Source organism: Equus caballus, chromosome 23, assembly GCF_041296265.1.
Source record: "Equus caballus isolate H_3958 breed thoroughbred chromosome 23, TB-T2T, whole genome shotgun sequence".
Taxonomy (NCBI): Eukaryota; Metazoa; Chordata; class Mammalia; order Perissodactyla; family Equidae; genus Equus; species Equus caballus.
Window position 1 is genome coordinate 11,618,632 of NC_091706.1, and position 515,404 is coordinate 12,134,035.

The window sequence follows — 515,404 nt, forward strand, 5'->3', positions numbered from 1 at the left end:
AGCAGCAAGCCTTGTGAGTAGATAGAAAGAAAAGATATAGTATCTGCTTCTGGGGCCTCAGAATCCAGCTGGGTGAGATCCCATACACACACACACACACACACAGACACACACACACACGCACGCGCGCGCCCATATCTTAATTTTCAGCTTACTTATCAAGCAACATGGAGATGAGTGTATTATTTGGGATATCACTTAGGATGCTTCAGCCTGCAAGTAACAGAAGCCGGGCTCAAGTTGGCTCAAATGGTGAAGACGTTTATTATCTCACAAACTATCCGTTGAGAGGTAGAGCAGGCTCCAGGTCCACAGGGGTGTGGCATGGCATTGCCTTAGGGATCCAGGTTCCTTCCATGACTTCTCAGTTGTCCCGATGCTGGTTCCACTCATGGTTGCCAGAAGACTTCCAGTGGTAATCTGGGCTTCAGCTCCTAGGCTTGGAACACTAAAACCTTAATTCCTTGTAGTGTACACTGAGAGAGAGTTTAGGCTACCATAGCATTTTCCAGGTTGTAGCTGTTTTGTTTACTTTCCCCTGGTTTCCCCACTATGACCTCCTTAAGGGACGTGAAATGACTGGCACTTAACACAGAGTTGGGAGAAGTACTTAGGGAGTTAGTAATGATGTTTGCCAGATACTTCTGGGTCTCCCTTCTCTGGACCCAGAACTTTTGGTTGAGTGGAGTTATGTGACTAGATCTGGCCAGGGAGTTTGCTAAGTAAATAAATAGTTGTAAGTGATCTGTGTGAAGTATGAGGTGAGGTTATTTGCTGTTTAGGCTTCTGAGAAAGGAATTAGCGACATGAGGAAAGAGAGAGGTAAGAAATGACCACTATGGGAAACGTGATGGGCATGTATATGAATAAAAAATGGATGGATGAGTATGTTTAAATTTGTAGAGGAGCACTATATGTGCATTGATTGGCCTTTTGAGGGAGATAATTTTCCTCTGGATCCTTGACCTGGCTCCTGGGAACTTGGCCTGAACCCGTTCTCTACTCATCTGCCTCCTTTTTCATCCCTTTCAGGTTTGCAGTAAGCATTGGCTACTGGCATGACCCTTACATCCAGCATTTTGTGAGACTGTCTAAAGAGAGGAAGGCCCCTGAGATTAACAGAGGCAAGTGACCATCCCCCTCCCAGGATCTCCTCATCAGCCGAGAGAGAGGCCTGAGGTTTTAGGGACTCATTCTTAGAGAGTTCCGGTGTGCACTCTCTCCACTAGTATACGGAGTGCTAATTTCCCAACATCCTCACCAACACAGTGTATTATGGAACTGTTTAATCTGTTAATCTGATACTTGAAAAATGCTATAGTAATTTTATTTTATATTCCTCCTATTTACAGGTAAGATTGAAGATCATTTTCATATGTTTAAAAGCCATTCATATATCTTTTACTGTGAATGGTCTATTTTGCTGCCTTATTAAAGTGTTAGTAACAGTATTAGGCTCTGCAAATAATTTCCATCAAAGAAGTCACAGAATTTTAGACAGGAGTGTGGCGTAGCCTCAGCCAGACTGAGAAACTGACCAGGTAATTCCTGTGTGTGCTGGAAATCTTGGCCCTAAGGATGGATCCTGAGGTAGGTTCTTTCAGGAATACAAAGAAATTTTGAAGTGGAGGTTCCTGAGAATAAGGACATGGTATTTCCTTTGAGCTGAGGGTGAATCCAGGCATCCGTAAGATTGGGTGAGGCCTGGCAAAGAGGCCTTAAGCCTCCCTCCTGTGCTCTTGAGGCACATTTCCTTCGGAATGCTGCAGAGGGACGCACCATGGCACCTGGGTTTGCCTCTGTACTGGGGACCTGCAGCCCAATAGGAGAGTGCTTCCCAAACAGTGTGTGGTGAGGATCTCTTTTCCCCAATATCCAATCCATTGTGGATGACATTTCTGTAAAATACAATAAAAATGATTTACTAGCAAAATAAAATGAATAAGACATGCAAAATACAAGCCAAAATTATTTATTAGTAGATTCAACAGGCATAAGATTCCTGTGTCAAATTGCAGTAAAACTTTTTTTTTAAAGATTGGCACCTTGTGCTAACATGTGTTGCCAGTCTTCTTTTTTTTTTCTTCTCCCCAAAGCCCCCCGGTACATAGTTGTATATTCTAGTTGTGCCTCTGGTTGTGCTATGTGGGATGCCACCTGAGCATGGCCTGACGAGTGGTGCCATGTCCGCACCCAGGATCCAAACCAGTGAAACCCTGGGCCGCCAAAGCAGAGCATGCGAACTTAACCACTCAGCCACAGGGCCAGCCCCACAATAAAAGTTTCTAAATGCCACTCTCAAATTTTGTTCTTAAAATAGTCACACTTAGAGCAGCCAGCCTTACAACACAGACAGACTTTATCTTCCTTTGTTCTTCTTTATTTCTCATCTCCTTTGCCCAGCTCCCCACCCCAGAGCTTAACAAGTCAATTTGTTAGACAAGCATTCCTCCCCCAATCTGTGATGCCATGTTACAGACACCGAGGCTCTAACCTATACGGGGTGGAGATGACAGGAACACAATAAGAAGTGTGGCTTTCTTTGCTTCGACACTCATCCATCCAATATCCTGACCTAAAAATATTATTTTCCATGTGATCTTGCAATTTCGAGTTTTACCACAGAACTAAGTAGCCTTTACTATAGCTATGAAAAGGCACACTTCCTAGAGGAACATTTAGATCAGATGTTTTGATGTAAAATACTTGTCTTTCGTAAGTAAAATTATAGTGCATTTTATTTTTCTTAGGATAGTTAATTCTGCCATTAAATAGATTGTACTTACTTTGGTTCAAACGGCTGAAAAAAAAAGAAGAGAATTTAAAATTTGCTATTTCTCCTATAAAGTCACGGATAATCCGCTGACCCCGAGGAAGGGCAGAAGTGCTCTGTTTGGCTCTCCTGCTGCAGAGAGCTTTGCAGGGATTATTTCTCATTGCTGAGTGACAGCTTGTTTCTGTCTTTCTCTGTTAGGATATTTTGCTCGTGTCCATGGCATCAGGCAGCTTATAAAGGCATTTCTACAGAAGATAGAATGTCAGTGCCAAATTATAAACCTGGGGGCTGGGATGGATACCGCCTTCTGGACATTAAAGGTAAGTTAAAATCCCCCCTCTTTTTTCCCCAGTTGTTTAAATTTGATTTTGTGAAGATTTTCACCATATTCAAAACTTTTAAAACTATATTAAAAGGGATGCAGTGACAGCCTGTCTCCCACCATTGTCCCCACCTGCTTGCACACCCCCCACAACCCCCATCAGCCCCGTATCTCACCGGGGCCCTAGTGAAGGATATGTGGGTTGTTTCTCATCTTTTGCTGTTACAAACAGGGTTATAAAAAAAATCTTTGTATATATTTCCCCCTGCATGTGTGGAAATATATCAGGAGAGAAAATTCTGCCAGTGGAATTGCTGAGACAAAGAGCACATGCCTTTGTAATTTTGATAATAACTAAGATTTTATTGTCAGCATAGCAGCGTTTAGGTAAAATTTCTCTGGGCAATGATAATATGATACAAAGCCCTTTTGTAGCCAATCTGTGATTTGATCCCTTACCTGCTCTGTTAGGATTCAAGAGCAGGTGTAATTGCATTCACAGGACAGGAAACTTGGGTCTCATTACTGGCAGAAGCAGGACTAAAGCACTCGGCTTTGACTCCTGGGGTGGAATTTTGCCTTCAAACCTTTGCCCTACGAAGATTCCACTGATCGTATTTTCTTTTTTGTAGGTTTGTACAGATTTTTTTAGGGTCTTCTATCAGGTCAGTCATGTGGCAGTAATGGGTATGTGCATTTCCCCAGATTTCTCCAGATGTACACCAAGATAAATTAGAGTGTGTGGGCATAACCCGACCTGCATATCTGTTTTGTCCCTAATCAGCTCACCTGATAAGATGGTCTTTAGTCATCAGAGCTCCCAGCCTTTCTCTTACTCAAGCGAGAAGTCGGTGGCATCAACATGGTCTTAGTATTAAACGTTTGCCTCTGCATTCTTCATTTAGGATAAGATAACTAACATTTCTGAGGTGTTTTTACATACATGGCCTCACGAATTAACATGAGATCTCTGTGAGAGGGGAGAGTTTTACACAGATGGGGAAAGTGGGGCTGCGAGAGCTTGTGTCTTTCCCCAAATTGGATATCTGGTGGCACTGGAATGTGGAACAAACATTGGAGCCCAGCTCATCGAACTGCAGACTCCTTCCCCTTTCCTCTACACACAGCCCTGTGGGTGTTCCAGCGGTTCTTTTCTGTAGGTTGATTGTGCCTGTGTAACACGGGGACCATGGTGTACCAGAAGGAACTGGAAGAGAATGCAGCGTAAGCGAATGTGCAGTGTCAGTGTTCACAGGGGCCGCTGGAGAAATCCCTCCTTTGGGCCTGACACCTTTTTGACTGGTCCCATGGTTTGGTTTTTTCCCTGTCTTGCAAGTGAGTTAATAATTAATAAATGTGAGATTTTTATTTCTGAGCAAGGTACACAGAGGCTTACGTGCTCCTTCCAAGGAAAAGGCTGTCTGGCAGTAGTGAGGAAGGAGAGTAGCACAGGGTCTGAAAGTCTTTTGTGGAAGTTTTTTGTTTTGTTTGATAATCATATTGGTCTGAAGGGATTTTTTAAAATCTAAAGTTCCTCCTTTTTTGAAAAACAATTATTATGTTTGCTCTTTTGGAGCCGAGGTTGCATGGGCCAAATCCAGCCTGCCACCTATTTTTAGAAATCAAATTTTATGGGATGCAGCCACTCCCATTTATTTCCATATTCTCTGTGGCTGCTTTAGCACTGTGACCGCGGAGTTCAGCAGTTATGACAGACCGTCTGGCCTTCACAGGCTAAAATACTTATTTCTGACTCTTTACAGAAAGTTTGCTAATCCCTGTTTTAGAAATATATGTGCTCCTATAAAAGAGTGAGGAAAATGTTGTCTGTTGGTCTTGTTGTCTCATGCACCTCCCACCTTGGATGGTCCCCTGGCTGCCCCAGCACAGGATTAGCTGTGAGTCAAGGCTTTCTGCTGTCACTACTATATGAGTTTGGTCTGTATGATCTCAGGGGCCCAGGACTGGAGGGTTGAAGACTCCCATCTTCGGGCAGCGGGCAAGAATAGGGCAAGGGAGAGCTGGTATTGTCCCAAACAGAGAATAAGGAGTGAGTGAAACTCTTAAGGGGCCTCAGTTGTTTGGTGTCTCTTGAATTCTGTTTCTACAAACTGAAAGGTCAAGTACATAGGGGAAGGATTGTCAATTTTGCTGGCCTGTGAAATGGTCGGCCATGTTGGATCTGCTTTGAGACTAAGTGGTACCCTTCCTCCTGGCTGCTCCTGGCTGCCCTCTGGTACTTATAGTCAGTCTTGGGTGTCTTCCCTGCCTCCTTGAGACGTGTGAGCTACTTGGGAGTGGAGTGTCAGAAGGGCCTAGAGAATCACAGACTAAAAAGTGGAAGTATCACTTCCCACAGCCATTTTGCCCTTTTCTGAAAGCCGAGAAAGAGGATGTCTGTTTCTTAAAAGCTCCAGGTGTGCCTTTTGGAAGCTTCCCTTCCACAGTGCCCTCTTATTCAGAATCATTGGGAGGATCAAGTGAGCTACTGCAGGGAAAGCTCTTTACAAAGTCAGAAGACCCATTTGAGTTGTAGGACTCTATGCTATCTGTCATTCATTTGCTTTTAATTGCTCTCTTTGTCTTCTGGAATTTTAGACTATCTTTAACTTTCCATACCCTGTGAGTAAAAGTTCTTGAAAGGTCTCGTAGAATTTCCTAGAGAAAGTCAGGAAACCCCTTAATGGGTTTCACTCACTCCTTATTCTTTATGACAATACCGGCTGGCTCTCCCTTGCCCGCTGCCGGAACATGGGAGTCTTCAACGCTCCAGTCCTGGGCCCCTGAGGTCATACAGATCAAGTTCACGTAGCAGTGGCAGCAGAAGGCCTTGACTCGCAGCTAAGCCTCTGCTGGTGCAGCCAGGGGACCACGCCAGGTGGGAGGTGCGATTTCCACACATCCTCTAAACACGTCCTCCACGGATCTTCAAATAGATTACATAGCCCTACTCTGCTGATAGGCGGGAGCTCCTCTGATGTCAGGAAACTGTCTTGTTTATTCCTCCCCCCACCCTCCGCCACTGCCTCCCTCGTACCTTCCTTTCCTTCCTTTCTTCTCTCTCTCTTTCTCTTGCCCCATCCTTCCCTCTCTCCCTCCCTCTCTTCCTTCCTCCTCCCCCACCCCTCCAGATCCCCTAGGACTTTAACTGAGGACTAGTGTCTGCATAGGGTGGGGGAGCTGGATCTCACATTTCTGACACTTGCCCTTAGGGGTCACCTTCCTACTAGGAAATGCTTGCTCATGATTTCCATTCCCATCATGCTGTCCCATCAGGGGGTCTGCTGCCCCTCCATACTGCTCTCCATCTCTTACTACTGTCTACATAAATGGTTCTCTCTCCTGCCCAGTTGCTCAGGGCAGAAACAAGGGTGCCATCCTTACTCCTCCTTTTTCTTTATCCCACCCTCTATTGACACCACCACCAGGTTCTGGATATCAGCAACTTTCTTTTTAAATAAGTAGTTCTGTATTTCTGGAATATAAGCACAGATGGGAGCAGGGATGTTAAAAGAGTACTAGGCCAGAAGGTGGGCAGGTGGGCCAGGTTGTGGAGCACCCAGCATCTTAGCTCAATCTTAGAGGTGGGAAGAGCTGCTGCAGGCAACATGAAGTGTGTCGTTGAAAGAGATCAGAAAGGGATGTTGTTAGAGTCTGTGCAGTTGGGGACAGAGCGGAAGAGGAGAGGATGCCTTCTAGGATAGTCAGCAGGCAGGGCTGAGTGACTGATCAAACAGGGTGGAGACGGAGAGAATTCTAGGATGACCAGTGAGTGACTGTGGGGAGGAGGGGATAGTACCACCCAGCTAGGGAAGCAGAAGGGGGAAGCAGGGCCGTGTGTGTGTGTCTCTATGTGTGAGGTTTTCACAGTTTTTTTTTTTTTACTGCAGCTCACAGTAAAAAATAAATGTATATCCCAATCTAGCACCCACATCTATGTACTGATGTCTAAATAATAAGGGCACACACATGGTGCTTACTAGGTGCAGGCCCTGTTCTCTCACTCCTGTATTTCCTCATTAATCCTCACAACCCCACGAGGTGGTATCATTTTCTCTACTTTTCAAATGAGGAAGCCTTGGCTCAGGGAGTTTAGTGACTTTCCCAAGGCCTCAGAGTGAACAAGTGGTGGAGCTGGGATTTGAACCCTGTCCGCCCGGGCTGCAGAGTCCCTGTCCTTTACCACCCCAGTATACTCCACTGTCAGAGAAAAAAATAAATATATTACAAAATAGTACTTACCCTCACCTCATGTGATGCTTTCTGATATTTGCTATTTTATTTCATTTCATCCAAAAGATTCTTGTCCATACCCACTACACTGATTTCCTGACTCTCTCTAATTGGTCTCAAGCTGCTTCCTGTTACATCCTACGTCCAGAGTGCCTCCTGCTCCTCCCCACTCCATCCCAGTGGACGCTTCCCCAGTTCTGGCTGCCCATTACTTCTTGCCTAGGTGACCACAGTAACCTCCTAATTTTTTGCGCCATCTGTTCCTCATACTGAGACCAAAGTAATTTAGAAAATGCATTTCTGACCATATCATCCCCTGATTTAAAATCCTTAAATACCCCATTGCTCCTCGGGCCTTGGTACTTGGTCTGTGAGGATGATCAGTGAATATATGACTGAATAAATAATTATAAAGATAACTGTGTTTTTTCTCAGGATGAGGGTCTTCTCCCAAGGAAATATTTTGAAGTTGACTTTCCGGTGATAGTCACGAGAAAGCTACACAGCATCAAGTAAGTGTGGCTTTGGCCAGAAGAAAGAGCCTGGTAGAATTCAGAACCGGCCTTCAGTAGACAGCAGGTCTGAGTGCCAGAGACCTCATTTTAGGGCCCTGCTCTCCTCACTTGCTTTCTTGCCCCGAGACCCTCATTCCAGTGTGTCTTGCAGTCTTCAAAATGAAAAATACCCTCCCTTGTGACTCTTCTCTCCATTAATGTAACTTCTCTGAACACTTAAAAAATGACCTATCATAGTTTAGTAATCTGAATTAAAATTCACATAATGTGTATTTTGTTTACTTCTTTATCCCAGGGAACAGAAAGGTACCTGGTCCAGAAAAGATATGTAGTAAATATTTTTTGAATGAATGAATGAATGGGAAACTGAACTTAATCATTTATTATATATGAGATATGTGGGGGCCATTCTGAGTCGAGGTTTCAAGGAGTTTGCAAAGTTGTAGATGATGAGTTTGCTCATCTTTGCCGAGAGCTTTGCGTGTCAAATGCTTCTCTTGGATTGTCTCATTCAATCCTCAGAGCAGACTCATGAATTAGTGCTATTATTAGCCCCTTCTTACAGATGAGGAAACTGAGGCTCAAAGACGTTAATTTGCCTAAAGTCACCTGGCTAGGAAGGGGTGGAGCTGAGCTTTAAACCCTGACTTCAAGCCCAAGGTCAAGGTTTCTCAGTACAGTCGTGTGTCCCCTAACAGTAACAGGGATGCGTTCTGAGAAATGCATTGCTAGGTGATTTCAGTGTCATGTGAACGTCGTGGATTACACTTACACAGTCCCAGATGGTGTAGCCTACTATACATCTGGGCTGTATGGTGCTAATATTGAAGGACCACTAGCACGTATGTGGTCTGTGGTTGACTGAAACGTCATTATGTGGTGTGTGACTTAGTTTTAACCTGTACTCCCTCCTTTTAAAATTATTTAAATAAAATTTTAATTCTTATATTTAAACATTTTAATAAACGCAAAAGTTTCTACCTGTCCTTTAGAGATGTCTAATCCTCACAAACTGGAAATATTTTTCAAGTTTTTTCTTTTCTAGTTTATCCTAGGAAAATAAGTTTTTTACCCTTTCCAAATATAAAATTGCATTTTACATTAAATAGGCTTTTTGGATAATATATGGCAATTCTGATGCTCTGGGAACTGCAAAGTACTACTAAGCTTGTTAAAACTCTGAGTGAAGTAAGAGTAAGTAGGCTCTAAATCAAGGCCAGACACGGTTTCCTGGGGTGAAAAACGCAGTGGCGTTTGTGTATGGTTATTGGTATAATGAATTTGGCTCTCCGATTTCTGATTTTTTACATATTCTTCATTGAGGGAGTGATCACATAAATGTTACTGAACTTTAGGTCTGAGTGAAAGTCAATTTTTGTTATCTGTGAGAAACAATAGCTATCTTAAAAATTTTGTTTGAGAAGAGGCAAGAAACTTGGGATGACCTGAAAAACGCTGGAACATTTGGAAAATGCGTGCTAGCCTATCTGTAGCTATTTCTAAGTATTTTCATGATCAGTTTGCAATTTGACATCAAATTCTGAGTGTAATGCTTAGCTGACCTAACCCGAGAGCTGTATCCGCTGGATTTTTGCTGTACGTGGTCAAATGTAATTAAACAGAAGGCCTTCTGTAGTGGCCCTTGCTTTGAACAGTAGCAGTATACAAGTCCCATCTCTGTAGTGGGCCTCTGCATTTTTAGAGTAAATGAGCTACTTGACTTAGCCTTCTCTCTCCCATCTTCCCATAGATTCAAGTCTCTCCTATCAAAAACCAATTTAGACTTACATTCAGAGGAGACACTTCAAATGGGTAAGTATCCTTGACCTAAGTGATACAGTACGGACTATGTAACTGTTTTGGCTTTCCCCCCTTTCCTTCTTAAAGATGGTCTGTATCTGTGGGCATGTGTGTGCATACGCGATGTCATACAGCATGTGCTTCTGCTGATACATTTAGACTTTTATTGCAGTTACCATGGAGGAATTTAGAACCATTGCTCGTAGGACTCTTTAAATGTCCATAGGTCCCCAATCTTAAATCTTTTTAAAAAAATTTAAATTAGCTGCCAACATTTCAAAAACAGGAGATTTTTCATGGGAATCTTGATTTCCAGCTTTCCTTGGAAAAGTTACATCTGGCAACATTAGACCCGAACTCCTACGTGGCAATAATTGAGCAGCGGCCGCCTCGTTGGGAGGGGTCGTGCGTTCTCCACTTCTGTCCTCACCCCTCTCCGTTGTCTTATACCTTACCTACTTCCCTCACTTCTGTTACCTCCTCAGCCCCTGCAGTCAACTTTTCCCCTCAAGTTTTAATTATGAGTGTTTCCAACAACACTTCCTCATTTCTAAACCTTTCAACTTATGGTAAACCTCTTCCAGAACCTTCCATCATTTTCAGTCTTTGACAGAGAGAAGATCAATGGGGTTATTAATAATTCAGATCAGGGCTGGCCCGGTGGCACAGGGGTTAAGTGTGCATATTCTCGGCGGCCCGGGGTTCGCCGGTTCCGATCCCGGGTGCGGACATGGCACCTCTTGGCAAACCATGCTGTGGTAGGCGTCCCACGTATAAAGTAGAGGAAGATGGACATGGATGTTAGCTCAGGGCCAATCTTCCTCAGCAAAAAGAGGAGCATTGGCAGTAGTTAGCTCAGGGCTAATCTTCCTCAAAAAAAAAAAAAAAAAGAGGTCAGAAAACATGCTTAGAGAGGATGGTCTTCTCGGATGGTCAACACAATAACATCAGGAACATCACAGCTTGATAAGCTGCCTTTTACACACAGCCACAGTGCTTCAGTCCTTCTTTCCTTCTGGTAATCACATTCACAATTAAGTTTGTACAGAAAACATCTCCCCCATCCTTGGTTTCCCTCATACAGTTGGAAGTAGAACCTATTCAGGCTTTGCCGTTTGCTGGCTTCTTTGCTTTTCCACACTTTTGCTATCATTTTCTACATATTTGGTTAATATTTGTGTCAGAATGGTTATCTGTAACAAAAGATCTAATACTTTGAGTTCCTTTTGATGAAATAACATAGAAATATATGAAATAGAAAGTAAAGACCCTCCATAATCTCACCCACCCCCAGAAGATAAGCACTATTCAGTGTGTTCTCCTACAGATGAGCAGTATACCCAGAGACAGGTAAATAGATGCACACTTAAATGCAACCAGGGCCTGGCACATAAGAGGTTCAGTACTCTTGTTTTGAATGAATGTATATACACATCGAATAAACATATGTTGTAGTTCACTGTGTATTTGTTGAATGAATGACTCTAAACTTCTATATACAAATATAGATTACATGTAACTTTAATTAACAGTGAATAATTTATACATACTGTTTTGCAACTTGCTTTTTTTCATACCCAGTAAATCATGGCTGTCTTTTCATGTCGGCCTGTAGGAATCTACTTCATTATTTCTAATGGCTTTATAGTACTCCTTTGCGTGGAAATTCCATTTACTCTCTTTCCTACTAATAGTCATTTAGATTGCTGTCTTTTTTATGTTTTTGTATTAAACAGGATTATAGGAAACATATGTATATGTGCATATCTGCAGGAACTGTTTGCTCAAAGAATTGGCCATTATGAATTTTAGCTACTGCCCAACTGTTCTTCAAGACCTTTTTATGAATTCCTACTTTCACAAAGGTGGGTCAAGATTCTCTTTCCCTACACCCTCACTTACACTGGGTATTATTTTCTAAAATTTCTACCAATCTGATAGGCTGAAATGATGTCCTATTATTTTAAAGCTTTCTATCACTTTGAAGGCTAGTGAGGTGGATGGAGTATCTTTCCTTAGTTTTATTGGCCTGTCTGGCCGCATGCCCAGTTGGATGAGCGGTGTGGGATAGGCTGCAGACAGACCAAAGAAAAGACCTGGAGATGGCAAACAAGACATAGGGGTTTATTAGGAGTTACTTACAGGGAATGTCCAGTGGTGGCCGGCTAGATGGAAGTGTGCACCTGCTACCTCAGGTCGGGAGGGGGTTGCTTCTATAGGAAGGGGCACAAAGGCTATATGCTTGTCAAGAGGAGCTGTCCCTGTTACGGCCAGCATTCCCAGGAACAGTAGTTCATGTGGAGGGGCTCTGTGTTTCTTTAAGACACGATGGTCTTTGAGTGAGAGAAGGTAAGATCCAGGCTGGCCAGGCCCGGGATCCTTACAAATTTCAGCAGCTGGGCGTCCTGTCCAAATGGTTGGCATCCTGCCCAGGATGACACATGGCTCTTAAAGGGCACTCAGGGTAGTGCCCCTACATGGCTGTTGGGATGACTTTGTAAATTTCCTTTTTTATTTCCTTTGCCCTTTTTTTCCCAGTTGCATTGCTTCCTTTTATTTTCAATTTATAGGAACCCTTTATGACATAAAGATATGTTCTTTGATGAAGGTCCCTTGTCAACCTTTCTATTGCAGATGTTTTCGTTAATCTTTTATTGATTTTGTAACTCTGTGTGTGTCTTTTGTAGGCAAATCCGCCGGCCGTACAAACTATTGGGACTTCCTGGCTGATTGTGGTGTGGATGTTATAAGTACCAATTTGCTGTGTGCTTCCCCGCTCCTTCTCCTGTTCCTCTTTATCCCCGCTCCTTGTTCTCTTCCCCTTTATCAATAAACTCTGATTGCTTAAACAACCAAATAGCCTTGGTGGTACCTATCATTCCTCACCCTTTGTGGCTGCGGACAACAGCAACCCTAACTAGAGAGTGTTAAGGAAAAAAAAAAATCAAGCGCCTGCTTTTAATTCATGGCAAATGGGCTGAAAAGCTGATTTAGTGAATTATAATTTTAGATTGAAATTCCCAAGGCAGTTATAGAGGAGCTTGTCAAACCACAGAAACCAATGGAATCAAGAGATGACTTGAACAGGGCAGTGGTTCAATCCGTTTCAGAGATAACATCCATTATGCAAACCCAAAACCTTTAACTTTCTAACGTACAACCCTAGCAATCTCTCATTCACCTAAAGTCTCAAGGCCCCTCTCCTGACTCAATTTAAAATGAAAAATGCCTGGTATGACTTACAAATGTAAAAATAATTAAATCATGTTATGATGTCTGGGGAACACCAGTGAAATTGGCCAAATCTCATCATAGTTTGATTTCAAACATAGTTTGATCTCAAATGGGAGTTTGGCAGGGTCTTCTAGAACAGTCCTGCCTTCTCAAATGCCTTCAGCTCTGCAGAAAAATGGAAGGCAAAGCATGCCCTCAGCATTCTAAATGCCTCAGTCCCTCTCCAGGGCAGGCGGCCTCCATTCCTACTGTGGGCTCAAGAAAACATCAGCAGGAAAGCCCGCAGAGCCTGCCCCCTTCCATACCCCGTCCCCTTAGTGGAGAAGGCTGGCTGCAGGTACCCCAGGAAATCAGACTCTTCTCCTCCTTTGGCTCAAGTTACAGTAGACCAAATTCTGGAATCTGGTTTGCATTATTCTCTGGAGAGCTACTTAAGAGCTGCTTAAGGGCTTGAAATCCCTTATTCAGACATAACCTTGAAATAAAAGATGATATCCTAATGAAAAATGCATTACAGCTTTCTCTGTTGGGCCTTCCATACTGATAGGCAGGATAGAAGGAAGGAACTAAGAAAAATGAAGAAGAAAAGCAAAGGAAAATTAGGAGACAAAGAGGAGAGAAGAGGAGGAAGAAATTTATGTCACATACTCTGCGTGGGGGCACTTTAAATGCCATTTCAGTTCATCCTCACATAATCCCTTGCAAATCAGTCATATTGAGCCCATTCTGCAGATGAAGAAATTGAGGCTTGGTGATATTAAGTAACTTGTCCAGGGTCACACAAAGAGGATGCAGTGGATTCTGACTCAGAGATACAAAAACAGGCACCAAACAATGTTGCCTCTAACTGCTCTCTTCCTTCCTCTGAAGGGTCTAACAGAAGTTTTTTCTAGAACCATAGTATTATAGTGGGTGCATGGACCCTATGGAGACACTGTAACCTCATGAGATAAGAAACAGATTAAAAAAATGAAAGAAACAAACAGATTAATATAAGTAACCTGGCATCAAATAAAACTATCTGGCAAAGCAAAACCAGACCCAATTTTTCTAACTCTCAGGTCATACTCAGTCCACCTGACCAGAATCTGTTTTATAAGTAGTTTATATGGGTCAAATATGGGACTGCTGATTCATGAGTGAACAGCTGAGAATTTTCCTGCCTTCAAGAAAATGTTCATTGGGAAGAAATGAGATAGTTATTTGTGAATTGTCTTTTTCTGCCTCAATGCTTCTGTTTCTATCGGGCTCCTTTTGTTGGGGTTGCAATATATCTGGGAGTATTTCCCCCACGCTGTTGCAAAATCTGTAAGAGGGGGAAAAAACTAAATTAAAATAGCACATGGAAGCCATAATTCTGACAACTACAAAGGGTACGGGTGTGCCAATTACTTTCTGAAATGAGTTTAAGCCAGAGTCACAGACTGGTAGCCAGCTGGCTGTATCCAGCCCACAGGTGGGTTTTGTTTGTCCGCAGTCCTGGCCCACACCACGCTTTGAAGAAATTTCGATCTGTTGCCAACATTAAGAACCAATTTCACGTCTAAACCTGGCTTTGCAGTTTCTCTTACTAAGTGGAAGATTTGATAACCCTGACGCCACATTTGCACGTGGAAAAGAGTAGCTGGAACGGAGCAGTGGCTGCCGGTTTAGACAGAGCATGTGCATCCCAGTTTCTCCCCACCTGGTCTATTTCATTCATTTATATAATCGCTGTGGGCCCAGAAGGCATCTGAGTTGCTGACCCTTTGTTTAAGACATTAAGAAGATGTAGATTGCAAAGCCAATCATTATTAGACTTTTCCCAAAAATATTCCCAATAAGAGACTCTTCAGTCAGTATTATGATAGCAGTGATAGAAGGTAAAGCATATGAGACCAAAATGATTTGAGAAATGGAAAAACCCAGTAGTTGGGTCCATTTGGTTTTCTGCTCTAGTATACTCACTTTTTGTTTAGAAAATACGTTCACTTTTACTTCATTTACTCCTTCCAAAAATCCTGCAAGTAAGAAATTACTCTCAGATCAACAACCTGAAACCGAGTGACCTTAAATAGGTTATCCAGCCAGGATCATCCAACTATTAAGTTGCAAAACCAGGTTATGAACCCAGTTTTAGCCAGCTCCAAACACTGTGCTTTTGTAAACCCATGAGGCTTGTTTCCACCTCAGGGCCTTTGTACCTGCTGTTCCCTCTATTGGAAACCTCTCCACCTAGATCTTCACATGGCAGGATCTTACTCTTTCATTTCATTTACATCACCTCCACAGAGAGGTTTCCCCTAACCATTTGACTTAAAATAATATCTGTGCATGCACACACACACACCCCAATTACTCTCTAGACTCCTGCTTCTCAAAGTGAGGTTCAGGGATCAGCAGCATCAGCATCAACTGGGAAGTTAGAAATGCAAAGTCGGAGGCCCCTCCCCAGTCCTGCTGAATCAGAATCTGCATGTTAACAACACCGCAGGTGATCCATGTGCATTTCACGTTTAAAAAGCACTGCTCTACAGGAGCCCTGCCCAATGGAAATACAATGGGAGTCGCAAGTGTCATTTTAAGTTTTCTATAGCCACATTAAAATGGTTAAAAGAAAGACTCGTTCGTTTGCTGTCTCCTCTACCACCCTACTAAAAGATGCCATTTCCACAAGAACAGGTCCTCCCTCTGTCTTGTTCTCCACTTTATCCTCAGTACCTATCCAAACAGTACTGGGCACCTGGTAAATGTTATCGAATGTTTGAAGAATGAAAGAAGGAAAAGACATTCTAGTACTTTCTGTGTGGCAGCGTGGTACAGGGAAAGAAACCAGCACTCTGAAATTGGACAGATGTGGTCAACTCAACCACTGACCAGCTGAGCAACCTTGAGCAAGTGGTTCACCCTCCAGGAGCCACCTGTAAACCAGGAATGTTGCTGTTTAACTCACAGCCTCATCATGACACCCCAATGTGATAACACATCTATAAAGCAACCACCACCACAATCACAAGGGTTCAAGAAATGCCAGTGCCTCTCCTCTGTCTTCTTTCATTCTTTCCAGATACCATGTGTGAATAACTCTGGGGACCACTTTCCTCTGGGAGGCATGAGCATGACTATTGAAGCTGTTACCAGCGCACTGGGTTCTTGTTGTCCCCCAGGATAGAAATCAAGAGAGACAACAAATGGGAGTAGAAAAGTAAAAGTTTATTAGTTTGTGCATAAGGGAGGCACAAGGGAGCCAGCCACCTGCCCCTTTCCCTTCCACACCGGCCCCCTACTTCTGTAGGGATGTTTGTTATGTTATGTTATCTTGATAACCCTTGGGAAGAGGCCATGAGGGCGAGGCCTGGTCACCTGTTTCCCTTAGTTGTCTATCTCATTCATCCCCTCCTCTCTTGTCACCAAGTCAAGGTTAAATTCCAGCTGGACCTGAGCAGAACCTGAAACTTCTGAAAAATCGAAATCTTGAAAAACTTTCTACCAGGGACTTAACTCTCAACCCTGGCGTTGGGAGCCCCAGCTCCCAGCTTTCTCCAAGCCTTTGGCTCTTGCCTCCATGGCTTGCCTCGTGCTGGTTCAGGGACTAAGTGCCCAGGTTGAATGGGACTTGACTAAATCTTATAAGTATACTGACACCTGCAGTTGGGCTCTGCACCCTTCTCCAGGCCCACTGTCAGTTTGACACTGGCTTTACCATCATGGGGGACAACCCAAGCATCCCCGGAGACTCACCACTTGGGTGAAACACTTTCAATTGGATGAGTTATGCCTCAGAAACTCCATCTTGGAGAATACTTGAGTGGTTTCTGTGTGCCTTTGTGATGTAGTTGGACAGGTAGATCAACCTATGTCATTTGAGGTACAACCCAATTTCTCAGATATCAAGAGCAACTGTCCTTAAAAAAATCCTTGCAAGACTGGGAATGCAGCTCTAGAGACAGTTCAGGTTCCACCCATTTCAGTTACCTCAAAGAGCTTGCCAACCCTCCAGGGAATATCTAGTCCATCATTAATTCCTAGGACTGAGGAAAAAAAGTAAAAAAGGAAGGAAAGAAAAATGGCCATAAGAGCAGCTTAGCCAAAAATCTAGTATCTTGAGTGTCTTCTCCACAAAACATTAGTAAAAGGCCTAAAACAAAACTTGGATTCATAGCCAGGGAGCTTTGTATTACTGTACCTGATTCATAGCTGTAATTTTAAAACAATAGCTGTGGAGTTTTTCTTTGTCTCTATGTGTGCTATATGTGTAATATTTTATCTCCAGATGGTATAATTTCTAAAGAACTATATGCAGTTGGCTTAAAGTAAGCACTTACATAAATTATTTCTAAATGGAATAGAAACCACCCAAATGTCTTTCAAGTTAACATGATATGAAATAATCTTTGGTAAAGAGAAGCTTAGTTAAGTTTGTTGGTTTGATTAAAGTAAGCATGTCCTTAAAGTTATCAACATTGGATATGATGCAGACAGGCAGCCTAGGTTTACTAGTCAAATAAGCCCATGTTATCCTTGTTCCAAATTTGTTAGCAAAGTAATAACTTAAAATGATGGCTAATTTTGTCTAATGTCTCATGAAGTTTTGCAGGCAACCTAACTAATTATTGGGAACAAGTAAACTAAATAGACACGAAAAAGATAAGAGTGTTGGGTGAACTTTTTAACAATTATGTGTTATGGCATGTGTATTTAAAATCACTTCCAAAATATTTCTGTTAACTTGAAACTTTGAAGTTTTGCCAGGTGAAATTAAATGATAAAAAACTCTTTAGATATCTGGGTAATTTTCAAATACAGTAACCTATTGAAACATTGTCACTAAACATGTCTAAGTTTATCTACTTTTGGCTTCCTATTACAGAGAAACTAAAATATGCTTAGATGTTGTATTCTTTTAAAGATTGTACTATGAAATAACATGTTTTTAGAAATTATAAAAAGCGCTTAGAATGCTAATATAAAAGATAGTACCTAATTGCTTACTTTTTAGTTTTCACTAAGGTCTGTAAAGGTTCAAAATTCTACTAAAAATTAATAAGGAAAACATCTTCGTATTCAACAAAAGCCAGGTGTATGCTTCAGTAAAGAAGGTATAAACAATGGAAATATTTTTGTTTTGTTAAGAAAGATAAATTTGGGGCCGGCCTGGTGGCGCAGTGGTTAAGTTCGCACATTCCTCTTTGGCGGCCCAATGAAGACAACTTGAAACCATGGAGGGTGACTTCCCATTGCCCTGGAGCTGAGTGGTTTCCAAAGCAAAGTGGTCGTGGTTACTGTACAGTCTGTAAAGCACGAGGGAGACCACAGCTCGAGTCGTCTCTGTCACTTTGATGAGTTCTGCCATGGCAGCCAGTTGGCCTGCCACAAGGTCCCATCCCTTAGATCAGTTTAAGTTTTCTGCCCAGACACTGTGTATCAGCTCATACTGAAAGATGTGTTGTGGCTTTACCCTTTTAATTGGGGGAGGCGGGTGGAAGGAGGAAGGAGTGGAGGGTTCAGCCTACTCCCACTTATTAATCATTGGCCTGTGTCCATCCACCAAGTGAGGCTTGCTTCTCTGTAGCTTTAACACACACATCCTAATCCATCCGTCTATCTTGCCCTGAAAACCAAATGCACATGGTCTCATCTCAGATGTGTTTTTAAATCACATTAGATTGATGGCATGAGAGAAAGCAAAACCTAGATTTAAACATAACTGGAGTGACAACAGAAATAAATCTGCTAGGGCTGCCTAGTTGGATATGAGGAAACCCAAAGCCAGCTGCGCTGGGAGCAGCCCTAATTTCTTCTTGCTCTCCCTCTTGCTGAAAACACAGCAACCAGAAACACTTGCAGAATTAGTAGGCTATTGGGAAGCACACCAAAAACAAAAAGAAATACAAAAACAAATAAATGGGGGTAAAATTAAAGTCTTTAATTAACCTGTGGATCTCTAACTACTCAAACAGTAGAGTAAGATTTCAGGCAGAATACCTGGTATAACCATTTAAGTATAGATGTCACCATTTAAAAGATGGAGTTGTACCAGGGAACCAAGAGGTGTCTTTTACTGGTTTGAATCAATGCCACTGTTTCTTTTTCTACAACAGAGTGAGGTTGTCATCCCCTCTTCCTACATGGGAGAAAGAGAGGAGAGACAGAGCTAATGAAAATCCCACAAATGTCCTCAAAACACTGCTGTCCCTTGTAAGGCTGGAGAGCTATCCAAGGCCAGTCCCAGCACACTCAGCAACTGTGGGTCCAAGGGGATTCTGGGAGTCTTCTCAACAGACAGGTTTGGGTGGCTAATGATTCCCTCTATGTTGGAGAGATTCTCCTCCAGCACTTCCAATCAGCACCACTGAGCATCATAAGGGTCTCGCATGGGTGAATTTCTGGAGTAGCAGATCGAGGACACAGAGAAACCATGTGGTCCTCTGAAGTGAGGATCAAGGGAATCTAGCTCTATCCATGTCTCTTCAGCGTAACAGTTATACGGCGGCTACCAAATATTGACACCATGCCCCAAATATCACAAGTGATGGCTGAGAGAAACATAAAGCTGGAATGACATCTTCAGTAACCATGTCATGATAGCGAGGCCAGTTCATACCTTCTTTTCCCAACAGCACTATTTAAGAACATGAGAAAATCTGGCATCTTCTATCCTTTCATTCAGAAAATTCTCCAGACCCTACGATGGGACCTCCTGATATGCATTCCACCATGCACCCTACATCAACTTCAAGTCACCTGAATCAAACACCCCATCTCTATTTCCAGCTGCCACAAAGCAACACAACACACATTGGAAAGGTCTGATCTTCAGGCCTTCCTCTCCCCCAAGGGGCATCTGACACTTCTCACAAGATACACAGCTTTGAAATTAGAACTGGAAAAGACCACAGTGACCCTCAGAGGGCTGAAGCAACCCCATAGCAGAAATCAGAACATTCCTACAACCAACAATTAAACAACCAAAACCTTCCCAAACATCTCCTCCTTTCTCTGGTTGGCTGTTGTTGCATTAATCATCCTAACACCTTTTGTAATTCTAATCGCAAACTGGAAGCCATGACTTGCCATGTTATAAATACTGATTTCCCAGTTCAAGTAGGCATTGACTGGTTTCTGTTTTGATAGGAAGGGGCTGTTTGAGGCCTCCTAAAATGTTGCAATTAGTTAGTTCTCGCTGTTGAAATAGATAAGATATTGACAGACACATTTACTGTTTCCATTTAACCGGCTGGAATGTTTATGCCTAAATGTACTTCTCTCAAGCTTTGAAAGCATAAGGCGTATTTTTTAAAGTGGAAGAAATCAATCAATACATATTATATATTCATATATTATATTACATAATACACACATATAGTAATATATATTATTATATAATACACACTTACTATATATTTCTGAAGTTAGGTTATTTCTAAAACTCTTGCAGGCTGTAATTTAAACTTAGAAAACACATCTCTTCAACAGCAAGGCACCTTGTCAGGAAAAAATCCTTATTTTACCTATTGGCCTTGTGAAGATGATAATATCACTTTAGCTGATAAAACCTGTGTTTGGCTGACAACTCCAATTAATTACTGAGATGCAACAGAGATGGGACCAGCCATCCAGATGTTTTCCAGAAAGAGAGAAAAGGTGGGGGGGGGGGAGCAAAGGATGTTTGCCTTTGGGGCATCTGCTCCAGTGTTTTTTAAATGTTATGGCTGGCAAGAAAGCCGGATTACTAATTTATTTTACCTGCACTTAACTTTCTACTCTCCTCTCCTTTCCCTCACCGCTAGGAGACTGTGGAAGAGAAGGGAGATGAACATCTGTTGCGAAGGAGGCGCCGGTTAGAAAGGGCAGGGGTGCAGGATGTAAAGACTCTTAGGGCACCGACTGTCGTGCAGACCTTGATGCTCCTGATGCCAAATGAACCCAGGGTTCCTGCAGCCACCTGGGGATAGAAAGTCCTGGAGATGGGGAACATCCTCAGTCTTTTCTAGCAAGCCAAAACTCACCAGCGTCATCTTTTTAACTGTTCCCTGTTCATTTTGCTCTAACCTGAAAATACTAAAGTCGGATTTCAGACACGCAAATACGTTTGAGGGCGATTTTGAGAGATTCCAGGAGAACTCAAAGCCCTTCAGTCAATCTAGCTATCCTGCTTCATGCCTTAGCGTCCCCAACGCAGCAGAGCAAAGCCCCACAAGAGCCTGGGCTGGGAAACACCCCGCGGGCACCTGGGCTGGGGATTCCCAGGCGTGGAGCTAGGCAGCTTCAGAAAGCACCTCTCTGGGTGAGGAGACTGAGGCAGGCAGGGCAGTGTGACACCAGCTCCCCTAGCCCTGAAATACAGTGATCCCTGGCCAGCCTCCAGCCCTCTCCGCGCTCCCCCGAGCAGCCCCGGCAGGGTCCGCAGAGGCCTCGTGGGGCGAAGGACTCTCAGAGAGGTGCCTGGATGTCGAAGGGCGTGGGAAGCCGCAGCTTTCCCTCTGGGTCTTCCCCACGCATCTATCCCCTGCGCCGAGCCCAGAGTCCTACCTGTACCACTCTAGCCCCTTTTCGTAGTTCCTGTCGAAGAAGCGCGGCTCTATGCCCACCGCCCACACCTCCGGGTGGACTCGGATCGCCTCCAGCCGCGCGGGTGCCTCCTTTCTTGACCCCAATGATGAGCACCTGTGGCAGCTTCTTCTCCCCATAGTTAGGGGTGCTGAGGGCGCCGCCCCTCTCGCTGCTCCCATTGACCGCTCTCTGGCCTGCGAGCTCGTCGTGGGTGGTGCTGGACTCCTGCGCTTCCCTCTCCAGCAGCACGCTCTGCGCCGTGATCATCTCGCCAGGGGCCACCGGGGTCCGGAGCCAGGTGTCCCGAGCGCCCCCGCTGCCGCTCGCCAGCCCCCAGCCGTCGGCCCCGAGGGCAGGGGGCTGCTTGGAGGGCTCCGGGGGCTCCCCGCGGCTCGCGTTGTCCGGCGGTGGCGCGGACGGCTGCGAGGGGGTGCCGAGGCGCACGGGGGGCGGCAGTAGACAGGGTGGCGGCGGGCTCGGCGGCTCCTGCAGCACCACGGGGAACTGCAGGGTGCCCGAGCCGCCCAGGAGGCTGTAACACAGGTAGGTGACAGACAGGGACAAGGCGCAGAAAAAAAGCAGCTTGCGCGCCAGGCGGCGGCGGCGCGGCGAGAGGTGGAGGCGGAGGAGGTGCGGGCCACGGGGTCATCGCGGCTCCGGGCTCGCGGCGGCGGCAGCAGCCCCCGGCGCTGCCCCGACACGGTTTCAGCCGCCGCCAGCGCCCCCGCCCACCCCCCCATCCCCCCATCCCCCCCCCCATCCCCAGCAGCCCCGCCAGCCGCCCAGGCTGCGTGAAGCGACGCCACTGCACCCCCGGCCCTGGCCGCTGTCTCGCTGCGCCGGGGAAGAGCCCGGCTGCATGATCCCCCTCCCCACTCTTCCCGCGCAGTCCGGGTGGCCCCCCACCACCCCCCTTGGCCTCCGGCAAGGGGACCGAGGGGGGCGCGCGGACCCGCCGGCTCCACCTGCTCCGTCTGCAGCGCCCCCGCTTCCCCGGCTCCGACGCGACTCCTGCTGCAGCCTCTGCCGCCGCCGCTGCGCCCTGTTGCAGCCCCGAGTTCCTTCCCCGCTGCTAACTTTCTGCGGAGAGAGAGGCGCGGAGGGGAGGTGGAGGGGCCCGGGCGCGCGGTCCCCGCCGCCGAGGGAAGGGGGAGTGCGCCTCGCGCGCGCCTGCAGGGGGGACGCGGAACAGAGGCGTGCGCTACCCGGCAAAGCGGAGATCGTGCTCCCTCCCCCGCCCGCCCCCCCCCGCCCCACATTCATACTGGAGAGGTTCCCCGCCCAACCCCGCGTGCTTCCCCTCCCCTGGGAGACTGGGACGCCAGTTTCTCCTTCCCTCTCCCGATACTTTCAGAGACTTAGAGCCCGACGCCTGCCGCCAGTGCCGCCCAACAGGAAGCTGGGGGCCACAAGGTGGTGAGCTCTCGCTTCCCCTTTTCTCATGGGACTCCAGGCAAACTCGGTCCATCCGTGACCCGCCCTTCTCCCTCCCTGGACATCCTCCTGCCTTTGACCCAGGAGGAATTTCTTGTCCGTACCAGGTTTCCCATCCCAACTTCCATCTTTCCAGCCTCCCCATCTTAGCTTGAAGCTCCTGATTGGTGGAGCTTCGACACAAACCCCCAAATTTCCTTGCCCTAGAGCTTTTGCCTCTGTCCCGCCACCGGTTGACTGTGCTTTCTGCTCCAAAAGGAGAGGCTGTCTCCTCCTCGACACCCTGAACCACAGATGCACATGCGCCCCTTGGGGGCCATTGCCGCTAAAGGAGTTCAGATTTCCCTGGACCAAAATAGACTGAGACTATCATCGCTCTGAACACCTTAGAAGCAGAAAGAAGTTGTGTTGCTGTGTCTGTGCATCGCTTCATTGAATTAAAAAGTATCTTCTTTGCAGAGAGATTTCCGTCCCTCACCTCCCTCTCCTGGGGGGAATGGTAAACATCAGGCTTTGGAACATTCAAAACTAGACTTTGCTTCCTGTTTCCTTTTGCTCAGGGAGGTAGAGGAAACGCGAGGCTGGAATGGCAGGAAGAGGCAGAGCGGTCAACTGAGGCACTCCAGCGGACTCTGCTTCCTGGGGGCAGGGGCTGGCCCTGCAAGCACCTGGCGCCAGTCTTTCCCAGAGGCTGGCTCCAGTGAGTCCTGTTTACCCTGCTAGCCACCGCTGGGTGCCTGGAGGGTCTGCTTTCGCCTACAGGGCTGATGTGCTTGGCATCTCCGGTTTTGTTTGATCACATAACAGGAACAACGGTTGAAAGAAAATGTATATAATGTCTAAATATTAACTAGATACCTAGTGCCAAAGAGAGAAAAAAATGTTGCTCCAATAACATGAACACAGACTTTTCCCTGAGTGAACAGAAGCTCACGGCTGCTCTCAGCTGGACGTGAGCTTCCTTCACTGCAGCTTCAGCTCAGATAAAGATTATTCCTTTAGAATATATTTTTTATGGTACACCGGAGACCTCTGAAATGCAGAGTCTGGTGTCCTGTAAATCATTTCGTGGAACTAGGGATGCTTTTTCAAACTCCACGCGACTGCACTCCTGTAATGTTAATGGGAAGGGGCCAACTGGAGCTGGGAGCAGCACAGCTTGCCCATCCCTCCTTCGGCTCCAAGCCCAGCTCTGGGTGGTCGCCCAGGAGGGCCCGGTTGCAGCAAATATTGTCACTGCCGTGGTCCATCTCCCTTTCAAAGCTCAGGCACCAGGATGCCCAGCACGTGGTCCAGGGGCCTCCCTACAGTCCCTGCCTGGCTCCCAGACTTCTCTGTGCCCGCTCTCCGCAATCCAAATGAACCTGCTCTGTAGCTAGTTTTACTAAAGATGTGCTTTCAAATTTGGAAAGGTTTTGATGAAATGGTACTAACATTTAACCTAGAGGTGGCAAACTGGTAACAAATTAAGAGCTGAATGTGGCCAGCGCAGTGATATTAAGAAGTTTAAACTGGTTGCCATGTTGCAAAGTTGAGGACTTTCCCAAAAAATTTGGCTATGAGTTTTCTGCTGAAATACTGGATCCAGCAACTTTGGGCCCCTCAGCCAGAACCGAGAGGCCCCCCTGACATGGAGCATGTGCCCTGTTCTTCATGGTGCTCCCCCCAGAGTGCCCTCATACATTTCTGTTACTTGCCTGGATGCTGCTAATGAGGACACTTCCCAGTGTCCCTTCTCCCTCTTGTCCACAGATAGTCCTACTTAAATAAGAGACTCTTGAAAGAACGGAACCCCATTGGTGAAATGTTAGGCCCCACAACTGATGGGGAAGAGATGATTTTGGGGGAGAGGAGCTTTGTAGATTTCTCTCTTGGGCACTTACCTGTTTTGTTCTCCATCCAGGTTTTTTCTGGGAGCAAGTTCTTGAGAAACCTATAATGAAAAGTAGGAGCTATCTACATAGGGAGAACTCAGACTTCGTTCAGCAATTCCCTGGGGGTCTGGAGACTGGATAGAATACTTTTTTCTTTTTCCATTGCCAACACCCATGCCCATTCAGGCCTATGTGAGTTTTTACAATGCTCCTCCAACTGGTCTCCAGGCCTCCAGCGTGCCTCATTTCTCTTCATCGTAGAGGACAATAGCAGATCAATGTTTCTGAGGCATGGCTCCACCAGTGCCCTCTCTGATGCAGAAACCTTCCTCTCACTGCCTACCTGATAGACTCCAACTCTCTGCCTTAGCACTCAAGGGCCTCTCCGCCTTGCATGTATCCCACAGTCCTGCCAAACCGAACAGTACCCACTACCCAAAAACACACATTGCATTCTTCTCTTTCACCTCTGCCTGATCAGATGATGGAGTTGAAACAAAGCCATCATTTGCTAGTTAAGTGACTTTCAGACAGGTCATTTCACCTCTCTGACCCTCAGTTTCTGCATATGTAAGTGATGAATAGTAAGACTCACCTCATATTGTTTTTATAAAGAATTAAATTGACTTAGCATATGCAAAAACACCTGCCTCCCTGCCTGACATGCTGCAGCCACCAATAATTATTCGGACCTAAATATTGGCTCATGACATGCCCTGCTTCTTTTCCTATTAAAACCTTATCCTTGAAAAATAGGCGTGTACCCTTTCTTCAAAACCAGCCCAAGGTGTAAACTGAAGTTCACTTTCCTAAGCCGCTCAGTGACATTTATAACGCCAAGTCTAATGCCTTAGATCGTTTTTTTTATAAGCAAAAGAAGCTAACTCTGCCTAACTTCAGTTTTCTTATTAAAGAAATTGACTAGAAGGATTTATGGTAACTCAGATAACTGAAGGGAATTTTTGAGAAATCAACAAACAAAAAGCAAAAATAAGCTTTGGAAGGCACAATACAGCATAGTGTATAGTTATTATCACTGCCGTTCACCAGATATTGTCAGCTCTTCTCTGGCACACAGAAGGGATGTATCTTCTTGGCCCCTTAAAGTCAGATCTGACTCTGTGACCCTTTGGCGAATGAAACTTGAGCAAAAGTGAGGTTGTCTCTTCCAGACAGAACCTTTCGCAAACAGTGGGAGTGTGTTTTTCCTGCCTGGCAGTTGTGCAAGAAGTTGGATCGAGCCTCTTTTAGCTGCCATCTACTCAATCCTCCAGACTGAGGAACGATAATACAGAGCCAGCCCCTGATGACATGGAGCATGTTCGAGAAATAAACCTTGGTTATTTTTAGCTGAGACTTGGGAGTTTGTTGTGAATACAGCACAACATGGACTATCTGACTGATGAAAACATACATATTATCAATTTCCTCTGCTGTTGACCAAAATGACTTCAGTGAACCAATATTAGAATTCCTTTTCACAAAGGTGGATAAGTGACAGAATAGAAGTCTACACTGTCCCAGTAGTGTAGACAGATACCATATCTTATACATAGCAAAGATATTTCCTCATTTTGTCCTTTACCTGTCAATAAAAAAGTATATCTATAGAAATCTGGAGGTAAAGCTCCAGACAAAACCAACATGGTGACAATGAGGAACATTACATACTTGTAAAAGGAGCAACAGATAAGAAAATAATAATAATGGCTGGGAACTTATAGAACCTTGCATTGAAAGGGATCTCATATGGAACTTAGGAAATATTATAGCTGAAAGCACTACATGACAAAATCTGGTGGATGGAATTAAACAATACTTAGAAGAAAGATATCTTCAATATACTTATCTAAAAAGAAAAATTAGAAACCAATAAGCTAGTTGTTCAAGAAGCTAGACAAAGAGCAAGACAGTAAAGTGAGGAAGAAAGGAAATGATAAAGAGAAATGCCAAACCTTTGTTTCTATTTATTTGCTCTTTATTTCTTGCTTTGGACTGAATTCTGTCTCCCCACCATTCATATATGGAAGCCCTGACCCCCCTTGTGACCATGTCCAGACACAAGGTCTTTACGAAGTAATTATGGTGAAAAGGAAGTCATAATGGTGGAACCTAAATCAGATAGGACTGTGGCCTCATCAGAAGTGGAAGAGATGTCTCTTTCTGTTTCTTCACACGCATACACACACCCCACCATCTGAGGACTCAGTGAGAAGGGGACCTTATGCAAGCTGAGGAGAGAGCCCTCGCCAGAACGTGACCATGCTGGCATCCTGCTCTCAGGCTTCCAGCCCCCAGAATGGTGAGAAAATAAATTTCTGTTGTTTAAGTCACCCACGCTATGGCATTTTGTTATGGGAACCCAAGCTAAGACGCTTATCTTTCACAGTTTGTTCCTAGGTTCTGGTACCAATTCCAATGTGTGTGGGGTTGGGGGTTGGGGGAGTCCCCCACACCAACAAGCAATTCTTGGGACACCAGCTGGGTGTCCTACAACTCAACTCGATTCTGACACTATGTACCCAGAGACAGCATCACATCCCACAGGTTAAGGGTTCAGTCCCACAAGACTGCCCCCACTGCAGGTGCCAAGAGCAAGTCCAGGTTGTCGCCTATGCTTCTGAGCAACTGGCTGTCAGTAGGAGGTTCCCAAGACTCTCTACTCCGGTTCAACGAATTTGCTAGGGCGGCTCACAGAACTCAGAGAAACCTCTTACTTACTAGATTACCTGTTTATTAGAAAAGGATATGACTCAGGAATGGCTCGATGGAACAGACACATAGGGCAAGACATGGGGAAAGGGCACTGAGCTTCCACGCCCTCTCCAGGTAACCACTCTCCCAGAACCTGCACATGGTCACCAACCTGGATGCTCTTGGAAATCTGTCCTTTTGGGTTTTTATGCATAAGCCGTTTATTTATTCTCTTACCCTCAGCTGCTGTTTTTCCTTCCCCATTTATAGCCCAAAGCCAATCAAAGAAGGACATGTGCAGTGTGATGCTGTTCCTGTACATTTTTTAAGTGCATAACAATGTAAGAATTTGTTAACGGAGACATACACATGTATGTCTTTACTATGCATAAAAATGTAATGTTTTGTTAATGGAGCCATGCACATGGATATTCTTGGAATCATAAAGAATGTAATTAATTTTAGGATATTGATACCTATGATGAGGGAGGGAGGAGAACAGGATGGAAATGTGAATTTTAGGTGTGACGGCAACATTTTGCTTCTTAAAAACAGAGATATTGTTGTGGGCTGAATCATGTCCCTGAAAATTCATATGTTGAAGTCCTAACTCCAGGACCTCAAAATAGGGCTGTATTCGGAGAGAGGGCCTCTAAAGAGGTAATTAAGGTAAAGTGAGGTCACATGGGTAGGCTCCAATCCAATGTGACTGATAATCACGTAAGAAGAGAAGATTAGAACTCAGACACACACAGAGGGAAGACCGTGTGAGGACACAGGGAGAAGCGGCCGGGGAGAGAGGCCTCAGAAGAGACTAAACTGGCCAACGCCTTGATCTTGAACTTCGGCCTACAGAACCGTGAGAAAATAAATTTCTATTGTTTAAGCCACCCTACGTGTGGTATTTTGTCACGGCAGCCCCAGCAAATGAATGCAACATCGGAAGCAAATAGGGCAGAATTTAACGTCTGTTCTTTCTGGGTATTGGGGCCGGAGATAGAGGTCATACTATGTACTCTTCTGCATATTTGAAATACTTCCATAATAGTTAAGAAAATAACAAGCAGATCCCGAAAAAGAATAACCAGAGAGTAGAAATTTATGTGTGATTACCTTACAGGCCAAGGTGGGTTTCGTGTTGGGCAGGTGGTTCTCTTCCACGGGGTGTGTCAGTCACCCATGAATTCCCGTCTCTTGGCTCCACCATTACTGATGCCTGTATCATTGTCTGCAACCAATCTGCACAAGGGGAAAGAAGGAACACGGAGAAGACACACCTGCTTTCAAAAGTTCCAACCTGGAAATGGCACACACCACTTCCACTCCCATTGCATTGGCTGAAACATAGTCACACGCCACACCTCACTGCAAGTTGCTGGGTGACTGCCTTCCTGGGCACCCAGGACAAGGATGTGGACAAACAGCCAGTAGTCCCACCCACAATGTCATCAAGTTGACCCTGGTCTTCATGCTGCTGCTCAGTCTACAGCGTGTCTGCCAGGCCTATGGTTAGGGTTTAGATATTTTACAAGGTGCAGGGTTGGGGGTCATGGTTTGGGACTTCAAAGAGGAGGAAGCCAATTCACAAGGAGACAGAAAACCAAATGTTTGCTGGGCCATCTCTAAACAAATGAGAGAGAACTTGTGTAAAATGGGCCCAGCTAGGTACCTTCTTCTCTACCACATCTAGAGTTCCCTACGTTGACAGCTCCTTCCTGGAACAGGCCTTCTGTCTTAAATTCTTTTAGGCAGTTACGGGCAAGGCCAAAGTTTCTTTTATATATAAATTTTATGTGTATATATGTAATTTGTAGAACTAAATAAATGAATTTAAATATAGATACAATGGATTATATATTCTATTATATATCAATATTAATATATATTATATATATATAGATCACCTCCTTGGTTCTCCAGAGAACCCTGACGAATACAGGAGGAGTTAATATTCTTTTATCGATGGCATTTACATTTAATCATTTGAAATTCTTAGGTATGACATTGTTATGGCTTGCAAGGAAGTGTCCTTTTCAGTGTTTCATTTAGAGGCCTCAAGATACCAATTTTAAAAAGTTTCCCATTTTATTTGTTTGGTTTGATAGGCTTTTTCCAATTGAGTGCACAGATAAACCAATTTAGGAATTTCAAAGGAGCCCCATTTAGGCCAGTGAAGCCTTAAATCACCCTGAGTAATTTGAGCCCAGTGGGACAAAAATCTACATGTAGAAGGTCTGTATTCTTTAAAGACAAAACCAGCAGGAGTCCCAGAGTGGGGCTGTTCTTTGGTGGTCCTCTTAGAAAATGGATTTCTCATTTGTATGAACTTACCAAAGGATCAAAGGCCCAAAAAAGGAGTGAAAGAAACAGAAGTTTCTAACAAAGCTGACAATGGAAGGATGGCCAGAACCAGTATCAAAGGACGCCTACATAAAGAGTCTGGACCTCTACCAAAAATGGGAGGTCCAGGCCCAGGAGGACTTACCACCAGGAACCAGAGCCACCAGGAGGAGACGACAGAGCACAAAAGATTCTTTGCAGGCACCTTGCTTGTGTCTGTGAAGTGGCACCAGAATTGAAGGTCAGTAGCTAGGGATCCCGCTTCTGTCACCATGTAAAGTCAGCAAATAAGAGGCATAAACTGCAAAAGAACCGAAAAGTTTATTTGGGGTCTCAAGAATTGCAATTCAGGAGATGTAGATTCGAGTAGAAGCTCAAATGTGCTCCTAGGAAGACAAAGGAGGCAGGGGTAGATAAAAGGAAAGGACACAGGCTTACAAAGGTCTACAGTGAACAGTTAATGACTGGTTCTGGCATGGGGTGAGCTGACTTGCCAGAACATAGTTGGTCCTACGCAGACTTCCCCTTCTTGGAATGAGGAAACACTTCAAGATGTGACCTCTGCTGTCAGGTAAAGCTCAAAAGTTCAGTTAACATCTGGTGGTGGATGTGGTGTACAAGCATAAGCCCCACTTCCTTAATGGCCTCCCAGCTCCATTTTAGAAGCCTTGAAAATGGTACTCCGTTTTGTCATTGTCGTCCACCACAGTCACGCACCATGTAACAATGTTAACGATGTTTCGGTCACTAATGGACCACATAGATGACAGTGGTCCCATACGGGTAGCACCACATAGCCTAGGTGTGTAGTAGGCTCTACCACTTAGGTTTGTGTAAGTACACTGTGTGATGTTCACACAACAGTGAAAGTGCCTAATGATGCATTTCTCAAAACATATCCCTTTCATTAAGTGAGGTGTGCCTGTACTGATTTTAGTCTTGTGAATGTTGAATAATGAATCATTCATTTCAATTATTTCAGTCAGCCCCACTGGCTGAAGATGGTAAAGGCTGACTGAAGCAAAAAACTAAAATTTGTTATTCAACATTCACAAAACCAAATGAGTAAAGAGGAACTTTAAGTTCTATATCAGGGTTCATGTAAGGCAAAAACATTCTAAAGGAAAGATGGATTTGAGGACATACATGATTCTGAGTGTAAATGTCTGGGTACAAGCAAAAATTCCAGGGAGCATTTCAGACTTTCGAGGCAGTGGAATTGGTGAAACCAAAGTCAAGCTCTCCAAACAGTAAAGGGGGCCCAGGTAAAATCTGGAGTACAGGTGGAACAGGCAGAAAATTCCATTAATGTAATTGTATGATATGATGAATGGACAGAGTTGGAAAATAGGATGGCAGGGTAGGGCAGAGGGACCTGGAGGGCCCAGGATGGATGCAGAGATCAGCTGGGCTGGTGGAGGGAAGGGGCCATGGGCACACCCTCTGCATGTCCCCTCCCCCACCCTCTGAAACCCTTTGTGACTCTTCAGTGCTCTGTGATGCAGGCCTGGGATTATAGGCAAGTGCGGACACACTCAGAGCTCAGTTGCCTCAGGCAGCCTTGCGATTCAGAAAATGGAGTTCAGTCAATGGAATGTTCTCTCATTTCTGAATAGCCATATTGAGTTGTTTTTGAGCATCTGCTCAACATTCTTAGATAGTGACTATAACCTCACCATCGTGTGTGGGTTGTGGTTGCTTCTTCTGTTCCTGTGCTTCCTGGTGGGGATTCCATCTTTACCAACCTTCTGGAAAACCAAAATCTACCAAAAGGTAAGGATCCCTGGGCAAGCCACCAACAGGGATTTTTTATTGTTGTTTCCATTTCTAGTCCCACATTTTTAAATGAGCTGTTCCAGAGAGACTCCTAAGATGGCAAGTCTGAATAGAGGATAGAACATCATCCTTCTAGGGGAATAGACCAGGCAGGACTAGGGGTTCAGCTGGGACTGTTTCCTATTTAAAACTCACAGACCATCTGGGTGTGGTGGAGGATTCCTGGATAAAATCCCATCAGTGATTTCACGGCCCTGCATTAGGTTATTTAGAGAATCTGGGATCTGTGTAGGAGAATACTGTTCCCAACACTGGATCATGAGTCACATTCCCATGACAGGCGTCATTCGACCAAACCGTCCTTTGTATTGGGCAGATCAGGAGAGCAGGGCTGAGCCTCTGAGCAGACACTGGAGTGTGAGCTCTGTCCCAGGATACAGGGTCCTATCTGAGGAAGCACAGATGTGACTGTGGGCCTCAGAGTCTATGCCCTCCTTGAGCAGAGGACTTCTGACTGAGAATATCAAGTGTGGACTCTAGCCAAAAATCCTCCTTCGAGTTTTTCAAAGAAGGAAAAATTGAAAGTATCTTATCACCTTTAGAAATTCAGAAAGGGAAAGAACACAAAGTGCTAGTAATAAAAATAGAGAGTGACATTAATCTTAGATCAATATCTGAGTTTCCTAGAGAGAGGAGCAAGCCAACTAAGTCCTCGCTCCTCATTCTTTTCTTTTTGTTCTCAGCGTCACGGCAGAGCCAAGAGGAGAAGAAAAGGTGGAACATCAAGTGGTAAGGTTCCACCTATCCCACCTGAGCTCTCCAAGGGTGACCCATCCTGTCCTCTCCATGAGATCCCAGGTCCATGGTCTCTGAGGATGTCAGTCACCAGATAGAGTCCCTCTCAGAAAATAGAGGCCTCAGAGGAAAGGCTCATGGGAAGGTAGTCAGAACCTGAGAAATTTCTCAGATTCCTGCTCTGTCCAGCTCTGGGCATGAAGCAGTGATGGGCCTGGACAATGGGTGGTGCCCAGTGGGTTGCCGTGGGAGACGTCAAGAGTCAGAACTTCTGTCTCCCGACCTTGTGAAAGTACTTTGACTTCCTGGATGATCAGACTCCTCTTTGAGGTAACCATTGACCTATGTTCCTCACATGGTGGTTTTGAACATCCCATGGGATAATGTATGTGACAGTACTTTATAAATGAAGCAACAAACACATGTGAACCTTATTAATATTATCATTGACCGTTTGACCACATCTACTGATTCTTGGGGCTTTCAGAGTTAATATCCCGTTAATATGCCAAGGGTCTCCCATAAAGGGACTCCTGTGTAACACCTATGCTTCTACCTTTATTACATGTAATTCGCTCTTCTGGTTTCCCAGGTTGGAGAAATTACCAGATGGAAACAGAGGAGAAAAGGAGGCTAATTTCTATTCTGAAAAGGTGACTAGTCTTTTCTTTCCTGATCCCTCTTTGACATGTTCTCTGCAATTCCAGGGATTCAGTACAGCCTGCAGTAGTCATGGGAGGGGTTTGCCATAGGAACGGGTATGTGAATGAAGGCCTTGGGGGGAGGGCTGCTGAGTGTATGGTGAAGTCATAGATGTGGGGCATTGTGAAGGGGCAGCAGGCTTCAGGTGGCCCCTCCCCTGACAGGCCAGCAGGTCCTCCTTTCCTTGTTCTGGTCCTGGCTACAGTTTTCTACTTCCTGTCTTCCGCAGGCCCCTAGGCTGGCCTCGCGATACCACCCGCATTCGTCAACTATTATGCCCAGACCCCTCCTGTGAGGTGTGTAATAGCACAACTGCAAAGATCAATCGGCTGCTGTTCCTGGAGGACCTGGAAGATGATACTGCCTCTGTGTCCTCTATGGCTTCCACAGCTTCTGGGACTGAGTCATCATTCACTCTGTCCTCTGCCTTCTCAGAAGTCCCTCCAGGAGACCTAACACCATCCCCTCCACCTGACCCTTCCCCACCGCCCCCCTCCGTTCTCTCACCTAACCCAATGACACCCTTAGCTGACTTACTTTCACCCTCACCACCGGGTCACTCTATGCCACCAGAGCCTTTTCCTCCCTTGGAGTCCAACTTCCCAGCAGACCATTCCCCACCCCAACCCCTTGCCCTTCCCCCTCTCCCACCACATGACACCCAGGCAACGGGTCCTATTCTCCAACCACAGGCCACTCTGTCTCTGAATACGATCTTCTCTCTTGACCGCACCCTTTCCCAGGATATTAACGCCTTACCAAATTTTTCCCAGATAATGAATCCCAATGATTCACTAGCTTGTCATCACGCACCACCAAGCCTGTCTGTCTCACCACCGACAGACCACCCTCTAACTGTGACTCAATCTAAATCGGTTTCCATCTTATTGAAATCTGTTCCAGAGAACTCACCTCCAGATAGCCCTGGTGGGTTGTCCACTTATGTCCCAACAGTCAGAGGCACTGACCATTCAAGCCTGTCAATTTCAAAATTATCCTGGTGGCAAGCTTGTGCCAAAGACTTGTTCTTAGCAGCTTCCACCTTGGCACCACGTGATTTTAATCGAGAGTTTCTTGCCCTCCATTCTTCAGAGTCCTCTCTGGAGAGACACTCTACAGCTAACCTTATAGAGCCTGGTAACCTCTCATTTCTCAGCCCTCATGTCCTGGCACTCCTGGAGAGACAAGTCCGAAAGAGGAGTGATATCCTGATGTGGAAGGAAAAGGAGAAGGAGAAGGGTTCTTTTCCAAAAAAGCTTAGGCCAGGCTACCAACTAAATCCTTCGGGGAAAATGTTAGAGTCAAATGCTGATGAGTGTGACTCAGCATTCTCCCTTCCTTTTTGGAGCAGTGCAGGCAAACCAAAGGAGCTGCACATGCATGAGCAGCCCCCATATCCTAAAATCTTGGAGGACCATTTACAGGAAAAATGTATGCAGCTCTTCTGGGGTCTCCCATCTCTGCACAGCGAGTCCTTGCCCTCTGCTATCCGTGACTCAAGTGACTGCACCACAATCTTCCTTTTCAATACCATCTCAAATGCCTCCACGGGCCAAGAATCCCCAGTACCTCTCCATCGCCCACCTCCATCCTTGCCTGAGATCCAGCCCCAGCCCTTGCCTCAAACCCTGCCCCAATCCCAGCCCCTACCTCTCACTCAGGTCAAGTCCCAGGTCCACCTTAAATCCCCACTCCCAATCCTACCATCTGGTCCTCTACCCCAGATAAGGATCTGTGGAGTGTGTTACCATAGACCCCAGGATGAATCAGAGTCTCTCACCTCATCTGAAATTCAACAACTGGAATGGAAAGTGTTGCAGAAGCAACAGGAAAGTTTGTGGGGTTCCCCCTCTGTAGTCCAAAGATCTCAGGAAGAATTTTGTTCTTCAGCTCCCAACTTTCCTTACCATCAGGCCTCCCAGGCCCATGCCTCCATCTCCACCCTTCCCGTAGAGTTTCCTCTCAGTGATGAGCTGAGGAAGAAACTGGAACATCACCTTCGAAAGAGGCTCATCCAACACCGGTGGGGCCTGCCCCGCAGGATCTGCGAGTGTCTGTCACTGATGATGCCTCCAAGAGATTTCTCAGAGATAGCTAAGTCAGAGAGCAATCGTGGACTCTCATGGATCTCGGTGAACAAAGATCTAAATGTTGGATTGAGCCAATCCAAAAGCTTCCATGAGAGGGGTTCAGAACTGCTTGAGGTAGAGAAGGAGATGGGGAAGGATCAGGGGCATAGCCCAGAGAACGGCCCAAAAGCTCATCTGTTGAGTGACCCAGAGAGCTCTTCAGATAAGGATCCGGCATATGACTCTGAGAAAGACCTAAATAGTCACATGGCAAGTCTGTCAGGGAAAAATTCAAGGGCCTTGGAGGAAAGTCTAGATCAGAAACAACTTGAAAATGTCCTGAAAGCACATTTGAGCAAGAAGTTTGAGGAAATCAGTGAGGCTCGGCTCCCTGGGACTGTGCGCAGTTCATGGCATGCTAGCAAGCAGACATTGCTGCTTTCTGACAAATCCCGCACCCAAATAACACAGAGGAGTTTGCCACCTTCAGTGGGTGGGGACTCCTCCCTGAATACCTTCCAGGAGCTTTGCTTCATTGATTCCAGTGCACAACAGATGATGGAAACCCATATTAAAAGCTTTCGTATGACGATGGAGTGGGGCCTTCCCTGCAGGGTCCTTGAATCCATACAGGCGTTTAAATTGGAAGATGCTGCATCCCAGTCCTTGCCCTATTTCTACTGTCCCCCCTCAAATAACCCAACTTGGGAAGTGGACTCCAAATCCGAGGGCTTCAAGCCCCATAGAGGAAGCTCTAAATCTGTTCTTCAAGAAAAAGCGGAAACAACAAATTCAGCCCTGGTCCTGGATCGTCTTTGCCCTGCTACTTCACCTATGGGCAGGGAAGGACAAGGGGTGCCGAGACAATCACCCTCTGGTATCAACCAAGAGATTGCAGAGGTTGTTCAGAGGAGTAAGGGTGCCAGGCAGACTCATCTGCCTGTCACATGTGGCATCACAGGCAAAGCGAGTCAGAAATTTACTCAGCTAGGCGACAGATGCCCCCCAGAGCTGCCTGCAAGGCAAGCTGGTGCCAAACATGAGACAAAAGATGAGAGAGTGAGTTCCAGTGATAGAAGAGAAGGGCGACAGGACAAAAAGATGAAATCGGAACCCTTTTCCGTGCACAACACGGCCAGGGACATATTCAGGGTCAAGGAGCTCAACGCTCTGCAGTCAAAAACTCGTAATGTGTTGACAACCAGCAAGCCAGGAAGCTCCCAAATGATACGTGAGAATCACAGTAAAATAGAAATTACTGGGACCATTGAAAGCCCTGCACCAAAAAGACAAGTTCCCCAAGACCCAAAGTCATCGGATCTTAAGGAACATCTGTTTGGGGAATTAAAGTCAAAACTAGAGAAGAGGAATCAGAGCCAGGTCCAAGGCCAACACACTGACAGGTCCCCTGCCTCAGAGAGCTTGATTTACAAGGCCTCACCGACTCATGCCCACGGTGTCTCTAGTGGGGACATGGGAGCTTCCCAGGTGCTGCGTGTCCATCTGGAGGACAGTGGGATCAGCAGGCAGCAGCGGCAGGAGCCTTGGGTCCCTAAGAAAGACCTAAAGAGGTCCGACGATAAGAAATTCCCACCAGCTACAATGAGAGTGAGCCCTCCGGGCCCCAACAAAGAAGAGCTTGGTGGAGGGGATGCAGGGTTGGGGACATCCCAACCTACAAGAAAGAGTTTCCCTACTCAGATCACAGCATCAGAGGAGACGCTTGGGAGCAAGTCTTCCCAGACCTCATCACAGAAGGCACAGCCTCCTCCTGAAAGTCTGTTCAGAAAAAAGATGAACCACATTTTTCAATGGCTTCGTCCTGGGACAAAAGGCAAAAAGCAAGAACATCCCCAGGAAAAGGGCAGCCCCATATCATCTGCACAGAGCAGAGGCCTGGTTAAAGGGAGAGCTGCCGTTACTGGGACCACCACGGCTCAGAAGACCAGGACGGTCCCTGGGAAGTTCCCAGTGGAGAAACTGGGGCAGCGGTGTGCAGCAGAGGTCACCCGCCCTCAAGAGCCCCTTCCTTCCCTGAGGAAGTTTGTGAAAACTGAGCAGAAGGCAGAAGAGCAGGCCCAGGCAGAGCCCATCCAGGGGCATCCTTCCAACTACACGGCTCCCTCCTGTAAAGTGCCAAACACCAAGTCCTGCCACCAAGAAGTTGTCTTTCCTGGCCAGAATTATGCTACATGTTCTAGACGGATCAGAGACCAGAACAGACATCCTCAGAAAGTCGTGGCATTTAAAGATCAGCTATTGGATCAGAAGCGTCCCTTATCTGTGCCCCGCAGGGAGCATGTGCCCCATCCAAGTTCCACCTGCAGGCATCAAGCCGGCCCAGGGGCCTCCAGCTGTTCTCACCACTGCTAAAGGCACTATGTTTAGGGATCCGTCTCTATGTCAACAGAAAACGCTTTTCCAGCGTTTCGAGAGCGGAAAATTTCCCACAGCAAAGTAATTCCTTCTTGTGGAGAATACTAATTCTCCCCAATAAATGATTCTCTAATAATAGTGATGTCTTTTTTGTGTCCTGTGTTGGGGGCATGGGTTTCAGGTAACTCAGGGCTTGTGCTTAGGGAAAAGGAGGAGTGAGTTCAGCTCTTACTGATTGCTTCCTCTGGCTTCTGAAAGGTCACCAGTGCTCTGGAGCTCTTGTTGACAAAGCGATATCATGTGCCCCCAAAAGCCCATTTCCTCCCTGATGAAGTTTGAGGAGGTGGGCTCTGCCTCCTGCCTCTTCGCTTAGCCTTAACGAAAGTGTAGAGCAGCCCACACCTTCCGCTCACTGAATGTTTTACATCCTTCAGAGAGTAGGGAAGACAGGTGTTCTCTATCTGAAGAGGGTCAAAAATAGGTGTGCAATTCATAAAACAACAATGAAGAAAAAACAGTGGCTTCATCATGATTTAGAGGTCAGTGACCAGAGGACCCGACAGGTGGGTGAACCCTGAATGGGATTTGGGGGGTCGGGGAGGGTATTGCTGCAGTGGATCCTGGGCTGGTGGGGGAGGGGCTAGGAACAGCACAGACACGCCTTAAGAATCTGTCATGTGAGTCATATTAATGTGTTAGGGAAGAATACTTTAAACTTTACATTGAGGTTTCCCTACTGGAAAGGTACCTGGGGGAAGTGGTTCCCTTCTGTAGGTATTTCTTCAGACTGCCAAATGATATTTTGTTGCAGAGCAAAAGCATCACTCAGCTGCCAGTAGTAACAATGTTGACCGGGTAGCCACCTACCTCCCAGGATAAAATAAAGCTGAGAGTAAGGAAAAGATGACTTGGAGTAAGCGAGGAGGGAAGAAAAAATGAAGAGGGGAAAGAAGGACCTTGCTGGTAGAACAAAGCTTTATGCCTCATCATCCATATGGTGACCCTGTCCTGTTCCCCCTGCCCCCTCCTCAATCTGATCCAGGCATCACCACCTTGAGGCTGATCCAGGCACTGCACAGCACACTGATGCCTTTTTCCTAAAAGGCACTGGGCTGTTCTTTGAATACTAAACAATATCTGCAGGGAGGTCATCAGGCATGGCATCCCCCTCTTTGGGGAAGGTGATCTTGCTGCCTTCCTTCCATCTATGCTTAATAGGAATATACAAGATCTTGCCCTTAGTGTGTACAGTTCACCTATCAGGATGGAAGTGCCGCCTCTGATATTCACGGCCTTGGTGGAGCCATGGTTGGTCTCCCCCAGAACACCTGCAGCTCATGAACCAGAGGTGAGTCCCAGACTATGCACCAGGTTACAGATATATGGGGGTCTCACCATGGACTGCACACATACCCACCCTTACAATAGGGGTTTGGAGGAAAGGCAACTCCACTTAGACAGACTGGGACTCAAAAATTGGCTGAGTGTCAACTGGGGCAAAATTCAAAAAGCATTATGATGGTGAGCATTAAATACATTAAGTTGTAGATGTCTAACTAAAATAAAGATGGTTACAATGGTGGAAAAATAAAATACCAATTTTGTTTTGTAAAAACCACATGATTTTAAAAATGGAAGGGAGGAGAAAAAGGGAAAAATAGAATAAAATGATTGTTCTGTAAGTAATAAGAGGGGGTCAAGATATAGGTGACAAACGAAATAAGACTCCAAGTAAGGGAAAGGAATTTGAGGACTTTAGAAAAGATACAAGTATAATGGTAACTATTGTAACAAAACCGCACACGCACACATACACACACACACACACACTCTACACAAATGGGGTGAGTATCCCAGAGGGCACTGGAGGTGGTTTTCCCAGAAAGACTTGTGAATACTAGGTGTTAAAACAAAAACCAAAAACAAAACCGGCGTCCACTACAGCCTCTCTCACTCCACACTTGTATCTTCTTGTCCAGAGTTATGCCATTGACCCCACAATGTCTGAAACTTGAGGTCAAAGAAAGAATGCAGATTCTGTGGAGGTCCTGGGAGGGGGATGGGGCCCAGGGCAGGAGACTTGAAGAGGTGAGGAGGCCATGGAGGGCTCTACCATCGATGTGGATAGACCAGCCAAAGACCAGCCTCTCAGTTTCTGCATCATCTCATTTTAGGGTCCTTTCCTTCCATTCCAGTGTAGTTACTGCCACACTCCAGAGCTTATCACCAGGAACACTTCAGCCATGCAGATTATTACAGTCGGACATTCCACCCTTTGGCCTCGTCTCTCATTCTTCTGATTCATATGCCCCTTGTTAACTTTTCAACTCCAGGCCATTCATTCTTCCACTTACTCCTTGTCTGTCCGTCAAGCTCTTGTTTACATTTCCTCCCTCTCCGGGGTAGACTTGATGGTCTGTCAGGTAACCAACATTTAAAAAGCTCCGCTACTAATGGGCCCCATCCAATCCCTTTTAATCCTTCCTGTCTGGCAAAATCCCATCTCTCTGCCTTTCCCAGAAATGCCTTCCTATAACTAATTGATCACCCCAATGGATTAAATCTCACAATGGAGTCTACCGATGCCACAGTAAATTCAGCCCCAGCACTAGCTGGAAATCACTCACTCATTCCAAAAAGAACTATCCCATGCTTACTAACATGAGAACAAAACAAACGGAGCTTAGGTCGCTGTTTCCTTACTCCATTCTCTCTCCAGGGACACTCAAATTTATTTCAAATCTCCTCCACTTTCCTCAAATTTAGGCTGTCTCCATTTGCTCAGTAGATGTGCTGGACCACTGATCACAGAGGAACTAGAAGTCATGAGACAGGAACTTTCCGTCAATAAAGCTTCACAAAAACCTTTTCCCGTTCCTCCTTTCCTTCTTTCCTGTTATATGAAAAGAGGTTTCCTTCCTAACCTCAATGATTACACTTCCTGAAATGTCCCTATTGAGAGAGCTAAACCCTTGTCTTGATGGACTGAGCCCCCTTGCCAGGTCTCCTCTCGTCCCCTCCCTCTCTTTAGGAGGCACCCAGCTTCTTTCATTATTTTAAGCTTTCTATTACAGAAATGTTTAAACATGCACAAGAGCCGTGGAACTTCCCATGTGCCCCTTACCCACTTTCACAGTTATCATCTGGCACGTGTGATACGGCCCGTCTCCTACACTACGGTTAAGGGGCAAAAGCCCATGGGAACATCCTGCCATCCGTCTCTCAGATGTATGCTTTGTGCCCATGTCACAGCTCTCATGTTTCTTTGACATTTACTACCTGTGGAGCTCACTGACCCAAAACAGGTGGACAGAGCCATGGGGAGGAAACGCACTGAGCTTTAGGTGCTCTGGCCATCAGTTCTGCTCAGCCCTGTAGTCAAGCCTGAGAAGTCACTGAGTTAACTCCTCCCTCCACCCCACGCAGAAAGGAATCTTCCTAAGCAAATGCAGTGCACGGTGTTGCGGTCCCTCAGTCACACAGTGACTGCAGCAAGTAGAGAGCACAGAAGGAGAAAACTGTACTTGTGATAAGGACTTCACATCACCATGCAAGTGTTTTCAAGATTTAGAAGAAAGTTTTCTTCCTGTAATACATTTAAAACGAGCTACTGTATGATGAGTTAAACACAGGCGATCAAACACTTTTTTATCTCCTCTCCTTCCCCAAAAGTAAAATATTACATGAAAAGATGCTCCACATCATTAGTCACCAGGGAAATGCAAATCCAAAGCACTGTGAGATAGCACTGCACACACAGGATGGCTAGAATCAAAAAGTTAGATAATAGCAAGTGTTAGAAGGCCGAGAAACTGAAACCCTTCTATGCTGTTGGTGGGTAGGAAAATGGTGCAGCTGTTTTGGAAAACCGTCTGGCAGTTCCTCAAAAGTTAAACACAGAATTACCATATTACCTAGAAATTCCACTTCTAGCTAGACACTCAAGAGAAATGAAAACATATGTCCACACAAAAACTTGTACACAAATGTCCATAGCAGTACTATTCATAACGGTCAAAAGACGGAAACAACCTAAAGGTCCATCAACTGACGAATGGGTAAATAAATTACGGTATATCCACACAAGGTAATATTTTTTGGCAATAAAAAGTACTGATACATGCTACAATATGCACAAACCCTGACAACATTACGCAGAAGTGAAAGAGGCCAGTCACAAATAACCTCGTATGATTCCATTCATACGAAATGTCCAGAACAGGGAAATCTAGAGAGAGAGGAAGTAGACTAGTGGTTGCTTAGGGCTGGGGGGATGAGAGGACAGGGGCATGACAGCTAAAGGTTATGAAGTTTCTTTTTGAAGTCATGAAAATGCTTTAAAATTGACTGTGGTGATGGTTACCCATCTGTGAATATACTAAAAATCATGGAATTATACACTTTAAATGGGTAAGTTGTATAGTATGTGAACTATATTTCAATAAAGCTGCTAAAACAAGTAAAGGATTTAAAAAGAATAAGGCCATTGAGGATGACAAGAAGGGGAGAAGATATGACAAAAGATGTCAACACATTTTTTGAAGATGGAAATCCAGTGCAGGAGTGGTAACTGACTAGCAGAGCAGAGGAAGTGGCAGCAAACCAACTCACACCACAAAACCCCAGAAGACAGACGACCCAGTGGCACCAGATAAGGAAGAAATTAAGGGTTTCATGCTGTACACATGTTGAATATTTTGTTCTTTCCTTTGGTTTTTGTTTTATATTATGTATAATTTTTTTAAAAAAAATTTTGGGGGGATGCTCTTTTCCAGTATTTTGTGAAACCCTGTTAGAATGTTAGCACACTTTAAATGTGCAAAGAGGATCCAGGGTTTCTTGCCTGGGACAGAACCTGCGACAACTGTTTTAAAGTCACCATTGCACACTTCTGGGGTCTGGGTACGCTAGCGATGGCAGCTGCGGGAATCAAAGCCAGAAATCTCAAAGGTTAGGCAAAATTTGGGACAACAGCCAACGGTCCATTTTTAAAATGTATTTATTTAAAGATAAACTTGTGGAACAGTTGCATGAATGGTAAACAACCACATACCCTTTATCCAGGTGTACCCATTAGTATTTTGACCCATTTTCGATTATCTCTCCACTTTGTCTCTGCTCCCTCCCTCCCCTTTCTCTCTATATCAGCACACACACACACACACACACACACACGAATGTCCATGAATGTGCCATGTCCGCGCCCAGGATCCAAACCGGCGAAACGCTGGGCCACCAAAGCGGAGTGTGCAAACTTAACCACTCGACCATGGGGCCGGCCCCACCTGAAACTATTGTTGGTGGAGCTTATCTTGCTCAGACTTTAAAGGATGATTTTACAATCATGAGTCCTGGGGACCTTAGGGGCAGTCAGGACCAGACTTGCTATAAAAAAAACAACGCCAGAGAAGCAAAGATACATAGAGGGATTTGTCTGAACAGAGACCTCCTGCAGTCGAGGGAGGGTACATGAGAGGGGTGGGCTTGAAGTGTACCTTCCTTTTGGGTAGAGACGATGGTGAAGCTGTGGATGAGGGAGAAGACAGGGAAAGAAAGGAGCTGTCATTACTGGTAAACCCTCTCACATGGGAGGGAAAGGATTGGGTGTCTGCGGCCAACATAGATTCATCAGACTCAGCGAGGGAATGCGGGCAGGCAAAGGGAGGACATGACACAGGGCTTCATTCCAGCAGTTTAGCACTAAACAATGAAGCTGTAAAAGTTATAACTATTAAATGACTAGCTAGCGTGGGGGGGAGATGAAATAAATATATATACACCATCAACAAAAATGACATTATTGTGTAAAAAGGTACAGAGATGTCAATGGGAATTTTGGGGAAAAGATAGAAAGCAGATGGGGAAAAAAATCATAAAACCTTTCATGGAAGAAGTAACCATAGGTGTGATTCAAAAAAAATCTAAAGGTACTGTCAAATATGATTACAACTGTGCTCACTAGAAGTTATGCTAAAGAGAAGCCTAGTCCGTAAATCAAGATGAGTTTGACCCTGCAGGTCATGGTCCAGCACAATTGCTCTGTAAAATAATGGAAAAGTTTAAAATTTTGCTGGGAGGAGGGGATTTGGCAGAGAAAAAGAGGGAGCAGCAGGGCGAGACACCGTATGGGTGGAGGGGGCCAGATTTGAGGACCTTTAGAGGCTGACTAGCCTAAGAGGGATTCGGGGAAAAGAAGAACTACCAAACATTTTCAAGTTGTTTGCCCTGGGTCCACGGATGTGCCACGCCCTTGTGGCCCTCTTTCTCATGCTTTCTGTTGGTTGATACAGGCTACTCTGTTCTCTCATGCTTTTTGGTGATAGTGGATTCTTTTGAGGAGATAACGGGAGGTGGGGCTGCTGCTGAGTGTATTTCTGGTTTCATACAGGTAAAAACACATTATGTATGAGGGGAAGTTTTAGTTGAAGGCCGAGTAGATCTTGGGGATGTTAATCCCTGGGCACAGGGCCGACTTTCAAAGATGACGTGGGGGTCCAAAAGGAGATCACCAAGCAATAAAAGGCTCTTAGGTAATAGCTGGGTAACAGAATAAATAGAAAATTTCACCAAGGTGAAATATATGCTATGGTGAATATGTGGAATTGGAAGGTAAGTTGGAAGTTTCTAAAGGGCCTCAGAGGGGTGGACTGATTTGCTGGCCTGGATGGTGGGGGAAGGGTTGTGGGTTCATCACTTCTGTGTTTTCCCCTCCCCGACCATCAAGAACCTCTGGTGTCTATGCTAAAGCTCTGTGATGTGGGCCTGGAACTCTAGTCTAGAATGTGCACTCTTAACGCCCAGCTGCCTGAGGTGGCAGTGCACTTCTGGTGATGCAGATCACCCTCTTTGTCTGAGGAATGTTAATGCACCACGGCTGAGCTCCAGCTTGAGTTCCTAGGTATTCCCATCCCTGCCTTCCTGTGTGGGGTGGGGCTCCTTCTTCTGTCACTGTGCTACCTAAAGAGGAGTCCATGTTTCCCAATATTTCGGAAAGAGAGAGACATCAATCAGGTAAGTAAATCAGGTCCCTCAGAAATATCAAATCTTTCTTTTCAAATAGATGCATTCAATGCTATCAATTTCCCTCTAAGTACTGCTTTTGCTATACCTTATAAATTTTAATAAGTTCTATTTTAATTTTCATTTAGTTTAAAATACTTTGAGACTTCTTCCTTGACCAATGTGTTTAGTAGCGTGTTGTTTAATCTCCAAATATTTTAGGATTTCCAGCTATCCTTCTGTAATTAATTCCTAGTTCAATTCCATTATGGTCTGAAAACATACTTTGTACGATCTCTATTTATTTTTGTTAAAGTGTGTTTTGTGGCCAAGAACGTGGTCTATCTTGGTGAATGTTCCATGAGAGTTTGAGAAGAATGTGTATTATCGGATGAAGTACTCTACAAAATGTCAATTAGATCACGTTGACTGATGGTGCTGTTCAGGTCAACTGCATCTATACTGATTTTCTGCCTGCTGAATCTGTCCATTTCTGAGAGAGAGGGTGAAATCTCCAAACATAACAATGGATTCAACTATTTCTCTTTGCAGTTCTACCAGTTTTTGCCTCATATTTTGACACTATGTTGTTAGATGTATACATGTTAAGGACTGTGTGTCTTGTTGGAGCATGGACCCTTTATGGTTATGTAATACCTCTCTTTATCCCTGATAATTTTCCTTGTTCTGAAGTCTCCTTTGTCTGAAATTAATATAGTTACTCCTGTTTTCTTTTGGTTAGTGTTAGCATGGTACATTTTTCTCTGTCTTTATTTGTAATCTACCTGTATCTTTATTTTTAAAGTGGGCATTTTGTATACAATATTTAATTGGGTCTTGTTTTTTTATCCACTGGCAGTCTCTGTTTTTTAATTGGTGAATTTACATCATTTATATTTAGTGATTTTTTAAAAATACGGTAGGACTCATATCTACAATGTCTATAACTGCTTACTATTCATTATATCTATTCTTTTTTCTTTTCTTTTTCTGCGTTTTCTGGTTTTAGACAAGCATTTTATATGATTCCATTTTCTCTCATCTCTTACTATATCAATTGTTCTTTAAAAAAATTTCAGTGCTTGCTGTAGAGTTTGTAATATACATTTATAACCAATGTAAGTCCTCTGTAACATTGTTTTCATTCCTTTCACTTATCCATATACTATAATCACCCAATACATTGTCACTATTATTAACTCAGTTGAGAATAAGAAAAATAAAAGTTTCATTTTACCTTAATTTATTCCTTCTCTTCCTCTTTTTAATGAAGATCCAAGTTATCATTTTCCTTCTCCCTGAGGAACTTTTAAAAAATATTTATTGCAGAGCAGGTCTGCTGCTGATGAATTCCCTCAGTTTTTGTTTGTCTGAGAAAGGTTTTATTTCTCCTTCACTTTTGAATGATAATCTCACTAGATATAAAATTCTAGGTGGGTGGTGTTTTTTCTTCTTTCAACACTTTAAATATTTCACTCCACTCTCTTCTTGCTTGCATGGTTTATGATGAGAATCCCACAATTCTCATCCTTGTTCCTCTAGATGTAGGATGTTTATTTTCCTCTGGATTCTTTCAAGATTTACCTTTTGGTTTCCTACAGTTTGAAGATGATATGTCCAAGTATAGACTTTTTTAGTATTTATCTTGTTGGGGTCTTTTCTGAGCTTCTACAATCTAGGGTTAACATGTCATTAATTTTGGAAAATCCTTGGCCATTATTACTTCAAATATTTTTCTACTCTGTTCTTTCTCTTTTCTCCTTCTGGTATACAAATTACACATGCTACATATTTTGAAACTGTCTCACAGTTCTTGGATATTCTGGGCTTTAAAATTTCTTTTCTTTTTCTCTGTGCATTTCAGTTTGCAAAGTTTCTATTGACATACATTCAAACTCACATATTCCTTCCTTGGCCATATGCAGTCTACAGATGAGCCAATCACAGGCCTTCTCCATTTCTTGTAGTGTTTTTGGTTTCTAACATTCCCTTTTGCTTCTTTCTTAGAATTTCCCTCCGTCTGTTGACATTCCTCATCTGTTCTTGTGCGCCATCTATTTTTTTCCATCAGAGCCCTTAACATACTAATCATGGTTATTTTGGATTCTATGCGTGATAATTCCAAAACCAGTGTCAATGTGAATGTGGATCTGATGCTTGCTTTGTCTGTTTAGACTGTTTTTTCTTGCCTTTTAGCATGCCTTGTAATTTTTGGTTGAAAGCCAGACATGCTGTATTAGGAAATAGGAACTGAAATAAATAAACCTTCAGTGTGAAGTTTTATGCTCATCTGGCTAGGTGTTGGGCTGTGTTTAATATTTACCGTAGCTGTGCATGTCAGAGGATTCAATTTCCTCTAGTGTCCTTGTTTTTGTGTTTCTTGTGTCTTTAGGTTCCCCTAAATCTCCTCCTTAAACAGAGCCTATGCCTTGCAACTCTTTCAGCTATGATCCCATCACTATACTGCAGCCCTGGGGACACGGTGGGAAGGTGTTAAGGGAGGGGATATAATTAAATCTTTTAGTGGGCCTGTGTCCCTGGGTTGTGACGTTCACAAGTGTTTCTAAGCTTTTTTCTTCTTTTCTTTGAACTCTTTAGATGAGACAGGAAGGCTACAGGGGGCTGCAGTTGGGTAATTGCCCTTCACCCACGTGGGATAAGGCTTGGTAGTCTTTTCCCCTGCTGAGGAGGCTTCTATTACGGAGCACACTCAGGGGATATTTCAAAATCCTTTCAAAATGGTAACCTTTCTCCCCCACCCTCCCGTGCCAGAAACATCAGAGTTTCTTCATGGTTCTTCACTGTGAGAACTTAGTAGGGTTCCTGGAAGTAAAACTCACGAGTAGGTGGGGCCTCCCCTTAAATGGTCCTCCAGGAGTTTCTCACTTTCATGCTAGCCCACATGCATCCTCAGCAGTTTGTCAGTGTCTTTTACGTGTTTCTACCAGTTTATGGCTCTAGTGGCTTCTGCTCCAGGTAAGCTGATCTTAACTGTGATTCTCTGCATTCACCCTCTCTGAAGATTTTGGGTAGCAGTTTGCCCTGCAACCTCAATTCTCTGGTGACTTCAAGAAAAGCCATTGATTTTCAGTTTGCTCAGCTTTTGCTTCTCCTAAGGACCATAGTAAAGACTCCCAAGCTCTTTAAGTGTTGGAGCTGGAACCAAAAGTCACTCCTCAAAGAATAATTCTTTATTTTCCTGTTCCCTTTCTCACACTTTTAAATGAGTTTGGCTGGGCCAGAGAGACACCTAAAATGGGAAGTCTGAGGAGAGGACAGACCATTGCTCTCTTAGGGGAAGAGAACAGGCAGAACTAGGGCTTCAGGGAGGACTAAGGATTCCATTTAAAGCTCACAGACTATCTGGGTGTGCTGGTAGGTTCCCAAATAAAATCCCAAACAGTGATTCTGTAGTCCTTGATTCAGTTATTTAGCGTTTCAGATCTGTGTAGGAGAACACCGTTCCCAGCACTTGATCATGAGTCATCTTGCCATGTCAGGTGCCACTTGCCAAGCCTTCCTTCGTGTTGGGCAGATCAGGAGAACAGAGCTGAGTCTCCGAGCAGATGCTGGAGCAAGAGCTCTGTCCCAGGATACAGGGGCCTATCTGAGGAAGCACAGATGTGACTGTGGGCCTCAGAGTCTATGCCCTCCTTGAGCAGAGGACTTCTGACTGAGAAGATCAAGTGTGGACTCTAGCCAAAAATCCTCCTTCGAGGTTTTCAAAGAAGGAAAAACTGAAAGTATTTTATCACCTTTAAAAATTAATAAAAGGAAGGAACGCAAAATTATAGGAATTAAAATAGTCATATTATTCTTGGATAACAAATATCTGACTTTCCTAAACAGAGAAGTGAGACCAATGAGTCCCAGCCCCTCATTCTTTTCTTTTTGTTCTCAGTGTCAGGGCAGAGCCAAGAGGAGAAGAAAAGGTGGAACACCAAGTGGTAAGGTTCTACCTATCCCACCTGAGCTCCCCAAGGGTGACCCTTCCTGTCCTTTCCATGAGGTCCCAGGTCCATGGTCTCTGAGGATGTCAGTCACTAGATACAGTCCCTCTCAGAAAACAGAGCCCTCAGAGGAGAGGCTCATGGGAAAGCAGTCAGAACCTGAAACATTTCTCAGATTCCTGCTCTGCCCACATCTGGGCATGAAGCAGTGATGGACCTGGGCAATGGGCGTTGCCCAATAAGTGGCCATATGAGATGTCAAGAGTCAGAACTTCTGTCTCCTGACCTTGTGAAAGTACTTTGACTTCCTGGATGATCAGATTCTTCCTTGAAGTAACCACTGACCTATGTTCCTCACATGGTGTTTTTGAGCCTCACATGGGATGACATACATATATGAAGGAAAGCCCTTTGTGAATGCTAAAGCAACATACATACGTGAGCTTTATTATTATCATTAACCGTGCGATCTTGAATCCTAATTCTTGGAGCTCTCCAAGTCCAATCTACCAAGGGTACCATAAAGGACATTCTACTCTGCCTCCTAAAACATCTCTTTACTTCTGTCTTCATCACTTTCCTGGTTTCCCAGGTTGGAGAGCTTGCCAAAGCGAAGCAGAGGAGGCAAGGAAGGTGCTTTCTCTGCTGCAAAGGTGACTAAACACAATCCTTCTTTCCTGAATCCCACTTCTTAGCAGGGTCTAAGAATTTCTAGGGCCTCAGTGAAACGTGAGATTGATAAGGGAGGGAAAATCCTCAGATTTTGCAATCCAGATTGTGAAAGTCTTGGGGAGAAGGAAACAACAGAGATTGTGAGCTCAAGGAAGTGGGGGGATGTGAAAGGACAGTATGCAATGGGTGTCCCTACCTCTGTCAGACCTACCAGGGCCCCATATATTTGTTCTGGTCCTGGCTGCAGCTATGTATATCCTGTCTCCTTCAGTCCCCGGGGCCAGCATCGCGATACCATCTGCTTTCGTCAACTGCTAGGTCCAGACCCCTCCTGTGAGGTGTGTAATAGCACAACCGTGGAGGTCCATCTGCTGCTGTTCCTGGAGGACCTGGAAGATGATACTGCCTCTGTGTCCTCTATGGCTTCCACAGCTTCTGGGACTGAGTCATCATTCACTCTGTCCTCTGCCTTCTCAGAAGTCCCTCCAGGAGACCTAACACCATCCCCTCCACCTGACCCTTCCCCACCGCCCCCCTCCGTTCTCTCACCTAACCCAATGACACCCTTAGCTGACTTACTTTCACCCTCACCACCGGGTCACTCTATGCCACCAGAGCCTTTTCCTCCCTTGGAGTCCAACTTCCCAGCAGACCATTCCCCACCCCAACCCCTTGCCCTTCCCCCTCTCGCACCACATGACACCCAGGCAACGGGTCCTATTCTCCAACCACAGGCCACTCTGTCTCTGAATACGATCTTCTCTCTTGACCGCACCCTTTCCCAAGATATTAACGCCTTACCAAATTTGTCCCAGATAATGAATCCACTAGCTTGATTCACTAGCTTGTCATCACGCACCACCAAGCCTGTCTGTCTCACCACCGACAGACCACCCTCTAACTGTGACTCAATCTAAATCGGTTTCCATCTTATTGAAGTCTGTTCCAGAGAACTCATCTCCAGATAGCCCTGGTGGGTTGTCCACTTATGTCCCAACAGTCAGAGGCACTGAACATTCAAGTCTGTCAATTTCAGAATTCTCTTGTTGTCAGGCTCCTGCCAAGAACATGTTCCTCCCCACATTATCACACTCTGATTTTCAACGAGAGCAAGTTTCCCTCCGTCTACCAGAGACCTGTCTCTGGGGAGACTCTGCTACCAATCACATGGAGGCCAGCAGCCATTCTTTCCTTGGCCTTAACCGCCAGGCATTCTTGGCAAGACAAATAAAAAAGAGAATGGATTTCCAGATTTTAGAGAAGAAAGAAAAGGAGGAAGGACTATTTTCAAAACAAATGTGCTCAGAAAACCAACGGATGTCTTCAGGGAATTCATTGCAGCCACTTGACGTACAAGACACCACAGCCCCCAAAACTGGCTGGGACATCACAGGCAAACCAGAGCAGCTGAGCATTTGTCGACAGCTACTGTATGTCAAGACTTTGGGAGAAAACTTGCAGCAGAAATATACCCAGCTCTTTTGGGGTCTTCCCTCTCTGCACAGTGAGTCCCTGGTGGCCACTCTCCTGGTTTCTAGTAGTAGTGCCCCACTAGGGTCTCATTTTGTCTTATTCAATGGAATCTGTAATGCTTCTGCAGTCAAGATGTGGGATCAAGAATCTCCACCACTTCCCCATTCTCACCCTCCTCCCCTCCCGGATGTACATCCGCAACCCTTCTCTCAGACCAACCCCCAATCTCAGCCCCCACCTTTCACTCAGGTCCAGCCCCATGCCCACCTTCAATCCCCACTCTCAATCCTACCATCTTCTTCTCCATCCCAGATTAGGGACCATGGAGTGTCTTTCCATAGATCCCAGATTGAGTCAGACTCTCATATCTCAACTGAAAATCAACACCTGAAATGGCACATGTTGCAGAAGCAACAAGAAAGTCTGTGGGGTTTAGTCCCTGCATTCCAAAAATCTCAAGAAGCCACTTGTCCTCAAGCTCTCACCCCTCCTTTGGTCAGCCAGTCCTCCCATGCCTATGTACCAGTCTCTGTCCTTCCTGGCCATTTTCATATCACCAGTGAACCCCAGGATAAAATGGAGCTCCACATTCCAAGGAGGCTATTCTCACACTGCTGCCTCCATGCCAGTAGGAATCTAGAGTCTCTGTGTAAATGCACAGAAACATCTCAGCAAAAAGGCAGACATGCTCACTCACAGCTCCGTCAGCTTCAGGGCCAGAGTAGCAAGGATCTAGCAGAGACTGAATTGAGTTTCCCAGGAAGCTTCCATGAGACGATCTCAACAAAGTTTCAACTAAGGCAGGACATGAAGAGGAATCTTGGATATATCCTAGAGAAGAGCCCAGAAGATAGTCCTACAAGGGTCTCAGAATGCTAACTACTAAAGAGTCTGAGAGCTGCCTCAGAGACAAAAAGTAGCTGTGTGTGTCACTCAAGGAATTACTCAGGGAATGAACTCTTAAATGTCTCAAGGAAGAACACAGACCAGAATGAAATGAAAACCATTCTTAGATTACATCTAAGCCAGAAGTTTTGGCAGATCACTGCGGGGAGGATCCCCCTTGGGGTGTGGCATTCACGGCTGGCTGAGGACAACCCATCCCCTCCTTCTGGGAGTTCCCAGAACAATATGGAAAACAGAAATTTGAGAAACATAACAGTAGGTGGGGTCCACCCCCAGATGACCACTCCAGAGCTTTCTTTTCTGGATCCCAACACCCGACAGGTGCTAGAAGCCCATATTATAAGGTTTTGCGTGAGTCAGAGGTGGGGCCTACCCCTCAAAGTTCTTGAATCCATAAAATCCTATAAGTTGAGAGAAGCCAAAACATGGCCTCTTCCCCAATTTGACTTTCTCTCCTCAGCCACCTATGTTTCTGGGGTGGATTCCAAAAGCTGAGATTTCCAAGCCCCTTGAGGGAAGCTCTAAAAGTTTTCAGGGAAATAAGGCGAAAACAACGAATTCAGTCCCCATCCTGGATCTTCCACTCCCTGCTACCTCATCTGTGGGCAACGAAGGACAGGGGGCCCTAAAACCATCCCAATCTGATATCGACCAGGAGCTTGCCAAGGACATCCAGGCAATCGAGCATGGCAGACAGGCTTCAGAGATCCTCACACACAGCTTTATAGACAAAGTGAGTCAGAGTAACACTGCACTAGACAATAACAGATGCAGCCGAGAGGTGCCCACAAGGCAAGCTGGGGCTGGACATGTGCCAAGCGATGAGAATGTGAGTTCCAGTGATAGAGAGGACATGATTCAGGGCCAAAAGATGGTGGAGAAGAATTGAAAACATTTTTCCACGTCCACCATGAACTTCAGGGAGATATTCAAGGCTGAGGAGCCGTGCGTTCTTACATCACAATCTCGTGACATCTTGACAACCAACAAGTTGGGAAGCTCCCAAATGGTAAATATCAATGTGAGCAAAATAGAAACTACCCTGACCAGTGAACGTCCCTCACCAAAAATACCAGTTCCCCAAGCTTCCAAACCATCAGACATTAAAAAACAGCTCCTTACCGAGTTGAAGTTTCAATTGAAGAGCAAGGAACATAGCCAGCCTAAAGGCTCTCCCGCTGACATATCCCTTACTTCAGATAGCTTGCCTTCGACTCCTCACTGACTCAGTCCCAGAGCGTCTCCAGTGGGGACATGGGAGCTTCCCAGGTGCTGCAAGTCCACTTGGAGGACAATGGGGATTGGCGGGAACCCTGGGCCTCTAAGCATGTCTCATGGAAATGCCAGGATAGGAATTTCCCACCAGCTGCAAAGACAGTGAGACCTCTGGACTCCAGAGCAGGAGAATGAGGAAGCGAGGATTCAGGAGTTGGGACGTCTAAAGCCAGAAAGAAGAGCCACTCTATTGAGGACAGAGAATTAGAGGGCACTTCCCCGTATCTGTCACAGAATGAACAGTTTCCTCCTGAAAGTTACTTCAGAAAAAAAATGAGGCAGTTTTTTCAGTGGATTAATTCCAAGAAAAAAATCACAGGGCAGGAAAGTCCCCAGCAAAAAGCCAAGTTCACGTCAACCTTTGCACCGCTCCAAGACCCAGCTCAAAGTGCAGCTCTCGTGAGCTGTGGGCCTCCTGAAGCTCATGAGCTCATGGCAGCCATCGGGAAGATCCTAGAGGAGAAACTGGCATGTAGATACGAACCTGAGGCTGCAGAGTTAAGTCAGCAGAAGGGGGAACTGCAGGCCCAGGTAGAGCCTGACGAGGGGCATCCCTCCAACTACGGGGCTCTCTCTGACCCACAGCCAGGGGAATGGGCAAGGACCACATCCTGTAGCCAAGATGCTGTCCCTCCTGACAAGAGTTTTCGTACAAGGGTTAGACAGAAAAGAGACAGGACCAGACAGCCCTGAAAAGTTGTGGACTTCAAGGACCAGCATTTATGCCAGAATCAACCCCCTTCCCCACCCTACAGGGAGTCTGTGCCCCATCCAAGACCCACCTGCATGCATGATGTATGCCACGTCCCTCCGGCCACCCTCACCTCTAATGAAAGCACTGTGTTCAGAGATCTGACTCTTCTATTCAAACAGGAAATGCTTCTCCAACACTTCCAGGGAGGAACAATGTCCCCAAAGAAATCATTCAGTCCTTGTTGAGAAAGCATTGCAGTTTTCACGAGAACACATCCTCTGATGAGAACCATGGTTAGCACAACCAAGGATACTGATCGTCCTCAATAAATGTTTCTGCTAAGACAGAGTAGTGTTCTCTGTGTGGTGCTTTGGGGGAGTGGGTTTGGGGTTCCCAGCGCTTATGCTCAGGGAAAGGAAGGAGGGAAGTCAGCTCTGACTGATTTCCTCTTTTGGTTTCTGCCAGATGACCAGTCCCTTGTAGGGGGCCTGACAGTGGCTTTCTCAGTTTTATCTTGGGTCCTGTATTTGACCTTACTGAGATGTCCTGTACTTAAAACACTTTACTTTTTCATAAAAAGTACAAAAAGTTTACTCTAAAAACTTCCGGGCCTTTTCAAAATGAGAAAAACCCTTCAAGTCCAGAACTTGGCTCAACTTGTCTTTCCATCTGCTCCCTCACTATCCTGAACTATACACAGCTGCAGGGTGGGATGCGTTCCTCTAGAAGGATACAGCCAGAATTTCCCCTCGTTGCCTCAGAAAGTTTTGGAATTGGAAGTGTGGGGGCGTTTAGGCCCTGAGGTGAGTGGCAGGGGGAAATGTTGCTCTTGGATCTCTTGGTGAGGAATGAATGTCACCTGCTCCTAAGAGCCTTTCTCTCCCTCAGGAGGTCTGGGTGGTGGGCCGCGTCCCCACGCCTCAGCTGACCCTAACAAAAATGGGGAGCAGTTCACCCTTCCCCTTCCTCTACCCTTCCTGGAGCAGAAGGGAGGAGAGAACTCGCAGCTCTGAAAAGGACCAGAGATATGAATATTTTCCTGAAAATGGTAACTTACCTTCATTTAGAAAAAGTTGCTGATTCCTGAGTATCTCACAGGTGAGCAGTCAGTGCAGGTGTGTGTATGGATGGGTTTTGCGATTGTGGACACTGGGTGGCCAGGGCAGGGTCCAGGAACTGGGTGGGTCCCGCCGAAAAATCTTTTATATGTGGGGTGTTAATCTGTCTGGAAGGCACATTCTGAGCTCGACAATGAGGTCTCCCTGCATGTGAGGACACCTCAAGGAATGGGAAGAGCCGCTCCCGAGGGAAACTTCCTCAGGATGCCCAGCTTGGTAGAATTATTGCAAGACCAAGAGATCACCTGGCTATCATTTGTAGGAATGGTCGTCGGGCAGCCACCCAGAATTTGGGGCAAAAGGAGAAAACAAGTAGGGAAAAAGGAATGGTGGAGTGAGTGGAAAAGGAAGGAAAAAATGAGGAGGGGAAGAATGACCTTATCATCACTCCTCATGATCCCTGAGGGTCACTTCGAGCTCACAATGTCCCTTCCAGACAGATTAACACCCCACATCCTGGCCATCCACTCCACCCAGCACTACCTTACCTAGGCCTCACCTCCTGGAGACTAATCAGGGCTGGGGGGAGCACAATGATACCACTGCAGCTAAGAGAACTTGGGATAGTCTTCGAGATTGAAGACAGTATCTCCAGGAATGTTGTCAAGGAGGTTGTCCTCTCATTTGGTGCCTGCCTTCCCAGCCAGGCTACATCTTACACCAAGGTTACAGTAATTTAGGGGTGGGTTAGTTACTATATAACAAATACCCCAAAAGTTAGTGGCTTAAAAAACCGAGTATTTATTAATTCATAGTTTCTGTTGGTGAGGAATCTAGGCAAGGCCTACCTGGGTTCTCTGCTCCAAGGTCTCTCACAAGGCTGCAATTAAGGTGTCAGCTGGGGCTGGGGTCTCAGCTGAAGGCTTGACTGGGGAAATACACGCTTCTTTGCTCACTTCTATAGTTGCTGGCTGGATGCAGTTCCTCAAGGCCTGTTGGACTGAGAGCCTCAATTCCTGGATGGCTGTTGGCTGGAGTTGGCTGGAGGCAACCTTCAGTTCCTTGTCATGTAGGCCTCTCCAACATGGCAGCTTGCTTCATCAAAGCCAGGAGAGAGTCTGCTAGCAAGACAGAAGGCACAATCTTGTAAACTAATGAGGGAAATGATATCCCATCACCTTTCCCTTATTCTATTAGTCAGAAGCAAATCACGAGGTCCAGCTTACACTCAAGGGGAGCAGTTTATACAAGGGTGTGACTAGCAAAAGAAGGGATCTTTGGAACCTTCTTAGAACTCTTCCTAACACAAGGGTTTCTTCTCGGACATCCCACTGAGTTCACTGAAGCAAAAGTGACCAAAGGGACCAAGTGGATCCTTGTGCTCATCCATATCCACGTCATCAAAGTTAAAGCTGTTTAATGGCGAAGCGGAGTAACGTCTGGTAAGAAAAACATCAAAGAGATTGGACCATCCAAAGAAGCAGGGAAAGGTGGCATGGAGGTAAAGGCGGTGTGGGGTCATCATGAATGGTAAAGTGAAAGGAGCCCTTAGAACCACCTGCCTCACCACTGCCAGTATTCAGACTTAGAGGGGAGGAAAAACTAGGAGCAAGATGGCTCATCCTCGCTCCGCCACCGTATCTCCACTCTGCTCTAGCTCCCTGACTATAGGCCTAAAGAAGCAACCTTCAGTTCCCATAGAGATAGCCAGGCTTATAGAGGAAGCAAACCCTACAGCTTGCAAGGTTTAACTTCTGCTCTTATTGATATATTTAATATAGCACATCCATCATTTCAAATTTGCTTCTCACAGCTTGAACATCAGAGAGAATGAATCACACAATCAATGGCAAAGCCAGTACTAGGGAATTCAGCATGTAGCTCCCATTCTGGGATGTTTTCCATGAACCCATTGCCAAAGAGCTTCTAACCAAGGGAGAGGTGGTGGCTCAAAAGGGCTGACTTACTGGCTGGGGTCACAAAACAAGTCATACCTGGTGCCCAGATATTTGCTTCTATTCAGAGAAACACTGGATGAGGCAACGAGACAGGATTTGCACACTCAGCACATCTAGGCAGTGAACTGTCCAAATGAGGTGACAGTACCACCCAGGAGTGATCCCACACTCTTGTTCTGCTTCTAGCACTGTTTTCCTTTTTCCCAAATTCCAGTTCCTATGGGAAAGCAGGACTCTTACCAAAAGAAGGAAAACGTATTAGCTGAACAGTGACTGGAGAGATGAGGATGAATTTCTCTAGAAACAGATTTCATGGGCTTGCTGCTTATACCCAGAGATCAGTGCTGTGCAGCTTGGGGGGTGTGGGGGGGTCTCATTTACACGATATTCTGTGGCGCCTGAAGAATTTTCAGTGACATAGAATGTGATGGGAATGGGTTACCTGAATTTTTATACCCTCAAGCCCACACTCCAAACCTAATGTCAGGGCAAATAAAATGCATGAATTGACTGATACCTTGATGTGGCTTGGGTATGGGAACCCCAGATCCCAGCTTCAGGCACTGTGAATTTCTCTGGTACCAGGTGCTGCCTAAGGGAATCAGCTTTCTTGAGGCAGCCTTCACATGGATTAACACTCAGAACTGTGCCCTAATCTGCAGCCACAAGGAAGGGGCCCAGGCTATGAGAAGGGGCTCTTCTCTCTCTCTTTTTTTTTTTTAAAGATTGGCACCTGAGCTAACAACTGTTGCCAATCTTCTTCTTCTTTTTTTCTCTTTTTTCTCCCCAAATCCCCTCAGTACATAGTTGTATATTTCAGTTGTGGGTCCCTCTAGTTGTGGCATGTGGGACACCGCCTCAACGTGGCCTGATGAGCGTTGCCATGTCCACACCCAGGATCCGAACCAGTGAAACCCTGGGTCGCCAATGCGGAGCTTGCGAACTTAACCACTTGGCCACGGGGCTGGCCCTGGGGCTCCTCTTGAGGCCTTTCCTCTGGAACTTCCATTGGCCCTGGATCAGAGCCTAAATTAGGCTATTTTCCTGGGGTCACAAGGACACATTTGGTCTTCCTTAGGGAGGCCAAGTGGAAGCTCAGAGATTTGTGGAGGCTGCCTCCCTATCCCTCCCAGGAGACTCGGGGTCTGTTCCTTCCTTCTATGGGGGCCAGGAGGTAGAGAAGGAACTGAGTATTATGCAAGTTTAGCAATGCTTCACTGTGGGAGAGGGTTGGGCTGACAAGAGTAGGTAATTTTCCTTTGCAGGGATTCTTGCCCAGCTTGAGGCAACCTTCATTTGAAACAGGATAATGCTGTTTCTACCCTCCACCTGAGGGGACTCCAGAAGGAATAAAAGTTACCTTTCCTCATTTGTCTTACAGGAAGTTCTGGGCTTCTGGGTTCAAGAGTCATTAATGGCTTTCATGTTTCCTGAACCCAAGCAGAAGTTGTGAGATACCTGTTGTACAGTCCTGTCCAGACCCTCATGTGGGAGGAGACTTGAGCTGGCTGCTCCAAGGAGAGAGGACATAGGGGTTGACACAAGTGCTGGGGTGAGAGAAGGAGAGTTGCCTAAAGGTAGCAGTGGCTCCAAGACCCTGAGAATCAGGATGTAGAGACGAGTCCCTTAGGTGGCCGGGTTCTGTGTGGAAGTCCTCTAGGAGACAGCACAATGTTTTAAGGGATGAAGTGATGATGCTGAGATGACTAATCATCAAGCCCCATCATCTTGAGAGCTGTCGCAAGACACGGCATTGCTCACACTTAGCACAGAGGCTGTGCAGCCACTGGCCTTTCAATGGGCCTGAAGGGCTTGGGCAATGAAAATCCCAGGGGCAACCAAGACGGACGCAAGATCACAGGCTCTTACCTACATATTTGATGGTGAATACTTAACTAAATAGGCAAAAAGCTCCCATTAATGACTACTATTGTATATCTTCCTACCCTTTAACATGCGGTGTTTGAGCCAGATTTAATTTAATTTAGAAAAATTAAGTACTGCTTATTGTACTTCAATGTTATGAAACAAACTTATGCTTTTTATGTATATTACCCATTTAAACTTTACAATGCTTTGAAGTAGGTTTCTTTACCCTCTTTTATAGAAGGGCACGACCTGAAGGACAGAGAAGGTAATATATATTCAGAGTGCTAGCACAGAAGAGGGAGCCAGGGATGGAGAGCCCCCTTACGCTGTGAGGGATTCTTTGGATGTAAATGATGGCAAGTACAATTCAATTGACTTTAAAAACAGGATCTGTTGACTCAGGCACCTGAAAAAGGTCTGGGAGTAAGGCTGCCCTCAGGCAGGAGGATTCATATTGGGGCTCAGCTGATGTCATCAATTTTCAGTTTCTATCCATTTCTCTGCTCTAGATTCTGGACTGGCTACCTTGTAAGTCTGTCTGGCAAGTTCGTAGCTACATCTTCCAAACTAAAAGCGCAGCTAAAAATGGGTTGTTTCTCCCACTAGTCCCTTCAAAAGTCCCACTGTGCCTTATTGTCTCCAGTTGGGTCACATGCCCATCCCTGACCAATCACTGTTGCCAAAAGCATGGACCAATCCTTTTGGCCAAGCCTGACTTCAATACCCTCCTTTAAAGTAAGAGCGTTAGTGATAAACAACTCCACTTGACATGGACTGAAACTGACAACGGGGTTAGATCCCCAGAGGGCAAAAGAAGGACTACTTTTAGAAGGTGAGTGAATGCTGAGTGTCAAAATAAAAACAAAAACAAAACGGATGTCTGCTTCAGCCCTCTCTCTCACCACCCCATTTCTGCCTTCTTGTCCAGAGTCATGCCATGGACTGAAGGTTAGAGTTAGAGGAAATGCCAATTCTGTGGAGGACAGGAAAGGAACTCAAAGTGGAAGGAATCAATCAGAGGCCCCAACATCCATGTGGATAGACCATCCAATGATCTGATCTCTCACTGTCTGCTCCTTCTCATCTTAGAGTCCTTTACCTTCATTCCAGTTCAGTTATGGCCATATCCTAGAACTTATCACCAGCAACACTTGTGTGTTCTGAAAAAATACAGTCTGACATTCTGCCCTTTATCCACTCAGCTTATGCCCTCAGCATGCTAATTCCTCAACCTATTCAGGAACTACAAGCCACTCTATACTTTCCCCTGCTCACCTGACAACATTTGTCTTCATTTCCTCCTTCTCCAAGGAAAACTTCATGGGGCATCACTTAATCCTAAACCTAAATATACTGCTCTGCTCTAAACAGCCTACCCCCTTCTTTCATTCGTCCTGTCTAGCAAAATCCAACTCTGCCTCTTTTAGAACTGTCTTCAAATAAGGGCCTGCTTCCTCTTGGATAAAATCACACAAGTGTGTTTGTGCCCCATAAACTTCTGTTCTACATCTGTTGCTCAGCTCCACCACTGCCTCAGAATCCAGTCATTCCTCCTGTGTTACCATGTGCCAGATGCTCTTCCAAGCACTTGGGACACCCAGTGGGGGCAACAAACAGAGGCCCTGTCTTGGGGGAGCTTCTGCGATTGTTTTCTCAGTCAACTCGCTTGCCTAAGTTCTCAAAACAATTCCACTTTCCTACACCTTGTCCACACTCCTCGCTCATTGATCATATGTGCTGGACCACCAGAGGGAAACAGAGAAGTCATCAGATGGGAACTTTTCTTCATAAAAACTTCAAAACAAAACAAAACCAAAACCAAAATGAGATCCTCCATCTCTTCTTTCCTCCTTCCTTCCCACCATACTGAAAGGTTTCCCTCAATGCTTTCCTTAATCCTCCCAACCTGGGATCTGCCCGCCCTTTCCAAGTCACAACACTTTCACATGTGTGGACTATCTGCCTTAATTTTCTACTTTTCCAGAGGGCCAAGACTACATTTACCTCATCACAGCTGGAAACACCAAGCAGAGCTCAGAATCCTCTGGAGGAATACATTGGCAATGGGAGGGACCTATGGGGAGGTCCTGCCCAGCATGCTCTGGGGCGGGGCCAAGTCCGGGGGCAGGGCCTGAGAGACTCTGAGAGCCTGTTTAGCTTCTTGAGGGTGACGGCACCAGCAACATGGCCAGACATCTCACCTCAGGCTTATGGAAGATATGAGTTGAGATTTAATACAAAGACAGGTTCTGAGGAAGGTTTCTGGATGCCTGAGTGACCTTCCCCACTGCCCAGCCTGAAGGATCCTTTCCTCCATCTGCCATTTCCATTATGGTGGGCAGGCCCTCACAGCCCCTGGGCCCCCAAACTCTCACTCCAGGCCCAGCCTTAGAAGGCGCTCAGAGGCCTGGGGGCAGGGCTGTGCCTGCCCAACACCACCCCCTTTGACGATGGCACTCTTAGGAACTCCACCAAGGTGAGAATAGTAATAAATAGAGTAACAATATGGACAACTGTTAAGGCTTCACCTTACACTGGCTGCCTGGCCTTGCACAAGTAGCCTGAGTCTCAGATCTCATCTATTATGTGCAGATACTGACGTGTACTGATAGGGTTGGTCCTCGGAACTGGAATGAATGAGTAAAGAGTTTTGAACAGTGTTTACCTAACACTAGAAGTTTAATATGTGCTACCCATTATTATCACTCATTTAAAATGCTAGGCCTCCTCTTTATTATTTTAGACATATCAATTTACCACTCATGCATTCTTCCTTCCTTCAGAATGAATTTATTTAGTACCTAACATGTGCCAGACACTATGCCAGGCTCTGGAATACAATGGTAAGCAAAAAGGTAGAGTCTCTGCCTTCATGGATCTTACAGTCTAGAGGGGAGATCAGGCAGAAATTAATCATACCAGATTGTGTAAATGTCCCATGTTACATTCTATGATGGATTCATGAGCTGGTTGTCGGTGCCAAGGGAGTTTAAAACATGGGGATTAGGCCTAACCAAGGAGAAGAGGGTCTTCCTCACCCATCCCTCAGGAGCTGATAAGGCTTAAGAGGTAAAAGGTGAGTAGGAGACAACTTGGCAAAGCAGGGAGGGAGAAGTGTTCCAGGCAGAGGAATCTGGGTGATGAGAGCAGAGAGTGAGGAGGGAGGAATGTGATGCAAGAAGAAGAGGGAAAAGCGTGGGAGGCACAGATTAAGCAGAGTTCTCTGGGCCAAATCAACTAGTTAAGTCTTTGGAGCAATGGGGAGCCAGGGGAAATTTTTAAGTTAGGATTTATTTATATGTGTAGGGTATTCAGATTTTAGTTGTATTATTTGAGTTTCCAAAAGATTACTGTGAATTAATACTGTGAATTAATGAATTACAGTGATTTAATGTGAAGAATGCTTTGGATGGGGTAAACAGGATGTGAGAGACCAGTGAGAAGGCCACTGCAGTAATCTATGAGAGAAATGATGTCAGCATGGACCACAATGGTGGTGGCCAAAGTGGAGTAATGTGGACGGATGTGAGTGGCATGACTTCATTAATTCTAATAAGATGGAACATTTTTCCTTTTGTTTCGCTCCAGTGCCCAAGAGGTACAGGTTGGTGCAAGACGTGGGGTCTTTTATAGAGTTGGACAAGTCAGCAGACACGAAACATTTAAAAAGGCTGCTTGAACTGCTGACTAGCCAAAATCAAAGAGGAAGTTGACCTTCAACCCTTTGTTTTATTCCAGCTGCAGAAGTCATTTTCAGTTACTCTCTGACTCAAGTAAACACCACTCCCTGTCACCTTATCCCTTTGAGGGTTGGTTCACTTCTACATTTTCACTGGGACATGATTCTCACCGACAGTAGAAAGTTTGGCACCCAGACCTGCAGCTGTGAAGACACTTGCTCCTCTCTCGAACTATTAGTACTTCTGGGAAACACGTCCCAGTGCCAAACTGTCCTGGTCCTGAAATGACCCCGTTATTTGGGGAGGTAGTAAAGGAAATTACATGTTTTAAACCCCGAGCGGCACTCTCTTTGGACATCGAAAGGTGTAAATGATAAAATACTTACTAGACTTAAAGACCAGGGAGTAAACGGGGGGCTGGATGCTGCCCAGACTCTGTGTGTCAGCAAAACATATCTGAGCTCAGCGAAGTAACCCAGGACCAAGTGTTTTCCTCAGTGGAATAGTTAGACAACAGAGGTGGGCAATTTAGAAAAGATAACTTCTTCTGTCCCTGCTTTAGAATTTCTATTACAAACAAAACCCAATCCTTAGCAAGATTTAAGAGCATGGGACAAAGACTGCTAGATGTTGAACTGCTGGGAGTGGAGCCCACGTTTTATTTATCTTTGTATCCAAGCACATCCGCAGTGCTTGCCACGAGGCAGATACTCAGTGAATGCTGGGTGGATCAAGGATTCCTCTGTGTTTTCATGGGGTATTTATATGGTATGGGAATTCAGTCATCTTTTGCCCCACTAGGTAGAGATGGATGCTTTCTGTTCTCCATGTTTACTTTGAACACCATTTAGCTATAGGGATGTTCTAAAATGAAATAATAAGGAAACCAGCTTTAATACGATTTTATATATACAGACAGATACACTTTCTGACCACATGCAGATATGAATGCTCTCCCTGGAAGATGCTTTTGTAACCTAAATTGCACTAGAATGAGGTTAGAGATGGGGAAGAAAGGGAAAGTAAGGTAAAACTCACAGCTTAATTTCTAGACAGGATTGCTGCTTTAAAAATGAATTTCAGGTGCTTCTTGGCATATTTGGCCCAAGCACTGGAGATTTAACAGTGATTTGTGATTTGGTGTGACCCAGAACATGGCCCAATGGTCCTCTATCCTTTGAAGCAGTCAGTCTGTTCTCTTGATTGCTGTTCTGGACTTTCTCACCATCACTCCCCATCAGGGCCCCATTCCTTCTGCTCTGTCCTAGTGGAACAGTCCCTTGACCTTCATTCTCCCACTACTCTAGTCTCGACTTCTCCTCGTTGCTAGATTACTCTATTATTGCTTCTCAAATTGTGGTTCCCAGACCAGTAGCATTAGCATTGCCAGGGAACTTATTAGAAACGCAGATTCTCAGGCCTCACTCTGGACCTACTCAAGAAGAAACTTTGATGTGGGGCCCAGCAATTTTAACAAGCAAGGTAATCTCCAAGGTGAGAACCACTGCTGTACGTAAAGCTCAGTTCTGAGCATATCACCCCTTTGCCCAATACCCTTTATTGCTTTCCTGCCGACAACCACATGAGTGTGTGTGTGTGTGTGTGTGTGTGTGTGTGTGTGGCTGTGCGGGCCCTTCTATCCAAGGCCTTCTGCAATCAAGCACCAGCTCATGTGTCCCCACGCAGGGAGGTGTGTTCCATAGTCATCCTAATGGGTTACCTGCTCTTCCCTCTGCTCTCCTGCCGCCTCTCTCTGTGTTAATGTTGGGTCTTCTGCTAGAAATACCCACCTCCTCCCTCTCCTTGTAGAAACCTTACTCATTCTTTAAGGCTCACTGAAAAATTAATATTTATCTAAGGAATCCATACCTGTGCCTTTAAAACCAAATAGTACTGAAGGCTTTATAAAGAACCACGGCAGGCCCTCCCCCACCTCACAACCCCAATCCTTCCTATCCCCCCAGTTCCATTCCCCCATGGAAGCCACTTGAGCCGTTTCTATCATAGTTGTTCTGGTGTTTACCTCTATTTATATAACTAATACGCAAATACTTGTAATTAAAAGTAATTTTAAAATATTAGACACTAACTTCTTGCCGTGGTAGATAAAATTTGAGTAGGTAAAATTGCAGGTGGATGAAATTTGGTCGACACCCCATTCCCCTCTTCACTCTTCTCAATCTGTCCTCACTTAAATCTTTATTCATGCAAAGTTAATCTTGGCATGGAAGGTGACCCCTTTCCTGGAACGTGTTCAGAGACTGCTCCTCCCCTGCTCCCACAGAGCTGTGTATCTCTCTTAGTGCACTGTCCCCCTTGCCCTTCCACGTTTGTATGTATGTGTCTCCCATTCCCACCAGCTTGTAAGAGCCAGGAAAGTCTAATCCATCTTTTACTTTCTCTGAATCCTCCCAGGGCAAAGCACAGGGCCTGGGATATAGTACACACTGAGCAAATGTGGCCAATTTAACCGTAAAGTAAAATATCTGCCTGACCTTTGAAGCTTGCTGGTGTGACAGCAGTACTTGGAATGAGTCTTCCCGTTCCAATGTGGTTTTCCAACATTATTGTGGGGAATAGTAAACTGGAGTCAGGAGACTTGAGCCACACCACCTTCTTGGTGACTTCTTTTAAGACCTTGGGGAAGGCACTTAATGGTTTTGCTTCCGTTTTTTCACCTATAAAGTGGCAACAATAATATCTATGGACAGAGTCGTAGGAAGGACCAAATACAACAGCACAGGCTATCAGGTATAAGGCATTACATTGATTCCTTATGTTTAAAACAAAAAGGCAAACCATTTTCTGGTAGCACATAGGGCTATAATGAACATTAAAACCAACCTTTAAATAGAAAACTTTATTTTTAGATGATCCAGGGGGTCTTTCTTCCAAGATCAGCCTAAGATTTTTTCGGAGGAAACTGTATTCTCATTGTCCTGAAATTTGAAGCAAGAAAATTCAATCATTTAAGACCATTTGCCTATTCTGACTTGTTGATGAGAAATCACCACTACTGCCACCCTTTTAGCCTCTGAAGGGATTGTAAGCTTTGTCTTGATTTGATGGCTCAAAAATAAAATCTACCAAAGGTACGTTTTCTAAGCCTTGTCTGGCTCTACCCATTAGAAAAGTGTGAGCTACTGTTCTATCAAAACTAATTATATTTTAAATCTACAACCAAGTCTCAATTACCAAGGTTAATGGGACTACGTGCATACATAATTCTCTCTTACATTTATCCAGTGCTTTTAACTTCTTCAAAGCACTTTTCACTGTACTGCATATAAAACAGATGCATTTTTTTAAATCCACAAATAAGGTAAAAAATAAATCTTCAGATCAATAATTTCAACTTTGTACCTGTCAAAAGCTATTAGAACTTGCAAAATTGTCTAATAGGACTTTCATTGCCCTACTCTCCTCTCGACCCCTCTCAACTAAGGCCAGAAAAGACCGAAAGATCTGGAGGAATCTCCAGAGGAGAGGAAGCCAGAGAGGGAAGGAAGCCAAGGACCTGGGCCATCCACAGCCTGGATCATTAGCTCCAGTGTAATTGAGAATAACTGACTGTATGTGTGACTATGGCCAGAAAATCCAGAAAGAGATGAAAAGGCAAAGAAAATGACGTGTGAGTAACAGTATTTACAGGGTCTGTCTTTGTCATTCTCTCAACAAGCATTATTGAGTGCCTACTGTAATGACAGGTGCTTTCAACAAAGAGGATGGACACAGCATGAACAACCCAGGCAAGACTGCTATTTTCATAGTGATGACCTTCCTGAATGGTGCAGACAGACAACAAACACAAAGACACACAACTTCACATAAACGAGATAACTTCAGGTGGCACTAGGCTCTGTGGAGTCCATAAACACAGGAATGTGATAGAGCCTTGGGGAAGGGATGCTGTTGTAGATAGGGTTGCCAGGGAAGGCCTCAGGGTATCTGAGCTGCAATCTGTGAGAAGAGCCCACCCTGTGCAGGTCTGCAAACCAGATGATGGAATGAGTGAACTCGCCAAGTATGCTAGAGGGAGAGGGGTCCAGGCCAGTTTCAAGGGGTTCCAGGAAAGTCACTGTTCTGTGGTTATTCACTTTGTGTCCTTTTGGGGATATTACTACAACCTCTCCAGGACCCCGGATTTATTGCCTCTACAATGCGGGTTGCTAACACTGATCACCTGGACAGGGGAGCGCTGAGAAATAATGGGTAAACAATTGTGAGGAGCCACATAAATGCTAAATAATGCTCATGGTAATAAGCTTTTATTAAAGTCAGCACCTTGATAGGCAGCTCACAATCGGATACCTTGGCAAATGTGTAAATTGACGTGGCTGCTCCCTGTGCACACCAGCACCATCCTTTAAAACAGAAAAAAATAAATGAGCCTATGGTCATGATATTCGAAGTAGTTAGTGATCAAACAACTGTCTGGAGAGAAAGCTGGTGTGTGAAGTGTAAAATGGGAGCAGGAAGATAACGGCACATCACAGCCCAGCTCACGCAGAGGATAACTCATGAATTGACTGGATGCTTGCTGGTGCACACACCATCCGCTCCAGGGTGGTACTCTAACCCCCTTGGGACTAGGTGCTGCCACCAAAAGCCCCAGCAGACAGCAAGGGGAGTGAGAAGGAGCCAGAACAGAAGCATCTCTGGCAGCAGCCCTCTCCGGCCCTCTTGGCCTTGGAAAGCCACCCCTGGGGGAGGACTGAGCAGCCAGCACCAAGGGCCCTACCTTGGAAGGGCACCAAGGAAGTGGTGGGGGGGATGTGAGGGAGGCGGGATGAGCATTGCATTTCTCCCTACGAGAATGAAATATCCTAACACCAGGAGAGACTTCAGTTGTGGTTATAACTGAGCCTCCCCACACAGAGATATGAGTCCACCCCTTAGAAGCAAATCTTCCTCCCCGAAAACCTCCCCCCAAAATATAACATTAACATCACAAAAAATGAATTCTTTTTTGTGGGTCCTACCATCTCTTTGATATAAATACACAAGTGCCTAAACATTCCTTCCCATCTCCCATCCCACATCGGCAATCAGATTGTGACACACACACACACATACACACAAGCACATGCTCACACAAATACCACACACACCCAACTCCTTTGTTAAGCCCTGGCTCAGCTATTATAAGGTACCTGTGGAGTGTAGGTCACATAGTAGAAAAGTTTAAATTACTGTTGCTTCTACTCTGAAAAGCAGACAGGAAGAAAAGACAATAAAAAAGAAAACATTTATTTTAAGGCTGATACTAAACACTCTACTCCACGTTGACTGAGGTCAATTTCCCACTGTGGGATGGGGAGAATCGAGATGATCTCTGAGGTGCTATGAACCCACAGTGCAGACTTCACGTTTTGAGGCTTGACTAGAAACGACGGGGACGTGAAAAAGAACATGGCGAGATAATCCTAGTCTTCAGGAAATTATGGTTTAAACTGGGCTGGAGAAAGACCAAGATCCTCAAAAAAACCTAATTGATTTTAACCAAATGGAGTAATTTGAAAATGTTAAATACACTGGGATATCATATTAAAAGTATTCTGGGAGAGCATGCCGCATGGGACGTGGTAAGCGCTGAATTTCCTGCTGCTAAGGGAGGCATTCCTATCTGCCAATGTCTCATGCTGCTCAGACCTGAATCATTCATTTAGGTAGACCATTTGTCCAAGTGCGTCATTTCCCAAAATAGCCAATGGAGGAATCCAGGGAGAACTGTCCTGAGGAGATGTGGTCATCCTCAAGGCCAAATCAGTCTAGACTAACATGGTTTTAGCAAGACTGCCCAAAGGGCTTCTAGACTTTGTTTGGTAAGTGTTGTTAATGCCTTGGTAACAATGGACTGTTGATAAGGTGGGAGATAATGTCAGAAGGAAGGAAGGTACCCGCTCACATCTTTTGCTTTTAACTTAAGCTAACCCATAAAATCCATTATCAAACCCCAAGGAATGCCCCCAATTATTGTCTTGGACCCTTCATTTCGCTTTGCTTTGTTTTTTTTTTCCAACTCTCTATTTCTGTTTTTACCTGGCACTGACTTGCTTGACTCCTCTTCTCCTCTCAGCTTCTGGCTCTGTGCTCCCCCTTTAGACTTGATGAGTAATTTTGGTTTTCCTGCTTTTCACCTTTGGCACCCCTTCAAAAATGGGTTAGGTTTATCTTCTGGCTCTTTCTACTTCTGACTGCTTGGAAGTTTGGATCATACTTAGCCAAGTTTTGATCCCAGGACCTTTCCCTGGCTTTGACCTGTCTCAGTGGCATCTGTGCTGGGCTTGACTCCTCCAGGTGAGGGCGTCGGCAAGAGGGAGGATCAAGCAAAGATCAAGCAAGGAAACAGGAAGAATACCTGGCTCAGCTTAAACTGTGCAGGGCACTGAGGCCTTGCTGGCCGTCCAGTCTCTGCCTCCTTCTTCCTCTGCTGCTTTCATTCCCTCCTGTCTCTGACTTTCAATTTTTAAGTTTCTGCCTTCTGACTGGTCAATCCTCTTCTAGCATCCCTTTGTAAGATTGAAATGGGAGTGGGAGTGATATCCATTAGCCAAAATAAGTTCGATAGCTGGGAGAAACTGCTGAATCTCTGGTGTCTTTATAGCACTTATCAAATCCCAATTAACCATATTAGTTGGCAAACTGCCCTGGCTTCCCAGGGAGTCAGCTGGTAGGTGAGTCAATAAATATCTGTCAGATGAATGGATGCACACACACTAGTTGTGTAGCATGGCATCAGGTACTTTAAATAATACCAAGTATAAGACTTCATCCTTGGCTGAAGAAGGACATCTTCTCACGGCCATTCACAAAAGGACTGTTTGGAAATATCACCAAGCGCTAGACCAGCTTCGCTATTTCTTCTAGAAAACAAGAAGAAATCTCTTGTTTCAAGAGATGTTTGTGTCATCGCTTAATGCACAACTGGCTTCATGTGGGCAAAAGGGAACGTGAGCAAAGCCCTGGTTAAAGCATAACAGACACCCTTGGGCTAATGAACTGTCGAAGGTATTAGTTTCAGTGGATTTTCTACATAACTGCTTTGTAAACAGCAACACGCATAAACCATAAACAAGGAGAATGAAGTGAGCACCCACAGACCCACCACTCATGTCAAATCATACAATGTTGATATCACCCCAGAAGCCTCCACTCTCCTGTCTGATAATCTTTCACTTACTTTTCTTTATAATTTCATCACCTTTATAAACTCCCATAAAACATTTAGTTATATCCAGTTTGGGGATCAAAATAGATTAAAAAACAATTGCAGGTGCATTCAACATTGGACATGAAAAAGAAAACTGGTTTTTTAATAAGATACTTGAAGTGTACACTTTCCGTAGGTGATCAAGACATTTACTCTTTAGTCCATTTTTATGTTTGCTGACTGCCAATCACTCTACTCCTTAATACTTCAAAGGTATTTTTCCCAAAGCTGCCTTTTGTCTTACACTAATGATTTCCTGGACTCAAGTGAATTTTGAAGGAGACTGAGCTCACCATGATGAAATGGATGTTGACATTCCATAACCATCATTGTAATTATTCCTAATTTGTACTTTGCTTCAAAAACTCTCTTCCCTTGCCCCCTAAAGTCTGTACTTTCAGAATAGCATCTACAGCTTTAATTATACCTGACAATAAACTACTCTCACCACAAAATCTTGTTAATCACAGTGTATGTTACTATCTTCAAATATCCTGTTTTTTTTAAATTGCATTTATATCAGGTTCCCAAAGAGTTACAATATTAGCAATGAATGTTTTAACTGTTTCTGTAATTACCGTTTGTAATGACTACAAATCAAAGTTGTACAAACTTTGGATTGGAGGCTGGTTGAATTATCTACCAAACTGGGGTGAATGGTCCTTTAATCAACCGTATACTGAACAAATCTACAGAGTAAAAACTGAGATGGAATTTGAGTGACTTGGTGTCCATCGAGAATCAAATCGGATGCTGTAGTGTTAACAAGGGACTTCAGGTCCGAATAATTCTATTAATCACACTTCTTCCAAATTAGTCAGTTAATGTTGTGGGTCCTGATGAGACAGGATTTAGGAAGGCAGAGAGCGGCGGGTAATGCTCCTGGTGATAGGATCCTTAGAGCAAAGGACAGAAGACAAAAGGAGAAGGCTGTATTCGTGAGAAGTGATTTGGACCATAACCGCTATAATTATAAGCTTATAATGTCACCACACTGCTTTCTGTAATGTAATATTTTTGTTGTCTGTTATTTTCCTTGATTCAGGTTTTGTATTTTTCATGATGTAATAGTGAGATCTAGTCTCATTTTTCTGTGTATTTGGATACATTGAGTAGAGTGCTCTGGCTGAGTAAAGAGTTTCACATATGGGAGACTTGAGAAACAAGAGTGGCAAGGAAAGTTAGGTCAGATTATGAAAATTCTTAAAATGTTTATATTGGACTTAATCCTTCAGAAGTCATTTAGTGTTCTCTTTTCTTTTTTTTGTAATTGAGAGCACCATGAGGAAAGGAGTGTTTTTGATGATCTATTTTATTTTATTTCTTTCTCTTTTCTTGGAGGAAGATTGGCCCTGAGCTAACATCCGTGCCCATCTTCCTCCATTTCATCCGTGGTTCGCGTGCCACAGCATTGCCTGATAAGCAGTGTATAGGTCTGTGCCAGAATGGGAACCTACAAACCCCAGGCCGCCAAAGAGGAGCACACAATCTTAACCACTACACCACCTGGCTGGCCCCATTTTTGATGATTTCTAAGGGGTAAAAACTAGGCAGGGAGATTAGGTAAGATGATATAGCAAAAATTCAGGCATTAAGAAATAAGGTTAGACTAGGCTGGCGATGGCGGCCATGGATTGGAAAGGAAGGAAGGATGGATGCAGCATCATAAGGGAAAAATTTGCTTCTTTCCCTTTGTCTTTTCAGCCATTTGGGCTTAACAGTGTTCAGTGCTCCTGATTTATTTCCCTTTCCATTTATATTTTCCTTCTTCCCTTAATAATCTACTTTTGCTTTCCCATTTTTCCCTCTCTTCTCTCCTTTGCTTGCATTCTTATCACCTTCCCTGATAGGACGATGACTGAATCAGGGAGGTAGACATCAAATGGGAGATCTGAGTAGAAACTAACTATAAGATTTACTAATTAGAGTATGTTGCTGCTTAAAACAGTTTTTTTAACCTTTCATCTGCAGTTAAGAAGAAGAAAAGAAAGGTGAGGAGGCAAAAAAGGAGTAGAGAGGAAAAGGGAGAGACTCATTTATCCATTCATTCAAGAAGTGCTGTGTTTCCAGAGAAAGAGAGAGTGCCAAAGAGATAGAGAAAACACCACACAATAATTTGTGTTATTGTAGTTGTATCATCTATTTCCCCTTCTAACTCAGTTGGGTAAAGTAGAGATGCCAGATGGGAGGCTAAAGACTAAGGTGAGATGGGCAGTCTCCCTCCCTCCCTTATTGCCTGCTGCTTCTCATATCAAAAGATGGAGTCTACATCCCTCCCCCTAGGTCTCAGTGACTGGCTCAACCAATAGGATGCTGTGGAGGTGACTTTCTGGGACTTCTGAGGCTAGGCTGTAAGAAGCCTGGTCTTTTGGAATATTTCCTCTTGGGATGCTTTCTTTTGGAACCCAGCCACCACTTTGAGAGATGCCCAAGTCACATGAAGAGGCCACATGCAAGCCCTCCAGTTGGCAGCCCCAAATAAGATAACAGCCAGCATCCTCAGCAAACACAGAAATGAACCATCTTGACATCCAGCACAATAGAGGCAAAGAGGATTTCAGCCCAAGCTGACATCTGACTGTACTTCCTAGGAGACCCCAAGCAAGAACTGCCCAGCGAATCCCAGCCAATCCACAGAACAATAAGAGACAAGAATAACTTACTGTTTCAAGCTACTCCACTTTGTTGTGGTTTGTTATACAGCAATAGATACCTTTTTTCATCCTTACACGAGACACAAAGAATATCGAAAGTTTGAAGATTCATAATGCCACCCGGAATGCATGTATATTTTTTACGTATTTTTTTCCTTTTAAAGGTCACTTTCTTATTCATTAGCCTTGAAATTGGAATTTGAATTGACCTTGATCAGAAATCCTAAGAAATGCTTAAGCAAATATTTTAAGCACTATCATATTTTGAGTACTAGTTCAGGATAAAGTGGTATTGATGTGACAAGAATAATGGATGTGTAATTAGAAGATGGAGTTTAAGTCCTAGTTCTGTCATTTATTACTGTGTGGCCTACAACAAGTTATTTAACATTTCTGCTTCCTAGTTTCCAATGCTATAATGTAATCGAAGGTATTTAGTGATGCATGACAAAACACAGACATTCAGTGAATTTCCATTTCTTTCCTTCCTATGAAAGTCCTGTACTCATAAGTGCAACCATATCAGAGCCTATCATACTGCTTCCTAAAACTAAATATTTTTATTATGTATCAAATGTTTCCCTTGAAAACTATTTCATAAGCTTCCATAGTGTTGCCTTTACTAGTGTGATCTGCCTCACTTTTCCTGTGGGATAGTTTACTTAATAGATTTTGGGGACTCATCCTGTTGCTGGATTCTTACAAAGACTCTTTTGTGATAACCTTCTTTGGTTTTCAAGGACATAACCCTGTTTCTCGAGTGTGGTTCCCTACGGTAGCATAAATGTTGACAAGTTAAATGCATATCACATAAGAATTTTAATTGTTCATCATATGTTTATGTATTGAAATATAGAGTTGAATTGATATAATTGGTAACATTACCCATTTGCTTTGATTTGAGATGTCAAGTGATTGAAAAAATTTTTAATTCAGAATTGAATTACCTTGCTTATTTGAATTTATCATTTTTGCGTAATTAGGATGAACTAATTTAATTTGCAGTTATCCGTAAATGACTTAACTGATGTCTGCTGAGGTTCTCAAGGCCACAGGATTATGGAGTCATGCTGAACATCACTCTGTCTCTTAGGGTTGGAAGTACAAGTGCATCTTGTGAAGCCTGGAGACAGAAGTTACAAGCTTGATTTTTTTTCCATTAATGTTTTTTTTTCTGTTTTGTCCCCCTCATCTCACTCTAGGCTGCTTCATGTTTCCCAGAAGGACCACATATTTCATTTCAGACCTTCGCGGAGCGGGAAGGTGCACTGACAGGGACGCAGGGTCCCCGCCAGGCTCGCTCTCGGGGAACTGCAGCCTCCTCCCTCGGGTTTTACTTGAACGTCAGACCCGAAACCATGCAACGTATGGAAGAAAACATAGGCAGTCAGTCCTTTGACATCAGTCTTGGCAGCCTATGTTCAAGTACCACGTCTGACTGGGCAATGGAAACAAAATACAAAATGAACAAATGGGACTACATCAAAGTAAAAAAATCTTCTGCGTGGCAAAGGAAACCATCCACGAAACCAAAACGCAACCTAACCCCTGGGAGAAGATACTTGCAAACCGTAAATCGGATAAGGGGTTAATACCCAAAATACAGAAAGAACTCATACACCTCAACAACAAAAAAAGTCAACAACCCAATTAAAAAAACGGGCAAAAGATCTGAGCAGTGACTTCTCAAAAGAAGATATACGGATGGCCAACAGGCATATGGAGAGATGCTCAACATCATTAGCGATCAGAGAAATGCAAAGAAAAAGTACAATGAGATGTCACCTTACTCTGGTCAGAATGGCTCTAATCAACAAGACAAGAGACAAGTGTGGGAGAGAGGATGTCGAGAGAAGGGAACTCTCCTGCACTGCTGGTGGGAGTGCAGACTGGTGCAGCCACTATGGAAAGCAGTAGGGAGTATCCTCAGAAAACTAAGAATAGATCTACCGTTATGATCCAGCTATCCCACTGCTGGCTATTCATCCAAAGAACTCGAAGACAGAAATGCAGAAAGACACGTGCACCCCTAGGTTCACTGCAGCATTATTCACAACAGCCAAAACTTGGAAGCAACCCAGGTGCCCATCAAGGGAGGAATGGATAAAGAAGACATGGTATGTACACACAATGGAATACTACTCGGCCCTAAGAAATGACGAGACCCGGCCATTTGTGACAACCTGGATGGACCCTGAGGGTATTATGTGAAGTGAAATAAATCAGAGGGAGAAAGTCAAACACCGTGTGATCTCACTCATGAGCAGAAGATAAAAACAATCACAAACACACACAGAGCAACGGAGATTGGATTGGTGGTTACCATAGGGGGAGTGGGGAGGGCAGAGAGCAAAAGGGGTGATGAGACTCACATGTGAGGAGACGGACTATAATTAGTTTTTGGGTGGTGAACACGATGTGATCTACACAGAATTCGAAATATATTACAACGTACATCTGAAAGCTATATAATGTTAGAATCCACTGTTACTGCAATAAAATAAAATAAAATAAAGAAGTGTAGGAGCCGCAAGAGGCTGACAGGCTTTTGAAAAGTTATTCTAGGGGTTTTTATGGCTTAGCTCAGGGCGGCAGACACCAGCCTGAGACACAGCCGTGACACAGTCACTAACTTCAACTAAATTATATGCTGACCGGAGGAAAATCAAAACTGCTATAATAATAATAATTTACTGAAGGCCTCACTTTGTGCCAGATCCTGTGCTAACTGCTTTGCACCAACTATCTCATTTAATCCTCACATCCAAAAGCTAGGTTACCGCTACTCTCCCCATTTTAAAGGTGAGGAGATGGAAGCAGAATGATGGCAATCTGCCTGGAATTCCCATAAGGATTCTCTATTTAATGACGTCACTTTTTGACAAGATTTAAAGGTTTAACACATTACAGTGAAGATGCAGATCCCAGTATCACAGAACGTGAAAAACACTGAGTCCTGCAAAATGTATTAAAACGCTAATTATGGATCCTCACAGTCTCTTTGGGTGTTTCTTCAGATGAGGGAAAACCCAGTGTGAAAAACCGCTGATGAGATGTCTCCAGATGAGGAATACGTCTGGTCTTTAAAGCCGGGAACTATCCCAGTAGATTCTGAGTCAGTGGGTCCAGAGCAGGCCTTGAGCGTCTCCGTTCTTTTCAAAAGCCCCACAGGCTACACTTACGTGCCCTGGGAGTTGGGAAGTACAGTCATGCCCTACACCGGGACGTTTCAGTCAACAACGGGGGCCCCATAAGATTAGTCCCGTAGAGCCTAGGTGTGTAGGAGGCTCTGCCATCTAGGTTTATGAACTCCGTGGTGCTTGCACGATCACCAGATTGCCTGACCATGACACACTCCTCAGAACTTATCCCCACTGTTAAGCAAAGCATGACTGTACTGCCTTAGATTCTCCATGGTTCCAGACCCTGCACTGTTTGGATGACTGGACACACAGAGGGCACCGTGTCTGAGGCAGAGAGCAGCTGGAATCACACAAGCTCTCGACAGAGAGTCAAGGAAAGGCGTGCTCTGCTGACACGACTCTCAACTTTTCTCTGTGTCTGAACTATTTTACAGCTAATCTACTTTCTTTAACCGAGCAGCTTTGCCAAAAACATGTCACCAACAAATACTAAACAAACCAATATAAACAAGACATATTAAAAAAGCCTAACCCTAAAATGCTACTGAAAAGGGTTTTATTTCTCTGGGATAATTTGGACAGCCTTAGATTCTTTTACCAAGAGCACCCAAGTCAAGGGAGATTATTTCTAATTCCACAGTACTACAGATGCGGTCAGTAGCAACTGCAAGCTGGAAAGGAAACAGAGTTGGGTGTAAACCATTCCAGTTCACACGCTTCACCAGGGACAGCCTCCAAGCCTTTAATACTTATGTATGCATTTATCCATTTATTTAATCAACCACTACTAACGCCTACTAAAGGCCAGACACTGCTCTAAGTACTTTACGGATAGGAAATATCCTTTCACCTTTACACTCACCTATGGACTGCATAGTATAATCATTCCCGTTTTACAGATCAGGAAACTGACACACAGAATGGTACAGTAACTTGCCCAAGTTCACACAGCCCGTAGGTGGCAGAGCTAGGACCCATCTGACAGAGTCTGGCTCCAGAGTCCACGTTCCCAATCACCACGCTTAGTCTCCAAAAACCTAGAGACAGCGCCAGCCTTAATCGAAAAGTTTTGTTTTCCCCACCCTACAGTCCCTACGCGGCCCCAGTCTCCAGGGCACTCTTTCAGCTCCTCTGACAGGCCATAATCCTTCCTTGCCCTGTCCAAACACTCTCCCGCACAAGTCCTCCTTTTCTTTTAGGCATCTGCTCTCAGCTTAAACATCACTGCCTAAGTCACAAAGTCTATCAGTAAATGCTGTATTTCTCAGCACCCAACACGAAATAGTTTTTACGTATCTCCTAGGTAATGAGTTGCTGCCTATCTGTCCTTTCCAACTAGGCTGTGAGGCCCAGTACGTCAAACACCCTGTCAGTCTTGCTCACCCAGTGTCCAGACCACTGAACACGCACCGACCAGAGGAAAGGAAGGACTTGTCCCAAAGTCAACTCTCCAGACTTTCTGTGGAAGGGGGGAACGAACGGAGCACCCTTGAGCCTCACGCTTTCTTTGCCAGACTTTCAGGTGGGGGACACATACCTGTGCTCACAATGCTCCCCGGACAGCCCCCACTGCACCCCTAACAGGTAGACTTCTGCACAGTCACGGGCTTTGGAAAGCACTGGCTCTGCACACGAATATTATGTGGCCCTCGACAGGCCACTTCCCCTGAACCGGCCTGAGCTTCAGGGGCACAGCAGGCTTCATGAAAACCCCAACGGAACGTAGCCTCTAAAAGAGGGAGACCTGCACTCCTCAGAACGCGTCGAGTCCAGTGTCCTTACCGACTTCGCGTCTGGCCTTCCAAGAAGCCAAGACCACGGGTGCCGCTTCAGCGCCCGACTCCCGGGCACCGCATCCCCAGGCTGGCCCCTGGGCAGGTGCCCGGCACACACCGCCCGTTCCACGAACGCGTGAAGCGCCCGAAGAGACCCCCTCGCTCCCCGCGCCGCACAGCTATCCCGCCACCTGACGGGCACCTCTCGGCGCACAAGCCTATTCCTGAGGGACACGCTCGCCTCCCACCAGCCCCCAGGCCCACGCCCCCGGGTACCTCTCCCAGATGGAATCATCTTCGCAGGCGCCCCGGTCGTCCGTGTCCGGCGAGCAGGGAGAGCGGGAGCTGAAGGAGGGCCTCCTCAGGCTGGCGGCCGTGGCTGTGGAGGGCCCGGGCTGCTGTGCCCAGCGGGGACAAGGACGCCAGGGGAATGGAGGAGCCCGGCCCGGGAGAGAGCAGCAGAGCAGGGCCGGACTCCGCCCGGGCTTGGCTCTGGCCAGGCAGGCGCGGCTAGCCGACGCCTCCCCGGAAGGCGGCCCAGCAGCCGCGCGCGCTCCCCGTGTGCGCCGCCGCCCACACGCTCCCCGGCCGCTGCCCCGCCCCCCCTCCGGCACTGGACTGCGGACAGCAGCGACAGGGACACCCTCCTGGGAGAACTCCTGGGGCCCCGCCCACACGCTGCTTCGGACCTCCGCGAGAGGCAAGGTGCGCTGACAGGGACGCAGGGTCCCTGCGACGCTCGGCCTCGGGGAACTGCAGCCTCCTAGGGTTGGACTTGAATGTCACACCCGAAACCATGCAACGCCTACAAGAAAACACAGGCAGTATGCTCTTTGACAGCAGTCTTAGCAGCCTATTTTCAAGTACCACGTCTGACTGGGCAATGCAAACAAAACACCAAAGGAACAAATGGGACCACATCAAAGTAAAAAAAATCTTCCGCACGGCAAAGGAAACCCTCCACAAAACCAAAACGCAACCTAACAACTGGGAGAAGATACTTGCAAACCATATATCGGATAAGGGGTTTATAGCCAAAATACACAAAGAACTCATACAGCTCAACAACAACAAAAATCAACAACCCAATTAAAAAGACGGGCAAAAGATCTGAGCAGTGATTTCTCCAAAGAAGACTTACGGATGGCCAACAGGCCTATGGAAAGGTGCTCGACATCATTAGCCACCAGAGAAATGCAAACCAAAACTACAAGGAGAGGTCACCTTACTCTGCTCAGGATGGCTCTAATTAAGGAGACAAGAGACAAGTGTCGGAGAGGATGTGGAGAGAAGGGAACTCTCCCACACTGCTGGTGGGAGTGCAGACTGGTGCAGCCACTATGGAAAGCAGTAGGGAGTATCCTCGGAAAACTAAGACTACATCTACCATATATACGATCCAGCTAGCCCACTGCTGGGTATTTATCCAAAGAACTTGCAAACACCAATGCAGAAAGACACATGCACCCCTAGGTTCACTGCAGCATTATTCACAACAGCCAAAACTTGGAAGCAACCTAGGTGCCCATCAAGGGAAGAATGGGTAAAGAAGACGTGGTATGTATACACAATGGAATGCTACGCAGCCCTAAGAAACGATGAGATCGGCCATTTGTGACAACGTGGATGGACCTTGAGGGTATTATGTGAAGTGAAATAAACCAGAGGGAGAAAGTCAAACACCGTGTGATCTCACTCATAAGTACAAGATAAAAACAATGACAAACACACACAGAGCAACGTAGATTGGATTGGTGGTTACCATAGGGGGAGGGGGGAGGATAGAGAGCCAAAGGGGCGATGAGGCTCACATGTGAGGTGACGGACTATCATTAGTTTTTGGGTGGTGAACACGACGTAATCAACACAGAATTCGAAATATATTACAACGTAAATCTGAAAGCTACATAAGGTTAGAATCCACTGTTACTGCAATAAAATAAAATAAAATAAAATAAAATAAAGAAGTGTAGGAGCCTCAAGAGGCTAACAGGCTTTTGAAAAGTTATTCTAGGGATTTGCATGGCTTAGCTCAGGGCGGCAGACACCAGCCTGAGACACAGCTGTGACATAGCCACTAACTTCAACTAAACTCTGTTCCGACTGCAGGGAAATCAAAACTACTGTAATCATAATTTATTGAAGGCTTCACTTTGTGCCAGATCCTGTGCCAACTGCTTTGCACCAACTGTCTCCTTTAATCCTCACATCCAAAAGGCAGGTTACCGTTATTCTCCCCATTTTAAAGGTGAGGAGGCGGAAGCAGAAAGATGGCAATCTGCCTGGAATTCACAGAAGGATTCTCTAGGTAGTGACATGACTTTTGGACAAGATTTAAAGGTTTAACACATGACAGTGAAGACGCAGATCCCGGTATCACAGAACGTGAAAAACACTGAGTCCTGCCAAATGTATTAAAACACTAATTATGGATCCTCACCATCTCTTGGCCTGTTTTTTCAGATGAGGGAAAACCCAGTGTGAAAAACCATTGAGGAACCTTGTATAGGCTCTCAGTGAACTGTAATTTTAATTTTCAACCTGGCAATAAAGCAGTAGACATCAAATATCTCTTTCTTTCTGCTTTCTGAGGAAGTAATTGCTTCTGTATTTGAGCCACTGTGCATACCTTTCTTGATTTCCCCTCCTTTCCATATGCTCCTCCAAGTATTTAACAAATGTACCTAAATTCTGTGTTGTTTTGTATTAGTGTGATGGCAACAATCAGAAGATTCTTGAATATCATCTTACTTTGAAGTTTAGCCTGGAAGCCACCACTTCTCCCCTTGGTGTAATTATGGGAACATTTTCACAAATAATTCCATGATCCACATCAATAACTTTTCCTATAAGTTAAGGAACTACTTAAGTTACAAAAGCTATCACACTTTATTGTTAATTACGTAAATAACTTAAAGTATAATGCAACATAGATAAATTCGTTATAAAGATAATTCATAGTAACAAATCAGAAAACCAAGTGAAATATAGATATCTATATCTAAAGAAAAGTTTAACGTAAATTTGGACATTTTGACACGTCTACTTGGAAAATCTTTCTCAGAAACATTACTTACCAATAATCTAATGTCAACATCATAATGAGAGCAAAGCTAAACTCTATCTGATATAAGCCAGCCATACTCTTTACAACTACTTGCTTCTCTAAATTAACCTTTCTTACAGAAAAAACACGGTGCCCCAAAAAGGGAATTAAGACATTTATATATAATTTTTAAAAATATGATAACCAAATAAGTTTAAAAACATAGGATGAAGAACAATATGACATTAGTTCTAATTCTGTTATTTGATTTTTAAAAGCAAACAATTCATTCTGCCATATGTGCAGTTTCCAAAAATAATTCTAGAAAATTTGTTCTAAATAAAGGTAACAATTTTTTTTTAATGGTAATGTTAGTCACCACTCCTCAAACTGCAATACTAAGTTTAGGAATAACTATTTAAATAAATAAATGTTGGTTTCTTTTATCTGTTAAAGACTAGCTTCTAAAAAACTTTAGTTCTGTTGATAAACACTTAAATACAGGAAAAATATAAAAACATTTGAGTCTAATACCTTTGATTTCCAACGTATCACTGAGGGATAATTCTATGTTAGCTCCATTCTTGCTGTGGTTTTCAGACTCTTGCATGACAGCAGTTCTCTTATAAATGCCTCTTTTCACTTCATCAAAGACCCAAAACATATTGTACACTCGAGCAGTATAGCCTGCTAATTCAGTGATCTAAAACCAACACAGAGAAATAAAATAGAGTTAATATACTCAAGACAGACTTAAAAAAAATATGCAATCATATAAGCTGTTTGATTTAATGTTAAAGATCCTATGTTATTATACATGAAAAATAAATAACATATCTAATAACTAAAACAAGTAACGGTAAAAAGCTTATCAAGAGAGCAACATAGCAACATGTCAATGTAAGTTTGATTGGGATTATAAAACACATAAAAAATTATTCATTCAAGTCAGGGTTAAAAACGAAATGTAAAGATTTCAGAATATTAGTGAGACTTAAAAATCTTTGGTCAAGGGACTGGCCCCACGGCCAAGTGGTTAAGTTTTCACGCTCCACTTCAGCGGCCCAGGGTTTTGCCGGTTTGGATCCTGGGTGCAGACCTAGCACCGCTCAGCAAGCCATGCTGAGGTAGCATCGCACATAGCAGAACCAGAAGGACCTACAACTAGAATATACACTATGTACTGGGGGGCTTTGGAGAGAAGGGAAAAAAAAGATTGGCAGCAGATGTTGGCTCAGGTACCGATCTTAAAAAAAAAAAATCTTTTGGGGCCAGCCCCAGGGCCGAGTGGTTAAGTTTGTGTGCTCTGCTTCAGCGGCCTAGGGTTCACCAGTTGGAATCCTGGGCACAGACACGGCACTGCTCATGAAGCCATGCTGAGGCAGCGTTCCACATCGCACAACTAGAAGGACCCACAACTGAAAATACACAACTATGTACGGGGGGCTTTGGGCAGAAAAAGGAAAAAATAAAATATTCATAAATAAATAAATCTTTAGTCAAATTTCTGATTTGACTCGTTTAAATGACAGATTTCATTTCCAGAAAATTAGAAATTTTGTGAAAAGCTTAAGTTCATTCAATGAAATTATGATCCTTTATTTTGATATCATTTTTCAATTTAAAATAGGTTTTAAATAGAAAAAAAATACATTTTTTTTCTTATTAGAAATGAATGTTTCTGAGTCAAATTGATTGTCAAAATTCCTAAGCTTGGCGGAGAAAATATCCCTGCTAGAGGATACCAAAATTGGGAGTGAGCTCAGTGAAAAGCTTCAACTCCTTTTCAGTCCAAATTCCACAATTCAGCTTCTTTTCAAGCCAAACATGATTTATATGCCCAAAGAAAAACATTAAATATGACTTTTTTCTAGGTGAGATTAAAGATAAGATGAGATAAATCTCTGCTTTAGTCCATAAGGCTCAATAGAGTGGTACCTTGCTCCTATCCTGCCAGTGATCCAATTTAGGCTGAATCTCCTGCTGTTTTTCTATTAAAAGAACACCTTGTTGTCAGGGTACTGTGAAAGGTGACTCATCTCCTGTCAAGACCATCTTTCTCAGTGAAAAGGAAAGCACAAAAACCATTCCCTTACAGAAATGTTTACTAGGAAACTGGTACCAATAAGCGAGGCAGGTCACTAGTAAATGTCTCTTAAACAATAAATTGAGGAATAATACAACAATGCTGACATTTGTGTAAGATTTTTGTGTGTGCAAAACAAGCAGTAAAAGAGTGCATATTACTGTCAAAAGCTTTCTACCGTGTTTCTACTGTGTGAGAGGTCTGTAGCTGGATTAGTATCGCATTTCTATATGTTAATGTTATAGCTATTTAAAGGGTAATTTCTAAAATGTTATCCACAAAAATCTCCTGAGTTCTCAAGCAGAGGAAAACAGAGCTAAGGATTAACAAAATATGGATTCAAAAGAAACCTGGCTAAATATATTTGCATAAAAAAATAAAAAGTCCAAAACCAAATGTAGAGGTCAGTTAAAGAAAAGCAGGAGGCAAGGAGTTAGTAGACCAGGATGCAGGGTGGAGTGGGCAAAGAGTGTCTGAAAAAACCTGAGAATGTGACTGTGGACAAATTACTTTGGGATATAAGACAGGGGGTTTGCCCTTGAACTCTAACTCTAAAAAGGACCCTTGCTCCCTCTGGAGCTAGCAGAGAATGCATGATGCTTTCATGTGCTGTCATAGCAGCAATAAGATTCTTTAGAAGTGAACATTCTGTGATTCAAAGCACAGTCAGCCAAAATAAAGCAAAATGCAATCAGTTTTTGTGTCGGAGACAATCTAGAAAAACTAATTGATGTTCTTTCTGTGACTTAGATACCAAAGTATTTTAATGTGAGATGGCTAAAATTTTGATTTGTCATTTAATTTTAATAAGTAATTTATTAATCAAAAAACCTATCCTCAAAACTGTGTCTTCAGATTATCAAAATTACTATTTGAAAAATTTTTTAAAATTGAGTTGGTTTGGTACGTGGCCCTAAACAACTGGTTTTACTTTTATTTTTTTAACCCAATTCAAGAAATCAGTTGTTGAATGAGACTGAAAAGTTTTGTGGGTAAATCACAAACTTTGTAACTCTTTTATATGGCTTATTCAAGGCTGATTTAATAGGCAGCTAAATTTATAAAGATGCTCTGGCAATTTATATTGATACAAAAGCCACAAGAGTAATTAATAGTGAGAATGTCTGTCCATGGGAATATTATGTAACACCTGAACTGAATAAAATGATTTCCAGTCTTAACACTGTGATATCTGCAGGTCTTATTACCATTCTTTCAGCAAGTATTTATCGACCACGTACAACATTCCAAGCATTAAAATGGATATTAAGAATGTAAAGCTGAGTAAGACAGTTCCTGCTTTCCACTCAGGGCCTGGTGCAGGGGATAGTTAATTACAATGTGGTAAAGCACCAGGTGTACTGTGAACACAGAGAAGGTAGAGCCAGACTCTGCAACGAAGGCGGGAAGAAGGTGGAATCACAAGAGGGTTTTAGAGGTGGTTGGTGAGGCTTGACTTGTCATGAAGGATGAGTAAAAGTTTGCAAGGTATATAAGTAATATTATTGGCTAACATTTAGCGACTGCTTAATATGTATTGTTTTAAACATTCTACATGTATTAACTCACAACAACCCTACAAAGTCAATGCTATCATTATCCTTATTTCACAGATGATGAAACAGACACAGACAGGTTAAGGAATTTGAGTAAGTTCATATAATTTGTAAATACTGGAGCAAGAATTTAAATTTAGGCACTCTGGCTCCAGAATCCACACCTAGGGGTGTGGTTTTTTTTTTTAATTAAAAACAAATACGTCATACTATAGACAGAAAAAGAGGAGTTATAATTGAAAGTGTAAAAATTAAAGGGTATTAGCAGCAATATACTTGGGAGGGCTGCCTTTTATCTTGATTATACTCTTAGCAATGTTTGGTAGAGAAAAACGTTTCCAAAATACTAAGTATATCTTGTAATTTTCATTTTGCTTGATTTTCATATATCTTATTTTAATCAAATTGATGACGAGAAATGCAAGTACCTCTTTGTATGAAGACATAATCCTTTCAATAGCATCAGCTCCAGAGGCCAATAAATTTCGAGCAGTAGTAAAGGCTTCCGTCCGTTCACTAACCATAGCTTGTTTGGGGCCATCCTCTAGATCTAAAAGCAAATTACAAAACTATTGAGTTTTTTCAAGTAACTAAATGCTTTATTTTATACAGATGAAATTGTGGCCAAAACAACCACATGTAAATTTTTCATTAGTACCAGCAATTTCCTAGAAATTTAATGAATTATTGAAAATACAATATTTGTACGAGATTTTATTTAAAGCTTTCTTTTGTTTCATTATTTTTTTAGAAGGAGACTTGGAACAAAAGTAAGTCTATAGGAATTATGACTATTTTCATTTAGCATTCTTTTAACTTTTTCCAAATTCAACTCCCTGCCCTTATTACAGCTAGGCAATCAAATACTATGGATTTGGTCAATAAAATACTACTAATAGGAATACAAGCAAATATTTCTAGTGTAGTTCCTTTAATAGAAATGCAAGTTAGCTGACCCTCATAATCCAGCCTCTGTCTACCTGTTTCAACCAACCCTCAATCTACAGTCTAGCGGCAGCCCAAACATGCAATACTCTATTTATCCTCTGCTATTTGCATACATGATTTCTTCTGACTTCAATATACTTCTCTTCCTTCTTTGTCTAGCTCTTTCTTCAAGAGTTAACTCTTTAGTAAAGGTTTCCCTGGAAACTTTTGCTGGCCTTTCCAATGGACTTTAAGTTTCTTAAGGGTCAAGAATGTGTGTTTTATTCTTTATTCCTAGTACTCAGCAGAGTCTCCAGCACATAGTACTCCTTAATGTGTATTGAATGGATGCATGGATGCATGGATGGGATGGATAGATGAATGAACATCCTAAATTACTGTCAATGCAGAATTACGGTTATTATCGCATATCTATTTAATTTAGTCTCATTCTTCAAAATTATTCTCTCCAAGTCATTACTTTAATCTTTCCAACAATTTGAGTCTCTATCTGGCCCGTCTATAGATTATTTCCAAAGTTCTAAATTAAATGCTGAAAATTAATGAAGAAATTAGAGTGATATAGATATAGTCTAACTTTGATATTTATTGTTCTCTGATTTATCTCAGTGCAAAAGTTTTTTTTCTCCATATCAGTGCAAATATTTAACTTGTGCCCTATTATGACTACCAGATAATTTCATATTTACTTGCTCACAGACAGCTCAGCTGGGTTTGAAAGAGATCCACGCATAATATAAGGTAAAATGCACTCAGCAGATATTTACTGAACACCTAGATATGCAAGAAATTAGGCAAGGTGCTATAGGACATGCAAGGATAAATGTGATTTTCAGACTCTTTCCTTAGGGAGCCTACAGTTTGGTAGGAGAGAGAAGACAAGTTCCCAAATAACTGTGCAGGGCAGCCTATGAAGAGAGTTAATGGGAGGTGTTTAGAGGAGGCAAAGATCATTTCTTGCTGCAAGAGACAGGAAATGCTTCCTGGAGGAGTAGACTGTGAGTGAGGCCTTGAAGACCACACATAATTTCAATAGATCATAAGTATAGTATAAGCAACAGGACAGAGAAGGGAAATTTCAAGCAATGCCAAGTGAATGATAAACAGCCTGATCAAGTTACAGCATGGGTTGGTGTCAGGCACTGATTTCACCCGAGTATGAGAATCACCATGAGTTCATGGGGCCCTTTTACAATAGTCTAGGGGCCACCCAGTGGCCGAGTGGTTAAGTTCCTGAGCTCCACTTTGGCAGCCCAGGGTTTCGCTGGTTGGGATCCTGGGCACGGAAACGGCACTGCTCAGCAGGCCACGCTGAGGTGGTGTTCCACACAGCATAGCCAGAGTCACTCACAACTAGAATATACAACTATGTACTGGGGGGTTTTGTGGAGGAGAAGAAGAAGAAGGAAAAAAAGAAGATTGGCAACAGTTGCTAGCTCAGGTGCCAATCTTTAAAAAAAAAAGAAGAGGACAAATAGTCCAATGTGGTTCCTCCTAGCCCTACTGTTGTCACTGCTCTAGAGGACTCCTGTTAGCCCCCTTGAAGTGAGTGAGTTTCCCTGAGGAATGAAAAAAGAAAGGCTTTGAGTGCTGGTATAAGTGAGGAGTGAAAAATGTGATTGAATAAATAGACTGGAAACAGAATGTAGATATTCTTACATTTAAATGTGTGACAAAATTTAGATAGACACAAAAAAATTACCAAAAGATTCTCAGCAAGCTACCAAAATAGTGAATTGCTGAATCAGTGAAAGCACTAAGAATAGTTTTGGCTCATAGAGAATCTGGCTGGTGATCTAAAATAATCATGGGATTTTATGAATTTGGGTTAAAAGCGGTTTAAATAGTAGCTTTTACTGACAGTCTCTGTTAAGAAGTAAAAACTCTAGCACAGATGAACTGGTGTTTGACATGGCATGGCACTTTCCACGTCGCTTTAGCAGATTAATGCCTATTGGCAGATTAATGCCTATTGGGTTTTCTTCGTGCTTTTAGCAACAAAATTACAAATAGCTCTGGACAGATTTCATTTGACTTTTATTCTACGGATTGTTCTTTGGAAAGTACTGTGAGAGCAGTGCCAGTAGTATTTTGCCATGCACACAACAGCCAACTGCATAACCTCTGTGAGAAGGGTAGATTCCTCAGTGTCAGAGATATAAATTCATGACCTAAAGCACTCACCTATTTTGTATCCCAGATCAACACATTTTATCTTCCTCACCAAATATTGTGAATACGTTGTCAAAAGTGCCTCACTTAAGGATTTAATATTTAACATTATATCTTCTCATTTTACTGCTATTTTCAGCTCTGGTAATAAAAGGATATATTGAAACACGGTCACATCTGTTGCTATTTCACTGAAAAGGTGAGAAAGGATTTAAAACTAAGGTTATGTAATACATTTGTCAAAACCCATAGAACTGTATAATACAAAGAGTGAATCCTAATGTAAACTATGGACTTCAGTTACTAATGTATAAATATTGGTTCATCAGTTATAACAAAGATATCACATTAATACAAGATGTAAATCACAAGGGAAATTATGGGAGGAGGGGAAATTTGGGAACTGAACACTTTCTGCTCAATTTTTCTGTAAACCTAAAACTATTCTAAAGAAAATTGTCTGTTAATTTTTTAAAAATTAAAAAAGCAGGCTACCCTTCTGTACTTTTTTCTTTGGACTTACAATCTGAGTTTATTTCTTGTCATTTATGTTTTATCTTTGCCACCTTGACAAATCTCAATCTTACCCTACCTCATACCATATATAAACATCAATTCTAACTGATGATCTTAATGTGAAATGAAAAACCAATAAATTTCTAGAAGATAAAATAGGAGAGGGCCGGCCCAGCGGTGCAGCGGTTAAGTTGGCACGTTCTGCTTCTCGATGGCCTGGGGTTCACTGGTTCGGATCCCGGGTGCAGACATGGCACCGCTTGGCAAACGCCATGCTGTGGTAGGTGTCCCATGTATAAAGTAGAGGAAGATGGGCATGGACGTTAGCTCAGGGCTAGTCTTCCTCAGAAAAAAAAAAAGAGGAGGATTGGCAGTAGTTAGCTCAGGGCTAATCTTCCTCAAAAAAAAAAAAAAAAAATAGGAGAATAACTCTATGACCTTGAGTGACGCAAATATTTCTTAAACAGGACAAAAAAAGCACTAACAACAAAGAAAATGATTGATAAATTGAACTATATTAAAATTATGAACTTCTCTTAGACACTTAAGAGACTGAAAAGGCAAGAATAGAGAGGGAAAAGAGATTTGAGTGTGTGTGTGTGTGTGTGTGTGTGTGTGTGTGTGTATCTGACAAACTACTCATTACAGAATACACAAGAGCTTTACAAATGAACAAGCAAAAACCAGATAAGCCAGTTTAAAAATGAACAAAAAACTTATCGGTACTTCATAAAAAAGGCTATCCAAGTAGCCAATAAACAAATGAAAAGTGCTTAACCTCCTCAGTCATCAGAGAAATGCAAATTAAGACTACAATGAAGCACGCTTATACACTCATAAGAATGCCTAAAAGGAAAAAGACTCACATCAAACATTGACAAAGATGTGGAGCAACTAAAACTCTCATACGTACTGCATGATACTATTTATATGAGGCTCAAAACCCAGCAAATACTAATGAATGATCGGTAAAATGCCTGCCTTTGCTGTGGCATGGGGGCAGGGGCAGGAGGAAGTGGGGATGGGGGTAGGAGGCTGAAGATGAGGATAAGACTGGGAAGGGATTTCTGGGATGGGAGCTTCTAGGATGAAGGTAAGGTTCTGTTTCTTCTCAGTGGTGCTTACGTGTATGGGTTGACTTTGTGACAGTTCACTGAGTGGTACACTAATGATTGTGCCGTTGTGGGCATGTATGTTATACTTTAAAAATTATAGCTACTGACACGAATAGCTAATTACTGCTAAAAAGTATGTCTTTGATATGTACTGATAATTACTGTGACAATAATTGGTCAACAAGAGAGTAGTCATATGTAAACTGACCCAAATACAAAATTATATTTCAACAATTTGGCATTTGAATATGAGACATACTCCTGCAGCAGGAGCTATGGAGATCATCTTGTTGGAAGTACATTTTAGGAATAAAATATCACCCATGTTATGAGGGTTATGGTAGAGTTCAGTTCCATTCCTAAGAGTGCTTTCAGTTGCTACTTCGGATGTGCCACCTCACGTTAGCAGATCACCAACATGTGGACGCTACTGGCAGTGCTAGTGGCTTAGGTGCTCTCTTCACTGCCTGTCAGGTGTCTGCGATAAGGTCCGGCAGAAGGGACCTATAAGTAGCTTTCCCTGGCCTTGCCCAGAACTGCTTTTGATATGAAGAGAAGAAAAGTGGCCCATAACATTAAAAAATTGAGATACAGCTCCCAGGTAACTATTTTCTTTACATAATTTCAGTCTTTCTCTTAATACAAAGCAAAGAAAGGGGTAATGTCCTCTAAGAAAATATAATAGAAACTATATATAATTAACTATTTCAATGCCTCTATTTCAACCATTAGCTCCCACGATTGCTTGGTCTCAAACTAAGTTAAGTCCCTTATAGACTAAGTTCCAATATAGCTAAATGGAGGTAGCGTGATGAAGGTAAGAAAAGTAACACACTAGGAATCACATAATGTCTTCTATCCTTAGTGCTTCCACTAACCATCTGTGTGCCCTTAGGCAAAGCTGGGGCTCCAGACTGGATGACCTCTAAGCTCCTCATATGAGTGAAAGTGGCATGATTCCACATGCAATTTTGTAATGTGAACTTGAATATAAACATAATCCTGTCCTAACCATAAGATTTCACTTGAAGTTGTAGGTGGGTGGTATAACAAATCTACTACAAAACTATTTTTCTTTTCTCCTCCAAAAAAACTATGCAGGCTCTTCCTCCTATCTGCACTTTTACCTCTGACTTCCTAATCACTTTTAAATATCTTGCTCTCTTAACAACAATAATCGTGCCAGCAAATGTCTATTGAGCATTTTTGATGAAGCAGGCATTGTTTTAAGTTTTACACATGTACTCTTCTTTAATCCTCCTAACAACCCTGCTATAATTTCTCCCATTTCAGAAATGAGGAAATTGAAGCACAAGAAGGTTAAATGACTTGCCCATAGTCATAGCCTAGTAAGCAAAAGAGTAAGCATTTGAACCCAGGCAATCTGATGCCAGAGCCCACATGGTAAGAATAGAATAAATAGTAACAATGATCCACCTAAATTCTTACTACTTGCTGAGAACTGTTTCAAAGCACATTAAATACATTATATACAATTTCATAATTCTGTAAGATATATATTACTATACCTATGGTTAAGAGAGGAAAACTGAGGCATATAAAGTTTATGCAAATTTCTCAAGGATGGATAACTACTAAATAGCTGAGTCAAGATCTGAACAGTGGCCTCCTTCTTTACTGTATTGTCTTTTTTTCCTCTATCCTACTTTTTCTCCCTTTTCTCTTTGCCATTCTTCTCTCATTCACCCACTTTTTCCACCTATTTTTGCTTTAAAATATACAGTATCCTGTATTTAATTCATCTCTAACATAAGGGACAACTCAGGGCATAAGTGTAAATTAAGACTGAAGATTAGATTAGAATATATGATATGTAATTCCAACACCTAAAGCCTCAAAGATATATCATTATTTAGAAAAAATAATTTTGTATGAGTAAAACGCTAACAATATTTTCATGTGTTAAATCATTGTAGGTCAAATGTCTTTAGTAAATACGTACAAACATTATAAGCATATATATAGTAACATTAGAAATTACAGAAGATATTGAAGCACCTTCTCATAATAATGCTGTCATATGAATTTATGTTTTTCTTCTATGAAATTCTTATACTGCTTCTCTTTGTATAAAATCCTCTTTTGAAAAGAAGCTTTAAGAATTACTTTATTTTACTTGCATCACTGTGATTATCATAATTTCAATCTGAAATTTTAATGTTGTTTCTTTAATTTAATATGATATTTTCAGGATTTATTTTTAAATATCTTATTACATCACACATAGAAATAAGATTGTTAGATTCTTTGCATACACAGTTTACTTCTTACCGGTCTCTGTGGGGTTAATTTGTCACCATTAATAGCTGCATTTTCTCTGCTCTATGTTGAATACTCTTGGGTTTTGTAATAAGACCAGTGCTTCCAAGGACTAAGAGAACTACACTATAATCTTGTCATTGGTGTTGTCTCTATACATTATATATGAAACTTTTAAAACATCCATATACTTAGATTCACTACAAATATCTGATAATTTTGTTGTGTCTTACTAAAACTAATCTCAAGACCATAAATTTTTGTGTCATTTTTTTCTCCAATACTTTTTTGAAAAAGCAATTTATTTTATCTTATAATGAAAGGATTATGTCTAAAAATACTATTACTAACAACGCCTTATTCAATATAAACTTTTTAAATGATTTTTTTAAAAATAAAACTTTGAAAACATAAAAATAGATAAAATTCAGTTTCCCAGTGGTCTAAACACAGTATTAGACAGTTGAGTTGTGGAGTATATTTGGTATATCTATAGTCTTATCACATGGGATTGACAAATTCCAATTTACTAAAATGAACAATTTTAGGTTAAGAATGACTCAAATTTGACAAGTTTTTTTGTAATAATTGGTTAAAGCACTGAAGCCCTGTTTCAAAATATTAAAGTATAGGGTAATTTTTTCACTTGTTTTTATTAGATGACTTCAAACAAATAACTTAATTCTTGATTCCACACCAAAAATAGCCGTAAAATAGTGTGAATTCTGTTACCTTATTCTCAGTGTTGCCTTTTGTTTCCTAGGTAATAATTGTCACTCTGTATCAAGAACATCAAGAGCATGCTCTGTACTTTATAAACATTATTCTGTTAAATCCTCCCAAGAGTCCTCTGAAGTAGCCTTTCCAATTCTCCTTTTACAGATGAGGAAAAGAGGTTCAGAGTTTAATTAACATGACTAAGAGGATACAGGCAGGAAGAGGGAAAGCCAAGAGTTGAGCAAAGCTCTGTCTTACTACAAAGCCCATGCTTTTATTTAGTTACTTCAACACTAAGGCCAATTTTGACCAAGTGGTTTTTAAAGAGAAGGGGGAACGTTTTATTTTGGAGGAAGAGCAGAAAATGCTGCTACTTTAATTAACTCCCCTTTGTCTCTGCCCATTAAGACCCAAACTCCCATCTCAAGTATTACAGAATGTTTTAATATTGTTCTTGTTGTCCTTATCTTTCTTAGTTATCCCAAAGATGAAAAATGTTGGTAAAAACCACTGGGGTGGTGATAGCTAGAATTAGACAGGGGCAGCTTGACAACCCCTACCCCGACAATGCCACCAAATCATGCTACATAGAAGGTTTATCTATGTTACCTACAAGTAGAGGAGATCTTGTTCCATGGTGTGAAGCACTTCCTAAAACAATATTCCTAGTTGCCTAATGTAGTCAACCAACTCTTCAAATCACAAAACAGGGCAGATCCAGTGATAGAATATTTATAGACTAAACACATGGGATGTGCAGAACTGAAGTTTAAAACACATGGAGAGAACTTACACTGCTTTTCAAGATATTAATTTGAAATATCTCACAAGTGGAAAGGACTTTTGAGCCACTTATCTCCTTTCACATTGCAGGTATTATTATTGGATGTTGCAAAGTCTGCCTTTGTTTCTGACCATTAATGACCACAGAAAAATGGCTACATATACAGTTTCACTCACACAAAACCAGCAGTGACACCTTCAAGAGAAATAATCCTAAACATATATTGAAGATTAAGCATAAATGTCATTACCACCATCTGCAAAGCCAGTTGCAGTGATAATAGGTACAGCCACCATCATCAGTCCACTGCTGCTCCAAACATACTTCATCAAGCACTGCTCTATCATGATGTACCACAAACGTTTGGATAAAATGAGGTTCATCTGATCGGCTAAAGCTTTGTAACTTTTCTGGAGTTGCTTCATTTCCACCTATAGAGGGAAAAAGAGGCAAGAACCCAGCATGAGTTATAAAAGTAAATATTGTATGTCTGAAGGCTTTCTTTAAAGATAGGTACACATTATTTTGTTTTACTTAGTATAGTATGATCTATGATTCTAACAACTAAAAAATACAGATTAATATAAGAATGAGTCATTATTATTTAATTTGGTCACACCTATATTATTCAAAAAAACCCATGATGCTCAGTAAATATAAAGTACATGTCAGTGATTTATAATTTTTATTTCAAAATTACATGCATGAGGTTAAAATTAAACGATATTCTATAAGACATGAGTAAACAATGTTAGAACTTTATCCTTCTTGATCACACCAAAAATATTTGAAAATAAACACGACACACATACGTGCAATTAGAGTCCATTTTCGAACTAACTCAATTTGGTGGATTTTGTCTTAAATGCCGGAAGCCTACAGCATGCTATAATTTAAATCACTGAGTTCAATGATTCAAGAAGAATCACAAGTCAATATGACTAATACAACATATAAGGCCAATTTTCAAGGGGGAGTAGAAGTCCTAAATTTGCTTTAAATTTGCTTCTTCAGATTCCTACTACTGTAAACATTTGTCTTGATAACTAATGATGCTTCAAAAAGTAAATAATTCTGCTTGGGAATTAAAATACCATTTCAACTTAAGAATACCTGAATATTTCATTTGTACTAAGTCATTTGTATTAAGATTTCAGATGCATCACCTTAAAAAATTTGGTCGTATTTAATATTCTGAGGTTACTTCAATGCTCTGGAAGATTATGTAATTAGGCTAACTATTTTAGGGATCTGCTTAATGTCGAAAATCTTTAGTATTTAGAAATAACGTTCTGAAATTCCTTTTCTCCTCATTTCTTCTCTAATCTTAGCTTTTCTCTCAAAGCCAGACAAAATTTCATTTCACTGCTTCTTTTTATTTGTGTCAAACATGGTGCTGAACATTAAGAGTTGGAAATGCCATTTGTGAGACACATTCTCCTGCACTTCTTAGGACTGAGGACCCTCCACTGCTGACCAGACATGCAAAATTGTTAAACTTGTCTTTCATGTAAAAGGACAGGGTTTTTTCCCTCTTAAAAACAAAGGGCCCTCAATAGTAACAACAAGAGAATACCATCCTAAATTTTCCATCTCAATGGACATGTGTTTACTCAGTTTCCAAACACATTTTCTTCTAATGCTCTACAACCAATTAGGATTTAAGTTTTAAGAAAATGCTTCAGAGATAATTTTGAGCATGTTTGGGTAACTGAGGCCAAGTAGACTGAGTGCTGAAAATTTTATTTTCATGAAACTTTAGAAAAGTTTGCACTCTATAATTCTTTAACAACTTGTGAGTAAAAAGGGTAAGGAAGCATACATTCTAGTACAGGTTTAGATGTCATCGGAGTCTAAAACGCTAAAGAAGTGGGCCCATCAACAGTACAACAGATGGTATCTAGCACTGCAGTGGCAGCTCGAACAGTCTCACATTTCACCCATCATCTTAATTTCTATCTTACCTTATGTCCTCTGTAAAAGGCAATTTCTTCAACATTGGCTATAATTCTGGAGTGCACATACCGCAAATAGCCTTTTCTATGAGCTTCTTCAGCCACCAATTTACCAAATTTGGGAGAGCAGGCTTTCAACACTTTAGCAGTGGCATATACCACAAGCCCTGCTAATAGGGTGGGCCCAATTGGGCTAGCTCCTCTGGATGGAGCAGTCTGGATGAGCGTATAGGAGGTCAGGATTACATCTAAAATAGGTTTGGTCAGATTAGAATACAAGTGAGCCACAGATTGGGAGAACATCATAATATCCTCAGTAAGAGACTGGTCAGGGTTTGCCAGCCTCCCATCCATATTGATCACCTTATAATAAGTCTGATTTGTAAAATAGGTTTCACAGGCATGGTCTATTAGGCGAGTTCTGAAGGCCAAAGCCAGTTTGCACTCCAGGTACCTTATCACACTGTTCACAGAGGCAGCAGGGATGGCAATCATAAGCCACTTGAGTAATTTGATGATGAAAGCCAGTTTGCACTCCAGGTACCTTATCGCACTGTTCACAGAGGCAGCAGGGATGGCAATCATAAGCCACTTGATTAATTTGATGATGAAAGCCAGTTTGCACTCCAGGTACCTTATTGCACTGTTCACAGAGGTAGCAGGGATGGCAATCATAAGCCACTTGAGTAATTTGATGATGAAAGCCCGAGGCTTCTTTTCCACAATGCTTTTCACGATTTGTCCATCCAGACCAGCCACATAGATAGACAGAAATGTTCTCGAGATCAGAGCCACCGAGTGGAGGCAGAGCCATCCTGTTTCAGTGGTCACAAGTTTTGGAAAGAGAATTTTCCAAAGTTCTAGCAGCTGTTTGAAAAAATCTGCATTCACTCCAGGCGAAGAATTTTTACAAGTGGTCTCGGTGCAATGCAGTATTTCTCTGTTCTCTGCAGTCGGGTAAGCTGCTTCTTTTCTCTTCCTGTGGCCAGATTGCTTTAAACGCTTGCTAATGATGGGATAGAGGGTTTTCAGAGCATATGCGGCAGCCACCAGGCAGGCAGCCCTTTTAGCAGCGCTCGATCTGGTCCATTTCACTCGATCAGCTGCTGCATTTAGCATACGTGTCATTTTCCCAATTACCCAAACCGGCTTCAGAAAGAACTGGTTTTAAAAGATCATGATCCACCGGAATCCCCAGCAAATGTTTCGGAAAGTCCTACAGCGTTCCATAGTCCGCAGCATTTCTTCTCTTCTTTTTTTAAATTTTGCTTTTGTCTTTTTCAATTTTGTTCTGCTGTGACAGATGCAGCGGAGCTCAGACTCCACCGCACCTACTGGGGATGATTCCCTCAGAAGCTCAAGCTGCACTAAGCCGCCCCAAGCTCCTCCCTCACAGGCCCCTCATTGGCTGTGAGGATGGTGGGACCTTGGAATCCTCGCCGCTTCCCTTTGAACCTTGAAAATGAGGAGAAAGCAAAGCGAATTACATCCTTAGGCAGGAGTCCAAAGAGTTAAATGTCTATTTTGGGAAAGGTCGAGTCAGGGCAGCCGCGGGCGACAAAACCTGCCCCAGCTACTGAGCATGCTCAGCGTCACTTAGAAACGCACAGAAGTTTCAGAATATACATCACTCCTCTAAGGTTTTAGTAGATTCCACAAGGGGAAGAGCAGAAAGAAAAGGAAATTTCCAAGCGCTATAAAACGAGATGAGGCAGAAGGAGCTAGGGAGACGAGGGAGGAGGGGCCAGAGGACCAACATGAAATGAATGTGAAAAGGATATGGAATGAATGTGAAAGGGTATGGACTGAATCTGAAAGGGAGAGAGAGGAAAGGGACAAGCGGGAGGGACACTGGAGAAAGCAAACTATCAAATACTTAGATCTGTTTTTCAGTCCCATTTTATTTTATTTTTTCTGTCTCTGTTTCTCACGAAGTCCCAGAATCTATCAGACAAGTCGTAATTGAGGGCATATTTTGTAAATAAATAGGAGAGAAGTCTTCTGCATTATAGAAAATAGTTCTTTGCTATATCTCCATCTCTATGTTTACTTGTCCTTACAATAAAAATCTTCCAGCCCCACAACTGCTATTTTTAGCAATGGAGATCTGATGCACTGGTATTTATTTACAAGGTGACTATTGAATAAAAAAGAGCAGTGTTTCACTTCTACCACCCTCTTGTGTCCTTTAGATAGTTGTTACTTGGAGGTGTGTGACTTTATAACCTAAAGTTAACCATTTGGGAATCCAAGTGGAGTTAGATGGTGGAAATAGCTTCTCTGGGACCTTACTTCATTTTTTGAGAGTTCTTTGTCTTTTGCAAACTTTTGTTTTGCTTGTTTTGTTTAGGCTTAGAGATAATCTATTGGCTACTTCCCACTTTGGTTATTTGATTCAAACAAAGAGCGTTAAAAAAATTTTCCCTACATCCCTAATGGAGGACTTAAACTGCTAAACAGTCAAGCAAAATTCTGCATACTTTTAAATATGTAAAATGTTTAGGTAAGGATGAGTGTGTTTTCGAATATGCAAAAACATTTTTGCTTCCCCACACCCACCACCCCCCACAACATACATACACACTTCTAGTCAACTGGAAGCCTGGGAAGATATGCATTAAATTAGAACAGAGGTTGGCAAATTATAACCCAACCTGTGGGCCAAATTTGGCCTGCCACCTATTTTTTTATGGCCCTTGAGATAAGAACAGTTTTTACATTTTAAAATGGGTGAAAACACATCACAAGAATAATAATATTTTGTGGTGCATGAAAATTACATGAAATTTTTATTTCAGTGTCCATAAATAAAGTTTTATTGGAACACAGCCACAGCCATTTATTTATTTACTTATTTTCTATGGCTTTCAAGCCACAGAGCCAGAGCTGGATAGATGAAACAGAGCCTAAAATATTCACTATCTGGCCCTCTTCAGAAGAAGTTTGCCAACCCTTGTGCTAGAATATAAAACCTGTCTCAGTGTTGAATGATCTTCATTATTCAGTTTACTGTGAATAAAGAACTATTCTCCTTTTCATAAGTAACAATAGCCTTAAACTTTTAAAACTCCTTTCCCATGTACCTATATGAATTCCAAGAATCATCACAGGTCTCTTTTCATTTGTTTGCATTCAATTCAGCAGACTGACTAATACATGAGTGGCAAATTCATGCAAATTTCTTTTATAGCTGGCCATATTAGCAGCACAATCTATCATTCATTCCATTGAGACTTTCTAAGTCTGTATGTAGAGATCATAGTGTTATAGTAGTTATTTTCAAAATCTTTTATTCCTAATCTCACGTTTTTCATGTGTCAAAGTAAGGATCTCTTACCCTTATAAACTTTAATTCTTTATGTCACATCTCCTGACTGTGATAAGACAGGTGGAGGGCCAGGGTAAACTTAGCTGGGGGTGATAGGAGGATGTTCAGCCAGGCAGAACACGTACACAGAGGGTTGCACCGGTCAGCAAGCAGCTGGCAGTCGAGGCAAGTGGCCTGCATCACTGGCATAGGACAGCCACATCAGGGGAGGAGCAGGGCAGTGGGAAATCTAGAAGCAAAGAAGGTTAGAGATCGGATCAGGCCTGCACTTAGTTGTAGGTAGGTCAGTTTATCAACTGATAATGAAGCTAGGGTATAGGAACAAGCTTTTATTGGCTTCAGTGAAAGACTTGTTAGAATGAGGAAAATAATCAAGATAGAAAGACAGAAATTTGGTTACCGGAAGTGTGTGCAGGGAAGGTTGGAGGCCAGTTACTAGAACTGGGGAAAAGGTTAATGTGAGATTTGACCTAACGATGAGCCGCTTAAGTACAGATGTAACTATCACCATTTTAATTCCACTCCCACCCTTCACTCTACCCTACCCCCAAGAGTCAGGGTTGATCCTAGCATCTGAGACCAAGCTCAAGACTTCAGGGAAGGCAGAGGAAGAATTCAAGATGATAGGAAAACAGATACATAATTCCAGTTGGAAATATATGCCATTTAAGTAAGAAACTAAGAATGTCAAGGTACTTCTTTCATTTTTTATATTGCCATGCAATTAAAGCAGAAAGAATGCTAATTTAGTTTGAATTTCAAACTAGGTGAGAAAAAAAGAGTGAAAAAAAGTCACTTGTACTATAGTAAACATAATTCAGCCTAATTTCCACTCAATCTTCTCAACTTTACATGTGTGTATATGGGAAAGCATTAAAATTTTTCTTAAGAGAGGAGAAATAATCTTAAAAAAAGATCTTGAAAATGAATGAAAGTTAAAAAATAAGCAATAATTATCAAATTACTCTGTTCTCAAGTGTGATACTCTCAATGTCAGTGCCACAGTGGACATTACCAACAACCATGGAAGAGCAGGATTAAATAGGCTTTATATATATATTAGAGACTATATATATACACACATATATTAGGAAAACTACATGCTTTATAAACAGTAAAACATCAGAAATAAATTTTTATAATAAAGAGACCTACATATGTAAGTATATGAATAAAAATGTATAATGTAGAAAATATGTGTTATGTGTTTAGATAGTAAATCACCAGAGAGTAAATAATTTTTAGCAATAAAGATAAATTAAGGTTTAAGATTTGGGATGCATTTCCTTCTCAGCAAATGCTAAGTAGTATTTTATCTGTGCTGTATTCCTTTCTTGGAACTGTTTCCTGACCCAAGAGATTACCTAATTGCCCTACTGGCCCTAAAATAGCACAGCATTTGACTCATTATCTACCAGTCATGCTAGCCTTATTCATGTGAGCCACAAACACAATGAAGAGGAGATCTTAGGTCAATATTTCATCTGTTACAAATAACCACCTCATAACTGGTTCATAATGAAATGTCTTTTGCTGTGAAGGAAAACCCAGCAAATATCTTGTCTGAGGATGTATCTCATAGATTAATCTTTCCTTAGCCTAATTTACCACTTCCACTGCCTCTCTGTGACTGGAAGGAAAGCAGTGACTCTAGTCAGAGAGAAGACACGGTTCTATCCAGCTCCCACTTCTTGACTCTTCTCAACAGATTGGTCAACCTGTCCTTTATGTCTCTACCTATAGAATATATTTTAAAAGGTCAGTCAATCCTCTATAAAATTATTTTCCCCTTCTAGTTAATTTAGTTAATTTGTACCTGTTTCAAAATGCTGAAAGTAGGAAAGGCTAACGCACTGGGCCATTGCTTCTGACTCGACTGTATGGTTTAGTTACTGAAAAACGATGAGCTACTCCATGACGAAGACTAATTTGTTCTGAAATGCTATACTCACTTGGTTTAATTCAAACCAATGATAGATATACTTTGGTGAATTTTTGTGACAAAAATCAGTATTTATATGATTAAACGATGTCTACCAGGGCACATAATCCTATTTTAGGCAACTATATTTTAGGCACTATTTCCCAATGAGTTAACAGAAAATGTATCATATTTGAAAATGAGAGATTGCCCAGGTTAAAAATCTGGAAAACAATCATGACAATTGGGGAAAAAAAACCATTGTGTGCATTTGTTTGGTACAGGAGATTTCTAGTTTCTAACCAAAATATCATAGAACAGTGTGTAAGATAAACATTTTGTGAGGATATACAAACATAACACAGAAACGATCAGTAAAATCCAACTTTCGTTTTCAGATTTTTTTTCGGTAAGGTGTTTAAAGTCTTTGGGTCTTTACAGCTAAACCCAGTTTTGATCAAGCTCTCTAAGAAACCCACAAAATGGTAAGTTACTACAGCGCAATATTTCTAATAAACAACTGTGTACTGAATATTGAAACTGCACGTGAAAGATATTTAAAGGATTTGGATATGGAGTGATGTCGGAATGGAAACATCATCTTGAGGATTACGGATCCATATCTTTGTTCTTGCCTTCTTTTTCTCCCCTCAGTCAGTTCTTTGACCTAAAAAAAAAAAAGGCTGAGACCTACAGCAAAGTAAATAAAACTATGGTGGGGGTGGTTTGAAACACTAACCCTGCGGCCACAGCCCGACACTTCATTTCTTGAGGGTTCCTTCGCCTGACCGGTTGAAACCGCTGTGTTCTTCCTCCTTCGGACGCGCTGCTTTCCCACGGCGTCCCCTGCGGCCCTCTCAGGACAGCGTCTCCGCAGAAACCGCAGAGGCTGCCGGGAGACCCGGAAGGAGCCTAACCAGGCCGCAAAGGCTGTAGGGAGGCTGGGCTGTAGGCCCGTGGGCCGGAGAGGAGCGGGCTGAAACCGAGGAAGCTGTGGCTTAGCACTGAACGGAGCCGTCTGAAGTGCAGCTGTCAGAACCCCAGTGTCTTCTCAGAAGTTTTGGGGAGATGAACTGGGTCGGGGGCTCCCGGTGAGTCGTGCTGCTGGAGCTTGAGACTGTAGCCTTGCGTCCCTGGACGTGCATTCCCATCATGGCGCCTCTTTCCTAGGCCTCGGAGGGGAGGGCACAGCCTTGCCTGGGGGCAACTTGCTAGGAGAGGTCTTTTAATCTTCCCCAAGCCGGGGGACCCTAGCACCATGTCTCTGCTCTTAAACCGAAAGCAGCTCAGCTTTTCCCCCACTGTCTTTCCAAAAGCTTCACATGTGGGGCCCGCCGTGGGTGAGGTTCTCTGCTCTCCCTCCCCCGCCTCCCGGGTCCTCCTCCTCTAATGAGACCTCTGAGCAGCTGAGCCCTCTTCTCGCCCCTGCTTCTCCCTTTTCGAAGGGATTTCTTTGCGTCAATATATCATCTTTGCACAAACTTGTAAGGCGTTATGGAAGAGGCCATTCCCTGCTGCCCTTAAATCCATTGGTGGGGGCTCGTATCCACCATAAATCCAATTTAGTTTGTTTTTGCAAGGGAGGGAAAGTGAAGCGTTTTTTGCTTTAACTTACAAGAGAATTTACAATTTGTTTTGTATTTAGAATTAATCACATAAAGGAGGATGAGTTGACAGTTTAGCTTTATGTAACCTGTTCATTGCTGTTGACCTTCAAGTCCACTAGGATGGAAATCATGTGGGCCTGTAATTTCGTTTGATCAAATTCCCTGACGGAAAGAATTGTTTTGATTGAAACATTAAGCCATTAAATACAATTTTTGTCACAAGTAGACCCAGGACAGTGATGATATGGTTAGAATATAACACATTTAAATTCTTAGGAATTTTATAAGAGGAAAGACAGCTTTTGTGTTCAAGTATTGTAATGATGTCTGATAATTTTAGCCATAGCATTTATCCTGTTGAAGATATGTTAGCATCGTAGTTTAGAAGTTTGTCTGATTTATTCCTAGCTAATGTTCTTGCATCATGCTTCCACTTTGGAGAAAAGTGAAAACTCACTTACAAACGTCACACAATTTAGTTGATACATGACTATAATTTGATGTTTTTGAATTCTTTAAAATGTGAATATTAAATGAGATACAAAATCATCTTACAAATGCTTAAGCAGTATTAAAATATAGGTGCTATTATTATTCTGTCATATATCTTCTGGTTATTCAGGGAGTAGTATTTTGGTTGATAGTGGGAGGATGCAAAAGCAATGTACTGCAGGAAACGTGTAGTCTAGGATTGTGTTTCTCAAAATGAGGTAGTGCTGCACCTGGAGATATTAGGTACCGGGGGTTAAGAAACCACAGAAGAAACGTGACACATCTCCCTGGAGCATCAGTTTTATTCACAGATCGGAGGAAAATATATTTTTTAATTTAAGTAAACATGGATATGTTATAGAGTAAAAGGCAAAACTTGTGTGAAGTTGTAAGAGAAAATATGGAAGTTTAAATAAATTTTCTTGGGGAGGTTGGGCTCGTTAGGGTCAAATTCCAGATTGGTAATGAAAAAATGAGTGTCTCCACTTTGTACTATCCCAGCAAACAAAGGTAGACAAGATTAGTTGATCATGGCGCTCTGACCATGAGGCCGTAAGGGCCTCAGAATCTGAGACAGTGCTTAGTAATCACTAGCAGTTGATTGGAGCTGCTATAGAGTAGAAGTTTTAATTCTTGTCTCAGACCATCCTTGAGTACTTGTTGATTTCCCTCTGTTGTAGGATTAGTTTTTGTTTGAAAATTTTGAGAACTGTTAGCAACTTAAAATATAGACGAGTAACTAGAGAACATTTACAAAGCTCTCTCAGAGCTGCTCCATCAGAGAATTCGGCATTAATTAATTCAACAAATACGTTTTTACTTGCCTCCCTGTTTAGGGCATTGTCAAGCTGTATAGTGGGATTCAAAAAAGAAAAAGATAAAACTTTGGACCACAAAAAGAATTTATGGTAGAATGGTGAGATTTGAATTAGGTGAATGATTTTAAGACTAGATAGTTAAATGGTACTTAATATATAACAAGTGCTGTTCTAAGAACTTTTTGTATATTAGCTCATTTACTCTTAAGAAGAACCCTATGAGGTATGTACAAATGTTATCCTCATTTTACTGATAGGGAAACTGAGGCACTGTTAATGTTAAGTGGCTTGCCCAAGGTCACCCAGCTAATCAATGACAGTTATTTGAGAACCATATGCTTAATGGCTATGCTATGCTATGCAATGTAGAAATACGAGTAGTGTGAAAGTGGCACACGTAAAGGGCTACGGATATTTAGAGAACAGAGAAATTACCTTAAACCTTGAAGGATAACAGTGTTGCACAGAACAAGCGCTACAGAGAAACAATGAAACACAGGTTCTTAAAAGCTGAAAAGGAAGTGAGATAAATAATTATCAAATTGGAGACCTAGTTTTTACCAAGGCTTCTTAGAAGAGATGGGTTGGGAGGGCAGTATTAAAGAACCTGAAAGGATTATTTGGCAGACAGTAGATAGGTCTGCATTAAGACAGGAAAACACTTGCAAAGAGGCTTTATACCTTTTTTCCAAGGAAATGAATGAAGCAGGCTATAGCAAGTTTATATTTTGGTTGTAGCAACCTGATTGTATACACTAAATCAAACCAGGGTATTCTTGTTGTGTATTATAGGGACCTGATATACAGTTTAATTGCAGAATCATTTGATAGGAGCGTCTTTACAATTGCAAAGGTCTTTGCAAGTTTTCTTGGCATAAAAGAAACTTGGCATTTAACTTTTTGCTGCTCTTCTGTTTGGGGAGTCTACCAGTCATATGTAAGATTTTTTTTTGTGAGGGAAGGGACTGGTGGCTAGGGAAGAAATAAGCTTTCCTTATTTTGCTTTTTAAATTACTTGGTTTGGCTTTAGTGTTATGGTTTGTGGACGTCTTTGAAGATATAACATTTCATTTCAAACAAAGTCTCATTTAGGGTAAAGAGATTTGGTCTAAGCTGAAACTAATTGACATATCTATGACAGCAGTTCCCAGTCTACTGTCCCTGAAACTTGCTAATCAGCCATAATGTCTGATTTTTCAACTTAATGGGTTCTTTCTTTTTTTCCTAAAATTATATTCTTTTTTTGACTTAAAATGCCCCTCCCATTTTAAGTCCTTTCTTTTTTTCTCCCTCTGCTTTTTCTTCCCAAATCCCCCCAGTACATATTTTAGCTGTGGCATGTGGGACGCCACCTCAGTGTGACCTGATGAGCGGTGCCGTGTCCACACCCGGGATCTGAACCAGTGAAATGCTGGGCCACCTAAGCAGAGGGCGCGAGCTTAACCACTCGGCCACGGGGCTGGTCCCAAGTCCTTTCTTGACAAAATTAAAAATATGAATCATTTGTCAGTCTTACCAATTAAATAATTTTTTTTTTTTTTTTTTTAGCTGTCTGGGAATCATTGACCTAGAACTCTAATCTTTGTTTTGTACTTTTACGTCAGCACTGAGACCCTGTGTTTTCCTAGTCACATTGAGGTGTAAATTTGAAAGAGGACAGGTATAAGCACTGATCTTTTTAATTTGGAAAAGATTCTCTTTTATTTTCAGTATTTCGTGATTGATGACTTGTTTCACCAAATTCATAGCCACCTCAGACATGAAGGTGGTAGGAAGAGAAGAGAGAAAGGAGAAGATAAAGATGTGACCAGTCTTTGGGCCTCGATATGCTATTCAGAATGGGATCAACTATAGATCTGAAATACAGCGCTATACATGCAGTGTAAGAAGACTTTTTGTTTTAATTAGAGGAGGTTTATTTTTATAACTTAGATTGAAGAATGCAAGCCGTGTCATAAGAAAGACACAGATAAAATCCTGTTTGAATTTAGGTGAAGGAGAGGTTTGCATTTGTAAATGTAGGCCTAGAATATTCACCTGTGCAAAGTATTTAGTGAGTGCTATGTACCAGGCACTGTGCCAGGTCAGAGTATAAAGTAACTGAAATCTAGTCTCTTTCTGAGAGATTTATAGCTTATTGGGGAGTGGGGAATATGACATTCCATAAAGTTTGAAAATGTTGAAAGATCAGGGGCCAAAATATATGATTTAAAAAAAACAGTGTGAACAATAGTAGAACATAGGAAAGTTTTAGCTGAGAGTTTGGCAAATCAGAAACAAGGCTAAAGGAAAGTTTGATGGAGAAAAAGAATAAAATAAATGTTATGTAAATAGTTGGAGATAAGATTACTTATTTAAATACTTAAAAATGTGTATATGTGGGACGCGCGGCGACGGCGATGGGGCCGGGCTGCTGTATGGCGCGGCGGCTCGGGCCGCTGCTGTGGCGTAGGGCCCTTTCTCCGGGAGCAGGGCCCGCGGCAAGCGTGGGGCCTCGACTTCGGCCGCTGGCCGTGGGGCGACTGCTGGCGGGCCCGGCGCTCGGCCGGGTCTGCCTGATCTCCGACCGTGCTCGCGGCCTGCACGGGGGGCCCGGCCTGGAGGAGCTCGGGGAGCGGGCAGCCGGCGAGGGTCGCCCCGAGTCAGGCACAGCAGATCATACTGGTCCCAAGTTTGACATCTATATGCTGGTTTCACTTCTGAGGCAAGAAAATGCAAGAGACATTTGTGTGATCAAGGTTCCTCCAGAAATGAAATACACAGATTAATTTGTGATTGGTAGTGGAACTTCCACGCGACGCTTACATGCCATGGCCTACTACATTGTGAAAATGTACAAATACCTGAAATGTAAAAGTGAGCCTCATGTTAAGATCGAAGGGAAGGACACTGATGACTGGCTCTGTGTGGGCTTTGGCAGCATGGTGATTCATTTGATGCTTCCAGAAACCAGAGAAACCTATGAATTAGAGAAATTATGGACCCTACGTTCTTACGATGACCAGTTAGCTCAGATAGCACCTGAGACATTACCTGAAGACTTCATTCTTGGAATAGAAGATGACACTTCATCCCTGACTCCAGTGGAGGTCAAATGTGAATAAAATGATATGAACTGCTTTAGTCATTTCAGATTTGGATTGAGTCGCTTCTTAAAAATATAGCTTCTAAACCCTGCCTCGTTCATTAGATTGTTGTCAAAACAAGTCTTAATGTGTGGGCACTCATGCTGACATGTGGAATTTGTAGGTAAATGAGCTAATTCTCACACCAAGGATCAGTACATTCAAGCTAAACTTTATTCCTGAGATCCCAGCAGGATTCAGGGATCCTCGGAGTTAGCACTGACCCCTGTGCTTAACTCAGGCTCTCTGCTCAGAGTTTAATTTTGTTTAAATCTTATTCTGTAGAATGGAATAGCCAAAAATTTTTTATAAAATAAAGCAAAATATATAACCACCCCACTGGTCCTCTATTACTTAAAACCTCTAGTTCTTAGTTCATATGCAACAGTGTCACCAAGGTTCACAGTAAGTACCATGGAATGGAGAAGATAATTTACTAGTAGATATTGGTGCTTACCTTGAGACTGACATAGTATTACTAAAAATCTGTTCAAGTTTACAGTTTGACTAAATTCAGAACACTCACATTTATTTGAAAAACCAGAAATAAGACATACTACACATCACGCTGCACCTAATGATGAAAACCTTTATTCTGCATCAAGGTATCTGGAAAATGAAGCTGCATTTGGGGCACATTACAGATGAGGAATGATCCATATGCGGTGAGTACAAAACTCAATTACAGAATTATTTCCTAGCTATTACCAGATACTCCATAACCAATGCTTAATTGGAAGGAAAACATGATTTGCCATACTAAAAGGCTAGAAGTCAAATATGACAGTTGAAACCAGGAGATATAAATGTAGCACCTATCTGTATAAAAAACCACAAAACACAAATATTGGAAAAATCAAATACTAAGAAAGAGTTCTGGCCTTAAGTGCATCTCACCTGTCCAACCAGAAAGCCAGTCCATGATTTTTTTTTTTTAGCAATTCATTGTATGAAAAAAAATTATGAATGTTAGATGAATTCAGTGACAAAAAGGGCACTTTTTGGCTACAACTACAAAATAAACTGGTTTTCGGAAAACATTTAGGAAAACATTTCAAGTCATTTTCAGAATATCTAATTGAGATGGTGATCTTCAGAAAAATTAGTCCATGTAGAAATTCATCTTGAAATACGAATGAGGCAAAATGATTTTTTTTAAAGGGTTATTCTATATGCCCTTTAGATCAGTGTACTATGAGACTGTGATCACTTAATGAACAAAAGAAACACAAACAATTTTGAGAGCAGCATGGCCGTGGAGACCACCCACACCCACATAACTGTACGTCCCGGGCTTTGTCATCAAGCTAAGGAATGGGCAGATGAGTTCAGTATCCAAGGTCAAATGTTCTGTCATAGTCATTCAAATTATATTTCAAAAATTATTTTCTTGTACTGCCTACCTTTTGACTTATTTTCAAATAACTGGTTGCACAGAATATAGAATCCTGCTGCATTTTATGTGATATTTTAAGACGGCCTTTCATTTCTCTTACCATTGTTTTAAAAATCTTCAAAATAGATTAGTGAGGCTCATGACAGTGCCTGGCACATGAAGATGTAGCCTCTTATTGCCTTTAGACACTGCCACACCATCTGACTGCCCCCTTGGTCTTCACAAAGCACTTCTTTTGTGGTCTGCTCAAAGCATAGACCATCTGGTCTGAAGTGTATTGGCAAACTAAGCCTCTTGTAAGACAAGCTGAAGCTTGCTTTTTGCCAGTCAGTTTAAAGTCCACAGGGGCTGCATCTCTTCACTGATGTACTTTCTTTAGGTAGTGATAGTCAAAAGCACAAAGCATTTATGCATTCAATCACATAAACAAAAAACTGAAGTCTCCTGAGACCATTTAAACTAGCCGTTCCCAAACCTCCTGCAACCACTTTGCTCTGTTAGTACCATCAAAAACCTCTACCATAAATGAAAAAATGGTATTGCTGCTCTCCAAATATAGGCACTGCTCCATATCATTGAACATTTATTGGATTTGCAAACTAATAACTGTGTCAAAAGCCTCAAAAAACCTGAAATGAATTTTCCAGCTTTACTGTTACCAGCCAGAAGTAAAATTTTTTCTGTTATTTGCCTGTTAGCTAATTAAATTTATTTTTAAAAAACTGTTGGACTTTTATCTTTATAAAGTATATAAAATTTTCACACACAAAAAAATGTGTATATGTGTCTGCGTGATGGTGAGGTTGAAAACCAGACTGAGAAGTTGAAATTTGATCTGTTGGATATTGAGGAGTCATTCAAATTCAGAAGTACCACAGTGAAAGTGGTATTCTATGACTGTTTGTTTGTGGTGGTAGTGGTGTGTAGTTTGGAATATAGTGGTGAAAGACTCCAAGACAGTGATACCAGTTAGGATTCTTCTGGGGAAAAATAATCAATACTATTTTTCCATTTTCTTGTATGACTATATATTTTCCAGATCAAATCAAAACCAGTCCTAGGGCTGGCGCGGTGGCCGAGTGGTTAAGTTCGTGCGCTCTGCTTCAGTGGCCCGGGGTTTCGCCAGTTCGAATCCTGGGCGCGGACATAGCACTGCTCATCAGACTACGCTGAGGCCGTGTCCCACATGCCACAGCTGGAAGGACCCACAACTAAAAATACACAACGATGTACTGGGGGTCTTTGGGAGAAAAAGGAAAAATAAAATCTTTAAAAACAAAACAACCCCCAAAAAAGCAAGCAAAAAAACCAGTCCTATGTGAATTTGGGTTAATTATTAAACCTCTCTGTATAGGAGCAGATCAGGTTGTGAGGGACCTTCATAATGGAAAAAAGAATACAAAATTGTGACTACAAAGTTAGGTATAGGGCTTGGAAGGGGAATATGCAGATGAAGGGCTCTGAACTTAAGTTTAATTAGCTTTACAATAAATTCTCTTTACTGTGAATTAGCCTCTGTCCCTGCATCTCTTTCTTCATCTGTTAAATGGGGATAACACTTAAATGTACGGTGAACATCATCCCAGTTTGCCTAGGACAGTCATGGTTTATGCCTGTGATCCTAGTGGCACGCCCAGTTTAGCATTTGTTTTCGGAGTTTTTGTTTTTTAATTAAATATAAGCTACCATTAATGGTTCCGTTAAAATGAACCCAGATAGATTCAGTGAACATCCTTTTTTTTTTTTTTAACCTCTGCCATGGTCTGTATTAGTGCATGAGCAACGTGTGCGGTGAAGAACGTTCTCACTTTAACATGTGGTTAAATCTGAAGACATCCAATGATAACCCAGGCCTGACACTTTCCAGATAGAAAGTAACTAACAGCTTCTTTTAAAGATAGCATGAAGGGCACTTGCTGATAAAGTGTGCTGAGACATGAGTGGCTGGGTACAACTAACTTGCTGGATGGGATGGGAGAAGTATTTAATGCTGCTGTCTCTGCTAGCCACTTGTACCAGCTAGTTGTAACGTTGCATTCTAAGGTCTGAGAGATTTGTATAGCCGCAATGCCTGGGAGTGGGGTCAATAGGAAACATGGAAAATTTTAGATTAGGTGTAAGTGAAATATTTGCCAGGAATAGAGGCTGATCAGTCCTGTCAGAGTGCCTACAAAGAGTAGTAGGAATGTTGTTGCTACAGTGGTTTTGTCAACAACCGTTTCCTTTTTCATAGTGTTTAGTAATGCTTTTGTAACCTTTTGGCAGCAGGGAGCTCAAATAAAGGAAAATTAATGCTTCATGATAAATACTGATGTTTTGTTTTCCATTTGAGTTGATGAATCTATAACTAGTACACAAAATGTTTGCCAGCATTTAGCATCTCTCATGGTCACATGACAATCTGAATGCACAAATCTGCTGAAAAAGCATCAGGAGTTACTTTCAGATTTGGTAGTTATTTTAAGGAGATTATAGCTGCAGACAATAGTTTGACACATGTAACTGCAGAACATTCAAGATAAAATTATTTCTGCAATGATAATATAAATAGAAATTTGATGGATCATAGCATCTTGGGTAAAACAGGACTCTTACTAAATTATGTAACCTGTGTAGCCAAGATACACTTGGAATTGGTTGTAGTTCATGTATATTTCACAGTTGTAGTCAAAGAGGCTTGATATTTTACTGAACAAAGCTACAGTTGTCAAAATTTTCAATTTTTTATATGCACAGTTAATGTAACTGAATTACACTGTTTTTGAGACAATACTGATGTTGAATCCAAAAAAGAATACTTTGGCGTGTTGTTATAAGCTTGCTTTCTTTGTTGCCTTTTATTAATTGGATTTCATAAACATTTGACTCTTTGAAGAGTTACTTGATAAATCAATCTATGTATCCTGCATTGTTATTGAACATTTTTGCAAGCAAGTCCTCTAAATTTTGATGACATTTTATTCAAAAACAGTTGAAAATATTTATTCAAAATATCCCATAAATGGAGTGAAAAACTTCAACTTTAGAAGCTTTTAGTGAATTATAATTGTTGAAATAAAGTTTTTAAGATTTAATTGTGAATAACCTGAAATACACATCTGTGTTGGGCTATCATTCACAATCTAAGATCTCTTCCATTGTATGACCCAGGAGATGGCTGTTCATGTTTATCATTACAGCCTGTAACTATGAAACAATATTTTCCATGTGAAAGTACTATAAGAATTCAATCTCTAAGAACTTATTTTAATTAGGCTCTGTATTCTGAATATTAGGTGGATTTCTGCCTTATCGATTGACACTTTTTTTCTCAATACCATACCTTTTGTAATTCATATTACTCTAAAAACTTTTTCTTGTATTGCAAGAGAAGAATTTGTATGAAAGGCATAGCATTCTAATGTATATCATTACTATTCCTGACACATCAGGTGGACCTGCTTTAGTTTTGTGGAAAACCAACCTAAGTACTTTTTCTAGGCTAGTTACTGTCCTGAATCTTAATAAGTCGGCTAGCTAACAATGTTAACATTATGATGTCTTAGGTTAATATTAATTTCACTGTGACACAAGCCATAAAATAATTTTTTCAATTGTTAGTTATTGCTTTATTAATTTTATTTACATCTTTCACTTTGAATCACACTTAAGATGTTGTTACAAGATTGTAACAATCTGGAAACGGTTTCTTTTGCGCGGCACCTCGCCACTAAAAAGATAAACTAAGCAGCAAAATAAAAAGCAAAACAAAATAAACAAAAAAGAAAATTCAAGACTAGCTGACAGTTAAGATATGTGACACCCGTAGTATTTAATCCCTAATGTAGTTTCAACATCTCCTGCGTACTCCATGCAAAATGTGCGTTCGTGTTGTTCTTGATGTTTCTTTGACCACATTACTGCCTGTCTTTTTTTTTTAAAGAAAGTATTTCTTTAGCGTTTTCCTTTAAATCTTTGCTTACTAGAAAGAATGGCAAGGGGCAGAATGCCCTGTTATATTTTTGTAGTCAGTATGGTTTTATTTCTTCCTTTCTCTCTCTCTTCTTTCCTTCTCCCCCTCCCTCCCTTCTCTTCTCTTCTTTCCCTTTCTTAACCTCTTTACACTTCTCTATTTTACTTTATTCTTTCTATCTTAACGAAGAATAAGGTAGTGTAATCTATATCCCTGCTTCCCACAATTGATAACTTGTGGAGTGTTCTATGAAGAAGTTATGGCCTTTTGATTTTATTTTCAGTATGTAGCTATAATGGCAACTAATATTGTTCACTTAAACTTTTACTGAAAGAGATGGTTGCAATATATTTCTTTAAAAATCCATTTTCTAGAATAACATAGTAATTACTGTTAAAGAGATGAGCTTCATTCCCACCTCCCCACCCCTAAATCTCTGGTAATTTAAATTTCAGGACAAAAATTAGAGAAACTCTTAAAATTGTTTTCTATAAAGTGCATATAAATTTCATGAAGAAACTGATGTTTGAATGGGGTGTTGAAGGTATTGAAAGTTTTGAGTACAAAATATGGTGGGAGGAGTCTCCATATATGGAGAAGAAAAACTATATTTTCATTTGGTTGGGTGTTGGAATGCATGAAACGCAGGAATGGAAAACAAAGTTGAAATCTAAGTTGGGGCAGGCAATGGAAGTCACGTCCCTAAGTGATAATCAGAGCTGTGTTTTATTGCTATTACCAATGTAGTAAGAAATATAGGAGAACATTTGCATAAAATCAAGGAGACTCTTTAAAGTATAATTATGGTAGCCAGCTACATACTTAATATTGCAGTAGTCAAAGTAGCAAATGACTTCTGAGGATTCACATTTTATATATAGCAAGCTATTTTAATTATCTGCACGTTTTTCTTTTTCTCAGATATAAAATTCCATCTAGTTTACCCCATTATTTGGGGATATATTCATTTGTTCTCCCGTCGTTTCTATCTTATTTTTTTCTACCTTTATGGAGGTATAATTGACAAATAAAATTGTAAGATATTTAAAGTATACCATGTGATGGTTTGATATATGCATACATTGTGAAAGTTAATTAACACATCCATCACCTCAGATATTTCTCTTTTTTGGTGAGAACATTTAAGTTCTACTCTCTTAACAGATTTCAGTTATACAATACAATGTTATTTTGTATTAACAAATGGTATGGTTACCATGTTATCCTCAGAACTTATTCATCTTATAACTTAAAGTTTGTATGCTTTTACCAACCTCTCCCTATTTACCTGACCCCCCAGCAACCACTTGTCTGTTCTCTGTTTCTACGATTTTAACTTTTTTTTAGATTCCACATATAAGTGGTACCATGTCCTATTTGTCTCTGTCTGACTTAATTATCTAATGCCTTCCAGGTTCATCCATGTTATCACAAATGACAGGATTTCTTTCTTTTTTTTGTGAGGAAGATTGGCCCAGAGCTAACATCTGTTGCCAATCTCTCTCTTTTTGCTTGAGAAGATTGTTGCTGAGTTAATATCTGTGCCAATCTTCTTCTGCTTTATGTGGGATGCAGCCACAGCATGGCTTGACATGTGGTGCTAGGTCTGTGCCTGGGATCTGAACCTGCGAACCCCGGGCTGCCGCAGTACAGCATGCGAACTTGACCACTATGCTGCTGGGCTGGCCCAGGATTTCTTTCTTTTAAAAGGGTGAATGATATTCCATGGTGTATATATATACCAAATTTTCTTGATCCATTCATCCATTGATGTACTCTTAATCTGCTTCATACCTTGGTTGTTGTGAATAAGGCTCCTATGAACATGGGAGTACAGATATCTGTTTGAGATGTTGATTTCTCTTTGGATATATACCCAGAAGTGGTACTGCTCGATCAAATGGTAGTTCTTTTAATTTCTTGAAGAACCTCCATGCTGTTTTCCATAATGGCTGCACCAATTTATATTCCCACCAATAGTGCACAAGGGTTCCCTTTTCTCCACATCCTGATATTTGTTCTCTCTTTTCTTTTTGATGCAAGTCATCCTAAAGGACATGAGGTGATAAATCATTGTGTTTTGATTTGCATTTCCCTGAGCATTAGTGATATTGAGCACCTTTTCCTGTACCTGTTGATCATTTGCATGTCTCTTTTGAAAAATGCCTGTTTACGTCCTTTGCCCATTTTTTAACTAGGTTATTTGTTTTTTGCTGTTGAGTAGTATGAGTTCCTCATATTGTGGATATTAAACTCTTATCAGATATAAGATTTGCAAATATTTTCTCCAATTCCATAGGTTCCCTTTTCATTTTGTTGATGGTTTCCTTTGCTGTGCAGAAGCTTTGTAGTTTGATGTAGTCCCACTTTTTAATTTTTGCTTTTGGTGTCAAATCCAAAAAATCATTGCCGAAACCAATTTCAAGGAGCTTACCCCCTGTGTTTGCTTCTAGGAATTTTACGGTTTCAGGTCTTATATTCAAGTCTTTAAACCATTTAGAGTTGATTTTTGTGTACAGTGTAAGGTAACGGTTACAGTTTCATTCTTTTGCATGTGACTGTCTCGTTTTCCCAACACTATTTATTGAAGAAACTGTCCTTTCCCCACTGTGTATTCTTGGTTCCTTTGTGATAAATTGAATGACCGTATATTTCTGGCTTATTTCTGGATATTCTATTCCATTGGTCTGTCTGGCTGTTTCTATGCCAATACCATACTGTTTGATTACTGTCACTTTGTAATATAGTTTGAAATCAGGAAGTATGACGCCTCCAGGTTTCTTCTTTCTCAATTATGCCTTGGCTATTTGGGATCTTTTGTGGTTCCATACAAATAATAGGGTTGTCTGTTTTATTTTTGTGAAAAATGCCACTAGAATTTTGATAGGGATTGCATTGAATCTGATATGTCATTTGATTTCTGGGCTTTCAATTCTGTTCCATTGATCTGTAGGTCTGTTTTTTTACCAGTACCATCCTGTTTTGATTACTATAGCTTTGTAGTATATTTTGAAATCAGGGATTGTGATGCCTCCAGCTTTATTCTTTTTTCTCAGGATTGCTTTAGCTGTTTGGGGTCTTTTGTTGCCTCATATGAATTTTAGGATTCTTTGTTCTATTTCTGTGAAGAATGTCATTGGGATTCTGATTGGGATTGTATTGAATCTGCAGATTGCTTTAGGGAGTATGGACATTTTCACTGTATTTATTCTTCCAATCCATGTGCACGGAATATCTTTCCATTTCTTTATGTCTTTATCAATTTCTTTCAATAAAGCCTTAATAGTTTTCGTTGTATAGGTCTTTCACCTTCTTGGTTAAATTTATTCCTAGATATTTTATTCTTTTTGTTGTGATTGCAAATAGTATTGTATTCTTGAGTTCTCTTTCTCTTAGTTTGTAATTAGAGTATAGAAATGCAAATGATTTTTGGAAGTTCATTTTGTATCCTGCCGTTTTTCTGTTATTGTTGATTATTTCTAATAGCTTTCCAATGGATTCTTTAGGGTTTTCTGTATATAAAATCATGTCGTTTGCAAACAGTGAGCATTTCACTTCTTCATTGCCTATTTGGATACCCTTTACTTCTTTTTCTTGCCTAATTGCTCTGGCTATACCTCCAGTACTATTTTGAATAAGAGTGGTGAGGGTGCGCACCCTTGTCGTGTTTCTGTTCTCAGAGGGATGGCTTTTAGTTTTTCCCCGTTGAGTATGATGTTGGCTTGGGTTTGTCATATATGGCCTGTATTATGTTGAGATACTTTCCTTCTATACCCATTTTATTGAGAGTTTTCATCATAAATGGATGTTAGATCTCGTGAAATGCTTTCTCCGCATCTGAGATGATCACGTTTTTTATTCCTCATTTTGTTAATTTGGTGTATCACATTGATTGATTTGTGGATGTTGAACCATCCCTGTGTCCCTGGTATAAATCCCACTTGATCATGGTGTATGGTCCTTTTAAGATTTTGCTGTATTCGGTTTGCCAGTATTTTGTTGAGGAGTTTTGTATCTCTGTTCATCAGCAAAATTGGCCCGTAATTTTCTTTTTTTGTGTTATCCTTGTCTGGCTTTGGTATCAGCTTGATGTTGGCCTTGTAGAATGACTTACGAAGTATGCAGTCTTTTTCAATTTTTTTAAATAGTTTGAGAAGGATAGGTATTAAATCTTTGAATGTCTGGTAGAATTCTTAAGAGAAGCCGTCTGGTCCTAGACTTTTATTTTTTGGGAGGTTTTTGATTACTGTTTCAATCTCTTTCCTTGTGATTGGTCTTTTTAATTCTCTATTTCTTCTTGATTCAGCTTTGGCAGATTGTATGAGTCTAAGAATTTATCCATTTCTTCTGGATTTTGCAATTTGTTGGCATATAGTTTTCATAGTATTCTCTTATGATCCTTTGTATTTCTGTGGTATCGGTTAATTTCTCCTCTTTCATTTCTAATTTTATTTGAGCCTCCTCTCTTTTTTCCTTAGTGAGTCTGGCTAAGGGTTTGTCAATTTTATCTTCTCAAGGAACCAGCACTTGGTCGTTGATGCTTTCTACCATTTTTGTGGCTTCAATTTCATTTATTTTTGCTCTAGTTTTTATTATTTCCCTCCTTCTGCTAACTTTGGGTTTTGTTTGTTCTTCTTTTTCTATTTCTGTTACGTGCAGTTTAAAAGTGCTTACTTGAGATTTTTCTTGTTTTTTAAGGTGAGCCTGTGTTGCTATGATTTTCCCTCCTAGGACCACTTTTGCTGCATCCCATGAGTTGGTGTGGTATAATGTATTTTCATTTTCATTTGCCTCCAGATATCTTTTGATTTCTCCTGTAATTTCTTCAATGACCCATTGGTTGTGCAGTACTATGTTGTTTAGCCTCCACATATCTGTCACTTTCGTAGCTTTTTTCTTGTAGTTGGTTTCTAGTTTCATAGCATTATGGTCACAAAAGATGCTTGATATGATTTCAGTCTTCTTAAATTTATGAAGGCTTGCCTTCTTTCCCAACATATGGTCTATCTTTGAGAATGTTCCATGTGCACTTGAGGAGAATGTGTATTCTGCTGTTTTTATACATGTTCTATTAAGTCCATCTGGTCTAGTTTTTCATTTAATTCCATTATTTCCTTGTTGACTTTCTGTCTAGATGATCTATCCATTGATCTAAGTGGGGTTTTAGGTCCCCTACTATTATTATATAGTAGTTCACTTCTCCTTTTAGGTTTGTTAATAGTTACTTTATGTACTTTGGTGCTCCTATGTTGGTTGCATCCAAATATGTTATTTCTTATTGTAAATTACAATATCACAATGATCAATCTGTTGTTCAAAGTGGGGTTTTGAAGTCCCCTGCTATTATTTATTGCTGCCTATTTCTCCTTTTAGTTCTGTTTATATTTGCTTTATATATTTAGGTGCTCCAATGTTGGGTGCATAAGTATTTACAGTTCTTGTATCCTTTTGATGAATTGATTCCTTTATCATTTTGTAATGGCCTTTGCTGTCTCTTGTTACAGTCTTTGTCTTCAAGTCTATTTTGTCTGAGAATTATGCTACCCTAGCTTTTGGTTTCCCTTTGCATGTAATATCTTTTTCCATCCCTTCACTTTCAGTCTGTTTGTGTCCGTAATGCTGAGATGAGTCTCTTGTAGGCAACATATATTTGGGTCATGTTTTTTAATCCATTCAGCCAAAAAACATTTACATTTAAAGTAATTATGTACATGGATGGACTTACCATGGCCGTTTTGTTGTTTTCTGGTTGTTTTGTAATTCTTCTATTCCTTTCTTCCTCTCTTGTTCTCTTCCTGTGTGATTTGATGATTTTCTCTATGGTATACTTTGATAACTTTCTCTTTATCTTGTTTATCTCCTCTAGCCTTTTACTTTGTGGTTACCATGAGGCTTACTTAAAACATACTTGCCTGCTCACTCCATGTTGAACCCTGAGGGGATAGCTCTGGTGAGTGCTGCATTCCTGTTAAGAATGCTTATTTATTTGCCATAGTCTTGTGGGTCTTGTGGACACAAGCCCATTGGCTTTCAGAGCTAGGTGTTTTGGGAGTCTGTCCGTTTGGTGAGAGTCTTAAAATTTGGAGCACTAGATGTGGAGGTCAAACCCTTTGCTCCTCAGGGAGAAGGTGGAGTTGGGGATTCCCTTCTGACTGTATGGCATTGTGGCAGGGGTGGGGTTCATGATGAGAGTGTGTCTCAGCCTTTCCTACCTGTTTCAACCTGGGTATTTTGCATTTGTCCCGTGTGTACGAGTTGCTAGTCTAGTTTCTGGATCTCTTTCATTTCATGTGTAGCTGTACATTTGGTGTGTCTGTGGGAAGAGGGGAGCTCAAGATCCTCCTATATCATCATCTTGGTCAACACTTGGGGGAGAAAAAAAACAACTTTACAGTTTTATTTTAAGTTAGCCTAAGCAAAACTGTTAGAAGCAACTATTAGGAATATATATATATATATAATTTTTTTTTTCCACTGACATAGCCAAGTAAAAAGTCACTTGGATTGTCAACTAGTTTAATTTTAATCTACATCTCTTTAGTGGACATTTGTACTCACTGGCAGCCAAGCATCTGAGCCCCTTATCTATGTGTGGGGGTATTTCCTACCTTATGAGTTTTGGTGATAGGCACAGACCACCTCCCTATGTGGAATCTTGGGAAAAAAACCCAGACATTTGTTTCACTATGCTTTGCAGCTAGCAAATAGGCATGTGACCTAAGCTGAGACTGAGATGCATTTGTCCTGTACTTTGAATTAGAAGCTAGTAACACAAAGAAGTAGGGACTACAGAGCTTCTATTGTAGTTGGAAGCAGTTGCAAGAGCTGCAGCAGGATTGAATTTTAATGCCAGTGATGCCAGGGGGTGGTGTTCACTGTCCAGGAGTGGAACTGGTGGAGTCAGTGGTGTTTAGTGTTCACCAGTGCTGGCAGTGGTGTCCTTAGGAGACTAATTATGGCTTGATTTTGACTATGATGCCACAGCTCCCTAGACTTCCTTGTTCTTCCCAGGTGCCAAACGTGCTTCCTCAGCCTTGTTGACATGTTTGTTGGTTACCTGATTTTCTTTTAATAAATTTATTTTCCGTTTAAATTAACCAAAGGAGCTTTCAATTTCTTGTAACTTAAGAATCCTAACTGATGCAGTTTTCTTTTCTAGTGCAGGTAATTGAGAGTGACTATATTTGGTAAAACATTTAGACATATAGTACTATTTAGTAGCATTGGTTGCCTTAATAATAATTTAAAATGTTCTGTTTATGAAATTGCCTTTGACTTATACGTTAGGATCTTTTTTTCACTTTCACTGTGGTCTAGTATTAGTAGGCTAATCTAGCAATTGGTCTTGAAATCCTAATTAATTTTTTCTTAGGCACATAGGAATAGGGATTATGGAGTACATAGAATTTGGTGAGAGCCATAAGAGTGTCCTGGATAGTGGAAAATCAGCCTGGAGTAAAATCACTTGATTTATACATATATGAAGACTGTATTTAGGCTTTGGCTAGTCCCTAATTCTATTGATCTTTATAATGTGGGAACTTCTTATAGAATTGATTTTTCTTCCTACTGTCTCTGTAATCTGGATTGTTTAATACTGCTGGCTCTGTCATACTTCTTATATTTTGGAACTTTGAAAAGTCACTTTGCTTTCTCTTTTTTTGAGGAAGATTAGCTCTGAGCTAACTGCTGCCAATCCTCCTCTTTTTGCTGAGAAAGACTGGCCCTGAGCTAACATCTGTGCACATCTTCCTCTACTTTATACGTGGGACGCCTACCACAGCATGGCTTGCCAGGCGGTTGCATGTCCACCCCTGGGATCTGAACCAGCGAAACCCAGGCCGCCAAAGCGGAATATGCACACTTAACTGCTGCACCACCGGTCCAGCCCCCACTTTGCTTTCTTTGCCTTAAGTTTTAAAATGATGGAGAATAAACTAATCTCTAATGTCCTCTCTAGCCTTAGCATTTGATGGGTCAATGAAATGTGATTTATTTCCTTTTTCTTTTCTAAAGTTTGAATGCCAGCAGTGCACTTATGCTGCATGGATCTGGACAGATAGAATTCTTTGCTCAGTGAACTCAAAATGGTCAATTAAGACATAGCTATTGGGAAGTATGTTAAAGTACAAGTTCAGTAAGTACCAAAGTCTGGGGGTATTCAGTAACTGTCATTCGTGTAGTTTATGAAAATCATTTGGAAAATGAACAGCTTTGTATATTCACAGTTGACATTCTTGGAAGACAGTATAATATCTGGTTGAAAACTTCAAAACCAGAATGCTTAGGTTTCAGTCTGGCTCTACCATTTATTAGCAGTGTGACCTTGGGCAAGTTACTTAACCTCTCTGCATCTTAGTTTCTTCATCAGTAAAATGGGGATAAAAATAGAACCTACCTTACAGAGTTCCTGTGAAGATTAAATGAGTTTGTACATGTAAAGTATCTGAAGTGTCTAGAAAGGTGCAAGACATATGGTACTCATCATTAGCAATTATTATTTTCATGTTATTATATAATCTCATGTAGCTAAAATACATGTTGTCATTTTACTTATAATTCTTGTACAAATCTTGAATTTGAGATCATAGTTTCATGTATATCCAAAAGATTTATTGTGCATATCTGCTTATCTTGTCATGAATGTTTTATGGCATTCTACTATTATTAATAGAGCAAATAATTTATAACCATTAAATATTGCACTGTCATGGGATTCGTTGCAGTGTTTGGCACAGAGATCATAGGTGTGAAGCACATCCATAAAAGCTAGCTGTGTTTTAAAGAAGTTATGAGATTTCAAGTATGCATAGCTGATATAGTAATGTAACTGAATTGCTCTAATAATAAACTTAACATTTCTTTCAATCCTATATAGATTTTGGTCCTTTCTCTACTTCCTGTTGATAGAAGTAGAATATTGAAATACAAGGAAAATTAAAATGGCAGCATTGACCAAGAATATTGCTATCATATGAGAATGTTTCAGTGGTACCTCCTTGCCAATGCATTGATTTCTCTTTGCTTATCTTGATTTTATAATTCAGATGTATTTTATGCTTCATTATTAATGATAGGTGTAGAGTCTTTCTTATTAGTTCTTGGATTTTCTATCTAAGAAAATTTTGTGAAACAGTATATACTATAACATTTGAGAACATTTTCATAGTTTCTTTTCATAAAATAGCATAATTATCACTATACTTTCAGATTTTAATTCCAAATCTTTAATTCAACTAAAATGACATCATTTTATTTTATTTATGTATTTATTTTGGTGAGGAAGATTGGCCCTGAGCTAATGTCTGGTTCCCATCTTCCTCTTTTTGCTTGAGGAACATTGTCCCTGAGCTAACATCTGTGCCAATCTTCCTCTATTTTGTATGTGGGATGCTGCCACAGCATGGCATGATGAGCAGTATGTAGGGCCGTGCCTGGGATCTGAACCCAGGAACCCTGGGCCACCAAGGTGGAGAATGTGAACTTAACCAGTTTGCCACCAGGCTGGCTCAACAATCATTTTAGAGACCATTTCTTTAATCATTGTATTTTTTATCCTGTTTCCTTTTTCAGGACCAGGGTTCTGATCAAGCAGGAAAGGAGAAAGCAAAAGGTAAAGAGAATATGTTTATTTGTGTTAGCTTTATGAGAAAAGTGATCTTCTGAAGCATTTTTCCAAGGGTAATAACTAAGTGAAATTGGAAGACTCTCTTCCTTTAGTCTTCTCAACCTTGTAGATAGCTTGATAACCAACCATTTTGCTTAGGCAGAGACTTAAGGACCTTGTTGATTCTTGTTGTCATTCTAGTTCCAAGATGTATCCCAAGTCTGATAACTTCTCACTACCTATACTATTAGCACCCTGATTCAAATCATCATCATTTATTGCCTAGAGTAGTATAATGGCCTTATAACCTACCACCTTTTTTTGTTTTTTAATTACATTGATCATTACACAGTAAAGTTGAGCATGTATGTACATTACAGCTCAGCAGTATATATCTGAGTGAAACTCTTCCACTTGTGAACTTTGAGACATGTACAAGCTTGTTTGGATATTGTTGTTGTTAAGTAGCAAACAAAAAAAAGAGAGAAGGAGGAGAAAGAGAGAAAGAAGGACAGGGGAGGAGGAAGGAAAGGGGCCCACCCAAATGTCCATTAGCAGTAAAATGGTTAAGCAAATAGTGGCATACCCAAGTAATGATGGAGCAGTGAAAATGTTTCAACTATGTGTAATTAGTGTGGATGAATCTCAAAAACATAAAGTTGGATAAAGAAAGCAACTCACAAAAGAATACAAGCAGTAAGATTCCATTTACGAAAAGTTCCAAAACAGAAAAAATATGTTCGAAGGTAGTAAAATTTAAAGAAAAGCAAGGGAGTGATTATTATGAAAGCAGGATAGTTGTTAACTCAGTGAATTGATGCTTCATTGTAAATTTAACTTGTATTTCCTTGATTACTAATGAGACTGACTATCTTGTCATTCAGGTTTCCTCTTTTGTCAGGTACTTTTCCAAGTAGTTTTTTCATCTTTTATTTGAGTTGTTTGTCTTTTTCTTATTGTGTCTATGTATTTAGGAATTATTTGTCAGGTATATTTGTCCTTTGGCTTTTAATTTTAGTTTTTCAATCCTGTCTTTGAAGAAAAGTTCTTAATTTTAATGTAATTGAATTTATCACTTTTTTTCTGCTTTATCTTTTACTCCTTTGTAGTCTGTGACACAGTGGTTAGTATGATCTTTTAAAGGCACAAATCAGAATTTATCATTCCCCAGCTTAAAAGCCTCAATTGCTTTTCATTGCTCTTAGAATGAAATCTGATTTTACCAAAGTCTAAAAGAACCAGAAGGATCTGCACCCTGCCTGCCTCTCTGACCTTGTTTCTTACTACTTGTCCTATTCATTTTATTTCAGCCACACTGACCTTCTTTCTGCCACTGTTCTTTGTCTGGAATAGTCTCCCTCGAGATATTTGCACGTCTGGCTTGTCAACATTTGAGTCTCAGCTAAAGTATGTCCTCTTAGATTGGCCTTCTCTGATCACTACATCTAAATAGCTCCCTGTCCTCCAAATGCTGTCTCTCCTTTACCCTCTTTAATTTGTCACTCTTTCATAATCCTATATTTTCTTAGAAATTTGTTTATTCTGTCCCCCATTAATATATCTTCGTGAGAAGAAGGATTTTACCACGTTTGTTCATTTTCTATCTCCTGTGCATTGAACTGTCTCTAGCAATAACATAGACACTCAATAATAAATAAACTATGAATGAAGGCTGTCCCAAGACTATTTTTAAAAAGTAATCTAACTCTATCTGGATCATTCTTTTGAATATTTATCAGAAAGGGAAAGACACATGGCTCTTCCCAAGGTGTTGATCTCTAATCGTGTCACTTTTCTCTTCTTTGAAAATTTCATACCTTCCTTTACCTCCCCAAACCTCTCTTTCCCAACACTATTCTTTATCTCTTCATGCTCTTTAAATGACCCTGTATCATAGTTCAGAGGAAATAGAAGCTATCAGATGAGAATTATCTCAAATTTCTACCACCAGTTCTATAAACCACTTTCCTTCTTCATCCATCTTCTCTTTCCCTCCTCTAACTACAGAAGTAATTCCCTCTGATCAAAGGAAGGTCTCTCTGTCTGTGATCTGGATTCCATTTACTTCCGCTTTCCATTGATAGTTACACATACTGAATTTTCTCCTATTAGACAAGTAAAGGTGTCTCTGGGTCCTTTCTCTTTCCTGCTACGCCCTTTCACTCTCATCTCCCATTTGTTCCTTAGTCCACTTCACTGTACAGCTCTTACTAGTGTCAAAATTGAACTTTATAAATCATACAGACAGAAAATCAATAAGGAAATATTGGTCTTAAATGACACATTAGACCAGATGGACTTACTAGATATATGCAGAGCATTCTATCCCAAAACAGCAGAATACACATCTTTTCAAGTCGGTCGGAACATTTTCCAGGATAGAGCATATGTTAGGCCACAAAACAAGTCTCAGTAAATTGAAGAAGATTGAAATCATATCAAACATCTTTTCTGACCACCATGGTATGAGACTAGAAGTCAATTACAAGAAGAAAATTGGAAAAAACAAAACATGGAGTCTAAACAACATGCTGCTCAACAACCAGTGTGTCATTGAAGAAATCAAAGAGCAAGTAAATGATACATGTCTACCTAAGGAAGTAAGAAAAATCTCAGATAAACAGTCTAATCTTACAACTAAAGGAACTAGAAAAGGAAGAACGAACAAAACCCAAAGTTAGTAGAAGGAAGGAAATCGTAAAGATCAGAGCAGAAATAAATAGAAACTGAAAAAATACCATAGAAAAGATCAATGAAACTAAGAGCTGGTTCTTTGAAAAGGTAATTGATAAACCTTTAGCCAGACTCATCTAGAAAAAAAGAGAGGCCCCAAATAAGTAAAATCAGAAATGAAAGAGAAGTTATGTCTGACACCTCAGAAATGCAAATATCATGATATTACTATGAACAATTAGATGCCAGCAAATTATACAACCTAAAAGAAATAGATAAATTCCTAGAAACATACAGTCTTCTAAGACTGAATCAGGAAGAAATAGAACATCTGAACAGACTGATTACTAATAAGAAATTGACTCAGTAGTCAAAAAACTCCCAAGAAACAGAAGTCTAGGACCAGATGGTTCCACAGGTGAATTCTGCCAAACATTTAAAGAATTAATACCTGTCCTTCTCAAACTATTTCAAAAAATTGAAGAGGGAGGAATGCTTCCAAACTCATTCTATGAGGCCGACATTACCCTGATACCAAAACCAGACAAAGACACTACAAAAAGAGAAAATTATAGGCCAATATCCCTGATGAATGTAGATACAAAAATCCTCAGCAAAATATTAGCAGACTAAAATCAACAATACATTAAAAGGATCATACACCATGATTAAGTGGGATTTTTCCTAGGCATGCAAGGATGGTCAGTATGCACACATTAGTCATTGTGATATGCCACATAAACAAAGCAAAGAATAAAAATTGTATGATTATCTCAATAGATGCAGAAATAGCTTTTGACAAAATTCAACATCCATTTATGATAAAAATTCTCAACAACGTGGGTATAGAGAGTACCTACCTCAACATAGTAAAGTCTGTATGTGACAAACCCACAGCTAATATCATATTCGATGGTGTAAAGCTGAAAGCATTTCTTCTAAGATCAGGAACAAGACAAGGATGCCCACTCTCACTACTTTTATTATATTGGAAGTCCTAACATAGCAATTAGTAGGAAAAATAAAAGCCAGCCTGATTGGAAAGGAATAAGTAAAACTGTCACTGTTTACTGATGACATGATACTTTATACTAAATATATATATATATACTTTTTATTTTATATATATTGTTTATATATATATACACATACACACTAAAAACTCCACCAAAAATTATTAGGATAAATGAATTCAGTGAAGTTTCAGGATACAAAATTAATATACAGAAATCTGTTGGGTTTCGATACACTAATAACGATCTATCAGAAAGAGAAATTAAGAAAACCCTCCCATGACAATTGCATCAAAAACAATAAAATACATAGGAATAAATTTAACCAAGGAGATGAAAGACCTATACTCTGAAAGCTATAAGACATGGATGAAAGAAACCGAAGACAAATAAATGGAAAGATGTATTGTGCTCACGAATTAATACTGTTAAAATGTCCGTACTACCCAAAGCAATCTACAGATTCAATGCAACCCCTATGAAAATACCATTGGTATTTTTCACAAAACTAGAACAAATAATCCTAAAATTTGTATAGAACCACAAAAGACCCAAAATAGCCAAGCAATCTTGAGAGAGAAGAAAGCTGGAGGTATCACATTTCCAGATGTCAAACTGTACTACAAAGCTATAATAATCAAAACATTATGATACTGGCACAAAAACAAATGCAGAGATAAGGTAACAGAATAGAAAGCCCAGAAATAAACCCACAAATATATCGTCAATTAATCTACAACAAAGGAGGCAAGAATATTCAGTGGGGAAAAGACAGCTGTTTCAATAAATGGTATTCGGAAGACTGGACAGCTCTAGGCAAAAGAATGAAACTGGACTACTTTCTTTCGGTATGTGTAAAAATAAACTCAAAATGGATTAAAGACTTAAACGTAAGACCTGAAACCATAAAACTCCTAGAAGAAAACTTAGGCAGTAAACGCTTTGACATCAGTTTTAATAATTTTTTGGATCTGTCTCCTCAGGCAAGGGCAACAAAAGCAAAAATAAACAAATGAGACTACGTCACACTAAAAAGCTTTTACACAGCAAAGGAAACCATCAGCAAAATGAAAAGGCAATCTACCAAATGGGAGAATATACTTGCAAATGATATATCTGATAAAGGGTTAATGTCCAAAATGTATAAAGAGCTCATACAACTCAATATCAAAAAAATAATTCAATAAAAAAATGAGAGGAGCTGAATAGACATTTTTCCAAAGACATTTACAGATGCCCAACAGACATGTAAAAGGATGCTCAACATCACTAATCCTAAGGGAAATGCAAATCAAAACCATCAAAAGACAATAAATGTCAAGTGTTAGTGAGGATGTGGAGAAAAGGGAGCCCTCGTGCACTTTTGGTGGGAATGTATACTGTTGCAGCTACTATGGAGAACGGTATGGAAGCTTCTAAAAACGTTAAAAACTAACATATGACCCAGCAGTTTCACTTCTGGGTATTACCTGAAGAAAACAAAAACACTAATTTGAAAAGAAATATGCACCCTTATGTTCATTGCAGCATTATTTGCAATAGCCGAGATGTGGAAGCAGCCTAAGAGTCCATCGGTGGATATATGGGTAAAGAAGATGTGGCATATATTTATTCAGTGGAATATTAGCCGTAAAAAAGAATGAAATCTTGTCATTTGTAGCAACATGGATGGATATAGAGGGTGTTATTCCAAGTGAAATATGTCAGACAGAGAAAGATAAATATCATCTGATTTCACTTATATGTGGAATCTAAAAAACAAAACAAATGAACAAACATAAGAGAAACAGACTCATAGACACAGAGAACAGGCTGGTCATTGCCAGTGGTGAAGCTGGTGGTAGGTTGGGCAAAATAGGTGAAGGGGATTAAGAAGTACAAACTTTCAGTTATAAAGTAAATAAACCATGGGGGTGTAATATACAATGTAGGGAATATAGTCAATAATATTATAATGACTTTGGTGACAGATTGTTGGTAGAATCATTGTAGTGATTATTTTGTAACGTGTGTAAATGTCAAATCACTATGTGTACACCTGAAACTAACATAATGTTCTATGTTAACTAAAATTCACTAAAAAAATTTGAACTTTATGTTATTCAATTCCAAAGATATTTTTCATATACTTTAATGTGTCATCATCTGCTTTTCCATAACCTTCATCTTTTTTGTTTTGGTGATACAAACTTTATTTAGCACTTCATGAAGTGAACAGTCTTCTTTCAGAGAACTGCTGCCCGTTCCCTTCATCTTGAAACAAGCTCTTCCCTTGCTTCCTTTGACACGTTCTTAAGATTTTATTTGTCTCCCTGGCTGCTCCTTTTAAATGTCTATTTTCAATTTAAAATTTGATTGTCTTCTGGAAGTTTTCTATTTATCTTCTAATTATTTTTTACTTGTCTCTACCAAATAAGACTTGTTAAAAAAAGTTGAGCCTAACAACAAAAAATCAAACAACCCAGTCAAAAAATGGGCCGAGGACATGAACAGACATTTCTCCAAAGAAGATATATGGATGGCCAATAGACATGAAAAGATGCTCATCATCACTCATCATCAGGGAAATGCAAATCAAAACTACACTAAGATATCACCTTACACCTGTTAGAATGGCAAAAAGAACCAAAACAAAAAGTGACAAATGTTGGAGAGGTTGTGGAGAAAAAGGAACCCTCATACACTGTTGGAGGGAATGCAAACTGGTGCAGCCACTATGGAAAACAGTACGGAGATTCTTCAAAAAATTAAAAATAGAAATACCTTATGACCCAGCCATCCCACTACTGGGTATCTATCCAAAGAGCTTGAAGTCAGCAATTCCAAAAGTCCCATGCACCCCTATGTTCATCACAGCCTTATTTACAATAGCCAAGATGTGGAAGCAACCTAAGTGCCCATCAACTGATGGTTGGATAAAGAAGATATGGTATATATATGTATACACACACACACACACACACGCACGTGCGCGCCCTATGGAATACTACTCAGCCATAAAGACGGATAAAATCGTCCCATTCACAACAACATGGATGGACCTTGAGGGTATTATGTGAAGTGAAATAAGCCAGATAGAGAAAGACGAACTCTGTATGACTCCACTGATAGGTGGAAGTTAAACATATAGACAAAGAGAACTGATTGGTGGTTACCAGGGGAAAGGGGGGGTGAGGGGAGTGCACAAAGGGTGAAGTGGTGCACCTACAACATGACTAACAATAATGTGCAACTGAAATTTCACAAGGTTGTAAACTATCATAATCTTAATAAAAAGTTAAAATACCACACAAAAAATATTTAGAAATAAACTTGATATCCTATAATATGAAATATGTCACCAAAAGCCATTGGAAGTCATAACTATACATATAACATATTTTAAATATTTTAACAATCTGTCTTTTATACTCATGCTTTAGTACATTTTTTTACTAAATAAAGATTTGCTTGTCTTAGATATCCCCATATTGTATGTGGAGGTCTAACTGTCCTAACAACTTTGTTAATGTGCTAAAAAGATTGGAAATGTGTTTTGAATTTATTGTTTATTTGATATTAAATAATAAAATAGTGAAATTGTCTGCAAAAGTGACCCCCCCAAAAAAAGTTGAGCCTAACCTTGTCAGGTAAATTAGTTACATACCTTTGTTCTCTCTAGGAAAAGAAAGATTAGAGGTTATCATGATGGATAGATTATGAGGGTTCAACCTCTTCAGCCGTGTCCCCTGGAGTAAAGGCTTGCTCCCTTCATACACAGTGTTTGTACTGTTCTTCTTCATTCCTGGAACATTATCTTCCCACACTCTGGCTAACTCTGACTCATCCATCTATCTTAGAAGTCGTTTTCTAAGAAAGCTTCCCTCTCCTCCTGCCCTCCCTCTGCCAACTCTCCCCACATCTACCAGTAGTTTACATACTCCTGATGCTCAGTTGTAATTGTTTGTGTCATTCTCTTTCTCATTATGGTCTTATCCTTCACAGAGTACAGTGCCTTAGGAAATAATATCTTAATTCCAAGACACTGTCAATCATAAGATCCAGAGTCATGTTTTTCAAAGGGGAAAAATATTTACATCCTGAAGGTTCTGTCATTTCATTGCTGACCATAGTGTGATCTTTTTAAAGAAGCCCCAATGTGGAGTTGCACATCACTCAAACGAAACACTTTTTTATCTGTGGTTAAGTTTGCATAAAAATGCAGCATTTAATTTTTTGCTTGATAGCTGGCAAGTCTCTTACAGTTCTTATGTTTTTTAGAATCTTAAAAGTCTATTATAATTAATATTCTAAAATATTAATGTGATAAAACCTTAACTTCTTGGAAAAATGATACTTCCTCTTGCATTAAATTTTTTACCATCTTGGACATTTTTCACTTTTTATATCTCACATTTATAATCACGTTTATGCCATTGTGTTATGAGTTATATAGTGAAGAAGAAGATGTTTTCACAATTTGTTATAGTGTCTAATACATAATAGTTGCTCAATAAACAAATTTTGAACAAATGCCTTTGAACTTCTTAAATTAAGGATGTAATCTGAGAGAAAAAGAATGAAAATAAGAATAATTCTGCTCAATCAGAAATAAATACTGAATGAAAAATGATAATTATTTACAAGTCTGGTTTAAAAGAAAATCTAGGAGTCATGGGGAGATAACAGAATTAAGTTAGCTTTGGCTGCAGATAAGTTCTCACATAGCTTCTTTTTGTTTTTCTCTTCTCATTTCAGTTGACTTTTATTGGCACACAGCTATGCGAATCTTTAGGCTTTTTATATCTGTGGTGTAGCATACTGTGCAGAAAAACAAGTTTTTAGCCTATCAGATTTGTTTTATCAGGTTTTTGAAAACGTTCCACATTCAGATAATTTTTTTTAATCTTTTGATACCTGGGAATGGCTTTATACAGTTCTGTTTTAAAGGCATTACGCTTAACAAAAGAAAGATTAGAAGAAGCTGTAATTTAGAGTCTTTGGGCAAACTACAAGTTATCATGATTCATTTTAATTTATATGTAAACATGTAAAGGAGGTGTCACAGAAATATAAAAAATATCAAGTCAATTATTTAATAGCATTATTGCTTTTTGCTATTGATGATTCTGTCTGAAACTATATGGTTGCTAGAATAACATTTTTTTTAAAGATTTTATTATTTCCTTTTTCTCCCCAACACCCCCCGGTACATAGTTGTATATTCTTCGTTGTGGATTCTTCTGGTTGTGGTATGTGGGACGCTGCCTCAGCGTGGCTTGATGAGCAGTGCCATGTCCACGCCCAGGATTCGAACCAACGAAACACTGGGCCACCTGCAGCGGAGCGTGTGAACTTAACCACTCGGCCACGGGGCCAGCCCCATAGAATAACTTTTTATTTTTAATTTTTTTAGGAATATTTTGAAAAGAAAAGGTTAAAATCAAAAATGAAATTACGGGGAGTTTTATCCCCTGTCAAAAATTCTGCTGTCAGTTTAGACCTCCTTAACCTGTGTATGGTAAATCAGATATCTTGCCAGAAGAAAAAACCTGGTAAGTAAGCCTCTCCAGTAACATTTTGTTTTGAGTCTGATGTGATCATGATGTTTAGTTTTCCAATAATTTTGTAATTTTAGAACTCAAAGGATGTGGAAAGTAATTTTAAAACTTGATTGCCCTCTTAAATTAGAAGCTTTGTTAGTCTCTGCTTAAAATGTTTTATTGTTTAATCCATTTATTTTTTTTTAGGTGGTGTGTTATATAAAATTAATTTTATAAGGTACGGTTAAACTTATAGTGCTGTTGTTTCAATTATTATGTTATTTTGTCTAGGCAGATAGTTACCAAAGTTTGGCTAAAGAGCAGGGAATAAATATCTTTACTGTCTTATCCTATTTGGAGAATTTGTTTGAAAGGAAGAGCTGAACAAGTTTTTGCCTCAATGATTAGTTTCCTATCTCATAACTTGAATTTCTTAGACATTCTTGGGATGTTAACTATAGTAGTCTAATACTTCAAAATAAAGTTCATTTTGGCCTGCACTTTGATTCTTCAAGTAAATAAAAAATTTAATCAGAGTATTTTTTTCTCTCTCAAGGAAACTTGTATCTGATAATTTTTAAAACAAGTGCTAAAATGAGAGCTTAAGAACTGAGTTCATTAAAAAGGGATTGAAATTGATCACAGTATTGTTAGTGTCTCCTCTTTTCCTTTCTGTGCTATTTTTGTTTCTCCACAGATGACAGTTGTCACAAGTAAATATAGTCACACTTTAGTAGAAGTAAATACATTATTAATAAACTTTAGGAATAAAAGTTTCTGTTGTAAATATATTTGCTATATTTAGATCTTTTTCTTCATTTGTGTAATAGTGTTATCAGCTATTGTCACCATGTCTTACATTAGATCCTCGGATCTTATTCATCATTTTGCTGAAAGTTAGTACCCTTTTCCCAACCTTTCCCTATCCCCCAGTCGCCAGATCCTGGCAACCACTTTTCTATTCTCTGTTTCTATGAGTTTGACTTTTTTTTTTTTTTAGATTCCACATGTAAGTGATACCATGCAGTATTTGTCTTTCTCAGTCTGGCTTATTTCGCTTAGCATAATGCCTTCTAGCTCCGTCCATGTTGTCACACATGGCAGGATTTCATTCTTTCTCATGGCTCAGGAATATTCCATTGTATATATACACACACACACATATACACACCACACCATCTTTATCCATTCATCCATTGATGGACGCTGAGGTTGTTTCCATATTTTGGCTCTGTGAATTATGCTGCTGTGAACATGGGAGTGCAGATATCTCTTTGAGATCTTGTTTTCATTTTATTTGGATATATACCCAGAAGTGGGATTGCTGAATCATATGATAGTTCTGTTTTTAATTTTTTGAGGAACCTCTATATTGTTCTCCATAGGGCTTGCCCCAATTTACATTCCCACCAACCATGCACAAGGGTTCCCTTTTGTCCACATCCTTGTAAACACTTCTTACCTCTTGTCTTTTTTTTTTTTTTTTACTTTTTGTGAGGAAGATTGGCCCTCAGCTAATATCTGTTGCCAATCTTCTTTTTCTTTCTTTCTCTCCCCAAAGCCCCAGTACATAGTTGTATATCCTAGTTGCAGGTCATTCTAGTTTTTCTATGTTGGATGCTGCCACAGCATGGCTAGATGAGCAGTATATAGCTCTGTGCACAGGGTCTGGACTGGCGGACCCTGGGCCACTGAACTGGAGCACACAAACAACTATTCGGCCACGTGGTCAGCCCCCTCTCTTGTCTTTTCGATGATAGTCATTCTAACAGGTGTGAGGTGATATCTCATTGTGGTTTTGAATGCATTCCCCTGAGGATTAGTGATGTTGAACACCTTTTCATGTACCTGTTGCTCAGTTGTATGTCGTCTTTGGAAAAATGTCTGTTCAGAGGGTCCTCTGCTCATTTTTTAATCGATTGTTGTTTTTTGATATTGAGTTGTATGAGCTCTTTATGTATTTTGAATATTAATCCCTTATCAGACAATATGATTTGCAAGTATTTTCTCCCATTCTTTAGATTGCATTTTCATTTTGCTGGTGGTTTCCTTTGCTATACAGAAGCTTTTTGGTTTGATGTAGGACCAGTTGTTTATTTTTGCTTTTATTCCTTTTACTTTTGGTGTCAAATCCAGAAAATCATCATGAAGACTGATGTCACGGAGCTTATTCCTTATGTTTTCTTCTAGGAGTTTTATGGTTTCAGGTCTTGTATTTAAGTCTTTAATCCATTTTGAGTTGACTTTTGTGTATGGTGTAAGGTAGGGTTCCAGTTCAATTCTTTTACATGTGGCTGTCCAGTGATGTATTTAACTTTATATATTTCCTTTCTCCCTCACTCTGTTTTCATTCATACGTTGAACGTATGTTTTTTGAGTACTTACCCTAAGTATTGGATTGGATTCTGGAAGTAGAGCAGAAACTAACAGGGGCAGGACATGCTGCTGTACGGGAGGAAGAGAATTCCTCTATCTCTTGTAGGTTCTTCTGGCTGGGCTATGAATTAAATTGACATGAGACAGAATAAAAGGAGAAAATCAAACAAAGCTTTGTAACATGTATACATGGGAAGAATCCAGGAAAACTGGTTAACTCCCAGACTGGCTGAGGTTGTCATCTTAAATACCGTCTTTGGCTAAAGACAAAGGAGCATGTTGGGGGTGGGAGGGAGTCAGTTATGGGAGATTACCAGAAAAGGACAGTAAACAAGAGAAAGGTTATTACGCGGATTTAAGTCCTTGCCTTCTGCCTTGATAGGAGTTTCTGGACATAAGGACATCCCCCCTCTTCCTGGTACAGAGAGGGAGTTACCTTTACAAATGGAGATTTCCCTTACAAATGTAAATGTGTTTTACAGAGGGTAGCTTCTACTTTTCAGAGCTTCTCACCTGTCTGTGGTTTCTTAAAAGTAATCAGCCCCAAATAATCCTCATGCCAAAGAGACACATTTTGGGGTGGCCAATTCTGATCCCCCACACTACCAAAAAATAAGGCACCTTGGCATACTGAATATTTTGAGCTGAGGAATTTGAGGAAGCAGCATGTGCAGGAAGGATTTTCATCTGAGAGGTGCCCTCGCTATACCCCGAGAAAAGGAACGTTGTTATCTCCAACACAGAGGGAACACCGAGAGGAATCTAATGAACAGACCTTGCTGTTTCCCTCAGTTTAGTACACTTAGCTGATACCCCTTTTTGTCCTGTCACATTTCCCCAGGACTTTCCGCTCTTCATCAAACCTAGCTTAAAAATGCTCAGGTTTAACCACTTTGGGTCTTCATTTCCTTACAAAGTTTTCCACATAAAACTTATATTAAATAAATTTGTATGCTTTTTCTCTTGTTAATCTGTCTTTTGTTACAGGCCCCCAGCTGATAATTTAGAAGGGTAGAGAGAAAAGATTTTTCCTCCTCTACCAAAGCAAGAGTTTATTAGTTAGGACTCATGACTGCAAATTACAGAAACTTAAAAAATATATATTTACTTACTTAATGTTGTGGACTGAATGTTTGTGTGCCCCCAAAATTCATATGTTGATGTGATATTAGGAGGTTGGGCCTTTAGGAGGTGATTGGGTCATGAGAGTGGACCCTGATGAATGGAATTAGTGCCCTTGTAAAAGAGACCCCAGAGAGTTCTCTCACCACTACCACTGTGTGAGGACACAGGGAAAAGACAGCTGTCTGTGAACCAGGAAGCAAGCCCTCACCAGACAGCGAATCTGCCAGCACTTTGATCTTGGACTGCCCAGCCTCCAAACTGAGAAATAAATTTCTATTTTGTATAGTTCACCCAGTCTATGGTAGTCCGTTATAGCAGCCTGAACGGACTAAGACACTTAACTAAAAGGAAGGGTAGTGGTGCATCTGGGCCTCAGAGACTGCTTGAGTCAGGAAATTGAATACTACCAAGATTCTTTTTCACTTCAGATACTAGTTTTATTCTCTCAGACTGTCTTCATCAATGAAGCTTAAAATGTGACATTAAAAAACTAACATTGACAACTAGAAGCTATATACCAGGGGGCTTTGGGGAGAAAAAGGAAAAATAAAACCCCAAAAAAACCCACTATGAACTAACATTGCTCATCTCTCCAATTTCACCACCAGGCAAATACTGAGAGCTGCTTCTCTGATTCTGAATTTTTTAATTCCGCTGGAAGGATGTTGCCTTGCTCTGCTGGTGTCAGGTCTCAGCGCTGGAACAATTACTTATAACCAGAGGGGTGTAATACCATTATTGAGTGGCAGGTGGTTGCCACTAAACCAATTATTTTTTCCAGGGAAGCAGGGTTATATAAGAAGATAGAAGCTCTCCACTACAACTCTGTAGTTTGTGCATGTGCAAAAAGCATTTCCTGGAAAAGGAGCATAATTAAAAGTACTAAGCGGTCAAAATAGTTATATCGTCTATAAGGAGAGACAAGGCTGCTGCATCTAAAGTTTAAAAATCTAGTGAGGGAGATAGAGTTAATCAAGTACAGTAAACTATGGTAAGTGCTATAATAGGGAACATATGTAGTGCTATGGGAGTGTGTAATATAGCAACTGGTACAGTCTAGGGGTTAGGGGAGTTTTGAAGGAATCAAAAAATAAAGCAAAATTTGTAGGGCCCCTTTCATGAGGAGAATGTAAGATGATGAAGAAAAAGATGATTTGAATTATCTGTAATAGTTGCTAGTACTGTAATGTCTTCTATCATGTATAGAATATAGGTGGTTTTAGTAAATATCTAAGATGTACATTTACTTAATGACCATGGTATATCAACCAATGCTTTTAAAAGATTTTATTATTCATTCTTAATTTTTAATTGCAACTTTTTCATTATGGAAACTGTGAGAAAACCGATCCATGTGAATATGAATAGAGACATAAAAATGCCCCTGAGAAAACATGATTTAGAACTTCCAATGTCGCCTCATCTTGTCCCGTCTAACCTCTGCATTGATGATATGGAAAACAAGTAGGTTTTAGCTAGGTTGTATATTATTAGGTATTTGAAAGAGTCGTTATCAACTCTGTTTTATTCACTGGAAAATGTATAAAGGGATTATCCTAGCTCCAGTTTTTGTTTGTTTGACTGTTAGCAGTATTATTAAACTATTAAGACCTTTGTCAATGAACTAATATCCATGCTAAGTGTTTTTTGGATGCATAGTTTGACTTTCCTTATCATAAAAATCTCTCTCTAGTAATAATATAATTTTTATAAAACACAGTAATATTATAACCCTGGAATGATTTACTTAAGAGTTCCATATGTTTTCATATTTGTATAGAACAGTATGAATTTTAAATATTTATAAAAGATAATCAATTTTATTGCCACCTATGTGTTTAACTGTTACATTTTCTTTTCATTAGTTTACACTACCAAAGACAAGGCAGCAAGGAAGAACTTGGCCCAGTTAAGGTGAGAGTTAAACAAAAATTTTTTTAAGTTATTTTAACAATTGTGACATGCCACTGTTACCCAACCAGGTTCATTTTTGCCCACCGCCCAGAAAGCCAAACACTGAGATGACGAGGTAGCAGCAGAGAGAGGGTTTACTCACAAGGTAGCCATGTGAGGAAGCGAGCTCATGAGCCTGAAATTTGCTTCCCCGAAAACAGAGACTCAGGGATACATATGGGCCGGGGTCAACGTGGTCTGAAATGTGGAGAGAGGTGATTGGAGGTGAGGAGAGGTGAGGTAATGATGATGTGCTCAAGCGTAGTCAGACTTCATGCCTCTTCATAGGACCCATGCTCACAAAATGGCGACATCAGCATGATCTGAGGGGAGAGTTTTTAGCCTCTTCAAGTCACCTGTCGAACATCTCCGTGGGCCCAGTTGATGAGTTGGTGGTCTCAACTGGCCTGAAGTGGACAAGGAGTTCTAATTCCTGAAAAACAGCTCACACACGCATTACCATGGTGATGCAGGCACCAGGAAGATGTTACCTATAGGAGCCTAGCGGGAGTCAGCATATTGCCTAAACAGCACAATTAACAATGAGTGGGTTAAACAGCTAAAAGCTATAATCAGTAATTGCAAAAGGGAAAAAAACTTTAGTTCCTAGCTACTTAATCATCAATGGCTCACTTTCTGCCAGTTTCACCATCAAGTGATATAAATTTTTTGAGAATCAGAGAAAATTAGTTATCCTTTAAAAAAATTTTTAGTCTTTAAAATTGTTCTTTTAGAAGTTTTTAATGTAAGAAACCTATACCTTAAGAATATTTTAACGATTGCTTATGAGAAACCCTTTGGAGTTCTGGTAATGTAGACTAGGCCTTTGTGTGCAAAGCATTTGATTCTGCCTGTCACTGAAGAGCTGCAAAGGATAATTCATTTGGGGAGTTCTACTTTGGGTTCATGTGATCATTGAGCGATTCATGTTTTCAAACGTGGTGACCAGACTATTTTATTTTATATCAAATTGTGATTTTCAATATTCATGTTGATCCCAAGATTATTTTTCTTTTCAAAGTATATTTCAAATAATTATTTTTTAGCAAATAAGACTTTAATCAATTAGAAAACACATAGATTGTGATTAAAGCTTGAAATGTGAAAGTCCAATGCCATATTATTAATTATTCTTTCCTTTGAATAGCCAAAGTTAAGCTACATCAGAAAGATAATGGCAGTGATACTAAAATCTCTTGGAAATCTTTCACCTGAATTGTAGATAAATGAAACTTAGATTTCCTGTCATTAGGAGATGACAAGCAGGAATGGAGTTTGAGGGTAGAGGGGACCATCGGTGAGAAAGGCAGATGGAAAGGAGCTCTTAAGTACAATCTTAGTTGATAACCTCTCTTGTCTTAGTAAGGACTGTCAGTTACTGATGACTTGCCTTTACTTGGGACTTTTTCTCTAACTCGTGACCTTTTTCACTTTTATTTTAACTTTCCTTGTCTCTAGTTTATATATTTTGGCAAATCAAATGATTGTATCTTCTTTCCTATAGTCCTCACAAGTCATGGACTCATATACAATGTTCGAACCTCAATTGAGCAGAATGGAAAACTGCAGCTTCACACCACCATCTTTGTCAGCAGAATTAGCTTCTAACAGAGATATTACAAGACAAAATTTTATTCCCAGAATAGTGCCTAGTCCTCAGAAAGTTGAAAAAAAGCAGAATGAACAGGTACCTTTCTTTTTTTAAATAAAAGTCAATAAAGAGTTAGATAGGTTACAATCTCGTGAAATTTCATTTGTACATTATTGTTTGTCAGTTGTGTTGTAGGTGCACCCCTTCACCCTTTGTGCCCAACCCCCACCCCATCTTTCCCCTGGTAGCCACTAATCTGTTCTCTTTGTCTACATTTTTAAATTCCTCATATGAGTGGAGTCATACAGAAATTGTCCTCCTCTATCTGGCTTATTTCACTTAACATAATTCCCTCAAGGTCCATCCATGTTGTTGCAAATGGGACGATTTTGTTCTTTTCTATGGCTGAGTAGTATTCCATTGTATATATATACCACATCTTCTTTATCCAGTCATCTGTTGATGGGCACTTAGGTTGCTTCCATGTCTTGGCTATTGTGAATAATGCTGCAATGGACATTGGGGTGCATGGGACTTTTGGAATTGCTGACTTCAAGCTCTTTGGATAGATACGCAGTAGTGGGATGGCTGAGTCATAAGGTGTTTCTATTTTTAATTTTTTGAGGAATATCCGTACTGTTTTCCATAGTGGCTGCACCAGTTTGCATTCCCACCAGCAGTGTATGAGGGTTCCTTTTTCTCCACAACCTCTCCAACATTTGTTACTATTTGTTTTAGTTATTTGCGTCATTCTAATGGGTGTAAGGTGATAGCTTAGTGTAGATTTGATTTGCATTTCCCTGATGATCAGCGATGATGAACTTCTTTTCATGTGCCTATTTGGCCATCCGTATATCTTCTTTGGAGAAATGTCTGTTCATGTCTCCTGCCCATTTTTTGATCGGGTTGTTTGATTTTTTTTGTTGTTTGGTTTTTTTTGTGAGTTCTTTATATATTATGGATATTAAGCCTTTGTCAGATATATGACTTGCAAATATTTTTTCCCAGTTAGTGGGTTGGTTGTTTGTGAACAGGTCCCTTTCAATCACTAGTTCTTAGCATTTTATATTTTTGTGATATGCTCTTTTTTTCTTTTTATGGATTGAAAAAATATTAGTTGTGGGTTGCTATAGATATAGCCAAATTAGGAGAGAAATTAAGTATAATAATTCTTCTGAGGTCAAAAACTTAATTCTCTGGGCTGTAGAAGATTATGAATCCCAAAACTGGAATGTTCTTTAACAGTCTTTGAAATCATCATCTTTTTATAAAATTATTGATAGTAAAATTGACCATAGTTCAATGTGTTATGTAATACTTGATTGTAATCACAGTAAAGGAGTAGTTGGTGATGTCATGATGGCCCAGTATACATGATATGGAAAGGATCCTGTGAATAGCAGTACATAATCTCAGTGATGTCATAGTAATCTGTTAAAGTATAAGTTGTGATGGCTTGATTCTTTCTATGACTTGAAAGATAGCTGGTTATATGCACTTCCATCCAAGACTATGCACATATGTGTATAGAGATAGAGATATTTAGTGCTAAAACGTTCAATCGTTGTAGTCTCTAAAGTTAAAATTATAAAAACATCCAAATTTTTGAAGTTTGAAATATATATGCCATAGAACATACCAAGAAATGATCTTTTACTAAGTTTACATAGAGTTAAAAAATATAAAATTATTAAAGGTTACTATACTAATATATAATGGTAGTGAGTAAAATGGTTATGTAAACACTCTATGTTGTTAACAAGGTTAACAAGAATATTTAGTTTTGAATCTCTCCCATTTTTAGCATGAGGTGGTTTTATGTCATATTTGTGTATTATTTCTAAATTAATTTATAATTAGCAAATTTATAATAATTTATAAATTATAGTTATATATTACAGTATTATAGTTATATACAATATGTAATGATATTCAATTTTATTGAAGTATGTTTTCTGCTTTTCAGAGAAGGGAAAATGAAGTATTGTGCTAGGCTTATTAATTTAAGGACCCAATAATTTTTTGTTGTTGCTTTGGTGAGGAAGATTGGCCCTGAGCCAACGTCTGTTGCCAGTCTTCCTCTTTCTGTTTGAGGAATATTGTTGCTGAGCTAACACCTGTGGCCCTCTTCCTCCATTTTGTATATGGGTTGCTGCCACAGCATGGTTTGTTGAGTGGTATGTAGGTCTGTGCCCAGGATCTGAACCAGTGAACCCTGGGCCGCCGAAGCATAGTGTGGGAACTTAACCACTATGCCACTGGGCTGGCCCCCCAATAATTTTCGAGTGATGCAATGAAAAACATTCAGTTACCCGTTCCATTTGTGTTTTATAAGACTAAAACTTGCATCCTACATCAGCTTTAACTCATCCTTGCTTTGTTAAATAGTTTATAGGATAGAGAATGAGACTCTGTGTAATCTATACTTGAATAATCTTCTACTTAGAGACTGCAGGTTAGTGATTATCTCCAAAGGGGTAAATAATGTTGTACTTCATATGGCAGAAGAGAGAAAAGAGAAGCTAACGTTCCTGGTAAGGTGTGGTGTCACATTGTGAAGTATTAGGGAATTTATTTATTTGGAGATATATTTGGAGAGATTTCAGGAAAATTAAAATGAGACTATAAATTACATAAGAAAATGAGTTGAAAAACAGGTTAGAATAAAAAGTGGTCTGGGGCTTACTAGTCCCTGGAGAAGTAGTATTGAGCCAATATATAATATTCTCTTCTGTTTTGATTTGTTTGTGTGTTTCTCGCTTCAAGGGATGACATTGTCCCTGCACCATTGACACTGTCTCTCTGAGGCTGAGATGAGATGTGTTATCAGACTTTATTTTCAGCTTTTCTTGATTTTAGACCTTTTTTTAAAAAAAGACTTTTAGTATCTCTTTTTGCCTGCATGTCTTTTTTTTTCTGACTCTTTCTGTCATTGCTTGTCTTTGGACGTCTCGTTTCTGTGTTTCATGGCTTATACATAAAATATACTACAGATATGAATTATTATTGCTGGATAGATTAGTGTTGGGCCATTATAATATCTTTATATGGTACCTTCCTCATTAACAAATGGGTTATCACATCTGCTTTTCACAAGAGTCTTTCCATACTTTCCCCGTTTTGCACTCAGTGGTAGCGATATTCAGAAAGATTAAAGTAGCAGAGGCTGGCCCTGTGGCCGAGTGGTTAAGTTCACGCTCTCCACTACGGTGGCCCAGGGTTTTGCCGGTTCGAATCCTGGACGTGGACATGGCACAGCTCGTCAGGCTATGCTAAGTCGGTGTCCCACATGCCACAACTAGAAGGACCCACAACTAAAAATACACAACTATGTACCGGGAGGTTTTGGGGAGAAAGAAGAAAGATAAAATCTTTTCTTAAAAAAAAGATTAAAGTAGCAGTCTAAAATTACTTAGTAAATGGAGGAACTGAGATAAGTACAGTTGTTTCCTTGGGAGAAATCATTATTTTCTGTCAGCGATATTTAACTTTTATTTACTCAAGATCTTGGTGTTCCGGGTCTTTTTTTTTTTAATCTTTTTTTACCTCTGAGAAAATGGTTAGCTCACCATAGATCAACCCTGTTATTTTAGCAGTCATTCAAATACTGACACTGCTTTCATTATTAGAACAGTATTTATTTTGTTTTCAATAAGGACACTCTTTCTTTTAGACTAAAAAATATATTTTTAAACTATAGATGTCTACTTAAATGAGGTTTTATGGTAAATTATTTAAATTGTATGTATGTACATTTACCCTTTTGGCAGGTCCTTCCTTTTTTTTTTTAGCTCAGTAATGTTAATTATTCTAATTCCGTGATTTCCAAATTAAACAAAAATCAAGATGCTTTCAGTCCATCATATAAAACAGCACAATTTGGAACATTATTTGAAAGATTAAACAGGTAAGCAAAGATGTTGAAGGAAATAAAGAACCTGTAGCATGCTTTCTTTGAGTTATTAATTTGATTTTACTGGACAGAAGTATTTTTAGTTAGAAACGTAAACAGACCTAAGTAAAACTTCCAAGGAAAAAAAAACACTGTAAGTAAAATGTAGCATTTAATTAAAGTAGTTATAAGTAACGATTTTCTGATGTACGTATCTACCTTTCATTTATTTATTTTAAAAAATATTTTGGGCCAAGGTGTTTTGCATCTGTTTTATAATCCCTGTTTTATGAAATACTACTTTCTCTTTCTTTATCATAAACATAATAATTTTTTTTCATATTTATGGTAGTTGATCAGTGCCCCATTTTTATTTTCTAGGTGTCTGTATTTAAACTCTGGTTCGTTGTTTTAAAAGACATTAAACTTGTAAAACCAGTTTGAATCACTCTTGGTAATCATAGTGAGAAACTTTGACTCTGTAATTCTGTCTCAGTCTTCCTCATTTTAGTAAATGGCACCACTATTCACTCAGTTGCTTAAGCCAAAAAAAAGTTGTACCTGATTCCTTCCTTTCCTTCAACTCCCAATATCTGTTTCACAAAGTATTGTCAATTCTGTATTCTAATAAACTTTAAAGTTATCTACTCATGTCTCCATCTCTACAGGTTCCATTTCATCTAAGCCACCACTGCCTCTTGCCTAGAATTGTAATAGCCATATAACAGTTCTTTTTGTTTCCTCTTTGTCCTTAGGTCTATTTTTTTTCACACTTTATTAATGTATAATCAACATACCATAAACTGAACTTATCTAAAATGTGCACTTTGGTAAGTTGTGACATATGTCAAAAATAATGACCATTCATCATCCCCAGTAGTTTCTTTGGGCACCTTTGTAATCCCTTGCTCTGGCTACTTTACATCCCTTACTCCCATCCCAAGGCAACTGCTGATCTGCTTTCTATCACTGTTGATTAGTTTGTATTTTCTAGAATTTTATATAAATTGCATTAATACAGTATGTTCTCCTTGTTTTGGTCTAGCTTCTTTGACCTAGCATAATTTAAGATTCATCTGTCATTGGTTGTGTATATCAATGGTTCATTCCTTTTTATTGCTGAGTAGTATTCCATTGTATGGCCATAGCACAGTTTATTCATCTGTTGATGACCATTTGGCTTTTTTCTCCAAGTTTTGGCTATTCCAAATAAAGCTGCTATGAAAGTTCATATAGAAGTCTTTGTTTAGACATATGCTTTCATTTCTCTTGGGGAAATATCTATGAGTGGAATGGCTGGGTCATATGGTAGGTATATGATTAAATTTTTAAGAAACTGACAAACTGTTTTCTAAAGTGATTTGTACCATTTTACATCGCACAGCAGTGTATGAGAGTTCCAGTTGCAGCATACCTTTGACAACACTTGGTAAAGTCAGTCTTTTAAAATATATGCCATTCTAGTCAATATGTAATAGTATCTTACTTTGGTTTTAATTTTGCATTTCCCTAATGACTAATGATGTTGGCATCTTTTCATGTGCTTATCAGCCATTTGTGTATCTTTGGTGAAATGCTTACCTTTTTCCTTTCCTTAGTGGTGTCTTTTTGAAGTAAAAAAGGTTTTAATTTTGATGAAATACAGTTTATTAATTTTTCATTTAGAAATTGTTTGTGTGTTGTCATAGCTAACAAGTCTTTGACTAAGCCAGGGCCATGAAGATTTTTTCCTATGTTTTTTTCTGTCTTGTAGTTTTAGATCTTACATTTAGGTCTATGATCTGTTTTGAGTTAACTTTTATGTATTGTGTGAGGTAAGGGTCTAAATTCACCATTTGCATTTGTGGAAAGGAAAGAATATCTTTTCCCCACTGAATTGCTTTGGCGCCTTTGTTGAAAATCGATTGACCAAAAATGTAAGTTGTTTTTCTTTTCCCCCAGGAATCTCAGTTCTGTTCCATCGGTTAATTATGTCTATCTTTATGTCAGTGCCACACTGTCCTGATTACTATAGCTTTGCTGTATGTTTTGAAATTGAGAACTGTATTAGTCTTCCAGTTTGTTGTTCTTTTTTGAAAATGTTTTGGCTTTTCTTAGTCCTTTGCATTTCCATATAAATTTTAGCATCAACCTGTCAGTTTCTGGAAATCAAAAAAGCCTACTTGGATTTTGATAGGGATTGTATTGAATCTGTAGATCAATTTGGGGAAAATTGCCATCTTAACAATAGTGATTTTTCCAATCCATGAACATGAAATGTTTCTCCTATTCATTCTTTTTTGAATGTCGTAACAGCTTTATTCATAGTAGTCCCAAATTTGAACTAACCTAGATGTCCATTAAGAATAGAATATTATGGGGCTGGCCTGGTGGCATAGTGGTTAAGTTTGCATGCTCCACTTCGGTGGCCTAGGGTTTGCAAGTTTGGATCCCAGGTGCAGACCTAGCACCACTTGTCAAGCCGCACTGTGGTGGCATCCCACATAAAATAGAGGAAGATTGACATAGAGGTTAGCTCAGTGACAATCTTCCTCAAGCAAAAAGAGGAAGATAGGCAACAGATGTTAGCTCAGGGCCAGTCTCCCTCACACACACACAAAAGAATAGAATATTATATAATATTCATGCAGTGAAATAATACACAGAAATGAAAAAAAATAAACTGCTGATACATGCAGTAACAAGCATCTCCATGGAAGAATCTCAACACAAAAAGAGGACCATTGTGTAATTCCATTTATGTGGAGTTCAGAACCTGGCTGAATTAATGAATGGTGATAGCACTCAGAATGGTGGTTACTGTTGGGAGGTGTGGACTTGGAGGGGCATGAGAGAACCTTCCAGTGTGTTTGAAGAGTTTTATTTTTCCAGATTTATTGAGATATAATTGACAAATAAAAATTGTATTTATTTAAGATGTTCAAGATGATGATTTGCTATACATATACATTGTGAAATGATTACCACAGTCAAGCTAATTAACACATTCATCACCTCAAATAGTTACCATTTTTGGGTATGTGATCAGACCGCTTAAGATCTGCTCTATTAACAAATATGCAATTTACAAGTATACAATATAGTATTATTAACTATAGTCGTCATCTTGTACATTAGATCCCCAGAACTTACTCATCATATAACTGGAAGTTTGTACCCTTTGACTAATATCTCATTTCCCCTACTCCCCAGCATCTGGCAGCCACCATTCTATTCTCTGCTTCGAGTGTGACATTTTAGATTCCATGTATGGGTGAAATCATATAGTATTTGTCTTTCTGTGTCTGACTTATTTCACTTAGCATAATGTTCTCCCTCTTCATCTATGTTGTCACAAATGTCAAGATTTCCTTTTTTATGGCTGAACCATATTACATTGTGTTTGATCTTCTTTGATTTCTCTGAGTAATATATTTTTTATTTTAAAGATTGGTACCTGAGCTAACAACTGTTGCCAATCCTTTTTTTTTTGTCCTGCTTTTTCTCTGCAAATCCCCCCAGTACACAGCTATATATTCTAGTTGTGGGTCCTTCTACTTGTAGCATGTGGGGTACTGCCTCAATGTGGCCTGATGAGTGGTGCCATGTCCGCGTCCAGGATCCGAACCGGCAAAACCTTGGGCCGCTGAAGTGGAGCGTGTGAACTTAACCACTTGGCCACTGGGCTGGCCCCTCAGTAATGTATTGTAGTTTTCAATATATAAGCAGTGTGCTGCTTTTGTTAAATTTATTTCTAAGTATCTTATTCTTTTTATGCTGTTGTGAATGGAGTTATTTTCTTAATTTCATTTTTGGATTGTTCATTGCTAGTGTATAGAAATACAGTTAATTTTTGTATATTGATCTTGTATCCTTCAACTTTGCTGAGATCATTATTAGTTCTAGTAGTATTTTTGTGGATTCTTTAGGAGTTTCACCATACTGGATTATGTTGTCTATAAATAAAGGTGTTTTTATCTCTCCTTTTTCAATCTGGTTGCCTTTTACTTGTTTTTCTTGCCTGAGTGACTACAACCTCTAGTACAGTGTGGAATAGCAGTGACAAGAGTGGACATGCTTGCATTTTTCCCACTCTCAGGGAAAAAGCATTTAGCCTTCACTATTAAGTATGATATTAGCTGTAGGTTTTTTTGTAGGTGCCCTTTATCAGGTTGAGGAAAGTCCCTTCTATTCCTAGTTCATTGAACGTTTTTATCATGGATTTTGTCAAATGCTCTTTCTGTGTCCCTTGAGATTATCATCTAGTTTTTTCCTTTATTCTATTAACATGTAATGTAATATATTGAAGTATTAAACTACCTTGCACTCCTGGGTTAAAAGCTGCTTGGTCATTATATATAAACCTCTTCATGTAATGCTGGATTTGGTTTGCTAATATTTTGTTTATGATTTTTGCATCCATATTCATTAGGAAAATTGGTCTGAATTTTTCTTTTCTTCTTATGTTTTTTGTCTGGCTTTCATATCAGAATAATACTGGCCTCATATAATAAAGTGTAAAGTGTTTGCTCTGTTTAATAGAAGAATTTGTGGATTCTTTAGATGTTTTTGCATCAGGGCTATTCTTAGTGGGAAGGCTTTTTACTAATTTTTTTTACTTGTGTAAAGATCTATTCAGATTTTCTAATTTCTTCTTGAATCAGTTGTAGTAATATGTGTTTTTCTAGGAATTAATCCGCTTCATCTAAGTTGTATGATTTGTTAGCATAAGGTGATTTATAGTATTCCCTTGAAATCCTTTCAGTTTCTGTCAGGTTGGTGTTGATGTCCCTTTTTGAGTTCTACATCTGTGTCTTTTCTCCTTTTTTTCTTGGTCAGTGTAGCTGAAGATTTGCTAATTTTATTGGTCTTTTTAAAGAACTAAGTTTAGGGTTTTATCAATTTTCTCTGTTTTTGTGTTTTTCATTCCATTGATTTCTGCCCTAATGTTTATGATTTCCTTTTTCTGCTTGCTTTTGGCTTAGTTTGCCTGTCTTTTTTTAGTTTCTTAAAGTGCAAGCTTAACTTACTGATTTGATATATTTCTTCTCTCCTAATACAGGCATTAAAAGGTATAAGTTTCCCTCTAAGCAGTGCTTAGAGGCCAACCAATGATTAGTTGGAGGTTGTGTTTAAGTACCTTCAGCTAACAAGGCTTCCTCCCTTGCACAAGACCTTACACTCAGCCAGGGATGAGTAGATACCTGTAGCTCTTTCTGGTCTCTCCTGAGTCTGCACTCAGCCTTACACATGTATGCAACCTTCCAGACCATCAGGAGGGTCTGGGAGTTTATCAAAGCCTCTTGTACCTTTTTGTTTTCTGGATCTCTCTATGAAATTTCTGGATGGTTTTTGCTTGCTCCAAATATCTGAGCCTCAGGCAGCTGCAATTTTGGGCTTCTTTGATAGTTTGCCACCAAGACAATGATTATTTTTGACAAATTCCCTGGGCATGAGTCTCCCACCTTCCCGACCCTCTCCAGACAAGCTCAGCCTTGGTAGGCTACCAGCCATGGAGTTGGGGGTGGAGGGATGGTGGCAGCCTCAGGCTAAAACTCCACAGGCTCCCAGTGGTTCTACTAAGGTTGAGTAGTTTTTCTTGAAGTACTGCTTCACAGTTTATTGGATGCCATTGGTCACTCCCCATATTTGAGATGATTTTTCTTGTGAGTGTTATCTGGTTCTGTTACTGCTTTTAGGGGACAAGATTTGCCAGGTTTCTCAGTCTCTCATTCCAGAAGTCTGGCCCCACAATTGATTAATTTTGAATGTTAAACCAACCTTGTATTCCTGAGATAAACCCTGCTTGGTCACAATGTGCTAACCTTGTTATGCATTCATTGGATTTGATTTGCCAAAATTTTGTTAGGGATTTTTACATTGGTCTTCATGAGGGAGATTACTTTCTAGTAATATCTTGTAATATCTTAGTCTGGTTTTGATATCAGCCTAATGTTGGTGTCATAGAATGAGTTGAGAAGTATTCCCTCTGTGTAATTTTCTGAAAGAGTTTGTGTAGGATTGGTACATTTCTTCCTTAAATGTCTGGTAGAGTTCATCAGTGAAGTCAGTTGGTATGAAGTTCTTTTTGTGGGAAGGTTTTTTTTTTTACTATAATTTCCATTTTTTACTAGATAGAATGCTAGTTGGATTCTTATTTTTTTAGTGAGCTTTGGTAGTTGGTGTCATACAAAAAATGTATCCATTTTATCTATGTTGTAAAATTTATTGACTTAAAGTTATTCATAATATCTCCTTATTATGCGTATGAAATCTTTAACTTCTGTAGTGATGTCTTTTCTCCCATTACTAATATGGGTAAGTTGTTTCTTCTCCCCTTTTTCTCAGTGATTATTCTGATTAGAGACTTGCCAATTTTATTTATTTTCTCACAGAATCATCTTTCAGTTTCACGTATTTCTTATTTTTGTTTTTATTTCATTGAATTCTGCTCTTATCTTTATTTCCTTTTGTCTGTTTACTTTGGATTTAATTTACTCCTTTTTTCCTGATTTCTTAAGGTGAAAGCTGAGGTCATTGACTTGAGACTGTTTTTCTTTTCTAATGCACATGTTTAGTGCTGTAAATTTTCCACTAATTGCTGCTTTGCTGCATCCTACAAATTTTGATATGTTTTGTTTTATTTTCATTCAGTTAAAAAACTTTCTAATTTTCCTTTTGATTTCTTCTTCACTCCATGAGATATTTAGAAATTTGTTATTTGGTTCCTAAAATTCCCAAGACTTTTCTGTTATCTTTCTAAATTAATTCCATTGTGGACAGGGAACATCCTTTGTGTGATTTGAATCCTTTCAAATTTATTGAGACTTGTATTATGGTTATGAATATAGTTTACATTTAGTGCAACAATTGATATATGATTGGATTTGTCTGTTCTCTTGCTATTTATTTTTTATTTCTCCCATAAAATCTTTGTTCCCTTTCCCTCTTTTCTGCCTTTATTTGATTTTAGTCTTTTTTATGACTTAATTTATCCTTTTGTTGGCTTGTTATCTATAACTCTGTTTTGTTTTTCAGTGGTATCTTTCGAATTTATTGTATATATTTTAATTTATCACAGACTATATTCTAGTTATGTTATACTACTTGAAGTATTGTGTAAGAACCCTGTAATGGTATGCTTCCATTTCTCCCCTCTGGCCTTTGTGGTGTTGTATTCATACATTCACTTATATAAATTTTATAAATCCAATAATATATTATTGTTCTTTTTGCTTTAAAGAGAGTTAAAAATTAAGAAAATATGTTTTTTATACTTAAGCACAAATTTATCATTTTTGGTGGTCTTTGTTATTTTCTGTAGATGTAGATTTCCGTGTGGTGATATCTTCCTTATGTTTGAAAGACTTTTGTTAACATTTCTTATAGTGTGGGGCTGCTAGTAGTTAATTCTTTCAGCTTCTGTGTATTTGTAAGTTTTTATTCTTTTCTTTTTGAAAGATATCTTTTGCATTGTTTCCTACTAGCAGTTGCTGTCATTCTTATCTTAATATCTATATATCTAATATATAATTTTTCTCTGTTTCTAAGATTTTTCTATCATAGATTCTCCATGGTGGATTTTCTATCATAGATTTCTATCCATTGATTAGGATGTTCCTTTTCTTTTTATTTCTTGTCTTTGAGCTGCATTGAGCATCTTGGATCTGTGAACTTAGTTTTTATCGAATGTGGAAAATTCAGCCGTTGATTTTTTGGATATTTTTTATTCCTCCCCTCTCTTCTTTGGGGACCTTAATAACATGTAAGTTAGTCCATTTGAAGTTGTGTCACAGTTTATTGATGCTGTGTTTATTTCTTTTCATCTTTTTTTCTCTCATTGTTTCATTTTATATAGATTATATTGCTTTTTCTTCAGATTCTCTAGTTGTATCTTCTTTGGTGTCTAATCTCTATGTAAATCTATTCAGTATATTTTTTATCTCTAGAAGTTTGTTTTAACTCTTCTTTATATCTTCCATGTTTCTATTCAACATCCTCAGTCTTTCGTCTATCTTTTTGGACGTAGGGAATATAGTTCTGATAACTCTTTTAATGTCCTTGTCTACGAATTCTATCATTTGTGTCATTTCTTGGTCTATTTCTAATAATTGATTTTTCTCTTCATTATGGGTTGTAACTTTCTACTTTTTTGCATTCCTGATAATTTTTTTTTTAGATTGTATACATTATGAATTTCATCTTTTTGGTCTGGAAATTTTTGTATTCCTATAAATTTTCCTAAGGTTTTTCTGGGATTTTAGTTGCTTGGAAATAGTATGATCTTATTAAGACTTGCTTTAAACTTTGTTAAACAGGACCAGATACACCTTCACTCTGTGGCTAATTTTGCCCCCTGCTAAGGCAATATCCTTCTTGTATTCTTAGATTTCCTTTGAATTAAGAGGTTTTCCACTCTAACTGGTGGAAACACAAAATTTTCCCATTTCTGTTTGAGTTCCTGGAATTGTTCAATCTTCTCATCTTGGGTGTTGCTTTTCCCAGCCTTGGGTAATTACTTCATACGCATGTGCTGATCAGTACTTAGCTGAAGATTTGAGAACTTTCTGTAGATCTCTGGAGCCCTCTCTCTTTGAAGCACTCTCCTTCATGGTACTCTGCCCTGCATACTCTGTTCTCTGCAGTCTTCCTGACCTTCCAGTGCTGTTTCCTCAACAAAGGGAATCTGTGGGCTCCAACTGGATTTCCCCTCTCTGTTCTGTGGCTTGGATACTCTCTCCAAGCAATAAGCTAGGAGCAGTCATAGAAGTCACCTTACTTGTTTTCTCTCTGTCAGGGATCGTTATCCTATTCTATCCAATGGCCCACGTCTGAAAGCCATTGTCTCATACAGTTTGTCCAGTTTTATAATTCTGTCAGTCAATGAGGCTAAATCTCGTTTCTCTAACTTCATTTTGGCCAGATGGAAATCAGGATATTCGCATTCACCCAGCAGTCAGACTGATATTTTTTAAGGCAAAAAGCAAGAGACTTTTACTTTTGTACTTAGCAATTTTCAATATTTCTTATTGCTCTTTTCAAAAATAAAGCTCTATATGATCTGGGCCCTTTTGTACCTTTTAAGCCTTAGGCCGTAAGTTCTCTTTCACTGATTCTATTCTAGCTTTCCTCCTCTTCTTTTTGTTTCTCACATGTGCTGCAAATCTTGTATTTGTGTTTATTCCATCCCCCTGCAGTATGCATACTCCTCTCTTATATGTCTAATCATTCTGTATCTTTAGCTTATTTATCACTTCTTTGCTAGGAGCTTTCCTGACCAGCTATCTGAAAAGGACCTCCAACACAGGTTGTTCCATCGTCTGATCTTGTAGCACCTATAAAGCTGCTGTAATTATCTTTTTTATTTGTTTATTTCTTTTATCCATTGTACTTACTAATGGTTAGTTATCTTATTTATTTGTTATTATCTTCCTTCACTAGAATATAAGCTGTATTATCTCCCTACCACATGGCAGGCATACATTAAATATCTGTTTAATGCACATAAAAGGCTTATTTAGATAATGAATTTATCCATATTGTAGTCCGTAAATGAATGAACTTTTATCTATAGGAAAAATTGTTAAAGAAGTTGGATCGATTTATCTTAATAAGGCTTTTATATTTTTAGCATCATTTCTCTCTGTCATCTTTACAAGTAGCAATCCTTCCCAACATTCAGTCCCCAACTCAAATGCCACCTACTTGATTTTTCTCAAGTAAAAGCATTTCTTTTATTTACTGTCGTAACACTGTAGAATAGCACTTATCACTTTCTAGTTTTTCTTTCCCCTTCCAGACTATTTCTTGTGAGCAATAACTGTGCATTATACATTTCTCTGTTCTCCAGATCTCTCAGTGAGTGATTCTTCTGAGTCAGAATGCTTAAAATGCTGTTTAAAAATGATTATTTACATTTGTAGTGTGCTTTCTAATTTATGAAGTGCTTTTACATTTATTTTCTCATTTAAAGTAATACAATTTCTCTGGTGTGAATGGTGTATATTATTGCGTGCTATAGGTTATGCCTTTGATATCACAGAATAACATTATTCTGCTCAAAACACCACTAAGACCCGTATTGAGAAACAGTGTAGGATCACGGTCTATGAACATTCCTGGACAAAATCTCTCTCTCTCTTTAATGCCAAACTGAATTCTTTTCTCTCTCTGTCCCCAATACGTGGCATAGTGCCTGGAACACGGCAGGTGGACCTGCTCATTAGATGTTTAATGAATAACTTAAAAAATAAAATTGGAAATCAATCAGTTTTAGCAGTCTATGTTTCTTTTCTAAATTTCTTTGGTACCTCCAATCTCTGGAACAGCCCACCCCTAAGTAAATTTGTGGATAGTCAATGGCAACAAAATCCAGAGTATCTTGATTTTTTTGTTGTTGTTGTTAGATTGGCACCTGAGCTAACATCTGTTGCCAATCTTTCTTTATTTCTGTTTTTCTTCTTACCCCCAAAACCCCCCAGTACATAGTTGTATATTCTGGTTTTAGGTCCTTCTGCTTCTGCTATATGGGACGCCATGTCAGCATGGCTTAATGAGCAGTGTGCTAGGTCCGCACCCAGGATCTGAACTGGTGAAACCCTGGGCTTCCGAAGTGGAACGTGTGAACTTAACCTCTCTGCCACAGGGCCAGCCCCAGAATATCTTGATTTTTAATTATTTCATATAATAGCTTTGATTCTTTTATACAAGTTGGACATAACTTAGAATTATGATTTATACATTAGAAGGGAACTTATAAGTTATCTAGGCTAACCTTTTCATCTAATTCATCTTATCTCTTGGCTTTATTACATATATATGCATTTGTATCTGTATTGCTCTCCCTTGGGAACTTCAGAGTTGTTTTTATATCCTTGTTAGGTTGAGAGATATCTGTTATAGTGTTCTGATAACTCTGATTTGATGTTTTAACACTGGGGATGATTTTTCCCTGCAGTGTGTTCAAAATATCTTTCTCTGATTAAACAGAGCAGCAGTTACATGCAGTGGTTGTCTAGGGTATTCACTAGACCTTATTACAGAAGACATGATATAGGTTGGTCCTATTTTGTTAATATAACAGTGAATTGAACCACATCATACTTCATTTCAACACATTTTTTTGTGTTGAAATACAAAACTAAGTGTAGATTATTTTCATACTCACTGAGGCACATTAGACAAATTTCCACCCAAAACAATATTATTTATTCAAATAAAAAACTGAAAACATAGTCCAGGTAAATGTTAGTAGCTACTCAGTATGTTCTCTAAGAATTTAAGTTTCTAAATGAAAATTTTCTATGCTTTTCTTGTTAAATATGTTTTTATTTATCTCAAAGTTCAGGAAATCGGAATTTCCTTACTGAAAGACCTGATATAGTTACAGGTGAAGATTGTGGAACCATGGATGAGAGAAGACAGTCAGACTTCATTATTGAAAAACAGTCAGTACAACATATTTTGGAAGAAAATAGGAAAGAGGTTTCAAATTTTCTTGAAGATGTGAACCAGCCAACACCCAGCCTTCTGTCAGAGAATTGTGACTCTTTTATTAGTGAAAATGTGATCAATTTATTAAACATAGATCAGTGGAGTATAAAGAAAACCTTTGACAAGTGTGGTTTTGACAGTATGGGAGATATTTGTGCAGTCACTAGTTCTGATAAAAACCATTCCACTGAGAGATGCATTAGAAGTATTTTTACAAATCCAGAGTTGACTTTTAGTAATTCTACTTTTAATAAAACAAGTTACCCAGAAAAGTGTCAGCCAAACAAGAACTATCAGAAAGAGTATAACAATCATGAAAGAAATAATCTTAGTACATCTTTTGAGAAGGATAGTTTCCCAGCCAGCTCTGAAAAAAAAGGTTGGTGTTATACACGAGAAGGGTAATAATCTATTGATCTTTTTGTTTTTAGTGCGTATTTATATATAATATAGATATGTGTGTGTGTGTGTGTATTTGGAGGAGTATAAAATTGAAAATAGAGTGACATTCTATTATGTGACATTGTGTGGACCAGTGATTTCGTTCCATATGGGTCATGCTAATAAGCTTCCAATTTAAAAAAAAGAACTAGTCTGTGCTAGAGTTTTAGTTCAATGCATACTTTTATTTTTAAAGGAAAATTTGAAAGTGATTACCAAGAGAAGGCACCACAGAAGACAATCCAGATATATCCAGTGAACTGTTTGTAAGTTTTTAGGTAAATCTGGGGAATGCAATTCAGCATCTAGTATAATGCATATTGAAGGGTTGAATTGATGCAATGTGAGGTAGGGGTGTTGCTGTCTCAGAGTGGGCAGACTGGCCTCTACAAAGGCTTTCCAGTTGTCAGAATCTTAGTAATATCACCCTAGTTGAGAGTATGGTGCTCGTATTTGCCGGCACAAAGCCGTCATCTTATCTGAATCTTAGTGTTAATTAGATTTGAGAAAACTGACTTATGTGTTCAAGAAACTTACACACTCACCAGAATGTCAGTTTATTAATTTACAGTAAGAAATAGAAGGGTTACTTATATAGGAATGTTTACTGGCATGATAAGCATGTTTTCTAATTTTTGGCAGCTCTCCATGGGAAGGTGGCTTGGTTAGTATAGAATCAGAACAAGGGAGTAATAGAATTCAGATGCTAATGGCATAAGCAAACATATCAAGAGTTTATGGGACTGCAGTTATACTTAATTAAAGAAAACTTGTAGTTTCGGAATAGTCCTAACTTTCTTGGTAATAATTGTGGTTTAGTCAAATCTTGGTAATTAACAATCATGAATTAGAATAGGTTTTTATTTTAGAAGTACTTTCTTATGGAAATATTTAAAATATCTATTTGTAAAAAGAATACCTATATGCCATTTTTATGGGATTGGCACAACAAATAAAACATTCACAACTTATTTAATAAAATAAAAAAATTAGGTTCTTTGCTGTCAAACTTCCAGGTATTCAGAACCTTATGAATGAAAACTAGCATGTTAGACCTTGAATTTTAAAATGTACTTTATGAAAGTGATTTTAGAACATGGTTCTCAAAGCTGGGTGCAGAACTGAATCACTCAAGGGGGTGATTTTAAAATACAAAATACCAAGTTTGACCCACACCCTTAGGATGGAGCTTATTTATTTTTTAAAAAGCTTCCCTTATAATTCTGATCTGCAGCCAACTTTGGGAACCATAATTTAGAACAATAATTTTCAGAGAGAATAAATCAAACTTTAATACTGTCTTATTTGTGACCCTAGGGGTAATATCCCTTTGAAAGAATTGCCTTCTAAGCAGTCGTGGAACTTTGGACTTGGTGAGGTAAAGTACATTTTACATTATCTTTCCAATTAAGTCAGTTGATAATTCATGTCATATTTTAGTATTTGCAGTACTTTCATTTAAGGTTAGCTTTTATTGAAAAATTTCTTTTTAGGCTACTTTTCTTACTCTGGGGAAATTATAGTTTAGGTCTAGAAATAAAATTATTGCCTTTTCAGAAACTATAATGTGTTTATTTGAGAAAAACCAATCTAGATGCATTTATTTCTTTATTTCTTTAAATTTTTATTTTTTTTGGATGTACATCGTATTTCGAATTCTGTGTACATTACATCATGTTCACCACCCGAACACTAATTATAGTGCATCCCCTCGCATGTGAGCCTAATCACCCCTTTTGCCCTCCTGCCTCCCCTAGTGGTAACCACCAGTCCAATCTCCAATGCTATGTGTTTTTTTTTCTTTTTGTCGTTTTTAATCTTCTACTTATGAGTGAGATCACATGGTATTTGACTTTCTGCCTCTGACTTATTTCACTCAGCATAATACCCTCAAGGTCCATCCATGTTGTCACAAATGGCCGGATTTCGTCATTTCTTATGGCTGAGTAGTAGTCCATGGTGTATAAATACCACATCTTCTTTATCCATTCGTCCCTTGATGGGCACCTAGGTGGCTTCCAAGTCTTGGCTATTGTGTATAATGCCACAATGAACATAGAGGTGCAAGGATCTTTATGCCTTTGTGTTTTCAAGTTCTTTGGATAAATACCCAGCAGTGGAATAGCTGGATCGTATGGTAGATCGATCCTTAATTTTCTGAGGATACTCCATCCTGCTTTCCATAGTGGCTGCACCAGCTTGCACTGCCACCAGCAGTGAACAAGGGTTCCCTTCTCTCCACACCCTTTCCAACATTTGTTGTTTCCTGTCTTGTTATTTATAGCCATTCTGACCGGAGTGAGGTGATACCTCATTGTAGTTTTGATTTGCATTTCCCTGATAGCTAATGATGTTGAACATCTTTTCATATGCCTGTTGGCCATCTGGATATCTTTGGAGAAATCTCTGTTCAGATCTTTTGCCCATTTTCTAATTGGATTGTTGGTTTTTTTGTTGTTGATCTATATAAGTTCTTTGTATATTTTGGATATTAACCCCTTATCTGATATGTGGTTTGCAAATAGCTTCTCCCAATTGTTAGGTTCTCTTTTCGTTTTGTTGATGGTTTCCTTTGCTGTGCAGAAGCTTTTTAGTTTGATGTACTCCCATTTGTTCATTTTTTCTTTTGTTTCCCTTGGCCGGTCAGACATGGGACTTGAAAATATGCTGCTCAGACCAATGTCATAGAGCATACTGCCTATGTTTTCTTCTAGAAGTCTCATGGTTTCGGGTCTTACATTCAAGTCTTTAATCCATTTTGAGTTGATTTTTGTGCATGGTGTAAGGGAATGGTGTACTTTCATTCTTTTGCGTGTGGCTGCCCAGTTTTCCCAACACCATTTATTGAAGAGACTGTCCTTTCTCCATCGTATGCTCTTGGCTCCCTTGTCGAATATTAGCTGTCCATAAACGTGTGGGTTTACTTCTGGGCTCTCAATTTTGTTCCATTGATCTGTGTGTCTGTTTTTGTGCCAGGACCATGCTGTTTTGGTTACTATGGCTTTGTAGTACAATTTGAAATCAGGGAGTGTGATACCTCCAGCTTTGTTCTTTTTTCTCAGGAATCCTTTGGCTTTTCGGGGTCTTTTGTTGTTCCATATAACTTGTAGGATTCTTTGTTCTATTTTTGTAAAAAATGTTGTTGGAACTTTGATAGGGATTGTGTTGAATCTATAGATTGCTTTAGGAAGTATGGACATTTTAACGATGTTAATTCTTCCAATCCAAGAGCACGGAATATCTTTCCATTTCTTTGTGTCTTCTTCGATTTCTTTCAACAATGTTTTATAGTTTTCGGTGTAGAGATCTTTCACCTCTTTGATTAAGTTTATTCATAGGTATTTTATTCTTTTTGTTGCAATTGTAAATGGGATTGTATTCTTAATTTCTCTTTTTGCTACTTCGTTGTTAGTGTATAGAAACGCAACTGAGTTTTGTACATTGATTTTGTATCCCGCAACTTGACTATATTCCTTTATTATTTCTGAAAGTTTTTTAGTGGACTCTTTAGGGTTTTCTAGATATAAAATCATGTCGTCTGCAAAGAGTGACAGTTTCACTTCTTCTTTTCCAATGTGGATCCCTTGTATTTCTTTTTCTTGCCTGATTGCTCTGGCTAGGACTTCCAATACTATGTTAAATAAGAGTGGTGACAGCGGGCATCCTTGTCTGGTTCCTGTTCTTAGAGGGATAGCTTTCAGTTTTTCTCCATTGAAAATGATATTTGCTGTGGGTTTGTCATATATGGCCTTTATTATGTTGAGGTATTCTATACCCATTTTACGTAGAGTTTTTATTATAAATGGATGCTGTATCTTGTCAAATGCTTTCTCTGCATCTGTTGAGATGATCATGTGATTTTTATTCTTCATTTTGTTAATGTGGTGTATCACGTTGTTAGATTTGCAGATGTTAAACCATCCCTGCATCCCCGGAATGAAACCCACTTAATCATGATGTATGATCTTTTTAATGTATCGTTGTATTCGATTTGCTAGTATTTTGTTGAGGATTTTTGCGTCGATGGTCATCAGTGATATTGGCCTGTAATTTTCTTTTTTTGTGTTGTCCTTGTCTGGTTTTGGTATCAGGATAATGTTTGCTTCGTAGAAGGAGTTAGGAAGCCTCCCCTCCTCTTCAATTTTTTGGAAGAGTTTGAGAAGGATAGGTATTAACTCTTCTTTGAGTGTTTGGTAGAATTCACCAGGGAGGCCATCTGGTCCTGGACTTTTATTTTTTGGGAGGTTTTTGATTGCTGTTTCGATCTCCTTACTGGTGATCGGTCTATTCAAATTTTCTACATCTTCTTGGTCCAGTTTTGGAAGGTTGTATGCTTCTAAGAATTTATGCATTTCTTCTAGAGTATCCAATTTGTTGGCGTATAGCTTTTCATAGTATTCTCTTATTATCTTTTGTATTTCTGAGGTGCCCGTTGTAATCTCTGCTCTTTCATTTCTGATTTTATTTATTTGAGCCTTCTCTCTTTTTTTCTTGGTGAGTCTAGCTAAGGGTTTGTCAATTTTGTTTATCTTTTCGAAGAACCAGCTCTTGGTTTCATTAATTTTTTCTATTGTTTTCTTAGTCTCTATTTCATTTATTTCTGCTCTGATTTTTATTATTTCCTTCCTTCTGATTTTGGGCTTTGTTTGTTGTTCTTTTTCCAGTATCTTTAGGTACGCTTTTAGATTGTCTATTTGGGATTTTTCTTCTTTGTTGAGGTAGGCCTGAATTGCTATAAACTTCCCTTGTAGAACCGCTTTTGCTGTATCCCACAGATTTTGGCGTGTCATGTTTTCATTTTCATTTGTCTCCAGGAATTTTTTGATATCTTCTTTGATTTCTTCATTGACCCAATCATTGTTCAGTAGCATTTTGTTCAATCTCCACATTTTTGTGGCTTTTCTGGTTTTCTTTCTGTAGTTGATTTCCAGTTTCATACCTTTGTGGTCAGAAAAGATGCACGGTATTATTTCGATCTTCTTAAATTTATTGAGTCTTGTTTTGTGGCCTAATCTGTGATCAATCCAGGAGAATGTTCCATGGGCATTTGAAAAGAATGTGTATTCTGTGGTTTTGGGATGGAATGTTCTGTATATATCTACTAAGTCCATCTGGTCTAATGTGTCCTTTAAGGCGAGTGTTTCCTTATTGATCTTCTGTTTGGGTGATCTATCCATTGGTGTAAGTGGAGTGTTAAAGTCCCCTACTATTATTGTGTTACTGTCTATTTCTCCTCTTATGTCTGTTAATAATTGCTTTATATATTTAGGTGCTCCTATGTTGGGTGCGTAGATATTTACAAGTGTTATATTTTCTTGTTGGATTGTTCCCGTTATCTTTATGTAGTGCCCGTCTTTGTCTCTTATTACAGTTTTTGATTTAAAGTCTATTTTGTCTGATATAAGTATTGCTACCCCTGCTTTCTTTTCTTTGCCATTTGCATGGAATATCTTTTTCCATCCTTTCACTTTCAGTTTGTGAGTGTCTGTAGGTCTGAAGTGTGTCTCTTGTATGCAGCATATACATGGATCTTGTTTTTTTATCCAGTTGGCCACCCTATGGCATTTGATTGGAGCATTTAGTCCATTGACATTTAAAGTAGTTATTGATAAATATGTGTTTATTGCCATTTTGTCACTTTTTCTTTTTTTGGGTGTTTTAGTAGTTCTTCTCAGTTCCTTTCTTTTTCTCTTGCTCTCTTCCCTTGTGGTTTGATGGTTATCTTTAGTAATATGTTTGATTTCTTTTGTCTTACTTTTTTGTCCTGCTTGTTATAGGTTTCTGGTTTGTGGTTACCATGAGGATCCTATTTAATATACTGTGCATGTAACAGTCTATATTGAGTAGATAGACTCTTTAGCTTGACCTCTTTCTAAAAGCTCTACTTTTTCACTCCCCTCCTCCCACATTATGTTTTTCACATCATATATAGTCTTATGTTTAGTGTGTGTCTGTCTATTACCCTCTTATCATTGAAATAGGTGATTTTAGTACATTTGTCTTTTAACCTTCATATTATCTTCACAGGTAGTTGATCTGCTGCCTTTACTGTCCTTTTACCTTACTAGTGATTTTATTGCCTGTCTTTTGTTGTTGTTGTTTTGGGTTTTTTTGATAATTTTTTTTATCTCTATTTGTGGTTATTGCTTTCCCACTTAAATAGGTCCCTTCAGCATTTCTTGCAGAACTAGTTTCTTGGTGATAAACTCCTTTAATTTTTGCTTGTCTGGCAAGCTGTTTATCTCTCCTTCCATTCTGAATGACAACCTTGATGGATAGAGTATTCTTGGTTGTAGGTTTTTTCCTTTTAGCCTTTAAATATGTCGTGCTATTCTCTTCTTGCCTGTAGGGTCTCGACTGAGAAGTCCGCCGATAGTCTGATGGGCTTCCCTTTATATGTCACTTGTGGCCTTTCTCTTGCTGCTGTTAGGATTCTCTCTTTGTCTTTAATTTTAGACATTTTGATTATAATATGTCTTGGTGTGGGCCTCTTTGGGCTTCTCTTGTTTGGAGCTCTCTGTGCTTCCTGAAGTTGGATGTCTGTTTCCTTCCTCAGGTTAGGAAAATTTTCCTCTGTTATTTCTACAAATAAACTTTCTGTCCCTTTGTCTCTCTCTTCTCCTTCTGGGACCCCTATAATCTGAATGTTAGCACGTTTGATATTGTCCCAGAGTTCCCTTACTCTCTTCTCATTCTGTCTAATTCTTTTTTCTCTTTTCTGTTCTGCTTGGGTGATTTCCTCTAGTCTTTCATCTAGTTCGCTGATCCGTTCTTCTCCTTCCTCTACTCTGTTATTGAGTCCCTCGAGTGAATTTCTCATTTTGAGTATTGTATTCTTCATTTCTGATTGTTTTTTTTTTTAATATCTTCCAGTTCTTTGCTGATGTGCTCACTGTGTTCATCCATTCTTCTCCGCATATCTGTGAGCATCCTCATGATATTTTGTTTGAATTCTTTGTTGAGTAGGTCACTAGTTTCTGTTTCACTTAGTTCTAATCTACAAGAGCCGGATCCTATAAGCTCTTCACAGCAAAAGAGACTCAAGTTCAGAAAGATTAAATAACTTGTTCAAAGTTACGCATTTGAGTCAGGATTCAAACTTTTGTCTTATCTGACTGTATATCTTCAACTATATTAATTGTTTTGTCTTTTTGTCTTCAGTATGTACATTGAGTACATATCATGAATTCATTTAATAGAATTTATTGTCGTTCTCCTGTATGCTAGACACTGAAGATTCAGTGGTGAAGAAACAGTTTTTGTTCTTATGAAGCTTATATTGTGTTATGCACTAGACTCTGCAAGGTACAGAGATGAAGGGACATGGGACCTGTTTTTAGGAAGCTATGGTCTAGTAGCCAGACAGAAACAGAAAAAAATATAATGCATTTAGATAAATTGCTCCAATTGGGGTTTGTACAAAGGGCAGTGGGAGACAAGTAAAAAATAATTCTAAGTTTCATGGCTAGTCAGGAGGAAGATGTAATAGAGGAGAAAACTTTTGATCTGGATATCAATTAATAAGTTTACCAAATGGACAAACTGCCTTCATACTATGAAGAAGAAGCAACATAGATAGAAACTAACAAGTGAGAGAGTATAGCTTATTTTAGAAGCTGCAAAGTAACTTCATTCCAGTTGTTGTTATTGCTACTACTATAGTGTAAATTACAAGCGATGGCGGAATGGCAAAAGATAATTCTAGACAATATAAAGGGCTAGATCATAAAAGACTTTACATGACATATACCAGTTTTAATTTCTGTCACCAAACAGAGCCACTGAAAAAATTTTAGTAGAGGAGTTTGATGACATCTGAGTATTAAAAAGTTGACTCTAGCAACAATGAGAGATTTGAGAAGTGGCATGACTCGAGGCAGGGCAAAAAATAATGAGGGCTTGAAGTTGAGCAGTGTAAGTAAGGATGGAAATGAGGGAAGAGCTATCACAAAGATTTAGAAGATCTTGATTTGATAGTTGTTGTTGATTAGTTAAGGGAGAAGGAAAACATTGAAGGAGACCTGGATTTATTATTTGGGTAAATGGGTAGTTGATGGGATAGTGCCATTCACCTAGATTGAAGTGTTAATGTTTTATTGAGGATTTTTGTATGTATGTTCATCAGGGATATTGTCCTGTGATTTTCTTTTCTTGTGGTGTCCTTGACTAGTTTGGATATCGGGGTAATGCTGGCCTCATAAAAGGAGTTTGGAAGAGTTGTCTCCTCTTCTCTTTTTTGAAATAGTTTGAGAAGGATAGGTATTAATTCTTCTTTGAATGTTTGGCAGCATTCACCAGTGGAAGCCATTGGTCCTGGACTTTTGACATTGGGAAGTTTTTGATTACTGGTTTGATATCTTTACTAGTAATAAGTCTATTCATATTTTCTATTGCTTCATGAATTAGTCTTGGTAGGTCGTATGTTTCTAGAAATTTATCTTTTTCTTCTAGATTGTCCAGTTTGTTGTTGTATAATTAATCATAATGGTGTCTTATGATGCTTTTTATTTCTGTGATATCAGTTGTAACGGCTTTTCTTTCATTTCTGGTTTTATTTATTTGAGTCCTTTCTCTTTTTTCTTGTTAAGTCTAGCTAATGGTTTGTCAATTTTGTTTATCTTTTCAAAAAACCAGCTCTTAGTTTCATTGATCTTTTCTAGTGTCTTTTAATGTCTATTTCATTTATTTTCACTCTGATCTTTGTTATTTCCGTCTTTTACTAACTAGGTTCAGTTTGTTCATTTTCTTGTTCCTTGAGGTGTAAGGCTGTGTTGTTTATTTGAGATCTTTCTTGTTTCTTAATGTGGGCATTTATCACCAGGAACTTCCATCTTAGAACTGCTCTTGTTGCATCCCATAAGTTTTGGTATGTTGTATTTCCATTTTCATTTGTCTCAAGATATTTTTTAATTTCTTTTTTGATTCTTCTTTGACCCATTAGTTGTTCAGGAGCATGTTATTTAATATCCACATATTTGTGAATTTTCCAGTTTTCTTCTTGTAATTGATTTTGAGTTTCACGTCATTGCAGTTAGAAAACATGTTTAATGTGATTTCAGTCTTCTTAAATTTATTAAGATTTGTTTTGTGGCCTAACATATGGTCTATCCTGGAGAATGTTCCTTGTGTGCTTGAGAAGAATGTGTATTCTGTTGCTTGTGGATGGAATGTTCTGTGTATGTATGTTTGGTCTATCTGGTCTAAAGTGCCATGTAAGGCCAATATGTTTTTATTGATTTTCTGACTGGATGATCTATCCTTTGATGAAAGTGGGGTATTAAAGTCCCCTACTGTTGTATTGTTGTCTATTTTCTCTCTTTAGGTCTGTTAATATTTGTTTTATTTATTTTGGTGTTCCTGTGTTGAGTGCATAAATATTTACAAATGTCATATCCTTTGTTGGATTCACCCCTTTTTTATTATGCAGTCATGCATTGCTTAACGATGGGATACATTCTGAGAAATACGTCAGTAGGCAATTTCATCATTGTGAGAACCTCATAGAGCATACTAAAGGGGAACAAAATTTGCCATCCCAAAATGTGTCTCTTTAACGTGAGGATTGTTTTAGGCTGACTGCTTTTGAGAAAAAAAGACTTAGAAAGTTTGTCTTGTAACCTACCCCTTAACTGCCTAAAAGAATTCAGATTAAAAAAAGCTGTCTCAGGAAGCAAGCTATCACCTTAGCATAGCATGAACTAGGTGATAGACAGGAAGGCACCTAGAAAAGCCTGATTTTTGGACTCCCTTCTGTGTTTTTCTGTTTCTGTGGCCAAACACTTGTTTTCTAAGCATTTGCTCCTTTTCACTTACCTGTGAATTGCCTTCTTTCCCTTTGAAGTCCCTGACTCTCTTCATCTCCAGCATCTTATTTTGTCTTTACCTGAAGATGATATTTAAGGTGAAGGCTTTGGCTAGTTACTTGGTTTTATTGTGTTTCTCACATGTGTACATGTTATTAAACTTTTGTTTTTCTCCTGTTAATTTGTCTCGTGTCAATTTAATTTTTAGATCAGCCAGAAAAACCTAGAAGAGTAGAGGAAAATTTCTTCCTCTCTTACAGTACTTACACAAACCTCAATGGTATAGCCTGCTACACACCTAGACTATATGTTACTTTTCTTAAAGGATCACTGTTGTATACACAGTCTGTTGTTGAATGAAACGTTTTTATGTGGTGCATGACTATATAATGACCTTCTTTGTCTCTTATTACTCTCTTTGTCTCCAAGTCTCTTTGTATTAAAGTCTATTTTGTGTGATATATGTATAGCGATGCCAGGTTTTTTTTGGTTTTCATTTGCATGGAATATCTTTTTCTGTCCCTTTACTTTCAGACTGTGTGTGTCCTTACCTCTGAAGTGAGTTTCTTATAGGCAGCATATAGATGGATCTTGTTTTTTCAGTGTATTTAGCCACTCCATATTTTTTGAGTGGAGAATTTAGTCCATTTACATTTAAAGTAATTATTAATAGGTGTGGACTTATTGCCATTTTGTACAACTTTTTCTGACTGTTTTATAATTCCTTTGTTTTTCCTTTTTTTCTTTCTTTGTGATTTGATGATTTTCCGTAATGGTGTGCTTAGGATTCCTTTTTCTTTATCTTTTGTGTATCTACTGTAGGTTTTTGCTTTGTGTTACCATGAGGCTTATGTAAAACAACTTATAACATTCTAAGTTCTTAAAAACTTAAGTTTGAATGCATTCTAAAGATCTAAATTTTTACTGCCCTCCCAAGTTTTATGTTTTTGATGTCAGAACTTATATCTTTTTATCTTGTGTATTTATTAACAAATCATTGTAGTTGTTATTTTTAGTACTTTTGTCTTTTAACCTTCATACTAGCTTTATAAGTGATTAACCCATCACCTACAATATTAGATTATTCTGAATTTTACTCTATAGTTACCTTTACCAGTAAGATTTATAATTTTATATGTTTTCCTGTTACTGATTTAGGGCCCTCTCGGTTTAGCTTAAAGTCCCTTTAACATTTCTTGTAAGGCCAGTCTAGTGATGATAAACTCTTTTAGCTTTTGGTTGTCTGGAAAACTTTTTATCTATCCTTCTATTCTGAAGGACAGCTTTGCTGGGTAGGGTATTCTTGACTAGCAGTTTTTTTCTTCCAGCACTTTGAATATGTTGTGCCACTCCCTTCTGGCCTGCAAAGTTTCTGCTTAAGATCTGCTAATAGTCTTATGAGGGTTTCCTTGGATGTAACAAGTTGTTTTCATCTTGCTGTTTTTAAGATTCTTTCCTTGTCTTTAACTTTTGATAACTTAATTATAATGTGTCTTGGTGAGGTCTCTTTGAGTTCATCTCATTTGGAACTCTCTGGGCTTCCTGGATCTGGATGTCTGTTTCTTTCCCCACGTTAGGGAAGTTTCAGTCACAATTTCTCTAGATAAATTTTCTGCCCCTTTCTTCTTTTGGGACCCCTGTACTACAAATATTGGTCCACTTGATGTTGTCAATAAGTTCCTTGTGCTATCTTCATTCTTTTTCATTCCTTTTTCTTTTTGCTCCTCTGATTGGGTAAATTCCACTGCCCTGTCTTTTTGTTTGCTGATCCTTTCTTTGGCTTCATCTAGTCTTCTTTTGTACCTTTCTATTGTATTTTTCAGCTCTGTGATTTATTTTTGGTATTTTTCTTATACTTTCTACGCTATGTTCTCTTTGTTGAAATTCTCGCTTTGTTCATATATTTTTCTCCTGACCTTGGTGAGCATCTTTATGATGGCTAATTTGAACTCTTTATCAGGTAAATCACTTATTTCATTAAGGTCTTTTTCTGAGGCTTTATCTTGTTCTTTGATATGGAATGTCTTCTTCTGTTTCTTTATTTTCCGTGATTCTCTGTGTTGGTTTCCATGCATTCTGTAAAACAGCCACCTCTCTAGTCTTGAAGAAGTGGCCTCGTGCAGGAGATGAACCTTATGTTTCAACCCTGCTGTAGCTCTTGGTTGTCTCTCAAACCTTTGTGGTTGTTCAAGCAGTCTACTTTATTTTTAGTGGCTCCCAGTATTTGAGGGTGTGCAAAAACCTGCCGGTGTGCCAATAGGGAAGATCTCAGTCAACATCTAGATTCAGTCTAATTGGAAACTGGACCCTGATGCAGCAGCTTTTGAAGTATGTAAATATACCTCATTCACGGGAAGACTTTGACATGAGCATTTCTGTGTGCTCGTCTGCACTGAGCCCTGGTGTGATAGCCATATAAGAACTGTTTGTTTGCTGACATCCTGTTGAATCTATGAACACAAGCCCTGCTGGCCACCAGAGCCAGGCTATCAAGAGATGTGTCTTTTGGGCAGCTGACACAGAAACCCTGGTGCTAGATATGTGCACAATCTCCTTTCTTGGAGACATGAGCAACCTAGGGTGGGACAGATGGAGAGTGTGAAGATGGTAACCATTGGGCTTCCTGGTCTCTGGAGAGGATTGCAGTTAGCCCCTAGGTCTGTGCTTAGTTAGAAGCTTGTCCCTCAGGCCACAGGTATGAAGATAAGCTAATAGGCTTCTGTCACAGAAAGACAGGCATTTCAGTCTGCTGCCTCACTGCTGTGCCCTGGACCGGTAGCTGGTTAGGAACTCTTTCTTTGTTCATTATAGTCCTGTGGGACCTGTGAACGTAAACTGTAGGGGAGGAAAACAATTCCTCTACCCTGTGGGTCCTTCTGGCTGGTCTAAGAATTAAATTGACATGAGACAGAATAACAGGAGAAAATCAAAGTTTGATAAGATATGTACATGGGAGAAACCCAGGAAAATCTTGCTGGAGTGGCTGAAATTGCCACCTTAATACCATCTTCAGCTAAAGATAAAGGAGGATATTGGGGGTAGTGGTTTGGAACTTCAAAGGAGAGGAAGACAATTTACATGACGATGGAAATGCAAATGTTTGATAAACAAGTGTTTGCTGGGCCATCTGTAGACAATGGGAACGGAAAGAGATCTTTTGATAAAATGGCCCTTGCTAGATGTCTTTCTGTCTACCACACCTAGAATTATCTATGGTGATATCTCCTTCCTGGCACAGGCCCTTCTATCTTAAATTCTTTTAGGCAGTTAGGGGGAAGGTCAGAATTTCTTTCAAAGAGTCAAAGACTCTTTTGTCCTTAAAATAATCAAGGCAAAGAAACACATTTTGGGGTGGCAAATTCTTTTTTTTTTTTTTCTGGGAAAGATTTGCCCTGAGCTAACATCTATTGCCAGTCTTCCTCTCTCTTTCATTTTTTTTCCCCTCCCCAAAGCCTCAGTGCATGGTTGTATATTCTAGTTGTAAGTCTTAGTTCTTCTATGTGGTCTGCCGCCACAGCATGGCTGCTGACAGACGAGTCATGTGGTTCCATGCCCGGGAACCAAACCCAGGCCACCAAAGTGGAACACACCGAACTTCAACCACTAGACCATCAGGGCTGGCTCAGATGGCCAATTCTGATCCTCTTCAAAGCCTTGTTGGCTACCAGAGCCAGCTGATCAAGGGGCATCCCATGGGTGGCAGCTGCGAAAACTGGGCCTCCAGACAATGTGCACAAGCTCTTTTCTGGGAGATACTGGTGACTTGGAGCAAGGCAGAGTTGGACTGTGAAGATGGTGCCCGCTGGGCTCTATGGTCTTTGGAGAATGTTTCAGTAGGCCTGTAGATGTGTGTTAAATTAGAAGCCTGCTCCTTAGGCCAAAGATTTAAGATAAGCAAATAGGCTTCTCTCACAGAAGGATTGGGGTGCGATTCAATCTACTGTCTCTTTGCTTTGCCCTGGAGGGTAGCCAGTTAGGAACTCTTTCTCCATTTGTTACAGTCCTGTGGGACCCTCAAATGTAAGCTCCATTCTGCAAGGTACTGGTGACCATGAGTGAGGCAGCGGGAGAGTGGAAAGATGGTACCCAGCCTCCTAGTTCACTGGAGAGGATTACAGTCAGCCCTTAGATGTGAGTTTAATTAGAAGCCTGACTCTTAGTTTGCAGCTATGAGGATAAGCTAATAGGCTTGTTTCACAGAAAGACTGGATAGTCAGTGAGCTGCCTCTGCTCTAGGCCCTGGGGTGCAGCATGGTGAGCCTGTGCGAGCCCTTTAGGAACTGTTTTTCAGTTCCGTGTAGCCTTGTGGGTCTCATGGACACAAGCCCTGTTGGCTTTCAAAACTTGACGTTTTGGGGGCTTATCTCTTTGGTGAAGGTCTTAAAAGTTCAACTACCAGATTTGAGGGTCAAGCCATTCACTCCTTGGGGAGAAGCTCAGAGTTGTGGGTTCCCTCCTGGTTGTGGATCACCATGCCCAGGGTGGGGTTTATGGTAAGATTGTGTCTCGGCCTCTCCTACCCATTTGACTGTGGGTTTTTTCTCATTCCCCTGATGTATAGGAGTCTCTGAGCTTGTTTTGGGGTTTCTTTCAGAGGAAATTGTTCTGTATGTAGCTGTAGATTTGGTGTGTCTGTGGGAGGAGGTGAGTTCAGGATCCTCCTACATTGCCATCTTGAACTGGAACTTATTTAATTTTAAAGTAGTAGAGGAATAAGATTTAAATTATGGTTGTTACCAATGGGAAGGTAATCACTAGAGAAATCAAGACACGTAGAAGATATTCAGAATTCAAGGGAGTGGGGATGTCACAGTAGGAAGCCTGATCAAGATGGGAAAGAATGAAATAACTTTTAGATAAATGGGAAAGGTAAAATGTAAGGAATGAAACCTGCTTAGCAATTAATATATGAAATATAAAGAGGTTGATTTTTCTTAACAAGATTCAAAGAATATCAAATTGAGAAGAAAAAAATAATCTTTATAGTTTTTTAAGAAACATGTAGAACATAATAATAGAGGTTAAAAATAAAAAGATGGCAAGATATATATAAATAAAATATATATTATTGGAACAAGGAGAGTAAAAATTCAATGAAAAGCCCATTCAGAAAGGAGAAGAAGAGGTGATACAGAGTTACTGATCCATACCGATCATGAAATCCTGCTGGGCAGACATTGTGTGAAAATCTATCCTAGAGGATGGGGAAATTCCTTAAATAATTTAGTTTCTTCTCTTTGGGACCATTTTATTTGTCTGTTATCCTCTATCAACAGATCTGAAGTGGATATTGGAGTGTTTGCCTGTCTTGGGGGTCTATATAGCTTTCTCAGCTTGTGTCTTACTGGTGCAGGTTTGGGGCTTGAATATTCTAAGAGTTGAATGTACAAGGCTTTTTAAATGATTAAACAGTGAGGTTAGAAAAGAGGCTTTGCTCGACAAAGTTATTCAGGGCTCCAAGCTGATAGGGACTCTGGTATCTTCAACTGGTAGGTTTCCAACTTGTTGATACTGGGTATAGCAGAAGGGAAAAGGAAGTGGAGGATTGTGGAGAAAATTTTTATGGGCCAGCACTGGCAGTGGTGTACACCACTTTGCCCATGACCAGAACTTAAATCACGTGTCCAAACCAACCCCAAGGGAGGGTAGGAAATGTGTTTTAGCTGTATGCTTAAAAGGAAAGGGAAACATGTTTGGTGAACAACTAGATGGTTTCTCCTTTATGCTACCTATCAAAAACCGTATATCCCACCAACAGAGAATATATGTTTTCTATAAGTCCCTACTATATTTGCAAACGTAATTCATGTAGTAAGCCACAAAGAAAGTCTAAGAGATTTATCTAAGGAGAGATTCATAGCCATATTCTCTAATAAAAAATTCATTAAATTAGAACTAAAGAAGAGGAAAAGAAGTTGCTTAACCTCCCTGATCTTCTTGAAAATTAAGAAACACTCTGGTTTTGAAAAAGAAAAAAAGAAAAGGAAATGAAAATAAATTACAAATTACATAGAAATTGATGAAAACCAAAACCAATGGTGTGTTCTGTAGAAAATTGATACCTCTAAGAGCTTTTACTATTTAAAAAACCTGAAAATAAATGAACTGTTATCCAACTTAACAAATTAGAAAAAGAAAAACAGAATAAATCTCCAAATTGCTTTAGTATCTTTTCCTTTTTTCAGCTGCATTTGTTATGATTACCTGAATCCTTTCTTTTTTGTCAATTCATTTCTTATCAAGTGTCTCTTCTGTTGCTTGCTGTTTCTAAATGAATTTCAATTTCGTTTTGTTTTATTGTTTGTCATAGGCAAATTTTTCTTTGTGAGTTTAAAATTATCTTTGTGGAATTAAAGTAATATGAAGGAAGAGTACTGTAAAATGATTTGGTGGGGTGAAAAGGGAGCTATAAGTGGATATTATTGTGTATACTTAGGAGTTCTTAAATTTTATTTTTCTTTTAGATTCTGATGGAAAAAGGAGGAACGTGTTCTTTAAAAGGCAGGCCAACCTCTACTACGAAAGTCTGTCAGTATAAGTGAATTTTTTTCTTTTAGAAAAACTAACATTTAAGTGGAAATTGTTTTAAGTGCTTTTTTTTTAGGTTTTTGCCAGCAAATATGTTTCCTAGATGTCTTAGAATATACTAGTAATGCAATTGTCTTCAAAACTACTTTTATCTTTTATAAAATGTGTTATACATGATGAATATATGTAACATATATGTACATTTTAGCGAATAATAGTAAAATAGATACCCTTGTACTCACTTTGTAGCTTAAGAAATAATACGTAATCAGTACATTTGAAGATCTTCTCAATTGCATTTCCTATCCTGCCCCCTAGAGGTAACTATTATCCTGAATTTGTTTTTATGGTATCACACATAGACTTTTACATTGCTTGGTTTTGAACTGTTCACAGATTGAGGCAAATGCTATATATTTTGCTGCAACTTGCTTTTCTTTGTTCACCCACTCTGATATTTGTGACTCTAGTATACTTTATTATTTATTTACTGCTATGCAAACTTCTGTTGTGTGAATGTACCTCAATTTATACATTTTCTGGCATTGGTTAGATTGTTTTGAATATTTTGCTATAATAAACAATGCTACTTGGACAATTCTTGACATTTCTCCTGGCACACATGTATGAAAAATTTCTCTTGAATATGAGTCAAGGAGTAGAATTGGCTAGTTCAAATGTTATGCGCATCTTCATCTATTCTAGGTAATACAAAATTGTTTTATAAAGTAGTTGTGCCAGTTTAAACTCCCACTTGCAGGAGCTAAGACTCTTAGTTGTTACATATTCTCACTAACACTGGATCAGCTTTTTATCATTGTTGGAATCTGGTATTTCATTGTAATTTTAATTTATATTTCCCATTATTAATTAGGTTGATTTGCCACCCCTGTTTATCTGTGAAATACCTTTCATGTCTATTGGTCATATTTCTTTTAGAAAGTTTGGCTTTCCTTATAGGATATATCTTTTCTATATGTAGATATATATGTATATATCCTATATATCTTTCATATATATGTACTAGATTCTCATTGCTTGTAGGCTGTGTGTAGCAAATAGTTCATATTTGAGTGGTCATTTTAGTCTATACTGTCTTTTTATGAAAAATAGTTTGTGATACTTTTTAGATATTCTATGATAGAATGATTCTTTCGAATATCTACTTTGCTAGGATACCTAGAAATCTTTATCAACTTTTTTCTTTTGGATTTAATTTAAATTTTTGAAGTGTAAACCAGTAGTCTGGTTTCTATCCTATCTTGTCTGCCCTATTTCCTTTTGCCTCATATGAGTAACTTTTTTATTGGTTTATGGTTTATCATTTTACTATTTTTGTTGTGTTCTGTTTTTCTTCAAAATAAAGCCTAAGAATATATAAACACACATATTCACATGAGTCTTAGTTCTCCACTTTTCTCACTTAAATGTAGTATAGGATATTTTGTATAATATAGGATATTTTATAGATGAATTAAATGGATTCATTTATTTAGTAAGTTTCTTATAGATTTCTCCATCTTAGTACTAGACATTTCTTCATCCCTTATTTATGACAATTTGGTAATCTATTATGTGGATGGGCTATAGTTTATTCAGTCATGCCCTGTTGGTGGACATTTGGCTTGTTTCCAGTATTGTGTTCTTATAAACAATGCTTGGTGAACAACTTTGTGTCTATGTTTCTTAATTGTGGAGGTACATTTTCAGGATAATTTCTAGGAGTAGGATTGCTGTGTCAAAGGGGAGATACATTGTTTTTTTGTGTAGTTATTATTGCCAAAATTCAATTTTGATAGATATTACCAAATTCCCTGTTGCATCATTTGGCAATCTCACCAGAAATGTGCCTTTTTATTCCACAGCCTCACCAATAGGGATTGTGTTCAAACTTGGGAATTTTTGTGAGTTTTATAAAAATAGATAGGTAGACAGACGGATAGATGGCAGTTTAAGTTTGCTTTTCTTTTTCTATAAGTGAAGTTGAGTGTCTTTAAAAATATTTAATGTCTGTTTTCATTTCTTTTTCTTTAAAGTCTCCATTCGTGTCTTTTGACCAATTGAATTTTTGGCATTTTTTTTCTTGATATTTAAGAACTCTTTATATATTAAAGAGATTTAGGTCTTTGTGATATGTCACAAATATTTCCTCCTAGTTTATTATTGGTTTTTGATTTGTTTTGACTTTGCTTATGATATCTCCTGCTTTGCCAAGGGATTAATGTATTTTTTTATGTGGTTGATTTTATTCATCTTTTCTTTTATACTTCTGGATTTAATTAGAAAGTCTCTACACTCCCAGGTTAAATGAATTCACTTAATGTTTTCTTCTAGTGTTAGTATGATTTTATATTTTTACACTTAAATCTTTAATCCATTTAGAGTTTATTGTGATTTAAGGTGTGAGATGTGTATTGAGTCAGGTTTTTAAAATGCATCTTTTCCCTAGGCATTTGTGATACCACCTTTTTTATGTACTAACTTTTCATATGTGCTGGGCTTTCTTTACTGTTCTACTGGTCTTTCCTAATCTTTGTGTGCTAATACTGTACTATTTTTATGGTAAGTGCTTTATAGTATGCTTAATTTCTAAAACAGTTACACCTCCCTTTGTACTTTTTAAAGAATTTTTCTGGCTAATATTATTTTTTATATAAACTTTAAAATCAACTTGTGTAGCTCCAAAGAAATATTTTAGTTTTATCAGGAAAATGCTAAGTGTATATATTGATTTAGTGCGGATTATCATACTAATGATGTTGAGTAGACCTATCTAAGAACAAGGGATGTCTTTTTGTTAATTCAGCCTAATTTTGTATCTTTAATAGTTGTTTAGAACACCTTTAAGCACTTTAAAGTTTTCCTCAAGTAGATTCTGCATGTCTCTTGTTAGATTTGGTGGTAGGTACTTTTTGTTGTTTTTGTTGCTACTTTAGTGTGAATGCACGTCCCTCTTGGTCTACAGTATTTATGCATTGTGAGGAGTCATGACCTACTTCTCAGGCCTATTTTTAAACTTTACTTGCTCTCATAAGAGAACACATTAAGCACATAATGAAAGAATATCGGACTGGATGCTTTGAGTTGATTTTTTAAATGCAGCTTTTATTGTACAAGGAAGCTTTGTTTATTAGATTAGCAAATATCTGGTGCTTTTGGACTTAATAAACTTGCCTTATTCCTCCTTCCTGTAGGTTGACACTTTAAATTATTATTTAAATTATTTGTTCATAAAACATTGTTCATATATTAGAAAAAATCAATTGAATTTTCTCTGTTCTCCTTTCTTGCCTTATGTACCCTTATTTTACTTGTAGATGAAAAACTTTTAAGTGTAGAATAAACCCGTAATACTCTGTCAGAAATCCAAGATGCGGAGTTTCTCAAGTTTTAACTAGTTTTGGCACACTTTTAAAATGCTCTGCAGTATGTTAGCTAAACTTATGTTACCAGCTGATATCTGCTGCCTGTGTATATATTTAGTAGAGTATTAATAAATACCATTCTTCATGAGTTAAATCTTCGTTTTCAGATCTTGAGTCTTCACAGAGTAGTTGGTCTACCAGTTACTCTCCAAGGCCCACAGATAGTTGTTTCAGTTCTAGTTCAGAGATGGTAAGTTATGCTTTTCGGTTTTTTTGCTTATTAATATATGCTATACTAGTTTAGAATTCTTTGTATACTCATAGCGTACGTTTACATTCTGAAACAAATGGTTGAGACAATAACTAGTGGAAATATAAATGTAAACAAAAAATGAAAAATATTAAAAATGTAAGAACGTAAACAGAAATATAAAATTAAAGTATAAATGAATGTGTTCATTATTATTGACAAAAGGCAATCTTAGCAGGATATGTGTGTGTGTATATGATAAAGTTGTGTTTCTTTTAAAAGAGTTTTTAAAAGAACCCACTCATAAGAATTGAAAACCTAAAACAACCAAAAATACATACAAAAAGAAAACCTTAAGGCTTATATGAAGAAAACACTAAAGTGTTACTGAAGACTGTCGTCTGAATAATTGGAATGACATGCTATGTTCTGAGTGGGAATGCTGCATTTCTCAGAAATCACATTTAATGGAATTCTCCTCCATCAATTCTTCCGTATTCATTTCGTCCACCTTTTGTCTCTCACTTTCCATCTGAACTGCTCTTGCTAAGGAAGGACCCCAGTGATTTCTATTTTGTCAAATTCGTTGGACACTAAAGTTTTTATTTTACAAGAACTTTTAGTAATATTAATAGAAATTATGTTCTTTTTTTTTTTTGAAACATTTTCTTCTCTTTGCTTTTATGATAACACACTCTTTTGGTTTTTTCATACCTCTTTGAGTGCTACTTTATGCCTTTGTCTACTTCTCTTCCACCCTTCCTCCTATATAAATGTCATAGTGTTTACGGTTTGCTGCAGGATCCTTTTCTTCTCTTAACCTACATTCCAAACTCTAGATGATGTTATGTTCTCCAATGACTTATATACTGTCTAGTTGATGACAGTTCTCAACTTTATGACTTTAGCCCAGATCCTTATTTAGATGTCCAGTTTCCTAGCGGATACCTCTTCTTGGATGTTTCACAAAAATCTCCTTCTTTTTATTCCTCAAACTGAATTCCCCTGATCTTCTCCCCAAGTCAGTTTTATTGATATTTCCTATATTAGTGATACCTTTTTGTCCACTCAATTGCTCACTCTAGAAACTTAGTAATTAACTGTCATTTCTTTCTGCCTCATCTGCCTTCCTTAACCACATTCATTCCATCACTTCATTCAGTCAATTGTACTTCCAAAATACTTGGTATATTTATCTACTTCCTCAACTTCTGGTGTCAATACCCTAGTTAAGGTACCATCATCTTGTTCTTGAACTATTGTTGTTGTTTCCTAAGAGATCTATTTTCCACTCTTGTTCCACTTTTTCTCCAGTTAGCAGTCATCGTGATCTTTTGAAAACTTAAATTGAATCATGTTATTCCTATGAGTGGATTTCTATTTTACTTTAGAGTCTGGCTACATCTTCAACTTCTGGTGTTCTCCCTCTCTCACCACACTCCACACGCATGACATTTCACTTTCCTTAGTTTATCAGTCTCTTTTCTGCTTCAGGGCATTTATTTATATATCCTGTTTCCTCTGCCTTACTGTTACTCATCCTTTAGGTCTTAGCGTAAATATGTCGCTGCTTCTGAAAGCCCCTCTTTGGTTCCTCAATCTAAATTAGGCCCCTCAATTATCCTCTCAAGGTCCTTCATACTTGTTTTTCATAGTGCTTTTCTCATTCTGTCATTACATATGCACGCGTGTGACTATTTGGTTAATGCCATTTCCACCAATGAGAACGTGTGCTTTAAGAGGGCAGCAACTGTGTCTGCTTCACTTGCATTGCAGATGCTAAAAAATACTTGTTTCTTGAATAAACAAATGTATTGAGCTTGTTTTCTCTAATTTGTGTGCAGCCAGTCTTAATGCTGTTTCTTGGGCTTACTTTTCCTATTTCAGTGCCAAACAACTGAGACGTATACCTCATTTTGGTTTTTAATGTTAACTCTGCCTTTTTTTTTTTTTTTTTAGCTTGGCTAATCAGTACTTTTATATAAGATTTTCACTAAAAGAATATTTTGGTTAGTGCAGTAATTAAGAGAGAAATTTTTTGTGAAGTTGAAAAATTCAAGCTAGTAAATTGAAATATAAACCTATTAAAAGTACTGAAAATTTGACTTTTTATGTAACAGTTGTGATATTTATTGCTGTTTAATTTTCCTTTTGTCTATTTGATTTTCTGTTAGCCGATACTCTCCTTAAGTTGTTTCTTTTATGAGACTGGGCCCATAAAAGATACAATATAGATATTTTTTGACTAAAGTCAATGAGTGAATAGTTGAACAAGTTATATGTGTCAACTGTTTCTTTCGAAGTTATTACTTCTACTCCATTCTGTTTAAGTGGTTGAAGAGTGTGGTGTATATTGTTTCCTCTGTGTGAAAGGGTAGGGGGATGATGTAGCCTGTGATTATAGAGACTGATAAGAGACAAAATTCCCCTTCTCTTTTTTAGCTCTTTTGCTTTCTTTCTTTTTTTTTTTTTTTGGTGAGGAAGATTCTCTCTGAGCTAACATCGGTTGTTAATCTTCCTCTTTTTTTTTTTTTTTTTTTTTGCTGAGGAAGATTAGCCCTGAGTTAACATCTGTGCCGGTCTTCCTCTATTTTGTATATGGGTTGCCAAGACAGTATGGCTTGGCAGTAGTGTAGGTCCATGGGATCTGAACCCATGAACCTGGGCTGCTGAAGTGGAGCCCGCCTGACTTAACCACTACACTACAGGGCCGACCCTTTCTTTTGAATTTTTAATACAAGGATTGTCATTATCATTATTGTTCTTGTTATTTAAAAAATCCATAACCTCCATGATTTTTAAAAATCAAAAGTCCAGGTTGACTTGCCACCTGCCAAAGTCTCTTCTGTATTTTGAAATTTTCCATGATGTGAATTTAAGAATGTCTGCTTTGAAGTCATTGAATGATTTTTTAAAATTAAAGCATCATTTACAGCAAAATTACTAAATTTCTTTTAGCTGTCTGAAGATGAAGATCAAATATTGCAGCAAATTGAAGATTCAAATGGGAGATCCATCAAAACCAAAGAAACAACTAACAGTTTTTATTTAGAAAGGATGGCAAAACTTCCACATGATAGGATTGCTAAAAACAATGCCAAAATTCATTAACAAAATGAGAATTTTCACCAGTTCTCACTTAAAGATAAGACAGATCAGTTTCCACAGTCTCAGTGTGATTCAGCACACATTGTGCAAGACAAAAGCAGTAATTGCACTGTACAAGTTGCAAGATGTGATGCATGGGTACAAACTGAGAGTGAACCTGTAATGAAAGAAAAGTTAGATGCTGCCATACAGTGTGATATAATTTCAAAATGTAAATGTATAAGTGATGTGTCTTCTCTTTGTAATGTTGAAAGGTGCAGTGAAAATATTAAGGCAGATACCACTGGAGGGCAGGAAATCCTTAAGAACAACTAATATGCTAAGATAGCCTGAGATTTAGCATTTCACTTAATGTTCAGAATTTCATTAACATAATAAGGAATGAGAAAATGCAGCTAAGCACAAGGTGGAAGTAGTCACAAGATATATTTATGGTTTATTTTTAAACATTTTAATATTATTAATTTATGCATTTGCTTTGCATAGATATTTCTTTAGTATCTTCAAGTTTTTAGAAAATAATATATATGTAAATTTACTATCATTCTTATGGTGATTATTCATTGTATTATGATATGCTGCTGTTTGTGGATTAAAAATATGTTTACTTGCTTTCTTGTCACATTTATTGTTAGATTTGGTGCATTTGCATGTTTTAGTCAAAATGTTCTCTTCCAAGATTTTAAGACACAAAATAATACTAAATATCAAATATGTTTTCTAACCTCATTATAAGATTTTCTCAGCTACTTACATTAAATATTATACCCTCAGTAAAAATTTTTGGCATTAAGTTTCAGATACAATATATTTTCTATTTTGTTTGGATAACATTTTTTTTTTTTTGATGAGGAAGATTGGCCCTGAGCTAACATGTGTTGCCACTCTTCCTCTATTTTGTATGTGGGATGCTGCCATAGCATGGTGTGATGAGAGGTGTCTAGGTCCTTGCCCAGGATTTGAACCGGTGAACCCCGGGCTGCTGAAGCACAGCTTGCAAACTTAACCACTATATCACTGGGTGGGCCCTGGATAACGTTTTTTGTAATACAAGTACCAACTTATATTAATTCAAAGGAAAGTGTTATTTTCTTCAAGATTAAAAAAATGTTTTCATACTTTTATAAAAGAATTGTTCAACATTGGAAAAAATGATTTATGTTCACTAATTTTAATATTGCTAAGATTTGTTTCATAAATATTACATCAAGATTTCTCATTTATAAAATACAAGTTTTGTTTCCAACATAACATTTTTTGCAGTAAGATTTTAAATGTTCATACTCAGACATTTGTATGACTGTATTACAAAGTGCACAACAGGGGGCATTCTTCTATCTAACGGAACCAAAAATAAAATTGTTAGGGAGTTTCTGTGCCTTTAAGGAAAAGAATGGTTAGATACTGCATTTTTACATGCATGGATACCACTCAATAGTTTGTATTGCAGAGGGGATTTGAAGCGTAACAATTTATAAATACTAAAAATTAGTGTTTAAACAGTAGCAATCTTCAGGTTTTTAGCTAGTTTTAGGAAGCTATCTTTACTGCCTCAGAGAGAGAACAATGCGTTCCTAAGTAATTGTTTTCAAGTATAGTAATCATCTCATGAAAGGAAAATTTAACTATCTGATGTACAATTGATAGCTTTTCCAAAAGCCAGATTGTCATCCTGATATTAAAGAAAAGGTATTACATCATAGATTGATTATCCTCATTATTATTTTGCAAAATATGACATATATAGCAATGAAGACCAATACAGGCATACCTCAGAGAGATTGTGGGTTCAATTCCAGATGACTGCAGTAAAGCGAGTACTGCAGTAAAGTAAATACTGCAGTAAAGCGATTCACAGGAATTTTTTGGTTTCCCAGTGCATATAAAAGTTATGTTTACACTGTATTGTAGCCTATTAAGTGTGTAATAGCATTATGTCTAAAAAGACAGAGGGCTGGCCCTGTGGCCGAGTGGTTAAGTTCACACGCTTCGCTGGGGCGGCCCAGTGTTTTGTTGTTTTGGATCCTGGGTGCGGACATAGCACCACTCATCAGGCCATGCTGAGGCGGCATCCCACATGCCACAACTAGAAGGACCCACAACTAAAAAATATATATATACACAACTATGTACTGGGGTGCTTTGGGAAGGAAAAGGAAAAATAAAATCTTTTTTTTTTTTTGAGGAAGATTAGCCCTGAGCTAACTACTGCCAATCCTCCTCTTTTTGCTGAGGAAGACTGGCCCTGAGCTAACATCCATGTCCATCTTCCTCTACTTTATATGTGGGACGCCTACCACAGCATGGGGTTTGCCAAGTGGTGCCATGTCCCCACCCGGGATACAAACCGGCGAACCCCGGGCCGCCAAGATGCAGAACGTGTGCACTATTTGCTGCGCCACCGGGCCTGCCCCAAATAAAATCTTTAAAAACAGCAACAAAAAATGTACATGCCTTAATTAAAAAATACTTCATCGCTAAAAAATGCTAACCATCTTTTGAGCCTTTAGCAAGTCGTAATCTTTTTGCTGGTGGAGGGTCTTGCAAAATCGCGGTATCTACAAAGTACAAGAAAGTGAAGCACAATAAAACAAGGTATGCCTATATATGGAAAAAGAAAACTCTCACTGATGATACTAGAATAAGATTGAGCCGTGAGTCTTGGGTGGGTTTCAAATAGCAAATAAACTGACTTTTTCCCAAATACTAATGAGAGTCTAGCAGTGTTGAAGCATGTATATTACAAAAGTCCGCAACTAGTTATATTTTTATCAATATCATAATGTGGCAGTTAAGCTGAAAAAGGTGAAGAAGAATGTCAGGGCTTTTTAGTGCAGTGACCACACACAATGAGAACAGAGTAAGGCACAGTGTAGTAGAGAATTTAAACTTGCCCAAAAAGAAATCTGGCCTGAGCTCTTGGCTTTTGGGAGGTAATTGCTAAGCCCTGGGATATCATGCCTGACAGAAATGTTTTTGTTTGTGGCGGGACCTTGGGCCAAGCCAGATAGTAACAGTGTGATTTAGGATGGTACTTAGAGTCAAGTGGCATCAGCTTGACTTCTTAAGGAGCTAGAAAATGAGATCAGCCATGTGGGCAATCAGCCATGGGACTGTTACGGAGCCTCAATAAACGCTTTGGACACCAAGGCTCAGATGAGCTTCCTTGTTTGGCAGTACTCTGTGGGTGTTGTCACACATTGATACCATGAAAATAACACTGTCCATAGAAGAGGCCAACTGGAAGCGCCACACTTATTCCTTTCCTAGGCTCTGTCCTATGTGTTTCTAACCTAGGCTGATTTTAATCTATATCCGTTCCCCGTCATAAACTGTAACTGAGAGTACAACAGCTTTCAGTGAGTGCTTCCAGCAAATTATCAAATCTGAGTGTGAGCTTGAAACCACTGAAGTGAGGATAGTTTTGTGGACTGTTCCCTAACTTTGCAGTTGCTAACTCTTTAGATGCTTTAAGGAGATAAATATATTTAGGAAGGAAAGTGAGTATAGATTTACAAAATAAAAAAGACATAGAATAAATTATAACACACTTCTCAAAATACAATACTGGTTTAGGTTTTCTCTTGGTGAAACCATTTAATAAAAAAAAAAATAATTGGAGTAAATAAACATAGCTTGCTTTTCATATTTGCAATTTAAGGTTTATAAAACAAAGTAAATCTTAGCTAAGGTTTATCCAAATGAAACAAATGGAAAACTTAATAATAATTACGCACACATTTGTAATGTAAACTGCCAATCACAGTGACTTCAAATAAGATACTGTGCATTCAGTAATGGCAGATGTATACGATACCGATCTGGAGTTGGTGTTTAACAGAGTTGTAAGAGTGCATTGTTTTGGTCAGCATCAACTACTCTAGGAGGTTGCCATCTGAAATAATATGAGGCTATCTTTAGTGGGAGCCTCATGTAATTTACTTTTATACCACTTATCATTGTAATTTATTTGTGTAATTTCTTGCTTAATGTGTATTTTCCCCATGACACTATACATAGCAGTGTAGCAAATGGTGTCAATGATCTGCTCACATTTCCTTGGCATTTTCCATGTCAATACATGCCAAACTGATTTCAGCTGCCAACGCATGTGACTCATTTCCTGAGGGGTTTCTCTTGGCTGCAGACACCTGCTCTGCCAATGTGCAGTCAGGCAGGAAGTACCAGGGAATTAATGCTGTTTGAGAGCAGCCTTTTAAAACAATGACTGTTTGGAGTTGTTGGATAAATACCCCAGTTTCCTTGCCTCTTGGGCAAGATAACTCCCTCAGAAGTGTGTTCTATACTACTGCTTACTCAAAGTGTGATCCACTGACCTGTAGCATTAACATCACTACTGCCTGGGAGTTGGTTAGAAATACGAATTCTTAGAACTGTTGACCTTAAAAAACAAAAGAGCCTGTTATTTTACCAGCAAAATGACTGTATTTGGGAAGAGCGGAGGACTTGTAATTTGGGACATGCAAACTATGGCTAACCATAGGCAAGTCCAGAGAAGAGAGGAGAGGGGCTTGCTTTTACAGAGGAAAGATGAAAGCTGGGAGGGGCTGTTTTGAACAAAAGTCTTTTGGAGGAGACTGAGTTCATGGTGGTAATGACTTCTCATTGACTGAGGGTGATGGTTTCTCATTGGCCACGCTGTTGCTGGGCAAAGAGAAATTCTTCCTTCCTCCTGCTGGGGTGTGTCAAGTAAGCCTCTTCCTGTTGGGGATTGTGAGGTATGCTTTTTCCTGTTTGGGGTCTCTAAGTCATGGCAAGTGATAGTGCATGAAAGCTCCCCTTCAGGGCTCCCCAGCTCCATTTTAAATGAGGTTTCCTGTATTTATTTTCACAAAACCCACCCCAAAACTACTGAATCAGGATCTCTGGGAGTGAGGTCCAGGAATCTCTGCTTAAATAGGTGATGTTGTGCACTTTGAAGTTGGAGAAACACCATTCTTCCAGAGTTCTTCACAAGGATTAAGCTTCACTTGCTTACAGTGTTAACTTTCTTGATAATAAACCCTTTATTAACTTCCTTCCTTTCCTGTTTAACTTCTCTAATTCCAGGCCAGTGTTTCACCCCAAATAAACTACCTGCACTTGAATACTTGACTTAGGGTTTGCTCCTGGTGTAATCCATGTTGACAGGTTAGGAACCATGACAAATGGATGAATGAATTGTTTTTATAGGTATAACTCAGATGTTAACATTGCTAATTTTTTCAGTTTTACAAGTCTCTAGTCCCAGTTTTCCATTTCTGCCACCTGCTGAAGACTCAATAAGTGGGTCTAGCAGCATATTAGACATAAATGAAGAAAGAATTAGTGAAATGAAATATACATCAGAATAAATTATCCAGAATGCAGGAGAGAAAAAGTAGTCGAAAATATGAGAGAGAGTTAATAAGGAGAATAGAGTAAGGAGCTCCAACATATATTTAACTGAAATATCTGTGACCATACAAAGTTATTACAATATAATTGACTATATTCCCTATACATTATATGCCCATGACTTTATTTTATAAGTGAAAGTTTACACCTCTTAATCTCATTCACTTATTTCACCTACCCCCAACCCTCCTCCCTTCTGGCAACCACCAGTTTGTTTATAAGTCTGTTCCTCTTTTGTTTTGCTGGTTTGTTTGTTTTGTTTTTTAGATTCCGCTATAAGTGAAGTTGTAAAGGAATTATCTTTGTCTGACTTATTTCACTTAGCATAATACCTTCTGAGTCCATCCATGGTGTCACAAATGGTAAGATTTCATTCATTTTTATGGCTGCATAATATTTCTTTGTATATATACCACATCATCTTTATCCATTCATCTATCAATGGACATTTAGGTTGCTTTCGTATCTTGGCTATTGTAAATAATTCTGCAGTGAACATAGGGGTGCATATATCTTATCAGATTAATGTTTTTGTTTTCTAATAGATACCCAGCAGTGGAACTGCTGAATCATATAGTAGTTCTATTTTTAATTTTTTGAGGAACCTCCATATTGTTTTCCACAGTGGCTGCACCAATTTACATTTCCATTAACAGTGCATGAGGGTTTTCTTTCTCCACGTCCTTGCCAACACTTGTTATTTTTTGTCTTTTTGATGATAGCCATTGTAAAAGATGTGAGGTGATATCTCATTGTGGTTTTGATTTGCATTTCACTGAGGATTAGTAATGTTAAGCATCTTTTCATGTGCCTGTTAGCTGTCTGTGTGTCTTCTTTGGAAAAATGTTTTTTCAGGCCCTCTGCCCATTTTTTGTTAAGTTGTTTGTTTTTTTGATATTAAGTTGTATAACTTCTTTATGTATTTTGGATATTAACCCATCAGATATATGATTTGCAAATATCTTCTCCCATTCAGTAGCTTGCCTTTTCATTTTGTTGATGGTTTCCTTCACTGTTTGAAAGCTTTTTAGTTGGATTTAGTCCTATTTGTTTATGTTTTCTTTGGTTGCCCTTGCCTGAGGAGACAGGTCTAAAAAACTGTTACTAATATTACTAAGACCGATGTCAAAGAGCATACTGCCTATGTTTTCTTCTAGGAGTTTAATGGTTTCAGGTCTTACATTCAAACTTTTAATCCATTTCAAATATATTTTTGTATATGGTGTAAGATAGTGGTCCATTTTCTTTTTGTTTTGCATGTAGCTGTCCAGTTTTCCCAGCACCATTTATTGAAAAGGCTGTCTATTCTTCATTATATATTCTTGCCTTCTTTGACATAGATTAAATGACCATATACTCATGGGTTTATTTCTGGGTTCTCTGTTCTGTTGACCTAGGTACCTGTTTTTGTGCCAGTATCATACTATTTTGACTACTATAGCTTTGTAGTATACTTTGAAATCAAGGAGCTTGATACTTCCAGCTGTGTTCTTCTTTCTCAAGGTTGCTTTGGCTATTCGGGCTCTTTTGTGGTTCCATACAAATTTTAGGATTGTTTGTTCTAGTTCTGTGAAAAATGCCATTGGAATTTTGATAGGATTGCATTAAATCTGTAGATTGCATTGCATAGTATGGACATTTTAACAATATTAATCCTTCCAAACCATGAGCACGATATGTCTTTCCATTTATTTGTGTCATCTTCAATTTCTTTCATCAGTGTTTTATAGTTTTCAGAGTATACAGGTCTTTCACCTCCTTGGTTAAATTATCCTTAGTTACTATATTCTTTCTGATGCAAATGTAAATGGGATTATTTTCTTCATTTTTCTTTCTGATAATTCATTGCTAGTGTATAAAAGTACAACCAATTTTTGCATGTTGATTTTGTATTGTGCAACTTTACTGAATGTATTTATTAGCTCTAACAGTTTTTGATGGTGTCTTCAGGGTTTTCTATATGTAATATCATGTTATCTGCAAACAGAGGCAGTTTTACTTCTTTTCTGTTTGGATGCCTTCTATTTCTTTTCCTTACCTAATTGCTCTCGCTAGGACTGTCTTACTATGTTGAATAAAAGTGGCAAAAGTGGACATCCTTGTCTTCTTCCTCATCTTAGAGGAAAATCTTTCAGTTTTTCACTGTTGAATATGATGTTAGCTGTGGATTTGTCATATATGGCCTTTATTATGTTGAGGTACAGTCTCTCTATACCCACTTGATTCAGAGTTTTTATCATAAGTAGTTGTTAAATTTTGTTAAATGCTTTTCTGCATCTGTTGATATGATCGTATGAGTTTTATCCTATCACTTTGATTTCTGGATATTGAACCAGCCTTGCATTCTTGGCATAAATCCCACTTGATCTTGGTGTATAATCCATTTAATGTATTGTTGAGTTTGGTTTTGCTAACATAATGTTTTGCATCTGTGTTCATCACAGATATTGGCCTATAATTTTCTTTTTGTCAAATTTTGTCTTTGTTTAGTTTTGGTATCAGGGTAATGTTGGCCTCATAAAATGAGTTTGGATGGGCCAGCCCTTTGGCTGGGTGGTTAAGTTCGTGCGCTCTGCTTCACTGGCCTGGGGTTTCACTGGTTCAAATCCTGGGCACGGACATGGCACTGCTCAATAAGCCATGCTGAGGTGGCATCCCACATGCTACAACTAAAAGGACCCACAATTAAAAATACACAATTATGTACTGGGGGGCTTTGGGGATAAAAAGGAAAAATAAAATCTTTAAAAAAAATGAGTTTGGAAGCATTTCTTCCTCTTCCTCTATTTTTTGGAATAAATTGAGAAGGATAGGTATTAACTGTTCTTTAAGTCTTTGGTAGAATTCGCCTGTGAAACTGTCTGGTACTGGACTTGTTTTTCTGAAAGTTTTTAAATTACTGATTGAATTTTGTTACTAGTAATTGGTCTATTCATTCATGATTCAATCTTGAAAGATGTGTGTTTGTAGGAATTTGTCCATTTCTTCTAGGTTATCCAATTTGTTGGTGTATAATTGTTCATAGTAATCTCTTATGGTCTTTTGTATTTCTGTTGGTTGTAACTTCTCCTCTTTCTTTTCTAATTTTATTGATTTGGGTCCTCTCTTGATGAGTCTGGCTAGAGGTTTATCAGTCTTGTTTATCTTTTCAAAGAACCAACTCTTAGTTTCACTGATCATCTTTATTGTTTTCTTCGTCTCTTTCATTTATTTCTGCTCTGAACTTTATTTTTTTTCCCCTTCTACTAACTTTGATCATTGTTTGTTCTTCCTCTTCTAGTTCCTTTAGGTGTAAAGTTAGATTGTTTATTCAAGATTTTTCTTCTTTCTTAATAGGCCTGTATTGCTATAAACTTGCATCTTATAACTGTTTTTGCTGCATCCCATAGATTTTAGAATGTTGTTTTTCCATTTTCATTTGTCTCAAGGTATTTTTTGATTTCCTCTTTATTTCTTTGTTGACCCGTTGGTTGTATAGTATCATATTGTTTAGTCTACATGTATTTGTGTTCTTTCCAGTTTTCTTCTTATAGTTGACTTCTAGTTTTACATTATTGTAGTCAGCAAAGATGCCTGATATGATTTCAGTCTTCTTAAATTTCTGGAGACTTTTTTGTGGCCTAACATGTGATCTACCCTGGAGAATGTTCCATGCGCACTTGAAATGAATGTATGTTCTGCAGTTTTTGGATGGAATGTTCTTTATGTATCTATTAAGTCCTTCTGTTCTAGTGTGTTATTTAAGGCCAATGTTTTCGTGTTGATTTTCTGTCTGGATGATCTATCGTTTGATGTAAGTGAGGTATTAAAGTCTCTACTATTATTGTATTACTTCAGTTTCTCTCTTTACATATTTGCTTTATATATTTAGGTGCTCCTATGTTGGGTGCATAAATATTTACAAATGTTATATCCTCTTGTTGGATCGATCCCTTTGTCATTAGATATTGCCATTCTTTGTCTTTTGTTACATTCTTTGTTTTAAAGTCTATTTTGCCTGATAGTAATATTGCTACCCCAGCTTTCTTTTTTTTCCATTTGTATGGCATATCTTCTTCCATCCCTTCATTTTCATTCTGTGTGTCTTTAGATCTGAAGTGAGTCTCTTAGACATAGCATATAGATGTGTCTTGTTTTTTGATCCATTCAGCCACCCTTTGTCTTTTGATTTGAAAATTTAGTACATTTACATTTAAAGTAATTATTGATGGATATGTACTTATTGCAGTTTTACTAATTGTTTTCTGGTTGTTTCTGTAGTTCGTCTCTGTTCCTTTCTTGCCTTGTGGTTTGTTGACTTTCTTTATTGTTACATGTGAGTTCCTTTCTGTTTATTTTTTGTATATCTATTATAGGTTTTTGGTTTGTGGATACCATGAGGTTCATATATAACAATCTCTGTGTAGAAAGGTCTATTTAAGTTGAAAGTTCATTAAGTTTGAATGCATTCTAAAAGCTCTATATTTTTAAATCCCCCAGTTTATGTTTTTGATGTCATATTTTACAAGTTTTTATCATGTATCCCTTAACTACTTACTGTAACTACAGTTGATTTTACTGCTTTTTTCCTTTAATTTTCGTACTAGTTTTATAAGTTGTTGATCCACTACCTTTACTATATAGTTGCCTTTACCTGTGAGGTTTTTTCTTACGTATATTTTCTTATTTCTAGTTATGGCCCTTTTTTTTTCTGCTTAAAGAAGTCCCTTTAACATTTCTTATAAGGCTAGTTTAGTGGTGCTGAACTGTTTAGTGGTAGTGTCCCTGTCTGGGAAACTCTTCTTCAATTCTGAAGGATAACCTTGCCAGGTAGAGTATTCTTGGTTGTAAGTTTTTTCCTTTCAGCACTTTGAATATATCCCGTCATTCCCTTCTGGCCTGTAAGGTTTCTCCTGAAAAATCATTTGATAGTCCCTTGTGTGTGACTAGTGGTTTTTCTCTCTTTATCTTTAACTTTTGCCATTTCACTTATGATATGTCTTGGTGTAGATCTCTTTGGGTTCATCTTGTTTGGGACTCTCTGTGCTTCCTGGACCCGAATCTCTGTTTCCTTAGCCAAGTTAGGGAAGTTTTCAACCATTATTTCTTCAAATAGGTTTTCTGCCCCTTTCTCTCTTTTTTCTCCTCTGGGACCCCTATAATGCAAATGTTAGTATCCTTGACCTTGCACCAGAGGTCCCTTAAATTTTCCTCATTTTTTAAATTCTTTTTTCTTTTTCTGTTCTAATTGGGTGATTTCCACTACCCTGTCTTCCAGCTCACTGATCCACACTTCTCTGTCATCTAATCAGCTATTGATTCCATCTAGTGTATTTTTCATTTCAGTTATTGCGCTCTTCAGCTCTCACTGGTTCTTCTTATATTTTCTGACTCTTTGTTGAATTTCTCACTCTGTTTATCCATTCTTCTCCCAAGTTCTGTGAGCATCCTTATGATCATTACTTTGAATTCTTTATCAGGTAGATTATTTATCTTTGTATCATTAAGGTCTTTTTTTGACGTTTTATCTTGTTCCTTTGTTTAGAGCATATTTCTTTGTTTTTTCATTTGCTTGGCTCTCTGTGTTTGTTTCTATGTATTAGGGAAAACTCCTACCTCTCTCAATCTTGAAAGTGTGGTCTTGTGTAGATGATGGTCCTTCTCGTGCAACCCTACTCTAGTTGTCTCTCTAAACTTTTGTGTTTGTCTAGACTGTCTGATTTATTCTTGATGTGCCTCTGTTGTTGAGGGTGTGCCAAGACTTGTCAGTGTTCCAAGAGGACAGATCTCATTGAGCACCTAGTTTCAGGTTGATTGGAAGCCCTCTGGGGCTACAGTTGTAATCCCTACTGGCCTCCAGCCTAGGAGATGTGGTGGTGTCCCCAGGGCAATAGTTGCAGATATTGGGGTTCCTGATGAGTGTGTAAGCTCCCTTCTGGGGAGTCTTGTTGAGCTGTAGTGAGGCCAAGGGGGTGTGCAAGGATAGTATCTCCTTTCTTGCATTCCCTGAGAGTGCCTCATTAGCCTCTAGAGGTGTGGGAAACCTGAAGCCTCTCCCTCAGGGTGAAGCTCCAGGCTAGGTAAATATGCCTTTTTTTATAGGAAGACTAGGTTTGCGTTTCAGCCTGCTGTTGGTGCAGTGCCCTGGGGTGGTGGTAGCCTGTTAAGAACTGTCTTTCTGATTGTTACAGTTCCATGGACTTCAGGAACAACAGCTACCAGGGCCAGGCAGTCAGGGAGTGTCCCCTGTGTTGATTCCATTAGCCTCCTGGCTTTAGCCAGGAAGTTTGAGAGTGTAGGGGGCAGGACTTGCTTTCTGGCTTCACAAGCAGGGGGCGGGTTGACTTGAATGAGCATGCTCATGGGCTTTCACATTGCAGCTGGAATGTGCCCTGTCTTTGCTCTTGTGTGATGGTAGGCTCGGGGGATGTTGCTGGGAGTGAGAGGTTGTCGTGACTGCTCGCTCTTGTGAGCCCCAGCCCAGGGGCAGGGGAATTCATTTCGGCTTTAGGCTGGGAGTGGGATAATGCCTCTGTCACTCATTCTTCAGTCACAGTGGCATGGGCTCTCAGACTTTAGCTAGGGTGCATGAGAATGCTGTGTCTGCTCACACCTGCGTGACCTGCCAGAGAACAGGGAATGCTGTAGCCACCTGTGTGGGCAGGTTAGGTGGGGAGCGCAGCAGTGGCCTCTGCCAGTGCCTCAGTGCCCAGTGAGTGTTTTCACCATCCCCCACCCCTCTAGCTGCTGTTTTTAGATTCACAAATGACTCTCTTTCACATATAGTTTTAGCACTTTTCAGACTGCTGTTATTTTGCTGGGTCTCTAGGTGAGTGAGACTGCGTGTTTGCTCTTTAAGAGGGGATCTGTTTCCTTTAGCACTTTGGAACCCTTGGTTGTCAGCCCCGTTGGTTTTCTAAGCCGCATATTTTGGGAACTTGTCTCTCTGGTGCAGACCCCAGGGGCTGGACTGCCTGATGTGGGGAGCCCACCCCTCACTCTCTGGGAGAAGTGCCCATCTGGTGACATTCCTCTCTATTGTGTGCCACCATGCTGGGGCTGGGGGTATTTGGGGCTATTTCTCTGCCTCTCCTACCCATCTTGATGTGGTCCTTTTTCTCCTTTGTTGTGGAGCAGGTGTTCCACTAGCTTCTAGTTTCTTTTCAGGGGGAATTAATCCATATGTAGCTGTACATTTGTTGTGAAAGTGGGAGGAGGTAAGATCAGGCTCTTCTTATGCTGCCATCTTCATCCCCCATAAACATCCTTTTGTTGTTTGAGGGAGGAAGAGGTCATGTAATTGCCAGTTATACCTATGATATGTTTATCAAGTGTGTTGATAAATGACCTCTAACATCTAGCAATAGAGGGCTTCTCTATTGGCACTTTCAGGTTACCTGAGATTTCTGATTAAACCTCAAATATAAAGGTAATTTATTTACTTTGGTTCCTAAAGGTACAGCTATCTTGGAGCTCAGGGATTTCCCTGATTGTAAACACCTCTAAAAAGGCTTCAGTGTCTTCTGATCCCTTGTCCAGTAGTTCCTCTTAGTAGAAAAAGTGGCTCTTCAAGCATATAAAAAGTTGTCTACCTCAGCTGGAGTTTTTCAAATTGTATTTTACAGAGTTGAGGAAGCTTATTAGGTTTCCAGTCCAGCATGTAAGGATGTTGGAAGTTGGAGTTCATCCTAACAACAAGTAAAAAGCTGAACAAACTGAAAATCAGCAACTTCCATATGAGAAGTGAGGTCGCAGGGCAAATTGCTGCCCCTGAAATTAAAGACAAGAGGACACAGAAAATCACAACTTACCTAAGCAGAAAGTCTAGAGCAGAAACCTCCACAGGAACCAGTGCCAAGGTGAGAAACCTAAGCTGTAATTGGTGGATTGCTGGGGGCTCAGTGTGGACAAGTTTGAGAGTTAAAAATTCCAGGAGGGTGCATTTGTAGTGAGGCTCCAATACATTTTTTTGAGTTTTATTTCCAAGAGCTCTGCCAGGTTCTAACAGCCAATACTGGAGAAAAATCCTCTCAGGCTTCTGGCAGGAGGAAGTAAAGGAATCATTTTGAAATAGTCCAGACCATTCTGTTCTTCTTAACAAGGCCTCAAGAGAAACTGTTACTAGAGCCTGACATGCTAGGGCTTTATCCAAGCCTGATGAAACTTGGAGAAGGGAAATGTCTAACTCCAGCTCTCTCTAGCCATCCTGTCCTGCCCAAGGGGAAGAAAAAACTGAGAAGCACGTGTGAAGGGGCGCAGGCTTACTAAAAACCTGAGACCTAATCCTAGGAATATAGAGCTCTTCCCTTCCTCCCACACCTTACAACTATATCACTAAAGGTCTATTTACTGGAGTTCCTTTCACCCAGTATATCATGTCTAGATTTCAACAAAAAATTACTAGGCATACTAAAATGCAAAAAGCACAGTTTGAAGAGACACAGTAAGCATCAGAACCACATTCAGGTGTGGCAAGGATGTTGAAATTATCAGACTATGCACTTAAAACAGCTATGATTAATATGCTAAGGGCTCTCGTGGAAAAAGGAGACACCATGCAAGAACAGATGGGTAATGTAAGCAGAGAGATGAAAATTTGAAGAAAGAATCAAGATGAAATGCTACATCAAAAACATTGTAACAGAAATGAAGAATGCCTTTGGGTTCATTAGTAGACTGGACATGGCTCAGGAAAGAATCCATGACCTTGGGGATATGTCAATAGAAGCTTTCAAAACTGAAAAGCAAAGAGAAAAAAAGACTTAAAAAAATTGAACAGAATATCAAAGAACTGTGGGACAATTACAAATGATGTAGCATACATGTAATGGGATGGGAATAACAGAAGGAGAAGAAAGAGAGAAGGGAACAGATGAAATATTTGAAGCAATAATGACTAAGAATTTCCCCAAATTAAAGCCAGATAACAACCAAAGATCTAGGAAGCTCAAATAAGTGCCCAAAAACCTACACTTAGGCATGCCATTCAAACTGTAAGATGAAAGATGGAAAAAATATTGAAGGAAGCCAGAGGTAAAAAACACGTTATAGAGGAACAAAGATAAGAAATACATCTGACTTCTTTTCAGAGATCAGGTGAGCAAGAAGAGAGTAGAGTGAAATATTTAGTATTGAGAGAAAAAAACCTCACCAACCTTGAATTGTGGATCCTGTGAAATTTTCCTTCAAAAGTGAAAGAGAAATAAAGACTTTCTCAGATGAAAATTGAGGGAATTTGTTGCTTAGTAGACCTGCCTTGCAAGAAATGTTAAAAGAAATTCTTCAGGGATAGGCCCTGTGGCTGAGTAGTTGGGTTTGCATGCTCTGCTTCAGTGGTCCAGGGTTTCACCAGTTTGGATCCTGGGCGTGGATGTAACACCACTCATCAAGCCATGCTGAGGTGCCATCCCACATAGTACAGCCAGAAGCATTCATAACTAGAATATACAACTATGTACTGGGGGGCTTTGGGGAGAAGAAGAAGAAGAAGAAGAAGAAGGAGGAGGAGGAGGGGGAGGGAGAGGGGAGGGGGCGGGGGAGGGGGAGGGGGAGAAAAAAGATGGGCAACCCATGTTAGCTCAGATGCCAATCTTAAAAAAGAAAAAATTCTTCAGAGACAAAATGATATAGGTCAGAAACTTGGATCTGCATCCAGAAAAGAGCATTAGAGAAGGAATGAGTGAAGGTAAGTTAAAAACTTTTATTTTTCTTATTCTTAATTGATTGAACAGGAAACTGTTCAAAATAATAATAGCAACAATGTATTCATTTTATAGCTTATGTACAAGTGAAATGAATAGCCATGATACAGGGGACAGGAAGGAAGAATTAGGGATATGTTGTTGTTAGAAGGTACTTACACTACCTGTGAAAGGGATACAGTGTTATTTGAAAGTGGACTTGTATTAGTTATGCTTGTATGTTGCAAACTCTAGGGCAACCCCTAAAAAAAATGTAAAAAGAAGTGTAATTGATATGCTAAGAAAAGAGAGGAATAGAATCATACAATATGCTCAATTAAAATCACAAAAGGCAGAAAAAGTAGAAATCAAAAATAGGAACAAAGAACAAAGGCAACAAGTGGAAAATAGTAACAAATATGGTAGCTATTACATCCCTTTAAATGTCAGTGGTCTAAATATATTTTCTATATTCTAAGCATAAATTGAAAAACAGATTGTTGCAGTGGACAAAAAACAAGACCCAACTATATGTTGTCTTTAAGAAATCCACTTTAAATATGAAGACACATATTGATTTAAAAGTAAAGGGATGGAGAAAGATTTTACCATGCTAACACTAATCAAAAGAAAGCTGGAGTAGCTATATTAATTTCAGACAGAGCAGACTTCAGAGCAAGGAAGCTTGTTAGGATTCTATTGGATAATTCATAAATGTAAATTTTGGCATGTTTTTGGAAATTACTGATCATTTTAGACTTTAACTAAATACCAATCCTTTCACATTTCAGTTTTATCCAGTAGTTATGTTTTAGTTCCTAAATCCATAAACACTGACTCTGCGGGAGGAAAATACTACAAAAATTTTCAGGTAGAGGCAGTTATAAAATTTTCCATGATATAAAGCTCATTGTAGAAAAGAAATAATAAAGAATAGTGGTTAAAAATGCTTTGACACACACTGACCTGGGTCTAAGTTCAGATTTATAAGCTGTGGTACTTGATGTAAGTAACTTTACTTCCTGTGACTCAGTTATTTCCTCATCCATAAAATAGGGGTGACAATAGTTTAAAAAATTTTTCACTGAGGTCATTATAGTTGATAACATTGTGAAATTGCACGTGTTCATTACTATGTGTAAGTCACCGTATACATGTGCCCCTTTACCCCTTAGGCCCACCCTTCAACCCCCTTCTCCCTGGTAACCACTAAACTGTTCTCTTTGTCCATGTGTTTGTTTATCTTCCACATATGAGTGAAATCATTTGGTGTTTATCTTTCTGTCTGGCTTATGTCGCGTAACAGTATACTATCAAGGACCATCCATGTTGTTGCAAATGGGATGATTTTGTGTTTTTTTATGGCTGAGTAGTATTCCATTGTATGTATACACCACATTTTCTTTATCCATTCATCAGGTGATGGGCACTTGCGTTGCTTCCATGTTTTGGCTGTTGGGAATAATGCTGCAGTGAACACAGGGGTGCATAAGTTTCTTTGAATTGTTGATTTCAAGTTCTTTGGATAAATACCAAGTAGTGGGATAGCTGGGTCATATAATATTTCTATTTTTAATTTTTGAGCTATCTCCATACTGTTTTCTATACTGGCTGGACCAGTTTGCATTCCCACTAGCAGTGCGTGGGGGTTCTCTTTTCTCCACATCCTAACATTTCTTATGTTTTGTCTTGGTAATCACAGCCATTCTAACAGGTCTAAAGTGACATCTCATTGTAGTTTTGATTTGCGTTTCCCCTGATGATTAGTGATGTTGAACATCTTTTCATGTGCCTCTTGGCTATCTGTAGCTCTTCTTTGGAAAAATGTCTCTGCCCATTTTTTGATCAGGTTGTTTGTTTTTCTGTTGTTGAGTTGTGTGAGTTCTTTATGTATTTTGGAGATTAACCCCTTGTCAGATACATGATTTGCAAATACTTTCTCCCAGTTGGTGGGTTGTCTTTTTGTTTTGTTCCTGGTTTCCTTTGCCTTGCAGAAGCTCTTTAGTCTGATGTAGTCTCATCTGTTTATTTTTTATTTTGTTTCCCTTGCCTGAGTAGACATGGTATTTGAAAAGATGCTTCTAAACTCATGTCAAAGAGTGTACTGCCTATATTTTCTTCTAGGAGTTTTATGGTTTCATGTCTTACTTTGAAGTCTTTAGCCCATTTTGAGTTAATTTTTGAATATGGCAGAAGATAATAGTCTAACTTTCATTCTTTTGCATGTGGCTGTCCAGTTTTCCCAACACCATTTGTTGAAAAGACTTTCCTTTCTCTGTTGTATGTTCTTGGCTCCTTTGTCAAAGATTAGCTGTCCGTAGATGTGCGGCTTTATTTCTGGGCTATCAGTTCCATTCCATTGATCTGTGTGTCTGTTTTTGTACCAGTACCATGCTGATTTGATTACTGTAGCTTTGTAGGATATTTTGAAGTCGGGGATTGTGATGCCTTCAGCTTTGTTCTTTTTTCTCAGGATTGCTTTAGCTATTTGGGGTCTTTTTTTTTTTTTAAAGACTTTATTTTTCCTTTTTCTCCCCAAAGTCCCTGGTACATAGTTGTATATTTTTAGTTGTGGGTCCTTCTGGTTGTGGTATGTGGGATGCCGCCTCAGCATAGCTTGATGAGCGGTGCCATGTCTGCGCCCAGGATCTGAACCAGTGAAACCCTGGGCCGCTGAAGCGGAACACGCAAACTTAACCGCTCGACCATGGGGCTGACCCCTATTTGGGGTCTTTTGTTGCCCCATATCTTTATTCTATTTCCGTGAAGAATGTCATTGGGATTCTGATTGGGATTGCCATGAATCTGTAGATTGCTGTAAGTAATATGCACATTTTAACTATTTTTATTCTTTCAATCCATGTACATGAAATATCTTTGCATTTCTTTATGTCATCATTGATTTCTTTCTATAATATCATTTAGTTTTCATTGTATAGGGCTTTCACCTCCTTGGTTAAATTTATTCCTAGGTATTTTATTCTTTTTGTTGTGATTGTAAATGGGATTGTATTTTTGAGTTCTCTTTCTGTTAGTTCATTATTAGAGGATAGAAATGGAACTGATTTTTGTAAGTTGATTTTGTGCCCTGCAACTTCGCCCTGGTTCTTGATTGCTCCCAATGGTTCTGATGGATTCTTTAGGGTTTTCTATATATAGATCATGTTGTCTGCCAACAGTGAGAGTTTCAGTTCCTCTGTGCCAATTTGGATACATTTATTTCCTTTTCTTGCCTAATTGCTCTTGCCAAAACCTCCAGTACCAAGCTGAATAAGAGTGCCAAGAGTGGGCACTCCTGGCTTGTTCCTATTCTCAGAGGGATGGCTTTAGCTTTTCCCCATTGAATGTGATATTGGCTGTGGGTTTGTCATATAGGGCCTTTATTGTGTTGAGGTACTTTGCTTCTATACCCATTTTATTGAGAGTTTTTATCATAAATGGATGTTGGATCTTGTCAAATGCTGTCTCTGCATCTATTGAGATGATCATGTGGTTTTTATTCCTTATTTTGTTAATGTGGTGTATTACATTGATTGATTTGTGACAGTTGAACCATCCCTGTGTCCCTGGTTAAATCCCAGTAGATCATCTTGTACGATCCTTTTAATGTAGTGCTGTATTCGGTTTGCCAATAGTTTGTTGAGGATTTTTGCATCTCTGTTCATCAGTGATATGGCTTGTAATTTTCTTTCTTTGTGTTGTCCTTGTCTGGCTTTGGTATCAGGGTGATGTCGGCCTGGGAGAATGAGTTAGGAAATGTTGTGTCTTCAATTTTTTCGAATAGTTTGAGAAAGATAGGTGTTAAATCTTCTTGGAATGTTTGATAGAATTCTCAAGAGAAGCCATCTGGTCTTGGACTTTTATTTTTGGGAGATTTGGATTACTCTTTCCATCTCTTTACTTATGATTGGTCTATTCATCTCTATTTTTTCTTGATTCGGTCTTGGCAGGTTGTATGAGACTAAGAATTTATCCATTTCTTCTAGATTGTCTGATTTTTTGGTATATAGTTTTTTATTGTCTTGTAATACTTTGTATTTCTGTGGTGTCCATTTTAATTTCTCCTCTTTCAGTTCTAATTTTACTTACTTGAGTTTTCTCTCTTTTTTTCTTAGTAAGTCTGGCTAAGGGTTTGTCAGTTTTTTTATCTGCTCAAAGAACCAGCTCTTAGTTTCATTGATCCTTTCTACTGTCTTTCTGGTTTCTGTTTCTTTTATTTCTGCTCTAATTTTTATTTCCCTCCTGCTGCCTTTTGGCTTCATTTGTTCTTCTTTTTCTAGTTCTGTTAGGTGTAGGTTAAGATTACTTTTTGAGCTTTTTCTTTTTTGTTAAGGTAGGTTTATGTTGCTATGAATTTCCCTTTTAGGACCACTTTTTTTTTTTTTTTTGATTTTTAAATTTTTCTCCCCAAAGCCCCCCGGTACATAGTTGTATATTCTTCGTTGTGGGTCCTTCCAGTTGTGGTATGTGGGATGCCGCCTCAGTGTGGTTTGATGAGCAGTGCCATGTCCGCGCCCAGGATTCGAACTGACGAAACAGTGGGCCGCCTGCAGCGGAGCACGGGAAGTTAACCACTCGGCCACGGGGACAGCCCCCCTTTTAAGACCACTTTTGCTGCATCCCATTTGAACTTTTATGGTGTATTTTCATTTTCATTTGTCTTCAGATATTTTTTCATTTCTCCTTTATTTTCTTCATTGATCCATTGGTGGTTCAATAGCATCTTGTTTAGTCTCCACATATTTATCACTTACCCAGCTTTTTTCTTGTAGTAGATTTCTAGTTTCATAGCAGTATGTTTGGAAAAGATGTTTGATCTGATTTCAGTCTTCTTAAATTTATTGAGACTTGCCTTATTTCCAAACATATGGTCTATATTTGAGAATGTACCATGTGCACTTGAGAAGAATGTGTATTCTGTTGTTTTTGGATGGTGTGTTCTGTATATATCTGTTAAGTCCACTTGGTCTAGTTTTTCATTTAATTCCACTATTTCCTTCTTGACTTTTTGTCTGGATGGTCTATGCATTGATCTAAGTGGGGTGTTGAGGTCCCCTACTATTATTGTGTTGCTGTCAATTTCTTTCTTTAGGTCCGTTGATAGTGGCTTTATATACTTTGGTGCTCCTGTGGCAGGTGCATATATATTTACAACTGTTATGTCCTCTTTGTGAAGTGTCCTTTTTATCATTAGACTGCCCCTCCTTGTCTCTCATTGCCTTTTTTATCTTGAAATCTACTTTGTCTGATATAAGTATGGCAATACTTGCTTTCTTTTGTTTGCCATTAGCTTGGAGTATCGTCTTCTCTCCCTTCCCTCTGAGCCCGTTTTTGTCTTTGGAGCTGAGATGTGTTTCCTGCAGGCAGCATATTGTTAGGTCTTGTTTTTTAATCCATCCAGCCACTCTGTGTCTTTTGTTGGAGAATTCAGTCCATTTATATTTAGAGTGATTATTGATATATGAGGGCTTAATACTGCCTTTTTTTCACTTGTTTTCTGGTTGTTCTGTATTTCTCTTGTTTCTTGTCCTGTGTATTTCTCAGTATTTATTATTTGTGTCTCTGTCCTGACTTTTCTCTTCCTGCTTTTTCTCCCTCAACCCCCCAAGTACATAGTTGTATATTTTAGTCGTGGGTCCTGTCCTGACTTTTTATTTAGTGGTTACCATGAGGTTTGTATTAATGATCTCGTAGATGAGATACTCCATTTTCTGGTAGCCTCTTATCACCATTAGCCTAATCTAGTTCCATCTGTTTCCTCTTCCCTGTCTAAGTTATTGTTGTCGCAAATTACTCCATTTTGTGTTGTGTTTGTGATTTAAATGAAGTGCTTATAATTATTTTTGATGCTTTCCTTCCCTTTATCTTTAATGTTATGATTAAGTGTTTGCTAACCTGTTCTGATAGCTGTAATTTTCTGATTTTATCTGTCTCTTTGTCTTCTTGCTCAAGGCTTTGTACACCCTTTCTTTTTTTCCCCAGGTATGAGGACCTTCTTGTTCATTTCTTGTAATGGGGGTGGGGGGTCTTGCCATGATACACTCTCTCAGCTTTTGTTTATCTGGGGAAGTTTTCATTTCTCGATCATATCCAAAGGACATTTTCGCTGGATAGAATAATCTTGGCTGAAAGTTTTTGTCTTCAGTATTTTGAATTTATCATTCTACTCTCTCCTAGCTCGTAGGTTTCCACTAAAAATCCACTGAAACCCTGATAGGGGTTCCTTTGTAGGTTATTTTCTTCTGCCTTGCTGCCCTTAATACTTTTTCTTTGTCATTGACTTTTGCCAGTTTTACTAATATATACCTTGGAGAAGTTCTTTTTATATTAATGTAATTAGGAGTTCTCTTAGCTTCTTTTACTTGTAATTCCAGCTGCTTCCCCAGGTTTGGGAAGTTCTTGGCTATTATTTCTTTGAACAAGCTCTCTGCTCCATTCTACCTCTCTTCTTCCTCTGGAATACCTATAATCCTTATGTTGCATTTCCTAATTGAGTCAGAAATTTCTCAGAGAATTTCTTCATTTCTTTTAGTCTCTCTCCACCTCTGCCTGAAGGATTTCTGTATTTCTGCCCTCTAAATTACTAATTATTTCCTCCATAATATCAGCTCTGTGTTTTAAGGATTCCATATTTTTTTCCTCCCATTCATTGTATTCTTCATCTCCAACATTTCTGATTTTTTTTTTTTAGTTTCAATCTCTTTCGTAAGGAATTCCCTCTGCTCATTAATTTTATTCCTAAGTTCATTGAACTGTCTGTCTGAATTTTCTTGTAACTTGTTGAGTTTCTTTATGATAACTATTTTGAGTGAATTATCTGTCATTTAGAGTGTAAATTTCTTTGGCTCAGGATTGGTTTCTGGGTACTTGTCATTTTCCTTCTGGTCTGGCATATTAATAAGTTTTTCATGTTGTTTGATGGGGTGGACTTTTGCTGTCGCGTAGTGGTAGTATCTGGTTGTAGATTCCACCTGCCACCACTGGGGCGGGGGTCAGGAGCTGTGTTTTCTGAGCCTGCCACAACCCGTCTGTTGTGCCCATCCATTGGAAGCTGTGCCAAAAGGGCTTTCTGCATTTTGCTGCCACTGCTTTACCCAGGTAGGTACAGGCACTCTGGTTGGGGTCCTCCGCTCTGGCCAACTGGCTAAGCTGATGAACCAGGTGATATGGGGGCCAAGGGGCACCTTCTTTCCCACCTGTGCTCCTTGCTCTGCACTCACTGGCTGCCTGCCTTGGCTGCTCAGCTTGGTGAGGGCAGTCCTGTGGTTGCTTACCCACCTTGGTGTGGAGCATTCCTGCAGAGGGCTGCCTTTTCCCCCTTCTCCTCTCAGAGTCAGCACCAGCTGTCACACGAGGGCCCATGTCCTAGATCACTGCCACTGGGGAGGGAGAGGAGATCCACTTACCTTCTTCCATTGCCTCCTGGGGTTCCAGCACCCCCACCTTTAGACATATGGCTATGTGGATCTCTCAGATGTCTGTTGTGTTGTGTGAGTGTCCCCTATTGGTTTATGAATGTCCTTTTCATTACATCTTAGGGGAAGAGACTAAGGGAAGAGCTTACTCTGCCATCATGCTGATGTCATTCCTCAATAGTTTTTGTGAGGATAGAATGAAATGATATGTATAAAGTATCTGCCATATAATAAGCGTGAGTTGTTGGTTTATAAAGAAAATGTAGAAATAGAAGGATTTATTAAAAAACATGTAAATTTGGGGCTGGCCCCGTGGCCGAGTGGTTAAGTTTGCGTGCTCTGCTGCAGGTGGCCCAGTGTTTTGTTGGTTTGAATCCTGGGCGTGGATATGGCACTGCTCCTCAAGCAGTGAGGCAGTGTCCCATATGCCACAACTGGAAGGACCCACAACCAAGAATATACAACTATGTACTGGGGGGCTTTGGGGAGAAAAAGGAAAAAATAAAATCTTAAAAAAAACAAAAAAAAAAATGTAAATTCCATCCTAACGTTGCTATCCTAATATTTAATGATTTTTGTCATTAGATTTCCCCTCTTTTAACAAGAATCATAAGAAAACAAATTTATCATCCAAATGAGTTTATACGAATATACACATATTCATATACCAAATGGAATTTGCTATTGGATTAAAACATCTTTGCTATACAGAGGTTCATTTCCAAAGGATGCTCTTTGATAATGGCCTGGTGCCATGTGGAATTTTAATCATTTTTTTCCAGTCTGTGAAAAACTTCCACTGCTCCTTTGTGGGCCACAGGAGCACCTGCAATGCATGCATCCATTCAGTCTTTAAATATTTATTGAGAACATACTATGTGCTAGGCACTGTATGAGGTGCTGGAGAGTCAGTAGTCTATAATACAAGTTCCCTGCTGTCATGCAGTGTATATTCTAGTTGAAGAAACAGACAAGAAATGAGAAAGATAATTTTCAAATAGTGATAAATACTAGGAGGAAAATAAAACAAGGTGACATGATAATATATTGGGGAGGAAGGAGGTGATTAAATTGTATAGGCAAGGCAGGCTCAGAGGAGATGATTTTGAGCTGATATCTGAATGACAAGAGGGAGCTAGATACATAAAGCATAGAGTGACAAGGATACCAGGCAGAGGTAACACCACGTGCAAAGCCCCTGAGGTGGAAATGACTTAGCTTTATGAATTCCTAAGTAACTTGCATATAAATCCACTCAGTTTATTATTTGCTAGATGAGCTCACCATTTGAAAGAAAATGCTGCTGATTCCTTTTTTTTTTAAAGATTGGTGCCTGAGCTAACAGCTGTTGCCAATATATATTTTTTTCTGCTTTTTCTCCCCAAATCCCCCCAGTTCATAGCTGCATATTTCAGTTGTGAGTCCTTCTAGTTGTAGCATGTGGGATGCTGCCTCAGCACAGCCTGACAAGTGGTGCCATGTCCACGCCCAGGATCCAAACTGGTGAAACCCTGGGCTGCCAAAGCGGAGCATGTGAACTTAACCACTCGGCCATGGGGCCAGCCCCTGCTGATTCCCTTTTAAAATGATTTCAAAATTCTAATGCAGTAGTTCTAACACTATCATGTGTGTAAGAATAACCTGAAGAGTTTGCTAAAATGTAGATCATGATGTAAAAAAGCTGAACTTGTAAAAACAGAGAGTAGAATGGTGGTTACCAGAGGCTGGGGGTTGGGAGAATTGGAGATATGTTGTTTAAGGGTACAAACTTGGAGCCAGTAGACAAGTAAGTCCTGGAGAGCTAATGAACAGCATAGTGATTATAGACAATACTGTATTATAAACTTCCAAGTTGCTAAGAGACTAGATCTTAATTGTTCCCACCACAAAGAAGAAATGATAATTATGTGAACTGATAGAGGTGTTAGCTAACACTATGGTGGTAGTCATATTGCAATTTATCAACATGTTGTATACCTTAAACTTATATGTTATATATCAATTATATTTCAAAGAAAAAACCCCCAGTTTCCTGGGTTACATCCCTAGAGATTCTGATTCAGTAGGTCGGGTGAGGCCCACAGATTTGCATTTGTAGCAAACTCACTGGTGATGCCAGTGCTGCTAATCTGAAGACCATACTTTGAGAACTACTGCTTTAACAAATCTATTTTGTGAGTTTAGTATCCATTTGCTAAAAGTAAAGCATGCCAATATTTTCTTTCATGTAAAAAATGAACTTATTTGGCATGCTCATCATCTGAAATTAATTTTTGTAACTGTAGTGGAAAAGTGCATGAAATGTGAAAGATAAAAAAAGACCATAAATATTTCATGTTGAATTCATAGCATCTATAATTGTATGAGTTTAATTTCAATATAACCATTAGTGAAGAGTTAATAGTTTCATTTGGAGAGGATTTCAAGGATTATTTTTTAAATGCTGAAAGGAATTTAAATGATAGAGTACTTAAAGATTTTATAAAATTATTTTTGTTTCTTGACTGAGAGATCACATAAATAGAAATGTGTACATTAAATCCTGATAATCTGGAGAATATGAGAAGGTCGTGCTTCCCATCAACTGTGCGATTTAGGAGGATACGCATGGAAAAGAGATGGAGAAAGGTAGAGCTCAAAGCATTCTGGTCAGCAGGGAGCCTGGCTGCTGCAGTCACACAGACTGTATGACATATGTCAAAGAAGCCCATGTGCTCCTGTCCCTAGCAGTTGTTCCCAGGAAGGGAATTTATAAGAATATTGTTTGTTCCTTGGGCATCATGACCTTAGCAGCATCAGGGATGGTATATGGATGGTGATACTAAGAACAGCCAAGAGTTACCCAGCACTTTCGACATTCCATTGCTCTAAATGTTTTATGTGATTAACTGATGTAACCCCCAGAACACATCTATGGGGTAGATAGTGACAACATCTCCATTTTATAGACAAGAAAATGAGTAATTTAGGTTACCAGGCACTAAGCAGAAAAGCTGAGATTAAAACCTAGACAATTTGTGTTCAGTCTGATGTGTTAAAACATTTTACTGTATACTGCTTCATATTTGGAGAAGAATCCTGAAATCAAAGGTTTTCAGGATTTGTGTCTATACCTCAGGTTAAAATGAGGTATCTGATTCTTTTTCTGCACACCATTGAAGTTATTACACAGGAATTCCACAATGTCTTCTTTTTGTTTTTTTGGCGAGGAAGATTGATCATGAGCTAACATCTGTTGCCAAGCTTCCTCTTTTTGCTTGAGGAAGACTGTCGCTGAGCTAACATCCATGCCAGTCTTCCTCTATTTTGTATGTGGGATGCCTCCATAGCATGGCTTCATGACGGTGTGTAGGTCTGTGCCCAGGATCTGAACCTGTGAACCCTGGGCCGCCAAAGCGGAGTGTGTGAACTTAACCACTGCGCCACTGGCTGGGCCCACAATGTCTATTTTTTAATCTTTCTGCCTGGGTCTGACAGGACAACATTCCAAATGAGGACCCAGAGAGGAAGACTGTTGGAGTATTCACTGCAGAGAAAAGTTTTTTACCACTTCCTAGTGTGTGATCCTGGGCCCATCACCCAAATGTTCTGAACTTAAGTTTTAGTATCCATAAAAGGATGACAACGTTTACCCCACAGGATTAGGCAACTGAATGAGGACTTTTCTGGCCACTGATACAGACGTATATACTAGTCAGGTGTCCAGGTGGGTGGACACTTTATGATAATTTATAGGATTTTTGCCTTACCTGCTGATGAGAATCTTTGGTTAAGATGCAACTTCACTGAAAGACTTTGAATGACCGTGGATCTAGTGTCTTCAGAGGATCTCCTTGGGCTATTTGTATGGTTGGGCTTGGGATGGCACACCCTAACTATGGAGAAAGTCTAGTGGCTGCCCAGATCAAACAGTAATGTGATGCTTGTAGTAAAAGCTGCTGTTGGAGCAGAGTGACAATGGAGAGCAACAGAGTTCCAGGAGGAATGTCAACTGTTCATCCAGCAGGTGTTTCATTTTCATTTACAAAGCAATAACCAAAAATAATTTTTGTCAACCTAATATAATGGTTCATGTCAATGTCTGCTTCTGAGAACGACCAGAAATAATATTTCAAGAATTCCTAAGCATTTCATTTCAAAGTTTTATGTTTAGAGTAATTCCTTGGAACAATTTTTAGGTATTATAATTTTTTTTTTGATGAGGAATATTGGCCCTGAGATAAATCTGTTGTCAATCTTCCTCTTTCTGCTTGAGGAATATGTCTTTGAACCAACCTCTGTGCCAGTTTTCTTCTTTTTTTTTGTATGTGGGATGCTTCCACAGCATGGCTTGATGAGCAGTGTGTAGGTCATGCCTGGGATCTGAACCCATGAACCCTGGGCCGCTGAAATGCAGTGTGAGAACTTAACCATTATGTGACCAGGCTGGTCCCTATATTTTTCAAAGATAGTTGTGTTTACCTATGCTCAAAAGAGGGAAAATATCATTAAAATGAGTAGGCCTGCATAAATATATAGAGGTAGGTAATCTTTGTAGATGCTTTTACTGTGTAACCTAGATCCTAAAATCTAAGGAAGAGATGTAGAGAAAATAAAAAGTGCAAGGGAGATATATGAGTAATGAATTGTCTTAACTTTTATTTGATTATTTTCATTTACAGTTCTGGCACTGACACTTTTTTTAAAAAAAGATTTTCATTTTATGTAAAGATTGAACTTCAATAAAGTAACTTAAAAAACATTTACATATACATCACTAAATCTCCATAAAATATACAATACTTTTGATACAGCTATAGGCTAGAATGACTTTGAAGGAAATGATAAATATTCATAATTTTTAAGAGATATCCCATATGTCACGTGTAGGAATAAATATTTATATTGAATTTGCCAAGACATGTGAAGTGTTAAACACTATGTAACATGCACCTAGAAATTAAAATATATATTTTGAAAACATTTTAAAAGCATAAAACTGTGTTTTGATTTAATCTAGATGTACATTAGCGCTTCTAAATAGAAATTTGAACATTTATTACAAATAAGAGATACTATAACATCAAGTGAGATATAGTCCAAAAGCCGCTAGGAACCAGTTTGGACATGTAGAACATAAATTTCTACTTTGGCTAGAGTTAAATCTCATCTTTTTTAACCTTCAAATAAGATGGAATGATGTTAAATTTGCTAACATTTTAAAACTTTACAAAATACTGGTTTTTATTTTTGAGTACTTGTAAGCTGTATTTCTTTTTCTCATTTATACTGATGTGACAAAATCAAACACATGAACTTAACTGTCTAAAATAAAAATCTGAATATTACTGCTGAATGAAAGTAAGTATTTAACATTCCAAAGACCAAATCACTCAAGTGCAACAGACTGTTTTATACATACAAAGTAAAGTTTTATAGGAATTACATTGTTTTACACTCACAAGCAAATTATGAGGATAAAATTCATGTACTTCTGAACGTCATTAATACTCTTAGGAACTATCTTTCTGATGTATATAGGCAGACAAAAATTTCCTTCTCTAGGAGACAATATATAAGAGAGTTGGTAGCAGTTAGCTGTTTGGCATTTTAAAATGATTACCCTTTCTAGAAAATAGTAGCAATACTGCTCACCCAGAAGAACTGAATGTACTGATAATTGATACGCTGCTACAACCTAAATCACTTCATCAAATTAGCTTAACATTACTGTACATGAGGCTAAGACAACTGATAGAAAAGGACAGAAAATAGGATATTAATGTTAATCCAGAGAACACCTCTGAGTCTTTTATAGGCAGCAGCTACACATGAGCTGTAAATTTTATCCACAATTTAATATGTTTTGCTATAAAGCACAAATTATGAATTCTCTGCTCCTGACCTGTTATGTCATTCTTTTATTCATAGTTAGTGCAAAGGTCTGAAATTGGTAATTTAAAACTTGTCCCAATAACTGTATAAATCTGAGTTGTTATGTGCTTAGTATAATTTAAGATTTTATAACTAGGAGAATGGTAAAAAAAAAAAATCTGATTATAACAAAACATCTCATTAATTTTATTGTTCTTAATTACTATGCCAATGAAATAAAATCAAAAGAATCCTCCCACTCCCCTCACTGTATTACAGTATTTAATGACACTGATAAAGTTTATAAATTGAGACTCTCTTAGATAACATATGGATAGTATTTTCTAGACTGTCCTCCCCCAGGATCTGTGGATTATTAGAATACATTTCAATTTTACTTTCTGTGTAAAAGCAAAAGGGTAAGTTGTCAACTTACATTTTTCCTCTTCATTCTTCCTCTGGATAACTGATTTTGAAATTATAGTAAACAATTTATAAATTCTTTGCTTTAATGGATTTACCATTTTAGAGTGAATAACTTAAAAAATAATGTTTAGACATATACTAAAATCTGGTTCAGTGGTAAAATAAAATTATGAAAAAGCACTTGATAGCATTACTCTCATAGCATTTTCCATCAGGGAACTAACTACCGCATGTGACTGGGAACAAAATTCAAATGGAAATACTACATTTTAAGTCTAGTTTTAATTTAGATCTTCAGATACATATTAAGCATCATGTCTTGGATAATTATTGACTAAGGTGCAACAATCAAAATTATTAGGAATGTTTATATTGAAGAAAAATATTAATACCAAATGTGTAAAACCTATCTGACATCACATTCAGCCTTATGTGTTCAGAGGCAGATGAAATGTTATATTCTCTTAAGTCTAGTGCAGATCTCATCGGCCATCCAGGCTAAGCCTCAATAGGGGTGATGACCTCCTGCACTAAATTTCCCTAAAACATAATATACCTCTGTTGAATCTGCAGCATGTTTAGAAGGAAACCTATAATTTCAGTTAAAAGCATGATGCTTAATGTGCTTTAATATGGTAAGTCAAATATAACACATATAAACAAATCGTCCTATAAAATATGTATCTGATGATGTTTCGGAATGAAAACGGAATGTTTTCAAGTTGATAGTGGTAGCCAAAGACTCTGAGAACTTAAAAGGTGCGTAATATACAAAAGCCTGCAAAATTCAAACATTCAATTTTTAATATACTATAAATGTTCACTGAATCTAAAAATAATACCCTAATTTTATAAGGTGCCTTTTCAAGTAGTTATTTGTTTTTAAAAAATTATAAATAATTCTTATAACTACGCCTCTCTGTCTTGTACTTCAAAGATATGGAATGTTATCTATCTTTATCATTATGTAAATAACAAATAGTCCTTTAAAGAAGCTGAGGAGAATGGGGAGGGGAACTGGGGCTGATTTCCCTGTTATGTGCATTTATGGATGGAAAGTTGCAAACACCATCTGCTTATGTCGGGGAGAACAGGCCATGTTCTGCTTTAGGAAATAATAAGAGTCGAGTTGCTCCTTTAATAAAGTTACTGTGCATCCAGCCCAGCTGAGTATATAAGCATATAGTTAAGGCTATATATACAATAAAGAGAAGAATTGAGGCAATTACTTGGATAAATCAGAAACATAAATTTTTAAAGAGGGCACTTTATTGGTCTAAATATTTTTTCTCCCCATCATATTCTGATTTTACCACACAGTAGCTTGTTTTCCACTTCACTTGATCTGTGAGAAATATTACACAGATAAGAAATTTCTTACGGGGTAAGAAATATCAATAGAATAATAATTTTCTCCATTAAATCTCATCTGCTTTTCTGGGGAAAATTAATATTACTATCCCCTTAGAAATCAATTGTCAAAGCACCTAATTGAAGGAAAAAATAATATTTTTTATTACATGACATGACCAAAGGGAGAAAACTTTTTTGGCTGAAGGATTTTTAGGCCAGTAAAGTGACCGTTTAAACACGTATCATACCCCTGGTTGCTGAGAGAATGAACCTTCTTGGCTACATTCTCAGCTTTGATAACTGTGATAGGAACAAGCCAGACTTTAAGAGAAGAACAAAACATCTTGGAGACTGGCAGAAACACATTGAATTTAGAGACAGCCACCTTTTCATTCCAAAAAGTACCTTATTTAATGTTTAGAGCCATGTTAACATGCACCAAACTTATGTGTTCCTAACTGGCCACAGGTGAGTCATTCATATTTTCACTGGAACTAATAAGTAATTTATGAATAATTTTGTACATACTATATAATTCTTAATATAAGAGCAAAAATTAGAGTTCCTTGATGAATGAGCATAAAAACCAATGAACACTTTGAAAAGACATTGTAGGCATGTGGTAAGTCAACATTTCTTAAAGTTATGTGCTGTATGAGAACCAGCTATCTGTTCCAATAGATAATCCCAATTTTTAGACAAGAAGGAAAAAATCCAAGCCAATCATGAGAAAAAAGGAAACACTCTCAGACAAATCTATGTATCTTTTTTTTTTTTTGGTAAATTGTCAGGGAAAACAAGACAGGGTGTGCAAAAATAAAAACTAGTTTATGTTCTTAGAGTAAAAAAAGACAAAGTACTGTTAGGTAATAAAATGTGACAATTCCATTAGGAAGAGTTAATAAGTTAAGAAAAAAATAAGTCCCACTCTTTAATTAAACAAACATCAATAACAGCAGGATTATTTCTGTCACTGATTTTCTTCCTTTTTTGTTTGAGAAATTTGATTAAAAGAGGGGGGAAAAATAGTCTGCTAGCAGCTATTTAACACAAATGAAGGCACAAATAGGACTCCAGAGTTGACGATCGCAGGTGTGGTGAACATCAGGTGATTCTGGCATGAACAAAAACTGACCCTGAAGTACAGTTGAAGATCTAGCTCTGTTTTGTGTTTAAGTTGCATACCTAAGTGACTAACTCGATCAGGGGTCCAGAAAAATCTTCTCTTTCTTACTTTCTAGTAATAAAATATACTTATCAAAACTTGTTAGCTTATCTGTGCAAATGTATACTTATCACTGCTGCAAAAAAATATGTATGAAAATAAACCCTAAAAGACCTGCTTTTCATAATGTTCAAAATAGCCTGTACATAGTCAGTTTCTGAAGAACTCTCAAGAGCTGAATTGGAGAGAGAAACCAAATATGGAATCCAAAGGAGATAAGGACAGCTGTGCCCTTGTAGGAGGCACTTTCGAATCTGTTGATGAAAGCTTAAAGGGAATTTACTTTCTAATAGCTGATCACAGATAAGCTACTTGTCCTTAGGAAAATTTAGGGCCAATAGGCCATGTTTTGAGAGAAAACACCCTTGGATCATATCCCAGAATCCTTCTTTATAAGTATATCATACATATTATGATTTGGCTAGATCAGCACTGACTCAGCTGCCACTAATAATTATATATGGTCTTAGGAAAAAAGGATACCACTGAAGTCACTGGATACAGTATTCATTTTAGACTACCTCAGGAAGGAATTGCACATATTTGCTCGATAATTATTAGTTTAAAATCTCCGTAAATATTTTTTTACATTTCTGCTTGTGAAAAAAACAATGTCATCATGGTTGTATCTTCCTCCTAATCAAATATTCTAGAATATGAAGTCATTCCAAACTAGACTGTGGAAAGAACCAGATTAGAAGCAGGGCAGTGAGGTCATCCATTGCTGCTCTTCTCCCCCAAGTTTGTTTACATGACTAAATATATCAGCAGCTGAAATTTATTTCACATCAGAAGCATCGTTGTCAGAAAGATGATAGTTACTTCCCTTCACCCGAATATATTCAATATATCTCCCTTCATCAGAATCTGAAGCGCCACATGTACCTGGCCTGTTATCAAAGAGTGATTCAATTTCCTCTAATTTTTTCCCTTTGGTCTCAGGAAGACAGCCATAGATGAAAAGGAGTCCCACGGCAGCGAATCCAGCATAAAGGAAGAAGGCTCCTGCAATGGAAAATAATATGTATGTATAAATACACATAGATATACTTGGTCTATATAAATATGGTCTATATATAGAGAGAGAGGGGCCTAGGTTAGAAACAGTCCTTGATTTTGACTTTCCTTTCTGGTCAGTCATGCATAACTGTGGTATGAAATGGAACCAAAAATTACTGCCAGCCTGGTTTACTCTAATTGTTCTAATCCTGTGAATATAATGTAACTTGCCTTTCTAAACTTGTAAGGCCAAACTCAAGAAGAATGATAGACCAGGTTCAGATGTAACTTCTGCTTTGCAGTCTTTTCTCATGTGGCTGGATAGAGATAACTTTTCTCTATGTGCTTTCACAGCACTTTGCTGAGGCCTCCTATCATAATAACCAAGAAATATTATAATTATGTGCATGTATTATTTGTCTTGTCTACTAGACTGGAGGCACTTTGAGGGAGAAATTTCTTTCTCATTTATCTAGTATTTCCAGAACCCACATACAATGATGACACTGCTGAACTCATGACTCACTGGAGTACATGGCAACTCTATCCTTCTGGTCTCTCATTCCAAAAGTCTGATAGTCAACCTTGACTTTTCTCTCACTCTCCTGCCCAGTATCCAATCTGCCGGTTAGTCCTGTTGGATCTGCCTTCAAATATAATCTGAAGATGACCACTTCTCCTCATTCCGCTGATGTCTGTGATCTGACAGCCATCCTCCCTCATCTGCACTGCTGCAGTGGTCTCCTAACTAGTCTCCTTGTTCCTTCTCTTAGATCCTTATAGTCGTCCTCCTTTTCTTTTGGTGCAGAGCACTTATCACCATCTGACATACTATAAAGCTTACTAATTTGTTTTATTTTCCTCCTCTAGAATGTAAGCTCCATGAGGTCAGAGAATTTTGTTTTGCTGTAAGACTATGCATGTCAATGCAGCACAACCACAAAGACATAATTACTACCTGGTTGTGTTTTCCAAGTGTCAATTCAGCAAGCCAAGATGGATGAGATATATGAGTATGTGACTTGAGCATGTTCTTACATATTTCCAAGATGGCCTTTCCTTTTATAGTCCAATTCCCAATTTAAATATAAGAACCTATGCTTTCACTTTCGATGGTTGGAAACAACTAACTGTAATGGAGTCCTTGCCTAATTTTAGGCCTTTGGTCCAGACCATCCTGTATATGAGATGGGGGAAGGAAGATGACAAACTAATGGGACAAAGGCTGGAGAAAGGATATCAGATTGGGAGTTGGAAAATCTGGATTTCAATCTTGCTATGTGACTTCTAAATAATCATTTAACCTCTTCTCTGGCCCTCAGTTTCCTGATTCAGCAAAATAAGATGGTTTCTCAGCTATAATTTAAGTTTATAATTCTATAAATTTTACAACCCAAATCAGGACCAGGTTTTGGAGAGATGGTTATGAGATGCTTGAGAGAGAGACATCCTCTTCTGTTTCAGTAGCAAAAGTGGTCTTAAGGGCAGAGTCTATGGCTTGTTTGTCTGTGGGTTCCCTAGTACAGAGCCTGACACACTGGAACGTCTAGAGAATGAATGTGCTCTTGTTGACTGCCAGATGGAATATATTGAGTAACAGATCTGAAATAAAGGGCTAAACTAGACAACATAAAGCTTGACTTTCAAATATGTCTTTAAGATGAATAGCATAGCAATTAAAGAACTGAATTAACATTTCTCAGTTCTGCTGAATCATCCCAGAATAGGAAAGACATTATTAAGACTACATTCTTAAAGACATACATACAAATAACCATTTCAGGAATATACACAGAAACATTTCTTGGGAAGGCTCAAGGAAAACTACAGAGGAAAAATGCTGCTCAATTGGCCACCCAAAAGAATCTGCTCTCTGGAATGAGGAGCCGTGAGAAAACAGAAGGGAAATAGGGATAAATTATGAGAAATTAGAAAAAATATTAAAGAGTTGACTAAATCAAGACATAGTTTGTTAGATTAAGTCATCAGAAGCCATACAATCTTAAGGAGCTGGACTTGTATAAATCAAATTCTCTTTAATAAAAACACAACTCTATTTACAAATATAGGGCTCATTTATTTCATTTGTTTGGTTCACATTGAATACTTACTACAAACATACTTTTTTTATGTCTTATACTTGGTAAATAACCAAAAAATAATACTAGGTAATCTGGGATGCGTGGCTGAGTGTTACAGTGAAAGGAAGGCACCATGGCTCTGTAGAGTCTGACAATCACAAAGCAACCCAGGCTGAATCCTTGGGCAGTTTCTTAAATTCTCTTGACCTTAGTTTCCTGATTTAATGGAGAAAATAATTCCTGCCTTGCCAAACTGCAAGAATAAAATAATGTATGTTACATGCCTATTCGAATTTGGATGTTAGCTGCTCAAAAAAGTGATAGACAGCATAATCAAATTCTACTAAATGAGTAGGGAACACAACAGATGCTTTCAGAGATAGAGTGGAACAAGGTTGATATGACCAATAAATTGGGAATATTTTCATCAAAAAGGTGATACTGACAAGCTAGCTTTTGGAGAATGTGGGAGTTTTGAGAAAAAAATGAAAGGAGATGAAGTCCTGTGATCTGTTTACAGATAAGCAAAGTTACGGAGGTAAGAACAGAATTGGAATCTTTAGCAGAGAGGAACAAAGAAAGGATCATAATCATGATGATGAGAAACAAACAAAAAAAAAGTGCAACTGGTATAACATTTTAGACTAAACCAGGCTGCTAAACTCCAAAATCTCTAACAGAGCAAACCTAGTTTGGCTTTATAAAATGTAGTATTGAGGAAATATTCATCACAATTCACAATTTAGGAAGAGAGGCATGATCAGAAGTAACAAATCAAATCTGTTAGTGCTAAACTCGTACAGTTAAAACCAGCTAGATGGGTTAGGAAGATTCTTGAATACCGTGCAGCTTCTTGCTTGTGACCCAGATTCCCAAGCCAAATAACATCAGGGAAATTCTATTAAAATACAAGACCCTTTTATTAAAGCTGAGGAATCTAAAGCAAGCAAACGCCAAAGCTAAGTGGGCTTCTCTGATGAGACCTATGGTTAAGCCACGGAGGTGTGGGCAGGCCCGGAGGCTGTGACCTGCTGTATGTAACGGGCAGGTCAATTATGTAACTCACTTTCTTAATTATTCCCCCCTCGGAATGAAAATGAAAAAAATGTCTGTCAGGATTGTTAAACAGTGCAGATACTCCTCAGCTTTATTCGGAAGGAAAGAAATCTTATTAGAGTCCTACATTAAGTTTCAGATTAAGATAGGTATTTAATTGAATTATGCAAAATGAGGAATCAAAGACCATGTTTGATTGAATTTCAATACCTCAACCCAGGAACTTTGATCTAATGCTCTCCAAGGGATCACTTTAGTCACACATGCTATACATAAAATGGTATACTGGTGACAGTTTAATGATAATTTTTAGTAATATTACAAAACATTACTGGATGGGGTCCAAGGCAGACCTGTCTAAGCAGTATAGTTTATGAAGGAATCAAAATCTGAGGTCTTACAAAACAAAAAAAGAAGGAAATAGAAAGACATGGATATTTCCAGAGAAATACATCATTATGGTGTATATTCATAAATTAGGAATAGAAACATATACCTTACATAAATCAGTAACATGTAGATTAAAACGTACATCAAAAAAAACAGGGAAAAAATGAACCTGAACTGAAATATTGTTCCAGTACTAGAAAGCAGTAGACCTAATGGACTGACCGGTGTGCTGACATGATAGAAGCTTGGCTTAGTAACAAAGCAAAAAGCTTCTTCTAATGGGATATTTTTGAAAGAAGTCTGGCTAGGCCCTATTTAAATTTTACTTCTGTTGCCTCATGTTTTTCTGGCAGTCTAAATTCAAGAAAGAGGAGCTTTGCTATCAGAAGTCTTACCAAGTAGACTATTATTTGGTCTATGAATTTCTATAAAAAATGCTTCCTCAGGATGTTAGTCTATATTTAGGTCTTAAATGTGTTCTCAGGAATCAGCAAATATGGGTAAATATTTATTGTGCTCATACTCATGGTGTCAGGAAGATAACTTTATGAATTTATGTAAAAATTTTAATTGCCAAGTGGGATAAAGCTGAACATACTGAATATATATCCAGTTTAAAATGCCAGTGCATTTCCTTTCCAAGAAAATAAGTATTTCTAAATGTTCTAAATGGTGGTTGGGAGAGAGAAGAGTTTATAAAGATAATACTCAGTAGATAAATAGTATTAAATAAAAGTAAATACCAATTCAGCATGTTCAGAAGAGAGGAGGAATAAATTTTTATAATGTTTCCTTTATTCATCACTCATCTACAAAATTCATCTGCATGTGTATTCATTTGACAAACACTTCTGAGTGCTTATCAAGTGAATGGCACAACCTGGAAGGCACTGGGAATTTAATGGTGAACAAGGTGCAGTACTTGCCTGAGCTCATGGGACTTATGGTCCAGCAGTAAGGGGAGAGGGGCTGACAAACGAACCTGTTATTGCAAAAAGGAATAATGAGTGCTTAGATCATGGGGTGGGGTGAGATGAAGGGAGGTGAGTGATAGGGGAGGGGATCAGAGGATGGCCTAAGCAGCAGGCATTCCATATACAGCACAGAGGCTTAGGGGGTTAGAGTGAAAACCTCATATTTCATCAATTTAGAATCCAGTCACAATCTATAAACTTATACAGACAATGAAGAAATCATCTTGCTAAAAAAAGAAAGACATTTCATTTTGGTAAAAATGGACTTGAAGTACCTTCCCAAAGTTTTTTCCTAACTCAGCCACTTCCCAATATTGTTTTCTTTGAGTTATGGCCTCCACACGTTTTCACTTGAACCCTTCTGTTATGTTTACAGTTTTGGCAGTGGTAAGTGCCATTCTCAGTGGACACTGAAATGCACATGCCGTGGCCTGAATGGCGTAGATGATACAGTGGAAGGCATAACTCCCAGCACGACATTTGGGGGAGCTACTTTCAGCCCTACCCTGATTCTGCTCTTGGACACGACTCCATCCCTGCCGTGGGACATCTTCAAGCATTAGCCCTAGACTTCCTGCCTACCTCTTTCTACCATTCTCTGTTGTTTGTGTTTCTTCATTAAACTAACAGCTCTGCTGTTAAGATTTCCAACTTGGGAGATAGCTGGGAAATGTTTGGGTTGGGAGAGTGGGTGGGTGGGTGAAGGCTATGAAGCACTGAGGGACAAGAAGCAATGCTGCTCAGGAAGGGAGAATTCCTCTTCTTTTTTTCCAGGTCCATTTCCAAGGACTTTGGGGAACAAGAAAGCCACACAGAGATATTTATAACAGCAAAAATATAACCATCTAGTCTTTTCAATCACAAATGATAGCGTATCTAAAAACAGTAGGAAAAATAAAAATGAAACTATAGCTGGAAAAAATACTCTCTTACCATAGTATGTGAGATACTCTGCTGTGTGTAAAAATGTCAATGAAACCAGAACATTGAAAATCCAGTTTATTCCAGATGAACATGCGTTTCCTGGACTTCTTGCCCAAAGGGGATATATTTCAGAATTCACAGTCCAAGGCATTGGTCCCATTCCTGAGAAATACAAAATTAAAAATTTCAGTAAAGTAGTATGTAAGGAATTTTAAAAAGAGTAGCTTGTCTCCTCTAAAAAGAGACAATTTAATTAACACAACAATAGCCTTTGGTTTACCAGGTGCGAAGAAAACAAGATATAAAAGAAGGCCCAGAAGTGCAGTCCAGGAGTACGGAGTAGGGCAGAAATTGTAAGCCCAGAATACTTCTTCTGTTTTGAATTTGGTTTCATTTTCACACCTGAAAAATAATGCAATATAAATATTAACTTGGTGTTTTAGGGTATAGTTGCAGAAATTCAATGTGATCATTTAGGATGTATTTGGAAGTTCCTTAATATCATTAAGGAAAAGGGTCCAAGATGTTTTTCTTGAAAAAGAAAGTTAAGATTTAAATATACAGTATTAAATATGCAAGCTCACATAGAACTTTTTAGAGCTGAATATAATTCAAGAGCAACACAAAGAAATACATTGTACATACAACTCAATAGAAAAAAACCTGATTAAAAAATGGGCAGAGGCTCTGAATAGATTTTTTTTTTTTAAAGATTGGCACCTGAGTTAACATTTGTTGCCAATCTTCTTTTTTTTCTTCTTCTTCTTCTCCCTGAAGCCCTCCCAGTACATAGCTCTATATTCTAGTTGTTGAATAGACATTTTTCAAAAGAAGACACACAGATTGCCAATAGGCACATGAAAAAGTGCTCCACATCACTAATCATCAGGGAAATGCAAATCAAAACCACAATGAGAAATCACTTCACATATGTTAGACTGGCTAGCATCAAAAAGAGAAGAGATAAGTGTTGAGAAGGATGTGGAGAAAAGGGAACCCTTGTGTACTGTTGGTGGAAATGTAAATTGGTTCAGCCTCTGTGGAAAACAGAATGGAGGTTCCTCAAAAAATTAAAAATAGAACTACCATCTGATCCAGCAATTTTACTTATATTTACCCAAAGAAAACAAGAACACTAACTTAAAAAGATATCTACTCTCATGTTCATTGTGGCATTATTTACAATAGTGAAGACACGGAATCAACCTAACTGTCCATCAGTGGATGAATGGATAAAGAAAAATGTATATATACACAATGGAATATTATTCAGCCTTAAAAAAGGAAATCTTGCCATTTGAGACAACAGAGACAGACCTTGAGGGCGTTATGCTAAGCGAAATAAGTCTGGCCAAGAAAGATAAATACGGTATGATCTCACTTGAATGTGTGATCTTGTTTAAAATAACAAAACAAGCTTACAGACACAGAGAACAGGTTGTTCATTATGGGAAGGGGGTTGCGGGGGGGGGGGGGGTGGTGGTGGGGTGAAATGGGTCAGAAGGCCAAACTTCCAGTTATAGAAGAAATAAGTCCTGAGGATTTAATATACAGCATGGTGACTATAGTTAATACTATTGTATTGCATATTTGAAAGTTGCTAAGAGAGTAAATCTTAAAAGTTCCCATTGTAAGAAAAAAACATCTGTATATATGGTGACAGATGTTAGCTAGACTTATTGTGGTGATTATTTCACAATATATCCAAATATTAAATCATGTTGTACACCTGAAACTAATATCATGTTATATGCCAATTCTACCTCAAAAAAAAATATATTGTGTTTCATAGCATTTTTCATACAAGTCCGACACGATTTCCAGTTAGTCCTTGAAAGCTGCAGTAACACTTTTAGACCACTGAGAGTCAGTATGTTGTAGAAAGACTAGATTTTGCAGTCAGGACAAGACTCAAATTTCAGAACCAGCTTTTTCTTATCTGTAAAATAGGGATAATGCCTTACAAGTAATGTTAAGGATTAGAAGGGTCCTGTAAAGAGGTGATAGGGTAGATGAGGGCAGAGAACAATGCTTATATCTTATTCCAGCCAACCCTTTCCTTTTCTGCTGTGCATCCTTGCTTACTTCTCTATCAGTCACTCCTTGCTGTTTGCCTCCTAGTTCGACGGTGGAGCAAAGTCTTCTATGGTCTTAGATGGATTGTCAGGTTGAACTTCCAATTCTTTACCTTAATTGAAATCTGAATTGCACCTCAAGATACACTCAGCCTCAAAAACATTCTTATCCCTTCTTGTTATTTTAGACTGTTGTTCTGCCTCCATCAACCTCTGTTTTTGAACCTTGACATCCAAGCCCTATCCTTATTGCTGTGTCTATGACCTCCATCATAACACCCTACCTGTCTTGATGATTTGGGTGCCTGGTCAGTCATCTTCTCCACCCGCTCTCATCCTTTGCCACATTCATTGATTTTTACTTCTAGCCCATCTAATACCGTGGCTTGATACTTCCTCATTTAACCTCTGAAAATGCAGACAGGGCACTTCATAATTTGCTTGATCTGAAACTATTTTACTTTAAGTTCTCAAACACAGAGTATTCCTTTTCTGATTACAAGCACTTTATTCCCTCATTTCTGATAACTTGCTCCACACCCAAATCACAGTGTTTAGATTCTAAACTCCTCTCAGTATTCATTCACCTCATCGCTCAGCTTAGTCCATGCCAATACTGTCTTCTCTCGCCTCTAGAATCCATCTTTCTTTCCTCCATCCTTGTCTGCCATTCTCACCATTTCAGTTCCTAACCCTGTGCAGCACCATTAACTTCCTTCAATAACCACTTTTCAGAAGCTGGGCAAAACTGTGAAACCATGCTGCTGGGTTCTATGAAAAGTTCATGCTATTTCTTCTCAGTTGGGTCCCTAATTATGCTTCTTTATTTTTATCCCTTATGGTCTTCTCTACTGAATTCTTGGCTTATAGCAGAGTAGGCATTCAATAAATTTTGCCTCAATTAATTAAAATATTTCTTACTGTCCTCTAGCCTTGAATCTTTCCCTCTGCTTTCTAGGTACTAAGACCTTGGCTCCTTTCAATTTGAATGCCCTCACTTTTTCTCTACTGAACCTTTACTTTTCTATATTTTCTTTCAGCTTTTCTCCTACCTCCAATGGTAACATGTCTCTTGCCCTTTCTAAGGACTGCCATTCCTGCATCTCATTCTCCTGCATCTCATTCTCCTGCTGTCTCCTCTGGGGTCATGTTCTATCAGTAGTCTGTTCTCTTTCTGCCATCTTTAGTTTCTTCCTACTAGACCCTTCTTTTTACAACACAAAAGATCACTTCTACTCGAATGTTCAGCCCCTCTCATATTACTACTACTAGCTTGTTTGAAATTATAGACAAATTTATCCTAGTGAGCTCTACATCCTCACTACCCACTCTTTCCTTCACAGCCCTGCTCCCCTATCCACCCAGATGCCAGCTGACTCTTACTCAGGCTGTTTTCCGAATCTGCTCACCCACAAGTCCTCAATGACCTCCTGATCCCCAAATTCATTTATCTTGCCTTAATTTTGAGGCTCTGATGACTCTGTGGTGGTTGATCTTGCTGACAACCCTCCTTCTCCTTCCCCTTTACTTTTAGATCTATAGCTTCACCTTATCTCACTGACATATATGTCTTCATTGCCTTTTCAAAATGCCTCTTCCTCCCCTCAACTCTAAATATAGCTGTTCTCTAAGGCTCTATTCCGGGGTTTATGCCCTCTCTCTCAATCATCTCATCTAATTTTAGGGCTTTTCAATCTCCACGTGGATGCTGAAAGGTTATTCTAGCCTCGACCTTTTTCTCAAGCTCCATTGCTGGAACTTAGGTATCTGCTGTGCATCCACAGCTAGATATCCTGCTGTGGCCTGAGCACAGTATGGCTGCAAGGGAATGCCATGTCTTCTCCAGGAGGTGGGAGTTGGGCTGTTCTGGGTTCAAATCATGACTCTATCCCTTATTAGCTGTGCTCATTCATTCAAAAATTTAGATAATGAGTGCTTTTTATGTGTCAGACATTAGTGATATAGCCCTGAACAAAATAACCACCGTCTGCATTTGTGCAAACTAGAGTTTAGGGGCACAGGTGCAGTCCTGTTTCCTGATCTGTAACGTAGGGCAAAAGACCATTATCACAGGCTGTTGGGAAATTAAATGTGAAAATGCATACTGAGTGCTTAGCACACTGCCTGGCATGTAGTGAGTATATGCACAGTAAGTATTACTTTACTAGTGCCTCTCATGACATTTCTATTTGAGTTAACACCTCCATTCCTTGACTTGAAATTGATTAAAATCTTGGAGTTATCTTCAATCTTTTCTTATCCATCTCTTTTTTTAAAGTTTATTTTCTTTATTGAGCTAAGATTGGTTTATAACATTATGTACATTTCAGGTGTGCATCATTATATTTTAAATTCTGTTTAGACTACATCATGTTCACCACCCAAAGTCTAATTACCATCCATCACTGTACACATGTGCCCTTTTACTCCTTTGCCCTTCCCCCTCCCCTTTGCCCTCTAGTAACTACCAATCTAATCTCTGTATCTATGTCTATGTTTCTTCTTGTTGTTTTTACCTTCCACTTATGAGTGAAATCATATGGTATTTGTATTTCTCCCTCTGACTTATTTAGCTTAGCATAATACCCTCAAGGTCCATCCATGTTGTCGCAAATGCCAAGGTTTCATCATTTTCTATGGCTGAGTAGTATTCCATTGTGTGTATATATCCCCCTCATCTTCTTTATCCATTTATCCATTGATGGAAACTTGGGTTGTTTCCATGTCTTGGCTATTGTGAATAATGCTGCAATCTTTTTGACTTAGTGTTTTCATGTTCTTTGGATAAATACCCGGAAGTGGGATAGTTGGATCATATGGTAGTTATATTATTAATTTTTTGAGGAATCTCTATACTGTTTTCCATAGTGCTGCACAAGTTTACACTCCCACCAGCAGTGTCTGAGGGTTCTCTTTTCTCCGCATCCTCTCCAACACTTATTTCCTGTCTTAATGATTATAGCCATTCTGAACGGCGTCAGGTGATAATAGCTCATTGTAGTTTTGATTTGCATTTTCATGTGCCTGTTGGCCATGTGTATATCTTTGGAAAAATGTTCAGATCCTTTGTCCATTTTCTAATTGGGTTATTTTTGTTGTTGTTGTTGAGTTGTATGAGTTCTTTATGTATTTTGGATATTAACCCCTTAACAGATATATGATTTCCAAGTATCTTCTCCCAATTGTTAGGTTGTTTTTTCTTTTTCTTTCTTTCTTTTTTTTTTTGAGGAAGATTAGCCCTGAGCTAACTTCTGCTGCTAATCCTCCTCTTTTTGCTGAGGAAGACTGGCCCTAGGCTAACATCCGTGCCCATCTTCCTCTACCTAGCATGGCTTGCTAAGTGGTGCCTTGTCTGCATGCAGGATCCAAACCGGCGAACCCCCGGCTGCTGAAGCGGAACGTGTGAACTTAACCACTGCACCAATGGGCCAGCCCCTGGTTTTTCATTTTGTTGGTGGTTTCCTTTGCTGTGGTGAAGCTTTTTAGTTTGGTGTAGTCCTACTTGTTTATTTTTACATCCATTTCCCTTGCCTCGGGGGAGTCATTGTATTCAAAAAGATACTGCTAAGACCAATGTTGAAGACTTTATTGCCTATGTTTTCTTCTAGGAGTTTTATGGTTTCAGAATTTACATTCAAGTCTTTAATCTATTTTGAGTTAATTTTTGTGTACAGTGTAAGATAATGATTTTTTTCTTTTGCATGTGACTGTCTAGTTTTCCCAACATCATTTATTGAACAGACTTTACCTTCTCCATTGTAAGTTCTTGGCTCCTTTGTTGAAAATTAGCTGTCCATAGATGTGTGGGTTTATTTCTGGGCTCTTGATTCTATTCCATTGAGCTGTGTGTCTGTTTTTGTGCCAGTGCCATGCTGTTTTGATTACAATAGCTTTGTAGTATATTTTGAAATCAGGGAGTGTAATACTTCCAGCTTTGTTCTTTTTTCTCAGGATTGCTTTGGCTATTCAGGGTCTTTTGTTGTTCTATATCATATAATTTGGGGATTCCTTGTTCTATTTCTGTGAAAAATGTCATTGGGAAATTTTGATAGGGATTGAACTGAATCTGTAGATTGCTTTAGGTACATTTTAACTATGTTAATTCTTCCCATCCATGAACATGGAATATCTTTCCATTTATTTGTGTGTCTTCTTTGAACAATGTTTTATAGTTTTCAGTGTATAGGTCTTTCACCTTTTTGGTTAAGTTTATTCCTAGGTATTTTATTTTATATTTTTGCCATTGTAAATGGGATTGTATTCTTAATTTCTCCTTCTCCTATTTCATTGTGTTACAGAAAGGCAAGTGATTCTTGTATGTAGATTTTGTATCCTGCATCTTTACTGTATTCGTTTATTATTTATAATAGTTTTTTTGTTGGATTCTTTAGAGTTTTCCATACATAAAATCCATCTGCAAATAGTGACAGTTTTACTTCTTCCTTTTCAATTTGAATCTCTTTATTTCTTTTTCTTTCCTGACTCCTCTGGCAAGGACTTTCAATACTGTGTTAAATAAGAGTGGTGAAAATGGGCATCCTTGTCTTGTTCCTGTTCTTAGAGGGAAAGATTTCAGTTTTTCACCATTGAGTATGATGTTAGCTGTGGGTTTGCCATATATGGCGTTTATTATATTGAGATACTTTCCTTCTATGCCCATTTTATTCAGTTTTTAAAAATTATAAATGGATGCTCTGTCTTGTTGAATGCTTTCTCTGAATCTGAGATGATCATGTGATTTTTATTCTTCATTTTGTTAATGTGGTGTATCACACTGATTGATTTGCAGATGTTGCACCACCCATGCACCCCTGGAATAAATCCCAATTGATCATGGTGTATGATCCTTTTAATGTATTGTATTTGATTTGCTAGTATTTTGTTGAGGATTTTTGCATCTATGTTCACCAGTGATATTGGCTTATAATTTTCTTTTTTTGTGTGTTGTCCCTGTCTGGTTTTGGTGTCAGTGTAATGTTGGCCTCATAGAATGAGTTAGGAAGCGTCCCCTCCTCTTCAATTTTCTGGAAGAGTTTGAGAAGGATAGGTATTGAGTCTTCTTTGAATGTTTGGTAGAATTCACTGGGGAAGCCATCTGGTCCTGGGCTTTTGTTTTTTAGGCGATTTTTCATTACTGTTTTGATCTCCTTACTAGTGATTGGTCTAATCAGATTATCTATTTCTTCTTGATTCAGTTTTGGAAGGTTGTATGATTCTAGGAATTTATCTATTTCTTCTAGATTATCCAATTTGTTGGTGTATAGCTTTTCTTAGTATTCTCTTATAGTCCTTTGTATTTCGGCGGTGTCCATTGTAATCTGTCCTCTTTCATTTCTGATTTTATTTATTTGAGCCTTCTCTCTTTTTTTCTTGGTGAGTCTAGCTAAAGGTTTGTCAATTTTGTTTATCTTTTCAGAGAACCAGCTCTTAGTTTAATTGATTTTTTCCACTATTTTTTTAGTCTCTATTGTATTTATTTCTGCTTTAATTTTTATTATTTCCTTCCTCCTACTGATTTTGGGCTTCATTTGTTCTCCTTTTTCTAGTTCCTTGAAGCGCACTGATAGATTGAGAAAAATCTTGTTTTTTGAGGTAGGCCTGTATTGCTGTAAACTTCCTTCTTAGTACTGCTTTTACCATATCCCATAAATTTTGGTATGTCATATTTTCATTTTCATTTGTCTCCAGGTATTTTTTGATTTCTCCTTGAATTTCTTCATTGATCAATAGTTGTTCATTAGCATTGTGTTTAATCTCCACATATCTCTGGCTTTTCCAGTTTTCTTCTTGTAGTTGTTTTCTAGTTTCATACCATTATGGTCAGAAAAGTTGTTTGGTATTATTTGAATCTTCTTAAATTTTTTGAGACTTGTTTTGTGGCCTAAGATGTGATCTACTCTGGAGAATGTCCCATGTGCATCTGAAAAGAATGTGTATTCTGGAGGCTGGCCCAGTGGCATAGTGGTTAAGTTCGTGTGCTCTGCTTCAGTGGCCCAGGGTTTGCCAGTTCAGATGCTCAGTGCAGACCTACACACTGCCCATCAAGTCATGCTGTGGCGGTATCCCACATAGAAGCACTAGAAGGACTTACAACTAGGATATACAGCTACGTACTGGGACTTTGGGGAGAAAAAAAAGAAGAGGAAGATTGGCAACAGATGTTAGCTCAGCGCCAATCTTCCTCACCAAAAAAAGAATGTGTATTCTGCAGTTCTTGGATGGAATGTTCTGTATATATCTACTAAGTCCATCTGGTCTAATGTGTCACTTAAGGCCAATGTTTCCCTATTGATCTTCTGTTTGGATGATCTATTCATTGATGTAAGTGGCATGTTAAAGTTGCCTACTATTATTTTGTTACTGTCATTTTCTCCTTTTATGTCTGTTAATGATTGCTTTATGTATATAGGTGCTCCTATGTTGGGCAAATAGATATTTACAAGTTTTATGTCCTCTTGTTGGAATTGCTTCCTTTATCATTATGTTATGCCCTTTGTCTCTTGTTCTAGTTTTAAAATCTAATATGTCTGATATAAGTATTGCCACTCCAGCTTTCTTTTTGTTTCCATTTGCTTGGAGTATCATTTTCCCTCCCTTTACTTTCAGTTTGTGAGTGTCTTTAGATCCAAAGTGTGTGTCTTGAGTGCAGCATGTATAGGGGTCTTCTTATTTTTATCGATTTAGCCACCCTTAGTCTTGTTATTGGAGCACTTAGTCCATTGACATTTAAAGTAGCTATTGATAAGTATGTACTTATTGCCATTTTGTTACTTTTTTCTGGATGTTTTTGTAGTTCTTCTCTGTTCCTTTCTTCTTCTCTTGTTCTCTCATGATTTGATGGCCTTCTTTAGTGTTATGTTTGGGTTCCTTTCTCTTTATTTTGTATGTATTATTATAGGTTTTTGGTTTGTGATTATCACCAAGTTCGTATAAAATAATCTATGTAAATAATAATCTATATTGTTTATGGTCTCTTAGTTTGACTTCTTACTAAAAGCCCTACACTTTTATCCTCCCCTGACATTTCATGTTTTTTATATCATATTTAACTTATTTTATTTTTGTGTATCCCCTATCTTCTTATCATGGAATTAGATAATTTTAGTACTTCTGTCTTTTGACCTTCATACTAGCTTTATAGGTGGTTGATCCACTACCTTTACTGTATATTTGCCTTTACCAGTGAGTTTTTTTCTTTGATAACTTTCTTATTCCTATTTGTGGTCTTTTCTATTCCATTTAAATAAGTCCCTTTGACATTTCTTGTAAGGCCAGTTTAGTGGTGATAAACTCCTGTAGTTTTTTCTTGTCTGGAAAACTCTTTCTTTCTCCTTCCATGATATGAATGATAACCTTGACAGGTAAAGTATTCTTGGCTGTAGGTTTTTTCCTTTCAGCACTTTGACTATATCATGCCACTCCCTTCTAGCCTGTAAGGTTTCTGCTGAGAAGTCAGCTGATAGCCTTATGGGGTTTCCTTTGTACGTAACTTGTTGCCTTTCTCTTGCAGCTTTTAGGATTCTCTCTTTAATTCCTGACATTTTAATTATAATGCGTCTTGGCGCGGACCTCTTTGGCTTCACCTTGTGTGGTGCTCTTTGCACTTCCTGTACCTGGATGTCTATTTCCTTCCTTATGTTAGGGAAGTTTTCAACTATTATTTCTTCAACTGGGTTCTCTGCCCCTTGTGTCTCTCTTCTCCTTCTGTGAAACCTATAATATGGATGTTAGTATGCTTGATGTTGTCCCAGAGGTCCCTTAGACTGTCCTCATTCTTTTAAATTCTTTTGTCTGTTCAGCTTGGGTGATTTTCTCTACTCTTTCATCCAGATCACGGATCCTTCTTCTGTGTCATCTACTCTGCTATTGATTCTCTCTACTGAATTTCTCATTTCCATTATTGTATTCTTCTGTTCTCAATGGTTCTTTTTTATATTTTCCAATTCTTTGTCAAAGTTCTGTGTTCATCTCTTCTTCTCCCAAGATCAGGGAGTATCCTTATGACTACTAGTTTGTACTCTTTGTGAGGTAGATTGTTTATTTCTGTTTTCTTTAATTCTTTTTCTGAGGGTTTGTCCTATTCCCTTATTTGGAACATATTTCTTTGTCTCCTCATTTTGCCTACTTCTCTGTAGTTATATGTATGTATTAAGTAGCTCAGCTGCATCTCCTGATCTTGGAAATGTGGCCTTATGTAAGAGATGCTTTATGGGGCCTGGCAATGTGCTCCTCTCTCATCACCTGTGCCAGATGTTTCCTTGTGTGGGCTATGTGTGCCCTTCTGTTGTGGTGGAGTTGCTACTGCTACAGGCGCATGGGTAGGTTAGGCTGGCCCCCAAGCTGGCTGGTTGTAAGGCTCAGCTGGGTGTGGCTGCTGCAGTGACTTTACTGCATGGGGCAAGCCCTGGCATGGCTGGCTGTAAAGTCGAATAGCATACAACCACTGCTATTTTGCTGTTAAGTGAGTCAGGCCCCCACTGTGGCTGGTTGCTAGGCTCAGGGGTTCACAATTGCTATAGGCTTTCAGTGTGGCTCCCTGTAGTGCACGGCCATTGTCAGCTCTCTCAGGAGTGTAGATGGGTAGAGCTGGCTCCAGGTGTGGCAGTGTACAATCATTTCAGGTGTTGGAATGTGGGGCAGATCCTCTATGTGGCTGTTTGCAATGGCCAGCAGCACAAGTCTGCCGTGGGCCCATGTGCCCCACCAACACAGGCCTGCACACACACCTTGTCAACGTGGACCCACAAGTTTGCTGCGGGCTTGCTGTGGGCAGGGCCAGTCCCTGGGGCAGGCTGCCTGCTGCCTGGCTGTGCTTGATTGCCACGGGTGCTCTATTGGGTAGGACAGATTCCTGCACTAACAGGCTAAAGGAGGAAATCCAATGGCAGCTGCCAATGTCTGTGTCAACACAACTGAACTAGGTCACAGTAATGGTTGCTACCAGTGTCTCAGTCCCGGGGGTGGGGTGGGGGGGTGGGCTCAGCTGCCTTCTGCCTCTCTGAGATGTGCTCCAACCTTAGTAAGTGAGTCAGTTTTACTAGTGAACTATGCACTTTTCTTTCTGGTGTTTTTGTGTTGGTTTCCAGATCGGCTGAATCTGTGTGTGGGCCCTTTAAGATCAGGTTTTCCTTTCTCTGAAATTCTGTGGTTTTTCTGGGCGTATTCCCTATTGGTTTTCAAAGCCAGCAAAGCCAGGTATTATGGGATCTCATCTTGGTTGTGCTGAATCCAAGGGCTGGGATGCCTATTGTGGCATAAAATCCCTGGCTCCTCTGGGAAAAGCTCTGTACCTTTGAGATTGCTCCTGGCCATGAAGCACCATGGCTAGGATGTGGTTTTTTCCTCAGCAGAGTTGTATTTCTGCCTCTTCCACCTGTCAGTGTTGTCCCTTGTGGGGGTTATTTTTATCCAGTTTCCAGATCTCTCTCAGAGGAAACTGTTCCACAAGTAGTTGTAGATTTGTTGTGTCCATGGGAAGAAATGAGTTCAGAGTCCTCCTACACTGCCATCTTCCAAACTCTCTACCTCACTTTCAATGCTCCATACTTTTAAGTCTAAGTAAAGAAGAGTGACTAAGACTATAAGCTCTGGAACTGACATCCCATGTTCAAATCTAGGTTGGGACACCCAGGTTTGAAGCTAGTCACTTAACTTTTCAAAACCTGTGTGAAATAAGGATTTTTTTTTTTTATTGAGGTCATAATAGTTTATAACACTGTGAAATTTCAGTTGTACATTATTATTTGTCAGTCACCATATAAATGTGCCCCTTCACCCCTTGTACCCATTTCCCAACCCCCTTCCCCTGTGATAACCACTAAACTGTTGTCTTTGTCCGTGAGTTTCTCCAACATATGAGTGAAATCATACGGTATTTGTCTTTCTCTGTCTAGCTTATTTTGCTTAACATAATACCCTCCAGGTCTATCCATGTTGTTGTGAATGGGACGATTTTGTCTTTTTTCTGGCTGAGTAGTATTCCATTGTATATATATACCACACCTTCTTTATCCAGTCATCGGTCGATGGGCACGTGGGTTGCTTCCACTTCTTGGCTATTGTGAATAATGCTGCAGTGTAACTCCCTTTGAATTGTTGATCTCAAATTCTTTGGATAAATAACCAGTAGTGGGATAGCTGGGTCATATGGTAGTTCTATTTTTAATATTTAGAGAAATCTCCATACTGTTTTCCATAGTGGCTGCACCAGTTTGCATTCCCACCAGCAGTGGATGATGGTTCCCTTTTCTCCACATCCTCTCCAACATTTGTTATTTTTTTGTCTTGGTGTTTATAGCTATTCTAATGGGTGTAAGATGATATCTCAGTGTAGTTTTAATTTACATTTCCCTGATGATTAGTGATGCTGAACATCTTTTCATGTGTCTACTGGCCATCTGTATATTTTCTGTGGAAAAATGTCCGTTTAGCTCCTCTGCTCATTTATTGATCAGGTTGATTGATTTTTTGTTGTTGAGTTGTGTGAGTTCTTTATATATTTTGGAGATTAACCCCTTGTCGGATATATGATTTGTAAATATTTTCTCCCAGTTGGTGGATGGTCTTTTCACTTTGTTCCTTGTTTCCTTTGCCTTGCAGAAGCTCTTTAGTCTGACGAAGTCCCACTTGTTTATGCAAAAAGGATTTTTGTGCCATCTATCTCAAAGAGCTATTTTGAGGTTTACATGAGATAATGTATGCAAAGAACTTCACAAGGTATGGGTAAGAAACCATATTTCCTGGAGATATTTTCTTGAACCTGACTCTTCTTAGTTGCATTAATAGCATCCTAATTCAGACTCTTGAGTGTTTGTGTCATCAACTGCATCTGTCTCTGTGGCAGACTCGATAGTGTCACCCCTCTATAATCTGTGTTTCCTGATGTTCCTGCTCTTGTTTAACCCTCTCCCTTTGAGTGTGGAAGTGACCTGTGACTTGCTTCTAACCAACAAAATGTGGCAAAAGTGACAGGACATGTGATTAAGTAAGATTACAGTGCTCTCCAGCTGAAGTCTCTCACTCCCTTGCTGGCTTTGAAAAAGCAAACTGCCCTGTTGTGTGATGCCAATGTAGGGATGCTCATTGAAGGAAGTGAGAGAAGTCTTTAGGAGCTGAGGGTAGCCTTTGGTTGACAGCTAGCAAGAAACTGAAGTCCTTGGTGCAAAAGTTATGCAGCAATAGAAAATGAGTAATAATTATTTTTCCTTCTTTTAGCATTCCTTTCTTCAAACTACTACCCCACCAAGTTGAGCTCTAGAGCATTGCTCTTGCCACCTCACGGCTGAAAAACCTTCATCCCACTTGTCCCAACTATGAAATGGGGCTTGCAAACTTTGGGTGCAGCCTACCTTATCTTATACTCCTATACAAAATCCTTTTCTCCAAACAGACTAGACTACTTCTTTTCTGAACCTGCTTTCCAGACGCAGCATCTTCTATTCATGCCATTTCCTACAAGTGAAGGCAAACTCTCAGTCCTCATCTCCACCATCAAAATCTACCTGAGCCCTTAAGGCTAGTACAGATGCCACCCACTCGCCTTTCTGCAGTATTCTCACTCTCCTCTCAATGCTTTCCATTGTCCTCATTTATATCATCATCACATAGTGCTCTGTGTTATCCTGTTTGAATATACTCCCTCTTCTACTGCTCTGGGCACTCATCCCAGGCAGCAGAGCACAAGGGTTGAGGGCATAGTGTCTAGAGTGCACTGCAGGATTTTGTATGTTGGTTCTGCTACTAACCAGCTGCATAACTTTGGGCAAGTTACTTAACCTCTTTGTACCTTGGTGTTTTTTGTTTTTTTTTTTGAGGAAGATTAGCCCTGAGCTAACATCTGTTGCCAATCCTCCTCTTTTTGCTGAGGAAGACTGGCCCTGAGCTAACATCCGTGCCCATCTTCCTCCACTTTATATATGGGACGCCTACCACAGCGTGGCTTGCCAAGCGGTGCCATGTCCACACCTGGGATCTGAACCGGTGAACCCTGGGCCGCCGAAGCAGAACGTGCGCACTTAACTGCTGTGCCACCAGGCCGGCCCCTGTACCTTGGTTTTCTAATCTGTAAAATAAGAGTCCCTAATAGACTTCCTACAAAGATTAAATACAGTGATAATTGCTTGGCAGAAAGAAAGCAATTTATTGTGTTTGCCAAAAGAAACAGTCATTTTTGTATCCTCCCCCTTTTTAAAATCTCAACCTCTAGCCCATAATAGTACTCTCTATAGAGACAAATAGTCATTAAATGATGAATGAAGGCTTGCCATTTGCATTTGTTTAACTGTGAGTAGGAAACAGCATTAGAAATCTCCTGATCAATAACTTTCCACCTTCATTTCCCACCAATCAAATAGCCTTTTGAGTCATGAAGATCTTAAAATGGGAAAATAAGAAAGGGGGTAGGGAGAGGGAGGGGGAGGAAAGGAAAAAAACCTGGAGAGGGGAATGTTTACAAATAAATCACTAAAATTCACTGAAAAATTCTATTTACTATTTTCATTCATTATTATCAAAGTTCCTTGCATGATCTCTTGCTGAAACCATGGAAAGTAGCATATTTTCCGGTAGGCTCTGTGCTTGCTCTGATGTACCTTTTCAGCATCTGGCCAGGCACATTTATATACGTAAAAGCCCAAGTAACTTCTTGTCATCCTCGTGCTGATTTTAAGGACAGCACTGCAGGCACTGACTTGGCAGAGTTACTCACTCAGCAATACGTAGACAGCTTCAGGACTAAGAAAGTGACATCACACCTGACCTTCAAAATATAAACACCAGAAATCCCAACTAAAAAAATAAAAATGTATATTCCAAATGTTATTGCAAAATACCCTCCTGTTTTCCTGGCTTAGTGACTGCTGGTAGAAGAACACAATGCTCGGGAGAAAGAACGAAAATACTTTGACATCAGTGTGTGGGTTGGGATTAGAAAAAGTCATGCTCTCTGATGGGGCACCTTCTCCCCACATCCTAGAGCAAAAACAGAAAATGACTACAATAATGGGAGCTGCACGGAGGATGCTGCAGTGGACAAAGCAACAGAATCGTATGCAGGCAGGCAAAATATGTTTCATTTTGGCAGAGTGAGAGATCTAATCTTTACCAGCAGCATGACTAGACTGACAACCTGATGGTAAAGCAGATAAATGATCGGTTCCCTGTTCCAGCCACGGAACCCACAGTGCTTCCTTTAATAACATATCTAGAAATGTACAGCTCTCTTTGAAGGTGAAACAATTCTCCCTTGCCTACTCAACACCCACCTAAAACCAGTTCATATGTAGAGCTATTTCTGCCTGTTTTTTGTGTTACTTCTCCATCAGATAGCTAAAGAGTTTTAAACCAAGAAATAACCACAGGAACTAAGTGATGCAACTGCTCTTGCCACAATTAACCACAAGGAATTTATTCCTTGCTTCCTACACAGCACATGCTTTTTGTATTGCTCCTTTATTCACTTTGAGGAAATTATTTAACTGCTTCATGTTCATAGATGGGAGATGGGAGAAAATACAACCAAGAAAATACACAAAACTTCAAATTTTATCTATTCAATCCTAATCATTGACAAACCTATAGAATTTGCCCTCTTCCCAAAAGAGTTGATAAAAGATCTAGGATTCTGGACAAGGGAAGGGAGGTTTACTACGGTTTGTGTGACACATCTGCTGATCTTCTACCGGGTTTACTGCCTGTGCTTTCCTTGCCAGTTCAGGACTGAGAAGTGTGAGCGAAGCAGCACTTCATCTCAGTTCCTGATGTGGGACTGTCATTTCTTTGAACAAGATCATTAAGCTATCACCTCAAAACAAAATGGATACCCCTAAGGGTTAACTTGAATCATTCTCTATCTATAGAAATTTACGATCTGATTACACAGTTATAGTCTGAGGGTGGTGGTGGAGAGGTACCTAGAAAAGGATAGAGTGTCCCTCCAGGCAAGGACACCTTCATTCTTCTCTGAGGAGAAATGAACACACTGCCAAGCAGTCAGAACTAGGATGATGGAAATGTACAAGCAACTCAAGCCATGAGAAATTCCAACTTTTGGGCATCCCATCCAAAGCAACCAGGAAAAGTTACTGTTACAAACTTGACCCCTTACTACTCACACACGTTAAGTTCTGTTCACTAGCATAATTCCTATATGAACTAACATGAACTAAATTTATGTCAAGGGTGGCAACATAGCATTTAAACTCTAACATGTCTGTTGTTAAATAATTTTGGCAAAGTATGGCTCCCTAGCTTGCAGTGTGCAGACCATGCTGAAGACCTTGGCCTTGGATGATTTTCTATTGTCTAGCCTTTTTCCCCCTGTTTTTATGTTTTACAGTTTTCCTGCAGAGGACTGTCACATGAAGACAAGGTGGAAAAAAGTCATCTATTATCTTTTGTTAATTACCATTATTTTCTGGTAAAAAGAAAACCTTTAGAATTATTGAAACAATTAAATCATAGATATGGGTAAATTTCAAAAGCATTAGAAATTTGGAGCTAAAGACTATTTTTTTAAATGAATTAATAAAGTTTTATTTATATATAAATCGCTGTACCTAAACCGCTTACCAATATGTTGGCTAGCTTGTTATATACCCTAAGTGTGGGAAATAGATGGACAGAATATGAGTGGGCAAGCAAATGAAAATAATAATACTTAAAGCCATAGGAGATACAGTAATATTGGCATAGTCTTTAATTCTGGTAAGAATTTAAATTGGTATAATTTCTTCTTGGAATGAAATCTGGCAATTTTTACATAAGAATAGTCATACCTAAACATTCATGACCCAAAGTCTTGTTTCTAAAATTTATCCTTAAGAAATAATTTAAATGGGAAATACTTCCACTCTAGTTTTATTTATCACAAGCTTAACATAGATAAATAATTAGAAACAATAAAGATATACTACAATGCAGGGTAGTTAAGTCAATTAAGGTACAACAAATGAATAGAATAAAGCAGCCACTAAAATAATAATTATAAAGTAAGCTGGGCCAAACCACAAAGGTTGGTCTGGGTTTGAAGACCGGTCAAAATGTCTTAGACTCAACTTAGGTTACTTTCATTTTGGTACCAAACTGGCAAATAGTACAACAGATGTATGCACAATCAACAACACGTAAGTGGACTTGGTCCTCGGTTCCCTCTCCGGTTCCTCCCACACTTGTGCCTGAAGTTCTGTGGTCAATGTAGAGTGAAGAATCTGCCAGGTCAGAGGAGCCCTGAACTCTGCCTTGGCGAGAGTCCACATTAGCAGTGGAGCTTCCACCCCATTTCCGAATAAGAAAAATTTTCCACTGTATTACTTTATAAGAAAACACCTCATCATTCTTTTTCCTACATTGTCATCACACCTACAGCAAGCTTGGTCATGGTCTACTTCGTGAAGATTACCTGGAAACATGGAAAAGGCCTGGAAGTTGGCAGTGCAGGAGACACCAAACTATAAAACATTCTCTAGGATATAAGGTTGTACGGATAAGAGAAAAATGGAAACATGGAAAATAGGAGGGAAAAGGAAATCTATTGAGATGATTATTTTTACTTTTGAATTTATAGTTGTGATAACATCACTTTGACAAGATGGGAGAAACTTTAGTGGCTCACAAACAACTAATCTTGGGCCTCTTCTTCCATTTCTTTTTGTTTCGCCCTAAAATTTTTCCCCTTGTAAAGTAGGCATTAAATTTATTAGCCATTCGCATGCTTCCACTGGCACTGAAAGGAAGGGAAATCTTGCCTTTGAAGTGCATTACCTTCTCCATCATGCTGTTTCTTAATATTGCCCCAAAGTCCTCAAAGCACTGGTTTCCATGTTTATACTCCATAGTCACTATACTGCTTCCCGTCCTACAGGGCCTGCCTTTGCCCACAGCTCCAGGATTCCCCACGAGCAAGTGGCAATGCTTTGCCCCACAAACTGCCTGCCTGGCTGCAACTATGTTTCACACCAAGGCCGTCAACACCCATGGTATAGAGAGAGTGGATGCTTTATACCAGAGAATGACTTGACAGTTTATATTCTCTCTCTCAGAAGTCAGAATAGGAAATATCTGAAGAGGATAGAGCCATACAGAAGTGGAAAGACTGAGAGAGAGAAGAGAGTAAGCAGAGGTCGTAAGAAGGGTCAGGTAACTGACAGTGACAGAGGAAGTGCGGAAGAGGGAGGCCAAGAGCAGCCTGCTGCCAGTCCGATGGACAGTATTCCTGACCTCCATGAGGCAGCGCTGAGCGGAAGCTGAGACTTTGCTTTCTTTCCTATTTTCTTCCCCTTACTTTCCTGTGTAACTTTACCATGAAACTTCTGTTAACAGAGAAAATCAAGGGTGTCTCTGTTCCTCTCAATGTGAAAAGTTCTAACAAAATAATAGCTAAGTTCTTAGAGCACCGATCCTGATTCTGAAACTATAAAATCCCACAGGTTCTCAAAAAAGTGTATCACAATCACCATACAGCTCCATTCCTGCACCAAGATTTTTTCAAACACTGAAAATACAGTATAAAAAATTAAAGTAACTTTCCCCGTGTAGTCACTGTGGGAGGGGCTACCCTGATCCCAACTATGCTGTACTACAGTGGTCATATCTTCTGGAATTCCTTTTTGAATCATATTCAAAATCGCTGCTTTGTCACTCAAGAAAACCAACCTTATTTCTTCACTTTCTACTTTGGGCTCTCTTCCTCTCCTTCCCTTTTCCTTTTGTTTCTTGCCATCATGAGCCAATCATATGAGGAGCTGTGTTAAGTACTGGGTGAAATGAGTGACTGAACCAAATGGAGTAGAGGTGGGGAAACAGTATAATTGAAATAATAGCAGCAAACACAGGATAATAAGTTCATTTGTGTGTTATGGCTCTAGCGCCATAAGAAATAAGATGGATGTTGCTGAAGGGGGTTGTGTTGCAGCCACACTGCTCCATCATTGGTATTTCAGTTGATAGCCACTTGCTGTGATATCCTAAATGATGCCCCATATCTGGCACAATGTATACATTTGTGAAATCACTGAGTAAATAAATGAATGAAGGAAAGGCTTAATGGCTTCAATAGAGTCTATTTTGCTGGTTACTACTAATTTACTAATTTAATAACTTTAATCATTAAAAACAATTTTTTCAAATAAAAATAACACTACAGTAAATGAAGTTAATAATATAATTTATAATGGGACCAAAGTTATTTCTTTGGAACAGGGTTATGATTGGCCCTCATGTGACTGTGCTGTGACAGGGATCTCGTGATGGTAAGTTATACCATCCCTCTCAAGTTCCAAATCAGATACCTGAGCTTTTTCCACACTTACGGGTTCCCTCTGCTGCCTGACTTCTTTTATTCCCCTGCAATACTTGGGGACCTTTCTCCAGTGAGGACACAACACCTCTATCTTCCCTCTTCCCTCCCCAGGCTTCAGAGGCCAGTTCTTAACACATCTTACAGATAACCAATGCTCAATAAATGTTTTTAAAATAAAACAATGAAAATACTTGTAAAATTCCCATTAAGATCTGACACAAATTTCTCCACTATATATTGTAAGCATTAGAGAAGACGTGTATTTGTTGTCAAAAGTTTTTAAATTCTGAGAAATTTATCTCTACTTAATTTAAAAACTTACTGCCTGTGGCAGTATGGGAAAGACACATTTCCTTACCAGACGCATTGTGAAATCCATCTGTATCATCTCAAGCTTTAAGAATTTCAAGCCACACCAGAACTCTGATTTAATTTTCTTTCCACCGCAAGAGTGCCTGCACAGTATCCGTCACTCATGTTTATTTGCAGGTGCATGGGAATGAATGTGGCTGATTTATTGCTGTAGGCTATCTTGATGCAAACAATGGTATAATTTGTTTCTTGGATTCTTTTCAATCCATTCTACAGCTGCCTTCCATCAAGTGTGAGTTCTACAGCTTCTTTAGGAAAGCTGTGCTCCCAACAGAAATGTCCTTGAGTAGCTGTAAATCTTCATGTGATGAAATTGACTAATATTTGTATAAAGTTTTACCATACACAAAACACCTTAATACACATTGACACATTTAATTCTCATAATAATCCAAAGCAATAGCATCGTTATTCCCATTCTGCATACGAGACAAGTCTTTTTAAATTACAGCGACTTTCCTAAGATTATGTAGCAGCGGTAACATTGAAACCCAGACTTCTCTGTTTCCTTCTCCTTCAACCTAATCATCCTAGCAGTTCATATGTATATGAAAACTTCCTTTTCTTGAGGTTTCTTACTTTTTATGGAATTTAAATGGAAAAAGCACTGAGATGAAAACTCTGCTTGAAATCTCCCCTAAGTCAGTATTGTTCTTTAAAGTCAGTAGTAAAGTCAGTCAGTAAAATTCTAACCAAAATGAGTAGAATAAAACGCTTCCCAAAGAGCATTAGGAATTAAAACAAGCAGCATCTTGGCCTCTGTGTCTTTATATTCTCTTTTGATTCAGTATCCATTTTGCCCCAAAGCACAAAACAATAATTAGAAAAGAAAGGATACTTATATGAGCTGGAAGTTAAAATATCATGTAACAATCTCGATAACTAGATAATTCATTTGAGCGCAGTGGTGCCAAAAGTATGAATGGATGACAAAGAGAATAGTCATTGTGATGCAATAAGATGGCAGTGTTAAGCAGTCTTTAAATAATACATATTCTAACACACAGAGCTACATCATGAGTTTGATACAGTCACCTCAGTAAGGAATTAAACATGAAAAAATGTTTCCTCTGAAGTTGCTTAGAAGATGAAAATACATATGGAATGTCTTACTGATTACTTAAAAAAGAAATTGTGCCATTAGTAATTGATGTTAGAATTTTATAAATGAGGAGATAGAAAGTCATTATCATAAAAGTATAAACTGTAAGGCAGTTTCACATTATCTCAAATTTCTGCTAAAGTGAAAATGTAATAGCTTCACAAATTAAGCATTTTCACTACAAACTGCCTTTTTTCTCACCTCCTGATTTATACAGAAACTTCTGAAACACCTTACTGGTTATCAGCAATGAAACAAAACTATGAAACAGACAAGATGTGTCTCAGTCCTTCCAAATCAAAGATGGTTTCTCTTTGGGTGAATGTATAGCTTTACAGGTCCATTAAAATCTACTCCAACCTTCCTTCTACTCTATTCCTGGTACTGAGCAAAGCAAATTATGTCACACCTACCATGGCACTCCTCTTCCTAGAAACAGCCCTGGCTTCACATGGGTGGGGAGCTGGGGAGGAGAGGCCCCTGCATGGTCTGCCTCCTCCTCCAGCCTTACCTAGTACCTCCTCCACCTCACTCACTACCATCACCCTGTGTCTCAGAGGCCAGCGCAGTGGCAGGCACACAGCTGGGGCCCAATAAATATTTGTTAAATGAATCATTTTTACCATTTGACAATGTAACAATAAAACATTGCCTCACAATTTTGAAATTTGTTTATTTCCAAAACAATTTTATGTAAGGAGAGAATGAATTAGTAATGTAATGAGTCCTTTATTCTTTGTATGAATTTTTATATATTTTGAAAGTTTACAGTAGGTAAACTTACATATATTTTAACTCCAAGTAATTACTGCTTTGATTAATTATTTCAACAAATAAATGTCTTGTATTCTAGGCACAAGAATAAGCATTAGAGAAGATGAATTTAAATATTCATTTATCCTATCATTCAACAATCACTTACTACAAGCTAAGTGTCACTTCAAATTGTTAGATACACAGCCAAAATCTATTGGCAGGTGAGATGGGAGTTTTTATATTTCCCAACACACACACACACACACACACACACAAGCACTATAGAAGAGATATTAGTGGAAACCTGTTTTTTTTTTTCTTTAGAAAGAGAGAAAAGGGTCTTGTAGCAATGGACAAAAGTGGATGGGTGGCTTGTGTAGGACCCTGACATAGCCTGAAGGAGGGGACTTGACACATTTGCCTGTATTGGTAGAGCTGTCTAGGAGAGCAGCTCTAAAGCCTGGTAATGAGGAATATTCTGAGCAAGTGAATAAGCAATGGGCAATCTTAGATTATGGATGTCTCGTGAATATATGAACTGGGAACTACTCAAGGTCTGGGCTCTCTCTTGGATCCTAAATGGACTTGTACACTGTGGGTTTACGGTAACCACCATCATGAAACTATGCCTAGAAATAAGGCCAACGTATTAGGAGATAGAGAGTCTTAGAGGAAAAGCACATATTCTACAACTTAAGAAAGGCTTGCTATACTTTTATTATGAAGTAAAGAGCAGTCTCCTATTGAGAATATTTTGTGTTTATCTTGGGTAGAAGTTTTCCCAAAAGGGTCCCTGGGGCTGATAGTATGTCTCAAAGTTCTATCCCATAAGGAAAAGGGGGGTCCCCAAGCGTCTGAAATGCACATTCTAAGCAGACACTAGCATATACAGAACACAAAATTCAGAGATGGGTCTTCAGGGACTGTTAGATCAGTCTGGCTGCGCTAACCACAAGAGAGAAAACTCAGAGTCAGAAAATTTTAGGAGTTGGGGAAACTTCAGACACAGAATATTAAATCTGGGCTCAACCTTGGTGAGTGAATCATTCTTTGTGTTTCTGTACCCTGTGTGGAGCGTGGGAGATAGCTCAAGGGGTTAAATACTTTATCTAAATCCTCTCTCCTGTAACAGGTACAAAGACTATTTTCCCTGGAAGAAAATGCTGATCAAATTTAAGATTTCAGCAAATGGCCTACTTTGAGCTCTTTTTTTGTCCCATTTGCCTTTGTTCTTGGTGTAGTGCCTATAAGAGCTTCAACATTTTTATATGAATCAAATCATAGTCACAATTAAGTTTTCTGTAAATGTTTTTTTCCTTAAAAAAATTAAAATTGGAGCCCTGTAATGTAGTAAAACAATGTAATCAACCTAGATGTTAAGGTAAGCCTCTGATCCATATATCAGAAGTGACTCAACTGGTTGAAAGCGACAGAGGAAGTGGAGATGGAGTTGGGTATATGGCCAGTTTGTACAGAGGTTAACAGCACAAGCTTTGTAGTGGAACAGACTTTGGTTTGAATTCTGGCTTAACTGCTTACTAGCTTCCACTAATGACCTTAAGCTAGTTATTTAACCTACCTGAGGTTCACTATCTTCATTTAAAAATGCTTAGCATGGGGGCCGGCCCAGTGGTGCAGCAGTTAAGTGTGCACGTTCCACTTTGGCGGCCTGGGGTTCACCGGTTTGAATTCTGGGTGTGGACATGGCACCAGTTGGCAAGCCATGCTGTGGCAGGCGTCCCACATATAAAATAGAGGAAGATGGGCATGGATGTTAGCTCAGGGCCAGTCTTCCTCAGCAAAAAGAGGAGGATTGGCAGATGTTAGCTCAGGGCTAGTCTTGCTGAAAAATTAAAAAAGAATGCTTAGCATGAAATTATTATTACAAAAACAACAGCAGTTATTGTTGCTATTAATAAAAATGCATGTATTGTGAAGGCCTGGGCCCCAAAGACAAAAAGGAATATTTTTCCTTCTATAAAGTTCTATACATTACAACATTCCCTTGTAGATATGATCTGTTTCCTAAAGGAGAAGGAAATAACATCGTCTGGGTTCCTAGGACATTATTTTTTCCTTCAGCTCATTTTATTTATTTATCCCAGTCACAATCTTTTTGTTAATCTTTTTGTAACATTTTGGTATACTTCCTTGGCTTTCTCTTTAGTCCTTATTGAAACAAGTTTTCTCTTCATGCAATCATGAATAAACTTATTTTTATTCAGTAATGTAAACACTGTCTTTTAAAACATTATGATAGGGGCTGGCCCCATGGCCGAGTGGTTAAGTTCATGTGCTCTGCTTCAGCAGCCCAGGGTTTCGCTGGTTTGGATCCTGGGCGCGGTCATGGCACCACTCATCAAGCCATGCTGAGGGGGCATCCCACATGCCACAACTAGAAGGACCCACAACTAAAAATATACAACTATGTACTGGGAGGCTTTGGGGAGAAAAAGGAAAAGTAAAATCTTTTTTAAAAAACCCAAAACATGATACATTTTAGGGTGAAAATGAATAAATAGCAAGAGACAAGAGAAGGTGGCCTGTGAATAAATAAATAAATGATGATGCAAAGTTAATGGAAACACTCAGGAGCCTCAGCTTATGATTCCTCATAATCTAAAAATCCAAAGGGCAAATACACCACGTTTATTGATGATAAACTGCTATTTGTTAGACATGAACCCTTCCAGGGAGGAGGGGTATTATCATTTACTAAATGCACAGTTCAAGTTTTACTGGTACTAAGATAATACATGTGATGCCGTTAATTCCATCATAGAAATGTGACCCAAGTATGAGAATGTATCCTAAGAACAATTACATAGTAATAAAAATAATACTCTGTTTTTTTTGGTAAAGATTGGCACCTGAGCTAACAAGTGCTGCCGAGCTTCATTTTTTTTTCCTGCTTTTTTCTCCCCAAATCCCCCCAGCACATAGTTGTGTATTTCTAGTTGTAGGTCCTTCTAGGTGTGGCATGTGGGACGCCGCCTCAACGTGGCCTGACGAGTGGTGCCATGTCTGCGCCCAGAATCTGAACCAGTGAAACCCTGGGCCGCGGGAAGTGGAGCGCGTGAACTTAACCACTTGGCCACGGGGCTGACCCCAAATAATACTCTATTAAACATACTTGCTGCTGTATATATACAAAAAGTATTCCACTTCTAGGAGATTTATGCACATTGAAATGACTAATCATGACTCTCTACATGTGCAAAAGAATTAGGAACCATCTAAAACTTCCCTAAAAATACTCGAACTTGCCTGTTTAGGTCTCTAGTGATATAATCCTGCTTATATCTTTGATAAGCACAATTAGCAGAATGCTGACTCTATTAGAAAGTAGCTCAACGCTCAAAGCTGCCCTGCACCCTCAATTTCCAAACTCCAACCACTTATCCACATGGATCCCATCATCATGAAATAAAGATTTTGGTGTACTTAGAGTTATTTTCCCATACATATTTAACAATCTAGTTTTTGTGTGTGTGCAAATAAAATTAGGTTCATATTATAGTTGTCTTACAGCCTGTGTTAATTTGTTAAAATTTATCATACAAAGAGTTTTAGAAAATATTTATGTACACTTTAAAGAACAATAAGATAATCACCGATTTACTCACCAACCAGGTTAAGAATGACATCATTATCAGACTTTAGAAGCTGTCTGCGGGCCACTTCCTGATTGTATCCCCTCCCTTGGCCCCACAGATAATCACCATCGTTAATTTTGTGTTAATTATGCCCTTGTCTTTCTCTATTATGATACTATTTATACACGTACTCCTAAAAAATCAGTAGCTTGATTGTGCCTGATTTTGAATTTAATATAATGGAATATTCTTTTCTGACTTGCTTCATTCTTTAATGTGCTTTTGGGATTCATTCACAGTGATGCCTTAGCTGTAGTTCATTTTCAGCTGAAAAAGGTATATACTTTGTATATACTTGTATGAATATACCAGTTTAGCCATTCGTTTCCAGCTTCTAAAAATTACATATAATGCTGCTATGAACAAATTTTTAACATGTCTCCTGGTGCATGTATAGAAGAGTTCCTCTATTAAATATAGGGAAGTGGAAGTGTTGGATGGTAGGTATGTGCAGTCAGCTTTACAGACAACACAAACTGTGTCCTAAGTAGCGGTACCAGTTTAGATTCTCAGCACCAGTGGGCGGGAGAGGACTGTGCACTGCAGCCTAGCCAGTTTGTTTTTTTTTAAATATCTGCTAATCTGGTAGATAAAGATGGTACTCTATTATAGTTTAAATTGGCACTTTCTTGATTAAGAGTGTGAGCCCCTTTTTCATATATTTATTGGCCATTTGAGTATCTGCTTTTATGTGAGACATATATAATTAAAAATTTTCTAGCAGCCACATTAAAAAAGTGAAAGGAAACAAATGAAATCAATTTTAGTCATGTATTTCAATGTAACTGAAAATATTTTGATTTCAACATGTTTTCAATATAAAAATTCTTAAGAAGATATTGTACGTTCTTTTTTTTTGGTACTAAGTCTTTGAAATATGGTGTGTATTTTACATTTACAGTACATCTCAATTGAGACAAGCCACATTTCAAGTGCTCAAAGCCACAGTGGCTTGTGGCTATCCTACTTGGCAGCGCAATTTAGATACTAAGCCTTTGCCAGGTAGATTTACTGTAAATATCTTCTATCAGTGTGGGGCTTCTTTTTTAACTTCTTTATCTTTTCATGAATCAAAATTATGAAATTTAACTTGTCATATATATTTATAATTTCCTTTATGGTCTGCATTTTCTTTAACTGGTTTAAAAAAAAACCTTCACTTTCCTTGGGTCATAAAGATATACAACTATATTGTCTATTAAAAGTTTTGCAGTTGGCAAATAACACGGTTATGTATGTAGAAAATCCAAAGGAATCAACAACAAAAAAAGTTTCTAAAATAAGTGAATTTAGCAAGGTTGCCTTTTTTGAGATCAGTATATGAAAATATATTGTATTTCTACATACTAAAACAAACCGCGGGAAATTAAGAAAAATTCCATTAACAAATAGCAACAAAAATATAAAATATTTAGGAATAAATTTGACAGAAGATGTGCAAGATCTGTACACTAAAAACTACAAAACATTGCAGAGAAATATTAGACTAAATAATGCAGAGATATACCGTGTTGATGGGTTTATTGCTAAAGATATCAGTTTTTCCCAAATTGATCTGTAGAGTCAACACAAACCCAATTAAAATCCCAGTAGGCTTTTTGTAATTGACAAGCTAATTCTAAAATTCATAGGGAATTGTAAGGACCTAAATAGCCAAGACAACTTTGCCTCCGTCTTAGCGTCCCATTGGGGGTTCCTGTACAGTCCTTAGAGATGACTGCTGCATGTACATCCCCTCAGAACCTTTCTGATGTGAAGCCAACCAAACTATCTTCTGCGTGGACTAGCTGGTCCTGACTTCTGGGATGGACTCTGCCGTGGGTGGAGGGGGCTGGGGCTGCTGCTTCTGGATATTCCTGACAGAAACCCAGTCTTGGCTCTGAACAATCCTCCAAAGGTTGTTCATTCACCTGCTCTGCCTCTTGGTAGGAATCCCTCTCATTAAATGTATCCCCCTTAGCCACAGGTGATCCCTTCCAAGACCCCCAGTGGATGCCTGAAACCGTGGATAGTACCGAACCCTATATATACTGTTTCTTCCTGTACATGCATACCTATGATAAAGTTTAATTTATAAATTAGGCACAGAAAGAGGTTAACAACAATAACTAATAATAAAATAGAACAATTATAACAATATACTGGTAATAGAAGTTACTGTAGATCTTAGCAACCTCAGCATATGATTTTTTTTTCTTTCCTTATTAAGTTGAGAACTTTCACCTTTTCACTTAGAGGAAGCACTTTATGGCTTCTCTTTGGCATATCCGAATTGCCGGCATCACCACTCTTGCGTTTTGGGACCATTATGAAGTAAAATAAGGGTTACTTGAACACAAGCACTGTGATACCACAACAGTTGTTCTGATAACCAAGACAACTACTAAGTGACTATCAGGCAGGTAGTGTACACAGAATGGACAGGCTAGACAAAGGGATGATTCATGTCCTGGACAGGATGGAGCAGGGTGGTGTGAGATTTTATCACGTTACTCAGAACAGCACACGCTTTAAAACTTATGAATTGTTTCTAGAATTTTCCATTTAACATTTTTGGATCACAGTTGATTGCAGGTAACTGAAACCATTTTGGACCACAGTTGATCACAGGTAACTGAAACCATGGATGAGGGGGGGACTACTGTAATTTCTTAGGGTCATTCAGCTAAGCAGCAACATACTTTCAAAACAAATGATCTCAGAACAGAAGCAAAGAGAAACTTTAACCCTAAAATCGACCCCCATTCTAATAACTTTCCTTTTGTCTCAATGGGCCCATTCAGGTTGGCAGGTATGGGACTCTTGTGTGCTTTGTTCAAGAGGAGGGACTGTGGAGAACCGTAAACACTTTCTGCTCTGAACTTACACCTACTCCCTTGTTCTCTGGTACTGAGAAACTAACCCACTCCCTCTAAATTCCTCCTTCGAGCCAACAACTCCTAGAAAAGGAGGTGATGGCCTGCAACAGCCAAACTGCAAGGGAAAAACTCACTTCTGCAAGATTGCAACACCTGTCTGACCAACACCCACCAACCCTGCAGCTGGCGCTTGGCCACTTTTGTCTCTTTTCCTCTGTAAAATCCTCTCTTCATTTTCAGAGAGAGACTTCCTTTGAGTATGCTCTCTGTTGCAACTACTTGAACAAAGTACCTTTTCTGTTGCATTGTGAGATTCAGAGAACTTTGGAGCAACTGACAGAATTTTACTCTCATTCTTGAAAGATATTTTCACTGGGTATAGAATTATAAATTGATGTGTATTTTCTCTCAGCATATTGAGGATATAATTCAATTCTCTTCTGGATTCTGTTGAGAAATAAGCTGTAGGTCTAATTGCTCTTGCCTTGAAGATGATTTCTTCTTCCACCCTTTTAAACTGCTTCTATGATTTTCTCCCTCTCTTTGTTGTTACACAGTTTCACACCAATGTGTTTAGGGTGGATATCGTCTTACTTATACTGCTTGGGACGCTTAGGGCTTCTTAAAGCTGTGGATTCAAATATTCTAGAATATTTTCAGTTATCAGATCTTCAAATACTGCCTCTTCCCCATTCCCTCTATTTTCTCCTTATAGAGCTCTGATTTGAAGTATATCAAACTTCTTATCCTAACCTCTCTTATATCCTGATCTCTCATATTCTTTGTCTTTGTGTTTCTTTAGACTTTGTTCAGGATAACATGCTCATATCTGTCCTCCAGTACATTAACTGTAAGTCAAATCTGCTGATAAATCTATAGAACCAAATTTTAAACTTAATTTATCATATATTTCTTTTCTAGAATTTGATAATTATTTAAAAAATCTGCTACTCCTTGCTTGCATTTTCAAAATCCTCTTTTATTTTTAAAATATATCAACCACGGTTATTCTATATTTGTCTAACAAACCCCACACCTGAAATCTCTGCAGGGCCATTACTGCTATCTTGTGTTTTATTGACTTGATTTTTGTTCATGGTGCCCTATACCTTTGTATTTTTTGTGATTTGGACTGTGAACTGCTCGTTTTCCTGGAATTTTAGACACCCGGGGGCTGCTGTAGAACTGGAACCACTTTAGAAAAAGTCTTCAGCTGGAGATTTTTACAGACACAGGTGGCATGAATTCAGGCTGAAGCCCATGTAAGGGCTGACTTCTGGTTTTAAATTCCTGGGGTAGGGCATTTCCCCTCTGTCCTTGCAAGGGTTGTGAAAGGAAAGTTTCCTTGTTGTCCTTTTTTGCACTGGAACATTTTTCTCTTTAATAACAGTTTTACTGAAATATAATTCTCATGCCATAAAATTCATCATTTTAAAGTATATAATTCAGTGATTTTTAGTACATTCACAGAGTTGTGCAACCACTACCACTATCTAATTTTAGAACATTTTCATCACTCCAAAAAGAAACTCCATCCCCGTTAGCAGTCACTTCCCAGTCCTTCCTTCCCCTAGCCCCTGACAACCACTAATCCACTTTCTGTGTCTATGGATTTGCTTATTATGGACACTTTATACAAATGGAATCATATTGTATGTGGCCTTTTAAAAGTGGCTTCTTTCACTTAAGATAATATTTAAAGGTTATATATGGCCACTTTCATATTTCATTCACTCTCACAATTCAGGGTATAGCCCTTGACGTCCTAACTTTACCTGAGTGTGACCTTGTGATTAAGTTTTGGCCATTAGAATGTGAGCAGAAGGTATTTCACTTCTAGGTCATTTTCTTAAAGGAAAGCTGCTTGCCTTCTTTTTCCTTTTTCCCCATTTCCATAGTCTGGCACAAGGTCTTGGTGATGGTGAGTTGGCTGAAACTACGTAAAGAGTATAGTCTTCAAATTAACAGAGAAAGAGAGTGGAGACCTAGCTCCCTGATCATCTTCTGGTGCACAGCCACAGGGTTAGTACCTCTGAAATACTGAAATTTATTGAAATAAACTTCTCTGTTGAGGTTGGTCTTTCAGTTATAACAGTTTAGCCTGTGTGCTAACATAATGAGAACACAGTGTCATTTATTTTGTCATTTGCCTACTGATTATTATTCCAATATTTTTAATAATACTATTGCTGCCATGAACATATATATCTTCAACTTCCTCTCCAATTATCTCCTTATAACACAATTCTAGAAGTAGGGTTGCTCGTTACCTATAATGTGTGGACATTATTAAGCCTCTTGACACATGTCTACAAATTTCCATTTAGAAAGATGTCTTGTTTTACTCTCAACATCAGTGCAGAAGAGTGCTTTGTTTGCTCACTTAAAAAAACTTAAAAGATAATAACCTAAAAAGTGCTATTTGGTAACCTGCCTAGGGTAAATAATAGTAAGTAATGAATAGTGAAAACTATTCATTTTATTATTTGTATAAGTTCTGATGCTAACAAAACAACACACATCTCTTCTAGTGACTTAAAGTAAGCATCCCTAAGCCTTTCAACTGGGAAACAATGGTAAAAATTGTATTATGTTTGCAATATAATTATCTTTAAATACATTGAAAATGCTAACATTTTCAGCATACGCTGAACTTATTTTGGATTTCTGACTTGCATTTCCTGAGCTATATTTATAATGTTATTTTCCCATTTCAGCTCAATATTTTCTCATTTATATTGTGGTTCTGTAGCAGAAAATGGTTTTCTCTTTTCATAAGCAACAGCAATTGTGAAAAATATTGTAAGTGGTGATTCGACACAAAACGAGGAGCTAATCCAATAACCCATCTCTTCTAAAGTAGCTAAATATTTCAGTGGGTTTCACAAAGATGATGAAGACAACAGCAACCCTAATTTTTGTTGTCTCATGTTGGTAGCTTTTATTCTGTAAGAATGATAAATACCATCAGATAATCTAATCATGGTCCAAGATACAAGTGTGCTTTAAAATAGAAGTTAATAAATACATGTTATAGGCCAGTTACAGTAAACACAGATATACACAAACACTGAAAACCAGTCATGAGTCAACCTACACATCCCATCCATATGAATATAAAAGCTATCGTTTTCATTAAAATCTACCTCAAACATGATTTTTATTCAGAGCTGTGGGAGGCAGCCTGCAGGATGTCCCTCAATGATCCCACCTCATGCTACTCATGCCCTTGTGTAGCTCCCACTGAATAACCTATGTAACTATTATTGTGGAATGATGGAGCATGACTTCTGAAGCTAGTTAATAAAACCTATTATGACTTCTGCCTGCCTCTCCCACATCACTCACTCTGGAAACCAGCTGCCATGTCATGAGGACACTCAAGCAGCTTAATAGGGAGCTCCACAGGAAGAGAAAATACAGCCTGACTGACAACCAGCATTGACTGGCCAGCTGCAGTCAAGCCTTCAAATGACAGCAATCTCTGAGTGACACTGAACCAGAACGTCTCAGCTAAGTTGTTTCTGGATTCCTGATCCATAGAAACTGTATGGCACAATAAGTGTTTATTGTTTGAAGCTGCAAAGGTTTAGGGTTCTTTGTTACATAACCTGAAGAAGAAACTGAAAACAAAAGGTGACACCTTAATAGTAAATTAAAATCTATATTCCCAAGCAACTTTTGATTCATCAAAAATTTATAACATCCCTATCATATATAAGAAGAGTCCTTTAACTTCTAACTGTAAAGCTGGTGCTTCTCTCCTGCGTAGACCCTCCAGCCTTCTGTGTTCAGCCTCCTTGCAAGGCACATACATACACCTCCCAGGACCCCCCACCCCAGGCTAGCGCGAAGGCAGAGGAGAGACTCACGAGATACATCAGCTCCATTCTGGGCTTTCCTGAGCTCTCAGTACATTTCCCATAACACCTCTGTATAACCATAAAAACCTCTCATACTCCTTTAGCACTAAATGAAGCTTAAAATACTTTATAAATGGTCCCCAAAATAAATCAGGGTAATGAAACAAAGGTACTGCCTGTCTTCAAATTATATGCAATCGCAACATCCCTACTCCCCATTCCCACCTCAGGAAAGGCACAACCACCTGGAGAATTGCAATGATGTTTTTAAATTTCAAAATTAACTTTAATTTCAAAATTCAAGAAAATTAATGTTCTTTAATTTTGAACATTAGCACCCCCACGGTACACTTTTATAGGGACTGATCCAGAGTCATCTCTAAAATTACAGTAAAAATAAGCTTCACTTCCACTGCCGCTGGCAGAGTAAACCAAAGAAAGGAAACAAGTATGACAGCTCAAAAAAAATCTGAAGTTTAGCTAGCAGCTGGGTCAAAAAGATTGGAAAAATCAAGGCTACAAATTGGTCTGTACAACTAATAGCAATTCAAAAGGTGGAAAATGCATCTCAGTGAAATGCAGCAACTGAGAGATTTTAAAGTAAGGCCTATTATACAAAAACATGCTCAGAGACCAAGACAGATAATATCTTCACAGCACTCAAGTCTGACAACTGAGGCGGGTTGGTTGAATCATGAGTTCACATGACTCAGAAAGAAACTTGGTAGAACTTTCAGCTCATTGGTCCAGAGAGAATCAAATTTATAACAGCATAATTTGTAAACTGTCAGAATCCTTAGAGTATGAATTTGTTCCCAATCTGCAGTGGAGCAGCTGATACATACAAAATACATAATGAAGATTGATGCCCAGCTTTTTCTGTGGTTCCATGAAAAACAGATCCTTGCTGAGAAAACTTATACACAGTATTTATTGTAATATTTAGTTGGACCTATTCCAATCTTCTTAGGACATGACAAAAATCAGGGCAACTCTAAAACTGCCATTGAGCTTCCCTACCCAGGCATCCATCTTCAAATCCTTGGCATTTTTGCAGAAAGGTAGTTGGTACTGACATGCTTTGAATGAAATTTGTAAACAGAAGAAATATTCGTGGCTAAAATCTCTTCTGGGAATGGTATAAATTGGAATGCAAAGTATGCTGAGTAAGATTTCGCAGGGCTATTTCCAAGGGGGGCAGGCTTGGAAGAAGTGGGGCTGCCGTGGGTAGCAGAGTCAGAAACAAACAGAGAAGCTCCCCCAGAGATGATGACAATCTACTTGAGAGGGCCAACTTTGTGGCCTAGCCTAATTTCCCCTGGCACAAAGATAAGATTCAAAATTGGTAATAGTCCATTTTAAGATTATTTAAAAGGCAGCTGAATAAAAAGATTACTAGAGCAGAAAAATTCACCAAAGGTACCAGAGCTGGGAGCAAGAGGATTTAATTGGGAGTCAGCTGACTTATTTTCTTGTCCCAGCTCAGCCATTAATTAATTGGTCTTGTAAGCTTTAGCAAATCATTTAAAATGTCTGGGATTTGGTTTCCTCATCTGTATAATGAGAGGACAGGACAAGAATCTAGGACTTACTAGTTTGTACAAAATCAATATTGTGTTGAGGAAGATTCTCAGGCTGCTTGGAAACCCATTAGGAAAGGAGACGGTAATCAATTAGTAATGTCTGCCAGGACAAGGTGTGGTGGAAGAATGGCTGGAGAGGTGCACAGCCATTAGACCCAATCATCTTTAAGGGCACTTACAACTAGAACATTCTATCATTTATTCATTGAACACAACTAGCCAGAAGACCCATTGATAGGTTATTCCAACAAAACTACACCTTTAGGAAATATAAAGAGCTGAGTAACAAACAGAAAGAAAATTCTTTATTGTTAAAGCCTGTTAATTCAAAGAGGTAACAATGAATGTATCAAAGCAATGGATGTTCAATTAAAAAAAAAATAAACAATTTAAAAAAATGGTAAGTACTAGGTTACACAGATACACAGATAAAACTCCAAGATCATGATCAGAAGATGGCTTTGCATTTCACAGGCCTGAGGCAATATTAACTGTCACAGGTATAAGAGCTGTCATAGGTATAATAGCAAGTACTTCATTAAAGCCCCTATACTTGGCCTGTTACATCATTGTTAAATTCTAAACAGCTAGAGCAGCATTTTAAAACTGATGTAAGCTTTACATCGTAAATTTGAAAAGAAAATGCAATAAGAAATAGAGCGGGCAATGGACTGCCACATTTTTAATCTGTAGCATTGCCGCTGTTATTAATCTATTTCTCAAGTGCTATCAGTTAACAAAAGCTTAGTTAAAAATTTAGATTAATCAAACAACAAATCAGAAATGATTTAAAGTAATTTTAGGCCAGAGAATTTACACATTCATAAAAAATACTTTAAAGTACTTTTTGATGAAGTTGTAAAAAATAGAAGTATAGGGAAACCACACTGAAATGAATTCAAATGCATTTCTTTATGAGACTTAGCACTAAGTTATCTGACCATAGTGGATGGCCTGTCCTTGGATCAAGGGTATGTGAAACCCAGTGGCAAGAGAATATGTTAATGATAAATATCAATATCACTGACTTTTTCAAGGTAATAAAACCTGCTTAAGTCCATATGATAGTTTGAGCTTTACTTGAACACTGAGAATAAAATAAAATTGGTATTCAAAAAAATAAGCAAAATCTGTCTTCATAAATTCTTGGAAACCTAGATTACGCTAATATATTTTTTCTAATAAACATCACCAAATATCATTTTGTAATAGAATGAACAAAACTATAAACATTTAAGGTCTTTTTTTTCTTTTGGTCCCAGAATCCATCTTTAAGCATCTGAATGGGAAGAATATTTTTCTTACTTCCAAGCTAATCTTTTAAAACTCTGATTTGGGGTTTACTTTTAAATCTATTAAATACATATGTTGTTTGAGATTTTCTGGCTCTAGGGATAGTGTTAAGTTATTCTGACATATCTTTGGCCTTAAAATAGGTTGCTATTTGTAACACTGGAAATAATGGACTAAATTATTTACCCATTGAAACAAAATATTTTTTGAGCCAGGTACCATTCTAGGTGCTAGAGCAGTGAACAATACAGAAGTTTCTGTCTGCAGTTTATATTCTAGCAGTTGAAGATAGCTAGTAAATAAGGAAGCAAATAAATAATTTCAGGTAGTGGTAGTTGACATGAAGAAAAAAATTCCAGAGTGATAAGACAGAGAAAAATTAAGTGGAATCAGGCATTTGACTAGCTAGTCAGGGAAAGGAGAGCCGGCTTCATGAGGATGTGACACGTATGACTGCACAGAACCCCACACTTAGAAGAGCTGACACATGGTTTAATGCTCTGCTGTCACTTCCTGAAACTTTTAATAAGAGGCCTTGCACGTTCCTTTTACGCTGAGCCCTATGTAGCCAGGTCTTGCAGAGAAGTACGATTGTGTTTTTTTTTTTTAAACATTTTATTCAAGCACCCAGTAAACATCAAACCTCCAGTGCTCCCCCACCCTCTGTGAATTCTTCTCATGTAGACATGGGTCTACCGGAAGGAAGTTGTGTCTGCTGACGGCTCCGATGGTGAAGAACGAAGACACAGTGGCCTCAAAGGTACAGAGAGTCTTGTATCTGACATCCTTAAAACCAAGACACAGGGTATTTTACTTCCAAAGTGAAGAGTGCGTGTTCCGCCCTAGCTGTCAATCCAGAAAGTATGCACTAAGGGAGGATCCATGTGGACTCGGCACAGTTCTTCTCATACACGATCTCCCTTGAGTGAGGGGGGAGTCTAACTACAAAACGTGCCATTTTCAAAGCACTCATTTAAAGCATTATTATTATTATTTCAAAGCATTATTTAAAGTGTGTGAGGATGAAAAGTAGAACTCTGCAACTTATCTTAAAAGAAAGCGCAAGTTCCAGGAGTTTTTGTTGTCTGACTAACAGAACATGCAAATTCAGGCAGTGAGGTCCTCAAGGAATGACATGCATCTTTCCCTGTTGTCTGCCCTGTGGTCCTGTATCTCCTAAGCACTTATTATATTTCCTTTAAAGATATAAGACACTTACTTTGCTTACAAATGCAATCCAAGTGTGAATAAATAAATGTATTATCTCTTAACACCCCCCTTCCATGTTCCTTTAAATAGAAAAATGTGCTAAATGTCCCTTCATATCCTGTTGGGCGACAGCTGTCCCACCTATGGTTTTAAAAACAGACTGTAACTCTATCTTCTGAAATCCTTTCTTGAACTGCAGCTCATTCTGTTGAAGAAGTCCTGGGAAAGAAGTCCTATTGATATTGTTGGTAGTCTCCAAAAGGTGAGGACGGTAATTGGGCTGAAGGCAACTGGGAGGGGTTTTCAGCAAATTGAGGACCACTGGGAAATTGTGCAGAGGCAAATCTTGTCAACAAGATACCAGCTCCTTCAGTTAAAGCTAGGAGAATGCCACCCATCGCGGCTGACCCGACCATGGCCACTGGTCCATTTCTCCTGGCCAGGATGGCTCCTGTTAAGGCACCACTTGTGATGGAGTTACAGGGGGTCTTCCTTCCCTCTGACCTGAACCATACTGGAGTCAATCATGGAAAGCTCCCCAAACTGCAAAGCTCCCTCCCAGCTGCGGAGCCCTGGTTTTAGCAGCTGTCAAACTCGTGTGCAGTCTGTGGTTTACTCCCACTGGAGAATTGCGAAAGCCTTTGATTGCTTGAAAGATACCACCACCTATAGTACCTATCGTAAAGCCCCCCCCCCCCACAGTCATCCACAATTTGCCAGGGGCATGGCTCCCGTGCATACTCCTCTATCTTGGCTCCGGCAGCCAAGAAGTAAGGTCTGAATGACAAAAAGGGGCTAGATCTATGCGACAACAGTGGAAGGACATTCTTTGAGAGGGAACAGCGATATTCTGTTGCTGCAAAACAGCAGGGTTTCTCAATCTTGACGTATTTGAGAAACAGAAAGAAGACTAAGTCGATTGATGCATGGAAGTAAGAGAAATGCAGTGGTAGCAAATGAGGCCAGAGAAGTACTTAAGGGCCAGTTCATATAGTCTTGTAGGAGACTGGATTTTTATGTACTCACAAGGATAGTGTACCTGACGATAAGGTGTATGCAAAGAAAAATCCACCCACTGGCAGAGAGACATGAGAAAACGTGTCTGTTTTGGTGTAAACTGAGGTTGAAACACTATATGTTATGTGCTTGTGTGTATGTATGTCTTGTGAATATATATACACACATATATATATAACTATATATATTTAACTATCTTGAGCATTTATATCCATAGGCCAAATATCATATCCGATTGAGGTTTCTTAGTGTACGATGAATAATCTAGGAATGTCCAATTAGGGGCGTTAACACAAAAATATGTCCTAGGACAGTTAACCTAGTAGAAGGGCAACTCAACCAGTGTGGAGTTAACCAAGATCATTACATATGAAAAGAGGCCTCACTGTCGTTATCTTCCATGGGCCCCCTGGGATACTAGGAAGACAGAAATTTCTAAATTTATTTGTAATAACGTTTGGAAAAGAGGAGGAATGTACAGCCACCCCACGGACCCCCAACTAAAGTACAGGGCACAGGGCAACCACTCTAGGTGCCCTTTTACGGGGCCAGCCTGCAGGCTGGTGACAGTCCTGCAGTATCTAACAGAAGCAAATGCAAAAACATCTCTGGAACGACAAGCTCTTAACTCAGGCTATACAGGGCTGCCACAGATAAAACTGTGCTGAAAATGAACTTACGTTACAATTACACAGAACACATAAGGAAACAGTCTACTGTGATCAATTGCCAGTAGATGATAACAGCAGACAACAACAAATAGAATCAGAGTTGCAAAAACTTTAGACTGTCAAACTATCACCTAGAAGCAAAAAATTAAGCATGATTCAATGATTTAAATGAGATATCTAAAATACGCAAAAATAAAACACTATAAAAATATTCAGATTTGAAAAAGAATCAAATATAACATCAAAAAAATATATATAGTCATAGAAAAAAACCCTTCATAGATGTGCTAATCAGCAGATTAGACCTCGTGAAGAAACTTAGAGAACTGGAGGAAGGATCTGAGAAAATTCCCCAGAACATGACACTAAGAAAGATGACGGAAGAGACAGAGAGGGCAGAGGTCAACAGGCACGTCACTGGAATGCCAGAAAGACAGAAGCCGGAGAGCTTGAGGAGGGACAATATTAGAAGACACAGTGTCTGGGAGTTTTTCATAACTGATGAAAAACAACACTCTCCATATTTAGAAAGAACATTTATTCCTTAGCAGGATAAATAAAATTAAATTTGCATCTAGGGATGTCACTGTGAAACTACAGAATCCTAAAGAAAAGGACCAGAGCTTAAAGCATCCAAAGACGGCAAAGACCACTTCAAAAGGAAAGAACACCCCTGGTGGCAGACCGTTCAGAAGACCCTGGAATAATACTTCGAAAGTACGGGGACAAAAGAAGCGTCAGTCTAGATTTCTCTGTCTAGGTTACCATGATTTAAGAGTGACAGAAAAATAAAGTAAATTTTCAGATAAAGCTTGGGAGACTCTACTACGAATACTCTTGCAGAAAAGCTTCTAAGGATACAGAATATGTATATTTCTTCTTACATATTCGTATATCTATGAACATGAGCTCAGAAAATAGAAAAAGATGAAACAAGAAATTATGAACAAAAAACTAGTGTGAATGTGCATAAATGTAAACAAGCTGTGACTTGAAGAGACAGCTGGTTAGAATGGTGGGAAAAAACACCATATATGCTCTTGAGAAGACACATAAACATATGGATGCAGACAGTTGCAATATTTATGAAGAAAAAAGATATAACAAACAAATATTAACAAAAAGAAAACTGGTGAAACTACACAATAATAGACATAATGGATTTTAAGGCAAAGATAGTTATTAAGGATTAAGGGTACTTAATAATAAAGGGTTCATTTCATCACAAAAATATAATAGTTCTAATCTTGTAAATGCCTGATTGAATATACTTCAAGCTATGGAAGGCAACACTGCAGGATGTCAAAGAAAAACTGACAACTTCATAATCATAATGATAGAGTTTAACATTCATTCTCAGAAACTGTTAGATTAATAATAATAATAATCTGTCAAAACCAATTTATTTACCAAACTAATGTAATGCTTATTAAATAGCTTTAGTATTCCCTGATTCCTCTGCTCTTAGCTTATTCTGCCACTTGTGGTAATGCAAGATAAAATAAAGGTGATACAGATTGGGTAATTAACTAATTTACCCAAGAAATATTTACTACAGGACCTCGAGGCTCCAGGCACTGTTCTAGTCTATGGTGTCACAGCACTAACAGAAAAGGTCACTGCTCTCCTGCAGCTTACATTCTAGATGGGCACACAGAAAACTAACAGATAACCATATAAAACGTTAAATGTGTATATTTAGACATTAAATGTCAACATAGTAATATAAATACTAAAAAGAAAATTAAAGCAGAGTGAGTAGTGCAGGAGTTGGGTGCATAGTTTGTTACCTTACAGGGCTCTCAACTAAGCACCCGATGCTCAGGTGATGAGGGAGCAGAGAAGCAAGAGGGTGCTCCCTGCAGGTCTCTGAAGGGACAGCTGTCCAGGCAGGTAGGAAAGCCAAAGAAGGAAGCCGGCTCCGCCTCTGCAAGAACAGCCAGAACTGAGGCTGCAGTGGAGGGAGCGAGGGAGACAGCGTTGGGAGGGCAGCTCAGAGAGGTGTGTGTCAGGGTGCTCAGAGGGTGCAGCACTTTCTAGGGTGCGGTTTTTATTCTCAGTGACGTGGGAAGCCATTGCAGAGTGAATGGAAGAGCAGTGTGGTCTGGCTTCCAGTTGTAAAGGGTCACTGTGGCTGTTCTGTGGAGAACACGGTGGTGGGGAGGGTGCGGGGGCCAGGGCTGAAGCAGGGAGCCGGGCAGGAGGCTTCTGGAGTAATCCAGGGGCAAGACAACAGTGGCCGAGACCAGGGCGCAAGCAGGAGAAGGGACAGGAGGAGAGGGATTCTGGGTCTATCGTGAAGATGGACAAAGGATGAGTCTTTCCAGGCAGCAGCAGCCACCCATGTTATACTCTCTCAGGTTCTTAATGCCTCGGATTTGTTTTTCTTTTCAGCCTCTCCACTCCCATAGGCTATTGGGTCTGAAACAACTGTATTTAAAAACTGATCAACTGCAAGATGCTTTTAAAAAAAAAGCTTTGAAGAAGTTGTAAATACCGCTGAGAGCTCTCTTTGAAAATCCATTCCGCATAAATAACCGGCTCATTAAAAGGCAAAGGGAGTGAAGGGCGTTGGGGGGTGGCACCTCCTCAGTAACTCAGGCACCGAGGAAACTGGATCTGAGTGGGCAAGTCAGAGGCAAGGTCTTAGACAAATGGCAGAGAAAGAGGAGTTTCCTGGCCCTTTCTCCACTGTTTGCTGAACGGAAAAAGGAAAGATAGCTGAATGGTTGTTTTGGAGACACAGGCAGAGAGCAGAAAGCTGTGCACAGAATCTGCCTAGTTCCACAGGTAACTGGACAAACCAGCAAGAGACAATTAAAATCTAGTGTATTCATTAAACACTTGCCTCAGTAATAGCAGCTTTCCTGCAATTTTTACAGCCTTCTTTCTGATGCTGACTGCTGTATGAGAAAGCTTACAGTGACAAAATCTTAGCTACGGCAGAAGAGAGGATTTAAAAATCACAAAACCAATCAGTAGATGAATGTATAATACAGTTTCACAAGGGCTCCTGAGAATGAGATTTCACGAACTAAAAATTAAGAAAAAGACTGCTGACAAATTTACATTTCAGAATTGACTCGTCTGATCTTGCCTGGAACCTCTGAAGCTGAAAAATTAGACCAAAAGCTCTCAGTCTGCTTGCAAAGGGAATGAAGAACCAAACCTTTGCCCAACAAATTGTAAGGCGCTCTTAAGGTGAATATGTAACTGACGGGCGGTGCCCGAGGAATAGCCCTTTTCCACGATAAAATGGTGTTCTGTCCCTTTCTCCTAAATGCTACTGGATGCATTTTCCCCTGGACTCTAATTAGAAGCTACGCAGGATGCTGACTGCATTTATCGTTACCTGCAAACTATAAAATGTCCATCAAAAGTCAGGTTCTCAGTTGTGAGCAAATCTAACCCAAGATAGACCTCGGTGCTACATAAGTGAAACTCCACTGTACTTGAAAAGATAGAACTTCCTCAAGCAAACGTCCTTATGGTTAAACAGACTCAGGAAAAAGATCTGAAAGTACTTCAGACAGTATACAAAGAGGTAATATTGCAAAATTTGAGAATTCTCTAAAGTGCTTAAATTTTGGGGGGAAACATAATTTAGTTGTTAGAAGTTTTGTCATGTAATGATGAAATCAAGCTATTTGAAAATAACTTTCTAGAAGTTAAAACTGCGAACAACCCAGATGGCCTTCAATGGGTGAACAGTTAAACAAACAATGGTATATCCAGTACCACGCAATACTAGTCAGCAGTAAAAAGGAACAAACTATTGTTATGTCACCATGAATCTCCAGGGAATTATGCTGAGAAAAAAGCCAATCCCCAAAGGTTACACACTGTACAATCCATTTATTAAGCATTCTTGAAATGATGAAATTATTGAAATGGAAAAGATATTAGTGGCTGTCAGCGGTTGAGGACAGGGGTGGAGAGGTTTGGGGGGAGGGGAGCAGGAGGAAAGTGGGTGTGGTTATAACAGAGCAATATCAGGGATCCTTGTGGTGATGGCATTGTATCTTGACTGTGCTGGTGGATACAAACTACACATGTGACAGCACACACACGTGTGATAGAACACAAACTGGGGAAGTCGCTAAATAAGATCGGTGGACTGCAACAATGTCAGTATCCAAGTTGTGCTACTGTGGTATAGTCACATGCAAGATGTTATCATTGAGGGAAACTGGGCAAAGAGTACATGGGATCTCTTTCTATTATTTCTTAAAACTATATGTAAATCTAGAATTATTTAAAAGTAAAAAGTTTAATTTGAAAAAAGTAAAGAGTGGCTGGAAGACTTGATAAACATATCAGTTTGACTACTGATTCACTGTCAAAGGTAAACTGATAAAGCTTTTCAGAATTTGGCTTTTAATAACAGTATCAGGAGAATCTTGCAGTGGCTAATGGTGTCACCAAATGCTGCTTACTAAATGTAGAATTATTCTGCCCTTTGAAAATAGCTAGAGAAATACAGTTTTGTATGTTAGGGCAACTCTTAGAAGCCAAGTAATCCAGGAATTCAATCGCCTATTGATGTATAACATACATAACATAAACTCATTTTAAGTGTGTAAATCAATGAGTTTTGAGAATGTATAGACCCGTGTAAGCACCATCACCACAAAGCAGATACTGAGCATTTCCATAGCTCCACAAAGTTCCCTCATGTCCAGTCCTAGTGAATAACTTATCTGCCTTTGGTCACTAGAGACTAGTTTTGCTTTTCGAGAATTTCATATAAAGACAACTATATAGTACATATTGTTTTGTGTCTAGATTCTTCTGTCTAGCATAATGTTTTGAAATTCTACCAGGTTACTGGACATAGCAGTCATTCATTTTGATTATATCTGGGTGGTATTTAACTGTACAGATGTATCATAATCTGTTTATCCATTCACTTATTGAAGTAACATTTGGGGTAGTTTTCAGTTTTGTCAATTACGAATAAGGCTGATATGAACAAGAGCATATAAACCTTTGTTGGGCATGTTTTATTTCACTTGAGTGAATATGTAGTAGTTAAATTACTGGATTGCACAGACAATTACGATAAACTTTATAAGAAACTTCCAAAATGATTTCCAAAGTGTTTGTACCAATTTACACTCCCACCAGCAGCATGCTTCACAACCTCACCAACACTTAGTATTGTCCATCTTTTCCTTTTAGCTATTCTGGTGGGTGTGCTGTCTTATCACACTGTTTTAATTTTGATGAACTCCAATATATCATCTTTTTCTTTTCTTTTCTTGTTTGTGCTTTTTGAATCCTATCTAAAAATTATCTGCCTCCTCTGAAGTCACAAAGATTTCCTCCTATGTCTTCTTATACAAGTTTTATGATTTTAGCTTTTAAATTTAGGTCTATGATCCATTTTAAATTATTTTTTGTTTATGGTGTGAGGTAAGGATTGAGGTCCATTTCCCCCTGATACTGACAGACAACTGTTCTAGCACTATTTGTTGAAAAGACTATCCTTTCCTCACTGAATTAACTTTCTATCTTTGTGGAAAATCCATTGGCCATACATGTATGGATCTATTTCTGGACTCTATTCTGTTTCATTCATGTATACATCTGTTCTACCAATTCTATGTTATCTTGATTACTGTAACTCTATAGTAAGTTTTGAAATCATTTAAGCCAAATCCTCTTGTTGTCCTTTTTCAAAAATGCTTTGGCCACTCCAGTTCTTTTGCATCTCCAAATAAATCTTAGAATGAACTTGCCATTTTTTACAGAATAGCCTGTTAGGATTTTAATTGGGATTATTTGAATGTATAAATCAATTTGGAGAAGACTGATATCTCAACAACATTGAGTCTTCTAATTCAAGAGCCTGGTATATTTCTCTAGTTAGTTCTTCTTCAATTTCATTCAGCAATATTTTGTAATGTTCAGTGTAGTGATCTTGATATTTCTTGTTAAATTTATCTTTAAGAATTTACATGTTTTGATGCTAGTATAATTAGCCTTGCTTTAAAACCATTTCATTTGCCAGTTGTTAATAAATAAAATCTATTTTTGTACATTGACATTACTTGATAACTTCACTTATTTGTTCTAGTAGTTTTTTTTGTTTTTTATTTTTTTTTGCTGAGGAGGATTCCCCATGAGCTAACATTTGTTGCCAATCTTCCTCTTTTTGCTTGAGGAAGATTTGCCCTGAGCTAACATCCATGCCAATCTTCCTCTATTCTGTGTGTGGGTCACTGCCACAGCATGGCTGCCAACGAGCAGTGTAGGTCTGCACCCAGGAACTGGACCTGGGCCACTGAAGCAGGGTGTGCCAAACTTAACCACCAGGCCCTGGGGCTGGCCCCTGTTCTGGTAGCTTTTATGTAAAAATAACGTCAACTGAAAATAGAGTACATCTTCCTTTCCAACCTGTATGCCTTGTCTCGCCTTATTACACTGGCTAGGACCTCCAGTAAAATGTTGCACAGAAGTGGTAAACTGGACATGTTTACATTGTTACTAATCTTAGAGGGAAATATTCAGTTTTTCACCATTAAGTATGAAGCTGGTAGTAGGTTTTTCACAAATGTCCTTTAAAAGGTTGAGGACATTTCCCTCCAATCCTAGCCTTCTGAGAGTTTTTATCATAAATGGATGTCGAACTTCGTCAAATTCTTTTTTCTGCATTTATTGAGATGGTATCCTTTATTCTTTACATATGATGAATTATATCAATTGGTTTCCAATGTTAAATCACCCTTGCATTCCTTTATATTGCTAGATTCAATTTGAGAATTTCTATGTTTATACATATAAGGAATATTGGGATGTTGGTCTGTAATTTTTCCCTTCTTGTAGTTTTTGTATGGTTTTGGTACCAAGATGATATCAGCCTTATGAGTTGGGAAGTTGTTCCTCCCACCTCCCCCAGCTATTTTCTAAAAGAGTTTATGTAGGATTAGTATTATTTCTTCCTTAAATATCTGTTATTCACCAATAAAGCCATCTGGGTCTGGGGTTCTCTTTTTTGGGGAGGTTATTAATTATAAACTTGATTTTAAAAATAGATATAAGAAGACTTAGGTTTTCTATTTTTTATGCGTCAGTTTTGGAAATTTGTGTCTTCAAAGATTTTGCTGGGGGCTAGCCTGGTGGCGCAGTCATTAGGTTCACACGTCTGCTTCAGTGGCCCAGGGTTCTCTGGTTTGGATCCCAGGTGTGGACCTATACACCGCTTGTCAGGCCATGCTGTGGCAGGCGTCCCCACATATAAAGTAGAGGAAGATGGGCCCGGATGTTAGCTCAGGGTTAGTCTTCCTCAGCAAAAAGAGGATTGGCAGCAGATGTTAGCTCAGGGCTAATCTTCCTCAAAAAAAAATTTTGTTCATTTCATCTAAGTCCTCTCTCTTAATTCTAATAGTGGTGAGTTATGACGTCTTCTGTCTCTTTTTCCCCCCTTGATGAGTCTAGGCATAACTTAGTCAACTTTACTGACCTCTTAAAAAATAGCTTTCGATTTCACTTACTTTATTTACTCAGTTCCCATTTTCTATTTTCTTGATTTCTGCTCTGTATTATTTCTTTTCTTCTACTTTGGGTTTTATTAGTTATTCATTTTCTAGCTTCATAATTGGAAGTTTAGATCATTGATGATTTTAGACTTTTATTTTCTAATATAATTATTTTAAACTATGCATTTGTCTTGAGCATTGCTTTATGCTGCAACACAACATTTTTTATATATTTTCACTGGGTTCAAAATATTTCCTAATTTATCTTTTGATTTCTTCTTTATACCATGGATTACTTGTAAGTGTGCTTGTTTAATTTCCAAATATTTGAGAATTTTTGCAAAAGCCTTTTTTTTTTTTTTTTTTTTTTTTACTGATTTCTAAGTTAATTTTATTGTGGTCAGAGAATGTACTTTGCATGAATTCAATTACAGGATATTTTTCAGACTTGTCTTATAGCCCAGAATACTGTAGATCTTAGTAATGTTCCATATTCATTTGAAAAAACTGTGGATTCTGCTGTTGTTGGGTGGAATGTCCTGTAAATGTCCAGTTGGTTGACAGTATTGTTCAAGTCTTCTGTGTCTTTACTATTTTTATCTATTTGTTCTATCAATTACTGAGAGAGAGTAGTGAAAAACTCTCCAATTAATTGTGGATTCAGTTTTTGCTTTATGCATTTTTTGAAGCCCTACTATTACAGAAATATACATTTAAGATTCTTATGTCTTCTTGATGAACTGGCCAGTTTGCAGCCTTCTTTGTGTAATATTAACAAAACCACTCCAGTTTTCATATCAGTAGTGTTTGCATGGTATGTCTGTTTCTATCCCTTTACTTCTAACCCATATATGTCTTTATATTTAAATTACTGTCCCCTCCCCCAGACAGCAAATAGTTAAGTCTTGCTTTTTTTAATCCACTTGGGCAATTTCTGCTTTTTATTTGGAGTTTCTAGACCATTTACATTTAACGTAATTTATCAATATAGTTGGTTTAAATCTACTATCTGTTTCTTTTATATTTATCCCATCTGTCCTTTGTTACTCTTTCTCTTCTTTAAGATTTCTGTTGCCTTAATTGCATATGTTTTCACAATCCATTTTATGTTATTTCTCCTGTTTGCTTCTTAACTACCATTTTTTGTTTTAATTTTTAGTCATTGATCCAGGCCAGCATTTATTTTGATATAACCTGTTCCTTTATTATACATTCAAATATATTCAAAAGACTACCAGTATAATTCATATACACATTTTATACTGATATATCCATAATGAACTTTCAACAACTATAAATACATTGCCAGTTCTTTTCATCTAAACCCGCACTAACTCTCACCTCTTCTAGATTATTCTGAGGCAAATGACAGATAACATATTATTTCATCTGTAACTATTTCTGTATGTATCTCTGCAAGGACTTTTTAAAAATATGAAAACAATATAATTTTTCCATTGAAAAAATTAACAATAATTTCTTGATAGCATTAAGGAGCCTGTCACTGTTCAGATTTCCCTGATTGTCTTTTAAAAAGATTTTTTTCACAATTTGTTTGAATCAAGATTTAAATAAGGTCATTCCTTGCAAATGTTTTTTTTTAACTGGGGGGGGGTGAAAAAGATTCAGTAAGATTTAAAAACACTGCTGCTGCCACTACCATCCCTGAATCCAAGTAGGCCTGCTGTTTGAGTTAAAATTTTAAATAATAATTAAAAAGATTTAATTTGTAATATTAATTAAACAGAGCTCCTATACTACACACATTTTAAATTGGAGTTTCCATTTTACATTGAAGAATATCATTCTTGGGAATTCTCTGAAGCCTACAATGCCACATCTTAGGTAACACTCCATCTTTTGAAAGCTTCAATTTTGGACCATTTCCAATATGAGTGATTTCCTATTACTTCATCAATATTATATTGCCAAATTCTGTAAGGCCATAATAACATCTTCCAAGAGGAGGAAAACTGATCAGGAATATTCTCTTAAATTTTGCCTGCACTGTTTTATTTATGACAATTAAGAGTTAAAGTGACTTAAACATGTGAAGACTAGGGACTTCAAAAAATTAATCAACCATTCTGACGTAGATTCTATTTCTGGAGTTTTAATGGCATTGCTTTACCTCCCAAGGAAATGAGCTAGAGATGTAGAGACAGCAATTGATAGGTTATGAGGACTAAGCTAATCAAAGACATTTAATAAATTATTCATAATTTCCTCATTGGACCTTTTTTTTATTAGCCTAAACTTTTTACAAATCAAAGGTAAATTGAAAAACTCTATTACTTTAGGAAAAACACAAGAGGGCTTGAGAGCTGATTTTATTATGTCAAATAACATACTGACTCTCTAAAGAAATGTAATTAAGATTCTGATAATACTAAGCATTGTCATAATTGTATAAGATTTAATGAAAATGAGTTGATGAACATTTTTACAAACTTAAGAATGAATGCATTTGTACTTAAGTGCATGAGGATTATTAGCTTTGAAAAGTATCTCAGTACATGCTAGCCACAATGAAAGTCACTTCTTACATTTCCAGTCTGGGAAAAATAGTTAACTGTTATTTTAGTTAAATTATATCACGTCCACCATTCTATAAAAGAGAGCCAAATGTCAAATAAATATAGCCAAAAAAGCTGCAGAAGTAGAATAACCTGTTAATGTTCATGTTTCAGAGTCCATTAGTGATATTATGGAGCCATAGATTTCTGAAATACTTTCCCTTCTTTTGTGAGCATTTTTTTAATTCCAGAAATTCAATTAGATATTCAAGTCTTATTTAATTATCTATACTGTAGACTCTACAGTGTTCGAAAAATCCTAACTGTAACATGAGGCCTACAATGCGTCTTAGACTGATACTGAACTGGTGTGAAACAGTTTCACAAGAATTTGCCTAGTTCTTTTTAATTTGTGTGAACTATGGGTTTGTTTCTTGGTTGGGTCCATGCTTTATTGTCATGCTTCTCAAATTACATATGTTCTGATGTGCCACAGGATAAAATAGCACATTTTCTAGGAATAAAAGTTTTCCTTTTCTCACTGAAGAAAAATCGATGGATAAGTAATAAAAATTGTAATCCTAAACTGAATATGGCTATATTTTAGAATATAAAAGAAAATTCATATGCATTAAAAAAATAAAATACTAGATTAAAAGACAAATAAACCTGCCCTTTCATGGGTCTCTTTGGGCTCTGCTGCCAGAATCTCTATCCATTTACCTTTATTTTACTTAGAGAAGTTGGTGAAAAGTAATGCTCTACTGAATTCACAAGAATTCTGAACATTACTATTTTTAAGAGTTTGAAAGAGCTTAATAAAAAATGCTTAGAGGATCAGATGCTTTAAATTTGTTTTATATCTAATACACTAGGCATGCTTGATTGTTTATTTTATCTTGGGCTAGTATATTATTATTCCATTGTGGTTTGGCCCATTTCCAATTTCAGAATGCCTTGAGCCACAAATGTAGGTAGTGAGTGACTTTATCCTTCTCTTCTGAAAACGGCAGCACACACAGAAACATCTCATTCCATCTTTGACCTGGAAGATGAAAGAGGAATGAAGGGTATTGGGAGAACATTAAGTTCTCTGAACATCTCACTAAGGAGTGCTCAGCACAAACTCACAAGGGCTACAAAGTCTCTTTTTAAAGAATCAGACTAAATCACAACCAGATGGTTGTGTGTTGCTCATTTTGGGGGTGGTGTATGTGTGTGCTGGGGTGGGATGCAGGAGGTCACCAGTCAGTTACACTGCTGCTACAAGTCACAGGTAAATCCACAGGATGATCAACTCCACTCCCGTTTCAATTTAGGATAGGCTCTGTCAGCTTCTACTTGTGGATGACCTGCCACAGATTTAGGCTTCGGATAATTTATATTCTCTCAGCCACTCACATAACGCAGAAAACAGTGCCTTGTCTGAAACGAAACTGTTGCACTACAGGACATGAAACATTTATAGAAGCCAGTCGAGAAAAGCAACTGATGGCTGCTGAGGGGTTTAATGAAACAAAGATAGAGTGCCCTTCATCTGCATTCATAAAATAGTTATTTGTACACAGTAGATCATAAAATTTAAGGCTACACATACTATTCTGTCCTCATCAATTAATATATTTGAAATACATGTTTTAAAAATATAAAAATCCACTGTATACAGATATTTAAAAATATATCCACTGTATTTCAATACTAAATCTCTAAGAAAAACTCAAAGCAGTGAGTCTTCTCAGCACTCTGTCAATAATATATCTGGGGGAGTTCTGCTTACTTCAAAGGCAGCTCCTTGCCCAGCCAAGAAAGATCTACAAATGAGAAAGCTCCTCCAGACAAGGCTGACTATGTTCTCAGAGTGCTTCCTGAGCCAGCTCCAAGATATACATTCCTTGAACTTGTATAGGCTTGCCTTGCTTTATCTTCATTCTATTTCTCCAGTTTCTTCTCTTCCTTGTCCTTCCAATTTGGATAGCTTTATGATAGCATTTTCCAGCTCTTTGTCCTCTACCCATGCTTCCTAATCTATTTCGTGCATTCCTACGCCGAATTCTTCTTTTGAGCTTCCTTGGGTCACTCCTCTGACCCAAGTGACGTCCCTAGGTGTGTGATCCCCCTTCCTAGTTATGCCAAATGAAGGGAACCAGAAGACGTTATGCCAAAATAAGCCTTTTTGACATTTTGAGCTGAAGGCAATTAAGCAGTAGCAAATGCAGGAAAAGCTCTCTGCCCTCTCCCTATTTGCCTAAAAGCAGGATATAAATTTACAAAGGTGTCCCTTCTTCCCTCTCTAACAGGAAGGACAAAAGTTAATCACAGAGCAACTTTAGACCCTACCAGCCTGTAGATGGCACAGAGGAATCTACATAACGAACTTTACTAACCAGCCTTTATCTCCCACTCCTTTCCCATATATGTGCCTTCCTACAATATGCCACCTCTGGAGACTCAAGGTCCTTTTCCTTTGTCTTGTCATTTCTCTAAAAAGGTATTGTCTTTGTTTAAGATGCTATATAAGCCTGAATTCTAGGCCACCTCTTTGGGTTACTCCTCTCTGAGTTTCTCTCCCGTATATATGAGATATACATGCTAATAAACTTCTGTTTGTTTTTTCTTGTTAATTTTTCTTTTGTTACAGAGCACAGTCCAGAACCTAAGATGGGTAGGGGGAAAATTTCCTCCCCTACACTAACGTGGTTTCCCAGAACTTACCTCCCTCCTGGCTTAGGGCAGACAGAAATAATGCCATAAAAATCCTCAGACTTAACTGGGCAGCAGTACTAAACACGTTTCCTGGTTTAATTGTAAAAGACATGAAATATTTCTGTGTACCTTCTTAATTTCTATTTAAAGGAGCAAAGTTGTTATAATAGATAAAAAATTATTTGCTAAAATGTTCACTGCTCCCAAGACATCAGGTATCTTATGAATCCCTGAAGAACTTACAATGATAGTTCCGTTAACAGGGAAGAGGATGTTCTGGCCAAACATCCTTTGTTTAACTCTGATGTTCCTAAAAGTAGCTTCTGTGACAGCGCCCAGGGCAAGGACATTTCTCCGCTTTATGATACCTTTGAAATTCTTTTTCAAGTGTGTCTCACTGTCCTAGTTGATCTCCTCCAAATTTTTACCAATACCAAGCTCTGCAATTCTATTTTGGGTTATAAGCAAAGTTATTAGTCACAGTTTGTTGAATAATTAAATAGGCATAATAAATGCAGATAAGACGTTTCATACACACTTTCCTCCAGATGAAAACTAGAGTTTGAATGCACAGATGTAGAAAAGTTTCAGACATTACTGAAATAGAAAACGTTGACTCAACACTGCTCTGCCCCTTTCCTTCGTCCCTTGATTCTCCGGAGCAGAATTCTGAATGCCTGTTTCCTAAGCCAAATAATTAAAAAGTAACAATAGGTCTGTACAATCAAGTACTTCCTAAAAGCTCAATGTTAAAACAAATGAGATGATTTCCCATTGTCAATCGGTTTTCAGTCAACTAGCCTGCACTCACAGAAAACAAAACAGTATAGTTCTATGAACAATAGTTTCCCATCCCTGAAGCTTCAGAAGTTTGAGGGCTCGAATGCCTTAATAAACGCGTTTCCACGTATTACACATCAATCTCATTTTTAAGCTTTCAATGAAATTTTCATTAAGAATAAAAAACGTTACTGCAGCATTATTCACAAGAGCCAAGATATGGAAACAACCTGTGCCCATCCACAGACGAATGGATAAAGAAAACGTGGTATACATATGCAATGGAATATTATTCAACCATAAAAAGGAAATCTTCCCATTCGGGAGGACATGGATGAACCAGGAGAGCATAATGCTAAGTGAAATAAGTCAGATGCAGAAACACAAATGCTGTATGATCTCACTTATATGTGGAACCTAAAAAAGGCAAGCTCATAGAATGAGAAAGTGGGACGGCAGTTGCCAGTGGCAATATTGGTCAAAGGGACAGACTTTCACTTAGAAGATGGATAAGATCTAGGGATTTAATGTCCAGCATGGTGAGTATAGTTAATAGGATTGTATTATGTACTTGAAATTTGCCGAGAGTACATCTTAAAAGCTCTCAACACAAACATACACACAAAAGGTAACTGTGTGAGGTGCTGGACGTGTTAACTTGATTGTGGCAAGCATTTCACAATGTATACACAGTGTACTAAATTACCATGTTGTACACCTTCAAAAATCATGTGGTACAACCTAAATATATACAATTTTTGTCAATCATACCTCAATGAAGCTGGAAAAGAGAATAAAGAATAATATACGATATATTTTCATGAACCTTAAAAGCTGAGAAGAAATTAATGATTTATAAATGGTTTTATAGTTTGGAAATTTTTTCCCTCAGTTATGTCATAAGAAGTTCACGTAAGGCATTGTGATGGGAGAATTCCCATTATTTAAAAATATTTTTTAGGGTTGGAACACCCAATTTTGTAAACATTTACACTCCATGTTTTGTATCTGAAATACTCTGTCCCATAGTTTGCCATAAACTTTTATTCCTCAAGCCTTCCATTATTTGAAATTCCTAAAAGCCAGGGTTGACTTATAAAACTCATTCCATATTTGCACATTCTACAACATATTTTCACACGTTCTCTCACAATGTCCTTGACCCTAAGCAGTGTACATGGTAAATACTTTTCTTTCTTTATGTATTTGTAAAAGGAACATTCATTTCTTTACAATAATTTTTAAGTAGGCTTGTATAAAGGTTGCTATCTATCTGTCCTAGACTATCAATCTTGAGGTAATGTCTGTGTCTTTTTAATACATTTTTAATAGCATGTAGCACAATATCAAATTTCAATGTTACAAAATGACTTTAGAAAAAACTCTTCATACTTCCAGCTACAAATACCTTACCAATGTGAATAAGATTTAAATTCTGTTATAAAATCCAACCTATCAATAATTAAACATAAGAATATTAACATTTATGGGTTTGTCCATACACAATAGGTCTATATCCAATCTTTTCCCTGTAACTCATATATCAAATAAACAACAACAATAAGGAAAAATAAATTTTTATCTATTTTATTTTTTAGAGGGTTCCAGGGCACATGTGTCTCTGGAATGAAAATGAAGTTGGCAAATACTTGGAAATATTTATTTTAAAAATAAAATTCTTAGACGGAAAAAACAGCACTTGTCACAATAAAAGACCAGTCATGATACAGTGAAGGGCGTTATAATGAGCTCTTCCTAGAAATCATGGGGACAAAGTAATGTGTTCTGATAGTTTCCACTTGCCATTCTGGCATCATTTTGAAGCCATAGGGGTTCTGACTGATACCAGGTCATGAATGTCTATGCAAATTCCAAGTGATAAAACACGCAGTCATTGTTGTACAAACAGTAAGAACCTGTAAACCAAGATCATACATAATGGAAAAACTATTTTGTTTATTTTTTTAAAGCTGGCACTGAAACCATGAGAGTAGGAAGGACTTGAATACTAAATGATGTGTATTGAGGCAGCAGCTCTTTAATCTGAAAAACTGGGTCTAGTTCACACATGCAGTCTAGCAAGAAACGTTTTTTTTTTTTGGAGGAAGATTAGCCCTGAGCTAACATCTGCTGCCAATCCTCCTCTTTTTGCTGAGGAAGACTAGCCCTGAGCTAACATCCATGCCCATCTTCCTCTCCTTTATATGTGGGACGCATGCCACAGCATGGCTTTTGCCAAGCGGTGCCATGTCCGCACCCAGGATCCAAACCGGCGAACCCTAGGCAGCAGAAGCGGCACGTGCAAACTTAACCCCTGTGCCACCGGGCTGGCCCCTAGCAAGAAACTTTCTGAGAGTATTTGGATTTCCAATGCTGTTCTTCTTTCTGTATCACAGCAACATGATAATCTTCCTTTTATGTGTCTGTATTAAAATATATATATTTTATAATTTTAATTAATGTATTTATATAACATAATAGTTTATCATTTTTTAAATATTAATTTTTAAATATAAATTTAAATACATACAAATATATTTTAAAATGCAGATGGTACCCCTCCACATCCCTTATATTAATAAATTTCAAATGCCCTGCCTTACCATCTACCTGTTCTTTTAAAAATTCTTCCTTTTTCTATCAGAATTTTAACTTCTAAACCCAAATCCATTCACCTTAGCCCCGACTTAAAAGCCTTAACAGCTCCCTACCACCTAGAGCAGTGTTCCCCAAACTTAAGGCACTTGGTAACTCCTTTTGTGATTATTTACCATATTTTTCTTCTCCTTGTACTATTATTTGTTTAATAGTTTGAAAAAAATGAGCTTCCTTTTATAACTTAAATTAAAAAATTTTCTGCCATTTCCACAGTGGAATACAGTTCATCTTGCTTTACCAGTCAGAAGAGAATACGTTATGCCGAGGTAACAACAGAGCCCCAAATCCCAGTCCATAAACTGAGTTAGTTTCTTGCTCACATTACAGGTCCCTCTGAGGTCACTGGTGGGTCTGCTCCACATTTCTGTACTCTGTGACCATAGCTAAAGGAACATCTATTCTGGGACATTGCCAACTTTACTCCAAAGGGAAAAGAGGACACGGCAAATCCTTGCTCTTAAAGTTTCAGCTCGGAAGTGACACAGCTTGGTTCCACACTCATTTCCTTGGCCAGAGCAAGTCATGTGAATAGGACTGAATGGGCAAGGGAAATCTAATCTTTCCCCAGCGAGTGCAGCAGATAATTTGAACAATAATACAACCAACCACAGTTGCCAAGAATAGAAGATAGTTATAATAAAAATGGAATGAAAACACATTATCAATTTCTAGTTAGATAATGTTTCCTGCCAAGTGTTAAAATCCTGATAGTGCCAACCAATTTTCTTCTTAATATATTTAGTATATCTGGAAGAGAACTATATCTCACTATGTCATATCCACATCTGGGTATCACATAAAGTCATTCACCTAAAATCTTTGCCAGTATGATTTCCACACCTATGAAAGTGTACCTATAAAAATCAAATTAAATTCCTAAATAAGGCTCTCTGACACTGATCCAAACTCACATTTCCAGGATCAACTCCAGCCTTGCATTTTCCTTCCTCTTGTTCCTATTGCTCCCTATGTCCCCTCTTTGACAAATCCCAAGCTCCCCAGACTTCAGCTCTGCAGTACCAGATCCTCGTTGCTAAGTTGCAGCAATATTTGATGAACCAAGACTCGCCATTATTATTTGATATTCATCAAACACATGCAATTCTAGTCTCAGCCTTTATCATTATACTAAAAGTCTTACACTGTTCTTTAGTGAGAAATAACTCACAGACTACTTTTCAGATGAAGTATGAACTGAAGAATAATTTAAAAAATGTAAAAGGGACTAACTAAAAATGTAAGGTTTTGGCCTAAAATGAAGGGTAGTCAAATATATTATGAGTGTTACTACTTGGATAAAACTGTTAAAATGTGTTTATTATTATAATTAAATGTCAGCTAAGAAACTGGACAATGAACATGGAGGAGGCAGATAAATTATTCATAAATATTTTGCTTTTCTTATTTGTATACTTTGCATCATAAATAGCATCAGATTTCACAAGAGACAATCTCTAAATCCAAGAAAGTCTAAGTTTCTGCACGTGAAAAAAGAAGACCCCAGCGGGATGTGGTCTCTGAAATTATTTATGTATAGATGAAACTTACAAATGCAAAGCACACAGCTACAAATCTTAAAGGGGGTAATCTAGCATAATGACTTCTATTCCGGAAAAAACACAAAGGAACTGTTCAAAAAGCAAAATGGATTAAAATATTTTATATTAGATTCTCTCTCTACTGCTCTCTCTCTATAAAATGTATGCTGGCAAAATTAATTTTAAACTATACTTTATTTTAAATCCCCAATATAAATAACTGATAACAACAGCAATCCTGTATATGAATACATTAAGACACTGATATAGTTTGTTATTGATAAATTTCCTTTTCTAAACGCCAACTGATGCATATCTTTAAAAATTAAATTAAAAAAAGAGAGGTGATGAAGGAAAATTCCTGTTTTTGCTATTTGGCCTAATTTCATAATACACCTCACACTGTCACTACAGATATATTGCTTCCCTGATATACCAGTGAATGTTTTGAGGAAATGTGCTGAATATTCCTTTCAATAATTTTTAAAAAGTATTTGTCATGTAGTATGACTACAAGCAATATGTAGTATGCATTCTTAAAGTACATGGTTAAGTTTTATTCTTTAAACTTTTTCAGTGTTTTAATCAGTACCAAGTAAACATTTAACATTGTTAATTAAAATCGTTATCACTCTCATTTTTCTTTTAGAGGTTTCCTTTCCTAGAAATAAGTATGAATGCAGGAGATACAACTAAAATGAAATGATAGGAACACCACATCCTCTCATTTGGAACTGTGTACTTTCAAACTCTTATATATAAATTTTCCACTGATGGCAGCCTTTTCCATTTCTCATTAAACAATTATTGATTGAATGCTTGATATGTACAAGGCATCAAGGGATTAAAAATAGTGCAGGATACAGACACTGGTATCTATAATCCAGAAGAGAAGATACATCCAAACCCAAACTACTATCATGTAAGACTGTATAATTATCATATAAATTATATAAGGAAGTGCTAGAGGACAGCAGGGGATATAATCAGCATTGTGTTCTGGGGCCAACCAGAGACTGTAAGGAAAAAGTGACACCTGATCTGGGCAAAAGATAATGGTTAAAAGTCAGGCAGAGATCACAAAGAGGGAGAAGGAGGGTAAATTCTAGGCAGAAAGGACAGCCTGTGGAGAGGCATCCAGGCAGGAAATCATAATGGATATGGGATATTTCTCATAAGGGGTTTAGATTGACTAGAATTCCGCGTGGGAGAGGGCTGGGATGCGGGGAAAAAAGGCTGGTTGTTGTATCAGAGTGCAGCTTTCAGAAAAACTTCTCTGCTGAATGAACACAATAAACCAGGCATTCAGTGCGAGTTAGAACAATGAATTGCCAAATAGGGACTTTATCTAGCTATTTTAGTGTGTATAATTACAGGGCGAAAATGATGTATTATAGGAAACAAATACTGAATCAGCACATTAAGAAAGTATCCCTCATTAGCAATACTTTTCACGAGTCAGGGTGTTTAAAGTTCCAGAATAGATTATTCATGGTTTTGTATGTAGAGAGAGCCAGGAGATATGGAGGTAGATGCACAGACAGATAAATAAATAGAAAGTATCCTAATGCACTTATCTGTTAGGAAGTGCTTATTCTAATCTAGAAAATGTGTTACTGACAAATCTAAAAATAAAAATAAAAATTAGTAAACGATATTACTACTTACATTTGCACAGGGCATTCTATTTTTACAAGTGTCTTCAGATAGACCCTTATTTAATCTTCATAAAAACCAGACTGTTAAACAGCAATTATATGACTCCCATTTTACTCAGAGAGGCCCAGCCTGTCCAAGGGCCACTTATGAGGTAAATGATAAAAGCTCAAATTTGAAACTGTCTGACTCTAAAATGTGCATCTTTCCACTACCCAAATGTTGTTCCCCTAAAAATGGTGGACTTACTGGCTTTTTAACTTCGAGAAAGTCATTCAGACCCTCTAAGCATCACTGTTCTTCTGTCTAATGGGAATAAAAATCTCACTTCACAGAGGTGTCCAATTGGTTTTGCAAAATTATGTTTTTTCTAGAAAACTGTCTCTTTTACCTGTTTTCAAATGCATTGGACAATTTTATTCGTAGTGTTCTCTTATGAGGTTTAAAATCTTTACTATCTGTTATGTGCCCTTTTGTCATTCTAAATACTGTTTATCTGTGCCTTCTTTCTCTTCTTAACCAGTATTACCAGAGGTTTCTTCATTACATTGATCTCTAAGAAACAACTTACTTTTGTTTTTTGATCCTTTAGTATTTCTTTGCTTTGCCTTATTTTTTTCTCTTATCTTTTAATTTCCATCGTCTGCTCACTCTACAGGCTAACTCTGTGTTCTAGTTCTAACTTCCTGTGGATCTTTTCAGTTGTTAATTTTAATGTCCTATTTTCCATGAAGATTTCTTCTTCCCCCTTTAATTAATTTGAAGTATTTTTTTAACCTCCCAAACTAAAGTAGAAGTGGTGATAAATATCTTGCTATTGCTTGCAGTGTTATTGCATTTTGGTTAGAAAATATGTTTTGCGTAATATTGGTTATCTAGATTTACTTAAAATTTACTGAAATATATATACATTTATAAAAATTTATTGAATTTGGGACTGGCCCCGTGGCTGAGTGGTCAAGTTCGCGCGCTCCGCTGCAGGCAGCCCAGTGTTTCGTTGGTTCGAATCCTGGGCGCGGACATGGCACTGCTCATCAAACCACGCTGAGGCAGTGTCCCACGTGCCACAACTAGAAGGACCCACAACAAAGAATATACAACTATGTACCAGGGGGCTTTGGGGAGAAAAAAGGAAAAAAATAAAATCTTAAAAAAAAATTTCTTGAATTTATTGTTCTTGAATATGGTAAATTGTCATAAGTGCTCTATGTTTGCCTGAAAAGAATGAAATTCTTTATGTGTTAGGTTGATTATTTAACTCTTACATCAAGCTTGTTATTAAGTTTTCCCAATTCTCTAATCTATTATTTTTTTTGTCTTCTTGATTTAGCACTTATCTAATTTTTTTCACTCCTTTATTTCCAACCTTTCTATGATTGTCTCTCGTAAATAGCATACAACTACATTAAAAAAAATCCAGTTTGAGGATCTTTGTCTTTAATAGGTATGTTTAATTGGTTTTTTACTATAATAACAAGCGTATATTTATACTTAATTTTGCTGGGTTTTTTGGTGATTCCTCCTAACCATGTTTTTTTTCCCCTGTAAATTCCCTCTTTTCCTGTTTTATTCGTTTGATTGATTCTCTTGGTTTTTCCCCCCTCTATTAGCAAATATTTTTAAGAAATGACACTCATATTTTTAACATGTATATTTAGCAAGTTTCAAAACTAATTATAGTCTCCATTTGTTTCTGAAAAAAAACAAAGGAATATAGAGGGCTTTTTTCTAGAAGTTCCCATACCACCTTCTATGTTATTTATCTTTTATTTTATGTTATTTTAGTTTTCCAAGGTTTTTTTTAAATTTACTTAAGTATATACTTAGGTATATACATGTACAGATACTTACATACACATATACACATACAATGCACAACTCATAAGTGTACAGCTTTCAGTATAATTGAAACAATTATACTACCTTCTTTATTTCTTTTACACATATTATTTAAAAATCTCTTTCAAAATTTTATTTGTAATACAAGGTTCTTTAGGTATTCATTTTTCCATTTGTCACACTTGGTGGCTTTCTTTCCTTCATTAATTGATGTAGTCTGTAATTTTTGACTGTCATCTCATATTTACTGAGTTGCTTTCCAAGCAAGTCTCATGTGTCCTGGGTTCTGACAACGGCATGTTTATGTTTGAAGTGGCTCTGTGGCTATCTCCAGTTTGGGACCCACTTTTTTTCAGCGTTCATGTTTTTCAACACGTTCACGCTTCACAAAGGCAGTGTGAAATTAGAACCCGTACTTCCCCATAGTGAAGGCTCCTGGTTCTGCTTTCTCACGTGTGACACTGCTTCTATTCAGGGCCCCAAGTGGGCAGCAGAACTTCGCAGCTTGCCCAGCCCAGCCCAGCCCAGCCCAGCCCAGTCCAGTTTTTCTTGCCCCTATTTCAGAGCCTAAATAGCACTTCACAGTTCTAGAGGCAAGGCTGGGAGCTTTATCTCTCTCAGCAACTAAAACACTAACCTCTCACCCTGAAGCCCTGCTTCGCTTCTGATATTCCCATGGGCTGTTGGGTCTCCATATGGGCTTGCTGCTCTCCCTCTCATTTGTGGCAGCTGGGGATTTCTCTCCAGTTCAGCTGTGCATTAAACCAGTGTTCGCACGTGTGTGGGATGCGTGTGGGAGGGGCAGGGGGTGATGGGCAGGAGGAGAAGGTTTTCCCTCAGCTCGGTGCACTGTATTTTCTAGAAGTATGCTAAATGATTTTTAAATGGGTTTTCCTTTTTTATTTTTAATTGTGGTAAAATACACATAACATAAAATTTACCATCTTAACCACTTTAAATATTAACCATTTTTCATTGTACAGTTCAGCAGTGTTAAATATATTCACACTGTTGTGCAAACAATCTTCAAAACTAGTTTCATTTTGCAAAACTGAAACTCCATATCCGTTAAACAACAACTCCCTTTTCCCTCTTTCCCCCGACTCGTGGCAACCAACACTCTTCTTTCTGTCTCTATAATATGACTGCTCTAGGTATCTCATATTAGTGGAGTCATACGACATTTGTCTTTTTGTGACTGGCTCATTTCACTTAACATTACGTCTTCAAGGTTTATCCATGCTGTAGTATGTACCAGAATTTCTTTCCTTTAAGTCTGAATAATCCATCATTGTATGTATATACCATATTTTGTTTATCCACCCATTTGTCAATTGATACTTGGCTCGCTTCCATCTTTTGGCTATTGTGAATAATGTTGCTACGAACATGGGTTTCAAATGCCTCTTCAAGATGTTGTTTTCAATTCTTTTGGATATACCAAAAATGTAATTGTTAGATGATATGTATTCTTTTTTAAAATTCTCTGAAACCACTGTACTGTTTTCCATAGTGGCTGCATCACTTTACATTCCTATCAACAGTGCACATTGTTTCCAGTTTCTCCACATCCTCCACAACAATTGTTTTTTTGATAGTAGCCATCCTAATGGGTATGAAGTGGTATCTCATTGTAGTTTTGATTTGCGTTTCCCTAGTGATTAGTGACATAGAGCAGTTTTTCATGTGCTTACTGGCCATTTGTAGATAGATCTTCTTTGGAGAACTAAATGATTTTTTAAAAATATTTTTTATTGAAATTTACCAACATATAGAAAAGCATGCTGATTGACTCAAAGTTTTGTTTCCAGTAAATTATGGTTGATTATACAAACGGTTTTCCTTAGTTGAGACAATTCAGAGTTCATCAAAATCATCATATGATGTCCATCATGAATGGTATTACCATTTCACCCCGTGTCCCTTCGGGAAATAGCTACAGTTAGAGATCAGGATATATGGCTATGAACTGCCTCAGTACTCGCCCCTGAAATATCTATAAATAGTATATCTCAGATGTGAATCCAAGTAATGGTAGATTTTGCCCTGAGAATTCCATTCCAGGTAATCGTATAAAACCTATCAATCAACCAACAAACAAAAATACAGTGAATGCTATTTTCCCTACAAATGGAAAATCTGTTGTAGGACTTTTTCATGGTGAACATAGCCTGTCTTTTTTGCTTTCTTTCTATCACAGATTGAGGCACCCAACTGCAGTGGCCAAGCTGGGGTGAGGGCTGCTGCTCTGCACAGAGAAGAGTGAGGAAGCCTGTTTTTTTTTGGGTAAAGAGTTTGAGATTATCTAAGGATATTCTACAAATATAAAAGTTCTTTGTCTATTTTGTTTAGTTCTTTGTATTTTTTCTACTTAGGTATTATCTGTGCCTCACTTTTCTGTAGCAGTGTGTGCAGTCAAGGAATAATGGTATAAAAATATAAATAAAATATACGATTTAAGTTGAAATAAAAGAAGTAATATACATTTGTATTAAAAAGTTGTATAATTTGTTATTTTCAAAAAGAACAAAACTCCTATTTTGAGGCCTCTGACCTCTAGACGTCCTACTGAGGGTGAGAGAAATGTCCAATTTTAGTGTCCCCTTACCATTAGTAGATATTTTTAATAAGTTTATAAGGTCATTCTGTGAAATAAAGGAAACTACATACACAGATTTCATAACATATTCATGATTCTAGACTAGTAACTTTCAGTTTTTTCTATTGAAAAAAGAATCATAAGGGTTAAAACTGCAAACTATTACATCCAGAAATATTTAATCAATTACTCCGTCTTGAAGCTTCACCGATGAAAATTACACACTGGGTGTTTTTAGAAGAAGCTCTTTCAACTTTTCATTTTAAGTAATAATTGCATTTCTTTTACATATTTCTTTGTAATTTGTGTATTTAAAATGTGGTCTGGGTTTTCACTCAACTACCATATGATTTATTCTACTTCTTTGGAGTAATTCTCTAATAAAATAATTAATGACAACAGCATAATGATTAATGATGATATATTATCCTTATAGCTCCTAGGAGATACAAGTGCTTTATTACAGATTTCATTGCCTTCATCAGTACTATGAGGCAGACAGGATGAGAGCACATTATTCCTTTTATGGGAATTTAAAACACAAAAGAGGTTTAAATAATGTCAACTAATATTTGCATGTTTTCTATGTCCATGGATACGAATATTAGTTCATAAATGTGGGGAATTATTTGTTCTATACAACTATTTCATTTATGAGCCTACTACTAACCAAAGTGTTCTCTCAAAAAGAGAAAGGTTTACAGTTTCCCAGATTAATGACATGCCAGTGATTACCAACTTTTATCCTTATTTTGCTTAATTTCATTAAACTCCAGGAAAGTATTTTAACAAAACAATAGTTCCATCAAAGAATTTAAAATGAGATTAATTGATTCTGACTTGACAATTTTCGGTCTTTCACTTAAGTTTGGGACTTTGAAAATTACTGGTGTAGTTAAACAATACACAGCAGGAGAAATTGCCTTGGCAATATTTAGGAACACCAGCCTCAAGATCCAAATTCCTATAGCTTAGGGCAGAGGTGGGTCTGGAATCTGGATTTCCTGAAGTCTAGGCTTGAGTGCTTTCTACTCTTAGTTTATGAAACATACAGCTGCAATGTTTTGTACCTACTTTCATCAGTACATGCTGCAAAATAATGTCGTTCTGAAGACCAGCTTAAAAGAAGTGTCGTCATGGACTTCAAGTGCAGTCACTCTGTAAGTTTAAAATTGTGTCATGCTGAAATTTGATTGTATATTCTTATGGTGTGTAATGAGTGGCATACCTGCCCCAGGCTGCCGCATTTGTAGATGCCTTATTAACTGGAACACATGAAGAGTCAATGACGGTTGATTTGTTCATTTTGTAGCAGAAACCGCAGTCTGGATCCAACATACATTCATCACAGTAACTGGAAAATGAAAGAGTCACAGTCATGTTAGCAGAGACTATTGGTGCTCCTCTGCATTTTCCATTCTACTTTGCAATCAGCTTGAGGCCACGCACGGGACTAGTTTTGGCGATGGCAAAGTGACATGTGCCAAGGCAGGTGAGAGCTGGCAGGTCTCTTCCGTCTCTCCCTCCTCTGGCTGCAGTAACTTCAGAAGCCACTTGGAGATGGAAAAGGCTTGGATCTGAGACACTGGATGCAGAAGAACCCCCATCCACCTGTAGCAAATAAATACTTGCTTTCCTATGCCACTGAGATTTGTTACCAAAGAATGAACTGGCCCACCATGCCCAGCTGACTGGTTCCAAATTATACAAAAGCATTTATTTCTCTTAATTGTCTCTGTCATGTACCATATCTTTTAAAAATGGACAATATATATGTATCCTGAACTGGAAAATTCAAATAATGAAAAAATTCTATCTAAAGAAGAAAGTTAAAAAACAAAAATACCACCCCCCAAATAACGCTCATGGTTAACATCTTGGTGGACATCTGTACCTTAACAAATATCTATTGAGTATCACCTATGTGTTATGCTTAATTTAAAAGAAGCTGGTGTAGGAAAAAAGGCTAACTTTTCTCTAAGTTAATTACATCTACAGGTTAGATCATGGGGCCATAATCAATTAATCATTGATTAATAGATTAATCATTCACCTAGCAGCAGTATCTTGACTGCAGAAAAATTCTAAAGAGGCAAAATCCTTTAGAGGGCAGAGTTTTCCTATCTAAGCCTACAGCATGCTTGTAGAATGAGTTTTCTTGCTGCCACCTCATTTGCTAGACAATTCTGGAGCACCGCACATACATGGCAGGCACATGCAAGGCACTGGAGACACTAAGATGAATAAACCAAAGTCCCTGCTCCTTGGTAGAGAAAAGGTGAGGATGAGAAAGAGAGACACAAGGAAACGATGTCAGCGCACTAGAAAATACTTACCAACTACTCTAGGGACAGAGGCCTGTTCGTTTCCTGTAAGAGTGGGGGTAATTTCAGTGGTGATATTTGAACTGGATCATGAAAGAAATTCACCAGGCAAAGAGGCAGAGGCAAGGGCATTTCAGAGAACTGCTTATTTTACAGTTAAGGATCAGCCAGTACAGACTTCTTAAATATCCACTGTGTACAAGTAACTATACTATGGAGAAACAGGGTAAGAACCGCTGAAAGTTACCCAAAAAAGACATGATTCCTCAAAATCAACATACTTCTCTGATTCCTTTAGCTAAATGGAAAAACACTGGTATTGTTTAAAAATTAGACTATTATCATTTCAGCCTTCTTCTGTGAACTTTTCTTTTGCAAACAGCCATCCCTATTTTTAAAGGAGACTTCAGCCCTACACTAAAAGCAAAAAAGAGGCCTTTCAAAGCCTCGTGAAAGGTCAACGTACTTAAGAGAGGTGATACAGCACCGTAAATATAAAGCTGACCACACGCACTGTGATAAGCAAAATAAACAAAACAATAGAAAGTGCTAGAAGTACTCTGAGCTTCTGGCTTTGAGAAGTAGATGAGGCTAATTTGGAAAGGAAGATAAGTCCTAGTAGTATTTTGTTTGTTTAGTCTGCCGGTACAAGGTGGAATCTATCAACCTTGAATGCTCCAATGGCTTTAAATGATACTTATTTTGGAAAGGTCAACTCACCCATTTGCAGAGATATGACTCTACTTTATTTCTTTAAAAATAAGTAATTCCTATAAAAGGCCAAAAAACATAATGACAAAAGCTAAAAGGTACTGAGAACATGCTATATGTGCGTGTCAGACACACGAGGTGTGATCTATAACGCTTCGCCTCCGCCATCACTCATGCAAACATGCAACTCTGACTACAGCTCCCCATTCTCCCGGCTTCATATTAGATGACCCCTACTCTGCCATGATCATTCATTCAACAAATGCAAATATTTCACACTTACTGTGTGCCAGGCACTATTCCAGGGGCTGGGACACATTAGTGAACAAAACAGATTCCCTGCCCTTGTGGAGCTGATTTGTATATTAAACCTCCTGGTGACCTCCGGTTAGTTGATCCCTCTATTTGCTCCCCCTTCAGTAGCTTTTCCTTTCTTTACTTCCATCCTTATCTAGCTTATTGACCATGGCCCATCATTTCAACATCCTAAATTTCCCTGCCCATTTATCTTTCCATCTCACCCATCTAGCAAAAATCCTAGCCATATATTTATGCAAACATTTGCCTTTCCTGTGCCTTCACCCACATACACAAATGCAGCTGAAGGAATCACACAACAGAGCAGATCAGTAGTCCCCTGTAATACACTACTACCAGCCTCAAAAGGATCCTCAACAGCCTGAAATTCTTAATGGTTTTCTCTAGTCGACTCCATACAAGGAGTATTTCAGCCACCCTACACAAGGACTATTCTTCAAACCTCCAATGCTGCATTTCTCTTTAAGCTCTGCAAATGACATTGACTTCAGCTTGACAGAGAAAATAGATGAAAGTGGTACAGATGGGAACTTAATAATTCTATAGCAAAAACATATAAACCATCCTACTTTCCTATGGTCCAGTTACAAAGACAAACTGTTCTTCTTACCTAACTTTTCCAACTTTTTTCCAACTTTTCTATCTGGGCTTTCATTCCATTCCATCTCCTTAGGCCATTTCAGACCCTTGTGATTACCGCCACTTCTTTCTCTTACACGTCCACTGTCTTAAGGTAGATGTTTAGGTTTTTGATTTGATATCTTTCTTCTTTTTTTAAACTTTCTTCTTTTTTAATGTAGGCATTTATAGCTATAAATTTCCCTCTTACCACTGCTTTAGTTGCATCCCATATTTGGTATGGTGTGTTTTCATTTTCATTCATCTCAAACTACTTTCTAATTTCCCTTGTGATTTCTTCTTCGATCATTGGATTGAGAAGTGTTACTTAATTTTCACATATTTGTGAATTTCTCAAATTTCTTTCTGTTAGTGATGTCTATTTTCACTTCATTGTGATCAGAGAACATACTTTGTATGATTTCAGCCCTTCTTAAATTTATTGAGGCTCATTTTATGGCCTGGCATATGATCTTTCCTGGAGAATATTCCTTGAGCACTTAAGAAGAATGTATATTCTGTTGGTGGTGGAGTGTCCTCTAGATATGATAGATATAGACAGTTTATAGTCAATACACTAATCTTAAAGAATCTTAACCCCTTGGTTTCTAACAGTCTTCACTTCCACTTAACTATGTCCACATCCTGGAAATTGTTATCATCTAGAACAGGGGTCACCAAACTAGACAAATCCAGACTACCACCTGTTTTTGAAAATAAAGTTTTACTGGAACACAGCCAGGCCCACTCGTTTACTTATTGTCTATGACTGCCTTCAAGTTTCAAGGGCAGAGATGAGAAGTACTAACAGAATCCACAAGGCCTGCAAAGCCACAGATATTTACTATCTGGCCATTTACAGGGATTTTGCTGATACCCGATCTAGAACACATACACAGATCCCATAAGCAGATTCTTCACTCCTTTCCTTCAAGACCCCTCAGTTCCTTACTCCTGAAAAGGACAACTGCTCTTCTACCTTAACCTTCCACACTTCTTTCTTCCTGATCTTTCATGGCTTTGCATCCATTTCTGCCAAACTTTCATGGTCAATCCCTTTAAGTACTCTCACCAGACGCTCAAAGTCTTTCTACTTAGGTCCTTCTACATAGTCATCCTAAAAATTTTATGTTTGACTCTTTCCAACCATCTTTCGTCTTTCTTCCTTCATCTAGGTTGCTCTGTACTGGTGGAGAATTAACACAACCAGGCACACTGATAAAAGTACACATTCACAGTATTGAACTGCAGCTGGATCCTCACTGCTGGCAGGGCACTTTCACCTGTCCCTATTGAGTGACTTTCCTCATTCCACACGCTCGCCTCCCACCAGCCCCCAGGCCCACGCCCCCAGGTACCTCTCCCAGATGCAATCATCTTCGCAGGCGCCCTGGTCGTCCGTGTCCGGCGAGCAGGAAGAGCGGGAGCTCAAGGAGGGCCTCCTCAGGCTAGCGGCCATGGCTGTGCAGGGCCCGGGCTGCTGTGCCCAGCGGGGACACGGACGCCGGGGGAACGGACGAGCCCGGCCCGGGGGAGAGCAGCAGAGCGCGGCCGGACTCCGCCGGGCTCGGCTCTGGCCAGGCTGGCGCGGCTCGCCGACACCTCCCCGGACGGTGGCCCAGCAGCCGCGCGCGCGCTCCCCGCGCGCGCCGCCGCCCACACGCTCCCCGGCCGCTGCCCCGTCCCCCCTCCGGCGCTGGACTGCGGACAGCGACAGGGACACCCTCCTGGGAGAACTCCTGGGCCCTGCCCACAAGCTGCTTCGGACCTCCGCGGAGCGGCAAGGTGCGCTGACAGGGACGCAGGGTCCCCGCTACGCTCGCTCTCGGGGAACTGCAGCCTCCTCGGGTTTGACTTCAATGTCACACCCGAAACCATGCAACGCCTACAAGAAAACATAGGCAGTATGCTCTTTGACAGCAGTCTTAGCAGCCTATTTTCAAGTACCACGTCTGACTGGGCAATGCAAACCAAACACAAAAGGAACAAATGGGACCACATCAAAGTAAAAAAAATCTTCTGCACGGCAAAGGAAACCCTCCACAAAACCAAAACACAACCTAACCACTGGGAGAAGATACTTGCAAACCATATATCGGATAAGGGGTTTATAGCCAAAATACAGAAAGAACTCATACAGCTCAACAACAACAAAAATCAACAACCCAATTAAAAAGACGGGCAAAAGATCTGAGCAGTGATTTCTCCAAAGAAGACTTAACGGATGGCCAACAGGCCCATGGAAAGGTGCTCGACATCATTAGCCACCAGAGAAATGCAAATCAAAACTACAAGGAGAGGTCACCTTACTCTGCTCAGAATGGCTCTAATTAACGAGACAAGAGACAAGTGTCGGAGAGGATGTGGAGACAAGGGAACTCTCCTACACCGCTGGTGGGAGTGCAGACTGGTGCAGCCACTATGGAAAGCAGTATGGAGTATCCTCGGAAAACTAAGAATACATCTACCGTATATACGATCCAGCTAGCCCACTGCTGGGTATTTATCCAAAGAACTTGCAAACACCAATGCAGAAAGACACATGCACCCCTAGGTTCACTGCAGCATTATTCACAACAGCCAGAACTTGGAAGCAACCTAGGTGCCCATCAAGGGAAGAACGGATAAAGAAGACGTGGTATGTATACACAATGGAATGCTACCCAGCCCTAAGAAATGATGAGATCCGGCCATTTGTGACAACGTGGATGGACCCGGAGGGTATTATGTGAAGTGACATAAACCAGAGGGAGAAAGTCAAACACCGTGTGATCTCACTCATAAGCAGAAGATAAAAACAAGGACAAACACACACAGAGCAACGGAGATTGGATTGGTGGTTACCATAGGGGGAGGGGGGAGGGGAGAGAGCCAAAGGGGTGATGAGGCTCACATGTGAGGTGACGGACTATAATTAGTTTTTGGGTGGTGAACACGATGTAATCTACACAGAATTCGAAATATATTACAACGTACATCTGAAAGCTACATAATGTTAGAATCCACTGTTACTGCAATAAAATAAAATAAAATAAAGAAGTGTAGGAGCCTCAAGAGGCTAACAGGCTTTTGAAAAGTTATTCTAGGGATTTGTATGGCTTAGCTCAGGGCGGCAGACACCAGCCTGAGACACAGCTGTGACATAGCCACTAACTTCAACTAAACTCTATTCCGACTGGAGGGAAATCAAAACTACTGTAATCATAATTTATTGAAGGCTTCACTTTGTGCCAGATCCTGTGCCAACTGCTTTGCACCAACTGTCTCCTTTAATCCTCACATCCAAAAGGCAGGTAACCGTTATTCTCCCCATTTTAAAGCTGAGGAGGCGGAAACAGAAAGATGGCAATCTGCCTGCCATTCACAGAAGGATTCTCTAGGTAATGACATGACTTTTGCACAAGATTTAAAGGTTTAACACGTTACAGTGAAGACGCAGATCCCAGTATCACAGAACGTGCAAAACACTGAGTCCTGCCAAATGTATTAAAACACTAATTATGGATCCTCACAATCTCTTGGCCTGATTTTTTCAGATGAGGGAAAACCCAGCGTGAAAAACCATTGAGGAGATGTCTGCAGATGAGGACTATGTCTGGTCTTTAAAGCCGGGAACTATCCCAGTAGATTCTGAGTCAGTGGGTCCAGAGTAGGCCTCGAGCGTCTCCGTTCTTTGAAAGAGCCCCACAGACTACACTTCCGTGCCCTTGGAGTTGGCAAGTACAGTCATGCCCTACATCAGGACGTTTCGGTCAACAACGGGGGTCCCATAAGATTGGTCCCATGGAGCCTAGGTGTGTAGGAGGCTCTGCCATCTAGGTTTATGAACTCCATGGTGCTTGCACGATCACGAGATTGCCTGACCATGACACACTCCTCACAACTTAGCCCCACTGTTAAGCAAAGCATGACCGTACTGCCTTAGATTCTCCACGGTTCCAGACCCTGCACTGTTTAGATGACTGCACACGCAGAGGGCACCATGTCTGAGGCAGAGAGCGGCTGGAATCACAAAAGCTCTCGACAGAGAGTCAAGGAAAGAGCATACAATGGAGAAAAGAACGTCTTTTCAATAAATGGCGCTGGGAAAACTGGAAAGCCATATGTAAATGAATGAAAATGGACCATTCTTTTTCACCATTCACCAAAATAAACTCAAAATGGATCAAAGACCTAAAGGTGAGACCTGAAACCATAAGGCTTCTAGAAGAAAACGTAGGCAGTACATTCTTTGACATCAGTAGTAAAAGGATCTTTTCGGACACCATGTCTTCTCAGAGAAGGGAAACAACAGAAAAAATAAAGAAGTGGGACTTCATCAGACTAAAGAGCTTCTTCAAGGCAAATGAAAACAGGATTGAATCAGAAAAACAACCAACCAACTGGGAAAAAGTATTTGCAAGTCATATATCTGACAAAGGCTTAATATCCATAATATAAAGAACACTCACAGCTCAACAACAAAAAATCAAACAACCCGATCCAAAAGTGGGCTGGAGACATGAACAGACATTTCTCCAAAGAAGATATATGGATGGCCAACAGGCACATGAAAAGAGGTTCATCATCGCTGATCATCAGGGAATTACAAATCAAAACTACACTAAGATATCACCTTACACCCATTAGAATGACAAAAATATCTAAATCTAATAGTAACGAATGTTGGAGAGGTTGTGGAGAAAAAGGAACCCTCATCCACTGCTGGTGGGAATGCAAACTGGTGCAGCCACTATGGAAAACAGTATGGAGATTCCTCAAAAAATTAAAAATAGAACTACCATACGATCCAGCCATCCCACTACTGGGTATCTATCCAAAGAGCTTGAAGTCAGCAATTCCAAAGTCCTATGCACCCCAATGTTCATTGCAGCATTATTTACAATAGCCAAGACATGGAAGCAACCTAAGTGCCCATCAACAGATGATTGGATAAAGAAGATGTGGTATATATATACAATGGAATACTACTCAGCTGCAAAGCAGAACAAAATCATTCCATTTGCAATAACATGGATGGACCTTGAGGGAATTATGTTAGGTGAAATAAGCCAGTTAGAGGAGGATAATCTATGACTCCACTCATATGAGGAATTTAAAAAGATGGACAAAGAGAACAGATTAGTGGCTACCACGGGAAAGGTGGGGTGGGGGGTGGGCACAAAGGGTGAAGTGGTGCACCTACAACACGAATGATAAACAATAATGTACAACTGAAATTTCACAAGATTGTAACCTATCATTAACTCAATAAATATAAATAAAAAAATAAAGAATTAAAAATAAATAAATAATAAAGAAACTAATAACTCAACTTAAAAATGGGTAAAGGAGCTAAACAGACATTTCTCCAAAGAAGATACACAAGAGGCCAAAAGGCACAGGCAAAATGCTCAAGATCCTTATTCAGAAGGGAAAAGCAAATCAAAGCCACAATCAAGATATCACTGCCCATCCACTAGGACGGTGGTAATTTAAAAGGTAGACAGTAAGAAGTGTCGACAAGGATGGGCAGAAATTCGAATCCTCATACGTTGCTGGCTTGAAATAAAACATGGTGCAGCCCTTTGGAAAACAGCCCGGCAGCTCTTCAAAATCTAGACGCAGTTTCCATACGACGCCACACTTCCACTCCCAGGTTTGTACCCAAGAGAAATGGAAACATATGAAAAGTTTGAACACGAATGTTCATAGCGTCAGGATTCACAAGAGCCAAAAGTTGGAAACAACCCAAATACCCCTCCACTGGTTAGTGGATAAACAAAACATGGTATATCCAGACAACAGAATATTATTTGGCATAAAAGAGAATCAATTACTGACATGTATTATAAATGCGGATGAACTTTGAAACATCCTACATTAAAGGAGCCATCAAAGGACCTGTATTGTATTATTCCGTGTATATGAAATGTCCAAAATAGACAGAGAGAGACAAGAGTAGTTGAGGGGTTGCCTAGGGCCATGGGGATGGGGGAATGGAGAGTGACTGCTCACGGGTACAGGGTCTCATTTCGAGGGGATGAACATGTTCTACTATTGTGGGGATGGTTGCACAGCTCTGTGAATATCCCACAAACCACTGAATCGTACACTGAAAATGGGTGGATTACACGGCATGGCAGTTATATGTCAACAAAGCTGTTTCAAAAAAGAAAAAGAAGAGCAATTTTCTTTTAACTATGCGATGTGTCTTTGTCCCACGATAAGTAGCACGAGGCACTGGCTACAGCTGAGTCCCAACCAATCCAAAGGATGTGGGTCACAGCCCTACAAAGCCCACCCCCAGGGAAATGGGCAAAGACATCCTCAGAAGGAAAGGATGGGGGATGCTGGTGTCAGGAAGGGGGTGCAGACTTGCTCCAGCCAGCAGCATGGGCGGGAGCAGCCCTAACCCTAGCCTTCACACTAAAGAAATTTTGCCTTGAATTTATGCCTCGATCTTCCCAAGGGAAAGCAGGTGCAGCTTATGGTGTCTCTCTAGAAAAGAGGGTAGCTGGCAGAGGACAGAGTGGAAATTTTATCTTTTGATTTTCAAAGCAGCTATTCCATGTGGGAAACACACCGAAAGGGAGAAAACGAGAGTGCATATGCTGTAACATTCTCTCTAATTCAATCACTCCAAGACACGGAGGTTTCCTTAGAAACTTGCCCAGAACAGAGCTGGAGATGGGATTTAAACAACAGGACTTGGAACAAGTGAACATTATTGACTCATTGGTGTGATAGTCAGGGACCCACGAGGGTGAACACAGATCCTGCTAAAAGATGAATGAAAGTGCCCAAGGGCATCCATGAACTCTGGTGAGACAGAAGGAGCAGGACCTGTGCAGTGAGCATGGAAATGGGAACTTTCCATGACACACAGGCTGTGAGCGAGTTTCACTGGAACCACTCATCTGAGAGCTCGGCCTCTCTCGTCTGTCTGTTTACCAGTTTAGACCCTCAAGGGGAAAAAACTATTTTTGTCTCCTGTTTCATGTCTTCAGGAACATTTGCTAACTTAAGGCATCAGCTGTCAGAGCTGCAGGAACTTCTGGAAACCACTTAGGCCCTCCAGCCGAGCCCGATGTTACAGATGAGGAAACTGAGACACAGGGAGGCTCCAAGGACACGCTGGTAGTGTCTCTGACAGCTAGCCCAGGGCCTTTCAACCTGGCGAGACATGAAAATCTCTGCTCCCTGTGCCAGGAGTGGCCTGATCATTAGAACAAGACATTTTCGAAGAAAGCTGCCTGTTTACCATCGTGACCCCCAAACAAAACTTGAAGGATACCAGTAACTTTTCACATCATTTTAAAGAAACAAAGGTTGGTGCTTTATTTTTGCAAAGGGTAAAATATACCATCATTTTTGTTCTTTCCCCAACGCAGAAAGGAGACAGTCTACTGGACAGGAGAAAACTCTAGGGCGAGTTGCCATTTTCAGTTTATCCCCACGGACATTTGAACCAAACGACTTGAGTCCTGACCCCTTCGTCCCTATAGTCCCCCACAGTAAACGCATCAACTCATCACAAATGAGCAGAGACACATTGGTCTCCTCGGCCAGGTAGCATCCACATTCGCGACAGGTGTGCTCCTGCCACCAGGTCCCTGTCCCTCCCTCAGGGGTCCAGACAGGGCCGGACACAGGGGTGGCAGCATGGTGCCGCCTTTGGTGGCGGGTAGCAGCTCTCTCACCTGTGGGCTCACCAGGCCAGGGCCGTGTCCTTCACCGAGGTGACGGAGGTCTCCTGCTGTCCCTGCAGACGCCGACGAACAGCCCTCGGTGATAAAGGACCGGGACACGGAGCAAAGGGCCCCTGTCCCCTGCGTCCGGCCCACAGGGTGAACCACAGGCGGGTGTCCGGGCTCAGAGGCCTTCTCTCCAGCCCCGGAGCTTCTTCTGCCGGCCCCTGGGCGCCGGCTGGCCCGGGACGCGGGGCCGAGGCTTCTGAGGGAACAGGCCACCTCTCTCTGCTCCCCTTGCCGCGCCCACAGCCTGGCCCCTGGGACCCAGGACCTCTCCGCACGCCCCACCCAACCTGGCCATGGAGCAGAAGGCGGGACAAGACCCTTGGGAGCGGCCCTTTGGCGCCATTGGCGGTTCACATGCGCGTGGCGGGCGGTCACGGGCACGCGCTTTCTTTGGCCGTGTGCACAGGGCCAGGAAGCGAGCCCGGCCGACCTTGGGGTCCGCCCATGTCCGCCGCTGGAGGGAGGCCGTGCGGCTCCGAGCGCGTCCCCGCCACAGCCCGCGGGGAGATCCCGGCCATGGCCATGCCAAGCTGGGCTGCTGCAGCCCCACCACCCGCCCCTCAGGGGACAGTGGGGAAACGGAGGCCAGGAGCGCCAGGGACTGGCTGGGCCCTTGAGCTGGGCAGAGGCCCCAGGACAAGAAATAGAGCCTCCTCCCGTTTGCATCGCGGCGTCTGTGTTTCCGTTCACTGGCTTATTCATCCACTCATTCACTCATGGCCTCACTCACTCACTCATTCATCCAGTCATTCATTCATTCAGGCCTTCACTTGTTCCTCATCCGTTCATTCGTTCAGGTAGGAATTCATTCTTTTAATCATTCAGCCAGTGGCCTCTATTCCCTGCTTGTGTGCCCAGCACTGTAACTTCACCAGGGAGCAAAACCCAATATGTTTCCTGCCCACGTGGAGCTCAGGTCCCTTGTGTGACATGAAGAAAATGTCAGAGAAATCCCATGCTGGGCGCTGCCATCTTGGGTGACCCTTGATCCCATGTTCAGGCCCAAGAGCCCATTACCACGTTTCCTCCAGGCAAAGGCAGACCCTGAGGGCAGCCTGGCTCAGGGAGGCCTGAGGAAGATGCCCCATGGGGGCTGAGGGTCTCTGGGCTCAGGGTGGGGAGGCAGGCGGCACAGGGAGGGAAACGGGGTTCCTGGGCCAGGCTGCCGAGAGGCGGGGTGAGTGGGCGCTGGGAGCCACCACCTTGGCTCTGAGCTTGTGTCTTTGCCTCTGTGCCTCTCCCTGGTGAGAAAAGCTCAAACCGTCTACACTACCCCCACCCCTCGCCCCTCACCCACCCCATCCCTGTACAGTCCAGAGTGGTGAAAGCCAAGGAGGGGAGAGGCAGGGACAGGGGGAGCCCTGGGCACCGCTTCCCTCACTCCAATTAGAAATGTCTGCTCTGGCTCCACCCTCGGCATGGGCTCCCCTGGTTCCCTACAAACCTCCTTCTCCCTCAGCCCCAGTCCTCACCCACAGAGAGTTGGGCGGGGCTGGCTCTGCATCTCCATCCTCCACGGGGGTCTCCCAAGTCCCCCAAGAGGTGCTGCCCATGCCACTGCCCTCTGCCCAGGCACTCATCCAAGCTGGAGAGGTGTGCACACCTCAACTCTCAAGATTCAGGGGTTCCAGAGCCCCCCAAGCACCAGCAGGCTCCCCTCCCACCCTCTGCAGGCCACAGGCCTCTGGTGGAAGAGAGGGAGCTGGGGAACTCAGAGATGCCCACTGTGGCCTCCCCACCGGGCAGCATGGCCTCGGTGACCAGTGTGGTGTCCACAAGGAAATGCAGGGTCTGGTGGGGCTCATCCCCTGTGAGGTGACAGAGGAAGCCATGGAGGTCAGCAGAGAAGGCTCTGGAGAGACAGGAAAGTCGTGGCCCCCACCCCAAGCTGATGGCACCAAGAGAAACTTGCCCACCTACCACAGGACCCTCCTGGCAGCATCTCCCAGGCTGACCTTTAGGACCCCATGGCCATCTTGGGCCACCTTTCTGAGCCACTGGGTCTGGATGTGGGGACATGTAGGGTCCTCCCCAGCCCCAGCTAAGAGAGGGGACCTTGGGGAGCTCGCAGATGAGAGCAGAGCACGCCAGTCCTGGGACTGAGGAAGTTTTGATGCCACTCTGTGAGTGGACACTGGGCAGAGGTTGGCAGGAAACCCCCCAATATATCTGTGCCCATTGTAATCCAGGGCAGGGGACAGCCGGGCACTGCTGTCACAGCCACAGGTTGGCTTTGTGAGCGGAGCTTGGGAGAGGGAGAGGGGGACTGCCAGCACTGGAAAGACACGGGCTTTGACTTTTCAGCTCCTGCTGGGCTGTGGAGCCAGCTGAAGACAGGGCCCAGGAGCTGGGAGAGCCATCCCCTGCTCCGGCTCCTGCTGGGACTCTGGCCTGGCTGAAGACTCAGCCATGGAGCAGGGAGAGCCATGCCCTGCTCCAGCTCCTGCCAGGGCCCAGGAGCAAGCTGAAGTCGCAGCCAGGGAAGAGGGAGAGCCATCCCCTGCTCCAGATTCTGCCTGTGCCTGGGAGACTGCTGAAGCCCCAGCCACGGTCCAGAAAGAGCCATCCACTGATCTGCCTCCTGCTGGGGCTAGCGAGCCAGCTGAAGCCACAGCTGGAGACCACGGACAGCCATCCCCTGCTCCACATCCTCCTGGAATCCTGGAGCCTGCTCATGCCCCAGCCCTGTCCTCGGGAGAGCTCACTCTCCAACGCCCATCATCCCCAGCTCCTGACCCATCCCTTTCACCTTCTTCCTCACCACAACCTCCCTTCGTCTCCCACCTTAACCTGTATATCTGTGTAGCCGTTTCTAATTTTCATTTTCTTGTCTTGTTGTGGTGTTTGTGTCACCTTGAAATAGATTTATGGATTTATATTTTAAGACATCTGTGTTTTCTCCTTTTAAATTGTACAATTCCTGAGCATTAAGTTCCCAGCTCCTAGAGACAGCCCCCAACAGCTCACTCATCTAGCAGTCGTCTAGAAGGAGCACCATGATTTCCTGTTGTCTTCCCATGTGCCAGGGCCGCAGCCTCAGCAGAGCCCGCAAGGAGTGCCCAGGATGCAGATGCGGGCTCCTGTCCCGCTCGAGACATCTCAGGACGTTTGTGTGGAGGGACACAAAGGTAACACGGGGACGGCCAGGGTGGGAAATCAAGGCCAGGCCACCAATGTGGTCTCACTTGGACAGCCCTACGCCCCCTCCCTGTGTGTGTGGGGGGGGGTGGAAGGGTGGTTTGTGTGAGTGGACCACCACGAGGAGGAGCAGGCTGATGAGGGGTTAGAAGCCTGGTGGGCCGGTCCCATTCCCACCCCAGCTCATGGCTGATCAGGTGGGACGTGGAGTGCCGGGCAGCACCGTCTGCCCGAGGTTTCTCCCGAGCCCCTGAGGTCTATCTGTTTCATCCTGGGGAGAATTCTGCGCAGACACAGGGTGGTGCCTGATGTGGGAGCATTAGGCGCAGAGGGCAGAAGAAAGAGCAGAGGCAGCTGAGCAGGGCTCTGATGCTTCTGGGCTGACTGTTGGTCACTGTCTTTGCAGAGGTCCACTCGGGACACGGAGTCCAGCTCCCCGAGGGAAGAGAAGCTGGGCAGGAACAGCGTAGCGGCAGGCGTGGGGAAAAGGCTGCCGTCCTCAGGGACTGTTGGACAAGGATCAGAGCCTGCACAGCACCCAGCCTGTGTGCGGGGAGCACAATCACATCCAGCAGCTCCTGCAGAAGGGCAGGAGACAAGCGGCGCCCCAGGACAGGAGGAGGGAGAGGCAGCCCCTACTTAGACTCCTGCAGGAGCCTTGCAGCCGGCTCTCATGGAACCAGCTGAGCAGGGAGAGCCATCCCCTGCTCCGGCTCCTGCCAGTGCCCTGGGGCAGGCTGAAGTTGTCGCCAGGGAGCAGGGAGAGCCATCCCCTGCTCCAGATCCTCCTGGAGCCCTGGAGCCCGCTCAGGCCCCAGCATTGTCCCCGGGAGAGCTCACTCTCCAACCCCCGTCATCCCCAGCTCCTGACCCACCCCTTCCACCTTCTCCCTCACCACGACCTCCCTTCCTCTCCCTGCTTCCCCTGTATGTCTGTTGAGCCTTTTTTTCTTTCCGTGTTTGTCTCTTTGTTTGGTGTTTCTATAAATTTTAAAATTAATTGATTTCTGTTTGAAGAACTCTGCGTTTTCTCCTTTTCAATGGTACGATTCCTGAGCATTAAGTCCAGTCCCAACGCTTGGCCTCCATCGCCGCTGTCCAGTTGCTGAACATTCCCTTCACCACAAGGGAAGCCTGTTCCCAAAGTGCTCATCCGCCGTTCCTCCCTCGCTGCCTGACAACCCCTAATCTGGGTTCCGGCAGGTTGTGGTCAATCTTTTCTGGATGTATCCGATAAGCAGTGTCATGCCATAGGTGGCCATCCTAGTCTGCTTCCATATTTTCAGGACTGGTCGATTTTTCATTTCTCTTTCTACTTGAATAGCATTTTTGCCAGCTGACAGGAAAGTCCCAATGGATTATGGCTTAGATGCTTCAGATGAAGCCCTTTTAGTAAACATGTGCATTATGTCAGGCTACAGACCACTCTTCTAAGGGGGACCCCAGATCCCCAAGCCACACAGGAAGTGCCTGGTTCTTCCTGTGGCCAAAACACAAGCAATAAAAAGGGAGACAGCTGGAAAGACAAACCACAAACTCGAAAGCCTTCCTCCTAAACTAAGGTGAGAGAAAGGTGCAACCTCCCTCTGGACCAAAGAATCCCGAAAGTCCTTGTTTTCAAGGGACAGAGAGTAAACACACGCAATTCCCCCGAGAGGCGATACATAGGGACAGCATATGTCAGAGATGCTCGACCTCCCCCGTGAGGACACGTGCAAACGTAAACACCGTGGAGATGGCATTGGTCACCACCAGACTGGCAGGTTTCTGGTCTGGTTGCGACCAACCCTGGTGAGAATTTGGGGAATCAGAGGCCCCCGCAGATCCCTGGAGAGCAGGGGGAAAGGACACTGCTCTCTGTGAGAATAGCCTGCAGGACCCTTCCAAGTTCCCCAGGACCCCACCTTTGCTGGCAGTGCGAATGCCAGGAGTGTGGCCCACAGGAGGTCTTGCCCAAGGTTTGCAAGATATCTTTTCAACAATAGTCATGACAGCACTGGTTGCAATGGCTGGGAGTTGGGAACACAACTCAGGTTCATGGAGAGGCAATGGGACCCGTGCGGCCCATCCGTCAGAACACGGATATGTGACATCAACAGGGAGACAGACATCTATGAAAATGAATGTGCGTGTGAGAGAGAGACAGACAGAAGGAGACAGAATGAGAGCAACCACACCAGGGAGATATGCACCAAACTGTTTATGGGGCTCGCGACTTTCCAGTCTCTCATCTGCTCCTGGCAGGATGTTGAAAGTTCTTAGAATGTGCGTGTATTCCTTTCCTAATTCTAAAAAGGTGAATATCACAGCTTAAATGAAATCCATTGATGATCCACCTTTGGAATAAAGTACATTCTTTAGTTTCTATTTTTGAAGATTTCTATTCCAAGACAGTGAACGTTTATTGTAGTAAGATAATGAATTTTAAGAGACTGAAGAATTAAGGAAGTGGCAACTCAGGAGTGCCCTTCACGGGTGGTCTTCACCTTTCCAGTCCTTTCCCTTGGTGTCCACATGTGTGTGCGCGCGGGCGTGTGTGTGTGTGTGTGCCCGTGTGCCCGTGCGCGGGGGTGCATGTGTGTGGGGTGATGCATGTTCACACCTGTGCTGCGTGTGTGCACATGGATATGCCGGTGTGTGCGTCAGAGTGCGTGCATCCTGTGGGTGCTGAGTGCGGAGGCCTGCAGGGCGTGTGCTCCTCTGGATCTGATTTCTTCACGGGCGGACCCTGGTCAGACAACACTCTTCCTCTTGGATATCCCGGCATCCGAATTTCCAAATGGCCCCGATGTGGAACGTGCCCCGTTTCTGACTTTCCTCTCCCCTCCTCACGCTGATGGGAACATCAGCCTCCCTCAATCTCTGATCCTGGAGGACATATCCCCAGAGGGGGAGATTCTGGCGCATGACGTCAACACGGTGTTCCGCTGTCGGTCACTCTCTGACCTTCAAGGTCTCCTTCTCTGCTGTGAGCCTGGTTTGGGAACGTGGGGATGCAGAGAGCCTGGGGCAGAGAACTCAGGGAGGGATGGACAAGGACTGGCTGCTAGGATGCAGGTGAGGAAGGCACCAGGGGTGACCTACCCAGCTGGAGGGCCCCCCTCCTGCCCTCCTGGTCCTGCTGCTGCCCTCATCCCTGGTCCCACCCTCCACCTCCCTAGCCCACTTTGGCCTCCCAATGCCCCTCCCAGCCTCTAACTCTCCTGAGCTGAGTAGCCTGACCTGCTGACCAGGACAAAGGATGAGGAGGGCCCACACACTCCTGCCTGCTCTCTCTCCCTCCAAACCCCATCCTCGAGGCAGGAAAGAATATCTAGGGCAGTGCACAGAGTCACAGGGACCACCTCGAACGTGCTCCATCCAGGGGTCGTTCTCAGCTGCATGCGCAGGACCCGCTGGACCTCGTGTGAGCAGAAGGGACTTTGACAAGGTATGGCGGAGGCCTCGTGGAAGGTGCCAGAGCTCTAAGCCTGGGGCTGGGGGGCTTTAGAGAAGGTCATTGAGCCCAAAGCAGAGCTAGGGTCCTCTAGCAGTGACCCTTGCCTCAGGCTCTGTGCCAGCCCCTGGTCCACACAGCCAGCAGACTCTGCTTCTGGGAGGGAGGGGCTGTGCTTAGTGGGGACGAGGGAGAGAGCCCTGGGGACCTTGACAAGGGACTGCCATTCGAGCCTCGCTTTCCTCCCCTGAGCACTGGGCTGGCAGCCGACCTTCCATGGTAGTGTGAGACAAGTTCACAGAGGCTGCACTTGGAGTGGCTGCTCCTTCGAAGAGCCCCACAGCTACTAGCTCCCATGATGAGGAATCCCAGGAGGAGAGCTGGGCCGGGGGCCTGGATCCCACCCGGGCTGGCAGACTGTCATGGCACCGGATGGGGTGGAGAAAGATATTCCAGAGGAACAAAGGAGTCAGAGCGAGTCGGGCATGCCTGGCGGGAGAACAGAGTGGGCAGAGGCCAAGGGCCCCAGGGACTCCTGGGGGTGATGTCAGCAGGATCGGCTCCTGGGCACGAGCTCGGACCAGGCCTCTATTTGCCACATGAGCTGTCTCTCCCAATCCTCCTGGCAGCCTAGTGGGGCATGAGGGATTCTGGCCTTCAATTCACTGATAAGGAAACCGAGGCTTAAAGAGACTGGGTCCCTCTGTGCCCAACAGAGGAGCAGAGCCAGGACTGGAAGCCAGTGCCTGTTAGACCCCATGGGCCCCCCTGACCAGGAAGGACCTCTTTTCCCTAAAGTCCTGACAATCTTTGGTGCTGGTGCCCAGAGAGACCTCATCCTGTGGGGGGATAGGCTGGTCCTGGTCCTCGGAGAGCCCACAGTGTCTGTGGCTGGCCAACCTGGTCACCACCCCAGCCCCAAGCAAACGGGATGGCCCTGGGCCTCAAGTTCAGTGATGGCTGGACGCCGGAATGGGGCTGGCTCCAGGAAAGACAGGAGTCCTGAGCTCCAGGAGGTTGCAATGTGGGACACTGGGCAGAATGACCCCGGGCCGGAGAGACAGGGGTCCTAGGCGATGCTCAGCCTCTCTCTAGCTGGCGACTGCAGGGGAGACCCTGAGCCTCAGCTTCCCCTTCTGCGCAATGAGGAAATGACTGGGCCTCCGTATGGGCTCTTGGGAGACTCCGCTGAGGAAGGACTTGTGGATCTCTTGCCTGCTGCCCGGAGTGCATTGGGAACCACCTGCCAGGCTGTCACAGTGGTCCTCCTGGGTGCGGGGTCTGGGGAGTCCCTCCTCGGCTTCCCTCCTGCTGCCCTGTCCCCAGGAATAGCCAGCATTCCTTGAGGCGGAGTTGAAGAAGATCCAGGCGACTCTGTGTTGCAGGTGACAGGGGCTCAGAGCCGGAAGGACAGCTGGACACATTCCATGCCGCTGTGCAGGGCCTGCCCTGTGACAGCCTCGGAGCCCACCAGAAATCAAGTCTCCTCCTCGGTGGATCCCAGCTGCTGTGACTTTAGGCGCTCCCTCACTCATTCACTGAGGCTTTCATTCCCTCCTTCCTTCCTTCACTCACTCACTCACTCAGTCATTCATTCATTTCTACTCTCACTCATACTTTTCACTCATTCAGCCCAAATCCTCTGGTCCCTGCTGTGCACCCAGCAATGTGACCTCACCAGTGAGTGTGACCTGGCGTGACCCTTGTCCCCGCGGTTCACATCTGCTGTGTGACATGGAAGACGGCCATCTCTCGGGTGAGGGGGAGTGATGAGCACCAGCAATCCGCTTCTGAACAGAGAGGCCAGTCATGCACAGGAAAGAATGGAGAGAAGACGTGCACGGCTCCTCTGCTAGAACAAGAAAAGAAGGAAAAGTTAGGACAAAGAAATATGCCCTATGTTGAACAAAACATGGGCTCTGATTACAAGTGTGCACTGATTCCTAAAACCAACAAAGAAGAAATCTAATGGATTGGGGCTTGGTGACACCATTTTTCTGACCAACAATGGCATTTGAGGAAACATCTTCTAGGGCTCACACTTTTCCTAAGGCCTCTTTCACCTCCTAGCACTTCAATCTTCCTCCTTGGAAGCCTCTGTCCTGGTCCCTCCTCATCCAATGGCTCTTCTGCTGCTCGGGGGCCTGCCCTGCGAGGCCACCCTCATCCATCCGGGACTGTCCGCGCCATTGGGACAGGCTTCCCGCATTCCCCCCTGGGCCTCATGAGCTCCTGCTTCTTTTGCAAGGCTGGCACTTTCACTTAGGATCACTTGGCGTCGTTCTTTGCAGTGGTTTCCATCGTCACACACTGGGTCCCCCCTGATGACTCCCTGAGGGAGGCCATTTGTCAGCATCTTCCAGGCGAGGAAGCTCAAGTCCAGAAGGCTGTACAGCCTGTCCAAAGACACAGCCAGTGTGGCGTCTCAGCAGAGTTTGGTACCCATGCAGAGGAGGATGGAGGGGAAATTGTTTGCAGGTCTTCCCAGGAAGCCTGAGGGAGGATGCGGGGAGTGAGCCTGGAGGATTAAAGCCTTAGCGGGGCCTGAAGAACCAGCACCACTGTGGTGAGCATCACTCTGTCCCAGCAGGAGACCAGGTCCTGCCTGGACTGGCTCGGTCCCCTCAGGTGGAGGGAACACCCCAGGGCATTCCTGCACAAGGCCGCACAGCCTTGCAGGAGAGGGAGGGCCCATGGGGCAGGAGAGCCCTCAGGCAGGGAGGAGGGATGCAGGCACTGCAGGGGGCCGCTATCAGTCTCCTGGGCACTGGCTCCCAGCTGCAGGGGCACTCAGGTGGGCTGAGGGAACAGGAGTGCGACCACAGCAGTGTCTGCGGCTGGGCTCTCCACAAAGGTCCCGCCCTTCTGCCCAGAGAAAGACTCATCTGCATGGCATTTGTCCTTCCAACACAAAGTGGGGTCCAAGACCACCCCTCCACCCCACCTGCCCGATTCCTTTCCACTCATCTCAAGTGACAAGCAATTCTGAATATTTGATTGGTGTTGGATGCCCAGAGACAGTGGTTTTTGGGGCCCACGTTGTAACCTTGCTGGCATTTTCAAGATCTCAGGATTTTGATGCAAAACAGGAAAATGCTGAGGACCCCAGAGAGCTTTCCGGAAGCAAAAAGCTTTGCAGTACTGCCTTCCCACCAGCTCTTCTCAAAATCCTCCAGGCCCCGGAGTCTCCATCTTGGGTGCTCAGATTGCTGGAAGGATGTGCCTTCCAAACGTCCTCAGGGTGGGCTGGCAGGACACACGGAATGGTGGAGCGAGGAATTCAGCAAATCCGCCTCCCGCACAGCAATGACCACACTGGAGAAGCCGGCAGAAAACCACCAGGTCAGCACTCTGCCAAGAGACCGAAGGCACACAACCCACCGAGGAGCATCTGAGGCCGAGGGAGACCAATGAGAGTCTGTGGTGTTTTCACCCAGGGCAGCTCCCGGCCCCCACACCCTCAGTGTCAGGACCCTGCGACAATGGCAAGCCTGAAGGCGGCTGCTTCCCTGTCAGAAGTTGCCTACTTGGTTTCTGCACAGGTGGGGAATCCCCAGCCCCTGAGCATTTCTGGAAACTGTAGCCATCTCAGCGGCAAGCTGCCATGGAAGGCCAACTTTGTAGCTGCCTGAGGTTGGATCCAGAACAGAGCCACAAACTAGCCAGAAAGTGGAGAGGGAGAACCAGGCAGTGAGACAGACACAAGGACTTGATGGGCTCCACGCATCCCTGGGGGTCTGGACGGTTGTGCACACATGCAGGCCTGTACACACTCAGGAGAGACTAGGCAGGTGCGCATTGTGGGGAGGGTTAGAGACCTGCCACCAGCCCAGGCCTTGGCCCCAGGCCTTGCTGCCTCCCAGAGGGTCCCAGATGACTGAGGGGCAAAGCCCAGCCCTGTGGGCTCCCTGTCCTCTCTGGGGCTCACATGCAGAAAGGCCTTCCCACCTGGAAACTTCTCCTTGGTCTTCTTCAGAGGATGAGCCAAGGGGCTCTGAAGGTAGAGAAGGTGGGGAGCAGGGAGGAGAGGCTCCTGAGGCCTCAGCCCTCCTGGGACAGGAAGAGAAGGAGCTGGGAGTGGGGAGGGGGACCCTGCTTTCTCGGCCCTCAGTCCCCCTCCGTGTACACCTCCCTCTGAGGAGATGGAGTCCAGGAAAACCTGGAGAGCAGAGCTGGTCCCGATGAGTAACACTCCCAGGGAGGAGGATCGGAGCTCAGCCCAGGATGAGCCCAGGGAGGAAGCGAGCCTTTCACCGCAGGACACTCCACTCACGGTCAGTGTGGCCCTGGCAGGCATGAATGTCACTGCCTGTCCGACACACCCCTGTGGAGCGGCTCAGTGGGCAGGGACTGGCCTCTGACCGACAGAGCACAGCACAAGTGATAGGCCAGCCCTCCAGATCTCATTCCCCAGGCTGTCCTTCCCACTTCCTCCCGCTCTTGTGTTCCCTCCTTCTCTCGCTCCCTTTGTTTCTCTCTCTCTCTCTCTCAGTCTCTCTTGCCCCTGGACCTAGGGACCATGCACGGATGTCCTGAGCTCCCCTATGTAGAGGTCACATAGGGAAGAACCAGGGGCATGCCCTGGAAAACAGGGAGAAAGGAGCTCAGCTCTCAGTCAAGCTGATCATGACCACGCACACGGGAGTGACCTCCATAGCAAATCTCACTCTAGCACAGCCTCAGTTGAGGCCACAGCCCTAACCTGCAAGACGCCAGGAGGCAGAGGCTCCAGTTCAGCAGTGCCAGCGTTCCTGCCCACAGAGATGGCGAGATCATCAGTATTTGTATTTGAGAGGTGCAGGGTTGGGAGCAATGGAGTCCAGGAGGAGCAGATCCCTCTCGCTGCCTCCCAGGCCCCGGGTCTGGCCTGCCCTCCTCCCTCCGCTCTCCTCCAGGCTCTCTGCAGCCATAGTGCCAGCCTTTCAAACCTCCTCTGGCAAACTCGCTTTGGCCTGAGTGTCTCTGCACCAGCAGTGCCCTCTCCCTGGCACACTGCTCCCGCTATGTGCACAGCTGGCTCCTCCTGTCACTATGCTCTCAGCCAATGTCACCCCAGGGAGGCCTTTCAGACCCTCCTACCCTGTGAGACCCCAGCCCTCCCTGCAGGACACTCTTTCTTCTCATTCCAGTTCATGCTCTTCTCTTTCACACATCTTGGATGTGGTGCTTTTGCCCGTCTCCCTCCAGACTGAGCTCCTGTGGGGCAGGGACCACTGGGCACTTTTTAGCACCACCCCAGGGCTGACCAGGGCTCCTGGCCCAGGGTGAAGGCTTGGCACACAGCTGCTGAATGAGGAAACAGGGGGATCTTCGGTCCCTCCTTCCTGCTTTTGACCTGCTGCAATGGTGGAGACGAACGCTAGTAATAGGAGGTGCAAGCAGGTTCTGAGGCGAGGGGATGGCCAGCGTGACTTTCACATGACTCCTCCTTTGTCCAGTTGCTCCAGCACGGCTCAGTGGGCCCCCCTGACACTGGAGGTTCCCCCCAGTGGCCAGTAGTTGACTGCAGCCACGCCAGGGACAGCACAAAACCACACATTCATCTCTATTGGGGGTTCTCAAGACGGTGGCTCTCTAGGTTCCCAGTGGGACCTACGACACCAAGGACAGTATGAGGGGCTTTGGAAGCTTCCTTCCCCCTGCCCATGTGTTCATTCATGGGCGTCATCTTCACTCACGAGGCATCCTTGCCTCAGCTAGGACAACGACTCCCCTCGACTTCCAAAAGAGCACCCCAACAAAAACCATCTTTCCTTCTACTTTGGCATTGCTGCACCGTGCTCTGGCATGTCCTTCTCTAGCCCGATGATCATCCACCAAAGCCCCTGAACCTCTCCCTAATCCACAGGCCTGCAAGGTCTGGGAAGCATTATCCCAGGGTCTTGGAGCATAGTGGGTTGATGGAGAACCAAGGCCAACAGACACTTTGCAGTCATGTGGATCACTGACTTCAAGCATCCTAATTTATACAGGAGACACTGTGGCCTCACTCCTCTAGCCCCTGTCTACACTCGGGTGTGTGGGGTCGTGGAAGGTCTAGATGCCCACAGAGGTTGGTAACTTTCCATTTGAAGATCCTACCCTTAATCCCACTGGCATAGCGACTTTTACCATGAAGGTAACACATATACAGGCTCTGAGGACTAGGATGTGGACATCTTTGGTGACAGCCATTACCAAGACTACTCCATGGGAAAATTGATCATCACCAGGGTTGCAGCTAAGGAGCAGGGTAACCCTAGGGAGAGATGTGTCTTCAATAGACACTGCCAGGGGATTGACAGAGACAGAAGTGCAGGGAGTGCCGTGGGGTAGCATCTTCCATAGTGTGGCCTGGGGAGGTTTCTCTGAGGAGGTGATTTAAATATTTTTTATTTAGATATTAATTTCCATACCAAAAAACCCAACATTTTAAAGTGTATAATTCACTCTGAATAGAGAACACAATGTTGAATGAGGAGAACAAAGTTGGAAACTACTTGACTTCAAGACTTACTAGAAAGCTACAGTAATCAAGACAGTGTGATATTGGTGAAAGAAATGACAAATCAATCAATAGAACAGAATAGAGAGCCTAGAAATAAACCCACAGGAATATAGTCAACTGAGATTTGACAAAGGAGCAAAGGCAATACACTGGAGCCAACATTGGCTCTTCAATCAATGCTGCTGGAACAATGGACATCCAGCTGCAAAAATATGAATCTAGACACAGATCTTACACCCTTCTCAAAAATTAACTCTATATAGATCATGCATCTAAATGTAAAACGCAAAACTCCAAAACTCTTAGAAGATAACGTAGGTGAAAACCAAGATGACCTTGGGTATGTTGATGATTTTTTAGATACAACTCAAGGCACAATCCATGAGAAATGGATAAATTGGACTTCATTAAAAGTAAAAAGTTTCTGCTCTGTGAAAGATGATAAGAGATTGAGAAGACAAGTAACAGACTACAGTAAAATATTTGCAAAAACACATCTCATAAAGGAGTGATACAGGAAATGCATAGAGAACACTTGGAACTCAATAATAAGGAAACAAACAACCTCATTAATCAATGAGTGAAAGATCTGAACAAACGCCTAAGTGGTTGCTGAAGATTGATGGGGGCAGGAAGAGGGATGACTCTGCAGAGCACAGAGGATTTTTCAGGCATTGAAAATACTCTGTATGGTACCCTAAAGATGGACACATCTTATTCTCTTGTCCAGAGTTATAGAATGAACAAGACCAAGAGTGAACCCTAAGGTAAACTATGGACTTGGGGTCATTATGATGTGCTAATGTAGTCTTATCAATCATAACACATTTATCACTCTGGTGGGAGATGTTGAAAATGGGGGAAGCCATGCATGTGTGGAGGCAGGGGGCATATGAATAATTTCTGTGCTTTCCCCTCAATTTTCCTGTGAACCTAAGACTGCTCTAAAAAATAATCTTAATTTTTAAAAAGCGTATAATTCAGTGGTCTTTAATATATTCACAAGGTTGTGCAATCATCGATGCTAATGGCAGAATATGTTCATTACCATAAAAAGGTTCCTCATGCCCATTAGCAGTCATACGCCATACTTCCTTCCCCCCAGCCACCGGCATTCATTAATCTACTTTCTGTCTCTCTGGATTTGCCTATTATGGACATTTCCGATAAACGCAATCACACAACATGTGGTATTTGGGGTCTGGCTTCTTTCATTTTGCATAATGTTTTCAAGGTTCATCCATGTTGTACCAGGTATCAATACTTCATTCCTTTTTACAGCTGAATAGTATTCCATTGTATTTATATATCACTTTTGTTGATCTATTCATCAGTGTAAACTGCCAAACTATTTTCCTGAGCAACTCTACCTTTTTGCATTCCCACTGGCAAGCAGTGAATGAGTGAGGGTTCCAACTTCTCCACAGCCTCACCAACACTTGGTATTATTTGGCTTTTTTATTATAGTCATCCTGGTGTGTGTAACGTGATATCTCATTGTGGTTTTGATTTGCATTTCCCTAACAACTGATAATGGGGAGCATCTTTACCTGTACTCATTGGCCATTTGTATATTAATCTGGAGAAATGCTTATGCAAATGCATTGCCCATTTATAATTGAGCTATTTGTATTTTTATTGTTGAGTTGCAAGAGTATATTATATATACTCAACAGTAGACCTTTATCAGATATGTAAAGATGTGCAAATATGTTCTCCCCTTCTGTGGGTTGTCTTTCCACTTCCTTGACCATGTCCTTTGGTGCACAAAAGTTTTACTTTTGATGAAGTTCAATTGGCCTATTTTCCTTTTGGTCGCTTGTACTTTGGGTGTCATATGTAAGAAACCATTGCCTAATCTGAGGCCATGAAGTTTAGGTGTACATTTTCTTCTAGGGGTTTTGTAGTTTTAGAGCCTACATTTACATTCCTGATCCATTTTGACTTAAGTTTTGCATATGGTGTGAGGTAGGGGGTCAACTTAATATTTCACATGTGGATATCCAGTTATCCCAACACTGCTTGTTGAAAGACTATTCCTTTGTGATTTTCTTGGCATGTCAACTAATTCTAGAATCTGTGTGTGTTGGGTGTGGTTTGACTTACAGTTGCTTGGAATCATTCTTTATACAAAGGATTTTTTTTTTGTGGCCTTGTGGACTTTCCAACAATACATATGTAGACTGGCCATTAGTGAAGAAATCATTTCATTTATTCTGACTAGTTTTCTCTTTGTTTGCTGTGGGTATGTAATTCCACACCCCGTTACTCCCTGATGGCTGGTAGGCCTCATTGCACCATCGTTCTGGACTGGATTATTGAAGTACCTTTAAAAGTAGTTTCACTGCCTCTATTTTTGCCCCACAAATTTATCCTCAATGCAGCAACTGGAGTGATGTTTTAAAAGCAGAAGTCAAATTCGTTGGAAAATCTCATCAGAGGCTTCCTATTACTCTCAGAGTAAAAGTTAAGGTCCTTATCATGGCCTACAAGCCCAACTGAATCAGTCCCACCCTCTCTCTGACCTCATCTCTGGCCACTCTTCCCCTGTATTAATCTCTCCAGTCCCTCTGCCCTCCATTATGTTCCTGGTGCATGCCAGGCACTCTTCTACCCAAAGACTTGAACTCTATGCTCCTTCCACCTGGAATTCTCTTCCACCTGATGATTTCACAGTTCATTTCCTTCATTATCTTTAATTCTGTGTTCAAATGTCACCTTGGTGAGGCTTGTCACGACCATGCCATTTAAAGTAAAACTATCCCCTAGTCCTGACACTCCTTAAACAACTTGTTCCACTTAGATTTCTCCCCATAGCACTTATCATCTTTTAAAATAATATGTAATTATGTGAATCAGTGTTCAATCAGGACACAGAAACTGTGCAAAAGATTGAGCACGAATAGTTTATACAATGAAAAAATAAAAGTGTAAAGAGAACTATAGAGAATAGCCCAGAATTACAGTAGAGTAGCTAAGAAAGAAACAAATGTGGGAGAGGTCCACTTCTGCAAGGCTGCGTCCAGACTTTGTCGGAGAAGGTGTGGCTGCAGTTCAGGGATGGTGGAGGAGTTTGCTGGTTGCCAAGGGCCAGAGCTGGTCCGTGGTCAGAGCAGCATTCAGCGGGTAGGGAAATGTAGGCCGACAGTGGCAAGTGGCAAAGTTCTGTCCCCTCCCAGGTCCAGGCGGGCTGAGGATAGGACACCTACAGTACTCACTGGGATTCTACTCGTGGGGGTGCCACTCAATACCCCTAGGAAGCTATCCAAGGGGATCCACTGATTTCACTGTTGATCACCCACTGTGGGTGAGTGCCTGTGGACATCCCCAAATTGTGCCACTGCTGGTTGTACACCAGGAGAAAGAAAATGAAAAAACCTGGAAGCACCCTGGAACCAGGAAGGAAGCCCCTTTGCCCTAAGCCTTCTGCTAACAAAGCTTAACCCCTGCCAGGTGCAAGAGAGAAATGCCTACTGGGTCCACCTTCATTATTGCAGAGCAAACAATGGAGGGCAACACATTGATCTTGTATTAAGGGGCAATCCATTGATAACTGGTATCATAATTCACTGACTTATTTTATTTTATGTTTTCCATGCTTTTATTTCCAACTTACCTCTATTGTTATATTTGTAGTGAGTTTTTTGAAGACAGCATATGGTTATATCATGGTTTTTAATCTACTCTGCCAATCCCTGTCTTTTAGTTTGCATGGTTAGTCTATGTACATTTGCTATAATCATTAATATGTAAAGGCTTGTATTTGTTTCCTAAGGCTGCTGTAAATAGTGCTATAAGCCAGGTGGCTAAAAAATAAACATTCATTCTCTCACAGTTCCAGAAGGAGAAGTCTGAGATCACGTGAGATGGGGAAGGTAGAAAATCCAATAAAGGGTATGCTAATGAGATGGTCACTATTGTGGGCAACTGGGACTCAGTCTTCCTGAAGATCGTCTGAGAAATAGGGTGGAACCATCTCAAGACTGCCCCATGGGGAACAAGGAGCTTAGGACTATTAGCCCATCAGTTACCATCTCTACTGACTCGGTAGGTGAATTCACCCGCACTTCTGGTCACCATGTGTGTCATGGGAAGCACAGGGGAACAGAGGATGCAGGCATTGAGATGGGAAGCTGTGACCCTCTCAGTGTGCAGGAACTGCAGCTGCAGTGGGCTGAGGGGCTGGGCCATCAGCACTGTCAACCATAGTCCACCCCTTGCACTGCACTGATGCACTCATGCTCCAAACCAAATCTGTTCTGGCAAATTCTGGAACTGAGGCTTTAGGTTGGCAACCAGCCACAATCTCTAAAATAGTGAAGGGAGATGGTTAGTAGAAACAAGGTACAGTCCCAGCTTTCCGGGTGGTCTTGGGGCCTTAACTGGCATCCATCCTGCCTCCTCTCCTGCCACTTCTCCATGTCCACCTATCCCAGCCAGCAAGCCCTCTGGTCTTGGTGATTGTTTGGTAGTGCCATGAAAACCTTCTTGTTCCCATATGCCAAGGAAGGCCCAGACATTGTCCCCGTTAGTGAGACATCTGGGAAGTAGCAGCTGTGAGGAGCTTTGACCACTCTGAGATTCAAAGGAGAGGTTGCGAGAGGTGTCAACAGAAGTGATGAGAGCTACAGCTGTGGAGTAGAGGCAGTCATCATGGTGTGGGTGGTATGAGGGTCTCCCATCATAAAGGGATGCAGCCATCCAAAGAAATGCCTCAGGCCATTGGGTACTGGGGGGCGGAGATAGGTCTCCCCTCCTGCCGCTGTTCTCCCAGTGGTGTCTACCACCAGTTGAACACATCCAGTGTCCAAAAAATCCCCCACACAATTGGAAAACTCTGCAGAGTTCATCTGCTGGGGCACAGCACAAGATGGTGGACGTCAGGCAGCCCCTGGAAACCTCCAACTGCAGTAAGCATAGGGTTCATGGGGACAGCCCTGTACTCCCAACGACCCCTACATGGTGTTCCATCATCTTTTTCAAGGATGGAATTAAATTTGTCAATGTCATAATATGCTTAGATGAGTGACTCCATATAATGAGGGAAATCAAGGTCTCTGGGGTAAAGTCAACAAGAACAGGACACAGGAAAAGCTCTCCCATTGACATAGAGGCTCCAGCATGTTTACTAATCTCTGGTCCTAAAGTGCACTGGCCTCACCCTTTCCTTCTCCCAGGAGGGAAGGCTTTCTGCTCAGCAGCACCTTCCAAGCTGGCAGTTGATTACTGGATCGTGCCAGCACCCTCAGTACAATCCCCCAGGGGTTTATTAAAGAGGGCTAATTATTGTTATTTAGTGAGTACTTGGGGGTGTGCAATCGACAGTGGTGTCCAATGTTCTGCCAGAGAGGCACAAAGCTGCCCTTGTGTGGCTGCAGCACCTGTGTACAGGGCCTACGTCAGCTGTGGGTCTCAGGCGAGATGAGTCAAGCCCAGGATGTACAGGGTCAGGGAGGGAGAAGGCCAAATTCTTGCTCAGAAGGCAGCCAGGACTGAGGCCAAGAGAGCCAGGTGCCCAAGTGTGCTTAACCATGAACTCAGAGCACAGGCTCCTTGTGGCCTGTTTGTGCCTCACTCAGCCCATTTATCCAAAGGGAATGAGATGTGAGGCCTGTCTTATGGTACATGAGGCAGTCAAAGCTGAGGAGGGAGGTGAAAGCATTTTGGAAAGTCGGGGTTCTAGAAGAATGAATGCAAGCAACTTGCAGTATTGTGGGTTTGGACAGGCTCTGATGGATCCTGGTCCCTGGTCCCACTCCAGGCAGAAGGAGGGAAGAGCCCTCATTCACTGAGTTTTGTACACGTCAGGGGAGCCGGGTCTTTGCAGGCCCACTCAGCAGAGCCTTACAAAGATCCAAAGTGGTCAAAGTTGTGGGTGCCCCTGTGGGGGAGGAATCCTCTGAGTCTCAAAGAGATTCAGTATCTCGTTTATCCTTGAGTGAACTAACGACCAAGAGCACCTAGCACGTGGATGGAGCTCCTCCCCACAGGCCATGGAACTCGTGAGACCCGGGAATCAAGCCTTTCCCTTTGAGGAACTTAATTCTAACAGAGAAGATGGGCACTGAACACTCATGGGGAGAAATGAGCAGACGATCCAGAGAGTAATGAGTGCTCTCTGGGAAACACAGCCTGGCCTCGGGGTCCAGAATGAAAGGGGCGGCATGGCCATATCTCTCCCTCCTGTGGCCTGGGGAGGCCCCTCTGAGGAGGTGATATTTAAACTGATCCTGAGACATAAAATAGTGCCCCCAGTGCCAGGAAGATGTGGCGTGAGGGTCCCAGGCCCAGGATGAGCAAATGCAGGGGCCCCAGGGCAGGTGAGAGCTTAGACTGTGGGGACCCTGTGGGACTCAGCTGATTGCACACCCTGTCTCGGCAGTTCTAAAGCTCAGTCCCTCTCCCCTCAGCAGTGAGGGGCCACTTACCAGAGAACTGGCTGAAGATCCAGCCCTGGGATCCTGGGGGAGGGGGATGGGTGGGAGGGTAAGGAAGCCCTTGGCCTTCCCTCCATGACTGGGAGTGCAGATACGCACCCCTGCCCCTTCTGATAATGTCCTCATCCAGATGGCTCACCTGGAGTAAGCACCCTGGGAGGCACAAAAAAGGGATGGTATTATATGTCTTTTATTCTGTTGTGGCATTTAATTGTCACTCATTATATTCCAACAATAATGACAGTCCACCTCCCCTGATGCAGAATTGGCTGGGATGCTAGGTGGGAGGGGTGTGGACAGTGCCAAGTGTTCATGGGCAGGAGCCGAGCTAGGCATAAAGGGCAGCGCTGTGAGGACCTCGCACAGCCTCCTCCAGACCCCAGTAACCTGCCGGCAGCTGATCCCTGGAGATGAAGGTACTGTTCCTGACCATCATTCTCGGCCTGATCACAGCCCTGCAGGCCCAGGACCCTCTGCTCTTCCCCTTGGAGAAAGAGAATGTGAGCCCAGGGAAGGGCAGGGAGAGAGGTATAGGGGAAATGTGGTGACTACCTCTTGGCCAGCAGTGACCAGGGGCCTTGTATTAGGAGGTATCATTCAAGGTCGTAGGTCTGACCCTGTGCTCCCTGCAGAGCGTGGTCAGAGGAGCAGGAGGCTCTGTTCTTGTGTCTTCAGACAGGCCTCCTCATTGGGCCCAGAGGCTGAAGCAGGGGAGTGGGTTCAGCATAGGGACTGTTGATCTGACACCTTGGGAACCCAGAGGCACTGAGGACCCTGTGGAGTAGAGACTCATCCAGGGCCAGGGCACAGTCCCAGCAGAGAAGAGATTCATGGGTCGAAGACCCCCTGCCTCTGTTTAGGGCAGGGAGCCCTGAGTGCTGGGCTTGTTCTAACAGAGCCCAGGGTGTGGATGTGTGGGACCCAGCCAGCCTTTGGAGGACAGCAGCTGGGGTGCTGGGGATGTCTGGTGATGGCTGCAGCCCATGCACCGGGGATCGGGGTAGTGGGGTGAGGAGGAGATTCTGGGCCGTGTCTGTGCTGGACTCACAGCCCCCACCCTGCTCAGTTCATAGGGATGTGGTATGTGAATGCCATGGTGGCTGGCAAGGACCTGCCTAAGGAGAAGCGGCCCAAGAAGATGTCCCCCTTGACAGTCACTGCCCTGGATGGTGGAGACTTGGAGGCCACGGTCACCTTCATGTGAGTGTTGCCTCCCAAGGGTCCTGCTCTCCCCTCCTCCTCTCTCTCCCCAGGCTGTGAGGTGGCCCAGAGCAGCCCCTCTTCGTGCCTCTTCCCATCCCACTTTGGGATGTGGGTAAAATGAATGTCCCCCTGACCTTGAAGGCAAAGAGTCCAGACTGTGGGGGATGACAATGGAACTTGTGGGGACACCAGGGCAGAGGCCCATGTGCCAGGTGAGCTCAGGTTGGCTCGAGTGTGTTTCCCGACAGCCTCTCCCTCTGCCTCCCGTTTTCCAGGAAAGGGGACCAGTGCCACGAGAAGAGAGTTGTGATGCACCAAACTGAGGAGCCTGGCAGATACAGCGCCCGTGAGTCCAGACCAGGCTGTGTCACATTCCGCGCCAGAGCCCAGGCCTCCCCTTCCCCTGAGGCCGCCTTGCTGCCCGGCAGTCCCTGCCCTGTCCCCTCCCAGGAGCAGCTAACCACTCCCTTCCCAGGAGCCTCCCTGTCCTGACATTGGACAGGTTTCTCCACAGCAGGGGTGACAGTACCAAACCCTCCCTCCGGATGGTCCCTAGCAGTGAAGCTTGCAGAGAAACCAAAGGTTGAGGATGAGGATGCAGGGCGGGGCAGGTGCTGGGAGAACAAAGGACAGAGCCCAGCCTCTGATGTCTTCTGGCCTCTAGTGACTCCACTGCTTGGGTTGGAACCTTCCTCATGAGTAGTCTCCCTCTCCAGTGTGGGGTCCATGGTTCTGAGCAGCAGTGTGTCCTGGGCATAGGACCAGCTTGCGCACCTGGATTGCAGGGCAGTCAGTATAGTTAGGGTGGCCGAGAAGGTGAAACGTTCCAGAATGTTCCCTAATGCCTCAAATATTTTCTGCAGGAATGAAGACTCTAAAGACCAATTTTCTCTCTGTCTGCAGATGGGGGCAAGACACACATGTACATCCTGGACTTGCCAGTGAAGGACCACCACATCTTTTACTGTGAGAGCCAGCTCAGAGGGAAAGCAATCCGCAAGGGAAAACTCGTGGGTAAGAGGCTGCTGTCACAGGTCCTCAGAGATCCGCCTCTCTTGACCCAACCCCACAGGCTCTGCTGCTAGAAGCCAGTGGAACTGGCTTCAGTCCTGATTCTGGGGAATATGAACACCCTGCTTCTGTCTTTGGGGGCCTGGCACAATTTGCTGCCCTGGGGTTGTCAGTCTGAATTCCCACAGTGACCTGACTTCTCACAAACGGGATATGGACACAGCTGCAAAGTCCCATCTCCTGGGGTCTGGGGCGTGAGACCAGGTCAGCATTGGGGAGTGCACTGTTGCTGACAGAGGTCTTCTTGGAGCAACGACCCTCCAGAGTGGGATGAAGCCCAAGAATTCTCTGGCCAGAGAGCATCACAATTCCTCCAGGCCATCAGCTTCCTCCAGGCCATCAGCTTCTTCCAGGTCCGGGGTGTGACCCTGCAGCTTGGCTTTGAGAGTGGGCCTGGGACCCAAGGGGACCTCGGTTTCTCGGAGTGTCTCCCTGGCTATCCTCCTTTACAGGAACCTGTCACCTGGGTGGTGGCCTGTCTCCTCTGGGCCTAATCTGTATCCACTTTCAGGCGGAACCCTCCATCTCAGCCTCAGCCATTACAGGACAAAGCCCCCCAAGTGCTGGGAGGTGCTGTCTCCTCTTGGGGTCTGCTTCCTGAACCTGGGGCTCACCTGGTCACCTCGCCTACAAGTGGAAATCCCGACATGAGCCTGGAAGCCCTGGAAGAATTTAAGAAATTCACAGAGCACACGGGTTTGCCACAGGACAACATCATCATGCCCGTCCAGACGAGTAAGAGTACAACTCTGCCCAGGTTCCGTGTCCACTCTGCATCCCCCTCTGTCCCCCATGTCGCTCCCTGTGTCCCCAACAGGTTCCTTGTGTTCCACTGTGCCCTTCAAGTCCCTCTGTGTCCCCCATGACCTTCCTCTCCCCTTCCCCCCCATGGGGGAGACATCAGCGCTGCGATGTGTCACAGGGGCACAAGGGCCCCACTCCAGGTCTTTGTTATTGGTGTCAGAGCTGCGGCTTGATGGGGTCTGGGCCCTTGGCCAGGGTCTCTTCTCATTGCTGAATTTTCCTTGGTTTCTACAGAAAGCTGCATTCCTGAAAGTGACTAGGGTAAGTGACCCTTGAAGCAAACAAGAGTCCTGGGTTCAAAGGGATGTCAGGAGTCACCAAGGCACCCCTAAGGTGGAGACAAGAGGGACTCCATGTGAGCCAGGCAGAGCCTTGTCTGCTCTGAGATCCCTCTGGGATTTGATCCTTACTTGGGATGTCTGTCCCCGAACATCATTCCTGGGACATTTAGAGACTCCTTTTTCTCTGTCTCTGTAACTTGGGACCAATGGGCCAGGGTCTGTCCTCCACCACACCCATGCACCTGGTGGAAGTGGGAACCTGCCCTCCATGCAGCAGCCCTGAGAGCATTACATGTGCCCCCCAACACTGCCACCCCTGAGAACCCCACGCCTGCCCCCCCTCCCCGCCCCTGTCCTGGACTCACTGACCCTCTCCCTTCTTCCTAGGGCAGGGGGCACCAGGACCCCACAGCAGCCCCAGGGCGACACCACCAGGACCCTCTGTACTGCAGTACATGGAAGGAGCCCCTGCCTCTAGAGCCTGACCTGCTCTGCCCCTCCAGTTACCTTGACTCCCCTTCCTCCCCCAGCCATGCATCCCCTCTCCTAGTTCCACATAAAGAGCTTCAGCAGTTCCTGGTGACTCTGCCTGTCTGTGGGGTCCCTCGCGTGGGCTGGGAACTGGGAGGAAGTGGGCAAGCTAGAGAAGGCAGGACAGGAGGACCCATCTATGTCTGCATTCTCCTTGAGAGTTAGACCAATCCAATGGGCATTAGGGTCCAGGCCGAGGGATGGGTGCTACAGCTCTGACCAAGGGTCTAATGGGGGACAGGTCTGACACCCAAGCAGCTCAGGTTCTGGGTGGTCACGTGGTTGGGGAGAAGGGATGTGAAGATAACAGGGTCGGATACAGCCCAGAGGTGATGACATGTATGCAGGTGGGGATCACCTGGCCCCTGATTCCCAAATGCCTAGATGTGGTGACAGGAGTGCTAGGAGGCTGCCTTTGAGGGTGCAGGCAGGAGACCAGGCTTCCACAGGCCATCAGGATGGGGACAGCAGGACCCTGGAATCCCAGCCTGGGTGGCACTCTGCTCCTGCCCCTTCCCCCTAGGCCTGGCTGGACACATGCACTGCCCCTGGGGAGGGAGCCACTTCAAGAGGAACCTTGTTCACAATTGTAATGTCATCACTATGGTTTCCCAAATGCCCCCGGGGCTTTGCAGTGACAGCCAGCCAACTGAGGTCAGGGTCTCCTTGCTTGTGGTGGGAGAGGTGAACGCAGCCCAGCTTCCCTAGAGACAGGGGGGTGCCAGGAGCTCCCTTCTTGCAGGGTCAGTGTACCTTCCAAAGTCCCAGGCCCAAGGTCCCCGGTGGGATGGCCAGTATCCCTGAGCCTCTCCTGGACACAGCAGGCCCCAGATGCAGACTTCTGGGACCCTGGCATGTGTATGTTCCTTCCTTGACAATGAAATACAAAGTCTGGAGTCCCTGCATAGTGCAAGCCCCCCACAGGTTGAGGCGGTGCCCAGGGGTCCAGCAATCACAGGTTACAACTGCCTTGGCTTTGTGTTTTCAGCTTCCATAAGGATGACAGTCCTTATACCACTGTCCCTGCAATGGCACAAGGCCATCAAGGCAGGAGCCTGGGAGGAGGTAGCCAGTGGAAGCCTCTGTGCCCGCACGCCCCTGTCCTGGGATTCCAGGGCCCAGTGTCATGTGTCTACTTGGTGCTGACCTGCCCCTAAGCAGTGGTGTGCCTCTGATGTGGCTGTCCCAGGGGGTTGTGCAGAGGAGGGGCTGTGGGCTGGCCAGGGTCACGGTGCAGGGTCCTCAAGGGTCGAGAGGTTAAGACTTGGGGTAGGGATGCTAAGATCTGACAGGTGACAATCCTCAGCAGATCTGCCCCAGGACATGTCTCTCCAGCTGGAGAACAAGTGGGCAGAACTGAGGAATCCCTGTGACCGGCTCCCGGGCTCATACAGAGCCTATTTTCAGGGTCTGTCTTCCTAGTTGGAGGGCAGCAGAGTTCCTACATGGAGTCTTTTCTTTGGTCTGGGAATCCAAGTCCAGTACCTGCCCCAACACTGTCTGCCCCACAACAGCCTTGGCCCTGCCTGAAGGCTGTCCAGGTGCCCGGTCTGTGCTGGGCAGTTGTCTTCGGTAGATTCCTGGACCCTGCAGGGCCTTGTGTCTGGGGAGGACCTTCATGGACAAGATGGGGCAGAACAAGTGGAATCTTAACAGAATCCTGCAAACCACACTTCCCATGGGACAGGACCCTATACGGGCCCCAGGAAGACTGCAGACTTTCTCAGAGAGGCAGTTGGCATGCTGGGGACTCAAGTCCCTGTGGTCAAACCACCATGCTTTACTCCGCACCTGGACTTCATTCTGGGTGGAGCCCAAGGAGCGTCCCTGAAATGAAACCACCCCAAACAGGCCCAAGTCTGAGGTCCTAGCTGTCGTGGCCTCAGAGCAATGGGTGGACAGACGGAAAGAATAAGAAGTGGACCCCACATAGAGTTGATCTTTCCTGCAGACATGACACTTCTATTTCTCCCTTTCTCCTCCTGGTTTGTTTACCTGGTTTCTTGCACAGTCTGTTCCTCTGAGAAGCGGCCACTGAGCTGAGTAAGAGAGCAAGAGGGGCCTCTGGGTTGCTACCTGAGAAAGATCAGGAGGGAGGAAGCCAAATGAAGCAGGAGACCCTCTAAGGAGCCTAGCTGGCCCAGCGGGGAGTTGGGAGAAATGGCTGCCCATGGAGGAGCCTGCATGGTGGAAAGGCCAGCTCAGCACTCTCCTCCCCAAACTCCCAATGGGCTCGGTCCTGGGGTGCTGCCACTGGTGTCTTTAGCCAACTGTCATCCTTGCAGCTCATTGGCAGGCTCGCTCCTGAAGGGGCTCAGAGCGTCACCCTGCGTGGACACTATAGCCCACCTGTCATGTCCTGAGCGCATGTAAACACCTCTGCTCGCCTTTAGGGAGCAGCTCCTCCAGGTCCTGGGAATCCTCCTTTCAAGAGGACACTCAGAAGGGAGACGACAGCGGTCAAACCACAGCCCCTGACCCTCTGTAGCTGGTCCTAGGGCCAGACTGACCCACACACCCACCCTTCGGTAGTTTCTTCTCTATGCCACACACCCTGAGACCCCCTCCATCTCAGTGGGGCCCAGATGGATGACCCAGATGTTCCTGTTTACTTGCTGGTCAGAGGGCAGTGTATGTCTACTCACGCTCACCACACATGGGAGCACCACGTCTGCACAGATGAGCACTCGACCCCTGACCTCTAGTTAAGAAGGGGTTGAGAAGAACCATCTAGAGCAGGAATCAGGCTGGTCTCCTCCTGAGGGACCCAGTTCAGGTCAGCCCTGCACTTAAAAGGCCCTGCTGTGCAACTCAGCAGAAGGAAATGACTCCCCACTGCCGAGGAGCTGCCTCTGTGGGGGCTCACTGACCTCAACTCACCCCTTCTAGGGTCAGCCTTGAGGGGACCCAGGCCACAGGTGGGGATTGCCTAGGCCACTTGGCCAGCTACCATCACTGACCACTGCACTTTCGCTCCACATCAAGTTCAGAAACTCCACACAACTCCTCTCATCTCCTTCTGAGAGGCACAACCTCACCCTCACCCCCGTCACTAATTCCAGAATATTTTCATCACCCCATAAAGATTCCTCAGGCTTTGGCAGTCACTTCTTATTCCTCCCCCTTCTGTGACCCCTGGCAATCACTAATCTACTTCCTCGCTCCCTGGATTTGCCAATTCTGAACATTCTCATAAATGGAATCCTGCAATATGTGGCCTTTGGTGTCTGCCTTCTTCCACCCAGTATCACGTTTCCAAGGTCCATCCATGTTGCAGCTGTGTCAGAACTTCATTTGCTTTATGAGTGAATGATATCCCATTGCTTGGATAGATCGCATTTGGTCATCCATTCTTCAGCTGGTGGACATCAGGGTTGTTTCCACCCTTTGACTATTGTGAATAGTCAAACCTGACCTTTGTCGGGACCACCAGCAGCGGTGATGAACGTCCAGCAGAGGAGCAGCATGGCCAGGGCTGGAGGGTTCTGGGGCCTGGTAAAGGTGGAATCATGAATCCTTTGGAGCAAGAACTGGGTACCTACCTGCACTTGGTTAGGGTCTCAGTCCTGTTATTCTGAGCCCCACATGGACCTGGGCCAGAGTTTTCTCGTGTCCTTGGTGACATCTCCCAGGCACAGCAGAGCATCTTCCTGCCCTCTAGTGGAGTGGGGACCTCAGTGAGGCCTTGGACAGGTTTCCATTCACCATAGGTCCCTCCACCCTTTTCAGCAAGAACTGGACCGGGTAGCAGTGGGAATGTTGTGGAGCCTCCCCTTACCATACCCAGGCACACACACACACACTCACATACAGACACACTTGCAGCACAATATAAACACAGAGAGACACATACGCAATTGTGCACATGCACACACTCAGTTACACATAGAGAGTATTATGCACACAGAGAGACATATACACACATGTGCATGTGCACACATGTGTACATGCCTACATATGGATATTCATGTGCACGAATGAACATGTAAATTTGTGTACAAATGCATACACGAATGCACACATAGATAGACACATATGCAGATACACATACATGCACACAAACACACTTCACACATGCACATGCACAGGGGCAAAGTGATGCCATTTGCATTTGGTGGAAAGTTCTGGGAGCAAAATGGAGGAGGAATGAGGGACAGGGAAAGCAGAGGCCACTCAGGATATTTCAGTCAGAGATCTCATCCCAATGCTTCCAAGTCTCGAGGTAGGAAAGGGGCAGCAGCAGCAGAGGGAGGAGGTGGACTGCGGGCATGCATCTGAGCAAGCCCCCAGGTGGTGTGAGGAACAGAAGTGAAGGGTACAGAGGGTCAGCGAGGTCTCCCAGGGCCTCACTGGGAGCAGTGGTGAAAATACAGAACACAGGAGCCAGGGTACATTTGAGAGGAATGAGATCAATTCCGCCTGCAGGGAGAAAGGCAACTGCAATGGGAGCCGTGGGCATCCTTGTGGGGATGTTTAGAGCGGGCTGGATGCTTTGCTTGGAGTTCAGGAGGTCTGGCGGGAAAGGAAAGGTGAGGGGACGTCAGCTCCAAGGTGGGATCTGTAGCCTGGACTGGACCAACTCTCCCAGGGATGCTCGAGGGACGGGGCTTGTTGAGGATCCCTGGGGCTCATACAATAAAGGCCAAGGGGAGGTGGAGGATACACACAAGGAAGCCATTGTTTTATCTTGCTAACTCTCAATGCAGATGTTTACTACTTCCCATTCTGATGACATTCTCCCTTCCAGATATGTTTTTTCAAAAGGAATCAAACCCAAGAGTAATGATGGCTAATTACAAAAGTTTAAGAACATCCATTCACAGGATCCAAACAATATAATCACCACCTACATGGCAAACTTGAAGGGCCTTTATGAAGGTGAGGGAGCGGCAGGATCCTGTCTGCAGGTCAGCCTAAGCCAGAGGATAAAAGGGCAGCTGGCAGGCCAGGTGAGCAGGGAACAGATAGAGGGCCTCCCACTGGGCCATGCAGCCCTCCCTCCTGAAAGCATGGCTAAGTCTGCTCTCTGGCTATGAGAAGAGGGGACCCAGTTTATTCCCACCCACACTGAAAAGGTGAGGTGAGAATATCAGTAGGGATGAGCAGTTGGCCTGTACAGGTCCCAGGTCAGCCACTTTCACTGGCTTAGAGTCTCAATTCTGTTATTCTGAGCATCAGGTGAGCTTGGGCCAGAGTTTCCTCTCGTGTCTTTGGTGATGTCTCCCAGGGAGAGCAGAGAATCTTCCTGACCACTGCGTGAGTGGGGAGTTCAGTGAGGCCTTGGACAGATTTTCATCCACCATAGGTCCCTGCCAACCCCTTACTTCTGGTGAAATTATGGGCAAGTCAGGTAGCCTTTCTAAGATGGAGTTTCTTCAGCAAAGTCATGGTTTGGAAGGAACTTTGCATATTCTAAGTCTACCTATTAATGTGAAGAATGTTGTCCCTATTATGTGTTTATATTTTGCAAGGTACTACACTGTGGTCAATATTAAAAGTCAAACACATTATTATCAAACATGTTATAAATTTCCAAAATCCATAGTGCTGTTGAAACAATATTTGAGGTCTGCAAATATCTAGATGACACCAAGTTCCCAGTCCCTACATGGAGACCATCACAGCCTCACCTCCCCTCTGCGCCTCTTCTTGGTATTTTTGTGACCTGGACTGCCCTGACACTCGGCCCTGGGCTCCAGGCCTCCCTAACACCTGACCTCCCACTAAAGAGTCCAGCATTTCTTCCCCCTCTCTGCCCATTTGTCTCCCCATGTCCACCTTTCCTCTCTGAGTGATTGTCAGCTTTCCAGCCTAACTCTTGTCCACCTGGGCCTGAGGAGACAAGTGGTCCCCTCTCTTTGCCTTTTCTCTGGTATATGCCCATGTCTGGATCTTCCCTCTCCCTCACCCATGAAAGGATTGTTTCATTCAGTCCTGAGATTTAACCTCAGCCTCTCAAGGAACGTGAGCCGCAGAAGACACAGGGATGAGGTAGGAGCTGGTGCTGGGAAAGCAGATCCTGGTGGGTGGCCATGTCCAAGATCTTGGGAATAGCATGAATATGTGTGCTCATCATCGGAACAAAACTGCACTTGATTTCAGGGGACAGAGCTTGACAATGGTAATGGTTTAGAGGATCTGGGGCCCTCAACAGTGTCAGGGCAGAGGAAGGTCCGGCAACACAGTCATAATAATTTTTATCCTATGTTCCCAAATTACCTAGTAAATGGATAGATAGATGGTGAATAAATGGATAGTGGGTGGGTGGGTGGATGAATGGATAGTGGATGGTTGATGGAAGGACTGAAGGATGGTGGGTGGATAGTAGGTGGATGGATTGATAGTAGGTAGTGAATGTATGGTGAAAGGATGGAAGGATGGTGGATGGATGGTGGGTGGATGGATGGATGGTGGTTAGGTGGGTGATGGATGGATAGTGGATAGATGAGTAGATGGATAGATAGATCAATGTATGGAAGGATGGACAGATGTTGCATGGATGGGGGATAAATGACAGGATTTTGAACGGATAGTGGGAGGAGGGATGGATGATGGCTGCCTGGCTGGATAGTGTATAGATGAGTAGATGACTGGATGGATGGATAGATGAGGGATGCATGGTGGATAGATAGGTGGGTGGATGGATGGATGGATGAATGGATGAATGGCTAGATGGATGGAAGGATGATGGATGGATGGATAATGGATGGATGGTGAATGAATAGATGAGGGAGAGATGAATGGATGAATAAATGGTGGATGGATGGCTTGTGAATGTGTGCACGATGGATGGTGGATGGATGGATGGATGGATGGATGGCTAGATGGATGGATGAATGAATACCTATGAGGCAACGATTGCCAAGGCACACTTGGACACTTCTAAGGTAAGTGAGTCTAATCCAATTGAGCATCACTGTGAGCTCTATGCACATCTGCTCCATCTACTGCTCTTCCTTTCTCGTCCCTTCCTTACTCTGGACTGGGGAGATGTCCAATTCTGACAAGGTTGTGGCCCTTTCACAGTTCTCCTCTCAATGAGCTCATCAACAGCCCCTCCCCTTCAGGATATTAGGGCCTTGGCAGCTTCTGTGGAAATCTCATCGGACATTTCCCACCGGTGTCAGCTTCCTCAGCTGACACGATGGGACGGCAGACCCAAGTGGAGGGACAACTTGCTGTTTGCCTCTCGTATCTCCATCAACCATATGATCTCTTTCCTTGTTTCACCTGACTTCACAGCCCATTTTCCTGAGCTATGGACATCTGCTCTGATATTAGTCATTTTAAAGACATCTGGGCTCAGTCCCTTCAATCTTGTTACATTTTTCTCCATAAAGCCCTTATTACCAACATCTTTTTTCCCAAGCTTTCAGGAAAATAGTATAGAAAGTGCTGAGCAGGAACCATTGATATCACCAGAGTAAAGTCATGCCATCCCTGCCACCCTTTGGCTTCAGAATGAACTTCAAGGTTTTTGGAATTCAGAACGCACAACATGGGGGTGTCCCTCCCTCTCGTCCCACCCCTGAGCTCCCCAATACCAATCCTGGGGTACTGGAAACAGGCCTCATCTCCTACCTGCACATTGGAGCCAGGCAGTGGCCTGCCATATAGGTCCTATGTCTTCTAATTATTAATGTGCTGGTGTTTCTAGGACACTTTACACGATAAAGATGGTGGTGGTGTTAATGAAAATAAGGGAGAGTCACCACCATGTACTAAGAACTAATTACCGTGTGGTTCCCTGGATAATGCTTTACTTGCCTTCTCTCATTCACAACCTGCAAAAGCCCAGTGCTGTGGGTATTTGAGGAAGTGGAGGCTTCACAGTTCTCACATGAGCTGGAAGGTGAATAGACGGATAGGCACTGGGGATCTCTGAGCCCAGAGTGCGAGCTCTGGACTGGCTTCTGCTGAGACAAAGAACAGAGGCATCTTGTCTACAAGACAGGTGGGCAAATGGGCCAGAGGCAGCCATTGTCACCCTCTTGTACCCAGTGGGGCCCCTGGTGGACTCACCTGGCAGCTCAACTCTGTAAGCCAGATGGGCAAGGAAGAGGTTTGGGGTATTCTCCATAGCATACCAACAGCCTCTCTAGGATCCTGTTGGGAACTGTCAGCAAGACAAGAATTATGTGTCCTTAGACTAGGCCTTATGGGGCAATTGTGAAAGTCACTTAGTGAGAGGCAAAATGCTCTGTTCCTCAGGGGGAAGTGGGGCTAGTCAGGGCATTGACTGTTCCATTAGCTCATTCCATTCAGCCTACCACATGTGCTGGGTGTTGTTTACACCATCCTGGGCACTGGAGACAAGGTAAATAAGATGAGGTCCCCACTCAAACTTTCAAAGTCTTCTTGAGTGGCAGATGGGCAAGCTTTACCCAAGAGGAATGCCAGTCCTGAAGCCTGCAACCCACAGCCTCACTGTGCTTGAGATGTAAGGGCTTCACCCAGGAGTGATCTCCTGGCTGAGGTTAGGGGAGGAGGAGTTTGCAAGATTCACTGGACAGTCTCCTGACCATCCATGCTATGCGGTCACATCAGCAATGCCTGGGGACATTAGTGAGGGAGGTCACGGAGGTTCACATGCTTCAGAAGATCATGGCAGTAGAGTGTGATGAGAGGTGATGACAGGGGCTATGGGATTGAAACTATCCTTTCTTTTTTTTCAGCAAAGATGCTGCAGAACCCCATTTCAGTGTCCTTGGTCTATTGGGGTGGGACTGACAAGGCAGGGGCTGGGCTTAATGGATAAAACGGTGGCACATCCCTGGGTTGGAAGAGGCAGGATCGGCACTGAGAGAATGAGGAGCGTGCCCTTTGGTTGACAAGTCAGTATTCACCCCCTGGAAACCTTGGGATACTTCCAATGCCAGAACAGGTCTCAAAGGCAGCTCCTGTTTTCTAGGAAGGCAAGTGGATGCAAACTGTTTAATGCCCTTTGTGGAATCATTGCCTCAAAATTCAAAATCTGGTAGTGGCCACTGGCTCAGCTGCATGGATGGCCTTGGCTTCCAGGGGGGGAGCACTTTTGCTGGAATGTGCCAGGTGACCACCCAGTCTGTGAATCTGGGTGAACCACCATGTGACAGACTCAGCTCCTACTGTACTGTGGAAACCTCCAATCTCTACTTGGGGAGACAGTTTTTCCTCCACTGCCCAGAGCTGTCAATCTTCCTGGCTCCTCCCCACCTATAGCTCATGTTCTTTCCACACCCCATCCAAGGACCAACTTTCTCCAGTTTTCCAAAGCCCGGGCACGCCCTTCCGTGATCACCCCTCCACCTGTGAACCTGTCTCGCTGCAGCTGGCCTTGTGCCCAGGGACAGGACAATTGTGCTTCCCCGGCCTCACAGGATCCCCACCCTCAGGGGACACAAAAGTTGCTGGTACAGAGCCTGTCATCTCCTCTTATTTCATTCAGAGACCAGGTCAGGGAGTCTCAAGTTCAGGTCACCTGCTCCTAAGCTCCTGCAGCATTTGAGAGAACTCGTGAAAACAAGCCTCTGGCAGCCTTGGCTGATGACAGCGATCCTGAGGCCAGCAAAGAGACGCAGGTTGGACAGCCTCCCTGCCGGCCACCAGCCATCTCCACTCTGCACTACTGGGGATCTGGGCCTGCATCCCTCCTAGCCACACAACTCCCTGCATTGGGGTTTCCCCCACATCTGCTCTTCCTCCTTCAGGCATTAGGACCTTCCCCAACCCCACAGGCCACAAGGAGTCCAACATGGCTCTAACCCATGTCACCTCCAGGGTGGCAACCCACCGTCAATGTCTGGTTCATCCTAGAGAGAGACCATGGTATCGAGTGCTTCAGGGACAAGATGAATAATCAGGGCATGAAGATGAAGCTCTTGAGTGGGGCTCTCCACAGAGCAGGAGGCACCTTAGCGACAGTGGCATGGCCACAGAGAAGGGGCTGCCCACAAGGGCTGGCACCTCTGGCAGCTGTGCTCAGCCATTGGGCCAAACTGCACCCTATGCGCTGATCAGGGTCCATGTGTGTGTGTGTGTTCATGTGTGTGTGCATTCGGGTGTCTGTATAAGTCTTCACTGTCTGTCTCTTCACCATCACTGCGACTCGACCCTTCTTGGTCACTCTGCCATCCACCCAGATGATCCTTCTAACATCCTGGACCCTCAGGGCCCTGTCCTCCTTCCTTCACTCAACCCCTGCCACCCACTACCCTGGCCTCACTCTACACATATAAACCTCTCCAGCATGACTGATAACCCATTTCAGGCCAACCCCTTCCAGTCGGCACCCAGTGGTGTCTTTCCAGCCCAGTCACTGTGGGTTCCCTCTCCTCACTCATCCTCAGCCCACTGGGTCTCCCCATCTGCAAACTTTGCTCCATGTTCACTTTCTTTCCCCTACATCACGTCCTTTCTTCCTCTGCAGACACTGAGCTCCGGGACAGCCCCACGCTCCTGTCCTGTAGCTCTGACCGACTCCTTCCATGGTCCTGGCCAGGTGAAATCCACCCTGGGAGCCCAACTCTCTGCCTCCTCTGCATCTGCCCCCAGCCAGGAAAGGGGCAGAGGCTGGTGCAGTGAGGGCTGGTCCCACCTTCACATCACAACCACAGACTACAAGGGCCCTCAGTGACGCCCACACCTCTCCCAGTGTCCCCAGAGGACCTCATTTCTCCCTCTTCTACATACATTTCACGCATTCCTTCTCTCCTCACCATACACCCTGCCTCCCTGTGCAGGACAAACCTTCACCCCAAACAAGGCTCAGTGCCTGGATTGTGTGCACTATATGTGTACACAGCTTGGTGAGGCAGGATGTGGGTGTGACATACACATTGCCAGCTAGGAGGGGCCTGAGGTACAGCTTCTGAGACCCAGATTCCCCCAAGTAGAGGCCAAGCCCAGGAGGCTGGGAGAGACTGACATCCTAAGGGAGACAAAGTCCACACCAGGGGACTCTCCCTTCTCCAGGATGCACGTCTTGGGAAGGGGAATTTGTGCTCTAATGGTCCAGGCTGGGAAGACAGGGTTCCACTCAGGAAGGGCTAGGGGCTGATTCAGGGTGAGAGGGAGGAGAGTGGAGGCCCTTGGAGTCTGGGCACTGGCAGTCTGAGCCCCCTTCTCTTGATGCCCCCCCAGCAAGCCATCGAATGTGGGGATGTCCCTTAAGGACGGGCTGTGGCAGAGTGGACAGAGCACGCCTGAGCCCAGGGGGCTCCATCCTATCCCATCCACAGGGTGTGATTCTCTGCTCTCCAGGACACAGGGGGCTGCCTTTCATGTGGAGTCTTCAGATAAATGAACCACCTCAGGGTCCTCAGCCACGCAAGCAGCTCCTTGGCTCAGGCTACTTCTGTCCAAAATGGAAAAACGCACAATGAAGAATATGGAAACGACCTAATCCCACCACCGATATCCAGCTCCCTTCACGCCCAGACCTGGTCCTTTGTGTTTGAATGGGGATCAAACTGGGAAATTTGTTTTTAAATTTTCGTGGCATTTCTATTGCCCTCATGACTCTTCAATGTCCGAGCTGAAAGGACTAACCAATTAGAAATGACCTGGTTTAGTTCCCTTCCTGTGTTTACAGATGGGCAGGAACTGAGACAGGGAAGGATGGAGGGGCCCCAGGCCTTGGACCCTTCCTCCCGCACCTCAGCATCAGCTCTGCTCTGTCCCCTCAGGCTCACCTGGAGACTGTGTCTTGACTGGATCCCCCTCCTGCTCCTCCCTCTGCCACAGGACACCATCCACCAGCTCCCTCACCTAAAGAGATAAGAACAGCAAGAACAACTATAAAAGCCGTCATTCAAGGAGTTCTTGCCCTGTGCCAGCAAGGAGATAATTATCTCACTAAGTAAGAGGAACCAAAATTAACTCATTTTACAGATGAAGAAACCAAAGCCCACACAGTTAATCAACTGGCCAGGGTCTCTCTGACATAAAAAGAGGTTAAATCCAGGATATGAACCCACACCCCTAATTCTGGAGTCTTGCACTAATAACTATGCCTTGGAACTCATCAGTAAAAAAGTCTATAATCATGCGATTGGATTTGCAATTTGGAGCATAGCATCCATACCAGAAAGTATGGAAATCGTACTTGCATAGCTCCATGAATTATCCAAGGGAACACACCCGGCAACCATACTCACAAGAAACAGAAGGTGACTAAGCCTCCAGTGGCCCCCTGATACACTGATCCCAGGTCACTGCCCTCACTCACCCAAGGGGAACCAATATTCTAACTTATGAATTTGCTTTCCTTGTCTTGGAACTGTGTTTAAACAAAATCATGCAGAGTTTCTTCTTCTATGTCTGACTTCTTTCATTATGCTTGTAAGATTCATAAATTTTCTTGAATGTGGCTGTGGTTGATTTTTATTTCTGTATACAATTCCATTTTAAAACATATAACCCATTTTATTTATCCATGCCACTGCTGATGAACATTGGGTTGTTTCCAATTTGAGGAGGTGGAAAAAACCAAAGTAGTATCTTTAAAAGTACACATTTTCGTAAGAAAGTGATTTATATATACTTTGTAAGTATGGTCATGCATCGCGTAATGACGGGGATACATTCTGAGAAATGTGTCGTAAGGCGATTTTCTCGTTGTGCAAACATCATAGAGTGCACTTACACAAAGCTAGATGGAATAGCCCACCGCACACCTCAGCTATACGGCACCAGCATCAGATACACGGTGGATCATTGACCGAAACGATGTTATGCGGCACACGACTGTACTGAAAAATTTAGGGAAGAACATACGCTAAACTATTAGTAAGAGTTATCTTTGGGTGAGAGGACTTTTTTGTGCTGTCAGCATTTTCTCATTGCCTTCACTGAGTATGTATTGCTTAAATAATAACAATTTAAGTGAAATCCTACTGTGTCCCAGGTGCCCTACCAAGCGCAGGGCAGTTAGGAAGACTAGGACCCGACCAGGAGCAAAATGCAGGACTTGATAGTGAGACTGGCATCCAGACCAACTCGTGTTAAGATCAGGGTGACCCGGGGCAAGTGACTTAACTTTCCCTACCTCAGTTTCCTCCTGTGTAAAATGGGGATAAGAACAGTCTCGCTCTTGTTATTATGAAAAGATGTTTATGATTTATTGAGTAAAATAGAATTTAATGGGTGTAGAGTTTCACATCTAGAAGATGAAAAAGTTCTGGAGATCTATTTCACAACAATGTGAATATACTTTACTGAACTTCAAAATGCTTAAGACGGTACATTTTATAACATGGGTTTTTTTTTTAACACAATAAAAGAGAAACAAATTAAACTACTTTAAAAAAGCATCCTCTCTCTCACGGGGTGGTCACGAGGACTGTTTTTGGGGAGATAACGCATATAAACGTTCCTGGCGGGCATGATGAGCATGCTTGTTATGCTCCTCTACTCCGTGCCAGGTAACTCTGCACCAGGAGTGCTGCTGTCAGAGCTTTGCAAGGAGGCAGTAATGTCATTGCTACAATTTTAGCCAAAGTTCTGTTCACGAAAACACTTTTCCAAAGGTAGTTGTTAACCTCAGGGGGCAAAAAAAACATTCTTCGCTAGGAACAAAAGGGTGGCCGTGATGTCACTGAATAAACCACTGTGTCTGCGAGCAGCCCCTCTCTGCACAGACACGGCACAACCGAGGCAGAGGGTCTGAAGCATCCCTAAGCAAGATGATGGAGAAGGGTTGCCTTCCATCCCTCACACTGCCTTCAAATAGGCTAGGTTGAAGGGATTTTTCTTATCCCCTTATTTTTAAAAAATACACAGCCCACGGCAATTCTCATGCCTTGGCTGCCCCATGCGGAGAGGGGAGGCTGAGTCACTGGGTCTCGGAAGCTGCGGGCTCACAGCAGGGCTTGGAAAATCAGCATCTGTCTCTGAAGTGATCCGAAGTGCTGAGACCTTTACCCCAAGCGGCAGTAGGCAGACATTAGCAACAGTCTTTCACAGTCTTCGAAGATGTGGGTTTCCTTCCCAAACAGCCTCGAAAGGCAGCAACGGGAGCTATCCTCTAAGATGCAGACATCTGGAATTCGGCTGCAGAAGTGCTTTCCAGAGAATCCCAGCTCTGTCTGCAGACAGGCACAAGAGACAGCTGGACTCTGGGTGACTGTGGATGGACCTACACCTGAGCATCTCCTCTCTCAGAGAAGAGCACAGCACTGTGGCTAACAGAACACCCTAAATGCTTATCTTCGAATCTAGGTCCCGTCACTAATGACCTGTGAACCTTTGGGTATCATTCTTCCCCACTCTGTGCCTCAGTTTCCACATAACATACAGCACCTCTTACTCAATAGGGCTTGCCGTGAGGATTAGCTCAGACAAAGGAGGGGCAGGGACGCACTGGGGTTTTCTTTTAGTCACATAAGCATTCAAAGGGAGTTAGCTACTGTTCCTAAGAATGCCTAACATGCAAAAGCACAATTACTGGAAAGTAAAAATCACAAAAACTAACTTCCTGCATAATCTACTGGTTTTTAAATTTTGCCTTTTCCTGAAATACAACAGAATTTTGAGGAAGTCTTCAGACTCATCAAATAAGTAACAAGAAATATGGATGAGCACTCTCTTTCTGAAAACCAGCATTCAAATACATGGGCCCAACAGAGACTGGAGGACCAGCAATAAGTGGTATTGTGTTACTCCTCCTCATTCCTCCATCTCCTTCACCTCCACCCGGCAAACCCTTAAAGGGAAAGGTCTGTGGTCTTCTCAGGGGAATGAGGAAAGAGCCAGACTCCTCCTCCACAGCCAGGACAGGGGCGGGACCAGGGGGATCCTGTCAGGGAAGGCTGGAGGCTGGAGCCATAGAAAGTTCAAGAACCATACCGGAAAGTGGCCTGGACCTGACAACTGACCCTGGGGCTTCACAAGCCCAAGGTCCACGAGTTCCCAAGGCTTCCCTAGAGAGAGCACCTTCAAGAGACACCTTTAACACAATACACACGCACACACACAAACACACACAGAGAGGAAGACAACGTCATTGTGTGCTAATGAGAAACCCAAAAAGTACACGAAGTATTTTTAAACACAACCTATTTTTAAACAAAACATCAAGACACTAGATTTAATAAAGGAATTTTTTTCCCCAAACTGGATTTCCATAAAAACTCTTACAAAAGCATAAAAGATTGAATCACACTTAAATCTATATCGTAGGCCTGACCACAAATGAAAAGAGGAAAATGACACAGAAGCAGGATGTTCTAGAAATTCCGGGCAATCTAGTTGTTGTATTAAGACTGATCAAACACCAAATCATTTCTCCCTCTCCACTTGAAGTGAATCTGGGCAGGAAGATGAACGTACGAAACCATTTCACTTGCTATTTGAGGAATTCTCTTGTAAAATGTACAATCCCTTTACATTTTCCCAGGCAGCTGCTAGGGGTTGCTAAGGAAGTGATGGAAATAGAAAATATTCTAAGTAAATAACTAGTGATTTCTGAGGGGCAGGTTCTTTAGATATTTTTCTCAGAATTGAACAGCTCTTAGGCACAGAGACTAGACAAGTTTCCATTCTCGCTTTCCCTCTCTCTCTCTTTCCCTTCCTTCCTTTCTTTCTGTGTTAAAGAAGAGATGCAGAGTTTCCAAGCAGTGAGCTGGCAGAGGGAGATCTGGAGCCATTCTACTTGTGCCCACCTCAGGAGAGCCACAGAAGAGGATCCGGGTCCCCCATCTCCACACGAGCCAGCAGAACTCTCGGGATGTCTGTTTTATTCATTGGTACTTCGGTGAAAGATGACGTTTGAACAGTAGAGTCTCGAAACAGACATCTGTTGTTTTGGCACCAGCATGCATTTCCCTTCTTTGATAACCGTCTGCTGGCTTTGCTTCGGGAAAATGCCCGCATTTCATCCTCTGTGTCCCCAGGGGAACTGCCTCCCACCTCTGCTCCAGGGAGGCAGTACCTCAAACCCCACACCCACTGTGGCACCAAGGACTGCTTGCTGGATGTGCACGTGACCCCTAAGAAAGCAATGAGCTACCATGAGGCATTAGCAGAGACTTCTGGGACAAAGATGGTACACTTTTCCTATTCCATTTGGGGCAAGAAAATTGGGCTGGCACCCACCTATGACCACAAGGGGACAGGTTTTAAGAAAGCAGCCAACCACCTCAGAGGCAGCAGAATCCAGAAATGGGAGATCCAGTGACACTGTTTAAGCCCTAATGAGGCCACCCCTTCCCAGGACTTCTCAGATACATAAGCCGTTAAATTCTTTTTCTTTTTTTTTTTTGGTGAGGAAGATTGGCCCTGAGCTAACATCTATTGCCAATCTCCCTCTTTTTACTGGAGGAAGACTGTCCCTGAGCCAACATCTTCGCCAACCTTCCCCTACTTTTTGTATGCAGATGTGGCCACAGCATGGCTTGATGAGCAGTGTGTAGGTCCACACCTAGGATCTGGACCTACAAACTCCAGGCCACAGAAGTGGAGCCCGCCAGCTTAACCACCACGCCACCAGGCCGACCCCTAAATTCTTTTTTGAGTCATGCTTATTTCAGATTTCACCTGGAATTTCCGTGCTATAACCAGAAGAATCTTAGCCAAAAGATTTCTGCAGCTAAAGCTAAGTTTCAAAACACTGGGAAACATTTTCTTTAAAAGTGCTCTAACATATCATGGTTTGCAGCAATTTCTTCCTCCTGGAGGATGAGAGGTAAAGGGACTGAAAAGAGACACAAAGCCAAGAAAATCTAGGAGCATCAAGGCCAAGAGTTAAAGGTAAACCAAAAGACTAGACTTTCAACCCAGCAATTCATAAGTGAATGAGAACGAGTACGTACGCACAGAACAAACTCTCTGTTTCACTCTAAATAAGGAAATCAGTGGTTCTGGGTGAGGTCATGTGGTTTGTTGGTTGAAACTGCCATGCGATTCTCAGAATCTAAGTGGGTAGTTTACCTATTTAATATTGTGCATATATGTTATAATAATTTCCAATATCAAATGTCTTAACATATATTTATGGTAACATGCTATGTTCATTGTCCATATTCAGACAGTAACGGGAACATTCTCTCTGTATCTGAACACAAATGAAAAACTAGTGGGTAGAGAAAAAAAGATACTCAACTACAGTTAAGTTTGCTTTACACATGCTCTAAACATTGGCTTTGGTGTTTGTTTATTATTTACTGAAAGTGAGCCTTTCCTAAAGCGTCTTATTTTCAGGGGCAAATGTGGAGGGTTAACCCAGCTTGGGAAGGAGCAAGGAGCCATGCACATCCCACATCTCAGGAAAACGCCTCACTCTGGACTCAGCCTGTATCGCATCACCACTCCCTAGCGGCAGTCTACTTAAATAACAGGAACAGCTAAGAGCTACCTAAGCATCTTTTCAATTGACCACAGCAACATCGAGGTCATTTTGTGCCACCAGATCAAAGCAAGATCTTCCGTCAAGAATGGGGGGATTAAGAACCAAGAAATTAAGACACCAGAAAGTTGGGTTGGGGTAGTGTAACTGGGGAACGTAAGCAAATATTAATGGCAATATTGTGTTTACCAGCATTTTCCAATGAGTGGAGCTCTTTCTTAGCACTAAGAATGTACAAGGGGAGTCCAGGCAGTACAAGAAAAAGCCATATTGAGGAGGGAGGGACAGCCCAGCAGAGGCTTGAATGAAGGAGGGATGCAAGCCAAGAAATTATCTAAGGAAAAAGCATCAAAGGCAGAGGGGGCAACAAGTGCAAAGGTCCTGAGGCAGGGCCATGTTTGGCTTCTCAGATACAGCAAGGAAGCTAATGCGGCTCAAGGAGAGGAGCAAAGAGAAGATGACAAGTGAATGTGGCTGAAGAGGCTGGCAGGATCAGATCCTGTAGGGCCTTGTAGATCATGGCCAGGACTTAGAAGTTTTCTCTAGGTTGACAACAAGCCATTGGAAAATTTAAATTAGGAGAGTGATGTGGCCTGCTTTATGTTCTAAAAGGATCACTTCCCCCAGCCACTGTGTGGAGAGCAGATTACAGAGGGCAAGAAAGTCAGCGGGAACAAGAACAGAAGTCGGCTGCAGCAGCCTGGGCAAGGGGTGAGGGGGTACCAAGGCAGGTGGTGCCAAATAAATAGATACACAGACAAAGAGATATCTACTGATAGCTACCGACACACACACATACATAGACATGTACGGACACGCACATCTATCTCCACCACAACAACACACTTATAGTATGATACAGTCTTTACAACGATTGAAGAAAATTATTTTTCACATAAAAAATCAATATAGGCAAATACATCTATATGGAAAAAGAAAAAATAAAGAAACTTGCAGGAATAATACTCACGACTGAAGTTTAGAAGATACCAAACTCTTGATATCAAAATACACACTCTATCAGAGCTTTGGGTAAATTTTATGTGTGCTCCTAAAATATCCTGTGACCTCCTAAAATAGTTCTGTGTTCCAACTGCAAAAAATAATTTAAAAAATACCTCGTCAATTTATTTCACCCTGCCAATTGGATTGACTTTGGATAGAAGAGAATAAAGAAATACAGTACGACCACATCCTTGCGTGAGTTACTGTAGCAGACAGCTGACTGTCCCCAGACTCGTTCTCTCCTCCTTCCTGGGCACACAGACCCTCAGTAAGTTCCCCAGAGTCCTCTGCAGCTGGAGGTGGCCATGCAACGAAGTCTCCCCAGCAGAAGGAGAGCGGAAGTTATGAGCATCATTACTGCCTCACCTGCTGAAGAGGAACCCGCTCCCAGCCTTCTGCCCTGGCTGCTTCACGGTGGCTGCAATGCAGACAGGGTGCAGTCCCAGCTCCCATCACGCAGCAGAGAAAACCCTCTAAGGCAGGGGTTCTCGATCAGAGGGAGTTTTGGACCCCAGGGGACATTTGGTAATGTCCGGAGACATTTTTGGTTACTAAAACTGGGGGAGGGCCTAACTACTAGCATCTGGGGGGTAGAGGCCAGAGAGGCTGCTAAACATCTTACAATGCACAGGACAGCCCCCCGCAACAAAGACTTTCCTGGCCCCAAGTGTCAATGATGCCGAAGCTGAACCACCTTGCCGTTAGGCCACGTTTCTCAAACATCGTGCATAATAATTACCCAAGTATCGTCTTAAAACGTAAATTCTGCTTCAGAAAGTTTGGGATGGGATCTGAGATTCTGCTTTTCTAACAAGCTTCCTGGGGGACGGCAGAGCAACCAGATGGGAAGAACAGAACTTGGGTCTCTGAACGGTCTCCTGGAGCACAGCTGCCCCCGCAAGACTGGCTGGAGTGCTCATGCACAGCTGCTGTTCAAACACACACGCCTGGACTCACTGTGGTCAGCTTGGGTCTCTCGGAGAGGCTGGTCACCACGCAGCCCTGACTGCTACAAACTGTGAATATCAACTTTCGTTGCGTAGTAGAAAAATCATTGTCTGTCTTACGGAAGCCACTGTGTTGGGGTCTCTGTTTTCACTCTAACTCGTACAGTTACCATCTGCAAATAATGGATGGGTACATCTTTTTTGCTGTTTGGCAAGAGAACTAAAGAGCCCCAGAGGGAGTATTTTCCAGAAAGGGAGACAAAGCAAAGGAAAGACATGGAATGAGATGGAGACCGCTCAAGCTATCTGAGGAGAGCGTACTGCTGCTGTAACAAATGACCGTTCACCGATGGCTTAACTGTTCTGGACGCCAGAACTCTGACACGGGTCTCCACGGGCTAAAATCAAAGTGTCCACAGGCTGCGTTCCTCTGGAGGCTCTAAGCAAGGATGGATTTCCTTCCCTGTTCCCTAGCTTCTAGAAGCTTCCTGAATTCCTTGGCTCATGACCCCTTCCTCTATCTTCAAAGCCAGCAACAGCAGGTTGAGCCCCTCTCATGCTGCCATCCCTCTGACTCTCGCTCCGTGCCTCCCTCTTCCACTTAAAAGGACCCCTGGGATCACACTGGGCCCATCCAGATAATCCAGGATTATCTCCCATCTCAAGGTTAGCTGTTTACCAATCATAATTCCATGTGCAACCTTAATTCCCCTTTGCCACATAATCTAGCATATTCACAGTTTCCGGGAATGAGGACATGGTTATGGGGGGGCGGAGGCATTATTCTGCCTTCTATAGGTGAGAAAGTAGGTTAGTCAGGCAGCCAGAAGGTAAGAAGTTAATATGCCAACCTGGAAAAGAGACAGGGTGCAGAGGAAAAAGAAATGATAGGTCATTTGAGAGTAAAATGAAAGAATCTCCTGGTCACTCCCAAAGTTCGGGAGCCGCAGCGCAATCCTAAGAAGCAAGTGTACCCCACCGCTCTGTGCGTTTTCAGTACAAAAGAATGACGCATCAGTGGTCCTGAGCTGGGTGAAAGAGTGATGCAGACAGAGGTTCTCCAGAATTCCGGGATCTTTATGCAGTCTGCCCTCACGATGTTTGATATCCATGGTGTGTAATAGTTTCTGTAAATTAAACTTCTTAATCTAACTTTATGATAAGAATCCTCGTCCTGTATATCAGGTACTCCCTGGAGGGCAATATTCCAGAAAACCAGTTACCTGGGGGAATTCACGAAAACGTGCATGGATTAATAACAACTAACAGACGCAGACAAAGCAGATCCCAGCACAGCAGCATCATTCTATCCTTGCAAAAGCACCACGGAATTATTAGAGACTGGTACTCCCGTTTGAGAGATAAGAAAACAAAAGCTCAAAGGCTGAACACTTATCTATGTGCACAAGGCAAGGTAGACACAGAACTCAGACTCAAAGCCTTAATTCTGATTTCAGGTTCAGCTTTTTCTTTCAAAACACAACATGGCTCCAAACAGTCCAACTGCCCTGTGACAGAGGCGCTCAGGCAGTTAGGCTCAAATACTTCCTCAGCTCCAGCGACACCCAACCCTCCAGCCCCCTGCAGAAGGCTCAGCCAGGAGGCACCGGGAAGGGTGCCCCTGTACCTACAGTGAGTGACATATCAAACACAGACTTCAGCGTAATGTTTTGATTGTTAAATGCCAACTACGTAATTTCAATAACACATTTAGAGAAACATAATCCACTCTTAGAGCATAATGGTCTATCGGGAGTAATTGAACTCTTCTAAAACTTCGGCAACATCAGCAACAAAGGCCAGGAACCAAAAGCCACGTTACAGTGAAGACACCTGGCTTGTGCCAGCCTGCTGTGTGACCCTGGGACTCCTGCTCTCCCTTCCAGGTCGCATTCACTTTCTGTGTAACACTGGGATGAGAAAGTCTCGACTTCATGAGGCTGCAGTGAGGAATAAAGGAGGTGATGTCCTGTGCGGTAGGCAGCTTGTGGGAGACTGTTGAGCCCACGTGGTTTGTTTGAGTGGGTTTCTCTTTCTTGTACCCAAAATAGTCTTGCAAAAATAGGACGTGAAAGAGCTGACAACAATTCTTAGCCAGAGTTCCCAAGAAACATGAGTGTCATTTCTTTTCAGAAGCCTGGAGTTTTGCAAGAAAAGTTAGCACACAGCAGGCCCTCCTTCCATTCATTAATTCACCGATTCAGAATTAGTGATTAATAAACTGCCATGACTGAGTGCCTGCTGGGTGCTAAGCACTGTTCTGGGCACCGGCAAGGAACAAGATGGACAAGAGCCCCACTCTCATGTCATCTGCCTTCTGGTGAGGAAGAAGTAAGTAAGTAGCATGATTTTGGAAAGTAGTAAATGGTCTGAAGAAAATAAAACAGCATCACAAGCTCAGACGTGGAAAAGGGTCTTTAAATTAGGTAACTGGGAGAGGTATTTTCCAGGAGCTGAAATTTGAGCCGACACCTGAAGGACAGATAAGGAGCCGAGGGCAGTTTAAGGATCTGGGGCCGAGTATTTCAGGAGAAGGGAACAGTGGGAATGAGCCTGGTCCCAGAATGGAAGCCACTGCCACAGTTTGCTGCTGGGCCGAGACCACCTCAATTAGCCCATCTGGTAGGCAAGCAGTCCATCTGCATGCAGAAAATCACAAGCTCCTAGAAGGGAACGCCAGCAGTGATTATTCACTCCCGTGATGCTGGAAGACACCACCTCCAGTGGGAAAAAGATTTGAAACAAATAAAAGAAAATGCTGCATGTTTGTGGCCAAACACCTGGGTCTGAATCCCAACTCCACATTTCGAGCAAGTTACTTGACCTCTCTGTGCCTCAGCTCCCTCGCCTGTAAAATCACAGCGCCTATCTCGCCAGGTCCTCTGAAGACTGAATGACTCCAATGCTTGGAGCAGAGCCTGGCGCGCGCACAGGAATACAATATGTGTCTATCACCACTGCTGTCACTACCACCGCCACCATTATCCTTTCCCATCCACACCGTCATCTCCCTGTCCCATTGAGAATAACCATCACTTGTCCCTGACTGGACTTTTGCTTTGCAACAACAGGAGTGCGTGTAAATTTACTGATTTACACCAATTCAACTATTAATCCACATCTTGGCACAGTCCTACCACCCCTGAATTTGGGATAGAAAACAATCAGCACCCACCCCACTGCTTATGAATCTAAACAGTAACAGCTGTCTTACCATCTTCTCCGTAATGTGGAAAGGAAGGAAATTTTATACATGAAGTACAACATTTTCACCACGTTCATATAACCGATACTTTCAGACCACTCTCAAACACACCCTCAACTTAGCAGCAAAGAACTCTAATCAAAGGAGGAGGGAGGGGGGAGGGAGAAGGGAAGAGCCAGGGACAAGATGAGAGGGAAGAAGGAGGGAGGGAGGGGGGAGGGAGAAGGGAAGAGCCAGGGACAGGATGAGAGGGAGGGAGGGAGAGAGGGAGGGTGGAGGGAGAAGGGAAGAGCCAGTGACAGGATGAGAGGGAGAGAGGGAGAGAGGGAGGGGTGGAAAAAAAGACATGCTAGCCAAGAGAAAGAGGTCACTTTCCATTTACTCCTCTTTCTTTGATGCCCCTCCATAAAGTACTAAAATTTTGTTCTTACAAGTCCCTTGCAACTTTTGCTAAATATATTTCAAGTTATTCTGTCTGGTTGGCTGGTTCTATAAATAGAATATTTTCTCTCATTATAGTTTCAAAACGGTTTGGGTAGTCATATAGGAAAACTACAGATTTTGCATAGTAATTTCCTCATCAGTGTCCTTAATGAACCCTATTATTGTTTCTAATAGATTCATGGGGGGATTGGTTATCTTAGATTTTCCAAAAGAAATGAAATTACTGGCAAATGGTGATAATTCTACCTCCCCCTTTCTTATTCTTTTTTGTATCTAACTGCATCATCTATTAATTACTGAGCAATGGTAAATAATAGTGATGTTAATGGGCATTCTAGTCTTGCTCTGGATTTAATGGGAATGTTTCTAGTATTACACCATTAAAGATGATGCTGGCTTAGATGAACTCTGTATGACTCCACTCATAGGTGGAAGTTAACACATTGACAAGGAGATCTGATCGGTGGTTACCAGGGAAAAGGGGGGTGGGGGGAGGGCACAAAGGGGGAAGAGGTGTACCCACAACATGACTAACAATAATGTACAAGTGAAATCTCACAAGGTTGTAATCTATCATAACATTAATTAAAAAAAAAAGATGATGCTGTCTTTGGGTAAGATCCCATTTTATTAGGAGGTGTTCTAAAAATTACAAATAGATGCTAATTTAATCACATGCCTTTTAGCATCCATCAAATAAATCACAGAATTTTTCTCATTTACCCGTATTAAGAATAAGTCAAATTATAAGTCAAATTATTAGATTTCCTAAAATTGAACCATCCTTCCATTCCTGGAATAAACCCCACTGTGTCAGGACTTTTATTACTTTGTGAGCTAACCATTCACTTGTCCGTTTCTCCACTCTGCAGTCTCTTTCAGATCACTGGCTATGACTGATTCATGTCTGCCCCAGCACAAAGTTGAAAGTCAATACATGTTTAATGAATAAATAAATGAATGAATAACTAAAATAACAAGTGCATGGAACCTCCCAAAATTAACCCTTTGTCCCTCTTTCTGGGTTAAAATACTCAGAGAGATCATACACCTGTCCCAACTAGATCTTTATAGGTTTAATAAACATGTGGCTAGACTGGTCCCCACTTCTTCTAGCAACAGAACCCTCGAACACCTCATCTTCATGGGGAAACTATTCCCTATGGTCTCAATGGGACTAGCCCTGGTTGCTTACTCCCCCCACCACTCCAGGCCAAAGGGGTGGCTGCGTCAGCCAGGCCCGATCAGGGTACTACACAACGACAGCTTTAGGAATGAGCACATGACCCAACCTGGACCACAGGCATCTCCAGGAATTTCTTGCAGAAGCTCTTAAGAAAAATTTTTTCCAAATCACTTATCTACCCTAAGTTTCATGTAGCCTCATTATTAATTATCTCAGTGATCAGACATCACAAATGTGAACTTACATTTATAAGTAAAGTACTTTGTTCAGTGTGCCCAGACATCTTTATCAGCAAAACTGTACTCATGAAAATATGGGTCTACGCTTCTCCTTTAGAGGCAATCCATCACGGAATCTTCTTGGCCTTCGGGAACTCAGCTTTGCTTGAATGTGTGGTCATTTCATATGGGCCTTTGTGGTGGAGCCATCTGCGGTTTAATGGAGAAGTTATTTCCTTCTCTATGGTTTACTACTGCTTTTGGTTGAGGGTATTTTTACGTGAATAGAGCTAGCTGAAAATTTTCAAGAGACCAAGAAAAGAGACTATAAAATTTAGAAAATTTTATATTTCTGGAATTTTCAATAGCATTTACAATTCAACACAATGCAGAAGAAAACAATACACTAGAGACTTCCATAATGAGGTTTAACAATTCTGTAATTTGGGGGAAAGTATAAACCTCTCAATTTAAAAAATATATATTACTTCCAAAAGAATTAAATAAACATATAATGTTTGTATCGGGTTGCTGCTTACCATCTTGCCTAAAATGTAGTGAGATAACCTATCTGAGAATGAGGCAAGGTAGAGACAAACCCGGCAAAGAATGGAAAGAGACAGAGACCTTGTCAAATCATTCAAGCCCCTGGATTCAGCTTTTCCTGAAGCCACTTACCCCACAGACTTCCTAATTACATAAGCCAATAAAGCATCTTTTTTCGTTTATAATAATTTAAGCTCAATTTCTATCATTTACAACCAAAAAAGTATTGCCTAATTGATGTGTTGCTTTGTTTCCCTGTAAATATGCTTTACACATTCTTAAATAAAGATTGAAAAAAAAAAAAAGTAAAGGCAGGCAACCCTAACTAGTGAGTGTTAAGAAAAAAAAAATCAACCGCTTGCTTTTAATTAATGGCAAGATGGGCTGAAAAGCTCCCTTAGTGAATTATAACTTCAGACTGAAATTCCCAAAACAGTTGCAGAGGAGCTTGTCAAGCCGCAGAAACCAATGGAGTCAAGAGATGACTTGAAAGATCGGTGGTTCAATCAGTTTCAGAAATAGCATCCATTATGCAAACCCAAAACCTTTAAAACTTTCTAACGCACAACCCTGGCAATCTCTCATTCACCTAAAGTCTCAAGGCCCCTCTCCTGACTCAATTTAAAACTAAAAATGCCTGGTATGATTTACAAAAGTTAAAATAATTAAATCATGTTCTGATGGCCAGAGAACTGCAGGGAAAGTGGCCAAATCGCAACGTAGGGAGTTTGGCGGGGTCTTCTCGAACAGTCCTGCCTTCTCCAGTGCCTTCAGCTCTGCAGAAAAATGGAAGGCAAAGCATGCCCTCGGCATTCTAAATGCCTCAGTCCCTCTCCAGGGCAAGCGGCGTCCATTCCTACTGTGGGCTCAAGAAAACGTGAGCAGGAAAGCCCCGAGAGCCTGCCCCCTTCCATACCCCGTCCCCTTACTGGAGAAGGCTGGCGGCAGGTACCCCAGGAAATCAGACTCTTCTCCTCCTTCTTCAGCTCATGTCACAGTAGACCAAATTCTGGAATCGGTTTGGATTATTCTCTGGAGAGCTACTTAAGAGCCGCTTCAGGGTTTGAAATCCCTCATTCAGACATAATCTTGAAATGAAAGACGATTTGCTAATGAAAAATGCATTACAGCTTTCTCTGTAGGGCCTTCCATACTGATAGGCAGGATAAAAGGAAGGAATTGAAGGAAAATGAAGGAGAAAAGCAAAGGAAAAGGAAAATTAGGAGAGACAGAGAGGAGAGAAGGAGAAGAAGAAATTTATCATGTCACACACTCTGCGTGGGGGCACTTTATAAGGGCCACTTCATTTCACCCTCACATAATCACTTGCAAGTAAGTAACATTGAGCCCATTCTGCAGACAAAAAAATGGAGGCTTGCTGATAGTAAGTAACTTGTCTAAGGTCACGCAAGGAGGATGCAGTGGATTCTGACTCAGAGATACAAAAACAGGCTCCAAATAATGTTGCTCCTACAGTGCTCTCGTGCTTCCTCTGAAGGGTCTAACACAGACGTCTGCTCCAGAACCAAAGCATTTTAGTGGGCGAATGGGCCCTACGGAGACAATATAACCTCATCAGAAAAGAAACAGGGATTTTAAAAAAAAAGAAAAAAAGAAAAGAAAAGAAAAGGAGAGAAAGAAACAATTTAACATAAGTAACCCGACGCCCCACAGAACTAGGATGGGGCAAGGCAAAGCCAGAACCCAATTTTTCTAACTCTCAGGTCTCACTCAATCCACCTGACCAGAACCTATTATATAAGTATAGTTTATCAATATGGATCAAATAGGGGACTGCCTCATTAATGAGTGAAAAGCTGAAAATTTTCTCAACTTCTGGAAAATGTTCATTGGGAACAAATGGGAAATTTTGGGGGGAATTGTCTTTTTCTGCCTCGATGTTCCTCTTTCTACCCAGCTCCTTTTGCTGTTGTTGCAATGTATCTGGGAGGTATTTGCCCCACGCTCTTGCAAAATCTGCAAAGGAGGAAAACTCTAACCTAAAATAGCACACAGAAGCCACAATTCTGACAACCACAAAGGGTACGGGTGTGCCAGTTACTTTCCAAAATGAGTTTAAGCCAGAGCCACAGACTGGTAGCCGGCTGGCTGTACCCAGCCCACAGGTGGGTTTTGTTTGTCCGCAGTGCTGGCCCACACTGCGCTCGGAAGAAATTTCCATCTGTTGCCAACATTAAACACCAGATAATTTCACATCAAAAACTGGATTTCCAGTTTCTCTTACCAAGTGGAAGATCTGATAACCCTGATGCCACATTTGCACGTGGAAAAGAGTAGCTGCCCCTTTAGACAGAGCATGTGAGTCCCACTTTCTCCCCACCTGGTCTGTTTCACTCATTTATACAATCGCTGTGGGCCCAGAAGGCATGTGAGTTGGTGACCCTTGGTTTAAGAGGTTAAGCAGACGTAGACTGCAAAGCCAATCATTATTAGACTTTTCCTAAAAACACCCCCAATAACAGACTCTTCTCTCAGTATTAAGACAGCTGTGACAGAAGGTAAGGCATATGAGACCAAAAGGATTTGAGAAATGGAAAAACCCAGTAGTTGAGTCCATTTGGATTTTTGGTCTAGGATACTCTTTGCTTAGAAAATACACTCACTTTTATTATTTCATTTATTCCTCTCAACAATCCTGCAAGGAAGGAATTATTCTCAGATAAACAAACTGAAAACGAGTGATGTTAAATCAGTTATCCAACCAAGATCATCTAACTAGTAAGTTGCAAAACCCAATTTTGTCCAGCTACAAACACCTTGCTTTTGAAGTAATGAAAGAACACTCTGTAAGGCCATAAGGCCTGTTTCCACCTCAGGGCCTTTGTACCTGCTGTTCCCTCTACTGGAAACCTCTCCACCTAGATCTCCATATGGAAGGATCTTACTCTTTCACTTCATTTACATCCCCTCCCCAGAGAGGTTTCCCCTAACCATTTGACTTAAAATAATATCTGTGCATGCACACACACACACACCCCAATTACTCTCTAGACTCCTGCTTCTCAAAGTGAGGTTCAGGGATCAGCAGCATCAGCACCAACTGGGAAGTTAGAAATGCAGAGTCTGAGGCCCCTCCCCAGACCTGCTGAATCAGAATCTGCATGTTAACAACACCCCAAGTGATCCATGTGCATTTCAAGTTTAAAAAGCACTGCTCTACAGGAGCCCTGCCCAGTGGAAATGCAATGGGAGTCACAAATGTCATTTTAAGTTTTCTACAGAAACATTAAAAAGGTTAAAAGAAAGACTCGTTTGTTTGCTGTCTCCCCTACCGCCCTACTAAAAGATGCCATTTCCACAAGAACAGGTCCTCCCTCTGTCTTGTTCTCCACTTTATCCCCAGTACCTAAAACAGTACTGGGCACATGGTAAACGTTATTAAGTGTTTGTTGAATGAAAGAAGGAAAAGACATTCTAGTACTTTCTGTGCGGCAGCGTGGTACAGGGAAAGAAACCAGCACTCTGAAATTGGACAGATGTGGTCAACTCAACCACTGACCAGCTGAGCAACCTTCAGCAAGTGGTTCACCCTCCGGGAGCCACCTGGAGTGTAAACCAGAAATGTTGCTATTTAAGTCACAGCCTCATCATGACACCCCGATGTGATAACATGTCTGTGAAGCACCAACCACCACAATCACAGGCATTCAATCAATGCCAGCGCCTTTCCATTGTCCTCTTTCATTCTCTCCAAATACCACATGCGAATAACGCTGCTGACCACTTTCCTCTGTGTGGCATGAGCATGACTGAAGCTGTTTTCCTGAGTTATTTTCCCCCAGCCAATGGGACCTGTGTAATAACTGCTACCACTGCGGACAACTGGAAACCGTGGAGGGTCACTTCTCATAACCCTGGAGCTGAGTGGTTCCCAAAGCAAAGTGGTCACGGTTACTGCTCAGTCTGTAAACCACGAGGGAGCCCACAGCTCAAGTCGTCTCTGTCACTTTGATGAGTTCTGCTGTGGTAGCCAGTTGGCCTGCCACAAGGTCCCATCCCTTAGAAGAGTTCAAGGTCTCTGCCCAGCCAGAGTGTATCGCCTCATACTGAAAGGTATGTTCTGGCTTTACCCTTTTATTTGGGGGGTGAACAGACGAAGGAGTGGAGGGTTTAATCTACTCCCAATTATTAGTCACTGGCCTCTGTCCATCCACCAAGTGAGGCTTGCTTCTCCATAGCTTTAACACACACATCCTAATCCATCAGTCTATCCTGCTCTGAAAATCCAATGCACATGTTCTCATCTCAGATGTGTCTTTGACTCACGTTAGATCAATAGCACAGGAGAAAGCAAAACCCAGATTCAGATACAGCCTGAGGGACACCAGAAATAAAACTGCTAGGGCTGCCTAGTTGGATATGAGGAAACCCCAAGCCAGCTGTGCCAAGAGCAGCCCCAATTTCTTCTCGCTCTCCCTCTTGCTGAAAACACAGCCAGAACAGAAACACTAGCAGAATTAGTAGGCTATTGGGAAACACGCTGAAAAGAAAAACAAAAACAAAATAAATATATGGGGGGAAATCAAAGCCTTTAATTAACCTGTGGACCTCTAACCAGTTAAACAGTAGAGTAAGATTTCAGGCAGAATATGCGGTATAACCATTTAAGTAGAGATGCCACCACTGAAAAGATGCAGTTGCACCAGGGAACCAAGAGGAAGGGTTTCTGTTACTGGTTTGAATCAATACCACTGTTTCCTTTTCTACAATAGAGTGAGGCTGTCATCCCCTCTTCCTACATGGGAGAGAGAGGAGCCTGAAGAGGTGCAGCAAGTAAAAATCCCACAAATGTCCTCAAAGCAATGCTGTCCCTCATAAGGCTGGAGAGCCATCCAAGGTCAGTGCCAGCCCACTCGGCTCCTGCAGGTCCAAGGGGTTTCTGGGAGTCTTCTCAACAGCCAGGTTTGGGTGGCTAATGATTCCCTCTATGTTAGACAGATTCTCCTCCCGCACTTCCAATCGGCACCACTGAACATAAGGGTCTCCCACAGGCAAGTCACTGGGGGAGCAGATCGAGGACACAGAGACACCGCATGGTCCTCTCAAGTGAGGATCAAAAGGATCCAGTTCTGTCCACACCTCTCCAGTGGAACAGTTCTACAGGTGGCTACCAAATACTGACACCCAATACCACAAGGCCCAAAAACCACAAGTCATGGCTGAGAGTACCACAGAGCTGGAATGACATCTTGAGTAGCCACGTCATGACAGCGAGGCCGGTTCATACCTTCCTTTCCCAGCCGCAGTGTAAAACAACATGAGAAAATCTGCCATCTTCTGTCCTTTCATTCAGAATATTCTCCAGACCCTACGATGGGACCTCCTGACACGCACTCCACCACGCACACGACATCAACGTTATTTTAAGTCACCTGAATAAAACACCCCATCTCTATTTGCAGCTGCCACAAAGCAACACAACACATGTTGGAAAGGTCTGATCTTCAGGCCTTCCTCTCCCCCAAAGGGCGTCTGACACTTCTCACAAGATACACAGCTTTAAAATTAGAGCTGGAAAAGACCACAGTGACCCTCATAGGGCTGAAGCTACCCCACAGCAGAAATCAGAACATTCCTACAACCAACAATTAAACAACCGAAACCTTCCCAAACATCTCCTTCCTTCTCTGGTTGGCTGTCGTTGCATTAATCATCCTGACACCTTTTTAATTATAATCGCAAACTCCAAGCCATGACTTGCAATGTTATAAATACTGATTTTCCAGTTCAAGCAGGCATTGACTGGTTTCTGTTTTGACAGGAAGCGGCTGTTTGAAGCCTCCTAAAATGTTGCAATTAGTTCTCTCCGTTGAAACAGACAAGACATTAACAGACACATTTGCTGCTTCCATTTAACCTGCTGGAATGTTTATGCCTAAGGGTACTTTTCTCAAGCTTTGAAAGCATAAGGGGTATTTCCTAAAGCAGAAGAAATCAATCAATACATATTATATATTCATATATAATAGATATTATATAATACATACCTATAATAATATATATTATTATATAATACACATTTACTATATGTTTCTGAAGTTAGGTTATTTCTAAAACTTTCACAGGCTGTAATTTAAACTTAGAAAACACATCTCTTCAACAGCAAGGCAACTTGTCAGGAAACAATCCTTATTTTACCTATTGGCCTTGTGAAGATGATAATACCACTTTAGCTGACAAAGCCTGTGTTTGTCTGACAATTCCAATTAATTACTGAGACGCAACAGAGATGGGACCAGCCATCCAGATGTTTTTCAGAAAGAGATAAAAAGGGGGGGGGGAGCAAAGGAGGTTTGCCTTTTGGGCATCTGCTCCAGTGTTTTTTAAGTGTTATGGCGGACAAGAAAGCCGGATTACTAATTTATTTTACCTGCACTTAACTTTCTACTCTCCTCTCCTTTCCCTCACTGCTGGGAGACGGTGGAAGAGAAGAGAGATGAATACCTCACAAGACAGAAGCTCTAATCTGTTGCCAAGGAGGCACCCGTTAGAAAGGGCAGGGGTGCAGGATGTAAAAACTCTTAGGGCACCGACTGTCGTGCAGACCTTGATGCTCCTGATGCCAAAGCAACCCAGGGTTGCTGGAGAGGGGGAACATCCTCAGTCTTTTCTAGCAAGCCAAAACTCGCCAGCATCATCTTTTTAACTGTTCCCTGTTCATTTTGCTCTAAGCTGAAAATAGTAAAGTCGGATTCCAGACACGCAAATACGTTTGAGGGCGATTTTGAGAGATTCCAGGAGATCTCAAAGCCCTTCAGTCAATGTCGCTATCCTGCTTCATGCCTTAGCGTCCCCAACGCAGCAGCGCTGAGCCCCACAAGAGACTGGCCTGGGAAACACCCCGCGGGCACCTGGGCTGGGGATTTCCAGGGGTGGAGCTAGGCAGCTTCAGAATGCACCTCCCTGGGTGAAGAGCCTGAGGCAGGCAGGGCAGTGTGACACCAGCTGCCCTAGCCCTGAAATATAGTGATCCCTGGCCAGCCTCCAGCCCTCTCCGCGCTCCCCCGAGCAGCCCCGCCAGGGTCCGCAGAGCCCTCATGGGGCGAAGGGCTCTCGGGGAGGTGCCTGGATGTCGAAGGGCGTGGGAAGCCGCAGCTTTCCCTCTGGGTCTTCCCCACCCATCTATCGCCTGCGCCGAGCCCAGGGTCCTACCTGTACCACTCCAGCCCCTTTTCGTAGTTCCTGTCGAAGAAGCGTGGCTCTACGCCCACGGCCCGCATGCCCGGGTGGACTCCGATCGCCTCCAGCAGCTCGCGGGTGCCTCCTTTCTTGACCCCGATGATGAGCGCCTGTGGCAGCTTCTTCTCCCCATAGTTGGGGGTGCTGAGGGCGCCGCCCCTCTCGCTGCTCCCATTGACCGCTCTCCGGCCTGCGAGCTCCTCGTGGGTGGTGCTGGACTCCTGCGCTTCCCTCTCCAGCAGCGCGCTCTGCGCCCTGATCATCTTGCCAGGGGCCACAGGGGTCGGAGCCAGGTGTCCCGAGCACCCCCGCTGCCGCTCGCCAGACCCCAGCCGTCGGCCCGGGGGCAGGGGGCTGCTTGGAGGGCTCCGGGGGCTCCCCGCGGCTCGCGTTGTCCGGCGGCAGCGCGGACGGCTGCGAGGGGGTGCCGAGGCGCATGGGGGGCGGCAGTAGACAGGGTGGCGGCGGGCTCGGCGAGAGGTGGAGGCGGAGGCTGAGGAGGTGGGGGCCATGGGGTCAGCGCGGCTCCGGGCTCGCTGCGGCAGCGGCGGCGGCAGCCCCCGGCGCTGCCGGGACATGGTTTCAGCAGCCGCCAGCGCCCCTGCCCGCCGCCCGCCCCCCCAGCCGCCCAGACTGCATGAAGCGACGCCACTGCACCCCCGGCCCTGGCCGCTGTCGCGCTGCGCCGGGGAAGAGCCCGGCTGCATGATCCCCCTCCCCACTCTTCCCGCGGAGTCCGGGTGGCCCCCCACCACCCACCTCAGCCTCCGGCAAGGGGACCAAGGGAGGCGCGCGGACCCGCCGGCTGCACCTGCTCCGTCTGCAGCGCCCACGCTTCCCCCGGCTCTGACGCGGCTCCTGCTTCAGTCTCTGCCGCCGCCGCCGCCGCGCCCTGTCGCAGCCCTGAGTTCCTTCCCCGCTGCTAACTTTCTGCGGGGAGAGAGAGGCGCGGAGGGGAGGCGGAGGGGCCCGGGCGCGCGGTCCGTGCCGCTGAGGGAAGGGGGAACTCGCGCGCGCCTGCAGAGGGGGACGCGGAACAGAGGCGGGCGCTAGGCCTGGGGCACCCGGCAAAGCGGAGATCGTGCCCCCTCCCCCACCCCCGCACCACATTCATGCTGGAGAGGTTCCCGTCCCCGGGAGCCTGGGACGCCAGTTTCTCCTTCCCTCTCCTGATACTTTCAGAGACTTAGAGCCCGACGCCTGCCGCCAGTGCCGCCCAACAGGTGGCTGGGGGCCACAAGTTGGTGAGCTCTCGCTTCCCCTTTTCTCATGGGACTCCAGGCAAACTCGGTCCATCCGTGACCCGCCCTTCTCCCTCCCTGGACATCCTCCTGCCTTTGACCCAGGAGGAATTTCTTGTCTGTACCAGGTTTCCCATCCCAGCTTACATCTTTCCAGCCTCCCCATCTTAGCTTGAAGCTCCTGATTGGTGGAGCTTCGACACAAACCCCCAAATTTCCTTGCCCTAGAGCTTTTGCCTCTGTCCCGCCACCGGTTGACTGTGCTTTCTGCTCCAAGAGGAGAGGCTGTCTCCTCCTGGACACCCTGAACCACAGATGCACATGCGCCCCTTGGGGGCCATTGCCGCTAAAGGAGTTCAGATTTCCCTGGACCAAAATAGACTGAGACTATCATCGCTCTGAACACCTTATAAGCAGAGAGAAGCTGCGTTGCTGTGTCTGTGCATCGCTTCATTGAATTAAAAAGTATCTTCTTTGCAGAGAGATTTCCGTCCCTCACCTCCCTCTCCTGGGGGGAATGGTAAACATCAGAAGGCTTTGGAACATTCAAAACTAGACTTTGCTTCCTGTTTCCTTTTGCTCAGGGAGGTGGAGGAAACGCGAGGCTGGAATGGCAGGAAAAGGCAGAGCGGTCAACTGAGGCACTCCAGAGGACTCTGCTTCCTGGAGGCAGGGGCTGGCCCTGCAGGCACCTGGCGCCAGTCTTTCCCAGAGGCTGGCTCCAGTGAGTCCTGTTTACCCTGCTAGCCACAGCTGGGTGCCTGGAGGGTCTGCTTTCACCTACAGGGCTGATGTGCTTGGCATCTCCGGTTTTGTTTGATGACATAACAGGAACAATGGTTGAAAGAAAATGTATATAATGTCTAAATATTAACTAGATACCTAGTGGCAAAGAGAGAAAAAAATGTTGCTCCAATAACATGAACACAGACTTTTCCCTGAGTGAACAGAAGCTCACGGCTGCTCTCAGCTGGACGTGAGCTTCCTTCACTGCAGCTTCAGCTCAGATAAAGATTATTCCTTTAGAATATATTTTTTATGGTACACCGGAGACCTCTGAAATGCAGAGTCTGGTGTCCTGTAAATCATTTCGTGGAACTAGGGATGCTTTTTCAAACTCCACGCGACTGCACTCCTGTAATGTTTATGGGAAGGGGCCAACTGGAGCTGGGAGCAGCATAGCTTGCCCATCCCTCCTTCGGCTCCAAGCCCAGCTCTGGGTGGTCGCCCAGGAGGGCCCGGTTGCAGCAAATATTGTCACTGCCGTGGTCCATCTCCCTTTCAAAGCTCAGGCGCCAGGATGCCCAGCACGTGGTCCAGGGGCCTCCCTACAGTCCCTGCCTGGCTCCCAGACTCCTCTGTGCCCGCTCTCGGCAATCCAAATGAACCTGCTCTGTAGCTAGTTTTACTAAAGATGTGCTTTCAAATTTGGAAAGGTTTTGATAAAGTGGTACTAACATTTAACCTAGAGGTGGCAAACTGGTAACAAATTAAGAGCTGAACGTGGCCAGCGCAGCGATATTAAGAAGTTTAAACCGGTTGCCATGTTGTAAAATTGAGGACTTTCCAAAAAAATTTGGCTATGAGTTTTCTGCTGAAATACTGGATCTCAGCGAGAACCGAGAGGCCCCCCTGACATGGAGCATGTGCCCTGTTCTTCATGGTGCCCCCCCCCCAGAGTGCCCTCATACATTTCTGTTACTTGCCTGGATGCTGCTAATGAGGACACTTCCCAGTGTCCCTTCTCCCTCTTGTCCACAGATAGTCCTACTTAAATAAGAGACTCTTGAAAGAACGGAACCCCATTGGTGAAATGTTAGGCCCCACAACTGATGGGGAAGAGATGATTTTGGGGGAGAGGAGCTTTGTAGATTTCTCACTTGGGCACTTACCTGTTTTGTTCTCCATCCAGGTTTTTTCTGGGAGCAAGTTCTTGAGAAACCTATAATGAAAAGTAGGAGCTATCTACATAGGGAGAACTCAGACTTCGTTCAGCAATTCCCTGGGGGTCTGGAGACTGGATAGAATACTTTTTTCTTTTTCCATTGCCAACACCCATGCCCATTCAGGCCTATGTGAGTTTTTATAATGCTCCTCCAACTGGTCTCCAGGCCTCCAGCGTGCCTCATTTCTCTTCATCGTAGAGGACAATAGCAGATCAATGTTTCTGAGGCATGGCTCCACCAGTGCCCTCTCTGATGCAGAAACCTTCCTCTCACTGCCTACCTGATAGACTCCAACTCTCTGCCTTAGCACTCAAGGGCCCCTCCGCCTTGCATGTATCCCACAGTCCTGCCAAACCGAACAGTACCCACTACCCAAAAACACACATTGCATTCTTCTCTTTCACCTCTGCCTGATCATATGATGGAGTTGAAACAAAGCCATCATTTGTTAGTTAAGTGACTTTCAGACAGGTCTTTTCACCTCTCTGACCCTCAGTTTCTGCATACGTAAGTGATGAATAGTAAGACTCACCTCATATTGTTTTTATAAAGAATTAAATTGACTTAGCGTATGCAAAAACACCTGGCTCCCTGCCTGACATGCTGCAGCCACCAATAATTATTCGGACCTAAATATTGGCTCATGACATGCCCTGCTTCTTTTCCTATTAAAACCTTATCCTTGAAAAATAGGCATGTACCCTTTCTTCAAAACCAGCCCAAGGTGTAAACTGAAGTTCACTTTCCTAAGCCGCTCAGTGACATTTATAATGTCAAGTCTAATGCCTTAGATCTTTTTTTTTATAAGCAAAGGAAGCTAACTCTGCCTAAATTCAGTTTTCTTATTAAAGAAATTGACTAGAAGGATTTATGGTAACTCACATAACTGAAGGGAATTTTTGAGAAATCAACAAACAAAAAGCAAAAATAAGCTTTGGAAGTCACAATACAGCATAGTGTATAGTTATTATTACTGCCGTTCACCAGATATTGTCGGCTCTTCTCTGGCACACAGAAGGGATGTATCTTCTTGGCCCCTTAAAGTCAGATCTGACTCTGTGACCCTTTGGCGAATGAAACTTGAGCAAAAGTGAGGTTGTCTCTTCCAGACAGAACCTTTCGCAAACAGTGGGAGTGTGTTTTTCCTGCCTGGCAGTTGTGCAAGAAGTTGGATCGAGCCTCTTTTAGCTGCCATCTACTCAATCCTCCAGACTGAGGAACAATAATACAGAGCCAGCCCCTGATGACATGGAGCATGTTCGAGAAATAAACCTTGGTTATTTTTAGCTGAGACTTGGGAGTTTGTTGTGAATACAGCACAACATGGACTATCTGACTGATGAAAACATACATATTATCAATTTCCTCTGCTGTTGACCTAAATGACTTCAGTGAGCCAATATTAGAATTCCTTTTCACAAAGGTGGATAAGTGACAGAACAGAAGTCTACACTGTCCCAGTAGTGTAGACAGATACCATATCTTATATATAGCAAAGATATTTCCTCATTTTGTCCTTTACCTGTCAATAAAAAAGTATATCTATAGAAATCTGGAGGTAAAGCTCCAGACAAAACCAACATGGTGACAATGAGGAACATTACATACTTGTAAAAGGAGCAACGGATGAGAAAATAATAATAATGGGTGGGAACTTACAGAACCTTGCATTGAAAGGGATCTCATATGGAACTTAGGGAATATTATAGCTGAAAGCACTACATGACAAAATCTGGTGGATGGAATTAAACAATACTTAGAAGAAAGATATCTTCAATATAATTATCTAAAAAGAAAAATTAGAAACCAATAAGCTAGTTGTTCAAGAGCTAGACAAAGAGCAAGACAGTAAAGTGAGGAAGAAAGGAAATGATAAAGAGAAATGCCAAACCTTTGTTTCTATTTATTTGCTCTTTATTTATTGCTATGGACTGAATTCTCTCTCCCCACCATTCATATATGGAAGCCCTGACCCCCCTTGTGACCATGTCCAGACACAAGGTCTTTAAGAAGTAATTATGGTGAAAATGAAGTCATAATGGTGGAACCTAAATCAGATAGGACTGTGGCCTCATCAGAAGTGGAAGAGATCTCTCTTTCTGTTTCTTCACACGCATACACACACCCCACCATCTGAGGACTCAGTGAGAAGGGGACCTTATGCAAGCTGAGGAGAGAGCCCTCGCCAGAACCTGACCATGCTGGCATCCTGAGCTCAGGCTTCCAGCCCCCAGAATGGTGAGAAAATAAATTTCTGTTGTTTAAGTCACCCACGCTATGGCATTTTGTTATGGGAACCCAAGCTAAGACGCTTATCTTTCACAGTTTGTTCCTAGGTTCTGGTACCAATTTCAATGTGTGTGGGGTTGGGGGTCGGGGGAGTCCCCCACACCAACAAGCAACTCTTGGGACACCAGCTGGGTGTCCTACAATTCAACTCGATTCTGACACTATGTACCCAGAGACAGCATCACACCTCACAGGTTAAGGGTTCAGTCCCACAAGACTGCCCCCACTGCAGGTGCCAACAGCAAGTCTAGGCTGTCGCCTATGCTTCTGAGCAACTGGCTGTCAGTAGGAGGTTCCCAAGACTCTCTACTCCGGTTCGACTAATTTGCTAGGGCAGCTCACAGAACTCAGAGAAACCTCTTACTTACTAGATTACCTGTTTATTAGAAAAGGATATGACTCGGGAATAGCTCGATTGAACACACGCATAGGGCAAGACATGGGGAAAGGGCACTGAGCTTCCACATCCTCTCCAGGTAACCACTCTCCCAGAACCTGCACATGGTCACCAACCTGGATGCTCTTGGAAATCTGTCCTTTTGGGTTTTTATGCATAAGCCGTTTATTTATTCTCTTACCCTCAGCTGCTGTTTTTCCTTCCCCATTTATAGCCCAAAGCCAATCAAAGAAGGACATGTGCAGTGTGATGCTGTTCCTGTACATTTTTTAAGTGCATAACAATGTAAGAATTTGTTAACGGAGACATACACATGTATGTCTTGACTATGCATAAAAATGTAATCTTTTGCTAATGGAGCCATGCACATGGATATTCTTGGAATCATAAAGAATGTAATTAATTTTAGGATATTGATACCTATGATGAGGGAGGGAGGAGAACGGGATGGAAATGTGAATTTTAGGTGTGACGGCAACATTTTGCTTCTTAAAAACAGAGATATCGTTGTGGGCTGAATCATGTCCCTGAAAATTCATATGTTGAAGTCCTAACTCCAGGACCTCAAAAGAGGGCTGTATTTGGAGAGAGGGCCTCTAAAGAGGTAATTAAGGTAAAGTGAGGTCACATGGGTAGGCTCCAATCCAATGTGACTGATAGTCACGTAAGAAGAGAAGATTACAACTCAGACATACACAGAGGGAAGACCGTGTGAGGACACAGGGAGAAGCGGCCCGGGAGAGAGGCCTCAGAAGAGACTAAACCGGCCAACGCCTTGATCTTGAACTTCGGCCTCCAGAACCGTGAGAAAATAAATTTCTATTGTTTAAGCCACCCTACGTGTGGTATTTTGTCATGGCAGCCCCAGCAAATGAATGCAACATCGGAAGCAAATAGGGCAGAATTTAACGTCTGTTCTTTCTGGGTATTGGGGCCGGAGATAGAGGTCATACTATGTACTCTTCTGCATATTTGAAATATTTCCATAATAGTTAAGAAAATAACAAGCATATCCCGAAAAAGAATAACCAGAGAGTAGAAATTTATGTGTGATTACCTTACAGGCCAAGGTGGGTTTCGTGTTGGGCAGGTGGTTCTCTTCCACAGGGTGTGTCAGTCACCCATGAATTCCCGTCTCTTGGCTCCACCATTCCTGATGCCTGTATCATTGTCTGCAACCAATCTGCACAAGGGGAAAGAAGGAACACGGAGAAGACACACCTGCTTTCAAAAGTTCCAACCTGGAAATGGCACACACCACTTCCACTCCCATTGCATTGGCTGAAACATAGTCACACGCCACACCTCACTGCAAGTTGCTGGGTGACTGCCTTCCTGGGCACCCAGGACAAGGATGTGGACAAACAGCCAGTAGTCCCACCCACAATGTCATCAGGTTGACCCTGGTCTTCATGCTGCTGCTCAGTCTACAGCGTGTCTGCCAGGCCTATGGTTAGGGTTTAGATATTTTACAAAGGCGCGGGGTTGGGGGTCATGGTTTGGGACTTCAAAGAGGAGGAAGCCAATTCACAAGGAGACAGAAAGCCAAATGTTTGCTGGGCCATCTCTAAACAAATGAGAGAGAACTTGTGTAAAATGGGCCCAGCTAGGTACCTTCTTCTCTACCACATCTAGAGTTCCCTACGTTGACAGCTCCTTCCTGGAACAGGCCTTCTGTCTTAAATTCTTTTAGGCAGTTAGGGGCGAGGCCAAAGTTTCTTTTAAATATAAATTTTATGTGTATATATGTAATTTGTAGAACTAAATAAATGAATTTAAATATAGATACAATGGATTATATATTCTATTATATATCAATATTAATATATATTTTATATATATATATATAATCTTCTTGGTTCTCCAGAGAACCCTGAGGAATACAGGAGGAGTTAATATTCTTTTATCGATGGCATTTACATTTAATCATTTGAAATTCTTAGTTATGACATTGTTATGGCTTGCAAGGAAGTGTCCTTTTCAGTGTTTCATTTAGAGGCCTCAAGATACCAATTTTAAAAAGTTTCCCATTTTATTTGTTTGGTTTGATAGGCTTTTTCCAATTGAGTGCACAGATAAACCAATTTAGGAATTTCAAAGGAGCCCCATTTAGGCCAGTGAAGCCTTAAATCACCCTGAGTAATCTGAGCCCAGTGGGACAAAAATCTACATGTAGAAGGTCTGTATTCTTTAAAGACAAAACCAGCAGGAGTCCCAGAGTGGGGCTGTTCTTTGGTGGTCCTCTTAGAAAATGGATTTCTCATTTGTATGAACTTACCAAAGGATCAAAGGCCCAAAAAAGGAGTGAAAGAAACAGAAGTTTCTAACAAAGCTGACAACGGAAGGATGGCCAGAACCAGTATCAAAGGACGCCTACATAAAGAGTCTGGACCTCTACCAAAAATGGGAGGTCCAGGCCCAGGAGGACTTACCACCAGGAACCAGAGCCACCAGGAGGAGACGACAGAGCACAAAAGATTCTTTGCAGGCACCTTGCTTGTGTCTGTGAAGTGGCACCAGAATTGAAGGTCAGTAGCTAGGGATCCCGCTTCTGTCACCATGTAAAGTCAGCAAATAAGAGGCATAAACTGCAAAAGAACCAAAAAGTTTATTTGGGGTCTCAAGAATTGCAATTCAGGAGATGTAGATTTGAGTAGAAGCTCAAATGTGCTCCTAGGAAGACAAAGGAGGCAGGGGTAGATAAAAGGAAAGGACACAGGCTTACAAAGGTCCACAGTGAACAGTTAATGACTGGTTCTGGCATGGGGTGAGCTGACTTGCCAGAACATAGTTGGTCCTAGGCAGACTGTCCCTTCTTGGAATGAGGAAACACTTCAAGATGTGACCTCTGCTGTCAGGTAAAGCTCAAAAGTTCAGTTAACATCTGGTGGTGGATGTGGTGTACAAGCATAAGCCCCACTTCCTTAATGGCCTCCCAGCTCCATTTTAGAAGCCTTGAAAATGGTACTCCGTTTTGTCATTGTCATCCACCACAGTCACACACCATGTAACAATATTAACGATGTTTCGGTCACTAATGGACCACATATATGACAGTGGTCCCATACGGGTAGCACCACATAGCCTAGGTATGTAGTAGGCTCTACCACTTAGGTTTGTGTAAGTACGCTGTGTGATGTTCACACAACAGTGAAAGTGCCTAATGATGCATTTCTCAAAAAAAATCCCTTTCAATAAGTGAGGTGTGCCTGTACTGATTTTAGTCTTGTGAATGTTGAATAATGAATTATTCATTTCAATTATTTGAGTCAGCCCCACTGGCTGAAGACGGTAAAGGCTGACTGAAGCAAAAAACTAAAATTTGTTATTCGACATTCACAAAACCAAATGAATAAAGAACTTTAAGTTCTATATCAGGGTTCATGTAAGGCAAAAACATTCTAAAGGAAAGATGGATTTGAGGACATATATGATTCTGAGTGTAAATGTCTGGGTACAAGCAAAAATTCCAGGGAGCATTTCAGACTTTCGAGGCAGTGGAATTGGTGAAACCAAAGTCAAGCTCTCCAAACACTAAAGGGGGCCCAGGTAATATCTGGAGTACAGGTGGAACAGGCAGAAAATTCCATTAATGTAATTGTATGATATGATGAACGGACAGAGTTGGAAAATAGGATGGCAGGGTAGGGCAGAGGGACCTGGAGGGCCCAGGATGGATGGAGAGATCAGCTGGGCTGGTGGGGGGAAGGGGCCATGGGCACACCCTCTTCATGTCCCCTCCCCCACCCTCTGAAACCCTTTGTGACTCTTCAGTGCTCTGTGATGCAGGCCTGGGATTATAGGCAAGTGCGGACACTCTCAGAGCTCAGTTGCCTCAGGCAGCCTTGCGATTCAGAAAATGGAGTTCCGTCAATGGAATGTTCTCTCATTTCTGAATAGCCATATTGAGTTGTTTTTGAGCATCTGCTCAACATTCTTAGATAGTGACTATAACCTCACCATCGTGTGTGGGTTGTGGTTGCTTCTTCTGTTCCTGTGCTTCCTGGTGGGGATTCCATCTTTACCAACCTTCTGGAAAACCAAAATCTACCAAAAGGTAAGGATCCCTGGGCAAGCCACCAACAGGGATTTTTTATTGTTGTTTCCATTTCTAGTCCCACATTTTTAAATGAGTTGGTCCAGAGAGACTCCTAAGATGGCAAGTCTGAATAGAGGATAGAACACCATCCTTCTAGGGGAATAGGCCAGGCAGGACTAGGGGTTCAGCTGGGACTGTTTCCCATTTAAAACTCACAGACCATCTGGGTGTGGTGGAGGATTCCTGGATAAAACCCCATCAGTGATTTCACGGCCCTGCATTAGGTTATTTAGAGAGTCTGGGATCTGTGTAGGAGAACACTGTTCCCAACACTGGATCATGAGTCACATTCCCATGACAGGCGTCATTCGACCAAACCGTCCTTTGTATTGGGCAGATCAGGAGAGCAGGGCTGAGCCTCTGAGCAGACACTGGAGTGTGAGCTCTGTCCCAGGATACAGGGTCCTATCTGAGGAAGCACAGATGTGACTGTGGGCCCCAGAGTCTATGCCCTCCTTGAGCAGAGGACTTCTGACTGAGAATATCAAGTGTGGACTCCAGCCAAAAATCCTCCTTCGAGTTTTTCAAAGAAGGGAAAATTGAAAGTATCTTATCACCTTTAGAAATTCAGAAAGGGAAAGAACACAAAGTGCTAGTAATAAAAATAGAGAGTGACATTAATCTTGGATGAATATCTGAGTTTCCTAGAGAGAGGAGCAAGCCAACTAAGTCCTCGCTCCTCATTCTTTTCTTTTTGTTCTCAGCGTCACGGCAGAGCCAAGAGGAGAAGAAAAGGTGGAACATCAAGTGGTAAGGTTCCACCTATCCCACCTGAGCTCTCCAAGGGTGACCCATCCTGTCCTCTCCATGAGGTCCCAGGTCCATGGTCTCTGAGGATGTCAGTCGCCAGATAGAGTCCCTCTCAGAAAATAGAGGCCTCAGAGGAAAGGCTCATGGGAAGGTAGTCAGAACCCGAGGCATTTCTCAGATTCCTGCTCTGCCCAGCTCTGGGCATGAAGCAGTGATGGGCCTGGACAATGGGTGTTGCCCAGTGGGTTGCCGTGGGAGACGTCAAGAGTCAGAACTTCTGTCTCCCGACCTTGTGAAACCACGTTGACTTCCTGGATGATCAGACTCCTCTTTGAGGTAACCATTGACCTATGTTCCTCACATGGTGGTTTTGAACATCCCATGGGATAATGTATGTGACAGTACTTGATAAATGAAGCAACAAACACATGTGAACCTTATTAATATTATCATTGACCGTTTGACCACATCTACTGATTCTTGGGGCTTTCAGAGTTAATATCCCGTTAATATCCCAAGGGTCTCCCCTAAAGGGACTCCTGTGTAACACCTATGCTTCTACCTTTATTACATGTAATTCACTCTTCTGGTTTCCCAGGTTGGAGAAATTACCAGAGGGAAACAGAGGAGAAAAGGAGGCTAATTTCTATTCTGAAAAGGTGACTAGTCTTTTCTTTCCTGATCCCTCTTTGACATGTTCTCTGCAATTCCAGGGATTCAGTACAGCCTGCAGTAGTCATGGGAGGGGTTTGCCATAGGAACGGGTATGTGAATGAAGGCCTTGGGGTGAGGGCTGCTGAGTGTATGGTGAAGTCATAGATGTGGGGCATTGTGAAGGGGCAGCAGGCTTCAGGTGGCCCCTCCCCTGACAGGCCAGCAGGTCCTCCTTTCCTTGTTCTGGTTCTGGCTACAGTTTTCTACTTCCTGTCTCCCGCAGGCCCCTAGGCTGGCCTCGCGATACCACCCGCATTCGTCAACTATTATGCCCAGACCCCTCCTGTGAGGTGTGTAATAGCACAACTGCTGAGATCAATCGGCTGCTGTTCCTGGAGGACCTGGAAGATGATACTGCCTCTGTGTCCTCTATGGCTTCCACAGCTTCTGGGACTGAGTCATCATTCACTCTGTCCTCTGCCTTCTCAGAAGTCCCTCCAGGAGACCTAACACCACCCCCTCCACCTGACCCTTCCCCACCGCCCCCCTCCGTTCTCTCACCTAACCCAATGACACCCTTAGCTGACTTTCTCTCACCCTCACCACCGGGTCACTCTATGCCACCAGAGCCTTTTCCTCCCTTGGAGTCCAACTTCCCAGCAGACCATTCCCCACCCCAACCCCTTGCCCTTCCCCCTCTCCCACCACATGACACCCAGGCAACGGGTCCTATTCTCCAACCAGAGGCCACTCTGTCTCTGAATACGATCTTCTCTCTTGACCGCACCCTTTCCCAAGATATTAACCCCTTACCAAATTTGTCCCAGATAATGAATCCCAATGACTCACTGGCTTGTCATCACGCACCACCAAGCCTGTCTGTCTCACCACCGACAGACCACCCTTTAACTGTGACTCAATCTAAATCGGTTTCCATCTTATTGAAGTCTGTTCCAGAGAACTCATCTCCAGATAGCCCTGGTGGGTTGTCCACTTATGTCCCAACAGCCAGAGGCACAGACCATTCAAGCCTATCAATTTCAGAATTATCCTGGTGGCAAGCTAGTGCCAAAGACTTGTTCTTAGCACCTTCCACCTTGGCACCACGTGATTTTAATCGAGAGTTTCTTGCTCTCCATTCTTCAGAGTCCTCTCTGGAGAGACACCCTACAGCTAACCTTATAGAGCCTGGTAACCTCTCATTTCTCAGCCCTCATGTCCTGGCACTCCTGGAGAGACAAGTCCGAAAGAGGAGTGATTTCCTGATGTGGAAGGAAAAGGAGAAGGAGAAGGGTTCTTTTCCAAAAAAGCTTAGGCCAGGCTACCAACTAAATCCTTCGGGGAAAATGTTAGAGTCAAATGCTGATAAGTGTGACTCAGCATTCTCCCTTCCTTTTTGGAGCAGTGCAGGCAAACCAAAGGAGCTGCACATGCATGAGCAGCCCCCATATCCTAAAATCTTGGAGGACCATTTACAGGAAAAATGTATGCAGCTCTTCTGGGGTCTCCCATCTCTGCACAGCGAGTCCTTGCCCTCTGCTATCCGTGACTCAAGTGACTGCACCACAATCTTCCTTTTCAATACCATCTCAAATGCCTCCACGGGCCAAGAATCCCCAGTACCTCTCCATCGCCCACCTCCATCCTTGCCTGAGATCCAGCCCCAACCCTTGCCTCAAACCCTGCCCCAATCCCAGCCCCTACCTCTCAGTCAGGTCAAGTCCCAGGCCCACCTTAAATCCCCACTCCCAATCCTACCATCTGGTCCTCCACCCCAGATAAGGATCTGTGGAGTGTGTTACCATAGACCCCAGGATGAATCAGAGTCTCTCACCTCATCTGAAATTCAACAACTGGAATGGAAAGTGTTGCAGAAGCAACAGGAAAGTTTGTGGGGTTCCCCCTCTGTAGTCCAAAGATCTCAGGAAGAATTTTGTTCTTCAGCTCCCAACTTTCCTTACCATCAGGCCTCCCAGGCCCATGCCTCCATCTCCACCCTTCCCGTAGAGTTTCCTCTCAGTGATGAGCTGAGGAAGAAACTGGAACATCACCTTCGAAAGAGGCTCATCCAACACCGGTGGGTCCTGCCCCGCAGGATCTGCGAGTGTCTGTCACTGATGATGCCTCCAAGAGATTTCTCAGATATAGCTAAGTCAGAGAGCAATCGTGGACTCTCATGGATCTCGCTGAACAAAGATCTAAATGTTGGATTGAGCCAATCCAAAAGCTTCCATAAGAGGGGTTCAGAACTGCTTGAGTTAGAGAAGGAGATGGGGAAGGATCAGGGGCATAGCCCAGAGAACGGCCCAAAAGCTCATCTGTTGAGTGACCCAGAGAGCTCTTCAGATAAGGATCCGGCATATGACTCTGAGAAAGACCTAAATAGTCACATGGCAAGTCTGTCAGGGAAAAATTCAAGGGCCTTGGAGGAAAGTCTAGATCAGAAACAACTTGAAAATGTCCTGAAAGCACATTTGAGCAAGAAGTTTGAGGAAATCAGTGAGGCTCGGCTCCCTGGGACTGTGCGCAGTTCATGGCATGCTAGCAAGCAGACATTGCTGCTTTCTGACAAATCCCGCACCCAAATAACACAGAGGAGTTTGCCACCTTCAGTGGGTGGGGACTCCTCCCTGAATACCTTCCAGGAGCTTTGCTTCATTGATTCCAGTGCACAACAAATGATGGAAACCCATATTAAAAGCTTTCGTATGACGATGGAGTGGGGCCTTCCCTGCAGGGTCCTTGAATCCATACAGGCGTTTAAATTGGAAGATGCTGCATCCCAGTCCTTGCCCTATTTCTACTGTCCCCCCTCAAATAACCCAACTTGGGAAGTGGACTCCAAATCCGAGGGCTTCAAGCCCCATAGAGGAAGCTCTAAATCTGTTCTTCAAGAAAAAGCGGAAACAACAAATTCAGCCCTGGTCCTGGATCGTCTTTGCCCTGCTACTTCACCTATGGGCAGGGAAGGACAAGGGGTGCCGAGACAATCACCCTCTGGTATCAACCAAGAGATTGCAGAGGTTGTTCAGAGGAGTAAGGGTGCCAGGCAGACTCATCGGCCTGTCACATGTGGCATCACAAGCAAAGCGAGTCAGAAATTTACTCAGCTAGGCGACAGATGCCCCCCAGAGCTGCCTGCAAGGCAAGCTGGTGCCAAACATGAGACAAAAGATGAGATAGTGAGTTCCAGTGATAGAAGAGAAGGGCGACAGGACAAAAAGATGAAGTCGGAACCCTTTTCCGTGCACAACACGGCCAGGGACATATTCAGGGCCAAGGAGCTCAATGCTCTACAGTCAAAAACTGGTAATGTGTTGACAACCAGCAAGCCAGGAAGCTCCCAAATGATACGTGAGAATCACAGTAAAATAGAAATTACTGGGACCATTGAAAGCCCTGCACCAAAAAGACAAGTTCCCCAAGACCCAAAGTCATCGGATCTTAAGGAACATCTGTTTGGGGAATTAAAGTCGAAACTAGAGAAGAGGAATCAGAGCCAGGTCCAAGGCCAACACACTGACAGGTCCCCTGCCTCAGAGAGCTTGACTTACAAGGCCTCACCGACTCATGCCCACGGTGTCTCTAGTGGGGACATGGGAGCTTCCCAGGTGCTGCGTGTCCATCTGGAGGACAGTGGGATCAGCAGGCAGCAGCGGCAGGAGCCTTGGGTCCCTAAGAAAGACCTAAAGAGGTCCGACGATAAGAAATTCCCACCAGCTACAATGAGAGTGAGCCCTCCGGGCCCCAACAAAGAAGAGCTTGGTGGAGGGGATGCAGGGTTGGGGACATCCCAACCTACAAGAAAGAGTTTCCCTACTCAGATCACAGCATCAGAGGAGACGCTTGGGAGCAAGTCTTCCCAGACCTCATCACAGAAGGCACAGCCTCCTCCTGAAAGTCTGTTCAGAAAAAAGATGAACCACATTTTTCAATGGCTTCGTCCTGGGACAAAAGGCAAAAAGCAAGAACATCCCCAGGAAAAGGGCAGCCCCATATCATCTGCACAGAGCAGAGGCCTGGTTAAAGGGAGAGCTGCCGTTACTGGGACCACCACGGCTCAGAAGACCAGGATGGTCCCTGGGAAGTTCCCAGTGGAGAAACTGGGGCAGCGGTGTGCAACAGAGGTCACCCGCCCTCAAAAGCCCCTTCCTTCCCTGAGGAAGTTTGTGAAAACTGAGCAGAAGGCAGAAGAGCAGGCCCAGGCAGAGCCCATCCAGGGGCATCCTTCCAACTACACGGCTCCCTCCTGTAAAGTGCCAAACACCAAGTCCTGCCACCAAGAAGTTGTCTTTGCTGGCCAGAATTATCCTACATGTTCTAGACGGATCAGAGACCAGAACAGACACCCTCAGAAAGTCGTGGCGTTTAAAGATCAGCTATTGGATCAGAAGAGTCCCTTATCTGTACCCCGCAGGGATCATGTGCCCCATCCAAGTTCCACCTGCAGGCGTCAAGCCGGCCCAGGGGCCTCCAGCTGTTCTCACCACTGCTAAAGGCACTATGTTTAGGGATCCGTCTCTATGTCAACAGAAAACGCTTTTCCAGCGTTTCGAGAGCGGAAAATTTCCCACAGCAAAGTAATTCCTTCTTGTGGAGAATACTAATTCTCCCCAATAAATGATTCTCTAATAATAGTGATGTCTTTTCTTTGTCCTGTGTTGGGGGCATGGGTTTCAGGTAACTCAGGGCTTGTGCTTAGGGAAAAGGAGGAGTGAGTTCAGCTCTTACTGATTGCTTCCTCTGGCTTCTGAAAGGTCACCAGTGCTCTGGAGCTCTTGTTGACAAAGCGATATCATGTGCCCCCAAAAGCCCATTTCCTCCCTGATGAAGTTTGAGGAGGTGGGCTCTGCCTCCTGCCTCTTCGCTTAGCCTTAACGAAAGTGTAGAGCAGCCCACACCTTCCGCTCACTGAATGTTTTACATCCTTCAGAGAGTAGGGAAGACAGGTGTTCTCTATCCGAAGAGGGTGAAAAATAGGTATGCAATTCATAAAACAACAATGAAGAAAAAACAGTGGCTTCATCATGATTTAGAGGTCAGTGACCAGAGGACCCCACAGGTGGGTGAACCCTGAATGGGATTTGGGGGGTGGGGGAGGGTATTGCTGCAGTGGATCCTGGGCTGGTGGGGGAGGGGCTAGGAACAGCACAGACACTCCTTAGGAATCTGTCATGTGAGTCATATTAATGTGTTAGGGAAGAATACTTTAAACTTTACATTGAGGTTTCCCTACTGGAAAGGCACCTGGGGGAAGTGGTTCCCCTCTGTAGGTATTTCTTCAGACTACCAAATGATATTTTGTTGCAGAGCAAAAGCATCACTCAGCTGCCAGTAGTAACAATGTGGACCGGGTAGCCACCTACCTCCCAGGATAAAATAAAGCTGAGAGTAAGGAAAAGATGACTTGGAGTAAGCGAGGAGGGAAGAAAAAATGAAGAGGGGAAAGAAGGACCTTGCTGGTAGAACAAAGCTTTATGTCTCATCATCCATATGGTGACCCTGTCCTGTTCCCCCCGCCCCCTCCTCAATCTGATCCAGGCATCACCACCTTGAGGCTGATCCAGGCACTGCACAGCACACTGATGCCTTATTCCAAAAAGGCACTGGGCTGTTCTTTGAATACTAAACAATGTCTGCAGGGAGGTCATCAGGCATGGCATCCCCCTCTTTGGGGAAGGTGATCTTGCTGCCTTCCTTCCATCTATGCTTAATAGGAATATACAAGATCTTGCCCTTAGTGTGTACAGTTCACCTATCAGGATGGAAGTGCCGCCTCTGATATTCACGGCCTTGGTGGAGCCATGGTTGGTCTCCCCCAGAACACCTGCAGCTCATGAACCAGAGGTGAGTCCCAGACTATGCACCAGGTTACAGATATATGGGGGTCTCACCATGGACTGCACACATACCCACCCTTACAATAGGGGTTTGGAGGAAAGGCAACTCCACTTAGACAGACTGGGACTCAAAAATTGGCTGACTGTCAACTGGGGCAAAATTCAAAAAGCATTATGATGGTGAGCATTAAATACATTAAGTTGTAGATGTCTAAGTAAAATAAAGATGGTTACAAGGGTGGAAAAATAAAATACCAATTTTGTTTTCTAAAAACAACATGATTTTAAAAATGGAAGGGAGGAGAAAAAGGGAAAAATAGAATAAAATGATTGTTCTGTAAGTAATAAGAGGAGGTCAAGATATAGATGACAAATGAAATAAGACTCCAAGTAAGGGAAAGGAATTTGAGGACATTAGAAAAGATAAAAGTATAATGGTAACTATTGTAACAAAACCGAACACGCACGCACACGCACGCACACACACACACACACACACACACACTCTACACAAATGGGGTGAGTATCCCAGAGGGCACTGGAGGTAGTTTTCCCAGAAAGACTTGTGAATGCTAGGTGTTAAAACAAAAACCAAAAACAAAACCGGTGTCCACTACAGCCTCTCTCACTCCACACTTGTATCTTCTTGTCCAGAGTTATGCCATTGACCCCACAATGTCTGAAACTTGAGGTCAAAGAAAGAATGCAGATTCTGTGGAGGTCCTGGGAGGGGGGTGGGGCCCAGGGCAGGAGACTTGAAGAGGTGAGGAGGCCATGGAGGGCTCTACCATCGATGTGGATAGACCAGCCAAAGACCAGCCTCTCAGTTTCTGCATCATCTCATCTTAGGGTCCTTTCCTTCCATTCCAGTGTAGTTACTGCCACACTCCAGAGCTTATCACCAGGAACACTTCAGCCATCCAGATTATTACAGTCGGACATTCCACCCTTTGGCCTCGTCTCTCATTCTTCTGATTCATATGCCCCTTGTTAACTTTTCAACTCCAGGCCATTCATTTTTCCACTTACTCCTTGTCTGTCCGTCAAGCTCTTGTTTACATTTCCTTCCTCTCCGGGGTAGACTTGATGGTCTGTCAGGTAACCAACATTTAAAAAGCTCCGCTACTAATGGGCCCCATCCAATCCCTTTTAATCCTTCCTGTCTGGCAAAATCCCATCTCTCTGCCTTTCCCAGAAATGCCTTCCTATAACTAATTGATCACTATTGGATTAAATCTCACAATGGAGTCTACCGATGCCACAGTAAATTCAGCCCCAGCACTAGCTGGAAATCACTCACTCATTCCACAAAGAATTATCCCATGCTTACTAACATGAGAACAAAACAAATGGAGCTTAGGTCGCTGTTTCCTTACTCCATTCTCTCTCCAGGGACACTCAAATGTATTTCAAATCTCCTTCACTTTCCTCAAATTTAGGCTGTCTCCATTTGCTCAGTAGATGTGCTGGACCACTGATCACAGAGGAACTAGAAGTCATGAGACAGGAACTTTCCGTCAATAAAGCTTCACAAAAACCTTTTCCCATTCCTCCTTTCCTTCTTTCCTGTTATATGAAAAGAGGTTTCCTTCCTAACCTCAATGGTTACACTTCCTGAAATGTCCTTATTGAGAGAGCTAAACCCTCGTCTTGACGGACTGAGCCCCCTTGCCAGGTATCCTCTCGTCCCCTCCCTCTCTTCTTTCATTATTTTAAGCTTCCTGTTACAGAAATGTTTAAACATGCACGAGAGCAGTGGAACTTCCCATGTACCCCTCACCCCACTTTCACAGTCATCATCTGGCACGTGTGATACAGCCCGTCTCCTACACTACGGTTAAGGCGCAAAAGGCCATGGGAACATCCTGCCATCCGTCTCTCAGATGAATGCTTTGTGCCCATGTCACAGCTCTCACGTTTCTTTGACATTTACTACCTGTGGAGCTCACTGACCCAAAACAGGTGGACAGAGCCATGGGGAGGAAACGCACTGAGTTTCAGATGCTCTGGCCATCAGTTCTGCTCAGCCCTGTAGTCAAGCCTGAGAAGTCACTGAGTTAACTCCTCCCTCCACCCCACGCAGAAAGGAATCTTCCCAAGCAAATGCAGTGCACGGTGTTGCAGTCCCTCAGTCACACAGTGACTGCAGCAAGTAGAGAGCACAGAAGGAGAAAACTGTACTTGTGATAAGGACTTCACATCACCATGCAAGTGTTTTCAAAGATTTAGAAGAAAGTTTTTTTCCTGTAATACATTTAAAACGAGCTACTGTATGATGAGTTAAACACAGGAGATCAAACACTTTTTTATCTCCTCTCCTTCCCCAAAAGTAAAATATTACATGAAAAGATGCTCCACATCATTAGTCACCAGGGAAATGCAAATCCAAAGCACTGTGAGATAGCACTTCACACACAGGATGGCTAGAATCAAAAAGTTAGATAATAGCAAGTGTTAGAAGGCCGAGAAACTGAAACCCTTCTATGCTGCTGGTGGGTAGGAAAATGGTGCAGCTGTTTTGGAAAACCGTCTGGCAGTTCCTCAAAAGTTAAACACAGAATTACCATATTACCTAGAAATTCCAATTGTAGCTAGACACTCAAGAGAAATGAAAACATATGTCCACACGAAAACTTGTACACAAATGTCCATAGCAGTATTATTCATGACGGTCAAAAGACAGAAACAACCTAAACGTCCATCAACTGACGAATGGGTAAATAAATTACGGTATATCCACACAATGTAATATTTTTTGGCAAAAAAAAGTACTGATACATGCTACAATATGCACAAACCCTGACAACATTATGCAGAAGTGAAAGAGGCCAGTCACAAATAACCTCATATGATTCCATTCATACAAAATGTCCAGAACAGGGAAATCTAGAGCGAGAGGAAGTAGACTAGTGGTTGCTTAGGGCTGGGGGCATGAGAGGACAGGGGCATGACAGCTAAAGGTTATGAAGTTTCTTTTTGAAGCCATGAAAATGTTTCAAAATTGACTGTGGTGATGGTTACCCATCTGCGAATATACTAAAAATAATGGAATTATACACTTTAAATGGGTAAGTTGTATAGCATGTGAACTATATTTCAATAAAGCTGCTAAAACAAGTAAAGGATTTAAAAAGAATAAGGCCCTTGAGGATGACAAGAAGGGGAGAAGATACGACAAAAGATGTCAACACAATTTTTGAAGATGGAAATCCGGTGCAGGAGTGGTAACTGACTAGCAGAGCAGAGGAAGTGGCGGCAAACCAACTCACAACACAAAACCCCAGAAGACGGACGACCCAGTGGCACCAGATAAGGAAGAAATTAAGGGTTTCATGCTGTACACATGTTGAATATTTTGTTCTTTCCTTTGGTTCTTGTTTTATATTATGTATAATTTTTTTAAAAAAATTTTTGGGGGATGCTCTTTTCCAGTATTTTGTGAAACCCTGTTGAAGTGTCAGCACGCTTTAAATGTGCAAAGAGGATCCAGGGTTCCTTGCCTGGGACAGAACCTGCGACAACTGTTTTAAAGTCACCATTGCACACTTCTGGGGTCTGGGTACGCTAGCGATGGCAGCTGGGGGAATCAAAGCCAGAAATCTCAAAGGTTAGGCAAAATTTGGGACAACAGCCAACGGTCCATTTTTTAAATGTATTTATTTAAAGATAAACTTGTGGAAAAGTTGCATGGATGGTAAACAACCATATACCCTTTATCCAGGTGTACCCATTAGTATTTTGACCCATTTTTGATATCTCTCCACTTTGTCTCTGTCTCCGCTCTCTCCCTCCCCTTTCTCTCTATATCAGCACACACACGCACACACACACACACACACACGAATGTCCATGAATGTGCCATGTCCGCGCCCAGGATCCAAACCGGCGAAACGCTGGGCCACCAAAGCGGAGTGTGCAAACTTAACCACTGAACCATGGGGCCGGCCTCACCTGAAACTATTGTTGGTGGAGCTTATCTTGCTCAGACTTTAAAGGATGATTTTACAATCATGAGAATGTATTTTTTTGCCAAAAGAATGTTCCCAACAAATACTAAACAAACCAGTATCAACAATACATATTAAAATAAGCCTAACCCTACTAGGCTACTGAAAAGGCGTTTATTTCCCTGGGATAATTTTGACAGCATTAGATTCTTTTACCAAGAGCAGCCAAGTCCAGGGAGATTATTTCTAATTCCACAGTGCTACAGATGCGCTCAGCAGCAACTGCAAGCTGGAAAGGAAACAAAGTTGGGTGTAATCCATTCCAGTTCACACGTTTCACCAGGGACAGCCTCCAAGCCTTGAATGCTTATGTATGCATTTATCCATTTATTTAATCAACCACTACTAACGCCTACCAAAGGCCAGACACTGCTCTAAGTACTTTACGGATAGGAAATATCCTCTAACCTTTACACTCACCTATGGAGTGTGTATTATAATCATCCCCATTTTACAGATCGGGCAACTGACACACGGAATGGTACAGTAACTTGCCCAAGTTCACACAGCCCGTAGGTGGCAGAGCTAGGACCCATTTGACAGAGTCTGGCTCCAGAGTCCATGTTCTGAATCACCACGCTTAGTCTCCAAAAACCTAGAGACAGCGCCAGCCTTAATCGAAAAGTTTTGTTTTCCCCACCCTACAGTCCCTAGGTGGCCCCAGCCTCCAGGGCATTCTTTCCGCTTCTCTGACAGGCCATACTCCTCCCTTGCCCTGTCCCAACACTCTCCCGCACAAGTCCTCCTTTTCTTTTAGGCATCTGCTCTCAGCTTAAACATCACTGCCGAAGTCACAAAGTCTAACAGTAAATGCTGTATTTCTCAGCACTCAACACAAAATTGCTTTTACATATCTCCTAGGTAATTAGCTGCTGCCTATCTGTCCTTTCCAACTAGGCTGTGAGGTCCAGTACGTCAAACACCCTGTCAGTCTTGCTCACCAAGCGTCCAGACCACTGAACACGCACCGACCAGAGGAAAGGAAGGACTTGCCCCAAAGTCAACTCTCCAGACTTTCTGTGGAAGGAGGGAACGAACGGAGCACCCTCGAGCCTCACGCTTTCTTTGCCAGACTTTCAAGTGGGGGACACATACCTGTGCTCACAATGCTCCCCGGACAGCCCCCACTGCACCCCTAGCAGGTAGACTTCTGCACAGTCAAGGGCTTTGGAAAGCACTGGCTCTGCACACGAATGTTATGCGGCCCTCGACAGGCCACTTCCCCTGAACCGGCCTGAGCTTCAGGGGCACAACAGGCTTCATGAAAACCCCAACGGAACGTAGCCTCTCAAAGAGGGAGGCCTGCACTCCTCAGAACGCATCGAGACCAGTGTCGCTACCGACTTCGCGTCTGGCCTTCCAAGAAGACAAGACCACGGGGGCCGCTTCAGCGCCCGACTCCCGGGCACCGCATCCCCAGGCTGGCCCCTGGGCAGGTGCCCGGCACACACCGCCCGTTCCACGAACGCGTGAAGGGCACGAAGAGACCCCCTCGCTCCCCGCGCCGCACAGCTGTCCCGCCACCTGACGGGCACCTCTCGGCGCACAAGCCTATTCCTCAGGGACACGCTCGCCTCCCACCAGCCCCCAGGCCCACGCCCCCGGGTACCTCTCCCAGATGGAATCCTCTTCGCAGGCGCCCCGGTCGTCCGTGTCCGGCGAGCAGGCAGAGCGGGAGCTGAAGGAGGGCCTCCTCAGGCTGGCGGCCGTGGCTGTGGAGGGCCCGGGCTGCTGTGCCCAGCGGGGACGCGGACGCCGGGGGGACGGACGAGCCCGGCCCGGGAGAGAGCAGCAGAGCGCGGCCGGACTCCGCCGGGCTCGGCTCTGGCCAGGCAGGCGCGGCTCGCCGACGCCTCCCCGGACGGCGGCCCAGCAGCCGCGCGCGCTCCCCGCGCGCGCCGCCGCCCACACGCTCCCCGGCCGCTGCCCCGCCCCCCCCTCTGGCGCTGGACTGCGGACAGCGACAGGGACACCCTCCTGGGAGAACTCCTGGGGCCCCGCCCACACGCTGCTTCGGACCTCCGCGGAGCGGCAAGGTGCGCCGACAGGGACGCAGGGTCCCCGCTATGCTCTCGGGGAGCTGCATCCAGTGCTCCTCCCAAATGCTGGCTGCCTCAGGAAGCCCATAGTGATGTGGTCCCTGCATCATTTCTAGTCCCCTCCTGTGTCCTTGTTCCAAGAAAACTGCTCGCTTTCTCCCCCCAATGGACCCCTTGATGCTGCGGAGCTGTGATTCTTCATTGGGTAATCTTGAATTAATTTAATTGCTAAATCTCTCTGGTCCTATTTCTGTATTTACGAAACAAGTACACTGACCAATTTTACTGTGCCACTGACAGGATAGAAGAAGAAAATGAATGTAGAAGCATTCTGTGGATTCTGCACAACATCCATAGGAGCCTCCCACAACAGATCAGAGCTCTGCCCAGTTAAAAGCTGCATCTAGCATCTCAGTGTCGACCAGCCAACGTGGGACAATGTAGGTTGGGGTCCTCAACACCCATCACAATCTAGCCTCTACCCTCTCTCCAGGTGCACCTCCCACCAGTGTCCTCTGCACACCCAGTGACAAACACCACTCGGATTTCATGAGCACACCGTGCTTCCCTATGCCCGTGTGTTTCATGCATGTTGCTTCTCTGCCTAGAATGTCCTCGTTTTAATGACCACATGGGTAAATAAAATCACATAGGATCCCACTATTTGAAACTGAGAAATAGTTCAACTCAAAGTGAAATAAGAAAAGAAAAGTAAAAGTGAATGGACATGTTTGTGTAACTAAACAATCCATGGGTAACATTTCAAGCACAACTTGACCCAGGGTTCAAAAGCTATTGCTGGGCAGAATCTCTCTTTCTTTATTTCTTGTCTCCATTTCCTTGATCTGGATTCCATTCTAACTCCCTAGAAACTCACCACCCAGTTGCAGCAGTTCCTACACCTCCTTTCTCTCTTGTCGGCAATCAGGTAGGCAGATGTTCAAATTTCCTGTTAACGCAAACACAGTCCCATAAAGGTATTGCCTTCTCCCTACTTGGTCTGACTTGGGTGGCCAGAAGACAGATACCCTGACTACCTGCATCAGTCATGCATCGCACCCTGAGGTTCAGGAGATGAGTCAACTTCATGCAAAGCACAAGGCCTAAGGGATGCCCAGGGTCTCATAATGCCAAATGCCAAATACCGGCAGCAAAAAGCACAGCTATCTGCTACTGCTACTCTGGCAACCATACTCTCCGTTTGTCTCATGGAAAACTCCTATTCCTCCTTCAAAAACTCATTTTGTTAAAAGTGCTTATCACAAGAAAAAAAGAAAAAAAATGTTTGTAACTATGCATGTGATGAATAGTAACTAGACGTACCGTAGCCATCATTTTGGAATGTATACAAATATCAAATCACTATGTTGTAAACCTGAAACTAACATAACGTTATATGTCAATTCTACCTCAATTTTTTAAAAAACTCATTTTGCCTCCTATGTGAAATTATATAAGGCTAGAAAAGCAGCCACTGTATATTCTGGACTCCCATAGTGATCTATAGAAATGCCTTCTGTAGAATTCATCCCATTGGACTGTAGCGTAACCGAGCCTGTTGCTGGGAGGGCCTCAAGAGCAGACACCTAGCCCTATTCATCTCTTTATTCCCCGCATGTAGCATGTTTCCCGGCACAGAGAAATGCTTAGTAAGAGTTGATAAATGAATGACTATCGATATATTTTTGACCTCAGTTTTTTTATTACCTTTATCAAACTGCTGACAATATTCATCTTGTGGTCAAATTCTCTCAGATCTTATTTTTTTTCCCCTTTTACATGTATACATTCCAAGTTGGTTTTTCTTCTCACTGGGTGAATAAGCAATTCATATTTTAGACCTGAACACAAGACTTTCCCTATCCCCTACTAAATGTCAGCTTACTGGTCTCTCTCAAGCTTTCCAACTTGAGCAGATGGTTTTGAGTCCTGATTTCATCATGCCTCAGCAACTGTTATCCTCAGCTTTGTATGATCTGCATTTCTGAGTCGTAGGCCTGCTAGGTCCTCATCAGATCACCTACCAGAATTAAAATGTTTGGAAGGACAGAACTGAACACAGAAGATCATTAGTGGACCTACGGATCACGAGGGGAAGTTCTCTCTCGTGCAAAAAGAACTATGCATCACATCGCAGGGTGTGACCAGCTGGAAATCCACGTAATGATCGTCAACTGAAAACATCACCATCTTATCAACAGGGGCATCATGAAGAAGCTCCCTGTGTTATTCAGCAGAAGTCAAGAGATCCTGTTGTACCAATGTGCTTTGTGGGTCCCATAAAAAAATTTTTTTAACGAGCTGACATTTTTCTATGTGGGAGATTTCACATAAAGATCTCAATTTCTGGCTTTTAAGAAAGCCCAAGGGGCCAGCCCCGTGGCACAGTGGTTAAGTTCATGTGCTCCTCTTCTGCAGCCCAGGGTTTCACCGGTTGGGATCCTGGGCATGGACATGGCACCGCTCATCAGGCCATGCTGGGGTGGCGTCTCACATAGCACAACTAGAAGGACCACAACTAGAATATACCACTATATACCGGGGGTTTCGGGGAGAAGAAGAAGAAGAAGAAAAGATTGGCAACAGATGTTAGCTTAGGTCCCAATCTTAAAAAAAAAAAAATCCCAAATACCTGGCAACAGGAGGCCCCGGCTATGAAAGGGCAGCAGTGGGCTGATGCTCAGTTTTGAGGGAAAACATCCTCCAGTTTGCCACAGTCTGCATCCAGCCTCTGCATTTAACTGTCTGGCCCATATCAGCACTGGAATTCACAAACCCTGCTCTTGGGCATCTCTCTAACTCACTAAATTGACTTGGGAGATGGGGCTTGGGAGATGGCCATGTCCAGATTCCCATACATATACCTCAACCAAGGCGCAGGTACGAGAGCAAACAGCCCGAACAGTCCCAGCATCGAGGAGCCCACGGTGCCGCAGAGCCGACTCTGACTTTTCTAACAGAGCCGATCATTAAGGTTCTTTCTCATGAAGAGATAATCCTGCCCCGTCCTTTCTCCATTAGATGGGATCCTGTCCCTTGGAGCCATGCTGTAAACCATGGCCACTTCTTCCACAGGCCAGCGCATCTATGTTTTGAGGGCTTTGCCTCCTAGCTCCCTCCAGGTGAGAGTGAGTCTTTCCTTTTCCCATGAAAATAACCTCAGTCCCTTCAATCATTTTAATGGGTAATGGTTTCTAGACCCTACCTATCAGCTGCTCACCTACTCTGAACTCATGAATGTCTGGCAGTATTCAGAGGGCAGAATGGCATCGAGAGCTGAGCAGGGGCAGACACTCAAAAACAAGTCAAAAAGATATCCACCCGAGAGGCAAGAACCTCCTGCCAGGAATTATCAAGGAGTCTCAAGGTTGGAAGGACCCTCAGGAATCACCTGGCTCTTTCTAGGACAAATGCAAAGATCTCAGGGCACTGGGAAAACCGGTGTGAGTTACCACCCTTGAGGTGGGCAGAAGAAACAGCAGATAGACACTGACAACGCATGACCTTGTGACAACAGCCAGAGAGTTCACAAGGCAGGGTCACCCTTCGGCACAGCATCTAAGATTTGTTTTCTGCCCTGAGACACAGGAGAAATACAGATCTTTCAACGGTGCTAAACCTCACTTGAAACGCAACTGAAGGCGGAAAACCAACGCAAGATGCCTCCGCTTGAGCTGAAGCTCCACCTGGGAACCAATTATCACCAGGAAGAGTGTTAGAGAATTAGGGAAACTAACCTTTTCTAATCTGCTGTCTCAGAAACCTTTTTCCAGGTCACCTGAGGATTCTGGATCTCAGATGGAAACCATGCTTTCAGTTCTCTCTCCTTCTAGACACAGGGCAAAGTCACACTCTCCTGCCCTCTTGGAGTTAGGTGTGATCTGTGACTCATTTTGGACCATGGAGTGTGAGCAAAAGAGAAGGGTGTCAGCTCCAGGAGAAGCTTCGAGAGCCAGAGTGCAATTCATGACTTTCTCTCAGCTGTGACAAAGCCAACTGCCCCATCAGCTGGGTCCTGGAGTGAGGAGATATGAAGCGGAGTTCTGGCCGAGCCATGATGGACACAGAGCAAAAGCGAGAAAGAACACTCTGCTGTCTCACGCCACTGGGATCTGGGCACTGTGCGCTATTGTGGGGTAAGCTCACCGCCGCCACCCCGACCCTCAACTCCACCGCTGGGCTTTTTGCTCCACTAAGCAAAGCCAGAACTGGCTCAAGCACCCAGATTGAAGTTCACAACTTTTCTTTGGCTCTCCTTCTTCCATTAGGAGTTCCTCCATTTTTTACCCCTATTTGGTAGAACGGGAAATTAAGTTTTGGAGAAGTCACTTGTCTGAAGGTACAGTTCCAGCGAGTAGCCTCGTGACGTCTCCTTTAGCATCAGAGCCCCTCTCAGCTTCTTCTCCTTTCACTTCCTGTTCCCCACCTCACAGGAAACCAGACAGTCTAGTGATCAGTGGCAGAGGCTGTGGAGTTGGCCTGCCTGGATTCAAAGGTGACTTTGAGCAAGCGTCTACCCTTTCTCAACCTTCATTTCCTCATCTGTTAAAGGGGATGCCAATAGGAACAGTGCCTATCTCATGGGGTTATTGTGACACGTGTACAAGTGCTAGCACAGTTCATGGCACACATTAAGCACGCAATGTATGCTCACCAGGACTCTCCTTCACCCATCCAGCAATGCTTTAGTACTCCTAAAGTGGGCCAGCTTTCTTTGGGCACAGTTACTGCTAGCTCTCCTGCTGTGCCCAGCAGCCTGTACTGCTGAGATGCCAGCAAGCCTGGCCCTAAACCTCAACAAGTGCAGGAGGGGGACCCTTGCAGTAAGTCCCCTTGGGGGAGAATGGGCAGATGGCTTCTGGCCTTGGGCCAAGTTTCCCCAAAACTTTATCCTCCATTGCTCATTCCACCTCACAAACTATAACCATTTGTCTTAACACTGTTATCATTACTTCCAGATCTCTAAAAACTTTCCTTCCTTTTTCTGCCGTCTTCATTAAATATTTACTGAGTGCTTGAATATGCCAGGAGTGGTGCTAGGTGGTCGGAATATAAATGGCAATTCAGACACAGCCCTCAAAGATTCACAGTGTAGCAAGGGAGGCAGACCCCTGGGAGAACAACTCTAAAATGCTCTGATCGGCACTTACAATAAAGGATGTATATATAGGGGGTGACGGGAGCATATTGCTTTATCAGCAAATATTTCTCGAGCACCTATTCCGTGTCTGATATTTTGCTCAACATTGGAAATCCAGTGGTAGAAAGGCCAGGCATTATCCATTCTCACATGGAGGGTAGAATCTGTTATTTGTGCCAGCATCCTTCTCCTCTATTTACTGCCTATGCCCAGTCTATATGGCTTTGGCATGGCTGACTCCACTCTATGACTCCAAGGATGGGTTTATAATCAAGGCTTGGACAATAAGAGTTTGGTTACAGTCACTGGTTCAGGAGTAGAAATATGATCCACGTTGTCCATTGAGGGTCAGCACCTGGACGTTCGCTGGAACTACTGAAAAAGAGATGATCTCATTTTGCTGGGATTCCTACATTGGTAGGATATAAGCCTGGAGTGATCAATGTATTTTATCAACATTTAGGGAGGACCAGGCTGAGGATGAAACTAGCGGATAGGAAAAGAGAGGCAAGAGATGGAGAAAGAAAGATTTCTCTTGACGTCCTCTTAGCCAAAGTTATACTGAATTATACTGGATCTAGCCATACTTGAAGACATTAGTTATACCTTGGATATTTTTAGTTAATTGACCACTTTCTTGCTTAAGCCAGTTTGAATGGGTTTCTGTCACTTTCAAATGAAAGAATTCTACTATACTAGGCAAAGAAAGAGAAAGTAGAAAGTTGTGTGAGGAGAGGACAGCATTTCCTAGACCAGGACTTAGCAAATCTCATAGCAGGGTTGGGAACCGAATTTCACTTCAATGTTTCCGTAGCAAAAGGATCAGGATAGGAGCGGCTGGAGTTTTGACAGGGCTGACCCAGAGACGTCTATGGGAAGTGCCGGGTCCACCCAGGCCTCATCCAGAAACACTGACATCTTTAGGGAAGACCACTGCCCCGGGGCAAATGTCGTCAAACAGGGCCATATTCTTGCCTTCTCCTTGTCAGACAAGCTGAACTCAGCTGTTTCTTTTCTCTTCCTCCCTGGCGCCAACCTTCTAGGTGGTCACCCTGGCCCAGCCTTTGAGATTGTAGTGCTGAACACTGAGCTTCCCAGTGCTTCCTTGGAATGAAGCCCAAGTCACCTGAGACTCGTGGCCCCAGAGACAGACCTTGTGGGCACGTCTTCTCGAGAGTCTTTGATCCTCACTGGGGCAAGGGGTCCAGGCAGGCGGGCTACCACAGTGGTGGGCTGGGGTCTGAGACTAGAAGGCAGGAAGCTTGGGGGGATAGTCCTGGCTCTTTCTGTATGCCAGAGAAACCAGCCTGAGGGAAAATACCGAGGTTTATTAAAGTGACAGGGCTCCATCTTGGGGCAAAGTACAGGAGGCCACATGAATCCTTTGCAGGGTTGTTATATTTGAAAGTCTCCTATTTAGAATTCTGCATCTACATTATCATAGGAGCTTTTGCTTGTTGTTATTTTGTTTGTAATTTGGGGGTTTGTTTTGTGCCAGGCCTAGTATGACCAATCCTTTTCACTTGAAAACTCAGTCCTTTGATGCCTGTTCACAAAATTGCAAAATTAAGTGTGCATGTTCCTTTCTCAGGCATTAGAACAGAATTCCTTTACTAAGCTGGTAAATTTTTTCCACAGAGGAGGCTGAAGTTTGCCACAGGCACGTTTTGCAAGGTGAACCCATGCATTATTGGTGGTTTGTGCTCAGTGGGCAGCACGGTATGGGGTGGGAAATAGGGCTGCTCCAAAGTTTTTCAAGAGACAGGGTGCTATCGAGCCAGGTGAAGCTCTGGATACTGATGGGGAAAGAGCCCACCTACCCTCGCAAAGTGCGTAGCTGCAGCCACTATGCAGCAGATGCCTTAGGGTGCAGGGGAAGCTGTAGATCGGCATTGACACCCCATGTGGAGGGCAGGAAACAGCATGAAAGCATCCATGGCATTCAGGGCCATGGCAGGGAAAAGGCCACTTAGTGCTCCAGTGATCCCACTGGACTCAAAGGCCTAAGCCAGAGGTTGCAAACTCGTGTTCCGTGGGCCAAATCTGACCAGCAGATATGATCTGTTTGTTCCACACGTTTCTAACTGACGAAGCAGGACAAAGGCTTTGTCTTTTCTGCTCAGCTATAGGCTCAGCATCTAGAGCAGGATCTGCCACATAGTAAGTGCTCAGTAAACACTTACTGAATTGATGCACGAATAGAAAATAGAATTATGTGATTTTAAAATAAACATCCAGATTTCTAGCTTCTTTTCAAACAACCAGAAAAATGAGGGAAACAGAAGAATTAAGAAAACAGTGAGCTGGGGCTAAGCAGCAGCTGTTCCCTGAAGATAGAAGCTACTCTCTTCATCTTACCACAGTCCTCATCACTCCCTATTGCCTCATACTGGGCCCACTTCATTTCTGCACATCACCTGCCAGTATGTAAGCATTTATGTCTGCTGACCTAAGCTGCTGTGAGAATTTTCCAGGTTGTCTACCGTAGTTCCTGAAGAGGGTGCAGCCAGAGAGCCCGGGTTATCACTCGTATTACTAGCCCCAGTAAAATTCCTTCTGAGAGAACTGAGTCCTCACTTATCCTGGTGTCTCTGGGCCATAGGAGGACAAAACATCACAAACCCATCCCACATCTCGCTCTTCCTCTGCTTCCAACAGTTCAAAAATGTGGAACATGAAACCTTCAAAATTCAGAAGAATCCAGTTCAGTTTTTCTAGTAACCTCTCAGGCAGTTCCCCCCCGCCCCCCTGGCCCCAAAATGCTTTACAAGGCTAAGTTTGTTATCACTACCTCATATTCCACTGGGCCATTGGCTGTCAGGAATCAAGTGGGAAGGAAAGCACGCAGCTGACTGAGCTGATCAGGAAAATTAAATGACTTCACACTAAATTAATCAAAGATCTTAAAGTATTCTGAATGGTCCCATTCCTTTCAGAGGGTCCCCAAAGTAAAAGCATTGGGGGACACTCACTGACAAAATCACAAACTAAAGTCTAAAAGGTGCAGACCTATTGAGATTCCAGGCAACCCAGGAGTCACGGTTCTTGTGAACACACTGTCAGCGGCTGGGAGGCATTGAAGTTCTGTGCTTAAGAGAATGGATTTCTCAGCTACACAGAACCAGGTCTGAGGCCTGGCTCTGTCACTTACTATCTGAAAGTCCTTAGCCTCTCTTAGCCTCAGCCTGCCTATCTGCAAATGCCAACAACAAGAGAACTACTTTGTCCATTGAAGTGAAGGTTAAATAGGGATTATGGGGTTTCAATATTAATATACACACTTAGCAGAGCATCCAGCACACAGCAGGTGCTCAGTAAATGCTAGCCATGCTATTCTTAAAGCTTGCCCCAGATCGGGAAATAAACTGAATTCACGCCTGATTGCAGTCATGCATATGGACTGTTCTAGTCCGGCTGCCATATGCAGGCGTTCTGCTAAGCCCCAGGTAAGAGAGTGGTCTTGGTGCTTAAACTCTACTTGGAGATACATACGCATAAACGACAATGACCAGATCATCATCAGAGTACATGCACAGCATGTGAGGAGTCTGGAGGACAGAAGGACTCAGCCAGGGGGAGTCCAGAGGTCACACAGAGGCAAATCTAGAGACGCAGAGAGACCAGTGGTCGCCTGGGGTTGAGGGTGGCAACTGAGGTGAATACAAAAGGGCTTGAAAGATCTTTTGGGGGAGAAGGAACTGTTTTAAACTGGACTGTGGTGATCGTTGCACTACTATGTAAATTTGCTAAAAACCACTGAGTTGTACACTGACGACGAGTGAATTTTACTTGTTTGCGTGTGTAAATCACATTTCAATAAAGGGTTAAAAACTACAAAATGTTCACAGAGGAGGTCAGCTCACATTTACGCTAAGCCTGCAGGATGGGCAGGATTCGTACGTGGAAGAAGGATTCGGTGCCCCCGAAAGACAGAGGGCACTTGCATAGGAGTGAAGGCAGAGAGCCAGCAGAACTTACCTACTCAGGAAGCAGCCACGTGGCAGGTGGCAGGAGAGATGGCTGGAGAGGCTGGTTGAGGCGTCCTGTCCAGCATGAAACTTAGGGCGTGGGGCTTCCCTCGGACAGAGACACAGCTGGACTAACCCGCCCTCAGCACAGCCTGGCCTCTGCTGTTCCCATTCCATCTCCTGCGCTAATGGTGAGCTTTGGCTTTGCAAAAATACCCCATCTGAGCTCACTGAAAGCAAAAATCCCCTCACAGGATATGAGAGCAGAGCAAAGTGTTTGACTTCTCTGATGTTTCCCCAGTCGAAGCTTCTCCTTTGCTGGTACTTAGGGGATTTGTAGCTTCTTTGTGGAAACCGCACAAGAGGTTTCTCTGCTTAATCCCCAGATCTTTAGAGTTTGAGCTGCATTCGGTTTACGTTTCAAGAGTGCCATGGTGTAATCTGTGACAGTGAGCTTCAAGCTCTCTGAGCAGGGAGCGAGCTGGGAGAAATCAAGGTGCCCGTAAAGGTCTTAAAGACGAGAAAGCTGAGGCCAAGAGCAGCACCTTTCAGAGTTTCTGGCCAGGCCTCAGTTTCCCTTCTAGCTGGCACACTGCCACTTAGCAGACAGGATTATATTCTCTGACCCCATCCTCCTGACCTACAACGATTGGATCCCTGGGCCCAGCTGGACTGTTCAGATGACCTCTCCGAAGAGTGTAGAACTGAGCTGAAGAATGTTCATTCTTCTGGGCTGGTCAGTGGACTCGCACCCATGTAGGACTGGGAGCTGTGTGTATCCTGAAGCATTGACACCTGGTGGGGAGAAAGCGATGGAACTGAGCTCCCCACTCCATCTTGACCGCTGTCTGGTTTCTGAGTGCAGTTTTCTGTGAGGACGGTTCACTTTACTATACCCTTGGGATTTATTAGATGCTCAGTATGCTTCCAGTAAATTCTTATATTTTTCTAAAACAAGTTGCAAATGGATTGCTTTCACTTGCAATCACAGTGTCCTAACTGAGTCAGAGAGTGGCTTGCCGAAATCACAATGCAAAATTAACACGAGAACCCTTCTGTCCTGCCAGACCAGGGGTCTTGATGTTCACTGCCCAAGATGGCAGAGGTTAGCTGCTCATCAGTATGGGCACCCACACAGAATTCACCTGACTGTTCCCAGAAGCACATTCCCTTCGAGTCCAACCTGAGAAGGACTGCATTTCATGAAAGGGGAAACGCTTGTAGACGGAAATCCCAAATCCAAAGACAAGCCAGGAGAGGCAGCTGGGGGTCCTATTTGTACAACTTTACAGCCACCGCAACAATTTTGGTTTTGCTTAAACGGGTTAGTACAGGAAAATGGGTTGAAATATGTAAAACACAGAACAGTACCTTATACAAAACAACTACTAGTTACTATTAGTAAATGATAGTGACTCTCATCCCGAGGGGAACGGTGGACACTTGAAGGATTTTTAGCAGAAGTAACATCACTTCTAGATTTGGAAAGGTCCCCTGGACGTGGGGTGGACAATGGATGGGTCAAGAGCCTCCGAGGGTACAGGAGGCAGACAAAAGGCTGCTGCCATCCTCAAAATGAGAGAGGATGGTATGTTTAACTAGAGTGGTGTTGGTGGATATAGAGAGAAGCTGAGAGGTCAGAGAGAGACTTCAGGGGTAAAACTGACAGGACCTGGTGACAGACTGACCACGTGGCATAAAGAAGCAAGCAGCTCAGGGATGACTTTTAAAGTTTGGATCGAACAACTGGATGGCTGGTTGTGTCATTTAACTGACACAATGAGCACTAGAACAGGCCATCTCTGCCTTTGGTCTGTAACCTCCGTTCCCCGTCCCCTGACGTCACAGCCACCTCTGATTCCCAAGCTTGCATTAAATTTGTAACATTACAGGTGTGAAAATGAAATGTCAAATGCTTCTCACTCCGTCTCAAAGAGAATGGTGAGACAGTTAGAAAGGACGAATTCCTCAGACTTAAATGTCTCTCACTTTTCAAAGACTCTTTCTAGAATTTCAAATACACTGGGCCTCCCTGGGCTCTACTGGCTTTTACAGTTTACATTTCCATGTTGCAGCTGAAAGGTTTGGATTTGGGGTAAAAGCCTGCAAGAAGACAAAGTAACTAATATTTGCTCAATCCCTATTATGTACCTGAAACAGGCTAAATATTTGCAGCCCATTAAAATGCTGCAAGGTAAGGATGGTGATCTAAGTATCACAGATGGGAAAAGTGAGGATCAGAGGGGCTCAGTAACTTACCCAGGATCACACAGCTTAAATGCAGAATTGAAACCAGAATAGTTGACTCCAAAGCATAGGTCCTTTCCACTCCCCAGGTTTCAGAGATCCATGTAGTGTAATTTACTTCCACATTTTCCTCTCAATCTGAAGTCTGAATGTTTTATCTAAGCTTAGATACAAGGTTATCCAAGCAGTGACCTTGGGGGGAATCTGGCTTCCCAGGGTCTTCTGGAAAAATGGTCATCCAATCTTTTCTTCCCGTCCCCCCTTTATAAGAATACAGAAAAGCAACTACTTACAGAAATAAAGCAATTATTATAAAAAAGAAGAATTTATTAACAATATGGCTTGAAAATGAACTGAACTAAATTTTTCCCTCTTCGTATGAATTGGATTTTTTCCTGTAAACATGTTTAATTAGAAACACACAGTGAGAGCAAGATCATGTTAATAAACTTGGTTGTCGTGCCCTCACTGACGTGTGCCCTGTGTTCACTTCCTCATGCCCGTCTTGGTTAGTTCCGTGATGCTATGGCAGGTGTCAGCTCCAGCTGCCCCTGGACACATTCTGGGGTTTAAAATCACCCTCACGGTAGCCACCTCCTGGGCACAGAGCAGATCACCATTGCACAGCAGGAGGGATTCTGTCAGTCACAGTCAGTAGGACTCTCCTGCCCAAGGGCTCCTCACAGGGGACAGGAGCAGAGTGGGGAGCCCTGGGCAGCCAAGGAACACAGATGGCCAGAGGGACCCAGTGGGTGAGGTGGGAGATCATCTGAGAGGTGCTGGGGTGGGTATCACAGCCCTAATGGATGCCACATGGTGGCATGAACTGCTGCCCCTGGAAAACTGGCAGGGCTCATTGTGGCTGAGACCACATCCCCACAGTTCTGAGGTCCACGGTACAGTCCTCAGGTCCCTGCCATGGGCTCTTGTCCAATTCAGATGCAAAACATGAGCAGTAAACTACAGCTGGGAAAAATCCAAGCAAAATGTGGGAAAAGGGGCTCATAATAAAATAGAATTCTATTAAGGACAGAGAACCATGGGAATAAATATTGGGATACCTAACCATGTCTGCCGGTCAGGGAACGCCTCCTGAGAACCGATAGTTAAGCTGAGACCTACAAAAATCATGAGTCATCCGGGAAAATAGGAAGAGGGGGGCATCCTGGGCAGAGAGGTACCGCATGTGAGGAACTAAAGAGGAGCAGGTGGGCTTCAGGGCAGAGGGAGACTGGGGGTCCACAGGGAGACGGAGAACCGGAAACGTGTCTGTGACACAGAATGAGGAGAGAGCTGTTCTGCAGGGGATGGAGAGGTGGGCAGGGCCTCTGGAGCCCAGGCTAAAGATTCTGGATTGATCCACAGGGATCAGGGAGCCATTGACAGGTTTTATGGAGAGGAATGAACTGATTAGATTTGCATTTTTAATTTTTTTCAGATTTTATAATACACATACACACATGTATATAATTTTACATATGTATAAATATGCTGATATAATCTCAATACCGTTTTTATTAGCCTTTTCTCTCTTATCTTTTCTATCTTGACTTGCTCCCTCCCTTTTCCTCCACTCCCTACCATCAGCAACCCTGGCGCCCTCTAACCCACGCTAATAACCTGGTGTGAGACCCACTGCAGTTTCCTCTGTGTTCACATAACCATGTACAGACACACTCACACACGCAAACTCACACAAACTCACACTCACACACACCCTACATCTTAAGGGCTTTATGTGAATGTGTTTGTGTGGTAACATTTTACAAAATAGGATCATATCATATTTTTCTGCATCTTGCTTTCCTCACTCAACCATACCTCATACAAATGTTTCCAGGTCAATTTAGCCCAACTTCACATTTTTAGTGGGATAATATTATACCACGATGTGGATGTTCCATAATAAAGCAAACGATTCTTTTAGAGATGGACAGTCACACAGTTTCCAGATTCTTGCCATGTAAACATTGCAGCAGTAAATGCTCTTGTCCACAAGTCCTTTATACTAGTGGTTTTGTGCTGGAAAATAGATAGATTCCCAGGAATGGGATATTATAACAAACACTATTACAGTTCCTGCTTTTAAAAGGTTACTAGAGTGCTTTCCAGGAAGGCTGGTGAAATTTCCATTTGAGCCGGCAGTTTCTGAGGGTCCCCTCTGCCCCACATCACTGTCACCAATGAGTGTCATGGCTGTTTTTAATTTTCTTCTGGTCCTAAAGGTGTGGAGTGGCATCATTTTATTTCTTTGACCACTAGAGATTGGGGTTTCTTTTCATTTGTTTGCTTATTAGTTTAATTTCCTCATCTGTGAATTGCTTACTCAGACCTATTGCTCATTTTTCTAAGGTTTGCCTTTCTGTGTCAATATATATAAACTCTCCACACTTTGTGAAACTTTACCCCTGGATTGTTGTTTGCATTAGAAGTCTGGAGGGTAGGGAAGGCTTGCTTACACACCCATTATCAAGTCTGAAATCCCTGAGGCTCTGAAGGAAAAAATAGACATATTAGTCTATATAAAAATGAAAGTTTATATGTGGTGACAGGGACCATAAGCAGAGCGGTTTGGGCAGATTTGTGGGTTTAAATGATCACTTGGCTGCGGCTGGGAAAACGGATTAGAGGGGAGACAGCAGGAGATGGTGGGAGGTGAGTTAGGAGGCTGTTTCCAAGATCTACATAGCAGAGGATGGAGATGGGCGATAGCGCGGATGGGTCTTACAGGTTGACTGAATGTACAGGAGAAAGGCATAGAGATTCTAAAAATATCAATGTGAACTTATTTTAACTAATATTTTATTAACATAGGTTAAGTAAAAGAATATTGAAACTGAGAAAAAAAGTTAAAAAAATCTTCCCTAGAATAAAAACCTTTGAGATGAGCTTTGCTAACTGCAGCTGTGCCTACTCAGCACAATCAACTGCTGCTCAAAACTAACCATCTCTCTGCCCCTCCTCGTACAGGAGTGAGCACTTTCCTGGAAAGTCAAGGTGCAGACATCAAGATTCAGCCTCAGAAGGCCAACGCAGGCTGAAGAGGAAAAACAACCAAAAAAGTCCAGACAGGGAAAAGAAATCCAGTCTTCAAGGCCAAACGCAGGCTGAAGATGAAAACCAATCAGCAAGGCCACAGGCTCCCCCACCACCTAGAACCCCAGATAAAATCCTCCACCTTTTTCCTTTCAAGCAGGTGGATCTGAGTTCTAGCTCCCATCTCCTCATCTGGCTACTTTTCAATAATAAACCTCTTTCCTAGCCACAAGCCTGGCGTTTCCAGCTTTTGGCCCTCCTGTGTAGCTGGTAAACAAACCTGTGTCTCTGTTCAGTAACCGTGTAAGCATAAAGAGACAGCAGAGCTGGTTCCATTACCAGTGGGGAACTCGGATGAGGGCCTGGCCACCTGAGCAGTGGTTTCCTCATCTGCAGTGATGGGCACTCTGTCATCTGTTTCTTCAGGAGGCTGAGACTAAATGACACGCCTGAAAGCTCCTACAGTGGGGCCTGGCCCTCAGTGCCCTCAGCTCTCTGCCTTGTGCCTTCTCTTGCTCTCACTAGGCTGGGCCCACTGGAAATGCATGCCTCATCCTGGGGCCATGGTTACCAGGCCTGCTTGCTGGTTAGAATCACCTGGAAAACTGTTTTAAATGTATGGATCCCTGGGATCCACTCCCTGAGATTCTAATCTGTTGGTCTGGTGTGGGGCTGAGAAACTTTTTATCTTTACCAAGCTGCCCAGGAGATTCTGATGCTTAGCCAGACTCAGGAGCAGCTTCCCCAGAGGGTTCAGGGCCTAGTGGAGAAGACAAATGGTTAAAACTGAGCTGGTCTCCAGGCTGTACAGTAGATCTCCAGAATTTAGTCATCCAGCGCAACTGGAACTTTGTACGTCTCCCCATAGCCCCTACCCCCGAGCTCCTGGCAACCAGTATAGTGAATAACACTGCACTGTATACTTGAAATTTGCTAAGAGAGTAGACTGGAAGTGTTTTCTCAGCACACACACAAAAAGGTAACTATATGAGGTGATGGAGATGCTAATTCGCTTGATTTGGGTAACCATTTCAAAAACTATATGTGTATCAAAACATCACGTTGTACATTTTGAATATATGCAATTTTTATTTGTCAGTTATACTTCAATAAAGAGATGGGGGAACTGAGTCAGCATGGTACGGCCATAAGAAGGGCTTGTTAGGTGCTATGGGGGGGTCCAACTGGGGAGGCATGGAGGTCTCACAGAGGGCATGAGATCAGGCCTTGAAGAAGGTGACAGCGTCCCCTACGGGAATCAGCTGTGCCATCAGCATGGGGAGAGGACAGCAGGGGAGGAGAGGGAGGTTGGAGTTAAATGGGAAGGCCCTTGAAATACTGGCTAAGGAGTTTGGACTTAATCACAAGGGCAATGGAGGCTCATCAAAGGTTTTTAAGCAGGGCAGTAACTTGCTAAGAACTTGTCTTAGTAACTCAGTAAAACAACCCTGGCATCAGTGTGGAGAATGCACTCCCCAGATGTGAGGGATTGTCTTTGTCAGAACTATGACCATCCAAACAGCTTGATTTGGAAAATATACCCCTTAGGTGATCCTCCACTCTGTTCAAGGTGAGTGAAAGTACAAATAACAGTGTGGTCTTGAGTAATGAAATATAGGGAAAAACATGGCAATTTGCTTTATGCCATGAGTCAAGGTAAACACCTTTACTCTTCCAGCTCTTTATTTCAAAATTAATTAGCACTTTTCCTTTAATAGCCTTGTGTTAAAAGTAAACTGAAAAGTGGCAAAATCTTGAAATGCACCAACTTAGGATGAGCTCAGCTACTCAAAAAGGCTGTACTGAATTTAAACCACAGCTTTATTTATGTTTGACATTGAGTAGCAACAAAAGGTCCTTTAGTCCTTTGGACGAATGATTCGGTGTCAGTAGAGAAGAAATTAAAGCAGAAGTGTCTCTTCACAAAGCAGTTTAGTGGTGAAACTGTAAAGTGCTCCCACCTTCCCAGCTGGTTTTGGTGCAGAAAAGCAGAAACAGAGCACCAGCCAGGAGACACAACGGCACTCAGGCTTTGCTGCCGGAGATGTTGTAGATGGGGTCGGGGGAGAGGGATGGACACTGGTGAGAAAAGATTTACTGTCCTAAGCGTTCAGACGAGATGGGCAGCACTCAAAGACCGCTGGGTCAGTCAGAGGACTACTGACGGCACTGGGCCACCTCGCCCCAACCCCAGGAGCTCTGGAGCCCTGCCAAAGTGCAGGCGAGGCACAAAGCAGGCCTCCCGCAGCCGGGACAAGGAGGGAGCAGAACCAGGCTCCAGGCAGCGCCCGCAGCCTCCTCACCAACGTGCTCCTAGAGCGCGGTACAGATTCTGAGGGGAAAGCAGTGGGATTCTCCCACACCAGGAGCCTGACATTAACTTAGAAAATAATAAGAGTTTTCTCTAAAAATAATGAATAATTGCACTTAAAATATACATGTTGGTGGTAAAAATTCAGCAAAGTAAAGAGCTTGTAAAAATTACCCAAAGTCTACCACCCAGCTATAAACCTGCTAAGATTTCAAAACTATCGAGCACTCTATTCACGTAGACTCAAAAAGATAAATAATTCTTCAAAAGTGTAATCTTACCACAAATGACTTTCATAACCAGTTTTTCCATTCAGCAATATGTTCTAGACATCTTAAAAGTGATAATTACAGATCTATATCCTCTTTTTGCTGATTGCATAGTATTTGGATGTGAATAATTTATTTGAACTCCTTTTTGACAGACTTTCTAGTTTTTCACTACGATAACCAACATTTCAATGAACATCATATATATGTATAATTTTTTCGTGTCTGTCCAATTATCTGCTTAGGATAAGCTATAAGAAATGGAATGGCTTTGGGGCCAGCCCGTGGCCGAGTGGTTAAGTTCGCGCGCTCTGCTTCAGCGGCCCAGGGTTTCGCCGGTTCGAATCCCTGGCACGGACATGGCACCGATCATCAGGCGGGACATGGCACCGCTCATCAGGCCATGCTGAGGCGGCATCCCACATGCCACAACTAGAAGGACCCACAACTAAAAATACACAACTATGTACTGGGGGGCTTTGGGAGAAAAAGGAAAAATAAAATCTTAAAAAAAAAATGGAACGGCTTTGTGGGAGGGGATCCATAGAGTAGGTACTCCCAGCTCACAGCAACCCGCTCCTATGGGGCTGTCGTTTGCCTGACCAGCATCCATTCCCCTTTTCCCTTACAGAATGAACTATAATGAGGGCAGGGAGAGACGCCCAGCTCCAACCTATCTTCCATGTTGTAAAGGGACAGCTAACCCCACCCCTAGGCCTATGACAAAAGCCTGGCCAATCAAAGACGTGCCAGAGATCGGCCCAGGGATGGCCCATAACCCAAATGGGTCCGGGGAGGCTAGGGCATGGGCCTGGGAGCTATAGGGTCTGCCAGATGTAACGCTGTTGGAGCCTGGAGCTGCTGTCAGTCACCATGGGCAGAGTGTCGCCCAAGAATGAAGCCAATACACAGGAAGGCAAAGCTGAAAGATGGGAAGACACAGAGAGACTTTATTTTAGTCCCTGGACTCAGACAGATCTGGAACCAGCTGTATCCCCTGGATCCTTTGATTTCTTGAGCTGATATATATAGATACCCATTCTTTTTGTTTTTTCTTAAATCTCTGTAGTCTCTCTGTCTTGTAATTTAAAAAAAAAAAAAAAACCTGAATAAGGAAAAAACATCTTTCTCTGGGCCCCAGTACACAGGCCCCATCCCCAGGGCCCTGACCAGGCGGCCCTAGTGATCCCTGCCAGCTGTCTGGCTGCAGTGGCCGATCCTGGGCAGGAGGGGAGCCTGGCCAGGATGGCAGCGCTCTGAGACAAGCATGTCAGCAGCTGAGCTGGGAGGAGAAGCCCCCTGCACCCCTGCAGCAAGATGGCCACAGGGGCCTGGCTCACTTCCTCCTATGTTCTGGGGAATAATAACCTCATTTAAAAAGGTGGGGGGCCCGAGGGGGCTCGCTGTTAGCTAAGGGTGAGGGACTCTGGACTGAACAACTGTAAACAACTGTCTGTTTAAGTGCTCTCTGCTCAACTGCTGGGGCTGATCTGCACGCTCACGAGCATCAAGACCCAGGCCCCAGCCGCCAGGTGTGGTCCGGCTGCACCCTCGAAACCGGAGACTCAGGCGAGCCACTGAGCCTCTCTGAGCCTCGATTCCCTCATCTTTAAAGTTCCCTCCTCTCAGTGCTGCTGTGAAGATCACATGGGCAAAGTGTTTGACAGCACCTGAAACATCAGAAGTCTGCCTAACTCTTAGCTATTAACAGTTTACACTAAAGTCCACAGTGCACTTTCTCATCCTTGCCTCCTCTGAAGACTCTTGTCTTCTTGACCAGATGCAAGGGCCCCTCCATTCTATTTGTCCCTGTATCTATACCCAACATACAACCCCCATAGGGCAGTGAGCAGATGGGGCTCCACTGCTCCCTGACGTGACAGGAGCCTGCTGAGAGGAGGCGATAGTGGAAGGTGCAGTTTAAGGAATTAGACCAAAGGAATCATCTGGGAGTCAAGGCGACCGTGACTCCAGGCCTGCACGCTGGTTTCTGTGCCCACTGAGGTTCTTCAGATGTGCACTGCGGTCACAGTGCCGAGGGGCTGCTCTTCTCAGCTGAGGTTTGTTCAGGTCTTTGATTCAGGATATTTTTTCTTTTCTCTTTTTATGCCTTTGGAATTCACAGCCCCAGAAATGTTGACATTCAAAATGAAGTTTTTGATGAGAATGGTGCACACTGGAGTAATTGGAGTGAATGGAGATGTGGAGCATTCTAGATCCCACACATCCTGCTCCCTTGGGCTGGGAGAGCAAGAGCCAGTGGAGCAAGAGAGTGGGCTGTCTGTAATTACACTACATCTCAGAAGGACACCTCCCATGGGGGCGATCTTAATCTATCACACACCTCTGTCTGTGAACTTCCACCAAGGGGTCAACATTTTAAGCATCATTTGCTTTCAGCTTGTCCCAAAATACATGACAGTTCCTCCCAGGGAGAAAATTCTCATCTCTTCAGATGCCGCCTTTATGCCCAGGTGGCGCCCCAGTGCAATAAATACTCAAGACGGGCTGCTTCCTTAAGGGGCCATCCAGCCTCAGGGCGGCAGGCTCGCTTCTCAGAAGCCTCAGGGTGGAGTTTCCCCCTTGCTCTGGGCTGATTGATGTCTATGACAGCATTCTAGTCACCCTAGAGCACTAAACAGGAGTTGGGCAGTTGCTCATTTATTTCGGCATATTAAAAATTCAAATAGCATCACACACCCATGGTAAGATGAAAGTTTAAGTGTCAGGAGGAATGTGATGCAGAGGACGACCCCCTCACAGAGCCGCTCCCCAGGGGCCCACAGCACAGGCCGTTGAGGGGGCTGCAAGGGAGGCCTCGTCCTGCAAACTGACCCAACGTCTTCAAAGGATCAGCGTTTTAGATGTTGATTCTCTCCCTCCCTCCGCTCTTTATCTGTTTCTCTGTCCTCACTCTTTCCATCTCTTTGTCTAGTTTAAAAAAGAGGGAGAGGAGGAGCAAGCTGAACTGCTTAAGTCCAAGCAATCAACTTTTTTCAGCAGAGTTCACTTCTCTGCAGGCGCCCGTCGCCAGGAGGGTCCTCTGAGGGAGGCCCAGCAGTGCCGCCTCCACACGTCTGTCCTGGGCAGTCTTCCCTCCCACAGTGGTGGAGCCTTCAGGCAGATCCATCTCTGCTACCAGGTCAACCAAGACGTGCCCCTCTTCCTGCCAGAGGTTAGTTTAACAGAAAAAGTCTTACTCTGGGGATTTGGTCATAAATACAGCAGAGAAGCTAGTCTTGGTGCAAAACCTCAGAATCAATGAGGGTGCCTCAAGGTCAGGTCAAAGCTGAACCTTCTCTCATCAGCCTTGCACTGGAAGTGCGTCCAGGTCACCAGCAGGCGTTGCCCTCCTTTTCCCAGAAGCAGAAGGAAGAACCTTAAGCTTTCTTACTACACCATTTGGTAATAAATAGAATGCAAGGACTCATCCCCTGGATGAGTGCCGAAGACTGAGCAACGCAGCTGGCAGGTGGGGTTGGAATGTTCACTGGATGTAACAAAGAATTCGTAGAGTTTAGAGTTATTCTAATATTAATACTTCTACCCCAGCTTACTTTGCTTGGCATTTGTTGGGTATTCCTTTTCCGTCTCTCTATTTCTCTCTGCCCTGTGTCTGACACATTGAACATAGGCTGCAACACCATGAGTCTGACATCGCTCTTGTCCTTTCTCCCACATGCAGTCAGCCAAGTGCTCCCAAATGCAGTACAGGGCAGGGACCCTGTGAGGCTGCATGGACGTGTGGGGGACCCAGAAGACGTCGCTTGAGTTCTCATGTTTGATCTCTCCCCTATCAAGTCTTATGATTGGGAGGACCATGCCAAGTGATTGAGTTTGGGTGTTAAAACTTGGTTTAAAAAAAGTAAAAGAGGTTAGCTAGAGCTAACTTTTTACTAAGTGTGGCCTGATAATATTTCTCTTCCAATACTTTTCCCAGGATTAAATTCACAGTATTTTTAAGTAAATATTTAATACTTAAGAGTCAACGGTTAATGTGTATCTGTCCTGTGTGGAGCAGTGGATGGGAGAGTGATTAACAAAGGAACAGAAATCCACAAATCTGGTTTTCAAGTGTTGCTCGCCGGGACTGTGACCAAGGCTCAAATACAAAGTTGTTATTAGCAGAGCCTAGGGATTAAGCACATAGCCTCTGGAGTCAGGCAGACCTGGGAGCTAATCTCAGATCTAACACTTACTAGGCACGTCAGCTAACCTCTATAAGCATCGATTTCCTCACCCTCAGGATGGGGGGTAATAATTCTACTTCACAGGAATTTTGGAAGGATCACATGAGAAAATTTACATGGTCTAGTTTAAAATTAGAGCCTCAGCTCATCTGGGTATATCATTTGGGAGAATGAGGAGTCAGGCCTTGGAGTAAAGGGGATGTTTTTTCACATATAACAGAGAAGGCTTGCATTCAGAATGTCCCCAGACGCATAAGAGATGAGCAGATAACCCAGCGGAGTAATGAGGAAAAAAAGTGAATAGGTACTTTTCAGGGAAAGACACTCAGGTGGCCAATGAACATATAAGCGGGTGGGTGCTCAGTCTCAGTGTATCGGGAAATGCAAAGCAAAACCATAGTTGCTGCCATCACATTCACAGGACAGCCAACCTGAGGACAACTGAGGACTACATCAACTGGATGCACAGACCCCAGTTGTTGAAATATGATTTTCGGACCTCCTGAGAAATTTTGAGACTTTTTAACTACTTAAAAAAGAAAAGTTACAAGCTGTTTCAATGGCATCACAATAACCAAAATGCCAACTTATACATTTATGACTCTTTCCCAAGACATATGTGAACCAGAGACAAAAGACATGGAATGAAATGAAGTTAAGAGAAACTAATCTTACCTGGGGGTTATGGCCCAGCAAGAATCCAGAGGACACTAGGGCAGAGCAGGTACCCCCACCCCTGCCATGAGTACAGCCTTTGCATACGGCAATACAACTCAACTCTGATGCAAACACCTAGAGTTAGGATCAGACTCCACGGGTTAAAGGGCATGGTCCCAACGCAACTGTCCCCTCTTGAGATGTCAGCTGCAAGTCTGGGGATCCCCAGGCCACCAGCACTTCTAACCAAATGGCTACAAGTCCAGGAGGTTCCCACAACACGCCGCCCCTTAGTTTCAATAATTCACTAGAATTTCTCACAAAACTGAGGAAAGCACTGTACTTATAAGTGCAATTTTATTATAAAGGATTCAAATCACACCAGACAAATGAAGAGATACATAGGACCAGGTCTGGAAGAGTCAAGAACACAGAGCTTCCACGTCCTGTCCCCATGGAGTGAGGGCACATCGCCCTCCCAGCATATTAGTGTCCTCACCAACTAGGAAGCTCCACAAGCTTCAGAGTCCAGAGTTTTGGGGTTTCATTATGTAGCCATGACTGATGGAACCACTGGCCACGAGACTGAACTCCAACTCCAGCTGCCATCGCCTCCCTGGAGGTCGGGCTGCTCAAAGCTCCGACCCTCTAAGCACGCGGCTGGTCTTCCTGGTGACCAGCCTCCATCTGAGTCATCTTCTTAGGATAAACTCGGACGTGATCCAAGGGGCTCGTAAATAGCAAAGACACTCCTATTACTCAGGAAATTCCTAGGATTTAGTCTCCCAGGACCCAGGGACAAAGGCCAGTCAAATTTGTTATTATACAACAAGCTCATACTCTGGGACACCACGCGGCAGAGAGGACAGACAGGATGGTGACGTTTCAAAGCCTCCGTCTCTAAGAGCCGCACATAAGGGGATGTTTAAACTGGCCCTAACATGGGATGGAACTTCAAATAGACCAAATGCTCAAGTTCAAAATGTTCTGTTTAAGCCAAAATACTGTGAATCAGCAAGTCTAAAGTGTCCTGCCACCCCACAGACTGCGGGCTCACAAGGAAGCTCTAAGCGGCCTAGAGGCTGTGGAACTGACCAGGACCAGCCAGCCTTATCAAGGAGTTTGTATAATCTGAAGAACAATGCAGCAATTCCCAGTAAGGAGTATTTTGATTAGGTGATTCAGAATCATTGCACCAGCTTGTTGGAGCCTTCTTCCACCTGCAGCAGAGCCAACGTGCAGCGCCAAATTCATTAAGGAATGGGGCTTGGTTAATATGGAGTTGCAGCAGTGGCAAAACCTCAGACATCCTTGCTTTTTGACCCTTTTTCCTCCATTCCAGCTGGACTATTACCCTTCTACTTTCATAACAGAATGATTTCCTCAGACTTGCTTTTAATGTTTGTCTGTTTATTTGTAGATTTACTTACATCATCTTGTATTTGCTTGAGGACATGTCAAGGTCCTTTTGGCTGACCTTTGTAGATTAACAAGTTTCCCTCAGGACATCTTTATCATCACACCTGAGGACTTCTCTCTCATGCTCCTATCCACTTTTTTTGTGTGTGAAGAAGATTGGCCCTGAGCCCACATATGTTGCCAATCTTCCTCTTTTTGCTTGAGAAAGATTGTCACTGAGCTAACATCTGTGCCAGTCTTCCTCTATTCTGTGTGGGATGCTGCCACAGCATGGCTCGATGGGCGCTGCTATATCCACGCCCAGGATCCAAAACCACAAACCCCTGGCCCCCAAAGTAGAGCTGGCGAACTTAACCACTATGCCACAGGGCTAGCCCCTCACTTTCAAACTGATTATGACTAGCCACTTCTAGAGCACTAAGTTTCTGACCTTACGCCAGCATTTGTACACTGTGAGACGACTGAGTCCATAAGCAAGGTTACAAGTTTCCATTCAGTCCCACCACTGTTTACTTCTTGAGGCATGTGTGATTAATTTCAGGTGTTTATTACCTGTTTAGTTGCCAAGATGGTATGTCCTAAAGCTAGAGCCTTTTAAAACATTGTTTTCTTGACATTTGATCGTTCAGCTGAAGCTTTTAAACATCTTTTGTCAGTGGGGCATCAGTAAGGAATGAGGTTACTTCAGAATGGGTCTGGGATGATCCTAATTATGGAGAGGCTAGAGGCAGGGAGGAGAGAAGCACAAAAATACAGTGCTACTTCTGCCTCGGGTGGATCCTAAATGTGTATGCTTTTGATTTTGCAAAATCATTAAATGAAAAGACAGCTGTTCAGGGACTGAAGCCCTGTGACTGGAATGACATTTAGCCTCAATCATCCAGTGCCCAGGTTCTGCCCTTTATGCTGACATCTCAGAAGCACTCTGATGACGGCTTGCCCTGAGTCTAAAGGACCAGAATTGGACACACAGATGACATCCTAGCTGTGTGCACCCATTTTATCCACACCCACACCACAGACAGTTTAGTCAAGATTCTGTCACAAAGCCAACGTGGCTTCTTTGGAGCAGCCATTCAGAAAAACAAGAAATTGTTTTTGTCAGCCTCCCAGCTCAGCAGGCCAGCCTGCTGCATGAGGCAGACTGGGCGTTCCATCTGTTTTCTCTCGGGAGTGGTCTTGAGTCCTCACATTTCTGGTGACAGACATGCCTCAGAGAACAGCACTGTGCTGTGAGCCAGGTAGTATCACTAGAGACTGCCAGAAAACATTGTGGGCCTCAGCGAGCCCTGAGCCAACGCCCTGTGAGTAGGATCTGCTGTTCTGGCAACTGCAGACCTCCCCAAGGCCCACAGACTCAAGATGTCCAAAACAAGAATCATAATTCGCCTCTCCAACACCCTTCTCTCTGCTTCCTGTCCCAGTCCCTGGCATCACCATCCCTCGAGAAACAGGGAGGTCTTTCTTGACTAGTTCCCTCCCTCACCCCGAGAGCAAGCTATCAACAAGTTCAGCCATTTTCCCTCCAACGTTTCTCAAATCTATCCACTTCTCTCCACCTCAACCCCAACACCCTAGTGTAAGTGGCACCCATCTCTCGCCTAAAGAGTACTGACACCTTCCCAAATGGTCTGCCATATCCACTGCCCCTCCGTCCGCTCTCTACCCTAGTTCAGGGTGATTTTTTTTAAATATTGGCACCTGAGGTAACAACTGTTGCCAATCTTTTTTTTTTTTTTGCTTTTTCCCCCCAAATCCCTGCCCCTCAGTATATAGTTGTATATTTTAGTTGTGGGTCTTTCTAGTTGTGGCATGTGGGATGCCACCTCAGCATGGCCTGATGAGCGGTGCCGTGTTGGCACCCAGGATCCCAACCGGCGAAACCCTGGGCTGCCACAGCAGAGCGCGCAAACCCAAGCACTCGGCCACAGGGCCGGCCCCCAGAGTGAGTTTTTAAAACACAAATTATGTCACCTGCCTGATGAAAGCCCTCCACAATCTCCCACTATCTCGGGACAGAGATCAGTGTCCAGGTTCTGGCCTGTGGTCTGGCCTCTGCCTACAACTCCAGCCTTGTCTTGGGCTACACACCATCCCCAAATCGTGACACACCAGCCCTGGTGGTTTTCCTCTCATCCACGCTCCTTAGTCCCACAAGACCTTTATACCTGCTGTTCCCTCTCTGTGATAGGACCTTCCCAACACACTCCCCATTTTTTAAGGTGGTAAAATATACATAACACAAAATTTAACATTTTAACCATTTTAATTCTACAATTCAGTGGCATTGAATACATTCACATTATTGTGCAAAAATATGGAACACCACTAATTTGCATGTCATTCTTGCACGAGGGACCATGTTAATCTCTGTATTGTTCCACTTTTAGTCCATGTGCTACTGAAGTCAGTCTGACTCATCCTACAGATCTCAGCTTAAAAGTCACTATTCAGAGAAGTCTTTGAAGACCAGGCCTGTCCCCCGTCACACATGCCCTTGGCTGCACCGCACTCAGCATGAGAGATATGATTGTTTGATTGGTTGTGTCTCCCTCACTAGACTGTGAGTTCCGTGAGGGCAGCTCTTAGGGCCTAGCGGAGTGCGAGGCACATGGTAGGACTCAGTGAATCCTAGTTACATGAATGAGTGAACAAATGAGCACAGAAATGCAATTCTACCCACAGTGAAACCACCTTTGACATTAGTGTAGAAAACCATATAGTTCTGCATTGTCTTGAATTCCATTCTAGGTAGCATCTTGGCTTCACCTTTGAAAACCTAAAACCACGAGGCCAGACCCCTGGCCAAGTGGTTAAGCTTGCGTGCTATGCTTTGGTGGCCCAGGGTTTCACCAGTTCAGATCCTGGGCACAGACCTAGCACCGCTCATCAAGCCATGTTTGGGCAGCGTCCCATATAGCATGACCAAAAGGACCTACAACTAGAATATACAACTATGTCCTGGGGGACTTTGGAGAGAAGAAAAGAAAAAAGAAGATTGGCAACAGATGTTAGCTCAGGTACCAATCTTTAAAAAAAAAAAACAAAAGAGGGGGCCGGCCCTGTGGCCGAGTGGTTAAGTTCGTGTGCTCTGCTTCAGCGGCCCAGGGTTCAGATCCTGGGCGCGGACATGGCACCGCTCGTTAGGCCATGCTGAGGTGGCGTCCCATATGCCACAACTAGAGAAACCCAACAACTAAAAGATATACAACTATGTACTGGGGGAATTTGGGGAGAAAAAAAGAAGCAAGAAAAAAAGAAGATTGGCAACAGTTGTTAGCTCAGGTGTCAATCTTTAAAAAAAAAAAAAGAAAAGAAAACCTAAAACCAATAGTGAGATTTCTTTTCTCCTTTTCTCAAACAGAATAATTATTATTTCAGACTTCCCCTCTCATAAAAGAGGAAAATACCTGGTAGTTTTTAAATAGTATGTTTTCTTTGATTCTATTCATCAAGGTTTCAAACTATTGAATCTAGACTCAGATCTCTGAAGCAGTTTGTAATTTCTGAAACTAATGTCAAGTAGGTCTCATTTTGCATAAGCTGCAAGGCCCTGGACCTGATCCTGCCCCACCATGTCTGCAGAGGAGCCCCCACCACCTATTGGGGCTGATGTGGGTCTGGAAATGGCTTTCCCTGGACCCTGAGGTGTGTCTGCACCCACCAAGTTCCAGAAGAACTTGTCACACCTACTCCAGGAAGCTCTGCTGTGGGCCAGACAGGGTGGGTCTGGGATCTCATGGGACCAAGGACTCCAGCCCTGAGTTACAGCAAGAACAGCTGACACGCGCATGTCCCTGCACTTTGTGTGTTATTCATAACGCCAGGAGCTGTGGAGCAGCATCGTCATCCATAGCAGCATCCCACTTTCACAGAAGAGGGTAAAACTCGCCAAAGTCGAGCAGCCGCGCACGATCCCTCAGCGGGGCCAGGCCAGATTTGGCATCTGATTTTGACACCAAAACCCTCGCTCTTTTCACTCCGCTTTGCTCCATATGACACTAACCACTGCATTTTTAGAGGCAACTTCTATTATAAGAGTACCCTTGAAGTGGCATAAATAAAGATCTCTGGTCACTTTGCACCATAGGCGAAGCCATGGAAAGTAGAAAGAAATGTGGCCTGTGGTTATAATTGTGTGGTTTATTTATGTGGTTTAATGTGGTTGATTGCATATCTGTGGTTATTCAACAAGTGTGTGTTGACTGTCTGATCAAAAGTCTGAGAGTAGGTATCACATGATGACCAAGACTGCCTGGCAGCACACAAAGCCCTCAAAGCCCTGGGCCTGTGAGCTGCCCCAGGCCCTGCCTCCACTACAGAGTGTCCTCGTGCACACCGTCTGGGAGCTCAGTCTTCTCCTGGCTTTCTGCAAAGTTTCACTTTGTCCTAGGGAAAAAGCTACGACGCCCCCTGCCTCCAAGCATAGCCTCTGTAGGCTGGGTCCCCCAGGTTCCTCTAAATCCTGCCTGTCCACACCCTCTTCATGGAGAACATGGTGAAGAACACACTAATCTCTTGGATCAAAGTGAGAACGAAATGAATAACACTCCCAGTAGAGGATCAAATGTACATAAGCCCGGGGGCTCCTGGCTGAGGAGGCGATGAAAGGGAGACAGGCGCCTGTCCTGAGGTCACAGACCAAAACCTTCTGACACCTGTCCCCTCACCACCACCACCACCATGTCCAGCCTTGGCCCCAGTGAGTGAAGCTTCCAGTGACCAAAAATGTCCCTCAGTCTGACATTTCCCATCCCCCCATTAGGTTTTCCTTTTTTCGTATCTAGAAATGTGCCTATCATCACCTCTGCCACATGTTCCCCTCAGCTCCCCATGACCCTCACCTCCTCTTCCCTTGACCACGGCTCATTTTGTTTCACGTTGACTGTCAAAACTCCAGCTGGAGCAGAATGTAGGCAACTTAGCTTTATTCACACAGCAATGCATGCACACATCCCCCAGACTTTCCTTATCTACCTCCACCTTAGGTTTTCCAAAGCTCCTTTGTTTAAAAAAGAAATCTTCTCAGGGGTCCATCATCTTACTTCATTGTTCTCACTTTCCATCTAATTCTGAAAGATCTTCAAGCTTTTCAGGGAAAAAAAGTGTTTTATGTTATTTTCATGATATTTTAGATCATCATCACCATTATCACTATTATTGTTATTACTATTAAACATTGATTTCCACTCTGATCCTTACTTACAAAATTATCTCTTCTGACATAAAGCCCTTCTGCTCCCGTATTCCTTGAAATTAATGGTTTTATTATTGAATCTTAGCTTTGTCAGCTTAAGAACAGTTTCCACTGACGTCTGCATTTTACCTTCGGTACCTGCTCATCTTTCCCCTTGGATTGTTTTTTAGCGACAGGCTTCACACAAGGACACACTGTGTGTGTGAAGGGTGTCAAGAGCATGCCTGTGGTTGGGGACAATAACTTCCCAGAGACACAGGACAGCCTGGTTGTTCTGGTATTTATTCCTGTCCTTTAACTTTTCCTTGCTTCTCAGGGAAAATTGAAGCCCTGAGAAAACCTCTAGTGGTTGTAGAGAAATACTAATCACGTCTTGAGGGGAGATTCTTACATCTGCATTATCAGTGCTTACTTGTTTCCACCACTTATAGTTTAAACCATTTTACTCTTAAAATTGTTCATGACCATGCATTTTGAAGGGGTCATTTACCAAACGTTGAAATTTTGGACCAAATGGAAAGGCTGGGAAAGCAGCCTTGAAGACCAGCACACTGAGTGGGGAGCACCTGTGCAGCTTTCTTTCCACTAATCCTGAAAGGGCTAATCTGAAGGAGAAACCCTCGGACTGCAAAGCAGACTTGTTGTTAGGAATTAAATTTCTCTTAGTGCACTGAGTAATAAGCAACAAGAAAGATTGCTGTGCTTTTCTACATAGGATCATTCAGTGTGTATGTTGTAACAATGACAGCCAAATGTAACTAGTTGTGAAAGCTGAAAGTGCCCGTGAGCACAGGTGGCTAGCTGGGTGGGCAGCCGTGGTGATGAGGACACCATCCTAATCAGACATTCATCATTGAATGAGTACCAACTTGACTTCTTAGTGCTTCAAAGCAAAACAAGAAGATGCTTTATAGGGACTTGAAATCTAGTTTAGAAGAACAAAATTAGTACAATGAGACCAACATGCAACTGGTTAGAGGCTAACAACTGCTCAGAGAGAAAGGGCAGCTTCCTCCTCGTTCTTTCTCACACTGTCACCTTGACAAGAGGGGTCCTCAGTCTTTGTGCTTGGTTTCCTACTATGGAAAAATTCCTCAGAGTAACTTTGTTATGAATCTCTCATTCTTACTCAGTAGTTTGCTCCAATCTCACCCACCATGGCTACAGAGACCCTATTCTGAATATGTAGAGACTTTGTTTTCATTTGGGGTCCAAAAGCAGAAAGGGACAACTAGAAATGTATAACATAGTATTACTTGCATTTTTTATTATCAGGCTCAGATATGTTTTAATTTAAATAAACACAGCACTCAAAAACTGGCTTTCCAGATTAGAACATAAGATATAAAGAACCTCAGGGGCCGGCCCAGTGGTGCAGCAGTTAAGTGCATACATTCCACTTTGGTGGCCCCGGGTTCACCGGTTCAGATCCCGGGTGCAGACATGGCACCACTTGGCAAGCCATGTTGTGGTAGGCATCCACGTATAAAGTGGAGGAAAATGGGCACGGGTGTCAGCTCAGGGCCAGTCTTCCTCAGCAAAAAGAGGAGGATTGGCAGACATTAGCTCAGGGCTAGTCTTCCTCAAAAAGTAAAAATTTAAAAATTAAAAATAAAAAAGAGATATAAAGAAGCTCAAATATTTCAATCATTTATGGTCATGAAGTGCCCTATTCAAACATAACCACTAACCCTGAAGACAGATATTGTCTATTGCTGCATAACAAATTACCCCAAAATTTACTGGCTTAAAACGACAATAAACATTTACTATCTCTTGCAGGTTTTGTGAGGCAAGGATTTAAGAGCAGCTTATCCGAGTGCTTCTGGCTCCAGATTTCTCTCAAGGTCGTAGTCAAAATATAGATCGGGGCTGCAGAATCTGATGGCTTCATGGGTTGGAGACCTACATGGATATTGGCCAACTCACACGCCTGGCAAGTTGGTACTGGTTGTTGATTTGAGGCTTCAGTTCCTCACCATGTATGCTTCTCCACAAGGCTACTTGCATGTCTCGATGACATGGCAGCTGGCTTCCCACAGAGCAAATGTTCTGAGAGAGAGAAGCCCAGGCGGAACCTTTATCCTTTTATGACCTGGTATCAGAAGTCACATCGCATCACTTAAATTCATTAGAAGTGAGTCACAAACTCCAGCACACCTTCCAAGGGAAGGAAATTAAGCTCCACGTGTTAAAGGGAAAAGTGTCAAGTAATTTGCAGACGTGCTGTAAAACCATCAGTGGTTATAGATAAATGAAAATCATTTTTAAATCTTCATAGCTTGTTTTGAGATATAATTCATATAAAGTAAAATTCATTAATCTGAAGTGTACAGCTGAGTGACTTTCTACATGAGCATGTACCTGTATAACCACCACCTAGATCAAAATATAGAGCATTTTCAGCTCCTCAAAAGTTCCATCATGTGAACTCCTTTGAATTTTCTATGTACACAATCACCAGCTACAAACAAAGACAACTCTAATTCTTCCTTTCTAATCTTTTTAACTTTCACTTATTTTCCTTGGCTTTCTGTACTGTCTGGGACCTCCAGAATAATATTGAATAGATGTGGTGTGAGTGGACATCCTTGTCTTGACTCCACTTAGAGGGAACATGTTTGGTATTTTACCATATTGGTCTGAAGGTTGTTTTATAGATAACTTTTATCAAATTGAGGAAGCTAGATTCTACTTCTAATTTGATTAAGTTTTGGCAATAGAAGTATAAATAGAATCACAATTCATGATTTTACCACTTGCTCATAACTTTAAAAATTAGCCAGGGTTGGGGCTGGCCCCGTGGCCGAGTGGTTAAGTTCGCGCGCTCCGCTGCAGGCGGCCCAGTGTTTCGTTGGTTCGAATCCTGGGCGCGGACATGGCACTGCTCATCAGACCACGCTGAGGCGGCGTCCCACGTGCCACAACTAGAAGAACCCGCAACGAAGAATACACAACTATGTACTGGGGGGCTTTGGGGAGAAAAAGGAAAAAATAAAATCTTTAAAAAAAAAAAAATTAGCCAGGGTTTTGCCTTTATCTGCCAATGAAACTTATCTAATTTACAGAAAAATTGTGCCAGGTATACACATGAAAAAGTATTTCCAAGGCAGTCCTCAATTTCCAAATATACTGATCTCCAAACTTGTCTTTGTTTGTCAGGTCTTTAGAAATTGCTAGACTATTTCACACAGAAGCTTAATTATGCCTGGTGGAGGACAGTGTCAAGATGGCAGCATAGGTAGACTCTGAACTCACCTCCTCCCATGGACACAACCAATTTACAATAACACTGGGAATGATTATCACTGAAAGAAAACTAAAGACTGGATAAAAAGAACCCCTGCAACAAGGGACCATCCTGACTGAGGTGAAAGAGGCAGAAATTCCTTTCTGGAGAGAAAAAAGCCACCATCACAAGCCACGGCACTTCACAGCTGGCCAGGAGCAATCCTAAGGTATGCAGCCTTCCCCAGAGAAGTAGGGGAGCTGAGCAGGGGAGCATTACTGCTATAAGCCTGCGTTGGACTCAGCACAACTGAGATGAGTCTCATAATATCTGGCTTTGCTGGCTAATAACAACAATGGGGAATACACTCAGAAATGCTATGGGACATAAGGGGGGAAAAAAGCAAGCTCTTCAAGGGCCCATGCACAAATTCACCTGTTTTGCAAGGCAACCCAAAATCACCAAAAAGAAAGGGGCACAGTCCTTTGGAGAAAGAGACTCACTCTGTGCATCTTGATGAGACGTGAGACCTCTCCAGGGACTGAGATATTGGCGGCAGCCATTATTGTGATCTAGTACAGGCATGCAGACACAGACGTCATTGGAGTTCTTCCACTGGCCTGTTAGCCCAGGGGTCTGCCCCACCCACTAAAACTCCAATTTAATCCAGCTCAACCAGGGCAGGCAGCTGGCGCTAGGGTTTGGCCACACCCATCAACAAGCCCTCAGGCAACTTTCAGTCTACATAGGCTAGGTGCCTGGATCCTCTGCAGCCAGGCCAGTGGGTCCACCCCTACCAGGCAAGGTGTGTGTAAGCAGCAGGTGGAGTGTGTGGGGTGTTGGTGGAGTGGGTGGCACCTCTGCAGTGGGGTGACTGGGTCCACTCCAGGGAATCAGGACAAGTGCATGGGGCAGGACTATGTTGACAGTGTGTGTGGCCCTGTGGGCAGTGGGTCTTGTCAGCTGCAACAGACTTTTACTGCTCAAATACCCACATAAGGGATTGGCTTCACCTTCCAAAGCCTGAAATAATTGGATGCTCCCGTGCCTGGGCCCAGCCCCACTCAGCTGAAATCCTGAGAGAGCTGACAACAGCCTTGCACACCAGAGGCCTACAGCAATTGTAAGCCCCTGAGCATAGCAACCAGCTGTGCTGGGGGCCTACTCACTTAACAGAAAAACTGCAAAGGGAATGTGATATTAGACCTTGCAGCCAACTGTGCTGGGGCTCCCCATGCCTGATAAAGTGACTGAAGTGTCCATTGCAGCCACACGCAGCTGAGAATTACAAACAGTAGAGCAGGGAGACAATCTAGCCTCCCAGGCACCTGCTACAAGAGCAACCCTGCTACAGCAGAAGGACACACATAGCCCACACAGGGTCACTCATGGAACATGTGGAACTGGTGACAAGAGGGAAGCACACTGCTCGGCCAAATAAGGTATCTCTTACATAAGCCCACCTCTCCAAGATCAGGAGGCATAGCTGACCCACCTAATACATAGATATAAGCAGAGAAAGAAGCAAATGAGAAGGCAATGGAATATGTTCCAAGTAAGAGAATAGGACAAAACCCCATAAAAAGACCTAAATGAAACAGAAATAAACAATCTACCTGACAAAGAGTTCAAAGAAAAAGTCATTAGGATGCTCACTGACCTCGGGAGAAGACTGGATGAACTCAGTGAGAACATCAACAAAAAATGGGAAAATATAAAAAAGAACGAGTCATAAATGAAGAATATAATACTGGAAATAAAAATTCACTAGCAGAACTCAATAGCAGACTAGATGATCCAGAAGAATGGATAAGTGAGCTGGATGAGAGGCTAGAGGAAATCACCCAAGCTGAACAGATAAAAGAAAAAAGAACAAGAACAGTCTAAGGAATCTCTGGGACAACAATAAGCACACTAACATTCATATTATAGATGTCCCAGAAGAAGAAGAGAAAGACAAAGGGGTAGAGAATCTACTTGAAGAAATAATAGCTGAATTTCCCTAACCTAAGGAAGGAAAATGACATCCAAGTACAGGAAGCACAGAGAGCACCAAACAAGAGAAATCCCAAAGAAGCCCACACCAAGACACATTATAATTAAACTGTCAAGAATTAGAGAAAAAGAGAGAATCCTAAAAGCTTCAAGAGAAAGGCAACAAATGACATACAAAAGAAATGCCATGAGGCTATCAGCTGACTTCTCAGCAGAAAAATTACAGGCTAGAAGGGAGTGGCATGACATATTTAGAGTGCTGAAAGGCAAAATCCTACAGCCAAGAATACTCTATCCGACAAGGTTATCATTCAGAATGGAAGGTGAAATAAAGAAAAGTTAAAGGAGTTTCTCACCAAGAAACCAGTTTTAAAAGAAATGCTAAAGGGACTTATTTAAGTGGGAAAGAGAAGACCACAAATAGGAATAAGAAAATTATCAAAAAGAAAAAAGGGAATAAAATCACTGGTAGGGGCTGGCCTCATGGCCGAGTGGTTAAGTTCCACGCTCCGCTACGGCAGCCCAGGGTTTCATTGGTTCAGATCCTGGGTGCAGACATGGCACAGCTTGTCAGGCCACGTTGAGGCGGCATCCCACATGCTACAACTAGAAGGCCCTGCAACTAAGATATACAACTATGTACTGGGGGAATTGGGGGAGATAAAGCAGAAAAAAAAAGGATTAGCAACAGTTGTTAGCTCAGGTGCCAATCTTAAAAAAAAAAAATACTATTAACTTTAAAAAAAATCACTGGTAAAGGCAAAAATACAGTAAAGGTAGCAGAACAACCACCCATGAAGATACTATGGAGGTCAAAAGACAAAAGTACTAAAAAGACCTATTTCAATGATAAAGGGTAATGGATACACACACCAAAAAAAAATAAGTTAGATGTGATATCAAAAACATAAAATATGGGAGGAGGGGAGTAAAAGAGTAGAGCTTTTAGAGAGCAGTCAAACTAAAGAGACCATCAACTTAATATAGATTGCTATGTACGTAAGTTATTACATATGAACCTCATGGTAATCACAAACCAGAAACCTATAATAAATGCACAAAGAATTAAGAGAAAAGATAATACTAAATACTAAAGAAAGTCATCAAGCCACAAGGGAAGACAGCAAGAGAAAAGGAAAGGAACAGAGAGGAACCACTAAAACACCCAGAGAAAAGTAACAAAATGGCAATAAGTACACGCTTATCAATAGCTACTTTAATGTCAATGAACTAAATTCTCCAATCAAAAGGCATAAGGTGGCAAATTGGATAGAAAGACAAGGCCTATATATATAGGCTGCATACAAGAGACACACTTCAGACCTAAAGACACTCACAAACTGAAAGTGAAAGGGTAGAAAAAGATACCCCATGCAAATGGCAATGAAAAGAAAGCTGGGGTAGAAATATATATATCAGACAAAAGAGACTTTAAAACAAAAACTCTAACAAGAGACAAAGAAGGGCACTATGTAATGATAAAGGGAACAATCCAACCAACAGGAGGATATAACATTTGTAAGTATCTATGCACCCAATGTAAGGGCACCTAAATATATAAAGCAATTAGTAACAGACATAAAAGCAGAAGTAGACAGTAACACAATAATAGTAGGGGACTCTAACACTCCACCTACAACCAATAGATAGATCATCCAAACAGAAGATCAATAAGGAAGCATTGGCCTTAAATGACACATCAGACTAGATGGATTTAGTAGATACATATAGAACATTCCATCCGAAAACCACAGAATACACATTCTTTTCAAGTGCACATGGAACATTCTCCAGGATTGACCACATATTAGGCCACAAAACAAGTCTCAATAAATTTAAGATGATCAAAATAATACCATGCATCTTTTCTGACCACAAAGGTATGAAACTAGAAGTCAACTACAGGAAGAAAATCAGACGAGCCACAAAAATGTGGAAATTAAACAAAATGCTACTGAATGACAATTGGGTCAATGAAGAAATCAAAGGAGAAATCAAGAAATACTTGGAGACAAATGGAAATCAAAACAAGATATGCCAAAATTTATGAGATACAGCAAAAACAGTTCCAAGAGGAAAGTTTATAGCAATACAGGCCAACCTCAGTAAAAAAGAAAAATTTCAAATAAATAATCTAATAGTGCATCTAAAGGAGCTGGGAAAAGAACAAACAAGGTCAAAAATCAGTAGGAAGAAGGAAATAATAAAAATCACAGCAGAAATAAATGAATAGAGACTAAGAAAACAATAGAAAAAAATCAATGAAACCAAGAGCTGGTTCTTTGAAAAGAGAAAATTGACAAAACTTTAGCTAGACTCACCAAGAAAAAAAGAGAGAGGACTCAAATAAAATTAGAGATGAAAAGGGAGAAATTACAAAGGACACCTCAGAAATACAAAGATGATAACAGAATACCATGAAAAGCTATACGCCAACAAATTGGATAATCTAGAAGAAAAGGATAAATTCTTAGACTCATACAACCTTCCAAAACTGAATCAAGAAGAAATAGAGAATTTGAATAGACGAATCACCAGTAAGGAGATTGAAAAAATAATGAAAAACCTCCCAAAGAATTAGAGTCCAGGGCCAGATGGCTTCCCTGGTGAATTCTACCAAACATTTAAAGAAGACTTAATACCTATCCTTCTCAAACTCTTCTAAAAAATTGAAGAGGAAGGGAAGCTTCCTAACTCATTCTACAAAGCCAACATTATCCTGATACCAAAACAAGACAAGCACAACTCAAAAAATTAAAATTACAGGCCAATATCACTGAAGAACACCGATACAAAAATCTTCAATGAAATACTAGCAAATCAAATACAACAATACATTAAAAAGATCATACACCACGATCAAGTAGGATTTATTCCAGGGATGCAGGGATGGTTCAACATCCGCAGATCCATCAACGTGATACACCACATTAACAAGATGAAGAATAAAAATCACATGATGATCTAAATAGATGCAGAGAAAGCATTTGACAAGATACAGTATCCATTTATAATAAAAACACTGATTAGACTGAGTATAGAAGGAAAGTACCTCAACATCATAAAGGCCATATATGAACCCCACAGCTAATATCATTCTCAACGGAGAAAAACTGAAAGCTATCCTTCTAAGAATAGGAACCAGACAAGGATGTGCACTGTCACCACTCTTATTTAACATAGAATTCGAAGTCCTAGCCAGAGCAATCAGGCAGGGAAAAGAAATAAAAGGGATCCAAATTGGAAAGGAAGAAGTGAAACTATCACTATTTGCAGACAACATGATTTTATATATAAAAAACCCTAAATAATCCACCAAAACACTTTTAGAAATAATAAATGAACACAGTAAAGATGCAGGGTACAAAATCAACATTCAAAAATCAGTTGCATTTCTAGACACTAACAAAGAAGTAGCAGAAAGAGAAATTAAGAATACAATCCCATTCACAATTGCAACAAAAAGAATAAAATATGTAGGAATAAACTTAACCAAAGAGGTGAAAGATCTGTACACTGAAAACTATAAAACATTGTTGAAAGAAATTGAAGAAGACAAAAAAATGGAAAGATATTCTGTGCACTTGGATTGGAAGAATTAACATAGTTAAAATGTCCATACTTCCTAAAGCAATCTACAGAGTCAATGCAATCCCCATCAAAGTTCCAGTAACATTTTTCACAGAAATAGAAGAAAGAATCCTAAAATTTATACAGAACAACAAAAGACCCCAAATAGCCAAAGGAATCCTGAGAAAAAAGAACAGAGCTGGAGGTATCACACTCTCTGACTTCAAAATATACTACAAAACTATAGTACCAAAACAGCATGGTACTGGCACAAAAACAGACACACAGATCAATAGAACAGAATCCGAGAACCCAGAAATAAACCCACACATCTATGGACAGACGATTTTCTACAAGGGAGCCAAGAACATACAATGGAGAAAGGAAAGTCTCTTCAATAAATGGTGTGGGGAACACTGGACAGCCATATGCAAAAGAATGAAAGTAGACAATTATCTTACCCTGTACACAAAAATTAACTCAAAATTTATTAAAGACTTGAATGTAAGACCTGAAATCATGAAGCTTCTAGAAGAAAACATAGGCAATACACGGCTTGACATCACTCTTAACAGCATATTTTCAAGTACCATGCCTGACCGGACAAGGAAAACAATAGAAAAAAGTAAACAAATGGGACTACCTCAAACCACAAAGCTTCTGCACAGCAAAGGAAACCATCAACAAAACGAAAAGACAACCTAACAATTAGAATAAGATATTCACAAACCATATATCTGATAAGGGGTTAATACCCAAAATATATAAAGAACTCATACATCTCAACAACAACAAAACTAACACAACCCAATGGAAAAATGGGCAAAACATCTGAACAGACATTTCTCCAAAGAAGATATACAGATGGCCAACAGGCACATGAAAGGATGTTCAACATCATTAACTGTCAGGGAAATGCAAATCAAAACTACAATGAGATATCACCTCACTCCAGTCAGAATGTCTATAATTAACAGGACAGGAAACAGCAAGTGTTGAAGAAGATGTGGAGAGAAGGGATCCCTCATACACTGCTGGTGGGAGTGCAAACTGGTGCAGCCACTATGGAAAACAGTATGGAGATTCCTCAAAAAATTAAGAATAGAACTACCATACGATCTAGTTATTCCACCACAGGGTATTTACCCAAAGAACATTAAAACACAAATGTGTAAACATACATGCACCCCTATGTTCATTGCAGCATTATTCACAATAGCCAAAACTTGGAAGCAACCTAGGTGCCCAACAGGGGAGAAATGGATAAAAAAGATGTGGTATATATACACAATGGACTACTACTCAGCTGTAAGAAACAATGACATCCATCCATTTGTGATGACATGGATGGACCTTGAGGGCATTATGATAAGTGAAATAAGTCAAAGGGAGAAAGTCAAATACCATATGATCTCACTGAGAAGTAGAAGATAAAAACAACAAACAATCACATAGAGACAGAAATTGGATTGGTGGTTACCAGAGGGGAAGGCAGGAGGGAGGAGGGCAAAAGGGGTGATTAGGCACATGTGTGTGGTGATGGATTGTAATTAGTCTTTGGGTGGTGAAACATGATGTACTCTACACAGGAATTCACATATAATGATGTACATCTGAAATTTATAAAATGTTATAAACTAATGTTACTGCAAAAAGAAAAAGATCACGTAGGACTGAACTATTTTTTTTAACGATTGGCACCTGAGCTAACATCTGTTGCCAATCTTCTTTTTTTTTTTTCTTCTTCTTCTCCCCAAAGCCCCCCAGGACATAGTTGTATATTCTACTTGTAGGTCCTTCTGGTTGTGCTTTGTGGGGACACCGCCTCAGCATGGCTTGATGAACCGTGCTTGTTCACACCTAGGATCTGAACCAGCGAAACCACGGGCCACCAAAGCGGAGCACACAAACTTAATTACTCGGCCAGGGGCTGGCCCCCAGGAATGAACTCTTGATACATGCAGCAATATAAAAACATTGAAGCCAGATACAAAAGAGCACATGTATATAATTACATTTGCAAAAACAGGAAAACTAACCTATGGTGATAGAAGTCGGAACAGTGATAACCTCAGGACATAGGACGAGGAAGTGGTGACTGGAAAGGGGCATGAGGAGTTGTTTTGGGGAGTGATGGAAATGTTCTTCATCTTGAACTGGGTGATGGTTACATAGGTTTATACATGTGTTCAAATTTACTGAGCTGACACTTACGATTCATGCATTTGACTGCTATCAAATCGTACTTGAATAAAGAAATAAAGAGATAAAGATGATAAGCTATTTTCAAATGTGGTGGGCTAGTAGTATCATTAGCTAATTATCTCAAGGCCCTCTGCATATGTAGAGGTTAGCTCATCATTAGCAATATACAAAATAAAGCCAGAATTCAAATAAAACAAAAAAATTATGCTTGGGGCTTAGCTATATAGGTTGACTGCACAAGGGCAGTTTAATCTACCTTGTGCCTGAAGTACGGTCTGTGCTACTGGGGGCAGCAGGGGGTGGGTTTTGAGGAGAAATGGAAGAGAGAGGAAATTGAGCCTGACCAGCAGCAGCAGCAGCAGCACTCTCACAGCCACAGACCCCCGGATTCCCCCAAAGCCAGTGCGGCTGGCATTTGTGAATCAGGGCTCTCTGAACCCTCCCACATGTGGTGAAGAATTTTTTAAGGTTTCAACACCCAGTTCACACAGCTCTAAAAGCAATCAATTTTAAAACAGGAACATTTGAATGGCACTGACAGAGTGTTCTCAAATTCACTGTTACATTTACTCTTCACGGCACAGATGGGGACACAGAGGCTTAGAGACATTCAGTGACTCACTCAAGATCTCGCAGCTTTGGAAGTGAGCACCCAGGACCTGAGCTGGGGCTCAGGGCATGCTGTCTTTGCACCGCACCGTGTTGGCAGCTGATTGCCTGATGACTTTTAATATGTTTTTAGAATTGTTGCAGCAGAATTAATTTAGAATTAATGTAACTTTAGATGTTACTTTGATTCGTGTAAATTGAAGTGACTGTTTTTAGATTCCCAGCTCTTGGTCACCAGGCATCTAGCCATTTGATTGAACAAATAGAGGAATTCTTTCTCCCTCCTCCAGTACATGCACTTTTTCACATTTTAAGAATTCTGCTCCAGGTGCCCAGGTGTGAGAGTGGGACAAAGCTGGTAAAGGAATCATTCTATATTAGGCAAGTGCCCTTAACATTACCCACCATAAGACTAATAATGGGTGAGAATCATTCGGCATCATCGTGATACTGACCCTGATATCAGTTTCCCTACATTAAACCCAGAATATACGGGGTTACATCCAAAGCACTCATTCCCTGCTTAATCCCTGGCTTCCTGGCTCCAGAATCCGCCATCCTCCATGGAGACAGACATGCCAAGGACAAGCACCTGGATTCATTACCTCATCCACGCAAAGAGATATAGCCTGGTGGGAAAGCTGCTGACCAGCAAGGTAATGGGCTCCCTACTCTCTGCAAGTGTCTCAAGGCCAAAGACAGGCTAGTGGGAAAGCTCCGACCAGCAAGGCCATATGCTCCCCCTCCCCTACCTAAAGGCCCAAATAAAAACCCTTCTTTTTAGCTTTTTGGGCAGTTTGGGATTTCAGCATTAGCTGCCCTCTCTCCTCGCTCAGCGCCGTGCAATAATAAAATTCCTACTTTCTTTCACTACACCCGGTGTCAGAGATTGGCTTGCTGTGCAACGGGTGAGCGAACTCACTTCAGGCTCAACATAAATCTCATTCATATCAACACATCTGTTTCCCATCACCATGTGCAAGGCCCTGCCTAGGGTGCCCTTCAAGACAAGACAGTCTAAAGCTTCAGAGAGGAAGTCTCAGTTTGCTAATACTTCCTAACATAGATGCTAGGATCATCCTTGCTGTTCAAATGGAAACACACAAAACACACACAAGAACACTGTCGGACATATACATTTTGGACATCAGATTAATTTTCATATTAGGTGGTGGTCTGAAATGCTGCTCAGGGGCTGCTTCTGATACCAGACAAGCAGGCAGTGGTGAGGAACATCTCAGGTCCCATTTACCACAGGACAGTCACATAAGCCAGAGGAGAATGGCATCAGGGAACCGAGGGGCCTGGTGAGCCTATCACTAAATGAGTCCTGAGGTTCCTGAGGCAACTGCAGATCCATCTGAAGGCTGGACAGAGGGCAGCTAGCTGGGCTGCATGTGTGCTGGGACAGCTGTGACGTCCAGACCCAGCAAGGATGGGGGGGGCTCTTGGGGTTTCCATAATAAATGGTTATTTTGAAGTGCCCCTGCCATGGCTTTTAGAACTGCCTATCTAGGCTTCAGACCTCTGCAGTCCAGAGTAAGTCACTTCCCACACGTAGAAGGTGAGGAGAACCTCCAGACCCCCTGGGGATCAAAGGATGAACCCTGGAGAGGACCTGGTCCTTACTGGAGGCTGCAGTCTCTATAAGATGTCACCAGAAGTGAGTTTTAGACTCTTCCACTAGGCATTTTTTCCAATTGCTTTCCAATGAAATTCAGATTGGGATGTGAAAACTGCTCCCGATCTCATCTATTCACAATTTGCGGCTTTTCTCCAAGCTGTGGTCTGTATTCTTTTCATGTTCCCTTCTTGTCCTTTGAGATAATACTTTCAGAGTTTTGTCATTCTGCTGGGAGGCCTGCATCTTACTCATACTAGAAGGATGAATGCTGAGGCAGAAGGGCCCAATTGTTTAACTTGGAAGGATTCAGTGCACATTCTGAGGGCTGGCTTGAGGCAGGTTTATCAAGTTCCTTCATGTGATTTTTATGGCTTCACTCATCAGTAATCATTTCTCAAATAAACTGACTCGGAACTTTAATACAGAATAATACAGGCATAAGAACTAAATTTATTTTTTTCTAATCTATTAGTTTGTTGTTTTGTTTTCTACTAAATATTAATTTATAGTTAAAGAGCAATTTAAAGAAAAGAGGAGTAGAGGGTCAGGTAATAAAGAAGGTGGTTACACTCCAGCACAGGAAACCTCTCAGTGAACACTTTAAAAGGGCACAGACTACCACTGAACAGCACAGGGGGAAGCTACAGGTTTTGATTATTCTCACTACTTTTCATCTCTTCCCATTATTTACTGTTTGGAGCTCTTTAGTGAAAGGTATTTTGTTCTGTTCCTCTCTAATTCTCACTCATCCATAATTTAATAATAGTTAAGTCAGAAATGTCTGAAATGAGAAAAGCTCATTTCTATACAGATTTCTAATCACACCACAGAATTTGAGTTCCGTATTATCCGAGATTGCTTTAAAAGTCCTCTGGTACCCACTTCTCTGAGCATTCTCTAATCAGTAATAATGGTGCACTAAGTGTCAAACGTTCATCTAGTGGGTTATGTTCTTATTTCACAGATTTCCTTAATTACTTTTTACATAAATCCAAGAAATAGTCATTCAAAGTATTGGCAGATTTAGCAGTGGTTTATAATCTCTTCTGAAAAAACCTGAAGTGCTGGACTAGCAGAGATGAAGTAGTGCGTCCGTCGCAGGCCCCTCTGCCTCGGAGCAGGTCCTATTTCCAAAGGGCGTGGGGCCGGCAGGTGCAGGTGCGGAAGAGGCCGCCTGCTTCCCGGGAGGGGGCGCGCCACGGCGGGAGGAGGTGTATGCTCTCAGCCTTTCCTGTGGGATCACACCCTCTAGTTACAAATGATAACAAGATATCCTTTTCTGCTTTAGTTTTTAAAACCCTAAATGTTCGAGAAATGGGATCTGCCCTGAGTTTCTTCTTGCATTTTTGGCATAAAGCATTGGTAACTGTCAAAACTGCTCCTGCGGACAGAATGGGCAGGAACTTTGAATTGAAAGGTAAGGAGTATGTGATGCTGCTTTGTGAGGATTCTCTTTCTGAAAACATTGTCCTGTCCTGACCTGGTTGTCTGTTCTTTCTTGTAGTACAAGGAATTGTATGGTCATGATAGGAAATGGTTGTCTTTTGTAAACTTACTTTTTCCAGAAACTGAGTAAAAGCTATATTTTAAAACATCCTGGAATGATAGTTCATAATGCAGTTAGGCTAGAAAAAGAATTGGAGAGAAAAAAATTGAGCACCATGCACAGTAACCATAAAGTGGAGATATCCAAATCAGCAGGAGAGCCTTGAATCTCTTCAAAACCTTTCCATTCTCCAAACAATTAGAAATTAACCAAGTGGTCTATGTAGAGAACTCACAGCCTTCTTCCAAGATAAAATCACCAGCCATTGCCTTTGTTCAGCCAGTGCTGGAGAGGAGGCCATGAGGCTGCAGAATGGGCTCCTCCGCGAATGTGGGGAGCTGGGACTGACCATGCCTCCACTGTCAACACTGCCATCCCTCCTGGCTGCCTCTGCATCCCCAGCGAGGATTCTGTCCCTTCATTAAACATATGTGTGGTCAGACAACAGGCTAAGTACTTCCAGTGTCACTCCTCTACCCCAAGAGCTCTCCCTCCCCCCACCCTTCATAAACACCTGCCAGAGCCCCTCCTCAAGACTCTTGCTGCCTGCTCCATGTCTCTGCACAGCCCATTGAGCATCCTATGTGGAGTGAAGTGTGAATTCAGCAGGTCTGGAGTTTTCAAACTCTGCACTTTCCAAAGAAAGGTCTGGCCCTTGAACAGTTCCTGGGAGATAACTTCTAAGTCCTTGGAATATCCTGCCTTGTAAGAGTTCCTTTGTGTATCTGGAGCCTTGGGCCACGTCAGATAGTTCAGGATAACAGTGTGATTTGTGGTGGGGGCTTTGGGCCATGCCTTATCAGTCTGACCTCTGGAGGGACTGGAGACTGAGTAGCTAAGGTCAGTCACACAAGTGGTCCATACCTACATGACCAATCGCCAATAAAAACAGTGGAAAGCAAGTCTCAGTGAAATTCACTGGTTGGCAATACTCTGTATGTGTTGTCACACATTCTTGATGGGGGAATTAATCATATCCATACAACTACACTGGGAGAAGAAACTGGAATCTGTGCCTGGTCTCCCTTGGGCTCTGCACTATGCACCTTTTACCTTTCTTGATTTCAATCTCTACCCTTTAACTGTAATAAACAATAACCATGAGTATAACAGCTTTTCTGAGCTTTTTTAATTGTAGAAATTTTAAATAAAAACAGTGTATTTTTTTTTAGGAAGATTGGCCCTGAGCTAACATCTATTGCTAGTCTTCCTTTTTTTTCTACCCAAAGCCCCAGCTCCTAGTTGTAAGTCACTCTCGTTCTGCCATGTAGGGTAGGTTGGCCTGATGAGTGATGAGTGGTCCACTCCCAGGATGCAAACCAGCAAACCCTGTGCTGCTGAAGCAGAGGGCGCAAACTTAACCACTAGGCCACAGGGCTGGCCCCCAACAGTATACATCAGTATATATTTAAAGTGTACAATGTGATGTTTGACATACACCTACATTGTGAAATATAGTCAAGCTAATTAACATATCCATCACCTCACAAAGTTACTATTTTTGTGTGGTGAGAACACTGAATATCTACTCTCTTATCAAATTTCAAGTATACAATACTATTATTAACTATAGTCATCATGCTATACATTAGATGTCTAGAACTTATTCATCTTGCATAGCTGAAACTTTATATCCCTTAACCAACATCTCCCCTTTTCTTTAACTCACCCCATCCCCTGGTAACCACCATTCTACTCTTTGCTTCTATGAATTTGAATTTTTAGATTCCACACATAAGTGAGATCATGCAGTATTTGTCTTTCTGTCTGGCTTATTTCACTTAATATAATATTCTCCAGGTTCATTCATGTTGTCACAAATGGAAGGATTTCCTTCTTTTTTATGGCTGAATAATCTTCCATTGCATATATATATATATATATATATATATATATATATATATATATATATATCACATTTTCTTTACCCACTCATTCATCAATGGACAATGTATTTTGTTTCTATATCTTGGCTATTGTGAATAATGCTGCAATGAACATGAGAATGCAGATATCTCTTTGATATACAGATTTCATTTCCTTTGGATAGAAACCCAGAGTAAGATTGCTGGATCATATGGTAGTTCCATTTGTAATTTCTTGAGAAACCTCCATACTGTTTTCCACAATGGCTCTACCAATTTACTTTCCCACCAATAGTGCATAAGGGTTCTCTTTTCTCCACATCCTCATCAACATTTGTTATTTCTTGTCTTTTTGATGCCGGCCATTCTAATCATGGTTTTGATTTGCATTTCCCTGCTGATAACTAATGTTGAACACCTTTTCATATACCTGTTGGCTATTTATATATCTTCTATGGAAAAATCTGTATTCAGGTCCTTCACTCACTTTTTAATTGGATTTTTTCTTTTTTTGCTATTGAGTTGCATGAGTTTTTTATATAGTTTGGATATTAACCCCTTATTAAATATATAGCTTACAAATATCTTCTCCCATTCCGTAGATTGCCTTTCCATTTTGTCAGTTATTTCCTTTGCTGTGCATAAACTTTTATTTTGATGCTTATTTTTGCTTTTGTTGCTTGCATTTTTAGTGTTGATTCCAAAAACTCATTTACAAGACCCATGTCAAGGAGCTTTTCTCCTATGTTTTCTTCTAGGAGTTTTACAGTTTCAAGTTTTTCATTTAAATATATAATCCATTTTGAGCCGACTTTGCATATGATGTAAGATAAGGGTACAATTTCATTCTTTTGCATGTGGATATCCAGTTTTCCCAACACTATTTATTGAAAGACTGTCCTTTCTCCATTGTGTATTGCATCTTGTTGCAATTGTAAATGGGATTGTATTCTTAATTTCTCTTTCTGTTACTTCATTGTTAGTGTATAGAAACGCAACCGATTTTTGTACGTTGATTTTGTATCCCACGACTTGACTGTATTCCTTTATTGTTTCTAAAAGTTTTTAGTGGAATCTTTAGGGTTTTCCAGATGTAAAAACATGTCATCTGCAAAGAGTGACAGTTTCACTTCTTCTTTTCCAATGTGGATCCCTTTTATTTCTTTTCTTGCCTGATTGCTCTGGCTAGGACTCCCAATACTATGTTAAATAAGAGTGGTGGAAGTGGGCATCCTTGTCTGGTTCCTGTTCTTAGAGGGATAGCTTTCAGTTTTTCCTCCATTGAGAATGACATTTGCTGTAGGTTTGTCATATATGGCCTTTATGATGTGGTGGTATTTTCCTTCTATACCCATTTTAGAGTTTTTCTCATAAATGGATGCTGTATCTTGTCAAACGCTTTCTCTGCATCTATTGAGATGGTTATGTGATTTTTATTCTTCATTTTGTTAATGTGGTGTATCACGTTGATAGATTTGTGGATGTTGAACAATCCCTGCATCCCTGGAATGAAATCCACTTGATCATGATGTATGATCTTTGTAATGTATTGTTGCATTCAATTTGCTACCATTTTGTTGAGGATTTGTGCCTCAATGTTCATCAGTGATATTGGTCTGTAATTTTCTTTTTTTTGTGTTGTCCTTGTCTGGTTTTGGTATCAGGATAGTGTTGGCTTTGTAGAATGAGTTAGGAAGCCTCCCCTACTCTTCAATTTTTTGGAAGAGTTTGAGAAGGATAGGTATTAAGTCTTCTTTGAATGTTTGGCAGAATTCACCAGGGAAGCCATCTGGTCCTGGACTTTTATTTTTTGGGAGGTTTTTTATTGCTGTTTTGATCTCCTTAATGGTGATCAGTCTATTCAAATTGTCTACTTCTTCTTGGCCCAGTTTTGGAAGGTTGCATATTTCTAAGAATTTATCCACTTCTTCTAGATTATCCAGTTTGTTGGCATATAGCTTTTCATAGTATTCTCTTATTATCTTTTGTGTTTCTGAGGTGTCCGCTGTAATCTCTCCTCTTTCATTTCTGATTTTATTTATTTGAGCCTTCTCTTTTTTTCTTGGTGAGTCTAGCTAAGGTTTTGTCAATTTTGTTTATCTTTTCAAAGAACCAGCTCTTGGTTTCATTAAATTTTTCCATTTTTTTTTTAGTTCCTATTTTGTTTATTTCTGCTCTGATTTTTATTATTTCCTTCCTTCTGCTGATTTTGGGCTTTGTTTGTTGTTCTTTTTCCAGTACCTTTAGGTGCGCTTTTAGATTGTCTATTTGGGATTTTTCTTCTTTGTTCCCTCATAGAACCGCTTTTGCTGTATCCCACAGATTTTGACATGTCGTACCTTCATTTTCATTTGTCTCCATGAATTTCTTGATTCCTTCTTTGATTTTGTCATTGACCCAATTGTCATTCAGTAGCATTTTGTTTAATCTCCATATTTTTGTGGCTTTTCTGGTTTTCTTCCTGTAGTTGATTTCTGGTTTCATACCTTTGTGGTCAGAAAAGATGCATGGTATTACTTCGATCTTAAATTTATTGAGACTTGTTTTGTGGCCTAATATGTGGTCAATCCTGGAGAATGTTCCATGTACATTTGAAAAGAATCTGTATTCTGTGGTTTTTGGATAGAATGTTCTGTATGTATCTACTAAGTCCATCTGGTCTAATGTGTCTTTTAAGGCGAGTGTTTCCTTATCGATCTTCTGTTTGGACGATCTATCTATTGGTGTAAGTGGAGTGTTAAATTCCCCTACTATTATTATTACTATTACTATTACTATTTCTACTTTTATGTCTGTTAATAATTGCTTTATATATTTAGGTTCTCCTATGTTGGGTGCATAGATATTTACAAGTGTTGTATTTTCTTGTTGGATTGTTCCCTTTATCATTACGTAGTGCCCGTCTTTGTCTCTTGTTACAGTTTTCGTTTTAGAGTCTATTTTGTCTGATATAAGTATTGCTACCCCTGCATTCTTTTCTCTGCCATTTGCATGGAATATCTTTTTCCATCCTTTCACTTTCAGATTATGAGTGTCATTAGGTCTGAAGTGTGTCTCTTGTATACATGGGTCTTATTTTTTTATCCAATTGGCAACCCTATGGCATTTGATTGGAACATTCAGTCCATTGACATTTAAAGTAGCTATTGATAAATATGTATTTATTGCCATTTTGTCACTTTTTTTTCTGGGTGTTTTAGTAGTTCTTCTCTGTTCCTTTCTTTTTCTCTTGCTCTCTTCCCTTGTGGTTTGACGGCCATCTTTAGTAATATGCTTGATTTCTTTTGTCTTACTTTTTTTCTTGTTTGTTATAGGTTCCTGATTTGCGATTACCATGAGGATCCTATTTAATATACTATGCATATAACAGTCTATATTGAGTTGATAGACTCTTTAGCTTGACCTCTTTCTAAAAGCTCTACTTTTTCACTCCCCTCCTCCCACATTATATGTTTTTCAAGTCACATATAGTCTCTTCTTTAGTGCGTGTCTATCCATTACCCTCTTATCATTGAAATAGGTGACTTTAGTACATTTGTCTTTTAACCTTCATATTATCTTCACAGGTAGTTGATCTGCTGCCTTTACTGTATTTTTACCTTACAAGTGATTTTATTGCCTGGTTTTTTGTTGTTATTGTTTTGGTTTTTTGATAATTTTTTTTTATCTCTATTTGTGGTCATTGCTTTCCCACTTAAATAAGTCCCTTTAGCATTTCTTGCAGAACTGGTTTCTTGGTGATAAACTCCTTTAATTTTTGCTTGTCTTGGAAGCTCTTTATCTCTCCTTCCATTCTAAATGACAATCTTGATGGATAGAGTATTCTTGGCTGTAGGTTTTGTCCTTTTAGCACTTTGAATACATTGTGCCATTCTCTTCTCACCTGTAGGGTCTTGGCTGAGAAGTCCGCTGATAGCCTGATGGACTACCCTTTATATATCACTTGTGGCCTTTCTCTTGCTGCCTTTAGGATTCTCTCTTTGTCTTCAACTTTGGACATTTTAATCATAATATGTCTTGATGTGGGCCTCTTTGGGCTTATCTTGTTTGGAGCACTCTGTGCTTCCTGAACTTGGATGTTTGTTTCCTTCCTCAGGTTAGGAAAATTCATGTTATTTCTACAAATAAATTTTCTGCCCCTTTGTTTTTCTCTTCTCCTTCTGGGACTCCTATAATCTGAATGTTAGCATGCTTGATGTTGTCCCAGAGTTCCCTTAGACTGTTCTCATTCTGTCTAATTCTTTTTTCTCTTTTCTGTTGTGCCTGGGTGATTTCCTCTAGTCTTTCGTCTAGCTTGCTGATCCATTCTTCTGCTTCCTCTAATCTGCTACTGAGTCCCTCTAGTGAAATTCTCATCTCCAGTATTGTATTCTTCATTTATGACTGTTTTTTTTTTTTAAATATCTTCCAGTTCTCTGCTGCTGTGCTCACTGTGTTCATCCATTCTTCTCCCCATATCTGTGAGCATCCTCATGATATTTTGTTTGAACTCTTTGTCGAGTAGGTTGCTAGGTTCTGTTTCAGTTAGTCCTTTTTCTGGGGTTTTGTACTGTTCCCTTGCTTGGAAAGTATTCCTTTCCCTCATCATTATGCCTCTTTCTCTGTGCTTATTTCTATGTATTAGGTGAGTTGGCTATGTCTCCTGATCTTGGAGAAGTGGCCTTATGTATGAGATGCCTTATGAGGCCCAGCAGTGTGCTTCCCTCTCATCACCAGTCCATAAGCACCAGGAGTGACCCCTTTGTGAGCTACTTGTGTCCTTCTGCCGTGGCAGAGTTGCTCTCACTGCAGGTACCCTGGGAATCTAATCTTTCCTTCCCTGGGCAGCTGTTTGTAAATCTGGTTTGGGCAGCCTCAGCACTGTTGGCTACAAAGTCTATCAGCACACTCCTATTAAAGTTTTCCTCTTAATTGGGTTGGTACCCAGTGTAGCTGGTTGCTAGGCTCAGGGGGTACAGTTGTGATAGGCCTCAGGCCTACAAGGCTGTTGTCAGTTCTCTTAGGGGTGCAGCTGAGTGGGGCTGGCCCTAGGCACTGGGGCACTCAATTGTTTCAGACTTTGGAAGGTGGGGCTGATCCTTTTTATGGCTATTTGTGAAGCATGGGTCTTCTGCCACTGATAAGCCTCACCCCCCCGACCCCCGCCACGGGACCACATACACCATGAGCACAGTCCTGGTCCATGCACAATTCTCAACCCTCTGAAGTGTACCCCGATGCCGCACTGCAGGGGTCCCCACCTCTCCACCAATGCCCCCCGCAGTTCACCTGGTCCTCGCACAGGCCCTGCCCCACAGAGGCAGACACCCTTGCCTGCCTGTAGAGGATCAAGGCACCCAGTCAATGCAGGCTGAAAAGGAGCCTGAGGGCTTTCTGTTAGGTGGGGCCAGTCCCTTGGGCGGGTTGCCTGCCCTGGCTGAACTGGATTAAGTCTGTGCTCTAGTGGACATGGCAGAACCCTGGGCTAACAGGCCAAGGGATGAACCTCAATGGCACCCACAGGGATCTAATCTACATCAGCACGCCTCGATCAGCTCAGAACAACGGGCCCCAACAATGTCTCAGTCTCCGGAGAGGTCCCTCCTCTCACCAAGATGCCCCCAGAGCCCACCAGGTGAGTCTCATTTCACCAAAAGACTGTCAGCCTTCTGTCTGGTGATTTTAGGTTGCTGCAGTGAGTGAGTTTGTGCGTGGGCCCTTTAAGACCCGGATCTTTACGGCTTCGGCCAACAGCTTTTCTGGGGGTATCCTCGCTGCAGTTAATAGCCAGCAAAGCCAGTGAGACACCCATCTCAGGTGGGCCGAGTCTGAAGGATGCTTATAGCAGTATCGCCTCGCTCCAGACCTCACTCCTCCAGGGAGGGCTGCATACCTTAGGGCGGCTCTCGCCTGGCCCGCTGAGAAGCTCCACTGCCCCCAAAGGTGGCTTTTTTCCTCTCCAGCAGGAATTGCTGCCTCTTCTGACTTCATCAGGACTGTCCCTTGTTGTGAGGGTTCTTTTTATCCAGTTTTCAGTTTTCAATCCGTGGTAATTTTTTCAAAAATTGTTGTAATTTGGTTGTGTTCATGGCAGGAGGCAAGTTCAACGTCTGCTCACACTGCCATCTTGACAAGATCTCCCCTATGTAAAAACTAAAAATGGAGATGATGACTCGTGAGTTTGATCATCTTGATACATGATTATTGGCCATTTGTGTTTGCTCTCTTGTGAAATGTATATTCATTTCTTTTGCCCATATTTTTCTATCACATTATTTCTCATTTATTTATGGAATTTATTTCAAGCTCTAGATAATTCTTTGATGGTTAAATCTATTGCACATATTTTCTCCTATTTTACAGCTTGTCTTGTCATTTGTGCTCAGTTTCTATTATATATCCAAGATCTTGATCATTAGGGAATTACATCAGATTTACTTCTCCCTCAAGTACTATAGAACAGATAGGAACTCACGAGTGCAGAAACATAGCAATACACAAGATCAGCAGGAGTTAAACCCATAAGTAATAGTTATCTTTCTTTTTTAAAGTTTTTACTATTTAAAAAAAAACTAGAAGTACTATGACCAGCAACGTCAATCTGATAGATATACGTAGATAGATTCACCCAAAGACATGTACAAAAGTGTTCATGACAGCACTGTTAATAACAGCCCCAAACTAGAAACAACCCAATTGTCTACCAACAGTCGAATAAGTGAATAAATGTGTTGGTTCACACATTGGATTATAATAGAGCAGTTCACATGAACAAACTAGAACAGCACACTGTTTCCACCTGAAGGAAAACTTCAAATGGATTCCCATCCACCATTTATTTGTTTTGGTTCTGGACAGCAGTTCTTTGTATTCTTTTGTGGAACTTGGAAGTGCCTTTTCTCTTTGTTTTATTTTTTGTTGAGGCATGTCATACATAAATTAAAGTGCCCAAAATACAGAAATCTTAAGCAGTTCACTGAGTGAAATTTTATATACCACAACTGAGATGAAGATACAGAATATTTCCAAAGATAACCACTTTTCTGAATATCATCGCCATCAGGTTTTGCCTGTTCTTGGACTTCATATAAATGGAATAATATAGTGTGTACTCTCTTGTATCTGGTTGTTGTTGTTTTCACCCAGCAGAATGTCTGGGAGACTCATCTATGTTGTTGTATATATCGATGATTTGTTGTTTTTTTTAAAATCACTGTGTAGTATTCTACTATATGAGTACATCACAATTTATCACCATTCTAATGTTGATGGGCAATAAGTTGTTTCCAGTTTTTAACCTCAATGAATAAAGTTGGCATGAACATTCCTGTACTTGTCTTTTGGTGGACTCATTTCTCTTGAGTATGTACCTTGCTTCCACAGGGGCACTTAAACAGGATTTGGTTGCTAAGGAAGATTTACAGTACCCAAAATGACCATGCTACAAATACACAATTTATTGCAAGAAAATCATACAATATAGCAACAGTATTAAAACAAGGATTTGTATCACAGCCGAAAGCTGCCTTAGGTGCAACCTCTTATTGACCTTCTATAAGAGCCGTGGCAGGATGCACTTTCTCTAATGAGGAATCACCAATGTGTGCACAGAACACCTCAGCACCTGGGAGCCCAAAATAGAGTCTCTGCTGGGGTTTCTTATATCGTCCTGGCCACCTAGGTGTATACTTGCCATTTAACTAGCTACAATAGCAAAGCTTTCTGGGAGTCTCACCAAAACCAGGTGCCAATCATCTGTTCCCAATAAACAATGCCAATAAGCTGATACAACTCACCTAAAGATCCTCAAACCCATGGCTACAAAGCACCACTGTTAATCAGTGTGTTTCATGCTTTGACCAGGGATCAGCACCCTGCAGGTGCTGTAGCAAAATTGCTCAGGCTGATTCCAGAACTGCTGGGATTAACCCTTACAGCACACACAGATAATTGGAATTTCTGGATCATAGGCTAGGCATATATTTAGCTTTTATCAATAGTTCACTCCACACCTATGGCAGCATATGAGAGTTCCATGAACTTTCTATCTTTCCCAACACTTGGCATTGTCATTCTTCTTAATTTTGTCTATTCTGTTGACTGTACATTGGTTTCTCATGGTGATTTTAATTTTCACTTGTCTGATGAGTAATGATTTTAAACATATTTCCACATGTTTATCACCCATTTTTTATATCCTCTTTTATAAAATTCCTGCTAATTCTTTTGCCTTTAAAAAAATTTCTTTTATTCATTTGTCAGTGTTCTTTACATATTTAGAATATGAGTCCTTTGTTGGATCAATGCCTTGTGACTTTCTTCTCCCAAATTCTGACTTATCTTTTCACCTTATTAATGATGTATTTTAAAGAATAGAATTTCTTAATTTTAATGAAGACCAGCTTATCTTTTTTTCTTCATGGTTAGTGCTTATGGGTCATGTTTAAGAAATCTTTGCCTTCACACAGTCATGAAGATATTCTTACATTTTCTTCTGGAAGCCTTATTGTTTTATCCCTCAACTTAATATGTTGATCCATCTCAAATTAATTTTTGCATATGGGGTGAGCTGATTTTTTCCATACAGGTATGCAATTGATGCAGCATCATTTATTGAAAAGGGCATTCTGCACCCACTAAATTGCAGTGGTGTTTTGTGTAGATCAAGTGACCATTTATATCCAGGCTATTTCTGGATTCACCATCTCTTCCATTGGCCTGTTTGTTCTTGTGTCAATGCCACCGTGGGTGTCCTAAGAAGTTTTAATGTAAGTCTTTCAATCTGGTGTTGAGAGTCCCCCAACTTTGTCTTTATTCTTTAGCATTTGCCTTGGCTATTCAAGGCCTATTGTATTTCTGCATAAATACAAGGCAATGTGTTTCTGAACAGGCCACAACCTCATGAGAAAACACAGCCAGTTATACATGTGCTATCTCTGATGAGGCAGATCTGGGGGGTGCCTAACCGGGTGCAGAACACGCATGTATTATTTTTATAAGTTAAAAATAAATTAATTTTAAAAATCAACATGGAAACATGGAAAAAGTGTTTCTCTAACTGGGTATTCTAGGGCAGTTTCACGAAAGAGGAATACTAGAGTGGAGTATACACATAACATGAGTTAGTCCACACAGCACTCTGGACAGAACTATCAATACTTGCAAGGACATAGGGCCCCATGGCCAGTGTTGGAGGAGAAGAAGAAAATGGCAGAGTTGGGCACCATCTGAAGAACCGCCCCCCATGGCAGAGTCTGCCAGTACCCATGTCCTCCTCTTGTCCCTGGGGAGGGGACAACATTCCTCAGCCTCTGTTGCAGTTAAGTAGGGCCACATGAGTGAGTTCTCACTAAGGGGATGTGAGTGGAAGCAACATGCTATTTACTCACTCTTTCTCCATCTCCTGGCTGAATGAAGAGGACTCCACAGGCTGAGGGGAAAGCAGTGCCACAACGTGGAAGCAGCCTGCATCCCTGAATGGCTATGTGAAACTATGTAGATTTTTCATGGGAAGAAAAGTGAGACAAGAAAAGAGCTGTGAGACAATTGCAGTGGTCCAAGAACGCCAGAGTGAGAATCTGAACCCAGGTGGTGGCCGAGGGGACAGAAGGGAGGCCTCTCTGTTGATTTTATCTAATGTTCCCCTCTTTGGAAGATGTTTCTGACAACAATACTTTGTGCATAAAATTCATTCATAACGCACAAGTTAGTGTAGCTGATGATTGATGGGCAATGGAATTAGAAGCTCCTTCCAGAAATTATGTAAACAAAAGCAGTTATTCTGGTGCACAGTTCCCTGGAGTAACCATCTGAGCAACAGCCAAGCCCCAAAATGGACTCACCTCTCAGGTTAAGTACAAATACCTTCATCATCACTATAACAATAAAATACTGTATTTGTTGTCTTTTGTTTTCCCTAAAACTTAGCCCAGTTTTCCTTTTTCAACCTAGAAGACAGGTCCCAGGTTGTTCACTCTGAGACATGCTAGGGTTGGCACTTCTTTCTCATCTAAATCATTCACAGACATACTGTTCTGCTTCCACCCTATACACAACCACCTCTCATCAGAAAAAAAATCTGATAAAACTTTTTTCAGTGACAATTAATAAAGGGAAATCTTATTTGAAATGGAGTCAGGAGGCAAGAATGGGGAGCTCTCACACACCACCACTCCACATCAATTACAGGAAAGATTGTCAATCACAATCACCTCCACAGAAAGAAGTGTCAACAGGAAGAATCATCAATTACAGACCCCAACAGGAAGAGATGTACATTGCATCTACAACAAGAAATCAACTAACTCAGCAACTCAGCCAATGACAAACTGTCACCATCCTGAACCCTTGTTTTCCACCAATGGACTTATGGACTTCTCGCTTCCCCCTTGTCCCCCAAGAACTCCAGCAGCAAGCTAACTGTGTACCTGACCAGACAACTCAGCCAGAATCTCTGGACAAGCTGATTGGTAAAAGGCTTTCCCTATAAAAGCCAGTCTAAAAAGATTAGAAGAGATGCCCGCTTCCTCAAATGCGCAGACACAAACACAGGGCCATAAAGATCACAAATAATCAAGGAAACATGACACCACCAAAGGAAACTAACACAGCTCCAATGACTGACCCTAAAAAATGAAATGGAGATCTAAGAAGTGTCTGACAAAAAGTTCAGAATAATCCTCTTAAAGAAATTCAGTGAACTACAAGAAAACACAGACAACTAAATGAAATTAGGAACACAACGCATGAACAAAATGAGAGTTTCAACAAAGAAACACAAACCATTAAATAAAATCAAACAAAACTCCAAGAGTTGAAATATTCAATGACTCAACTAAAGAATTCAATAGAGAATTTCAAAGGCACTCAACAAGCAGAAGAGAGAATTAGTGAACTAGAAAACAGTCATCTGAAATTATCCAGAGGAACAAAAAGAAAAAAGAATGAAAAAGAGTGAGGAAAGCCTATGTGAATTATGGGACACCACTAAAAGAAACAATCTGTGTGTAGTTAGAATACCAGAAGGAGAAGAGAGGGAGAAACGGGCAGAAAGCTCATTTAAAGAAATAATATCTGAGAATTTCCCAAATCTAGAGAGAGATTTGGACACATAAATTCATAAAAATATTAGATCATCTCAAAATTTAAATCCAAAATGATCTTCTCCAAGACACATGATAATAAAACTGTCAAAAATCAAAGCCAAAAAATTTTAAAATATCAAGAGAAAAAAATTACATATAAAGGAACACCCATAAGTCTTCACTGGGTTTCTTGGCAGAAACCTCGCAGGACAAGAGAGAGTAGGATGATACATTCAAAGTGCTAAAAGAAAAATTGCCAACCAAGAATACTTTACCCAGAAAAGCAGTCCTTCAAAAGTGGAGTAAAGATAAAGCCTTTCCCAAATGAACAAAAGCTGAAGGAGTTCATTGCCATTAGACTGGCCTCATGAGAAATGCTAAAAGGGGATCTTCAACATAAAATGAAAAGACACTAATTAGTAAAATGAAAACATACGAAAATATAAAACACACTGGTAAAGGTAAGTATACAGTCAGATTTAGAATACTCTAATACTGTAATATGGTGTTTATTAACCAATTAAGTCTAGTATAAAGGTTAAAGAACAAAAGTATTAAAAAAAAAGCTATAGCTAAAATAATTTGTTAATGGATACACAATATACAAAGATGTAAATTGTGACATCAAAAACATAAAATGTGGGAGGGGGAGTAAAAGAGTAGAATTTTTGTATGCAATCAAAGTTAAGCTGTTGCCAGCTTAGAATAGACTGTTATATCAACAAGATGTTTCAAGTAATCCTCAAGGTAACCACAAAACAAAAACCTCTGAAAACACACATAAGATAAAGAGAAAGGAATCAAAGTATAACACTATGGAAAATCATCAATTCACAAAGGAAAACAGCAAGAAGAAAGAAAGGGAAAAGGAACAAAAACAGCCAGAGAACAATTAACAAGATGACAATAGTAAGTCCTTACTTATCAACAATTACTTTCAAATATAAATGGATTAAATTCTCCATCAAAAGGCACAGAATGGCTGAATGGATAAAATACAACAAGACCCAACTATATGTTTCCTGCAAGAGACTCACTTCAGCTTCAAGGACACACATAGGCTCAAAATGAAGAGATGTAAAAAGATGTTCTATGCTAAACAAAAACAAAGAGAGCAGAGGTAGCAGTATTTATATCAGACAAAATAGACATTAAGTCAAAAACTGTAGTAAGAGACAAAGAAGGTCATTTTATAATATTAAGGGGTCAACTCATCAAGAGGATATAATCATAGTAAATATATATACCCAGCATCAGAGCACCTAAATATATTAAGCAAATACTAACGGATCTGAAGGGAATAGTAGACAACAATACAATAAGTAGGGGACTTCAATGCCCCACTTTCAGCAATGGATAGATCATCCAGACAGAATATCAGTAGGGAAACACTGGACTTGAACTGTACTTTACAGCAAATGGGCCTAACAGACTGCACACAGCACATTCCACACAACAGCAGCAGAATACACATTCTTCTCAAGTGCACATGAAACATTCTCCAGGACAACCATATGTTAGGTTAGAAAAACAGTCTTATCAAATTTAGAAAGATGAAAAACATACCAAGTATCTTTTACAACCACAATGATTTGGAACTAGAAATCAATAACTGGAGGAAAACTGTAAAATTCACAAGTACATAGAAATTAAACAACACACTCCCAAACAAGCAATGGGTCAAAGATAGAACCAAAAGAGAAACAAAAATATCTTGAAACAAATGAAAATGGAAACACAACGTACCAAAATTTATGGGATGTAGCAAAAGCAGTTCTAAAAGAGAAGTTTACAGTGATAGATTCCTACATTAAGAAAAAGACGGATCTCGTATAAACAGCCTAACTTTACACCTTAAGAAGCTAGAATGACAAAAACAAACTAAGCCCAAAGCTAACAAAAGGAGAGAGATAAAGATCAGAGCAGAAGTATATCAAACAATAGAAAAGATTAGCAATATAGAAAAAATAGAAAAGATTAATGAAACTAAAAGTTGGTTTTTGAAAAGATAAGTAAAATTTACAAACCTTTAGCCAGACTCACCAAGAAAAAAAGAGAGAAATCAAGTAATTAAAATTATCAGTGAGAAAGAATAAACAAATGGGACTTCATCAGACTAAAGAGCTTCTTCAAGGCAAGGGAAAATAGGATTGAAACAAAAAACAGCCCAGTAATTGGGAAAAAATATTTACAAGCTAATTTCCGACAAAGGATTACTCTCCATAATATATAAAGAACTCACACAGCTCAACAACAAAACATCAACCAACCCAATCAAAAAATGGGCAGGGGACATGAACAGACATTTCTCCAAAGAAGATATATGGATGGCCAACAGACACATGAAAAGATGCTCATCATCACTAATCATCAGGGAAACGCAAATCAAAACTACACTAAGATATCACCTTACACCCGTTAGATTGGCAAAAATATCCAAAACCAAGAGTGACAAATGTTGGAGAGGTTGTGGAGAAAAAGGAACCCTCATACACTGTTGGTGGGAATGCAAACTGGTGCAGCCACTATGGAAAATAGTATGGAGATTTCTCAAAACGTTAAAAATAGAAATACCTTATGACCCAGCCATCCCACTACTGGATATCTATCCTAAGAACCTGAAATCAGCAATTCCAAGAGTCCCATGAACCCTTATGTTCATCGCAGCATTATTTACAATAGCCAAGATGTGGAAACAACCTAAGTGCCCAGCAACTAATGATTGGATAAAGAAGATATGGTATATATAGACAATGGAATACTACTCAGCAATAAAAAAGGACAAAATCGTCCCATTTGCAACAACATGGATGGACCTTGAGGGTATTATGTTAAGCGAAATAAGCCAGACAGAGAAAGACGAACTCTATATGACTCCACTCATAGGTGGAAGTTAACATATAGACAAGGAGAACTGATCGGTGGTTACCAGGGGAAAGGGGAGGGTGGGGGGAGGGCACAAAGGGTGAAGCGGTGTACCCACAACATGATTAAAAATAATGTACGACTGAAATTTCACAAGGCTGTAAACTATCATAATCTTAATAAAAAATAAATAATTTTTTAAAAATTAGTGAGAGATATTACAACTCATACCACAGAAATACAAAAGATCATAAGAAACTACTGTGAACAATATATCCCAACAAACTGGATAACTTAAAAGAAATGAACAAATTCCTGGAAACATACAACCTACAAAAACTGAATCAGGAAGAAATAGAAAATTTGAACAGATTAATAACAAGTAAGGAATTGAATCAGTAATCAAAAACCCCCCAATAAAGAAAAGCCCAGGACCAGATGGCTTCATGGGTGAATTCTACCAAACATTTAAAGAAGAAGCAACTCCAATTCTTCTCAAACTCTTCCAAAAAATTGAAGAAAAGGAAACACTCCCAAACTCATTTCACAAGGCCAGCATTACCCTGATACCAAAGCTATATAAGGATACTGCAAGAAATGAAAACTATAAGCCAACATCCCTGATGCATATAGACACAAAAATTCTGAGCAAAATACTAGCAAATCAAATTTGATAATACATTAAAAGATCATATGTCATGATCAAGTGGATTGATCCCTGGGATGCAAGGATGGGTCAATATATACAAATCAAAAAATGTGATATACCACATTAATAGGATAAAAGACAAAAATCATATGATCATTTCAATAGATGCAGAAAAAGCATTTGACAAAATTTAACATACTTTCATGATAAAACCTCTGAACAAAGTGGGTACAGAAGGAATATACCTCAACATAATAAAGGCCATATTTGACAAGCCCAGAGTTACCATCATAGTCAATGGTGAAAGGTTAGAAGCTTCCTAAGATCAGGAAAAAGACAAGAATGACAGTTATCAGCACTCCTATTCAACATGGCACTGGAAATCCTAGCCAGAGCAACTGGGCCAGAAAAAGAAATAAAAGACATCCAACTCAGACAGGAGAAAGTAAAATTGTCTCCATTTGCTGATGACATGACCTTGTGTACAGAAATTACTAGACTCCACCAAGAAGTGTTATATCTAATAAATAAATTCAGTAAAGTTTCAGGATACAAAATCAACATGCAAAAATCACTCATGTTTCTATGCACCAACAACGTACTATCTGGAAAAAGAAATAAAGAAAACAATCTGATTTACAGTAGCATCAAAAACAATGAGATACTTAGGAATAAGTTTAACTAAGAAAGTGAAAGGTCTACACACAAAAACCATAAGACATTGATGAAAGAAATTGAAAATGACACAAACAAATGGAAAGATACCTTGTCATCATGGATAAGAACAGTTAATGTTGTTAAAATGTCCATACTACCCAAAACCATCTACAGATTCAATGCAATCTCTATCAAAATTCTAATTGCATTTTTCACATAAACAGAAAAAAATTTCCTAAAATTCATATGGAACCACAAAAGACCCCAAATTGCTAAGGCAATCTTAAGAAAGAACAAAACTGACAGCATCACACTTCCTAATTTCAAACTATATTACAAATCTATAGTAATCACAACATTATTATGCTGGCATAAAAACAGACACATAGACCATTTGAATAGCATCAAGAGACCCAAACTAAACCTATGCACATACAGTCAGCTAATAATTGACAATAGTGCCAAGAATACTCAGTGGGGAAAGGATAATGTCTTCAACAAAGGGCATTGGGAAAAGTGGATATTCATATAGAAAAGAATGAAATTAGACCCCTATCTTATGCCAGTCACAAAAATTAACCTGAAATGGATTAAGGACTTAAATTTAAGACCCAAAACCATTAAACTTCTAGAAGAAAACATAGGAGACGGGCTGGCCCGGTGGTGCAGTGGTTAAGTGCACACATTCTGCTTTGGCAACCCGGGGTTCGCTGGTTCAGATCCCGGGTGCGGACATGGCACCACTTGGCAAGCCATGCTGTGGCAGGCGTCCCACGTATAAAATAGAGGAAGATGGGCACAGATGTTAGATCAGGGCCAGTCTTCCTCAGCAAAAAGAGGAGGATTGGCAGCAGATGTTAGCTCAGGGCTAATCTTCCTCAAAAAAAAAAGCTTAGGGGAAAAACTCCTTGACATAGGTATTGGCAATGATTTTTTGATATGACACCAAAAGCACAAGCAACAAAAGCAAAAATCAACAAGTAGAACTAAATCAAACTAAAAACCTTCTGCACAGCAAAAGAAACAATCAACAAAATGAAAAGGTAACCTACCAAATAGGAGAAAATATTTGCAAACCATATATCTGATAAGAGGTTAATATCCAAAATATTGTATTAAAATATCATAATATAAAATAATATGCAAGGAATTCATACAAAACGATAGTGGAAAACAAACAATCCAGTTTTAAAAATGGCAGTCAACTTGAATAGACAGTTCTACAAAGAAGACATACAAATAACCAACAAGTACAAGAAACGGTGCTCAACATCACTAATCATCAGGGAAATGCAAATAAAACCCTCAAAGAGATATCATCCAACACTTGGTAAAATGGCTATTATCAAAATATATATATATATATGGAATATTATTCAGTCATAAAAAAGAAGGAAATCCTGCTGTTTGCAACAACATGGATGAATCTTACAGGCATTACGCTAAGTAGCATAAGTCAGACAGAGAAAGACAAATACCGTATGATCTCACTTATTTGTGGAATCTAAAAACCCAAACTCATAGAAAGAGAGAGTATTATGGTGGTTGTCAGGGTCTGAGAAATGGGACAATGTCAGTCAAAGTTTACAAACTTCCAGTTACAAGGTAAATAAGTACTGGGCTGTAATGTACAGCATTGTGACAATAGTTAACAATACTGTATTATATGCTTGAAAGTTGCTAAGACAGTAAATCTTAAACCTGAAATGTTCTCACTACAAAAAAAAAAGGTAATTATGTGAAGTGGTGGAGGTGTTAACTAACCTTATTGTGATAATCATTCCACAATATATATGTTTAACAAATCATCCTGTTGTATGTCTTAAAGTTACATAATATTATATGTCAGTCATTATCTCAATAAAGCTGGAGAAGAAAAAGGAATCAGAGAATAATGATGTATTTCATACAAGGAAACAATGATTTGAATGTCTGTGGTTTCTCAAAAGAAACCATGGATACTAGAAGGAGAGGCACAAGAATTTAAAGTGCCGAAAGAAACTAACTGTCAACCCAGATTTCAATAACCAGTGAAAATATCCTAGTATTGAGATGAAATTAAGATATTTTCAGATGAATTAATTAATAACAAGCAGACGTGCTAGATGACATTCTTTAAGTAGAAAGGAAAAGATACCAGAGGAAACCTGATTATTAGATGTGAAGGAAGAGACATGTAAATGGTAAATATCTGGGTAAGTATAATATACTACTCTTCTCAAGTTCTTTGACATGTGTATGATGTTTGAAAGGAAAACACTGTAACGTTGCCTACTGGCGTGTTCAACGTATGTCAAAGTAATACATACGACAACTGCAACATGAATGGGGAGGATGAAAGGACTGATATTGGCAAGGCTTCTACATTCCATTTGAAATGGTAAAATACTGACTCTGCGTAGACAGCGAAATGTTAAATATGAATATTGAGAATATCTAGAGCAACCACTATAAAAACTGTACAATAAGCTCTAGTCAAAAACTTAGTAGGTAAATTAAAACGGAATGCTAAAAGAAATTCAAATGATAAAAATGCAGCCAAGAAAAAGGAAAGAATAAAAATAAAGAGAACACATAGAAAACAAATAATAAAATGGTAGACCTAAATGCAATATAGCAGTAACTACCTTGAATGTAAATGGCCCAAACACACCGATTAAAAGACAGAGATTGTCTGAATGATTTTTTTAAATGGACCCAATTATATGCCTTCCACAAGAAACTCACTTCAAATATAACATTATGTTTAAAGCTAAGTAGGTTGAAAGCAAAAGGTTGAAAAAGTGTACCATGCATATACTAATCAAAATAAAGCTGGAATGAATTTACTCATATCAGAAAAAGTAGGCTCCTTAGCAAGGAAAATTTCCAGGGATAAAGAGGGACATTAATTACACTGTGGAAATTAATAAAAGAAACCTTAACTAAATTGGACTCTGAAAGGCCTGTAGTGGGAGCTCTCACACCCTATCACACATGAATTACACAAACAGGAAGAGAGGGACACTTGCTTGAATGTCCAGCAGGGAGTAAAACTACTTTACTACTGAGGGAAGATTTCTCTGCCCACCCAGACACAGCCCAGGCAATGGGAAGCCATTGCCCCTCTGAACTGTTACTCTCCCCCAGTGGACTTTACCTTACAACAGCCCCTCCCTACTCCCTTTTTTCTCTATAAAGGCAGCTCCGCTGCTTCGTTGTCTGGATTTGTCCACAGTTTGCCATAGCATTCACATCCTGAATTGCAATTCTTTTGGCTATTCTCAAATAACCGCATTTTGAGATAAAATAACAGGAAAATTTGCTTTTTAAGTTGACAACATAGTGATAAGATAGATAATTCACCAAGAAGATATAACTGTTCATACACATTGTAACATGTGCATGCTCTAACAAGCTAACCAGAAAATAGATGATGCAAAAGATGATACAATTGAAAGGAAAATCAACAAATTAAAGTTGGAGACCTCAAAACGCTTCTCCCAGTAATTGATAGATCAAGTTGACAGAAAATCAGCAAAAATATAGAAGAACCGAACAAAACCATCAACCAACTGGATCTGACATTTATAGGACACTCCACCCAATAGGAAAAGAATGCACATTCTTCTCAAGTGGATATGGTACACTCAGTAAGAGACACCATGTCCTGGACCATATCATGGGAAGAAATTCCACATTTTTAAAAGAATTAGAATCATACAAAGTGTGTTCTCTGAGCAAAATGAAATAAGTTTAAAATCAAAAACAGAAAGATGCTGGCAAGTAGCTGACCTCAGTCTACCTTTCCTGCCTTTTCTCCCCATGGACACCCTACACTGCAGTCAGACCTTGCCACTCTTTAAATGCCAATGTCTTCCAATTCTGCCACTGTGTCAGAGGTCCCCAGGACAGTCCCCAGGTTCAGTGGCTTGCTAGGAATGCACACAGAACTCAGTATATAATCATACTCATGGCTAAGATTTATTATAAGGAAAGAATACAAAGCAAGATCAGCAAAGGGAAAAGGCACGTGGGGCAAAGCCTGGAGGAAACCAAGCATAAGCTTCCAAGAGTCCTCTTCCAGTGTAGACACAGGATCCACTAATTCCTCCAGCAGTCAGTGTGATGACATGTTTGCCAGGGAAGCTCATAGAGACTCAGTGTCCAAGATTTGCATCAGGTGCTGGTCACATAGGCACCCTCTGCCTAGCATGTAACAAAATTCCAGATTCCCAGAAAGAAAGCAGGTAATCAGCATAAACCGCATTGTTTGCACAAACAACCTAGGCACAGTGAGCCACTCTTATCATTTAGGGAAAATTTCGCATTAATGAAGGGAACTGTTTACCTGTTAATTTCCCAGACACCAGCCAAGCGTCAGCCTTGAAAGCGAGCCTCTATAAGGAGAGCGATCTCAGCCCAGCTTCATTCATTCTTTCTGCACAGTCCCCTTTGTACATGCTGTTTCCACAGCTTGAATTGTCTTTCCAATCTTCAAGATTTATCTCAAACACCACATTTTCCATCAAGCTTTTCGTTTTCTCCCAATGGGAGATGACTCTCTCTCCCTTGAATCCCTATGGCATTTGAATATCACCTGTGGTAACCATCTCACTTTATTTTGTACGATAGTTATTGATTATTCTCATTCCCAGTGGCTTTCCACTATAGTAGGGCACAGAGTGACCTTACAGAGCCCAAACCCCAGCTTCTCAGGGGTGATTTCCCAGGTAAACTCTAGTTATGGGGAGTTGATGGATAGCTTCTCTCTTCTTGAGAGCCTGGGGATTGTCACTGAGGGGAAGGTGCACATGAGGCATGGAAGGGGTGTGCAAAATGCCAGGCCTGGGTTTGAAGTTTGACTTCTTTTAAAGCTGTGTGGTCTTGGTCATGTTTCTTAGTTTCTCTGAGCCCCAGTTATCTCACCTGCAAATTTGTTAGAATTACACAAAATACTGTATGAAAAAAGTTATTTGGCAAATAGTCCCTCAATACATTTCATTTCCCTTCTCACTCCTTTCTACTTTAGAAGATCACTGAGCATGCGGATTGATTTGTCCCTCTAATTTTGAGCTTACCTTGACTGCAATTCTGCCGTGTCAACCACTTCCCCTCTTGTCACCATTTTCCTTCTGCGGCTCTGCAATCAATTGGTCAGTCAACTCAGGTTTCTTGAGTGGAGCACCAGAGGTCGGGCTGCTAGAGAAAGAGTGTATCTATCAACCCAAACTCAAAGCAGTCAAAGCTACATTGTAGCGAAAGGAAATACACTCAGGTTCTACAAAACAGAGTCTACAAACCAGAGGCAAGGAGGTGGGGAGGGTCGGGAGTCAGCACAGGCGCCGAGGCTTCAGGCAGACGATGCAATCTGAACTCCGGCTTAAAAGATGGAGAGATTTGGATAGTGAATTGGATAAACCACGGCTCTAGAAAAGGGAACTTGGGGGAGCAAAGAGCCAGAGGGGTGAATTAACCTCGCATACTGTGGAGACGAGAGAAATCTGTTGGTTAGAGCAGATGGTGTGTGATGAAGGGCTATGAACAAAATTTGAGCACGTAATTTGGGGATACATTCTCAAAGGGAAGAGAAACGTTTCCTTCCACTAAACAAATTAAATATTAAATAATTTTATGCAAGTGTATCTTCCTGCAACAATCAAATTTAAAAAGTAATTGGGCGCCAATGGGCATGAGGGGTCTTTTGGGGGTGATGGAAATGTTCTAAAACTGTATTGTGGTGATGACTTAGTTATACACTTCAAATGGGTGAAGTTTATGGTATGTAAATTATGCCTCAATAAACCTGTTTTTTAAAAAAAGATAATTGGGGGAAAGACAGTGCATTAAGTTTTTATTAGCTCTGATTGCCAATTCATGCTGGGTCTATTATGATTTCTTTTAATCCTGGTTGCTCAAAGTAAACTCAAGCTATACTTATTTAGTGAATAAATAGGGAACTAAAATAAATACTGTGTCAACTAAATATATTTTATGTTCTCCCTCATTCGTTTAATACTTAGGCTATTCACAAAATTTTCCCTTTTAAATTCATGTTAAAATTTGGTGGCAAATGACTTTGTTTAAAAAACAATTACTTTCTGAGAGAAGAGCCTTGAAGGTCCAGTTATGGCATCCACCTGCACCAGCAATGACTCAGGCTGCGATCTGAACTAACGAGAGGAGGAATCTGGGCAAGGAATCGTTGTCAAAAGTCCTTCCAACCGTTTTCTATATGATAGTCTCACCCATGGGAGAAAACAAATAAAAATACTACACTGAAATGACTACAAGAAAACACGACATGAGAAGAAGAAATCACAAAACTCCTATTTAAAAAATAATAGTTTGAGGCCAGCCTGGTGGCACAGCGGTTAAGTGCACACATTCCCCTTCGGTGGCCAGGGTTCGCTGGTTCGGATCCCGGGTGCAGACATGGCACCGCTTGGCAAGCCATGCTGTGGTAGGCATCCCCCATATAAATTAGAGGAAGATGGGCACAGATGTTAGGTCAGGGCCAGTCTTCCTCAGCAAAAGGAGGATTGGCAGCAGATGTTAGCTCAGGGCTAATCTTCCTTAAAAAAAAAATAGCAGTAATAATAATAACAACGTATCCTTCCAGGTGACAGGAGAGTTTGACGGTCAGACCATATACGAGCACAGTGCTCTGTTGACACCTAGTGGCTCAGCTGCAAATGGCAGCCATGAACGCGAGAAACTAAGAATAAATATTTCTTATCAGAATCTGCTCCAGAACTGACTGGTCCTAAATGATTTTGTTTATTTCTTTGTGTGTTTCACATCCTGTCATGGTTGCTGGTTATTTTTCTAGGACTACAAAGCTTGCAGGGCTGACAATGATCAAAATGTCCTAATAAATCAAGTTTATCTTTGTCACAGTCTTGAATCTCCTTTTCTCTCCATAGAGCGATACCCCACTGCTGACCCCTCATTGCAGCGAGCCCTGCCTGCCCTCTTCCACTCCTTGATCCCACACACACTTGCCCCCTTTGGTGCCCACAGGTCAACCTAGCCTTAGGGAAGTGTTCAGAGGAAAGCTTGCTGACCACACCAAAGTGAGAGTGGTTGCTGGCTTCAGATTAACTGTACTAGTTAAACAAATAAATCCCTAATCAGAAGTTGAGGTACAATGACAAGTGAAGAATTTTGGGGGAAATACTCAGGTGCAGCTGTTACCTCTACTGGCTCCATCCGAGCCTGGCACTGCCCCTAGAGCGTGTGAGGGGCAGTAGGAGGGAAGTCAAACCTTCTTTTTCAACTTTGAATGACAGACCCAGGGGAGCAGACACACACTTGACCCTAGGAGGAAGGTCCGTTCTGGACACAACAGCCCCCAGGAGTGAACGCAGTAGGAGCAGTTGTCACTGACACCTGTGAAAGGGGCTGAAGTCTAGGTGAGACCCTGGCTGCCCAGTGAGCTCTCCCAGACTGCCACCCTGTGAGCCCGCAGGCTTTTGGATTACTTTTCTTTGCTCTCTTCTTTCTGGAACAGCCCCCACCACCTCAGTTTTTGTAAATGATAGAAATTATATCCTGAGCCCTGAGGATGAGTTCTGCATATCGTGGCCTGTCGACCTTGTACATACAGTCTTGCTCTGATCCATCTACACCAGGCAAAGCTCAGCATTTTATTTCCGCTTCTTTCTGTTGTTGTTGCAAGTGCACATTGCTAAGACAGAGGAATGAGCAATAGCCCACATGGCCATGAGGCAAGTCTGTGGCTGAAGCAGCCCCAGAGCATCACGTTGACAAAAGGAATGAATTACACAGATAACCCAGGATTTTAAAACTGCAAGAAACTCTAGAAATCACCTAGGTGGGTCTCCCTCAGGGAGGAATTGACCCAGAGAGGTTGACTGACATAGTCACACGTACAGGGTCAGGGGCCAGAGCTTGGGCCACACCACAGGCTGCCTGTTGGCAGACACGTGTGTGTGCTTAGCCAACTCCTACGTGTTTATCATGGGAAAACACTAACCATCTTAGAAGGGAAATTTCTTTTCTAAGTTTGCTACACTACTAATGAAAGCATATTGACACAACCACATCCACACATTTTCTCTCATGGACTAACGTTCTGGGTACTTCATGTGAACTCTTGTGTGCCACACTCACTCTCTGAATAGTCAAGTGTACGTGTAGGTGCATTTTGCATGGAAAAGTGCACAGCAAGGTCAGGCTTCGGGTTTGTTCTCTGCAAAGTTCTACCTTAAGCAGACTGTCTCAGCTAGTCATTTAAAAACAGAAGTGTCTATCAAATGGCCTTAATTTTAATAGCTTTATTTTTCATAGGTGTATTACTTTGAACTGTATTAAATTGCCATTGTTTCTGGTAAAAAAAAAATGATTGAATATTAGCAGTTTTTTATGGTTCAACTGAATGCGTTGGGTAAAGGGTAAAATTTAGAGGATTCTTGTTTTGTGAAAGAATTGTTTACCTTGACTTACTTTTCAGCAGAATGTTTTTGCTTTTATGCACAAAATTTTACTGTTATTCTGATATTCTAGAAGCCTACAGGTGTTATCAGAATATAAGACTTTCATTTCAGCAGAAGAGAAAATACAACATAAATAGTTCCCAATAGTACATGTTCTCTTTTTCCTTTCAAAAGAAACCAATGCTTTAAAGAGATTGGACAGTCATTCTATCATCTCGCTGAGGCAAACACCAACAAATTAAGGAAATGAGAAATGAAATGTGTCTGTTTCATCACTATTCACATGAAACCCTCTCATTGTGTAGTGCTGGTTGAGCTGCTGACCCCGACATGTTGATGTTAGTTTTTGCCTGTTTAGTCTCATAAAAGTCATAGCCCTTCTCTTTTCTCAGCCTTCCTGCAATGTGACTGCAATGTTCATAAAGCCTGATATAAATCTAAGAGAGAAATTTATAAAATCCTTAGAATGAAAAGAAGCAAAAGAATAGTTTCCTTGGGTGGGTCTGACACTTTCTGATGCATATCCTGGGTAAAAATATAGGTGGTTTCTTTTCACATGAGCGTCCATATGCCTGTGTGCATAAACCATATAGAACAATAAAATCAATTAAGTTTATTTTCACCATTCTGTCAAAAAGCATAATTATTTCCTGGGCATTCAGCCATACCAAAGTATGGCCTAAAGGTTCATTAATTTGGGTGTAGTGACACAGAAAGTAGTCTGTGATATGAGTCAAAAATCAAGTTGCAGAAAACATAAGCAGTGTCATCCAATTCTTGTAAAGCAAAAATTGCACATAATCAAAAACATATACTATATATGTCTATATGAAATGTGTGAGAACTCCACTCTGAGTGTGGGACTGGGGAGTGATGACAAAATACCTTTGTATTGTTTGCATGTTTTAAATGAGTGCATATTCTTTTTATGAACATTTAAGTTCATCTGTTTCCACCCTTCAGTTCCATGGCCTTGAATGCTTCTCTGGTCTCTGAACTGATGAAATTCTGTTCATCTCTTAAGGTTCAAATCAAATGTCTCCTTATATCTCATCAGTAAAAAGCAACTGCTTCCTGCACTTACTTGTACTTACCTCTATTCTGGAAGCTGTGGTATCTTCATCTTGAAATTTCTGCATCCCCTGCCCTTAGCACATTACATTGTCCTTAGTAGAGCTTAATAAATATTAAGTGAAGGTTTATGTGAGTGGCAGGTAGCTGGATGAAATTCAAATTCAACTCATTTTGTCTGTCAGGTAATATTGTTGAGCACTGCCTGTGACACCTGCCGTACGCCATGCTCCCTGGGGAGGTAATGATGACAAATGTCACCTCTGCCCCTCAGGAGCTCATGGTTTATCCAGGGGGATGATTACGGCAGACTACTGCCATACCTTTTAAGGACTTATGATGGGGTGAGCACATATTTGGGCAGCTAGGCCAGAAAGATGAGGAAAGAGAAGGATATGAGAAGGAAGAAATGAAATTGAAGCTGCATCATAAAGGATAAGTAGAAGTTCAACAGAGAAAGAAGAGGTGGGAAGGGCACTCGAAGCAGAAAAAGCCTGAGAACACACACCCACTCCATGGGCTCACTGGACCAGGCTGGAGAAATGGTTCCTGCCAGAGTCAGAGAGGCAGGAGGGACCAGATCACGGAGAGTCTCGTTTATCACTCCAAAGAGTTTGGATTTGGTGCTGCAGGCAGTGAAGAGACAGCGATATGCATAATTTAAAAATTATGAAAAGCATATTTGACCCTGAACCATTTCTTACATTTACTGTTGTTGGACAGCACTGCATAAGGAAAAAGAAGCAATCTGTATTAATAAATGTGATTATTCCCTTAAACTTGTGAACATGTTTGCCTCATCACTAATAAGCACTTGTTTATTAGAGGCAAATGTAAGAATATGGCTGCCTGGCCTGTAAAAGTTAAGTACCTGCTGTGGGTTTAAATTGTAAAAACATCTTAAAATTGTAAACATGCTTATGTAAAATATAATCTGTTAACAAGTAACATCTCTTGTATATACCCTGGTTTACCGGACATATGAAGGCACCAGTAAGGATGACGCAAACTTGAAACAGCAAAAAGTAAAGTATGTTAAAAATAACTCGATTCAAAAACTACCTCAGCATAATAAAAGCCACACATGAAAAGCCCACAAGAAACATAATACCCAATGGTGAAAGATGAAGCTTTTCCTCTAAGGTCAGGAACAAAGAAAGAAGGCCCACTTTCACCACTTCTATTCAACATAGTACTGGAAGTTTTAGCCAGAGTACCTAGGCAAGACCAGAGGAACTTGGCAAGAAAAGGAAATAAAAGGCATACAAATTGGAGAAGAAATTATCTCTTTCTGAGGGTGGTATGCTCTTATATGGAGAACGTCCTAAAGAGTATCCCCACCAGGAAACAAACAAACAAGCAAACTGTTAAAGCAGATGAATGAATGCAGCAAAGCAGTGGGAAACAAATTGGAACACAAAAGTCAGTTGCATTTATATACCCTAAAATGAAAAATATTAAAAAGAAATTAAGAAAGCAGTTCCATTTATAATAGCATCAAAAAGATGAAATATTTAGGAACTGACCAAGGATATGAAAGATTTGTACAGTGAAAACTACAACAGATTGTTGAAAGAAATTAAAGAAGATATAAATAAGTGGAAACACATCCCACATTCATGGAGTGGAAGACCTAATATTGTTAAGATGCCAATACAATCAAACAGATCTACAGACTACTACCTTTATAATTAAAAATGGTTAAGATGGCAAATTTTATGTTATGTATATTTTACTAAATTAAAAGAAATGAGGGAAAAAATGTGCAGCAAGACCATGCCCACCACACAGTATGATATTTCACAGCTCTATATATTTTCTTTTGTCTTTACCTGTAACACAAAGTGCCTTTAAAATGACCTTTTGTTTGGTGTGTATCACAAGAACACAAGAGATTTACAATAAACAATATCTCACACATGAAAAATGACTGGGTTCCCAGGTAACATAAAAAGCCTAGAGTAAAATGTCTCAAAGAGATTGCATCATCCAAACTGAAGACATGAGAGTCGTAACAAAGTGGTCTCAGTGGGCCAGGAAGAAGATGACAGGCCTGAAGTGTGGACGAGGGGGAGGGGACGGATTTGAAAAATATTTATGAGGTACAATTTACATAATTTACTGATAACTTTTATGAAATGAGTTGATAACAGTGGCTCCATTTTGTACCCTGGACTCCATCTTGATAAAAATATGAAACTGCTGACCTTGCTGATTTGCCAAAAGCGAGTTAGTTGCTGAGAAAGGACTTTCTGAAGGACTGCAAAAATATACTCTTTCCGGGGTGGCCCGGTGGAGCAGTGGTTAAGTTTGCAAGTTCTGCTTCAGCGGCCCAGGGTTCGCTGGTTCAGATCCCAGGTGTGGACCTATGTACCTCTTGTCAAGCCATGCTGTGGTGGCATCCCACATACAAAGTGGAGGAAGATGGGCACAGATGTTAGCTCAGGGCTAATCTTCCTCAACAAAAAATAAATATATATATATATACTTTTTCTGGTGACAAGACATCCTGAGTGAGTTAATGAACTGTAACATAAATTGATCCTAACAAAATGAGGTGGCTGTCCTGGGCTCTCCTTGTTGCTCATAAGAACTCCTGTCTTTCACCCCTCAGGGGACACTTTTCTAGCTGCAGCCAGAACTGTGTTCCTGAACTGCAGTTCAAAGACCCCAAGTCAACTCTCTCCTTTTGCTTTGCAGTTGCCTCTTTTTTCTATGTTGACACTTGAAAGTTTTAATTTAAAGATAATTTCAATTAGATATTTAAAGTATGCCGATGCTTTCTTCTGCCATCTTAAAGCTGCTGCCGAGCCCTTCCGCTAAGTTTTTCATGTCACTTATGGTACTTTTCATCTTGAATTTTCCTTAGGTACTTTTATATGCCTATTTCTCTATTGAGATTCCTTATTTGTTGTATTTGTGCCATATTATTTTCCTATAATTCTTTAAACATACTTTATTTTTTAAATATTTCTTCATTGAAGTGAAATTCATATAACACAAAATTAACCATTTTAAAGTGAACAATTCAATGGCATTTAGTACATTCACAAAGCTGTGCAAACACCTCTTCTATCTAACTCTGAAACATTTTCATCACCCCAAAAGGAAGCCCTGTACCTACTAAATGATTGCTCCCACCCCCTTCCATCCCCAGTCCCTGGGAACTGCCAATCTGCTTTCTGATCCTATGGATTTACTTATTCTGGATCTTCCAAATCAGTGGTGCCATGGTCGGAATGTTGTAGCCCCCAAAATTCATACGTAGAAGTCCTAACCACCAAAGCTGATGCTATTAGGATGGGGGGACTTTGGGAGATGTTTAGGTAATGAGTGTGGAGCCTTCATGAATAGGATTAATATTCTTATAAAAGAGATCCCACAGAGATCTCTAGCCCCTGCCACCAGGCGAGGACACAGAGAGGCGGAACCCTCTGTGAACCAGGAAGCAGCCTTTATCAGCCGCCACACTGAATCCGCCAGTACTGCAATCCTGGACTTCCCAGCATTCAGAACGGTGACAAATTAATTTCTGTTGTGTATAAGCCACCCAGTCTGTGGCATTTCGTTACATCAGCCTGAATGCCCTAAGACAAGTGGCATCATACAATATGTGAGCTTCATACAATATGTGAGCTTCTTTCTGTCTGGCTTATTTTACTCAGCAGAATGTTTTCAAGGTTCATCCACATTGTAGCATGCATCAGTGCTCCACTTTTCTATGGCTGAATAACATTCCATTATACCAATACACCACAATGTGCTTATCTATTAATCAGTTGATGGACATTTGGGTTGTTTCTACCTTTGGCTATTGCAAATAATGCTGCCATGAACATGTACTGTACAGGTATTTGTTTGAGTACGCGTTTTTAATTCTTTTGAGTATGTACCTAGAAGGGGAATTCTATGTTTAACTTTTTGAAGAACCACTAAATTGTTCTCTACAGCAACTGCGCCATTTTACATTCCCACCAGTAATGCACAAGAATTCCAATTTCTCTACATCCTCACCATCGGTTGCTATTTTCTATTGTTTTATTAGTACAACTCTAGTGGGTGTGAAGGGGGATCTCATTTTAGTTTTGATTTGTATTTCCCTAATAAGTGATAGTGTTGAACATCTTTCCATTGGCTTATTGATCATTTGTATATCTTCTTTGGAGAAATGTCTATTCAAGTCCTTTGCCAATTTTTAAATGGATTGTTGTCTTTTGGTCATTAAGTTATGAGTTCTTTATACATTCTGGATATTGAAGCATTATCAGATAAATGACTTGCAAACATTTTATCCCCTTCTGTGAGTTGCCTTTTTACTCTGTTGATAGTGTCTTTTGATGCACATAAGTTTTTAATTTTGATGAAATCCCATTTATCTATTTGCTCTTTTGTTGCTCATGCTTTTGGTATCATATCTAAGAATCCATTGCCAAATCCGGCATCAGGATGATTTACCTTATGTTTTTTTTAAAAAAGTTTTATGATTTTAGCTCTTATATGAAGTCATTGACTCGTTTTTAGTTAATTTTTGCATATGCTGTGAGGTAAGGCTCCAAATTCATTATTTTCCATGTGGATATGCAGTTTTCCCAGTACCACTTGTTGAAGAGAATATTCTTTTCCCATTGAAAGATCTTGGCACCGTTGTCAAAAGTCAATTGGTCACACATATAGGGGTTTATTTCTGGACTCTCAAGTCTATTTCATCGGTCTATGTCTAGTTTATGCTAGTACTACACTGTTTTGTATATCATAGTTTTTTAGTAGGTTTTCAGATTAGGAAGTGTGAATTCCCCCAGCTTTGCTCTTTTTCAAGATTGTTTTGGCTATGCCCTCACTGCGAACATGGTCTTCACAACTGCCCCTGAGCCAGGGAAGAGGGTGGAACATGGGCAGGTAAAAACGTCGCAAAGCTTTCCTACTATTTTTTAAGTTGTCTTTTCCTTGATCCAGCATTTGTTTGGTTGCTGTAAAACTCTGATTATTCTTCAGAGTTCTGATAAAGTTGATTTTGACAGTTTGTCCTTGGTATTTCAATGTTTCCATGGAAGGACAGGCCCTTGGAGTGATGTACCCTGCCATTTTCACTAATGTTCCTTTAATTCTTTGAACATATTACAATAGTTTTTTTGAAGCCATTTGCTAAATCCAACATCTGGACCTGCTCAGTGCCATTTCTATTGGCTGCTTTTTTCCCCTGAGCTAGGGTCATACTTTCCTATTTCTTTTCATGTCTTATGATTTTTTTGTTGAAAGCTGGACAATATATTGTAGCACTTCTGTATTCTCACTGTCCCCCTAGTTGTTGCTCTTATTTCTCTTTAGCTACTTGCCTGGACTTAAACTATGGGATCTGTGTCCCTGGCAATGTATGGCTGCTGACGCCTCTGCTCATTTTTTAAATTCTTATTTTTACTTTTCAGTCTGCCTTCCTTGAAGTTGCCCAGGTGTCTGCCTCCTTGGTGGTCAGCCAGTGATTTGGGCAGGAACTATAGTTAACACCTTGAGCCCATAAGGCTTGCCCCCTCTGCCTATAGATCTGTGTGTGGTTTAGAGAGTGCACTCAGAGTTCAGCCAGTTCCCAAGACCGCCTTGACTTTCACTTTACGTTCAGCTCTCTTGGTTCTCCCCGGAGCATACATGTAGGCTTACAGGTAGCCAGGGGTGAGGCTTATCCAGCCCTCCTATAACTATCTATTTTCCAGAATCTCTCCATGAAATTTCTGTCTGTTTCACCACTTGCCCCAATGGGGACTGCAACCTCAGGTTAGCAAAGCTGTGGGTTCTCTCCATTTGTTTCCTAAAGTTTGCTACTTTGTCTGACAAACCTGCCAGTGTGGGTTTTTGCCCTCAGCACCAAATCATATATGCTCCCTCTAGCAGCAAGGTTGCTGGTTTTCACGGCCAATGTGTCCATTATCAATTTATTGCCTCTTAGGTCCAAATTCATCCTTCATTGGGTGATTGTAAAAATAGATCTGGGCCATTTAAACAGTCTTCCTTTGCCATTTGGCATGATGTTTAAGCTTTGTCAGTAGTGGAGGCCAGAGACACATTGCAGGAGGAAGGAATTTTCCTTCCAAGTTCCTGTTCAGGTGGCAGGCTCCCAGCTTGCAGCGCCTGCAGCGTGCATGGCTTCTCCAGCAGCCACTCCTGCAGTGCACGCATCTTGTACAGCACCAGACACCTGCAGCATGCACAGCTTCTCCAGCATCCAGTTCACACAGCATACAGTGGCAGCAGCACCCAGCAGCCGGCAGCTTTCCCTGTTAAGCCTTCAGGCAGATTTGTAGTGGATGCCTTTAGTGAGACACCACTCCATGAACGGCTTCCTCCACTCTTTCGACAGCAGGTTTTCAGAAAGCTCCAGAGGGCAGATTTTTTCCAGCAAGCTCCTTTGGTGTGGCACCATTATGACTTCTCTGCCATTCAGAGAGCCATAGCTGTGCTCCCTCCAACAAGGTCTGGTTCTCAGCCAGGGGGATGGGTGGAGGGGTCTTCGCTGGGCACTCTGTCTCAGCCTCAAGGCTAGTGCCTACTTCTTGTATTCCTGCTGTTCTGATATTTTTTAGAGTTCTCTTTACTTTTTATTAGCTAATACTTTGTTACTCCAATCCCTCCTTATAGCTAATAATTTATTATAATAAATTTTCCTGCTCAAATTACTGTGTGGTTTTTCTCTCTGGACCAGATCTTGACTTGTACATTCACCTTAGAAAAACTAAGCTCTCTCTGACTGCCTGGAAGGAGGCAATGGGAGCAGCCCCAAACAAGAAAACCTCAGATTCTCACTGTTCTTACCCGAATTTCCAGCACATTTTCATAATAAATATTTCTCAGCTTGTTGTTTACCTTGGATCAATTTCTAGAGCCCCAATATAGTTGTGTTTGGCAACTTTGTCTACCTTTATACTTGTGTTTGGCAAAAGAATTCACCCATCTCTTCACGTTACCATAGCCAGAAGTCTCTCCAATCTCTGAAGTTAATTTTAAGAATGTATTTTATTGTATTAAAACTGATTTAATATAGCACCAACAAACTTTTATGGGCTTACTTTTGGAATTCATTAAAGAATTTTTAAAATTATAAATGTTATTAAAAAGCAGGCAAACTTGTCATTACAGACATTGAAATCCAAGATAATTCACAAAAAGTAGTTGAAACAATAAAAGAATTCAGCAAGAAAAAATGTTATGTAATGTATGAAAACCAACAGTTTTCCTATAGGCAAATAAGAGCGTGTTCAAAAATATATTAAAAATTTTATTTACAACAAAAAGAAGAATCAAATTGAATAGAACAAACCTAATAAGAAATGTTTATCTATATGTGCATCTGTATGTAGAACCTGGTTGCCTATATTGAGGGGTTTAACGAGACTTGAATAAGTGGAGACACCATATTGTTCTTAGGAAGATGTCACTACTTTTGTAAAGATGTCCTTTCTCACCAATTAATTCATATTAATTTAATAGAATGCTAATCAGAATATAAACACAATTTTTTATAGGTTGGACCCTAAATACTTATTCTAAAATTTATCTTGATAGACAACATGTGAGAACAGCCAGGAAAAATTCCAAAAATAAAGGAATAGTGCAACAATAGACAGATCAACAAAACAAAATAGAGTCCACATGTAGATCCAAGTCCATTTGGACTTTAATATGTAATAAAAACGTTTTCAGATTAATAAAGAAACAATGATGCGTTATTAAATAAATTATGGAACACTGTATCAACATTAATTTGGGAGGCAAAAGCCTACATTACTCTTTCAATTCTAATTCCAAAATCAATTAAATGCATCCAAACAAAAAAAGACTGACTACGTAAAAACTTTACACTTTTACTTGATGAACAATAACTACAATAAAAAATTATAAGTAATGCCCAAAGAAAAATGCCAAGGATAGACTGCAGAATAATTGAAACACATGAGGAAGAGCTCATTTATAAAGCTTTTTACACATCAAAGAGAAAAATGATACACACCCGATAAAAATATGGATATACAACATTACTTATTAGCCTCTCTAATAATACCCAGTTTTGGAATGGGTGTGGGGAAACAACATAAGCTGGCACATCCTTTTTGAAGACTGTTTACAGCTTTCAAATTTTTACAAGTGTACACATTTCAGTGGAAAAATTCTATATTTTTGGCATTTGTGCCAAAGAAATCACACAAATATGCAAAGATATATGGACAAAGATATGCACTGCATATTATGATAATAATTGGAAAGGAATTAAATATTCATCAAAAAAGGATTAAATAAATATGATACATCCCTACCTAGAATAATATGCTGCTAGGCAAAAGAATGAGATAGTTCCACAAAGCATGACCAGACAACTGGACCACAAAACAATGTTAACTGTAAAAATGAGTAAGTAAACATAGAGCTTTTTGAAAAATGTGTGTTTGTTTGTGTCTGTACTGAATAAAGTCTAGTTAACTCTGCTTATGTTTGAGAGGTGAGAGGGAGCTGCCATTATCTCATCAGGCACTGAGGAATTTTGATCAGTTTAGCATTTATTTAGAATTTAAAAATAAATGCTTAAATGTATTTACATAAAATAAGGGAAAACGCTATCAAGTATTTAAGGAATAACAAGGCTTATTTAACAGTCTCGTTCAGCAAGGACTTAAGGGGGATAAAAAAAAGCAAGTTGCAAAGCATACTCTTGATTTTCTAAGAGTACATAAAAATGAAAAGCATCCTGTTTGCATAAAACGAATAAGTGCGGTTGGGTTGTCAGTTTCTTAGACTGCCACTACTGTCACATTTACCTTTCATGTTAAAGGTGCATGTTTTCGGGGTTTTTTGTCTTTCCCAAAGGAAGCCCACATGATACTGAGTACGGTCCATTTTTGCAAAAGCGGAAAATTCAGCGCGATTAGGAGGGCAGATCCAGGACCCTCGGGAATGGACCGACCGCCGTAAACGCTTGGTTCCCAGCCAAAACGGACCGACACGCCCCTCAGCGGGGCCAGGGAGCGGCCGCAGTCACCCCCAGGCCCGGCTCCACCGGGGGCGCTCTCCCCGTCGGCCGAGCGCGGGGCAGGACGCGCCGCACACCCGCCGGCTCCCTCCCGCCCGCGGACGCCGAGCGGGCCGGCCGGGGGTCGCACCCGCTTCTCAGGGCCGCGGTCCGGCTGCGCCACCGCGCACAGGGTCCGTCTCGGAAACTCCACCGCGTCAGGAGGAAACGGTTAACGTCAAGTACTGCTGGCCCAATACACGGACAGAGGAAAAAGGTGTTTCTATAACATTACGCCCATCTCTGGAAGATGCATGATTTGCACAACCATTTCCTTATTTTTGTTGTATTTTGGCGTTTTAGTTCTCTATTTCTGAAAAGCTATCTTGATTTTTTTTCTTTTCTGGGGTAAACGTCTTGGTCACAGACACCATTATTTTAGAGTTGACAAATAGAAATGGCAAGCAATAGGACATATTGGAGAATATGAGGAAGCCATTTGGTGTAAACCTAATTCGGCCTGACTTTGTTTTTTTCAAAAGGGCCTGACTGTGGCGTTGAGCACGCATTGCATATCTGCTTAGACATTTCCTATGGCCAGAACAAATGGCCTTAAGATAAAGGTGCAACTTCCCCCCACACTGGCATTTCCTTAGGGATAAGCATCTTTCCTTAGGCTAGGAACTGACCACCCAGCTCACCTGTGACCACCCAGCTCGAGGCAGCAGACCTGCCACCCTGCTATGATCACGGAGACAGCAGACCTATCTGCTGCGTCCATCAACCGCTGTGGCGACAGAGCAGTCTCACGACTATTGTGAAAGAGACATTTCAATCCTACGTGAAACATCCTCTCTGGGGGTATATAACCACTCTGTGCACCCCACTTCTTCGGTTCGGGAAGAAAGGCCCCAGGCCATGGTCCTCACATTTTAGCTCAGAATAAACTCTCCCAACTTTTCATTTATAGATTGGTTATGGATTATTTTCGTTGACAGAGTAATGCTATGCATTTCCTACCGTTTTATTTACATTTCACAGCTTTAGTCCCAAGAGATATTTACCTGGACTTCTCTTGGCAGTTTCAAGTTTAAAAGGCACACTGCTGGAGGAAAATTCATATTTTTTTAAATTTTATTTAAAAAGAATTGTAGCACAAAATTTTTCAAACAGAAAATTAGAAGACAATGAAATAAGCATCCATATATATTTCCTCGATTTACAAAATCTTCACACTTTGTCCTATTTTATTTGCCTGTTTTAGCTGAGAATTTGTAAAATTAAAGATACATAATTTCAATCCTAAATACTTCAGTAGGCATGAGTTTTAAAACTAAGAAAATTTTCCCACATACTCCTACCATTATTTTCATAATTAACGAGTAAGAGTAATTTTCCTTAACATTTCCAACGTCCCGACCATATTTCAGTTTCACTCACATCTTCCAGTTGCTTTTAAAATGCAGAAAAGCCCTAACAGTCACCTCAGGTCGGGCAGCAAGGTTGACGGAAAACGCAGCCTTGTCTCCAGCTGGCTCGGCGCGGAACTCCCCACACCGTCCTCTTGGCTCCTTCCGCGCATGTGCAGTCCTAGCTCCGCCTCCTTCCGTCCGGGTCTCCCAGCTCTGCTGGGACCAGGGTCGCGGAGTTTCGCTGTCTTTGCGCCTGCGTGGTGTGAGCACTGGGGTGAGAAGACCAAGGGGCTGGGACCTCGCGAGGCTTGGGGAACTCTCCCCACCTCCCCACAGGTGTTCTCCGGGTTTCAGAAGGCCCCAGGAGGCGCCCCTCGGCGCCCGCGACGCGTGTCAGGCCCAGGTGGTGACGCGGCCTTCGGGTTCCGGGGCGTCGTAGGTGCGGTGGAGCCAGTCAGGAGCGGGGGCCATGTGTCCGGCCCGCCTGCAGCCCGACCCGAGAGAAGCCCACGTCGGTGGCGGGAGGCCGGTTAAAACGCGGACGGGGCCCGGGTCTGCGGGGCAGCCGAGCTCCGGAGCCGGAAAGGCCCGGTCAGTCCCGGCTCTGTCACCTGTGAGGATGGGCGACAGAAGGGCCTGGGTCAGCGTGCTCGTCTGGACGTGAGATTAATAGCGCCGTCTCATGGCGTCATTTTGAGCCTTAGGTCCGAGTCATCGTTGTACGGTGTTTAGACGAGGGCCGGGTAGGAAGCCCTGGGTAAGGGACAGCTGCTGCCGTAGTTGGAAGTCAGTTTGTTGGTGTCGCTGGATGGCCTGATGTGCCCTCACGCCCGCTTCCCCAGCACCCAGGCTCAGGTCGGTGGCCCGATGTGCTCGGTCGGGAGGTCGCAGCGCGGGATTTGGGTTCAAGGGCAGGTGGCTTCCCTTCAGCCTCAGGCTTTGTCTGATGTCACACCTGCCCAAGACTGGCACTGCGGCCTTCCCGGCTCTTAGGACCGTGGCCTGTCCCCACATTCCCAGGGATGTAAGGGAAGGGATGTGGATGGAATCGCACCATGTGTCACATGTACCCTGGGGTTTCTTGTGTCTCTTCAGGTCCCTTGGGTCAGACAGAGGGGCCTGGCCCCTTCTGCGCTGACAGTATGTCCTTCAAGTCTGATATTGTAGTGAATTTCAAGAGTCAGGCTTTGGCCCCTAAAGTGAATTTGTTTCCCAGATCCACGTCCCAGTTTCCTTGAACAAAGCACCCCTTGTGAGGCAGGAAGCAGGGGCCTCTGTGCAGGAGTCTTAGGTGGAGGAGAGCACCCCTCTGACCTTAGACCTCTCTCCAGAGCTTCAGAGCAGAGACAGAAGAGCCCAGAAAGAGCAGGTCCTAGATTTGCAAGGTCAGAAGCCCGGATCTCCTTGCCCAGAATGAGCCAGACTTGATGATGATGCCACCTTCAGGAGCCACCACACCGTGTGACAGTGGGGGGTTTGTTCGTCCCTGAGAAGAGCAGGTGAGCTGGGGTGGCCCAGGGGCAGGCTGCTCAGGAAAGGCTGCTTTGTTGGGGAGCTTGTGAGGGCGAGGTCCGGGTGACAGGGACAACCAGGCAAAGGGAGGAGGTTCTGGCTCTGGTCCCCTTAAATGGCCCCCACTCTTTACAGAGGCTGCGCTGCTGTCAGACGTGTCTGTCACCGCATGTGACATTAGTGACATCATCCTGACCTCGCAGGATCCCAGAATAATGATGCTTGAAGGATTTTCCGAAGTCGTCTACTTGCAGCTCTCTTGAAAACTGTAAAGACGTTGGGCCTGAAAGTTTCAGTGACTTGTCCAGGGAAACCGGGTTTGTGACAGAGTCAGAAGGAAAACTGCAGTTCCCTCTCTCACAGATAAGTCACCAAAAGCATCTTATCAAAGGGGCCTTCTGAGAAACTGTTTTAACCCAGTTAAAAGTTTTTTTTTTTTAAACCTTGCCTTAAAGCATCTCATACCAGTTTTAAGGAAAGAGTAAATAGCTTCCCTTCCATTGCCATTTGCATAGATTGGATTTTAGTCATGGGTGTGCATTGCATTATATTGAATACTTTTCTGTATCCACTACAGTAAAGTTTTATCTTGTTTCCTTATCCTGTCGTGTACTTTAATTTTAATAATCCTTTGTTTTCTTCATTTTTATGTTAATCAGTCATAAGAACACATAAATTATTGCTAAATCAATAGAAAAAGAATTTATATTCAACCAGTGAAAAGCTGCAGGTTCAAGATCCCATGATCATTTCACATTTGCTCATGGACAAGTGGTGCCGTCTCTACGTGGCCCTTCCCATGCTTTTTCAAGTCCCAGAGGGCCCTGTTCCCACAGGGAGGCTGCTCCCCAGCTGCAGTGCTGTTATTCTGGGAGGTGAGCATAGGAGCTGTAAGGCAGGCTAGATCTTGTGAGCCCGGGCCTCTTTCTGTCCCCTCAGCTGAACCGTCACAGTTCTCTACACTCTCCCAGGAGACACATCTCAGGTCTCATTCCCCATTTGTGTTATAATGGATTTATGAGGTTTAGAAGAAACCGTATATTAAATGGAAAAGTAGGAATAGAGATCAAGTCAACCCTGAGGGAAAATAGACACAGTTTCCCCATTAACTGTGATGTTTGCTGTTGGCTCTTGGCGGGTAACCTTTGTCAGGGTGGGTAGATTCCCTCCAGTTTTTTTAGATTTCAACCGAGTTGTAAATGTGCATTGACTTATACTGAGTACTTTTTCTGTGTCTGTTGAAAGGAAGGTATAATTTATTTGCTTTATAAATATTGTAAATGGTATAATGGATTTTCTAACGAGCCTATTCTTGAATTCCTGTATAGACCCTACTAGCTATTGAGTGTGGTGAGTTGCTTCTTATAGATGTTGCAGGAGTCTTTTCCCAAATACTATTTTTAGGATTTCTATTTCTGTATCACAAGTTAATTCATCCTGTGATTTTCTAACATGGCTGTCCAATAATGCTGTCATGCTTATAGGCTCATAAAAGGAATTGGGATGCTTCCCTGCTCTTTATTTTCTTTATTTTGTTTTTCCTAATAATTTATGTGAGAAAATTACCCATTACTTGTAGATTTTCTGAAACTCATAATGTGGGCCTTGGAGGGGCTACAAAATCATATGAAAGTCAAGATTTTGATTATTGAACTACTTTATTGAATGATCGTAGGTTTAGCATTCATTTCTACTTTTCTTAATTTAATTTTTGTCATTGTAGTTTCATAAAAACTCATAGTTTTATATCTTTTACTGTATTTTCTTAACCTAGGTCATAGTATTCTCATGATTCTAAAGTTGTCATTCTGTTATGTCAACAATTCCTATTTTTATTATTTTTGAAATTTTATTTTAACACAGAGACTGCTGATCAAAAGAAGAACAAGTTGTGTTCTAGGTGGCCTAATCTGAAATTTAGAATTTCTAGGTTCCTGTGTGGTCTTGGCATTTTCTGCTGACAGCATTCTCTAACTACTGAAAGTAGAAGGGACCAATTTGGTGCTCTGGGGGTCCTCTGCACCCCCAGCTGTCAGTGGTTTTGTTTTGTTTTGCGTAAGTCATCTATCCATAAGGCTGTAAAATCTAAAAAGTTATTGTACTTTGGGAGGCTCACAAGACCGCCCTCAAGTTCAGTCATTCAGTAGAAGGACTCACAGAATTCAGAAAAGTCGTTATACTCAAGGTTATGGTTTCCTACAGCAAAAAGATAGAGAATAGCATCAGCAAAGGAAGAGACGCACATAGGGCAGAGCCCCAGAGAGACCAGGGGAGCTTTCAGTTGTCCTCTCATGGTGGAGTTCTGCAGACGCTGCTTACCTCCCAGCAGCAATATGTGCCATTGCACATGGAGCACTGCCCACCAGAAGCTCCCTCAAGCCTTGCTGTCCAGAGATTTTACTGGCATTCAGTCACATAGCCATGGCTGAACTCCGGCATGGCTGACCTTAGTCTCCAGAGTCAAACTGATAGTGCATAGCCCAAGGCCCCTATCATAAATCACACGGTTAGCATAGGCTGTCTGGCATAGACCAAGGCCCCAAGGGAGAGAGGCTTGTCAGGCAGGGCATGCGAGGGCTTAGAGGTTGACTCCCAGGAGCTGGACCAGAGCCAAACCTTTCTTTGGGCGAGGTGAATCCCCTACTGAAAAGGCATGTGTTAAGAAATCCTACTGCCATCCCTCTCTTCATCTACCCCCAGCATCCTCTGCCTCCTATAGGAAGCCATGTTAATTGTTTCATATATCCTTCCACTGTTTAGTTATGAAAAGGAAAGCAAATATGGATACATTTATCCTAATTCCTAGCCAACAGTTTGTATCCTATATACCCTGTTCTGTTCCTTCTTTTCACATAATTTACTCTAGACACTTCCATATCAGTACTTAGTGAACTTCATTTTCTTTTGGCAGCTGCGTTGTATTCATTATGTGAAAGTACCATTGATTTTTTTCAGTGTACTTAGGAGTTTCTTAGGAAAAACGCTTAAGTTGTTTACAGTGAATGAGTTTAAATAACTTCATACGCATAAAGGTTATACTTATAGGTTAAATGCTAGAAATGGGGTTACCTGGTCAGAGGTTATATGCATTTTTAATTTTGATAAATACTGCACAATTGCCCTCCATAGTGGTTGTAACATTTTGCATTCTTGTGTGCAAAATATTTGTTCATGTGCCATTCATTTAATTGAGCACCTACTATGCACCAGGCACTATTCTAGATACTGGTAAGACAGTAATGAACACAATAGACAAAAAGCTGTCATCATGTAGCATACGTTAAAGTGAGGAAGAAGAAAAAAACTTTTAATAGTAACTTAGTTTGTGTCAGAAGTTGAAAAATTCCTATGGAAAAAATAAAGCTGCATAAGTTGTATGGAGAGGGTTTGGAAGGACAGATTTTAAAATAAAGTAGTCAGGCTTCCATTAGAAGATATTTTAGAGAAACTTTAAAGAAAATGAGGGAGTAAGTTGCTTGGACAGTTAGAGAACATTTTAGTCCAAGGAAGTACCCAGTTGTCTGACCGCATGTCCGGGTGCACGAGCGGTGCAGGATTGGTTGTGGAGAGACCGAAGAAAAGGCCCAGAGACGACGTATGAGACAAAGGGCTTGTTGGGTCTTACTTACAGGGTGTGTCCAGTGGCGGCCGGCGGGAAGGAGTTACTGTTGCCTCGAGCAGAGAGGGGTTTGCTTATGTAAGCAGGGAAACAAAGGATATGGGCTTGCCAGGAGGGACTGTCCTTGCATGGTGGGCGTTCCAGGGATCAGTAGCTCATGTGGAAGGGCTCTGTGTTCCCTCAAGATGTGATGTGCTTTGAGAAAAACAGTTACACTGCCAGATGGTTAGCATACTGGGGACATAGGCTAGTGCCAGGCAAGCGTGACCCTACACCTGTGCAGATGCCCTGAGACAGCGTAGTGCTAAAGGGATTCCAGGACAGCTAGGAGGCCAGTGTGTCTACAGCAGAATAAATACGGGGAGTAACAAAACAGATAAAGAGGGTGGGTCGTGTGGGATCTTGAAGGCCATTGCTGAGTGTCTGGCTTCAGCTGAAGTGACATGTGGAACCATTGTGAAGGGTGATGTGGCATGAGTTCCCCCAGACCCAAAGACCATGACTTGAGTGCATGGCTGTACAGGGAAGAGTGAAACAGGAAAGAGGAAATTAAATATTGGTGTTCTCTCAAATTCTGTATTTGGCCAGTTCTCTCCTAGGTTTATATGTCTTTTCTGAGCCAGGTCTTTCCCTCTGATGACTTCAGTTACCACCTTAATGGCTAACATCTCCTAAATTTTTGTCTTTATCCTAGACTTCTCATGTGTGCTCCAAAATCATACAGACAGTTGTGGTGTGGATAATTCCACCTCTTTGCTCGCAGAGATTTTAAATACAAAATGAGAATCTGGGCTCACTATGACGTTCTGCTTCTGCCCAACCCCATTCTCCTGTTCTTTTAGTCTCAATTTATGGCATCATCCATCACCCACCCAATTTCTCACGCACCTTCTCTCTCTAGCTGCCCAAGAAATTAATGACCGGATTTTGTTTTTTTCTCTTAGAGGTTTAGTGTCCTGTGCTTCACTCCCATTGCTTTGCCTTAACATAGCTGGTCATCTCTTAAGTTGGTTTCTTCTGTTTTAAGATTTTCTCCACGCCTCTTCTAGAGCATTGCTTCTTGAAAGACGAGTCTAGTCATATGTGCCACCTCCAGGGCTTACATGTATCTTTGTTGGTTCCCCATTATCCCAGCAGAGAATTCTGCGTGGGGTGTGCGTACCCTAGAGAGTGCTCAGGACAGTCCATTGGGGTACAGGAAAAGATTAGAGGAGGCCTGCTTATAATAATTTTATCTTAAAAAAATAAAGCACTAAGCTTGATCAGTGTATTAGTTTTCTATTGCTGTCATAACAAATGACTACAAACTTAGAGGCTTAAATCAACACAAGTTCATTATCTGACAAGTCTGAGGATTTGAAGTCTGACAGGTCTCCCTGGACAACAATCAGGATGTTGGCAGGGCTGCATTCCTCTGGAGGCCATACGGGAGAATCCGGTTCCTTGCCTTTTCATTGTTTCTAGAGGCCAGCCCACATTCTTTGCCTCCTGGCTGCCTTCTTCCATCTTCAAAGCCAGCAGCATCATAACCCCGCTCCCCCAAGCCATCTTTTGTTGTCAGTCTCTCTGACTACAACTGGGAAAGGTTCTCTGCTCTTAAGGATTTGTGTGATTAGGGTGGGTCTACCCAGATAATTCAGGCTAATACCCTCATTTCAAAGTGCTTAACCTTAATCACATTTATAAAGTCCCCCTTACCCTGGAAGGTAACGTGTTCACAGGTTAGGTCATGAAGATCTTTAGGGCACCGTTATTCTACCTGCCATTATCAGTATTAGATTAACTGGTAATGTAGGTTTATAATATAAGTACATACAAATTAATTAGGATATGAGAGTAATATTTGTACTAATTGTATGAGAACCCCAAAGTATAAGACAAAGTTAGGGCCATAATAGGCATCCTTTATAGCATTTTGTCTTAAACTCTCCACAGTAAACATGATAAGAATTAATTCCCAAAGATATTTTCCAGGTCTCCTGTTTCTGAACTCTCCATATTGAATAGAAATGTGCTGTTACAGGCAGCAGTGTCATTCAAGGACATGACTGTGGAGTTCACCCAAGAGGAGTGGCGGCACCTGGGCCCTGCTCAGAGGGCCCTGTACAGAGATCTGATGCTGGAGAACTACAGCCACCTGGTCTCCGTGGGTGAGCAGACCTTACCATGTGACTCCCTCTAGAATGTAACCTGTTTTTTGTTTTTTAATGTTAATTATTGTTGTGGAGGTGTATTTAACAAAAAACGAAACTCAACAGTTTTCGTTGTACAATTATTGAGTTTTGAGAAATATATACAGTTGATTTTTGTCACCAAAATCATGATATAGAATATTTCCATCACCCCAAAATGTACCTTGTAGCCCTTTGTAGTCATTCCCGTCCTCCCACTCCCCCAGGGTCCTCGCATCCACTATTCAGCTTCTACCATGTTTTGCCTTTTTTATAATTACGTGTAAGTGGAATCATACAGCATATACTCTCCTTTGCCTGACTTCTTTCACTGAGCATAGTGCTTTTGAGATTCAAACACATTTTGTACATTAGTAGTTTGTTATTTTTATTTCTGAGTTGTGGTCATTTGTACATATATAGTCTGTTATCTACTTACCAATTGATAGACATTTTGGTTGTTTCCAATTTGGAGCCGTTATGAATTAAACTGTTATGAATGTTTGAGTGCAAATCTGTGTGAACATTTGTCATTTCTCATACGTAAATACTGAGGAGTTGATCGCTGGATCTTAGGAAAAGTGTATGTTTAGCTTTATAAAAAACGGCTAAATGTTTCCAAGGGGTTATATTGCTTTCATGCCTATTAACAAGGAATGAGAGTTCTGGTTGCTCCACATCCTAACACTTGGTCTTCTAGTCTTACTATTTTTCACCATTCTGTTGGGTATCTAGTTGTAGCTTAGTAGGTTTCAATTTGTATTTCCCTAATGGCTAATGACGTTGCAGATGCGTTTTTGTGTTCTGTTTCGGAAATCTCTGTCTAATGCAAAGTCACTAAGTGCAGTTTGGGAGGTCTCCAAGACCACTTGCAGGTTCAAGGATTCACTAGAAGGATTCACAGAGCTCAGAAAAGCCATTATACTCTTGTTTGTGGTTTATTACAGCAAAAGGATGTAGACTAAAATCAACAAAGGGAAGAGGCACGTAGAGCACAGTCCAGGAGACACCAGGTACAAAGCTTCCAGCTGTCCTATCCCAGGAGAGTCATGTGGGCAGTCCTCTTTTTTCCCAGCAAGGGTGTATGGTAATGCACACAGAGTATTGCCAACCAGCAAAGCTCACCCGGGCGTTGGTCTCCAGGGTTTTTATTGGGAGTCAGTAATGTAGACATGGCTGATGGCCAGCTTGGCTAACCTCAATCTCCAGCCCCTCCAGACGTCAAACCAAGACCATGTGGCCCAAGGGCCCTACCCACCATAAATCACATAGTTAGCATTGTCTTTAGGTAAACAAAGACACTCTTAGCAGGCAGGACATCCCAGTACCCTGGGCTTACCTCTCCAGGAGCTGGAAAGAAGCCAAAACTTTCTTTGGGCAAGGTGAATCTTCTATTGCACACTTAAGATTTTCTCCTGTTTTCTTCAAGAAGTTTTATACTTTTATGTTTAACACGAAGTTTATGATCCATTGCCAGGTATTTCTCTATATTGTGTAGACTAGAGTTGTGGTTTATTTTTCACATTTTGAAATCCAATTATATCAGCAATAACAGATGCATAAGTTATTCTTTCTGCATTGAACTGCCTTCGCACCTTTGTCAAAAATAATTTGGGAGCCGTCCCGGTGGCACAGCGGTTAAGTTCACACATTCCGCTTCTCGGCGGCCTGGGGTTCGCCGGTTTGGATCCCGGGTGCGGACATGGCACCTCTTGGCATGCCATGCTGTGGTAGGTGTCCTACATGCAAAGTAGAGGAAGATGGGCACCGATGTTAGCTCAGGGTCAGGCTTCCTCAGCAAAAAAAGAGGAGGACTGGCAGTAGTTAGCTCAGGGCTAATCTTCCTTAAAAAAAATAAAATAAAAAATAAAAATAAAAAAATAATAAATTGACCATAAAGTGTGGATCTCTCTGGACTATATTTTCTTTCATTGATCTGTATGTCTATCTTTATGCTAATACCACACTCTTGATTAATGTAACTGTAATAAGTTTTGAAATCAGAAAGGCTAAGTCCTCCAGTGTTGTTCATCTTTTGAAAATTGTTTTGGCACATATGGTTTCTTTGCATTCCCATATAAATTTTAGAATTATTTGTCAGTGTCTTCAGAAGCCCTGCCAGAATTCCAACTGGGATTGTCCCCCATCTGTGCTCAGTTTGGGAATGATTTTACATCTTCATAATATTGAGTCATTCTGTTCCATGAAAATGATGTCTCTCTCCTTTTGTTTGGGATTTTTCTCTTTCTTTGCAATATTTTATGGTTTTCAGTGTACCTGTCTGTAGTAGGACTGCCGTAACAAAATGCCATGGGCTGGGTTGCTTAAACAACAGGAATTTTTTTCTCACAGTTCTGGAGGCTAGAAATGTAAGATCATGGTGTAGGTTTGGTTTGCCCTGAGGCCTCTCTCCTTAGCTTGCAGACAACCACCTCCTCCCTGTGTCCTTACATGGCCTTTCCTCTGTGTGTGCCTCCTGCTGTCTTCTTGTATGTCCACATTTTCTTTTACAAGAACACTGGTCAGATTGGATTAGGGTTCACCCTAATGGCCTCATTTTAAATTAATTACCTGTTTAAAGTCCCTCTCTCCAAATATAGTCACATTCTGAGGTACTGGGTGTTAGGACTTCAACATAAAAATTTGAGGTGGGAAGGGGAGACAAAATTCAGCCCATAACACTGTCTTACAAGTATAATCTGAGAGCTACCCTTTGCAGTTGGAAATTTGTTAACTTTTAATTTTCAGTTGTTTATTGGAAGTGTCTTTAAATACAATTAGTTGACATATATTTTTCTTTCTTTCTTTCTTTCCTTTTTTTTTTTTAGATGAGGAAGATTGGCCCTGAGCTAACATCTCTTGCCAATCTTCCTCTTTTTGCTTGAGGAAGATTGCCGCTGAGCTAACATCTGTGCCAATCTTGCTCTATTTTGTATGCAGGATGCTGCCACAGCATGGCTTTGTGATCAGTGTATAGGTCCTAGCCCAGGATCCAAACCCACGACCCCCAGGCCACCAAAGCAGATCATGTGAACTTAACCACTGTGCCAGAAGGCTGGCCCCTGCATATATTTTTCTTTAGTTAGGTTAGGACTGGTTAGGACTTCCAATAATACTGAATACAAATTGCAAGAGGAGGCGTCCTTGCCACATTCCTCATCTTAGGGGGAAGCATTCATCTTTCAACACAAAATATGATGTTATCTGTAGGTTTTTCAGAGTTGCCATTTATTAGATTGAGGAATTTGTTCTCTTCATAGTTTGCTGAAGTTTTTCTTTTTTAATTTATCAATGGATGTTGAATTTTGTAAAAAGCCTTTTCCTTATCTTCTGAGATGATTGTATGGTTTTTCTTTTTTATTTGATTAATATTATGAATTACATTGATTTATTGTAACAGCTTGATTGAGATATGTTCCATAGCATAAAATTCATCCATTTTTAAGTGTATAATTCAGAACTTTTTTAGTATATTCACAGAGTTGTGCAATCACCTCAATCCATTTTAGAACATTTTCATCACCCAAAGGAAAACCTCGTACCTTTAACTGCCACACACGCCCCCATCGTTCCCATCCCTCTCAGCCCTGGGCAACCACTAATCCGCTTCTGTGCCTATGGGTCTGACTATTCTCAGCATTCCATATAAATGGAATCATACAATATGTGGTCTTTTGTGTCTGATTTCCTTCACGTAACATGTTCTCCAGGTTGATCCATGTTATAGCATCTGTCAGTGCTTCATTTCTTTTTATTGCCAAATAATATTTCATTTTATGGATAGACCAGGTTTTATCCATTCATCAGTTGATGGACATTTAGCTTGCTTCCATTTTTTGAATATGAAGAATAATGCCGCTATGAACATTCATGCACAGGTTTTTGTGTGGACATTAGTTTTCATTTCTCTGAGGTATATACCTAGGAATGAAATTACTAATTCGTATGATAACTGTGTGTTTAACCTTTTGAGCAACTGCTGGACTCTTTCCAAAGGAGCTAGGCCATTTTACGTTCCCACCAGCAATGTGTGAGAATTTCAGTTTCTGCATCCTCATCTCCTATTTCTTTAATCATAGCCGTTTTATGTAGATATGAAATGGTATCTCATTGTGGTTTTGATTTGCATTTCTCTCATGACTGATAATGTTGACTATCTTTTCATGTTCTTATTGGCAATTTTTATATCTTTGGAGACATGTCTATTCAGATCCTTTGCCTGTTTTTTAATTGGGTTACTTGTTTTTTTATTGTTGAGTTATGAGAGTTGTTTATGTATCCTAGATGCAAGTCCCTTATTGAATATTTTTGATATGTAAATATTTTGTCCTATTCAGTAGGTCGTCTTCTCACTTACTTGATGGTATCCTTTGAGGCATAAAAGTTTTAAATTTTGATGGAGTCCAATTTACGTATTTTTTCTTTACTCAATTTATCTATTTTTGCTTGTTTTAGTGTCACATCTAAAAAACCATTGTCCTGCATATAAGATCATTGTTATGATCTAAGAATCCAGGGTCATGAAGACTTTCTCCTATGTTTTTTCTAAGAATTGCATAGATTTAACTCTTACATTTAAGTCTTTGATCCATCCCGCTTTGAGTTATTTTTATATGTGATGTGAGATTATGTTGATTTTTGAATGTTCAAAAATCTTATACTCCTGAGATAGAACCCCAGTTGGTCATGACATGTTAACCTTTTTTATATTTTGCTAACACTTTTTTAAGGATTTTTGCATCTATATTTCTAAAAGGATAATTGTAGATTTATTTTCTTGTTATTGTGTTTTCCTGAGTCTGATGTCATGGTAATTCTTGCTTCATAGAGTGAGTGAAATGTGTTACCATTTTCTAGAAAAGTTTGTATAGAATTCGTATTATTTCTTTTTTAAATGTTTGGTTGAATTCACCACTGAAGCTATCTGAACCTGGAAAGTTCTTAATTATAAATTTAACTTCTTTAATAGGTATACTGCTATTCAGGTAGCTTTTTTCCCTCTGCCTTTTTGAACAGGCTTTGATAGGTAGTGTCTTTCAAAGAATTTGACAATTTTATATAAGATATTGAACTTATTGGTATAATGCTGCTTATAATATTTCCTTATTATCCTTTTAGTATCTGTAGCATCAATATTGATATCCCCTCTTTCATTCTCAATATTAGTTATTTGCATCTTCTTTTTTTTGCTGAGATTCACCCAGAGCTAACATCCACCACCAATCTCCCTCTTTTTTTTTAAAAGATTTTATTTTTTTCCTTTTTCTCCCCAAAGCTCCCCAGTACATAGTTGTATATTCTTTGTTGTGGGTCCTTCTAGTTGTGGCATGTGGGACGCCGCCCGGATGCGCGCGAACTTAACCACTCGGCCACGAGGCCAGCCCCACCAATCTCCCTCTTTTTTTTGCTTGAAGAAGATTAGCCTTGAGCTGACATCTGTGCCAGTCCTCCTCCATTTTGTATGTGGGTCACCGCCACATCATGGCTGACAAGCAGTGCAAGTCTGCACCTAGGATCCAGACCCACGAACACTGGCCACCCAAGTTGAGTGTGTGGAACTTTAACCACTCAGCCACAGGGCCAGCACCTGCATCTTCTTTTTTACATGGCCGGTTTATCAAGTGTATTGATCTTTTCAAATAAGCAGATTTTAGTTTCATTGATTCCTCAATTATTTTCCTCACTTCTGTTTCATTTTTTTGTTGTCTTTCTTCTACTTAATTTTAGTTTAATTTGGCCTTTTTTCTAACATTTTATGGTAGAAGCTTAGATCATAATTTGAAAGTTTTCTTTTTTCTAATAGAAGCATTTAAGGCTATATGTTTTTCTCTCAGCACTGTTTTAGTTGCATCACCCAATTTATATATGCTGTTTTCATTTTCATTTCGTTCGAGATTATATTCTTATTTGTCTTATGATTTATACTTTGACAGATTGGCAGTGCAGAAGTCTGTTGTTTAATTTCTAAGTAGTTGGGCTTTACCTAATTATTTAGCGTTACTAGTTTGTGATTGAATTCCTTTTTGTTCAGAAAACATAGTCTACATGAACTTAATGTTTTTCATTTATTGAAAATTGTTATGGTCCAGCATATGATATATCCTTCTGAATGTTCAATATGTGCTTAAAGATAATGCTTTTTTTGTTTTGGTATCTCGTGTTGTATAGATGAAAATTAGGTCAAACTGATTGTATTATTCAAGTCTTCCACATTCTCTCTGATTTTTTGTCTACTTGTTCTCAGTTACTGAGGAAGTTGTATTGATGTCCAAGTGTAACTGTGGATTTGCCAAGCCTTCCAATTCCATCGGGCTTTTCTGTGCATTTGGCAGTTCTGTTACCGGACGTATCTGCCATCTGTTGTGATTGTTATATCCTTTGGATGAATTATCCTCTTTGTTGTTATGCATCATGTCCTGTTTGTCTCAGACAATATTTCTTTTTCTGAACTTCATGTGGTGCAACTGTAACCCCCTGACTTTCATTTGTTTAGTGTCTGCAAGGTATTGTTTTCCTTTTATTTCTAACCTGTGTTATGTTTAAAATGGGTTTCTTATAGGCAGTGTGTAGTTTGTGTTTGTCTTAACATATTTCCCCACTCTCTGGGATGCAGTTATTTGGACTTAGTTTGGATCCTTTAGGACCTTCTTTTTAGCTTTATTGTGTGGAATTAGAGCGCTCTCTGAGGCAGGGCTCATCTGGTCTCTACTAAGGCACAACCCTTAGGCTGTCCTGCCAGATCTCCCGTGTTTTCCCATGGGTTAGCACCTTCACCTCTGGCTGGGGAAATACACACTTTCCAACCCTGCATGTGCTTTGGCAATTTTCAGTCTATTCCTTTTCACTGATCTTTCCCAACCCTGAGCAGTTTCCTTACCTGCATCCTCAACTGACTACTCAGCCAAAAACTCAGGGACCCTTCTGTATATCTCCACGGCTCTATCTCAGTACAGCTTTCTTCTCCAGCATTTTGCCCCAAGACTCTAGTTGCCAGGCCTTTTCTAGACTTTGAACTTGGGGGCCAGCCCAGTGGCATAGTACTTAAGTTCGCTCACTCTGCTTTGGCAGCCCAGGGTTCGTGGGTTCGGATCCCAGGCACAGACCTACACACTGCTCATTAAACCGTGCTGTGGCGGCATCCCACATACAAAACATACAGGAAGATTGGCACAGATGTTAGCTCAGGGCCAATCTTCGAACTCTTATTCCCTCAACTTACTGAGATCGCCAGGCTCTGTTTTGATATCCTCGTTCTGTGCCTAGAAACTCTCTGCTGTGTCAGTTATAGGATACGTCTCATTTATTTCCCTTTTCTCAATATACAAAAGTGACATTGTACCATTCCTTTCACCAAATGACATCATTTACTGCCTATTGTCCAATGTCTAAAAACCATTGTTTCATATATTTTGTGTGGTTTTCCAGTTGTTTGACATGGGATGGTAAATCGATCTGTTATTCCATTGTTGCAGAAGTGGAAGTCTGTATGTAGTGCCTTTTTTAAAACCAAGTATATGTGGACGTTTATTGGAATTTGATGTTATTTAGGTGTGTGATTCAGGAGTTCAAGGAGATTGGTACTTTTTGAGCATCAGAATATATTTTTGTTGTTACCATCCCCATAAAGGGGTCACATGAGCACCTTCAATGTCCTGTTCTTACAGTTGGACCTTCCTAGACATTCAGAAACACTGAAGCCTATTCAGCTGACCCATATTTTAAATTATTTGCCTTTTACAGGGTATTGTTTTACAAAACCAAAAGTGGTCTTCAACTTGGAGGAAGGAGAAGAGCCGTATTTGTTAGAGGAAGAATTCCTAAACAGGAGCTCCCCAGGTGAGTTACTGAGCAATAGCAGAAGGTGTCCAGGGGAAATTAGATCCAAAGTGGACAGTTAGAGGTGAACACTTCTGACACATTTATCTTTGGAAGCTTTGAAAACTAGATCCCATAAAATGTGGAAGGGGAAAAGTGTCACATGAGGGATGCAATGGAAGCATGTTCATCTTGTCATTCTTATGTCTAGGAGCCCAGGTATCTCATTTACATCTGACAAACCAAGGAATGCAGTTATATTTAATAGTAAAAACTAAGATTATAAAAGCAATTAAAATTAGAAAAATCAATAGAAAATTATTTTAAAACCTATTAATAGAATATGATGTTAGATTTTTATCAAAATACAATACCTATGAAATAACTTGGAAAGTTTGAAATGCAAAATAATAAATTATTAAGTCAATAAAATACAAATAGCTCAGCGTTCGTTTAACTACTGCTTAAGGTTGAATTCAGGTCAAAAACATTAAATAACTAAAGGAGCACTTGAATATTGCTAAAGAACACAGTTTAAAAAGAAAATATAAAGGTATTGATTATATGTGCACCAAATATATTACCATCATGATGCGTAAAACAAAAACTGCAAGACTTAAGGAGAACTAGGAACACATGAGGTATAGTAGAGCTTAATATACCGCTTTGATTTCTTGTCAAATCCAGTGAACAACTGAAACTCTAGAACTGGGGTTAGCAAATTATAGCCAGCTGCTAGTTTTTGTAAATAAAGTTTTATTAAAACTCTACTAAGCCCATATATATATATGTATATGTGTATATATGTGTGTATATATATATGATTGCTTTTGTGGAGTTGTTAACTTGCTTGCTGCTTGCTTTTGATGTCACTGGGTGTTAATCCAGGAAACTTAAAGGTATGTATACCTGTCGTAAACAGGATTTGGGCCCCCATGATCTTTGCCCCCTGGTTTTACATCTAAATATTTTCAATTACTTGGTAGAGGTAGACCTTGAAATAGGGAGATTTTCCTGGATTATCTGAGTGGGCCCGAAGTAATAACATGGGCCTTTAATAGAGGACGAAGAAAGCAGAAGAGTTAGAGAGATGCCAAAGAAGAAACTGGAGAGATCCAAAGGGTGAGGGGGACGCAGTCACCATTGCTGGCTTTAAGGATGGAGGAAGGGAAGGGGCTATGAGCCAAAAACTGCAGGTATCCTCTGTGAGCTGGCTGACAGCCAGCAAGGAAAGAAGGACCACAGTCCTCCAACTGCCAGAAACTGAATTCTGCCAACAACCCAAGTGAGAAGTGAACAGATTGTCTCCCTAAGTACCTCCACAAAAGGATGCTGCTCTGCCAACACCTTGATTTTTAACCTGGTGAGACCTGTGTTGTACTTCCCAGCTATAAAACTGTAAGATAATAAATTTGGAATGTTGAAGCCACTACCTTTGTGGTAGTTTGTTACAGCAACAATAGGAAACCTCAGAGCCAGGCCATTCTGCTCCTCTTAATAGTCCATGGAGTGTCATACAGCAAAAGGAATGGACTGACCTTCAACTACAAACAAAAACGTGGGTGATCTCACAAGTAATGTTGAGCAAAAGAAGAAGACAGAAATGATTATAACAAGCTCTATGATTCAGTTTATATAAAGCAACTGATAAAACCAAGCTGTGTTTTTTTTAGGGATGTATGCATGGGTTGTAAAACTATAAAGAAAAGGAAGTGATTATAAGTTTCATGAGAGAAGTGACCTGTAAGCATGGAAAATTTGTACTCAAGAAAGAATACAAGGGGTGTTCCAAATCTAGTTATTTTCTGTTTCTTGACCTGGATGGTGATTCCATAGGTGTTCATTTTATGCTGCTTGTTAACTTGCACAGAGGAGTTTTTTTGCATATTTGTTAGGTTTGCAAAATCTAACAAATTTGTTTGCAAAAAGGCAAAACGAGATAAACTAAAGAATGGGAGATGACGTTTGTTACGGATACACCCAGCAAAGGATTTGCCTTTATATAAAAGGTAAGTCAGATCTTGTCATGTCACCTTCTCAGTATGGCTTTCTATGTCCACTGTATTTAAATGACATCTCTCATCTCATATAGTCTACTTCTCCACTTCCTCTGTGTTTATTATTCCCTGAAGCACTCATTATCTCTTCTTACCCTGAAATCGTATTTCAGAATTTGTAATTATCTGCCAAAATTGAAAGTTTTCAGTGGTACCACTTCTGTCCCACATACCTTTCTGCTTCATTTGGCGGTGCTGATCATGCTTGCTATAATCCATCAAGTTTTGGATTAGTCATACCCGCCTAAATGCTTATTCTAATCTAGTCTGCTTTGTTTAAGGTTGTATTTCAGTGCCTGGAACAAATGAAATGCATAATAGGGTGTGGTAGGCTGAATAGTGTCCCCAAGAGATACTCAAGTCTCAGTCCCTGGAGACTGTGAATGTTAATCTGGCAAAAGAGACTTTGCAGATGTGATTAGCTTTAGGGTCTTGAGATGAGGAGATTAGTCTGGATTATCCAAGTGAGCTGTAAATGCAAAAACGTGTATACTCCATACCAGTTCCCTTTCTCTACAATTCTTTTTTCCCAAGAAAGAAAATGTAGGTAATATGCACTTGGAATTACTTTATTATTGGAAAACTGGACTGGAAACCAGAGTCAAATAAATATATAATAGGGGATATGTATATAAGCCCCATTCCATAAGAAATGTCGTATGTTTCATATGATGTTCCTAATTTTCTCATTTTTGGAAGACTGCCAACTTGATGACCTCCTAGAAAAGAGCTAGGAAAATGAAGACAAACATTTGTGGCAGATTTTATTCATCAATGACAACACATTGACTGCAGAGCAAGAGAAACACTCAGGAACGCTATATAATTGGGCATTGACATTTTTCATTCAAGAAAAATGCCCTGTAATTATGATACTGCAGGACCTACATACCTGGGTTTCATCCTATTGGCTCAACACTGTAAATCTTCAAGAAAGAAGGATAATGAATTTAATGTATGTGAAAATGGCTCTTCAGTATTAGGGATGCAAGAACTTACATTGAAGAGAAATCTTCTGAATATAATAAAAATGTGAAAGCTCTCAATCATAAGAAGGAAGTTATTAAGCATCAGACAATCCAGACTTTGGGGAAAGCTTTTGAATATAATCAACATAGAAAAGTTTTCTGCGATAAGACTGCCCTTATTATAGCTAGAAGTGCCCACGCAAAAGAGAAACCTAATAAATAAATTTAGAAAAAAATGTATGTCATAAATCAACCCTCATTGTCTCACAGAACATTCAGAAAAGAAGAGTAATAGTGAATTTCATAGATAGGAATATAATGAAAATGGGAATGATTTCAGTAGGATCACTCAACTTCAGAGAACTGACACAGGAGGATAAACTTTCAACCAAAAATTAGACTTTGAAGAACATCAGAGAACTGACACAGGGATGAAACCCTTTGAATATGGAAAAAATTTCATTGATAATCCAGAAATCATAGTAATTCGGAGAACTCACATAATGGAGAAACCCTGTGATTATAACACAGAGGAAAACCTTCATCTCCCAGTCAGCTTTCAGTGTCCATCAGGAAACTAACATAGAGGCAAAAACCTGTAAGTGGAATGACTGTGTGAAATCTTCTAAGTCATACCCCATTTTATGAAAGAGAACTCATACAAATGAGAAAACCTGTGAATGTAGTGAATGTGGGACAACATTCTTCTGGAAATCAGTATTTAAAATACATCAGTGAATACGTGCAAGACAGAAGAAGCCCTGTGAATGTAATGAATGTGCGAATGCTTGCAGCCAGAAGTCATACTTCAGAGGACATGAGAACATACACATAGCAGAAACCCTATAAACGTAATGGATGTGAGGAAGCTTTCAGCCAGAAGTCATGCTTCAGAGAACATCAAAGAGCTCCACAGCTGAGAAACCCTATGAATGTTAACGATTGTGGAAAATTCTTTTGTAAAAAGTCAAGCCTCATTCTGCTTCAGAGAACTCACACAGGAGAAAGCTTATAAATGTGATGAGAGTGGAAAAACTTTCAGCTAGAAATCAGGCCTAGGAAAACATCAGGTAACCAATTCAGGGGATAAACCCTATGAATGCATTGAATGTGGAAACTGTTTCAGCCAGAAGGCGGGTTTAGTAGTACATCAGAGAATTCACACAGGGGAGAAACTCTGTGAATGTAACAAATGTGAGAAAACTTCCACTCATAAATCACACCTCAGAGTCCTTTGGAGAACTCACACAGGTGAGACACCTTATGAATGTAATGAGGGTGAGGAATTTTTCAACCATAAATCAAACCTCACAGATCATCAGAGAACTCATACAGGAGAGAAACTCTATAAATGTGACGAATGTGGAAAAACTTTCAGCCAGATATCAAACCTCAGAAATCATCAGAGAATTCACACAGGGGAGAAATCCTATGAATGTAATGAATCTGGGGAAGCTTTTAGCATGACATCAGGTCTGAGAAGTCATCAGAGAACTCAAAAAAGGAATCCTATGAATGCAATGAATATGGGACACTTTTCAGTCAGAAGTCATACTTTAGAGAACATAATAAGACTCTCAGGGGAGTAAGCATATGACCATGGGAAAACTTAGTCTGAAATCAAACTTCACAGTATATCAGACAGCACATACAGGGAGGAACTCTATGAGTGTGTGAATGTGAGAAAGATTACAGCCAGAAATCTGGGCTAAAAGATTGGAGAACTTGCACATGGAAGCTATCTTGTGAACTTAACATACATAGACAGTTCCTCTGCAAGAAATCACTAAGTATCAGAGAACTTACATTAAAGAGAAAACCTTGAAATGTACTGTATATGGGGCATTTTTCAGCCAGAATACAGTCTTCATTGAATTTCAGAGAATTTTCCCAGGAAAGAAACTCTTGAAGACAATGAATATGGGAAATATTATGTGTGGACTCAACCCTCAACAAACTGATACTGTGGAGAAAGTTATAAAAATCTGCAGACTTTCTGACAGTAATGAAAATTCGTTGAACACCACATAAATCACACAGTGAAGAAAACGTGTAATATAGTAAATACGTTGGCTAAAAGCCAACTTTCTCAGTATGGTATAAAATACATAGATGGGAGAGACTTCATAGTATATCAAAACACAGGACAGAAGACGTATGAAGGTAAAAGACGTCAGAAATCCTCCTATCAGAAGTCCACCCTCTTACATGTAGGTAATTCCTACATGGCATGTACTGAGTACTTTCTCACCATTCCTCTTCTTCCCAGGCTCACACTTAGTCTAATCTCCCAACTACTGTTTTATCCAAGAGGGACCGTATTACCAATCTCTGGCTAGTGGAAAGCGGACGTTGGTGACAAACAAATCTTATTAGAAGACATTCCTCAAAATCTTTCTTGTTTGTATTGTCCCTCATCAGGATGAAATGGAGATCCTCAGGGCAACCTTGGGACTCCTGCACCGAACATGAGAGAGCTCAAGATGGAAGGAGCGAGAGTCCAAGAATGTGTGGAGCAGCTTCCTCCTCCACTTCCAGCGCTTAGACTTTTTGTGAGGAAGAAATAAACTTGTTCCCTGGTAAAATTTTACATGTTTATGTCTAGTTGTTACTGACATATCCTACCCATCTCTCAGCTAATACACTATTGAATATGACTTCTGTGAGACTTCAGCAGTTACTGTACATCAGAAATGTCACATGGGAGACACAAACCCCTGGCAATAGCCTGAATGATCTGCAGCTTTTATTCACAATTCTTCATTATTAATGAAATAAACCAAGAGAGAATGCCAACATTTCAGCATATAGAGAGAAGCCTTTATCAAGAAATTATTTTTCAATGAATGTTAGATAATTAAGAATATAAATGTTTTGGATGTGTGAAAGTTTTCAACAAACCTTCAGACTTTATTATCTATCAATGATTGCTTTGAGGGAAAAAGTACCAATTTGAGAAAAATAAGTAAAAGGCTTTATCTAAAATTGTTATATCAGAACTCTTGCTTTGTGAGTAATATCAAAACATTCAACATTTAACAAAACACTCATAGACATTCACTATAATAGGAAATTTGTAAAGGCCAGAAAAAAATTGCATAATTAGAACAGCATCAAATTTGTACGTAAGTATTCTCTGAGCTCTTTCGTGTTTGTCTATGTGAGGATGTATAAGCATGCCTCTTAGCTGTTTGATGTATATATTGGAACCCAATGTCATTGTAGGAATTTTGTACCTTTTACTTTATTGTAACATTAACTATGACTTTCTACATAAGTGTTAACAACCAATAAACACTTTATGGGAAATACTTGAAAATTGCAACCCTGCCACATCCTGTTGTCTTCTAGCATGTATGTATAGGAAAGGCCGTTTTTACTGAGCCGCCTCTTCAGCAACGAAGACAGACAATGTTTTCTATAGATTTTTGTGTTGTATCAGATTCAGCAATGCAATTAGTATAAACAGTATTTATATAAAGTATTAAAAAGTCACAATTATTTTAAAGAATGAGCCTTATTAATTTTTGGAGCAGCTGTGAACAGTGATGCTCAGTAAGAGAAAATATTCCTATCTTCCATATTCCTGATATGCCTCAGTGAGTTGCCTATATATGGTGGATTGTGTGAACCCTAATTCTCTGTAACCCCTGCAGTGTCTGCATTTGTACTTCTTTATAATGGAGTGTCATATTGTGTCCTCTGTGGTTTTCTTTCTAATGTTGACCTAAAACAGTGGTTGAGGACATGCTGAAATCCTAGATGCCCATGGGACATTGGATAGGTTATGTAAACTTTGTATCTTAGTATCCTCATCTGCAAATTGGGGATAATATCACCTCATCAGATTATTATGAGGATTAAAGAAGTTAATCTAGCTAAAGCAAATGGAAGAACATCTGGCATGTGGCAAGAGTTATGCACATTAAGTATTATTACTGTTACTACCACCACCACCATCATGGCCAGTATTTCCTGAATTTATACGGAAAAAAATGGTAGAAGTTTGAACAGATTCTATTGGATGGCTGTCTAGGAACCACTCCCCACTTTTTCCTCACTTCCAGAGCCACCCCTCCCTCAAAGATGCAGAGATAAACCCTTGGCTTGGACTAAACATGGAAATACACCCTCCATATATCTGTCTTGCATAGTGTTTCTCCAGCTTTTTTCATTATCACTCCCCCCTAGATAGCCCTTTTAGATTCTTTTCTAATTGCCCTATCCCAATAATACTGTCATATCAAAGATGTATTGTATATCTATTTATGTACTGTATGTTTGTGCTTCATACCTAAAAAGATTGTTTTCATCCCCACTCCGCTACCCCCAGGAGCCAATTTTTGACTCCTTGACAATATTATCCCTGCCAGAAATGCTTGGTTTAGAGTGATAGTGACTCCGCTATGTACAGTGAGACCCCTGAACAATGTTTATAGGGGTTTCCTCAATGATTAATAAGTTATTCATAATATCATTGTGTAAAAGAAGTATTTCTGCTTCATAGCTGCTGTTACCAGCATTAATAGGTTCCTTTGGGAACTTAGTGTGGTGTCCAGTTAAGTCCCATGTAAAAGATATGGAACACATTAAATTGAGAAATCCTTTGACCACTATGTGTTGTGGCTTTTTTTGATGGAGTGTGATATTTTCTTTAGGTGAATAGCCAATTGTCCTTATACCATTAGATTATTTCATACCATTCCCACTCATTTGGAATACTTTGTTTCTTATAATGAATTGTCATTTGTAGTGGTATTACAAATGTCTGCTAGGTACTCCACAGGGCAACAGATAACCCACGTGGGCCAATAATTATCTCATCCTCCTACTTCCTCATTTATTCCAGAGAAGAGCATTAATTGAAGATGTGCCGATGAGCATCTGCCCTAGGACTTTTGAAATGAAATAGGAGAAAGTAACATAATATGTAGTGAGAAGCAGATATATCAGGCAGTGTTTTACTCCCTGAGAACTGCAATACCCACGTTCTTTCTGTGGTTTTCTCATATAGCCAATAACATCTGATAACTTGATCTGTATATACCTTGATCTGTTTCTCTCTAATTTATTAAAATTTGTATGTGATTTGTGGAAAAGTTGCAAGAAGAATACAAGTATGACTGTCACTCTGACTCCCCAAAATGTTAACATTTTACTATATTTGCTTTACCCTCGTCCCTCTCTTAGACAGATGGGTGGATGGATTGAGTTTATAAGTTTTCCTGAAGTGTTAGAGCGTAAGTGGCAGACATGAGGCCCCTTAAACACTTCAGTGTGTATATCCTAAAAATAAGTCATTTTCTTGAATAATCTCAGTACATTTATCAAAATCAAGAAATAAACATTAGTAAAATAGTGTGTTATGTAACCTACAGACCTTATTGACATTTTACCAGTTCTCCCAATAATGTCCTTTTTAGCAAACAAAAAAACTATGATTATACATTGCATTCTGTAGTTATGTGTCTAGTCTCTCTTAAACAGTTCCTCAGCCTCTCTGTTTCATGACTTTGGGATATTTGAAGAGTTCAGCATGTGTTCTGTTGAAGACCCTTCAGTTTAGCTTTGTCAGATATTTCTCTGTTCTTCGATTTAGGTTATGCTCCTTTGGCAGCAATACCACAGAAGTGCTGCTGGGTTCTTCTTACTACAGGTGAAGGTGTATGTCATCAATGCCATTACTGGTGATCTTAACTTAGAACATGTCATTAAGGTGGTGTCTTCTAAGTTTCTCCACTATAAAGTTAACATTTTATTCTTTGTATTAATAAACTTGAGGAGAGAATTTTAGGTTAAAAGTATCCTGTTACTCCTCAAGCATTCATCCACTAGTTTTAACATTTATTTACGATCCAATTTTTATGGTTGCCAAAAAGCGATTTTTTTAATTCCATTATTCCTTCTGCATTTATGATGGCAAGAAAGTTTTCCTTTCTTCCCCATTTCTTTATTTACTTATTTACTATGTCACTGTAGACTCGGATTGTTCCTTTATTTAATAAGTTGTAACCTTTGACCTTATTTTTAAGGCTCAAATTATCTCAGATTTGGCCAGTAGAAGGCCCTTCAAGTTGGACCCAGTTTCCTTTTATCATGTATTTCTGATCTTTTTTTATTTTTATTTTTGTTTTTATAGCAGTAACACTGAATTATAATATTATATAACTTTCAGGTGTACATCATAATATATTTTGAATTCTGTGTATATTATATCATGTTGACCACCCAAAGACTAATTATAATCCAACACCACACATGTGCCTAACGACCCCTTTCCTCCTGCTTCCTCCTCCCTTCCCCTCTAATAACTGTCAATCCAATCTCTGTTGCTATGTGTTTGTTTGTCATTGTTTTTGTCTTCTATTTATGAGTGAGATCATATGGTATTTGACTTTCTCCCTCTGATTTATTTCACTTAGCACAATACCCTCAAGGTCCATCCATGTTGTCACAAATGGCTGGATTTCATCCTTTCTTATGGCTGAGTAGTATTCCACTGTGTATATAAACCACATCTTCTTTATCCATTCGTCCCTTGATGGGCACCTAGGTAGCTTCCAGGTCTTGGCTATTGTGTATAATGCTGCGATGAACATAGGGATGCATGTATCTTTATGCATTTGTGTTTTCAAGTTCTTTGTTTTTTTTTCTGCTTTATCTCCCCAAACTCCCCCTGGACACAGTTGTATATCTTAGCTGCAGGTCCTTCTAGTTGTGGGATGTGGGACACCTCCTCAACGTGGCCTGATGAGCGGTGCCATGTCGGCGCCCATGATCCGAACCCTGAGCCACTGCAGCAGAGCCCGCGAACTCAACCACTTGGCCACGGAGCCGGCCCCTCAAGTTCTTTGGATAGATATTCAGCTGTGGAATAGCTGGATCATATAGTAGATCTATTAATTTTCTGAGGAAACTCCATACTGTTTTCCATAGTAGCTGCACCAGTTTGCACTCCCACCAGTAGTGTACAAGGATTCCCTTCTCCCCACATCCTCTTCAACACTTGTTGTTTCCTGACTTGTTAATTATAACCATTCTGACAGGAGTGAGGTGATATCTCATTGTAGTTTTGATTTGCATTTCCCTGATAGTTAATGATGTTGAACGTGTTTTCATGTACCTGGTGGCCATCCATATATCTTCTTTGGAGAAATCTCTGTTCAGATCTTTTGCCCATTTTTTAATTGGGTTGTTGGTTTTTTTGTTGTTGAGATGTATGAGTTCTTTGTATATTTTGGATATTAACCCCTTATCTGATATATGATTTGCAAATATCTTCTCCCAGTTGTTAGGTTGTCTTTTCATTTTGTTGATGGTTTCCTTTGCTATGCAGAAGCTTTTTAGTTTGATGCAGTCCCATTTGTTTATTTTTTTCTTTTGTTTCCCTTGCCTGGTCAGACGTGGTACTTGAAAATATGCTGCCAAGACTGATATCAAAGAGCGTGTTGCCTATGTTTTCTTCTAGAAGTTTCATGGTTTCAGGTCTTACATTCAAGTCTTTAATCCATTTTGAGTTGATTTTTGTGCATGGTCTAAGATGATGGTCTTCTTTCATTCTTTTGTATGTGACTGCCCAGTTTTCCCAACACCATTTATTGAAGAGACTTTCCTTTCCCCATTGTATGCTCTTGGCTCCATTGTCAAAAATTAGCTGTCCATATATATGTGGGTTTATTTCTGGGCTCTTGTCTGATCTTTTTTATTTTACCTATTTGTTTATATTTGTTTTAACGATGATGTTTACTCTGCCTTTGTAATGTTTTGTATTGTAGATAAGTCCTTCATTCTTTTATTCAAAATTGTGTTGTTTTTTTTTCCTTGGAGATAATAGTTAGACATTTCTTTCCACCTTAAAGAGATCCTTTAAAATTGTTATTGAATTTGAATTAAATTTAGTGTCAGGTAACCCACAGGTAGAAGAAGTTCACCCCTATTACCTAGGGTTATTCTTTGGAAATCAGGAGATACAGAACAATGATTTGGCTCAGACTTCCCTGTTTTCTCCCTTGATGGAGACAATTCCAGAGGACACACTCAGCACTACATCATCCATTAGAGAATATTAGCTGGGTCCTAGTCATTAATGCTTCCTTTCCTCTGCCTTGTAGATTTTTCTTATCAGTGTCTTGACTTTTGTTCCAATAAATGGTATGCTCATCTCGAGACCCAGGAGTTAAATTTTCTGCATACTTGCTTACTAATACTTTTCACATTGCTACAGGCAGAAAAGAAGCCTATTTACAGAGGGTTATCACGGTGTTGCATGTAACTACACACATGATAAAACCTCACACTTCAACCCTCATCTTGTGTTCCCTTTTGCCTGCCTGACTAGTTGTTTGAATGACTCATGTTGTATCTCAGCTGCTTACCTAACTCTGGAACTAAAATATTCTACTAAAAAGACTTCACTGCCTGCCTAAGTAATTGACTAGGTAACTTACTTTAACCATTAACCATTTCTGACTTGATAGCTAGGATGACAATCAGCTAGGCTCTGTAACCCACCCAGGTAGAGTAAAGCCAGGGAATGTTGTCAGGATAAAGTTTGCCTGCTTCTTCATGCTTAAACTCTTCTTCATTCTTGATCCATATCCATCTCTGCCCTTGAGCACACTTGCAGACACTGGGAGCACATAATTAGGAAAGAAATATCCTGGATGTCTCCAGCCTATTCCTCACCTGGGAACCCCTGATGAGCTGCAGGGAATCCATTAGCCACCTGAGATGCATACAAGTTTGTAGATTTGTGCATGTTTCTTGGATGAGGGCCCATGGTTTCCATCAGATATTCAAAGTAATTGCTAACTTAAATGACCCAAAATTGTCCAAAACCATGACTCAAAAGAAACTCCACAGGAAGCTCATGAATATCATGGTGGACTCCCGAAACATTGAACAACCACTCCAATGTACTCTACTGCTATCTTAGGGGTCAAGATTAGGAGAAGGAAGTGCAGGGCTCTAGGCTGGTGCCTGAGCCCTACTTGGATTTCTGTTCTCTTGTGTGGACTCTGCTGCTTCTTATTCCCACCTAGTGCCTGTGAGAGTAGGTCTGGGTTGAAAATTTCCAGAGAAAAACAGAAATCTGCTAGCCACTTTCTTCCTGATGGCCTCCCATCCCACGGGGTGACTATGGCTTCTGCTCCCCTTGTGGCAGATGCTCTTCATTCTTAACTCAGGGATAAAGACCCAAATATAACACCGTCCTGCTTGAGACTAAGTGTACCTTTGAGAATAATCATTGAGAGAGTGATTTAAGTAGATTTCAGTGTTTGAAAATATAGTCTCTTTTGTGTGTAGAATTACATTCTGGTGGGGTGTGTGTGTGTGTGCACGCGCACACACTTTGTATAGCACTGTGTACACCCCATGTAGTTGAATAGAAGTATATATGTGTCTCTGAGGACATATAGAGCACAATATGTGGCCACACGTTCATACATTGAGTGGGCTCCTCATGTTCTTTATCAAATGGAAGTTGTTACTTATTTTTTAATGCAGTATTTTTTGTAAGAAACATATGAATATGTGTATCAGAGTTGACCTGTATCACTGGATAGCCGCAACTTAGGATGCTCAAATAGGAACCATAGAAATCATCCATAACCATTTTCCCTAACTCCCCAAAACAATTACTGATTGTTTTCCATTTTGTCTCCTAGATAGCTAACTTATCTCTTTCCTTTTCTTCATGCCTGAGGCCATTGTCAACTGAAATGAGTCTAGGTAAAGGTGAAATGAGAGAGTTTTTTCAAATAATCAAAGTGAGGAACTTGAGTCCCAGGAAACAGTCAACGGAGTGTTCGGGGACCTGCTCTGAGGTCTACAAATCTGAGTGCAGTTTATGTACTTTTTAACAAAGCAATGTTCATGCAGGAAAGGGCTTACAATCTAATAGTCATTTACTTCAAGGATAACAAGGGCTTTTTGTTATACATCAAACAAGGTGTAGAATGTTGGTGTTACCTATGTGTGGAGGGAGGCAAGGACCAGTGTCATTAGTTTATCCCTCAGTCTCTAAGAAATGAGTCTTGAAAATGTGAGAGCAAGGTGCCCTTTATCTCTTCCTGTTGCTGATTCATCCTGCTAGCGTCTTCAGTCTTGAGACAAGGGGCTGCCTGCCCGTTTAGACCCAGGCTTACGAGGCCTGCACAGCTGCTCCACAGTACAGCATGGCTCTTTATTGTACTGACTTCAAACCTATGCAGCTGACTTGCTAGATTCACCTGTTAGACCAGGGAAAGGGGTCCCAGTTTCGTTCACACCATCATCTTATTGCAGCAGTTCAAGGGCTTATTCCAGAAACCTCTTAAATGCCTTTAATCTTAGCTCTTTCAGTCCACTGTCTGCACAACAGCCACAATGATTTTTAAAGGCTTAATACCTATCACTTTCACTCTGGCAATGACAATAACATGCCAGACTAGCAAAACACAAAAAAATAAGTATAAAATTTGGCAAAATATGAGGCAACTGTTTTCAAGCATTGTGCAACAGGCATTTCAGGACAGTGATCCTTGAGGGAAGAGAAATGCATGGTTTTAGTCCCTCAGCCCTCTCTCTCAGAGGGTGGCAGCATCAAAATAGTAACAGGTTGTCCCTGACTTCAGCCCCCCTCACACAAAGACTGACTAGCAACTCTGCATAGACAACACACCATTGTGAACACCTCAGAACATGGGGGTGAGGCTGAAGCAGCACCCTGGACTGCAGAGATCAAGAAGGGCCACATTATAAGAGTAAGAGGAGCAGTTTCACTCTGACCGCATTGCTCTTCCCCCAGGCTGGCATAGCACTGCACCAAAAGGGTCCATCTGAGCCTATGGTTTCTCTAGTTGGGAGAGGCCAAGGTGGACACCCAGCTCTCCCAGCATTGTAGCACGCTTCCCAGAAGGCCCACTCAAGTCTTGCCTCATGGGAATCACTGGGAGTCACTGGGGAAATCGTCAAGGCTCAACAACTGTGGATCAGATAGAGATGGGGAAGGGGGTTGGCACACAGATCTTGGTGAACTGCATTCCTGCTTGCAGCAGCACCCAAGCAGAGATCCCAGCGAGCGGCTCTGCCTGTCTGCACCGTAGAGCCTATTCTACAGCCGTGCCCAGGCAAGGAAGCAAGTTTGAAGCCCCACCCAACTGCTGAGCATAACCTCTAGTTCAGCACCACTGGAAAGCCTGGCCACAAATGCCTGGCAGCCTCAGAGTACCTGCTACAGCCCGCCTCGGTAGGGAAGCAAATTCACCACCCCACCCAACTACCAAGCAAAGTGAGCAGAACTGCCCAACCAGGAAGCCTGGCCAGAGAACTTGGGTAGCCACAGAGCCCATCCTACTGCCCAGCTAAGGCAGGTAGCCAAGCCAGCAGCCCTGCCCAGATGGTGAGCATATCCTCTGGCCCCACACAATGAGGGAGACTGAACAGTGACCCTGGGCAGCCCTAGAGCCCAGCCTATGGTATCACCCAGCTACAGAGCCCAAGCTACAATTCTGCCTAGCAGCAGAGTTCACCCTGTGGCTCTGCTCAATTGCTGAACACAGCCCACAGCCTCACCCAGGCAAGGAGTCCAGCCAGTGGCAACATCTGGTTGGGAAGCACAGCCTGAGGCTCCATTAAACTAGAGCAATTGTGGAGCCCAGCCCTGTAGCCCTCCCAATGGCAGCACCCTACCAGGGAACAAACTGCAACCCTGACCAAACAGAGGTGAGTACAGAGCCCAGCTAGTGGCCCCACCTTACAGCAGAGCACAGCCAGTAGCCCCACCCAACCAGGGATCCCTCTCAGTGGCCCTGCTTGAACATGGAGCCAAGTCAGCAGGCCCAACCACGTCAGATCCCAGCCAGTGGCACCTCTCCAACCTTAGGTCACCATCATTAGCCTCACACAACTAGAAATCCCACTAGCAAGCCATGCCTGCTGGCAGATGCTACCAACTGACCTATCCAGTACCCCAAGCTGAGGTGACTGATGAAGGTCTTTCCCTGCCAAAGTGAATCTATAAGGTTTGGAAGAGGAGACAGCTTACTGGAGGGCTCAGATACCAATGCAAGGATACAAAGATTGCAAAGAATCAGGTAAACATGACACCACCTAAGGAAACTCCGGTAACTGACCCTAAAGAAGGAGAGATCTATGAACTGTCCGACAAAGAATTAAGAATAATCCTCTTAAAGAAGTTTAATGAACTACAAGAACAAAGAACTAAATGAAAAAAGCATATGGCCACAAAAAGTCTTCAAATCACAAAGAGAGGAAGAGAAGAAGCAAGAAACAAAAGATCTTCAGAACAATCAGAAAACAGTTAACAAAAGGTCAATAGTAAGTCCCCACTATCAATACTTACTTTAAATGTAAATGAATTAAATTCTCCAACTGAAAGACATAGAATGGCTGAATGGATGTTTTTTAAAAACAAGATCCAATAATATGCTGCCTACAAGATGCTCACTTTAGCTTTAAGGTCACACATAGGCTGAGATGTAAGAGATGGAAAAAGATATTTCAAGCAAATGGTAACCAAAAGAAAGCAGTGATAGTTATACTTACATCAGATAAAATGAACTTTGAGCTAACAATGGTCATGAGAGAAAAAGAAGGTCATTGTAAAATGATAAGGGATTAATTCACTAAGAAGATATAACAATTGTAAATATTTATACACCCAGCATTGGAGCACCTAATATATAAAGCAAATACTAATTGAACTAGAAGGAGAAATAAGCAGCAATACAATAATAGTTGGAGACCTTAGTGCCCAATTCTCAACAATGGATAAATAACCCAAACATAAAATCAACAAGGAAACAGCAGATTTAATCACTACAGATGAAATAGACCTAACAGACATATAGGGAACATTCCATCCAACAACAGTAGAATACACGTTCTCCTCAAGCATACATGAAACATTTTCTACAATAAATCATGTATTAAGCAGGCCACAAAACAAGTCTCCACAAATTCAAGAAGATAGAAATTATATCAAGCATCTTTTCCAACCACAATGATATGAAATTAAAAATCAATAACAGGAGGAAACCTGGAAAATTCACAAATACATGGAAATTAACATATTCCTGAACAACCAGTGGATCAAAGAAGAAATTAAAAGGGAAATCAAAAAGTGTCTTGAGACAAAAATGGAAACAACATGCCAAAACTTACAAGATACAGCAAAAAGAGTTATAAGAAGAAAGTTTATAAATGCATACATCGACAAAAAACAAAGATCTCAAATAAACAACCTAACATTACACCTCAAGAAACTGGAAAAAGAACAAACTATGCCCAAAGTTAGCAGAAGGAAAGAAAGAATAAAAATTAGAGCAGAAACAAATGAAATAGAGAACAGGAAAACAACAGAAAAGATTAACAAAACTTACAATTGGTTCTTTGAAAAGACAAACAAAATTGACAAAACTTTAGCTAGATTAACCAATAAAAAAGAGAGGACTCAAATAAAATCAGAAAAGAGGATACATTACCACTGATACCACAGAAATACAAAGGATCATATGAGATTACTATGAACAATTACATGCCAACAAATTGTAAAACCTACGAGAAATGGATAAATTCTTACCAAGACTGAATCAAGAAAAGAAAATATGAACAGACCAGTAATGAATAAGGAGATTAAATCAGAAACCAAATGTCTCCCAACAAAGAAAAGCTCAGGACCAGATGATTTAACAGGTGAATTCTTCAAAACATTTAAAGAAGAATTAATAGAAACCATTTTCAAACCCTTCCAGAAAAATTGGAACACTTCCAAGCTCATTTTACAAGGCCAGCATTATTCTGATATCAAAGCCAGATAAAGACACTACAAGAAAAAAAAAAAACTACAGGCAAATATCCCTGATGAATAGAGATATAAAAATTCTTCCATAGAATACTAGCAAACCTCATTCAACAGCATATTAAAAGGATCATATACCATGATCAAATGGGATTCATCCCTTGGATGCACAGATGGCTTGACATGCAAATCAATAAATGTGATATACCAAATTAATAGAATGAAAGATAAAAATCATATGATCATTTCAATAGATGCAGAAAAAGCATTTGACAAAAGTCAACATTCTTTCATGATAAAAACTCTCTGAAAATTGGGTATAGAAGGACTGTACCTCAACATAATAAAGGCCATATATGACAAAACCACAGCTAACATCATACTCAATGGGGAAAGGTTGAAAGCTTTTCCTCTAAGATCAGGAACAAGACAAGGGTACCCATTCTCACCACTTCTGTTCAAGGTAGTACTGGAAATCCTAGCTAGCACAACTAGTCAAGAAGAAGAAATAAAAGGCATTCAAATCAGAAAGGAAGAAGTAAAATTGTCTCTATTTGCAAACGGCATGTTCTTATATATAGAATACCCTAAAGACTCCTCCAAAAAACTGATAGAACTTATAGATGGATTCAATAATGTTGCAGGATAGAAAGCCAACATACAGAAATCAGTTGCATTTCTATACACTAACAACCAATTATCTGAAAAGGAATTTTAAAAGTCCCATTACAGTAGGACAAAAAAAAAATAAAATAAAATACTTAGGAATAAATTTGACAAAGTAGATGAAAGATATGTACACTAAAAACTATTAGATATTGATGAAAAAAATTGAAGAAGGTACAAATAAATGAAAGGTATTCTATGTTCATGGATCTGAAGAGTTAATATTGTTAAAACACCCGTACTACTCAAAGCCGTCTATAGATTCAGTGCAATCTCTATGAAGATTCCAACGGCGTTTCTTACAGAAATAGAAGAAACAATCCTAAAATTCATATGGAACCACAAAAGACCCCAAATACTCAAAGCAATTTTAAGAAAGAAGAACAAAGCTGGAGGCATCACACTTCCTGATTTCAAACTTTATTACCAAGCTGTAGTAATCCAAACAATATGGTACTGGCATAGAAATAAACAGATAGACCAAGGGAACAGAATCCAGAGCCCAGAAATAAACTCACCCATATGCAATCAACTAATGTTTGACAAGGGAGCCAAGAACACTCAATGGGGAAATGATAGTCTCTTCAATAAACAGTGCTGGGAAAACTGGATATTCACATGAAAATGAGTAAGACTAGACCCCTATCTTATACCATTCACAAAAATAAACTTTAGTTGGATTACAAGCTTAAATGTAAGAACTGAAACTGCAAAACTCCTAGAAGAAAACATCGGGGGAAAGCTCCTTGACATTGGTCTTGACAATGACATTTTGGATATCACACCAAAAGCACAAGCAATAAAAGCAAAAATAAACAAATGGCACTATATCAAACTAAAAAGCTTCTGCATAGCAAATGAAACCATCAACAAAATGAAAAGGCACCCTACAGGAATGGGAGAAAATATTTTCCAACCATCTATCTGGTAGAGTTGATATCCAAAATATATAAGGAACTCACACAACTCAGAAAAAAATCATCTGATTAAAAAATGGGCAAAGGACCGGGGCTGGCCCAGTGGCACAGCAGTTAAGTGCACACATTCGCTTTGGCAGCCAGAGTTCACCACTTCGGACCCTGGGTGCAGACATGGCACCACTTGGCAAGCCATGCTGTGGTAGGCGTCCCACATATAAAGTAGAGGAAGATGGGCATGGATGTTAGCTCAGGGCCAGTCTTCCTCAGCAGAAAGAGGAGGATTGGCAGCAGATGTTAGCACAGGGCTAATCTTCCTCAAAAAAAAAAAAAAAATATATATATATATATATAAATGGGCAAAGGACCTAAACAGACATTTTTTCCAAAGAAAATATACAAATGGCCAACAGATACATGAAAAGATGCTCAACATCACTAATCATCAGGAAATGCAAATCAAAATCACAATGAGATATCAACTCACACATTTTAGAATGGCTATTATCAAAAAGATAAGAGATAAGAAGTGCTGGCCAGGATGTGGAGAAAAGTGAACACTTGTGTACTTTTGGTGGGGTTGTAAATTGGTACAGCCACTGTGGAAAACAATACGGAGGTTCCTCAAAAAATAGAAACAGAACCACCTAATGATCCAGCAATTCCATTTCTGGGTATATATCTGAAGGAAATGAAATCACTATCTCAAAGAGATATCTGCACCCTTGTGTTCATTGTAGCATTATTTACAATAGCCAAGATGTGGAAACAATGTAAATGTCCATCAATGGATGAATAGATAAAGGAAATGTGGTATATTTACTGAATGGAATATTGTTTGGCCATAAAAAAGAAGGAAATTCTGCCATTTGTGACAACATGGATGAACCTTGAGGGTATTATGCTATGTGAAGTAAGACAAATAGAGTTGAACAAATATTGTATGATTTCACTTGTATGAGGATTCAAAAAACCAAATTCACAGAAATAGAAAGTAGATTGGTGGTTACCAGAGGTGGGGGTTTGGGGGAAATGGGTGAAAGTGGTCAAAGGGTACAAACTTCCAGTTATAAAATAAAGATGTTATGGGGATCTAATGTAACTATGGTGACTATAGTTAACAATATCGTTTTGTGTGCTTGCAAGTTGCTAGGACAGTAAATCTTAAATGTTCTCACCATAAACAAAAAAATGGTAACTATGTAAAGTAATGGATATGTTAACTAACCTTATTGTGATGATCATTTTGCAATATATGCATATATCAAATCATCACACTATACAGCTTAAACTTACATAGTTGTATATGTCAATTACATTTCAATAAACCTAGAAAAAGAATTCTCTATCTTTTCATTTTGTGTACACTTTTTTCTTTGGGACAATGAGGTTAAGCTCAAATGGACCAATGGTTTTCGTGAACTGCTGAAGTAGCTTTTTATCACACCAACCAATTCTCCAACTCTCCAGACACTGACTAGGTCTCCTACAATTCAACTCAATTCTGACAATAAACTACCCCAAGTTAGTGTCAGACTCCACACGTTTAAGGGCTTAATCCCACAAGACTGCCCTCGCTCCATATGTCAGCCACAAATATCAGGCAGTTCCCCAGGTTACCCACACTTCTGCCCAACTTGGCTATATAACTGGGGAATTCCCACAACCCCCTTTCCTTTGAGGTTCAATAATTTGCTAGAAGAACTCAAAGAACTCAGGGAAACACTTATGTTTACCAGTTTGTGATAAAGATACAACTGAAGAACAGCCAGATGGAAGAGATGCTTGGGGCAAGGTATGAGGGGGGGTGCATGGAGCTTCTATGCCCCCTCCAGGCATGCCACTCTCTCAGCAAGTCGATATGTTCACCAACCTGGAAACTCTAAATCTCATTGTTCAAGAGTTTTTATCACGTTCAATCGGCAGCCCTCCCTCCCCTTCCTGGAAGTTGGTGGGTCGAGCTAAATGTTCCAGCCCTCTAATTACTAGGTCTTTCTGGTGACCAGCACCATCCTGAAGCTATCTAGGGACCCCAGCCTAAGTCACCTCATTAGTATAAATTCAGGTGTGATGGAAAAGGGCTTATTGTAAATAATGAAAGACACTCTTATCACTCGGGAAAGTCCACGAGTTTTAGGAGCTCTGTGCCAGGAACCAGGAACAAAGACCAAATATATTTTTGTGTTATACCACAGAATTCAACATGGAATCTCGGCCAAGAGTGGCGCTAATTATGCAGCCCAAAACTCCATGAGGCCTAGCAGAGGTTGTCTGCTGTGGGGCTGTCATGGTACCAAAGGTCATGCACTACTAAGAGATCTAAGCACTTCTGGCTAGCCAGAGAGGAGACACCTTAATGATACTTTAGCATTTCAGTGAAACATTGAGTAAGGACTGCACCCTAGCAAAGGGACCATGCCCTAGGATTAAGTTCAATGCCATATTAAACACAACTTCTCAAAGTAAAAACAAATCCCAACACAGCAGAAAGGGCCCACCAGTAACTCAACTGCCTGAGTGAACAAAATTCAAAAATTCTTACGAAGAAAACACATCCAGAAACCATAAATCATATGATCCACAATGGCCAGCATCCAAGCATTATTACTAGAAATGTGAAGCTGGCTAATGTAATCCAAAATCAAGGGGGAAAGTACCAATAAAAAATACTTGAGGGGCTGGCCCCATGGCTGAGTGGTTAAAGTTCCACGTGCTCCACTTTGGCGGCTTAGGTTCGTGGGTTTGGATCCCAGGTGTGGACCTACTTTGCTCATCAGCCATGCTGTGGAGGCATCCCACATACAAAAAATAGAGGTAGATTGCCACAGATGTTAGCTCAGGGCTAGTCTTTGTCAAGTGAAAAAAGGAAGATTGGCAACGGATGTTAGCTCAGGGAAATCTTCCTCACCGAAATAAAAAAGATACTTGAGATGAGCCAGACACTGCCAGTTCTCCTTGGACCCACCAGTATCACCCTTCTTTGCTTCTATACCTATACTAGACTCAATTCTTAGCAGGTCCTGAAAGGTGACCAATGAAAAGGTACACTACGCTCCAAAAGAAGTACATGATTTTTCCAATTTACACAGACAGAAATCTGGGGAATATGTATGAGAATGAATATTAAGGATATGAGATAACGGTAGCAGGAACATAAATTTGGATCGGCTAAATTATTGATATGAGCCTACTAAGAGAGATTCTGGATCCACTGTTGCAGTTTGGAAGGATAGAAAAGGCTCTAACAGTTTGATTGGTTGGCTGAAACAAGGGCCAAAAGATGGCCTACACCAGATGAGGTTGAAATATCAGAACTGCCTCAGTATGCTATAGAAGAAGGGATCCAAAGGCTTGGAGTGATTAGAATGTTAGAGTGGATTTATCGTGTTAGACCTGCCCATTCATCTCAGGAGAGTCCAGAGGACACACCTTTCATGACAAGTGCAAGAAATAAATTTGTGAAGGGAGCCCAAATAACCTTGAAGAGCACCATCATCTTTTTCCCTAGAGGTCATAAATTACACTGGAATTGCTGCAACTGAATTGGAAACCTACATGCAATGGGGGATAATTTGATCCTGGGGTGGCAGGGAAGAAATACGGGCACCTAATCACCAAAGGTGACGTGGGCATGGTTATCATAATGGACAGAAGAGTTGAAGCAGCAATCAGAATAGATTGACTTGCAGAGACCTGTGGCATTGGCTGGTTGATCATTGTTACTATGGTCTGAATGTTTATGTCCCCCCAAAATTCATATGTTGAAACCTAACCCCCAAAGTGATGGTATTGGGAGGTGCAGCCTTTGGGAAGCGATTAGGTCATGAGGGGAGAGCACTCGTGAGTGGGATTAGTGCCTTTATAAAAGAGGCCCCGGAAAGTTCCCTTGTCGCGTCCACCACGTGAGGACACAGAGAGAAATTGGCACTCTGCAACTTGGAGGAGGGCCTTCACCAGAAACTGACATGCTGGCACCCTGATCTTGAACTTCTAGCCTTGGAAACTGAGAAATAAATTTCTGTTGTGCATAAGCAGCTGAGTCTGTGGTATTTTGTTATAGCAGCCCTAATGGACTAAGACAATGGTGTTCCTTGAAGGAAAATCAATGGGCAATCTACTAAATTTTCACTTGATCTGTATAAGCGGAAGGGTTCTAGGTCACGTGAACAAAAGTCTAACTTGGCTTAAGAAAACAGTCATGTCCCCTCAATCAATTTCCAGACTTGAGCCAGTTTACAGACTGACTCATAACCCCTTGAGTGAAGGAAAGGCTGAGTCCTCTTGAGGAAGGACCCTGCTACATTGCTGAAACATCATACTGCTAATCTTTCTCCCAGCCTTCCACAAAAGGACCTACAGCCTTTTACCAGTGACAACATCTCTGGGATTGACCAGTCAGAGTAAGAGCTTATGGAGCCCAAATGATTAACAGGATTTCCGCTCAGGTCCATCTCACAGTGGGTCCAGTGAGTCCCTAAACCCATCCTGTGGTTATTTCCCCAGTTCCGGAATGGATCACTGGAATAGCAACTGGCAGAATCCCTACATTGTTACCCTGAACTATGGAGTGAACAGTATTATGGCTGAAAGGACCAAATGGAAGCCACTAAAACTGCCTCTACTCACAAAAAGAGTAAATCAAAAGCAGTGACACATTTCTGGAGAGACTGCAGAGATTAGCACCACCATTAAGGACGTGAAGGATGCAGGGGTTGAGGTTTTCACCACACCCCCATTCAACTCACCTATTTGCCCTGTGAAGAAAACAGGTAGATCTTGGAGAATGAGATTATGTTACGCTTAACCATGTGGTGATTCCATAGCTGCTGTACCAAATGGGGTTTCATTGCTTGAGCAAATTAACACATCCTCTGATACTTGGTATGCAGCTATTGATCTGGCAAATGCTTTTTTTCTCCATACCTGTTATTAAAGACCACCAGAGCAGTTTGCTTTCAGCTGGCAAGGCCAGCAATACATCTTCGCTGTCCTACCTTAGATGTATATCAACTTTCCAGCCATATGTTATAAATTAGTTCACAGGGATCTTGATCACCTTTCCCTTCCACAAGATATCACAGTGGTCCATTACACTGATGACATTATGGTGATTGGACTTATTGAGCAAGAAGTAGCGGCTACTCTAGACTTGTCACTGAAACATTTGCTTGTCAGGGGATGCGAAATAAATCTGATAAAAATTCAGAGGCCTTATACTTCAGTGAAATTTTTAGAGGTCCAGTGATGTTGGGCATGTTGTGATAGCCCTTCCAAAGTGAAAGATAAGTTGTCCACATCTGGCCCTTCCTACAATCAAAAACAAGACACAATGCTTAGTGGGCCTCTTTGGATTTTGGAGGCAATATGTTCCTCATTTGTGTGTCCTTCTTCAGCCCATTTGCTAAGTGACCCAAAAAGCTGTCAGTTTTGAGTGCGACTCAGAAAAGAGAAGACCCTGCAACATATCCAGGCTGCTGTACAAGCTGCACTGCCACCTGGGCCAGATGATCCAGCAGATCCAATGGTGCTTGAAGTGACAGCGGCAGATAGAGATGCTGTTTGGAGCCTTTGGCAAGTCCCCTATTGGTGGAGCATAGCACAGACCCTTAGGATTTTCTAGCAAAGCCCTGCCATCCTCTGTGGATAGCTGCTTTCCTTTTGAGATACAACTCTTTGTTTGCTACTGGGCCTTAGTAAAGAGACCGAACACTTAATCAGGAACCACCAAGTCACCATGAGATCTGAGCTGCCCATTATGAACTGGGTGTTATCTGGTAAGGGACTTGGAAGGAATATGAGTGAGAAATTTTTGACAGGGAGGTCTGGAGAAGAGGCTTGTGGAAAGAGTTCTCTGAATGGGAGAAAAACGTGAAGATATTTGAGTTCCATGTGAATGCTCATCAAAGAGTAACCTTAGCAGAGGAGGATTTTGAGAACCAAGTGGGTTGGATGAGACATTCTGTGGACTCCTGTCATTGCCCAGTGGGCTTATGAACAAAAGGCCTCCAGGGATGGAAGTTATGCACTTGCTCAGCAACAGGGACTTCCACTCACCAAGCGCAGCCTGGCTGCAGCCATTGCTGAATGCCCAATCCGCAGGCAGCAGAAACCAACACTGAGTCCCTAGTATGGTACTATTCCTTGGGGCGATCAACCAACTACCTGCTAGCATGTTGATTACGTTGGACAGCTTCCATCATAGAAGAGACACTTAACTTTGGAATAGATATTTACACCAGATACAGATTTGCCTGCATGCAGCACTTCTTATAGAATTCCATATCCACCATCATGGTATTCCATACAGCATTGCTTCTGATCATAAAACTCACTTCACATCAAGTGAAGTGTGATAATGGTCTCACGATCATAGAATTCACTGTGCTTACTATGTTCCCCGCCATCCTGAATCAGCTGGCTTGACAGAATGGTTGAATAGCCTTTTGAAGGTTCAGTTATAGCACAAGCTAGATAGCAATACCTTGCAGGGCTGGGACAAGGTTCTCCAGGAGGTTGTATATGCTCTGAATCAGTGTATGTCTAGAATACAAGAGATCTCTTAGATTAGTACTACTGTGTTGTGTGAATAAAGCTAATGGAAAACTACAGCAACTCAATTCAGTCAGGACTACTAATAGGCCAGACCATTCAGAATTAAGGTTTGGGTCACCCTACCCAGTAAAGAACCACCACCAGCTGAGGTGCTTGCTGTGGGCAAAGGAAATGCAGATTGGGTAGTGGAATAAGGTAGTTATAAATACCAGCTACGATCCTGTAACCAATTATAGTAGCGAGAACTGTAATTGTTATGTGTATTTTTTCCTTATTTTGTTATAAATGTGTGTGGATGTGGGGGGGGGGGGTGTGCATGTGTATGTGTTTATATAGTTTTCTTTCCTCTCTTATCCCTTATCATATAAGATGCATCAACTTTACATAGTAGCATTTAAGTTACAGGATATCAAAGAGAAGAGTGGACATCACCCAAGGACTTGGCATTCTCTTCTGGGGAAAAGGTTAGTGCATTTTTGGTTGAATGTAGGACAGCTGTATCATATTAAGTGGAAGTATGACCTTGTTATTGTCTTTATTTGGAGATTAAGTATAGTTTAAGGAGATGTATGGGTGCCAAGTTGACAAGAGGTGGACAGTGATGGTTAATTTTATGTATCAATTTGACCAGGCTATTGTGCCCAGTTGCTTGGTCAGACACCAGTCTGGATGTTGCTGTGAAGGCATTCTGTCAGATGTGATTAACATTTAAATCAGTAGACGTTGAGTGAAGATTACTGTCCATGATGTGTGCGGGCCTCATTTAATCCAGACTGCCTTCAGACTCAAGACCGAACATACACTCATGATGGAATTTCCAGCCTGCCCACTAAGCCTACAAATTTCAGGCTTGCCAGCCCCCACAATCACATGCTCCAATTCCTTAAAATAAATGTCTATACCTGCAGGACCTTTTTCTCTTGAAAATTCTGACTAATACAACACTCCTGTCTCAGTAATTAATAGAAAAACTAAATAAGAAATCTACAAGCCTATCAAAGACTTAAAAAACATTTTCGGACAACTTGACTCAGACATTCTTTTCAAATGCATGTAAAACATTTACAAAGACAGTCATATTCTAGGCCATAAGAAGTTTCAAGAGTTTTCTAAAGATTGAAATTTCAGAGATGATTTCCTGATTACAATGAAATTAATCTTAAAATCTATAGTCTTGTGTTATTGGCCTCTAGATTTTGGATGTCCAGATATATTCTTATGTGGTATTTCACAGAACACTCCATAGGCATTTTCTTGATTGAGAGTCAGTAAAATAATGAAATTGTGTTCATTAGTGCTTATCCTATGAAGGCAAAGCTATAAGATTGGCTGTTTCTGAGGTGGCCCAACCACTTCTGCTGTTTAATGGATGTCTCTCCCTGATAACAGCAGTATCCTCCTTTCTCTTGGGAAGTAAGAACGCTAAAAGTATATACAGAAATATATATATTTATATATACATTTAGATATATAAGACAGAAGGTGACAGAGCACAGTGGGACTGATGTGTAAGCTGCTGGTAGGGCACAGGCAGCGAGAACAGAAGGTGGATGGGAGCTAGACTTGAACTTCCTCTCGCGCCATGTGGTGGATATCTAACTGTGTTCCACGAAGGTGAATCCTGATAGGTTGTTGCTTCATGTCTTAGCAGGCTCAATGCAGTCACCTACATTTGTTATACCTAGATCCAAGCCCATTTTTTGGGTAATGAAAATATAATTTTCCAACAATTTTTTCCACCTCACAGCTGTCCCAAGTGTGTGTATATTTGCCTGTGTTTTTCACTCTACTTTTCATTCTTGACTTGAAATGGTTTACTTTTCAAGACAGCCAGTTTTAGGTCACCTACTTGTTCAAGATAATTTGTGAGATGTCTCCTCGTTTTCTTATAGATGAGAGTCAAGTCAGGATGGCCTGAATGGGAGGCATCCCACACTTTACAGTGAGGACCCAGTTCCCACTCACCTTCACAGGCCTTGTGTGCCTTTCCTGAAGCCAACCTGCTCCAACTTTAACCCAGCATCCCAAAAGTCAAAAGATAATAAACAGAACGTGAAGTTGCCTACCATAAGTACAACTTTTAAAGAGTTGAGATACTTCATGGTTATTGCTTAAAAGAGAGGTTGTGCAAATGGGAAGCGCCCAGCCCACACTATAAAATTATATTGCTACCTAAATCACTTAGAACATACGTCATTTCAAAAGAGAATATTATCTCTGGGGTGTTCCTAGAAATTCCACCAGCCAGATTAGAAAAAGTCAAATGAGTGTGGATTCTATCTGTGGGCCTCTAATAGGAATAGATTTAGGAGTTTCTTAGGAGTTGAATTCTGTCCCCTAAAAAAGATATGTTGAAATCCCAAGCCCCAGTACCTCAGAATGTACCATATTTGGAAACAGAGTTTTTATAGAGGGAATCAAGTTAAAATGAGGTCATTAGGGTGCGCTCTAATCTAATCTGACTGGTGTCCTTATCAGGAGGTAAAATTCAGACACAGAAACAGACACACACAGAGGAAAGACAATATAAACCATGCAGGGAGAAGAAGGCCACGTGATTGGAGTGATGCATCTACAAGCCAAGGAACGCCAGGGATTGCCTGCAAATGCCAGAAGCTAAGAGTCAAGGAAGGATTCACTCCCAGAGGCATCAGAGGGAGCACGGCCCTGCGACACCATGATTTCGGGGAGATGAGGATGTTCTCTTCTAGTATTTATGAGATTACTAAAGGGAGATACTATTGAAAGATTTTTAAAATTATCTGTAAACATCACACAATTCCAGATATTTCTCCAAAAAGAACAGGTTTAGAGAACAGCCTCTGTGTCGGAATCTCCAAGATCACCCTCAGGCTCAATGATTCATTAGGACTCACAGGACCCGGAAGTTATTATACTCACAGTTACCGTTTATTACAGAGAAAGGATACAGAGGAAAATCAGCAAAGGAAAAAGGCACATGGGGGGATGTCTGGAGGAATCCTGGTACAAGCTTCCGAGAGTTCTCTCCAAGTGGAGTTGCACAGGACATGCTGAATTCCTCCTGCAGTGACATGTGACGGCATGTACAGAGTGTTGCCAACCAGGGTAGCTCATCAGTGACTCAGTGCCCAAGGTTAGGGGCTGGTCACATAGGCATCCTCTGCCTACCACGTAACAAAATCCCAGACCCCCAGAAGGAAAGCAGGTGTTCAGCGTGCACCACATTGTTTGTACAGTTTAGGCACAGCGAGCCACCCTATCAGGTAGGGTTGATGACAACTGGTGCAAAAAGTCATGTTCACAGATGCCAGCAAACAGTCATCTGTGTGAGCAAGTCTTTCTGAGGATGATGTCTCAGGCCTCCTATGTTAACTCTCTCTAGCACCATCCCTCCCCTTGGCCCTTTGCCAAACTGTCTTTATAGCAAAATAATTATCCATAGGACTCCACGCTGCAGAGTAAGACCAACCGGCATTATGAATCTCGGTTATGCCCCTTAGGGGTTAAAACAAAACCCATTAATTATAAAGCTCTATCGTAGAAAGCCAGTTGGCTTCCTCCTCTAGTTTCTATATGAATCTTTTTTATGTGACCTGAGGCATCAATTCAGGCACAGGATAACCCTGGCCAGTAAACTGAAGCTGACCCTGAGCGGCTTCCAGCTGAGGCAATGTCAGTGGTCAGGGGGCGTCCAAAAGCACAGTCCCTGACAGCACGCTGCCACTGTTAGTGCCCTAAGCAGGACACACAATAAGCCCCACAGGTTAACAGAGGCCCCATTGCACCTCCATGGGACCCCCGTGGGGATCCTGCCCTAGGATTTCCAGTTCAGTTGGAAAAATTTCATTGAGTCCTTGGTTTTAGAGGGACTGCAAGATGGCAGTCAGTTCCAGTTTTGTTTAGCTGCGACACCGGTTCACCCGCCTCACAAGAGAGTGGCAGGAGCTGGGGCCACGCATGCTGTCCCACAGCCAGCCTGTCAAGTGTGATCGAGCTTCCGCAGTTGGTCTGAATCAAAACATTTTCAGTAGCTCAGACAGGCAGCAGGCGTTTTCCTTCTCCAGGAGGGAAAGCCTCCCAGAAATCTTTTGAAAACAAAGATTACTAATGCCCCATCTCCTTCTTGTCTTCCAGATTGCTACTGGGGTTTTGTGTTTTCTCCCATTGTCGCAAAATCAGTGTGTACTTTTCAGCCATCATAACTTCACATTTTTTTAATCATCCCCTACCCTCATCCAAACATTCATCAGGAAGAGTTGTACGCAAGAGGAATAAAAGTATTTTCACAAAGAAAGCATTTTTATACAACTTAATTAGAAAGACATGTCATGTTCAGTAATCAGTCAGGAGGAAATCTTGAATCTTTAAAAATTTCAAAATGGGTTGTCATAACGTCCCAGCTCTTCCATCCTGATGATGTATCTGGTGAGAATCTAGAAAAGATTAATCCCTTTTACAGGATAGCTGCACTTAATGATCAACTTGCTTTACTAAAGTGCATGTTCCAGGAGAAAGAAGCAACAGTTGAGTCAGGTTCTCAGTCTGTCTTTGCAAACTGCAACTAATTGGAAAGCCAGATACAATCAGCAACAACAGGAGCCGCCCCCGAGGGGGTCAGGAGTCCATTCGGCCAGGAGCAGGCAGAGAGTTCACAGTCCCTGCAATGTGACCTCCCCGAACTTGTAGTTTTGGCAGGAATGACCAGTTAGGAATGCAATCAGTCTTCATGTCAGGAATGTAGAGCTGATCAGCAGCCCAACTTCAGACGGTCCCATGGAGAAGGAACGCTTTCCTGTGGAGGTTGTGTGTAACCCAGGCATCCAGCAGCACCCTGGGTGCTGTCAGAGTCTGTGGCCCCACGCAGCCCCGTCCTGAATCTGCAGGGAGACACAGGCTTGGTTACGCCTGCTTTAGTCCACACACAGCAGACAGTGTCAGGTTTCAGCTAAGAGTCAGGTCCAGGCAGCAAGGATCTGCGCTGTAGGATTCCAGAAAAAAACAGGCTTCTGTTCTGTAGCAAAATACAACCCTGCACCGCCAGCAGCCGTGTTCCAAGTCCGAGTGACAAGCACGCTTCCGCAAACCCTGTCAATCTGGTTATTCTGGGTGTCAGAGTTGACAAAAACACGCACAAAGCCCAGGAAACTGTGACCCTGTAACCGTCAGACAGGCGATTTTACAAGAGCTCCTTAACTGCTTTTCAGAATCCCAAAGGGCATCTTCACTTAGAGGTCACCTCTCTTTTCATGTTGTCTGCCTTTTTTCAGAGGCTGCAAAAGGCAAAAGTTATAGCAAAAATCATCGCTTATGGAAATTTATTTTGGTTTTCATACTAAAGATCTTTACATTTAAATCCACTCACGAGCAGCAAAAAATAAGGATGTTATGTAACATCTTGAGTTTGTTTTTTGGTTTTGTTTTGTTTTTTAGTGAGGAAGATTGGCTGTGAGCTAACATCGGTTGCCAATCCTCCTCTTTTTGACTGAAGACGATTGTTTTTGACTGAAGACGATTGTCGCTGAGCTAACATCTGTGCCAGTCTTCCTCCATTGTGCACGTGGGACGTCACCACAGCATAGCTTGATGAGAGGTGTATAGGTCCGTGCCTGAGATCCAGGCCTGCAAACCCTGGGCCCCCAAAGAGGAGAATGCAAACCCAACCACTTCACCACCAGGCTGGCCTCTGTTTTTTGTTTTTTTAGCTTCCTAATCAAGAAATTATTTATGACGTTACAAGCATAGAATATTTTGCATTAGTTTTTATCATGTATCCAGATGCAACAGCTGTAAAATACAAAGCAGTTTTAAATTTCTCCTTTTCGCCCACTGTAAGTTTACTCAAATCTCCAGTGGCAAATTTCCCACTTACAAAATTAACCTTACAGCTGCCAGGTAATGCCTGGAAAGGGGTGAGGGGCTTGAAGCAGCATCTGAAGTAGGTTTTTTCCTTTTTCCTTTTTGTTTTTCTGGTTTATGTAAAGCTTTGCTCCAGCCTAGGAACCTGGTTTAATGTTTTATAGGAGAGAGCAACGCAAACTTTTAACGTTTTGGCCCACTGAGAGCTCACCTTTGGGAATGTTTCAGTCCTTTCTCTTCCCACCTGGAGGAGAGAACAAAAACCAAAGGCAACACCTGGGCTTATTTTTTATTTCGTTTTGTTTTTTTGCTTTTCTTTGTACCGAAAGATTTTACCAGTTTGTCCCCCTGCCAGCAGCATCTGAGAGAACACAGCCTTGCAGCCGGCACTCCTTAGGAGGCTGGAGCCTGCTGTGCACAGCTGAGAATTTGACTCTACTGTTTCGTATTTCTTTTTTTAAAAACTGTCGTAAAATATACGTAACATAAAATTTGCCATTTACACCATGTGTAAGTGTACAATACGGCACATTAGCTACATTCACAATGTTGTGCAACCATCGCCACTATTGCCAAAACATTTTCCTCATCCCAAACAGAAACTCTGCACCCATTAAGCAATCACTCTCCCTTTCTTTCTCTCCCCTCAGCCCCTGGTAACCTCTATTCTGTGTTCTGTCTCTCTGTTGATGGACACTTAAGTTGTTTTGCCTATTGTGAATAATACTGCAATTAACATCCGTGTGGAAGTGTCTGACTCACTGCTTTCAATTCTCTTGGATATATAACTAAGAGTGGGATTTCTGGGCCCCCACGACTGTTCTCAGATGCAATGAGTCACTAGAAGGACTCACAGGACCCAGAAGTTACTATACTCCTGGTTACTGTTTACTACAGAGAAAGGATACAGAGGAAAATCAGCAAAGGAAAAAGGAGCATGGAAGGAAGTCCAGAGGATTCATACCAGGCACAAGCTTGCATGTTCTCTCCCAGTGGAGTTGCACAGGACAGGTTTAATTCCTCCTGCAGTGACGTGTGACAACACTTGCAGAGTGTTGCCAGCCAGGGTTGTTCATGAGCGATTCAGTGCCTGCTAGGGACTGAATGTGTGCCCCCAAAATTTATATGTTGAAACCCTAATCCTCAAAATGATGGTATTTTGAGATAAGGGCTTTCAGAGGTAGTTAGATCATGAGGATGGAGCCCTCGTGATGGCGTTAGTGACCTTAGAAGAAAAGATATGAGAGAGCCTGTTTCCCCCCGCTGCTCTCCACCATGTGAAGATAAATGCGAGGGTGGCCACCTGCAATGCAGGGGTCGGTGGCACACAACGCGCCAGATCCTCTGGCTCTCTGATCTTGGACTTCCCAGCCTCCAGAACTGTGAGAAATAATTGTTTGTTCTTTAAACCACCCGATGTGTGCTAACTTATTATAGCAGTCAGAACTGACTAAGATAGTGCCAAAGATTTTTATTGGGGGCTGGTCACATCGGCACCCTCTGCCATTATAATACATACCAAAATTTCAGACTCCCAGAAGGAAAGCAGGTATTCCACATAAACCATTGCACAGTTTAGGCACAGGAAACCAGCCCTATCAATTAGGGAAATGGTGGCAGCTCTCACAAAATCTGTTTCCAGAAGACAAGCAAAGGTCAATCCTGCAAGCAGGCCTTTCTAAACATGGCCATGTCAGGCTTGTTGTATTAACTCTGTTCTGCACTGGCACCCTCCTAACACTCAGTGGATCACTGTAGTAGACCTAAACAGCCTTTGAAGGAATAGGGACCAGAGAACTTTGATAAGAAAAATACTAGTGTATCACAAAAAAGGTGGGGAAATTAAGCATAAAAATTTTAAACATCCACTCATCTATCATAGAGACTTATGCACATTTAATATTTGGCCATAATTCATTAAAATTTCACCTTCTAATCATCTTTTTTTCCTAGCGTTTCCTATATTTTTTATTTTTTATCGCAATAACTGGATTATAACATTATATAGCTTTCAGATGTACATCGTAATATATTTCGAATTCTGTGTAGATTATATCATGTTCAACACCCAAAAACTAATTATAGTCCATCACCAAAAGTGTGAGCCTAGTCACTCCTTTTGCCCTCCTCCCTGCCCACTCCCCCCTGCCCCTATGGTAACCGCCAATCCAATCTCTTTTGCTATGTGTTTGTTTGTCGTTGTTTTTATCTTCTAGTTATGAGTGAAATCATATGGTATTTGACTTTCTCCCTCTGACTTGTTTCACTTAGCATAATGCCCTCAAGGTCCATCCATGTTGTAACAAATGGCTGGATTTCATCCTTTCTTATGGCTGAGTAGTATTCCATTGTGTATATAGACCACATCTTCTTTATCCATTCATCCCTTGATGGGCACCTAGGTTACTTCCAAATTTTGTCTATTGTGAATAATACCGCAGTGAACATAGGGGTGCATGTATCTTTATGCATTTGTGTTTTCAAGTTCTTTGGGTAAATACCCAGCAGTGGAATAGCTAGATCATATGGTAGATCTATTCTTAATTTTCTGAGGATACTCCACACTGCTTTCCATAGTGGCTGCACCAGTTTGCACTCCCACCAGCAGTGTATGAGAGTTCCCTTCTCTCCACATCCTCTCCAACACTTGCTTCCTGTCTTGTTAATTATAGCCATTCTGACCGGAGTGAGGTGATCTCTCATTGTAGTTTTGATTTGCATTTCCCTGATAGCTAATAATGCTGAGTATCTTTTCATATGCCTGTTGGCCATCCGTATATCTTCTTTGGAGAAATCTCTGTTCAGATCTTTTACCTATTTTTAATTGGGTAGTTGGTTTTTTATTGTTGACATGTATGAGTTCTTTGTATATTTTGGATATTAACCCCTTATCTGATATATGGTTGACAAATATCTTCTCCCAGTTGTTAGGTTGTCTTTTTGTCTTGTTGATGGTTTCCTTTGCTGTGCAGAAGCTTTTTAGTTTGTTGTAGTCCCATTTGTTTATTTTTTCTTTTGTTTCCCTTGCCTGGTCAGATGTGGTACTTGAAAATAAGCTGCTAAGACCGATGTCAAACAGCACACTGCCTAAGATTTCTTCTAGAAATTTCATGGTTTCGGGTCTTGCATTCAAGTCTTTAATCCATTTTGAGTTGATTTTTGTGCATGGTGTAAGGGAATGGTCTATTTTCATTCTTTTGCATGTGGCTGCCCAGTTTTCCCAACACCATTTATTGAAGAGACTGTCCTTTCTCCATCGTATGCTCTTGGCTCCCTTGTCGAATATTAGCTGTCCATAAACGTGTGGGTTTATTTCTAGGCTCTTGATTCTGTTCCATTGATCCATGTGTCTGTTTTTGTGCCAGTACCATGCTGTTTTGCTTACTATGTCTTTGTAGTATATTTTGAAATCAGGGAGTGTGATACCTCCAACTTTGTTCTTTTTTCTCAGGAATCCTTCAGCTATTCTGGGTCTTTTGTTGTTCCTTATAAATTTTAGGATTCTTTGTTCTGTTTCTGTGAAAACTGTTGTTGGAACTTTGATGGGGATTGCGTTGAATCTATAGATTGCTTTAGGAAGTATGGACATTTTAACGATGTTAATTCTTCCAATCCAAGAGTCCAGAATATCTTTCCATTTCTTTGTGTCTTCTTCAATTTCTTTCAACAATGTTTTATAATTTTTGGTGTACAGATCTTTCACCTCTTTGGTTAAGTTTATTCCTAGGTATTTTATTCTTTTTGTTGCAATTGTAAATGGGATTGTATTCTTAATTTCTCTTTCTGCTACTTCATTGTTGGTGTATAGAAAAACAACCAAGTTTTGTATGTTGATTTTGTATCCTGCAACTTGACTGTATTCCTTTATTATTTCTAAAAGATTTTTAGTGGATTCTTTAGGGTTTTCTGTGTGTAAAATCATGTCACCTGCAAATAGTGACATTTTTACTTCTTCGTTTCCAACATGGATCTCTTTTATTTATTTTTCTTGCCTGATTGCTCTGGCTAGGACTCCCAATACTATGTTAAATAAGAGTGGTGGACATGGGCATCCTTGTCTGGTTCCTGTTCTTAGAGGGATAGCTTTCAGTTTTTCTCTGTTGAGAATGATATTTGCTGTGGGTTTGTCATATATAGCCTTTATTATGTGGAGGTATTTTCCTTCTATACCCGTTTTACGTAAAGTTTTTATCATAAATGAATGCTGTATCTTGTCAAATGCTTTCTCTGCATCTATTGAGATGGTCATGTGATTTTTACTCTTCATTTTGTTAATGTGGTGTATCACGTTGATAGATTTGCTGATGTTGAAACATCCCTGCATCCCTGGAATGAAATCCACATGATCATGATGTATGAGCTTTTTAGTGTATTGTTGTATTCGATTTGCTAGCATTTTGTTGAGGATTTTTGCATCGATGTTCATCAGTGATATTGGTCTGTAATTTTCTTTTTTTGTGTTGTCTTTGTCTGCTTTTGGTATTGGGATAATGTTCACTTTGTAGAATGAGTTAGGAAGCCTCCCCTCCTCTTCAATTTTTTGGAAGAGTTTGAGAAGGATAGGTATTAAGTCTTCTTTGAATGTTTGGTAGAATTCACCAGGGAAGCCATCTGGTCCTGGACTTTTATTTTTTGGGAGGTTTTTGATTGCCGTTTCAATCTCCTTACTGGTGATTGGTCTATTCAAATTCTCTACTTCTTCTTGGTCCAGTTTTGGAAGGTTGTATGTTTCTAAGAATTTATCCATTTGTTCTAGACTATTCAATTTGTTGGCATATAGTTTTTCATAGTATTCTCTTATTATCTTTTGTATTTCTGAGGTGTCTGTTGTAATTTCTCCTCTCTCATTTCTGATTTTATTTATTTGAGCCTTCTCTCTTTTTTCCTTGGTGAGTCTAGCTAAGGGTTTGTCCATTTTGTTTATCTTTTCAAAGAACCAACTCTTAGTTTCATTAATTTTGTCTATTGTTTTTTTAGTCTCTATTTCATTTATTTCTGCTCTGATTTTTATTACTTCCTTCCTTCTGCTGACTTGGGGCTCTGTTTGTTCTTCTTTTTCCAGTACCTTTAGATGTGCTATTAGATTGTCTATTTGGGATTTTTCTTGTTTGTTGAGGTAGGGCTGAATTGCTATAAACAGCCCTCTTAGAACTGCTTTTGCTGTATCCCATAGATTTTGGCATGTCGTGTTTTCATTTTCATTTGTCTCCAGGAATTTTTTTATTTCTCCTTTGGTGTCTTCATTGACCCAACTGTTGTTCAGTAGCATTTTGTTTAATCTCCACATTTTTGTGCCTTTTCTGGTTTTCTTCCTGTAATTGATTTCCAGTTTCATACATTTGTAGTCAGAAAAGATGCATGGTATTATTTTGATCTTCTTGAATTTATTGAGACTTGTTTTGTGGCCTAATATGTGATCAATCCTTCAGAATGTTCCATGTGCATTTTAATAGAATGTGTATTCTATGGTTTGGGGATGGAATGTTCTATATGTAATCACTAAGTCCATCTGGTCAAATGTGTCATTTAAGGCCAATGTTTCCTTATTGACCTTCTGTTTGGATGATCTATCCATCGGTGTAAGTGAAGTGTTAAAGTCCCCTACTATTATTATGTTACTGTCTATTTCTCCTTTTGTGTCTGTTAGTAATTGCTTTATATATTTAGGTGCTCCTATATTGGATGCATAGATATTTACAAGTGTTATGACTTCTTGTTGGATTGTTCCCTTTATCATTATGTAGTGCCCTTCTTTGTCTCTTGTTACAGTTTTTGTTTTAAAGTGTAATTTATCTGATATAAGTATTGCTACTCCCACTTTCTTTTCTTTGCCATTTGCATGGAATATCTTTTTCCGTCCTTTCACTTTCAGTTTGTGAGTGTCTTTAGGTCTGAAGTGTGTCTCTTGTATGCAACATATATATGGGTCTTGTTTTTTATCCAATTTGCCACCCTATGGCATTTGATTGGAGCATTTAGCTCATTGACACTTAAAGTAGCTATTGATAAGTATGTATTTACTGCTCTCTTGTTACTTTTTTGGGGGATGTTTTAGTAGTTCTTCTCGGTTCCTTTCTTTTTCTCTTGCTCTCTTCCCTTGTGGTTTGATGGCTTTCTTTAGTAATATGTTTGATTTCTTTTGTCTTATTTATTTGCTTACTTATTATAGGTTTCGGATTTGTGATTACCATCAGGTTCATATATAGTATTCTACGTATATAGCAATCTCTATTGAGTTGATAGTCCTTTTAGCTTGACCTCTTTCTAAAAGCTCTACTTTTTCACTCCCCTCATCCCACATTTTATGTTTTTGAAATCATCTGCAATCTCTTGTTTTGTGTGTGTCTATCCGTTACCCTCTTGTCATTGAAATAGGTAATTTTGCAACTTTTGCCTTTTAACCTTCATATTATCTCCACAGGTGGTTGATCTGCTACCTTTTCTATATTTTTACCTTTACCAGTGATTTTATTTCCTGATTTTTTGGGGGGAGGGTTGATAATTTTTTTATCCCTATTTGTGGTCATTGCTTTCCCACTTAAATAAGTCCCTTCAGCATTTCTTGTAGAACTGGTTTCTTGGTGATAAACTCCTTTAATTTTTGCTTGTCTGGGATGCTCTTTATCTCTCCTTCCATTCTGAATGACAACCTTGATGGATAGAGTATTCTTGGCTGTAGGTTTTTTCCTTTGAGCACATTAAATATGTCATGACATTCTCTTCTCCCCTGTAGGGTTTCGGCTGAGAAGTCTGCTGACAACTTTATGGGCTTTCATTTGTATGTCACTTATTGCCTTTCCCTTGCTGCTGTTAGGGTTGTCTCTTTATCTTTAATTTTGGACATTTTAATTATAGTGTGTCTTGGTGTGGACCTCTTTGGGCTTATCTTGTTTGGAGCTCTCTGTGCTTTCTGTATGTGGATGTCTGTTTCCTTTCTTAGGTTAGGAAAATTTTCTGCTATTATTTCTTCAAATAAATTTTCTGCCCCTTTGTCTCTCTCTTCTCCTTCTGGGACACCTATAATACAAATGTTAGTGTGCTTGATATTGTCCCAGAGTCCCCTTAGACTGTTCTCATTCTGTCTAATTCTTTTTTCTTTTTTCTGTTCAGCTTGGGTGATGTCCTCTAGTTTTTCATCTAGCTCACTGATCCATTCTTCTGTATCCTCTACTCTGCTGTTGACTCCCTCTAGTGAATTTTTCATTTCCAGGATTGTATTCTTCATTTCTGATTGGTTCTTTTTTCCATTTTCCAGTTCTTTGTTGATGAGCTCACTGTGTTCATCCAGTCTTCTCCCAATATCTGTGAGCATCATTATGAGTTTTTGTTTGAACTCTGTCAGATAGGTTGCTTATTTCTGTTTCATTTAGTCCTCTTTCTGGGGTTTTGTCCTGTTCCCTTGCTTGGAATGTATTCCATTGTCTCCTCATTATGACTCTTGTCTGTGCTTATAGCTATGTATTAGGTGAGTCAGCTATGTCTCCTGATCTTGGAGAAGTGGCCTTATGTAAGAGATGCCTTTTGAGTCCCAGCAGTGTGTTTCCCTCTCATCACCAGTCCAAACAATCCAGGAGTGACCCCTTTGTGGGCTACTTGTGTTCTTCTGCTGTGGCAGGGTTGCTCTTAATTCAGGTACCCAGGGAGTCTAGTCTTTCCTTCCCTGGTCAGCTGTTTGTGAATCTGGTTTGGGGAGCCTAAGCACCATTGGCTACAAGGTCTAACAGCACTCTTATATTGCAGTTGTCCTGTTAATTGGGTAGGTAGCCAGTGTAGCTGGTTGTTAGGCTCAGGGGCTTACAGTTGCTATAGGCCTCAGGCCTACAAGGCTGTTGTCAGTTCTCTTAGAAGTGCAGATATGTGTGGCTGGCCCTAGGCATGGGAGCACTCAATTGTTTCAGGCTTTGGAAGGTGGGACTGATCCTTTTTATGGCTATTTGTGAAGCACAGGTCTTCTGCTGCTGATAAGCCTCACCCCCAACAGGACCACACACACTGTCAACACAGTCCTGGTCCCTGCACATTTCCCAACCCCCTGGAGCATACCCCAACACCCCACTGCAGAGGCCTCCACCTCTCCACCAATGCCCCCCACAGTTCACCTGGTCCTCACACAGGCCCTGCCCCACAGAGGCAGACACATTCACCTGCCTGTAGAGGATTGAGGCATACAGTCAATGCAGGCCGACAAGTAGCCTGAGGGCATGCTGTTGGGCAGATCCTGTCCCTAGGGTGCCCTGGATGAACTGGATTAAATCTGCCTCTGTTGGGTGTGGCAGACCCCTGGGCTAGCAGGCCAGGGTAAGAACCTCAGTGGCATCCCCCAGGGTCTGTGTCAGCATGCCTGGAGCAGGTCAGAACAATGGCCACCACCAATTTCTCAGTCTCCAGAGAGGTCTCTCCTCTCACGGAGATGCACCCAGAGCCCGCCAGGTGAGTCTCTTTTCATCAAAGGACTATGAGCCTTCTCTCTGGTGATTTTAGGTTGTTGAGATGGGCAAGTTCGTGCATGGGCCCTTTAAGACACAGGTCTTTTCGGCTTGCACCCGATAGCTTTTCTGGCGTATCCCGGCTGCAGTTAATAGCCAGCAAAGCCAGATGGTAAGATCCTCATCTCAGTTGTGCTGAGTCTGAAGGATGCTTATAGCAGTATCGGTCACTGCTCTGGACCTCGCTCCTCCAGGGAGGGCTGTGTCCCTTAAGGTGGCTCCCGCCTGGCCAGCTGAAAAACTCTGCTGCTCCCAAAGGTGACTTTTTTTTCTCTCCAGAAGGAATTTCTGCCTCTTCTGCCTTAGTCAGGACTGTCCCTTGTTGTGGGGTTCTTTTTATCCAGCTTTCAGTTTTCTATCCAGGGTAATTTTTCCTAAAATAGTTGTAACCTTGTTGTGTTTGCAGGAGGAGGTGAGTTCAGAGTCTGCTTATGCTCCCATCTTGACAAGATCTCCTTCTTGTAATCATCTTTAAATAGAAAAGTATACTATTAAATGAATTTTCAATTGTCAGTATATCAAAAGCATCTCCTATGTAGGCAAAAGCTCTTTTTACACATATTGACTCTATTTTTTAGAGAACTTTTAGGTTGACCACAAAATTGAGCAGAAGTTACAGACTGTTTCCAAATAACCCCTGCCCCCACACATGCAAGCCTTCCCCACTATCAACATCCTGCACCAGAGTGGTACATTTCGTACAATCCACGGACCTACATTGACACATCTCTATCACCCAAAGTCCTTACATACATGGTTCACATTAGGGTCCACTCTTAGTGTTGTACATTCTATAAGTTTTCAAAAATGTATAATGACACGTATCTACCATTCTAGTACCATACAGAATAATTTCGCTTCCCTAACATTCCTCTTTGCTCCACCTATTCACCCATCCCTCCCCCAATCCCTTGGCAACCACTGATTTTTTTTACTGTCTCCCTTGTCTTGTCTTTTCCAGAATGTCGTATAGCTGGAATCATGTGATATAGCCTTTTCAGATTGTCTTCTTTCACTTAGTACTATGCATTAAGTTTCCTGCATGTCTTTTCACGGCTTGATAGCTCAATTATTTTTAGCACTGAACATCTCATATTCTGGATCTACCACAATATATGCATTTGCCCACTGAAGGACATCTTGATTGCTTCCAAGTTTTGGCAGTTACAAATAAAACTGCCATACGTCATGTCCATGTGCAGATTTTTGTGTGGACATAAGTTTTCAACTCATTTGGGTAAATACCTAGGAGCTCAATTGTCAGATCATATATTTTCCACTATTTCCAAAGTGGCTGCACCATTTTTTCTTCCTACCAGCAATGAACGCTCTACATCCTCACCAGAATTTGGTGTTGTTAGTGTACTGAATTTTGACCACTTTAACAGGTATGTGATGATATCTTATTGTTGCTTTAATTTGCATTTCCCTAATGACATATGATGTAGAGCATCTTTTCATGTGCTTATTTGCCATCTGTATATCTTCTTTGGTGAAGTTTCTGTTAAGGTCTTTGATGGGGCAGGCCTGGTGGTGCAGTGATTAAGTTTGCACATTCCGCTTTGGTGGCCTGGTGTTTGCCGGTTCAGATCCTGGGTGTGGACCTATGCACTGCTTGTCAAGCCATGCTGTGGCAGGTGTCCCACATAAGTAAAGGAAGATGGGCACAAATGTTAGCTCACGGCCAGTCTTCCTCAGCAAAAAGAGGAGGATTGGCAGCAGATGTTAGCTCAGGGCTAATCTTCCTCAAAAAAAAAAAAAGATCTTTGGCCCTTTTTTTAATGAGGTTGTTTGTTCTCTCATTGTTAAGTTCTTTGTATATTTTGGAAAACAGCCCTTTATCAGGTGTATCTTTTGCAAATATTTTCTCCCAGTCTGTGGCTTGCCTTTTCATTCTCTTGACAGTATCTTTCACAGAGCAGAAGTTTTTAATTTTAATGAAGACCAGCTTATCAATTTTTTTTCATGGATTGTGCCTTTAGTGTTGTACAAAAGCTCTTCTTAAATATAATTTTAACATCTGGAAAATATTCTGTCATGTTAACCTGAGAAAATTTATTACAGGTTTGCTATCTCTAAACTATTTCCTAATTTTCTTTACTTAGAAATACTGCCTTGAGAACCACTTTTAAGTACTAGGTATTTTTAAATTGAGATATAACTCACATACCATAAAATTCACCTCTTAAGGTGTACAATTCAGTAGTTTTATTATAATCACAAAGTTGTGGGGCCATCACTACTATATAATCCCAGAACATTTTTATCTTCTCAAAAGAAACCCAGCACCTGTTACACCCCATCCCCCTCACCCTAGTCCCTGGCAGCCACTAATCTACTTTCTGTCTAAATAGGATTTGCCTATTCTGGACATTTCCTATAAATTGATTCATACAATATTTTGCACTTTTTCTTTGGGATCTTTCACTTAGAATAATGTTTCTATGATTCATTTTGATGTGATTTTTGTTTAACATGTGAGGCATGTGTCAAGGTTGGGTTTTTAGGGGATGGGGAGGCATATCTATGTCCAGCTGTCCCAGCACCATTTTTTAGAAAGATTATTCTTTCTCCATTGAAATACCTTTGCATCGTTGCCAAAAATCAGTTGACAATATCTGTTTGGGTCTCTCTCTGGGCTCCTTATTGTATTCTATTGCACCATGTGTCTGTCCTTTCACCAACCACATTGATCACTGTAGCTTTACAGAATTCTTGAAATGAACTAGTGTGAGCTCTCCAACTTTGTTTTTCTTTTGCAGAATTGCTTTGGCTGTTCTTTGACATTCTACATAAATTTTAGAGTCTACTTGTCAATATCCATAAAAAAGTTTTCTGGGATTTTGATTAGAATTATACTGGAATCTACATAAATCTCGGAAAAGTTGACATCTTAACAATATTGAGTCTTCCAATCCATGAACATGATATGTTTCTCCATTTATTTAGATATTCTTTGATTTCTTTCATCAATATTTTGTCATTTTCAGCATAGAGATCCTTCATATATTTTGGTAAATTTATGTCTAAGTAACTTTTTTTATGCTATTGTAAATGGTACTTTTTTAAATTTCAAATTCCAATTGTTTGTCACTATTCTATGTGAATATAATAGACTTTTGTACGTGTGCCTTATCTCATCCTAACTTGATAAACAAACTTATTAGTTCTAAGAGCAGTTTCACAGGGATTTGTTTGGATTTTCTCTGTAGACAATCACGTTGTCTGCAAATAAAAGGAGCTTTATTTCTTTCTTTCTAATCTGTATGAGTTTTATTTCTTTTTCTTGCCTTCTTGCACTAGCAAAAGCTTCCAGTACAATGTTGAATAAGGGTTGCTTGCCTTTTTACTAATCGTTTGGGATTATGATATTAGCTGTAGATTTCTACGGGATTAGCTTAAGGAGATTTCCTTCATATCCCTAGTTTGCTGAGAGTTTTTATCATGAATGAATGTTGAATTTTTGTCTAATGCTTTTCCTTCATCTATTCAGACGATCATGTTTTTTATTATTTAGTATGTAAATATGGTAAATTATATTGATTGATTTTCAAATGTTGAATCTTCAGATGAGCTCCATTTGGTCATCACGTATTATCCTTTTAATATATTTCTCAACTCCATTTGCTAATATTTCATTGAGGATTATTTATATATTCAAGAGAGATTTTGATCTTCCGTTCTATTTTCTTATAATATCTTTGCCTGGTTTTGCTGTTAGGATAATGTTGGCCTCCTAAAATGAATACCATATATAACCATACAAAGGAGTAGCACATAGCAATAAAAATGAACTATTAATACATGTAACAGTATTGATAAATCGTGAAAAGGTTATGTTGAGCAAGGGAAGCCAGACACAAAAGAGGACAACTCTATGATTCTGCTTATATGAAATTCTAAAAAAGACATCTAATTTAGAGGGATAGAAAACAGATCAGTGGTTGCCTGGGGGTAGAGGTGGAGATTGACAAGGTAGGGAAGCACGGAACCTTTTAGGATGATAGAAAGGTCTAAATCTAGATTGTGGTGGTGATTACACAGGTGTATAAATTTTCAAAACTCATCAAAGTATATGGAAAATTTTACACTTTATGGCATATAAATTATATTTTGATTGATTTACAAATGATATAGGTGAGTTTCAGGGTCTCATTTTGTGGTGAGACAGAGTCAATTCTGAATTAACCAAATTGCTTGTCCACCTCACTTGGGTATTTATTCCCTCCCCCTTCCAGATGGCTATGTGATCTTGGGCAAGTCTTGTCTCACCTATAGTACCATTTCCTCCATTGTGAAATGACAGATAATGCTTATTATTAGCCACAGTTCTTTTAGAGAATGTTTTGTGAGGTAATCTATATTAGTCACTTAAAACAATGCCTAATATAGAGTAAGTGATCAGAAAGTAATAACTATCACCGTTATCTATTTTATTAGTACTATTAAAACTCAAGGTGATAATCTGTGTTCTTTAAGGAGCTTGAAGCCAGATCATAGCTCATAATAAAACAACAGAGTAAAATTAGGGCTAAAGGAGACATCCTTGATGTGACAACTGTGTGGGAGGTCCTCATGCCAGGAGGGCATCAGTTTTCTGATAGCGCTCTTTATCTGACGATACCCATTCCTGAAATCTTGAAACCTCAGGCCTTATGTGCTTCTGTCAGCTGGCTGACATGACTCACCTCAAAATATTTTCAATATGTCCAGTTCCCAGGAAACTGACTTTTCACAAAGGCAATAGAAGATCCCTCCCTCTAAGGGCATTCCTCCTCTGGAAGCTTTTAGAAGCCAAAGGGAACCTGGTAGGCCATCAGCCCTGGGTCTCTGTGATAGTCCAGGGTGATGGCTACACACCAGATTTTGAAGTGAAAACCCACCTGAGGATAGTGCTTATATCAACCACAAACACACACACCCTAAACGCCCAACTTGTAATGGAGGTGATTTTATTTGTTTCCTGTGATCCCTTTTAACCCAAGAATTGTGTCCCAAGTTCTCTTGGCCAGTGGAATGATATTAGAGTGCCCTTCATGGTGAAGGGAAATTCAGTGAGTGGCAGCTGCTTTGGCTCTGCTTCATTGTCAGAAGTTGTGAGATTTCACAACTGTAGTCGTTATCTACTGCTGCATAAAAAATTACCACAACCTTAGCAGCTCAAAACAACGCACATTTCTTATCCTGCAGTTCCTATGAGTCAGAAGCCTAGACTCGGTGTGGCAAGTCCTCTGCTCCAGGGCTTCTCCTAAGGATGTAATCATGCGTCAGACAGAAGGACCGCATGAAGGGTGGACGAGGGAAGAATCTGCTGTCACAGGGTTGTTGACAGAATTTCAGTTCCACAAGGGCTGAGGGACTGAGGACTGAGGGCCTCAGTTCCTAGCGGCTGTTGGCCCAAGGCTTCTCCCAGCTCCCTGCCATACGGGCCAGTGAGCTCTCTCAGGCCTGTGCAGTGCTTGGGAGATGACATGTGAGTGAACAGCGCTGGGGTGCTTTCTAGCGGTAACCCACGGTAAGGGAGCACTGACTGTCTAAAGGTGAACTGTCTTTCTGCAAAGAGCAAAATCAGTACTGAGAGGGCAAATTCGTTACCTACTGGGACATCCTTCTCTGCCTGAAAAAGCTATTTTGTCTCAACCTTTAGATTATTGTTTAGCCTCCCAACTGTTGGAAGTGGACCAGCCATCTTTGTGAATGAAAATGAATAACCTCTCCTACAATTGTAACTCCCTCCCAGCCAAAGCCCGGTATTTCTCATTTGTTCTAATTTCAAACAAATACGCTGAAAAAGAAATTTATTTAAATACAGCAAAATGCTAATAAGTAACATAAAACGAACATCCTAATCCCCCCATCATTGCTAGAGATAGTTTCCTACATATTCTTATAGACCAGAGTTTCTCAATCTCAATTCTATTGACATTTGGGCAAGTTGCTTCTGTGCTGGGGGGCTGTCCTGTGCATTGCAGAGCGTTCAGCACCAACCTTGACTTCTACCCACTGGGTGCCGGCAGCCCCTCCTCCCAATCATGAAATTCAAAAGTGTCTGTAGACATTGCGAAATGTCCCTTGGTGAGGAGGGGCAAAATCTCTCGAGGTTGAGTACCACTGTCCTAGACTTTCTCTACGCATATACCTATATCTGGCTATCAGTACAAAACTATCTTATTTCATTTTTTAATGGGTTCATATTATGAACAGTGTTCTGAAGTTTGCTTTTTGCACTCAGACTTATATCCTTTACACTTCTCCATTACACACAGACATGCCTCATTCTTTTTAACCACCCTATGTAACCGTAATTCAACACTTCCTTATTGATAAACATTTAGGTTATTTTCAGCTTTTTGCTATTACAAACTATGCTACAATAAAAATCTTTAAATATGTGAAGTATGTAATCTCCATGCTATGTGAGTATTTTTGTAGGATAAAAGTGGATTTGCTAAGGCAAACAGTATGCACATTTTTAAAAATTACAAACATTTCCAATTTTCTGGCTAAAAAACTACATTGATTTACCAGCAAATTTCCACTTCTTCACACTCTCACCAACCCTAAATATCATCCACTTTTTTACTTTTGCAAAACTGAGAGGTTAAAAATGGAAAGATATCTTATTTTAATTTGCGTCATGAGAGAGTGAGCGTCTTCTGTATCTCGTCTCCTTTTGCTCACACTCAGGACAAGACAGGCCGTGAGGCGGAATGGACGGCAGGATCAGGGCTTCCCTCTTAGTTCCTTGACTTGGAATGTTTCCATCACGTCAGAGGAGCAATGCGACACCAACACCATCTAAGACAGAGCCTGCAAACGAGACACTTTGGAGGGCCCTGCAGGCAAACGCAAATAAATGCCGAAGGGGAATCAGTATAAGTGACGAGGACTTTGGTGACTGGAGAGTGCCACCTTATTACCGAAAGGCATTCATACTTTAAACAGCGTTCTGATTGTATAGACCGAAGGTCTCTTGTCTCTGATATTGCAACCCCTGACCTAAAATGATATGATTGCCCAAAGAAATGCATCTAAGTACCAGATTTGGGCTTCTGTAGAAAGAAATGCTTTATCTTCAAAATTTTAATATTTAAATTTTTTTGTTTTAAATTTTGTTAAGGTTTTTGTCTTAATTTTTGTTTAAAAATTAAGATAAAACAATTTTCAGAAAACATATAAAGTACTTTTTTTGTCTCATCTACACCTAAAAAGGAAGATCAAGTAAAAGTACTCATGAATTTACCAGGAAGCAGGTATTACAAATTTGCTTCTTGAGTATTTATCTATGTTTATATAGACACATTCTGAGGAAAGAATTCTTAAATCTTTTAAGTTGAACCACATGAAATTGCCATTTTGAAGGTCAAAAATAGTTGAATGTCAGCAATTTCATATGGACAAATCAAAAGCTTTTCTGTAAACTTGCCTATTCCACAGTCAATTTCTTTTAAAAGCTCCAGACCTTTCCACAGGAAGGTGGGAACAATACCATTGAAGAGTTAATACTCATATGAATTAGTTTGTTTGTTTTTGTTAGCTGATTCAAACTTCTTGCTTCATCTTTTTGTTTCTGTGATTGCCCACTCACAAGGGCACCAGGTTTTGGTAGTAGCCTGAACTGATAGAAGCAGCTGTAGCTCTGACGTTAGGAGTTTGCCTACAGGGTCAATGTTTTCCAAAGTTCTATTCTCTTCAAAGAAGCCTTTTTGGCTCTGACTGGAAATAGTGAGTCAACACGGACAGGCAGAATGCTCTGTGCTGCTCTGAGGTATGAAACATTACCTGTTTGGTGAAGCAACATTACATAACTGCTGTACCTGGCCTCTTCCGCCAGATGATTCATCAGTGTCATGAGGCCATTTGTCAACATCATTATCCTGATCAGTACTAATTAGCGTTTTACAGCACCTACACAGAGATGACACTGTATTTGGTGCTCAACAGAACACAAGGACGACAAAGAATACAAGTGATAAAGCAAACTGTTGGAACTGTGCATTTGAATATGAAATATAGCACAAACATATCTGCAAGTCCAAGCCTGCGTGGGTAGAAGAAACTCATTGAAACTCACCACTGAGCTTCATAGTGGTTATTTGTGTTGCATCAGAGGATGGAGCAGACGGTCTTTCCACATGAAAGAGGCTGAGAAAGGCTCTCCGTCCCTTTGGGGATCCCAGAATCAGACTAAAGGTTTGGGAGGGCCATTGTTGACCATTGAGTCAAAATCTCCAGCATCCTTTTACAATGCCCCTGACCAGTGAGTGACCATCAAGTCTCTAAAGATTTGGGGAATTAGAAGATTCCAAGGAAGATTCAGTAGGTTAAGGATGGGAATTTTGGAGAGTTCCATAAGGAAATTCAGGGACAAAAACACACTTATCATAGGAGGACTGTTATGTAAATGTTTCCCAGTTAATAGCCTTTAATAAAAGAGATTTTAGGTGGGCACTGGAATTGAACCAAGACTTTTTTCGTCATTGTCACCATTCTAATTTCGATTACTCCTTGCTGCTTTATGTCCTTTTCAGTTCCATCTTGCACTAGATAGAGGCAGAATAAAAAGACTAAGTGAACAAGAAACTCCTTGTGCCTGTCTGAGAAGCACTCTCAAGCTTTCTCAGAGATTTAAACGGGATCACCCCAGTTTATAAGCAGGATGTGTGCCGTTAGTGCCTGGCCAATCGGCTGATGAGAAAACAGGTATTTTCCCCCAGGAACAAGGCGCTTGGTGGTGAGGCACTGAGGCTGGTGCAGGACAGCCCACTCACCTGGGGTGCACCTGAAGTGGTGCCACGCGGATGGCACAAAACAGAACCGAACCCCCGTGAGCTGCAAGATCTCCCGGGAAGCCAGGCGCACATCTGCCCAGGGTGGTGCGTCAGGGCTTGCCCTCGCCCAGCTGCCCAGGGCGGGGCAGGGTGACGGAGGGCTCTTCCAAGCACCGCAGCACAATGGTGCAGCCCGGGAAAGGGGAGAAAGAGGGTGGCATCCAGGCGGCCTCGAAGCTGAAGTGACCTTGTCTGTCCGAGTAGGCTTCCCACCACCCTTTGTTCCCCCAGCCCCGCAGACCTGCCGGTCGGTCCCTGTTCACTAAGGATTTGGGCGTGGCACTGCTGAGAACACCCTGCCCTATGCAGGTATTCTGAGTGTTTATGGTGGGTAATGAGGCAGAACATGATGAGGGCGGCAGTACCTCCTCTGCCCCTTGGTACATCCTAGTGCACAGGACTGACAGGAGGCTTGGCTGTAGATAGAGCAAATCCAGGCTTTGGCCACGCAGGGTCTCTGGTCCCAGGACTGGGTGCACGGGCTCAGGGACAAGGAGCAGGGCCAGGGCTGTAATTCTGTAGCTGGGAAACCACCCGCCGAGATGGGCGCCAAGGAGCAGGAGTGGAAGCAGGTGCTGAGTCCTCTCCTTTCCCATCCCAAGACCCCTCAGTCCCACCTGGGCAGTGCGAGCAACAGGCCAGCGTGTGCTCCTGCACAGCAAGCTGGGAGGTGGAAGGGAGGAAGCACCTCCACGGGTGGCAGAGAGAGAAAACAGTGGCATCAGTTGCTCCAAGGAAGCTATTTGGTGGAAAAAGACACTCAAGAAGTTTTAACAAAAATAAAACCAACTTCCATATTATTCACTGACTTTTTAAAAACGTACTTCTATAAATGTACAATGAAAAGATCAATTACTCCATAGAAAATGGGCAAAGGACATAAACAGTCTATTTTAGGCGAAATACAGATAGCCCTATATGAAATTATAGCAAAATGCACTAATAACCAACAATACGAATCTCAGAAGCATTGTGCTAAGTGAAAGAAGCCAGACACAAAAGAATACATACTGTATGAGTCCATTTATGCGAAATTCTAATAAAGGCAAAGCTACGGTGACAGAAAGCAGATCAGTGATGGCCAGGGGCAGGCTTGAGGGAGGGGACGGACCAGAAAGGGGCAGGAGAGAACTTTGTAGAGGGATGGAAATTTCTATATCATGACTGTGGTGGTGATGGTTACATGACTGGATGCATTTGTCAACACTCATCAATCTGTATACGTGAATTTTATTGTTTGTAAATGATACCTCAAAGCTGACAATAAAAAAGAAAAGATTTTAAAGCCCAATTGTGGATATAACACAAACTCATAATTCTAGACTTTTTAGCCCTGAGAAGATCCTTAGAGACCATTGGCTGCCATTCCTTCGTTTTATATTTTATAAGTGAGGAAATGGAGGTGCCCAGAGAGAGATTACATCACTTCTTCAAAATTTTACAGGGGCCAGCCCGGTGGTGTAATGGTTAAATTCACACGCTCCCCTTCAGTGGCCCTGGGTTCCCAGGTGTGGACCTACACACCACTCATCAAGCCACACTGTGGCGGTGTTCCACATACAAAATAGAGGAAGATTGGCACAGATGTTAGCTCAGGGCCAATCCTCCTCACCAAAAAAACACAAAATTATACAGCCTGCTAGTGTCTGAACCATATCCCAGCAACGCCATCTCCTCAGCACATTTAAACTATGAACATATTGTTACCACCCAAGAGGAGTCCTCTGCTCACTGTAAGACATGCCAATAGTGAAGAGGCAAGGTGGTAGGAGAGAAAGGATTTATTACAGCTTGCTAGCAAAAGGGAAGATGACCGACTAATGTCTGAAAGAACCATCTTACAGAACAAAGACTACAGGCCAGTTATAGAGGGGGTGGGTGCAGACATCTGGTCTTAGTTCCTGATAGTCCTTTTGTGTTACTGGATATGCATCAGAGACTGGAATAACGCCCTATACCCTGATCTTTCAGTTGTCATTGATGATGGCTATCATCCCGGGCTCTCTGCCTGGGGTCAAAAGAACAAAGTGATCATCCACAAGAGCAGAGAGGGTCCGTAAAAATCTACAGAGCATGTCTGGGCTAGTTAGTCAAAGGGCATTTAAAGCTACAATATGGTTTCTTTTCTACAATATGGCTTCCCTTATGTCAACCTTGTGTTGAGCCGGTATCAATCTCATGCCATCATGCAATTCACAGGCACCATAAAATATCTTGCAGATACATAGTACTTTCAGTTTTTAACCCACCCCCCCATTGAGTTCAACCAGAGAGGCAGAACGAGTAAGAGATATATATTAAGATATTTATTGCAAGGAATTAGTTTATGCAGTTGTGAGGCTGGCTAGGCAAATCCAAAATCTGTAAGCAGGCTATCAGGAATAGCACACTGGAACTCTCAGGCACAACTAAGACCACAGGTGGGATTTCTTCTTCCTCAGGGAAGCCTCAGCTCTGCTTAAGATCTTTCAGCTGATTGCATCAGGCCCACCCAGATTTTCTAGGATAATCTCCCTTACTTAAAGTCCACCGAGAGCTTTTATCTCAGCTATAAAATACCTGCACAACACCACCTTGATTAGTGTTTGATTGAGTAACTGGGGACTATAGCCTACCCAAATGGGCACATAAACTGACCATCACGCCCACGTAGGAGATAAGGATGATGTAACTGCTTCCATTTTTTTACTAGAGGACTGGAAGCACAGAGTGCTTAAATTATTTTCTTAAGGGCACACAGCCAACTCACATTTTGTTTTTCAATTGTAAAATGGTCAGCAATTCTTACTTCACATGGTTGTTGTAAGAAATAAATTAAATTACCTCATTTCCAACTGTGCATGTAAAGCCCCTGGCACACTCGGTTCTCAATGTTGTACAACAGCAATTAGGTCACGTTTTGCCTATAAATGAGCTGGCTTACAGGTTGAGAGAAAATGCACATTTTCATTCCCTACAGGTGGGAGTACACATTGGAATAACTTTTTTTAGCAAGTAGTTTTATTTCCAGGAATTAATTTTATAATAATATTTGCACACATCTATAAAGATACATGTGTGAAGATATTCATTACAATATCGTTTGTAAATAAAAACAAAAAAGAAAACTAAATGCTCATCAATAAGAGAAAAGGAGAGTGTTAAAGGAATTATGATATTGTTGAGCAATGGAGCGCTGTATGCACTGACAAGGAAAGATGTCCATGGTATAGTATTGGATCTAAAATAGAAGAATTTGTATAATTTGATATCATTTATGACCCTAGACATTTTGCTAATACCTCCGGCGGTGGGATGGATTCTGTGCCCATTCTGCCAAAATGAACATTGTGCCCCTGAGAAAGAAGTCTAAGGCAGTGACAGTGTTTTGGTTAAAATGTCAAAGGCTGCACCCTTCCGCCACCAGCTGTCCTCTCTGGCCGGGCCGGCCAGCGTTGTTTCTCTGTCCACACAGGGGGACCTGCAAAGGTTGACAGTGAGGACCCCACAGGGACTCAGCGTGCGGGCAGCCTGAGGGTCAAGGGTGCAGTGAGACGGCTCCCTGAAGACTGAGACCAGACACCGGGTCACAACCAGGCGAGCCGCGCAGGCCCGGGGCAGACGACGGGCCCTGCGGTTAGGGCAGAAACAGCTGAATCGCGGAGGCGCGGGTGAGCCGCGATGCGGGCACCAGGTAGCCTTGGTCGGAATGTCTTCTACTTAACGTCGTTCAGAACTTCTCTTTTTCCTGACGAAATCTGGAGAGGAGGAGGCTGCCGTGCTCTCTGAGGCTCCCCCGCCCGGGAGCTGGGATGGCTACATGGAAAGCTCACCACTTGGGGACCCAGAAATGAGAGACTGCCAGGATGGTTAGGTCAATGGGGAAGAAAGGAAGCGCACGTCTGTGTACCATCCAAGGGGAATATTTGATGCCTGCCTGCGGCTCCATCGGATGTGAGCTCTGGCAGGGCAGGGGACGCGTCAGTGTTTGTTCACTGCGAGACTCGGCACAGGGACCACGCAAAAGGGACCAGTAAGGACTCGCAGACTGAATGAACGGCAAAACATCATTTCCTGAATCCAGCCGTTGTCCTGTCATTCTCCCAAGCCCCCTGCCCTTCCCACTGCAACACCTCAAAGAGCATCCCCAGGAGGAACAGAGTGGAGACCACCTACAAAGGAAGAAATGGGGCGACACGCGGTCCCGCAGATCTAGCTAAAGGGCTGGGGTGAGGGTGAGGCCCAGTCGCTCATGTCACGCTGGACTCGGGCTGGCACTCCAGGCCAGTGCTGTGTGAACCGGGTCTAAACTCTTCAAGACCCTTTGTCTCACACCTTCCTTTCTTCCTCAGATGGAATTGGAAGCATATTTCACAATTCTATCACCTTCTCAGAGGTTTCAAATACATTCATAGGTCCGAGTGAACCCTGGAGGGGGAGCTTCCTAGGACAATAAGGTGGAAAAAGGAAGACAGCTGGCAGAGGACCATCCTGAATGGGAAGGATGCCAGCTCCCAGGGTTTTATGGTAATTGTGGGCTCTTTCCCTGAATCAAGTTAAAAACTTCTCTAATGCCTTACAGTAGGATTCTAGATGTGTAAGAATGGTCGAACCTATAAGCACGGTCAGTGTACAATATCGCAATGGCAACAGTTTTTGCTGCAATGTTACTGTGCCTCTGGACTGAGTGTCACTTCTCAAGGATGTGTCCATTTTTGATGGAAAAAATCTGTAAATAGTTGCTTATATCAACACTCATGTTGTCTCATTTAATTTTCAATACAAGCTTATGAGGTCATTAGTATCATCCACATTTTATAGTGGATGAAACCAAGGCTTGGAGAGAGTAAGTTATGTGTACAAAGTTTAGGCCTACGAAGGATGAGGCTGGAGTCATCTACATGCCAAAGACAGGCAATTGGGTAGTAAATTGGGTCAAGAGGTACTGAAAATTGTTGCTTTTATTGGTTTATCATTTTGCCACTGACTGTTTTAATGCAGACATGGTTGTAACATAGAAAGTTTTCAAAATAGAAGCTTTGGGATATTCTGTAATATGAATTATCAAAGTTTAATATTTCCAGCAAAACATTCTTATTTATCAACTCTCTCCTCCACTTCAATCAAAATAATATAGAGGAAGAAGAGAAAGCGTGATTTTTCATTGCTTCTCCAATCCAAAAAATAAAACAGAAATGAAAGTTCAGATGAGTCCCCAATTTTCTTCCCTTTCATCAATTGGGCAAAATGATCAAATTATCTGTTTTCAGATGGCAACTCCCCATTGTGCTTACACACACACCTGTTGGGTGCAATGCCTAGATCATCAGAGTGTGCAACAGGGGGAAATGTAACAATATTATACCAAAATATGACTTTATCATGCTAGTATTCTTGGAAATCACTAGATTAAACTTTTGATTAAGATAAGTCTTACCTCCATGCTTGTTTTTACCATTTCTCTCATGCACGCAAACTACTTCTCTTTCTCCTCAATGTACCTCTAGGGTTCTCCTAAGAGAGGGGCAGCAGAAGAAGGTCTCATCTCACTGGAATCAGGCAGGCAATGGTAGCCATTTGGCTTACTATTCCAAGAGGCCACCCACAGGGGCCTCCACTGCCCTGCACTGCCCTGGTGGACTCCAGCAGAATTCTAGAATCCACTGGGACCCTGAGAGGGTGGTGGTGAGGAATTAGGGGACTCTTGTTGGCTAGTTCCTGGTCTTGGGGACTCTCTAAAAGAACAAGGTAGTTCTAAAACCCCTGTAGCATTTCTAAGCATCTCAAGGACGATGAGGAGAGCCTAGGATTTCTGTGTCCTGGAAGCAAGAGAAGTTCCCCAAGACCCCCTAAGAGCCATTGAGCTTTGGGCCAAGTACCAGGGTCCCCAGGGAGTTGTAACCAAATTGGAAACAATTTCTCTCTTAGCCCAATAATCATCATTCTGCAATGATATTTACTCCATGCCTATCACACATGAGGGACCCCAAAACTATAAAATAAAGCCTCTGTCCTCAAGATGCTTTTGTTGGGGAGACAAGATATATAACTTAGTTTTGCTTGTCCTCCTGGTGTAACTAAAACACTTTTCTGGTATTATTCAAATTATCATTTAGTTCTGTTGCCCTCTTTGAACATGAGAAAAAACCTCTTCTTTTACCACTTCCCAAATTTTCTCAAATTCCATTCACTTTCCGTGGAGTCAGGCAATCATCTCTGACACTATCACTGAGCATTGCATGTCAGTAACTTTCTACACTGAGCCCGTGGAAATTTAGAAACTTGGAAAGTAGTGTGAGGGTAGGTTGCTATGCAGAGGAGTGGGTAGATTTAGAAGACACACATGCCATATGCACAGTGTAGATGCTAAAGAACCTTGGAATGGTCACCTTGTGTGATCCTTGCTCCCTGGACAGGAAACCAGGAAGGATGGGCAGAGAAATACCCAGGCAGGACAACCAAGCTTTACTAATTCAACTCTTGGTGGGGCTACGAGACTCCAGGGACCTGTGCATTCTGCCGTCCACCTAATTTCTCTTCCTAGAGTGGAAGAACACCGTCTGGGCACAGGATCCTATTAATAATAAAATGGATTTAAAAGAAGCAATTGTTGCCTCCTTCAGTCAGAACTGTGTGCTGTACTGAACTCTTACGTGTTTTTTTCATCAGGCCGTGTTAGCAGTGATAACGAACAAAGACCAGATTCCTTATTCAGAGGGTGGTTAGTTCTCAAAAGTTGAAGCTGGTTCCTCAGTGGATCCATGCATTTGAGGATACAGATCAGGTGTGTTTGAGAGCACAGCTACAGGTCTGCTTTGAAGACGATGAAACTAAGATACGGAGGCAGTGACCTCTGGGGTTTGGGGCGACACAAGAAAAAACGAACATAAACCACGAGAGGGGAGTCAGTAACTCAGCAAAAAATCCAGAGTTTATA

At 41.5% G+C, this 515,404-nt stretch overlaps 5 protein-coding genes, 3 long non-coding RNA genes, 1 other non-coding gene and 4 pseudogenes across 69 annotated transcripts; 6 read left to right on the forward strand and 7 right to left on the reverse strand.

Annotated features, from left to right (window-relative positions):
* Positions 1–245: 245 nt before the first annotated feature.
* LOC111772065 (heparan sulfate glucosamine 3-O-sulfotransferase 4-like) lies at positions 246–21,837 on the reverse strand. Of its 23 annotated transcripts, none has more exons than XR_011431713.1 (6): positions 21,392–21,837; positions 20,760–20,804; positions 20,606–20,653; positions 14,828–14,880; positions 1,780–1,898; positions 246–1,634 (listed from the first exon to the last, which is right to left on the reverse strand). XR_011431713.1 is itself a non-coding variant. In XM_070249000.1 (4 exons), exons 1-3 carry the CDS (start codon positions 21,677–21,679, stop codon positions 20,612–20,614), a joined length of 375 nt encoding a protein of 124 aa, XP_070105101.1. In that variant the 5' UTR covers positions 21,680–21,837; the 3' UTR covers positions 246–1,898; positions 20,606–20,611. The 23 variants fall into 23 exon arrangements, 10 of the variants coding, with proteins under 10 accessions (XP_070105101.1, XP_070105107.1, XP_070105103.1 ...); XR_011431716.1 differs by having other exon boundaries at positions 20,760–20,820; XR_011431707.1 differs by having other exon boundaries at positions 20,606–20,804.
* A 346-nt stretch (positions 21,838–22,183) lies between these two features.
* On the reverse strand, positions 22,184–100,109 carry LOC111772066 (ATP-binding cassette sub-family D member 2-like). 25 transcript variants are annotated; one of them, XR_011431680.1, is made up of 14 exons: positions 99,955–100,109; positions 97,304–97,523; positions 93,976–95,421; positions 92,262–92,442; positions 83,908–84,029; positions 80,372–80,540; positions 72,899–72,996; positions 64,851–64,945; positions 64,502–64,684; positions 55,348–55,617; positions 29,900–30,055; positions 28,528–28,653; positions 24,730–24,779; positions 22,191–22,492 (listed from the first exon to the last, which is right to left on the reverse strand). XR_011431680.1 is itself a non-coding variant. In XM_070248972.1 (8 exons), the coding sequence occupies exons 3-7, from the start codon at positions 95,092–95,094 to the stop codon at positions 72,917–72,919; spliced, it is 1,671 nt and encodes a 556-aa protein (XP_070105073.1). In that variant the 5' UTR covers positions 95,095–95,421; positions 97,304–97,523; positions 99,955–100,109; the 3' UTR covers positions 64,849–64,945; positions 72,899–72,916. The 25 variants fall into 25 exon arrangements, 3 of the variants coding, with proteins under 3 accessions (XP_070105073.1, XP_070105072.1, XP_070105074.1); XR_011431676.1 differs by lacking the exon at positions 72,899–72,996 and adding an exon at positions 79,543–79,637; XR_011431679.1 differs by lacking the exons at positions 64,502–64,684; positions 72,899–72,996 and adding an exon at positions 79,543–79,637.
* LOC138920476 (spermatogenesis-associated protein 31D4-like) lies at positions 31,178–37,610 on the forward strand. The gene is made up of 4 exons (XM_070248966.1): positions 31,178–31,527; positions 32,274–32,319; positions 32,918–32,978; positions 33,257–37,610. The coding sequence occupies exons 1-4, from the start codon at positions 31,330–31,332 to the stop codon at positions 37,467–37,469; spliced, it is 4,518 nt and encodes a 1,505-aa protein (XP_070105067.1). The 5' UTR covers positions 31,178–31,329; the 3' UTR covers positions 37,470–37,610.
* A 31-nt stretch (positions 100,110–100,140) lies between the features above and the next one.
* On the forward strand, positions 100,141–175,928 carry LOC138920484 (regulator of DNA class I crossover intermediates 1-like; annotated as a pseudogene).
* Positions 104,532–105,264, forward strand: LOC138920482 (mitochondrial assembly of ribosomal large subunit protein 1 pseudogene; annotated as a pseudogene).
* A 26,481-nt stretch (positions 175,929–202,409) lies between the features above and the next one.
* Positions 202,410–367,686, reverse strand: LOC138920481 (proton myo-inositol cotransporter-like). 15 transcript variants are annotated; one of them, XR_011431704.1, is made up of 13 exons: positions 366,739–367,683; positions 364,602–365,980; positions 350,075–350,230; positions 348,700–348,825; positions 344,903–344,952; positions 342,581–342,699; positions 341,743–342,262; positions 321,368–321,443; positions 294,560–294,733; positions 275,826–275,951; positions 213,357–213,478; positions 213,086–213,238; positions 202,410–207,657 (listed from the first exon to the last, which is right to left on the reverse strand). XR_011431704.1 is itself a non-coding variant. In XM_070248994.1 (11 exons), exons 7-11 carry the CDS (start codon positions 342,030–342,032, stop codon positions 207,431–207,433), a joined length of 918 nt encoding a protein of 305 aa, XP_070105095.1. In that variant the 5' UTR covers positions 342,033–342,262; positions 342,581–342,699; positions 344,903–344,952; positions 348,700–348,825; positions 350,075–350,230; positions 364,602–365,980; positions 366,739–367,064; the 3' UTR covers positions 202,410–207,430. The 15 variants fall into 15 exon arrangements, 9 of the variants coding, with proteins under 9 accessions (XP_070105095.1, XP_070105094.1, XP_070105096.1 ...); XR_011431705.1 differs by having other exon boundaries at positions 294,560–294,730; positions 342,529–342,699; XR_011431703.1 differs by having other exon boundaries at positions 342,529–342,699.
* LOC138920485 (uncharacterized) lies at positions 207,485–232,583 on the forward strand. The gene is made up of 3 exons (XR_011431721.1): positions 207,485–207,676; positions 225,751–225,867; positions 229,487–232,583. It is a non-coding gene; the product is annotated as an uncharacterized lncRNA (long non-coding RNA).
* LOC111773957 (mitochondrial import inner membrane translocase subunit Tim17-A pseudogene) lies at positions 246,961–250,558 on the reverse strand (annotated as a pseudogene).
* MIR8947 (microRNA mir-8947) lies at positions 280,357–280,489 on the reverse strand. The gene has a single exon (NR_127944.2). It is a non-coding gene; the product is annotated as a microRNA mir-8947 (primary transcript).
* On the forward strand, positions 307,281–309,739 carry LOC138920487 (uncharacterized). Its single transcript, XR_011431723.1, has 2 exons — positions 307,281–307,354; positions 307,912–309,739. It is a non-coding gene; the product is annotated as an uncharacterized lncRNA (long non-coding RNA).
* LOC138920475 (spermatogenesis-associated protein 31D4-like) lies at positions 351,194–357,782 on the forward strand. Its single transcript, XM_070248965.1, has 4 exons — positions 351,194–351,699; positions 352,446–352,491; positions 353,090–353,150; positions 353,429–357,782. Exons 1-4 carry the CDS (start codon positions 351,502–351,504, stop codon positions 357,639–357,641), a joined length of 4,518 nt encoding a protein of 1,505 aa, XP_070105066.1. The 5' UTR covers positions 351,194–351,501; the 3' UTR covers positions 357,642–357,782.
* Positions 367,687–390,579: 22,893 nt separating the features above from the next.
* Positions 390,580–390,679, reverse strand: LOC111770255 (U6 spliceosomal RNA; annotated as a pseudogene).
* A 2,500-nt stretch (positions 390,680–393,179) lies between these two features.
* LOC111770119 (uncharacterized) lies at positions 393,180–445,409 on the reverse strand. The gene is made up of 3 exons (XR_002803067.2): positions 445,281–445,409; positions 430,403–430,523; positions 393,180–393,356 (listed from the first exon to the last, which is right to left on the reverse strand). It is a non-coding gene; the product is annotated as an uncharacterized lncRNA (long non-coding RNA).
* Between the last annotated feature and the right edge of the window lie 69,995 nt (positions 445,410–515,404).

Bases quoted from the DNA above. Each gene is read 5' to 3' on its own strand.
- LOC111772065 (XM_070248997.1), bottom strand. From the start codon at position 21,679: ATGATCACGGCGCAGAGCGTGCTGCTGGAGAGGGAAGCGCAGGAGTCC. The intron at 20,805-21,391 runs GTAGGACTCTGG...TTCTATCCCCAG, and splicing joins AAGGGGCTAGAGTGGTACAG to GTGGCTGCAGGAACCCTGGG.
- LOC138920476 (XM_070248966.1), top strand. From the start codon at position 31,330: ATGGAGTTCAGTCAATGGAATGTTCTCTCATTTCTGAATAGCCATATT. The intron at 32,320-32,917 runs GTAAGGTTCCAC...CTGGTTTCCCAG, and splicing joins AAAAGGTGGAACATCAAGTG to GTTGGAGAAATTACCAGATG. The intron at 32,979-33,256 runs GTGACTAGTCTT...TGTCTTCCGCAG, and splicing joins CTAATTTCTATTCTGAAAAG to GCCCCTAGGCTGGCCTCGCG.
- LOC111772066 (XM_070248971.1), bottom strand. From the start codon at position 95,094: ATGACACGTATGCTAAATGCAGCAGCTGATCGAGTGAAATGGACCAGA. The intron at 92,443-93,975 runs GTAAGATAGAAA...TTCCCTCTATAG, and splicing joins CCTTTTACAGAGGACATAAG to GTGGAAATGAAGCAACTCCA. The intron at 80,541-83,907 runs GTACTTGCATTT...TGTTGGTTTTAG, and splicing joins TTATGTCTTCATACAAAGAG to ATCACTGAATTAGCAGGCTA.
- LOC138920481 (XM_070248988.1), bottom strand. From the start codon at position 342,207: ATGCGCCTCGGCACCCCCTCGCAGCCGTCCGCGCTGCCGCCGGACAAC. The intron at 294,734-321,367 runs GTGAGCCTGAGG...TTCTTGTTCTAG, and splicing joins AGTCAAGACACAGTCTCCAG to CAGAGGAGCCGTGCACGTCT. The intron at 294,256-294,559 runs GTGAGGTCACAT...CCTGCAACACAG, and splicing joins ACGCCAGGTCACACTCACTG to AGTCGCCTGGATCTTCTTCA.
- LOC138920475 (XM_070248965.1), top strand. From the start codon at position 351,502: ATGGAGTTCCGTCAATGGAATGTTCTCTCATTTCTGAATAGCCATATT. The intron at 351,700-352,445 runs GTAAGGATCCCT...TTTTGTTCTCAG, and splicing joins AAACCAAAATCTACCAAAAG to CGTCACGGCAGAGCCAAGAG. The intron at 352,492-353,089 runs GTAAGGTTCCAC...CTGGTTTCCCAG, and splicing joins AAAAGGTGGAACATCAAGTG to GTTGGAGAAATTACCAGAGG.